This window comes from Canis lupus, chromosome 2 (genome assembly GCF_048164855.1).
Source record: "Canis lupus baileyi chromosome 2, mCanLup2.hap1, whole genome shotgun sequence".
In the NCBI taxonomy this organism is placed as follows: Eukaryota; Metazoa; Chordata; class Mammalia; order Carnivora; family Canidae; genus Canis; species Canis lupus.
Window position 1 is genome coordinate 3331902 of NC_132839.1, and position 458904 is coordinate 3790805.

The 458904-nt window shown below is 42.8% G+C and overlaps 1 protein-coding gene and 4 long non-coding RNA genes across 6 annotated transcripts; 1 reads left to right on the forward strand and 4 right to left on the reverse strand.

The window, feature by feature from the left end:
• Window positions 1-40407: 40407 nt before the first annotated feature.
• On the forward strand, window positions 40408-47950 carry LOC140609769 (uncharacterized). The gene is made up of 3 exons (XR_012011499.1): window positions 40408-40677; window positions 41126-41244; window positions 47826-47950. It is a non-coding gene; the product is annotated as an uncharacterized lncRNA (long non-coding RNA).
• Window positions 47951-71280: 23330 nt separating this feature from the next.
• LOC140609775 (uncharacterized) lies at window positions 71281-76845 on the reverse strand. Its single transcript, XR_012011509.1, has 3 exons — window positions 75254-76845; window positions 74748-74944; window positions 71281-71417 (listed from the first exon to the last, which is right to left on the reverse strand). It is a non-coding gene; the product is annotated as an uncharacterized lncRNA (long non-coding RNA).
• A 1457-nt stretch (window positions 76846-78302) lies between these two features.
• On the reverse strand, window positions 78303-99219 carry LOC140611435 (uncharacterized). Of its 2 annotated transcripts, XR_012012632.1 has the most exons (5): window positions 99158-99219; window positions 96992-97993; window positions 93262-93361; window positions 82477-82564; window positions 78303-79556 (listed from the first exon to the last, which is right to left on the reverse strand). It is a non-coding gene; the product is annotated as an uncharacterized lncRNA (long non-coding RNA). The 2 variants fall into 2 exon arrangements; XR_012012633.1 differs by lacking the exon at window positions 82477-82564.
• A 19624-nt stretch (window positions 99220-118843) lies between these two features.
• Window positions 118844-280894, reverse strand: MAN2A1 (mannosidase alpha class 2A member 1). Its single transcript, XM_072788203.1, has 22 exons — window positions 280602-280894; window positions 255903-256160; window positions 253299-253443; window positions 239083-239254; window positions 221119-221246; window positions 212057-212230; window positions 209134-209320; window positions 204634-204811; window positions 197855-198057; window positions 194969-195151; window positions 190827-190941; window positions 189495-189562; window positions 161629-161794; window positions 160073-160291; window positions 159211-159333; window positions 155735-155849; window positions 142416-142549; window positions 139092-139233; window positions 136473-136606; window positions 128881-129075; window positions 122871-122981; window positions 118844-121718 (listed from the first exon to the last, which is right to left on the reverse strand). Exons 1-22 carry the CDS (start codon window positions 280734-280736, stop codon window positions 121566-121568), a joined length of 3438 nt encoding a protein of 1145 aa, XP_072644304.1. The 5' UTR covers window positions 280737-280894; the 3' UTR covers window positions 118844-121565.
• A 44811-nt stretch (window positions 280895-325705) lies between these two features.
• On the reverse strand, window positions 325706-352467 carry LOC140611564 (uncharacterized). The gene is made up of 5 exons (XR_012012695.1): window positions 352231-352467; window positions 344990-345087; window positions 344685-344876; window positions 342148-342285; window positions 325706-334307 (listed from the first exon to the last, which is right to left on the reverse strand). It is a non-coding gene; the product is annotated as an uncharacterized lncRNA (long non-coding RNA).
• Window positions 352468-458904: the final 106437 nt, after the last annotated feature.

Below are 458904 nucleotides of genomic sequence, written 5' to 3' on the forward strand. Positions count from 1 at the left end.
CAATCCTATTGAACAAACTAACCAAAATGCAGCCATTCCACGTGGTGTCAATCCGCAAAGGCATGTATTTGTTTAGTTGTTTATTAGATTTATGAAATTGTGTGTGTGTGTGTTTTTTTTTTTTTTTTTTTTTTTTGCAATACAGACTCTTCGGGGAGCCAGTACAAAATAATGTTTAAATAGATTGCAAACAACACCGACTGCCATATATTAGCATCAATAACTTCCCATAATAAAATGAAGGCTTTTCTCACTGGGGCTTTGCAATCAGGGCAGGCAGAGAAGATTCCACAAATGAGGACCCTCCATAGGAAGCCTCTGCAGTTCTTTTCCTGAAGCCTGAATTTCTAAACTGTAGCTGGAATGCTTCAAGTCATGCTAATTGAGATAGTGCACATGGGAAGAGGTGCAATTTCTAAGACTGGGGTTGTTTAGGGACTTAGAGGCCAGTGTCTTAGTTAAAGTTGCACAGAAAAGGCTGCCTGACTCACCGGGGCAGGTAGCTCACCCCACTTAGCGGCCATAGGGGACATGCTACATTCCCATAGGATCTCTAGGGCCCAACACTGTCACTCAAATTATAACTAAAAACTCAGAGACGGAGGGGACACTGTTGGCAATGTAAAGTCACCTAAGAGGTTCCATGCCAATCACACTTTCCCAGTCTAAAGTTTAGATACTCGTCTCCAAAAGCATCCACCTGAGAATCTTTGATTAAAAAGAAAGGAACAAGATGGGGCACCTGAGTGGTTAAACATCTGACTCTTGATTTTGGCACAGGTCATGATCTCAGGTTTGTGAGACTGAGCCGCACACTGGGCTCCATGCTGGGTGTGGAGTCTGCTTAAGATTTTTTCCTCTCCTTCTCCCTCTGCCCCTCCCCACCTCAAAGGGGGAAAGGAACAAGAAATCAGGAGAGCCATGGGGGCAGAAAAGAAATGGCAACCACCAAGGGGAGCAAAGGGTGAGGGTGCATGGAGTTAAACCAGCAGTGAACCGTTTGGTAATGTAAACTGACATGGCCCAGCTCCTATAAGCTATAAGATGCTTACTTTGAGGTAGTCAGTTCTGTGGGAGTTAAGTCAAGTTTTGGAAATGAGGACCTGTGTCATTGCTGTCTTCCCAGAAATCATTCCTCTGTTCCCAACTCTCCATTGGGAGCGTCTTCCCTTGCACTCAAAGCCACTGTAGAATGTGCTGAGGACTTAGCTACTCATCTCCAACTCCAGGATCAGACATCTGATCCATTCCTAGCCAGAGCATGTGGGCCCCTTGGCCACAAAATCTGGGTCAAAAATAGGCACACATACCACACACCCGACTAATGAGAGCATGAGTGTGTCACTGGATTTTTCCCATAATTAGGAGGAAAGACCTTTTCATTGGGAAGAGGGAGGATAGGAGAAGCTAAGGAGATAAGAATTAGTAGATCTGGATACAGGGGTCCCCAAAGCTAGATAAAACTTTATTCTGATTAAGCAAGTTGGCATTGTTTTCTGTTGCTTGTGACCCAGGGGAAATGACTAACACAGGAAGGAAGTGAAGACATCCAAAGTAGCTGATGGGAGAAGAGGCGGGCACAGAGCACGGTGCTGGGGGTGGGGGTGGGGGGGCAAGACATTATTCACACTCTACTACTAACTGGGTGATTATGAATGAGTCATAGTCTTTCCATCTGTGAAATTACAGAAAGAACTAAAAAGCAGAAGTCCTAAACTTTCTTAAAAACTCCTTTGTCAAGTCAAATCTTACCCCAAGTCCCATTATCTGAAGTAAGTCACAACAAGAATGCTCACTGAGCATATGCTCTGCGGGAGACTTGGTTCTAAATGTTTCATGTGTATTTCCCTCGTCTTAATCCTCACAGATCCCTATGAGGTTAAGTCTGGTTATAAATTCTATTTTACAGAGGCAGAAATAAAGAACGGAGAGGTCAAGAAACTTTTCCAAGTCTGAGAGCCATAGATCTGAGACAACAGGGTCTGCACTCAGCCGCTCCATTCTCAACCAAAGCACCTGTGAAGTGATGTGGGCAGGTGACAAGCCTGTCTCTAGGGCTTCACAGGAGGCCATGAGGCTCTATAGAGTTTGAGAACTATAAAATTCCATGCCGACTAATATTTACTTCACCTCCAAATGCTTCCATACTTCTGTTTTCAAGCAGATTGTGGCCATGTTATAACAAACTAGTCCTAAGACCAACTGGGACAACATGAGGACAACTGTGTAGAAAGCCCTAAAGAGATAGTCCTAGAAGTTCAGCTCCTAATCCCATTTCTGGGGCAGTAGGAAGTCTCAGAACTATTAGAAAGCCATCAGATGGTCTGACCTCTGTCAGGATTGTACCTCCTTCTCCTCCCTGGTACCATTTCACCATCAGGAACCACATAGGAGGCCACAGTCAAGTTTAGAAGATGCGAAACCCAAACAAGCATTTGGTCACCATTTCCACACACCATGTTCTCTGCGAGGTCCAGGAGCATGGAGCTGGGCCTGGCATGTCTAAAGACACGGGGTGGAACAGTCAAGAGCTGGAATTCTAGGACCAGAGAGGAGACCAGAGGAGGCTGGAGCCGCCCATCAGCAACCGGCTAGCGCTGATGCCTCAGCTACAGTGGAAGTCCTTACCAGTGACTGGAACATCGAGATTCCAAGGAGTGGTAAGAAGGAAAGGGAAGAGGGCAGAAACCTTGAAGCACTGGCCACAGAGCTGGGAGCAATGGGTTTTATTTCAAGACGCAGAGTTGAGTCCCTCTCTTTTTCTTTTTTACTTTTTCACCTTCTCTCCCAGATCTCCACTCTCCTTCCCAACAAATGTCGCATAGACAGTCATTCAATGTGTTCCGCGCACGATCTCATACACGCTCTGCTTTTTATAAAATGTGTACTTTTGTTTTATCAATATATGAGCTTTTAGTTTTAATGAACATGGTGTGAAAATCTTATTTTCTACTTTGGCCACTGAATGCTCTTTTTCTCTTGTAAGAATCAAATGGGTGTTTTACATCAAATTAGTGGCTCCCCACTTGGCTAGAGCTTGCTACCGGTAGACCTATCTCATTTAAACTTCCCATTCCCGTAGTAATGGGCACCCGGGTTCCCTCCACACACAGCCACGCTTGTCCTTGCTTCATATTACAGCGCTTTCTCTCACTTCCTTGACGATACTACGTATCTTTAAAAGTTTTTATCTCTGGTCCATTTATTCTGGTGCTGTATAGTATATTCACCGTTTATCTTTTTTTTCTTGGTTAGGCTATCCACTATTTGATGACTTGGGCTGTGACTTTTTCCTCCTCTGCTGGGATCAACTGTCTTGACTGGAAATATATTCGCAACCTGGTCTGAGCATACCCCTGACTGGTTTCTGCTTATCAAGTGATCCTGCACCTGAGGAAACCATTTCTTGGCCCCAAGCACTGCTCCTCTCTGAAAGCCATAAACCCTTAGCTCTAACAGCCTGGAGACGTGAGGTAAAAAGGGGGTAAAAGAAGAAAATGCCTGAAAATAAGCCAATCAGCCTGCATCCATGTTTTTTGCTCCTAACCTACTCTTCTCCTAGGTTGAGATTATCCCACAATCCCCTTTGCCCTACCAACTGAGCTGATGTTGGAATGTTTTCCTATCCCATCATGGTGAGAGAGAAGTGCCCATTAGGCATTCCAGGCAGTGTGATGGAGAGAAGGGGGCAACACTGTGACTCCCCCTGTGGCACCTCTTCTCTCTGCCTTTGTCACTAACAACACTTAATGTCAGAATCACAATCCTCCTTCCAAGGGTTTCTCAGGCTTTGCTTTCATTCTTTAGAACCCCGGATGTTCCTTTACTTCTAGAAAATCTCCAGGGTTGGGCTGTGGAACCAGATAGCAGGTTACGTTAATCTACCACCTGTTGAGCCCCCAACACAACCCGAGGTCTGGGTTTATCTCCCCATTAGATTCTGAGTCTTTCCAAGATCATCCATCATTGGATCCATCATTTAAGATCCAAACCCCCAGCTCCTAGCTCAATGTCAGGCAAATTACGTTCAACCAAATCTAGTTGACTGAATGTTGTAGGTTGAATTGTGTCCTCTCCCAAAAAAAAGATATGCCATAGCCCTGCCAGTATCTTGGGATGTGACCTTAGTTGGAAACAGGGTCTTGATAGAGGTAATCAAGTTAAATGTGGTCATTAGGGTGGGCCCTAATCCAATATGACTGCTGTGCTGATATAGAGGGGGATTTTGGACACAGAGACAGATAAACATGCATAGAAACAAGACAATATGAAGATTCACAAAGGAAAAATGGTTATCTACAAGCCAAGATAAAAATCTAGAATGATCCTTCCCTCACAGCCCTCAAAAGGACCCAACCCTGGGAGTACCTTTATTTAAGGCTTCCAGCCTCCAGAACTGTGAGATAACAAATTTGTTGTGTAAGTCCCCCAGTTTGAGGTACTTTGTAATGGCAGCCCAGGAAACTAACACATAGAATGAATAAACATATGAAGGTGTTGAACCAAAGAGAATGAAGAAAGTACTACAAGAGCATGAGGAGGAGAAATTCGAGGAAGGTACAATCCCAAGAGCCAAATACTGCAGATGGTTATGGTGGCAGGAGATGGGAAAATGTCCTTTGGACTTAACTCTCCAGAGTCTGGTTGTATTTTGTTTCTGAATATTCTCAGTGACACTCACCTTCGTAGAATGAAGCCAGAAGCCCAATTATAAGGGGATGAGGAGTCCAAAGAGAAGCAAGCAAGTAGAGGGAAACTATGGAAAAAGGACCTACGTGTCTATAGCCTTCAAAGGAGTTTTCTATAGGATGGAGAACTGGGTCGGGCTGTAGAATGCAAAGAAGCTAAAACAAGATTAGGCTGAAAATACAACAACTTATCATTATGTTGCCTCTCCCCCAAATTACCTCTCTGCTTCTGCAGAAACCTCAGCACTCATGAGAGATTCTATTCTCATCACTGCAAGGCAGGCAACCCTGACAGGTCTACAGAAAATTCTGTCAGTCCTCAGACTACTCTTGCAATGGTCTGTATCAATAGACAAGTCAGTAGAGCAGAGGGCAGCCTCCCGGAGGGTGCATGCACTTCGCACTAGTCCCTGTACTCTCTTCACCCTCTACCTGTCTTGCCTCAGAGGGTAAGTCTGTGTTCCGTTTCTTCAGCACTGGTTTTTATTAAATTAATCGCAGCTACAGTGGCAGCTAGCTGGCTGGTAATGGCCATTGGCGTGATGGGCCCTACTATGAACATACACACAAATGTGCAGACACATGGGAATATGAACACGGGGCATCCAAAACCTTCCGGCACCCAAGAATATAATCCTGAATCATTCCTTGGGGAGCTAAGAGGAATTTGGGGCTGGCGATATTTTCAGATGGAGCACTGACTTAGTCAGCCAAGGCTGCTATAACAAAATATTGCACAGTAAGTGGCTTCAACAACAGGAATTTATTTCTCATGGTTCTGGAGGCTAGGAAGTTAAGATCAAGGTGCCAACAGATTCAGTTCTTGGTGAGGGCTTGCAAACAGATGGCTTCTCTCTGTATCCTTACCTGGAGAAGAGAAGAGAGCTCTGGTGTCTTCCTCTTCTTATAAGGGCCCTAATCCCATCATTGGGGCTCCACCCTGATGACCTCATCTAAACCTGATCACCTCTCAAAAGCCCCAACCTAATACCATCACACTGGGGGGTTAGGGGCCCAATGTATGAATTTGGGGCTGGGGCACAAATATTCAGTCCATAAGAGGTCCTCATGTAACTCTTAAATAATACTCCACACCTCTTCTACGTGATCTATAGGTGCTCTGCCTTTCCTGGGAATTCATTGGTTTCCAGGTTCAGCACTCTGATCGGTCTTTGAGATCTCAAAAGCAAGCATGAAAAGAGTCAACAGCCAGCTAGAAGGAATATTTGGAGTCAGAAATCCTTGCATCAAATTTCTAGCCCCATCACTTATTAATGGAGTAACCGTGGAAGAATCACTTAGTATTACTAAGCCTCAATGCTCTCATCTGTAAAATAGCATGACAATAATACCTACATCGAAGGGCTGTTCTTGTTAAATGACGTAAAACATAGAAGGCATTAGTTCTCTCCTGGCTTGGAGTTAAGTCTTCTCTAAATACCAGCATTCACTGCCACCCTCAACATAAGCCTTATTTCTAGAAAATCCAACCACAAGGTAGTCTATTGCACTGAAGTTAAAATTCTGCTAATAAACAAGTCTTTTACTCCCAAATCAAAATAAAGCTTCTCAAAACACAAACACATTCCTAGTAACCTTAGGGGACTTGATGGAAGGTATGAATGATGGATGATAGCATTTTGAGGAGCACATTTTTTTAAATATTTTATTTGAGAGAGAGAGAGAGAGTGAGAGAGAGAGAGAGAGAGAGAGAGAATGGCAGGGTGAAGGAGGGACAGAGGGAGAGGAAAAGCTGAACAGAGAGCCCAATGTGGAACTTGAACTCAGGACCTGGGATTACCATCTGAGCCAAAGGCAGAGGCTTAACTCACTGAACACCCAGGCACCCCATACATTTTGGTCAGGGAGAAATATGGGCAGAGGAGGGCCTATGGAACTCCTGGAATTAAAGTATGGAAAGAAAAGGCATCCTCTGCAAAAGGTAAATTCACCTGCTTGCCAGTAATACCTGGCTTCACGGTGGTTAAGGTAAACTCTGAGGAGAGGGTGTGGTTTTTGAGCCAAGTGCAGTGGGACATAAGTCACTGGCCACAGCTATTGAGAGGATGGAACAGGAAATAGTCTCAGAAAACACCAACATCCCAAATTCCAGTGACCAAGGCAGTCATTCCCCACAGATGGAAAATGCCACACTTAATCGCTCCTACGTTGGGTTCAATTCAGCCTTTTGCAAATCAAGCCCTGGTGGCAAAGTTTGTTCTTGGGAGATTAAAACCACCACCACTATAACCACATAACAAAAATCCAGATTCCATGGTTTTCGCACATATGTCCGGTTACATTTTTCCTGACTTGAAGCAGCACAGGAGGGACTGAAGACTCATGTCTATAGTACAACTGATCACCCTTGTTTCCAGTACAAAAGAGAAGAAATACTACACTGTCTAGGGAATTCAGGGACAAAATTCATTATTAGACTGCAAGTAGTCATCCGGAACCAACCTCTCAAATAAGTTTAAATAGTGAGGCTGAGTGGAAAGCTTGAGTTTTCATTCTCAGTTTTATCACTTATGAACTGTGTTAACTCTGTTTAAGTCCAAGTCATTACACCAATATTTATTATCTGCCTAATAGGCTACTTAGGCTCTCAGTTTCCCCATCTGCAAAAGGGGTGATAATCCCCACTCCTCACGTTAAGAGAATCCAATAATAAATTGCATCAGTGACCAGATAACATTTTGAGATGGCAAATTTAGTTGTCTATGTGTTAGGTAGTGGTCTGCAGAGTGAAGCCAGATGAAGGCCTATCCTACCCTAAAATGTTTCATTCCCCCCTTCACCCCTGCAAAAGCAGGGAATGGCCTCTATGCTTATTGCCTAAGATGAAGTAGATAGCATGGCAGAAATGTTTGGTTTTTTTTTTTTTTTGCTTATAAGTCATTTGCCTTCATGGTTTTTGTTTATATAATTTTAAGCCCCTGAGTGGAGAGTGGGGGAAAAAAAAGATTTTTTTTTTTTGGGTGGGAGAAACATAACATGAAGGGAAAAAAATTTCCCCCAGGCTAGATTCCTTTGGGACTAAAGGAGAACTATAGAGATCCTTGGGTAGGGGGGATGTGTACTCAAACTCAACCACTCAAACTCCACGATGGGCAGAGTAAAACAAAGCAATACACGGTTCATGATGTCCGTATGCAGACGTAACCCTTGGTCCCCTCACGAAAGGTCTGAGTGTCCTAAGAGGGATCGAGATGACTGTGTACACATCCTGGCCATGTGGACCCAACCTCTGGATGTTTAGGAGTTACCTGTGTGGGTAATTCAAGTGACCAGATAGCTTCATTCATCACCTGCCAAAATCCAGGTATTGTAGAAGTCTCCTAGGATCTTGATGTGACCTCAGTTAGCAAACACGGAGAATCACTGAGCTTAAGCCTGGCAGGATGGAAGCTTACAGTAGAAAATAAGTTGACTTGAAGATCATAAGATCTACAAGGACTACAATTAGATACTCTTCACACACATAATAAAGATATAATTGTTATAATAAAGATAAGATGCACTGGCGAGGATGTGGAGCAATTGGGGAACCCTCGTACGTTGCTGATGAGAATGTAAATGGTACAGCTGCTTGGGAAGACAGTTTGGCAATTCCTTGAAAAGTTAAATGTAGTTACCATATGGCCCAGAAATTCTATTTCACCCAAGAGAAATGAAAACATATGTACACGAATGTTCAAAAACTTGTACACAAATTTTCATAGCAGCATTATCCATTTCCACAAAACTTGGAAAGACTCCAAATGTCCATCAAGTGACGAATGAACAAACTGTAATACATCCATACAATGGAATATTACTTGGCCATAAAAAAGAATGGAGTAGTGATTCATGCTGTAATAGCAATGAACGTTACACTAAGAAAGCCAGACAGACGCAAAAGCTCAAATACTGTGTGATCAATTTGTGTGAAATGTCTAAAAAAGGCAAATCCATTAAGGCAGAAGGTGGATTAGTGGATGCCAGGGTCTGAGGAAAAGGGGAAGTAAAGGGTGACCACTAATGGGCACGGGGTTTCTTATTGGGGTGATGAAAATTTTCTGGAATTAGATAGTGGTGTTGATTGCACAACTTAGTGAAAATAATAATTTAAAAAACCACCAAATTATACACTTTTAAAAAGGGTGAATTTTGTGATATGTGAATTAGCTCAATAAAATAGATCTGTGTTTGCACATTTGAGTTATAGACTAAAATTCACAACCACTACATACGGAAGGCACTTTTATATAGACCTGGATCATAGGAGTTCAACAAATGGAACCTATTATTAGAAAGCAACTCAAGGCAGGATCTGATCATTACAAAAGTGTCAAAAATGCAATTTCCCACTAGGCACAAGCTGGTAGTCTTCTTGAGGCAAATTAAAATTCTGTCGGTCTTCACTCCCCAAAGCTGAATTCATATATTTTGCCTGACGTGGGCTCCTGATCCAGGGGAGGACGTTGTTCCCCCTTCTGCCCACAATGGTTCTTGAAGAGTCAGCTGAAGCCCAAATTGAGGAAATTTAATCTAATTCACCCTGACTTCACACATTATCATGACCTCTACCCCTGTTCTACTGATACTCAAAGGCTGTCCTAGAAAGGAAAATATTTCCACTTTGGGTTTTTTGATGCTATCATACGGAAAGGAGAGTAGGAGCAGAACTGTGTGCTTTAAAGAATTTAGAGGTTTTAAAGGGACTGAGAGAACAAAGCTGGATGAATGAAGGCAATAAACTACGAGTCGGGACCGCACGGCTGACACGAGCAGCTCACACAGGGATTAGGGAGCAAAGAAATGTCCTCAGAAATGTCCTTCCAAATTCAAACACAAGCCTCACACTCATCAACAGAGTGGAAAAAAGTTAAAATGAGAAGACTAGAACACAACCCTAACATGAAGAATGGCTCTTTTTCTTAGGTCTACTAAATGTACAGTCACCTTATGATGGAAATAATGTTATTACCCTGGAGGGTGTTCTAGGATGATGCCTGCTGGCTCATATTTTAGTTTAGAGCCAAAGTTCTTAAGAGTAGGACTTATTTCTGAAGGATAAGAAGGACTTTGCGAAGAACAGAACTCGTCAATGTTATTATGGGGCATTGACATAGCAATTTGCTTCCAAATGATTTTAAAAACGACTGCTAATAATATACCTTATTGTATATAGTACTCTCAACAAAGCCACCTTGGGTAATCAAATTAATGTGAGGCAACGGTAAGGGAAAGGGAACAGGAGAACCTGCAGCACTACCAGCAACAAAGGAAATCAATCCAAGGACATAAAATAATCCAATGGGACCACTGGATAGCCCTGGGCAATCAAACAGTCATTGAGTCATTTCAGGTGGTTGCATAGGAATCTAACGGGGGGGGGGGGGGAGGGGGGCGGGAGACAATAGTATGTATTAAGGGAACAAACTGACACAAAGACTGAAAATTCAGAAATGGAGGTTCACCTGTGTTTGAGACTAAGGTTATCAGCAAGGTTATTTTCTTTACCTCTGATCAAATCACAGCACATTCATGCACACTAACCCCGTGTCCAGAATGACCGATGAACACCAAAGTTACTGTTGTCAGAGTGACAAAAAAAATCTTCAATTGAACGAAGAAGTCAGGGTTACTGCTATCAAAGAGCACAACAGTAATATAGAAAATGCTTGCAAAAAGTCAGGAAGAAATCATGGAACAGGAACCACACACAAACATATCGCCCACATTTAAATGCCGCCCATGGGTAAAGGGGGAGGCCATCAGGCTCCAGTGTACATTCCCGATCAGTGAATGCTAGTTGCTGCCAGTGGGGCAGAGGCCAGATTTTATAGGTCTTTGGAATTGAGTGAATGAGGGCCTCACACCCAGTGGGGAAATCAAGAACATAAGGAAGTGTCGTGGAACAACACATCACACTGAGCCCAATCAGCCAGCCTTCTCATCCAATCCCTCCAGTTCTCTCACCACCGCCCAGATCAATAAGGGATGATATCCTTCCCTGGTGTGTCTCCTTGATGCACACGACATCCTCAGTTGAGGTGCTAAGGGAGAGATCCCTGTGAGCGGGTAATATGCATCTGCAACTTACCCTTAACCTGACCTCAACCTCACTTGGTTGTCTTTTGAAGAACATATAGACCCACATTCAGCCCATTCGACCAGAAAGAAATAGGGACCCAGATCTGGCAGTGATGGCAATTTTTAATTCACGAATACCTGGACCAACCAAAAAACACAGGGGCTCAAGGACTTTTTGGGAACAAGTATTATTTTAAAAATGCACTAGGCCACATCAAGGCTTTCTACTGGGAACACATAAGGTGAGGCCATCCCAACCCTGCCCGTGACAGTCTCAGAAAAGTTAGGCGGTAGATTCTTCTATGGCCTTAGAACCAGACAGGTCTGCCCAAGCATCTTGCCCCTGCCAGCTCACAAAGGCAATCCTCAAACACCAGCCAGGGTGCAAGCTGTCACTCAGGACGAACTCCCCCAACTCCACATTCCCTGTCCAGTTCCAGCTGCTTCTGCTGTGATAGAGTCTTCCCAGCTCTAAATTATTGGCTCTGTAACTCCAGTTATGATCCTTCCTTTGTGTCCTCAGATTTGAAATTTATCTTAGCAGGTGGCCTTCCAGACTCCCAGGAGCCCGCACTTCCAATTCCCAGGCAGCACCAGGGTCGTGAATACAATCAGCCTATTTCATCACAGCCTTGTCTGGCCACCTTGTTAGTGTTCCTCTTGCCCGTCGCCAATTTCTTCATGAAGTCAGGGAAGATTCAGGCACTAAAAAAGTAGAAAGGAAAAAAGTTCTGAATAGAAAGTCAATAGCACCAATGATAACAATGATCTGGGTTACTATATATGATGACCAAGAGCCCCCAGGTGACCAAAGGACCAAGAAGTATATATGTACTATGTGTTCGAGAAGCAGAGATTTGGATAAAGCATTGTCTGGAGATGGCAGTTGGGTTGGCGGAGGGGGTTCTGAAGACTGTTAAAGACTCAAGCAGTGTATGGAGGATCTATCCCTAGAAAGGAGAAGGGCTCTCATTCTAAAACACAGAGAAAGGGTGGGGGGAAGAAAAACAGTGCAGAGAAATTGACAAAGAAAAATGAAAGTTGAGAGAATTTACGCTCATTCATCTGATATCTTTAAAGTGAGAGATAAGGCAGTTTTTTAGGAATAAGGAAATCAGTAGTAGGGTCAGTGTCTGAACAGTTGCCAGTCAAAGGAATTGAATTAATAGGTTCCCAAAGAGCTGCAAGTACCCAGTTTACAATTAGCGTGAGTGTGCAGGAGAGATTTTCCTCAGCAACACACAGATCAGACATAAAGAAACCAGACAGCAGAGGCCTGAGGTTTTGGAAGATTCTAATAAAGGTTTCTGTGAATGGCTATAAGACATGAGTGCACACAAAGGGTGCTGAAAGGGACAATGGACCCTGAGAAGGGGCAAGGAGTTCATGGCAAAGCTGGAGTTCATGATGAAGCAAACTGTAGGTTCTCAATGATGAAGGGAAGAGGACGACATCGAAGACCAGGAATTGTCATCGGAGAATGGAGAGACTGGCGAGTGGAGTTACACGGGGAGAGGGTTATGGAGCTCCGGGAATAACGAGGCCTCAGCGGAGAAAGGGAAAACCCTTGAAGCAGAGAAAGGAAGACCAAAAGGCTGATATGGAGCAAGAGGGGAACCTAACCCCATGAGCCCTTCACTTCAACAATTATCAAGATGTTGTCGATTTAATAGGGATCTTTAACCCTTAGCATCTGTATGATGGGAAGCCCTCGGCAGGCTGCTAGAAAAATAGTGAAGAGGACAATATTCAGTAGCCCTTAAGTCAACTAGATAATCAAGAACAAACTGTGGATAGAGTCCTGTGACCTAACACCGATATTCTTCTAAATAATACAGCTAAGGAGTTGGGAGGGTAATAGTGTGGTATGGATCTACTGTCATCCAGGAAGAGCCGGGCTATCACTTCATATTTCCATCTCCTCTTTCTCTTCTTCGAAGTTTCAGGAAAGAAATAGGTAGATGCTATCTGGATGACTAATTCAATTTATTTAATAGTATGTTTGTTTTTTTTGCAAATGGCATGTTAACTACAGTGTGTCATATCAGATAGAAAAGATATGCAAACCAGATTTTATTTTAAGTTCAATATTACTGTGATTTAGGGAGTATGATTGGCAATTCTGAAGCATGAGATACAGTCACTAAGGATTTTAAAAATTATTTCTAAATTCCTCTGTTATTTATTCCATCTGTTCTCTGGGCTGTACATGTATATTTTTAACATGGTTCTAGTTTTGTCAATTCTTTGATAGTTTGCTAAGGGAAATACTGAGTTCAATCAATATCCATTCTATTGCTAACAGCTGGCCTTCTATTAAAAAAAAAAAGTCTGATGGTCATTCACTGGAGAAAGAATTCCGTTCATGTATCCATTAAGATTTAGAGGCAAGAAAACACTGTTAAAGAGTTTGCCTGACCTATGAATTTTATTACAGTTCATCCATTTTCGTATCATATGTGGAATTCATTTTGTATTTCCAAGTATCCTTGGAGAATGTAACAGAATTCCCTCCCAAAGTCAAGGAAAAATAAATTCTTAGTTGACTTTGAATCATACTGGCCAATGGTTCTGTTTCAATCCATGACAAAGAAATGGCCATCAGACTTAACTCTGCATCAACGACCGAAAAACTTAACAAAATAAATGAAGCAAATATACACAGATATTGAACAGTAGGTGGTATCAGTATGTGATCCACAAGAGGAGGAACAAATAAGGAAGCCTGGAGATATCCCTAGAGCTTCCTACAAGGAGGCACTTTGCAAACCAGGGTTCAGGAAGACAGAATGCAAGCAACCATGGTGGTCTCACCTCGCTGGGAAAGCAGAAAGGCCGTGGTCAGGGATGCAGGGAGATTTGTGAGGCAGAACAGAAACGCAGAGGATGAGCTCTACATATGTGCACAGGTGTCCTCTTGGGGGCTTCGGCTGCATCTCTAGATGTGTATGCACCGATGGAGACTGCCAATGGGTAAAGAATCGAGGACAACTGCCAGCAAGGAAGCAGGAAGTTCAACAATTCTCAGATCCCAGCTCTGGGAGATATTTTAATTCTGGCTTAGGGAGACCACCCAGGGACTCAACAGAGATCCCAGATGTGTCACTGCTTAAAAGTAGGACTAAAGTGGCCCTGGAATAAAAGCTCTTCTAGATATACTCTAAAAGCTTTGAAATAATTCTCAGAGGAATCTAAAAGTAGCTTACTGACCTGTCAAACTTTCTAAAGGAAGACCAAAAGAAACTGTATTCATCAACATAAAATTGTCCACAATCCATTCAAAAATTAAGAAATAGGTAAAGAAGTAAGAAAATATGATTTCTCATAGTTTGGGAAGATTGTTTGTAGCCCCTAAAGGATTATTGAAGGGATTCATTTCTGCGTAATAACAAGGTTTGTTAGGATGGCAAAGCCAAGGAAAAGAATCACTAGGTAGCTTGTCTCTAGCCTTTGGCCCACAATTGGCTCCCTTCTAGGTATGAAAAAAAGTCGTCTCTCAGAAGAGAAGCAATGCAGATGGATTCCCATGGGCACATGGGGAGGAGTTATTCAAACTGCAGGACAAATTTTGCTAAAAATACAATAGATCAGAAAAAGTATTACAACATCTCTACAGTATGCATCTGTTTGGATGAAACATATTATCTTGACATATTTAATGTTTCTTAATTTTTTGGAATGGCCAAAGGTATATTCTTTTTCCTACAATGGCAGGTATTTGAAAATGCCCCTGTGTTCTCCCCAAAATAGAGGAGGAAAATAAACAGAGATGAAAACGTAGAGCAATAAAAAAAGAATTAGGATAGGAAAATAAATAAATTATAAGCCACAACCATCTCACAAAAGGAACTTTGTTGTTTGGGAAAGTAATACAACTAGTGCTTTGTTTCCTGAGAGTGTGAAAGTGTCCTGCTGAATCTGCCTGGGTCTGACTTTCCAGCAACCTGGTTACTGTTGGTTACAGGACTATTAAATTACTAAGATTACTGGAGTTACATGGTCTTCCCTAGCAAAATAAATTTTTAGAAATGCTATATAGAAATATATTTAAAAATTGTAACCATACAACTGAGCTACAAACAAAAAGCAAAGAGAAAAAAAATGCAGAGGAAGAGAGAAAGGGGGAAACAGACGGAAGGAGGGAGGGTGGAAATACGAAGAACCATTTAACAGTAAATCTGACAACCCAGATAAAAGGTTATAGAAAAATATACATTGCCAAAACAGATACCTGAATAAGTAAAATAAAGCCTGTGTTGTCCAATAACAAAGAAATTACACGAGAAATTTTAAAAGCTCTACCCATAAATTAAACATCAGCTCCAGAGATTTAAGTTTTTGTCTCCCAAAACATTTAAAAGACATATCTTTACCTTAGGTTAGTGGAAGATGAAAGTGGGAAGAAAATAAAAATCCTTTTGAAAAGAATTTATTTTAAAGCCAGGCTATTTAAAAAGTGCTAAAAAAAAAAAAAGACAATATTAACTATTCAGATTGAAAAAAGAAATTTCATCTTCAAAGGTGGCTATGAAAAGATTGAAGCTATTTTTCCAAAGAAATAATGAAAACCAGAAAACAAAGTAATGATACACTGTCAACTTAAAATTCTATACCTAGAATATTTTAAAACAAAGGTAAAATAAAAACATTTTTATTACAAAGGTTTTTTTTTTTTTTAAGATTTTATTTATTCATTCATGAGGGACACACAGAGAAAGAGAGAGGCAGAGACACAGGCAGAGGGAGAAGCAGGCTCCCTGCAGGGACTTGATCCCAAGACCCCGAGGGTCACGCCCTGAGCCAAAGGCAGAAGCTCAACCACTGAGCTCCCCAGGTGTCCCTTATTACAAAGTTTAAAAAAAAGCATTTCCAATAGACTTTCAATAACAAAAACTAGGGACACCTGGGGGACTCAGTGGGCTGAGCATCTTACTATTGATTTCAGCTCAGGTCATGATCTCAAGGATGTGGATCAAGCCCTGCAGGGAGGGTGAGGGGCTGAGCACAGTCTACATGTCTCTCTCCCTCTGCTCCTCCCCGGATAATGTGTGCTCTTTCTCTAAATAAAATCTTTAAAAATAAGTAAATGACAAAAATAATACAGAAAAGGGTGAATTAAAGTGTTCTAAGGTTATACAGTTTTAAAGTAGTAGTAAAATAATATTAGCTTATATCAAAATGAATATGCATGCTTTAATCTCTAGAAAATGAAAAAGAATAAACCGTAGAGGAGAAAAAAATAATAAAAATATCTTTGATTCATCCAAGAAGGAGAGGTTTAAAAAAGAAAAAGCAAAAAGGAATATAAAGCAGAGAGGTCAAATAAAATGTTAAATACAAATATATATGTAGTCATATTAGCATAAAGGGATTTAATGCTACCATTAAAAGACTAAGATTATAGTCTAAGACTTAAAAATACAGTATTTAAGTTGCTTCAAGAGACAAATTTAAAGTGTAAAGACAGGAAAAGGTTGAAAGCAATAGGATGGCAAAAGATGCACCATGGAAACCTAAGCAGAGTCAGGTGAAGAAAATTTTAAGGCAAAAGCATTAGCAGAGATTAATGGTGTATTTTATAATGATAAATGAGCCAATCCACCAGAAAGATATAATAGTTCTAAATCTGTATTCCTTCAACAACAGAGGTTCCAAATACTTACTGATAGTCTGGCTATCAATAACAGGTTGACATTTGTTTTTTTGTTTTGTTTTGTTTTGTTTTTATGCTGATTATACTTTTTTTTTAATTTATTTTTTATTGGTGTTCAATTTACTAACATACAGAATAACCCCCAGTGCCCGTCACCCATTCACTCCCACCCCCCGCCCTCCTCCCCTTCTACCACCCCTAGTTCGTTTCCCAGAGTTAGCAGTCTTTACGTTCTGTCTCCCTTTCTGATATTTCCCACACATTTCTTCTCCCTTCCCTTATATTCCCTTTCACTATTATTTATATTCCCCAAATGAATGAGAACATATAATGTTTGTCCTTCACCGACTGACTTACTTCACTCAGCATAATACCCTCCAGTTCCATCCACGTGGAAGCAAATGGTGGGTATTTGTCATTTCTAATAGCTGAGTAATATTCCATTGTATACATAAACCACATCTTCTTTATCCATTCATCTTTCGTTGGACACCGAGGCTCCTTCCACAGTTTGGCTATCGTGGCCATTGCTGCTAGAAACATCGGGGTGCAGGTGTCCCGGCGTTTCATTGCATCTGTATCTTTGGGGTAAATCCCCAGCAGTGCAATTGCTGGGTCGTAGGGCAGGTCTATTTTTAACTCTTTGAGGAACCTCCACACAGTTTTCCAGAGTGGCTGCACCAGTTCACATTCCCACCAACAGTGTAAGAGGGTTCCCTTTTCTCCGCATCCTCTCCAACATTTGTGGTTTCCTGCCTTGTTAATGTTCCCCATTCTCACTGGTGTGAGGTGGTATCTCATTGTGGTTTTGATTTGTATTTCCCTGATGGCAAGTGATGCAGAGCATTTTCTCATGTGCGTGTTGGCCATGTCTATGTCTTCCTCTGTGAGATTTCTGTTCATGTCTTTTGCCCATTTCATGATTGGATTGTTTGTTTCTTTGGTGTTGAGTTTAATAAGTTCTTTATAGATCTTGGAAACTAGCCCTTTATCTGATAGGTCATTTGCAAATATCTTCTCCCATTCTGTAGGTTGTCTTTGAGTTTTGTTGACTGTATCCTTTGCTGTGCAAAAGCTTCTTATCTTGATGAAGTCCCAATAGTTCATTTTTGCTTTTGTTTCTTTTGCCTTCGTGGATGTATCTTGCAAGAAGTTACTATGGCCGAGTTCAAAAAGAGTGTTGCCTGTGTTCTCCTCTAGGATTTTGATGGAATCTTGTCTCACATTTAGATCTTTCATCCATTTTGAGTTTATCTTTGTGTATGGTGCAAGAGAGTGGTCTAGTTTCATTCTTCTGCATGTGGATGTCCAATTTTCCCAGCACCATTTATTGAAGAGACTGTCTTTCTTCCAATGGATAGTCTTTCCTCCTTTATTGAATATTAGTTGCCCATAAAGTTCAGGGTCCACTTCTGGGTTCTCTATTCTGTTCCATTGATCTATGTGTCTGTTTTTGTGCCAGTACCACACTGTCTTGATGACCACAGCTTTGTAGTACAACCTGAAATCTGGCATTGTGATGCCCCCAGATATGGTTTTCTTTTTTAAAATTCCCCTGGCTATTTGGGGTCTTTTCTGATTCCACACAAATCTTAAAATAATTTGTTCTAACTCTCTGAAGAAAGTCCATGGTATTTTGATAGGGATTGCATTAAACGTGTATATTGCCCTGGGTAACATTGACATTTTCACAATATTAATTCTGCCAATCCATGAGCATGGAATATTTTTCCATCTCTTTGTGTCTTCCTCAATTTCTTTCAGAAGTGTTCTATAGTTTTGAGGGTATAGATCCTTTACCTCTTTGGTTAGGTTTATTCCTAGGTATCTTATGCTTTTGGGTGCAATTGTAAATGGGATTGACTCCTTAATTTCTCTTTCTTCAGTCTCATTGTTAGTGTATAGAAATGCCACTGATTTCTAGGCATTGATTTTGTATCCTGCCACGCTACCGAATTGCTGTATGAGTTCTAGCAATCTTGGGGTGGAGACTTTTGGGTTTTCTATGTAGAGTATCATGTCATCGGCGAAGAGGGAGAGTTTGACTTCTTCTTTGCCAATTTGAATGCCTTTAATGTCTTTTTGTTGTCTGATTGCTGAGGCTAGGACTTCCAGTACTATGTTGAATAGCAGTGGTGAGAGTGGACATCCCTGTCTTGTTCCTGATCTTAGGGGAAAGGCTCCCAGTGCTTCCCCATTGAGAATGAGATTTGCTGTGGGCTTTTCATAGATGACTTTTAAGATGTCGAGGAATGTTCCCTCTATCCCTACACTCTGAAGAGTTTTGATCAGGAATGGATGCTGTATTTTGTCAAATGCTTTCTCTGCATCTAATGAGAGGATCATATGGTTCTTGGTTTTTCTCTTGCTGATATGATGAATCACATTGATTGTTTTACGGGTGTTGAACCAGCCTTGTGTCCCAGGGATAAATCCTACTTGGTCATGGTGAATAATTTTCTTAATGTACTGTTGGATCCTATTGGCCAGTATCTTGTTGAGAATTTTTGCATCCATGTTCATCAAGGATATTGGTCTGTAATTCTCCTTTTTGGTGGGGTCTTTGTTTGGTTTTGGAATTAAGGTGATGCTGGCCTCATAGAATGAATTTGGAAGTACTCCATCTCTTTCTATCTTTCCAAACAGCTTTAGGAGAATAGGTATGGTTTCTTCTTTAAACGTTTGATAAAATTCCCCTGGGAAGCCATTTGGCCCTGGACTCTTGTGTCTTGGGAGGTTTTTGATGACTGCTTCAATTTCCTCCCTGGTTATTGGCCTGTTCAGGTTTTCTATTTCTTCCTGTTCCAGTTTTGGTAGTTTGTGGCTTTCCAGGAATGTGTCCATTTCTCCTAGATTGCCTAATTTATTGGCGTATAGCTGTTCATAATATGTTTTTAAAATCGTTTATATTTCCTTGGTGTTGGTAGTGATCTCTCCTTTCTCATTCATGATTTTATTAATTTGAGTCTTCTCTCTCTTCTTTTTAATAAGGTTGGCTAATGGTTTATCTATCTTGTTAATTCTTTCAAAGAACCAACTCCTGGTTTTGTTGATCTGTTCCACAGTTCTTCTGGTCTCGATTTCGTTGAGTTCTGCTCGAATCTTTATTAACTCCCTTCTTCTCTTGGGTGTAGGATCTATTTGCTGTTTTTTCTCTAGCTCCTTTATGTGTAAGGTTAGCTTTTGTATTTGAGTTCTTTCCAGTTTTTGAATGGATGCTTGTATTGCGATGTATTTCCCCCTTAGGACTGCTTTTGCTGCATCCCAAAGATTTTGGATGGTTGTATCTTCATTCTCATTAGTTTCCATGAATCTTTTTAATTCTTCCTTAATTTCCTGGTTGACCCTTTCATCTTTTAGCAGGATGGTCCTTAACCTCCACATGTTTGAGGTCCTTCCAAACTTCTTGTTGTAATTTAGTTCTAATTTCAAGGCATTATGGTCTGAGAATATGCAGGGGACGATCCCAATCTTTTGGTATCAGTTCAGACCCGATTTGTGACCCAATATGTGGTCTATTCTGGAGAAAGTTCCATGTGCACTTGAGAAGAATGTGTATTCAGTTGAGTTTGGATGTAAAGTTCTGTAGATATCTGTGAAATCCATCTGGTCCAGTGTATCATTTAAAGCTCTCGTTTCTTTGGAGATGTTGTGCTTAGAAGACCTATCGAGTATAGAAAGAGCTAGATTGAAGTCACCAAGTATAAGTGTATTATTATCTAAGTATTTCTTCACTTTGGTTAATAATGGATTTATATATTTGGCAGCTCCCACATTCGGGGCATATATATTGAGGATTGTTAAGTCCTCTTGTTGAATAGATCCTTTAAGTATGATATAGTGTCCCTCTTCATCTCTCACTACAGTCTTTGGGGTAAATTTTAGTTTATCTGATATAAGGATGGCTACCCCTGCTTTCTTTTGAGGACCATTTGAATGGTAAATGGTTCTCCAACCTTTTATTTTCAGGCTGTAGGTGTCCTTCTGTCTAAAATGAGTCTCTTGTAGACAGCAAATAGATGGGTCCTGCTTTTTATCCAGTCTGAAACCCTGTGCCTTTTGTTGGGGTCATTAAGCCCGTTCACATTCAGAGTTACTATTGAGAGATATGAATTTAGTGTCATCATGATAACTATTCAGTCCTTGTTTTTGTGGAATGTTCCACTGAACTTCTTCTTAAAGGGGAATTTTAAGAGTCCCCCTTAAAATTTCTTGCAGAGCTGGTTTGGAGGTCACATATTCTTTCAGTTGCTGCCTGTCTTGGAAGCTCTTTATCTCTCTTTCCATTTTGAATGAGAGCCTTGCTGGATAAAGTATTCTTGGTTGCATGTTCTTCTCATTTAGGACCCTGAATATATCCTGCCAGCCCTTTCTGGCCTGCCAGGTCTCTGTGGAGAGGTCTGCTGTTACCCTAATACTCCTCCCCATAAAAGTCAGGGATTTCTTGCCTCTTGCTGCTTTAAGGATCTTCTCTTTATCTTTGGAATTTGCAAGCTTCACTATTAAATGTCGAGGTGTTGAACGGTTTTTATTGATTTTAGGGGGGGATCTCTCTATTTCCTGGATCTGAATGCCTGTTTCCCTTCCCAGATTAGGAAAGTTTTCAGCTAGAATTTGTTCAAATACATATTCTGGCCCTCTGGCCCTTTTGGCACCCTCGGGAACACCAATTAAACGTAGTTTTTTCTTCCTCAGGCTGTCTTTTATTTCCCTTATTCTATCTTCATGGTCTTTTAATCGTTTGTCTCTTTTTTCCTCACTTTCCCTCTTTGCTATCAACTTGTCTTCTATGTCACTCACTCGTTCTTCCACCTCGTTAACCCTCGTTGTTAGGACTTCTAGTTTGGATTGCATCTCATTCAATTGATTTTTAATTTCTGCCTGATTAGCTCTAAATTCTGCAGTCATGAAGTCTCTTGAGTCCTTTATGCTTTTTTCTAGAGCCACCAGTAGCTGTATAATAGTGCTTTTGAATAGGCTTTCTGACACTGAATTGTAATCCAGATTTTGTAACTCTGTGGGAGAGAGGACTGTTTCTGATTCTTTCTTTTGAGGTGAGGTTTTCCTTCTAGTCATTTTGCTCAGTGCAGTGTGGCCAAAAGCAAGTTGTACTGGGAAAAGGAGAAAAAGAGGAGAGAAAGAAGGAAAGAAAAGAGAAAGAGAAAAAAAAGGAAGAAAAAAAACGAAAAAAAAAAGAAGAAAAAGAGAAAGAAAAAGAAAGGAGAAAAAAGGGGGGTGGGGGAAGGAAACAAATCAAAAAGCAAAACAAAAAAAAAAAGAAAAGAAAAGAAAAAAAAAAGAACCACGGGAGAGTATCTTCTGATTCCGTGTACTTCAAGTCCCTTGGCTTCCCCTGGTACTTGTCCGTCCAGCTGGTCTTCTGGGGGAGGGGCCTGTTGTGCTGATTCTCAGGTGTTAGCAGTTGGGGGAGCTGCTGTGCCCCTGCCTGGTGCAGGGCTCAGGGTGGGTTGTTTACCCCGTGAGGCCCCAGGAGCAACAGCCCCAGTGGCGGGGCCAGCTCTGGAAACCTGGAGTCAGCCCCCACAGTAGCTCCGGAGGTCTCGGTCTGCAGGGCCTGGAGGCTCCGGGCGGGGCCGCTGATCTGCTCAGCTGGGGCAGGAGCGTCCTTGCTGTCCTGGGCCCTCCCGGCTTCTGCCTGTCCCGGGGGAGGCGGGATCCTGGGCTGTGTCCCGGCGCCCTGTGCTCCGGAGCCTGCGCTGGTGGATTCGCGCTCCTGCCCCGCAGCCCCCTCCGCGGAGCCGCCCCCGAGCCCCCCGAGCTGCTCCGGGTCCCGCCGTGCGCGCTGCAGCCCTTAGGGAGCTCGGCGCACTCTCCCGGGGCGCAGGTGTCTGTTAGTGTCCCCGGGAACCCGAGGGCATCCCTGCCCTCCTGGGTCCTGCTCCACCTCCCCGCGAGCCCCTTTCCGCCCGGGAAGGTCGGTGCAGCTCCTGCTCCTCCGGGACGGGGCTCTCCTGTCCTGGGGACACTCGCCCCGGCCTCAGCCCGGCTCCTCGCGGGGCCCCTCCCCCTTGGAGGCCTTTTGTTCCTTTATTTCTTTTTCCCCATCTTCCTACCTGGATAGAAGCGCGAACTCTTCTCACTGTAGCATTCCAGCTGGTCTCTCTTTAATTCTCAGGCCGAATTCATAGATTTTCAGGATAATCTGAAGGTTTTCTAGGTAATTTGGTGGAGACAGGTGATTTGGAGACCCTACTCTTCTGCCGTCTTGCCCCTCCCCCACAGGTTGACATTTGAAAAAAAAATGTAGCAAAATAAAGAAGAATTAGTTGTACAATCTTAGGCGATAAAATAAGCAGATAAAAAAATCAGTAGGGATACTGATATATGTAGAACATCGCATCCAACAAGTGAACAATACAAGATCTCTGAAACGCAGGTGGAATATTTACAAAGGCAGACCATATGCTGCCCCATAAAACAAATCTCAACAAACTGCAAAGGATTTAAATAATTTCAGCATTTTTTCCCCATCATGGGGTCAAGCTAGAAATAAATCAAATGGCTTGAAAAAAAAATCACATGAACATAACTAGAAAACCCCTCACTGCTTGAAAACGAAGCAGCACACTTGTAAATGCTCATAAATCAAAAAGGAAACTGTAGGTTTGCAAACCGGCCCTGCACCTGGCGGGCAAGGAGATGGAAGAAAGTGGGACGCCGCTTCACGTTGGTTGGCGCCAGTTTTTAGAAGCAAGGGAACTTTGGAGGTTTGTTGAGGGCGTCATAAGACGACTGCATCTCCCCAACCCCCCCCCCAAATCTTAAAAATTTTTATGGGAGTCTTACCTGGGTTCCCTCACACACACCGTCCCCAGAGTCTCAGCAACACTGTGTTCACTCAAGCCTGCATCCTTTAAAATGGTTCTTCCCGTGCAAACGTGGGCAGAGCCAACAGTCTAAGGGCAGGTGCAGAGGATTGGGAGCCTCTAACTGCCCAGGTGCAGGTCCAGGGTCAACCAGCAGGTGCTCCTTATCCATTATCTCCTCCAACAAAACGTGAAGATTATCAGAACAGATTGTAAATTAAATGATGATGAAGACACGATTTACCAAAATTGGAAACTTGAAGGATACAACTAAAAGTCTTCAAAATAAAGAAATTTGTAATCTTCAAAAAGATACTTAAAAAGAAAAGGCTAAAAAAAAGCAACATTCTGATCTTTTGATTAAAGAAGATAAATAAAGCAACTCAACCCCAAAGGAAATAGGAAGAACTTAGTAAAGATACATTCAAAATTCAATGAATTTTAAAATATACATGAATGATTTTCTTTAAAAAGAGACTGATCAGAACTGAGAAAAAGAAGAAGAGATACTAGTTTAATATCTATTAAAACAATTGAATTCATCATTAAAACCTTCCCACAAAAAGAATACCCCATGTCTGGATGGATTCACTGGTGAATTATTTCAAATATTTAAAAAACTCACACTCATACAAATACCTCCAGAAAAGGGAAATAGTAAATGCTTTCAAATTCATTTCCTGAGGGCAGCCTAACCTTGATATCAATATCTGAAAAGATCATTACAAGACCGGAAAATTATAGACCATATATTATCTAATGAGCTTAGATGCGAAATCCCAAACAAAATATTAGAAAATTTCACCCATAAAAAGGTTAATACATCACTACCAAATGGAATTTCAGGTGGGCAAAAGTGATTTAACATTCAGAAATGTTATCAGTGTAATTTACCATATTAAGAGCAAAAAGTAGAGACATTATATAATTATCTGTCAATAGAGGTAAAAAAAAAAAAGCATTCCATGAAAATTCAATACCCATTTATTATCTTTAAAAAAAACTGTGAGTAAATTAGAAAAAAAAAAAAAAAGGACTTCCTGAATCTGACATAAGTTATCTACAACAGCCTAACAACACACATAATGAATAGTTTCTCCCTGAAGTGAAGAATGAACCCGGAGACTCACTATCCCCATTTCTACGCAACCCTGATTGGAGATTCCAAGCAATGCAGTGAGGCGAGAAAATGAAATCAAAGGCTTAATGATTGGAAATGGAAAAATAAAACTGCCATTATTCACAGAAGATATGATTGTGTGTATAGAAAATTCAATTAATTAATCAACTGAAAATCCACCAACAATTAGAATTCTTAAGTGAATTTACATAGATTTGATAAAAAATCTTCCATGAATGGCTTCATTTCTGCGTAGTCCTGACGTGCTAAGCAAGGAGGCAAGTGTGAATAGCAAAGACTTTGGAGGGAGTAAATAATATATGGTTCTAGAGAGATTTGGAGATGTATCTCTCTGGATCCATTTGCTTACACTCGTGGATAATAAACCTAATCTCTTGCAGGGAGAATGGGCAGGTTTCATTAGATTTGAGGAGTTGCCAATGCTCAGTGTTGCTCAGCTGCCACACAGGCCCATGTGGGCTGAATTCCCGTTGGCCCCACTGCCACCCCCTGCATGGACTTGATGGGGAGCTGGGGAGGGACGTGGCTGAGGAAAGTGGTGTAACATGTGCCACGACCAATAAACGGTCTACATCCAGTTTGGCTTCATTTGCTTGCTGATCGGGGTTGTAGAGAAGTGGCAAGCAAATCTTAGGAGCCACTTGGCCATATTTAATAGAAAACTAATAAAAATAAAATTTAACAATACTATTTACAGTGGCACTAAAATATATCAAATGCCTAGGATTATATCTAGCAAAATTGTAAAAGTCTTCTACACTAAAATGAATGATACAATGACAAAATAAGATTCTAAATAAATGGAGAGATTTATCCCATACAGGTTTTGTAAAGTTCGGCATTGCGAATGTCAGTAATGTCAAAATTGATCTGCAGATACGGTTTGCTCCCAAACAAAATCCCCTCAGATCATGCAAATTAACAGGCTTCTAAAATTCTATATTTCACATATATTCTCAAATATACATATAAGCACAAAGACCCTACAAAACCAAGCCAATCTTTAAAAAAAAAAAAAAAAAAGACTATTTATTTGAGAGAGAGAATAAGCAGGGGAGAGGGGCAGATGGACAGGGAGAAGCAGACTCCCCACAGAGCAGGGAGCCCAATGCGGGGCTCAATCCCAGGACCCTCGGATCATGACCTAAGCTGAAGGCGGACGCTTAACTGACTGAACCACCCAGGTGCTCAAACCAAGGCAATCCTGAAGAAGATGAACACTGGGGAACTTCTACTCAAAGATTCAAAAACAATTATGATATACAAATAGGCCAGAGGACTAGAATAGAGTCAGTGCCATGACTCCTGAAGATGACAGTGTAGCACAAGAAGAATGAACGATCTTTCAAAAAACTGTGTCAAGCAAACTAATATATACTAAAATACAAATGTAGAATGCAATCTCCCACTTTACACAAAAAATACTTTCAGGTGGATTGCAGATCCAACGCCAAAATAAGCAAAATGTTTGGAAGAAAACATAGAATATATATTCACGACTTATGAATAAGTGAAGCTTTCAAAAAAAAAAAAAAAGTGAAGCTTTCCTAAAATAGGACACAAAAGGCACTCATCCTAGAGAAAAACAATGATAAAATGTAGCCACACTGAGATTAACCCAAGCATATGGCCCATGGTGGGGTGAAGAGTAGCCCTCCAGAAAGACAGGCCCACATCCTGACCTCTAGAACCAGCGAATATAGTCGTCTTTAGTGAAAAGGTCTTTGCCAGTGTAATTAAGGATCTTGAGATGAGATCATCCTGGATTATCCTGGTGGGCCCCACATCCAGTGACAACTGTGCCTCTATGAGACACACGGGGAGGAGAGTGCCACGTGAAGACAGAAGTAGAGATTAGAGTTACATAGTCCCAAGCCAAGAAACACCTGGAGCCTCCAGAAGCCAGAAAAGGCAAGGAAGGTTTGCCTTTAGAGCCTTTGGAGGGAGTACAGCTCAGTCAACACCTTGATTTTGCACTTCTGGCCTCCAGAACTGTGAGAAAATAAAACTTGTGCTGTTGTAAGACCTCCAGCGTGTAGTCTTTTGTTATATCGGGCACAGGAGACTAATGCAGGACCCTCCTGAGTGTGGGGACCCGTGGGACTGCACAGGCCACGTGCTGATGAAGCCAGCCCTGATGGAGCCATTATGAGGATTCAGTGACAGTTTAGATATCAATGATGATGATAAAATGGAATGGACTAAGACATATCAAATATGTTTAAAGCCCTGAGTTAAAAATGATGCTAAAGATCTCCTTGAGGTCTGCTAGATAACCAACCCATTGTTTTGGAAACTGATACAAGAGGGAAAAAAAGTTAAGACCTCATCTTGCCTTTTGTACACAAACTGCATTTCAGAGTAATCAAATAGTTGGGAAAGGAAAGCTCTTCTCGATGGTTGCATTCTGGCTCATAAATGAAGGAAGAATGAGATAGAATTAGAATATCACCATTTTTCCACCTCTGTTCAATTCAGGATCTGGGCAAAAATCATCAAAGCTGATGCCATGGCATAAGGGAAGTAACAACACATTCTGTTTCTTGATTAAAGTTTATAGTCCTGTCTTTGATGGAGTCATGCAACTGAAGAAAAGAAGTCAAGCCGGAATCTGATCAATCATTCAGCTCTAACAAGCAATTTATAGGAAACACCAGGGCCAGAGAAACATGTTGAAGGATGCCTTGAAAACGCAACCAGAAAACAACAGTCTGTTTTCGTGAGGAACAGTACACAGAACACATTTGCTTGTTTTGTTGTGGTGGTGGTTGTTCTAATAAATACATTTCAAGAGGAACCAAACAAGAGAAGACCTACAGATTCAAAGACACACAGGGACCAAAAAAAAAAAAAATTATCATTTCCATTTTCAGTTTTGATCCAAATAACAAACCATTTTCTTAAAAATCTCTAGATGTTTTTTAGGTGGAACTTAATTGATAAACTGATCTTAAAAATTTACAGAACAAAAAGCAAAGAAGTTGTGTGACAATTTTGAAGACCAACAACATAGCATGGGCAATTTTTCTCCCACATATTAAGAAATTATCAAACTATCACTGAAGATAGTGAGTATTGGTTGGAACGTGAGCCCAAACATTCAAAAAGCAAGGGCACTTATCACACAGAAGGGCTCTGGTACTGATCCCAGAGCCCCTGGGTGTGTCAGATATTAATCCTTTAATTTCTAGATTGTGAGTGGGTTTGAGGAGGCAAGGTGGGGTGGCAGGAAAAACTTATGTTACATCACTACCAAATCCCAAACAAAACAATTAAAGTCTAAATATTTTAAGAACCAACAAAATTAAAGTCTAAATATTTTAAGAAACAACATAAAAAAGCAAAACTTTGAAACTGTTAGGGGAAATACAGAAAAAGACTTTGACCTCAAAGAAAAGGAGTCTTAAATAACAAGAAAAACTTCTAAAGGAAAAGAATGACAATTTCGATCATAGTGAAATTTAAACTTCTGCATAAAATGATACCATGTACAAAAATTGTAAAGGCCCAAAGATAGAAAGAAGATATTTACTATCACATACATATATGCATGTTTAAAGGCAAAAGGTTAGAGAAATGGGGGCGGGGAGGAAGGGAGAGGCAAAAATTATAATAAATAGAAAAGAAAAGCCAAATTGTAAATATATAAAAAGATTCTTAGACTCTCTTGTAATTCAGTAAATTCAAATTAAAACAATAAAATACCATAAACAATAAAATGCCATCTCATCATACAGGCAAAGTGTTTCAGAGTTAAAGGCATGCGTGTCAAGTTATATAAAATTGCCGTTTTTGTAAGATCAGAGGTGATCACATATTGACCATTTCACATGGTTGAACCAATATATACCCTATAACCTAGTATTTCTCTTTCTGTATATAGCCCCTCTCAGTCAGGGTTCTGTAAGAAAACTGTCCTATAGAAAAATAATTTGGGTAACAATTTTGTCTGTTCACCCAAGTACATCGCTGGTTCCATTCTAGATTCGTAGGAGCGTATTCATTCATTACATGTGACAGAGGCCTTAGAGGAGGCTTAATTCTCCCCCAAAATCCTAGCTGCAAAAGGACGAAAAGAAACTCTTTCATATGTGCACAGTAAGATGTATATTGAGGATAGTCAATGAGTTTTAATAGCCAATATTTTTAAAAAATGTATATCCATGAATATATGTTCACGTCATGGGTAAATTGGTAGCATCTCCACGACATAGAATAAACGAGCCAGTGACAGATGTGCCCACATAGGTAAACTTCAGAAGTGTAACATGAAAAAGCAAGCTGCGGGAAAAAGACAGAATATAACTCTTTTACACAGATTTTAGTGGCACGTAGAGAACGATTGTGTGCATCGTCCTTCCATAAACACAGGAGTGACAAAAGTATAAAAAGTAATTAAGAGGAAGAGCAAGCTCCAACATCAGTAGAGGCCTTGCCTCTGGGAAGGGAGGCACAAGACGACTGCAGCAATAACCGTAAAGTGTTGTGATGTTCTGACTCCATCTGTAAATGAGATTTGCACTGGGTTCCTGTGTGTGCACCGAGGTCTGTGTTAGTGTTTTCTGCACTCTCTTTAAAACTTTAGAAGGAGGGGGGAAAAAAAGAATGCCTGGCGTGAGGGCAGGTGAGAGTGGGAGCTGCAGCCCTGTAGCCTCCCCACGTGCCTGCCGCGGTGCAAAGCACCTTCCACGCAGGATCTCGGTCGGTCCTCGCCGAAAACCTGGGACAGCAATGCCACGGCCTCCTCATTGATACGTGAGGACCAAAGGCCTTGCCCACACGGCCGGTTGGGTAGAGTCGGAGCAGCCCCAACTACAGATCATTTCCGCCAAAGCCACAGAAGAAAGACCACTTGAACTTCAGGACGCGATCGTAGATTTCCTGAGTTGCTCCCCTGAGTCACTGATGCGCTCAGTCGTTCACTCCTGCTCACGGCCGAGCTCCGTCCCTTACACGTGTGTGGCCTGCTGAGCCCATCTGTGAATGGGCAACCCTTCCTTTTGGATGGCAGGATGGATACCATGTGTGCAGAACAAGCACGTGCCACCCCTTGCTGACGCTGTATTACTCATTCACATGCTCGTCTGCAGTGAGCTATCTTGCCAGGTGTCAGTCATAGGAGCCGGCCCTGAGGATGCAGAGGTGCAGAATGAAGGAGGGCCTGGGACCGCGCCGCATTTCTCATCTACTGGGTCGGGTGCTCACGTGGATGTGCAAGAGCAATGAAGTGCTGCGGGGTGAGATGCACGTTTAAATAGGTACAGAGGGGGCACCTGGGGGGCTCAGGGCATGAGCCTGGAGACCTGGGATTGAGGCCCACATCAGGCTCCCAGCAGGAGCCCTCTGCCTCTCCCTCTGCCTGTGTCTCTGTGTCTCTCTCTGTGAGTCTCTCATGGATAAATAAAGTCTTTTTAAAAAATAAATAGGGACAGAGGGACACAAAGGTAGGTCATGTCACATGCTGGAGAAACAAAAAGGATATGCAAAAGGTAAGAAGGCTTTCAAAAATTAAAGTTGATGTTTGAGTTGAGTCTAGGAAAGTCATCAGTTTTAGTGCAGCTAAGAACATTCAAGCAGCAAAAAGAGCCTAAGCCAAAGCAGGCCGCTGGGGATGCCGGTGTGGGGAGAAGCGGTCGGAAAGACCTTAGGGACCAGAGCACGGAGGACACACATGCCATGCACTTCACTAGGTTTGGGATTTATCCTAAAGGCAATGGGAAGGTACTAGAGGATTGTAAACACTGGGAAGAGACTTGGGTGTGGTGGGGATGCAGTGGGTACTGTGGCAGCCGAGACTCTATGCTCACACATTTTTGTGATCACAGAATTCACGTTTCCCTCCCCTCGTTAACTGGAACATCCATTACGGTGTGATCGTCAGTCTTGCCCAACATGATGAGCGCCCCAACACAGCGGATGGTAGGGAATCTCAAGAATATTCATGGAATAAATAGAGGAGGCGAGATAGAAACAGGAGGCAGCTGAAATAGTCCGGGGGGCGGGGTAGATCCCTAGGATCTTCCCATCGTGGCACCTGCAGCAGAGTTGGAGGCTGATACAGAGACATCAGGGAGCCAACCGCGTCCAGGAAGAGGGTTACAGAGTACTTGGGGAACAAGGGAGTGGGCTCAGGCCTGGGTGGCTGTGTTGGGTGACTGGGTGAACGGCGGGAGCCATGGACCAAGCCTGGGGTGTGCACATCTGGGTGTGCCAGCTTGCACCGCCACAGACACAGCGAAGCCAAGGCCGGATACAACTGTTTACTCTCTTCTTTTACCCTCTTGCAAAAGATGTAAAAAGTATGAGAAGACATTTGAATGTAGATGATCGTTCCTCTGTGAGTAAAAGGTCCTCGTACGGATATTTTAGAAGACTGATGCTACAATGATGAGCCACATTCAAAGCAAAAGACCTATCATGGTGATGTGGAAGGAGTTGAAGACATTGAAAAAAATAAAACAAAACTAAGAGAAATGTCTGAAAAATCTTGACATTATGGGAGGAAATTGAGGAGGAATGAATTATGTGAGATGAAATTTGTGTAAAAGCAGCATCAGAAGGAAGAAAGAGTGAAGAATCTATTTAATAAGGCCTTAATGTAAAAATGGTGACTAGCCATTGCTTTCAGTTAATGGGTGCCGTCCAACATCTGGTGGGAGCAACTTTCCAGGCCTTTCCAGTTAATAGAGGTCTGAATCCCTATTGGGGCGCCGCTGCTCCAAGGGCTCTGTAGGTGTCCGGCTGGGAGCTGGAGGCCCTGCGTGGCATGTCAAGGGGCTCTGATGCCCCTGGATTGTAAGCGACGTTCAAAACTGAAGGTTCGCTCCGTTAAGAGACTCAGACCCTCTTTCAGCCCCAAGAACCTCCTGATGACCCCCTCAACACCTTCTGGTTTTCTACAAGCGCCTGGCCAGCCTTTCTTTTTTCTTTCAAGAGTTTATACACATCCACCTTCCCCGTAGGGCTGCTCTCATTTTATGAAAGAAAGGTAAGATTCTCCTTCCCACCTCCAGTGTCATCCCCGTCCAGCCCCCAAACGATGAGACATTCAATCCCCCATAAACTACAGAACGAATGTTGATTGGTGCAATCCTGTTCACGGTGGGAAGGAGGCCCTGGGTTACGACCCATAGCTAGTTCAGGTTACATGTGAGGAGCGTCACCCGGCCATGCCTTGTAGCGTGGGTGTGGGACAAACGGGCGTGTTTAGTGGTGGCAGCGAAGTGACTGTCGTTTCCTCACCCTGTGATGTCACAGCACCGTGTCAATGGCATGATTCCTGGACGACTGTCCACCCACGCCCGTTTTTACTTTGAATACAGTCAGGATAAGGCAGATCCCGTTAGTATCATCACTGCTGAAATCTGCTCAAACACAAAACATGACAATATATGGGCCCCAAAGGACCCCACGTGAAACTTCTGCAGTTATTAGATTTCCCTCACATGGAGACTTCGTGAGCACGTGCACGTGAAATCCTAAATAGCTCAACTCTGCATGCTCCCTCCCGGCAACATTAGGAGCCTTTGCTGAAGGGGGAGGATATAAACTACCAAGAGCAGGAATTTTTCTTCTTCCCCAGCACTGGGGAAGGAGGATTTGAAAGATGAGTCATCCAATGGGCAGCAGCTGCGACTCTGTCTTCTGTATTTCCCACTGGTTGGGATCTTTAGTGAAGTCACACTAACAAAGCACTTGGCACTGGACGCATCTGGCCCTACTTCCAGGACCATAGGTGGGGGTACACAGTTCAGGACACAAAAATATCACAAAACAAAGCCCCTGCATAAGTCATCACCACTTGACATGGATCAATTACCCTCTTATACATCCTATACTGCAGGTCGAGGCATTGCTGGTCCTATCAGGCTAGGATCTGCAGAGAAGCAGAGCCAGTGGGATGGGTAGAGATGCACACACATCCACATGTATTGTCTACATACACAGTCGGAGCCCAAAGGCTCTCTGCTTGCACAATCCCTTCTTGCTCTGGGAAAGCCAGCTTTTGTTTTATTAAGATCTTCAACTGATTGGGTGAGGCCCACACTCATCATGGAGGTAAATCTGCTTTACTCAAAGTTTACCGACTTAAATATTAGACTTACCCAAAAAAAAAACAACTCCACAGATACATGCAGAATAATGTCTGACCAAATACGAGCACTGTGGCCCGGCTAAGATGTATAAAATTAACCATCACATGAATTGTGTTGGTTATGTCCTTTGTTTTTATTTGATTCATTCGTTTGTTTTTCCTGGAGGAACTCCGACAATGCTCATATTTTTCAACAGAAAATCATCTCTTTTTTCTTAAAGATTTATTTATTCATGAGAGACACACACAGAGAGAGGCAGAGACACAGGCAGAGGGAGGAGCAGGCTCCATGCTGGGAGCCCGACGCAGGACTCGATCCCTGGATCCCGGGATCACACTCTGAGCCGAAGGCAGGCAGTCAACCGCTGAGCCACCCAGATGCCCCTCAATAGAAAATCCTCTAAATGAGTGAGAGGGAAGATTCCAGAGAAAAATTTAGGGAACTCAACTTTGCATCAAGCCCTCTGCTGGGTGCTTCATAAACCTCCTTCCACTCAAACCCACACCCACCTTGTGAGTATGTATCTTATTCCCCAACTTTTGGGCCCAAAACCTAGGACTCAAGTAGGTTAAGTGACCTTCCCACTGTCACCCACTGGTGAGGAGGACATAGGAATGTCACCTCAAGTCTCTCCGACTGCACCACCCCATCATACCCCCAATATGGTACGCTGTTGACGATATTCTGCAAAGGAGCCCTGACTACATACATGCACCTGGAATATTTTTACACTCTTGAGATCTCTTTCCTGCTCTGAGGACAGCGAATGTGTTTAGGAGACCCAAGCCCCACGATTAAGGTATCACATGGCATAAATGATGACAAAGTTAGTGATACAAGACTGAAAAATCACAAAGTCTCATCTGTGGCTCTCATTTGTGACCAAGATAGTTACTTATTCATTCACTTTATTATCTCCCTGCTTGTTCCAGATGTCACAGGAAAGGGACCTGAGGGCTAAACTGGCTTTGCAGTTTGAAACCCTGCCCCCCCTTCAATCCTGCAGTGTTTTGAATGTTTTTTAGTCACCAACATTTCAAAGATCAAGAGCTTTCACATCAAAAAACAAAAACAAAAAAACCTTTATTTCCTGCTTTCCTTGAAAATTCAGAGTTGGCAACCCTGGGTCTCAACTTCCACATGGCAAAAGGAAGCAGGAGGTACAAGCCCTTCTCAACAGACTTTAGCTCCATTTTATCCCAATGCCCATCTGACTCGTTTTGTTCCTTTATGTTTCCTTCCCGCAAACCCCCTGTGCCCTTTGGAGTATTTACATTCCACTATTTGGGGGGAAAATAATACACGGAGGTGATTCTGAGACTGGGACAGGATAAACGACCTTCTTCACAACTCAGAATGTCAATGTAGCCAACAGGACCAAGAAATTACTTGGAATCCTTTCTTTTCAGGAGATGCTGAGGGCCCGTGAACCTTAGGCTGAACCTCTTGCTTCTGTCCTCTACCCCTGGCTGATATCAGGTGGCCCCCTTCCTTGAAGACCTTGGGGACACTTGTTCTTTTGTTGAACCGTTACAAGTCTTAGGAAACTTCTCATTCAATTGGCGTCCTCTAAAATCTGCCATCCAACCAGTTCTTCTTCCACCCGGTTGGCCGTTGGGGGCCCTCTTCACTTGAAAACTCACCAAATATTTGGGGGCAGCTCTCCTATCTCCTCTAAGCCCGAAGCCCCTGATGTTTTTCACAAAAAGCTGCCCACGTTCCCCACAGGGGAATGTGCCTGGTTTCAAAGTGTGCGATACTGTCGGTGGACTCTACCAGAAGGCGGGGAAGGAGGCCTGAAGATCTCCTCTTTTTTATGGTTATGTCCTAAGAACATGAAAGTTCTGACAATGAAAGATAATCTTCCAAGCTCACAGAACTGGATCCCTGAAGCGTTTACGCACGAGGATGCCTCAGTGGGCAGAAGCCGCGTCTCCACCTTTGAACTACATCAATGTTGTGTGAGTTCCCAGCCTCACGGTGCGCCTCGGCTACTTCAGCCTTGTTGATGAGTATGTGTTCTCATAACCCAAACTCACTTCAAAGGGAATCTAAGATGACAAATGCTAAATTCCCCCTAATTTTTCAAAATGAATCCCAAGAGCATACTTGTTTGTGCTAAATATCTTTCTGTGATCGTTCCTATCAAAAGGGATGTTACCCCACCTTACGATATGTGTCACACAGCCTGAGCATCAGGGACCTCTCTGGGCAGGACAGGCACACTGGAGATTAGAGAGGGCCGAGGAGCTACTTACTGTCCCTCCCTGTGTATAATTTCACATATGACAGATATGAGTCCAGTTTTTAATACGTCGTTACCACGGATGTAGCCTTTGGAAAGCTAAAAATCTAAGAAAAACAGAAATAGCGATCCTTTAAAATAAGCATGTACAAGACTGAAAAATCACAGTCTCCATAGTGTCCTTTAAAATAAACGTGTACAAAAATAAAAAATAAAATAAATAAAATAAACGTGTACAATTGAAATCAGTGTTAGAACAACCTGGGGGGGCTAATTATACAAAAGTTTCAGATTTTGAGGAGAGGAGAAAAGTTTAGAATGAATTACTAAAAGCTTCTTTCTACTTGGAAAGAAAACATCAGAGTCGAGTCTCTCAGGCAAAAGTTGGGCAACCATAACCTTTGTCTTTCAATAGGTTGTCTTCTGGCTACTGCTAAGAATAAAAATCAAAGGCAAATTAAAGATGAAAAAAATAAAATCTATCTGAAGTCAGCAGAAGAATCGAGGCACCAAGTTTCCTGAGTTAAGTATATTGTAGGTCCTGACCCCAAGTGTTGGCTGCTCGGATCTCTACGAAAACAAATCAGGTTATATGATGCTCATTATCTCATAGCAGACGCCTGGCACTCAATTTTAGCTGGAAGGCTCTGACCATGTCTGAGGTTCAGAGAACTCAAGGACATATCTCAGGTCACACAGCCAGTGTCAGGACTTAGCATCACCGTGGTCCGGCTCCAAAGAACTGCAATAATCTGAACTGTTCTTGCAAATGTAGAGAAAGGCTAACAAGGCTCAGTTCTAGGACTTTGGTTCGTGCTGTAATGGAAACCGAGTCTCCTCCACAGACGCTGGCATAATAGGAACCTCAGGTTCCAGGTTCCAGGGTGCGCCCAGTAGGCCGAACAGCAAGGGCAACGTGAGGGGAAAGAGAGGGCACAGCTGCTCGAGGCCAGGGAGCACCACCCACGTGATTACCCCTGGGCCCGGAGCCACAGGACACAGGGCCCTGACCCACACATGGATCTGATGACGTCACCTAAGCACTGAGTGAAGCCCCTCCCAAAATCAGTTCTCAGCTTGGAGTTAGTCAATTATGGGAGCCAATAGGTTTTCTTTCTCACCTAAGGTAGGTCAGGAAGCACACGTAATTTATAGGGTTACTTAGAGCCCCTCATAAACCTGAACAAGGCGAAGGATACAGAGCGTCTAGCTCCCGTCGACCACGTCATAGGCCCCTTTCCATCGACCATAGGCCCCTTCCTCCCTCGAATGCTTCTACTTCATTAAATCCTCGCTTAAATTGGACGCTGTACATTAAACAGTTATTAGTAAGTCCAGTAAATGTGATTAACTCAGTTAATTACCATGTGTCCTCTGCTACTATCGGGGTCTTCATCTACTTCTGCCCTCTTATGCTCAATTTCAGGACGGATGGAAGGAAGGAAGAGAGGGAGGGAAGGAGGGAGGGAAGGAGGGAGGGAAGGAAGCGAGGGAGGAAGGAACAGAGGGAGGGAAGAAGGGAGGGAAAGAAAGGAGGGAGGAGTGGAGGGAGGGAAGGAGGGAGGGAAGGAAGGAAGGGAGGGAGAAAGGAAGGGAGGGAGGGAGGAAGGAAGGGGAGGAGAGGAGAGGAGACAGAGAAAGGGAAGATGAAAGAAAGGGAAGAAAAGAAGAAAAGAAAGGAAGAAAAAGGAAGGAAAGGGGAGGAGGAGAGAGAAGGGGAAGGAGAAAGGGAGGGGAAAGAAGAAAAAATCAGCACAGAAAACCTCCAGTCATATGCACCATCTCTCTCTCTCTCTCTCTCTCTCTCTTACTCTCTCTCTCGCCTGCCTCTGCCTATGTTGGAGACATGGACTCGGACTTCCAGAACAAAGTGGCCATCCCACTGTCTTCACCTCTATTATTTGGCTAAAAATAACAGCAGCAAAATTCAAAGAATTAAAAAAAAAATTAAAGGTGATTTACTGGATCCCAGACCTGAAGGACAGAAGGGAAGCGGTGGAGAGTCCGAGGGACGCAGGCCTGAGACGAGGTAACGTACTCTCACTGCCTCCACCCCATCCACTCCACTTGGCCCTATTTCTCACCTGGCTTCTGTCCTCATTGACCTCATCCCATCTGCTACCTCCCACAGTCTGGGGCACCTGCGGCCCTGAAGTCCTGTCTGTGCGGGCGGTGGTCCTCTCAGTTGCAGCGCAGGACATGGATTGTGTAAGGCCTGGTCCACAGACCCCCCAGTCAGGCCCGAGACGTAAGAGCTGTGGGTACCATTTCTTGCAAAATCACGCTGAGTGGAAAAGAACCAGTCAGCTGGGGAAGTGAGTGCTATTAGTGAAGAGGCCACAACAGTTATTCCTGCACCTGCTGTCCTCTCCAAGCTTGGGGCGAGCCAGAGAACGGGGTGGCCAGCACGAGCTCTCTCTCCTCAGTGAGCCCGTCACGGTCCGAGTCTACAGAGCCCAAGTTGTCTTACGAGCATCCAGCAAAGACAGACACACAGAGAGAGACTCTCTAAAAAACCTCAAGCCCCAAACCCCACAGGACAGGAGACCCCCCAGGAAACGAAAAAGATGCCTTCTCATTGTTCCTGCTCTTGACCGCGTGTTGCTTCTAAACCTCTTCCTGGGGGTTCCAGGAAATATTCAAATATCAAATATTCAAGCACATGCTATCAACCTAATACACAACTATGGCAATGGGTATTTTTTTTCCTGTATATCTTCAAATAATAAAAACCTTGAAAAGAGAAAAGTAAAACACTTATAATCTACCACCCAGCACATTTACTTTAATTCTTAGAGGAGTTCACTCAGATGTAGACATGAATTTTAAACTGCCTGGAGTAGGGACACCTGGGTGGCACAGTGGGTCAAGCACCTGACTCTTCATTTTGGCTCAGGTCACGCTCTCAGGGTCATGGGATCGAGCCCCACGTCAGGCTCTGCTCTCCATAGGGACTCTGCTTGAGATTCTCTCTTTGGCTCCCCCATCTCCACTCCTCTTCCCCCCATCTCTCTCTCTCTCTCTCTCTCTCTCTCTCTCTCAGATAAATAAATCTTCAAAAGAAATAAAATAAATTGCCCTAACTATATTTTTGATACCCCTTTATTTCATTCAAAACCAATCTTAGACAATTTTCCAAAAACACATGGTCTCCGTGGTCATCGCGCATGGTGGCAAAACGATTTCTTTTCTGTTGGCGTGCTGGCGAATACACACTTTAATCTGCACAACTCCTAGCTTCAGGCGAAAAATTGGGCAAAAATACATAGAATGAAAAGGCGGACGTCAGAAATACCAGCAGGGGGATTTGATTTCACCTGAAACTTTTAGGTACCTAATTGCATCCCCATCAAGGTGTGGCGTGCAGGTGTGCATGGGGCCAGAGAGGGTCTCCCAGTCTCGTGCCCCACGGTGTCCACAGAGGGACTGGGATCAGACGAGCTGTGGCATCTGTGCCTGGTCTGAAAGCTGAATGAGTGATGGAAAGTCTGGGCTACGGGGAGGGCTGCCCATCTGTATCCTGGAGGAAAGTTCTGGGTAAAAATGACTCGTTCCTGCAGCCTGGGCCACTGTGTCCACTGGTCGTGGTTATGGGTACTCAGGCTCATAAGGAATGAGGACTCTGAGGCCTGGGGAGGCTGCCCCATCGTCGGCCCTGCCGCTGGCTCCCCTGCCCATCCCCCCCCAAGGACGCAGCGTGCTTGGGCTCCAGCGTGCAGCACGACGGGATGCAGGTATCTCAAGCCCATCAGTCCAGCACCTGCCTCTTGATTCACCCCGTCCAGTTGCTCCTCCCTCCTGTTGGTCCCATGCTACCATCCCGGTACCGGGCAGCTTATGGTTCAAATCCCTCAGGCCCAAATCCTATAAATGTCCCTAATTTCTCTTTTTTTCCCCTTCCTGAATAGCATTTTTTTTTAATTTTTTAAAATTCATTTTTATTGAAGTTGGATTTGCCAACATAGAGTCTAACACCCAGTGCTCATCCCATCAAGTGCCCCCCTCAGTGCCCGTCACCCATGACCCAGCAACTGCACTACTCAATAGCAAATCTACCCAGGTCGACTTTCAAAACATCAGAATTTATGACTTCTCACCGGGGACCTCACCACTACTTCCCCGGCCTATTCCCCTGATGACTCTCTCTGCGTCCACCTCCCACCCAGCACAGCCTGTTCTCAGCACAGACCCCAAAACCCTAGTCAGATCATGTCCCTACCTGGTCCCAAATCTCCCGTGAGTCCCCATCTCCTCCAGAAATGAACCCAAAATCCTTTCAGTGGCCTGTGGGACCCTATGTCATCCGCCCCCACTGTCTCCCCGCTCTTCCGCCCTCAGCCCCCTCCCCAAGCCAGTCCAGCCACACTGATTTCCAGATTTTCCTTGAAAATGGCAGGTGCATTCCTGCCTCAGGTATTTTAGTTTCTTTGGTTGAAACACTTTGTACCCAGATATTTGTATGACTCACTCCCTCACCTCCTTTAGGTCTTGGCTCAAGTGCCACCGTCTCTGGGAAGCCTTCCCTGCTTGCTCAATTGAAAATCATAACTCTCTAGCACATTCCAACTTAATTTTTCTCCATAGCCCCCATGATCATTGGACACACTGTATGACTATCTGTAACCTGTTTTCTTTTTTCTTTACTAGATTTTAAGCTTTACAAGAGCAGACATTTTCTGGTTAGTTTGCTTTCCCCCTACCTCCTGGCCCATGTTCTAATAAATAATATCTTTTGAAAGAACAAATTTTTGGTGGGATAGATAAATGGAAAGATGGGTGGGTACATGATTGATCATTAATTAATGAATATATTAGGTCATTTCGTTTTAAATTATATGTAAAAAAGTAAATCGTGTCAAAATATCCTACCCAGATTTCAGGGCAAGTTAGTATAAGAACCAATCTCGATGCTAGGCTATCGGACCAAAAAGCCAGTGCTCTTTCTCTGATGCTAATTTCAAAACACCCTCTAAAAAAATAAAAAATAAAAAAATAAAAAATAAACCACCCTCTAGATTAAACTTCAAGTTTGGGAAAGGATTAGGATTAAGTGGCTTGGGTGAATAATCACCTCTTTGTGCACAGAAGTTATGACAAGTAAGCAAGTAAAAATAATTAGGCCAAAATATGTATCCTAATCAGTACCAGGACACAAAACAGATGAGAATTCCCACCAACTAACTAGAAGAAAAGGGAGAGACATAGAAAAAAAAAAAAAAGAAGAAGAAGAAGAAGAAGAAAGAAAGAAAACTACACCCTGAGGAATGAGTTTTCTCATTTGGCTTTCTATACCGATGAAAATTAATCGAATTCACCATGCTTTATTTTATTCCACACTGTATGGATGGAGACGGAGCAACTAAGCCTCATGCTCTCCAATTTCTGATCAATAATATTTCATGGCCTTTCAGGATGAAGTAGACTCCGCAGCTGGTTTCTCGGAGACGTGACAGATAAGGAAGAGAAGCGGACAGATGGCTTTAAGGCAGATGCCTGCCTGGGAAGACGTGGTCTGCAGAGAACGCGTCAGATCTTATCATTTCACGACAGCACGATCGTTCGTTATGGGGGCGAAAGGGAGAGGATGTACCGGTCTGAATCTTTTGCTCTGTCGCTCGGAGGACAGAGGCAGGAAGCCTGTAGCCGGGATAGCTGTGGTGTAGACAGGGATGCTACCCCTGCCCACCCGCCCTAGACATTAGTCTACCCTCTTTGCCGCCCCTCCTCTCCCCAGAGCTGCTCTTAGACCCGTGTTAGCCTCGGGCTTGGAACCAGGGAGTTCGTCTGGTTGGGAAGGAAGCCTAGAAACTATGGAAATCACTACTGTTTCAAAACCAGGTGGAGTGTGCAAGGCCCTGTACTGAACAGGCACCTGGGAGGAACCGGACGGACAGGTTCGTGGGGGCGAGCAGGCTTCCAAGCCAAGGATGGAGAGATGGCAAGACAGTGAGTACGCCGACTGACCGTGTCGCGTTTCGCTTTTTTGTTTTTTTAAACATCCTGTGACTTTGTATTGGGAACTAACAGAAGTGGGGAGACCTGACCAAGGGTACGACTAAATTTTCTTATCCCCAAAATTTACTGAAAGAGCCCAAAGTTGAAAGGATACAGAATATGGCCTCTCTCAAAACCATGCTCTGGGACACCAACTTTAGTCCAAATTTCCAAATTTTCATTAAGAAAAAAAAAAAAAAAGCTTTTAGGCTATGGCGTTGGTTTTTCCACATATAAATGCACCTATTCTGTACTCTGTGTTGATCACCGAGGGGCGCTCATCTCCCCAGCCCCACACGCAGACGTGCTTCCTGTTGCACGTGGTTGGGTTCTGTCTTGTGCTCTGTCTGCATTTCCACCTCCCCCGTCACTCAAGACTCTCCTCCCACTACATCCACAGATCCGGAGCTCAGTTCGGCTGCGTCCTCACTCCCATGGAGGAGTCCCATTTCAGGCGACCACTGCTCTTGCAGCTGTGACAAGGGCCCCCATCCCAGGGCTAATCGTTCAGGCATTAGTGTAAGTGTTTATCCTTCTGGAACATTCTCCATCGCTTTGCTCTGGACAAGGCTTCATGGTAGGTCTCCTCCTACCTTTTACCCCTGTGGGTGGCCCTGGCCAGCCCGTGGACATTACCCGAAGGCCCAGCTGGTGGGTCATCCTGCTGGAAGCTGTCAGGGCTTCCCTGGGCTGGCCCTTAACCCCCCACACCCCTACCCCCCATCTCCTTTCCTACCTCCCCTCCAGGTGCCTTGCCTCTCATTCATCATTACGAGAGGAGGTGCGTTGCTTCCAAAAAGGTCACGTCTCATGAGGGAGGACAGAGGAGCCCTCCTGCCCATAGTGTTATCATCTTTGTCACAAAGATCTGAACTCAGATGAGAAACGGGTGCTGCTCGCCAGGGGCAGCGGCTGTGGGGTCAGCCCTGGGCTCTCGGGCGGCCGGGCTCTCTAACCTCAGCCCGGGGGGGTTATCCCACAGGCTCGTGTTGGCCACCGCGAATGGAAGCAGGCCTGGGTCAGGTTTCTCAAAGCAGGAAAGACCCACGCGGGCCCCCCGGGAAGCAGCACGCAGGACTCGGGGTGAGCCCAGCAGTCTGCACTTCCACAAGCTCTGCGGGTGTCCAGGGGGCACATCACGCCGGGGACAGCTCTGTCCTGCGGCCCTTGCCCGACGTGGGCTTGTCATGGGAATGATTTTCAGTGGTGACGTGCCCCCAGCCAGAAGCACACGGGCGGGCATGGCCCCCAGAGCCAGGAAGGGGTGACAGCCCGGGCCCCCAAGAGAAGGGCCGCACGGTCCTTCCAGCAACCGGAGACGTGAGGGAGCCCAGGGCTTAGTCCTCTGCAGTCCCTCCTGGTCGCGTGGGTCGTTCAAGCTAGAGCTACGTATGGGGGCGCCAGGGGGCTCAGGTCATGACCCCGGGGTCCTGGGGTTGGAGCCCCTTGGGCCGCCTGCTGCCGCCTTGCCACTGCCTCCCCTGACTCACCTGTGCTCACCTGTGCTTGCTCGCTCTCTGGCTCTCTCAAATAAACAAAATCTTAGAAAGAAAGAAAGAAAGAAAGAAAGAAAGAAAGAAAGAAAGAAAGAAAGAAAGAAAGAAAGAAAGAAAGAAAGAAAGAAAGAAAGAACTACAGTCACTGCTATAATTTGTGTCTGGTAGTTGACAGAGTCTCGGCACACATTTCAGGCGCCTCTACACGTGAGTGTTCGCTACGCACACTCAGTCCCCAACGCATGCAGCCGATGCGGCCATTTGTGGGTTCAGGGGCACCGGGAAGCAATGTCCAGTTCCAGAAATAGGCTTGCTTGCCCTTGCTTGCCCAGTTTCTTCCTTCTAGAATGCATCAATGCCCTTGGAGGAAGATTGAAGTTGGGTTAAAATGCAGATGCCCCGGAACACCATCTAAATAAACAGGTCACCCACGACTGCAAGCGATTGTCTTGAATTATTCTCACAAGTCCCACATCTGAGAGGAGCAGGAAGGTGAGGCCGTGGGCACGCTCCCCCCTGGCGGCCTCGTCCTCCCAGGAACAGGGCGTGCGCGTCGGAGGAGCTCAACACGGCACAGCCCACCCACGTCCCCACCTCGCGTGCGCGTGCAGCTGTCTGTGCCTCCGGCAAGGCCCTCCTGACCTCCGCCATCTGAGGGTAAAGACCGTGGCATCAAGGGAACACGGCTCCATGGATCCCCATCTGCCCGGTAACGGATGGCAGGTCTCCAAACACCCGCGGCTCCCTGGACGCGGCCCCGGGCGACTGTAGAGCAGCGGATGGGCCCCGGCGGGCACCACAGACGCACCGTGGGGAGAAAGGGCGAGGCCGCTGGCTTCCGCAGCCCCGCTGGAGCGCCAGGAGCCCCGGCCGTCCCACCGCACGCGGGGCCCAAGCCCTGCCTCCAGGTGCTCGAGGAAGGGTGATGAGCAGGATGACACTTAGCATCTGTGCTCCCCTGCGTGCTTCTTACCACCACCCCCTCCACCTGTTTCTCTCTGACTACTTGAGGCCTCCTGGGGCCTGCAGCGTCCCAGGCTACCGTACCCATTGGAACCCAAAATACGCTGTCCCGTCACAAGGAAGGCAAATTTGTGAAAGGAGAACAAGCAAAACGTGGAACATAAGCGAAGCCGGGAGTGCGCATAATCAGACAACCAAAAACACGACTTTCCATAAAAATAACATCGCAAAAGCCCGCCTGTGCAGAGCCACCGGAGACGGCACTCTGTGATCCCGCCAGGACACTGTACCCGCTTAGCAGGTCGTCACCGCCAGGTAGATTTCCAAGATCACAGACCGGGCAGACATTTAACCTGATTTCAGTAAATATGGGCTAGAATGCCTGCTGCTGCCTAACTGCTCCGACGTTAGATGCCGGCGACACGTCCTGGGGGGGGCACGTCTTTCACTCTGGGAAGCAGAGCCCTTGGGTTGCGAGGCAGAGGGAACGCTTTCTGCCAACTGCCGCTTGGCTTTGCGCACGACTGTGTCGCCGTGACCTAAAGCCCGCAGGGCGACGAGCAGCCAGTCGGCCTCCACTGGACTCCTGGGCTGAAATCCTAGCTCTGCCCCCGAACGCCCCACTTCTTCGACTGTAAAACCGGGTAATGGTGGCACCTACCTCAGGGGGCATCGCAAGGATCAAGTGATTGAAAGACTGACACAGGGGCAGCCCCGAAAGCAGTGCCCGGTTCACAGTAGCTGCCAAATGCACATCAGCTGTTAACACTGACCATTCGGCTCTCTTCCTTCTGCGAGTGTATCCGCGATGACAAAGGCGCACGTGGGCCCCCTCAGGAATGAGAAATCTTTGTTTGAAGAGAAACCGCTCATTCAAAGACAAAACGAGGTCTGCTGGAGCACCATCCAGGGGGTTGCGGATCAACCTCATTGCACAATGTGGGTGCAGGGACACCGCCCTTGTGCCCAAATCCCAGACCTGCCACTTGGTCGTTCTGCGGCCTTGGGAAGGTTACTTCACCTCACTGCGCCTCAGTTTCTGAAGCTCTCGAGGGGTGGTGGTCACGACATGCTGCAAGGTCAGTGTAAGCGCTGGAGAAAGGCAGCGAGCACTGTGGAGCGAGCCCCGTGGAAGCTCAACGCCTTTGTTCAACAGCCAAGGGGGGGGCCGCTTCCAGGGGACCTTCCGTGCCGCCAGCGTGTGAGTCAGGTGTGTGCACTAGGGCGGACCATTTCGCCTCTACCGAGGCCCCCCTTGGTGCGCTTTCCCCCTCTAAGTTTAAACCAACAAATGTCATCATTATTGTAAATAATAACAATAGTGGGGACACATCTGGGTGCCTCAGCAGTTGAGCATCTGCCTTCGACCCAGGGCGTGACCCCGGGGTCCCAGGATCGAGTCCCACATGGGGCTCCCTGCAGGGGGCCTGCTTCTCCCCCTGCCTGTGTCTCTGCCCCTCTCTGTCTCTCATGAAAAAACAAATCAAATCCTAAAAAAAAAAAACCAACATCAACAGGAACCTGCAATTTAGTAGCTGCCATGTGCCACGTGCTGCTTTGCTCCGTTGCTTGATCACAGGCGCTGCCGTACTGGCATCTCCACACGCACACATGCACGTACACACAGGTCCACGGGCACAATTTTCCAAGATTTTGGGATGCGCACCTCAAGGCCTACCCTTGGGAACCCAGGCCACCGCGGATCTCAAGGAAACCTCCCCGTCTGTGAGCTGGTGGTAAGAGCCTGGCGCTGCCGTCAGGAGCCACGCGTCTCCGCGGTCTCCGCCGGCTGCTGGGCTGCAAGGTCGCACCGCCTTGTTGACTCGGCTCAGTCTGTTCATTCAAGGTCTTCCCGTCGTTGCCGCTGACGTGAGTTTAAGCAAGAGCAGCTCAGACCCCGGAAGCTGGCGCTGTCCTGGGGTCCCTGGGTGGCCCCCACCTCCCGACCCAGCCCACCCCCTCAGTTCTAACGGGAATCCTAACAGCAGGCCCTGACGCTTTCTCCCTGTTAGTAACTCTCCTGAGTCACTCTTCACCGTGGGACGTCAGGGGCTCATGCATTAAAATCCAGGCCCCGTGGAGTCCACCTACCGGCAAAACTAAAGCCCATTAGCCTCACCTGAAATCCCAGCTCCGAGCAGGTGGAGAGAAGGCCTCGGCTCACTCAGAGCGAGCTAGCTGAGGTCCCCTGGGACAGCTCCCACATCGCCTCACGAAGCCTCCTGCAAAACCAAACACCATGCAGAGGCCACAGAAGTTATTTTTACAAGAATTATCTCCAGAGCTACAAGGTGCAATAATGGGGGAGACACAGGGGCTTGAATATTTTATGAGAAAAACGTCCTCCTCACAGTGACAGAGCTGCTCAAGCTGTAGGCCTGCACCTTCGTGGCCTCCGTTCCTCCTGGACGTTGCAGCTCCTGAGCACACGTGCAATTTCTATGTGCGCATACATATTCACGCATTCGAGGAAAATCCTTAAATAGGGAAAAAGTAGAAGAAATAATACAACAAACCACCCTGCAACGTATTAACTATTGGAAATGTTTTCCGTGCTTCAGGATTTTTTTGTTTTTTAAAACTAAAATAGATCACGTTGCAATCATCTTTGACCCTTGCCCTCTGAATCCACGAACATGAATTGGCATGTGTCGATGTCGGGTATACTCTAACACACATATATATGGCCATCAGAAAATACGTATGTATGTATGTATGTATTTATATGTATGTATATATTTATATATGTATACGTTTTTTAATTTTTTAATTTTTATTTTTTTTATAAATTTATATTTTATTGGTGTTCAATTTGCCAACATATAGCATAACACCCAGTGCTCATCCTGTCAAGTGCCCCCGTCAGTGCCCGTCACCCAGTCACCCCAACCCCGCCCTCCTCCCCTTCCACCACCCCTAGTTCATTTCCCAGTGTTAGGAGTCTCTCATGTTCTGTCTCCCTTTCTGATATTTCCCACTCATTTTCTCTCCTTTCCCCTTTATTCCCTTTCACTATTTTTTATATTCCCTAAATGAATGAGACCATATAATGTTTGTCCTTCTCCGATTGACTTACTTCACTCAGCATCATACCCTCCAGGTCCATCCTCGTCGAAGCAAATGGCGGGTATTTGTCGTTTCTAATGGCTGAGGAATATTCCATTGTATGTACATGTTTTTAAATATGTTTAGTATATATGACCATTAGAAAATATGATATAGTATATATATATTTTTTTAATTTACCCAGATAGTGTCATCCTGTACCTTTGTGCAAGTTGCTATCTCCACTCAACATCGTCAACATTTGGGTGACATGTACATATTGACATATACAGATCTAGTTGATTCTTCTCAATTGCCCAAGGTCACAGGACACACCGGTGCTCATTTTACCACCCAGGTTCACGAGGCGAGGCACGCCAAACCACAATCAGCACACAGCCATGCCCTCGGGGGGAAAAAAAGGCGTCAGCTAGTATTTACCAAACTGTAGTATGTCCACACGTGTTCATCGTGTCCCACAACTGAGCTAGATAAATTCAAGTCACAAAGGGGTTCTGACCATTGCTAAACTCATGAATGAGTCGGGAATGCGAACTTAACACTTGAAATAACTGAAAGATGATGGAAGATGATAGAATAGACAAGGATGATGGAAGATGATAGAATAGACAAGGTTGTCTTAAGGGTGAAATCATTTCAAAGCTGGGAGAGATCACCATGGACAGGTTGCAGTTGGAGAAATCTTTCTGGAAGGGGCCGCAGTGGAGACAGACCGTGAAGGGCAGCGAAGAGCTCGACTTGCCGTAAGAGACTAGGAAAGATCCTAGGGATTAGGGACATCATGAGAGAGGACTTGTGGGTTGGAGTAAGTATGGAGTATACAGGCTAACCCTGAACGGAGGGGAAGACAGCTATCAGGGGAAAGGGGGGTAAACCTGGGGAGAAATCTGCACGTCGGGGGATAGAGCCTGCGTGTGACCAGTATGGAGCCTTTTCAGGATATCCACGTAGGACGGACTCTAATGGCTCTGCCTGCAGCCCCTAGAATGTTCCAGGCCCCCTCATGCCCCTGTACCCTTGGACACACTATTCCCTCAGCCAGGAATCCCATTTCTGGTCCTTTGCCTTCCTTCCCAGGCAACTTACCCATGGAGGGAGACTTCCCTGACAAATGCCCCCTGACGGGATGAGGTTCCCCTTATGCCTTGGGCTTCCTTCTAGTGTAGAACCTGTCGAAATGGGTTTTCGTTGTGTTTAGCTGTCTTTCTCATTCAATTATAGACTCCCCAGACAGAAAGACTTTGACTTCTTTATCTTTTTGCTCCGGGATGTACCACATTGTCAGCTGTGTAGATGTGCTCAATTATTGTTTGAACCAATGCCTTAATTAATGATTAAAGAATCATGTATATTCATGTAATTTCCCATATTTCCAAATATTCGTATGTAAATAGTACCTGCTCAGGCTAAAAAAGAATCATCATTTTGATGCCTCTTGGCTTTTAGAATACTCCCCCTTAGAAAGAAACCTATCATAAGCAGCAGCCACATAAAAAACCATAAACAATACATGAAATTAATGATGTAAATAATGGGAGGTACATCAAAGTCCTATTTGTCCCTTCTCATCTACAGAAAAGAAAAACCACGAACACTTTGATGTAAGTGACTGTGACTCTTCAATCAAGCCATCTCCAAATGGCTATATTGTTTAAAAAGAAAAAAAATTGAAATTTCCCATAAAATCTGCTCAAAAAATATTAATTTGTCCATTTATTAATTTATTCAAAAAAATACGTCTTGAGTGCTGGCCCCAGGAATACTTAGCCAATTGCGCCTACTCCTATGGAGCTTAGGGTCAAGGGGAATGGAGACACAGAGATAAAAATAATGAGTAAATAAACAAATGAAAGCATCGCCGGGTGAAGCGAGCCATGAAGGAACAAGAAACCAAGAAAGCAAATCACTGGAGGGTGGACCAGCTCCGAGAAGTGGGGTCAGTAGGGCCGCCCGGGAAGAGCAACCCTGAGCGGGGCTCTGAGGGCCAAGAGCATTCCAGGCGGAGGCAGCGGCCTCTGCACGAGCCCCACGGACCCTACTGAGGTGTAGGGATATTTTCCTGGGACGCTGAGAAGCCGTCAAGGGCTTTGCTTTGTGGGTTCCCTTGTCCTTGGAGGTTTGCACACAGCGGGGCAACCTGCTTGCTGCGGGGCCCAGGCTGTGCCGAGGCGGCAGTGACGGCTCAGACCTGGCCCCGCTCCCGGCCGGCAGCTCACGCAGCGTCCCAGTCCCGGGCCCAGCTCGGGGCCGTGCGAGGACTGAGTTAGGGAGGCTCTAGGACGGAGCCGACACACACCAAGCGCCTTCTGTAGACTTTAATTCCGGCCTCTGCACATGTCAGGGCCTCGCATCCCCAACGAGGCCCTGCGTCAGCCGCCCCTCCTCGGGCCTCCTCTCCCACGACCCTTCCCTGTCCCACCGGCCTTCGGTCGTTGCCCAAGTGCGCCAAGTGGGCTCCCGTCTCAGAGTTTCCTCTGTTGTTGCCCCACAGCCTGGCGCGCTCTTCCCTCTGGGAGAGGCATGGCCTGTTCCCAGCGCTCATTCCCCGGCTCCCCAAACACCCCCTTAGTCAGGAGGCCCTGCCTCACACCCCATCACCGTGTCTCCTCCACCTGCTTCGGACGCTGATGAGGGCCTGACCCTCTCTTCTGTATGTCCACATCCAGCTGTCTGTGGTCTGTACCCTCTGTGGAGGCAGACTGTCCCCCGACACTGGTGTCCTCGCTACCCAAGGGGGACAAAGAGGAATGACTTAACGAATAAATCGCTAGGTGACCTCATTTAATCCCGCAGCTCCAAAGGCCATCCTCATCGTGCAGGCGAGACACCCAGGGCCGAGCGAGGCCACGCAAGTGGTGGGCGCTGGCTGCACCTGCTAGGGCCCTCACCCTGTCACCCCGTCACCCCGTACCTGCGGGACCCCCTGCACACCCACAGCGGGGAGGGAAGCTAGCCCTGCGCCCAGGCCCCGTGACATTTCTAGCACTTGACGCCGCTGGCAGGGACGGAGAGCAGGCCCTTCCGCCAGCCTGAGCCCACCCCAGGGTGGCATCCACGCCCGAGCGACCCCTCGCAGCCCCGCGGTGCTGCTTCCTTCCTCCGATGCCCGGGCCCCCGCCCGTCACCCCAGAGCCCCCGAGCCACCACTTTCACCCGCTCCCGGCTCCTCCTCTGGATCTCCTCTGCGTGCACACGCGGCGGGGCAGGCCACACTAGAATGGGGCGCCCGGAGGGGGTGCTGTCCCCCCAACCCCACCCCTGCCTTCCCTCCTCGCCAGCAGTCTTCAGGGAAAAGCCTCCCTCAGTCAGGGCCAGGACCCCATGGCGCTTCCCACCCTCCTCGGCTGCATCCTTGCTCAGCCTGCCTTGCAAGCCCCTCAGGCCTGGTTTCCCTTCAGGTACCCAGAATACGGATTTATTTTGAAGAGCACCATAGGCTGTGTCCTCTATGCTGCATCAGCCTGTCACCGCCGGCCGGGAGCCCCCGCATCCCCACTGGCCCACAGCCTGTGTACCCGGGGCCTGCGGGGGGGGGGGGGCAGCCTATGCACCCGGGGCCTGCGGGGGGGGGCAGCCCGTGTACCTGGGGCCTGCAGGGGAGGGCGGGGGGCGGGGGGGACAGCCTGCAAGGCCAGATCACTCTACAGAAAGCAAGGGAAACCCAATCTCCTTTTGAGCGTAAACCTCTACTGTGTCAGCTCCTTGGAAGGAAACGTCGAAGTGGGAAATCCATGCGTCCCCCTCCCTGCATTTGCAGGAGCCAAGCGTCCTGCGGCCAGGGCAGCACCGAGGAAGGAGCGATCTTGGGCCCCACCTCCCCCCACCTGGCCCAGCCTGTGGGTCCCCAGGCTTTGGGGCGCTGGCTCTCAAACCCAGAACTTCCTGTGTGCCTGCTCCACCCCATCCCCACCCCAGGTCGCAGCCCAAGCAGGTCCCCAGCTCTGTGCTTCTCTCGCTGCCTCAGGGCAGGTACGGGGCAAGGACCGAACCAAGAAGCCTGTGGGATTTTTGGAGTCGGGGTCCTTCACCCCGGGCCCCCTGGAGGAGGCCACCTGACAGCAGCTGCAGGGGAGCCGGGGGGAGGCGGCGCATGCAGGACAGGGTCCCCCTGGGCGGGGACCCACGCCGCTGGGCACCCGGAGAGGACCTGGGGCTGGCACCATGCAGTACAGCGGCCTCAGAGAGACGTGGCTCTGTGGGCACCCGAGGGCCCAGCAGCCTGCATCCGTGTGGCGTGGACACAGGAGCTGCCAGGTGCAGCCCCGGGAGAAGCAGGAACCCCAGGCATGGAGACGGCGTGTGCCACCAACTGACCAGGACGGGCCACGCAGGCTCCCAGATCAAGCTGGTCTTCAGAACACCCCAAGTTTCTTCTGCAAATGAGGTGCATTGGAATGAGCTCCCATATGGGTCTCGACACCCTGCTGGCCTTTTACTGTGCCTCCCCCCAGTCGTTAGTGTCTCTTCAGTGTCCCCGAGACATGCACACACCGAGTCCAGGCCCGGACAGCAACTGGCCTTGGGATCCCACAGCCACCCCCAGCCCGGAGGCTCAGTCCTGCTTCTCTGGGGGCCGAGGGACATCTTCAGGCCGCGGCTCCCTTCCATCAGGATACCATGCTCAACCATTCACTTTCTGTCACCTTCACATCACCTGGAACCTTGAGCTGAACATGCCCAGCGCTCCGTTAATGCTGTCTCCAAGAGGAAAAGCTCAGTTTTCCAAATCCTTCCGCCCCTACATGGAATCACTCTCAGGGGGCTCCTCTGTGGAATCCGCCCATCAGATCCCTCTTCCTCATCCCCACCACCGCAGTCCCATCTGAGAGGTGGCAGCCCCTGCTGCTATACCTGAGGGTGCTGCGGTGGGCACTCCGGGAGCAGGGGCGCCGACGCGCAACGATGGGGAGAACCACGTGGCCTGTATTTTATTATCCGAAATCCAGTCTGTAAGGTCCAATATTTATGATTGGAATTTATTCCCTGGAAAGAGTCTGTGTGTCTCCATTTCACCGTTTTCTAACACATACCTGTTGACTTTGCACGTAACATTGTTTTGTCCCAATGCTGACGTTCGTTGAGGCAAACCGGCACAGTCAAGAAATCTGTCACAACACCCAGCCCGTCAACCAGTCATTTGGACTCAGTTCAGCTTGGGAAGCCAACCGAGGTCAACGGCTGCCATCTAATAAAGTCAAAGGTCTCTCTAATTAACGCTGCCGCAATCCCTGATTTGCAAAAATGCACTCCAGGAGGAAAAAAAAAAAAAAAAGGTGGTGCTGGAATCGAGGCAGTTATTGTTTTGTGCGGAACTGCACTGGATCAGATAAGTTGCCACAAATACGTATTCCTTTTCCAGCATCGCCGCAGTCAGGGAAAGGGGTTTCTTTCAATGGATGTAAATTCATTAAATCCTATTTCAGAAACGTGAAGATGGTAGCCTTTGGTGGCTAACGGCGGGAAGCTCGGACACACTGGGTTGTAGGCACCTACACCACACGACACTGCCACGGAACAGGCATGGGAGCGTCGGGCGTTGCAAGCCTCGGAAGCAGCCTCCGCCAGCGAGGCGGGAGGCCGGCAGGGAGAGCAGATGCTGCAGGGCGAGCCGCTTCCCTCCGCTCCCCCGGGCTTGGGTGTAACAAGTGACATTTTCGATATCCATGGGGTGGGGAAAGGTAACCACTGCATTCCCAGAAGGACTCGCCACTTTTACTCATCTGCTGCATACGTATGCTGTCGCAAGACGGTGCCAAAGCAGATTTTCTTGAATTTTACATGATTCCCAGTGGGGATCTATTTGCAATCCACCTTCTATTGGTTCTTCATAGTGACAATAGCTGGTACTCGTCAGTGCATCCTCCCCCCCGCCCCCGTTGGTGCCCCCTCCCTCCCTCACCACCCTACTAGAGCAGATGCTGTATCTTGTATTTTATGTTACTCTAGAGCAACAAATGATGCGTGGGCTTTGCTTGCGACGTGCCGCTGCTGGACCAGCTGTCCTCCGAGGGACCTCTAGCTGGACAGCATCCCACCTGTTCTATCCCAGCCCTTCGCCGCCCCCCCCCCCCGACCCAGGCAGTTCACCCCCACGCCTTGTGGTCAGCATTCGAGAATCCTCTCCTGCGATTCTATTTCTACCTGTGTTACCTGAGGCAGAACCCATTACCTTAAAGTCCCATCATGTAAAACTTGCAGGTAGATGTGGGCTATCTCTTCTTTGAATGAGGTGAAGTGTTTCAGGCGATGATGGGGCCTCCACTGAGTAAGTGCTTTAACCTGGAAAACTTTTTTCTGTAGCTCATCCATTCCATCCCCTTAACAAAAGTGGGTCCTCTGAAATGATAAAACAAAACAAAAAGATTTTGAGCATTAAAAGATGGAGACCCCCCCCAAAAAAATAATAATAATAAAATATAAGGACCCTGGCTATGCTAAGGGTCAGAGATCTTGATATATTATTCAGGGGGAAATTGTGACCTTTCTTCCCCATCCCTCCTCCACAATGCTCTCTCTTCCAAGCTCTCTTTCTTAATTTATAACTCCTGGAGCCAAATACTTTATTGTCCTTTGTCAGAGTGTCCCAGGCTTCTAAGACCATGAGAATAACGACCCTGGTCAGAAACTTGGCAGGGTTTGGAAAGGTACCTATAAATCAAGCTGCACATTTTTGATAAAATACATAAAGATAAATTGATTGGTAGACAAATGATGGCCAGATATGGATTTATTAGCAATGCAGAATTGCAAGAATATATAGCAAAACATTAGCAGCAATTGTCACTGAGGAGTATATTTCCAATGATTTTTATTATTTTATGTATGCTTTTAAAAAAATCATTTTTTTAGAGCATAAGCTCACGGCAAAATTGAGGGGAAGGTACAGAGGTTTCCCAGACATACCCTGCCTCCAATAAGCATCACCTCCCCCGATATCAGCAGCCCCCACCAGAGTAATGCAATGCATTTTTTTCTGATGACTGGACTTTAATACATGATAATCATCCAAAGTCCATAGTTTACCCCAGATCCCCTCTTGGTGTTGTGCATCCCAAGGGTTTGGGAGAGTGTGCAATGACACATTCCTATCGTCATATTACATACAGGGTGTTTTTACTGCCCTAGAAATCCTCCAAGTTAACATTTCATCCCTCTCCCTGCCCCCTCCCATATAACTTTGGGGTTCCCCCCCAATTTGCTCCAATGAGAAACTGCAGTTTATAATGAGAAAATATTTTGTAGTAAAATAAAAACAGAATTGGTCTGAAAACTCAGAAGGAAACCCCAGAGGGTGGATAAGATTCCAACCACCCCTCGGACTTCTTAGGCAATTATTCAAGAGCAATTGTAGAACCTGCTGCCAGTCTCAATTCTAGGTCTGCAGGTGGGCAGCGCCACTTCTGGGTTGGACAAAGCAGTCACAAGTCAGCCCAGATTCAGGCCGGTAGAGGCACACGCTCTGCCTCCCGAGGAGGAAGGACGTGCACACAGGCAGGGAAGGAGCTGAAGGTAGGCAGGCGTTTTTCAAGACAAGCACCGCATGTTCCCCGAGGGGTCTGATAGGGAAGGGTTGTCAGAAGTCTCAGGGTGTTGGCTTCCACCCGATTCTTTCAAGGAACTGTGGGGAGAAAGGCCTGCCTCAGAGTTGTCTTAGCCTAAGAGATTGCAGCTAAGCTTCACGTTCTCACACCCAACGGTGTCAACAGGGTGGGGGACCCCAACCTAAGCAGTAGGCGAAGGACCTCAGTAAACATTTCTCCAAGAAAGATACACATACGGCCAGTACGTGCATTAAAAAAAAAAAATACTGTTCTACATCATCGGTCCTCAAGGAAAATGTAAATTAAAACCACAATGAAAAAAATTTAAAAAATAAAGATAAATTAAAAAATAATAAAATAATAAATAAAAATAATAAAAATAATAATAATAAAACAATAAGATACCACCTTCCACCCACTCGGATGACGAGAACCAGAGAAAGCCACATAATAACAAATGTTGGTGAGGCCGTGGGAAAATCAGAACCGCCATGATAGACACACTGAGGGTAGAAGAAGGTGAAATGCTGTGCCGTCACCTCAAAAAGTGGTCCTGCAAGTCCTTGTACAATTAAATTCCAGTTACCTTATGACCCAGCGACTTATGACTCACGACTTATGGCCTTATGGCTCCTACTCCTCAGTATGTGTACGAGGGAAATGGAAACACTTGTCCGTAGAAAACCACGTACGTACACGTTTATAGCAGCATTAGACGTGGCAGCCAGAAAGTGGAAATGATCCAAACAAAATGTGGTGTGACCGAAAGATGGAAGTTTATATGACCACAAAAAGGAATAAAGCCCTAAAAGGAATAAAGCACGCAACACGGTGGCCGAACCTCCAAAACCTTACGCTCGGGGAAGGCCGCCTGTCACCGGACACCACGTTTGACCCCGTTCATGTGGAATGTCCGGAATTGGCAAGTATAGAGACGCACAAAGTTGATTAGCAATCGCTCAGGGGCGGACGACGGATAGAAGGGTGGTGGCTAAAGAGTGCGTGTGTTACTTTTGAGGTGATGAAAATGTGCGAAAATCGTGGTGATCGCTGCACGCGTTTGTGAACATGTAACAACCACCGAACTGTACATTTAAATGGCTGACGTGTAGGATACGTGACTTACAGCTCAATTATTATCATTTTTTTTTTAGAAAGCTGGTCAAAATCGTGAAAAATGAAAACAAAAACAGGGGGCGCGTAGTATAAATTGTCCAACACCTCCAGGTGTCTGTGGCTGGGGCAACGTGCTTGGCGTCGCCCAAGACTGGTCTTCAGAAGGATGAGCCTGGCTGGCCCTCGAGAACACATTAAAGGTAGAGGGCGCCTCCCAAGGTAGAGAAGGGAGGTGGTTCACGGAAATGGTGAAAAGCGATCTCAGGGTGTGTACACTGGACCCGCTTGAGGAACGCACCCTTCCGTAAGCAATCCCTGCGAGCAAGAAGACGCCAAATTCTGATTGCCCGTGGTGAGGCCCTTTGCCCACCCTGAATCTAGACCAAAGACGGAGGAAGAGCGGGCCTCCGCAGGAAAGGTGAGGGACCAGCCCCAGGAAGGAAGGAGAAGCTGGGCGGCCACAAGCGAAACAGGCCCACTCTGAGAGCTGGTTTGGATTCCGTCTCAGGGATCTCAAAAGTCAAATGGAAACATTGGCCTCAAATTGACTAAGCCTCCCATAGGCGAGTGTGCAAGCAGAGACGTGGGTGCTGAGGGTCTCAGCGGGTGGGGCTGGTGGTCGGTGGGCAGCTTGGAAACAATCCCCGCGCCTCACCCCTAGCGATGGTGCCAGCGATGGTGCCCTTGTGTAACCCCCTTTCCTTGACTCTGCCCAACTCGGGGACTCGCTCCTGGCGAGCAGGGCGCAGAGGTGAGGGGGGCGCCACCCTCAGGAGTAGGTGACTTCCGTCTTGGGTGCCTTCTTTGCCTTTCTTCACGTCTTGCTCACGAGCAGCAGGCGGGCTGCCGGCCCTCCCATGGGGGCCCGCGGAGGGGACTGCTGTCCCCGGCCCCACACCAGCCTCTGCCGACGCCTCCACCCCAGGCTTGGAAGACACCCCGAGCCGCGGGCCCCGGAGCCCACCTGGTCGGGCCCCGGCCTGGGGGACCCGCGCTGCCTGGGGAGCCCCCTGTAGCGCAGCACGCACTGGCGGGCCTCCAAGGCCGGGCTCCCCCTAAGGCCAGTTAGCAGGTGATCTGCTGACCCCCGGGGCCTGGGCTGCGGGCCGGGTGGCCATGTGCCCACGAGTGCCCCCGTGTGCCCGCGTGGCCCTGCCTGCATGCATTTTGGGCAGGCCCAGGGCCTCCACCCCTCTGGAGGCTGACCTGTCCCAGCTCTGCCTAGCAGCGCACGGCCTCCTGCCCCCAGAAGCCGCTTCGTCCTCCAAAGAGGACGCTGCTGCTGTGACAACGGGCCCTGAGGACGGGAGCCACCCCCCAGACCACGCCTGGTGCCCCGTGAGGCAGGAGTTGCCCCACACCACCGCCACCACCGACGCGGTTATGGCCTCATCGGCATCATTTGGGCTCCCCTGTGAGCCGCCTGGCAGGGGTCAGAAGCTTCTAGAGGACCCTTCATGTCACTAATTCTATGCTTGCTCCACACCAGTAGTTGGCTCCTGTCGGTGCGCAACCCCCAGACACCAGCACCGGCTCGCTGCCGCCTTCTGTCGCCGCCCAGGCGGCCTGCACAGCCTCAGCCGAGGCCACCGCTGCACCCCTGGGACCTGGGCCGCCCCCGAGAACAGGAGCTGCCCGGAGACAGGTGCCCCGCGGCCCAGGAGCGAGCTCAGGGGGCACACACTGCACCCTGCTGCCCAGGCATCTGGGTGCAGCCCTGCCCCGGACCCGGACCCCAGACCCTGGACCCTGGCCCGGACCCTGGACCCAGACCCTGGACCCCAGACCCCGGACCCTGGACCCAGACACCAGACTCCAGACCCCAGACCCCAGACCCTGGCCCCACCGCCGGGCACCCACATGGCAGGCAGGGGACTGCAGCACCGTCCCGTCCCCCCAGTGACTGCAGCTCAGGGATCGGTAGGCCGGCGGATCCCCGGAATGACCTGTGGTCTGTGCCCCCGGCGCCCCCTCGACATAGCTCAGCTGTCAAGGAAATAGGTCCTCCCCGCGGTCTGGGGCTGGGGGACAGACACAGGCCCGGGAGGGGACAACAGGACCCCCTGGGGACAGACAGACGCCTGCTTCCAGCCCTGAAGCTTTCTCTGATCAGCTTGTCATCGGTGAGCCTTTTTCTTGCCTTTTTCTTTCTAATGGTAATTCGGCTAAACCCGCTCAATGAGCCCAGGCCGTCACATTCCTGGTCTTTCCTGGGAACCCTGGTCCCAAGGGAACCCAGGACACTTGGTCCTCAGGCGAAACTGGAACTCAAGCCTGGAAAGAGACCAAGACCCAAGACAGTTCCTGCCCCTCTGTCCTTCTGTCCTTTCCCCTCCGCGCCCTTCTCCCCCGCCCCGTCCCACCCCCCCCCCAGCTGGCCGCGGCTGTCATCCCCGCAGGGATGGGCCCCACGGGACCTGGCCCTCCAAGGACAAACATCCCCAGGTCAAAACTGCTGAGGTGACAACCCTTGCTGACTCGCATTTCCAAATTCCTGGGTGCTGGCGGGGGACACGGGGTCAGGGGTGCGGGCCTGGTCCCGGGGGCCCCGCAGGAGGGAGCCGGGGGCTGCGCTGCCCAGGGGGTGGCCGCCAAGCCCAGGGCTCTGCGTCGGCCCACAGCCCGCGTGCCCGCACCTCTTGGGGGAGCCCTGTCCTCCCTGTGAGTCCGGGGTCCCCCGCAGCCAGCGACCTCGGGGCGGGATGGCACGGGCAGGCCTGCCCTCGGGAGGCGCACACGGGGCCCACGGCGACAGGGGAAGCCCTGGCCCGACACACGTCCCCCACCTGCTCCGGGCGGGCGGCCGCCTATCCCCGGGTCGCACGGAGGTGCCGCAGCTCACCTGGCGAGGCCCACAGGGAACCAGGGGATCAGTGATGGCGTGGTCGCTGCACTGAATGGATCCCAAGTTCCAAATGTCTTGCTAAGGTCGCTGGACCCCCGAAGGCCTAGCAAGAGTCGGTGTGCGGCCCTCAGCGGGCGGCCCGGACTCCAGCAGGCGCGGATGGGGCGCCGGGCGGGCGGGCAGGGCTCCGGGCCGCGGCGGGGACCCTTCTGAGGTCGGTCGCACAGGCCGTGAAGACCCTCTCCGGCCCGGGGGAGACAGGCACCCCACGGGGCACAGCAGGCCCTTCGAGGGATTCCTGACTCTAAGTCCTCCCATGTTGGTTTACTTCCCACTTTAGTCCACAAATCGTCTCTCTTTCACCCTCCTCTTCCTGCAAATGGTCGAGGAATTACAGGACCCAAAGTCACCACCCTTTGCACTAAGGTTTCCTTCAGTGTCAGTCACTTTTGAATCCAGTACATTGAGCTGCGGTCTTGCTATTTTTCTAAATTACCGTCTTCAACAAATGCTTCAATAAAACAGTCTTTTTATTATTCTGATGGAATTCAGCAAACAGTGTCTATGGGACTTTTGTTTTTTTGTGAAGTGCTGTGTTGCCAGGATACCCGGGGTGAAGATGTCAAAAGAAGACACATTGAAAGGACAAGCTATAGTGAATATCCCAGAATCGGCCCCTTGCATACTAATCACCCTGATGTACCCTCGGTTGTTTCTGTTTGCTATAGGAAAGATACTGGAGTCCACAGTTTCTAAATCATAAACCATCCAGAGAACAGAAAACATGTATTACTAAGGAGGGCAACACATCCCTAACGCCCTTCTTTTTCCTTTTTTCCCCTTTCTTTTAAAATGTGACACTAAAAAAATAAAAAAATAAAAAATTTTTTAAAAATTAAAGAAAAAAATGTGGCACTAGGACCAGTAAAGACAAATTCTGCTGTTCAGTTAATGCAAGTAGGGAGATGAAAGAGAAACAGATTCCCTCACTGACAACTTCAGGAAGAATTTAAAATACAGTAAAAAGGAAAAAAAGAAAAGATGAGAAGAATTAAAGCCTTCTAACAATAGCAGAAAGACTCTGTGGTCACTTAATTACTGGAGAAGCATAGATTAAGCATTTTGTTCATAAGCATTTATTAAACACCTTCTGGGTACACAGTGTGATACTATAGCCTTAAGCTTGAACTAGATGTGTTTAAAGCCATATAGATGCACAGTCTTGTATCCAGATAAACAGAAAATAGAAGAGGCAATTCCACACGGTCAGAATAAAGAGGCTGTCGGAGAAGGACGAACATTATATGGTCTCATTCATTTGGGGAATATAAAAAATAGTGAAAGGGAATAAAGGGGAAAGGAGAAAAAATGAGTGGGAAGTACCAGAGAGGGAGACACAACATGGAAGACTCCTAACTCTGGGAAATGAACTAGGTGGTGGAAGGGGAGGTGGTGGGGGGTGGGGGTGACTGGGTGACAGGCACTGAGGGGGGCAATTGATGGGATGAGCACTGGGTGTTATGCTGTATGTTGGCAAATTGAACACCAATAAAAAATAAATGTATTTAAAAAAAAAGAATAAAGAGGCTGGAGATTGCACTGCTAGCAACTCCCAAGGCTGTAGCAGACCACAGGCCTGAGAAGCAAAGAACAGGGTATGTGCATGTCTGTGAGGTGGGGGCCATTTAACTTTGCTCTGTTACAACACTAGCATCCTGATCACATGAATACATTGCACTATTAAATGTGCACTGGCCACACGAGGTGATGCATGAGGGATTTTGTTAATGTGGATATGATACATTAAAAAAAAAAAAATACTTGAAGAAAAGTAGTTCAAGAAAAATTCCAGGTGAAACCAATAAGCTTGTTGGCCCTGTTGGAGGAGGCTGACCAGAGGCAAAGTTCTAGAAGCTGCTCCATGAGAATAATTATTGAATGTCCACAATAGCCAAACTGTGGGAGGAGCCTCGGTGTCCATCAACAGATGAATGGATAAAGAAGATGTGGTCTCTGTAGACAATGGAATATTCCTCAGCCATTAGAAACGACAAATACCCACCATTGGCTTCGATGTGGATGGAACTGGAGGGTATGATGCTGAGTGAAGTAAGTCAGTCGGAGAAGGACAATCATCATATGGTCTCACTCATATGGGGAATATAAGAAATAGTGAAAGGGATTAAAGGGAAAAGGAGGGAAATTGAGTGGGGAAAATCAGAGAGGGAGACAGAACATGAGAGACTCCTAACTCTGAGAAACGAACAAGGGGTGGTGGAAGGGGAGGTGGGCGGGGGGTGGGGGTGACTGGGTGACGGGCACTGAGGGGGGCACTTGACGGGATGAGCACTGGGTATTAGACTATATGTTGGCAAACTGAATTTAAATTAAAAAAATTTTAAATCAAAATTAAAAGTTAAAAGAAAGGAATAATCATTGAAGAAACTGAGGATGTTTACGCCAGGAGAAGAGAAGTTTACGGTGTTAGTGAAAATGCTGTTGAAGTTGTAGAAAGTGCCAACGTCAACTTTAAACACGTCCATCTTGACCAAAAAAGGTCTGAGCTCAAAACTAGCACCGTCCTCTCCCTGGCCCACAGGGTAGACGTGTGAATGCTGGATTTTCCAAAGAAAGTCGGCGCACCGCCAAGTGGCAGCGCGAGGCCTGGGCCTGCCGGCACCCTTGCTCTCAGACGCGGCATCGTGATCCGAGGCCCCGGCCTGCCCTTGGTTCTGAGGGACTCTTCTCCCTCGGCCAGAGAAGGAGAAAGACGATCCAGAGGGCCAGTCTCTCTGCAGGGGCGAGGGTTCTGTCTCGCCAGGGACAAGTTCTGAGAGAGCCGAAGAGAGTCGGAAGTTGTCGTCTGGGACCCGTGCGTTCACCTCAAGGAGACGCGAAGCAACCGCAGACCCCCAGGCCCCACGAAGTCCATTCCAAGGCTTCTGCCCGACTTGTACAATGCTCTTCCGCGGAAGCTAACAGAACACAAAAATCACTCCTTTTTAGAACTAAAGCATCTTTTCCACAATTTGTGCCGAAACATGCTGCAAATGCCAGAAGTGTAGCCCACCCGTGACTCCTTAAGCTGTTTCTGAAGGAAGAAATCTCTGCCCTTCCTCCCTTCCTGCTGCCAGCCTGGTGTCTAAAATAATTTGAATACAAAGATGAGCAAGAAAAGGTACCGTCAGGACTCCCAGAAAAACACGAGGCCGTGAGAAACCATAAGAGCAATGGAATCAACTTCCAGTATTCTAGAATTATCAGTACTGAGTACAGAGGAAATCAGAATTTTTATACTGAAGTCTGGATTAACCTATATGCTAGCTTGACTAGCGTGTGCTACGCAGTGCTGTAAGGATTAATTACAACGATTATACTTTGCGCCTACTATACGTCATTAAAATGATTTTGAAAAGAATATTAAATTAGTTGTGAACTGATAACGGTGTTTTAATGTAGCTTCCCAGCTTTTCGATATACGTAAAGAACTTTAAAAAGGTTCATACCTTGGTCCCTATAATTACTCTTTCTTAATTCTTACACTAAAGTAATAATCCCAAACGCCGACAAGGATTTGTACACAAACACGTGTACTTCGTCAATTCGAAACAAACAAAATCCAATATTTGGAGAATAATTATGTGAATTTTGGAAAACCAATCCAGGGTAATTGCAACATGGTAACACTATAACATGGTGTGAGCCAAAAAATTTTTAAGAAAAGGAATGCAAAATGGTAGAAATATGACCGAATAAGATATGCCAAAACAGTGGCGGCCTGTGAATGGTACAAACGGAGACCTATTCCCCATAAAAAACTCGCACTACCTCGATGATGAGGATGACGTGTCGAAGGCTTTCACTTCTCAGGAGGTTATCTTCATTCTGGGTGAGGCAGTAAATGGGTCGTAGATACAGGAAAAAGTAGAATCTGGTTGCGTCCGGCCTGTGCATCGCGCAGACACGACACCTGTCCTGTCCTTGTCGTAATTCATGATTGAGCTGAAGCCGACTGCCTGGGAGGCGCCGTGAGGGTCACCTCTTCTCCTGCTCTGCCCAGCATGGCGATCTGGCTCGTTCTGTGTGATCAGATTAATTTTTTTCCGTTATTGGAGACTCACATCTCCCAGTACCCATAAGCCTTTGCACAGAAATGCCGTGTTTTCAGGGGAAGCGAGCTTGCTGCAAGAGAACATGAGAGAGGGGCCAGGACACAGAAAAGCATCCAAACCTCCAGACATAAAATACATTGAGAAACTTCCAGCACGCCTGGAGGAGCCGTGTGCAATTACCGCGGAGCCGAGTGGAAACGATCTCCACGCTGCGTTTAAAATCAACATTCTTGTGTCTTGCACGAGAATTACTTCTAATTCATCTCCTCTTTTCCCTATCGCCTGGCTTCCTTCTTTCACTCAAGTCTCTGCCCCATTTCCACCACAAGACTCATTTACACCACAACCAGGTATAATCCATCCCTGCCCTCACTCACCCCGGGTGAAAAACTGTCTTTAAACAGACATCGCCCCTCCTTATTGGGTTTCATGCACACGTCTGAGTGTTTTCATAAATATATTGAATTAACCCAGTTAATTCTCACGAAAACTACGAGGTGCTATTATTTCTATTCTCTGGATGATGAGACTAGGACTCAGAGAGATTTACATTGTCCTGTCGGCCACGGAAAATTCAGGGTTTCAAAGAAGCTGCTTAGCTCTAAACCTCATTGTTCAACTCTACCACAATGGGTGCCCATGGGATATTTGTTCTGGGTTCCCTAGAAATAGCAGACATCTGTCATTTACCATCTAAATTGGGACAATTTTAGAGGGAAAGGTTATTCATAATAATGCTGGAGCAATGGGCATAAATTTGGACTGGCCAAGGAAAACTGGGAATAGTTATCCTAAGTAAGGTGGGAAAAGTATGAAATATAGCCAAAGGCCTCCTACAGGCCACCCTACACACACCCATGCACATAAGAACTGTGTCACAACCTGACAAAGAAATAAAATGTTGTCAGCTGAGTGGAATTCACTTCACGGAGTCATTTTTGTGTCCCGGGAAACCATCCCTAAGAGAACACCAGCAGGGACAAGTTAACCAGTGCAGCGACTCAAAATGATCGTACTTGAGAGGAAGCCATGCTGTTGGGTTGTCATCAAAGACAGAAAACTTGAAATGGACTTTTAGTGATTTCCAAACGGGAGAGCAGGCTTCCACCAGTCATGCCGATTCCTGCTTCATAAAGCTATTTCTTGGTTAAGATTTAAGCGCTAATAAGTGTATCCTTCTGCACAAGTGGCATGTACCAACCTGACATTTTTATTTGGTCCCTTCTCTCCATCACCTCTAGCTGAAAGCTCTGTGGGCAAACTGAAAACCACTGCTGGCTTTAGTGACTGGGGCCAAGGCTGGGGCCAACCCATGGCTGAGTTTCAAAGGAAAATTTGCATCTCTTCTCTTCTACCAGGAGATGACCCTCAGAGTGTCAGAAGACCTAGAATTAGCTAGAATATTACATCCAGGGAGGCCAACATCCACAAACATCAGCAACACAGTCCACCAAGAAGTCAATGGACATCTCAAGGAAACCCTGCCATGGCCATTCCTCAAGAGGACACAGGATCCACCGGCCCCCACGGATGAGGGCCTCTGTGCCAAGCAAGCTTTGCCCTCCAGCAGAAGAGTCGAATGAGGTTTCAAGTTGAAACCTGTTCTGGATGGTCCTGCTTAGGAGGCAATAAACTACTTGCTGTTGGGCAGAAAAGGTTGAAGGCATGCCAAGGGACCACTTTAGAGGTGACAAAGAGGAAGATGAGACATTCAAAATGCCTAAGAAAAGGTGAAGGCTCCAGGGAAGAGCATATTTCTTATCAGAGTTAAAAATGACCAAAAGAAACCCACAGAAAACTCTTCAAAATCCAACCAATCAACTGTGTTAAAGCTGGAATCTAGTTTTGTCAAAAAATTCCATCTCCTGGGCCTTAGGAAATCAGCTGGGTCGTATTTGAATCTACATGTATTGCAGCCCCTGGAGAGCAGCTGTGTGTAGTCCCCACCTTCAGAAGAGCCGGTCCGAAAGGGTTCACTGAGCACCAGTGGGTTCGTTCACGTGGCCACTCATCACACGTGTGACCGTTGCACCAGGAGAGGGAACGTCACGTAGCAGCCAAAGGCCTGGGGTCTGGACCAGAGTGTATGATTTCAAGCACTGCTTCCACTTCTTACATGTATGATCTTGCAGGGGCTACTTAAAGGCTCTAAGTTTCCATTTCTCCTCAAAATGGGAGAAGGGGGCAATAATGGGGCTCAACTCACAGGAGTGTTGGAGAATTGAGTCAACATACGCGAAATGGTAAAACAGTGCCTGGTACGTGGTATGTAGTATGTACGTGTTGATTATCATGAATAATAGAAACCCATTGATCACACTTCGCAATGGGAAAGACGGTTCGTGCTTGTTGTTTGAATCCCTCTCATTCTGGAAAGAGCATGGCACAGCCAACAAACATAAGTAAAATGCAGTAGGATGGCGTCACTTCCAAGTGGCAGCAAAAGAAGTGAAAGCAAGGGTGGAGCTGGAATGCAGCTCGTATCTTCATCACTTGGATATTCTTTTCCGTCGTGAATTGACCTTTCAGAGGCGAGACAAGAGCAGGACGGAGCTACGGGGAAGGGGACCCGGCCTGCGTGACATGCCTGCTATCAGATGTCGCAGTCACTCTGAAATAATTTTCATGTTGATGTCTCATTGTTGCTCCTGGTTTCGTTGTCTTTCCTTCGCATCACTGATCCTCCCGGTCCTGCCAGCAATGGGCAGCAGAGAGGAGGAGGCCTACGGGAGAGGAGACGGGGACAGGCGGAGGCGGCAGCTTCCAACGAAGGCGGGCAGAGCAAAGGGAGGAAAGGGATCGGGGGAGGCCGAGGGGCTCAGAACACTCCCCGCCCAGCCCTCGATGGTGCCGTGTCTCGGCCAGCCCACGGGGACCTCCCAGCCCGCCCTCCGCTTCCAATTAGTGATGCCCATTAACATTTTCATGAGGTGATGCATTTGTCTTCTGACCATGGTAATGATGTCAGTGTTCTTCGTAGTCTTGGGAGAATCGATTTGCCAAAAGTGCCTGCTCCGGGAAGCAATTAGGAGAGCACCGTCTTAGGAATTTTCCTGTGGTTTGAACTTCAAAGTTGTAGATCAACTTCGGTGTGGGCCATGTTTATGTGTCACATAAAGAAGTTATTGATATTCTAGAAACAGATGATTACAAATAACAGCTGATGCTTAGATACACGAACCTAGAGGGGACCTTTTAGAGACCAGGGAATCCTGCTTCCTTATCCTGCAGCCGCAATGAAGCGATTCTCCCCGGACCACGGTACCCTATTCTTAATAGAGCAAGAGCAGATTCACAAAAGTAAAAAAAGAAAAAAAAAATGTCAAAAGAGATTAATACACAAGGCATGCTTCTCTTCTTGTTTCAGTTTTATCGGTGTGTGAATAGGTCTCTGAGCTCTGGGCTGTTGTCCCGAGGGCTGGGTGTGTCAGGACGTCCACTACAGCGGCCTTGGCCTGGCGATGGGCCATCCGGGCCCTTTCCAGCTGTCCGGCTGCCCGGCTGCCCTCTGTCAGTGTGGCCACTGTTATTTCATGAGAATCAGCTTGATTTGAGACGAGTTGCCACCTCGTCGGAGGGGCCACATGACCAAGGTGATTATATTGCAAAGCATAATGTGGCTCGAAACGTAGCCAGTGGACTCTACTGGAGGCCAGAGGGGAACTCCAGGCTTACATACATGAGCTTTACGCCGCCTCTTTTGCTCACTTCTCAGGAAACACGGCGGCCAAAAGAGCGGCCTCTGGAAATAGACAGCCTCAGTTATTGGCTGCGTGATCTTAGGCCAACCTCTTGACGTCTGTTTCCTCCTGTGTGAAATGGAGACTCTGACAGTAATAACAATGACACAGGGTTATTGAGGGATGTGAATGAGATAAGCCAAGTAAAAGTGCAGGTGGGCATTAAATGAAGCAAAGAAGTGAGTCAAGGCCAGGAAGTAGACACTCATTTAGCATAGAAGGTGATACAAGGAGATGCCATGCAAGGAGGAGATTCAGCTTTGTAATGCAAGACATCTGATTGTGTTTTTGTAGTTATTCTACTGAGGACAGATATCTGAGGGTCATCCTCCCTCCCTTCCTTTATCCTCAGGATATGGTCTTTTTATAGGTATCCTTTCCTTCCCACCTATACCATTAAAAAAAAAAAAAAACTAAAACAAAAAACAAATAACTGGATGGACCCTTTCCTTCCCACCTACTCCATTAAAAAAAAAAAAAACCCTAAAACAAAAAGCAAATAACTGGATGGACTGAACAAAAAGTGGCTAATCTCCCATGTTTCGAGGCTGGACAGAGGAAATGCAGAAACATAAAGGATTAAAACCTAAAACCTAAACAAAGGGGTTAAAACCACTGACAAACTGTAGGGTTTGCTCAAGGAAGGATGGGAGGAAATCTAAGGCTATGACATGCCCAAGAATCTAGAATGCCACTTGTAGGCACAGGGAATAGCTAAAGGAATACATTTTTGTTTCGTTGGCCAACTAGGGGACGAAGAAGTAGCGCATGTTGGTTTTCCCCATCCTCACCTCCAAATTCTAGCAAGTACTTGCATCTCTCCATTTACAAGTGGGACGGTAGAGAAACAGGTACAGCATTTGGCAATTTTAATAGTAATAACGGACTGGGGCAAAAATTATCACGGGATGATAAAACAGTTGGGTAAATGTTTGATGGGAAGTAGTATATTTATAGTTTCATTATGTTCAGTAGAAAGAAAAAAGTGGCAACTTTCCAGTGGATGCCCCCCAACTACACAATCCCAGTAACATCACCAATAACGAGTCAAACTGGCATCAGGTGCCTCCTGCTGTCACACATTAGGCTGGATGCAATATGACTTATGTAGTATTCCCGCCAAAAAGTCAGGGAAACAAATCACGGGGCGTTTTACAAAATAATGTCCAGGTACTCTTTCAGAATGTCAAGGCCATGAGAGACAACTAAAGTCTGAGGAGCTATTCCAGACTAAAAAGGCCCGATGAGTGCAATGAGTGATCTTAGATTTGATCATGGATCAAGAAAACATGATATAAGAGATGGGACTGAAGGGCGCCTGGGTGGCTCAGTGGGTTAAACATCCAACTGGTGATTTTGGCTCAGGTTGTGATCTCACTGGTCATGAGATCAAGCCCCGTGTATGGCTCCGCACTCGGGGGGGGGGGGCTCCTTGAGGATTCTCTTCCTCTCCCTCTCCCTCTCCGTCTCCCCCCCACTGGAACTTTCTCTCTAAAATAATTTTTTTAAAAAAAGAGATGCAATTGGGATGAGATCTAAATATGAGCTGTATATTAGGAGAGAGTGTATCAATGTTAAGTTTCCTGAATCTTAGGATCATTATATGATGAATACGTAAAAGAATATTCTTGTTTTTAAGAGATACACACAGAAGTATTCAGGGGTCAATATCATGGCATCTCAAGTCCTCTAGCAAGAAGGAAGAGGAGGGGAAAGAGGGGATGGGGAGATGGAGAATTGTGGTGGGAAGTTCTGCAGAAAGAGAGAAATGAAACAATTACTGCAAGACGTCAACACGTGTGAATCTAGGTGAAAGGTATACAAAGTTCATCACATCACACTTGCATTTTTCTGTTAAGTTGGAAAATTTTCCCAAATAAAACATTTGCATAAAACATTACATAAACAGAGAACAAGAGAGCAAGACAACAAGGTGATTGATGGCAAGACGGATTTGTTGAAGGCACCATCCCCTTCCGTGAAAGGCCACTGGGTGGGGTCACATTTCACCTGGGGGTGCTCGGCGAGGCCCCCGAATTGCTGCCGTCTCCAAGGGTGTGACCACCAATCCCTGTGGGAAATATCAGAAAGGGAGACAGAACATGAAGACCCCTAACTCTGGGAAATGAACTAGGGGTGGTGGAAGGGGAGGAGGGCGGGGGGTGGGGGTGACTGGGTGACGGGCACTGAGGGGGGCACTTGACGGGATGAGCACTGGGGGTTATTCTCTATGTTGGCAAATTGAACACCAAAAAAAGTAAATTTATTATTAAAAAATAAATAAAAATAAAAATGGAAAAAAATTATTATTAAAAAAAGAATAAGTATATACATTTAAAAATTCAAAAAAAATAAAAGAAATAAAAGAAAACTAAACACAGGCTGCTGCTGCTTGTGTGGCCTTAATTTTCTTGAATTTATTATTATTATTATTTTTTTTTTTAGTAGAACTCTTATGCTGTCTACCGGTCAGGAAAAATCATTGAAAAAAAAAGGTTTGGGAAGGCAGCAAGTCATTTTCAAAAAAAATCTATGTATGTGGCTTAAATTTTTTCTTTTCCCTTGAAACTTCCCGTGTACTTTCCTCTGCCGAGTGGAGTTACACACTGTGTTTCTTGCATCTCGCGCACTCACGCCACCGTGCATCGCCAATCACCTCCAGACTGAGTTTCTTTAAAGCTAAAAGCATCTTCCTCCTAGATGTTCACTTCGTTTCGGTCATTTACGGGTTTCTTGCCCACTGATTTCACATCGACTTTTAAAGCATTTGACTTTATGGAGTTCCTCCAAAGCACACAACTTATTTTCATAAAGAAGACTCTCTTTCCTTAAAGGTATCATCCGTTCATGTCATATTTAATTAAATTCTCAGCTCAGCCAAGGAGCAGAGGCCCACGGCCACGAGGCCGAGCAGCCAACTGACCCCCTGGATTCGAGGGTCACGAGCCTCAGTCACCATGTGTCAGGGAAGGAGTGGAAGACCACCGGTCAATCCCATGGGGAGTTGGGGGGTCAGCGGAGCGGAAGTCCTTACCAGATCTTCGATATTTACTTGTTTTCAACAAGCAAAAAATGTGCAATTCTCCAGAGTAGAAGCACCTCTTCCGATGATGAATACTGCTTCTCTCCCAGGTTTCCCGCCTCTTCCAGAGACTCTGAAATAAGCTGTGGGGATTCCGTTGTCGGAAAGCAGCCGAGCGCCCACGCTGTGCCAGGGGCTGCTCGGTGTCCGGGGTCCAGGTTTCCCTTCCCGAGCTGCCACCCGAGGGGGGCTCGTCCTGGGGGTGCTGCGTCCCCCTTCTTTACTCCGGTGGAGGCTGCAAAAAAATGTCTCGGCAAGTGAGGAATTAATTCCAGGCTGTCTTTTTTCTCTTCCGAGGGGCTGGAAGGATAAAAACGTGGGAGTTTTCTACCCTGTGTCGAGTCAAATGATGTTATCATCTGCCACGTGTGGGACACGTTGTTTATGGTACAGTCGATTGATCAGGACGCCCGAGAGCCGTGATGGATGGGCCGCGGCTGCAGCAGCGCCGAGGAACAAGGAAAAATGGCCCTAATTAACATAGGGAGGCCCGCTGATGCGATTTTGTGTCTTCCTTTATTTAAACAATTTTCTAAATTTGAGATGATTCCTTTAATTAATCAGAGTGAAGGCTTTTTAGTTTCCAGTATTTCTCTCTGCCTTCAAGTGACTTTAGAAAGACTGCTGCGGCCCGAGTGGGAGGGAACGCTGCCTTGGAGCCCGAGGCGACCACCAGGAGGACGAAAATCTGGGTCAGGGACCAGGCCCCGGCTCCAGCGTGACCTCCCCACGCCCCCAGCGGTGCGGCCTGTCGGCCTGCGGGGACCCCCCCGGCTCCCCTCGGGGACCCCTCCTCGGAGCACACAGGACCTCCAGGCCCCATGTCCCCCGCTCTGAAACGCTCAAACCCGCTGTCCTGTCCTCTGGGCAACTCACCGCACCTGCTCCCCCCGTGGACACTCGCCGCACCCACTCCACACGTGGACACGTAAAGGCACATCCTGTGAACACTCTGGCAACGACACGTTCAAATTCTTACTTTATCAACAAGAAAACCAGGCCGAGGAGACATTGAATAAACAGCACAGACAGTGTCACTGGTACAACTGGAGCAAAACCCAGTCTCCTCTGTCCCCACGGAGGACCCCTCCCACGCCACCACAACCACGCTCTCTGATTTTTACCGCCTTAGTGCGGATCCCAACACACTCTGCATAACTGCCCTGATGCTCCCTCCCTCAGAAGCCCCGGGACTCGGGCCCCTGGAGCACGTCCCCCCCCTCGGGAGCACCAGGCCCTATGACTCGGGCCCCTGCAGCACGTCCCCCCCCAGCACCAGGCCCTGGGACTCGGGCCCCTGGAGCACGTCCCCACCCCCAGCACCAGGCCCTGGGCCCCTGGAGCGCCCCCCCCCCCCCGGAGCACCAGGCTCCTCAAGGGCCAGGTCCCCAGATCCGCTTCCTTCGCCTCCTCTGCAAGCACCTAGTGAGGAGACACTGACTCAGGGCCGGTGGGTTCGATGAGCTAAACCTCACATCAGAGGGTCGGGGGCTTCCTCCCAAGAATCGCAGGTCCCCCAGTAACTGCAGAGGGCACACGTCTTCTGATGGCACTTCCAGGCCCCCCCGTGCGTTTGATTAACTTCTGTATTTTCCAGCCGTTGTGCTGCCCAAGCATCCGTTCTGTTTCCCCAGGTGGGACATAGAGCTGTAGGTAACAGGCAGTTAATAAGCTTAACAGGTAGGGACAGAGGCTCATTAATGGTTGCTCGGTGATTTGTGGCCAGTCCCCCCAGCACCTAAATCTTGAAATAAATATATTCAGAGACTCCGTTATCCCAGAAGAGGACATGGATCATTTTTCTTTCATTAACAATGGAGCCGCTACAGCAACATTTTTATTTATATGCACATTTCCAAGCCTAAAAGCTTGTCCCTTTAAACCTGCTTGCACTAAATTTTGATCAGCCCTTGATGAAAGAAGACTTATGGATCGGAGACAACCTGGTAACCATCTGTGCCCGATGCATATTAAAGGAAATGTAAATTCACAAAAGGCTCCCCGGCATATATCAGTTTATCCACCCGGGGAAGACAGAGGATGATTACATAATCTGGGCCCAAATCCCCAGATTCAGAAGGGCCATGTTAATGAGGAACTTTGCTCGTGTGCAAAGCAGCAAGGTGCCTTCAGAAAAAGAAATTTCTAGACAAAACGGGGATCCAACCTTCCCCTATCTGGTTATCTATCTGATGCGGTAGGTGCTTGGGAGGTTTGCATCCAACCCTAAGACCACACGTGCACACACACACACACACACACACGTGCACACACATGCACACGCACCTCTGAGCCCTAATGAATGAAGGTCCAGGCAGGCACAGTAATCTTTTATGACCATCCCCCCCAGTACCACCGCCCTGGGCCTCCCACCCTATCTCCTGCCTGGAGGGTCCCTGCCCCGGAGGGTCCCTGCCTGGAGGGTCCCTGCCCCAGAGGGTGCCGGCCCGAGATGCTCCACGCACTGTATGACCCGAACCAGGGTGGTCATCACATCCTCTGTCCCGACCCTTTTCCCTGCACTGACTTAATCTAAACGAATCAGGTTTCTCTCTGCAACTTTGGAACTGGCTCCCAGGGGACCGGCTCACCCGCTCACCCGGACGAGGGTCCTGCAGAACCGGGAACCCACTTCCGCCATGTGCTGAAGACACAGCAAAGGTGGGTGTGGCGGGGGACAAATCTAAGGCGGAGACGCAACGGCGGCCAGAAAGCCAGAGCCTGGCAAGACCTGCAGTGAAACAAGGAGAGAAGGAGGTTGTGCCCTTGCTGAGCATCCTCGGGTGGGGGGCCCGAGCCCCGCCAGTGCCCTCCCACCCCCCGCCTGCAGCCACCTCCTGCCCGGGCGGGGGCCTCCGCGCGCTCCGAGGGGCCGGGCCGCGAGCTGCCCGTGGTGGCCTCACCAGGCCTGGCCTATTCCCGAGCCAAATGCTCTTGCCTCGGCCGCTGGCGTCTCCCGGGCGCTCGGGGACCGGCAGCACGTGGAGCTGGGGCCCCAGGCTGAAGGGGACGCCAGGAGCCCGCGGGTGACAGCGGCCGGGTGGCCGCAGCAGGGAGCCCAAGGCACCCAGAGGGATGGTGGCTGGGAAGCTCTCTTGCTCCCCGCCCCCTGCCGGCCTGTTCTGCCGTCCAGAACCATCTTTTACACTCTCCGAGTCTTATTAAAAGCTCCATCCGCACCCGGCCACAGCGTCGTCCTCCCTTAGCCCTAACACGCATTCCGGGCCGTGACCACAAACTGGAACCTCCGAGGGGAGCCACAGAGGGGCCCTTCACTGAATTCCCTGGAGCCACCCAGGGGCCCCCCGGCGTCGCAGGCTCCTCCAGCCCAGACTCTTCAGCAGACCCTTGGGTTCCACGAGGGACGTAGAGAAAGAGAAGTGCAGCAGGGATGGTGCACGTGTCCGGGCACGGCTTCTCACTCCCGTAGCACGCGGCCGCGTCAGGAGGACACAGCACCCTGTCATTCCCGAAGGTCAGAGAGAGGTGACGCTGCTCGGCCGGCGGAGGCCCGGCCCGCCTGGTCCCCGCAGATGTCCCCGCAGATGTCCCCGCAGATGTCCCCGCTAATTCGGTGTAATCCTCCCCTCGGTGAGGGAGGCGGTGATGCGAACAGGGGTGCCTTCCAAGCCGTAATTGCAGCGTCTTTCTTTTGTCCCAACCGTGGAGCGGCTCGGGGTCGCCCGCCTTGGCAGCCAAAGGCCTCATCTGGCCCCTTCGAATGGCAAGAGCCGGTAGCCGGACCAGGAGCCCCCCGCAGCCGCAGGGAGGGACCGCAGGTGGCCAGTAACCCCGGGGAGGAGCAGGCCCCGCCTGTTCGCTTCACCTTGGGTGTCCTTGCAGCACTAGGCCGGCTGAGAGAGCTGGGGAGGGTGGACGTGCAGCTTTGAAATGAAACTCAGGAAAGCTACCCTCACACGTAACAAGGCCTAAACAACAAAGACAGCCCCCCCCACCTCGCGCTCCAGGGCCCCCGGCCGTGGCCCTTCCTTCCATACGGCCCAGCAAGCAAGGGGCAGGGACCCTCGTGGGCCCTGGACGCCCTGATCACTCTCAGCGGCCGATGGGGAAGACAAAGAGGAAATCCATTCAGAGTCAGATTCCAGCAGAGTTCAAATAAGAGGACTTAGGTCTTCTTTTAAAGGAAACGTAGAAGGATCTCGGACCTCAGTCACTGGCTAATTTCTCTGCACCCAATGCATCACGGACAATAATAAATGTTTAGGTTCAAGTGGTTCTAGATTGGGGTATGAAGTGGGGAAATATTACGTCTTGTGTTTCACGCTGAAGAGGAGAAACCAGTTTCCGGGGCAGCATTATTGGGGAAGAGGAACGTAGGCATTAAAAAAGAGAGAGAGAGAGACAGAAAAAAATAGAAATGAACACATCTGAAACTGCCTCTAAGGCTTCAATAATAATAATAATAATAATAATAATAATAATTGCACGTACGTTGGACAGAGCTTTGAGCTCTGGGCGCCCTGGGCCTTGGTCCTCCAGAGCCGCCTGCGCCCGCCTGGGCTGCCCCTCGCGCACCAGCCCGGGCTGCACGGCTGTCGAGAGGATTGCCCGGTGGCAGGCTTCTGTGAGATTAAACTCAGTCATTATCTCAGAAGCCAGTTATCTCATGTTGACAAAATCCCTTGGAGTTCGCTGCCGAAAACCTTAATTTCCACATTCAGACGAGATCTGGACGGGAGCAGCCATCAGTTCAACACTGCGCAGTGCCCGGGCCCCCGCCGCTGCCCCCACTCCCCAGCCCGGGGCCTGCCTCCTCCGGAATTGTCCTCTGAGGCCGTAGGTCAGGCTGGGGAAGAACGGGCGACGCATCCGCCACCACCCGTGGGCCCGACTGCTGCCCTCGCCAAGAGCCGCGAGCGCCTCCGTTACAGGCCCGCCTTCCTGGGTGGCCTCGGCCCCCGAGGACAGGCCCCGCGCCATCGGACGGAGACCCCACAGGCCTGACCCCAGATCGGGCTCCATCACATGAGACGTGTCAAACCCGCAAGGCAACGACCATGGCACGCTTGGTTTCCTCATCTGTACAACACGGGGAACGACCAGGACAGTGACCCAACGACTACAAAACGCTGAGTGCAATGGACGACTGCTGCCACTTCCCAGGATTCAGCATTTTCTACAGTTAATGAGTTATTTATTCAATCAGCAGATATCTGTTGAGCACCTCCCGAGCCACGGGGGAAGACGGCAGGAATAGAGAAATAAAAATATGCACGCTCCGCTCTCGAGGAGCTTGCGGCTTGAGGGTGGGACATAGTCCTCAGCAAGCCTACGGGGCGGTGCACACAGCATGTTGAAGAAGGAGCATCCAAATTTGGCTGGATGCATCAAAGAGGGCCCAGATCTGAGGGGTAAGTGTGCGGTAGGGACGCAAAGGCCAGGAGGCAGCTCCCTTCCACGGAGATAGCTTGTGCTGGGTCTCAGGACAGGGAGCGTACGGCTCACCCAGGTAATCCTAGACTGGTCTTGCCACACCTGGTGAGGAGAGATGAAATAAAGGGGAAGGAGGCTCCTTGAGGGGAGAGATGATTGTAGTGGTTTTGTACATTGACGACAAGGCCCAGCTCTTACTTCTTGGTACCCAGAGTGAAGACCTGCTGTGATGGCTTAATTTCACTTGTCAACTTGACTGAGCCCCAAGATGCCCGGGGACCCGGTTAAATATTATTTCTGGATGCATCTGCGAAGCTGCTTCCAGAATAGATTAGCTTCTTTTTTTTTATAATTATTATTTTTTTAATAATAAATTTATTTTTTATTGGTGTTCAATTTGCCAACATATAGAATAACACCCAGTGCCCCCCTCAGTGCCCACCAACCAGTCACCCCCACCCCCGCCCTCTAGATTAGCTTCTTAACTGGTAGACTGAGTAAAGCATGTTGCCCTCCCCACAGAGGGAGGGCGGCAACCCACCCACTGAAGACCCAAAGAGAACAAAAAGCAGAAGGAAATTGAATTTCTGTCTCTACCTGACTGCTGAGCTGAGACGACAGTCTTCTCAGACTGGGACTTAGACCCTCAGGTGTTCCCAGTGCTCACCTTTGGACTTAGCGTGGAGTTTACACCATTGGCTTTCCTGGGTCTCCAGCTTGCAGACAGCAGATCGTGGGATTTGTTAGCCTCCATAATTATGGGAAACCAATTCTTTTTTAGGAATCATGTGTGTGTCTATATCTGTATCTTCTGTTTGTCTGGAGAACCATATTTGCATGTAGCAGATGCTCAGTAAATGTTACCTGAAAGACATATTAATGAGTGGAGCATTCTAGGATTATTGTCTTATTTTCAAGAATCAGGTCAAACTTTGAAGGAGAAAGGAGTAATAAAGAGGAAATGGAAGTTCCCACATACGTCTGGCCAAAGCCTCTGTATTTTCCACTGGGAAAACCCCAAGACCCTTCTGACCATCTCACGCATGTTAGGTCACAGGACACCCCTGAACACACCTTCTAGCTCTGTGACTAGCACAGAATCAGTTTATACTCGGGTGACATTGGCTCTTGTTGAGCATCAACATTTTCACCCCCAAAGCAGGGAGCACTTACCATAGAGTTTGGGTATGAATCTCTGTCTCTTGTAGAACCACCCAGTGCTTTTCAAAACAAAGAATCTAAACATATGGTTCAGGGATTCAGAAGAGCTGGAGCCAGTCCTCAAGTCTGTAAGCACATCTGATGTGGGAGCAAAAAAAGGGTTGGGCTGGTGGGTGGGGGATGGAGGAGGACATCTGTGAAGAAAGAAGGCGTCTGGCAGGTTCCTCTAGGGAAAGGGAACTAGAATGGACCAGGCACTTGCCTGATCCTCCAATCACTGCATTCCTTTAATCACCGTTTTGCTTTCCCCTCACCCTGCACGTCCTTAGGGGGAGAACCATTATCTAAACGTATGTTCTATACTTTGCTTTGGGTTGACACTCAAATAAATATTGAACAATAATGAAAATCGGGCCCCTAGAAGCAGCAGGTAGTTGGCCAATCAAGAGGAAATAAACATCCGGCAGGGCAGAGGCCTGGCGAGGTTAGTCCGTGGCTGTTCAAGACCGCACGGTGAAGGGGGGGCACCAGAAGGCAGGAGCTTTATGTTCTCCACGCTCATCGTTGTTGGTCGAGGCACTAGAAGGACCTTGAGGATCTAGGTCAAGGGGCAGGTGACATGCCTGCTTGTCATAGCTCAGGGAAGCGTAACCCGTTCATGAACGAGGGGAGAAGAGCAAAAATGCCTTGCTCAGTGGAGTGTCCCAGGACGGGTTTGTCAAGAGCCCCTTCCCAGGGAAAGCGCAATCCAGAGGCTATTGCCGTTGATTCTATTTTGTGTTTTTGCCAAGCTCTCCCATGAAGAGGGTTCCCAACTGGAGTTAACCTCCAAGGAGAAAAGTAGCAGCACTCATAATAGATTCTTTTGTGACTCCATGTGTAATTTCGTCCTTCCTCTGACCTTGGGCCTGAGTTAGGAGAGAGCTCCAGACAGAAGAAATGCATTTTGAAAGCTGGAGAGTCCTTTGTTGCTCACTTGAAAGCGTCAAGTCTGGGTCTCTCGGGCCGCACAGATGTCCCTGCCTGTGCTCCCTTAGAACAACCCGGCGGCTTCTCTCTGTGAAATGACCACTTCTGTCACTCGGTGAGACTCTCTTTTCCTCCAAAAGGTCTCGCTGGCGATGTTAGCATGCATGTGAACTCTTATGCTCATGTGCTGGTCAAGACCACGCTTGTTAATTAGATTCCACGGTGACTTGGATGAGTGGTCAAAACCACTTTGCATTTGTCTCATTAACAGCCTCACACGTCGAGTCAGGCTTCCTGTGAGTCTCAGCTGCCTGGGGAGGCTGACATGGGAAGAAGCAGAAAGAGCCCACCACCCTTGGCCAAAGACATCTGTGCTACCCAGGAACTATGGGGCCTGAAATCTTGCCATTTTCAATTTGTTTTTTGCAGAGTTAGCATAACCTTTCCAAGGATTTTTATATTTTGTATTCAGCAAATATATATAGGAAGCATCTTTCTTGCATCGGCACTGGGGGAGATCAAGCAATACAACAGCCTGTGCCACACTCTACATGAAAGATGGATACATATCAATTACCGTAATCTAGGATAAAAAGTATGACTATCTTAAGAAAGTTTAAGATAAGATGCTATGGGAATCCAGAAGAGGAAGTTATTGATCACTTTGGACTCGGAGGCTCTTTGGGCATTGGAGCTGGGCCGTAAAGTGTAGGTATGATCCGGACCGAACTGGAAGGCATTCTAGAAGCACTGAAATTTGCAAGCTTTTTTCCTATTTTTTTAACAGTAAATATTTAAAAATAAATAAGTGATTTAAAAGTAAATAAGTAATAAATAGATAAATTTTCTCTGTGGCAAGAGCGGTCTGAGCGCAACCACTGTTTCACCAGGTACTACTCCAAGCCCTTCAAATAAAAGGGCACCGAGTCAATGGGAAAATACGAGCTGGACTAGTGAACCTTCTAGATTCACGTTTTTCCTTGTACTCGGCAAAACTTTGATATAAGTGATAGAAATGGATTTGTTTCAGGGTTTATGACCAATGGAGATACATTCAGACTTGATTCCAAAGTAGCAGGGAGCCCAAAACCCTGCCTATGGCTGAGTGTGGGGCTTAGGGAGGGACCATCCTCAGCCTTGGAGGATATGTGGGGAAAGTAGAGGAGCTTTGGCCACCAGTCCAGCCCTCTAGGACTGTCAGCCCAAAGAGAGCAGGTAGATGTCACGGAGAATCTGGGACATGAGGTCAAATCTGGCAGTTTCTTGAGACACTGGGGCTGGCCACATAGCTTTTTTTTCTTTAATCTTTTTAAATTTTCTGGTTATAGTAAAACATATATAACATGATATTTATCATTTTAGTTATTTTTAAGTGTATAATAGCGCTAAGCTTGGGGTCCCTGGGTGGCTTAGTCGGTTAAGCTTCTGCCCTCAGCTCAGGTCATGATCCCGGGGTCCTGGGATGGAGCCCCACAGCGGGCTCCCTGCTCTCCTCCCCTCTGGTTCTCTCTGTTGCTATCTCTGTCTCTCTGTCCCAAATAAATAAATAAAATCTTTTAGAAAAAATAGTGCTAATCTCATTCACACTGTCATACGACTAGTTTTCCAGGACTCTATTCATTTTGCAAAACCAAAACTTTATACACATTAAACAACTCTCCATTGGATAAATATTGTATAATATTTGTCTGCTTTGTGGCTGGTTTATTTCACTTAGGACAATGTCCTCAAGTTTCATCTGTGCTGTAGCATCTGTTAGAATCTCCCTACTTTTCAAGATTGAGTACTATTCCATTGTATGTATATACCACATTCTGTTTATCCCTCCATTTACCGATGGACACTTGGGCTGTTTCTACTTTTTGGCTATTGTGAATGTTGCTGCAATGAATGTGGGTGCACAGATCGTTTTTCCAGATCCTGCTTGCAACTGTTTTGGATATATATCCAGAAGTGGAATTATGAGATCACATAGTAATTCCATTTTTAATTTTTTCAGGGATGACCATACTATTTTCCACAGCAACTGTGCCATTTAACATTGCCACCAGTAGTGCACAAGGGTTCCAGTTTCTCTACATCCTGCCAACACTTATTATTTTCTGATTTTTTTAATAAAGATTTTGTTTAATTTAAATATCTTTAATAAAGATATTTATTGATGAATGACCCATACAGAGAGAGAGAGAGAGGCAGAGACCCAGGCAGAGGGAGAAGCAGGCTCCATGCAGGAAGCCCAATGTGGGACTTGATCCCAGGACCCCGGGGTCACGCCCTGAGCCAAAGGCAGATGCTCAACCACTGAACCACCCAGGCATTCCTTTGATTTTTTTTAAGTAGCCATCCCAGTCAGTACGAGGTGCACAGGGACTTATAAAGCAGTGCCCAGTGGACAACCCTGCTCATTCAGGGAGGGAGCTCTTAGAAGTGAAAGTTGGTGCAATGCCCCTTAGCAAGCCTACAAAATAAGGCAGAAAGGAGGCTCCCCAGGGAAGTGCTGCCTGCATGGGTAAGACACACTGGGTCTGCTCTGAAGCTCCTGAGATATGCATGAGCCACCCACAGTCTGAAGCTTTGTGCAATTCAGTGGAACAGTTTCATCAGGTAACGCCTGCATTTGGCAGGATGTGGAAAGGAAATATATTGCTCAGAGGCAATTGTTAGGAGGTGAAGAAGAAATGCCTAACCCTTTCTCTTAGGCTAGATATCCAAGTAGGGGGGGTGCCACAGTCATTGTCAAAGGAATCCCGATGAATGGGAGGCAATGCGAGAGACTGAAGGTAGAGCTGGTTCTGTCCTGAATCTAAAACATTCTTTAAGTCACGGAACAGAAACTTTTTCAGTAACATTGCACAATACAATTAGGCCATCCTATTATACAACAAATTCTTGGTACTGAAGATTTGCTAGAACACTGATGTGGGTGTTTGGGGGGACCATCTGTTATTGAACGGCTTTGCTGGCCCATTCAGAGAAATCCCCAAGACTCCAAGTAAAAGCTTCAAGTAACTGAAGCATGACTCCTTGCAGTGTAGCTGGGCTCCTTTCTTCCTGGCATCTCTAACCCTGAGATCATATTAAAATTCCCCCCAAAGGTCACATCTTCTGTTAAATAGCTTGCCATGTCTCAGGCAACTTGAACTCTATCTACCCATGGCCACCATGTCCAGATGCTAGGATCCCATCAGTGTAATCTGAAAACCTAAGCATCCAAGCAATTCTTCCCTTCGTTCATAATGATATTTTGGGATACAATCTGCTATTTAAAACAGCTGTTGTTGATTTACTTGGGACACATGCTGATTTTACGTCAAACAGAATGTCATGCAAACTTCTCCAAGGAGTCCTGGGGGAAAAAAAAAAAGAAAAAAAAATAAGAAGAGCACAGGAGATAAGAACAGCATTTATACATGTTTGCCTACATCTAAAATTCTCCTGTATAAAATTTTTCAGACACTCCTGGAAATAATGTGCCTATCTAACTGACTTCAGATTTCCTATTTCATCATCCTGGCTCTTTTGCTGATGTGAGCTAAAGAAAAAGGGAAAAATCTCCCTGTTGACAGTGAAGCACTCACTAGATACACCGAGGAAGCCTTTGATAAATACTGAAATAATAATGAAAAACTAAAAAGGAGATTTTTTTTTATTTTCAAGGAGGCACCTTACCTCTTCAAATTTTCTCTCTTCGGTTTAACCTTCTTTTGTCCCCTAACCTCAACCAATTTCCATTATCTTTATCTTCTAAAGTTAAACCAAATTTACTTAGTTTAATGAAGATTTGTTATGCACATGGGTTTATCAAGGTCAACGCACACATCAGAGTGTGAGCCCTTGGAAGACACAGAACGGATCTTTTAGCCTCTAATCACAAAGCTTGGAAGATGTGGGCTCTTTGTAAATGATCAGTTACATTGGATGAAGCATGTGGTTAGTGCTCCAAAGAGCTCCAAAGCTCCAAAGAGCTATCTGGGGGACCAGACAGCTATCTGTCCCCCACTGGGGGACACCAGTGGAAGTGTGTTTTTCCTCTGCCACCGTGTCCTCTGTTCTGCAGACTGCTTTGTACTCCTCTGGCTCAGTCCCATGATCACCTCTCCTGCCTTGCCATTGGCCTTCACTAGCCTCCCCGCTGTGCAGCAACCAGCCTTCTTTGGTCTGCCCCAAGGCATTATATCAGTCTGTGCACCAGGCCCTCAGTTCTGCGTTCTTAGCTGTGCTGGGACCAAGCATCAACCTGGCTTACTCTTTTGTCAGCTCACTCTCCTCTACTCTCAAGTCTAATTGCTTCAACCCACCTCCCCATACTGACACATGTGTGTTTCAAGATGACCAAAAAAATAAATAAATAAATAAAAATAAAAATAATAAAAAAAGAAAAAAAAAGATAACCAATAAAAAAAAGAACCCAGATTTTTTTTATAGTTTCATCAAAAAGCCAATTCCAAAGCACACACAAGTGGTCATTTCCTCTTGTGATCTATGATACACTGACATATCTAGGAGTCCTCAGGGAGGAAAAACACAGGAGTCATAAAGAATCAGCCACCAAACAAATACTGCTACTCAACCATGAGAATAAAGAACAGCATGTTGAAATTAGCCAGTACAGCAGGCATCTTCTGGCTCCATAAAGAAGGCCTGGTTTCCTTATGCATCAAAAGTCAAACATAACAAAAACAATTTTTAAAGAAATGTAAAAGATGTGGTGAATTAGCAAGGCGCAAAGAAAAATAAAAATCACTACGGAGCACATGTTAGTCTGTTCAGGCTGCTGTAACAAACCCCACGGGCTGGGTAGCTTATAAGCATGGTCTCATTCATTTGGGGAATATAAAAAATAGTGAAAGGGAATAAAGGGGAAAGGAGAAAAAATGAGTGGGAAATATCAGAAAGGGAGACAGAACATAAAAGACTCCTAACTCTGGGAAATGAACTAGGGGTGGTGGAAGAGGAGGTGGGCGGGGGGTGGGGGTGAATGGGTGACGGGCACTGAGGGGGGCACCTGACGGGATGAGCACTGGGTGTTATTCTGTATGTTGGCAAATTGAACACCAATAAAAAATAAATTTAAATTAAAAAATAATAAGCAACAGAGATTTCGCATAGCGCTGGGGGCTGGGAAGTTCAAGATCAACTAGCCGACATGGCCACATTTTGGTGAGGGCCCTCTTCCTGACTCAGAGCTGGCATCTTCTCTGTATGTCCTCGCACAGTAGAAGAGGTGAGGGAGCTCTGTGGGATCTCTTTTATAAGAGCATGGATTCCATTCATGGTGGATTTACCTACATGACCTAATCACCTCCTAAAGGCTCTCCCTACTAATACCATAGTTTTGAAGAGTTAGGATTTCAACATATGAATTTGGTGGGAGGGGCACAGGGAGACGGGGACAAAAGCATTCATACTCTGGCAGAGTACTTACTGTATGCCAGGTTTAGTCTAGGTACTGGAGATCCAGTGGTAAACTTAATCAGGAACTTATATTTATTGGTCAACAGAGAAAAGCAAGGGAAAACAAAAAAGGTATAACTTCGCGGACACCGATAAATGCCCTGCAAATAGAATCAGGTTGAGGGGTTGTGGTAAGACAGTGGGGGGCAAGGACTATCTGAGATAGGTTGGTCAGGGAAAGAGTCTGCATGAAAACTCTTTCGAAGTTCTGGAAGCAACCTTCAGACAGAGGGAAGAGAAATTGCAAGGATCCTATCCAAGTGAGCCTCGTGTGTTCGCGGAACTAAGAAAGCTCACATGACCAAAGAGACCATATAATGGGCAGAGAAGTAGGAGATCAGATTAGAGAGGTAGGTAGAAGGCAAATTATATGGGACTCGTTGGCTCGATAAAGAATTTGAATTTCGTCATTCATTGAATTTCGTCATCCTCTCAGAATGATAGTAATGCATTAGAGACGGAACGAGGGGATGGACGCTTTGATACACCTCTGCTGTCTCGGCCGCCAGGTCACGAGTAATGCATTGGATTTGGGGCCGCCTCAAGCTCAAGCAAGACAATGCATTAGGAAGCTTCGGCACTAAATGAGAGCAGATGGTGAAGCAATAGAATGGTAGTCTTCCAACTGAGGAGTGGTTCGATTTGAGATGAAATCTGAAGAGTGGACAGGATTTGCTTATGCGCACAATCTAGGAAATGGAGGAAGCAGAAGATCAACAGTCTACTGTCATTTTGACCTGAAAAACTGAGTAGATTTATTGTACGTGCTGAGTTTGAGAAGTGATTAGATGTTGCAGATGCCGACAACGTACCTCGATGTGAGTCTGGAGCTCAGAGGAGGGGCTGAGGGTGGAGACAGGAGCACATAATGCTGAGAGTCATGACACTAGATGCAATCACCTGTGGACAGAGAGGAGACAGAGATCTGAGACGTGAGCCCCGGAGCACCCCAGAATAGTGGCCAGAAGGAAGAGATGGAACCGGCAGAGAAGCCCGAGAAGTAGCGGAGGTCCTAGAATGAATATCAGGCCCTCGTGATGGCCAGAAGCCAAGTGAAGAGGGTTTCAAAAACCAGAGTGAAGGTGGATGCCAACGAGGCCAAAAGTTCACGGAAGTTCATGGGCTGTAAGGCGGCCAGTAGATTCGGTAACAGGGAAGTGATTGAAGACTTTGCCATGATGGTTTCAAAGACTGGGGAGGACAAGACCCAAGGGAATGAGTCCAACACAGCACTGACAACTGATGGAGTGGAAGCAGGGTATACAGACAACTGTTGGTGTTGTGTTAGCAAAGAGAGTCGTGCAAGTAGGCAGTGGGTGGAAGGGCGGGAGAAGACATGACTCAAAGTATTGTTTTGGGCTCTATAGTTTGTTTTAGGATTAGAAATATTGTTAAGTGCAAGCCTGTGGGACTCATCCAGTAGAGAGGAGAAAATCGGTGGCAAGTGCTATGCACTGTATGTGTGTGTGTGTGTGTGTCTCCAGAAGATGTACGTTGAAGCCCTATTCCTTAATGTGATGGAACGAGGGGATGGACACTTTGAGAGGTGACTAAGTCACGAGGGTGGAGCTCTCATGAATGGGATCAAGGCCCATTTAAGAAGATACAGGAGAGAAATCCCGTCTCTCTGCCATAGGGGAATACCGCAAGGAGTCCAGCGCAGACCAGGAGGGCCCTCGGCAGAAAGCGGACCTGCCAGCCCTTTGGGCTTCGACATCCCAGCCCCTTGCCCGTGGGCAATACACCTCTGCTGTCTCGGCCCCCAGGTCACGAGATCATTGCTGCAGCCTGAACTAGGACAGTCAGGGATGGAGAATAAGGAATGCCGGAGCCTAGGGGAAGAGGGTAAGCTCTAGTCCCTAAATGGAGAGAGGACTCGGCTTCCATAGGGCAAGTTTTTCTAATCTAAGTGCTTTCCTCTCAGAATAAATATACTAATTGCTTCCATTTTTTTTTCTTCATTTAGCAGAGCTTAACCCTGTGGGCTATGGATGAAACATCGGGATTTTTTGTTGTTGTTGTTTTTCACCTTTTCACACACCAGGAAACTAGACAATATGGTTCAGCAACGTGTCAGAAATCAAGCAGCTAATACAACTGTCAGAGCCAGGACTCCTAGCCTGAGCTCCTGAGGCCCCTTCCCCGCTCTTTCGGCTTTTCCACGCAGCGGCCGTGTCAGCATAGGCAGGGGAAGCACCACCCTGGGGACGCCGATTCAAAGCCACCGGTTTGGTGGCATCTGGAAATTAAGGAAGGCAAACTTGTGACAAATCCATTCAAAAGGAACGTTTTCAACTTTGATCTGCACCCGCCTTTTCCCTGGCTAGGCTGGCCCCGAGCCCGAGCTGACGGGCGGCCTGACTGCCATGCAGGCTGCGTGGGCCCCTTGCCTTCGGCCGGTGCCCCCAGGCATGGCCCCTGTCCAGCGACCGTCCTAGAAGGACAGTCCATCCTGCAAGGAGGGCCACCGGGGAGCGAGTTGGGCGGCCGGGGGGCCTGGAATCCCAGCTGGCGGGGCCCGGCCCGAGCGCAGGCCGCCGTGGACACCGCTGTGGGGCGCGCACGGCCCACGACGCTCCCCGGGCCCAGCCCGCGGCACCTGCTCTGGCACTGGCAGCGCTGTCCCTAACGTACATCAGGACGTGGGGAGCTGTCTTTCTTCAACAGAGTTTTCTCTTTCCTTTTTTTTTTTTTTTTTAAATCTCTGCCACTACCTGACTTGTTCTTTAAAAATAGGCTCATCGCACTGGGTGTTATGCTACATGTTGGCAAATTTAACTCAAATAAATAAATAAATAAATAAATAAATAAATAAATAAAATAAAATAAAATAAAATAAAATAAAATAAAATAAAATAAAATAAAAAAAAATAGGCTCATCTTCTTCCACGGATGAACCAGAGGGGGAGGGGAGATGAGGAGGCCGGGGAGGCCGGGGCCAGGGGATGGCCCCGGCACTTCCCAATGCAAGGAGGGCTCGGGAGCCCGGACATCGGCGCTGGCCACATCTGCAGGGGCCCCTCCGGAGGGGACCCCGGCGGGCGCTTCAGCTGGTCGGGCTTAAATACCCTCCACGATGCCTCCCCGCCCCTTCCCGCCAACAGGCTATCTCACGGTCCAGGGGGCTTACCACCAGGCTGTGTCTTCCAGAAAGACGCCTAAAATTCATCCTTTGTTAACTTCCTAACCTAAGTCATGTCCGTGCGCCCTGGCACGTCCCTGGCAGCAGCTCCCCCGGCAGGTAGGCCAGCAAGCCCCCTGGAGTGATGGCCCGCCGGCCGCTGCCCTCCGTCCCTGCTTCCTGCGGGACAGGCGCGGCCCACGGGCAATCCAGGGCCCCGGCACCCAGACGGGCTCCCTCCTCCCTCGGCTGTGTCTTCAGCTGCCCCCGCTCCACCCTCGGCAGCTGTGTGGACTGTCCCCACCCTGGGCCCTGGCAGGGGGTCCCGGCTCTACACAGAACAGAGGTGCCCCTGCTCCTCCCGGGCCTGGCTCCCGGGGTTCTGACATCCCACTGGCCCTGATGGCGGGGTGGTCACCCCCAGCAGCAGGTGCACGGCCCGGTCCCCGCGCCCACGCTGCACTCGCCCGCCAGGGCTTCCCCTCTGCACATGCTCCTCGCAGCCCCTACGCAGGGCCCCCGACTCTTCACCCCCAAATCCCTCTCAACCTGCCTCCCACCGTGCACATTCCCTGGGCCCCGGAAATAAGTCGCCACGTTCACACCTTCCCCCTCCGATAAAGCCAGGCTGTGGCCTGCATCCCACACGGTACTCCTTCCACCTCATCACACGGCCACACAGCTAACACCGGCCCCAGAGCAGAACTCACACCCTGAGCCTCTCACGCCCCATCTGAGGGTCTTCCTGCTTTTCCACACAACACGTGTGTCAGGGAGTGACACACAGAGGAAATAGGCTTTGCTCTGGATTCCACTGCTTTTCTAGGCAGGTGCCTCCTACCTAAATATTGTATGCACCGTCAAGAATCAACTTTGCCATTTCCCTTTCATAAGAACTGTGGATTGTGGATGTTGTTTTGAATGAAAAACAAAAGAATCTGGGTTGGTTTTTGTTTTTATTTTTGTTTTTTTTTTTGGCAAAATTAAAAATTTTTCCCCTATTGCACTTAGGCCAAATGTGTCTAACTACCTAGAAACACTTAAGTACATTATAGGATAACTGAAAAGCAAATGAATACAACTTATGATCTGAAACCAAGAAAATTACATTATTTATAAAGGATTTATAAAGACAGTTTTTATTTTGCTCTGTTCTTCCCTGACCTAAACACCCACCCAGCCACGATTTAAAAAAAAAAAAAAGCTTCTTTTTATCATCACGAACTGATGTCACTTGAGTTGCTCAGCTGTAGAATCCACAGAGCAAAAAAACAACAGAAAGAACAAGCAGTAACTGGAAAGTGAGCGAGTTGGGAAGATGTGACTAACATACCTGCACACTGCTTACTAAATTGCTTTGCATTTCCACACAAGATGAATTATGGTCTGCTTCAATTTCCACACCGTATTTTTAGTTTTTGCTTCGCTACTCTGCTTTAATTTCTAAAAAAACACAGGGTTGCACAGTTATAGCCAACTGCTTATCCCAGGCAAATTAAATTAAGCCCCTGGCATGCAACTAAAAGTTTGTTGCGCCTAATTGAGCAGCTAATGGGTATGGATGAATTTGAGGTACAGATAAAAATACTGTTTTCAAAGAGCCTTTCTGATTAGCATGCGCTGAAACGGGCAAAGAAAAATATTTATGCAGTCATTTTGATAAGCATGTTCAAATCCATTGGTTAAGCTCCAGGGAAGATTTTAGAGGGCTCCGGCCTGCCTTTACGTGAAGGGATGAGCTCATTGCTGAAAGAAGGCCGAAGCCCTCCACCAAGGACGTCCTGACGTCCTGCTGTGTCAACACCCAGCCATCCTCACCAAGGCCTGTGGGGCCCGTGCTTTCCCCCTTCCCAGCCTGTGTCTTCCCTCAATGACCCAACGGGTCCCTACTCCGAAGAAACTTCACTGTTTCATCTTATAAATGGCCTCATCTAATAAATGGCCCTTTGCCACTGCGCCACTGTGTTAGTGGGATGGAGGAGGGAAGAAACAAATGGTTGGGGAGGTTGCTCTGAAATATCAACGTTCTGGAACTTGTTACATTGGTTCCCTACCCCTTTGCTGCGTTGGCCGTTATTAAAGTGTTGAATGTCGGGCACTTGGCCATTTCTCCCCAAGAATCTCCTTCCTCGACATTGTGTCCTTTTTAACAATGTTAACAGTAAAACAAATCAATGTATTATTTCCCACATCTTACAATCATAAAAGAAATGCAAAAAAAAAAAAAAAAAGAAATGCAGAAGAATCCCACAATGCCTATCCAGTTCACATGCCATTTAAAAGTCAATTAAACGACACTTTAAAGAGCTCTTTTCAATGAATAAATAAAGAGCTATTTTCAATGACAGCTATCATTCAAATTCCATCTATTATTTGCCTCAAATTCCTTCTAATATTCCTGGACATATATGATCTTCTGAGGGTTTTATGTTTGTGTGTTTACTGTAGTTTGGGTTTTCTTTTTGGATCTCTTGCCCATTTATAATGAGAGAATGGAGGGAATGCTATAGGTAGAGATCGGCTTATGCAAGGCCCACAGATCAAGCGCCAGAAGCATCATTTCCTGGAAACTGAAGTCAGGCTGTTGTGGGAATAATCCCCTGGTGGATGCATGCCTCGGTGGTCCTCTGTGCACTTGCTTCAGTTGGTCCCTATGTGAACCTGTCGCATCACATCTACTGGTCATATCACATCATATTTACATTTTCAAGTACTCCCTCAACCTTCAGTGAGTCCCTCCTACAAGTTTTCTGTATCCAAGTGATCTTGTTTTCCATACCTGTGTCCGGAACCTAATCATCAGAGACACAAAAATGACCATCCTGTGACTTGATCCCTCGTTTGCTGAGCTAGGAGCATAGCATCTAGCAGAGACTTTCAAGTTTTAGAACTGTTATGAAATTCAACTAAATTGGACAGCGCAGGTGGCTCAGCGGTTTAGCGCCACCTTCAGCCCCGGGTGTGATCCTGGAGACCCGGGATCGAGTCCCGCATCGGGCTCCCTCCATGGAGCCTGCTTCTCCCTCTGCCTGTGTCTCTGCCTCTCTCTCTCTCTCTCTCTCTCTCTGTCTCTCAGGAATAAATAAATAAATAAATCTTTAAAAAAAAAAAGAAATTCAACTAAATTGTATCCTCTAGCCCTACCCCTAATTCCTATGTTGAAGTCCTAATCCCCCCCCCCCCAATTCCTCAGAATGTAACCGAATTTGAGATAGGGGCCTGACAGAGGTAATCAAGTTAAAATGAGAACATTAGTGTGGGCCCTAATTCCTTATGACTAGTGTCCTTATAATGAGGGGCCGTGTGGAGACAGATGCACATAGAGGGAAGATGATGTGCAGGTACAGGGGGAAGACAGCCACCAACAAGCCAAGGAGAACGGCTTGGCACGGATCCCTCCTTTACAGGCCTCAGAAGGAACCAATCCCACTGACATCTTGATTTCTGACTTCTAGACTCCAGAACTGTGAGACAATAAGTGCCTGTTGTTTACGCCCCCCAGTTCGTGGTACTTGGTTATGGCGGCCCTAGCAAGTTAACACAGGTACTCACTGAGACACCCATTTCCCATGCTCGTTTAATAAATATTGGAGACTGACGTGAAAAGCTTTCCACATCTACCAGTGGAAATTCCTCACTCTGGCTATTGAGCAATCTTTAAACAAGAAATTCTGATTTTTCTACTGCGGCTCATCTGTCTGCCTCAGATTAAGTACATTCTTATTCTTGGCTTGAGTAAGAACGTTTATTTTTGTTTGCCCTCTTATGGTTGTGGAACTCTTCTCTCTATGGGCTAACATCAGTCTGGCAACTCATCTCTATCCATTTTGAGATCAAGATTCCAGTCACATTCTCTTGTGGGTGCAAAGGTCACAGATGCCGATTGCACATCATTTTGCTGTCCACTTACTATATCAAAATGCATACCAAATAAAAGCTTCCCTTTATATAACATATTTATATGAGCCACATGCAGACACACATCCATACGTATACGTATCAGTCTACTATTCCCCTTTCCACAGATTCCAGCTGCATACCCCGAAGTGGTCCACCCTGGAGGTCACAGGTAGAGCTCTCCAATGGAATGGAAGGGGAGAAAGGAAGGAACTTAACATGTACGTACCACCTACTCTAAGTATATAAGGTTAAGACATATTATCTTAACTGGTACTCCCACACCCTGTGAGTTACATATCGGTACTTTTACAGATAAGAAAAAAAATGACCTCGAAGTGGTAATGGTCACTCACATCTGAGTGTTCTGGCCAGAATAGACACCTTCCTGTTTTCCTAAGTCTTCGTTACAATCCCACTCATGCACATACGTGCTGGCTTCCTCCTCAGTTGGAGGGAACTTCCAAAAGATCCAGAAAGAGGCACCACTCAGTCCTCATGACCACGGTGGTTTCCTCCTTGAACGTATCCATGGCAGGGCCATTAATTGAGGCCAGGAACAACACCTGGAGGCAGGAGATGTCTCCTCCCTACCTGTCAGGGCTCGGTTCACACGCCATCCATCTCTCAGGCCCAGGGAGTGTTTAATGAAGTTGATTTGGATCAGTGGAGATTGGTGTTTAGGCTATCCTCCAAGACCTCTAAAACGTCTGGGAAGCATGCCCATTTTTGGCAAGGAGTCCAGGGCTTATTGTAGTTTTATTTTTAAATAAACCTCTCTGGCATTTTTTTTGTTGTTGTTGCTTCTTTTATTGAAAGTCCTCTCAATTACTCAAATCAATTCAATCAGAATTTACAGAGTACCTATTTTGTGCCGGGCATAGCGGGGGCATAAAAAGATCATGGAGGGCAGCCCGGGTGGCTCAGCAGTTTAGCGCTGCCTTCAGCCCTGGGGTGTGATCCTGGAGTCCCAGGATCGAGTCCCGCGTCAGGCTCCCTGCATGGAGCCTGCTTCTCCCTCTGCCTGTGTCTCTGCCTCTCTCTCTGTGTGTGTCTCTCGTGAATAAATAAATAAAATCTTAAAAAATAAATAAATAATAAATAAATAATAAAAAATAAATAAATAAATAAATAAATAAATAAATAAATAAATAAGTAAATAAAAAGATTATGGAGATACAGCTCCAGGAACTCGAGGAACGAGGAAGATACGATACACCCACAAATAATGCTAAGAAACAAATGTGAATGCCAAAAAGGAGTACAGCTAAAGAGGTCCTCAAATTTAAACAAAAGAGACTCACTTCCGATTGGAAAAGGTCAGGAAAGACACTATGGATAGGAAGCGTTTGATATAGACCTTTAGGGATTCAGTTGGTCAGTCATTGAGTCAGTAAACATTCAGGGAACATCTAGGCATGTGCTAAGAACTGGAGACACAAGAGGGACATAATCCTTGCCCTCCAGGCGTCTGCAATCTAGAGATAAATTAGACAATGAACAAGTAAACAATTAATTATGGATCATTATGGACTGGGAATTGAATGAGCAGTAGGCACTGAGGTAGCAATCTAGCTGGGGTGGGCATGGTGGGGGTAGGTGAGGGGATCTATCTAGCTTGGCAAAGCAGTCAGAGAAGGTCTTACTAAGGAATTGGCTTTCAGCACAATCTGAGGAATGAGGAAGAACCAGTCACTTGGAAAGCAGGGGTTGGAATGTTCAAGATACCATGAGCAGTAAGTAAAAGTTCCTAAAAAGAAAAAGAATGTGGGATCATCAAGGAAGACTCAAAAGGTCGCTGTGCCTGGAGGATGAGAGCGATGGACAGGCCAGCTTGAGAAGAGGCTGGAGAAGTAGGTGAGGTTCCGGTCTTGTCAGGTATTTGGCCTTGGGAAGGAGTCTGGATTTTCTCCTAATTGTAACAGGAGTTTTGAAGAGGGTTAAACTGGGCAGGGGCATGAGGTCAATTTACATTTTGAAAAGAGAAGTCAAGTCAGGGTGTCACGTGGAGCATGTGCTGGAGCCGGGAGGTGAGTTAGGAGACAATAACATCAGTCCACCTGTGATGATGTATTTTACGTAAGAGTGAAGCTGGGAGATACAAAGGTAGATAAATTTGAGATGTATTTTGGAAAAAGGAACAACAGTAATTTCCTAGAAGAAGGGAAAGCAGAGCGTTTAGGCAGACAAAACAACATAAGCGAAGATTCAGAGGAGGAAAATGCTGGGTTTACATGGGCTTTGGGGAGATTAGAAGAGTGTAACTTTTCCTTGCAAAAGATTTGTGGGGCATGAAATAGCATATCCTCACTCCTTGGTTCCAGTTTTGTTTCCTACCCTCCCATCTCCACTCTCCATACATGACTCATAATAATAAAAAAAGTCAAGGTTGCTAGAGATGACGGCCCGCCACGCGAACACTGAGGTCAGTGTTCCCCAGGATGTATTAGGTGTAACACTTGGTATGTGAGACACTTGAAGAAAAAGTAGAGGGGCTTTGTGGCCAAATAGTTGAGAAAATGACTTTCACATCCTCTTCCTGGAAATGACAAAGCACATAAACATACTAAAGACGTTGAGATGTCCTCCAACACACAGGCCTCCTTTTAGCTCTGTTAACAGTTAACCTATTTTTTCCTAAACTGAAAGGGCTCTGAGTCCCTCATTCCATAGAAGAAACCCAGGGATCCGATGGAACCACCGACCTGGCCCACTGGGCCAGCTACATAATTTGCAAGGCCTGGTGTAAAATGAAAGTGCTGGGTCCTTATTCAAGTCATTAGGTTGGGTGCCCGGGTGGCTCAGCATCTGGTGCCGCCTTCGGCCCGGGGCCTGGTCCTGGAGACCTGGGATTGGGTCCCACATAGGGCCCCCTGCATGGGGCCTGCTTCTTCCTCTGCCTATGTCTCTGCCTCTGTCTCTCTCTCTCTCTCTCTCTTTCTCTCTGTGTGTCTCTCATGGATAAATAAATAAAATCTCTTTTTAAAAAAAAGTCATTAAGAATTTCAAGACAGGGAGAGCAGAGCACCATCCCCCTCTGGGGCCATCCCAAGCCTGGGGTTGGAGGGACGGCACTGAGCTAGCACAACCATGAAGTCAGCCTTGAGGGCTCAAGCAGACTCCGAAAAGTGATCCTCACGTTAGGATCATGGTGGCACCAGATCTGATCCTTTCCAGCATGCCAGACTGGCTTCTACGAGGTAACCCAGACTTTTTGGGGGTGGGTCTTACTGCTACATTTGTAATTGATGTCACTCCTCAGCCAGGCACAACACCATCTCCGGTCTTGACCCTACTTTGGGGGTGCTGACCACCCAGGGGGACCAGCTCTCACCCTGCTTCCCACTAACTCACTACTCAAGCTAATTCCACTGTTCTTTCTAATTATCACTCGGCTTTATTCCAGCTGGTCATGGCACATAATTACTACCCTAAAAGCAGGACTGGGGACAAAATAGAGCTTTTAAAAATATCATGAACTGTCTGATCAGAGATGAATAAGAAAGCAAGGTTAGGGGCACCTGGGTGGCTCAGTGGTTGAGAATCTGCCTTTGGCTCAGGGCGTGATCCTGGGGTCTGGGATTGAGTCTAGCATCGGGCTCCCCATAGGGAGCCTGCTTCTCCCCCTGCTTCTCCCCCTGCCTCTCTCTCTGCCTCTGTGTCTTTCATGAATAAATAAATAAAATATTTTAAAAGGAAGGAAGGAAGGAAGGAAGAAAGGAAGGAAGGAAGGAAGGAAGGAAGGAAGGAAGGAAGGAAGGAAGGAAGGAAGGAAGGAAGGAAGGAAGATAGATAGGTAGGTTAGCAGAGGGGAGAAAGGAACCATGATTATCTGACTCTTGTCTTGTTTGTGAGAAAGAACCAAGTACTTCTTATCCATATTATATGAAACATTTAAGAGTATTTTGTACATAGTGGGTACACACACACAAAAAGGAAAGTGTGCTTTCTTCCTTAAAGATAGAGAAGCTAGAGAAGTCTATGTGGAAACAGAATGAGTCGATGTGAGGAACGCCAGTGCCTCGTGAGACTATAACATAGGTGATTCCTCGTTCTTCAAGAATAAAATAAGGGAGAACTCCAAAGGAAAGGTTAAGGATGAGCTCTGGACCAGGCCAGCCACATATTTCGGGGATAGGAAGGAGATGATGCAGGTAGATAGAACACAGGGCCTAAAAAAAAAAAAAAAAAAAAAAAAAACACAAGACAAAAACCAAAAACACACCACCAACAACCAGAGGGGTTTAGAGAGGAGATGGAGGGTATAGAGAGTTTCCACTGTGTTGCCTGCTTTATTAACCAGGGTTCTCCAAAGACACAGGACCAGGTGGATATACATATAAATATAAAGATATTTATTACGGGGCACCTGGGTGGCTCAGTCGGTTAAGCGGCTGCCTTTGGCTCAGGTCACGACCTCGGGGTTCTGGCATCAAGCCCTACACCATCCTCCCTGCTCAGCGGAGTCACTTCTCTCTCTCCCTCTGCCCCTCTCCCTCCTCTTACTTTGCGCACTCTCTCTCAAATAAATAAATAAAATCTTTTTAAAAAAAATACTTATTACAAAGCATTGGCTCACATTAATATGGAGGTTGACAAGCCCCAGGATCTTCAGGGTGAGTCCACAAACTGGAGAGCTAGGAGAGCTGGTGGTGTAGTTCCAGTCTGCGCCTGACGGCCTGAGAAAAGCGAGAACAAATGGTCTAAGTTCCGATCCAAAGGCCAGCAGCCTTAAGACCCAAGAAGAGCTGATGTCTTGGTTTGAGTCTCAAGGCAAGAAAAAGCCAATGTCCTAGGTCAAATGTATTGGGATAAGGGGCATTTTTTTTCACTTGGGGTAGGTCAGCCTTTTTTTCATTCAGGTCTGCGACTGATTGGGTGATGCCCACCAACATTTGGGAAAGCAGTTTGCTGTATTCAATCTACTAATTTAAATGCTAATCTCACCCCAAAACACCCTCATAGAAATACCCAAAATAATTTGACCAAATATCTGGGCACCCTAGGACCCCATCAAGTTAACATATAAAATTAATGGTTATATCTGCTCAACACCCACCCCTTCTTATTTTAACTCCATGACTCCAATCCCCTTTTGGTAGCCACCTCTTGTCCACACTTGATCCATGTAGTTGGGTCAAGGCTGACCTCTACCCTAAATTTGTAGGAATGGACAATGAAAGCATTTTAACCCCATTGATAGAGTGAGTGATTCTGAGACAGGCCACTGAGTCTCCCTCAGATCCTGGGACTTTGGCTATAAGCTATTTGGAGAGCAAAAAATAAAATGAAAAGGGGAGCTTTCTTCTGGGGTTCATGAGTTGGTAGGATCTAGAGCAAGAACTGCTGAAGCCCTGTGGAAAGGACCCACCTAAGACCGATGTCAATGCACAAGAACGGAGCTGAGAGGTGAAGAGAGAGAAAAGGAGAGAAACTGAGGCTTGGTGACAGGGTTTGGTTTGAGCCCTGAGACAACTTGCCTAAGACATCTTAGTTGCACGAGTTACATGAGTTAGTGGCTTTGAGTTTCATTTCATGCTTAACTTGATTTAAGGGAAGTCCTTTTCTTCTGTAAGCAATGAGTCCTGACAGATGCTGTGAGCACATTATGGTCAGAGAATAAGCGAAGGGAATGGGCCTCTCTTATCTGAGGAGCAGCGAGCAAGCAGCTGGTAGCTCTGCTTTCCAAACAGTCCTTTGGAACTAAGTTATAGCGTCGCCGAAGGCAGCAGAAGTGAGTTGAACTTAGCTTCTGAGGCTGAAGCTAAATCTATCAGCTACTAATGTCACACTATTAACTGGAAATGATTCCGTCCTTAAAATTCCATCACTTTGACAATAAAAATCATCTGGTGCCATTAAAATGAACATATACAGTGAACTGTCGGGCTGGGGTGGGGGAGAGTGGGTGAAGAGCTTAAAACCCCTTCCTACCGAGCTGAGTGATGGGAACAGAACGTGGGACCCTGGATGGTTCCAGCGACAAGTTAGAAGGACAGGCTGGGGCTCCCTTGACATCACGGATGGTGGAATTGGAAGCCCTGAACACGCCTTCCTTGCACAGACACCGTGATGCACAGCAGCACGTGGCTCAATACCCTTAGTGAGAAGTCCAGAAGCCAGGTGAAAGGTTCCCATGTCCCGGGCAAGTGCAGATCCGGCCACATGAAAGCCGGGGTCTGGCCATCATCCCCGCCCCTCATACAGAGCCATATGTCGAAGAAGGAACAGCTCCTGCTTTCTCCCCAAGGAGCAAAGGAGCTGGAACACAATCCAGTGTCCCCATTTTGCCAAGTGCCACCCAAGGGCCTGGCTTGTACCCTGCCAGTCTTGGAGACCTGCTTTGTCCTGGGGTTGTAGAGAACAAAGTGGTGGTTTGAACTGGGGCGCGGGTGCTCCCCACGGCTCTTCCCTCAGGCTCAGTGCAGAGTGAAGGCCGCGGGCCCCAGCTGCTCCCTGGAGGGAGAGCACTGAGGGCACAGCTCGGGTCCCAGCCTTCTCTCGTGCTACCCGAGGAACCGGCTTTGGTCTCGACCCCGTCAGGGCACTGACAGGGCCCGACGGACACTAGACCCCTGGGGGTGACAGCAAACAAAGACAGCGACTTGATCTCACACACAGCTAGTCGCCACTGCTGCTCCTGCCAATCCAGAACCGACAGGCTAAACCTCTCAGATCCCAGCTTCTCTTTGGGGAGGGAAAGAATTGCACAGGGTGTTCAACAATCCAACTTTTCTGGGTGCTGCCTGAGGAATTGGCTTCAGACTCATCTGCCTCGGAGTCCTGACAGGACCTGGCACACGCTGGATGCCTGCCTGGGGGCTGCTAAGAACAAAGAAAACAGGCTGGCTAAGCACAAAGCTTTGGGAGGGCTCCAGAACCTCTGACTGGACATATTGCTGGGGGTCTTCTCCTTTACAAGGTCAGTCCACGAAGACCAGGAGGAGTGGTTATTTTAGCACCTGCACGGACACCGACATACACAGTCAAGGAAAATGGATAAAAGAAACAGGGAAATAGGCCCTCCCCCGACCCCCACAAAAGGAACAAGATCAATCTCCAGAAACTGATCCCAATCACATGAGATGTACGATTTACCTAGCGGAGAATTCAAAATAACCATGATAACGATGCTTACTGAGGTCAGGAGAACGATGCATGAACAAAGCGAAAATGCCAACAAACAGAAAAGATTTTGGCAAAGTATCAAATTAACAAACAGGCTGCTGAAGATAACTGAACTGAAAAATACACGCGCCCAACAAAGACACTGCAAGGAAAGAGAACTACAGGCCAATATCCCTGATGAACATAGATACAAAATCCTCCATAAAATCCTAGCAAACCAAATTCAACAGCACATTAAAGGGATCATATACCATGACCAAGTGGTATTTATCCCTGGGATGCAAAGATGGTTCAGCATATGAAAATCAATTAATGTGATATGCTTCATTAACAGGATGAGGGGTAAAAATCACATGATCATCTCAAAGGATGAAGAAAAGGTGTTTGATAAAATTGAACTGCCTTTCATGACAAAAATGCTCAATAAACTAGGTATAGGAGGAATGTACCTCAACATATATAAGCCACACATGAAAAGTCCACAGCTAATACCAGACTCAAAGGTGAAAACTGGAAATCTTTTCCACGAATACCAAGAGCAACGCAAAGAGGCCTGCTCTTGCCACTCCTATTTCACACAGTCCTGGGGCGTCCTAGACAGAGAAATCAGGCAGGAACGAGAAATGAAAGCACGCAAATCAGAAAGAAAAAAGTAAAAGTGTCCCTGTTTGCCAACAGCATGGTTTTCTATATAAGAAACCCTAAAGGCATCACAAAAAATCTTAAAACTAATAAATATAGTAAAGTTGTAGCACACAAAAATCAACATATAAAAATCAGTTGTCTCTCTATATGCAGATAACAAACTCCCTGGAAAGGAGATTGGGGGCGGGGGAGGGGAACAAGTTCATTTACAATAGCATCAAAAAGAATAAAATATGACGGTGCTAACTTCAAACAATGCGTGTTGATTACAATGACGTTTCCTTCTTTCACTCTCTCCTCCCCCCTTTCCTTCCTTCCTTCTTTTTTTTCAATAATTTTCGAGCCCTTGGCTGTTCCAAGCACTATGCCCATCACAAGGGTTATGAAAACAAGCCCTGAAGAGGTTTAGGGCTGGGTTTGGGAAGGTCGCGGTGGTGGGAAGGGAGCAAAGCATGCATCACTGTCACAGTGCTGGACGAGAGTGTTGCGAGAGTGACACAGAAACATCTCGAAAGCACACGGAGGGAGGGACTCACCCATGGCCGCCCTTTGTAGGGATGTCATCTTGAATGTTTGCCACCAGTGTGGGTCTCAGGGTTGGGAGAGCAGAACATCTGAAAAGATCATTTCTATCACTTAACCTTGGAATCTTCTAACTGGTCACATTTCCTTCTTTGCTTTTGGCCAACCAAATGCTTAGAGCTGATAATACAGGGCCGATTCTCCTGTAACTCTGGCTCACTAGGACAATTATTTCATATCCTAACCGACCCCTGAGTTTACCTTATTTGTAAATGTTTTCATTCTATCGTGCTATGTTACATTCATCTAAAATATCCAAAAGCCTTTGATAATGAAGATGCATGGATAAATTATGTACATATACATCTTTGTAAGTAATTTTTCAGCTCCTTACAATAAAACAGGGGTCTTTAAAATGAAAATTCCAGAACAGACAAGAATTCTTTTACAGCAGCCCTATGACTCTGACTTTAATAAAGAAAGTGGCACGTACTGCTTCAAGGAAATACAGGTACATCAGTTGGACAAAACGAATGGCCAAGAAACCAATACTTGGTTTGTATTCATAATATTTAGTGTTTGTATATATAACGATTTAGTGCAAGATAAATGTAGTGTAATTAAATGTATCGTAATTTAATGGGGGAAAAAGAGCAAATATGCAATAAACAGTGCTGGAATAACTATAACACTATTTTGAAGAAAAAAATGTTACCTTGATCAAATGAAAGTTCTGATGGCTTAAAGAGTGAAATGTTAAAAATTAGCCTCAAACAAATGAGAAGAAAGCATATTTAATACTTATCAGATATTGATGTTTGGAATGTCTTATAAAGAATTAACCAATGTGAGGAGCCTGGGTAGCTCAGTCAGTTGAGTGTCTGCCTTTGGCTCAGGTCATGATCCTGGGGTCTTGGGATCAAGTCCTGCTTTGGGCTCCTTGTTCAGTCGGGGGGGGTCTGCTTCTCCTTCTGCCTCTGCCTGCTGCTCCCCCTGCTTCTGCGCGCTCTCTCTCTCTGTAACGTGAACAAATAAAAATCTTCCTAAAAAAAGAATTAACCAATATAAGAATCAAAATAGAAAGGGGCAGTAGAAGCGGCCATAAAATGGAAAAAATTTCTATATAAAAAAATACTAAATCTCAATTGGTAAACAATATACTGGCAGATATTATTTGATATGAAACATGCTAGTTCAATACATAACGTCTTTTAATATAAAGGTGTTAAAGGAAAAAAGTAAGACAAGCACTAACGTGATTATAACCATGGGCCGAGGGCTATAACAAACTAGAAAAATAAAAACCACAAAGGGCCATTAAGTACAATCTCTCAATATTCCTGGTCTGTAAATTCGGTTTTTAGGATTTTCCCTAAGGAAACAGTCTGTGGTGAGTCAGAGAGTGTGGGTTTAGATGGAGCTTCCTGCAGAACAGTGAAACACTGGATGTGTCCTCAATGACCAACAATAAAGGAAGTAATCCAATAAATTTCAAAGGTAATGTAATAAAATGGGGGAGAGTTTGTAAAACTACTTCCAAATTGCTTTAAATAAATTAATAATTTTTAAAAACAACCTTAAAACGCTAAGTACGATTCCAAGACCATGTATGTAAATAAATAAAATAACAAGCAGTAGGATCATAAGTAATCTTTTTTAGCATAAGTATTTTTTAAAACTGCCTTCTATTTTTTTTCTTGTCTACAACGAGTATATGGAATTTTATAGATGACACCAAAATTTGTTGAATTTCAAGAAATTTTAAAAAGAAAGAAAATTCATTTCCTTCATACGTTTTCACTGAGCTTCAGAGAGAAAAGTGGAGGAGGAAAACAGTACGTATAATGGGAGGACTCTGTTTAAGCCTCCCATTCCCAAAGGAACCTCAGAAAAGCCGGCCCCTCAAGCTCCCAGGTCTTAATCAGGAACGCAGCCCCGGAACGGGGTCTTGCACAGCCTGAATACAGCTGCTGCTGGAGGTAGGGTGTGGGGCAGCGACCCCCTGTTGTTTGTAGGATCTCAGTTCCCGGGTCTCCTGGCAGCCTTTTCCAGGCAGGCCCACTTCACAGACTGAGGGAGCATTGAAGGACACACCTAAACCTGGTTTGGCATCAGACTTGACACTGAGGGGCTGCTGAGAAATGCTGCCTGGCTCGCGGAGAGGCTACATGGAGTCTTACCAGCCTGAGCGCCCTCCGGGGCCCTCCTCCTTCCTCCCTGTCACCGTCTAGCTGAGTGACCACGGCAAAACACACCTAATCTTCGGAGTCTCCGTTTCCTCAAGTGTGAAATAGAGATTATAATCTCTACCTCATGGTGCCGTGAGCAGGGCTGCACGTACTGTACAACTATATTGGTTGTGAAAATATTGAACTTCTCAGTACGAGCTGGTAAACAAGCACTGCCCTAGGCCCTTGGGGTTCCTGATGGCCCCTCCTCGCCTCATCTGCAATCTTCCCATCAAAGACAGAAAGGCCTCCAGGACCCTGCGCCCACACTATTCCACGATGCCATTCGAATTATCCATCAAGGTGACTGATTGTCAAATAGTTTGAATATCTTCTCGGGTTGTGGTAATTAAATATGAATGAGGTGATTCACATGAGTGAGATCACAGGCTGAGGAGATCTGGAGCTTTTTTTTTCCAAGAAGCATATACTTGTGGTAATCTCCTCAGGTCAACAGGATACTTCGCCTGTTGGGATGAAGCTCCTTTCCCTACCAAGGTGAGGAAGCCTTGGGGGAGAGATGGAGAGTCCAGCCTGGAACGACCCAGCTGCAACCCTGCAGCCTCTATGTGCTGCCTGCCTGGGTTGAGAGGAGTGGGCAAGGTCGGCTGGCACGAAGCCTCACTATGTAATCGCCACGAGGGGCCTCCTTAGCCTTGCTACTGGCTCAGGAAGAGCAATACTGATTTGTTTTGTTTTGTTTTGTTTTGTTTTACAATAAAAATAGTTTTTCTGAAGAGCAGATACACGGCTTTAGATTTTAATAGATCATCTGAGAGTTTTTGACACGGATAAAGTTGAGGAGCTGAACTTCTGGCCTAGCTCGCCTCAGGCCCGGGCTGCCTATGCTTCAGAAAATGGTCTCTAAGGGAAAAAAAAAAACTCTTAATTTATGATTCTGGTCTTTTCTTGAGGGCATTTTGTCCATTCCTGAGAAAAGGCAGGCCTAGGACAGTCTGCTCAGAGACATTTCATGAGTGGTCACAAATTCTGGTAGATACCCCTCATCATGGACAATCAACACCCTTACCCTTTTCTTCATGAAACATTTTTTTTTTTCCCTTTTATGTGAAAATACTGAGAAACCTTCTGGAAGGTTTCTAACATCCAACACAAATGTGTTATCTAAATTTTCCATCTAAAATTTCTGGGAAATTTGCACATTAATGATACTAACATGATTCCAACTTCCACAAGAATTACTTCTTTCCTGCCCTTGATTAATGTACTACAAGAAAACACTATGTGATATGGGACTGGGGCAGTTTTGGAGCATTGTCCTATGGGGGGGAGTGAGAGTTACACTGATCCGAGGGCATTTAAGTGACTTAGAATTCAGATGCCTTTTTTTCACGTTATGTTTCCTGTTGGAAATGTGATGGTCTTAACACCATACGCCCTATTCATTCCCTGTCCTTGTAAAGTCCCGGGGAGGAGAGAAAATTCCAAATTCTGTGCTCATGTCTTTTGGGGGGGAGGGCACTTAATTTGTAGGCCTGTTATACCAATTTGGAAACCTAAAACTCAAAAGGCTCTAGTACCCCTAAAGACAGTCTCATGGACTGTTACCACGTGGTTTGGGTTTGGGTTTCTTTTTTTCCTCTCTAGGATTAGAAAACCTTGTGAACCTTATAACCAGAGTTTGGATGAGGGCAACTTGTGCTTTTCACAGGTGTTCTTGCCTGTGACAAAGGACAAATTAAGTCTCTGAAATACTCATCTGCTAGCTTTTTCTGATGACTTCTATTTCAAGGTCTTCTCTCTCTAATTAGCCTCCCCAAATGGACTGTTTAATGCATAACCAATCTTGAACTTGCTCTTTTCTCTGACTGAAGAGAAAATTGCACTTCATTTTGTTGAGCTATGGTGCTTATGTTGCACATTTATCAACGAGTGATATTTTAGAATTCTGGATGGCAGCTGTTCAGAGTTTCCTCATTGGCAATATTAGATTGGGAATTACTAATGATGAATATATAAACCCTCTTTAATATACAATCTAATCAAAATTGTTCTAAATATTTAGCTTCTTAAATTCAAATTATTTTCCAAAGTATATCAGTCTAATGTGAACAAGAAACACTCTTTTTAGGGTCTAGAGGAAAGTTGAAACATTTATAACATTTGTCACAGGGCCAAATAAATCACTGATAACAATATAATGCAGTGTGTTGATTTTAATATCTTCCTAGCTCTGCATCTACATCATTTTAATCTATTTCTATTAGTTTCTTTTCAACAGTAAATAAAATACTTCAAAAAAAAATCTTAGTCTGAAAAAAAAATGGCTCTGCTTGCTTTGTGTTGTTTTACCAAAGTCGTTTTTCATTTTTATGTATTTATTTTTTCCAATGTCATTTTTTAATGTTCGTTTTTGTTTGTTCTTCTACAGCACGTAAAGAAGTGGAAAAAAATATGTACATACAAGCTGAAATACAACTAGCGAATGGAGTTCACAGCGTGATCCCTTTTAGTGCTCGATGCCACACTTGCGTGGGCAACAAACAGCCATGTCTCTCGGTGCCTACAAGCAGGCAGGGTTCCCTTGAAGCGAGCAAGAATCTGTGCAAGGACTGGAGGGCAAGTGCTTGGGGGACCAAAAGCCCAGGGTATTGGAAAAACTTCGCTGACGTTCCTTTCTAAGAACCAAGACTCTTACCTCTTCATAGCAGTCTTGAATTGAACGGTCGGTGGGAACAGAAGCTAAAACTCCTCCGGTTTGGGGGTGGGGGGGAGGTAGGGAGATATTGACCAAAGAAATATCAAACTGAGGTGAGTTACAGAATCAAGGAACGAATAATGGTCCAAGATGGGTTCTGTGGGGTTGACTTTGCAAGAGGAAGCACATAAGAGGAGGAAGGGGAAAGAAGGACCCAAACATAAAGAGACAGGTGGAGAAGCCCTGCCAGGTTATGTCCTCACACCCCACGCCCAGGTGCACAGAGGTGCCAACTGACCAGGAAGGCAAAATGAGACTTAGTCTTGGTTGAGCCTGAGCTCTAAGACGATAGCTGGGAACTGCTCAGTCCCTGTAGGCCTCTGAAGGCCCACCCATTGCCCATCTCCCCCAGTCCCAGAAAGCTCACCCAAAACAAAATCAACAAACAAACAAAAAACACTGGATGCCTGGGTGGCTCAGTGGTCATGATCCTGGGGTCCTGGGATCGAGTCCCACATCAGATTCCCCACAGGGAGCCTGCTTCTCCCTCTGCCTGTGTCTCTGCCTGTGTCTCTGTATCTCTCCTGAATGAATAAATAAATAAAATCTAAAAAAAAAAAAAGATGCACAGGACTGCCCCTGCAAGAATTGTGATGGACGTGGTTCAAATCCAGTTTGGCCTTTCTCAAAAGAGGGGTCTAAAATGGTTGAAATTGAACACGTGGGGAAAAGCGATTAGAGAAAAGCGCCTCTCTAGGGAGATTTGCCACCGTGCTGGGTCTCGTCCCTCCCTGCGGCCTGTGCCTTCTCCAAGCCAGGAGAGCCATCGGCGTGACTTTTCCCTGTCTTCTCCTGTGTTTCATTTCTTCAGGTCTAGTTTGGGGCTCAAAGTAGCCCAGCAGTTGAAGCCTCAGGCCGACCTCGGACATCAAGCTAGCACGAAACTCGTGCCTGAGGAATGGACAAGTTAACTCTGAGAAGATGAGCTATGAGACCCCCTGGGGGCTCCGGGGGGTGAGAGGGGAAGGCCTAGTGATGAGTAAGAGCACATGCCCACACCGAGGCAAAGGTCAGCGAGAGGTCGTCAGTGATGGATGGCCCCCAAGAAGCCAGGAAATGTCCCAGGACATTTCAACTCTCAAGTCAAGTCAACTCTCAAAGTCAACTCTCAAAGTCAACTCAAGCTCCCACAGGCTGGTGGCAACCCTTCTCTCCTCTTCTTTCTCATGTCCCTGGGAGCTGGGGAGAGGGCGGGGAAGAGCCAGCAGGGTCAGGGCCCTCACAGCCTGCTCTCCTTCCCATCCCGGGCCTGCCAGGCCACGGCTGAGGCCAGGAGGATAGAGCGTCCCACCAACTCTGAAGCCTTGACTCAACAGACATCCAGATGGCAGAGTTGACACCACTCTGGAAATAAAAGGTTTTTTTTTTCTTTTTTTTTTTTTTTCCTGGTGTGTGACTTCATCCAGGGACAGAGAACATGTCCTTGAAGTGCGTTTGCTGCAGTAGTTGTAAGAGGAAAAAATGTGACTTTATGACTGTCTCTTAAGAGGCTCGTTGGCTCCGTGCCGATGCTAACATAAGAGAGTGCATGAACATGCAAGTGGGCAGGTGGCCGCAGGCTGCAGAAGAGCCCGAGACATGAGAAGGCACCCATGGAGGATGGGACGGAGGGAGTGTCCGCTGGCGACGTCGGGGCAGAGTCTGCGCTGCGGCCGGGGCCAGGGAGGAGAGGCTCTAAACGGGCCTCCAGGGACAGCAAGTGGTTCACGGCAACCGTCGCCTCTTCGAAAAGAAACAATGTCTGGACTGAAAGTCTAACCTCTCCTCTCAGGGAAAGTGTAATAGAAACAGTCGGCTGACGTGGGATGAGCATTCCTCAGTGGGGCTGTCAAATAGGAAGAAGTGACATTAGTGGGTGGACAACTGGTCTTGGGTCCGGGTCCCCAGGTACCTCTCCCACAATGCAGGGAGTCCCCTTCCCAGTCAGTACGAGGCGGAGTCGGGAGTGGGTTTGGGTGAGGAGTCTGTTCTTCTAGAACCTCATCACTGGGATGTGCTGATGGTTGAAATTCTTGTGTCACTGGGCTGAGAGCGTAGGTCCTGGCTGAAGAGTTTACCGGCCTGCTCAGATCCACGTGGGCGATGACCACACGAACAACAACTCCAGGAGAGTCTTGGAGAAAGGAGCAGCACGTGACCACGAGCGCACCAGCCCGTAGGAGCCAGGTGGGCGCAGCCCCAGCGGCCCTACCCCCAGCAGCCCCGTCCCCTCCCGCATCTGTGTATAGACCCTGACTCCTTGCGTCAATGAGCCACCAACGAGCATCATCGGGCACGGTCTTGGCTCTGCCACCAACGCTGGAGTGGCCCGGGCCTCAGCTCCCTCGGCTCCTAAATGGGGGGGTGGAGAGCCCTGCGGCCCGACGGCCACAGAGCAAGTGGGCTACTCAAACTGCGGAACCCGAGCCCATCCCTGGAGATGTGTGACTCGGTAGAGAAAGGGGAGAAAGGGGAGGGTCCCACAACTTGCATTTGGACACATTTAAGGGGATTCCAACGCAGAGGATCCAGAGGCACGTAAGGCACAGGACCTCGAGATTCTCTTGTAAGCCAGTCCTCTCTGCTCCGTGTGTGGCCAGCAGCCCCACGACGCACAGCCCCACGGAAACCAGTGGGCTCAAGCAGCAACCACTTTTATTTGAAATCCATATCCGCCGGGGTAGGCTGGCTCGCGGGAGCTCCAGTCAACGTGGCACACCACGGCACGCGTTGGTTAGGTTAACTGGTGTAGGTTAACTAGACGGTTAAACTGAAAAATCTCCCTTAACCGTGAGATGCTAGGATCCCAATTCGATCACATCCTTAGGTCAACCATTAGGAGCGGCTAATTTTTCTGTTATTTAAGGGTAGGCGTCCAGTGGCTCCTCCAGAGGCCCTCCAACAGGCTCTCTGTGGGGTCAACAATACTTGCTGTAGACGGTTCAAAATTACACACACTGAGTACAAATAAAATTTCTTGACCCTCTATGTAGCTGTTATCTAAAATTGCCTGAGCCTTGGAGAGTTCAAGACTTGGTCTGGCTCTAAGTATCGTTCTGCTTTCTTTCCCGCCCAGGGTGACCTCTGGCCATCCAGGGGCCCTGGCGTGTGAGCACGTACCGCAAATGAAATGTCCCCAGGATCACGCGCCATCCCCTGGATCCTTGCTGGGCTCCGACCTGCTGCGACTTGTCTGGCTGCCGCCCGTGTGACAGTGGTGGTGTCCGCTGAACCATGCCTCTCCTCCTCCGTTCCTTTGGGGCACACGGGCCCTGTCGCTGAAGTCATGGCCCCAGCGGTAGGTCACACGTGCAGGCCTTCTTTCTGACGCTTGGGCTCCACCGCCTCCTTCCTTTCCCATCTCTGCCAGGGATCAGGTGAGGAAGAAATGGGGTGATACCTAAAGCTCAGCCCCCTAGACACCTCCCTCAGCCATTTCTAAAATCCTGTCTGGCACCACGTTAGACGTAGTGTCATGCCAACTGTGGGGATGTAATACACGCTAGGAGAAGCCCACTGTTCTGGAACATGTTTCCACCACATAATCCACCAAAGTGCAACCCCAAGGGGGCCCGACTGCTGGGATATTCATGTCTAATGACGTGTATTTCTTCTTTCTCCTCCCAGCCACCTCCTCTCAGAAACATGAAGGGTTTTCCGTGTCCCTCTAAGGTGGAAATGACCCTTGAAGCCCGTGTCAGTCCTCTATACTACGGCTAATAATAAAATTCAATGACCTAGATTCCTTAGGCTTAGGATTTGATTTATAAAAGGAATTTTGGCAAATTTAAACTTTTTTTTCCCCCTCGCAACAAAGCCTGGATTTCAATACTATGGTCTCACTATGAATTTTTAAAAATATGTTTTCCCACTGAAGGCCAAGAAACGACTTCTCTGTTCCAACCTCCTGTGAAATGATGAAGCCCACTGATTTAATAAGTGTAGAGCCATCCAGCAACATGATTTCTGGGAGTGAAAAAAAACATGTCAGCTTAATGTTTGCAAAAAATATTTTTTTCCTGTGCAAACAATAATCTGCATAGATTTGCCTCTCAGAAACTAGCAGCCAAGAAGAAAATAATTGATGCAAGCGCAAGCATTGCACCCAGGGCCATAAGTGGAGGTATACTGCTTAAGACCAAATACTGTGGAGTTTCTCTACTTCGGGTCTCTTGCAGATGCGGGGATCACAGAGACACAGGGAGTTCAGTACTCTGGGTATCTTGGCGGAGAAAACTGGAACAACGCGAGATGGCTTCCTTCCAGAAACTAGCAAGATTGGTAGTATCTACTCTTTGACAACATGGCCCCAGACTAGCCTCCAGCTTTATACCCCACGCCTCACCTGTGTCAACCTTCTTTTTCAACTCAGCCAGCCAACCTGCAGACCTTTGGACGCAGTGACAGGCGTTCCTGGATCTGCGTCTTTGCTCTCACAGTCCCTTCAATGGAATGAATGCTCCTAGGTTAGGGCCTTAAAGAGCACTCAGCGAATCCATCAGGATTAAGCGAGAATCAAAACTCTTGTCTCCTGCTTGTATTTTCATCAAATGAGGTAATCTTGTGTTGTTACAAGGATGGAAGTACCATATTTAGACTCCTTTTACCAAAAGAAAAAAGAAAAAAAAAAAAGAAGTACTATAGCAGGATCTTACTTTGAGGGAAAAGGAGATTATGTCCAATTTCCATTTGCTATAATTTGTCTATTCTTTTCAAAAGGACTTCTGAGTGGGAGCCATAGAGCTGAGTCTGGCTCTGAGAAGAGAGAAAGAGAGGAGAATAAACACTGAGCAGGAAGCAGGGAGACCACGGTTGTTACCATAGTGATGAACATCCAGTCCGGATGGTGCTGTCGCCGGCTTCTGCTAGTGAGTGGGAGAAAACCACCTTCCTTCTGGACTCGTGTAGCTGAGGACAGAAAAATCCGAGGTGACCAATTTTAACTCTCTACTTGAGAGCTTAAATCGTAGCTCCACAGATACGGCCAATGTTTATTAAGCACCTAAGTGGTTGGCAACATTCTAGAAGATCCAATGTATGTAAACCCAAAAAGTTAGGGACTGACATCCTCATTTTAAATATGAAGAAAGCAAGGTTTCAAGAGAGTAAATAACTGGCTATTTAATGAACTCGGCAGTAAAAGGGCCGGCCGAGATTTAAATCCAAAACTTCAAGTTAATTCGATCTAACGTATTTCCATTGTACACCTGTTTTCACCAAGTCACAACTACGCTCATCAAATGACTTGGCAGGAAAATCATATCCCTTTGACTAACGCAAACTTAGGGGAATCCGTGGTGGTTACTCCAAGCTTTGACATTTTATAGTTTTCCCTGTCTCGTGAGTCTTATAGAAAAATAGTTTATATGAAAGCTTTCTTTCCTTCTTTTATAAACTGAATTGATACTCTGACAGCAGCTTAATTAAGAAATGATCCTAAATGACAGTTTTCAATGTATTTTGCATTATTGCGACAGCAACCAACAGTTTACTGACAGTAAACATCGTTTCATAGAGAGGCAAAGGTCACGGAATTATCTCACACATTCTTTTTCTTCCAAAAACAGAAGTACCTTTGAAGTTTTAACAATAATCCCATATTGCCAGTAAACATAATAAAACAATGTTGAAAAGTTAAAGGCATCCCCAGTTCCATCCCTGTTCTCATCCCTGTTCTACAACAGCGACTGTTGGTATTTGGCCTTCCTGAACATCCATGTTGAGTGTAATAGTTAAAAGCTCGGATTCACATTCCCACTTTGCCACTTATTCCCGCTTTTGCACACTTATTCCCATGTGACTATGCAAATTAACCTCAACTCTCAGTATTTTATCTGTCCAACAGCCATAATAATACTGCCTACTACATGGGGCTATACCGCGGAAAACATGACAAATTATGCTAAGTGCTGAGCACAGTACTTGGCACCCTGTAGCAGGTAATAAATGGTCGCATAAAAATGTATATATGTGTTTATATACATCATTTGCATAAATGCATCGTGCTGTACATATTGAGCTATAATTCTCCACTTAACAAAATATCTTAAGACATACTCTCATGTCTGCACGTAAGACGCTCCCCATCAGTTGCTGCATGAGGCTCTACATGTGGCCTTTCCGCAAAGCGTGCCTGTGAGGGGAGAGACAGCAACCTCTCGGTGTCTCCTCTCAGGAGGGCACTAATCCCATCACGGGCCTCGACTTTCATGACCTCATCTAACACTAAGTACCTCCCACAGGCCCCGTCTCCAAATACCGTCACATTGTGAGGTTAGGGCTCCAACATATGAACTTCAGGGTGGAGGGGACAGAAATGTTCAGTCCATAACATACTAGACAGGATAACAGATTGTTAAACAGCAAATGTTGATATGCATTTCAGATTTTCTATGATTTCTATGAAATACGTGAGAGCGCCCAATTCTCTACATCTCATCACTAACAGTTTTTATTGTACTCGTTCTATTCTTTGATAATCTGAGACGTCAAACGTTATATATACCTTTGGTCTGCATACATTTGATTATTCATGAAGAGAAATATCTTTTCACATGTTTATTGATGGGCTATATGTCTTTCCCTGGGAATTTCCAATGCATACCCTTTGTCAATTTTTCTAGACTGATATTTTTCTCTTTGACTTTCACGAGTTCTCTATTATACATTAGAGATGTTAACTCTTGTCCGTCCATACTCACCCACGTCATACTTCCCCATGGCATCCAGACTTGACCTTTATAATACTCAGCACACTCAAAGGTACTCGTTCAGCGTGGATTCCTCACTCACTGGATCACAAGTTCCACGAGGTCACGCATGCCCTTGTCTTATTCAGTGGTCAGTTCCCAGCTCTGGCTACAGCATCCAGCCCCTACTTGAATAAATAGCTCCAAAGGTGTTGAATACACTTGTAACACACATATTGCAAATATTTACCACTGTATATTGTTTTCTTTTTCTTTTAACTTTATTGATGGCATCTTTGGCCATACGATTTTTAACTTTTTTTTTTTAAGATTTTATTTATTTATTCATGAGAGACACACACAGAGAGAGAGAGAGAGAGAGAGAGGCAGAGACACAGGCAGAGGGAGAAGCAGGCTCCATGCAGGGAGCCCGATGTGGGACTCGATCCTAGGTCTCCAGGATCACATCCTGGGCTGAAGGCGGCGTTAAACCGCTGAGCCACCCGGGCTGCCTGATTTTTAACTTTTATAATCAAATTTGTCTGTGTTTTTGCTCTCAAGTTCATACCATGCATAGAAAGACTTTCTTTGCTCTCAAGTAATTTAAGATATTTTCCTACATTTCTTCTATTGTATTTATAGTCCTAATTTTTACAATTAAATCTTTCATCTGCAGAAGATTTTATGTGCATTTGGGGTAGATATGCAATTTTATTTTTCTCCAAACAAACACTACTATTTATTGAGTGATCTACTTCTTTACCACCAATGTGAAAACAATCTTTATCATATTCTACGTAGGGCACTTCATACATATGTTTTGTCATGTGATAGGAAAAATCTATTTTTCTTTTTTTTTAATATTTTATTTATTCATGAGAGACACACAGAGAGAGAGGCAGAGACATAGGCAGAGGGAGAAGCAGGCCCCATGCAGGGAGCCTGACATGGTACTTGATCCCGAGACTCCAGGATCATGCCCTGGGCCGAAGGCAGGTGCTAAGGGATCCCCTCTATTTTTCTTCTTTAAAACTTTTTTTTTTTCCTGGTCTCATGCAAGGACATCTCCAGGTAAATATGGTGCCAATTTGTCAAGTCTCTGTCAAGTGCAGTTATTCCCTAAAGAATGAGCTGATGAGCAGGGTACTGGATCAGGATAAATAATCTTCCGATCTAGCTTCCTTCATTAGCTCTCCTGCGTTAAGATGCTCCGCTTTGAAAGATCCATAACCATACCTGTCGGACCTGCTTCACAGAGTTATTGTGAGACGAGAGGGTGCAAATTGGTCTGAGTATTAGAAGTGCTCTAAAAATTAGAAGTTCCTGAGAAGTGAAAATTATTCATAGTCTCTATTATTGACAAGTATCCAGCGATTTCATCTTGGAAAGACTTTACTCAAATTGATTGGAACTAGATGAGTAACATTCTGTGGTAAATGGTGGCAAATCAGTGAAAACATCTTCTTGTTTTTATTCCAACTTGTCTTCTGAACTGCCAGTGGGTAAGTCATCCCAGAAAATGAATCAAATACCAAAGGCTTCTTGTCTGCTGTTGCGCCTTGCTCATGTTGGCCCAGTGCCATGTCTGTCACAAATCAGCGTAATCCCGTAGCCCTCTGTTTTCTGGCAGGACCCCGGGGAGACTGGAGCATCCCTGTGCGCTTCTCCAGAGGGCGGGACGGCTTGGATAAATGTGTCTTGAGAACTATATCAGTTTCCTGAGGCTACAAACTGGGTGACTTGAAACAACAGAAATTTATTCTTTCACAGTTCTGAGTGCCAGCAGTCTGAAACCTAGGTGTCAGCTAGGCCACACTCCGTCTGGAGGATCCAGAGGAGAACCCCTTCCTTGACTGTGCCAGCTTCCGGTAGCATTTGGCATGTTTGACTTGCAGCCACGTGATTCCAGCCTCCGCCTCTGAGGCCACATTGCCTCCTCTTCGCTGTGTTTTCGACTCTGTCTCTCATTAAGGGCATTTGTCACTAGATTTAGGGCCCACCCGGATAATCCAGGATGATCTCATCTCAAGTCCTTTAATTTAATTATGTCTGCAAAGGCCCCTTTCCCAAATAAGGTAACATTTGCAGGTTCCCGGAATAAGGACACAGACATATCTTTTGCGGAGCCTCCACTCAATGCCCCTCCAATGCCTTGGATCATGAGGGGAGGTAAACACAAAGCAAGCTCAGAACCTGCAGTGCTTTGTTAGCCAAGACCCAGCTGATATTAACCAAATGGAAGTTCATTTTCAAATGAGGCACATGAAGTTCTGACATTTTGCTGTTCCTAAAATATTCATATAGCTTCTCTCAGACTCAAACTTGACTGAGGTTGAATTCAAAGACTTACATTTAATTATCTCCTCCTGGCTCCCACTCCAAATCTTCAAACCCTAAATAGAAAAGAGTCAAGACAGGATCACCAAACTAGCATGTTTCTTATTTCAGGCCACCATGTTACATCACGGAATGAGATAAAGATCCCAACGCCAGTCTTCTCATCAACTCCTTTTGGCAGAAGGCAACAGCTCAGGCACTTCTCACAAGGGCAACCTGTATTTCCCTAAGCAGAACTTACCCTCATTCTTTCAGAGCCAAGCTACAGCAGGGCTGATTTGAGCCACAGAAGGCCACAGATTAAGATTTCTTGAGATCTACAGTGATCTCGTGTTAGTTCTTCAATAGAAGGCTCTCTTGTTCACGGCACTTCCCCTGGTCTGAAGCCATGTGGTACAGGAGTTTTTGGTGCTCATCCATAGGGTAAAACTCAATCAATGGTTTTCATATAGTCCTTCAAGGATTTTTTTCATATTACTCTTCAACTTCAGCCTTCTGCCTCTTCAAAGAAAGCTTCAGGCTTAGGTTGTTTCAGGGGAAGGGAACACTGGTGTTCACGAAAAGAAAACAAAATATATTTTTGCATCACACAGATAATTCTATTTCCAATTCCAAACTTCCAGGTACCCAAAGGTGCCATAACCAATACATGGAGAAATAGGACTTCAAAAGGTGACTTGGCAAGGGCTATGAGCGTTGCCATGGAGAACCAGTAAAAACGCATTTTGTTTCATCTGTTAAAATAGCTTTTTGCAAACCAGAAAGAAGTGTTTAGGACACCTTCTAATTTGGAAACTTGGCAGTGTGGTTTTAATTAGTAGATCAGAAAAAAAAAAGATTTCTTAGGAGGTGGAGTGACTCTTCCGAGGTCCCGTGGCCACTTTTTGACAGAGCTGAGCCCCAAATCCAGATTTCCAGACTCCCAATCCAGTGCTCTTTCCACTACTGATACCATACTTTCCATTCTCTTTTTAAAAAAGATTTTATTTATTTATTTATTTATTTATTTATTTATTTATTTATGAAAGAGTATGTGTGTGCACATGAGCACAGGGGAGGGGGAGAGAGAGAGAGACTGAGAGAGAGTGAGTCTTGAGCAGACTCCACGCTGACTGTGGAGACCACTGCGGGACCCAGGACCCAGAGATCATGACCAAGCCAAAACCAAGAGTCCCTCACTCAACTGACTGAACCACCCAGGAACTCCATCCATTCTCTTTTATAACTAAAATGGTCCCTGGAATGACAACTCCAAGGATTCCACATCAAGTGGACTCAATAGTCAGATGGACAAGAGGTTTATTCTTCTAAAGGACCATTAGTAACTTTTTCATCTTTGGGGGCCATGTGGTCTCCGTTACAATGGCTCAACTCTGCCTTCGTAGCCATATAGCAGCCATGTAAAGTATGTAAACAAATGGTAGCACTATGTTCCAATAAAACTTTATTGACACAAACAGGCAGTAGCTAACTTTGGATTGTAGACTGTAATAAATGTTGGCAATTATTATTTTTAAAAGATTTTATTTATCTGAGAGAAAGAGGACATGAGTGGGGTGCCAGGGGGAAGGTTCAGAGTGAGAGGGAGAAGCAGGCTCCCAATGAGCAGGGAGTTTGACACGGGGCTCGATCCCAGGACCCTGAGACCATGACCTGAGCTGAAGGCAGATGCTTAACCGACCAAACCACACAGGCGCCCCTATTATTATTTTTTAATATAATTTTGCCACTACTTTACTTTTTACCATACCTTCCAAAAAAGGAAGAGAAACAAAGGAATCAGCGTTTAGGATTCCCTCTTTCCCCCTTGCCCCCAGACACGCCAAAATGTGTCCACTGCCATGAGCCTCCCTGCTGCTTCATGAACATTACTGGGTAGCTGATGATCACAACCACACAGATGGTAACATCACACTCTGAGCTCCTGGGGCTCTGTATGCCTGAGATAGACAGTTTGTCTTCTCTTTGGAACCCTGGCAAGGTCTGAACTCCTACAGCCTTCTGGCTCTCTGACACCAGGTGCTCAAATAGGTAGTTTCTTTTAAAATATTGAACAGCTTTCACTTTCATTGTTTATTTCTAGAGATTTTAATGAAGCCAGGTGCATACTTTCAAAGACCAGTCGTTTTTTGCTGGTCCCACCCTGCCCCTTGCGTCTCCTTCTAATTTGAAATTTTGTACTTCACGGAGTTCCATTTCCCCACTACTTGTTAAAACTGTAGGAACTGAGGCTTCAACTTTGTTGAAACATTACTCATCTCACCTCATGCAAATAGGGTGGAATTCAGGATAAGGTAGGCTAATCTTTCACCTACTGTAGCTTTTACTGAATTATAAAACCTCATAATTATTATGTTTCAATGACACAGGCCCAAGAGATTGCATTATGACAAGGTTCTACTAAACTTTAAAATATTAAACCCTTTTAAAGCTGAAAGTATTTAATAATGTGTCTCATTAATTCTTTAACCTCTTATCTAGGTGACAAATATTCCTGAATTTATGGTTGACAAATTAAACCCTAGAGACAGTCCTGAAGTAGACTGTGGACAATGAAAACCCCTGTGAAATTGTTCTGTCCACGCTTAGATTAGACACGGGAAGTCTTCACTGTATCACTGCTACAGAGCTCTAGAGTCGATAGATTCACATATATGAAATAAACGTTTTATAATTGCCTTAATCCAGCACCACATGGCTACAATAAGTGTCACACATTCAGAGACATAGGCGTCCTTTTCTTTGCAATTTTGGCAACTATGTGAAGTTGCATTAAAGCTTCCTGAAAATGATACACACATTTCTTTCACGTATCCTTCAATGTGCCAACAGATCAATATTCATGGGCATACTACCGTATATCCATTTTCTTCAGTAGGGTCCAAAGCTTAGATACAGATAATAATGAGTCTTTAAATCCAGCAAAAACGTTTCCAGGTTAAATTCTAGTGATTTTTCCTTCATGAAACTTCCACCAGATTTGGGATGTCTCATTTTGGTGGCTGTTGGTGTCGTGTCACCTCCTCTCCCACACCTAGTTGGTGGTGATACATCCTTCCAGGCTCAGCTCAGCTCCTGCCACCTCCCTGCCTTCCCTCCTCATCACTCCAGACAGAAGCAAAGGCTCCTTCCCCTGTACGCCAAATATCTATCATCAGTGCTGCCAGCGCTATCGTGGCCTCTTGCTCTCTGATCAGATGGCATCTTGACTCCGTATGGGACTTCTCTCCTTTACTAGACCCCAGGGCAAAACTACTAACATCCTTCTCCCTCAGAGCCTCACACAGGTACCTTGCCCAAATGACAACTTCAGTTAATGTTTACTGAAAGCTCAGTGCAAAATCTAAAGCAGATTACCTTCAGGCTCTATTAAGGGGAGCCCCATAAATTCAATGAGGATTAATTTGTAGATTTTACCTAAGAAAATAGATTTTAACTTCAAAGCAATCTTATTAACTGCACTTTAAAAATCCATTTAAGAAGACAAACGAATGAGTCAAATTGTTTTTCCTGAGAGCTCACTTCCATACAGGCAGCCCAAAATGATTTCAGTCCTGTGTGTGGGAAGGAAACCCATCCCAAGAAAGGCAAGTGCTCTGATATTCTGCCTCAGAGGGGAGTTTCATACCAAAACAAAGGCCTTACTGCAACTTCAGATCATGCTTTGAAAGCCAACCAACGAAGGCTCCATTTGTTTTAGTCAGGAGTTTTATACATCCAGACTCTAGAGACACATCTTGCTTGGTAGCATTGCTATTTAGATTTGGGACCAGAAAATGAGCCCCAAGACTAAGCTTGTGAATAAAAAAATTGGAAAGCTATATGGAGCATATGAGCCAAGAACACCAGGCTCCATCCAAAGCCCTTAAAATATGCCCTTTTAAACAGCACTATTCCAATTTGCCTCCTTCGCCTGTTTGGAGATTCAGAAATTCACTTATAGTCTTTCAATGATCTACATCTACTCGGAAAAAATATTAAAATATTTAAAGCATTAGCTGACATACTTCAAAAAAGTCTACTCCCACCAACTCATGGCTCCCACCTCAGCCCCTTGGTCTTTTTCTCCTCTGCCTCCTAGATTTTGTTTGACATTTGGAAGGTTCATCTCGCTACACAGGAGCCAGCCCCAATCCCACATTTGAAGTTAAATGAAACACTGAGTGTACGAGCCAAAGGAGCTCTGCAATCTTCAGGCATGTTGCTAGTACACATCCTTAATTCACTTGACACTTTTTTAAAGGATTTATTTATTTATTTATTTATTTATTTATTTATTTATTTATTTATTTGAGAGAGAGAGAGAAAGAGAGAGAGCATGAGCTGGGGATGGTGGGAGGCAGAGGGAGCCTGACGTGGGACTTAATCCCAGGACCCAGGATCATGACCTGAACTGAAAGCAGACGCTTAATTGACTGAGCCACCCAGATGCCCCACATTGGTTAATTCTTTAAAAGACATTCCAAACATCAAGATCTGAAAAGTATTAAATATATTTTATTAAACACATTGAGCAAAACAGGCAAGGTGGGGGGAGCAGTAGAGACAAAGTAAGAGGATGTGTTCTGAGGACCCGGTGCACCCATAAATATGCACAAATATGCACCCACTCGGGAAAGCACCAGTTTCAATGTTTTCAGCTCTAACAAAACACTAAACTCAAAATGGCTTAAATAGTAATTCGGCATGATTTCACATGACAATAAGGTTGGGGTTGGTTCGTTTAGCTGCTCAACATCATCAGGGACCTGGGCTCTCCTCATTTTTTTCACTCAGTCATCCAGTTGGCTTTTGTCCTCAGGCTGGTCCCTGCAGGGTGGCAAAAATAGGCTGCAGCAGCTCCAGCACCGACACGTATGCCATTGCCCTCTGCGGGTAAGATGCTCTCTCCTTCTGAAGAGGGAGGAGTCTCCCCCAGGAGCCCCCAGCTGACTTGCCATGGTAGTTCACTGGCCAAAGTTGTGTCTCATGCCCATTCCTAAACCCATCATCCAGCCTGGAGGAGAAAATCATCATGACTCATTTAGATCAAGAGCAATTCACCTCCTGAAGCTCATGAGTATCTGGATATGAATAAAATCAGGGTTTATTGGCCCGGGAGCCAACGGCTGGTCGTTAAGCTGCGACAATATCTTCCGTAGGGAGGTCACATGCTTCAGGGAGATTAGGAATGCAGCTCGAAACCTCTATGCTTTAGTATCTGGTAATGGGGCCTTCCTTAAGGTTTCTGAGCAGGAAAAGAACATGAACAGATTAAGATGGAAGGGATTTGAAAGAACTGTAATTCTGAAAATTATAATTCTTCTTTCACAACATTTACTGGTGGTAAATATATTTTCATTTACCGAATGAATATTTTCTGAACGCCTGCTGTTCTAAGTGGGGGGGATGCAACACAGAACACATGCTGGGGTTCTTGCCTTCAGGAGAGCTTATATTCTGGTGGGGAAGGCAAACAACATCATTTCAAGTCTGGCTCTGTTTAAGGAGAGAAGCAGCAATGTAATAAAAATACCCAGGGAGTGGAGGTGGGACGAGTTTAAATTGGCCACTCAAGGAAGATTCTTGGGAAGATGATGCCTGAACCAAACCACAATAATAAGGCGCCTGCCAGGGGGAGATTGGAGAACAACTTTGAAGCAGAAGGAACAAGTGCAAAGCCCTCAAGAGGCATCATCTTGGCCCGTTAGAGACCCCCTACGAGTCCTAGACGACAGGAAAACGGTAGAAGAGAAGGCGGATTTGGGTCAGGAAAGGGTTTCTTAAACACCCCCGCCCCCTTCCCAAAGTTAGAGACGAAGCAGAAGGCAGGGCCCAAGCCAGGCTGGGCTTCTCGGTCGTGGCAAAAGCCTGTTATTCCAAGCATCATGGGAAACACACAATTTTCAACAGAAATTTTTTTCGATTTTTACCTTTTTGGCTTCCATGTGGGAAAAAAAGGAGCCTTACGGGGGCAGGGTCAGAGGTAGGTGAGCTGTTAGGAGGCAGAGCCAGAGCCCGTGTGGTGAAGGTGGCCGGGCCGGGCGGGGGGCACCAGGGACGGGTTAGGGGCTGTCTCCTAGACACCGTAGGACACGGGAGTCCTGGCCAAGAGCTATTTAGAAGAGCTGGGGAAGAGCAGAGAGGAACCCCGCTACCGAGGAACGTTCTAGGCCTGGGCTTCAGTGCGCACCAGAGTCCTCCGGGGTCTCTGCAGAGCACAGAGCGGGACCCAGCAGGGGTGACGGGAGGCCGGGGACGCTGCATCTCGGCCCGTCTCCAGGTGACGGCGCGGCCGCTGGGCCAGATGCTGGCACCTGCGAGCTGGCCTCGCGTGGGCCTGTCCCGCGGCCGACGGCGCCCCAGGGGGCCAGGGGTTCCTGCTGAAAGCAGCCTCCTGGGGCGCGCAGGCGGCTGCCCTCCTGGGGGCCTCCCCAACGGCCTACAGGGGACACACGTGTGCTCCGGAATCAGACCCGCGTCCTTGCACAACCACCTCACGTCTGGTCTCCTACCGAACGTTCCTGGACTGGAACCGACCGTGCTTCCTCCCGGGCCGTGCACCCGCTTTCCCTCCGCGATGTCCGCACGTCGCCCACCTAGGACTCCACCTCGCCCGCCGTCCTCTTTGGTCCCAGGATCCCGGTTGCTCCGGGGGGCGCAAGCAGGGAACCCAGGTGGCTCCACGTGTCTGAACCTCTGTCCTCACCACAGTCATTAGCACCCGAGCCAGACGACAGGCGGCGACTCTGACCCCGGGTCACCTGCCCGGAGGTCACAGGTGCTCTTGTGCCACCGGGGTCACCAGGTGGCCGTGTTGCCCCCACGGGTGCAGCCCCTGCCTGGCAACGAGGACAACTGAGAGGAAAGCAAAACCAAGAGGTAAGGACAGACCCTGGGGGACGTCACTGTACACCTGGCCCCGGCCTCCTGGGTCCCCGTCTGCCCTTGACCCGGGCTGCCGTGGGCCGAGGGCCTTGCTGCCCCCGCCACCCCTCGGCCGGCCACTCGCGGCCACCTAGACCAGGAGGCAGGCAAGCACAGTCCACAGTCACGTCTTTCTTGACAAGTTCTTTTCCCTCCTTAAGATTTTATTGATTTATCTGGCAGAGAGAAGGCACAACAGGGAGAGTGGGAGGGGGCGACAGGCCCTGCACCGCACGCACAGGGACACCGATGCAGGGCTCCGGCCCACGACCCCGGGATCAGGACCCGAGCCACCCAGGCGCCCCTTTAACAAGTTCTAACAATCAAATGATTTAGGCATGTTAATAATCAAGTATTATGGAGCCGAAGGCAATTTTCATCATCTGCTGATGAAATTTTTTACGGATGATTCTCTAAGTTTCTACAGTTTGGCACAGAGACTACAAGTGCAGCAGCCTCTTTGCTGGGTCACCACAACCGAGCACAAACTCTGCAGGCAGCGAGCCTCACGCCTGCCTAGCCCCTATGAAGCTCTGGCGTAGGGACCTTTCAGCACCCCCACCCCCCGCTGAGGGCCCCCCCAGAATGCTCCCACACAGGGTGGGGTTGCCAGCGGGCCGGCAGCAGCCCCGGATCCCACGCTCCCAACCCACCGTACCTTCTGGATCAGCTCACAGGGATCCTCTTAGCTTCAGGTGTTGCCTTGACTCTCATTTCTGTCCTGTGATAGATGGAATCCGACAAGAACCTGCCCCTGCCCCTCCAGCAGACCCAGAAGGCCCCCCGCCCCCGCGACCGTGGACTCCGCCTTCCAAGGCGACCCCAAACCCACCCCCAAACTTCACCACCGCCCCCATCTGCCCCTTGTTCTCTCAAACCGCACGTTCCAACTAGAACTGGGCCAAAGGAGGAGTGATTCGTAAAGGAACACAAAGGACAGATCCTCCCTAGTCCACCCCCGACTCTTCCAAAGACCGTAAGAGGTAAGCAGCACTCCAGAGGCCTAGGTACGTGGTAAGGTTTATCTTTTATTAGAGATCTTATATTACATATTCCCAAAAAGATATAAAATCTTCCAAGAGAAAAATATCAAAACCTATTTGATTCCGAGATAAGCAACATAATCAAAATGAAAGCAAAGATTTTCCTCCGGACAAAGGAATGTGAAAACACTTGGCACAGGTACAACAAAGACATGGGAAGGTAATTACAATGTTTCACGACACGTTTTACAGCATTTTATTTTAATCGGTATTTGAAGAAAACAAGGATGCCGAGTTCTCAAACACTGCAGGTAAAAGCTCGAATTTTCCCCCCAAAACATAAAAAAAAAAAAAAAAATCACAGAAAGGAATCAAACTACTTGCTCAACTGAACATCTGCGATAACAAATGTAATAAAACCTAAGCAAACAAATATGCCACCGAGACCACAACTGAAGTCTATGGTTTTCAGTGTGTGCCAGAGACACTAAATTATTTAATCAGTTCTTGACCACAACCCAAAGCAAAAGCATCCTCTCTTCATTTCCCTGATGATTTGTTCTAAAAATAAAAAGCAGAAACTTGCTGGTTTAAAGAGAATTTCTGCTCTACCTGTGAACAGCTGGTGGCAACGCACACTGAGTAAGACCCCGACCGACCTGGGACAGATCCACCTCGAACAACCAGGAGTGGCAAAACCACTGTTATTGCATCAAGATTTTTTTTTATTTCGACTGATCAGAATTTCCAGGATGATTAAGCACATCCACTTAACCACAGGACACAGTGAACTCCCAAAGGAAGGTTTTACATTTAAGATGCAATGAAAATACTCATCTTATTCCTGGGATTTGCTTCTGGCAATCCTAAACATCTGTAGATGTCCACAAAAAGGAAGTTTTTTTTTCTTCTTTTAGTTGGTTATGCCCCAAAATGAGGAAGGAAACTTACAGTACATGTTTATTGCATGAAATTACTCCCTTATAATATCTGCATCAACACTAGTATTGTTTCCTTAGTTATTAAAGGCGAAAAAAGTTTATGGACTTATTAACATAATGATAATCTTAGGAGCTGCATCTTGATAACAAAAAAGAAACCACAGATGATCCTCAGACTACGTGGTGGTGAAACAGAAGTTAGGTCTAAACTTCTCTCTGTAAAGACGTTGGAAGGGCAGGAGGTAAAAGGAAGTTTAAAAATCAGTGAATGCTGGATTTGTTAGGTAACACAGTGAGCGTTTTTTTTTTTTTTTTCAAAAGTGTACAGACTCCATGAATCCTTTCTATCCTAAAACTGAATATTCTAAGTGTTTCCAATGTCGCTCTTACTTGAGTGTCACGTTGAGAATGATCCCAAATAAATCTGATCAGAAGTACGGTAATGGCACATGGGCTTGGAACCTCACTCTCAGGTGAGCACGTACAGAAGTCTGGAATTCACTGGGCACACGTGTCCTTTAATAAGGTAAATTGTGACGAGCTACCTATAAGCGGGGTTGAAAACGGGGTCCCCCTTAAAGCATTCCTTCCTAGAGCTCCCTCCCGTCCAACGGAAACAGCGTGTGGGTTTTGCACGTTACAAAACCCCAGCGTCAAGCTGCAGTCTTGTTGGCAGCAGCGTATTTTAACGTATTTTTCTTCCTTGTTTTGTTTTCTGACATCTCAGTACATTCAAATAGTCAAAATGTTTAGAATAACATCACCACAAATTTAATGAAACAGAGCAGAACGTGGCCAGCGTCGGCAGGCAAAACGGACGCACCTCACGGGCCGTAGAAAGTACCCACCTCCTCCCCGCCCCCCACCGCCTCCCCGCTTCCTCAGACAGCAACATGGACACCAAAAAGATCTAACAAGACTTATAAAAAAATAAGGCACATTTATTTTGATATGGTTATATTTTTTTAAAATAGAAAAACCCCTCTCCGAACCTCTGTATTCAAATGAGCCGCGTAAAAAGACACCTCGGGTACCCAGAAGAGGTCACGGTACCTATGGAATTGCTTCTTCGATTTTAGTGACAATGGAAGAAATTGCACCTATCCCACATTGTCAAGTAATGAAAATATGCCTCTTTTTCAACTACTGAATGATTCAAAATCTGCTATTTCTGGAAAGACGTACAAAGGGTGAGAAGGGAGGGGTCGAGCGGTACATTAGAAAAAAGGTGTGGAGATCAACTATGTATAGAGATCGCAAGGGTTGACGGATTGCACTTTTCCACATTTTTCAATACACGAAATTCTTCTACTGTGTAGGAATGACTGCAACCATTTTGGCCATTAGCTATTTACCCACCAGTTTTTTGTTTTTTTTTTTTTTAAATTCCGTTTTGGTAAAAATGGGTATTTTTGTAAAACTAATGAAGGACCGGCAACATGAACACTTGTAACAATCTCTTCACAACCCCCAACACAGATATAGTTTAGTTAGCATTTAACCTGAGATACAATCTGTGGAGAGGTTGCTTTAGACACTTCTTCCTTCGTCGTTGCATCGATTCATACTGAAGGTGGTGGTTCGTGGATGGAACTTAAAAAAAGAAAATTGGCTAGAGCATGGCTTTTTTTTTTTTTTTCCTTTCTTTCTTTCTGTACTGGTAAAAAAAAAAAAAAAAAAGTAATAATCACAGAATTCATGTCCTCACAGTAGCCAGAAGCTAAAATAATGTGCTTCCTTATTGCACGTCAAACCGAGAAGGGCGTAAAAGACAACTGCTTCCCAATCCAAATCTGAAAGCCTGGTTCATCTCAACTGGATTCGGAATGTGCTGATTTCCATGGGACTCAAGTTGATCTCGCTTATATTTCGGGCGTCTGGAGGTGAATGCATCAAGGATAATGAGGAAGGTGTAAGACTTGCGACAGTAAACATGCTGAAAAGCTTCTGTACCGAAATCTAGAAAGTAAATGGTAAAAAAAAAAAAAAAAAAAAAAGTTGCACAGTTAGGTCACTTTGAAGAGAGATTAGTAGCACATCTATGTATTTATTCAGTGGAAAATAGTAGGAGAGTGACAACAGTGTATTTAAAGTCTCCTTCTAAAGATAACGGGGGGTGGGGGTAGGGGAGAGGAGATACACCTAGGAGTGCTTGGACGCACAGACCACCCAGGAGAAGGGTAACCGGTGGACGGCGGCTTGCTCTACACTCTCCTTCCATATTTCTTACAACTTACCATGTGCAGGGGCTTTTTTTCAATAAAAGAGAAAACACCTACAAGCCAGCAAGCTTTAAGAACATCCATATCCTCCTTTACTCGACACTTAACACCTGACAATCGTGGTTCCTCTCCTTTCCAAAGACTGAAAGGACACAGGCCCGCTAGGAGGAGGGCTCGTCGTGCCAGGGAGTCTCATCCTGAGGGCTGCGGGGTTGCTGGGAAGGTCCTACTCTCACCCAGGCAGGTTATCCTGATGTGTCTCCCTGCATCACATCCCAGGGTCCCCCTTGGATTTCGACCCTCTCCTATATTTTCCTTTCCCCCCTTGTCAGATCCTACACCCACCCTAATTTGTAGGGTTGGAACCGAATCCCTGGATTCTGGTGCATAGGGTATCTGTGAGGTTTTGGAGAAGAGCGGGGTCCGCTGAGCTCCCCCAAGGGGCAGACCTGCCCCGGTGCCAGTCGACTGTGTCCTCGGAGCACGACCTGCTCAGAGCCGGGGGCCGAAGCCTGGACGTTTGTTTCCTTCCAAGGAGAGGCTTGGAGGAAGGTCAGCAAGGTCAGCCTGAGGACTGTCGGGCCGGCACCAGGAGGCCCTGTGCAGATGTGGGTCAATCAGGAGATCCGCATTCTCCCGGGGGGCTGGTGAGTGTCCTGCTTCCTGCAGCCTCCCTGGCCCCCTGCCCCGCTGTAGTTCCTACAACACCTGCTTAGGCCCGCGGAGACTTCACCGACAGGATCCTGCACGAGCCCGAGAGGAGGGCTGGGGGCGTGGGAGAAGACGCCCCGCGGGCCGGCAACTAAAGGCCCAGGCACGACGGACGTCGCGTTCAGGCATGCACGTGTTCTGGAGGAGAGGCCGGCTGAGAAAATCCCATTCAGCTCACCTTTCCCTGGGTCGTGGAACAGAGCAGCCCCGTGGCTCTGCTGGGGAAGCGGCAGTCGAACCCCTTTCTGTGGAGGATCAAGGCTGCCTCGTCGGAATGCCTGCCGTCCACCTGCAGAGGAGCAGAGCGCCCACATGCACGCTGACATTCGTGCACGCGGCGACCCCACTGCACGCGCCCCCCCCCCCCCCCGCGCCCACCTCACCTGTGAAGCCGGGGAAGGTCACCCTCCCGCCCAGGTCCCCCGCTCCCGGCGCACCTGCTGCCCCCACCCCCCACCAGGAGGCAGGGGACGTCACATTTTAAGGCTCCTGGTTAAGCTGCCTCGTGCCCTGGTCCCCTGCGCAACCCCTGAGGACCTGGGCGTCCTTCTGGCCACACGTCACATGCTGTTGTCTCAAAGTTTCTTCAAAGAAAGCATTTTCATTTCTGTTTATTTCACGTTTAAGGTATACATCAGCTGAATAAAGTATCCCCGACTTCAGTCCTTATCTGGTCATCGAATGATGTATCATCATCCATCCCCAAACTGCAACATGCTTCTTTATTGAATGCTAATTTTTTGCTAATTGCATTAACATTCTTAATCTTTAATGCACTGGTTCATTATTTTTATATAAAAGACATTTAAATTGAATTAGTTATGCTTATCACTTGCTAGGCCAACCACATTTATTAGCTTGATGTATCATTTAAATTCACATTACGGGCGCTATTCTTCTCGTGCAGGCAGAGAGAAAACTACGGAACACGACAAGTCAGCTACAGGGATCAAGATACACTTTCTTGCAGTAAAATTTCTTGCGTCCACTTCAGTAAGGACGCCGGCGGTGCTCCGAATTTTTAAATTACAGTTCTTTTAATAAATTTTGTTTCCTAAAAGGAGGGGCGGGAGGGGGGGGAAGATGCTTCTGACAATAAGCGAAATAAATTAAAAATCCTTGGGAGAATTAAGCAAGGCACAGCTGCAGAACAGAGGGGAGCGTGCTCAGCGCTGACCCGTGGGGAGAAAGGTCCCCTCTTCTCTTCTGTGGCCACGGACGACAACCAATGTGTCCGGGTTCTGAATCGTCCTCACGAGGGGATTCGGTTTTCAAATGTGTCATTGAGACATCTTTTCTGAAGACAGGGTGGCGGGTGCGGCCTGGGCCGGCCGGGCACCGGGTGCGGGCGCAGAGCTGCGAGCGGGTCAGAACGCGGCTCAGTCCCGGCTCAGACCCCGGGCCGCCCGACGCCCAGGGCCCGACTTCCCCGCTGCTTGCAGCCGCCCCTGGTCCCGCCACGGGGTGCGGGGGGCGGGGGCGCCAGAAGCGACGGTGTCGCGGTGACCGCGGCAGAGGACGCGCCGGTGCCTGCGACCCGCCGCCTTAGCCCAGCGCCTGGCGCCCGGGTGCCCGCTGAGCCCGTAACAGGCGCCCGCGCAACGATGCCCCACGGCTGCCTCGGAGTGACGGCGGGCGAGGCCCTGCACACGCACGCAGGGGGGCGAGGACGTCAGAAGCCCGAGGACACGGGGCATCTTTCCGCCTCTGCCGTGATTTTCACAAGAGTCAGACAGTACGGAAGCAGGGGGGACAGTCGCAAGAAAGGACCCGCGGGGTGGAGGGGAGCGTGAGCCCTTCTCTGAAACCTAAGGCCGCGTCACCCCCTCAGGGACCAGAGCGCCAACCAAGGAGCAGGCGTCTTGTCCAAGTTTTGAAGAATTAAATATTCATGAAAGTATCAGTTTTCTAGCAAAAATACCTGAGGCAAAGCGGCAGTTCCTCGGCTTCAAAGTCTGTCTCGTCATTTTATTTCCAAGAAAACTGTTTTTCAAAGTAGGGAAACTGTGAACTTTACTTGAATATGCAGCAAGCAGACACCCTCCCAGACAAGACGCCGCGCGACGGGGTAACCGGGCCCGGAAAGCTCTGCGTCCCGGGGGCCCATGTCCCTGGACTCTGCCCGGGCCGCTCACGCACGCCGGTGGTGGCCCTGGGCCCCCAGCGTTCAGGCCTTTACACGACCTTTGCCAACGGCTCAGGCCTTTGACGGTCCAGGAAGAAGGGATGCTAAGGAGAAGAGAGGGGGCCGAGCGTGCAGGGGGGGCTGGCGGCCACCCGCGACAGGGGCCTGCGCTGCGCCCTCCGCGCCGTCGGGTGGGGCTGAGGGGTGTCTGGGCCCCGCTGCGTCCAACTGCGAATGCACGACATACGACTCGTTTTTCCCAAAAACAGAAAAATAAGGGCAAGACGTGCTTCCATAAAATCATAACCTCATCTACCCACACGGAACAATTCCTGAAGAACTGGCCCGTGAGGAACAGAGGCCGTAAGAAGCCGAGCGGCACCGCGGGGGCCCCGGACAGCCACCAGATGAGGACACGGCCGTGTGAGCCCGGAGCACGCCGCTTACCGCCGGGTGATGCCACCTTAGCCACTCGATCTCTAGCTCTTACTTTCCCAATTGGCTGAATGGCGATGATGGTAATTTCTGGAATCACGGGTCCTTAAGCATGACTAACTCGTAGGTTCCTCACCCCAGACCCCCAGAGTCACAGCCTCAGGGATGGGGAAATAGTCAAAGTCTCCGTTCCAAAATGTCCCCGGTGGGACCCGGACACACTGACCCCGAGGTCGGGTAGCTGGAGACACGGAAGCACCGTGGAGGCGCGCACCCGGGGCCCTACGCCGCCTCCCTCACCGCGCCTCGAGCCGTAACCCCCTGCTCCCCGGGGCCTGGTTCCGAACGCCCGGACCCTTCACGCAGTGGCCAGGGAGCAGGGGCCCCGTCCACCCCGTCCACCCTGTCCACCACGCTGCCGCTGAGGAAGTGAGGCAGCAACAAAGATGTGCCTCCGTCACGTCAAGGACGGGCCACGTTTCCCACGGACACACGGGGAGGGGGCGGCGAGGGGAGCGCCCACTCACGCGGGCCCAGCAGAGCTCCGGTCTGGCCCGGGAGCCAAGAGCTATGCCGACACCACTTCAGGGGCAAAAACGCTTCGCAGCCTCCGAAGGAACGATGGGTTACCGTAGGGCTGGAGCTGCCGGCACACAGGGGAGGGGTGCGGTCCCAGGTGTCGGGGCCTGGCTCTGGATTTTCTCCAAGTCCCCTTTGTCTTCTTTTGGTGCAACCATGAAGTGGCACTCGACATCTTTAAAGTACCGAGCTTTCTTTGATTCAGTACTTACGTTGGCTGCTTTCCAAGATTATTTTCCTGTTATCAGAGTTACCAGAGGTCAAGGGACAGAAAGCAGTTCTTTCGAGAAGTGATTATGAATGGACAGATGCACCCCGCTGGGTCTCTGGTGAGCCTTGGAACAGCTGTGCTAAGAGTCAAAGACCAACCCAGGAGCTGGCACTGGTCGACGGGATAATGCAAAACAGCAAAACCGGCCCAAGTCGTGAGTTCTGACCCCGCCCCAGCAGGCTGGTTAGGGTTAAGCATCAGCATTTCAGTCTTTATTTTTCTGGGTCAAACTATGTGCTCAGCTGACACCTCAGTTTGCACCTGAGCTGGCAAGTACTCCAGGTACCACCAGGACAACGACCGGTGTTTACAGAGCGCTTCTGTTTTCAAAGGGCTCGAAAGCATTATCCTCTCCGTCCCTCACCACGCACCTGAAGCCGGCCCAGCTGGCCATAAAGGGGAGTGGAGTCAGCACCCGGCCAAAGGTCCACACGTCTAAGGGTGTGAAGAGCCAACGGGAAACCACGCGGGTACAGTGAGTGGAGGCCGGACCGCGGAGGGCCCAGGGCCCGAAGGCCTGCACCGACTGAGCGGGCAGCAGAGTTCTGGGTCTGGCAAGTGATGAGAATCGTAGGACCAGAAGACAAGCATCAGCCGGAAGAATGAAAGCAGCAGGTAACCACAGAAAAGAGGGGGCTGGGAAACAAGGGCCAGCCCTAGACGGCAGACCACGAAACCTGACACTCACTGACTCTAGACAACCGGATCTGGAAAACAAGCACGGGACAGAGTCATCTAGGAATGAGGGGAAGGAACAGTGGCCACCGGGCGCCCCAGGAGCCCCCAGATCCTCAGGTGGCTAACATCCCCTGCAGCCATGCCCAGAGGCAGCCACCTGAGGCTCAGAGTCCTCCGCAACCACCCCCGCCCCCTCCATCCCTGGGTCCCCCTTCAGCTTATGGATTCATCTAACTCAGGGAGGCGACCCGTCTCCAGGAGTGGAAAAGTGAACCCACAATTATGGCAGAGTCCATTTGTTCCATCCCCACTACGTGTAGACACTCTTGTGGGCAACAGGATGCAGGAAGGGATCAAAGAAAAGGCCAGCTGGCGCAGGGCTTCTGTTCTCACCACGTCACCCACGTTTAGGCCTTCACACTTGCTCTTGACTGCCCGACCACTTGACCCCCAGAAATCTGCAGGAGTCTCACTCCCCAACTTCCTTCAGAGTCTTATTCCATTCACACCCTTTCTGCAATGTCCTCCTCCAACCACACTATGCAAACCCCTGTCATCCTCCAGAACCATCCTTCCCTCCTTCCCCCCCCCCGCCGCCCGAACACTTGTCACCATCTAACTCATGTTACGTTTCTCTTAATTTTTTTTTTATTTTTCTCCTCCCACCAGAATCGATGCTTCAGAAGAGCCAGGGGTTGCCGTCTTGGCTGGGTCACGACAGTTTCCCTGGTGCCTCTAGCTGTAACTGTAGGGCAAGAAGTACATCCTGCAGGTCGGTTCACATGATCAAACGAGACTTTTGACATGCGCAGACATACCCAGGCCTCCTGTGTTCAGCCGTACTCACTATTACAAGCCTTATGCATATTCCTACACAGGCCGTAAAAGCCTTAAGTGTCCAAATTTGCAGGCATTTATCCTTAACTTTACTTGGTTTGCTTTAGTTCTTTGCTCTAAAACTAAACATTCTCTCTTCCTATGTTGTCTTCAAACATGAACATTCTCTCCTTTTCATACTCAGGCCATTTATCACTTTTCCTACGGAATCCCGAAGCGCGTACTATTTCCAGCCAAGCATATGTCAGTTCACAATATCAAAACAGCTCTACCGAATTTAAAAACGATGTCAAATGCCGGATTTTTATTCTTTGCAAATGCAATCTCTGACTTTAAAAGCAGGCATACATGCAAACAAAAGCAGGGCAACTGCGTTAAAATTCCTTATCTACTAAAATCTTCCCCTGTTCTTCCTCTAGTGGATCTTTAGACGTCTCTAAACAGTTGGTTTTTCAATGCAAAGGTCGGAGTTGCAGTGATTTTCAGGAGAAAGAGATGAATGTACATGGCTTCTGATGCAGAATTAATTAAAAGCAATGCTTCTTATTTCTCTGACTCCTTAAGAGACACTGGCTACGAAGGAGAAATGATGGAAAATGCCAGCAGAGCTCATCTTAAGGCCTGTTGTCCCACCTACTATTATGTGACCCCAGGCTAGCTTTTGCTTTCTTATCTGTAAAAAGATAATATCCCCCGACCTTCTCACCACAGAGAACTTTTCTGAGAGTAACATAAATTAGGAGTGGGATATGCTCTAAACCACAGAGCCACAGTCAAATGAAAGGCATAACGATCTTGCCTAAAGGTGAAGTCCTCGTGACGGCTCCTGGAAGCACAGTGAAACTCCCAGTACAGCTGACCCTTCAACGGCGCAGGTTAGGGGCGACGACCCCCCACCCAGAGTCAAAAATCCGCAGGACTCTGAGTCTCCCAAAACAGAACCACTAAGAGCCGACTAGTATTGCCTGGCAGCCTTACTGATAACATGGACAGCGGTTTGGCACGGATTTTGTACGTTATACGTGTCATATACTGCATTCTTAAAATAAGGCAGAGAAAAGAAAATGTCATGCAAATAATAAGAAGAGAAAATACATTTTCGGTACTGCACTGCATTTATCAAAAACGATCCGAGTAAGCACACGGGTGCAGGTCCAACTCGTGCTGTGCAAGGGTCGGCTGTTATTTGTTTTCCGCTTCTCATCCCCTTATATCAAATACATTACAAAATGTAACTGTTCATAAACGCATTTTGGGATATACCTTTGACTGTATCGTCCTCAGATTAACGAGATGAATGTCACAAGGCAAAGATGACAGCAGCGGAGAGAATTCCCCTAGCAGCTGGAGGGTGGGCACGGGGACCTTTTCTGCCATCGTAAAGACGGGATGATTCAGGAAAGAAGAAGTCATGTGGCTAACGAGAGAAGGATAACTGACCGACTTCTTCTCTTCTTCCTATCAAGAAAAAAAGCAAACACGCTTAAGTGTTGTATATTTGCAGTTTTCACAATATCGACTGAAATTACTTGACGGGGTTTAGGTAGGAAAGGAATGCAACCGTAAGCACATACTGTAATTTTATTAGGTTTTGTAAATAACAGCCTTAGACGACACACAGATTTACCAACTTCGGCGGTGAGCAATGTAAGAAAATGACAGTGTCCACTTAACTCCTGTTCAGAAGTAGCTTTTCTCCATTGCTTTAGCGCTAAAAACCCTGACAACACTTTTCACGAACATTTTAGGACAAAGTGTAACTTTTCCTGGAAACTCAACCTACCACAAAATTCCTTAAGTAGATGGGTTGGGACATCCGTACTTCTTGCAATCATCAAATGTGATCTCTTCTCCCTCAGGTGTCACCCATCATATTCTCGTGGTTTCATTTATACACTCAACTAGACCATGACACTTCGTAAGGATCCAAAGCTATGCTCTATAGATGTTAACCAATGGCAGATTTTTTTTTGGGGGGGGGAAACTCTCGGAATAAATAAGATTTTTTAAAAACAGAGGTAGCATCCCTGATCATCTGTTAAATTTGTTTTTTTTTTTAAATTTGCCTTCTTTTTTTTTTTAAATTTATTTATTTATGATAGTCACACAGAGAGAGAGAGAGAGAGAGAGGCAGAGACACAGGCAGAGGGAGAAGCAGGCTCCATGCACCAGGAGCCCGACGTGGGATTCGATCCCGGGTCTCCAGGATCGCGCCCTGGGCCAAACGCAGGCGCCAAACCGCTGCGCCACCCAGGGATCCCCGTCTGTTAAATTTGATAAATCACTGCCACTGAACGAAAACTCTCATGTATGTTATGGAGTAGTTAGTACATATTTACCTAGTACACAATTATTCAGTATAATTTAAAAGTAATTTAGTCATTGCTATGGTATATATACTTCCGGATAAGTGGTTCAGGATGTTCAAACATTAAATACGTCTGCCAGGGCTGGGCATATGCGTATGGTGGATGACACACTCAATTAAATCAATGACTAAGCAGAGCCTTAACCAATAACGCCTGAGGTATAAAAGCACACAGAGAAAAACACTGAGAAGAGAAAATAATTTACATAGAAAGGTTTTCTGATCAGCAGTGACAGGCAGGACAAATTTAATTTTGCATCTTTTTTTTAAACTGTCCATTTCACTGATAGCTTTTGATTTTGCATCCTTTTTTTTTTTCTGTAATATGGGGCTCAGATGAAAGGCTTGGCTACTTATCTGTGTGAAAAGATAGGATTTATAGAAGATACAGAGCTTAAAACTCAGAATGTCAGATTAGCACTGAACAGAGGGTGTTAGCAAAGAGTGACAAGCATCTTGCCAGCAGTGAACTGTAGATGTCATTACAATTCAGACTATGGAGAAAGAGAGAGAGAGAAAAAAAAAATTAAAGGCAGCAGAGGGACACTGCAATATTAAGATGCTGACAAAAAATATTAGGTCTAAAAGAGCGGTAAAAACGAAGTACCCGTTCCACACTCCTCTTCTGAAAGAAAGATTAAGTAAAGCGTATAAAATCATATTCTCCAGAACTGCTGAAATTTCACGCATGTTGTTGAATAGTGAGGGAACAGTTTCAACAAGAAACTTTAAATGTACTCCAAGATCAAAGGACTTCATAATGTAGGTCAGGATTGCTGACAAAATCACTTTTTCAGTAATAAAAGATAAAAGATTCCAACAGAAAAGAAGACACCTGCCGTATGAGACTCGGAAGGCATGAAGTCCATTTCTAGGTCAAATAACATTCAGGAAGAGCTCTCTGGCTTTGTTCTCGGCTCTTGGAGGAATCCCCGGACGCCTAGGGGAGCAGGTGGGAGACTTCCTGATGGATTGTGCAGACCCCGCAAACAGGGATGTGCACACCGGCCCAGCCAGGTCCCCTGATGCTCAGCGCTCAACACTGGCCACATGGAGCAATATTGGGTGTGGGGAGGGGACACCTGGGTGGCTCCGTCAGTTGCACCTCTGCCCTCGGCCCAGGTCATGAAGCCAGGGTCCCGGTCCTGGGGTCGAGCCCCGTGTTGGGCTCCCTGCTCAGCGGGGAGTCTGCGTCTCCCTCTCCTTCCATGTACTCCTTTGCGCTCTCTCTCTCCCTCAAAATAAATGAAAAAAAAAATCTCAAAAAAAAAAAAAAAGAATGGCTTGGGGAGCTTTAAACCCAGATCCTCAGGCACTAGCCCAAATCTCCGTAAACAGGCTCTCCAGGGGTGGGCCCCAGGAAGCCCAAGCTTAACAGCCCCCGGAGAGGATCTCAGCTCTCAGGGTGACACAGCTCCGGGGACGTGGGTCGGGAACCGTGACCCCAGACACGCTCCCAACCTCATAGGACAGACAGCTCCTTTTGGAGTCCAATGCACGAGTCTCATCCTTTAACCAGTTTCGGATTCAGAAAATGATTCAGACTCAGAAAGGCGTTCATGAAAGGTCTCAGTGAAGCGAACAGCGTCACGAACCTAAGTCCCTCGGAGAACTCAGCAGTGGGGCCCTTCACTGTCCCCACCGAGCTGAGGAGGCGCCGCGGCTCCGGGCTGGGAAGGCAGCGGGCACCGGCCAGGCAGGGCGCGACTGAACCCCGCGGGAGGCTCCACGATCCGTGCCCTTTCTGGACATTTTTACAGCAACGAGGGTCTCAGCAAAATATTTATCTGGCGAATTACCACTTTTTGATCAATCTCCTGGAAAGGGAGTCTGAGCTGTAACCTTTAGGATACACCCAAGGCTTGTAACACGTGTTTGCTTTAGGAAATTTTATGCGTTTGTTTAAGTGGTAAATGAATTCCCCAGCCTTGTAGTAACAAGTGCACTACTATCAACATCATTGGGTTCTTGTGGGCTGGGAGGCGTCAAGCTGTTCGAGTCTAGCCTGCTCCTTGCAGCCTGTGTGAAACTATAAATAGTTTCTAGCACATTCCGATCCAGGCCACACCAAGTTGAGCTCCCCATTGGGATCCAGCCCTTCTATGTCACACGTCAGAACTACTCGCTGGGCTCCACTTAAGTTATCTGATCCCTAAACATCAAAGGCTTCCATTCATCTACATCAAAACTTGCTAAATAAATGACCTAAGATAATAGATGATATTTTTGAGTCCCTTTTGCTTATTCAGTACAACCTGATACCTGGTGGGAACACGATAAAGGTTTTTTATTTTTTTGAACTTCATCTATTAACCAGCAAATATAAATAAACGAGAGGAAAAAAATGCAGTTGGGGAAAGGATGCAGTAAAAAGCCAGAGACAGAAGAAATAATCAGTGAAAATGTAAAGAATCGTAAGATTTGGAAATAAATCTCATTTAGTGCAGAGGTGGAGCCTGGTGACACATGGGCTAAATCTGCCTGTAGATAGGTTTGGGAGGTCTGTGTGGTATTCAACAGTTGGCCAGCTCTCAAAAAGAGAAAAAAAAATCCAGGAGGTGTCACATTGAAATTGTCAGCAACAATAACAAAAACTCCCCAAAACAGGTGAGTTCCCCCCCCCCCCGCGATACTGGAGATCCAAGTCACCCTGGGCCCCCACGTTCCCTCGAGGGCGGCTGAGTTCTAGCTCCTTGGTGGGATGCGTCCTTGTGCTCATCACAGCCCTGGGGTCACCTAACTGAGGTGTTTGCCCGTAAGACGTGACCGGCCTCCCTCATTCCATCTCTTTTCAGATCCCTGCAAGCATTCGGGCTTTTCATCTCCTGTCTCTCGGCTGGCCCTCCTACCACGTAAAGAGCTGGCATCCCAGGGTAGAGTGACACAGCTGTAATGCCTGAACACTTCCAGCTCTCGGCTCAGCACTCTCCACGCAGGAAGGGACAGGGAGTTAAGTCTCAAAGAAACAAAACCTAAAGGGTCGGTGCCAGAGGGACGATTGTCATTTTGCACGGATGAGCATCACCGTCACACGGCCCCAGCCATCCGCAGGGCACCCGCACATCTCACGGAGACTGTCGTCATGCCAGGGCCCGTTCTCCCCGCGTCTCCGCAGAACACTCGAGAACAGGCCTCCATTCCCCTTAGTCACCCCGGTTACCCCCAGGGGGCTGCAGGCTTAGGACTTTCTACCCAGATGCCTTCCTTGACAGAACCGGCTCCTCGCCGCGGCGCCTCCCCATCGACATTTTAAACACTAGAGTCTGAGTTGAAAATAAAGACGCTGTCTAGAAAGTTCACGTTATACGGGATGGAGCGTTTGTTAATCGAACGTCTTTTAAATCAATTTCGCTAGAAATTAAAACGTATTTTTCTCTTCTCTGGTTCATTTTTTATTTAAAAGACACTATTGATTTAAGTCCAGGAATCTATAGTTGAGCAAAAGAAAAATTTAACCAACAAAGGATTACAAACACATTGGATCAAATTTCAATCAATTACTATCCAAGGAGTTTTTTGAATGGGAATAAACAAATTATTTCCCTTCTAAGTGAAAGCTTTATAGATCTGACATGGAAATTCTTACTGCCATAGTTAACAGAAGCTTTGCAAATTAGTGTCTATATAGAGAAGAAAAAAAAATCATAAAAGCCAGAAACATTTTCAGGAGGAGAAAGAGTGTAGCTGCCAGCACTCAGACAATGATTTTCCTATGCAGTTTGAGTCCTAAAATTAAGCTATCTTGTCAGTAATTGATTTAAACCATGCGTCCCAAGAACTGGTATAAATCCTGACATCTAAAAATGGATATTAAAATCTTTTTTCCTAAAAGATTCTAGATCCTGGAAGAAGTCTTTGCTTTAATGAGCTGTTGCCGGTTCGTTCAATCAACTGGTGTTTTATTTATGGAACACCTACCCCAGGCCAGGGGCCCTGAGGGGCACCAGGAGCTGCAGGACCCAAGTCCCCGGATGTAGCAGCAGGGCGAGAACATGCACAGTGGGACGGGCAGGGCACAGCACAGCACGGGCAGGGCACAGGAGGGCACGGGGCAGGGCACATGACAGGGCACAGCACGGCATGGGGCAGGGCACGGGGCAGGGCACAGGAGGGCACAGGGCAGGGTACAGCAGGGGTAACACGGTGGCCCGAGGCACTACAGCCGCTCACTCATTTGTGCATCGCGTATTCATTCGTGCAACAGATACGGTGCTTCCTCCACCGGGGACAAGTCTAGAAGCAGCGGAACAGGGCCCGGCGCTCAGCAGAGCCGTGGTCAAAAGAGGAGCGAGATGAGGATCAGGGGAGCACCTGGATGTGTGGTTCTGAGGAGGCAGAGGGCGGCGGGTCTGGGCGCTCGGGTACAAGCCACAGCCGGTGAGCTGTGGCCACAGCCACGACCCAGGGCCCCGCGCGGGGGCCAGGGCAGCAGGTGCCGGGGGCGCAGGCCGTGGGGGAGGGGGTCGGGCAGCAGGTAGGGGGATGCAGCAGGGCGCAGCAGGTGCCGGGGGCGCAGGCCACGGGGGAGGGGGCCGGGCAGCAGGTGCTGGGGCAGCAGGGGGCAGCAGGTGCCCGGGGCGCAGGCCGTGGGGGAGGGGGCCGGGCAGCAGGTGCCGGGGCAGCAGGGGGCAGCAGGTGCCCGGGGCACAGGCCGTGGGGGAGGGGGCCGGGCAGCAGGTGCAGGGGCAGCAGGGGTCAGCAGGTGCCCGGGGCGCAGGCCGCGGGGGAGGGGGCTGGGCAGAAGGGGGGGAGGGCAGCGCGAGGGGCCACACGGAGCCGCGGGCCCAGGATGGGCTCCCCGCCGCGTGAGGACCACGGCCTTCACAGGGAGGCCGGTGACCAGACAGACCTTGGGGCGTGAAGAACGGGGCACGGAGGTCAGACTGAGTTTTGGGAAAAAAAAAACAGACCAAGCAGACCAACCCTGACTGAGAACCAACGTGGCAGGAAAAGAAGAGCGGAACGACTGGGGAAGCATCTGGGGTTGCTTGGGGCGGTGGCCGAGGTCCATGAGAGGCCACATGGGAACTGCTCGGGCAGGACAGTGTCCTCGCAGGGGCCATACCGCCGCTCAAGAGGAGAAGGACGGAGAAGGACGGAGAAGGATGGAGAAGCATCTCTGGGAGCAGAGGAGGGACGCCCCCGGGGGTGCTGCCGGGAGGGGGAGGGCGTCGGGAGGCTCCTGATGGGCAGGGCGGGGCGGGGGGGGGTCCGAGGAGCAGGACACAGGGAGGGATGGCTCTGCGGCCAAGAGGGGACCAGATCTGGGGAGACGCATGTGGGGCTTTTATCGCCAGAGCAGGAAGGACCACAGGGGGGTGGAGAAAAGGAGGGGTCGGGGGGGGGGGCTCAGCGGTGGGGCACCCGCCGTCGGCCCGGGGTGTGACCCTGGGGTCCCGGGATTGAGTCCCGCATCGGGTTCCCTGCAGGGAGCCTGCTTCTCCCCCTGCCTGTGTCTCTCCCTCTCTATGTCTCTCATGAATAAATAAAATAAGAAAGAAGAAAGGAAGGAAGGAAGGAAGGAAGGAAGGAAGGAAGGAAGGAAGGAAGGAAGGAAGGAAGGAAGGAAGGAGGGAGAGAAAAAGAAAGAAAGAAAGAAAGAAAGAAAGAAAGAAAGAAAGAAAGAAAGAAAGAAAGAAAGAAAGAAAGAAAGAAAGAAAGAAAGAAAGAAAGAAAGAAAGAAAGAAAGAGAAAGAAAGAAAGAAAGAAAGAAAGAAAGAAAAGAAAAGAAAAGAAAGAAAAGGAAAGAAAAGGAAAGAAAAGGAAAGAAAAGAGAAAGAAAAGAAAAGAAAAGAAAAGAAAAGAAAAGAAAAGAAAAGAAAAGAAAAGAAAAGAAGAGAAGAGAAGAAAAGAGAATAAGAAATAAAGGGCCGAGCGGAGGGCCATGGGAGGTGGGGAAGGAGTCAGGTAGGGAGGACAGGTGTGACGACTCTTGTGCTGCCCTAAGAAGGTATTGTCATGTTGGTCTACATCCAACTGAGCTTTAGGCGGACTGCTTAATGGGATGCTGGGGTTTTGTTTTGAGAAATGAAAACTGAACAAGACACATGAGTAAATCCGCTTTCAGTTGAGTCTAAGACCAGAATAAGTACACTAAGGTCTCAAAAAACATTTTTTACTAATCAAAATTTCCTAATAAGCACGCGCTAACATTCTATCCTTAAATTCAATGCTTATTTTCTTTCAAAATAATTGCAGAAACTTTCACCCCAACTGGTTCCTTAACGTTATTTTACATCTACATAAGAAACACAAAATAAATAAATAAATAAATAAGATGACCTAAATGCAAACCCTACGTAAGTGAAACTGAAGTTTTCTTACATATCTTTCCATCTTGTCAGTTTAGGCTAAATCTCTTATAAAGGTATCTCAATACTGGAAACTAAATCATTAAAAAAAATAATAATGTGGAAAGTCATAATTTCAAATTTTGAGTGGCAAAGAATAATCAACATCAGAATGTGCGAATTATTTTTTTTCCTACCATATTCACAACACTTCTTTTTTCCAGGAGTATTCGAAATAAATTAGCTGTAACCTTGTTATCATGGACACCTTGCTCAAGGCCGCGATTATCATCTTGCATGAGTCTTCGATCCATGATAACTTCAATCTGACCTAACAAACAAACAAACAGACAAACTGGCCAGGGTTATTTAATACAAACATCCAGGGAGGATCACATAAGTTTAGGCACGATCCTGATTTAAGCCAAGGACACAGATCCGTACAACCCACAGTATCAACAAGGGCTTTTCTCAAAACAACTAGTGTAAACGCAAAAACCAGGATTGTGTTTCTGTTCTTCTTCATTGTTGTCTGCTAAAAATCTGGTTAAGAGACTTAAAAAATGAGACAGATCAAAAATTTGAGATTTAAAAATTAACCTGAAATGTAAATCACGTCCTCCAAAATTTTTAGTGGCGGCATTTGGAATTTAAAGAGGTTTATGAGGCTCATTAAGGGAACGTACATCACACACTGAATAACAAGGCAAATACGGATGCACAGAGTCTAACAAGGATTTGAAAGACAATTTAGGTTACTCGATACATGGTGATCCTCTGAAGAAACCCCAGGATTTGGAGACACCTGCCACATACCCCCTTCCCTCCCTGGTATTATTATAAGTGGCATCACTATCCTCTTTCCTGGAGCTCAGAAAGAGGTCATATTTGGTTCCTGCATTTGCTGTGCAATAATTCCACACCTCTTCTAGTTTAAGTTGTGAGCTGTTAGGCTTTGAGACTGCAAACTAAAAAAAAAAAAAAACTAAAAAACTCTAACCAAAACAAACTAAAAAAAAACAACACCCAGGGCCACAGTCATATATTTATACTAAAAAACCCAAAAAACCCTAGTCGTAAATACTTAAAAATATATGTGTATTCATCCATCCGCCCATTCACATTTGTCATGGTATTAAAGTGATCGTTTGGCATAAAAAAGCAATACACAAAATATTTTAATGACTATTATTCCGACACAGTCAACCCAAGTCTGTTTAGTTGTTTCTTCTCTCGTTAGGGATCCATAAAACCCCCAGCGATGGTTAGAATTTTGGTTGTCACGACCTCCATATTTCTTTTAGGACACAACCGTCTAGAATTTGCTCCTTGGGCACTGAGACTAATTGCCCCGTGGCCACCTAGGGCTTGATCTTAGATCTTAGATCTGGCTTCACACCCAGATCAGCGCAATTTCTCTCTTCTTCCTGCCTCCAAATGTTAGTCCACACAATACGTGAGCCTGAGTAAATCTCCTGGAGTATACTCAAATTGTTTTCATGTTTGCAGGTATTCAAACGTCTTTGGGTGCCTATTGCAGGGCACCTGCGCCAGGTAGGACTCTTGAGCCACCCATCTTTAAACCCTGCCTTGAATTCTCAGAATTGGGTTCTTACATAGGGAGCTAGACATTAGGACTGGAGCAATCACCAACTGGACGGTTATGTCTCTTCCCTTGATAAAGGTGAACTGAGAAACACAGCTCCTCTGCCCCCAAACCACATCTAGGCATTTTAGGGGAAGCTGTCCCAATCTGTAAATGTTGACTTAATTTTTTAAAAATCAAAACATAAAAAAATTCCAGACTTCTGGGCTCCTCAGAAACTGGCCCCTCCGCATGGCAAGGACGGCCTGGCACTGAGCGGCGGCTGCCCCATCAGCACGCGGCAGCCCCGCGGCTCCCCGCCTGCACCCTGGTGGGAGGCCGTTATTATTCTTATAATGGCATTAATGTCTTTATGGCCTCATCTCCTGATTCTGTGTGATGAAAGCCACAAATAAAAATGAGAAATAGTATGCTTTGTGTGGGCGGATGTTCAGAACGTATGCATAAGCCTAATATAAAAAGTGGGTTTGTGACAAAGGGTACACACGCCAGGCACCTGCGCTCCTTTTCCTGCCTGGCTCCTTAAGACATTTATTTGACTTAGCAACTCTTAATATGTAAGCGAGAGGAGCAACTGCAAAGAAATGATCATGAAAAATACATATTATAAAGGACATCACCTACCAATAGAAGGCTTTATAAACACTAATCTGTGTCTATGATTTATTTTCTCCTTCTAGTTCTCTCTTTTGGAATCCTTAAAGTTTTGTCTCTTTATACCCTCCCCCCCCATCTGTGTCATTTCAACTCCCTTTCTTCTTTCGGGTGGTAGTGCCCTGGGACGATGTGATTCAGAGAAGGACCTGGGGTTGAACCCTTCCCTCCCCCCTTTGCGAACTTGGGCAACCCTGGGAATTTCTAACTTTTCTCCCCAGCACCCTCTCCTCTTTGCCTTCCAGAGCGTTTCCACAGCCATTCAATTATGACAATGACAGAGGCTTGTGCAAACCACGAGCTGCCAGGAGAGATACATTATCTTTAAGAAGCAATGGTTTCATGGAGTTTGAGGTCCCTCATTCTTCATAGAAGACAGAGGAAATACATTATTTTATATTATTCTCACAAAACCAAAATTAACTAAATAGTCTGGTCCTCAAAAGAAGGCAGGTGGTGTCTGAAGATGATAATTAATACATATGACCAAGAGAAAAATTATACACTTGGAACTGAAACTTGTTAAGAGCAAAAAAAGAATCCAAACAATACGCACCATTTTTCAAACTTGAAACCCCTAAAGACTGAGCAGAGAGTAACGTCAAGCGATGTTTGGCATCCTGGATATAGGCCATTGTGGTCATCGGATACACATTTGCTTGAAGAGGTAATTTGCTCATTGTCATTCTAGGCTGAATCTACAAGACCAAACAGTTGACTTTAAAAAAAAAAAAAAAAAAAAAGAAGAAGAAATCAAATGATATTTACAGATGTACTTTAAAAAAATTAGTACTGCCTATAGATGACTTTTCTTCCAAAGAGAAAAAGGTATTGCTTCCTTTCTTGTTCATAGGAAGAGCTATTTTAAAAATTAAAATAGTCTTCAAAACAATATGAAAAAAAAATCACAAGGATCTCAGAAAACTTTTAAGTGAGAAAGTTAGGACTTATCCAGGTTTTTAAAATAGGCATTCCTATTTAAATTCAGAATAAAAATCCTTAACAAAAGTCTTCTAGCTTTCCAATATTTGCATAAAACAAATTATAAAGGTATTAAGTATTCATTTCTCATCTAAATCTAACACACTGCTTTTGTAATGAATGCTAAGCATAATAGCTCTCTATCCCCTTTCAAAAAATATCTCATGATTCTTGAATCAGTTTTAATAAATACTACAGATCCCCTCATCAAATCCTCTAACGTATTACATTAAAATAATAAAATTCGTATTTATATTCAAAAATTATTCAGTGCTTACTCTTCTTGTTTAGTTTCAATGAAGACAGTTCCATATTTCAATTTTTCCTGGTCTAGCATGTGAATGCGTGAAATACGGTTATTTTTTGACTGAAAGTGCACTAGGCTGGTTGGGGTCAAGGAGACTCACTCAAACCTCAGGAGGAGACATCAAACAGAGCCTGTGTTATCAGGTATCTTACACACACCACAGAAAAATGCATCTCTGCTGTTCAGCTCATGAAAAGTCTGACAAAGCTCTCAAGAAAGAAAGAAGTACAAAGTTAACGTAATGGGGAACACGTAGTGAGTGCCCATCAGCACCAGGCATAGTACTGGGTGTTTCACCAATACCATCTTTAGTCTTTATGACAACCTTGTAGGGCGTCCTTCAACTTACTGGCTGTACTGAATAGTGTCCCCCAGAATTCATGGCCAGCCACAAGCCGTGAATGTGACTTTATTTTGCAACAGGATCCCTACAGACATAATCCAGTTATACCCAATTAGAGTGGTCTCGAATCCGGTGAGCGGCATCCTCCTAAGAGGGAAATCTGCACGCAGGGGACACACAGAGAGACCCAAGGACAATACCGCAGGCATGCTGTGGCGGCAGAGGCACACAGGTCTGCAAGCTGATGGTGCCCGGAACGGCCGGGAACCACCAGAAGCTAGGACAGGCAAGCAAGCACATCTCCCTGGAGCCCTTGGAGGGAGTGTGGCTCTCAAGACACCTTGGTTTGGGATTTCTGGTGTCCAGAACTGCGACAGAGTAAATTCCTGTTGTTTTAAGCCACCTCGTTGGTGGTAATTTGTATCACAGGCCTAGGGAATTAAGAAACTGAAGGAACAACTGTAAAATGCTAAAACTAAGAAATAGAAAAAAATGAAAAGACACTACGAAAGAATTCTCCTGGGACGCCTGGGGTGGCTCAGCGATGGAGCGTCTGCCTTGGGCTCAGGCCGTGACCCCAGAGCCCTGGGATCGGGCTCCCTGCAGGGAGCCTGCTTCTCCCTCTGCCTGTCTCTCTGCTTCTCTCTGTGTGTCTCTCATGAACAGATAAATAAAATCTTTAAAAAAAGGACTCTCCATTTCATCTTTCCAATCCTGATCTTTCCATTCAAATTAACTTGTATACTCAGTGAAAAGGACATTCACTGTCATGATGATGGGGCTGCCACCCTCACCGCCTACCTGCGGGTGTAGATTTCTAGTTATGCCCAAGGACCACTCTTCCCAAGGTTTAAAAAATGGCCTCTTTAAAAAGCAGAAATATTCAGATCACAAATTTAGAATTAATATTTTCCCATTTAGTCACATTTTTATCCACTTTTACTAAGTTTTTCTCCCCCCATTCATGTATACACCCACACATACAAATAATTGCTTCTGTAATATTTTAAGAAAAGAGTTTCTTTTGTACACGAGGAAAATGAATCACCATAAAATCGGGGCTTCATTTGAAAACCAAACAGCTGTGAAAGAATTAACATGTAAATTCAAAGTGTATAATGCAATATTTTATGCTTTGGAAAAAGGTTTAAATTTAACCTTTGCAGGAAATTGTAGAAGAGAAAATTTTCACAATCCCTTCCACTCAACCCAGTTGAAAATCAGACAAAGTAAAAGCATTTGTTGGGAAATTATTTCTATTCATAGCCAGAAATCTCTAAAATGCTAATGTCTCAAAAACACGCTAATGTTTTTAATAGTATTATTTCAAAGATATGTTGTCAAACACATACTCTGAGTACAGAAATTTAGGTAACAATCAAAAGAGGCCTATTAAATTAGAGAGTTGACAATCTGGAAAAATTTTGAGTCCATTTTCTCATTACTACTTCAAACTATTTTGTGAACATTTTGATTAAATGCACACCCACCCACATTTCTAAACAGATATATGCCTGCATTTCTGTGTCTATGTCTATGTCCACGTGTGTGTGCATAAAGGTAAACACCCATACATGGTCTAATAGAAACGTAATTAGGGATTGATGGAGTATATGTTTTTCCCTCTCTCAAGAAAATGGTCTGTGTATATTTAATTTATTACATATATACTTTTAAATGTATAATGCAGTAATGGGTTCTTTTAAATTTCAGGGAAACTTTTCCCTTCTTCTAATCAATAAATTCATATATATTTTGGTATCAAGACACTTATAACATGCAAACAGTCACCAAATCTGCCTTTGAAAAAATACATCCTGGGGCACCTGGGGGCTTGGTCAGTGAAGCAGCTGCCTTAGGTTCAGGTCATGGCCCCGGGGTCCTGGGATAGAGTCCCGCATCGGGCTCCCTGCTCAGCGGGCGCCTGCTTCTCCCCTTCCCTCTGCTGCTACCCCTGCTTAAGCGCTCTCCCACTCTCTCTCAAATAAATAAATAAAATCTTAAAAAGGAAAAAAATACATCCTTAAAATCTGATGTTCTACAACCCATCTCTCAAATACTTGTTCTAACTTTGGAAATCTGGTTGCATATAGAAGCAATAAGTACCTGTTAAGATTCAGCTTTACTTTAGAGTTAATTTGTAAACTTAATTTCAGAGCCTTTGAAAGATACGCTTAACTGGCCCATTATCACACATAAAAGTCACGCACGATTATAGCCAGTACTTAGACATTTTAAAGGAAAGTCACCTGGTATCCATTCAGGTCAGTATAAAATCTGTTTTGGCTGTTTACGCTGGAGGAAATTCTCATTGCGATCTCACGGTTATGTTCTTTTCGGATGTCCACGATATTTGAAACTTCCACAGACTGCCCGTCTATTCCTAAATTTAAAAGAATATATACACATTAATAAAAAATTTATTTGTTCCACCTTTCTTAAATATACTGTAGAGAACTTCCAAAGTTACACACATTTTCCTGTTTTCTATTCCTATCTTCACCATTTTTCATGCTAACTATGCCACTGTTCACCTTTCTTTTCTTTCTTTCTTTCTTTCTTTTTTTTTTTTTTTTAAACTGTCAGATGGTAGAAAACACATGTAACTCAACAGAAGGATGAAGAGGCTGGGAAGAGATAAACGCAGATACAATAGAACATGCAAAATGATCCTCCAGCGAGTCCTGGAGGGGAAAGCGGACACGCTCGCCTGTCTCCAGTACTGCCATTCCCCAATAGGGCCACTCGAACCTCCTTTCCCCAGACACACCGGGAATCTGAAGCAGTGACATTTACACTCTGTTGGTTCAAGAGACAACCTATTATTGCCCATGATGTATAATCTAGGAAAAGGGACACGAGATCCAATGAGATGATTTATGGCCGAAACTGATATTACCATATTAGTATTTGTGGAGTATAATCTGGAGCGCTCCCCAGAAGTTAAATCGATTTTAATTGAGTTTGGTATCTCTTAGGACCCCTTGTTATGGAGTGATTCATTTCGCCCTTTGCTACATAAAGCAGAGGACAGCTTGGAGAAGTCCCAGGTGTATCAAGCACTTATTTTTTTTGGATAAGCTTACACTGTTCACTAATTCCTATCTGTCATGCTACCCTAACTGTATCTTCTGGTCCTCAGTGAAGGCTCGGGTCTATCTCAGAGATGGAGATGGGAGTTAGGAAGAAATCTCACACTTGTAATACAGACTGAGTAGAAGAGATAAAGGATCTTCTACGAAAGAGCAATCAGGAAAGCAAGCTGTCGAACGGAGAAAGGGTGGCCCTATCCTATTTCATACGGCGGAAGGTTCTGAAGGTTCTGAGAGCCTTGGACCCATACCTGCGGTTGTTAGACGTGACCGACCAGTCCTCACACGTGACCTGAACAGTGTGGGACAACCAGCACGCTCTTTAGACAAAGAGGGTCACATGGAGGGAAGTGGGGAGCAGGAGAACAGAGTAAGGACTTTTTTTCTGGGAGCCAAGAAGCATCCCCAGGGCTTAGAGAAGGTGAAAGCAAACAGTCAAAGGGAGGAAGTTTGAGTCAGTGGGATTTATGGGCAGTAGCGTAAATGCAGCTAGCCAAGGCCCCCGAGGTTTATGGGAGGCGCGTGCCGGGGACCGTGAAGCATAAGTAGGAATACTGATGGGCTGAGGCCTCCATCAATGGGATTTTCAGAATCCACAGTTCTGTTCTGCGAGAGGCTACTCTTCTAAGTCAACGAGCCCAGTCCCAGAGGACTTCAACAGCTTACTATGTTCACACGGCTGGGATGAGCAGTAGGACCTCCAGGAGTGGGGGAAGAAGGTGGCCTTTTCCCTCCTGCTTTACGGCCACAGACTGAACCCCTAACGCCTGTCCAGTTGAATATACACATACATACCTTCCCTTCTGACAGTTACCAGAAGAACCTGCCAAGAGAGCTGACCCAAACAGCTTCCCTGGTATTGGGAAGTTAAAAGGGGGGGAAAAAATCACATATACTGATGCTAGGACAACAGTTACCTTCTTCGAACCAGGGAATGTATTACTTTAGACGCAAACTTCCCCTGTAGTAGGTTTACATCAACTGGAGTGTTTTCCAAAACAATGAAACGTACGCGGAATTTTAACAGATAAACTTTGACAAAACCAACGATGCCAGACACACAAAATGCAGCACCAGGGATGAAGTTCCCGCATAGCGTTAGGGGGAACGCCGCATCTACGGAGGCATCCGTAGGGTTTCGAGCACTGTAGGTTTTCTCCTCTCTCTACATTGGGTTTTCTCTCAGGGGTCAACAGAATACACGAAATGAAGTAAAGTCTTACAAAGGAGAGTGTCCTTAATTTCAAGTCATGTGTCTCTGGAAAACGTTTCCCACAAAAACACGCTTCGGGAAAAAAATTAATTTCCTATTACCTCTGGCAACAAGAAGTCATTTCTGTTGAGAAAAATCATCTTTCTGGAGCACAGTGTTATGCTCAGATCCTGTTGCGGCAGCAAATGCTTAAACGTCCTTTATAAGGAGCCTCAATGTCTGTTCACAACCCAGCAAGACTTCGTTTAAATCCTGTGCCAGGACAGGCTTTTAAAATAAGGTCACACTTGACACATCACTATGAACAAACCAGACCTTGCAACAGTGATTGAAACAAGGAGGTATCCCTGAGTTATCAAAGGGGATTTAGGACTTTTTATTTTTTAACATTACTTTTGAAAGAAGAATCTGTGTGAGGGAGATAAAGGACTGCTACCTTTTCCTACTCCAGGCCAAGAGTCCCCCACGGCGGGCCGTCCCGCAGGAGAACTCGCTGGAAGGCCCGGGAAGGGAGCCCCAGCATCGGGGACCCGCAGAATTGTCGCCGTTTGGGCGGCAAGAGGCGCCTTTGCCAGAGGGCTCCCCCTGGGCATGGCTGGCCAGGAGTTCCCAGGGCTTCTCTTCGGTCCGGGGAAGGGGGGGAGCCATGTGAGGGGAGGGGTGGGGACGGGCCGGGACAGAGGGCAGCATGCCATGGGCGCGGGATCCGCAGTTGACACCAGGCCACGGGGCCTCTGGGCCTCTCGGCCTCCCTGCCTCCGGGCACGGCCGCCAGCTCAGCTGCCTCCAGGGCATTTCCTAAGGGGGAAGAGGGTGCTGGCCCGGGCCCCCATATGCTGCAGGCGCTACTCAACTGAGTAGTAAAATGATAACGACACTAAAAAAATAATACAAAGTAATTACGGGACAGGCTTGCGAGAATACAAAATGTCCTTAAAACCACCCCAAATCTTTTTTCAGTGTCGCAGTAGTCCCTTTAGACGCCAATACAGTAAGAGACTAAGGGAGCACACGGGGCTCTCACGCATCCAGCGAAGGCGAACAGGCCTCGGGAGCACAGGCACGTCCAGTGGGCGCGGGCGCCACGGTGATGCCGGGGAGGGCGGGCGAGGTGCCCAACGGGCAGGGAGCGAGGCTGCCCGCACGGCCGCGTTACGGGAAGCTCCGCGGCGGGCGAGCCAGGCCCGATGCAAATGGCAAGAGCTGCATTTGCACGGCGTGATGAGCCTCGTGCTAAAGCCAAGCACGGTAATATTCCTCCCCTGTACAGGTGTGCGTGCAAGTGTGCGTGAGACAGTGCGAGGGAGCATGTGGGTGCACAGGCATCCGGGCTGCCTCTCCGGGGCACAGGACAGGAGTCACCCACAGGTCCTGCATAGACTATACGGTGTGGGATTTTTGCCAAAGGAGTACACATTGGTATCATTTGTGCACATGACAATTATTTTAAGCATTTTAACAAGAAGGGGCATTTTCCAGGAAGGAAGGAACAAAGATGACGACTGGCACGGGGTCAGGGCAGGGAGGCGGCACCTTTGGATTTTGTTGCCTGGCACCATCTTAATGAAACCGAGAAGCGTACTCCGCCTTGCGTGGCTAGAAAACCTGGAAGGCATCGGGGACACACGGTCCGTGCGTGAAAAAAGAGGCAGACGGAAGTGTCTGGGGAGGGTGGGACTGGGGAACGCCCGGGGCCATGACTCCGCGCAGCACTGCCGGCTTGCGGGGAGTCCAGGCCTCCTCTCCTCTCAGTGTCTCTGCACCATCAGATCGTCGCAAAACCTACGTGGGCAGGGTCTCGGAGTTGGCCCCATCTTCTCCACCAACCCAACCACCTTATCCTGGCAGTTTTGAAATGCAAAGCGTACCCCTCCAAGGAGTGTACCAAGGAATCAGACACTACTCGCCATAGTCCGGTGGCTATTGGCGCGAGAGGCAGCAGCTAGGGAGAAAGAGCAAGAGAGAGCCTGACTCACACGTGGCAAGAATTCAGCATTTTATTGGTGGCGCTCAACATGGCATTAGGACAGGTCCTAACAGTAAGAGGCAACAACAGCAACTGGCCCACACCCACCTAGGAAAATGAAAAGCGAAGGTGAGCACCCAAGGGGGTGTTCAACTGAATTTGACACAGACACAAAATCACGTAAAAAATAAACCCTCAAAAAAACCCATTTAAGATTCAAAGCCAGGTCTTCGGTGAGTGTCCTGAAAATACAGGTTCTGTATTTGCAAAGATGCAAGGTTATCCATCTCATTGTCGCCCTCGTTCCTTTGTCTCGAATCTGCATCTGGGCAGAAGGGGTAACTGAGCCACGAGTTCAGAGCACAAGTTGGGCAACGGTAACAACCATTGTTAACAATAAATAGTGAACAACAGCAAAAAAAAACCTGTCCTGAAAAACCAGGGCTTGTAATTCTAAGTAGTATCCCTTCAATTTAGGGAGTATTTTGTTCTGTATTTAAATTATCAGAGGGACTCCTGGGTGGCTCAGCAGTTGAGCAGCTGCCTTCAGCTTAGGTCATGACCCCAGGGTCCTGGAATCGAGTCCTGAGTCGGGCTCCCTGCATGGAGCCCGCTTCCCCCTCTGCCTGTGTCTGCCCCTCTATGTCTCTCATGAATAAATAAAATAATTAAAAAAAAAAGAAATATAAAAATAGCTTCCCTTTATGTATTTACTTTCACGACAACGTCTCCAATGAATGGGAGCTGACATTTGGGGCTATGAACTAGTACACACCACTTCACTCAACACGTAAACTGTAATGACAATTCTTGCAACAGTGATAAATTTAGTAAGTCAATATGGAGAGGATATTTCTAAAAAGCAAATATTATCATTTTCAAAAACTGTACTCACATCTGAAAGTGCCAAGAATAAAAACGGTAATAACTCCCACGACTGGATGACCTTTTTCTCCATATTGACTCATTCAACTTACCTGTCCCTTGTACGACCTAATTTATCCCCCGAGGTGCTTGCTGATTTCCGGGTCTGTAAATGTTCACATTGATTATTTCTCCACAAGTGAAAACCTTAACATCTGCTTCCATGAATACAAATTTGAGTAAATTTCATTCCAAGTCTTGAATTTAAGAAAACGATGATGTGCTGTTATTGTTTTATTTCTAAAGCACTAGATAAATAACTACTACGACTTACTGATCAACTTATTATGAGCTGGGCACTCGTCTACGTCCTTTAGGCTTTTCATTTCAGTAATTCTCAAAATGACACGGAAGTAAAGGCACGATAGGAAAGGTGTATCATTTTGATTCCATGGAATGCAAATTTTGGTTAAAGATGACACCAGGTAACTACAATATACTTGAAGACTTAATAATAGAAAAAAAAAATAAAACTAGAAGCTTTTTCTTTTTTTTTCCTAATAAACACTGATTTTAAGAAACGACATGTTTTTGGTTTTTGGAAGCTCTGTCTTGGAGGGAACACAACATCTACATCAGTAACATTTAAATCTCAAACAGGTAAGATCTAACTAGGGCACTCCCACAGGAAGTGGATCAAGAGCTCACGACACCGAAGCTTCCCGGTCTCCTTCCCCACAGTCCCAGCGAGGGAAGGAGGCCGGAGAACCACGGTGCTCTGTCCGCGCAGCCCCCACACCGACGGCCCCTCCGAACCCGCCTACCTCCTGCTCTCCCAAACCCGCTCCTGTCCAAGGTGCCTGCAGACCGACTGTGGACTCTCAGTTCTCAAGTTGATCCCGCCACGAGGTAAGCAGTTCTTCCTTTTTTGATTCTATGGACTCATTTCTCAAGTTGATCTTACCACAGAGACAAGCAGTTGTTCTTTTTTAAAAACAAAAACAAAAACAAAAAACAGGGCAGCCCGATGGCTCAGTGGTTTAGCACCTCCTTCGGCCCAGGGCGTGATCCTGGAGACCCGGGATTGAGACCCATGTATGGCTCCCTGCATGGAGCCTGCTTCTCCCTCTGCCTGTGTCTCTGCCCCCTCTCTCTGTCTCTCATGAATAAATAAAATCTTTAAAAAACAAACAAAAAACAAAAAACCCACACTTTTATCATTCCTCCTCCCATCTTACCAAAAAGGAAGCAGTACCCTATCACTCCGTCATCCTAACTCCAGGGGACGCTGAGCAAAGATACTCTGCAATACTGGAGTCTGGCTGGACTTTAATGGCTGGGCAACAAATAATTTTTTTCCAAAACACCTGACTTTCTATTGTTTGCTTTCAACAAAATTGAAGGTGTATCTAATCAAGTTGTTAGGCAAGTAGGCCATTAAACATAAGAGATTGAAATTCACGTTTGACAACAGATTACTTTGTGATTTATGACATAGGACTCGCAAAGCGTTCCAGGGACTGAATGACATCCTTAGAACTCCTCCCATACCCACCTACTTATTTAGGGTAACATCGTTCTTTGCCTTACATTTATAAAACAGAAATTAAGAAGAATCGATGCTGAAACCCATTTCGTTCTAGAATTAAGTGACATTCACTAATGGGTACATGAACATAGAGAGATATAAAGGGTACATATGGTTCTTCCATTGAGAGCAAGGTTTCCCTTAAAGTTCATGAAATAAATGATCAGAATGGTTCCATGGTATACTACAATAACTTTTATAACTCAATTCGGAACAAATTTAATCCTTACTTTTAGAATGACAGAATTTTTAAACTTAATATACACATACGTATAATATATATTTCTTTCATAAAGGGTAATGAAAGTTTGATCAATAGCAAGACTCTCAAACATAAAAATATTACATTAAGATAAAATAGAAATAGGAGTTCAAGGGAAAAAATAAGTATGTGAAATTTGACTGTTAAAGATCTTATTCAGGCCTTTTTAAAAATGCATGATTTGGAAATCCAATTGCTACTCACTAGATATGCTTATTTTAAAATGTCAATATTTATTAATTCCAGAAAAAATATCCTTTGCAAGTTTTTTTTTAAAGGGAAAAGCATGTCAGAGCCTCAGAAATGGCTAGTGCAAGTCTTTTTTTTTTTTTTTTTAAGATTTTATTTATTTATTCATGGAAGACACAGAGAGAGAGAGAGAGAGAGAGAGAGAGAGAGGGGCAGAGACACAGGCAGAGGCAGAAGCAGGCTCCATGCAGGGAGCCCAACGTAGGACTCGATCCCAGTTCTCCAGGATCACACCCTGGGCTGAAGGCAGCACTAAACCGCTGAGCCACCCGGGCTGCCCATCAAATTTTTAAATGTATAAAGAAAAACTAGATATCAACTCAAGTATATGTAATAGAGAGTTTTTCAAATTCTTGTAGAACAAAGGAGTCTAATTGAAAGAACCCTTCATGCTTTGTAATGTTCTTTTCCATTCTGCCTACATAAGTAACATTTCTTGAAGATGTAGCATCTCAACTTCCTTTATCAAATCTTCCCTAATAATACCCCCAACCCTCAATGGCCACTTTCTTTTCTTTTCTTTTCTTTTCTTTTCTTTCTTTCTTTCTTTCTTTCTTTCTTTCTTTCTTTCTTTCTTTCTTTCTTTCTTTCTTTCCTTTTCTTTTCTTTCTTTCTTTCTTTTTCTCTTTTTTTTTTTTTAACATTTAAGTCTAACTCATCTGGCCTGCACATCCTCTTTTTTTTTTCTTAAGTAGATGCCACACCCACTGTGGAGCCCAATGTGGGGCTTGACCTCTGGATCCTAAGATTAAAAGTCTGACACCTATCCACCTAAGCCACCCAGGTGCCCGAAGCCCACACATCCTCTTAAGGAGACACGAGACTTCATACGTGCCAGGCTTTACATATATTAACTCAGTTAATCCTCCAACACTCCTATGAGGTAGACTGATATTGTCACCTTTCTAAGGATGGCGAAACCAAGGATAGAGCGGAAATAACCTCCACAAGGTCAAGCAGCTGGTGAGCAGCGGAGCTGGGATGGCAGCTGGAAGTGACATGCAGGTGCGTTGACTCTGGAGCCCAAGCTCTTCACCATCACACTTCCCCTGTATTTCCCATCCCTGTGCCCTTCATCTGAGTTTAGTATAACACTTATTTGTGGGGGATGATGCTTCCCTGCTAAGAAGCTATGCCTTCAACACAGCAGCTGCTGTCAAACAGCCCCCAAGATAACCTGAGTTCTGAATTTGTGTACCCAGAATGTGCTTATAGTCCCTTAAAATAACCTTCTCTTTCATGCCTGTAGGGAATAATCAGATTCGACACATAGCTACTTATTTCAATTTTTAAAAGTTCCAATTAACAGGAAAAAAAAAATCCTTAGCAGTCAACTGCGTATTATGGTATTCCAAAAATGTTTTAATTATCTAAGTCTGCCTAGCCATAACTTACTTAATGCTTTTTACTCTTAAACTAAATATGGAACACAGTCCTGGGGGGAAAAAAAGTGAGAGATTGATTGCAAACCATTTTAATATCCTCATGAATCTTTTTATGGAAATAAAAACAACTTCAGTGAAGCTCTGAAACCTTGTTTACAAGTAGGAGGACTCCAGGGATGGAAGGCCCAGATTCAAGCATCCTTAGAATAATTCAGGAGCAAGGAGTTAAGCATGACAGAGTCTTTATGTGATACTAGGTTTTGTGAAGACTCCTTAATGGTTACACCTAATTGACCATTTTGTCTTTCTACAGTTTAAGGAACTGAGTCTGTAAGAAATTAAAGGGCAAACTCAAGGTCACTCTGGTTGGCTTCAAGGTGCAACTAAGGATTCAGATCTCTAATTCCCAATGTGATTCTGTGTTTAACTAGATGAAGTTCATTTTTGACTCTCTCAAAGTCAAGGGTCACGTTATGAATCCAATTATGTTATATATTCAAAACAGAGAAAAACTAAGCAATCTCTTTTTGAATGCTAACCATACCCAACGCAAGGAAATTATTCAGTCATGTTAGCCAAAGGAAAGTCTTTTCTTCCATACTTTTTGATGGCAGTTCATTACATTTTACCTCCAGGCTACTTGCTTTCTCTTAGCAAGATCTATTACAGACAGTACTTTCATAATACGTGGCGGAAAATAGGCAAAAGTATTGCATTTAGATATTTCTCCTAAGGGCTGAAACATGGTTTATACACATACTCATTCACTCACAAACACCTGCCTAGGAGAACGTAGTCCTGGGGGGGACAAAAGCTTGAAGGTATGTACGGTAACAGATCTGGAACCTGAATCTTGTGCTAGATAAAATGTACATGACACATTGGTAACCCATAGCAACCTAATTCTTCAAAGTAGCTGTTGATGTCAGAAAACTAGGGCAGCAAAGCCTAATAATTACAGCTCTGAAGACAAATGAAGCCACAGCTAGCAAATGTCACTTTCTGATCATTATGTCACTGCAAGGTGTGTACTCGTTGTGATGGTACAGTATCAAATACAACACAGGGGGGTGGCAGGGGCTTCTGCTTGTATTACGTTCCATCTTCCAACTCAAGATCAACAAAAAAAAAGGTAGCCTGTTTGGTAACACTTAAAGCTTCAATTTAATGAAAGATGATTACAGTAGAAGAAAAATTAATCGTCACGTCTCCCACCTTTTCCTCCAGAAAAATATTATTTTCTACAAACTAAATATATCCTTTGGGGGAAGAAAAAAAAAAAACAGTTCCAAAAGGGCATTTCATTAAATTATGGGTGCTACAAATTGGATTTCTTATTTAACCTGATATAAGTCAAAGCATTACGTTTCATTAGAAATCTCTCAAATGCCTCTGATCTTGTAGATCTTTTAAAATTAGTGAGCACCAAGATTTCCTCTTTAATATTTAATATTAAATATTTAATATTTAATATTAAATATTATTTAATATTTCTAGAAACCTTTTGAATGTAATGTCTGAACAATAATGAAAAGAAACACAGTGTGTTTTTTAATAGCTTAAATGATGTCAAGAGAGGACTCTAAACCGCACCTCCTACCATCTTCAGAAGCTGGAGAGAACGCAAATGGAGACACGAAAACTTAAATATAAAACACCAAGGGAGAAAACTAAAGTTGGTTAAACCCACGCCTCCCAACTCAGTTTGTTGCAAAATCAATGATGACCACACAGTTCTTACAATTTGGGAAGTGCTGGTTGATTTCTGTTCTTGATTTTGTTTTCTCTCAAAGCCTAATTTGGGCCTAAGGTTACTTCGGGTAGAAAATGGTCAAAGAGTAACTAAAACAGAGATTGAGGAATTTAAGAATATTTTATCGGGCTTGCATCACTTTAGTTTTTTAAAAGAATACTTCAAACACACTGAATTTGAAAGATTTAGCATAGAGATTCAATAAAGACAGATACCCATAATATCAACTCTGTTTCTTTACCCTTGTTGCTGAGAGGTAATAAAATCTTTTGCATAAGTAATGGTTTAGTCACCTCATACAATTATAGTATCTCATCATAAAATATTAATAGTTTCTCTTCCCCAAGCCCCATTTTTTTCTGGCTCATAAGTGAGGTACTTACAACAAACAGGCTCTATTCAAACAACTGCATCTGGTCAGCTTAAAGGGGGGCAAAATTAGCATATATCCAAAGATAGTTTCGTAAGTTAAATTCAAAGTAGATATTTGTGTTATTTTAAGAAATACTGAACACAAGCCGATCGACAACAGCATGGAAGTTGGCTGCCGTTTTCTTTACACCTACGACGCAAAGCCACATCCTGTCCATGTTATTTTGATCGATCACCAGATGCCTGGTTTACATGAGGCCAAAGTTTAAAACACCCCAGGCTTTTAAGTATTTCATAGTATAGCTGCTTTGGTGCAGCGTAACCAGACCCTTTCCCGGCACTCTGAGCTCCTCACGACCCAAACACCCTGAAGACTTCCCATCTCTTCCTTAGGTTTCGATCAGTGATGTTATTAAAACCCCAACAAGCCAGGAGCCAGACAACGTGAGCTTCACGCAACGGGGTGTGAAAGAAAAGGACAGAAGCAGGTCACAGAGGCCACTGAGAAAAGGCTCTCCCTCCACAACTGGGCTTATTTTTTCCCACGAGGGAGAACTGTTGAGAGGGGCTCGGATACAAACCCAGGAGGATGTATGGTTTCCGATGAACTGGTACCTCCCTCCCCCACTGACCAATTCCACGATGGAAAAATAAATAAATGCTCTGGGCCTGAGAGCGAAAAGCAAGATTGCTATGTCGCTTCGAATCGTTACGTACGCTGGCTTCACGTTCAATCCAGGCAAGAACAGCAAAACTCACCTGGAGAAGCACTCTAAGTTAACTTCACATTACACCTAACCTATTTCTCTGTCGCTTCCCACCGACTTCTGAAGCCTTCCGCTTTCAAGCTACAAAAATCTAACACAAAGGTTTCAGCCTGTTGATTCCATCCACTGTGACATCCAGAGGCGATCTGAGGTCTGCATCCTTATTTTTCTATTATTACTTCCGTGATGCTAACACTCTAAGTGCCTAGTTGAGAACAACTTCTATTTCTTAACTGACTAATGTGAGGGCTGGCACTGTCGCCTTGGAGGGTGGGGAGCCCGTTAAATCTTGGAGCAGAACCAGGGGCGCTAAGGGACCACTACTCAGCCACTGGGCATTTGGACGGCTCAGCAGGGGAGAAAAGAAAGGCATTAAGGTCTGATGAATGCATGTTTGCTGGGATGAGCACACAGGCAAGTCAGAGCCTATTAATTTCCAAATCCACCACCGGGATATGACAGCAAACTGAGCTTACAGTCACAGCAGAAGAAGAGGGGCCTCTAATTTGCAGAAACCATCCTCTGTGATGAGCTCCGGATCCCCTGGACAACCTGCGAAAACTCTGGAGCTGCTGCGATGGTGACAGACTCATTTAAACAAAAGCAAAAGCAATTAAGCAAACAGGTTTGACTGAGAAGTCGGAATTCTCTGGTGGGCTGCTTCCGCGTTAACTCTGCGACACGGCCCATCCCCTAAGTACACCTGCCGATGAACAGCGGTGAGCCATGCGTGAGGACACAGGGCTGGGCCAAAGTGGGCACCGTGTTGTACCCAAGGAAGAACTATTCCGTTACGATTTTTTTAAGAAAATCTTGAAGCAGAAAAGCACATCTCCTGCGTGATGACGGTACTTTTTACCCATAAAATGAAACCTCTGGTGATAGCTCAAAGTATAATTTTAGAGCTCTCAGGGACGTTGAACAATGGCTTATGTAAGAGGAGAAAGGGATGGTCAAAAATATTGTTTCTGACTCACTAGAGATTTTAGAAAACTCAATAAAAGATCACTTCAGAACCACAGACTTTCTTGTAGGCAGCCAAGTGAACACTACCTGAACATCGTACCCTCCGCTTCCCCACAAAACCTAAAAAAAAGCAAACAGTGCCTGCCCATACAGTTTATCATTAGTTTTAAAATGCTTTATTATCTACTGGTGTAAAGATTCAGGGAAACAGTATTTCCTTTTCTAACTTTTTCAGCCTAGCTTACAGCAAAGAGAAATCTAAAGTGGCATTTTTATGAGGTCCTTTTCTAAGAGAGTTGATACCAAGGTAAGTGGTCTGGTTACAAGGACTAAATCTGTGGGTGGAAAAAATACTCCATTCTAAAAACAGTGAATGTTTTCAACATCAACTGACATAAATGTGCAACTCTGAGAGTGTCTGGGTACCACGGCTCCGCCCAAACCCTAAGGAAGGACAAGAGCCACTGTCCATGGTTAAGTCCCTAAAAAGATTAAAAGCCTCTCTACTGCCACTTGCCTGGTAAAGATGCTGCTCAGCACTGTTGAAGAGCAATAAACAATCACCTGATTTTACACTTGACCAGGTAAAGAGTCGTAAACAAAAAGAACTTGTGATATAAACATTTCTCTTAAAAGAAAGTTAAATTCCAGTAATACCTGCTATTGTAATACATTCCGTATTTAAGGAAGGCCCTAGCGGGTGGGGAGTGAGTGCATTTCTGACACGGTGATCTACTAACTAACCCAAAGCAGTATTTGATTTTGTAAAATTAAAAGAAAAGAAAAAAAGGCAAAACGCTGTTTTTAAATATTAGAAATAAAGATTCCAATTAGTGAGCTCATGACCAACACAAATATTATGACAGGTAAGAGAAGATACAGAAAAGGACATGTATATGTAGAGTTAAATGTTTTACCATTTCTGATCATCAAAAGGTAAGTAGTATTAGATTTTTAAACCACACGGTAAATATGATGGCAAGCAAACCATGCTCAAAAACCAATTGCTAATTTATTAGGAATGACACGCAAAAAAACTCAAGAACCGGTACACAGGTGTTTTATACAACTGTGCTTCTCTGTTTTCTTACCCTGTATGTTGTACAGCCGGACTCTATGGGTAACGTGTTCAAAAAAGCAAGTCACGTCCGAATAGAACCTTCCGTGTTGCACTCTGACAAAGGGCAGTGTTGTGTAAACATAAGGCTGAGGAGGAAATGACATTTTTAGGAAAAAATTTCAGCTTTTAACTTTTCCAAGAAATGTTTATTATAATGTCCACAGTGGCAAATATATAACACCTGATATTTGTAATTTCAAGTGAAAACCAAACCTTACAAGGTATCAGAATATGCACACGCTATAAAAATCGAATATAAGGTTTTTCATTAGACAAAAGTGTTGAAAATAGAAAATAAAAATGTTTACAACTTGACTGTCCTAAATGATCTACAAACATTCCCCCCAGCTATAAAAATTTCTAGTCAAAACCCTTCTATGTTGTCCTTACGTTATTTATTAGAAATACCATTCATTCTGCAGCAGTGACACTTTCCCAGGCAAACATTTATTATAACCATGGCCCCCTAATGCTCAGGGGTCAGGGCAGGTGGCAAGGATGACCACGGGGAGTCATCTAAGCAAACAGAAAGCAGGATTCAGAGACACTGTTTAACCACAGTTAGGTGTACTACTCTATAAAACACACTGCCCTTTTACTAGAAAGAACTAGCTGAATATAAAGCAAATTTACAAACTTGAAAAAACTATGGCAACCACTGGTTTAGGTTTCGTCATTTAGAATCTAGTATCAAGAAAAACGAACAAAACATAACTTCTGTGACACAGGAACGAACTGAAAGCATTTATTTATTTATTTTTTAAATATTTTTTTTTCTTTTAAAGATTGTATTTATTTATTCATGAGAGACACAGAGAGAGAGAGAGAGAGAGAGAGAGAGAGGCAGAGAGAGAAGCAGGCTCCATGCAGGGAGCCCGACGTGGGACTCGATCCCGGGTCTCCAGGATCACACCCCAGGGCTGATGGTGGCGCTAAACCGCTGAGCCACCTGGGCTGCCCCCGAAAGCATTTATGAAGAATTCTATTTTCTTTCTTTTATTTTTTTTTTCAAGGAATTATAGTTTCTTAAGCTTTGCAGGCTGCAGAAGCTCAATAATGGCACAACAAGCTAGGCCTGCATCGTGGACTACTTAGGTAGCACTGGATTTTCAGAACCGTGCAATTTTCTTCCTACCGTACATATTCTCTGGTTCTAGAAAAAATATTCTGAAATTAATACAATGCGTTAGAGTTTCCCAAGTTTTTGAACCTAATTTTACCATATAGCTAAAAAGTAAGGGAAGAAGATGAAAGCTGGCACAGGGATTTCTGGGCTCCTGCCCATTTCTGATGCACCCAGCTGCCTTCCTGATAGTCTTTTATTTTCTCCTTATAAACATATGATAATTTTCTTGGTCTTTTTATTTAATATTAGAGCTATTTAAAGATAGAATAATTTTAAATAAATTAGTCACAACTGTCCATGCATAATATTCTGTAAGTACAGCTACTTTTCTTCTTTAGTTTAAGCACAATCAAAACCAAACTTCTGGGGCGCCTGGGGAGCTCAGTGGGGTAAGCACCTGCCTCTGGCTCAGGTCATGATCCCGGGGTCCTGGGATGGAGCTGCACGTAGGGCTCCCTACTGAGCACAGAGCCTGCTTCTCTCTCTTCCTCTGCCACTCCCCCTTTGTGCTCTCTTCTTTGGCGCTCTCAAATAAATAAATAAAAATCTTTTTAAAAAAAACAAAAAACCAAATTCCTATCTAAGTGAGACCAGACTGATACAGCTTATACTTAGGAGCCACTGCCCATCCTGGAATGGCTACTATGAGCTGTCGTTTACCTTTAATTCCTCACTGATTAAAAAAAAAAAAAAAAAAATCAAAACAAACAACAAAAAACTAGACTCCTTAAGGTGAATAATGCTATTCTTCAAAATCTATCATTTGATTTTGGTCAGCGGGCTTTTCTAAATTGTAAAACAAAAGTAACTTTTGTGGGAGACAGGTCTCTAGGCAACAAAATATAGAGAATATTTAAACTTATTTTCAAGTGGAGAAAACCTATGTAAGTAGAAAAGTGAAGGAAGAGGCTCTAATGAATAAAAATACAGGACTACACAAAAATTTTAAAAAATACTACTACACATAAAATAATTAAATTGAATGACACACTTATGGAACATTTTCCAACATATAGGAAAAAGGATTAATTTTTTTACCATACATAAAGAATGCTTACAGATCCATAAGTCATACCAGTAGAAAAATGGTCAAAGAACTTACATAGGAAACTCACAAAAGATAGAGGAGAGAAAAATAAATGTATAAAGTTTAGCGTCCCTAATAATCACAAAATCTTAACAGTAAAATATTTTTTCACCCATTATTATAGGTACAGCTTGTGATATGGCTGATTCTCAGTACTTGGAGTGGTGTATTAGAGAGCTATTCTCAAAAACGCTGGTGGGCGTGAATATTTATGCAGTCATCTTAGAGGAGAAAGAGAAATCAAGTCTTAAAGGCCTCATCCACTGACACAAAATGACTCTTCTAGAAAGTTATTCTCAGGAAATAATCAACACCGCATAAAAAGAATGCTACGAAGAAAGCTTATCACAATGTTACAGTAGTGAAGCACTGGGGAAAAAAATCCACAGATGCCAACAATAAGAAATTCTTTTTTTCCGCATATATATACATTTTTGTGTGTGTGAGAACATTTAAGTTCTACTCTCCCAGCAAATTATATAATACAGAGTTATCAACTATAGTCACCATGTTAGACATTGGACCCTCAGATCTCAATCATCTTATAGCTATAAGTTTTTCATCACAACAGTATGTATTAAAATTGTTTTCAAAGAACATACTATCAGATTGTGAGCACTGTCACAATGAAAAATAATATGTTTAAGTTTACTCAGACAAGACTTGAAAATGGGGGAGAAAGGGATATGCATAATAAAGACAATAAAAAATACATCAAAATGTTGGCAGGGGTTTGCATGGCCTTTGCAATAGTTGGCAAATTTTACTGTTTTCTGCATTTTCAAAAATGTGCCAAAATTTGCATATATTACACCTTTACAGGCAAGGAGAGAGAAAACATTTTTTTTTTTTTTGTTTTTTTTTCAAGTGCTAAAAGTTAAGGAGAAAAATGGCCCAGTGGGCAATTTATTTTTCCCATATGGCTAGATAATTTGTCTCTATATATGCCATGCCACATATGTATATAACACCACAATAGCATCTGCATCCTAAATCAAATCTAGCTTCTTTTCATGGAGAGCAATTGTTCATTGTAGCATCTTAATGAATTCCAACCATAAAAAATAATTTGTTTACGTAACACTCAAGTACAAATTGCCAAATGCCAATAAGGAAAACAGTGGAACCAACTCATCTATTCCTAATAGATGACAAAATGATAAGATGCACTGATTTTTTAATTCATTAGTCTTTCAATAAATGCTTATTGAAAGCTCAGCTCATTGGCACTTACCTTGGCTTCCCCATCAGGTAAGAAGAGGTAGGCACCACTTTTGTCCTTTTTACTAGTGGTTCCATACCATGAAAACTGCACTTTTACTTCATGATGTTTACCATCTTCTTTATTTACCATTTCCTAAGAATCAAAAAATGTTTAAAAGCAACTCATTATTAAGATATTAATTATGTTGCATCTGGTTCCATGTCCATGGCGGTTACAAACAAAAACAAAAACAAAAACAAAAATCCAGGATAGACTGAAAAATGCTAATATTCAGCCTCTAACATTCACAATTCCAGGATGAACACCCAAAATCTTAAAAGTATACTTTTGTACTTTATACTTAGAATTTAAAACTTTAACAGAAACGAAAAGAACATACTTCATTAGGGAAGAAAGAGACACAAATTAAGAGGTGTAGACCAGTGCTTCCCAAACTTTGTGTGCTAAAGAAGCAGGTTTATTTTTTATTTCCAGTAGGTACGGACCAATATGTGAAGTATAATAAAAATGAATTACTAGAAAAGTTCAAGTTAAAGTTATATACAAATATACACTCAAATTTTTTACTATTAGATTCAAGAGGCATACATTTACTGTGTCATGGTGCTTTCAGAGTTTCCACAAACATTTCTCATTTCCACTATATTTATCTAGTGGACCAGTAATAAGAGTTCCAGGAGCAGCACCACCCACAGACAGATCTGTTAGGAGCAAATTGTCCTAGTGGACCACAGATACCAGATACATAGAGCTTCCATCCTTTCTCCCAGAATATCTGCATCAACTTTTCCCCCTCTGCATACATAATCTGCATATATTATAATAAAAGTGATAAGCCTGCCAAGAATTTGAAAAACTATTCTGAACTTACCTCCATAAGCCCAGACTGACCAAACCGAAGTTTAACAAAAGAGTTCTCAAGAGTTATATCTTCTTCAGGACTTTTCACATTCTTCATGTTGAAAATTCCTTTATCTTTCACATTACCATTATACAGGACATAGTCAGCTAAATGTGGGTCTGAATTTGCGGATTCTAAAACTGTATACACTTTCAGTCCCAGTGGGGGTATCTGTACTAGGAAAGAGATCTTTAAAAGACAGAGGAGAGAATTTTTTAAAAAGAAATGTAATCTACTGAAAGGAAAGCATTTACATGCCTAGTAAAAACAAAAAACTACCATATTTAAAAATGAATATCATACTCATCATAAAGATGTTTTGAGAATTTATGGGCAGAGTATCCACATTTCTGTTTATCCAGGGACTCTATTACCTTCAAGCTGGTAGGACTATGGAAGGCACGAATGTTTTCATTTAATATATGAAATTATATAAGTAGCCTTGATCATCCTACAGTGCTTCTCACGGGTGCTCAGAGGAGAAAATGCTCCATGAAGGTAGGAGCTCGGGTTAAACAATGATTTTTCCTAATTATCAGGAATCTTTTTATAATACTATGATATTCAAGTACATAAAAAAGAAAAATGGTAAATGTAATACTATAAGTATTCATCATGGTAACAGCAGCCATCAAATGCCCGGGGTCCAGCAGACAATGCACACAGCACAGAGGATGCACACACTGTAAGTCATGATCCTGGCCTTTTAGGAGCTACTCTCCCATTTTCTAGAGATGGTGTTTCTTGTAACATCTGACCAAAACTTCTATTATACTTTTCTATCATACCTTTCTACCTAAGGGATTATGAATTTATGAATTTAGCCAGCAATGGCTTTTAACAAGCCAAGTGATTCTCATTTAGAGTTCCTAGCTTGTAGTTGTTGTCTTCAGAAGTACAGTTTAAATTGCACTCGAGACTCCAAAAATCCAACTTTTCTAGTGATGTGGGAGTTCAGTTTAATATTACTTTAAGAACTTTCTCCAAAAACATCTATTACTTCAGCCCACATTTTCCATTTCCAAGTATCTCAGGAAAAGAGCACTTTCCTATATTTTAGAAAGTCTTTCTTTCATGGTGTGTTACATCACCTTTGCAATGAAAACCTACAAGTACCTGAAGTTATTTAGAAAAGTTATTATTTATCTCACTTTCAATGTGCATAATTGTTATTCCATTGAGTTAAACAAAAAAATTCAAAATTTTCTAAGTAATGATGACTTCATCACTTCGGGAAAAAGTTCCAGTACTTACAAAGATAAACAATATACGTGCTAATGACACGTACTGATAACAACATATGATATATACACACTAACAAATATCTTCGTATTCTAGGAAACACGGGATCTCTTTTCCTTTAGTGCCAGTAAACTGGTCGGTTACACCCTCTGCTATTCACAACCTTAAGCACTTCACATACACGATTTGACAGCTCAAGGGGGCATGTATACATTTATAAACTACATCCTGGCTCTTTTTTTTTTTTTTTTTAATGGCCTCTAAGTTTGATGGTAAAAACATACCTCATAAGCTGTCTGTGAAATAGTATTTGCTGTATTCCAGACTGCACTCATCTGAATTTCCACTGGCTTTCCGGAAGCAGAAGACACTTGTGCGGTTGGGGAACTCACATAGATGGAGACCACGGAGATTCGTTCTTGTTCTGAAGGATTACAGACCACAAGATACCTGCAAAAACAGCTGCTTCACTACTCGGGTCTTAAAAATATTTTTACTTCTTTCACACCATGTGTAAGGACTCAGCTCATAGATGGTCAGAGTGTCTTATGAGCGGATTTATAAGGAACATTCTGGTAACATTTCTGGAGAACACGCGATTTCATCACATGTAACACAGAGTACAAAAGGTAATGAAATAATGATTCACCTTCCAAGAATAAAGTGTTATACACATGGAAGACATTAATATAACTATAATAAAGTTATTTTCATGACCCAGAAAATGACCTATATACACAGTTTTATTAGCCTTTCTAAAACAATCAGCTTGATACAACTAATTTCTTGATCCTTGACTAAGCTAGCTGATTAAAAAACACATACACTGCCCATTTATATTTTACCACAATTAATATCAATTACAATCCTGACATTTATTTTAGACCACTAAAAGAGAGCAAAAATGTATGGCTATCCATGCAGAATCACATATATATGTGGTCCTTATTATCTAAGGATTTGGTTCTGGAAAAAACATAGTTTGAGGTGAATCCACTTTAAAAGGGAGTTAAAGTTTTACAACAAACAGTGCTAAAAAGGATTTGATTGGGCCTAGCTAGAAAAAGGACAATACAAACTATTAAAAATAAGTTTAGGCAATACTTACAACTACATATAATTCTTAGAATGAACAAAAATGAATGAACTGGAGTTTCTGGCACTTTTTTCAACAATATTTTATACTAGCACATTATGACCTCCTTCATGCATTTAATTTTTTATAGGACAGTTTTAACCATAACTACAATTTGTAAAAGATACTCAAGCACTTCATCATTTCTACTGAAGTCCTCTCTCAACTTCTTTGATATTCAAAGAATTCTTAGTTGGAGATGCTCAGTGTTTCATGGCTTTGCCTGTGAGAAGTGTCCTAGACCATCTTATCACAGGCTTCAGGAAATACACAGGCTTTGAAAGGCGATTGTACGTTATGATCAATTTGAATCATATTATCTTCAAATAAATCAAAGGGGATTTTAAAGAGGATGTCTGAATAATATAACTCACTGATTTCATTGGTGAGTATTTTCTTGATTGAAATATTTTGGGTTTCTTACACAGTTTTGCAACTTCAGGAGCAAAGAACTGAACAGTCAGACAGCAACCCCATCTCCCCCAGGCCCCTCACAACTACATCAGAGATGGCAGACACAAGCTAGCACCGTGTACTTAGTCCATCAGGAAGCCTAGTAGTCCTCTTTTATCCTATGTGTGTCCTGTGTATCTCAACTGCATTGCAAATCGTGTAAGAAATACAATTAACAGATGCTGTGGTCAAAACTAAAGGACAACAGGAAAACACAAAAGAAAAAAAGAGGATGTAGCGTAAAATCTATAAAATGTTTGATTTAGAAATGGTGCATCAGGAGAAGCTCTTATGACAGAAATAGTATTCTGAGATGCCTCAAGTGACAACACAGCAATAAAGACGTGTCTAACTCCCAGAGCTCATAATATGCATCTGGACCACACAACCCAACTTACATCACTGATGTTCACCAAGTTTCTATCGGTACATGAGAGAAGAGGGGCTGCAGTCACGCAGTGAAAAACATTTACAAAGGATGGTGAAGCCTTGATGTACTAGTAAAACCCTAGTTTATCCACAGAAGCAATTCTAAAGAACAGAGAGGGCAACTCCCCCCGCACCCCGCCCCCCCAGAGGTATGCTTAACAGACTTACCTGTGGGACCTGCCAACCTACTAGCACCCTCCTACTACCCTCTACCTGGGCTTACGTGTCACCTGACCTGTCCCATCACAACCCCCCCCTGGAGAATCACAACTGCCAGGATTCACTGTTACAGGAAGACAATACTATATTCCTAAGGTGCACAGAGGAAGAGAAACAGTTGAGCATCACTTCTCAGCACCCAACATGTTCAAATCAGCATCCCAGAAATTAGTGATTTATTGTTGAGCCCCATATTCCCAGGGGATTAAAGGTAAGAGGCAAGAGGTGAAGAACTCTCAGACATGGTCTGAAGACTCAGGCCAGGATCCTAACTCTGCAAAAGCCCTGAGGCACACTCAGGTACTGAGCCTAGAATTCCTACTGGCAAGTTCCTCAGATGCTCCACCACACGGGGCTGGGCATAAGGGCTCTGATAATAAAATGTAACATGTGCCCAAGCAATAAATTAGGTAGTAAGCATCCAGAACGCTGATTCCTTCCCATGGCCCATAGAGGGAAAAAAATTCATGTTTAAAGCAAATAATAACTTTAACCATACATTTGGTTTTATACAATACTAAATCAGATTTTATAATAAGCTGTGAATCAGGTTCTGTTTTGTTTCGTTTTAGTAGCTAATTAGTATGTGACCATAATGATGTTTCTACTGTACTGAATGATTATATAATTATCATGCCAGGAATCTATTCAAAAACTAAATGTGTAGAGTTTATAATGAGCATAATGCTGTGCTAAGAAAATCATTTTTTAACCTAATTAGAGATTCACACCATGTTCTTCAAGTGCATCACAGCATAAATTTACCTGACGTACACACAACTCTTATCTATACGTTTTTAAGTAGAGTACAGAGAAAGTATAATCATATATGAATTATCTTCCTTTGGAAATAAGTATACAATCAAAAATTAACTAAATGTTCATTTGCATTATCATGTTTGGTAGTCAACATTTATACTGCCAACATCCCAAATATGAGTCCATTTCATTCAGTTGTGAATGAAACCAACAGCTTTCACATCCTAAGTATCAAACTCAACTATTGCAAATCAATAATATCTGATCCACACTAATAAAAGAGTAATATTTATATCCTAAAAATGGGGGTCGTTTCTATTTCATCTTGTAAGTAACTATATAGGAAGCCCAGAACTTTCTTCCCCTTGGTTTTCCCCACATTTCATTAGCTTCCTACCTATTCTCTATCACTAGGTCACACCCAGCCTCCTCGTCCTCATTATGATACCAGGCCCCCTTAACTTGGGGTTGCAGCAGTGATCTCAATTCTCTGTGTACAAGGAACCACCCTCACCTCACAAAGACAAAGCATTGATATGCTACCTGCCAATCAAATTAGACAACAGCTTATGATCTACTCTGGGAGAAAAATGAAAGGACATCTATGCTCACGTCAAATTTGGGAATCATTTTAGAAAAGAACTAGAATTCCACTGTAAATATGGTTCGGTCCTTGAAGACTATCAAGGATGAATATATTTAGAATTTCTTCACCCTCTCTGTAGGAATGATTCGCGCCATGTTAAAAAAAGACAACCATGGCAATCTCTCTTTAAGGCAAATCTAATCAGTGCCAACTATGAACAAGAGACTAGGACCACATGGGCTTCCTTCTAGGACTGGATGAAGGGCAGAGTGGAAGGTGTGTGCTTCGTGGTCAGAGGGACCGTGGCATTACCACTTAGTGTGCTTCCTCTCTGCAGGGCCCAGCCCTCAGGATGTATAGGCAACTAATAAGGCACAGCCCTTCATCCTTCCCAGGGAACAGCTAGGAAACTGAGGTTCACTGAGGTTAGGTATGCAGGCAAGACTCGCCCAGCAAACAGGGCCACAACAAGGCTTTAAACTTAACTGTACCCACTATGTATCCCTCTTCTTAACCATTTTAACTCACAGGTCAAGCTTATAAGCATCTTTCTAACAATGGGGGTTTCCTGTGGAGATTTCCTTAGTTCCAAATTCATATGTGAAGAACTTTCCTCCCTGATGCCAAAGATCCCCACGGAGCCTCTTTCTTCAAGCAGCTCAGAATGAACAGAGCCATTTGCACTTCAATATACTATGTGTGTAAAAGAGAATTTATAAACTGGAACACTGCAACAGAAAAAAATCTTGTGACATATACTAAGGAGGCCATCTTATGACCCCAAGATATGAGGTAAACAAAACAATATTCAAGGAAAATGTTTAAAAAGCATTACATATAGTCATGATTGAGACTGAATGAGAAGTCTCTGCAAGTTCCCTTTAAGTGCAGTTTAAAACCAATTAAGCAAACATTAGGTTATATGAAAACTCATTGTAACTTCCTGTGCCCAGTGTAGTACCTGACCCAGAAGAACATCCAACAAATAGCTGATAAATGAGTAATGCACAAAAGTCCCGCTGGGTGAATATATCATTTATAAATAATGCCTACTTAGTGTGGGGCTTTATAGTTTTATCAGATCATTTTCATTTCATTTACTTTAATTCCACACACACACACACACAAAAAAAAATGCTTTTAAGGTCGACGAGCTATACAGGGAAAAATGACAGATCCAAGATCACAGAGAAAGTTAAAAATAAAGCAGACTAGAGCTCAGTGTGTCTGATTCTTAATGATAACATCGTAAAAAATTCATTTCAAATAAGAATATATTCATTTTCTCTAAGTAGCCTTCATTAGTGGAGCATAATCTAAAGAAAAGCAGTAAACTTACAGAATTTTCTAAAAGTGGAAAGAGGGATTTATAGGCTTATAAAAATTTCAATTTATAGACTTGAAGTCTTTTTGATATAGTCCACTTAGTTTTCCTGGTTTAAAACATAATGCTGGGATCCCTGAGTGGCGCAGTGGTTTAGCGCCTGCCTTTGGCCCAGGGCACGATCCTGGAGACCCGGGATCGAATCCCACGTCGGGCTCCCTGTGCATGGAGCCTGCTTCTCCATCTGCCTATGTCTCTGCCTCTCTCTCTCTCTGTGTGACTATCATAAATAAATAAAAATTAAAAAAAAATAATGCTTACCATATTCGTTGCTAGGGGGAAAAAATGAAGTTATTAAAAACAAAAAAGAGCCATTTTGAAACATGGCAGGTCTTCAAAAATCACACAGTTCAGGGATTCCTGGGTTCTGGAATCAAACACATTCAAGCTGAAAACTGCAGCACTGCACTGAGGACTTGAGAGGCTCTGGACAAAGTAATTCATTTCTCCATGCCTTAATATCCTCATCTATCCAATCAGGGGACAAGACCCCTATTGGGGTTAAATGATAAAATGTTTGGAAAATCACATAGCTCAGATCTGACAGAAAGGAGAATCTCAATAGCAATTACGTCTCCCCTCTTCCTTACATAATCCTCCTGGCGTCCTGACCCAGGACTCTGGTACAGAATCACACTGCATGGTGGAGTCAGTGTTTCAATTAACCCAGGTCACTGCGCTGCCTTACGCATGCTTTTCTTTGTAAGGAATATAAAAACCTAGATGACAGAAATTAACCCAACCACGGATGTGATAACAAAGATGCCTTGAAACAAGAGCTCAAATAACGTGGAGGGGAGAACCAAATGCACAGGTGCACACAATACATACATGTACAAAGCAACCACATGGTGCACAATAATTTAAAAAGAAAAAAAAAAGGACAAAGAGAAGGCTACCTCCTGGTATTTGTAGTTATAAACTTATGAATGTGTCCCTGTCCTGCAAGTACCTATTATCTAGGAGAAGCGAGAGGCAGAAACTGTTAAGTTCAATAAAGAGGGTAGGTAATGGGCCAAAGGCATGCACAGAGCATCCTTCGGGACACACAAAAAGTTGGCAGGATGATTAAGAATCAGCAGAGTATTCAAAATAGGAGATTAATTTCACACAAAATGATTGTATATACAGAAAACAACAAAACTTTATGGAGAGACATAAAAATGAATAAATGGAGAGACCTACTTTTCTAGGAGAGAAAAGTAAAAGACTACCAAAAAACCCCAACTCTCCCAAAATTAATTCATGTATCTTATGCAATGCTAGTCGAAATCCCATTGAAATCCTTCTGTTGGGAGAAAGAGCAAAACAATTCTATAATATATTTAGAATAATAGATGGGCAAGACAAATGGTTAAACAGACATGTTAAAACAATATGCCAGAAAACCCCCAAACAACACAACATTGAGTCTAGATTAAAAGACGTGGAAACATTAAAAATGATGCAAGAGGAGTAGAAAAAAATAAATCTACCATCTGGGGCACCCAGGCTCTCTGTAACTCTAACAGTGAAAAATAGCAAAGCGAAAGGCTAGCAGAGTTGATAACAAAAGCTGAAGCATTTTCTATCTTAAAAATAAGACTGAAGAATAAAAAAATAAAAGAAAATCAAATTTGGAAAATTTGTGAAGTGCTCTTACAAATAAATCAACAGAAACATAAACACCCAAGCAGAGAAAGTGAACATTTTTCAACTACCAAACTGAAGCTGAAAAATAAACGCTGCTTCAGCTTCTAGGAGACCCGACCCGGGAGAGACGGAGGGGCGAGAGGCCGGAGCGCCCACTCCCGGCCACGACACGCGGACGGGGGCAGGCGTCGTCGGCTCGAGGGCCGGAGAACTGCTGGGGGGCGGAGGCCGCCAGGAAGGGAGCACCTGCCGGGGCTCAGCACGGGGACGGCGGGGTTCCGGGCAGAGCCCGGGGGGGGGTCACAGGGGAGCAGAGGGGCCGAAAAGGGGGCCGAAAGAGGATTTTCGGCCTCTCTGCTGGACTCGGAGGCTGCACGTACACCCGGGGCTCTCCCCGCGGTACACACGTCAATCCTGGGCCCTTGCACAGAAAGGGGGGCCTCAAACCCTAAAAAGAAAGCCTATGAAAAGTAGAGCAGAGACCCTTCATGATGTTTGGTTTTGTTTTAAAGATTTATTTTAGGGACGCCTCGGTGGCTCTGTGGTTGAGGGTCTGCCTTTGGCCCAGGGTGTGACCCCGGAGTTCCGGGATCAAGTCTCGCATCGGGACCCCTGCAGGGAGCCTGCTTCTCCTTCTGCCTGTGTCTCTGCCTCTCTCTCTGTCTCTCATGAATAAATAAATAAAATCTTTAAAAAAAAAAAAAAAAAGGATTTTAGAGAGACAGAGGGAGTGGGGTAAGAGGAGGGGCAGAGGGAGAGGGAGAGAGGATCTCAAGCAGACTCTCTGCTGAGCGCAAAGTTCGTCCCTGAGATCATGACCTGAGCTGCAACCAAGAGTCAGACTGAGCCACCCAGGCGCCCCCTCAGGGCACTGCGGAACCTACTATGGAGTAGGGCCCACAGAAGATACAAGACTATTAGTTGAAAACTTGGAGAGCTCGATGAACAAGACATAAATTAGTCTCAGTTTAGCACAGTGCTTGATGGGAAGAACACTGAATGCTTTCCAGAAGAAAATATTTTCTGGAGCCTACATAAATTTCATACACAATGTCTACCACTTAAGTTTTTTTTTTTTTTAAGATTTTATTTATTTATTCAGGAGACCCGGAGAGAGAGAGAGAGGCAGAGACACAGGCAGAGGGAGAAGCAGGCTCCATGCAGGGAGCCTGACGTGGGACTCCATCCCGAGTCTCTAGGATCATGACTTGAGCCAAAGGGAGACGCTCAACCACTGAGCCACCCGGGTGCCCCAGGGTCTACCACTTACTATGAAATTTCAAGGCATCCTGAAAGACAGAGCCACATTACTAAATAGCAAGGAGAAAAAGACAAAAGAATCACAATGACTCAGGTTCCAGATATTGGACTTTAACTGATAAAACCTGTTCCTCAAAAAGTATGTGCTTTTAAAGTAATCAGAAAAATACAACAAAAAAAAGAAGCAATTCTTTAAAAGTGGGGCAGGGGAGGGATAACCAAGTAAAGGAAAGCAGGAAAATACACTGTAGGTAGTGAGAATAAAACCAAAGATACGAGAGAGGGTGTTATTTTCAGGACATACAAGCCATCCAATACCACTAAAATCTACACAGTGAAGTGAACCTCTAAAATGCCAATATATGAGCTAGAAAGGGAGCTAAATCTCAAGTCACAGTGAAAATGGGTGTCTTTAAATCATTATAAGTAGCACAAACCCTATTATAGAAGTTTTAGGGAGTAACTAAAGAGTTTTACATGGTCAGATTCATTTTGAAGAGATACTTTTGGTTGCTAGGTAGAGGGAGAACCTAAGGAGCCAGGATTAAAAGCAGGATGACCAAGCAAGTTTGGTCTGTAACAGCCCAGGTAGGAAGGGAAAAACCTAAACCTAAGTTACAGGAGTGGCAGAAATAGGAAAAGAGGAACAAATCTGAGAAATGGGCAGGATATCTTATCAGTAGGAATTTTTTTTTTTTTTTTTTTTTGGATTCCTGGGGAAGACTGAGTAAAACCAGAAGAAAAAAAATCTTCTATAACTCCTGGTTTCTAGTTAGGGTCAGACAGACACGGTAGTCCCAGTAACCAAGGCTGAAGACCTAAGGATGGTAGTGGGGGGAGGTTTCAAGACAAAGGTGATAAATCCAAGGTTTAGACTTCTTGAATTTGAGGTGCCTGAGGAACGTCGACATAGACTCATCTTGATGCTTTCAAATTAATTATCCCAAACTCAGAATCTACTTATCTACTGGAAATAACAAAAATTAGATTTCGGGGTATGGTAGGCAGAATAATTCACTCGCCTCCGCCACCCCCCCTCCCCCCAAGAGGCTTACATCCCAATCCCCAGAACCTGTAAGTAACTTATTCGGCAAAAGACTTTGCAGATGCAATTAAATTAAAGATCCTGGGATGGTGAGATTTCCTGAATTATCCAACTCAGTCCAATATAAACACAAGGGTCCTTTGTAAGAGAGATATAGGAAGGTTCAATTGAGAAGGTGGCCACGTGATAAGAGATGACAGAGGCTGGAGTATGTGGGGGAGGGGCCACCGGTCAAGGAATGCATAAGAAGGCAAAGAAACAGATTCCCCACTCAGAGCCTCCAGAAGGAACCAGCCCTGCCAACACCTCCTTAGGCCGCGGAACGGGCTTCGTACTTCTGATCTCCAGGACTGTAGAACAATAAGTGTGCTTTTCTTTTCTTTTTCTTTTTTTTTCTTTTTTTTTTTTTTTTTTTGATTCCTAGCTCTGTGGTCAATTTGTTATAGCAGCAAGAGGAAACTAACACATAGGTGATACTATTCCTCTTGAAAATGAAGGCTGAAAAAAAAGAAAAAAAGAAAAAGAAAAAATGAAGGCTGGGATCTGGTTTCACATCACAAAGACTGACACTTTATACCACCGAACGCATAAAGGCAAATCTTGAGGGCTGGAAAGGAGGGTAGGGTAGGGGTGGGCAATGAGAAGAACTTGGGGTCCTTGGAACTGGGCCAAAGCAAGGACTGAAATGAATTGTGTCCAGCTGTCTGACCCTCTCTCCCAGGGAGGATGCCTTTCCACATCCTGTCCACTGACCACCAGGCCTGATGTGACCCAACCCCACTGTCCCGGTGCAGGTCTCACAGCAAACAGTACAGAGAAAACAGGGAAAACCTCAAGTACTCTGTGGGGAAAAATTAAAAAAATGACTCCCGGCCTTTTGAAATTCTATGTATTTTCTAACCTTTGAATACCTCACACAGACCCCACTTACTGGAGTCATGCATACATGCACAAGATTTGTCATGTAAGTTCCAAGGCCTTGCACTTTATTTTTTTTTAAAGGATTTTATTTATTTATTCATGAGAGACATGAAGAGAGAGAAAGAGAGAGAGAGAGGCAGAGTCACAGGCTGAGGGAGAAGCAGGCTCCATGCAGGGAGCCCGACGTGACACTCAATCCCGGGTCTCCAGGATCACGCCCTGGGCTGAAGGCGGCGCTAAACCGCTGCGCCACCAGGGCTGCCCAAGGCCTCACACTTTAAAAACCTTTCTGTTTCTATAAGAGGCGCCTTCTTAAATGGGCAAATATTTAACTGTTTCCCCGTAAACATTTTTCCAGAAACTGTATAATCACAGTCTTGCTTCTCTTCAATTACCAGATAATAGAACTTATGCTTGTAAGGGGAAAAATAAGACATGATGTCTTCTGAAAGCTTTCAGTTGATTAAGTAACAAATATGGTCTCATCTCGGGGGCAAAAGAATTTGAACACTAAGGAACAGAACAGTTTCTTTTTTCCACAATAAAAATTACGATTATACTTGAATATAGTAGGCTATAAATATTACCTGTTCTTCCCAACATGGGATGCTTTCACCATTTTTTTCCTATACGTAGGAGAAATAACTTTCTCAAAATTCATGGGCAAAACTATTTCCATCTACTATGTCATGAACAGTCATTCGTCCAAGGACAAGATTCAAAAGCAAAGTGCACAAGTGCACTGCACAGCTGACCAGATCCAAATGTACAGCCGCGTGCCCTTCATGAAACATTAGGACAGCAGGACCTAAAGCTGCGGTTGTCAACTACGTATTTAATTTCTGAGAATATACTCTATCTCAAATCCACGGATTCCACAAAATATTTCGAATAAAGGCTCTTAGCTTAGATGAAAAGTATGTGATTGTTAAGTAAATATTCTAGAAAGCTCTATGCTGGAAAATACTACTTTGAGTAGAGAATTATGCTCGTTTATGGTGCTAACTGACAAAGCAGTAAGTCCCAAGTAGCACTGTGCCTTAAAGACATGATTCTACTATTTTTAACTCGGGAGAGAGTTGAACTTGGCAGGTGGCAGGGAGTTTTCAGATATAATGGGAATGGCAATGGCGATGATGCCAATCGCGCCAACAGCTGCCTTCCCCTGCCCCTAGCACGCTGACCAGCTCTCGGCCTGTACCCACCTGAGTTACAGCCTTCAGTTTCCAACGAACCCATGACGTCCTAGAATCACGCCTGCTGCACAGATGCACACAGCGGTTCAGGAGCCTGCTCACCCACTCAGAGCCGGATCTGGATTCGAGCAGCCGGGACCCACGGCACCTTGCAGGTGGGACGGCAGCGGGGAGGACGCTGCAGGTGGCCGGGCTGCAAGTGCACCGCCCTCTGCGGACCTGGAGCCCCGATGTCCCCAGGGCTCTCGGACTGCTGCTCTGCCAGTGCTGTGTCCGCCTGGGGACGAGCCTTCTCTCGGAAACCCTCCAACCACCTCCGCCGCCAGGACTGCGGTTCGAAGGAGTTTTGTGGAGACTGAAATGAGGCCACCTTCCTGAGCTGCTATGACGACAACACAAGCTGCTCCTTCAGGAAGCTCTGGCTTTCTGTACGCGGTGGCAGGAAGGGAACTGCTGTAACAAGTCTCCGTTCTGCAATAGTGGTGGCATTTCGGAAAAGAGTCACCTATGTCTCAGTCATTGGACAAACTGGCTTAATTTCCACAGTTGGGTTTTTCCACCCAGAAGCTTCCTTTCCTGGTGTTTATCTAGATGAAGCCTTTATATACAATTTTACGTTGTAACAGACAAGAAAAACACCGTTGGCTAGACGCAACTCTAGGGATCACCTGTTCAGATCCCTCTCTCCCAGCACATGAAACAACAGAATTAGGTTTCTAAAAAAATGACACTACTTAGTGACAGAGGTGGGACTAAAATGAGCCTCTGACTCTTGGCCCAGAGCTCCTTTCACAATACTGTGCTCTTTTTTAAGCCCCTGACCATGAAATCGGCCCAAAACTCAATGGTATGGAATTGATCACTGCAAATACTATTTATAGCTGTAACTCAACGCCGTAAAGCGTTAACTTTCAAAAGTGCAACTACATATTTCAGGAATGAGGAAAGCACTTCTAAAAGCCAAAATATAACCAAAGTAGAACCACCATGCAATTTTACAGCTTTTATAAATAAAACAGGTCTAAAAAAATTTTACATCTATTTCCAGGGCATAACAGAAAATAGGAATGAGAAGGATAAATACTCCTTTCTAATTATTCTAAAGCCTTTGATACTAAAGCAAATAATAGGAACCAGATACAAAAACCGTCCATAATTTGGCTGACCCTGAGAGTCTTGTCACCAATTAAGCTGCTTTCACTAGGAGAGAGTTCTGCCGAAAACAAAAATACCATCTGTTTTACCTAAAACATTAAGATGTTCTATTTTCTTGTCATTTCAGAAATCACATCTGTAGCCATCTTCTGAAAAGACAGCAGAAGGCATTATATTTATGGGTGACTGCATAAGGAACGATGTTCAATCAAAATGTAATTTTCATCTACCGGGAGAATATTTCATTTCTCCAATAACTGTAACGCTGTAACTTTGGAGGAACACGTAGTACATAAATAGGCTGATCTTCGAGAATAAAAAGACCTTAAAAGTTAATGCACTAAAATAAAGTTGTTTTGTTACTAAAGACAGACACGGCAAATACGTTTGTATTCACTTTGTCTATCTCTGATGACAAAAGAAATCTATCCTGTGTGAGGTTTTTAAGGTGAAAAGAAAAAAAAAAAAAAACAACTTTTTACCGGTGCTACATCTCTTCATGTAAGTGAGCCATCATATAAAGAGGTAAAAAAATGAAGACAACAGAAACACAAACCACTTTCTATTTTCAAAAACACTTTCAGATACAATATTGGTCCTGGGAAAGACATTCTATTCTACAATCCAATGAACCGACCGAAGAAGATACAAAACACTAGAGAAAACATCACTCACGGTGACGGCAAACACAATGTCACAAGGGATAAGGAACACGTCTCGAAGAACAACACGCAAGCCATCCAACTACCTGTAATACTTCGAGGATATATTAAATACCTACAAAACAACCTAAAACCCGGGTGTGTTTTGCTTTGAAAAGTAGCCTCATTTCACATACAATATTCTTGCCCAAAATAAAATAATGCTGCCCTCCAAATAAGGATGAAATACGTCCAAAGGCTCTATTTAAAAATTTTCTTTTATTACAAAGTTGTGAAGTGAAGTCCAAGATGGGCTTGAAGCCCTTCCTGACTTTTTCAGGATCAGGATACCTTCACTAAAATCCTTTTCCCTGTTCCTCTTGTAGTGCACACGCTTTATTAATCTGCAGTTAGAAGGGGAAAAAATCTGGTTCAGAAGCATAGAAGACTTTGAAATACGCCGTATCACTTTAGTCTAGGCTGTGAACTGCTGTGAGTTAATTAGCTCTCTCTAAGCAATTCTGGAAGATGTGATGGATGCGGGGAGGAAAGAAGAGAGACAACAGAGGGCTGAGTTTGCCAGGAACCAGAAAAACAACAACTAAGGACTCGCGGATAATCATCACTTCCCCCCATCCCAAATCACTTTTAAAAACCCTTCGTGTTCCGGGCATGTAACTTACTTTTAGTGCATTAGGCGACTCCCCTAAGGGTGGGGTGGGGGTGGGGGGGAGCCTCTGGTGCTACGGCAGGCACAGCACAGAATCATCCGAGGTGTGCATTACCTGGCAGACAGACCGAAACTAATGCCAGCTTTGGACACTGCCTCAACTCCTTTCCAAAGTTTGGCGTAGGTTCTAGAAACTTAAGCATTTCTGAATATCGTGATGGGAAACTGGTATAAACTGGTGGTATAACCACCACTGGTTACAGGTGGTGGTCTCCAGGCTAACCCTGCCTTCACACGGTAAGGTAGCAAAATATCTCAGCATAATCCAATGTACAGAGGGCACGTACTTTCCCCCTCCAACTTCTGCACTTTCCCGATTATGATTCTTGATGAGAACTGCAAGATGTTGGAAGCAACACACAAAATCGCTTTAATTTCATTAGACAAATCGCACCAACTAAAACACCTTGTATAAACTTAATTCACTGTATAATAATCTGACAATAAACTAGAACCACACAGCTAGTTAAGAAAGTTTGATTTAAGATGTAAACGATAAAAAGGCAATTAAAACAGACTAACCAGGCAATTTAGCAGGTGTTCACTGAACACATAACCACTTTGCCACTGCTTTTCCAAAATAAAACTTAAAACTATCATTTTAAATGCAGTCTGTTCAGTCACTTCCACAGATAAAATCTAAAGCTAATAAAATCTAAAATAATTTTGTACCTAGGAACAAAAAATCACAGCAGACTAATTATATGGGCCTGGAAAGGAAGATTCTTTTCAAGTTCACATAAAATTGATGAAAAGAATGATTTAAGATACCATGCCCTGCAAGCACTAAGGAGACAAACTCCATCCACACTGTAAATCATCTAGAAATCAGCATGTGAGAATGATGGCAGCCTACTGATAAACACTTGCTTCAATATATCTAAATGACAGTAAAAATGCATATATAATTAATCTATGGTTATATTATTCACCGCTCCCTATCATAAACTTTAAACTGCTTAATGCAAGAATTATAAAAAGTGTTATTTCAGGAGGTGCAAGAAAATGAGGAAGCAAGCCTAACGTATCCTCGAGAAGCTAGAACACTAGCAGACCAGCAGAGTCGGGGGACGCACTCTTACCAAGGAAAGTTAGCACCTAAATACCTCTGTGCTTCGGGAATGTGGGACAGAGGGTGAAGAGTCGGCACTACTTGACTAGCAAAAATATCTTGAAAGACAGACATTTTTCAATTTTTGGAAGGGATGGGAAGCAGGACCAAGAGCAAGAGCTGAGGCACTTCAGCATGATGCTAGTAAGAATCCAATGCCAGTCGGGAGAGTTATGGTGCTTTCTCCTGCACCACTGTGTCTTTATTAGGGAATTTGCTGGTTCCTTCAAACTAATTATCTCCTAATTCTTCCAAAACCACTACAAGACAGGTCTGCGATCTCTATCCGAAAAACTCTGAAAATAAAGTTTTTTCAATACCCATTTGGCGGCAAAACCCAAACTGAACTGACATGAAGCCACATACAATTAGTTATTCCACTTGGTCTTAATATTCAGAAATTTAAAATTATTTGATGAGCCCTGTCCCAGATTGAAGTATTTATGTAGTCTGCATATGTGCATATTATGTCCCAAAAAACTAAAAATTCTCAATTCACAAAGGTTTCAGGCAAAGGACTGAAGATTTAAAGATAGGCTATACAGCAGCACAAGTTATAGATTACTTATAGAAGATATCTTATCTGTGTAGTTTCCGAGCAAGAAAAAAAAATTAAAAAAAAAAAAAAAAAAACTAGAAATGAAAGGGGAAGGAAAAGATGACCACATCCCAGCATAGAGCTACACAAGGCAGGAACACAATTAATCTGTCACTGAATGGCTGACTATGTAAACCAAGGAGTAAGTATCTTGTAACTTGATCCTAAATAGGTCACTAGGAAACAGTAAACAATATTGTACTTTCCAAATCCCAATAGGACATATATGTTTTTACTTGATCTCTCTCCCAATTCTTAATTTTGCAATGTCTAATTATGTTTTGGTTTTGGAGTAGTGGAAAATCTGTTTCTTTAATAACTGTGTTAAGATACGATTTTTCTACCGAACTGGATAGGACAATCTTGAGAACAAGCTTTTATGAAGCTTCTAGCATCCAGAACTGATTTATTCAGTGCAAACCTGTTTCTACAGTGTACAGAGTACAACCCCAACCCCAATCTGAGCAGAAAAGGGCAGGGAAGAGCAGTCGATGATCAGAAAATAGGGTAGATGGCCTGAGAGGTCTAGTTAATGAACCTAATGAGTAGATAATGCTAGTTGTCTACCCAATGGCCATTCTCATATTCTTTCCTGACAGAAACTCAATTTTACTAAGGATGACAATAATCCTAACTTTAAAAAAAAAAAAAAAAAAAAAAGCCCTTGATTCTCCATGCTTTGAGGTGGCCACGTAACACAATGAGATATCATTAGAATTGAGTAAGTGGAGCTTCCCAGGAAATTATATATCCTCAATTTAATAAAAGTGAGCAGACTCAAGTGGTGTAACTTTCACCCTTCGCTCCTCCATGCCCTTCCCGGCTGGAACACAATGCTATAGGTGGAGAGCCAGGCACAATCTTGAGACCATGAGAACCACCACAAGCTAACGTAGAGCTGAAAAAGGTAAAAGGGGCCTGGTCCTTTTAACGACCTCATGGAACACATCACAAGTCCTGGACTACCTACTTTGAAACACGTACCTAAGAAAAATAAACTGCTCTCGTGTGAAGCCAATGTAGGACGCTTTTTGTTATATACAGTTGAATGCAATCTGAAGTGAGACACTATACCCACAAGAAATTATACTGAAGCACCCAAATCTCCCATTGATCTTAAAAGAAGGTAAGCCTGAGTGCAAGATGATTCTCCCTCCTAAAACCAAAATTTTCCCATAAAAATCAATCACCAGAAACATACTTTTCCTTGGAGGATTCCTTAGTTTTAAATCTGTCCTTAACCACCTATCAAATATACCACATGTAACTAACTTTTCATAATTGTCACCTTCTCCACCACAATATTTAATTATCCATCAGCAAACACCTTTGGTATACCAGGTACTTCTTCCTTATTTCATTCAACCATTCACAACTTTTCTTCCTTATTTCATTCAACCATTCACAACTTCTCTAATTCAGAGGAGTCTTCTTTATTTTCTCCATGGGACTTGAAATGCAGACTTCATAAAAACCTAAGCCAAAGCCTCTGAATTTACCAATTTACCAATCTTAACCAATCTTATGCTCTCCTTAACTTTATATGGAATTTTATGAACAGAGTGCATGTGACCAATTCCTCGATGGTTACTGTCACACACGTAAGGCCTTTAAAAGCATTTGTTCAGATGATAAAGCTCAAAGACCTATTTTGCCCACAGTTCTCTTCATCTCTCCACAGGACTATGTCTGCAGGAACAAGATTTCATCCAGGGCAGTGCCTAATTCAAATGCTCCTGGCACTTATTTCCAGACAGATTGCTAGGTGTCACGTAAGAATGATGACCAAGACCCAACTTATGCCTTCACGAGGTTTAAAGCAAGTTTCTTCAGAGGAGGATTATCTGTGTGCTAAATGTGATACGAGGGGTTACACATAGTCTCAGGGGGCCTCCAAGAGTGACACCTAGCCTGGCTCAAGGGTACTGGAAAAAGTTTCCGGAGAATGTAGCATTTAAAGCTGAATTCTAAAAGATTAATCAGGAATCAATCAGGCAAATTGTGTGTGTGTGTGTGTGCGTGTGTGTGTGTGTGTGTGTGTGTGTGTGTGTGTGAGAGAGAGAGAGAGAGAGAGAGAGAGAGAGAAAGATTGAGGATCTGGTGGGTGGGGGTTTTTGTTTTATTTTGCTTTATTACCAGGCAGCAAAGGTCTAGAAGAGAACACGGTATGTTAAAAACTGATAGTTGGAAGCTTGAAGCACACAGCATAGGCTGGGGTGATGTGAAAGATGATGCTAGAGAAATCAAAATGTAGACACACAGCTCAAAGAGTCTGTGAGTTTATCCTCAGGGTAATGGAGGAAAGAAGAGTTTTGAGTAATTATAACATCACTGCTAGGACCTGTTAATTGCCTACTAAGTACTAGACTCTATAAATGACTTTACTTCCTCCAACAAATGTATGAGGAAGGGATACCTGTCACAGGAGTGTCACCATCACCCAAGGGACAGACAGAAGCAGGGTACTGGTGCTGAAGCTAAGGAGAAGTGGACAAGACTGGGATAGACAAGACAGTAGAATGAAAAGACCTGGTACTTGATTGGATACAGGATGAAGGTGAAAGGGAAGAGACGAAGAGAACGAGGGCAATCCTGCAATTTATTGTCCAAATGAACATATGTCCCCTTTGACAATGAAAAGGAACACTGATGAAACACCGGGATACGTGATCGCTCTACAATCAAGGTCCAGGTAACCGGATGCCGCTGCTGCTATTTTATTAAGGCACTTGGGACCACAGGATATATACGAGCGGAGAGTACGGGTTCAGTTTTACACGCGGAGATGGAGGTCCAAGAGGAACATCCCAATGGAGCCAGCCATCTGGCCTGTGGGCAGAACTTGGGGAACTTTTCTCAGAAGAGAGATGTATGTGGTGAGTCAACAGTACACGGACAATAAACGAAGGCAATGGAGCAGAAAATATCACTCTCACTGGGAGCTTTTATCTTTTAAACTTTCCTGAGGCAAAACAATTACTTATTTAAGATCTCTTATATGCTCTTGACTCTCTACCTCCTTCAGATGTTAACATAATCTGAAGCTACAGTGCACACCCAGCTTCAGTTCTGGTGACCAAAGCTACAGTGATGATTTGCGTTTCACGAGGTCTCATTATTTCCAATGCCTTCTTGCTTTTGATTCAAATAGGAGTCAGCTGAGTTGACTTTATCAAGTTTTAACAAGAAGAGTACCTGTGCTACATTTTCTAGGTATTTTCATACTTGAAAATGTCTTTTTGTTGCCTTCACATATGAAAGATAAAGTGATTTAAAAACTCCATAGTCTTCTCGTTATTACAGAGAAGAAACCTACGTCAGTCTGGCTTTTGTACCATGTTATCCAGTGTCTGTCCTTCGGCTGGGTACTTCTACAATATGTCCCTTTCCTTTTAATCGAACCAAGTTACCAAGACATACTAGGAGTAACTCTCTTTTCATTTATATTACCCAGAACTTAACCCTTTTATCTATAAAGCCAGACCTCCTCGGTTCAAAAACCTTTTCATCAATTCTATCTTTGATCACATTGCCTCTGTTCCATTTTTTTTTCCTGAAGAAAATCTCTGTCTTTTGTTAAAACCTTGTCCTCCATACCTACCATCATCTCTCCCATTGTTTCCACTCCTCTTCCTTTTCTCTGCATTCTTACAAAGCATCTCATGGTTTGTTCTTTTTTTTCTTTTTTCATGTCACTGGACACTCACAGTATCAGCCTCACTCTTCAGCATCACTCATGAAGATGTTCTCTCGTCACACCCCCACCAATAACCTTCCCTTTTGTCACTCCCCGTATCATCACACCATTTTTTCACCTCAGCTCTTTGCTTTCCGTTTCAGATTTCTCAGAGATCATGACTCAAACTTTTTTAGAACCCCAAAGTTCTGAAATGTTTTTCTGGTCTCTGTAACAAATCCTTCTGAAACGTAAACTGTTCTTCTGAGTCTTCATGTAACTACCACTTTCTGTTTTCCTATAGAGTCTATGCAAAGGCTTGCCAAGATAATTTTCCCTTTACTTACCCTCAAAGAAGCAGACATCTGCCCAAACCCTGCATATGCTATGGGTACTCTTGGTTTTTATTTTGGGACTAATGTCCCTTTCCTACCCAGAGTTAGTTTATTTGACAAGTATTTGGTAAGCACCTATAATGTACCAGGTATTTGCCAGGGAATTCGACAGCAAGGTAGTTCTCTGCCTTGGAGCTCATATTGTAGCAAGGGAGATGGACAGCAAGAAATAAATTAAATGACCCACTTGTTAATAATGCCGAAAGGAGGGAAAGAAAATGCACTGATGGAGAAGAGTGAATAAGTTATATAATATAAAAATATATAATAAGGAAATCAAGTCCACATGCACAGAGACAGCCTGAGGGCAAAAGATCCAAAAGGCCACCATCCAAGGTGGCTGTGCCTGTAGTATTCATTGTTTTATGCCAACTCTGGTGAACAAATGGAGGGATTCTCTCTTCAGCAGAGACTATCTATCCTTCTGGTCCGTGCCACTGTCAACAGCAATTTCCTTGAATGGATACTTCCCTAGTTCAGTGCTCTACCTTAGTTCCCCACTTGCTTCTGCCTATTTTATTTCTGTCAGATTCAGTCTCCAAATTGGTTGTAAAATACAGACACAATGGAAGCTCTCTTATCAATGTAATTAAGGCTGGCAATAGACCTATTAACTAAAGGAGATAAAGTTGACTTGCAAGCAAAAGTTTAAGTAGGACAATTTTAAGTTATACATATGACTTAATAATTCATATATTCATGTATGTTTTATATATATTTATAGAGAGAGAGTTTTCTAATCTTCTAAGAGCAAAGCTTCTGCTTTAACTATGAGACCACTAATTGGAGTCTTGTGGCATATTTTCTGCATAACCATGCATGTGATTAATCATGTATAGTTTCCAGCTTAGGTTTTTCTAAAGTAGACCAAGAACTTCAATACTTGGGAAAATATTAAGCAAGATGAGTACAGACTGCTTCTACATCTTTATGATTTCTTCCCAGCTGTTTTTATAGGCATCTCACCAGTGACTCACATTTGTTGAAAATTTCCAAAACACTAGACTTCATTTAAAAAAATATATTTTTGTATAATTCATCAGTTTAACAGAAATTAATCAAATTGTACAAGAAAAATAACAAGAACAACTGATCTGGGAATAACTAATTGATTCATGATAATCATATAATTTAACTGAAATACCAGAGGGAGAGAACTGTGCCCATTTCCCTAGCTGGCAGCCTGTCTGGGACAAGGTCAGGGTATCACAGGCACAGAAAAGGAAAAGAGAGAATCAGGTGATCTAGTTGGCCAATTAGGTGGAGACTGGTTCACAGAAATCCTACGCAGAGAGATTGAAAAGAATAGCTACTTTATCTCTTTAACAGCCTCCTGTCCCTGAATTAAAAATATCAGTCCTCCGTTCTACTTGGTAGATAGAGTATACGAATTTCAAAACTTTGGGGGGGGGAGGTGGGGAATATTATAAAAATGAAAAGGAATCCATCTCTATACCTGCTCCTAGAAACCTGCCATGTAGCTGTTATTTCTAACTGTTTACCATTGGTCAGTGAGTAATTGTATTTTCCAGTCTGGTCGATCAACTTTATGGTTTGTGGGTATCTTAAATTGTGGCAATAGGTCGACTGTCAAATCAAGGTTTGGTGTTCCTCTGATTGTTCATCATCTTTGTTTCCATGAGTTTTAATAGGAAATTGAGAGAGTCAGTCTCAGGGTCCCTAGTCAGCCATCACATAAAATGAAAGTGTCAACTTTTTTATTTTTTCATATAAATAGGTGTTATTCATCTAAGTCAATGTAAGGCTGAAATAGTATTTCAGGAATTAATACTCATCGTTTCTGATACCATAACATAAATAGAAATGTTAAGGGCAGGGAGACTTGGGTAGAGCCTTTTCTCCTATTCTCTCCCCCAGAGACGTTTATATTTCCCTGAAACACATTAGGAAAGATACAAGCAGGCGAATGGCTGATTTGGTACAGCAAACACCAAGTAAGGTTATGCAATGTTGCTATCCAGACATGAATGCTCTGAAACTAGTTCTAACATAAAATTAACTAATATATCGTGCTGAAGATATCTCCAACCCCTTAAGAAGTTTTTGGTTGCGTAAAGTCATGTGCTATATTCTACTCAAGTCTTTTGGGGCAAACATCCTTTCTAAAAATATCCCACATCACACATAGGCCGATGTGTTGTTTCTGGATTATTGGAGAATGGGTCAATCTGTACCTTGAAAAAGTCAAAATTAATAAAATGTAACTCAGATGCAACACAGATGAAAATACACCTTTCACAAGCAATAAATACTTAAACAGAAAAGCATCTAGGAGGATGGTTTAGGAACCCTTCCTTCAAATCCAGGAATGAGCATTAATTCTCAAATAGACTATGCTATTAATACCCAGATAGACCTGTATTAGACTAGAACTCAGTTTTTTTTTATTTTAAGAGTCTCCTGTATTGTCAGTTAGCAACTCCCCCATTAAAAGAAAAGTTCTAAAGTAGCTTTAAAAGGAAAGGACATTTCAGCTGCTCTCATAATAATGGAACCTGCAGAGGGTCTGGAGTGTCAAATCCTAGTCAAATCATGTGTTCTATTATTACCTTAAATTCCCTTGGGATAGTGTTAAAATGCAGCCCTTCGTTTTCAAGGACGGAAACCCTCCATCTTTGTGACTTTGTACATTTATTTTTCTGCTAACTAATGTGAAGACATTTCTGTACCAGTTTTCTAGTACATGACAAGATTTGAGCTCACACTGTTACAATGCAGGAGCAACAAGCACACTTCTCACACTAGTTATCACTGCTGACACTGTTCCATCCCCAAGAAGAACCATCAGGTACAAAGTAAGCTCCGTCCTGACGTTCATCGCGGCTCTCTCACCAGACTCCTGGTGCTCAGATTAGAACAACTTTTGTTCCAGCAGTGGAATCTTAGTTCAGTTCTTGAGCTACAATTGGTTCTTTCAGGTCTATTTTAAAGTTTAAAAAAAATAAATAAATAAATAAAACAAGTTTAAACAACTGGTAGGGATATTAGATACTTTTTTTTTTAATTTATTTTATTTTATTTTATTTTTTATTTATTTATGATAGTCACAGAGAGAGAGGCAGAGACATAGGCAGAGGGAGAAGCAGGCTCCATGCACTGGGAGCCCGACATGGGATTCGATCCCGGGTCTCCAGGATCGCGCCCTGGGCCAAAGGCAGGCGCCAAACCGCTGCGCCACCCAGGGATCCCGATACTTTCTTATATATATTGTGACTTGGTATAAAAATACACTGATGACATGGTAACCAAGGAAAAAATGATTTAAAGTCTTAAAGTCCATTACACTAACATAATTATTGTGAGAAGAATTGTTTGTGATAACATTAAAAATACAAAATGTACAACCAGGCAAATACTCTAGGTCAACAACAAGAAGTCTTATGTATAAAAACGGAACCAATTAGCAATGTCCACGATAGCCAAAACATGGAAAGAGCCAAACAGTCCATCAACTGATGAAGAGATAAAGAAGAGGTGGTATGTATACGTACAATGGAATATTACTCAGCCATCAAAAAAAATCTTGCCATTTGCAACAGTGTGGAACCAGAGTGTATTCTGTGTTAAGTAAAATTAAGTCAGAAAAAGACAAATACCATGTGATTTCACCCATATGTGGAATTTAAGAAACAAAACTGATGAACACAGGGGAAGGGAAGGAAAAATAAGATAAAAACAGAGAAGGAAGCCAACCATATGAGATGCTGAATTATCAGGAACAGACCGAGGGTTGCTGGTGGGGAGGATGGGGTCACTGAGTGATGGACGTTAAGGAGGACACTCAATATAATGAGCACTGGGTGTTATATGTAACTGATAAATCACTAAATATTACCTCTGAAACTAATAATGCACTATGCTAACTAACTTGAATTTAAATAAAATCTGAAAAAGAAAGAAGGGAAAAAAAACAAACCCTGATCTGATTAGATCACGCACTTAGATATCTGGGAGTATCTTTTGACCCACTCATTCTAAAGAATCTCAACAAAGGTAATTCTGTAAGAATGCCATGATGCTGAGACACAACCTATAATTTTTCAGGTCTCATGGTATGAAACTCTAAAATCTCAAATGAGCAGTCATCCAAATGTTGACCAAATTCAAAGCGCTGAACTGTTATTTATCTTTGCTTGTAGTAGTATCTAGTGTATTTAGAAGCCCTCTGGCATCCAAACTCCAATTACTAGATGTAAGAACTATCTGGGGAGAATATATCAGGACACCACATTTTCACATAGAATGTCTATGCCTATCTGCTCTCTGAAGTTCAATATTCTCTTCAGTCAATAATTAATTGTATTTCAACAAGTCTTTACTCAATTCTTACGACGTTGACTATAATTCCACAGGCACAGTGGGAAAAATAAATAAAAGAAATAGTTCCTACTATCGAGGAGTTTACAATCTAGAAGAATTAACTTCAAGTGATTACACTGACAGAAATAAGACACCATCAATTTCCAGCTATGTGAGTGAGTCATTTTGGACCTGATTTAGATGAAAATTTGGGGCTAAAATGGGATGGCATCTTGGAAGGAGGTGGGATACTGTGCACATGGTAGGTGTGTGAGTTATAGTGGCCAGCAGGTAAAGTGTGGTAGATAGTCTCCAAAGAGGATGGCCATCGCTCCCTTTGCTTCTTTAGATGCTCCTCAAATCAAGCAATGAATAATTCCCTCCCCTTGAACCTTGGCCAGTGGCTTGTTTGACTAAGAATATAGTGGAAGGACCTCCTAGGACTCCCGAGGGTAGGTCCTAGAAGCCTTGCAGCTGCCACCCAGGTGACTCACTCGCATTCTGCTGTGGGTAGATCCTGGGGCAACTACACGCAATAAATTAGGGGCAGAGAGAAACTGAAGACAAAAGAGCAGTAAATCATTGCAGTAGTTGAAGTAAAACATTAAAAAAAAAAAAAAGTGTAAAACCACAAAGTAATAGGAAAATAGCAGACGATGAACGTCAGACATGAGTAGAGGGGAAAATCCAAAAGACTTTCCGGTCCATGAAACTTAGCAAGAAAAAGTAGAAGTCAAAGTGGGTTCTGAGGCTTCAGAACATAGACAACCAGAAAGAGAATGATGCTATTAATAAAGACCGGGATTCAAAAGGAAAGCACGCATGGAGAAAACAAGAGGAAATTAAATTAGAGGTGCTGGGCAGCCATCCAGGGAGAATCATTCGACAAGTAAACGGCAATGGAAGTACTGAGTCTCTTTTCTGGAATTGGGTACTGTTTATATCTCGTCGATACTCTGATGCCACCTAAGCTCTGAAAACAATGACTTCTTTTGTGTCTCCACAGGGTTAATGATTTCATTGCAAATTAACCTGCTCTTTTTTCTGGCCAAAAGATATGTAAGATCCCTTACCAATAAATGCCGTGGTAAAAATTAAAAGCACTTAATGGTAAATTTGCAACTGGTTTGAATACATTGCTCTCACACTAAAAAAAAATTTTCTACTTGAAAGACTACATTTTCAGATTTACAGAAGTTATCTCAATGCAATGTGTACCCAGTGGCATTTCAAAGTATCCACGTTAAAAAAAAAAAAAAAAAAGTCCCTTTACATATCATCAAAACACATGACTTCCTGGCCTGTGCGACAGCAACATTTGCTTCCACCCTGCCCGAAGTAACCAAACACAGTGAAAGAAAACTGAAATCCCTGCTTATTTCAGAAGTTTACCTTCCATCCTCTACGTCCTCCGTGTCCCTAATCCTGTAAATCTTTGTATTAAAATTTTTTACAACTGGGTTTCCTTAGGCGATTATGTGTGTAGAGAGAAAAAGAAATACCTCTGTACTTTTAGGGATTATTGAAGGCTAGAGAATTTATGACTCATTCAGCGTGCTCTAACTTTTAACTCTTAATTGAACCTGCTCTCCATATAAAGACTATGAAGGCATATACTACAGAGCTCACATAACCTTGTGAACTCCATCAGGCTCCTGGACAGGCCCTACATCCCCACGAGCAGATTACGGACTCCTTTTAAAATACTCCCAAACTCAGTTATGTTAGGTTAGAGCTATAGCTAATGTTGCCAACAGCATGATCAAATCATTTATGTGTATTATTGAAATTGTATGAGTTTAGATCAGTGTTTCTCAACCTCTTCCCATCAGAACTCCTTAAAGACTCTTTTTAGACATTTATTTGCTAATCCTCTCCCCATACAATTTTAATACCACACTTCAATTATGTCTGTTATTGTACTATTTTTAGGCTTTATATTATTAAAAAAATACTTCTCTTCAAACTCCCCAAGAACCAATTTTTACCCTCCTAAGCAGGAGGTCTCCCTCATTAAGAATGCATGTTATATTTAGATTAATAATCTGTTGCTCAAACAAGAATTATGTTTATCATCAAAATAATGCTAAGCCTTTGATCTTATATAGGATTCACGAAGAACAGGAGAAAGACTCATGACCATACTTCTGGAACTTTCAACTTAAAGACTGAGAAGTGCAGATAATAATCTTACTTTCAGTACCTGCTAAATAAAACTGTGGAATTCTTCCATTTTATTTATTTATTTTATTTATTTATTTATTTATTTATTTATTTATTTATTTATTTAATTTATTTGGAATTCTTCCATTTTAAAGGCCACCGTCATTCCTCCAATTTTCACTGCCTTTACTGAGAGATCAGCAACTCAGATTATCTGTGGCTAACAAGTAAGACATTTTAAAACCAGAAGTATAAGTAGTTCTATTCATGAGGTCCTCAAGTACAGAATAGATAGATAAGAAAGATACAAATAAGAATTTGACAATTGTAAGTATCTTCAATTCACCTAACTATAGAAACAGTAGTAGCACTGACATTTGGTAGAAAAGAACTGTGAAGAAGTAATTTTAAGATGAAGAATCCTAGTTAAATACAAACCATTTAAAAGGAAATATGAAAAGGTGATCATTGTACTAATAGTTTCAAATATTCTATTTATGTTTATAATTAAAACTCAAGGGATCCCTGGGTGGCGCAGTGGTTTGGCGCCTGCCTTTGGCCCGGGCCGCGATCCTGGAGACCCGGGATCGAATCCCACATCGGGCTCCCAGCATGGAGCCTGCTTCTCCCTCTGCCTGTGTCTCTGCCTCTCTGTCTCTCTCTGTGTGACTATCATGAATAAATAAATAAAAAAAATAAATAAAAAAAAACAAACAAACAAACAAACAAAAAAAACTCAATATTAAAGCTCAAAAATGTATTTCTTCTTAGTCAATACACCTGTACCTCCTTTCTCACTCCAGCATAAGCAGGGCTGAATTATCACTTACTGCTGACTAAAGCAAGGACAGTAGAAACCACAGGGTTTCTGACCCATTAGGGCTCCATCCCACCCACTCTACCAAGCACCCAAAGGAAGACTTAATGGGGTGCAGATGGGGCATGAATCGCTTATAGTAAGCATAAGGCATTCTTCCAGTCAGTAGAAACAAAGGTTTTTCCACCAAAATAGAAGAAGAGGGATTATGTCTAAAGCTAAAGAGATTTACAGACACCACAATTTAGTAGGGGCACAATATTTAAGAAACAGCCATATCACATCAACTACGTCAAAATATTATTTAAGAAAAAGAAAATGTCTTGTAATGGGATCATTACTGTCTCATGACCTGGCAACCTGGGAAAGCTTTTAAGCCTGCAACAAGATTTTATTTTATTTTATTTTATTTTATTTTATTTTATTTTATTTTATTTTATTTTATTTTATTTTTTATTTTATTTTATTTTATTTTATTTTATTTTTATTTATTTATTTTTTTCTGCAACAAGATTTTAAAGTTAAGACTGAAACTGTCTTTCTAGTTAATCTCTTCTTTTTCTGGCCAAAAAAAAAAAAAAAGTAGGATTTCATCATTACTTAAGTGATACTTTTAGTGTTACTAAAAAAATACCTATCTTCTTGTTCAGAAGTATGAGCTGTATACATTTCAAGTCTCTACTTGAAGAGATTTAGCCAACTGAAGCTTTATGCATAATCAAAATGTCAACTTTATTAGCAATTGTAAATTTTCTCTAATACTTTGATTCCATTTACTTTTAAATAATTTTAATAAAGACTAGTTAAAATCATGAATTATCCCTTACAACTATTCTTTTATCCTACAATTTGTACATACTAAATTTCTCAATGTAGATAGCAATAAGTTATATTAGATAAGAATACACTGTGTATCTGGGTATAGTGGGTACTGGCCTAGTGATACTAAGTCATTAAAAACAGAAGACTTGGTTAAATAATTATCAATAAAAATATAAAACATTTCTTTATAAATAAGAGGCAGCCACCAAATTAATTGCCCCATTTTCAGGTCAACTGAACGCCTTTCCCATTTACCTTAACATAAATCCACAATGTTAAAATGAGACAATCTGACCAGCACAATGACAAATTATCCAATAAACAATTTACAGTAGGAACCCTTCATAATTAAGTTTCTTCCTTCATTTTAAAAAAATGGGATCAGGAATCAATGAAAATAAGTAAACAAAAAGTTAAAAAAGAATATAATCATAAATTATATTTACCATCCCATACCAAGTATCTGTAAAAAAAGAAATACTGTTAGAATAGTTCAACTCAGCAATCAATGTGGTAGCTATTAACACTGAACATGACAGTCATGGGAAAACAATCCATTTCTTCAGAAAATTTTTTGAAATTAATAAATTTATTAAATAAAATACTGCCTCAAAATGTATCCTAGCAAGAGAAAAGAATCATGAAAAAGCAAAAGCATCAAGTAAGGACAGTAGCAAAATTTTATGAGAAATTATGTATTTACCTTGGTTCTGCACTCAGCGTTAGGACGGTTTTTTGTGGTAGAGAACTCTGTGAGCTTTGTTTAAAATCCTATAAAAACAAACAAAAATTTTTATTTTTACTTTTAAAAGCTAAGTTTCAAAACTAACTATGTAATAGTACTTACAAAATCCTAAGAAGGACACAATGTGGGAAAAAAAAATCCTTTTTCTAGCTATATAAAGTCCACCAAAATCCAAAATAAGTAATTCTTGTGTGTGCACATATATATGCGTGTGTATTCAGACTTCACTAGAGCATATGTTACAGGGACTAGAGTCCAATTAGGAGCCAAGTAGATCAGAGTTCTAAAGATAATTTTGCAGAAAGTTTCATTATTTTACCTTTGTATCATAGGTTTCATATCCTTAAGCAGTGTATGTCCACTTACTGGATTTTTTACTTTAATATGAATATGTGATATTTGTAATTTCATTGCAAATATCAGGTTATGAAAATATTGAGGTTATTATCTGATTCCAGATGTGTAAGCTCCAATCACATGCAAAATTTCAAAGCCTATCATTTACAATAGACTCCAATGACAAAATGTTAAAACAATTTTAAAACAACTGAGTTGCTAAGTGGAAGTCTAAAGAGGTTTGCTAATTGTTCTTCCTTGTTGTTGAAGAGCATTATTTTCCTTTCAGAGTATGTTCTGTTTTATTGGCTCCTCTGATCCCAACACCGACATAAGCCAAGGCAGATATCATCCCATCTTACAGATAAATGAACGAGGGCACACAGATGTTAAGCAACTTTTTCAAGGCCCGTGCAAGCAGGTACAGAGGTTGAGGCTAATAGCTAGTCTCCTAATTCCTCAACCTCTCCTCTACTGTTACACACATCTGAGCCTGGCCCACACCACTCCATGGACTCATCCTGAAACCAGAAGGCAATTTAGGATCAAATTTGAAGTTCAGCAAGAACAGAGGAAGGTCTCACAGAAGTTCAAATACCAGGGAGCTTCTAATTAAAGCCAAGCAAATAACTAATTATAATGTTCGGTTACCTTCCAATATCATCTTAATGATGTTCTGAAAGCCCTAAGTTTCACGTAACAAAGTAAGTTCGTTAATTTTCATGCTTAGATCTAGTCAGAACAAAATATACACTACAAATCAACTACAGACACACTTATAGGAAAGAAGAACATATAGGTATTTCATATATAAAATGATACAAATTCTTTCAAATAATGTACAAGGAAATCACTGTTTTTCAATCTCTTTTCACTAAGCTTCTCACCCCGTTTTCCAATCCAAGAACAAAAGAATCACACATTTTTAAGATAATATAAAAGGTAGCAACTAACCATGTCTAGGAGGTTATCAAAAGAGTAAGAGTTGTACAAGTTTTTGTCCTTCAAAATAAGTAGTAGCGCTGAATATCCAATTATCTTCTTCAAATTCACCAATGAATTAAAGAGTCTGTGAACCAAAAATTTTACTGGTCTGAGAAGTAATTCAAACATCTGTATACAATATTTTCAGTTTTTTTAATAATGACCAAACTACCATTACTTTCATCCTGTATTCACAAAGTGAAACCTATAACGAATGGACTCTTCTTTGCCCAGAAATAGGTTACCAAGAAAAAAGAAGGTTAATCAAAAGACATCACTAATAAGGATTCATTTAAAATAGAAAATTTTCTGTACGCATCTGAGACGTGTAAATTTATTCAAACTACCGGAACTTTCTATGAATATCACACCAAATATTAAGAATATCCAACATGATCACTCTAATAGCTTTAAGGCATTCTAAGCAAAAAAGTGATTTGAGCCTTTATGTTAGAAAATTCTTCAAAAAATGTTGAAACAGCAGAAGGAAACATGAGATTAAACTGTCACTCACAAGAAAATTCAATCAGTATACATATTTCAAAACTCAAATTCCTAAAGAATTCAAATAAATACTTTGTTGACTTTAGTTTCATGTTCTTGTTCAAAAAAAAAAAAAGAGTTTTCAGAGGTCTGGAAATGAAATTGTCTTTGTCCTTCTTACTTTTCTTGGTCATTAAAACTGTTAACTGTATTCAAACTGTATGCCTGAGGAACCAAAGAGATGCGCATGAATCAATCGATTCAAAATCAATTCTGGAATAGAATCTTGGTACATTACCAGCTATTACTGAACCACTATAAATGGGAAAAGAATTTGTTTCAAGTTTTTTTTTTCAAATTCCATCTTGTTTCTTTATAGAATAGGCATCCATAGGTAAACTCATTGGAGAAATCCGTAGAGAAACTTGGCTAACCATGCTTTCAATCAGCCATTGAATCTACTATGGTTATAGGGTGATTATGTTATTTTCCCCAATACAGGAAGCAATTTTGGATCTATATGTTAAGAACATTTTTGTTGGCATGCAACAACAAAAGAATGTGTAAGAGAATTAGAAATAACTTCTTTTTGCAGAGCACTGAGACTGCCTTCAAAGATGTGGGTGATCATAATCAATAAGGTAATTAACTATGCTAGCATGTTATACATTCACAGTATTAAAGTCTTAGGGACGTGGGTTCAGGCCATCATCCAGCTAAGTTTCTCAGTCTATTCAAGTGTTTTCACCAGACCAAAAAACAGTATGAATGAATACAATTCAGTTATACAAACAAGCCCCTTGATCTAAGTTTATTTTTATTATCTACATGGCTATCTTTATTAGGCTGTCAAAACCTGAAGAACAAAAGTCATGCTCTCCGTCAGCTGAAACCTTTTATGTATTACAGTGCACTGAAGTCCCGATTTAACGGAGGTAATGCCACACATCAATGTTCGTATCCTAAAGGCACACACACACAGTCTTCTAAGGAGATAAGCACAAGGTACTGGCACGGTATCCCCCAAATGCTTTCTCAGGATGCATAAAGCTGTTTTGTATAGAGCAGAGCAAGACTAAACACAGTAAATAAGTTTGGGAAGCATTGGGTAAAGCAAGATTTTAGACTGTCTCTAAAATCATTTTAAAATGTCTCAACATTTACCCTTGTGAGATTTCTCAGAGCCTCTAACTTCCTAACACACCCTTATCCTATAATCATTGAACAGTTCAGGGATCATCACTTGGAAATCAGTTTTCCATTCTGTTATCATTACTGCTCTTGAAAGCAGATATTATCACGTTTGTCCATGAATAGTTATATCTACACATTTGGAACCTCACACTCAACCTTTGTTCATTTTTTTCTCCGACCTACCTTTATTACGACTAGAAACTGGCAAACTCTAAATCTTTCTGTAACTGATCTCATTACCATTTCTTCTCCTGTACATATTACCCACTTTTAGGCTGAACATCCATCACAAACACTGTCCAAGTCTAATTCATTTTTTCATGCCATGGTTAGAATTAACCTTCAAATAGCCATGATGTATTCTTGCTCTCCAGGTGATAATTATATAAACATTCAATCTATTGTTGAAAGCAGTACACTAAGGAAGAATCACCCTTAGATGACAGAAGAAAAAGCTAGAAGGGTTGGGATCCCTGTTGGCATTGTGGAGCTGCTATACCTGAACTGAGGACCTGCAGAATTCTTCAACATGGCACAAATTTAAGTAGGATAGGATTTATTCATTTTCAAATTGCTATTACTAGCAGCCAAATGCAATCCTTAACTCTTACACTTGTTCATACGGGCACCTCTGCCAACATCTGAATAAACAGTCAACAGTCCAAGAACAAGAGAACACCCAATGCTAGCTGCCTCTCTGTTTATAACTCTTTAACTTGTGTTTTGAAACTTCCTACTTAAAATGTCTATGCTAATGACTTGATAATTGTGTAGACTTTTCAATGAAGTGTAAAGTTCTCGAAAAGCAAATTTACAAATGTCAAGTACAATTTACGAATTATTGTCTTTTTTCTTTAAGATGCAATTTTGTACGGTGATGTTTTTATAAGCTAAAAGCATAAGCAAATATATGGAGGAACTAATGACAGGCCTTCTGGAAAGGTTATGAAACATAAAATGTTCGGTTGCAAAAACTCAATGACCTGTACCCAAGTCTCTTTCAATATGGCAGCCAGAGAGCAAGTAGACAGTGTTAGGAGAATGACTTCTTCATTTCCTCTTAGGAACTCTTCTGGATCTAAGTTTCACTTTTAAACTCTCAATAAACCAAGAAGACAGGAGCAGATGAAAAGGAAAAAAATGGAGGATCTGATCTTACTTTTGAAAATGCATTCTGTGGGAGAAAAACCAACTATCATTATCAGCCAATGAGTGTTTGCCATTTTAAGCCCAGCTCATCCTCAACAGATGCCAAATACATTTGCCACTGAGAAGATATTCAAGATACCACCATGAATATATTTTCAAGGACTCAAGTCAACTAATGAAACCTCAAGAATTCTTTTTCCAAATATCTAGGAAGGCAGTCAAAATACTGTAACTAAAATTTTAATTAACACCTATTATGATTATTGATGTCCGTTGTGGATCAATCTGTAATGTTGACTTTATGTACTGTATGTACACATTTCACCTGGAAGAGGGAGCATTTATTTAAAAAGAGATTTGCTTTTTAAAACTATAAGAAAATCAGAGCATATTTTAACAGTTTTAAAATATTATCAAATATGCCATTATCGAAAAAAGTTTGGAAGAAATAATAATCTAAACTATCAGAAAACAATAATCAAAACCCCTTCCCCAACAAAGGAATCTCCTCTACACTGATTTCAATGAATGGTAACCCAAACTCGGGCATGATGATGGAAATCTCACTATCACAAAAGGTAAGCCTTTTGATTATGGGGAAGCACTACTTACAAAGTCTCCTGTTGTTCTGAGCTAAAGCCTGTACTCGCTATTTCCAACCCTGCAACGGGAAATTAACTGAGCTTCCACTCCCTCATTCATCTCACAGAGCTTCCAAGAGTTGGATGATTTTGATATCAATACTCAGGCCAACCAATTCTCATACCAATTCCTATATATCAAGGCTTCTAGGGTATTCTACTTTTTGGCTCTCCTCTAGGCTGATTCTTTTTTTGTCAATGTCCCTCTAAAAACAAAAAAATAAGAATAAAGGAGGTATCCAAGAACAACTGGATATGAAATAGGATGAAATTACACTGCTATACAATTAAGTGTAGTTCTTTATCTTCTTTGACTATAGCTATGATTTATCTGATACCAATCCTTGGTCAAGAAGGTAATCCTAATTACAATACTATACTCAAAATTAACAGAATCAGCTTTATAATAATGTTTTACTACTCCATTTGCAGAAAATCACTGCAATAAAAAGTTAGGAGAGCTAGGACACTGTCAATAGATTTCCTGAAACCTGCTTTGAATACTGATTTTTTCTGTAACAAAACTTACAAGGGATGTCATTATTAATATGGTCTGATGTACATTAACAACTTCAAATATATAAGCCTGTGATCCAAAATTTAAGAAATTCTTGTTTTATAATCACTTTTTAATAATTATATTACCTGGTACCATAATCTACAACCACCCAATCTTTTGCAGTTCCTGTGATAGCATCATGATGTTGAAACAGTCCCAAATTTCTTCTGGCTTCCGTCAGTGCCATGTAATGGGATGATGAAAGAAATTTACTTATCTTGTACTTCTGAGCTTGTTTCAGGGCGAAATAGTAAAGAATTTCAGCAGCCCTAATTGCATAAAACATTCATTAATTTTTATTTCAAAACAAACATTTACTATTTAAAATACGTGGTACTAATTTTTAAAAATCTACAATTTTAGCACAATTTATAAAAAGATATTGATAATAAGCATTCCTATGAAACCGTCAAGGTATCCATCTAGTATATCTAAATTATCAATCATCAGCGAACATCATGTCTAAATTGATATAATGGGCCCTTGTTCTAGATGCTCCTGGAAAGAAGCCAGAACCCACTGGCAGCAAGAGAGGTTTACTTATGTATGACATAGTGAAAAAAATATCTTCACACAGCAGTTAAGAAGTGGATAATGGTTTCTGTCCTCTTTTTTCTCCAACATCACCATAGACACATACCATGAACCTCATCACCAGAAAGCCATTCACTGTCACATATGTACATGAAAGGAGAGCAGGTACAGAAATGGTCCCATAAGTGGAAGACAAACAGTGAAGGAGGGGGAGAGAGTGATGGCCTGACAGTTCACTGACAACAGCTAGTCTCTGTGCTGAACAAGAACATTCAAAAACTAGAGAGAATGTAACAATATAAATTGAAAGGTGATAAAACATATGCCATGATTTCTCATTTAAAGAACAAAACACTTTAGCTTAATAATAGTTTTTGAATAAGAATATGGATGGGGACTTATCATTTTCATGCCTTATTTTTTTCATCAGAGGGTATGGTTCAACACGGGTTTCAAAGGAAGTTCTTTAAAGAGAGATATGGCTTGATGAAGTAAAAAATATAAGAAGGTTCTTTATGCCAAACATTTTAAGGAGGATGGAAAGAAAATCAAGGCAGCTTAAAAATGTATCACAATATTAGGGAAGAGGAGAAATTTGAAACAAACAAAAAATTCCTTTAAATTTTGAAATAAAGAATATTAAATAATCTGTCTTAAATCCTAACTTTTCTAAAATTCATGGCATGGGAAACATTTAATCTGAATTAAGAAAATTGCATACATATGTTCATATATATCTAATGCACATTCCTGGCTTTTTAAAGAGTACATACATATATAGATATCCCAAAATGTAAAAATGGAAACTAAAAAATATTTTCTTCTTTATACTCTTTGATCCAAATATTTTACAAATGAGCATTAAGATGAAATAGCTATCATCAGACAACAAACTTGTTTTCAAATAAATTAATTATATTTGAAATTCATAATTATTATATGGTTTTTGTACTTTAAAGCAGAATTTTTAAAATATATTACCCGTACTAAGTACTTCACCTTAAATGTGTGCAATAAATTAAGACTGAATCAACATTCATCACTCTTTGTCTTGAAAAATAGTTGACTTTTAAAAAATCCATTAGTCCAAACAAGTCTCTACATTACTTAGTACTTTCTCTGTTTTTATCATGGGTAATTTAGAATAACATAATAGATAATAAATAACCTATAGGGTAAGAATGCATCTCTCTAATGTAGGATTATTATTATAAATACAATAATATGTATCCATCTGGCACATTTGTGAATATCCCAAAAAATAGTCAAATATCAGGCTTTTGAAATAATGGTAATGGCATAGCAGCAGTAAAAATAATATAAACACGCTACTATACCAAAGTACCACCCTCAGAGAAATTCGTGATTTTTATAAAAAGGATTCCCAAAATGGACTGTTTCTACCAGTAGAATGAAGAAGGTAGGTATGACATGACTTGTTATTTTTAATCCTGAGATTTATCATGAAAATGAATCACCATGAATTTGTGATCTGAACTAAGTTGAAAGTGTACTTATCATGAAAATGAATTAACCTGCCAGGTGACACACACATAGAGAGAGCCTCAGGAGTCCCTGGCGAGGTTCATCTTTACCAAAAAACAAGACTCAATTACTTAGCACTGAACTCTCCACTATGACAGCTATTAAGTAAATAGCGGGAATTGATTTAGTTAAATCAATTAAAATTAAAAGAAACTAAGAGTTCAGTTCACATTTCACGTGCTCAACAGCTCCATGTGGCCAGTACATACCGAACAGTGCAGAAAACAGAAACTGAGTATTTCTACCGCTGCAGGAAGTTGTTGGACAGAGACTGCAAGCTCTACTGGACAACGCCAGCTTAGAACCTTTCTGTTTTCTACCGACTTCTCTGCCTTCTCCCTGTCTGTACTTTTTCAGCCAACCACTCTACCTCCATCAGTTTTTGTTTCAGATTTTGTTCTTCTAAGCAGAAAATTAAACCTATAGAAATAGGTTTCAGGTAAATAAGAACTAAGGTGGAGCCTTTCAAGTTCTCCCACATATAGTCTTAGATTATGTACTTTGAGGCCCACATTTTGGCCACTGAGAGGTCCTTTTGGTCTGTGCTCATTTCTAACAATTTAGTCTGTCCAGTTCCTGACCTGCAGACACATACGACAATGTCACTGGATATTATCACGGTGTGCAAACAATACTGATAGTTAATTAGAAACATATAAAACACAAAATACAAGAGAAAGTCGAATCACATAAACTGCTTTTCCTTTCAGAACAAAAACCAGGTTTCTGATTATGCTTTGGAGACTTACCTCTGATTGCATTAAAATTTCACAATTACGTTAAACACATCCTAATACTGCATAAAGGCTGTATGTTATGCAAAACTCTACAAAAAGACAATGATGACATAAAAGAGGTAAATAATTAATGTAGCTATCTAAACGCAAATGTACCTTATATGGGATTCCAATATCCTATCCATTCGTTTGTAAAAGGGTCTGGATGTAAAGTAGCCACTCCAGTAATGATCATCTCGGTCAGCGTAAGTAAAAAAATCTCCACTTAGAACAGGGAACATTGATTGGCTATTCTTTCCACTGGTTACATCTTCTTTATCCAGTGCATCAAAATAATCCGATAAAGTCCCAAACTGTATCTAATTTAAAAAAAAGTTATACTTAAATTATTCATCATTACGTTAAAATTACTTCTAGCACTGAAAGAAGAAGTCAATAATAAATATTTAAGATGCACTTCCAGGTTAAGATGAAAATCTAGCTCAGATTTCACAAAACTCAAAAGCAGGGGAAAAATACACAGTATAACTCTTTTACTTGCATCAGGTCCCAAATTAAACTAAAATAAAACTTATACACCCAAGGGTTAGAAGAACTACTGAGATATACAAATTTGTGGATCTGAAAACTCCTTACAAATCTCCAGAATTTTGAACTGTGCAAGAGTCAGGGAAGAGAATAATTCAGAGAGGAGTAAAAGATGGGAGGAAGCAGCAAAAATAAAACATTTTATTTACATACCAGTTTTGTTAGCCATTAAGTACTTTCATATGTCATATGCACATACACTCCCCTTTTAAGGTGTCCCCTTCCCCCTGCTTTGAGCTCTCATAAGGAGACTTTAAGAACAGCAGGTCATTATAAAATTGGACTTTCTCTACCAGCAGGTAACATTGAATAGAAGGGAAACAAAGAGTGACAAGAATTGTAAGGTTGACTGCTCAAACGAAAAGGCCTTTTGACTAATGATTTAAATTACCAGAACATAAATCCATTTTTATGAGCCCAAGCTATTCTATAAATCAAAAGAAAAAAAAAAAAGGAAGTATTATACCAGACCATGTAAACAGATATTAAAGGCAGTGTTTTAGAAATAAACAGAGAGGGGATCCCTGGGTGGCGCAGCGGTTTGGCGCCTGCCTTTGGCCCAGGGCGCGATCCTGGAGACCCAGGATCGAATCCCACATCAGGCTCCCGGTGCATGGAGCCTGCTTCTCCCTCTGCCTGTGTCTCTGCCTCTCTCTCTCTGTGACTATCATAAATAAATAAAAAAAATTAAAAAAAATATTAAAAGAAAAAAAACAGAGAATGTAACAGGGGATGTATTCCTTTGAATGACAGTAAGATGCTAATTTTGTTGTTTTCTACACCCCCCCCCCCGACACACACACACAGATACTAAAAGGTATTTCGATTCAACACAGCGGAAAAATAATTAATAATCAAGAGTAGCTAAAAACATTGAGTAGCACTCTAGCAGGGTGGTTAAGAACAGCACACAACCTGGACCCAGATAGCATGAATTTCAATTCCATCTCTAGCATTTATTTAATATGTGGTTTTAAGTATATTATATATTGTCTGTGTCTGTGTTACAACTACTAGGGTTCTAAGGAAAATGCAGAGAAACACAAATAGTAAACAATGGTGTTAAGTTTTAGCTATCATTTTCTATTGCAAAAGCAAAATTTCAGCTGGAAACAATGATATTCCTGAGACAAATATAAGTTATCATAATATACCTGTGGCACAATAAATTCTTATTAGGGTAGAAAAGATGGTTATTTCTAAATCCTTATGTTTATATCACAGAAAAACAATATTCAACAATATTACCTAGTCTTATCTTGGGCAAGTTAATCTATCTCTGCCTCAGTTTCTTCATCTATAATGTGGATAATTATAGAAGCTACCAGGAAATGTTCAGAAAATTAAGTTCAGAAAATTAAGTTCAGAAAATTTAAGTAAAATTAAATAAAGTAAAGCACTTTAAAAAGTTAATAGCAGGGCTTCCTGGATGGCTTGGGTCAGTTAAGTCAGATGCTTAATTTTGGCTCAGGTCAAAATATTGGTGTTACAAGATTGAGCGCCACACTGAGCCCTGTGCTGGGCATGGAGCCTACTTCAGATTCCCTCTCCCGCTCCCTGTCCCCTCATCAAGTGTGTTCAATCTCTGTCTCTCTTAAAAAAAAAAAAAAAAAAAAAAGTTAATAGCAAATAGTAAGTACTCAAAAAATGAGTATTATTTATTACTAACACATTCTTTTTTTTTAAAGATTTTATTAGTTTGAGAGACAGAGAGACAGCATGAGCATGCAGAGGGGCAGACGGAGAGGGAGTAGCAGGCTCCCTGCTCACCAGAAGCAGGGAGCATGACCTGGGGCTCGCTCCCAGGACCCTGAGATGATGCATGACCTGAGTGGAAGGCAGCCAATTAACCGACTGCACCCCCCAGGCGCCCCACTCACTTAACACATTCTAAAAAGCAGAATGTAAGTGTGTGTGTATAACCATACAAGAGATGAGGGTCATAAATACAAAGAAATACAGCATTAATTTCAGACCCAATAGGTACAGGTAAGTTCAGGGAAGAATACTGATAAAAGTACCAAAATATCCAACAATCTAAATTTCTGATCCTCACGTTTTCATCTCTATAACAAAGGACTTCTATTAGATAACAAAATCCCTTTCAGATTTTAGGGAATTATGGCATGCTACAGAGTTAATATTAACAACAAAATATACTCTTTTAAAATATCTTGATTAAATTTTGGTGTTAGCCAACATAAATCTATTTCCCTCTCAGCAATTTCCCAGGGCAAAGTTTATGTAAGTGGTCTGGTAGGCCCCTTCTCATAAATTTAATTCAATCTCAAATGACTGGTATGTAATTCCGTATCTATGCTAGAGTAGTTCCCAAAGAAATTAAGAGTAAATTTTCCTACAGAGTCTCTTGGTAGCTCAAATAAAGTACATATTCGGGAGACCTAAACAAATAACCAAAAAAAAAGGTAAATTTTTTTTTACACTAACCTTAAACATAATCAAACTTCTCTATCAGAACATAGGAGGAAAAATTACATAAATTGTTAAATCACTGATGATCAATGGCAAGCTATCTCAGCTAGTAGTAAAATGTCAGTTTTTTAGCCATCTAAATTCAATTGTTTACTTTTGTTTTTCCTTTCATTAAAGAAAAAAATGATACATTGAGGCTTCCAGCTTGGGCAAAATAACTTCAAACATCCTATAGAGAACAGATGTTAACTAGATAAACCAGAGAAAAAAAGCTTTTGTTTAAAGGTATCTAAGGGCACTCAAAGCACCCAACAGTTGAGTCACAAAAATTCTGCAAAGAAAGAAAATACATTAGAGGTCACTGGGAACAAGGTTAGAAATGCAAAAGTCAACTGTATTTTTATACATGGAATATACCATGTTCATGGATGGCCTAATATTTAAAGAAGTTAATTGTACTCAAATTGATCCATAGGTTCAATGCAATCCCAAACAAAATTCCAACTTTTTTTTTTGTTTGGTAGAAATTTAAAAGTTGATCCCAACCCTTTTTAGAACTATAAAGAAAAATAACCAACTCAAATCTTGAGAAGGAAAACAAAATTAGAAGACTTATGCTATCAGACATTAAGATCTATTATAAAACTAGAGTAACTGGGGCAGCCCGGGTGGCTCAGCCGTTTAGCTCCACCTTCAGCCCAGGGCATGATCCCAGAGCCCTGGGATCGAGTCCCACGTCGGGCTCCCTGCAGGGAGCCTGCTTCTCCCTCTGCCTGTGTCTCTGCCTCTCTCTCTCTCTGTGTGTCTCTTGTGAATAAATACATAAAATCTTAAAATAAATAAAAATAAAACTAGAGTAATTAAGACAGTATGAGATTAGTCAAATAGACAATTGAAGAGTCTATACAAGATCCATAATATATATCCAAATATAGTTTCATAATTACTGACAAGATGCTGCTGCAGTAAAGTGGACAAACTGGTCTTTTCAATAAATGATGGTAGATATCCATATGGACAAAAATGTACCTTGATCCCTGTCTTCATACAATCCACAAAAAAATCAATTCTAAATAGGTTACAGACCTAAATATTGAAGGTAAAACAATAAAGCTTCTGGAGGACAGCTTCATAAGAAGTGTATTTTCATGACTGTGAACAAAAATTTCTTAAGCAGAACATGACAAACACTAACCATAAAGGAAAATACTATTATACTAAATTAAAATGAAAAATTTCTGTTTACCAGAAGACAGAACTAAGAAATTAAAAAACAGGCTTACATAGAGTGGAAGACAATATTTGCATAATTTTTCATCTGAAGAAAGACTCAAGCCAAAATATATAAAAGAACTGTAAATGGTACAAAAAGACAAAACAATTTAAGGAAAAGTCATCAAAAGATTTAAATAGGCACTTCACAAAAGAGGATAAATGGCAATAAAGTTCTGAAAAGAGGTTCAACTCATTAAATACTAGGAAAATATAAAATAAAACCATCACATCTATCATAAAAAATAAGAATGGAAAAAATCCTAACGATACAAAACTTGAATAACAAAGTACAGCAATATGAAATTGTTGCATAATGCAACTAGTGCATCTGTTTGGGATGCTGTTTGGTGGTACCTACTGAGGTTGAACATGTGCATACCCAATGACCACAAATTTCCATCCCATTTTATACATACAAACTCACATACATGTATATAAAAAATGCACAAAATATTCAGAATGGTTTTATCTGTAATACACAAAACCTGGAAACAACCCAAATGTCTATCAATAATACAATGGACAGACTGTAGCATGTCTATCAAATGAATACTGAGATAATATACAGTATTCAAAACGAATATACTGTGGGGCACCTGGGTGGCTCAGCTGGTTAAGCATCTGACTTGATTTTAGCTCAGGTCATGCTCTCGGGGTCTTGAGATGGAGCTTCATATTAGGCTCCACACTCAGCGCAGAGTCTGCTTGAGAGTCTCTCTTTCCTCTCCCTCCGCTCCTTCCCCCACCCTGCTCACACACACTCTCAAATAAGTAAATAAAATCTCAAAAAAAAAAAAAAATGCTGCCACATGCAATAATACAGATGAATCTCGCAATATAATGTGGAGCAAGAGAACACAAAATAGCACCTATTTAGACTCCCTTCTTACATTAAAAGAAACAACACTAATCATTAATTATAGAAGGGAAAATAAGGTTATTTTTGTAAGATTTGGCAATGATTTGAAGGACATCTAAGAGACTCTTTTTGGATGCCATAAATGTTCTGTCCTAAACTGGATGGTTGTTACATGGAGGTTTTTAAACTTAGAAAATCCTCTGTACACTTAGGATTTGTGCACATTTCCTACGTATATGATATTTCAATTTTTAAAATAACTCAGTGGGCAAAGGAGGAAATAAGTAAAATACTAAAATCAGGACTTTAATTCTTTAGAATCTGGTGGTAAATCCTTTTGTGGACCTCAAAAACATTCACTAGGAAGATATGTTCAGGGATAAAATACACAAATACATATGCCATCTCCTAAGCAAATGTTCATGTATGAGCTTCATCTTTGAAGAGATATTAGAGGTGATTTAAACATAGACCTGATGCACAGAGTAGGAATTCAGTTGCGAATATCTTGAATACATTTGGAATTTTATTTAAGTTTATGTATTTAATATTATTTACATTTACTTAACAAACTTGAATTCTCACTACACTATCATCAGCTTTCTAATTTCCTAAACAGCAACATCTCTTCCTTTCTATATTATTCCTAGAGATACTCTACCGTCTCACAGGTTGGTATGTGAATACAATAAACACATTGGATAATTTCTTCACACAGGAGTCTTGTTTGAATCCTGACTCATGAAACATCTGCTAAAAATGCCTGTACGTGATCAGAAAAATCTGAATCTATCTGGATATATGATAATATTGAATTATTGTTCATTTTTTGGATGTAATAAAGGCATTATGATTGTATTTTTAAACAGTCTTTATCACTTAGATACATACCAAAATGGTTCTAGATGAAACTACACGACTACTATTTCTTCTAAAATAATCCCTGGGAGAGGGTGAGAGAGGACAGTGAGGCACAGCTGAACTGAGAGTGACCTTCAGTTGATCAATGTGGTGGCTGAGCTATGGATACGGGGAGGCAGGGGTCTGGGAGGAGTATTTGAATTGTTCTCAAAAATTTAGGGTACCTTCATAATTTTCCAAAAGGGGGAAAAAAGGGAAAAACGACAGGCAAATGGTTGATTTTGGGAAGTCTTCTCAACTAAGAAAAATGCTAGTGTGTTCTCTGGACACAAGACATTCATTTGGAAAATGCATGACATGTTCATCTCCATCTGCCAGTCATACCCATTAAATCAGAAGGATGCAACCATCAGAAAGAAACAAACTTTCGATGCTGGCAGAAAAACAGGACATGACTGAAAAATGAAGATCACAGCTTAGTACGTGCATGTTTACAACTATGTAGAAGTAATGCCTCTTAGATGCTATAGGAATGGGAGGAAAGGGACAACTTCAGAAATGCAACTATAGTACTAGATAATTTTCCTCTTTAAGAACTACACTTACATAAGGACTAAACATTCTAGGAAATACTGGGATGTGGGACAAAGAAACTAAAGCTATTGTGTTTTAGCCTCATTTAATAATGAAGCTCAAATTCAACTACAGTATCATAATTAAATATTCTCAAATTAACTCTGGGAAACAAACAAGGGATAGTGGAAAGGGAGGTGGGCAGGGGGTTGGGGTGACTGGGTGAGGGGCACCGAGGGGGCACTGGACGGGATGAGCACTGGGTGTTATGCTATATGTTGGCAAATTGAACTCCAATAAAAAAATTATTTTTCTGCATCTAAAAAAAAAAATATTCTCAAATTACCTTAACATTATACTCAGGATGAGAATTCATATAATCAAAAAGCAGCTGATAATTCTTAAACTGATGATCCCATTCTGTGCGTTCACAGTAGCGAAAATCATCTCCTAGTGGGGCCAGGACAACTGTAGTACGGAAGAGCTTTGACTTCTTCCGGTATTGATCTAGAAGCATTTCAGCCCTACAAAAGAAAAAGGGAAAAATAAGAATAGTATTAAGAAAAGGACAATGGGGCAACTCATTAAAAAGTGAATTATGTTAAAAGAAATTATATATTTTACCTGTATTCTAGGTATGATTTATAAGGCAGATTTTTTTTTAAACTCTTACACTAATTTTCATAATCCACTTAAAATATACATAAATTCTGGGGCACCTGGGTGACACAGTTGGTTGAGCATCTTGAAAAGAGTTGGTTGAAACTCTTGGTTTCAGCTCGGTTGTAGTCTGAAGGTCATGAGATCAAACCCTGCATTGGGCCCCCCATTCAGCACAGAGTTGGCGTGGGACTCTCCCTCCCTCTCTCCCTCTGCCTTCCCTTCGGTGTGTGTTCTCTTGTGTGCACTTCTCTCACTCTCTCAACTGAATAAATAAATCTTTTAAAAAATATAAATTCTTACCAGAGAGAAAAACCCATAGTTTTCCAATGGATCACCCTTAAAGAAATAAAGTCACATACTAATATTGACATATAATTACTGGGAACAAAGGCCTCCTGAAGCCCTGTCACATACCTTGGATCCAGCTTGCCCATGTTTTAAAATAATTTAGACCAAGAAGACAATAAGGATTTCTTCATCTACATAAACTTTGAGGTTGGCTTTGACTTAAGATTCCTTTCTCTGATTTGATCTAAACTTGCCTGACTAAACATAAAAAAAATAGTTTGGATGAACCAATTATAGAATATGATTTCCTCTTCAAAAGGAAGAAAAACAGCTCACTTAACACCTGCCATCAATAAACAGGTGTCTGTCACAGTGTCCTTCTCAGTACTGATCAACAGATAAAGCCGTGGAGTTGTATTAGCTTTTGGGGTTTCCACCTCCCTTAGATCTACCCAATGACTCCAAAGGTCACCTAAATACTAGGTGTGCAGATGTGCTTTCATATTTCATATTCTAGTATTCTGTAGAAAACCTTTGGGGTTGAACTGCTGATGTCGAAGTGGGGCACCGTTTGAGGAAGTCTAGGAATGGCTTACAAAAAGGAAATTAAGCAGATGAACTCAGAGTAGTTCTCAATGTTTGTAATGCCACGCTTAAGAAACTAGTGATAAAAGACTAATATGCTTTTTACCCAGTATTCCAATTTTCATTTCAAGGGTTATCCAGAAGTTCGTTCCAATTTACAAAAAATTTATGCAAGAAACACAAAGAATATCAATAATGGAAAGAAGTATTTTATAGAATTTAAAAAATTTAAATTTATACTCTCATATGATCTTTTTATACTGATAGCTTCTGAAATTGCCTTGCAAATATTGAATTATTAGCCAAATTTAATAACTTGGTGAGTAAAATATAACCATAATATCCTTACATAACATTGTTTTCTGAAATTAGCATTCAGTAGAGAACTTAATTTTTACTAATCATTTACTAATGTTTCACACTTACCAAAAATAACTTTAGATTATTACTTATAATTCAAAACCACGTGTCTAATGAGATTAATCAGAAAAATAAATAAGAGAAAAATAAATGAGCAAAAAGCCAAACATATAAATCACAGATAAAAGATATGCTGTGACTGAGCATCCAATCAGATCCCCTGAGGCAACCAGCATAGAAAAGGATAATTACTACTAGATCTCCCATGTCTCGTGTGTATATGCATAAGACACATAAGAGGAAAAAAAAAAAATCACAAAACAAATGTGACCTTTCCATTCAGCATCTGTCCTAACTCCCAAGCTCCTGCGTAGACGGTTCAACACTGGGAAAGCCAAGGGACCAATCTACACTACCTAGTAAAGAGTAGATATTCATTAAATATATGATACACTAAAAACAAATGAACTGACCAATATCACATCTGAAAATGTGCAGCTGCACATGAGAAGCTGCTCTTCTCTTTACCAGGTTAGAAATGTCAACTTAACTAGAACCAAGAAAAAAAAAAAATTCCCTAGAACATCCTGTATCACCTGACATGTAAATCACCATCATACGTAAAATATATGGTATGAGAACAAAAACTCAACTTGATAAAGAATGGTATTTCCTTTTCTTTTCTTTTTTTTTTTTTTTTTTTTTTTGCTAAGTACAGGAACCTGCTGAACTACACAGTATCAATTTTATCACCTGTAAATTATAGTTAAATTTCATTTTCTCTAGGGTATTAAAAATCATGTGCCACGAGGCTGGAATGCCCGTGTTTGATCTCCACTCATCACAAAGTAAAAAGGAAGGTGATATCTGGATGTGAAGTAACGAGTAGAGTTAAGATTTCAAGACTTATAAGAAGTTTTTAAAAAATCTACATAAGTATTAAATAGACTCTTTCATCTCAATGCCCTCAGGTGCCTGGAAACCACTTGCAGAATCACTGGAACTGACAGCACAAGGTAGGTTCCTGGGGGGCAATCTTTGAAGTGTCAGGTGGGACATAGCAAAAGGATTACACAAAATAGCTTTTCTCCCAATAATGCACTTTAAACAGGTGATGTCAGCTACATCCAAGAAAGGAAAAGAGGAGCCTCAGTAGGTCTTTGGTGCCACTGAGGCATTTGGTTACCCTCAAAGAAATTCCCTATCCCCAAACCCCTGAGCTGCATCACAGCCTATGCCACATGACTCTACACTGTTTGCTAATAATATACTGGATTATTCTCCTCTGTCTAACCAACTTAACCCCAGGAAGCATGCTATTCACTGTTCCTCACTGATTTTTCATGGCTGTAGGAACCAAAAAAAATGAAATCACGTTGATCCCCAATCCTGGACAGTTTTTCAAAAAAAAAAAAAAACTTTAAAAGTCAGATTTTGCTAGAAGGGATCTATGGCCTCAAGAAGGCTGCCATGTTTAAAATACCTTTCTGTGTGCCACAGTGAGAGGCTCACAATGGATTATTTTATGGCCACAAGCACTGACTCAAGGTAGAAAGACCCAATCTCACCTTCTCCTTCCACACAGTTTTTAAAAAGCAATTTTTAAAAAATAAATAGACCTGATAGTGCACAGTGCAAAGATCTTACTTTATTTAAAAGGCTTTATCATTGTAGTTTGCAACCACCTGGGGTGACCATGCTGGCACCCTATTCTCATTCTGTTGGGCTGAAGATTTTTCCAAAGTTCCCTGGGTGATTTGGGCAGCCACAGTTGATAACTACTCATCTGCCTCACTCTTGCCTATTTTAACACTCCTGTGGAAGGTAGGATGTCCAGCTTCTTCTTAGCAAGCCACACCAGCATAGAGTTCCCAGAAACCATCAAACTTACAAATGGCAAAAAGACTGCACATAATTATTGGTATACAAGTAATGCACACAATTTGATGAGTTTAAAAAAAAATGCCTACACTTGTGTCACCATTATGTTATTGAAAAATTTTTAAGGATAACATGTACAAGAACCTAGACAGAGTAGGTTTTCGGAAACCAGAAATTCTAGGGTCTCAATAATAGAGTTAATGAACGTGGTTTGCAGAGTTTATGGCCGTCATCCTACTTTAATTGTTTATAGTTGCCCCTCTCACTCTCAAAACTCTCCTCATGTGGATAATAAATAACACGATCTAAAAAAATAAAATTAAAAGCCTGTATAATTTTTCTGCCAGAGGTGAGTGGTTTATATCACAACAAAATGTTTTATTTAAAGGCATTACACACCAATAATTTTTAAGTGAAGAAATTAAACTTTAAAAGCGCGCAAATTAGAAGTATAGGTAACTTGGTATATAATAAGACGCTTCTGTCGTGAATGTCATTTTCTTACTAAGAAAATGATTCATTCCTTTTTTAGGTAAATAAATATCCTTAAGTATAAACATTCCTAATTAAAATGGTCTGTAAGTCAAAAATATCAGAAAGATCGAAAGTGTGTATTCATCAGAGCTGGGCAGCATCCACAGTTACTGAAATTGTTATTAGAAGAACAGATAATTATACTCTTTATGTGTTCCATTTCAATAAATGTGTTTTTGCAGTTGGGTTGCTTTTCTTACCAACGTATACAATAGAGACCAGAAGTTTTATTATCAACGAAAGTATATGAGATCAATCAAACACAGCAGAAGGCTTTTATAATAAGGGCAAAGGAGAAGGTAATAACACAGTGTTATAGGTTCTCCATTGTATATTGATCAACTGTTGTTCATTTTCCATTAAGTTATAACACAAAAAGGCACAGCTGAAGCTCTGGCATTTTTAAGTCACTTTAGATCTTGTTGAATGAACACCTTGAACATGGGTAATGTTGGCCACCGAACCCTTTAGCAGAGAGCAGCTGAGCTGCTGCTTTGTTCAAGATGCTGTCTTAACGAAATGCAGATTTTCATACCTCTTTTGGACATTTCCAAGATGTATTGTTTCTGGGGGGACTCCCCAGGGACAACCAAATCTGCCTCCAGGAAGCCGTTTAAAATCAAACTGGCAGCATATTTTAGGATCAGGTCCGCACGTATGAGGGATGTCATAGCTGTAGAAGGGCATCATGTGGCAAAAAATATCTGTGCCAGATCCCAGATCTAAAATAAAGAGCCAACAGACAAACCTGGATTTATAAATTTTGTTTTCCCAAAATTGTTCAGAATGCCAGTACTTTCTATATATACATAATGCAAGCTCGACCCTAAATCCACAACCTAATCTAACTACTACTAAGGCATCAACTCCAGCGGCATTCGACGGCCACCAGCCTGAAGGAAGAGGCTCACATCTCAGTCTCTGTCCAGGTCTTCTATGGGAACTTAGCAGAGACCCATCAGGAACCAGCATCTGCTGGCCTGGACAGATACAAACCGAACAGAAGCAAAAGTTATCACTGGCTGACCCAAAATTAATGCCACGTCCATCCCTGGCTGCTAGCTCCTGCCACACGTGGGTCCCCATCAGTAACGGGACACACTGAGAAAGACCACTACGCTAGCCGCAGAGGAGGGGTGAGAAGAAGAGAGGAAGAGAAGGTAAAGGAAGAAGTTAGAAAGGCTTGTGAGAATCCTGGGCAAAGTGCAAGCATTTCTTGCTGTGAGGAGAAGAAAGAGCAACCAGAAGAGTTCGCAGAGTCTCCCCGATGTTCACCGATATAGAACCACTGGGACTTTTCACCAAGAGAGCAGCACAGAACAAGCGAAAGTACTTTTCAAAGCCAAAAATAGCAAGAATGAAAACAAAGCAAACGAAAAATATACAGAAAGCGAGCACTGGTTCCCAACGCAGAACTGTTTTTAATCAATCCTCAATGCCAGCAGGTGTCATCATGGCCCTTGAGAGATCAGCAGCCTGTCACCCAGGGATGGGGGCCTTAACCAAGGGTGAAAAGGGGTTATCTTTGTAGGCTCCTGGCCTGTAAATACTGTAAATCCCCCTTTATTTACATATGGATCCCTACTTTTCAGCAATGGGTTACGTGCTGCTTTTATAACAAAGACAGACACAACAACTGCAACGAAAACAAAAAGGCGACACACACATTTAAAAAAAAAAAAATGAAGATAACTGCTTCATTAAGAACCAGAACACACAAAGCAGCTCAAATGAGTTCCAAAACATAATTTTGAAGCAACATGTTCAAATCTATCTGGTAAGTGCTAAAATATTCCAGTTCTATCTCATACTCCATTTAGTTAAAGTAATTACCGGCTTTTCTAAATTTTAAAGCTATTATAATTTGTGTATTTCTGTGCTGGAAACTGTTTCCCTGAATCACACTGGAATGTGACATCATGGATGCTGGTCACTAACGCTTGCCATCCGCACAGAGGCCCTCCCGGTGGCGACTTTTCTTCCCTTTGCTGGTAGATCAAAGACACACTCAACATCTCCACTCCTACACCTCACACCATACTCTACAGCAACTCGTTTACACATTTCAGTTGGTCTCGTCTTTTATCAAATTAAGACTGTAATTCCCTTACAGGTAAGGAAATTTTCTTTATTTCTTCCAACTGTGGCATTAATTATATGAAAGTACTTAGTAATTTCTTGCTGATTGATATTTACAGGCAATTTTCATGTAGGAAACAATGTTAAATAGGGCCTCTTCAAATTAACAATTTTTTTTTAAATTAATATGTTCCTTTGCATTTGATCAAACCATACAGGATATAACCCCCTGCAAGTTCTTGTTTTTCCTACAGGTTTTATTTTCCAGAATAAGAAAATTATATAGTTAATTTCTTTCCTTATTAATAAAAAAAAAAAAAGCAGTACATATAAGGAAGTTACTGTCTGGATTTACAAATGAGTTTTTGAAAACACTTAAGGGGGGACCTAATTTTCACAGGAAAGCAAGAATGATGCAGTGCAGTAATTTCTGAACATTGTTTTAGCAACAAAACCCTTTTTGCAGATGAAATCTTACTGAGAACTCAGTACCAGGATGGCAGCAAATGCCAGGGAGTTAAAATCCTGGGCTTCTGAACTACACAAAGCTGGATTCAGATCTCGCCTCTGTACCTACTACCTGTATGACTTTTGGCAAATGACTTCCCAGCTCTATGCATCCATTTCTTCACCATTTTTTAAAAGGGATAAAAAGAGAATCAAATTTAAAGGATAAAGGTTTAGTGTGAAAGTAGATATAAAGCATATAATACAATGCATGGCCCATAATAAGAACTCAATAAAGAAAAAGAAATAATAAGGTATTCTGAATTAAATGAGTTAGGAAAGGCAAAAACCTCTCAAGAAGGTAATTCCTCCCCACCCCCCAGCAAAGAGCTATAGAAGTATGACCTTGGAACACCTGTGCGCCCACAGAATACAGCGTGAAAACAAGCAATGCGGGTAACAGGAGGGCTTTTTCCTCCTGTTCCAGGAGGACAGGATAAAGGTTTTAAAAGGCAATTCTTACTAGATGCAGAGACAGGAAAGACAGGAGGAGGAAACACTGGCTGAATGTGAAATAAATGACTGGATGTAAGTTCTAACACATGTTCAACTTTGTGACAAAACAGGTTCTTTTCAAAACAGAAGCAAATAAAAGCATTATTTACAAAAGACTAATTCCTTACATTTATTTACTTCCTTTGGGCATAAAAAAGAATCCACAATGTTCTCTAGATAAATATCCTCATCACTGCCTGAAAGAATCTTAACACAAATACACTGGGGAAAAAAAATTTTAAGAATGTGTATCTCCAAGCAAGCTAATTTTCAAGACACTCTGAATACAACCTGTAACAGCAGGAGTTCATAACCCTCATGAAACAAATAACATCTAGGTCAAGTGAGATCTTCCACTTTCATCAAAACCTACATACCCCAATTCTGTCTCCAAAAAAATTCCAGCGTTTTATGCAATGCAAAATGTTTCTTAACTGCATAATGAACTCTCTGAATAAGCATGTGAGAAAATCCAGCACGTTTGAGAAGGTAAGCCATTGTTGGTGAATGTCCAAAAGGATCAATAGCCCAACCGGACCGAGGTTTCACTCCTGTTGATAAAGAAAATAAGCGTTATTTTTTAAATTGATAATAAAATGAGGGATCCCTGGGTGGCGCAGCGGTTTGGCGCCTGCCTTTGACCCAGGGCCCGATCCTGGAGACCTGGGATCGAATCCCACATCGGGCTCCCGGTGCATGGAGCCTGCTTCTCCCTCTGCCTGTGTCTCTGCCCCCCCCCCCCTCTCTCTCTCTCTCTGTGACTATGATAAATAAAAAAATAAAAAAATAAAAAAATAAAAAAAATAAAATAAGATAATAAAATGAAAAGGAGTCACAACACATTCAGAGCCATCAGAGTTCTGTGGTTTTCTGGGTTTAAGGACAAAAGATCTGCCCCAAGTTACCCTTTAGCATATGATCCCAGCGGGTCTCCCAAACAGGGAGATGTCACCCCTTGCCATGTCTTCCCAGGCAGGGCAACTGCACCGGAGGTTAGTCAACTGGAGCTGAAAGAAGCACTCTGGCATCTTAGAAGGACTGGAGAGCTACTGCCATTTAGTGGTGCTAGAGAAACAGAGGACCGAGCCCCTGCCCTCTGAGACCTCCAGTCTGATTTTTCCTTGAGCTGGATAACCCAGCCACTTGCTATGTAACAAAGAAAAGTGAGCGAACGTATTTCAACCTGTACCCCCTCAGTCCCAACATCTGTCTTTCCTATCGCACAGCTCCAAATCTGCCACTAGCAGAACTAGCCAAAATAGCTGTACTAGGATCCATTAAATCTTAATGAAATATAATTATAATACAACACTGGTACTTTCTCTCTACCTAGAGAAGATCGATTGGAATTTTTCACAACTGACTCTCGGCAATCCTAAGAGCCACTGACAGCTCAATTTCACAAAGGGTACAATGTAAAAAATAAACATAATAAAGATTGGAATTAATGAAAGAAGACTATTCATCTGGCATTATACAAATCTCATCTTTTATTTATTCAGGACCCTCAAAAGAAAACTTGTCCATACAACCTATATGTATCTACCTAAGTACTAGGACTGTGTGCTTTTTTTTTTTTTTTTCAGTCAAATGCCTGTTTAGCACTTTCCATACACTTAGACGATGACAGGTTCTAGGATGACAAAGATGAATTCATCTTGATCTGACTGCACAGAATGTCATGCCAACAGGTGTAATACAGAGTGACAGAAAAGGGAGGGAAGGAAAGAACTCTGTAGAACAATCCTGAAGATGAGCAAAGAGCTGAAAAGCCAGCAAAGGAGACGAAGGACAGAAAGTCAGAACTCTCAGAGAGAGGACCAAGGGTATGTGTCAAAACTCAAAGAACTGACTACCTATTTTTGCACGTCACCTATGTAATTCACTTCTAAGAACTGAAAAGAGGTCTTGAACTCTCTATTTAGTATTTTGGGGGCTTTTTTGTGGTGCTATGGTTTAACAATTCTGGAACTCCTTTCCATGTATTCCACGATTGAGCAAATTTAAGACAAGGGAGCCAGGTTTCACACCGTTAGGAAAAGGAACTACCGAGTATGTAAATGTGGGAGAGCAGAATGTACTTTGTGACAATGAACTGCAATAGGAGGCATGAGCACTAACTTATGGTTTGGTAACACCCACACACCCACACTCACTTTCTAGCTCTGCCCCAGGAGGGCCTAGATGCAGAGATAGCTCAGTACCAATGAGCACACCTTAGCTCCTAGATGGTGACTTCTAAACGCTACGCTCTATTTAAAAATAACCTTAAAGAAATGGCCACCCAGGGAAGTGGCTGGAAAAATGCAAGATAAGCCCGGAACATATACTTTAGGGCATAAAGTAAAGAAATGATCAAAAAATCATGGGAACATATTAAAGTAACTCAGGAGACTGCCTGTGGGGGCTCCCACTACCCAAATTTGTGACAACTGGGGCATCAAAATAAACGACAGTCTTGGATGATAATCCATTGAATAAAATAAGAAGCCAAGAGATCCATGAGCCCCAAATAAGAAAATAAAAAAGAAATAAATAGGAAATAAAGGAAGTAAAAAGGAAAGGCATTCATTTCAGTAGAGCGCCAACTAAAAATTACAGAGTGAATGAGAGTTAGGAAATCATCAATGGATCTCAAAACATGCAAGTTTGATGAGAAATAGGATATTTACCTAATCTCAATGTGTCTCCCACAAATAAGATATTAATTAAAGAAGAAAATCTAATAGTCTAAATCTATAGCAAAGAAACTTAAAAGACACAAATTAAGCAATTGATGGAGGCTGGGAGCCCCAGTATCAGAACTGGGAGATCTCACTGGCCTCCTGGTAGGAGGTGCTGAGAACAGCAGAACATCGCTGCAGTGACATCTGAGCAAAATAAGTAGGATGGATTAGGTTAGGGTGGGTTAGGGTAGGTTAGATAGGGAGGAAGGGAGGCAGGGAGGGAGGGAGGAAAAATAACCTGAAGCTAATCTTGAGGAAACAGACACACTCAATAGAAAGACTTTCTACCACAAACGGTCTGCACTCCTCAAAAATATCAAGGTCAAGATATTTTTTTAAAAGGCTAAGGAGCTAACTGTTCCAGATTAAAGGAGACTGAAGAGATGTTATAAATAAATGCAACATAGGACCATGGTTGAATCCTGGACTTCAAAGAAAAATTTTTAAAAAGTACCTTTTATTAAAAAAAAAATTCTATTGGCACAATTTGAATACAACCTATGAGTTAGATGCTGCTAACATTCTGGATTTGATAACTGTCTTCTGCTTATATAAGAAAATGTCCTTATTCCTTAGAAAATACACAGAGAAGTCCTGGAAGATAAGAAGATGCCTCCAACTTAAATGGTTCAGAAAAACATGCATATGAATCTAAGCACGGGACGTATGAGCGAGCCTTCCCAGCTGTCACACAACTTTTATTTAAGTTTGAAACCATATCAAAATTAAGTTATAGAATAACAAAAGGTCGCACTGTCCTAAAAAACAAGGGCAGAATTAGTTTACAAGTGAGAGTTGAAATCATCGAATTCTACAGTGACATCAGATTTTAGCATCGTTAGTGACATCGTCCACAGCAAACTCACTTGATCCACAGGAGCGACAACCCAGCTTCAGTGGACTGAAGAGTCCCTGGGAGGTGATGATCCAGAAAAGAATATAAACCCTATTTTTAAAAACTTTGATATAAAAAGAGGTAAGAGCTAGGCAGAGACCTAGAAAGGATGCCAGTATCCTGCTAAGGATTTCCTTGGTATGGCAAGTATTGTTTTAAAAGGGGGTGAGGGGCGAACTTAGGTAAAATTGCAGCATTAAAAAAACCAAAGTTTTACAAAGAGGGCATGTTCATCAATAAAACTGGGAAAGATTGTGAAAAAGTTTTTGTGTCATCAAGCAAGATGAAGATTACTAAAGTATGTAAAAGTAAAAATTGTCAGGAAAAATGACAAGAAATGGTCATTAAAAGGAATAAATAGACCTCTCAATTTCTGTCAAACCTAAGAGACTTAAAAATTAGAACATAAGTAATATGAATAATTAATAAAACTGGACTATTCCAAATTTTTTTTTAAAAGATTTTATTTATTTATTCATGAGAGACACACAGAGAGAGGCAGAGACACAGGCAGAGGGAGAAGCAGGCTCCATGCAGGGAGCCCGACGTGGGACTCGATCCCAGGTCTCCAGGATCAGGCCCTGGGCCCAAGGCAGACGCCCAACCACAGAGCCACCCAGGTGTCCCAATATTTTTCATATTAAAGCATATGAGAAATAAGGAACAGTTAGAAAACTGGATCTTTTGGGCAAAAGACAATTTTATTAACTCAAATTTTAAAAAGTTTAATGATCGTATTAGTGTAAGAGTTCACAAAAGCAGAAATTAACAACAAAAACACTAAACAATTTAAAAAGCATTCCATGACCAAACACTAAAAAAAAATCAAGTATCCAAAGTAACGTGTTGTTCTAAACTGCTTAGAAAACAAAACATGAATTTATAAGATGTAGCCAAAGCTACAAAAAGAAACTGCATATTCTCAAATGTGTTATCTAAATAAGAGCTAAAACCGTAAAATTCCTAGGGGAAAAAAAAGGAAACCACAGAGTAAATCCTTATGACCTCAGGTGAGACCATGGTTTCTTAGCTGTGACATCAAAAACACAAGTGACAAAAGAAAATAAATTAAACTGTACTTCATCAAAATCAAAATTTCTGTGCATCAGAGAACACCTTTACAAAACTGAAAAAAAAAAAAAAAAAACACCACAAAACGGGAAAAAATATTTGCAAATTATCATCTGACAAGAAAACTTGTGTCAAGAATACATAAGGAACTCTTACAAGTCAACAAAAAAAAAGGACAGAAACCCAATTGTAAAAATAGGCAAATTTGAACATTTCTCGAAAAGAGATACACGAACAGCCACTAGGCACAGAAAGGATGCGTGAGGGCACGAGTGTCTGGGGAACCGCAGTCACAGCTGTAATGGGGGGGCCACTGGGCACACCCCGCGTGGCCAAAATTAAAACGATGTCAAATGTTGCTGCGCTCGTGGAGGAATCCGAACCCCCCGACGTTGCCGGGGAGAACCGTAGAATCGTACAGCCGTTTCGGAAAGCAATCAGGCCGCTCCTGCAAAGGCCAAACACAGAGCTACCGTGTGACCCCCCAGCAATTCCGTTCCTGGGTATATACACCCCAAAGAAACGAAAACATAGGTCCTCGCTAAGACTGGCACAGGTGTGGGGTGGGAGGATGGGGTCCCTGGAGGTGGGCATGAAGGAGGGCACGTGATGTGATGACATGCACCAGGTGCTGTGTGCAGCTGATGAATCACTAAATTCTACGTCTGCGATACTACACTCTATGTTAATTAAATTGAAATTAAAAAAAAAAAAAAGTTTTGCTGGGTTAAAAAAACAAAACTTATACAAGTATGTATAGCAGCGTTCTTCACAGCAGCCAAAATGGGGAACACTCTAAATGTCCATCAAATGAAGAAAGGAGAAATAAATGGGGTCTTTCCAAACAAGATAATATTATTCAGCTATAAAAAGGGATAAAGCACAGATACATGTTCATTCATGTTCAACATGAACACGAACGTCATGCCAAGTAAAAAGAGGCCAGTTACAAAGGCCATACGGTATGATCCTGGGTATGTGAAATGCCCAGAATAGTTAAATCCATACACATACAGAAAAGCATATTTGAGGGCACCTGGGTGGCTCAGTCGGTTAAGCATCTGACTCTTGCTCTTGGCTCGGGTCATGATCTGAGCATCCTGAGATCGAGCCTCATGTCAGGCTCCGTGCTCAATACGGAGTCTGCTTGGACTCTCTCTCTCTCTCCCTCTGCCCCGGTGCCCCTACAGCCTCTCTGTCTCTAAAATGAATAAATACATCTTAAGAGGAGAGGAGAGAGGAGAGAGAGGAGAGAGAGGAGAGAGAGGAGAGAGAGGAGAGAGAGGAGAGGGAGGAGAGGGAGGAGAGGGAGGAGAGGGAGGAGAGGGAGGAGAGGGAGGAGAGGGAGGAGAGGGAGGAGAGGGAGGAGAGGGAGGAGAGGGAGGAGAGGGAGGAGAGGGAGGAGAGGGAGGAGAGGGAGGAGAGGGAGGAGAGGGAGGAGAGGGAGGAGAGGGAGGAGAGGAGAGGAGAGGAGAGGAGAGGAGAGGAGAGGAGAGGAGAGGAGAGGAGAGGAGAGGAGAGGAGAGAGGAGAGGAGAGAGGAGAGAGGAGAGAGGAGAGAGGAGAGAGGAGAGAGGAGAGAGGAGAGAGGAGAGAGGAGAGAGGAGAGAGGAGAGAGGAGAGAAGGCAGCTCAGTGGTGGTGTGGGCCTGGGGGCACAGAAGGTAGAGCCAGAAAGGAGCGTGACTCTTCATGGGTAAAAGATTTCTTTTGAGGATGTTGAAAATGTTCTAAAAATAGACGGTGGTAATGGCTGTACAACCCTGTGAATATACTAAAAAGTATGGGACTGTTCACTCTAAGTGGGTAAATTCTATGACATGGGAGATGATACGGTTATAAGAAGGATACAAGAGTCAGTCCATATATACGAAGTTCTGGGATGGGCAAAAATAATCTACAGCAATGGAAATCAGAGAGCAGTTGGCTGCGGGAGAGTAAAGAGGATGAGGGAACTTTCTGGGGTACAGAAAATGTGACTTAATTGGGTATATTTATGTGCCAAAGCCTGAACTCTATAGCTAAGATTTACACATTGCGCTGCATATGACGTATAGGTCAGTAAAAGCTGAACATAAAGAGAAAAATCCCCCGAAACTGAGGTTTATAAAGGAAGAATTCTTGGTTTAGAAGACAGTGAAGTACTTATGTGGCACCACGAAGGAGGTCCCCAAGCTTGCCACCCCCATTTAGTGGTCTGGTAAGAAAACGTACAGGACTCGGCATAAAGTCCTACTCACAGCGAGGATTTATTACAGTGAAAGGCTGCGCTGCAAAATCCACAAAGGGAAAAGGCACGGAGGGTACGGCGTCCACGGAAAAGCCAGTGCAGGCTTCTAGGGGTGCGTTCCCTGCGGAGTCATGCAGGATGGGTTCAAGCCTCCAGGCTGTGGCCGCCGAAATAACCGTGACAACAGCGAAATGTGGTCCACCGAGGAAGCTCCTGAGAGTCAGTGTTCAGGGTACTTTTTTTTTGGGGGGGGGGCTGGTCATGGAGCCTTGTGGACATTAAGATCCCAGGCTTCCAGAAGGAAAAGAACTTAATTCAGGATCACAGTAGCATCTGTAGTGACCAGCATACGTTTTTACAGAGTTTAAAAACAGTGAACCAATTCCATGGTTTCTGTATGGTTAAGTACGCATGTTTTTTATTGAAGTTATTTCTCAGCATTTCTGATTTTTTTGCTATTTAATTTTTTTTCTTTCTGTGTTAGTGAGAAAAAAATCCCTGCCACCCCCATTCATTCTTTCGTTATCTTCTGGAATAATGCAAACTTAAAAGTTGTAAAATTAATACAGAGAACTCCCATAAGCTCCTCAACCAGGTTTATCAATTATTACCCTATTTGCTTTGTTTTTTTCTTCTTTCGCCACGCTGCTGCTGTGATTGCCGTTATTATTAGAATAAGTTGCAGATATCACGCCCGTACAAAAAAGAGATAACGTGGCAGGTCTGAAAGCCCTATCTTTAGAAAGGTCTTGCTTGGAAGGTTTGCCCTTGGCTGGCATCTGGGGACTTGGATTTCTCAAACGCTACAAAACCGTACTGAGATGTGAAATAGCTGGAAAGAACTGCACGCCATGTTGCAGGAGGCAAATATTAGACACCACAAAGATTTAAATGAGTGTCATGTTCTCATGAGTCGCAGCGAACATCTGATTTCACCGGGGCAGCCTTCTCGTACCCACGTCTTGCGGCAACAAGAGCCTTCCTCCCCTGGAGGACCTATGCACGTGGCGCCAGTGAAGCTGACCGTGCCTTCCACAGACTCCTCTCTCCTTGACCAGGTCCAATAAGCTGACTAGGCCGTGGCGACAGCAAACTCTAGACCTCTGGCCACAGAAACTGGCTCAGAGTTACACAATTAAGGCCCCGTAAGCCAATTAGGCAACGTATTAAGGAAAACTTGTCCTGATTAGATGGAGAAGATGAGAATCCTAGCTGCCTATGACCATCTTACTCCCCATGTGAAGAGAACCTAGAGCAGACTAAAGCTATGCAAAAAAGGAGCAGAACCAAGTAGCACCTGGGTGGCTCAGTCGACGGAGTGTCCGATTCTTGATTTCAGCTCAGGTTATGACCTCAGGGTTGTGAGATCAAGCCCCAAGTTGGGCTCCGTGCTGGGTGTGGAGCCTGCTTAAGATTTTGTCTCCCTCTCTCCCCTGCTTCTCCCCCACCCTCTGTCTCTTAATTAAAACTAAATAAATAAGCAAGCAAAGCCAAAAGAGACAGTGTCCACACAACACAATTTGAGTCCCCTGGATCCAACCCTACCTGAAGCTACTTCACACACCTCTGGATCCAACCCAACCTGAAACTACTTCACACACCTGGATCCAACCTTACCTGAAGCTACTTCACACACCTCTGGATCCAACCTTACCTGAAGCTACTTCACACACCTCTGGATCCAACCCAACCTGAAGCTACTTCACACACCTGGATCCAACCCTACCTGAAACTACTTCACACACCTGGATCCAACCTTACCTGAAGCTACTTCACACACCTGGATCCAACGCTACCTGAAGCTACTTCACACACCTCTGGATCCAACCCAACCTGAAGCTACTTCACACACCTGGATCCAACCCTACCTGAAACTACTTCACACACCTGGATCAAACCTTACCTGAAGCTACTTCACACACCTCTGGATCCAACCCAACCTGAAGCTACTTCACACACCTGGATCCAACCCTACCTGAAGCTACTTCACACACCTGGATCCAACCCTACCTGAAGCTACTTCACACACCTGGATCCAACCCTACCTGAAGCTACTTCACACACCTGGATCCAAACCCTACCTGAAGCTACTTCACACACCTCTGGACCCAACCCTACCTGAAGCTACCGCACCTCTGGAATCCTCCATGACAAAATTAGTATCTTCCTTTCATTATTCTTTCTGTTTCTTAGGCAAGTAAATCAGGTTTTTGCCTCTTCTAGCCAATAGTTTTAACTAACAAAAAATTAAAATCCCAGTGTTCGAAAAAAATTATTCTAGAATTAGTAAGAATAGTACGCAAAATAATAGATCACAGAGTAGATGACCCTAAAAGTGACCATATTATGTTTATGTAACCTAGCTTATGACTGAAGAGACATCAAAAGTTAATGTAGGATAAAAAGAAAATACAGGGAAAATTGGTTATTTAAAAAAATAATAGAGCCTCATCTCACACATTGCCCAAAATTAACTGCCCAAAGTAGTCCAAATGAAGGAGAAAGACATCAATACATACCTAGATTTTTTTCCAGCCACTGATGTCCTTCAATTAGTTGGTCAATTATGGCAAAATAATGTGCAGCAGCTTCATCTGGCATGACCCAGCCACCTGTCACGATTTCGAACTGACCATTTTGTAGCAAACTAGAGAGAAAATAATATATGAGTTTATGATAACATATGCAAGAAAAGTTCAAATAAAAGATCTAAAATAGCATAGACACTAGGGACAGCCTGTAAGCACATAGAATTCATACTAGTTACCAAAAAAAAAAAAAACTTTTTTTTTTTTTAAACCAGGGAATAAATTTCAACTTTGGGGCCCTGGTGATAAGACATCCTTAGTGAAGTGTCTGTGGTGACCCCTCCTTTCCAGGCAAAGCCACTGCAGGTCACTCTGGAAGTTCCTTTTCATAAGGTTATAATCTCCCGGACAACTTCCAAGATCCTGATGTCAGGAGACACATCTGAAATATTTCTGAACCTTCCAGAGCACCTAGCAAAGTGCTTTACTTGCAGTATACACTGAATGCATGCTTATTGGAAGACTGTCATTTTAAGCCTGATATTTGCTCCCATACACCTGCACTGAATAATCAATATGTATTTTGGTCCTTCTGACTATGGAAAGTTAATCATGCAAACCGCACAAAAGTAATAATAAAGGTAAAAGCAAGTAAATAACACATGCCTCTGGGAATATAGATCATAAGCGCTTTGGCTCCAGATTCAGTTAAAATGTGTCTCTATAGTTTATTTTGCGTTGAGTGAAGAGCTCTAACATCGCCATCATCTGTCCACGGGGTACTCCTTTGCCATAATACCATACACGGTAAGCATATCCCCAGCCCTACGACAAAGGAATTGTTACAAGATCTCTTCCTCCAGGAAAAAACAAACTCATAGACTGATAAATATTTGAAGAAGTACCTGGGGAAGTACAGAAGTCAAGAATTTAAGCAAACACCTTAAATGCCATGGACCTGGCAGTAAGATGGTCTGAAAAGTAGTGTAGAATTTCAGAAAGAAAAGCAGCTTTAATAAGGACGCGCAGCACATGACACCACCCCTAACCTCCAAGTGCCAAGCCAAATTTAGTAGACACGGCCCAGAGGCATAAGAGATAAACATTTCCTTACAAGAGATCCTATAACAGAGTCCACAGCATTGACACATCTGATTTACTCAAACATACGCGTAATCGTATAATCCGTGACAGACTGGAGAGCGGACACAATTTTCAAGAATGAATGGATGAATGCCTTCCTTGTATAAAATCTTTAAATGTTAATTTAATCTGTCTTGCCATGGGAATCACCCACTAACGTAATTTCACACGGAGACTATGCTGGCTCACTGTAGTGTCTAAAAAACCCCAAAGGTCCAGTCCAACGTTAGATTCTCATTGGCCCAAATTAAGAACTTACGATATAGAAGTCAGAAATTTCTAAAAAAAAAATAAAAATAAAAAAGTCATTTCTTTAACACAACTGAATCCAAGGCTATTTCGTCCTGTTCTTACTGTCAAACTGCTTCTAGTCATTTTTCTTTCTAGTCTTCCTGGTGTTTGCCAGATTTAGCCACCTTCCGGAGGCCTTGGCCCAGGCCCAGCTCTCATGTCTTACAGCCAGTACTTGGAAGCCTGAGACGTCAGGAGAGAATTGGGATCTAATCTCTCTCTGGCCATCAAATATAGAAACGTGGCTCCTTATCTCCGCATTCCAGTCAACAGATCTTTTGGAAAATCTCAGAAATAAATTGATCGAAAAAAAGTCTTTGCTGCTTCTGAACAGAAAGCGGAAATCACAGATTAAGAAATCTAAAAATGAAAATGAAAAAAAAAAATCACTCAAGGGTGCTTGGGGGGCTCAGTGGTGGAGCGGCTGCCTTCAGCTCCAGTTGTGATCCCGGGGACCTGGGATCGAGTCCTGCATCGGGCTGCCTGCTCAGTGGGGAGACAAACCGCTGACAAACCCCCTCCTGCCCCCTCTGCTTGTGCGCACTCTCTCTTTCTCTCAGTCAAATGAATACGTAAATAAATCTGTTTAAAAAAAATGACTCCAATGATGTAATTTTTCATCTATGAGTTTTGTTTTACCTACATGGTCCCTGTCCCACAGGCATGAACGGGCCCCAAGAAACCGCTAAGTGAGCAACAAATCGCACCTGCGGGCCACAGCAACCGGTCGCCCGGGGCCCTGCACCTGCCCCGCCCTTCCCTGCTTGTCTGGATCCCGGGCTGAGGGCTGAGGTTGCGAGTGCAACGGTTACCTTAACGACGGTCTTGTCACTTAATTTTGGGAAGGCATAAAAGTCCTCCTGTGCATTCCGTTCTCCAGAACCTTCTTACTTACTCTCTTCTCCCTATTTTCCCCGAACTGACAGGGGCCTGCTGTCCTCCTGGGTCCCCTCCAGTCCAAGTTTCCTGGGGACAGTCCCCGGGTGCCCAGCCCAGCTCAGCAGCACTTGCCAGCACCAGAGTCCCCCGGTCCCCCGAGTGTCCCCCTGTCCCCAGTACCGAGAGAACGGGGACCAGGCCGCGCGGTGTGCTCACCGTTCCAGGCCCAGCGCCGGGCACGTAAGGGGCACCCTGGCTGTCGGAGACTCCCATCAACGAGCAGCCCGACTCGGTACTGCCTGGGGGCCGGGGTGCCAGGGGGCATCGGGGGGGGGGGGGGCGGGGCGCCAACCCGGGCAGCCGAGGCGCGAGCGGTGCCACCCGAGGACGAAGCTGGGGCCGTGGAAGAGGCGGGCGGGCGGCCACTCCCGGCCCCGGGGCCCTGGGCGCACCCGCGTGGGGACCTGGGCACGGCCACACTGCTGTACCTCGGCACCTCTGCACCTCGCCCACGGAGGCTCCCAGCCGAGCGGGCGGGAAAAGAGAAGTTCAGGAGAAGAGGCGGATCCACGAACCAAGCTGCGGGGAGCTGGAGCTGGAGCTGGAGCTGGCGCAAGGGGCCGAGGCGAGGAGGGGAGGACAGAGCTGCCACGGGAGGCGCAAGGACCACGCAGAAGGGAGACAGAAAAGGGAGCAGAGGCAACCGGGCATGCTAAGATAAAAAGAACAAGTCTGTGAAAATAGCCTCAAACATTCTAGGAAGCAGTAATGAGGTGCTACAACCTGCGCTCCCACTTGGTACAAGGTATTTTTATAGTTAAAAAGGTACCACGTCATTGTGACCTGCTCAGAAACAGATGCATCAGTGGGTCAGGACATAAAGCTGAGAAATAAACTTTTAAAATATTTATACTATTAAAATAGCGAATTGCGTTAGTGGGAAAGAATGGGATATGGTTTTCTTCATAGAAGCTTGAAGCAGAGAGATTTATCTACTTACTTACTTACGTATGTTCTTATTTATTTATTTTAAGATTTTATTTCTTTATTCATGAGACACAGAGAGAGAGAGGCAGAGACTCAGGCAGAGGGAGAAGCAGGCTTCCTGCAGGGAGCGGATGCGGGACTTGATCCCAGGACCCCGGGGTGACGCCCTGAGCTGAAGGCAGATGCTCAACCACTGAGCCACCCAGACGTCCCAAAGCAGAGGGATTTAAAACAAACTCGTAAGAAAGTCAAGTTATCAGGACGCCTGTGTCCTGACTTGAACCAAATGGGGGGGGGTGGGGGGTGGGAAATACATGATGCAAAATACGAAGTATGTAACAATGACTATGGACAGATGGTCAGCTTGGGGACTGTTCCTCGTCCACTGAATTGTCTTTCCTAATCTATGCATAGGAATGGTAAGAACCAGATGATAAACTGGAAGATTTTTAGAGGCAGAAAGGTTTTGTTTGACATAAAATATTTACTGTTTTAGGGAAAAACACTCACCACAAAACCAAACCAAACCCTCACACACAGAAACTGCAGGAAAGAGACGTGCACAAAATTCCCTCGTAGATGCCTGCATCCTACAATAAATACAGCAAGTACTTAAGAAGTATCTCACGAAGGACAGAAAAACACAAAGGTCCAAAGAAACAGGAGGAAAACATTAACCTGATGACTGAGAACCACAGCAAGGACAGTCATCATTTAGTAACAAGTACGAAAAAGTAGGACTGGCATTCTCCAGAAACAGCACCTCAGCAAAGACTTAGAAAAATATTTATAAGCAATAACAGAAGAGCGGTGATAGTCTTCAAAAAGAGAACCATATTTAAAATCGCCACTGTTAGCAATACAAGGAAAATAAAATCAAAACAGACTGCAACTGCACATTTGAGACTTTTATATATATATTATATATATATATGCACATATATATATATATATATATTTTTTTTTTTATCAAGCAGCCAGAAATACCTACAGCTAAAGTTACTTAGAACAAATACAGGTACTTCCCATTTCCATGCACTTAGTATTCAGCAAGCAACAACAACCAAGCTATTTCTCTGGACTAGAGAAATACAAAATTTAAAAAGACATGCCCACTCCATAGGACGTACTGCTTGGTGTCTGCCAGGAGACTGGCTTCCTGCAAATTTTCTATGCCTCTGCTGTCCTCCTATTTCCTAAGAAACACGAGATCTGGAAGCAAAAGTGAAAAGACACGGAAAGGGGGGGAAAGAAAGAGAAGAAAATATACATACAGGAAACAGGAAACCAGGCACTTCAACTTTCAAAATTAACAACACTCCTGTTTCACTTTTTAAAAACGGTTGACTCGTCCCTCCTGGCAGCAGCAGCATTACACACTGCTGCTTCTACTATCTCATTGCTGAGGAACTTGGTATAAAAAGTTTAACAAAATCACTGATCGAAATTAGGCTGTGCATTATCTGTCACAGCTCCCTTTGCCTCACATGTAGAATTTACACTTAAGGATGTACTTTCCAAGCACACGAAGCTGCAAATCATTTTCTCTGAGTGTCACTTTTTCCCCCATGGAGGCTCATCACGAAGAAAGACAGATTCAAAGAGCTTTTTTTCCCTACTGGGGAAATTGTCACAGATAACTTAGTAGTAAAAAAAAAAAAAAAAAGCATCATTTAGCAGGCTGCAAAGAATCACAAATTAATTTCACATGAGAAAACGAGATGACTTTGTAATCATACATCGGGGGACATATGAAATAATACAAGAGGAGGCACAGGGATTCATTCTTAAGTAAAAATTTAGTTAAGTGGAAAATTCAAAAAGATGGGAGGGTCCCGGTGAATCAATCGATAGCCTAGAAATGTTTGCTTAGCATGTGCCCGACTCCTTATACCCTTCGTGGGAAGTGCCTAATACAGGAGAACAAAAATAAAATCTGTTTCAAGACTCCTCATATAGTACTAACTGGGGAAATTCATTGCATTCTTCTGAATATTGCTGATGTTGGTCTCTAAGGATTTAGTACAGAAGGGGGCACCTGGGTGGCTCAGCTGGCGGAGCCCTGCCTCTTGGTTCTAGCTCAGGTCAGGGTTTTAGGGTCTCAGGGTCCTAAGATCGAGCCCCACACTAGGCTCCACTCTCAGCGCCCAAGTCCACTAGACCTTCTCTCCCTCCCTCTCTGCCTGCCCCCCCTCGGCTCACTCTCTTTCCCTCCCTCCCTCTCTAAAATAAATAAATAAAATGTTTAAAAAAAAAAAAAAAAAAGATGTAGACCACGAGGGGCAGATGGCAAATACGTTCTCTCTCATCATCCCTTCCTCACTTGACTCCACTCCTTTTAGTCCTGTGTCTACACTCCCTCTGCCTGGAATATTTTCCCTCCCAACACCTGCCTCACTGGCTCTTATGGATCCATCCGGAGCCTTTTGTAGCTACGTCTCACCCAAAGCCCATCTTAAGTGTTAGCTTTCATAAAATCCAACACTTTTCTTTCACAGCATGTATCACGAAATTTAATTACACACTGTGCGCTTACTGTCTTTCTCCCTCAATAGACGGAAAGCTCTGTGAGGGCAGGAGTCACGTCTAGTTTGCTCACCATTTAACACTCAGGGTTCCTACTAGGAAAGGGGACCAATCACTCAAAAGACAAGTGAAAAAAAGAATATGCAGCATATATTTCAGAAATGACTGACTCCCAAAAATGAGAAGAAATTTAGCCTCACGGAGAAATGCAAATTAAAACTTCAACAAGATATCACTTTTACTCATGATGCTGGAAAGATCAAAAAGCGGTGTAACATATTGTGATGTCAAAGATGTATGGAAATAGGTATTGTTACATACTGCTGGCAGTAACCATCGAATTTTAAAATGCATATGTAGTTTTAAACATGTTCATTCAAATGAAGTCAGAAAATAAAGTATAAAAATAAACAAAAGTATAATATACACTGAATATAAAGATACATTCTGTGCATTCACAAAAGTCCAGAAATAAAACTACACAGTCACCCATTGGCAAGTGTCAAATAAACTAAGGCCCAGTGATAAAATAGGTTTTTATGCCATCTTTAAAAAGAAGGGCTCTTTTTTCCTGAAAGGTTTTCCAAGACCTATTAAGATTAAAACGGTACAATATCCATTAGAATGGAAATTGTATTAAAAAAAAAAACAATAAATAAGATTTGATGAGGATGAGGAGCTATTGGAAACCTTATACATCGTGGGTGGTGAGGTAAAGTGGTACAGCTGCCGTGGGAAACAACATGGAAGCCCTGCAGAAATTTAAACATAGTATTACTATGTGATCCAGAAATTCCACTTCTGGATATATACACAGAAGAATTAAAAAGCAGGGACTTGAACAGACATCTGTACCCCTATGTTCACAGCAGTGTCATTCTCAATAACCAAAAGGTAGAAACTACCCAAATGCTCAACGATGAATGAATGGATAAACTATCATCTATTTACACAATGAGATATCATCATTCAGCCTTAAAAAGGAAGGGAAGTCTGACACATGCTTCCGCGTGGATGAAGCCTCAAGACTCTACGCTAAGTGAAATCAAAGCCAAACACTGAATGATTCCACCTCTATGAGGTACCTACACATAAAGGCGGATGCCAGGGGCAGGGGAGAAGGTGAACGGCAAGTTATCGTGCAACAGGTACAGTCGCAGTTTGAGATCCTGAAAAAGTTCTAGAGACAGGTGATAGTTATGACTGCGCAGCAATGTGAATGTACTTCAGTGCTACCAAACCCTACATATAAAATCATTAAAATGGTAACTTTTAGGTCATGAATATTTTACAATAAAAAAAATAGTCGCTAAAAAAATCAGCACAATGTACATGTCATGCTATCGGTTGCACAACACACAGGTATACATGTTTGCACATACATTCTCCTATAAGAGTTTTCTTACAGCAGCTGTGCCCTGTGGGAAGAACTAGATGACAAGGAGACAGGAGTGGTTCACCTCTTACCCTTCATTGTCTACCCTTTATATACTTGGACTTATATTAAAACATTAATTAAATGAAAATTTTTTCTGAGCTATAAATACTGTATTCTGATTTCTCCTAAGCACTGTAAACTGACACAGCTATAGCATAAAATAATCCTGAAATGTTATTTAAGAATATTTCCCATACTAGATGGCTCAAGTAATCATTCTGTCAAGTTTGTTTAAGATTTTATTTATTTCACAGAGATCATGAGCCAAGGGGAGCGGCAGAGGGAGAAGCAGACTCCCCACTGAGCAGGGACCCCCCCCCCCATGCAGGGCTCTATCCCAGGACCTCCTGAGCCACCCAGGAGCCCTCATTTCTGTAAAGTTTTAATAAGAGGCTATTTTTTTAATGCAAGCTGGTGCAGCCACTCTGGAAAACAGTATGGAGTTTCCCCTCAGCAAGTGAAAAATAGAGGACTACCCTACAGCACAGGAATTGCACTACTAGGTATTTAGCCAGAGGATATAAAAATACTGATTCAAAGGGATACCTGTACCCTAATGTTTACAGCAGCATTATCAATAATAACAAAATTGTGGAAAGACCCTAAATGTCCACCGACTGATGGATGGATAAAGATGGGGTATATACAGACAAGGGAATTATTACTCAGCCATCAAAAAGAATGAAATCTTGCCATTTGCAAGGATGTGGATGGAGCTAGAGTGTATTATGCTAAGCAAAATAAGTCAGAGAAAGACAAATACCAGATGATTTCACTCATGTAGAATTTAAGAAATAGAACATGATCACAGGAGGAAAAAAAAAAAGGAACAAGAAACAGACTAACTCTAGAGAACAAACCGATGGTTACCAGAGGGGAGGTGGATGGGGAGATAGGAGAAATAGGTAAAGGGATTAAGGAGGGCACTTGTTGCTATAAGCACCAAGTGTTGCATGTAAGTGTGGGACCTCTATATTGTGCACCTGAAACTAATATCACAGTGTATGTTAACTGGAATTTAAACAAAAACTTTTAAAAAAATCAAAAAAGGGAATATTTAAATATTTCACTGTTTAAGTAAATGTCACTTCATTTTCTCATTTTCCAAAACAAAATTAATAAGATGCTCACGTATAATGAAGCAGAAAATATGTGAGCCTAAAGAATAAAATTTAAAAATCTACTCAATATCTTGCTATAAATGCACAAGGGGTTATGGTAGGCACCGTTTCTAACCAACGTACTTTAGTTAATACTATACCACAAACACCTTTCCATGTTAATAAGGACCTATCATTGTGTTTATGGCTGTACTGTACTTTTTAAAGGACTTTTTTTTTTTTTTAAGATTTTATTTACTCATTCATGAGACAGAGAGAGAGAGAGAGGCAGAGACACAGGCAGAGGGAGAAGCAGGCTCCATGCAGGGAGCCCGACGTGGGAATCAATCCCGGGACTCCAGGATCAGGCCCCGGGCTGAAGGTGGCGCTTAACCACTGAGCCACCTGGGGGTCCCTGGTTTGATCAGTTTTGACAAGTGTTTATATCCCTGCAATCACCACCAAAGCCAAGATTCGGACTATTTCCATTAACTCTGAGAGTTGTTTCATGCCCCTTTCCAATCATTTCCTACCTCAACTGCTCCAAAAAAAGAAAGACCATCATTACTTCATGATTTCTACCATAATACAGAAGTTTAGCTACTGGTAAGCTTCATAAAATAAAATCAAACTATATTTACTTTGCTGTGTTAGACATTTTTTGCTTAACAGATTCAATAGATTCAGCCACATAACCACGTTTCCAGTGTTCATTCTTTTTCACTGCTGAGTAGTATTCCGCTGCATGAATACGCCAGGTTTTTTTCATCTATTATATCGTTGATGGACATTTCAACTGTTTCCAGTTTGCAAATACTATGAAAGATTCTGCTCTGAAAATGTCTAGACAAGTCTTTCTGAGAGCACGTTCTCATTTTTCCCAGGGTCATGCCTAGCAGGAGGCTTCTAGGTCTCATTTCATACGCTTCCCTTTGGAAAACTCCGGTGACTTTTCAGAAAGCAACTGTCCCACTTTACCTCCCCACCAGCAATAGGAGACTTCCCGCGGCTGCACATTCCTTCCAACTCCTGGTGGTGTCAGTATTTTTTATTTTCGCCATTCTACAAGGCCTGGGAGGGCATCCTGCAGTGGGTATGATCCGCATCTCCTTGACGGAGCCCGTTAGGGGGCCCAAGCACACCCTGCTCCCTGCCGCTGCAGCCTCACCAACCTCCTCCCGGTCTGAACGTGCCAAGCTCTTGCTAACCCCTGGCCCATGATCACAACTCTCCTCTCATAAACTGGAATCCGCGCCCCATAACTGGCTAATTCCAATCCCCCTTCAGGTTTCAGCCTGAATCCACCTGCATCAGGATGCCTTCCAAGCCCCCTTCCTTGCTTCTGTTAATAGGGAATGCTTTATTGTGATACTATGGTTACCTCCACATCTTCCCTGCTTGGCCTTGAAGACTGGGGTCAGGGGTGGTTTACTCACCTCCTGTATCCCAGGCTGCAAGCACAGTGAACTCCTGTAGAATGAATGATAAATAACGGAAGGCTTTGGAAATAAGGTAACAGTTCAGCGGAGTCTTGAAAAATAAGGCTGAGATTACCCAGCGCACAAAAGGGAAAAAAAAAAAAAAAAACTCTAAGCTCAACTCACTGGCAAATTCCTGAACATGAAACAGCATGTGTTGGAGGCCACCCACGTGGCTCGGCAGTGGGGGTAGGGGTGGGGGGGCACTGGGGACAGGGACAAGCAGGCAGGGCTCAGGGCGATAGCGTGGCAAGCCCAGTGACACAGGAGCCTGTCTTTGGGCCCCTATGGGAGGCAGCCGTGAGGGGGAGGCCAAAGGGGAGGAGGAGAAGGCCCGTGACCCCAGCAGGGAAATGGTCGGGAGGAAGGGAGCAGAGGAGGAGGAAGGGAGCAGAGGAGGAGGAGGGGAGCAGGGGAGGAAGAGGAGGGGAGCAGGGGAGGAGCAGAAAGGGAGCAGGGGAGGAGCAGAAAGGGAACAGGGGAGGAGCAGGAAGGGAACAGGGGAGGAGGGGGGAGCAGGGGAGGAGCAGGAGGGGAGCAGGGGAGGAGCGGGTAGGGAGCAGGGGAGGAGTGGATAGGGAGCAAGGGAGGAGGAGGAATGGAGCAGGGGAGGAGTGTAGAGGAGAATCAGGCTCAGCCAGAGGCTCAGCGAGGTGGGGAGAGGAGCCGGAGCCGGAGCCGGAGCCGGAGCCGGAGCCGGAGCCGGAGCCGGAGCCGGAGCGCTGGGTCCCAGGAGGCGCAAGGGAGAGAACTCCCGGCAGGCGGGGGGCGTGCGGGGCCGTGGATGCTGCTGGAAGCCCTGAAGGGAGCTGGGGAACATCCAGAGGAGACAGTCCCGTGGGTCGGGCGTGGAAGGAACACGAAGCTGCGTCCCTGCAAGTGAACTGGGCGTGCAGCACGTGGGCGCGGGACACATACGCCCCCAAATACACACACGCTCCTGCTTCAACTATTAGAACTCAAATTACTTTTGACACCGGGGAATTTGCTTTGATTCCTTTGATGCAAAGCTCTTATCTTTAGGCTCTAAAGTCCATCCCAATCTGCAGTTTTCCCTGAACATCACAGACACACTGGAGCTCCTCCTTCCTCTGCACAATTTTGCAGCAGCCTCCGGTCCAATACCCTAACATCCGACCTATATGAAACGTATAATGAATTAACCTGCGTGAGAACTTTAAAGCCATATTTTTAGAGTGAAACCTGAAGTGTGCATCAATAGGTTTTGGATTCGTAGTCTTTAAGAAGGTCACCTCCAATGTTCCTCCGATTTCAATAAGCAAACAGGGAGCTAATAGGGTAGAAGGTTCACTGAAATATAAACCTAGGAAAGAAGATGTAAGAGAATGACAGAAATATTAAAGATTCTGCATTGTGGGGGCGCCTGGGTGACCCAGCTGGTCCTATGTCTGCTCCGGAGCTCGGGCCATGACCCAGTCCCGGGTCAGGCTCCCCGCTTTGCAGGGAGTCGGCTTCGACCTCTTCCTCTGCCCGTGCTTCCTCTCTCAAATAAATAAGTAAATCCTTAAAAAAAAAAATTGCATTCTTGGCAAAGCAATGAAACTCAGCAATGTGATGAAGATAAAGTATCTCCGTTAACTGTAACTTCTAGAACCATCCACGGAGGACCCCATTCCTCCTGGCACACACGGGAAGTCTCATTTCACACCCCCAGGTCCCCACGGAGAAGCCAGTCAACACTCTGGGGAACACACAAGTTGTTGTAGGTCCCAACACCTCGCTGGGCTTCTTCACGGAGCACCGGTCTCTACAGATCTGCAGAAAGTGCCTCAGTGTCTCAGAGCCCCGAGAGAAAGAATCAATGTGCAATACGCTGGGTATTAATCCAAGGAAATGCTACGGCTAATGGTTCAGCTGCCTGATTCTGAATAAGGATCCACGTTTTGATGTATTATAAACATCATGCAGTATTTAACTGCGTTTAGCAGAAAACTGTTCAAACATGAAGCCGAACAAGTAAAAAGAATGTTAACATCCCAGTCATTTTCAAAAATAAAACAAGCATAGATGGAAAATGTGCTGACGATTTAATGGGAAGCAGTTTTCTTTTAAATCCACTGGATGTGTGTTACAAGTAGGCGCCACGACTATAACTGATTAAATTACTTTCGGTCACAAAAGAGAATAAAAAAGCTAGATGCTGTTTGCATGGATCTCCCTTTAGTTAACTAGATTCTCATTTTTTAAAAGCTGATAGAGCTGAATACTGCTGCCACAGGGGGTAGGAATCAAACAAGTCACTGCTAGAATAGATTATGGGGATCATTTGAGTTATGTTTCTGTTAAGTTCCCACAATCAATTGGTATTCTTCAGGGACAATAAAAGCTAACATGGAACTCTGCTGGAATTAACAGGTTCTGTTCTGCAATAGCTAGCTTGCAAATTTAGGTACAGACATATAATCCATAGATTCATCTTCAAAAAGGAAAAAGGAAAAAAAAAGCCATCGCATAAGCATTATGCCAGCAGCCAAAAAAAAAAAAAATTCTATCAGTAACACCATTTAGTACAAGCTCAGAATTTTTAAATAATGAGAGCACATCTATAGATCTATTAACCTTTCCGCAAAACATACATTTAGGCAAGGAATACTAAGAATGTCATGTTTAAGTAAGTAGAGGAAAAAAAAATGTTATTACCCTAGTTCCACAGATACATGTAGTAAGTGGGGAAAAAAAAAAAAAAGGAATGATTATGCCAAGAAGGGAGAAAATTCTGACAAAGCTTGACCAGAAACAGAACTCATTTGCCCTAATGTTGCTATAAAACACTATTTTCTCTGGGGCATCTGGGTGGCTCAGGTGGTTAAGCCTCTAACTTTGGCTCAAGTCATGATCTGGGGGTCCTGGGATCAAGTCCTAGGTTGGGGTCCTTGCTCAGCGGGATCTGCTTGTCCCTCTCCCTTGACCTCTCCGACCACTCATGCTCTCTCTCTCTCAAATAAATTTAAAAAAAAAAAAAATTTTTTTTTAAAGCAGAAAGAGAAACCGTATTCTCTTCAAACAAAATGATATCATCAAGATGAGGCCTGGATTCCAGAATATGTCCCAATGCCAAAACAGTGTCTGTCAAAAGAAATTTAAGGCCATGAATTGAGCGTTAGATTCTAATTTGCATTCCCACTCCCAACACCTTACCATTCTCTATCCTTGATATTAAGTGGAATCCGATGAAATTGGCATTTCTGTACATCAAAAACGGTCAAAAATTGGCAATCGATTTCACACAGCACGATCCACGTAAAATGGCCAACAGAATAGGAGAGAGAGAAACACGCACCAACCTAGAGCAAGAAGGGGATTGTCCTTGTGCCGTAAAACCGACGGCATCTCCCACGGCATCTCCCACGGATACTGTGCAGATGAAACTCAAAGGACTCCCATAGGGACCTGCCACTGCCCTGCAAGAAGGGCAACGGGGAGCCCCAAGTCACAAGGAAGAGGACTCTGCGATCCGGGCAACAGGCTCTAACTGGGAGTGTCAGGGCGGAGGCAAAGCCGAATCCTGGATGGACCCTGATCATGGTCTCTGTGTTCCACCGGAGGGAGAGCCCCATCCTGCAGAGAAGCTTCTGGGCCCAGGGCCTTGCTGCTGCAGGGGCAGCTCCCTCCCGCGTAGCGGGGAGGAATCACAGCGGCAAGGCCAGGCTCCTCTGCAGGCGGCTGGCCTCCCCTCCACTTGGTGGTGCAGACCTTCAGGCAGGCCAGAGCTCTCACCTGGCGGCCAGGTCACCAGAGAGCCTCGCCCAGCAGACAGCAAATGCTTCACTAGCCTCCCCGTCTTCCCAGAGCCCCAGGTCCTCCCTCCCCTGGGCCGTTCCCTCTCCTCCCTGGGACCGTCCTCCGGCCGGGGGCCCCGTGCTCCGGTGCTCGCGCCATCCCTGCCCTGCGAACCCAGCTCTCGAGCGGCAGCCTCACTGTTGGCGAACAGCCCCCGCTGACTCTGGAGGGGCAGTGCCCTGGGAGACTCCCCGCGCAGCACCCAGGCCTACGTCCAGAGGAGAGGTCACGCCACAGGGATCACAGGGCCCGAGTCACGGAAAAGGAAGAGAACCGTGAACGCACCGGGCTCTGCGGGGGGACCCGCCGCCTGCCCTCCCCATCCACCCGCACTTCACTCTCTAAAGACTCAGGACACTGGAAAGGATGTATTGATTAGCGGAGCTCAGCTCACAGCTGGCCTATCTGACCTGAGGCAGGAGGACAGGGGTACGACGTGTGGGAGGCCACTTCCCAAGAGGAAATCAGGTGGCATGGAGGCTGGCCAGTCAGGATTAAGGCCCACAACGAGGAAACCAAGCATCCAGTCAGAACAGGAAGGAATTAAGACTAGTTACACTCTGTTTTGGGACAAATCCCAGGTGTACATATGCTATTGTTCATGGGTGAATAAAAAGAAGTACCTGGACTTGAGGGGTACATCATAAAGAATGCGGAATTGAGGGGTTAAAAAAACCCCAAACAACAAGTCAAAACCAAGCATTCAAAGCCAGAAAAGAACATGTTTCATTTCCCAGAGAACTAAATCTGAGTGCAGGGTAGGATGGAAGGGAAGAACCCTTAAGAAAAAATCTACCAAACATAGTGAATTTAACAAAGAAACCAAAAGTGCATGTGCAAAAGAGAGACTCAATAACCAGAAAATTAAAAAAAAAAAAAAAAAACAGAAAATTTAATCCCCAAACAAAGGAAATAAAAACAGCAAGTCATAAGAGCTGAAAACATTAAGCTAAAGATCCGTTTGAGTTGACAGGTGGAAAATTTAACAGTAAGTTATACACATACCTAGATACCTTGTCAAAATTTAGAATTTTATGGATAAAATTTGAAAATTCCTAAAAACATCTGAGAGGGGAGGTGGTGGGGGAGGGGGAAGGCTATGCTCACTGAAGCAATACATTAAAAAACTTTAAGAAAGCATAAATTTTAGAGTTACATTTTACTATTAAAAGACGAAGACTCCCAGGATCCCTTTGAAACTAAAATCTACAGAGTGTCCAAGAGAAATACTCAAAGTGACAAATGAAAGTTAAAATAGCAAGAGCGTTTAATATTTATTAAGGATTTAAAAGTATGCCAGGCACTGAGCTAAGCATTTATTTGCATTTATTCAACCCTCATAAAAACCCAGTCAAACAGGTTCCAATATTATCCCCTCCTGACAAATGAAGAAAACGAGGCACAGAGAGGCTAGGTAAATTTGTTCACAAGGTAGATGGGAGTTGCCAGTAGAGGAAATCGGGTACCCTGGTTCCAGCGGCCAGCCCTGTGAACTACTGCTCTAAATTGACTCTTTTTAAAATAAAACAGGTGAGCAGCCCGGGTGACGCCACCTTCAGCCCGGGGCCTGATCCTGGAGTCCCGGGATCGAGTCCCGCATCGGGCTCCCTGCATGGAGCCTGCTTCTCCCTCTGCCTCTCTCTCTCTCTCTGTGCCTCTCATGAAAAAGAAAAAGAAAAGAAAAAGAAAAAGAAAGAAAAAGAAAAAGAAAAAGAAAAAGAAAAAGAAAAAGAAAAAGAAAAAAAGAAAAAGAAAAAGAAAAAGGAAAGAAAAGAAAAAAAAGAAAGAAAAGAGAGAAAGGAAAGGAAAGGGAAGGGAAGGGAAGGGAAGGGAAGGGGAGGGGAGGGGGAGGAGGAGGAGAAGAAAAGAAGGAAAGGAAAGGAAAGGAAAGGAAAGGAAAGGAAAGGAAAGGAAAGGAAAGGAAAGGAAAGGAAAGGAAAGGAAAGGAGAAAAGAAAAGAAAAAAGAAAAAAGAAAAAAGAAAAGAAAAGAAAAGAAAAGAGAAAAGAGAAGAAAAGAGAAAAGAGAAAAGAGAAGAAAAGAGAAGAGAAGAGAAGAGAAGAAAAGAAAAGAAAAGAAAAGAAAAGAAAAGAAAAGAAAAGAAAAGAAAAGAAAAGAAAAGAAAAGAAAAGAAAAGAAAAGAAAAAAGAAATACTCAGCCCAGGAGTGCCCAAACCTCGTAGCCCTTGACCCATTGTGGATGCTCAGGAGCCAGGGAGCCACAGAACGACCGAACGAATGAGCTAATCGCAGCAAAGATCAGGCATTAACTCCGAAGGACTGATTTTTAAAAATAATAAAATCCCTAAAAATAAAAGGAAGGTAACGGGGAGAAAGTGGCAAAAAAAAAAAAAAAAAAAAAAAAAAAAGGTATAGTCAACTTCCGCTATAAATGCTTGTTTCAAAAACAGGAATTTGTTCCAAAGGGATTGATTATATTAGGGAGCAAATTTTGTACTGCTTAAGTGAAATTTTGCCCTTGAGAAAGAATAAGTGAAGAAGGCAGAAAGCTGTGCCTCTCCGAACCCAGCCACCCAGGGACACACACACACACGCCCTCCAAGGTTTACTACCCACCTCAGTTCACTGCCTCTGTTCACCATCCTCCATGTGAGCTCAACAACTTCCTATCAGATTTGGATAACCCACTTTCTACCACTCCTGACACCCACGTCTACATGCAAACTTCAGGTCTTTTATTGTAGCATCTATGTATTTCTTAACCATCTAACATATGTAAAACTCTACCTGCATCTTTATTAGGTTCCCATCTCATGTGTGTGTCACTAGCAAAGTTTTTTTTTTTTTTTTTGGCAAAGTTTTTGAATGCTGTGCCCTGTCAAGAAAAACAAAGGTCTGATGGATAATGATGGAAAGCCAATTCTAAATTATCTTTAAATGTTTGTGACAACTTCCATCAAAATCCTTTTCTTTTTTTTTTTTTTTTTTCCTTTTTTTGATGCGGTAGGAAGAATTTAACAGATTAATTCTAAAACTCTTTGGGAAAATTAAGTGGTCACTCATTAAAAGATTTTTTTCAGTAAAGAAAGACAAGGGGAGATTTAAACTGTCAGCTAATGAAACGTATCTTAAAGCCACAGCGATTATAGACAAGCAGAAATGTCCATGAAAGAGGTCAGAAAACCCAGAAATCAATGCATATTTAAATACAATAAAGACGGCACTTCAAGTCAGTAGGGAAAAAAAAAGGGGGGGGGCAATTTAAATCTTAGGGAAGCCACAGAGCACAGCATGTGGGGCTGGAGAGGCTGCGGCGGATGGCACACCAGCGAGGCACATCCCAGCTGGGTGACCCTGGACAACCAGTGTCTTTATCTATAAAATGAGGACAGTCATTGTACCTACTTCACAGGACTGTTGCGAGGATTATCAGTTATCATTTGTGAAGTGCTCAGAACAGGCACTAAAACAGTGAGTGCTATATATGTGATATTAAAAAAATAAAAGAAAGCAATTCATGCTAAGATAATCCTTACGCTGCCAGGAGCAGAGGGGAGGGAGACACAGGGAACAGAACCTCCCATCATACCACATTATAAAGATAAGTTTCAGGATTTTAAAAACTGAATGATAAAAAAATAAACTGGGGGGAAAAAAGGACTTTTCATCTGATCTCTAGATTGGGAAAGACCTTTGAAAATATGACAGTAAAGCATCAAGAAAACAGATTAATGTATCTGATTACCTAAAAGAATGTTGAAGTCTGTATACCAAACACTAAGAATTAAGAAAATAACTTGAGAGAAAATAAGGGTCGACATATGTATATATGAACTTACAGGCTGGTAAGAAAAAGTACACCATCGAGCAATTCACAAAAAACTTTGCCTGTATATATGAGAAAATATGCAACATTAACAGTAATCAAAAATTCTAATTAAATATTTCAACCACCAAATTGGTCAAAGTTTTGGAAAAAAAATTACGTGGGTGGCCAACTAGGCAGAGACATTGGTACAATCCTATATGGAAGATAGAAGAACACTCTGAAACAATCTTTCCAGGGGTCACTTTGATTATATGCTTCAAAAAAACGTTTAAAATATTAAGCCCCTTTGACCTAGTAATTCAATTTCTGGGACAAAGTTGAAACATAAGGATTTCAATAGAAAAGGTTCAAGTCACTTTTTCAGAGATGAACCAGAATCAAGGAAAAAAAGGATGTGAAGAAATGTTTTCAGTTTCAGATACAAGACTAAGAATTTTTACCCTCTAGAAATTCAATACTTGTTTCAATGTATAATTATTAATATTACCAAATTGAAAAAAAAAAAAACAGTTTTACAACAAACCTTTTAACAGCATCCTTCTTCGGCTTATCTATAGAATCCCACCACTTTGAAAGGTAAGAAATCTCAGACCAGATAAATTTTCTCCGTGAGTCTTCTTTCAGCTTGATGACCATGTTATTAAAAATATACTGAGTCATCTCTCTAAAGTAGTCATCAAAAGTCTTCAACCAACCTAAATCAAGACATAAATACACAACAAAGGTCTGATTCATACATCTGATTTCAACTTAGTCACATTCCATTGCGTCACCTTTGGATACCCTTAGAGGTTTACATTCATATGAAGACATATTTTAAAATTTCAGAAATGTTTCAAGTCGTGATACTCCATTTCAATGGACATGAAATTGAGAAAGTCCCCAATTCTGAAATGACAAAAAAAAATACTCTGAAAACTGCACAAATTCAGAGAGAAATAAGAAAAAAAAAGAGAAAAATGACCTGAGGACAAAATATATTTATTTATGCTTAATAATGATAGTATCTCTTTCAGTTGTTTATCATTTATCTGTTATTTAAGGAATTTGCTTTGATTCTAAAAATCTGAGCAGTGTTAACAAGTTGGCAGTACTATTTGCATAATGTGGAATCAAAACTGTATCCTTTCATACCACATCTGAAATTCCCTACCCATTTTAGTAAGTTAAATTAAGAAAGAGAAAATCACAAGTATAAACTATATCTAAAAGCCAACAGCAAAGCAATAAGGTAATTAACAGCACTATTATGAATACAGAGAAGTAGAATTCAGCCAAGAACAGGCATTAGTTTCCAACGGCTGTAAATTATTCCATTTTTTGGAAGCACAAACTGACGCTAATCAAACAACACAAGTGTATACATGTGTGTCAAGTCTTTTTTCAAAAGAAAATTGTAGATATTGAGGACTTAGTTCTCTGACTTTTCCTACTTCTTTCGAATATCTTTATTTAAAGATATTTGCAGTATGAGTATAAAGGGACATTTTTAACAAGACCCATAGGTCCAAGCATAGCCCTATCCGTCAGAACATTAAAGCAACATGATAAGTGGCCGAGGTAGGAACATACCCAGTTATCTATCTACCGGCCAAGTGGACCCTCCAGAGAACAACCTCTTATCTAGGAAATCCTATAGAAATAGGAGATTCTATATATCCAGGCTAAACTAATGCTCTATTTTTTCCAAACCCCAAACCTTCAGGAAGGCTGAAACATTAAAGGATCAACTGATTAGTTCTTTTGTCTATAACTAAATTAATATTGCAAGTACACCATACTGGCTGGAAAAAAAAATTGTCTAGGACAGAGAAGACGATACAACTATTCTAACAACATAAATATGAGCTTCTGAAAAAGGGCACTGCCGCTCTGGCTGTATTTCACCCTTTTACTTTAACTAAAATCCATTCATTCTACAGATATTGAGTAAGCATGTACAAAGTGACTGGTACGAAGCTAGAAGCCAAACACGAATGCAGTGTAAAATATTATTTACAGGACTTTCTTGATCTGGGGCATTTTTAAGGTACTTTTCAGAATGCTATGTGGATAATTCAACTTTTCCATGTTTAAATAAAAAGCCTGTACCTACAGAAAATTCAAAGATACCTCACAAAATAGTTTGGAAAGAATCCCATCTCGCCTGGCAAAGGTACAAACCTGGTCTCCTGCCCCAGAGCACGAAGCTAAGATCCACATCAGGATTCCCAGGGACAAGCAAAGAAATCTAACCTATCCCTAAATGGGAATGTTCTAACCCACTGCTGACCATGACAGCATCCAAGACAAAAAAACAAACAAACAAAAAAGATATATATATATATATATATATATATATATATATATATATATATATATAAAGCACTCAGATCTATATATATAAAAATATATATATCTAGCTCAAGCACTCAGATCTGAGCACAGGCTAGAACATAGCACTTGATAAATATTAGTTGCTATTATTATCATTATCATCTTCATCAGTCTTTAATTACCCCTTCCCCATCTCTACAAAGCAGGTAAAAGAGAAAATAAAAGATATTTCTAACATGTAAATTTTGAAAAGTACACATTTATTAAAAACATTTAAATAAACTGTTCTACATCTCAAAAGCGTTGGTAACCCAAAATTTTGGTTTGCAAAGAATTCATTCTATGCCCCTGTTACGGGCCCAACCGTGTTCCCTCAAAATTCCCCTGTTGAAATCCTAAACCTCGGTACTTCAGAATGTGACTCTATCTGGAGTCAGGGTCTTTCAAGAGGTGATCAAGGTCTACCAAGGTCATGAGGATGGGCCCTCACCCAGCATGTCCTTACAAGGAGCAGCAATTAGGACACAGACACACACAGAGGGAAACCACGTGAAGACAGAGGGGGAAAATGGCTCTGTGCACGCCAAGAGGAGAGGCCTTCAGGAGAAACCACCACAGCTGACACCTTGATTTTGGACTTCCAGTATCCAGAAACGTACGGAAATAAATTTCTGCTGCTTAAGCCATCTTGTCTGTAGCACTTGGGTATAGCAGCCCTAGCAAACTAATAGAGCCCTAGAAAAAAAATGGCATTGTTTCTATCTGAAAAATAAAGATTGCAATGGGGGGAGAATTTATTTTACCAAGTACCATCATAATATCTAATTGAATATATATCTTCCTCCATATTGCAAGACTAAGCTAAAAATCAAATAGATATAAGTAGCACCCACTTCTGTACCACGTTATTGTCATATACGTGCAGCAAGGACCACATTCTTGAAATGGCTCCGTGACAATTACTTGTCTTCAAGACATCACATGTAACATTTACCTAAATTTTAACAAAGGTCAACACTAAGTCCCTCATTAGTTGGCTGTTAACTCAGTAAGAGAAAAGAACTATGAACCATGGAATGACTCCAAAATTAATTTAATAATAGACTCTAGTAGTCTAGCATAGAAAGCAAATTTTGAAGAAATCCTCTTATGAAGATGACTAAGGAAAAAGGTTCTTTTTTTCTTCTTTTTTTTCAAGTACAACTACTTGTTTTCATCAGTTGTAATTTGTTATTGGCTAAGACTCTTTCAAAGAATAGTTTATCACAGGAGTTTTCATAAAGAAGTCGCAGTGACTGATGAATCCACTTTGCCTTCAACAATCATGCAGAAAATATGTCCAAGATATTTACGTGAGCCAAAATACGTGCTCAGAGATGTCAACCTAAAAGCCTTCCATAAAACTCATCTATAATAGATACTAATATCATTACTATATAGCACAATTAATGAAGAATGAACTAAAAGATAGCCTCTTGCAGTTTTCAATATTGAGTAATATAACAGTAAATTAGCTTTTATTGCTCTTATACAATAGAGTAATCAAGTAGTCCCTTTTACACCGAAATGGCTCTTTCTTTTCCTCAATTACTGTCAAACTACAATTGTATATTAACATGAGACCAATCGGAAAGATAGTATTTTATGAAGAGTTGTATGGGATGAATTTTTGCGACATAAAATTATATCCCTACCTCTGGATTTAATCATCTTAGGACATTGAGTTGCAAACTGATTTACTTACACGGTGAATTCACAGCCTTTTTCTATCCCTTGAATACACTTGGAAATTGAACCAGGGCTAGCATAGTGCACAGAATACCTTCCCACTTACTCTTATTTCCCCCCTCACAACACTCTAACCCGTAAGACAGCATTTTAAATCTGCGTTTCACCGTTTTTAAATAAGTGGGGGAAATACCTCAAACCAAGAATTCGTAATCAGAAGTTCTAGAGGGCGGGCGTAACTCCAAATCTGCTATCGCTTTCGTTGCAAAAAAAAAATGTTAAGTTCTAAAATATAAAGCACGGTGAAGTCGAAAACTCTCCTGCTTATTTTTAATGTATGTGAACCTCATAACTGTTCACTGACAAAACACCATTTTTTTAAAAATTTGACTCTTGGTCTAGTTTCAACATCTAAAGACTTTGTGGAGGTCTGATCCTCTCAAGGAGCACCTAGTTTTACTTGGTTCAAGGGCACACAGAGCCCCAGTTAAGGACCTGGGCAAGGGGGTCCCATCCTGAGCCCTGCACACTCAAGCAATCTTCCCAGTCTTCCTCTGACCAATTACTTCCATACAAGAAATGCACAAAGCAAAGACCCTGCCCACCCAGAGCCTGCCCTGCCCTGCCCTTCTGAGTCCCAGGGTCCAAAACTCTTGTGTTCCAACAGCGCCAAGCCAGGGTCTAGAGCCGGCCAGGGGCCCTTTATGGGTCTCTCAATGGAGCAGTCGGCCCACAGGGGGGTTGCAGTTTGCAGGGGTGTGAGAAGAATGTTGGGGTGTCTGTATGCAAAGCCCCTCCTGGTTTAGGACAGAGCCGTTTCTGGGGAAGGGGGCTGGGCTGCCCCAGGCTGGCTCTTCCCACACACACACACCAGCACATTCCAGTGGGGAACTGGAGCCTGGTCAGTCTCAGCCCACACATGGCCTTCCTGATAGCTGTGCTTATTTCTCAAGGCACGAGGGAAAGACCTATTTTATTTAGCAATGTATCAGTTCGATTTTTAACTTTTAAATGTTTAAATCAAGGGTCTGAGAGTCTCCAGGTATTTCTGCCCCAATTCCTACAACCTGAACTTCAAAGCAGTCAATTCTCATGAATCCAGCACCTGGTATGAAGCCTATACCATCAAGAATTCAGTTAAGTATGTGATAGAAGAGTGAAATGTATGGCCCAAAAGGCCGGGGGGGGGGGGGGGGAGATATATGAAGAATAGATACACACTTATTCAACTAGAAACGAAACCAAAAAGAAAAGACACTGCACACTTAATCAGTTCTAATGCATTCACTGTTCTGATGCTAACCTAATAATCTTTGACCAGTTTCTTTGAAGGTTCTATTTTCTATTTAAAATGGCTCTGTCGGGGATCCCTGGGTGGCTCAGCGGTTTGGCATCTTCCTTGGGCCCGGGGCGTGATCCTGGGGATCCGGGATCGAGTCCCGCATCGGGCTCCCTGCATGGAGCCTGCTTCTCCTTCTGCCTGTGTCTCTGCCTCTCTCTCTGTGTGTTTCTCATGAATAAATAAATAAAATCTCCAAAAAAATAAAAACTAAAAATAAATTAAATGGCTCTGTCAGCCCTAACATGACTTAAACACATATCCCAAACAAGGCATGCCCCTCAAACCACTGCTACACTGTTGTGATTTTAAGTGCTACAATAATGATTTTTGAGGGACTACATTTATTCTACTCAGTTAACTAGGTACCATTAAGAAAACATAACAAATTTTGAATCAAAAATAACTACAGCCAGATAATAAACATTTAAAAACTACAACTTAAGGGGATCCCTGGGTGGCTCAGTGGTTTAGCACCTGCCTTTGGCCCAGGGGGCGATCCTGGAGACCTGGGATTGAGTCCCGCGTCGGGCTCCCTGCATGGAGCCTGCTTCTCCCTCCTCCTGTGTCTCTGCCCCACCCCACTCTCTCTCTGTGTCTATCATGAATAGATAAATAAAATCTTTAAAAAAAATAAAATAAATAAAAATAAAAACTACAACTTAAGCTTTAGGTTACTTCGGTTTTGACATAATATCCTCAAATTTAAAAATAAATACAGGGGATCCCTGGGTGGCTCAGCGGTTTAGTGCCTGCCTTTGGCCCAGGGCATGATCCTGGAGACCCGGGATCGAGTCCCGTGTTGGGCTCCCGGCATGGAGCCTGCTTCTCCCTCCTCCTGTGTCTCTGCCCCTCTCTCTCTCTCTCTATCATAAATAAATAAATAAATCTTTAAAAAAAATAAATAAAAATAAATACAAACAGGATTCATAAAATAAGAAAGCTTCTTTATTTTAGTAATTAAGTTATTGTCTGCCAACAAATGGCCAACAGGTTTCTTCCATCAGTTGTCAAATCCTTCCATAGTTGACTACAATACCCAGTCTTACACTTAAAGTATCACGTACCATCTTAATTGGTATTATCGTAACTCAAATTAACTTTAATTTCAACATTTCTATTTTAAGTTAAGCATGTTCCCCCTTCCATAAACTGTGAAAGAGTCTTAATCAACGTCCTGTTCCAGTGTATTTCTTCAAACACAAACCAAGCCTCTAATAAGGCAAAGCAATAAAGCTAATAAATTTAAAGGATTCTATGGTGAAAAATATGAACGATACGCTGTGGGAATAAAGATTCCCACCAGGAGAACAGGAGAGAGATTCTCAGAATAGTCATCATCTGGATGGAAGAAAAAGGTGGTAGTTCCCAAATAGAAGGAAGAATATATGGAAAAGACACTAAGCCATGAAGGTCTGTGTCCATTTCAGGGAGAGTGAAAGGCAGCCGGTGAGGCTTGCGAGGCAGGTACATGGGAGGAGTACGGAGAGAAATAAGAATAGAAGTGGGGGTCAGATCACTGAAAATCTTCTGAACCATTCTTGATTCTTACTGAAAATTTAGGAGGAAGGAAGTTAAGGTCTCCTGATCTGTGCTTTCAAATATGGGGGCGCTGCGAGTGTAAAGGAGAGATGAAGATGATAAAGTAGAAAACAAACAGGAAAGGAGGCCCCTGAAAAAAAAAAAGTTTCTGAGGCCCAAGGAGGCAAAATGAAGAGAATATGCTAACTGATGAAAGCTTCCAAGAGAGAGGGCAGAGAGAAAGTCAAAGATGGGGTTGGGGTTTCCCAAAGATCTGCGAGACTTTGGAAACCTATAAAACCTGCTGAATCCTATAAATGCTTCTGAACTCAGGTTTCCGGAATAACCTCACCTTTTTTCCAGGTGATTCAGTATCATCTAATAGTGTTCAAAGCATATCAGCTTCACTTCCACTAAGTTGTTTGAGATACAGCACTTTTTGAACCCATGTAAGATGCTGTCACTGGAAATTCTATCCCACACCACGGGAGCCATCAGCACGACTGTCAGGACAGCTGGGGTTTTGTTCATCCTGCAGCTGTATACGGATAATGTCCAATTGTGACCCCTTACTATGCTGCTTTTCTAAATGCCCTTTAAAAGACCTGTGTACCTCGATATCTGACACCTGCGATTGTGAGATCAACCGCCACAATAATTTCTAAATCTGGGCTACAGTTACTTCCCTGCCTTGTTAAGAATACTACCCAGGAGCGTCAGTTCACACGGAGTAGGACCCTTCAGGCCCAAACAGAGTCTAGTGATTTGAAATGAAAATGGAAAGGGTCCATCGTATGAGAGACACGGTCAGAAGTAAAAGGAAAAAGTGACTTCCTTTCAAGGAGTGACTCTTAGGATAGGAGGCTGTTTAGCCTTACCATCCGGCAAATGCTGGGCAAATTATCAAAGTTTCTCAAAGAAACCATTTAAAAGCTGGGAAATACTGCTTCTACATGACTTGCTAATTGTAAAATATGTAGCAATGAGGAGAACCACTCACTAGCTCGTGTACTAACGTAGTATTTAAGGACGGGGACATCCGTTTCAATGAGCACAGGCCAGGAGGAAAGAAAGGATGGGAAATGGTGCGGTGAGGGGTCTACTTTTGCAAGATAGTTAATTAAATGTTTTACATGATTAATAATATTAAAGTAGATGATGCCTGACCCGGAAACACTTAAAAAGACCTTCTTCCAATAGAAGCTCTGCCTGTGGTTTTCGAAGAATCACTTTCAAGAGACAGTATTAATTAAGGGTCACAAGCCCTGATTCCAGAGCTGGACAGCTTGGATTCAAGCCCAGCCCTGCCGCAAACATAGGACTTGGGCTCTCTTCTGCCTCGGTTTTCTCATCTGTGAAATGAGGGTAATAACAGGACTTTTTGTCGTACAGTTGCTGAGAGCAGTAATGGAGTTGATACAGGTATAGAATAGTGCCTGAAACCTAGTAAATTCCCATAAGCACTAATAAGTATTTGCATAACTGGCACACTGGTGAGCCCTGAAGCACTCAGATTTGAAACGCAGAAGTAATCAAAATAGGAGAACAGAGACAGGTCTGAAGATCCCCTACGTCTCCAGCGGTCACTTGATATATGGGCTCCTAAGGAATGCAGCCCAGTCAGAGCTGCAATAATCAGACTTTTCCTTCTGAAAAGGAACCTCAAAATACCAATTCTAGAGATCTCTGAAAAAGATAATTCTAAAGAGCCGTGTAAACATTTAACTCTTAATGCCATCCTTTTCGTAATTAAGTTTGCCAGAAAAAATACAGGGTGCCAAGTTAAATTTGAATTTCAGATAAGTAATGAATAAATGCTTAACCGTAAGCATGTCCCATTAAGTTATTCAGAACACATATATACTAAAAAAAAAAAAAAAAAAAAAAAAAAAAAAAATTTCATTTACTGGAAATGTAAGCTTTCCTTTTTTTTTTTTTAAGTTAAATCTGGCAACCCAAGGGGTGCCTGGTGGCTCAATGGGTTCAGCATCTGACTCTTGGGTTTTGGCTCAGGTCATGATCTCAGGGTCATGAGATCAAGCTGCATATGCGGAAACCATGCTCAGCGGGGAGTCTGCTTGGGGGTTCTCTCTCTCTCTCCCCCTGCTCTCTCTAAAATAATAAAATCTTTTTAAAAATGTGGCAATTTTATTAATAACTCACAGTTCAGATAAATGCGCCGAAGTAGTTAATGCCCATAAAGAAGAAAATCCTCTGAACTAAATTAAATATCTCAAAGCAGCACGGTAAATAGAAAGAACAGAGACCTTAGAATGAACGAGGCAAATCTGAGCTTTAATTCGCCACCTTGTGCCAATTTATCACTGATAGATCTTGAAGAAATGAGTATCCCTACCTTAGCCTCCCTGTCCTCACCTGGTAAGAGGGGTCTGATTTGCCAGTTTTGTGGGGTGCAGAATGGATTACACGAAGCCACACACACTCGACACTCCCCCGATACAAGATGGGCAACGACTACTAGTCCCCGACTCCCTTCTTCCTCATTTTCTCTCGGCTCCAGAAACTCAAATTTCCCATCATGGTGGCCAAAACCAAAGAACTCACTGTATCCCTGGATCACTAAACAGAACAAAGTCCTCCCGGAACTGTGCCCGCAAACAAACCTCCCCTCTGCATCCCATCTCCTGCCACTCAGCAGGCTCCTCTGGCAGCTGGAGTCCAAGCCTCCCCGGCTTGCACCCCCCTGACCATTACCCGACCCGGCCGACCAAAACCCTCCTCTGACTGTGCTGAACAACGACCAGCAGAAGAAACCTTTCAAATAACATGTCACTGTCATTTCTTCACGTTTTGGGTTTTTTTTTTTTTTTCTTCCACTCTTTAAGAATAAGGGCACACATGGGTGCCTGGGTGGCTCAGACAGTTCAGTGTGACTCTTGATTTGGGCTCAGGTCATGATCTCAGGGTCGTTCGGGCTCTGCACTCAGCAGGGAGTCTGCTTGGATTCTCTCTCTCTCTCCCTTGTTCACACTTCTCTCTCGCTCTCAAATCTTTTAAAAAAAGATTAAGGATTCAGAAAAAAAAATAAAAATAAATTAAAAAAAGAAGAAAGGCATATAAACTCATTACAAATTAAAATATAATGCTAAATACAAAATTCTTCCCCTAAAAAAAAAAAAAAAAGAAATATCCTACTCATGTGAATAAATACTCTGGAAAAGAACTACAAAAAAAAAAAAAAAAAAGAACTGCAAATGCACAAAATACAATGATTTTCCACTGTGGCTCTTGTGCCTAGGTCTCTCTCTTATTTGTCTTATTTGGAGTCATACCACATGGGGGATTATTTTCTAATGTTCATTTTACAAATTGCTGAACTAACAATATGCTGTCCAACTTTCCATTTAGTATACCTTATCTGCTCTCTACACACTGTGGTTTCTTTGAAGGAAAATTAACTAAATATTTCAGCAGTTTAAGTACGTGGGAAGCAAAGAATTAAGATTGTAGATACAAAGGTGCTGTAATTGTGTTTTAATCAGCTTATTAAATATAACATGAACATGTATCAATCAACTAACATTTAATTTCATGGTCTATGATTCAAACTTTTCAAAAGCGTAACAGTACAAAGTTATCAGCATTTACTTAACAATTCCTTTCCAATTTTGTTTTAACTCGTGTAAACCACATAAAATATTGTATGACAACTGTTACGCGTCCTCATGTACTGGAAGACATAATTAGGAATTAAAACACAAACATAAATTGAAATTTATCTGTCTTGTGAGATATCAGAACCCGATCAAAAAAGAAAAACACCCACATATATAAAAACTCAGCAACATAACTCTTAAAGTTAGGGGACCCACTATAGGAACCTATTTTTTTCAAATACCCCTATCCCCAGCAGACAAAACTCCACCGATGAGACAAATCATGGAGCTGAAATTTGTTTTAAATTGTTGCTGCAGAAAATGCAAACAAATCTCTATAAACCTCATTTAGAAAGTAAATCGCCTAACCGCACATCATTTAGGAGTATTATACAAAGATTTCCCATTACGGAGTCACATTTTGACTTGGAATGTTTGCACGCACTTCTCTCTTTTTCTCCACTGAGAGTGTGGTTCTTCATGATCCGAACGATTCAGCTTTTCACAGGATAATTTAGTTTACCTAAACTCCACTTTTGTTGAGGAGCGGTGAAAAGTATTAAGAAAAGTCAGAGGATTTGGTCCTCTAGCATTTTGCTGGATTATCAAAAATGGCTTTGGTTTTAAAAGGTCTGCGTCTGACCATTATTTTTTTCCTCAAGTGGAGGAGGGCCGGAGGGTAAGGGTCATTAACATCCTTTACTAAGACAAAAAGGTTGGAGGGTGGTTGCTAAGACACCAACAGACAGATCCATCTATTGCAATCAGGACCAGGTATTAGGGCTGTCTCCCCGCAGAACAAGGCTAACAGCAGCGGGAACCCCTAAGGCAAACACACAAAATCTAAAAGGCACAGGCAGGCAATCCCTGCCCCTGAAGAGCTTAATATCATCTGTTGCTTGCATTTAAAATTACAAGGCACCTTTTAAGGGTTTTTTTCAAGGAATGAGTGGCTCAGTGGTTGAGCATCTGCCTTCTGCTCCACTCATGATCCCAGGGTCCTGGGATCGAGTCCCACATCCCGCATCGGGCTCCCTGCTCAGCAGGGAGTCTGCTTCTCCCTCTCCTCTCGGTGCTCTCTCTTGCTATCTCTGTCACTATCTCTCTCTCTGTCTCCAATAAATAAAATCTTTTAAAGAAATATTTATTCAGGGAGGATCCCTGGGTGGCTCAGAGATTTAGCGTCTGCCTTTGGCCCAGGGCGCAATCCTGGAGTCCCGGGATCGAGTCCCGCGTCGGGCTCCCAACATGGAGCTTGCTTTTCCCTCTGCCTGTGTCTCTGCCTCTCTCTGTCTATCATGAATAAATAAATAAAAATCTTTAAAAAAAAAATGTTTTTTTCAGAGAACAGGAGTAAGATGAAGGAAGAGATGGGGAGGGAAACTAGAGAAAAGCCTATGTCAGGGTCGAATGTTTCATCTGAGTCTGCAGAGTCACATTGCCTGGTTCAGTAGCTTATCTACTGAATAGCTAGATTGAATGCAGTACCATGTGCTGCTCACTATTCTGGGCATTAGCAACCTGTTGGTTCTGAGACAAAGTCTGAGCCCTCACTGAGCTTACCCTCGAGCAAGGAGACGAAGCAAAAGTGCCGTAGACCTTTACATCTCTGCCTACGTGTAAGCGTGGGCCGGTGCGCAGAGTTCAGGAAGCTGCAGGGGGGCACGGGGACAGGTGGAGAAGACCTCACCTGTATTTAGCGATTATTAGATGCCAAGTGTCAGGCTGGGCAACGAGCACAGGCTGGGACAGGAGGCACTTGTTCTCTATCCGTCGACTCTACTCCGGTGGGAGGGGCAGGTAAACTAACAGAATTACTGTGGTGCCACTCACTGCTCCCGTAAACGTGACGCGCTGGCGACACCCAAGAGTGGCACTAAACTTCCAAGATGTTTACAAAACACCTGCCACACTGGCCGGTGAACTACACACTTTATTATTACAGGTAAGTGCGCGTGTTAGAGAATTACAAGAAATGAGACGGGTGGAAGTTGAGGATGGCAGAAAGGGGAAAAGATAGTGAAGTCTTTAAAAATTCTAAAAGGGAGGAGAAATGGGGTCACACGAGGACTTGCAAGGCACACTGCAAGGTGCATTTACAAACCTATACGGAATCTGATGTCTTTGAATCACATCTCACCCCCAAATACAGGACGAGAAGTGAACTTGTTCAGTTGCAGATGGTCGGCAAAGAGCAGGGAGGACAGTTTATACACCACAGGGCTCTGCCGCTATTTCCTATATAAGGGAGTATTTCAGAGTCCATGAGATTTACAGAAAGTCACCTGCAGTCCCACAGGCAAGCTCGGATCCCATGTGTGAAGCGTGAGCACCTCACCTCCCCGTCAGTCTACAGGTAAACCGACGTGCTTTCCAGGACACAGACCCTAAATGCAAACGTGCTTCTTAATCCAGCTACAAGTACAGAAATGGCAAAAGGAATTGTAATTAGATATGGTTTTCATCACCTTTTGTATTTACTTGATAACTAACTCCTGCTTTAAGATGCTACTCCACCCATACGATCTACATTTTACGGACACACAGATGTGCCCAAAAGACTAGGGGGCCAGGATACAGCAGAGCCAGGACGCCTGCCTCATTCCGCCTGCTCCCAGAGCCCTGCAGCCCTTCCATGATGCCCAGCCATCAGAGTCCTTTTGTTTTCATTTTTAAGATTTTATTTAATTTGAGAGGGAGACAGAGTCAGAGAGAGAGAGAGAGCACACGAGCCAGGGGGCAGAGGCAGAGGGAGAAACAGGCTCCCCGCTGAGCAGGGACTCCAACGCCACCGTGGGGCTGGATCCGAGGACCCTAAAATCATGACCTGAGTGGAAGGCAGACGCTTAACCGACTGAGCCACCCAGGCACCCCCGGAGTTTAGATTTGAAGGGACAGGCTAAGATTAAGGAGGAAGATGATGCAAAACATTTAAGAGGTAAAGTTAATAAGACAGGTGTTTGTAGGAAAAGATGAAGACGCAGAAACCAAGTCAGAAGCTGGTGTGACAACTGCTCATCATAAATTTCCAGAATAACACTGATTTCATATATTTCATATCTCTGTGTGTACTAACTATTGAAATACTATGGAAATTCAAACATTTTAGCATCCAAGCTGTGTCCAAGTACCTCTCACACCCAAAAGCAGCACACACGTGTGCACACTCATATACACACACACGACTTCACCAAATCACAAGTCCAAACATAAAGTAACAAGACCTACTGTCTTAGAAACAGAAAGAAAGGAACACATGCCAATAAACCAGCAAGAAAGAATATAAGTCAGAGATTCATGAATATAGGGAGTAAAGAAAAAAAAACCTTCAAAGTACTAGATGAATAGTGAGCTCTCGGATAGTAATGACGAAATGGAGAAATTGAGAAAAACAAAGAGAAGTGTAAATATGTCCTCAAAAGAAGTCTTTGGAAGTACATGGTCCTAAAACTCCTGTGGCAGGATTCAAGAAGTATTTACTCTGTCCCAATGAACTCACACTAACAAATCTATAAATATTTCCCATTGGAATTTTAGCAATTTTCCCTTACCTTGGGGAAAAAATTCCCGAGCCCCAATAAATAACAAAAGTTGTCATATGAGATAATAACAATAATGATAATGATAGCAGTTACTCTGGGGCCATGCATCACACCTTTATGTGTCACGCTATGAAGGAGACACTATCCTGACTCTTCCTACCTGGAAAAACACTTACTTCCACCTTCAGTAACTTGCCTGAAGTCATCTCACACTGACAGGGTTGGGACTCCAAACTCCGAGCAGCCTGACCAAGACTCTTTAACCTCTTTACAGCGCTTCTCTGTTTTAAAGATTCAAATGTTCCCACGAGAATTTTGCATTTTTTAGTCAAGAGTTTATGAACACAAAATAATTCTCCCACATAGTATTTTTTACCAGAAGTAACTACAGTGAACAGTCAGCACCTTAAGTCAGGGTCACTCTTCAGCCCCAAACTAAGACCTTCTTGTGTTTATTACTATTTTAAACGGCACAAGTACCGCCCATGAGTGCCACCTAAATTGATAAAATTAAAACTCAAGATACAATGACATATAAAAGGAACATATTACTGTGACAAGTCAGCGAAGGAGGTCTCAAAAATCTGAGAAATCTGCTCTACCGGATTCTCATTAAAATACTCAGTGCCTACAGGGGCTTAATAACCTGTAGTTTTTTTTGAAGTGCAAATTTTACCTGGGTCATTATGGGAATGAGGCACCACAAAGACTTGAAGGGGCTTAGCGTCCCATTCATTAAATAAATAGCTAATGTCAAATCCTTGTTTCCAAACTCCACCATCTGGATTGTCGAAAGGAATTAGACTGTAAACATCCAACATCTAGAAATATAAAGGACAAAATAAAGGAGAAAAAAGAGTAAGTTTAACCGTGTTATTACCATTTTTAATTTGAGCTTAATGTTGGGAAATATTTGCTCGAAGCTACTCATTCTCCTATTGTGTATGTATCTTAATAGATAAAATTATATCTGTAGACATTAATTGAATAGTTTAAGACAGAAAACATTTAATTACCGTTCAAATTCTTAAAATGCTACTGTGTTACTTAACCGTCGTGATCAATAATCCCCTCCCCCATCTGCTTCTAATGAAAAATAATTTCATTCAATTCCTTCTTGCCTTGCTTTACACTTCTGATATAACCTAGTAGAAATTGGTAGGAACGAAATAACAAAGAAAAATTTTTTGATGAAATGTGATTATGACCAAGTATTTTTTCATACAACAGTGATAATTTTTTTTAACATCAGTAGTCTTTATTTTACAATTAATCACACGTATTTTAAAAACTCTTTCTGAAGGGAAATGCATCTACAGCTATTCCTTCCTTTAGCATATACATTATGTTTACCTTTTTCATTCTAAAAATAAAACTACAACGGAGTCAATGAGGCATACTCACATAAAATGGAAATTTTTAAATGTTCACATGTTGTCTAAATTTCCAGTATGACTATACTGGAATAGTATAATAGGTAATAATCTATTTGGACGCAAAGGAAAAAATATTGCCAAAAACAACAACAACAACAAAAAAAAAAAAGCACCAAACCTAAAAACTTGTAGTTTTCATATTCTGTGATACTGAATGTGACAAAGAACATTGGGTAAAATTTAAATTACGTAAAAATTATATCCGAATATATAAGCGGGTTACAAAAAAATTTAAAGATATCAAGCAAATTATGTAAAAAGTGAATACAAAGTCTTTTAAGGCAACAACATTATCTCTCACTTCGAATTTATGACTTTAATAAATAAAATGAAACGCTCCCAAGGACGAGTCAATAAATTTTTGGGAGGCAGCCAAAAGGGAGGATGTGTCAGCAGTCTGTTGCTCCTTCTGGATCCTTCTCCGGCCCGGTAGCTCTCCTGTACTCCCTGCCTCGCTCTGCCTGCCTCCCGTGGTTGTTCAGCAACACGGTTGCTTCTCTGCAGCCCAGAGAACACCCTCCTCCAAAAACGTTTTCCCGTCCTCCTTTAAAAGGTACTTCTTTAAAACCTACACAGAGCCAAGACTCAGAAACGGATGCGCGTTCAGAGCACGGAAGCCTGAGCGCGTGAGCCGGGCCCGGCCTCTAAGGTCTCCAGCTGCCGCCGGCCTCTAAGCGAGCCTCGGCCCCGAGCGTGGCCGTGCCCACAAGTTAGCGGAAACGTCTACGCTGAAGCAAGGCCAGAGCCAACTCGGTTTTGCCCAAGGGTGAAGCATTTGCCCTTTACGTTCTTGTCACCATGTTGTAGCCTCGGGTCTAAGGAGCCCTCTGCTACTCTGCACAACACAGCAAATCTGACACACCCTAAATTTAGGAAAAGCACGAGCCCTTTCTTCCCCTAGCTTACAATCCACTAAAAAAGCGCTATCCAGGGCAGTCCCGGTGGCGCAGCGGTTTAGCGCCGCCTGCAGCTCAGGGCGTGATCTGGAGACCCTGGATCGAGTCCCAAGTCCGGCTCTCTGCATGGAGCCTGCTTCTCCCTCTGCCTGTGTCTCTGCCTCTTTCTCTCTCTCTCTCTGCATCTCTATGAATAAATAAATAGTCTTTAAAAAAAAAAAAAGTGCTATCCAAGGAAAGGAGACTGCAAGCCAAATCTGTCATTTTAAATTTTCTAGGAAAATGAAATAAGTGAAATTAAGTTTAATGACATCTTTTATTTAACCCTGCATATTCCTAATATCATCTCCATATACAAATATACACAGTATACATACATATACACATATATATACTTCAATACAGAAACAAAGTATTCACATTTGTTTTCATAGCAAGCCTTTAACACTTAGAGCACACCTCAGTTCAAACTAGCCACCTTTCAGTGCTCAGTAGCCACATGTGGACAGTGACTTTCATGCTGAACAGCATAATTCTAGAATATTTCCCTTCCCTTTCAGCAAAAGGAATCTAGCCCTACACTGTGTGAAACCTAAAGTGTCTAAAGAGACAGAGTAAGAACAGGGCTTTTCTTATACTCTTCAGAAGATAGCCAAATTTAAACCTCTAAAGGTCTTCACCAACCAGACAAAATAAGACCTAAAAAGCATACAAAAAGGCCATAGTCACAAAGCATAAAATGATTTTAAAAAGGGGGGAGGTGAGGAACATAGAATTACAGAATTTTATCACTACACGACAAAGAACTTTAATGATCACGTGACTCATCAAGTCACTTTACAAAGACAGAATCTGGAACCCGGATTGTTGAAGCAACTAAAGTTAAAACGGGTAACAGATCAAAACAGAATGAAAGGCCCAACGATCACGAACGAATGCATACGTTACCTGCACATCTGAATTCCTACTTCCACTTTGTAAAGCGAACGAACAGTCTTCAGGGTCCACTGCAAGGGACAATTGTTTTGATGGCAGAAGTGGTGAGCCAGCACCTTGGCTGAAATTGCCTTGTGAACTCTTTGGACCATCCTCCACAGACTCACTCAAATTGATGACCGAGTCTCTAATATTTGAGATGATCTCATTATTCTCAGCTAGCAAACGCTCCAAATGGTCTATTTTTTCTTGCAACATGGAGAGCTGGCCCTACAATAAAAAAGAAAAAGGCAGCTATATGAAACTCTGATATAGCTCTGCTGAGGCACACACATTTTTTTTTTTTTTTAAATTATGTGCCTGCCCAAGAGGGCAGCCACTCACCCTTCACTTTCCACTTTTCTAAGTGGGATCACAAAAAGCATAAACAGCTGGCAGTGTTGAAATATCAATTTACAGCAGAAAATCTCCATGGCTGCAATCTTTGTTTAATCATATTTTAAAATGTGCAACGGACAGACCCAAAATATTTGGGGATATATTTCCTGGTGCCCCAAACCCCGTCCTACAAGATCTTTGAGCTCTCTATTATAAGTAAGTACATGTTTCAGGTATGAAATTTTAAATTTAAGTATAACTGATTCTAGTTACTCAAAAGAGTCAAAAAAACATGAATCTGAAAAAAAATATATATATATATCATTCCATCATAATCAATGACCCTAGTGGGCAATCCTAAATCAGAAATACCATTTACAGGAAAATTATTAGTCAACTATCAATTAGCCATGTGTATGGACTGCTCCTACTGTGCTGTGCCTTTATGGTTTTTTAAACTGATCCTTACATTAAGAGCTTGTCGGCTTTATAACATAAACCTTGCTGTAGAGGAGGATATTTTAGCTTATGAGAGCGAGGACAACCTTTGTCCTGTTCACTCTTACATCTAGGGCCTCAAGTATGTAAGTACACAGTAGATACTTAAACATTTGTCACGCCCTTATGTTTCTGGAACGCAGTAATAATTCTTTAGTGAACACCCACCGTACCAGGCATAACGGATGACATGCTGGGAAGATACATATGCCCAAAATACGGATCCGTGGTGCAGAACACAGAAAGTGACGCCGGAACTCGCAACCGTCCACCCAGCGCGTCCACACCAGGGTTTACTACAGCAACTAGATGCATAGGACCCAGAACAAGAGTCCTAACACCAGCAAACAACAGGAAAGGAGGAGGGACAAGGAAAACTGTGAACAAAGAGGAAGGGAAAGGAGAAAACACCTGAATGTCCAAAAGTAAAGAACTGGTCAAACGGTACATCTAGATCATGGAAATGTTTTCAGTCGCTGGAAATTGAGAAATACGAATTCTTTAAAAATCAAAATAGACGGGAAGGTACTTTCAGGAGACACAGTGGAAAAAAAGAGTTTAAAAAGCATGCATAAAAAAAAAAAAAAAAAAAAGCATGCATAGGGCGGCCCCGGTGCCTCAGTGGTTTGGCACCACCTTCAGCCCAGGGTGTGATCCTGGAGACCCGGGATCGAGTCCCACGTCGGACTCCCTGCATGGAGCCTGCTTCTCCCTCTGCCTGTGTCTCTGCCTCTCTCTCTCTCTCATGAATAAATAAATTAAATCTTAAAAAAAAAAAAAAAGCATGCATAAAAAAAACAGTAATTTGATACCATCCTTTTCGACAAAACAAACGTATGGAGGACCATAATCAAGATGCTAAAACTGGCCATGGGTATGTATGTTCCTCTTTAATCTGTCAAGGACAGCTGTTGACTTTATAACGGGGAAGCCAGGAGGAAAAAGGATTCCACCTTCAGGTTAGGAGGCGGAGCAACAGGGGACAGCGAGTCGGAGGCTGGTGTCTACGGAGGGGGCCACTGTGGCAAACCGTGTGAAAATGACCAAAGTCTGAAGGGACCGGAGAAGATATTTTGGAATGAGAAAAGAAATATCCAAAATTGGAAGTCAGCCGCACATTATCTTTGTGGGGAGGAGGGGGCTGGAAGCACAGAGGACACCAGGGACGGATAACCAGAGACGAGGACACGAGGAAGGCCTCCACGGACCGAAAGACGCAGTCCCGGGCCTCCCGAGAGGCATGCGGGGCAGAAAGAAGAGCCCTGCCTGGCGAAACCCTAGTCCTTTAAGCCAACTGTCACCTCTGGGTCGAACTCTGAACCCGTTTATCAGCATGTTATAACACAGGAGCAGCAAGTGCAAGTTTGGATTTTTTTTTTTTTTATGATTTTACTTATTCATCAGAGACACAGGCAGAGGGAGAAGCAGGCTCCCTGCAGGAAGCCCGATGTGGGACTCGATCCCGGGACCCGGGGTGACAACCTGGGCCCAAGGCCGATGCTCAACCGCTGAGCCCCCGGGGCGCCCCGGGAAGTGCAAGGTTTTGGCGCAAAGCCCAGGCTGTAGGACAAGCCCCGGGGCCCCTGGCGAGTAGCAAGGGGAGACTGCACAGCTCAGGACAGGGAGGGCGTGGCGATGCTCCTCAAGTGGTTCTCAGCGGAGGCCAGGCCAGGCCAGTCCCAGGGTAACCCACGGCTCACCCAAGCAGCACGGACTAGGGCGCCAGGGATGCCGCTCTCTGACTGATGTGGGGGTACTTTCCTAAGCAGTCAGGCGCCCAAGGGCTGTCTGGAATAAGGGAGAAACTTTTCTTATCATGGCCCCGAGACCACAGCTCTCTGCAATCACTTGTGATGAGCTCGGCTGAGTATCTCCCATACGGAGGGAACAAGACGACGTCAGTGATGCTTGCAATCCCTCCCGCAGCGGGTGACAGCAGCAGATCAGGTTCCTCTGATTCCAAGCAGAACTGGAACATGCGGCCTTGTCCGTCTCGGGGAAAGCTACCCGCTCCCTAAAATAAGACACCGTCTAAACACCACCCCCCCAGAGCTGTTCGGGAGGCTGCAGGTTTCATCCGACGCTCACAGCACATGAACGGATACACGGCTGCCTGCATTCCCCGACCCTCCTGTACCTTCAGGAACAGGTGATTTCGGAGCCGTGCAGACAAAGCTGCGGACAGCTCTAGTCCCATAACCCATGGATGGGAGTTATTATTCAAAACAGCCCAGGAGATTGAGGTTTCGTGAAAAATAATCCTGCGGGCACTAAAGACAACTTTCAATCTCACCGTGGCTTTACAGATACAATTAATGACCAGTACCCGGAATTCTGTACGGAATTAATCAATCCAAGGAGAAACCTGCGGCCTGCGGATATGTCAGCAGAACGGGCTAATGAAAATCACGCTTTCAAGTTATACTATGTAGTGGAATAAAATCTCCCCCCAAACAGCTGAAATTCCTGAAATACGCACACCCCACAAGCAAACTGCACACGGGCCTGCGTGGCACGACCTTCTGAGGATGCGTTTGTAGGCTGCCCTGAAGTGACAGAAATCGCAGATAGTGTCTCAATTACACCAACCAAAGAACACTCAGGGTAATACAGAGAAAGACAATCTTCAGGAGGAAAGATGATCACTTGGGAGAAAGCCATTACTATCCTTTGATTTGCTAATCAGCTCGAAGGGGAGGCCCCGGTGGCCCAGTCAGGACTGGAGAAGGAGGCCTGCAATCCGATTTACGATTTATGTTGCTTTTGATGAAGGAAAAAAGCTGAGAAGACATCACTGACCCAAATGACTTTTGAGAGAAAAGATGTGGATCCTAGCACGAGGCAAAACCAGGACGGGCACCCACGCAGTCCTGTGAACGGAATCAATCCACGCACACCCGCCGCTGACTCAGAAAGCTCCTTGCTTCGGCCACTCAGCTCACTGATCTGCACAGCGGCCCCTTCCTTCCTGCTACGGGAAGGGGGTGGGCTCCTCCTTCCCTTAACAGCCACACTTGCCCAGTGAGCTCCAAGCCCAAGGCTCTCAACATTGCTCAAAGGCCTCAAAGGCCATTGGTTAGGCCTCTCAATAGGCCTTCACCAAACTCCCTCTAAAACTAACTCATTCTCAACTGGGTAACGCCCAGCATTAGGGCCAACTACAGGAAATGTGCCATTTCCATAAATCAAAAATGGTAAAATTCACCAGTTTCCCACGGTTTAACTCACCACTATATCCTCCCCAAAACACCCGATCCCTTGGCCCCCGCAATCCCCCTGCGATCCCTCTCTGGGCCGAGGCCTCCAGAGACACGCAGAGATTAGGAACAGTGTGCTCTCATCGCTCCCCTTTCTCGGGAACCCCCGCTGCCCCATCGGCCCTTCTGATCAGCATCTGCCCACCAATGCACCGAAACTGCCCCTGCTAAGTCCCCAAAGGCTTCCTTCCGCGTGGTCCGGCGCGATAGAGCAAAGGCTGTCCTTGCCTTGCTCAGCACCTCAAGGCGAAGCACAGGAGAGCACTTGCTCCTCCAGGTGACGTTTTCTTACCCGCCCCAGCCAGCATGCGCTCCTGGTTTTCAGCCTCCTCTCCCAGGTACCTGAAGGATGGAGGGCCTCGAGGTTAACTCCGGAGCCCCTCTGTCTTCCCTACACTATCTCATATTATCTCCTCCCCCGTGGCTTAAACCCCATTTTTCTGTACTGATGTCTCATCCACATTTCCATCTCCAGCCAAGGCCTCTTCTCTGAAACACAGACCCATATAATCCCAATGACCATGCCACTCGACATGGGTTTCGCACTTAGGTCCAAAAGCCCCCTTGCCCCCCAAAAGCCCTCTACGATCCTCACATCTTACACAGCTTTAATCTCCACCTGGTTGGTCACCCCTGAACTGATGGCCTGATTCTTCCTCCTTCCTCACCCTGCTCACTCACACAGCCACATATCCGCAAGCTCTTTCCTTACTACCCTTAAAACACGTGCTGAGTCATTCTGCACCTGTCCGTCTGGACTGCAACCACGCCGCCCGGGCCTCCAGCAGCTGCCCTGCCTCCTCCGCAGCAGCTGGCATCCCACCCGTGGCCGCACAGCTGCCTCGCTGCACTTACCCAACGATCCGTGAAGACCTGCACCTACCTATCCCTCCCCCAACAGACCTTCACCCCGTCTCATCCCAGGGGGTGGCCAGATCCTCCTCAACCCATCTCAAGACCTTTTCACACACTCTCCCTTTACACAGTGCCCCAAATCTCACCTGGAATGTCCCCTCCACAAGCCTTCCCCAGCCATCTACTGAAAATAGGCCTTCTCATGTTATTCTCTATGTCCGCTTATTTTTTTTGCCCTTATTACATTTTTCACCTATTTTAAGTATGGTTTCCCCATCTTCATCACTAAATGAACCTCGGTCTTGACAACCAGCAGCACAACTGCATGATTCATCACTGTACCCCTCCTGACGCCCAGCACAATGCCTGGTGCACAGAAGAACTGCAAATATTTACTGGGTGCCAGGGAAGGGGAGGGATCATATGTAATTTTTTTTCTAAGACAAGGAAGTATAAAATGCCATCTTTTGGCACACAGCCTACACCAAAAATAATATGAATTAAAATAAACACTCTAACAATTTTTTAAGAAAGAAAATTCAAAAAATCTTCACTGTGACCCAGAAAGTTGGTAAGAATGAGAAGGAAAGACATAAATAATAGGGTGATCTTCACTGCCTGAGAGGGAAAGAATATGGAAATTGAGCTGTGTTTGACCACCGAGGGACAAAATCGTGAGCCTGGCAGTAGGGTAGGATGTGGCTCCTCTTCCAGGGCAGGCAAAGATTATGGACTCTGTACAGTCCAACCTAAAGCTTCAACATGCAGTACGACGATCAGTAATCATGGGTCGCTCAGCTCTAACTTCAACTGATGTGGGGGATGGAGAGAGTCTGGTAAGAGAACCCAAGGTTGATACTGAAATTCTTCCCCCCATAGTAGTGATAAAAGATCTTCAGTCAGGGACCCCTGGGTGGCTCAGCGGTTTAGAGCCTGCCTTTGGCCCAGGGCATGATCCTGGAGTCCCAGGATCGAGTCCCACATCAGGCTCCCTGCATGGAGTCTGCTTCTCCCTCCTCCTGTGTCTCTCTCTGCCTATCTCTCTCTATCATAAATAAATAAATAAAATCTTTAAAAAAAAAAAATCTTCAACCCAATCAGGTTTTTAGTTAAGAGAACTAAAGAGGAAATATTATTACATATTTATAATACAACCACCAATGGCAGCATTCGAAAGAAACAAAATTTCACTGCACTAGGTATGTGTACGTACGTCTAAAACTCTAGCTCCACACCACCTGTCACTCACGCATTCTCTTCCTCCTTCTTGTCAGATTTTGTTAGACTCAGAACATCACTCTATCACGTCAAGAGCTTTCTGGACCTAGATTCAGTCATAAAATGTGCCCACCATGTAATTAATGTGATTGAGTAAAAGGCTCTAATAATAAGCATCAGAAGTATCTGAAAGGCTGCTCAAAATCACAAATCCCAGGGGTGCCCGGGTGGCTCAGTAGGTCCCATGTCAGAGTCTTGGTTTCGGCTCCAGTCACGACCTCATGGGTCCTAAGATCAAGCTCCCACAGAGCTCTTCGCTCAGCGGGGGGTCGGCTGGAAGATTCTCTCCCTCTGGGGTGCCTGGGGGGCTCAGCAGTGGAACGGCTGCCTGCGGCCCAGGGCATGACCCCAGGGTCCTGAGATTGAGTCCTGCATCAGGATCCCCTTGGGGAGCCTGCTTCTCCCTCTGCCTGTGTCTCTGCCTCTCTCTCTCATGAATAAATAAAATCTTTAAAAAAAAAAAAAAGACTCCCTCTCCCTTTCCCCACACACACTCACCTGTGCTCTCTCAAAAAAAGAAATCTTAAAAAAAATTACAAATCTTGGGAAGGGCCCAAGAAACTACAATGTTTATGCTCCACAAGTGATTCTGGTGATGAGCCAGGTTTGGGACCTACGTCTCCAACTTCGTGCACGTCAGGGGATTATCTAAGATACATAGCCAATAAGCCACTTGGCAAATCACCCCAAAACCACCCTAGAGGGCGGCATAAATCACAAACCTGTGCTCTTTGATAATCTGTTTCCCTGGGTATGAAGTCTCCTAATGACCTTGTACCAGATTCCTCCATTTCATGCTCTAGGATACGATACTTCACCTCACTTTTATTTTCAATGACTGCAAAAGCGATTACTTTATTTCTAACGACTCCTTTTACCAGATAAGATAAAGACAGGATAGTTGAAGCGTTAGGCACAAGACCTCCGGGTCAGACTAGGTGGGTGGTTCTAATCCTCGCTTTGCCGTTTACCAGCGCTGCGACCTTCAGGAAGTAAGTCTTCGGGACTTCAGTTTGCTCCCCCGGCCAAAGGCAGCGCTCACACCTATCTGGGCGCGGTTGTAAAAGAACTTAGCACTGGGCCTGCCGCGAGCAGGCACTGAAGACCTTACTGCTGCTGCAGCTGCTACAATAAAAGCAGGGCTCTCTAAAATCACTTTGAATGGTACAACTTTCCAGGGCACAGCAACTGCGAGTGAGAACAGCCTCGAAAGCCAAGCCAAGGGGAATGTCATAGAAATGGCAGCACAGGAGACCCCAGCCTCCAGCCTCCCACAAAGATCGACAATGAAACAGCTATCCATGAACACAAACAGCTGTGGGATAGCTCTGGAGTCTACTTCAGAAACACAGCGGAACAAATAAATAAATAAATAAATAAATAACCACACAGAAAAAAAAAAAAGAAATAACAAAACAAACAAACAGAACAACTGCTTCATTTTGCTTTCATCATCTCATGCCCCGGGGCAAGCACTGCTCGATGCCAGGAGGGAATGCCCCAGCTAGAAAGAGTTCCCCTTGCTAGGAAAGAACAGGGCAAACCAGGTTCCCCAGCTGTCGGGAAACCTGCATGAAGAGACACACGGAGGGGCGCCTGGGCAGCTCAGCCAGTTAAGCATCTGCCTTTGGCTCGGGTCATCACATCCCAGGGTCATGGGATCGAGCCCCACATTAGGGTCCCTGCTCCACAGGGAGCTGCTTCTCCCTCTGCCTCGGCCTGCTGCTCCCCCTGCTTGTGCGCTTGCGCTCTTGCACTCACGCAAGTGCATTTATTTACTCTGTCAAGTAAATAAATAAATAAAATCTTTAAAAAAAGGCAGGGGGGGGGGGGAGATAGACCCATAGAGACATCTAGGAACAAGGAAGAAAAGCAGGGGCCACCAATAGTAGCCACAGAGCATGAACAAGAATGGTTCAATGGCCTGCAGCTTCCACCACCGAAGGAACCCCTGGGCAGCACAGCTGCCATGCAAACCCTGCAGATTTCACCAGTTTTCACCCTCCCATGTATTGGCATTTGCTGATGCCCCCCACCTGTGCCCCTCCTACTCTCTGCTCACAAAACCCCTCTGGGACCTAGGAACCACGCCAGCAGCCAGCCCAGGCCTCTGTGGCTGCACAAGTGTAAGACTCCAGCCCAGCTGCCATGGAGCTAGCCCTCCACCGAGGCACCCGCATGCTGCCAACCTGACACTTGTCACTAGCCTCTACTGTCTGTACACATTCAGGAAGAATCTCTGCCACATTGAGAGAACAAGCCTACAGCCAGGGCCTCCACAGTTGCCTGTAAATATGGATGAAGCCTGTCTTTGGTCACTAGAAATGTGCACCATCACGCTCACCTGGCATCAGATACTCCAGCTGTGCACCTACATATCCCAAGCCTGACTTCCATCACCAGCCTCCAGTGCTATGGGCCCACGTGAGACAAGCAGTCATGGTAGTTCACATTAACAACCAGGGCCCAGCAACTGCCAGCGCCCTTGCTGCCTGCCTTGGGTCCCGTGACTACACGCAGGTGTGCAAATAGCCCCTGCCACTCCACAGGCTCTACAGCCAGAGTATGTGCACACAACCAGCTTTGGCCACCTGTTGCCTGCCCCAGCCCCTGGGCCTGGAGGTGCCAATGAGAACTCCAAACAGCTCTTGCAGGGCTTGCTGACACCCTGGAGCATTTGCCAGAGACCACACAGTTGTCAATGCTGTGGACCCCAGCAACCTGGGCCAAAGAGACATTATGCGGCCCTCAAAAGGGACGCTGCCACATGCTCCTGCACTGGGGTCACAGGCGCCAGACCTGGAAACATGCTGGGACCACCACCATGCTCCAACTCTGCTTTTCCCACACAGGTAAAAGGCTTCCCTTAACAAAGTTGGCCCCTAAAGTCTGGAAGAGGTGACTACTTCTTCAAAAGCATAAGTTACAGGGATCACAAAGAATCAGGAAAACATGACTCTACCGAAAGAATATAGTAAACCCCCAGTGACTAGCCCGCCTACAACGGAAACCTAGCTATTGCCCAACAAATAATTCAAAATAACATTCTAAAGATGTTCGGCGTTAAAAGAGAATACAGATAAATAATTTAATGAAAACAATATAAGAATAAAATGAGAAGCTTGACAGAGATGGAAAACATAAATAAGAACCAAACACATTTTGGAGTTGAAAAAAACAATGACTGAAGTCAACACAGAGTTTTAACATAATACTTAACCAGGCAGAAAAAAGAATAAGTGAGCTCCAAGACAGAGCAACTGAAATTATCCAATCAGAGGAGGGAAAAAAATTTAAAAAGAGTGAAGAAAGCATACATCATCTGTGAGATACCAACAAAAGGTCCAATCTGCAAATTATTAAAATTCAAGGAGAAAAAAAAAAAAGAATAAAAAAATTTCAAGGAGAAAAGGAAGCAGAAAGCTCATTTAAAAAAAATAATGGCTGAGAACTTAGCCAATCTGAAGAGATATGGACATTCAAGTTCATGGAGCTAAGAGGTCACCACACCAAACCAACTTAAAGAGATCCCCTCCCAGACACATTATAGTGAAAGTGTCAGAAGTCAAAGAGAATCTTAAAATTGTAAGAGGGATAAAAGCTTGTTATGTACAAGGGAACCCCCGTTAGACTATCTGCAGATTTCTCAACAGAAACTTGAGAGGGCAGGAGTGGGTGGGATAATATATTCAAAGTGCTGAGAGAAGAGAAATGTCCATCAAAAATATACCTGACAAAGCTGTCCTTAAAGAAAATGAAGAGATACAGATTTCCTCAAACAAAAGCTAAGGGAATTCATCACCACAGCACCTCCCTCACTAGGAGTGCAGAAAATGGTTCTTCAAGCTAAAATAAAACACACTAGGAATGCCCGGGTGGCTCAGCGGTTGAGCGTCTGCCTTTGGCTCAGGGCGTGATCCCAGGATCCGGGATGGAGTCCCACACTGGGCTCCTTGCATAGAGCCTGCTTCTCCTTCTGCCCTAGGTCTCTGCCTCTCTCTCTCTGTCTCTCATGAATAAATAAATAAAATATTTTTTAAAAATTTTAAAAATGAAACAAAACACACTAGTAACAGGATGGCGGATGGCAGTGTTAGTGAACACTATGGTAGTAACCATTCTGTAATATGTAACTGTATCGAATCAATACAAGTACACTTTAAACTTAATATCATGTTCTGTGTCAATTATATCTCAATAAAGCTGGAAAATGAGAAGAAAAAAAAATGAAGCCGAGCCAAATAAGAATTATGGCTCCACTACCCCAATGAAACCTTGAGCAAGTTACATAACTTTCTTGTGCCTCAGTTTCCTCCTCTATAAAATGGGGATAATGAATAATACCTCACCCACATTGTCACATAGGGTGGCTATGAATGTTATACATTAGCTAGCACATCCAAATCAGTTTAAATAGTGCCTGGTAGAGTCGGCAGAATTACGGCCACCCCAACGATGTCCAGGATCTAATCCCTAAAACCTGTGACTCTAGTTACTTATGTGGCCATAGCTGATGCGATTAACTTAAGGATTCTGACATTGGGAGACTGTCCTAGAATATTAGGACAGGCCCAATGTAATCACATGGGTCCTTATAAGAGAAAAGAGGGAGATGGGAGTCAGACGAGATACAAAGAAGGAAGAGGAGGTCAGAGGGAGGCCATGCTAGAGGTGGCCTTGAACCAAGGGATGCAGGCAGCCTCTAGAAGCTGGAAAAGAGGAGATAACGGATTCTCCCCTGAAAGCCCCCAGAAGAGAGGCCGCCATGCCAACATCTTGATTTTAGCCCAAGAAGACCCATTTCAAACTCTTGCGCCCCAGAACTAGAAGACAGACATTTTTCTTGTGTTAAGCCATTAGGTTTGTTGTGCTTCGTTATAGCAACAACAGGAAACTAACACGCCCAGCAAAGAGCCGACGCCGTATAAATAAAGCTTACGCTGGCTGTTCCCATCACAGGAAGTGTGTCCAGATCCTCATCAGAAGAGGTGGCGAGCTGCAAGCCTCCGCAGCTGAGAGCCCCTGCAATGGAGCAATCAAAGGGGAGACCGTGTGACTTTACGACCTGTTTCCCAGCAGCATGTTTTGGTCTCACAAGGCCGTACGCTTATCTTTGAACAAAGGAGGGAGGAAAAGACTTTATAGTTAAAAATATTTTTCCGGGAAAAAAAAACATCAACATCTTTATCTTGGACAGTTTTAGGATCAATGAATAAAAAGGGTTTCAAGGCTACTCTGGAGCTACGGAGGGCAATCAGAGTAAACGCTGAGGTGCCTGGACTAAGGCGGTGGGGGTGGAAGAAAGCAAAAGGATGTGACAAGACAGATGAACCGGGAAGGGGAGGCCCAGGCAAAGAAGAAAAATAGCCTTTTGGTTGTGGTTTGCTTTTTTTCTTGAGGCAATTGGGAAGAACAAAGGTGGCATTTTAGGGAAACAGGGAGTGAGTCCTGGGAAAGGAGCAAGGTGAGGGGCAAAGGTTCTGTTCTGGAACTATCAGCTCAGTGGTGGTGTCGGGTAGACGCGGAGGCCTAAAAGTCAGGAGAATATATGTTTGAGTGGGCAGTGCAAAGATCAGTGCCAAACAGTGACTACGAATGGGAGGATTACCTAGGGAGAGCGCATGCATCCACCTTTAATTGTACAAGGCCCACCAGGCAATCCTCACACCTCCCCGGTTCAGAACTGCTGCATTAAAGCTAAATATAAAAACAGTGATTTGGTGAAAGAGAGCCCGTATTTCCAGCAGGGATGTCACCGTCCCCGGGCAGCCAGCCGCTGTCACTCCACGGAAAAACCCCACTATTTATACATAGATCTCAGGCACTTAACAGGAAGGCATTTATTGGTTTCGTAAAATGAGGAGAAACCCCTCAAGTGACCACCTCACCCCTAAGATGTGTAGGTCTGAGGCCTGAGAGAGTGTTCTGAGGCTGTGGCCATCGTCATGTATGTAACTCTACCGACTGGTAACAAGCCACAAACCACAGTGACAAATGACCTTTTAATGCTACTTTCCAGACCTGAAGCTTATCATGCCTGAATCTCTTCCAAGGTATTATTGTCTTTGTGCTTCCACTTGTCCATTCAAAGAAATAAATGTACTCACCATATGAGCACAAAAAGCACTTAATTACAAAGCACCTTGCCAAAACACAGGAGAAATGGGCCTTGCCTGGGCCAATCGTTATTCATCAACCTCACGCCCGCTAGCTGGGATTTTAGCAGGGGCCACTCAGCTTCACGTACACAACAAGCAGGCCAAGTGAGCGTGAGGGGCCCAGCTGGGACTGGGAGCTCACCGTGCCCCGCCCCTGCAGGAGACCCTCAGGCCTGGGCCCCCCACCCTGGGGTAAGCACTCTGCAGCCCCGGGGTAAGCACTCTACAGCCCTGGGGTAAGCACTCTGCAGCCCCGGGGTAAGCACTCTGCAGCGACCGACTCCCTGTGCCTCGACTCCCTGCGCCTCCCGTCCTGACTCGGAGCAGCAACAGGCTGCACCAGTTTCCCGCATCTTGGCGAAGCCCATCCTCTCACCACCTCCCAAAACGTGGCCAGGACTTGAGCGGCTGTGCTCCGTCCAGGCTCCCCAGGCTCCCGGACGCAGCGCCGCCCCTACCTGCGAGGTCCCAGATGTAAGCTGCGGTTGGAACCGCAGGGCCCCCACTCCCAGCAGCCCGATGCAGCCGCAGAGACCACCTCCCGCTGGGGCAGCAGTTGAGGCATCAAGCTACTGTATGAAGGGAGATGCTGCAAAACCCGAATCTTTTTAAAAATGATTGTTGCAACAAGGGCTGTAAGCACAACGTGTTTAAATTACAAAATACTTTCATACAATCCAGCTTTGTAACTTTCAAATACATTTAATAATTGCACTTAAGTGGAGCTAAGCAAATTAGGCGTTGACTAATAAAATTCTTTCATTCAGCACTTCCCGAACTGTTCCGTGGAACGTTCCTTCCTATTATTTTTGCAAATTATTTTTTTGAAAACCACACTACTTCTATGACATATTTTCAACGTACTTCTATTCCTAAATATAGCACTCTGAAATAATGTCAACGGTGTATCCCATCCAAGAACACGCATCAATGTTCATGGGATGGGCTTTCGAAAGGCCAGGATTCCCAGGGAACCAGGCTCATGCTGTCACACGTCATCTGGTCAATGACTGCCCGTCTAGGTCACTAACCTGTCTTACCTTTTTTGGAGATAAATAATCAGATAATCAGCCTGCCTCCAATCTTATTTACGCTAATCATTTCCTGAATAAGCCCATTCTCTTACTTACAGACAGGAGAAAGGTAAGTACCTAGGCAAGCTCCATCTGAATTATAAATTCTGAATTTCCTAACTTTTTTTTTTTTTTCAAGCAGCAAAGATTCTAAAGTTTTTACAAATCCTTTCCTACAGACATTATGATAAAGTCCATCTGGACTGTTCAATCCGCAAGCGCAAGGAGGGGCATGGTAAACGTCACAGAAGCAACATTTACACCTAACCGTAAGGCACAATAGGATATGTAAAAATAGAATGAAAAATTTCTAAGCATCATACAACCAGCTATAAAGATGAGTTGAGGATACAAATTTCTCGGGTTCTTAAGTCTTTTTTTTTTTTCTTAAGATTTTATTTATTTATTCATGAGACACACAGAAAGAGAGAGAGAGGCAGAGACACAGGCAGAGGGAGAAGCAGGCTCCATGCCAGGAGCCCGACGTGGGACTCGATCCTGGGTCTCCAGGATCAGGCCCTGGGCTGAAGGCAGACACCTAACCCAGTGGGCCACCCAGGGGGCCCCTAAAGTGTTTTCTTCTTATTGGTTAGATATTTTCCCTAAAAGTTGTAAGAAATACCCTGCATCTCAAGTGTTGCTGTCATCCGGCCTCATGAACTTTCAAAGAAAGTTGGCCTTGGGCCCTAGACAGTTTGGGAGGAGGGCGTGGTCAGCCACTAATCAAAAAGGAAGGGCTCTTCTTTACTATCAACGAGAGGCAGTTTGGGGGCGCGCAGAAATCCATCTGATCTTCAAAACAACCTTGAGCTATGAAGACCCTATTTCTGAAGACCCTATTTCAAGTGCTGCCTTTTGATCTTTAATAAATCCATCTCTCTCTTATACACACACACAGTAATCTATTTTCTCTTCTTATAACCTAGAAAAAAAAAATCATTTAGCTCCATAATTTGGGCCAAAAATGAGAAGGATCTTTTCTCGTTTCCTGTTGAAATGTTTCTTTGAAACCCTGCCCCGGGAGCCTCCTCCTTTCTTAGGTGTGCTGATCCAGGAGCTGGATTCTGGCCTTCTGAACACGAGCTGCCTCATTTTAGGAGCCTCTGCTACACAATAATCCGGCCACGGGCAGCACAGCTTTGGGCTCCCAGAGCGGGCCTCTCCCGACGCAGAGCCCCGCGGGGGCTCGTGCCCTCCGACCAGGCTGAGGCCTGCAGGCCGCCCCGTCCCCCCTGCCCGCCTGCCCGGTGCCCGGTGCCCACAGGCCGCTCTAGCAACACCCACCTCCTCACCGCGAACCTGGCGTCGGCTTCCCCAACCAGGCGACCTGCCCAACCATCCCATTATTAGCTAATCCTCCAAATGCCCCAAAGGGAAAAGGGGGAAAGACGGTTTCATGTAAGCCACACCCATCATTACCCTTTATAAAAATCTGGGAGAAAGCCCTTTTTACAACATGCCTGTGCATGTTTCTCTTCCCCCTGATTCTAGCCATTTCGATGCTAGTACAGGGATTTAGTGCCTTATGTCTGTATTACCTCAGATTCTCAGCTGCCTTCCTGCTTCTGAGTCTTCCTACACACTGCGACCAGAATAATCTAGATTGAATACTCTTAGCTCCCTTCCAGGTCTAAAATTTTCTATGAAATTAGTTCTCCAACACGGCTTTTCTCAGGCAGCTCCCTAACATACTCCCTTTGAACAGTTCCCTACCATCTGACTCCCGTAACTCCTGAGCCCGGCTCCCAGGGCGATTCACAATCTGATCCCCAACTACCTACCAGGTCACCCCAACTGCTCTTCACAAGCACCAAAGATCCCAAATCAAACCCATTTCCTCACCTCTTCTCATGGTGCCAGGCTCCTTCCTGACCCAAAGCCTAAGCTCTGTACTCCACACTGGGAATGTTCTTTCTCTCTCCAAAGTCCTACCCGATCAGCAAAGCCGAGCGCCAGTCCCAGGTCCTTTGGTCAACAGGAGCCAGGCTGTTACCAGAACTTAGTGCAGAACTTCCTGGAAGGCCTCCTCCCTTATACCAAGAATAAGAATCAAGGTCATGGACACTTTATTTTATGCTTAGCTCCTACATCCCCAGAACCTACAACACTGCCCGATTCACGATGGCGACTCCATGAATCTGTTTATTGGCAAGAACTAGCACTTTCTGAACACCTACTATGTGCCAGGCACTATTCTTTTTAACATTAACTCTTCTAATGAGTAAATAACACTCAGCTGTCTCTAACCGCCTCACAAATGGCAGTTGCATCACATCACCTAAGATGCTCTTGCAAAGCAGGAGACCTCACCTAGTACATGTATTATCATCTTCACAGCACCTAACACAAAGGAATTGTCAAATACAGGCCAAGTTGGGCAGCCAGGGGGGCTCAGTGGTTTAGCGCCACCTTTAGCCCAGGGTGTGATCCTGGAGACCTCGGATGGAGTCCCGTGTCGGGCGCCCTGCATGGAGCCTGCTTCTCCTTCTGCCTGTGTCTCTGCCTCTCTCCCTGTGTCTCTCATCACTAAATAAATAAAATCTTTATATATATATACACACACACACACACACATAAGGTCAAGTAGAGTACAGGAGAAAGCACTGGATTACAGGCCAGGATGCACACCCCAAGTGTGCTACGACTGGTTAGGGAAGCCAGGGCTACGTGTCTCACTGTCTTCAGCTGAAAAGACTACATTACCCGATCTGGGAGGATCCGCCCGACACTAAATTCTACATCTGACTTTTTCATGTTATGACTTTTCTAGGGGTGCTGGGGACTGTTAAGAGAATGACTACCTCCATAGACTCTCAAAACGCAAATCCAGCACTTTTTCATGGAGAAAATAACTCGGAGAATAATTGCTATCCTCTAGCTTCCATCTTCCAACGTTCCACAAGTAAAAATGTTACCCCAAAGGCCAGAATCCACAAATCTCACATTCTCCCACACTGGCGGTATGAAGGCACAGGGGTGAATTACTGCAATCTATCTGCAGCCCCCAAACAGAGCCCCACCCTAAAGGAAGAGGCCTTTCCATCACAAAACCCTATCAGTCCTGGAAGGAAACATGCATGGATAGGAATGTAAACGTCCTGATGGAGGACAAGGAGGTTCACTGGTGCGACTGGGTCATATCCAGGGCCTGCTCCCCCCTTAAAGTATTTCATTCCTCTCGACGCCCACAGGTGACCGACTACTTGCCAAGGAAGCCAGTGAGAAATCCACACACATGTGAAAAATGCAAAATGCATGCATTTAAAAGTGGGGAAAAAAATACTTAACAATTGCAACAGCAGTCAGTGAGGCTCATTACACTGTTCAGATTCGTGTACTGCCACTCGACGATGATCGTAAAATCTCTGAGGACACAAATGGGGTGGTAGCCTGCGCCAAAAGGACTGAAGAAAGCCACATATGATCTTCGAGAAGCATGAAGAAGGATCAGAATTAGCAGGAATTAAGGACTCTCTGAAGAGCAGCAGTCCAGTGCCCCTGCAGACATCCTGGTAGTTCTCTGCCTCCAAGCTGAGTAGACTTCAGGATCCCAGAGAGGACGGCCAAGTTCCATCCCAGATCTACGGTTTATGAAGAAGATGCCTAGGGACGCCCGGGTGGCTCAGCGGTTGAGCACCTGCCCTTGGCCCAGGGAGTGATCCTGCGGTCCCGGAATCGAGTCCCGCATCGGGCTCCCCGTGGGGAGTCTGCTTCTCCCTCTGCTTGTGTCTCTGCCTCTCTCTCTGTCTCTGATGTATAAATAAATTTAAAAAAGAAGAAGATGCCTAGACCCGGGCTCTCCTTCCACAATCTAAGCAACCCAAGCTTCTGATGAGGCTCAGCAGTCAGCCCACTTGTGAATTACAGCCAATCCTAAAGACAATAAAGTCATGGTTTTTGATCTTGAGACTATGGATCGACTTTGCACCGTTCCTGTCCCAGAACCCTCCATCCCAGAGCAAGTCCTGTTGTGAGAAACTTGCAGGTGGTAGAAGGGAAACAAATCAAACATGTCAAGTATGTCCATGCCCCAGCACAGAAGTTCCCCAAGGATACCTGGAAATCTAGGAAACATGTATAGAACACCAGTATTAAACCACACTCTCAAAACACAAAGTTTCGCTAATGCTTATCTAATAAGCAGGTGACAAGAATTTTGTTTTCAGTACACACCTCTGCTTCAACGGATCTAACCACACGATTTGCCTCTAATGTCAATAATAGAGAAACACAGTTTAAATCTGGGATTGGCAAACTTTTTCAGTAAAGGGCCAAATCGTAAATATTTTAGGTTTTGCAGGCCAGAGAGTTTCTGTGGCAACTACTCTTCTAGTACAGAAGCAGCCAAAGATGATGTGAATTGAAACAAGTGTGGCTACATCATGAAATATTTGACCATTTGCAAACCTCAGAGCCATTCTTAGCTCGTGGCCCTACAGAAACAGGTGGTGGGCCAGATGTGTTAGGCAGAGTTCAAGACCTCGGGGACAAAAGGAAAGGAAGGAGACCATTTGCCAAGAACTCCATTCTTGCCCTACCCCACTTCCATTGTCCTTTCTTTAATAAAAGGCTATTTACAACACAATGAATTGAACAAGAGGGAAATCTCCGTCCGCTTTATTTTCCGGTTTCTGTTCCTGCTTTTTCTCAAGAAGGAATGCAAAATGTAGTGACGAGAAATCATCAGAATGAACAGAAATAAAACCTATACGCTGAAGAAAGTAAATACCTTACCTAAGAGCACTTCAGACATCTCAAATTATGTTTGCGTAGGACTTTTCTGCTGCCTAATTACTGATCAGCGTATCCTTTCTTCCTATGCTAAAAGATCAAGGGAATAAACCTGGACCACTTTCAACCTCTAATTCAACTGGCAAAAAGTAAAAGATGATCTCTTTCCTATCACCTGGCTGTAGTGTTTTTCTCAGAATAAGTATATTCAACTTTTAAAAAGGAAATTTCATTATAATAGTCCTCCACTTTTTAACTTGTGCATGAATATAATACTTACCCTTGTATTTTCTGTAACATACTGCAATTCAGAATCCTAAAAATGTAAGTGCATTTTTAGGCATCCAGAGGAAGGATATATTTCAATCATCAAAAAAAAAAAAAAAAGCTAGTTACCCTTTTGAATATTAGAACTAAGCCTTCCAATCGGTCCTCCCTAAAATGCAAAATGGGAACAAAAGTGCCAGGGGATATAAAGAATAGGCCTTTGGCTAGACTGCAGCCAAGTGATCTTCAACAGGGTTCATTTTCTCCCCCAGAGGAGACTTAGCAATGTCTGTAGACATTTGTGGTTGCTACAACCTGGGAGAAGAAGCAAGGTGTTTCTGGTTTACACCGAGCAGACACCAGGATGCTGCTAACCATTCTACAATGCTCGGGACACCCCCCACACCAAAGAATTACCCAGCCCCAAATATCACTAGCTATAGGTTGTGAAGCAGCCAAAGGTACAGTATGAAAGTTTTAAGCTCAAGTGCCGCAGAGTTGATCTTTTATTTAGAAAACAGTATGTTAGATTTACAAATTCGACACAAAACATTCCCTAGATACCAACCATGAGCTTGTCTGCATAAAAGCACAAATAACATCACGTTAAATACACTACACCTCACAACAGTAAGTTACAACCTCGAGACTCTGATCTTTCGAATCGAATGACTTACTGCCTATCAAAAGGCAAATTTAGCAATGCTCAAGGGCTAGGTCTGACCTCCCTTCTGTACAATCAACCCTCAAATTTGAACCCGGACATGGTTTTAACCTTAAAATTAGTAGCTTGGCTTGAAATTTACAACTGAAACAGAAACCCATGGTAGTCAAAGCGGTCTCCCTGCTCTCCTCACCAACCTGCTAATCACAGCCACAAAAGAGAAGAAAAATCCACTTTTTGGGACTTTTTCCTCCTATCTTCACTGCCACGTGTACTGTAAAAGCTGACGTTCCTGGGAGCTTGGCTGCTAAGACACAAGGGGCCAAAAGCACAAGTAAGGCCTTTACAATCCAACAACCAGAGATCCTATCCCCAAGCTGTTGAATGTTCTCATGTTCCCTAACGTTCTCTCTGGAAGAGATGGAACAAGGTCAAACTGAGACCACTGGGTTCAAAGCATGAAAACTCAAGCAGGGGATGAGCAACTGCTAATGAACTACTACTACTAGGAAAAAATCTCAAAACTTATTCCAGTCTTAAGCATCCGCCTTTGGATCAGGATGTGCTCCTGGGGACCTAGGTTGGGGTCAGCTCCCCGCAGGGAGCCTGCTTCTCCCTCTGCCTGTGTCTCTGCCTCTCTCTCTGGGTCTCTCATGAATAAATAAGTCTAAAACACACACACACACAATAAATAAATAAAATAAAGAACAAACCTATTCCAGTCAAAAAAAAAAAAAAAAAGCCAAAGTTTTAACAGCTATCACGAAAAACAAAAGCTAACTCAAAGTAACAATAAAAAAGTGGTAATTTTAGTCAATTTGCCCACGGCCTAGATATCCCTTAATGCTAATTAATGAGTCAGAGAGAAAAGGCCCTTCAGATAAATAGGACTGCAACATCTCCCAAACAGAAGTATTTGTTTAAGCCCTGAGAGCCATGCTGATCTGGGAACAACAAATTCAATCCAATTAAAAAAATAATAAACTTAAGCCTTCAGACTAGATGCATTCTTGCTGCAGTTGGTGGCTAAGAAGTGAGCTTGGGTCTTAGTGAAATATGCTGGTCAGAGACTCAGGGATAAAGAGGGGGGTAGTGGAAACCAGCCTTTCCAGAAGCTTCCACGGTCCTGCATTCCTCCTCAGTGTCTGCTTGTCACCACTGTCGAAGTTTCATCACTTCCCAAGAGTCACAGATCTCAAACATCATACCGTCCAAAATGAAACAAACTCCCTGATACACACCTACACCAACCCCAGCAACAAGTGCTGTGGTTTAGAGGATGGAGAAGCAAGAGATCTTATTTTTCTATGTATTTTAAGATTCTCAGATTGCCGAAAGCAAGAAAAAACAACAGGAAGATTAAAGGCAACTTTTATTAAACATCGACTATGGATTCTTTAAAAAGTAGTAGAAATGGGGGCACCCGCTGACAGCTGCCTTCAGCTCAGGTCATGATCCCAGGGCCCGGCTCCCTACTCAGTGGGGAGTCTGCTTCTCCCTCTTCTTCTGCCCCTCCCCCACCTGTATGTTTTCTCTTTTTCTCTAAAATAAATAAATAAAATCTTTTAAAAAAAAGTAATAGAGATGTGAAGTATTTAAGAATATTTTTATATGTGTTTATTCACAATAAAAGTTAAAATCCAAAAGGCCTGGGTGGCACAGTGCACTAAGCATTGGTCTCTTGATTTTGACGCAGATCAGGATCTCGGGGTTTTAAGATCAAACCCAGTGTCAGGCTCTGCACCGGATATGGAGCCTGCTTAAGACTCTCTAATTCTCTCTGCCCCTCCCTGCCTCTGGGAAAAAAAAAAATCCAAATGTCTCCACATTCCAAAGTCTTTTAATCAAATATCTTCAAGACGTTCTCACTATCTTGCTTGATAATTGTTATCCTGGCTAAGATGAAGCCTGAACTAGACTTTCACATTTTCTATCAAAGTTCCAATCTCTGAAGCCACTTCCAAGAGTTAATAATAATCCCTATAGTCATAGTCTACGCTAAATATTTACAAATTGATCACTTGTTATATAAAACCCAATATACTGTCATTCTCCAGATCCAATCATAAGACATCAGACATCTGTTACAACATACGTAAGCAACTTGTGAAATCTGCTTGTAAGAAGTGATGAAGAATTTCAGGACCTTAATGTCTTTCTTTTCTTTTCATCTACTTGAATTCTTACATCACCTCAAAGCATCTTCAGGGAATTAGGCCCTGGTCAGCCTCTCAATTGCAGTGTAATTTTTATTAATTTTTCTAGCTGAGATTATTAACCCTCAAGTATACACAGAAGCTAACACAGACAAGCCCACCTGTTGCCTCCAAGCCTCACCGGAATTCCTCCCTGGAACAAAGGGTAAAGCCTTCCAAAGACTATGTCAGAGGTAGGCTGTTCCTCCGGGGTGGGAGAAACCAGAGAACCCAGAGTTGGGCCTACTGCCACCCCAGAGTCTGGCCAAGCGGTGAAAAACACAGAGTTGGAGGAGGAAAGGAAAAGAATGAAACGCAGAATAACAGCAAATAGATTGCTCTCAAACTAGGATGGTTTTAAAACATAACTTGCTTTAAAAAAAAAAAAAAAAAAAAAAAAACATATCTTGCTTACTAAATAGACCATATACATCACTGAAGGTTCCACATTGACTTAATGAAACTAAAATCCTAAATCCTAAACTGAAATTCTGCAGAAATCAATCCCTTTCTAGATAAGTCATTCTACTAAGATACCAAAAATAATATATAGTGATGGACTGGCTTGCTTCAAATTCACCAAAGAAATGTAATACATTATCGCAAGCTAGTTTTGTAATGTGTGGTGTTCTCATCAAATTAAGGTTTACACGGGATTTAGAAGTAGTGAGAAAATAAAAATCAACTCAAAAGGCTGGATGCTGTGCTGCATAATGGTTTTCATTACAATGTTTAGCTCTAAAGAGAGCAACAAGACGTTCTGGGAGGGGTATAAATCTCAAATGTTAAACGTTTCAGAAAAAGGAGCACATTTGTTAGAGCTTCATAATTTAACTTCCTTAAAAAAAAATTTTTTTTAAAGTCATATGCTGAGGAACCACAGAGCAACATGCTCTATCTTCTATATCAGATCTTTTCTGCAGGCCAACTGGGACCTAAAAAGTAGGCAAGGAATTATTAGCATAGCATAATGGCTGAAAGCCTAGACTCCAAAGGCCACCTGTTCAACCCTCAGCTCTTAGTAGTGGGACTTTGGGCAAGTTAAAAAAAAAAAATTATATATATATATATACACACACACACACACACACACACATATATATATATCTGTGCCTCGGTTTCCCCAACTACCAGATGGTGGGAATAGAGTTTGTCCTGTACGACACATAGGTTGCTGTCCTGCATAGGAGTTAGGCTTACAGAGGGTTTACTCTGTCCCATCTGTTTGGGGATTCAGTGTCTCTCCAAAACTCTTATCAGCAAAAAAAAGTGCTTTCTTCCTGAACCGAAAACGCAGCCCTGAAAAACCTGACAGTGGTCACCTTAATTAAGCATAAAAAAGCTCCACCTTCCAAATCCTCTCCCCTCGCCCACAAACCAGAATACAGACCAGAGCCTGCTCTTCCAGCAGCCACTGTCACTTTCCATCAACTGCATTCTGCTCTATGCAGAACTTAAGCCCCTCGAGGAGGACCAAGGCTGGATATTAAAATATTGGAATTAACTTTGCCTACGATTTCCCAGTAACTGAGTCACTCACGTCTTTAGTAACAGTAAAATGTCAAGGTTGCCAGAGAACCCCAGCCCCAGATGTTTGCATAAATCATTTCCAAGTGATCATCACACCAGAGCCAAAGGACGTTATTTAAAATAAGCTAACGGCTTAAATAAATCAGCTTTTTTTTCTTGTAATGAAGAAAATTCGGAAAATGTGATGGGGGGGGAGGGCAGAGGATCAGAGCAAGTTGAGCCACCAAATTATACAACCTATTAATTAGCAGGGCTTAGCATTCCTTTGGGTATGGCTTCCGAGGGCGGTTACCCCATTTTTAACTTCCATTCCCTCTCAGTAACAAGCACTGGGCAAACTCCATAAAGTGAAGCCTTAGAAACATCCCACGGTGCTTACCTCACTGTAGCTTCTGTATCATACTAATAGAGGAGAAAAAGCTTTTAACAATGTTGAGACATGTTTACAACAACATCTGTAATACTTTCCACCTGCGAGGTACTTTGAGGGCTCCGGAGGGACCACGGGCATCCACCATGAGGTCATTTTTCACTTTCAGAACTCTGACACAGTTTAGGAGTTTAGTTTGCGTTAAACTGCGGCCTTGTGCCCTCGCACATCACGACAGCGAATGGCAAGGAGGCTCTCTGGTCGCTTACACTGCCACCAAAAAAAAAAAAAAAGACAGACCCAGACAACTTGTGCAGTATGTCTGGATCAAGTGGTGAGATGGAGCCGGTTTGGAGTCCTGCAGGTCCATTCACCCCAGAGGGTGATCACAGGGCACCCAGTTTTACGAGGATTTCTGGAGAGCACAGGTCATGATGGGTCAAGGCCCTGACAGCGCATCCTTGCAGACAGAACCGGTGCCTGCTTGCTTATTTTGAGCAACTTCGTGTACAGGAGAGACCTCGGGCGGGTGGTTCCGCGAGCAGGGAGCGCGCGCCCCAGGGCGCAGGCCGAGCGCCCCGCAGCTTCGGGCCGGGGTATGGCAGCGCCCCGGCAGCGGGCCCCCGGCGGCCGCACAGCAGCCCCGGGCAGCGGCCCCAGCCCCCGACCCCGGCCCGGCCCCGGCCCCGGCCCCGGCCCCAGCCCGGGCTCTGCCGCGGGGAATAAACTTTTGCTTCCTCCTCCAGACCGTGGAGAGAGGCGCCGCGGAGCCGACGGGGGTGTGCGGGACCCCGTTTCCGCGGCCGCCCCCGGGGTGGGGGGGTCCGGCAGGTGCGCGCCGCCACCCCACGGGCCCCGGGGCGAGCGCGGGCACCGGGGCCACCGCCCCTGGGTAGGAGGAGGTGGAGGGGGGCGGAGCAGGAGGAGGGGGGGGCTGGAGGAGGAGGGGGGCGGAGAGGGGAGGAGGAGGAGGGAGGAGGGAGAGGATGAGGAGGACGAAGGGCTGCAGCGGGGGGGAGGAGGAGGACGAGGAGGGAGAGGAGAAGGAGGAGGAAGGAAGGGGGCTGGAGGAGGGGGGCAGGGAGGGAGAGGGGGGAGGAGCAGCAGGACGGGGGAGGACGGGGAGAGAGGAGGAGGGGGTGGGGGAGGAGGACGAGGAGGAGAAGACCATGGAGGGAGGAGGACGGAGAGGGGGAGGAGACCAAGGAGGGAGGAGGACGGGGAGGAGGGGGGGAGGGAGGGGGAGAAGGGCGGAGGACGCGGAGGAGGGGGCTCCCCCGGGGGGCGGCCGCCGTCGTCCGGGCGCAGCGGAGCGGGGAGGCGGCGGCTCGGGCCCCCCTCCGCGCCCCAGGTCGAGCTCTCCGGGCCGGGGCGCGGGGCGGCGGGGGCTCGGGGGCGCGGGGGCGCGGCGGGGCGGCCGGGGCAGCCCACGCCCGGCGGCGGGGCCCGGGGCTCACCTGGGGGAAGGAGCCCTCGCGGCGCGGGCCCTTGGGGTAGTCCAGGTGACCCCGGTCCAGCATCAGGTAGAGCGAGAAGATCACCACGCAGAAGATCGCGCTGCCGAACACGGTGAACTGGCGGCTCAACTTCATGGTTTCCTCGATGGACGCGGGGCCCGGGCACCGTCCTGCGCCCCGGGCGGCTGCGGCTGCGGGTGCGGGTGCCGGTACCGGTGCGGGTGCGGGTGCGGCTCCCCGCGCGCTCGGCCGGGCGGCCCTGGCTGGGCGGGACCCGCCTGCAGCCCCGGGGGCCCCGCAAACTTGGCCCGGGGAGCGGGGAGGCCGCCGCCCGCACTTCCTGGCGCCGCCGCCCGCGCCGGGGCGGCAGGAAAAGTTTTCGGGGGGAGGGCGGGCGGGTCCCCGGCGCGCGGCGGGGCCCGGGCAGCGGCGGCGGGAGCGGCGGGAGCGGCGGGAGCAGCGGGGGCGGCGGGAGCGGGAGCGGCCGGGACGCGCAACTTAGCGCCGGGACGGCCCGCCCAGGCCCGGCCGGGGTGCGCCGGGGTGCGCCGGGCTGTGCCGGGGCGCGGGGACCTGCGGCTCCGGCGGGACTGCGCCCCGCGCCCGCCCCCCGGCGCCCCTGCTCTCCCGCCGGGACCGGCTGCGCGGGGAGGGCGCAGGGGGCGGCGGCGGCGAGCGGCGGAGCAGCGCCCCCGGAGCCGAGCCGAGCCCGCGCCCGCTTCCCGCCCCGCACGCGCGGAGATGGCGGCGGCCGCCGCGGAAGGAAGCGCCGCGTCCCCGGCTCCCGCCCTCCGCCCTCCGCCCGCCGCGCAGGAGGAAGCAGCCGCGGCGAGGCGGCTGCCGGGTCAATGGGCGCCCGCAGCCCCGCAGCCGAGCAGGCGGCTGGCCCCGCCCCCTCCGACGCGTCGGCCGGGGGCGGGGCCTGAGGCGGCCAATCACGGCGCGCCGCTCCTAGGCCCCGCCCCCAGCGCCCCGGCGGGGAGCAGACCTCGGACGGCTTTTGTGCGGCGGCGGCGGCGGCCCCGGGGAGGGAGGGGCATGGGGGATGGGGACGGGGGTGGGGGATGGGGGCGGGCCTTCTCCCGCTTCCTTCCCTCCGCCCCGGGCCTGGCGCGCCTGCTGCGGCCTCAGCGGCACCCCCGGAGCGCGCGCTCGCGTGCAGTCGGACCCGCCCGCGCTGCCCCCGCGGACCTCCCCACGGCCGCGGCCCCCCCGCCCCGGGCTGCCCGCCCTTCTTGACTGCGCCGAGCAAATGCAGCTGGGCCCGCTCGAGTAAGTCTCCCCTCGCCCGCCGCGCCGCAGCTGTGCCGGGAGAGGGCGCCGGAGAGCCGCTCCGGGAAGCCCGGCTGCGCCTGCTGCTTGCTTGCTGCTCGGCGGCCGGCCTGCGTGCAGGCAGGTGCGGGCAGGTGTGGGCAGGTGCACCGCGGCGAGCCCGGGCCCAGGTTTCCCTCCTCACCGCTAACGCTGCTGCTCCTGCGGAGGGAGCTCCCCCACCCCACCCCCGGGCTTCCCAGAGGCCAGGTTCATAGAGGTTCCCCAGGGCGGTGCTGCTGGGCTGCCCTTCGCTGAGCCCCAGGGAGCCGACTCCCCAAGAGGGTCTGGGAGGGGTTGGGCGGCTCCTCTTGGGGGAGCTCCACACACACCCCCACCAGCCCTGGGGTTCCTTACGAGGGCAGCTCCTTAGAACCCCTGTTTGTATGTTCTCTAGGGCCGTCTTCCCCCATTCATCCTGTTAGGGTCTATAATCATGTGGCTTAAGCCTTTTTATTTCTCTTAAGCTTTACCTGTAAGTCTAAGAGGTAGCCTTGGAAAGATGGGGTTAGGAGTTTGCTTGCATTGGGCCTTTGGCTTGAGCTCAGTGCTGACCTCCTTGCCAAAGGGCGTCGTGGCACACAGGCCATTCCCAATTAATCAATTGCCTGTGGCTGATTGTGATCAAGGACCAAATGAAGCACGTGCCTTGCGGGGGCCGAGTGGCAGCCACATTTGACTGTCAACGGCTGTAAGGCGACTCTAAGGACTGTGGCTTGAGATGAGATGGATTCTTTCGAGTTCCTTTGAGTACCTACAAAGAGAAACAAGCACAGACCAATGTGGTGGCATGAGAACCGGAGAGCTTCTGTGACAATTCTAGAAGAGGCTCCTATGTACTGCAGATAAAACAACAACAACAACAGAGGTCTTTCTGAAGACCAAACACGAAATTTTGATTTTTTTTTTTTTCAGTCACTGAATTACAACTTGAATTCACAGATGTGCCAGGTTTCTCGTGAAAAAGTTCAGGCACTGATGATTCAATAATAAGACTTCAAAAGTCAGGATGTGTTGCACCCAGATGAAACTGGTGATCATGAACCATTAAGTCATCCTGGGCCTCTCCACCATGGAAGCACACTGCCCTCCAGTGTCTGAGGAGGTGGGCTTCCTCTGCTTGAAAACTTGTTACAATCCCCACCCCACCCCCAGGAGGGGGCAGTGCCTTGAGAGGGAATTCACATTCTCTTCAAAACCCAGCACAATCACCCTCTGTTACCACCATACTCTTTTTTTTTGTTAAGATTTTATTTATTTATTCATGAGAGACACAGGCAGAGGGAGAAGCAGGCTCCATGCAGGGAGCCCAATGTGGAACTCAATCCCAGGACCCCAGGATCACGCCCTGGGCTGAAGGCAGACGCCCAGCCTCTGAGCCACCCGGGCTGCCGGCCACCATACTTTTAACAAGGATCAGACCTCCGCGTGCTTCTGGGGGATAGGAGCAGACTGTGATGAAGGAAGAACTATTTACACACCAAAACTGATACACAGGCAGAAGAAATAACTTACATACTTTGTTAATAGGAAGACAGAAACCTGGAGAACACAAGCGGCAGTGGCTTCTAAGGGTGTTAGGCCACAGGAGGATGGAGTAGAACTACACTGAGCCAAATTTTTTGTTACGGTGTTAATTGTATGTTTTAGCTTGTGCAGCTAGTGGTGGTTCTAATAGCTCACCTGGTTGATTGATGGAAACTTGGACCCGGTTTGTGATGTTGAGGTACCCAAGCTTCCCAGACATGTGGAACAAGGAATCCAAAGATTTGGGGAAATGTTATACTGGATGTGCCATATACTACCTGCTTACCTATCCTCAGCTGCATTCCGTCAAAGGCTCAGAGACATTCCCTTCATTGGAAAAACTGAGAAATAAATTAGTGAGAGGAAGACCTGCATCTTTAAATCTCTGTGGATGTTCCCCTGTGTAGGCCATGTATGTCTATAGAGGATGCCCCCACTGGGATGGGCTTCTGGATGTCACTGGAGATGACGGGACCTGAGAATAGCAGAGGACAGGCAGTACTTAGGCACCAAATGTGACGTGGGAATATTTGCCTTAAAGGGCAGCAAGTGTGTACAGGCAATCTGACGGCCTAGCCCACAGAGGTCCCTAGGAACAAGTATATAGCCAACCTAATAAAGTACTGCTTGATATTTATAATAGCAAAAGCTCTAAGTCAGGCAGGTAAAACCTAACTTGAGTCAGCAGAGTGGACAATCACAGCCTTTCACTCGGTTTTCAGTTCACAGACCCCGAGCTCCTTGATTGAAGGAGAGTCTCCTTCAGGAAGGACCTTGCACCATTGCTATGATACACATTGTAAATGTTTGTCCAAGCCTCACCCAAAGAGCTGTGCCACCAGTTACTAGAGTGACAGTACGCGGGAGAAAAGGAAATATGCAGATCTCTTGAAGTTTACTAGACCCTGGATCTGAACTGATGGGAATCCCTAAGAATACAAAACACCACTTTTATGCTACGACCAAAGTTGCATTTTTATGCTACGACCAAAGTTGACCATTATCTTGGTCAGTAGTTAGATGAGGCCTTAGCTCGTGTCCAAGTCAAAGTCTGTCCTGTTATTTCATTTGATCCACACACCAACTTACTGGTTATTTACTCAGTTCTAAAACTGACAATATCAACACATTAGCTTTTTAACCCATGAAGTGAGGACCATTACGGCAGAAGGAGCTAAGTGGGATGCTCCTGGCACTTTTACTGTCTTCCAAGATCATAAACCAGAAATAATACCACAAGAAAAGACCTGAAAGAAGTAGGGATGGTGATAGTATCACATTCTCATCTAACTCACCAGTTTGGCCAGTGCAAAAGTCATACGGATCTTTAAAAAGTGGATTCCTATGAACTTAACCAGGAGGTAATTCCAATTGTGGCTGTCTGGCTGTCCCAGGTGCAGTATTTTTACTGGAATAAATCAACATAGCACCTGGTGCTTAGTATATAGCTACCAAGTTAGCCAATGCAATCTTCTCCATACTTATCTGTAAAAACCAGCCAAAGCAGTTGGCCATTAGCTACCAAAGCCAATGATACTCCTTCACAGCGTCACCACGTCAGCCACATCAGTTCTCCTTGATATAGTCTACAGAAATGGCGATCGTCTTGACGTTCCACAAAACATCACACTGGTTCGTTTTGGTTGTTCGTAATGACACCATTATGCTAATTGGACCTGATGAACTGGAAGCAGCAGGTATTTCAGATGCCTTGGTAAGATATCTTTGAACTAGAGGGCAGGAGAACGTAATCACGAGTATGAGATAATAACTCTAAAGTGGTCTTGGCAGGTCCCAAACCTTTAGGGTGGGATAAGTTCTAGGATGGTACAAGCTATAAAGCAAAACAAAAACACTGAGGGATGGATCCAAGCAAATGGTGTAGATTAGAAATGATGAGGTTTGGGAAAAAGGATAACGTGATTGCTACAGAGACTGGTCATATGGCTTTGGAAGGAAATGAACAGCCCAGCTGGTGGGAGAGGACTACCCTAAACCCTGGGAAGTCAGAGGCTGGGGAAGGAATCATTAGACCTCTCCTGGCTCTCACATGATGCCTTTGTGATCTTGAATACCCATTCTTTACCTAAATCCTAGACTCTTAGATGTTAGGACTTAGATCCTTAGTGTTTAGACCTTAAACTAAGGACTGTTGGCCTTTCAGGTAGATGACCTCCACTTGAGATGACAGAATGAGATGAATTTTCTGGACATTAATGCGGGTCCTCCTCCCCCCACCCCCACCCAGCCTGGCTTTATTGTCAGTCCCTTGTGGTCTCTCCCTATCATCTAAGGAAAAAAAAAAAATCTGTTGTACGCTTTTTCCAAACCCAGAGCCACGGCTGAATTTAACTGCTGCATCTGTCATTCCCTCCTGACCCTACTGACAAAAACTTAACAGCTTTTCCTTTGGACACTGAAGAATTAAACCTTGACCCCAATGTCAGCAAAATGCCATTGCTTAAGTCACTGTAAACGTATTAGCAGAATCTAGTTCAACTGGAATAGTCTATACCACAAGGGCTGGGCTGGTTGGCTCTCCTAGCCAGATCGTTGTCTCCAGAAGCAGCACCGCAGCCTGTTCGCAGGAAATTATTTAGCTCCAATCAGGGAGTCTGTCCACCACAAGGGACACAAATTGACCCACCTTTGTTGTAACAAATGACACTTACACTCCTAATATAATTTATGCCCCCTGTAGGGTACTCGTGTGGACGTCAGACCTCTACTTGCCTGACAAACATAAACCAGTATAAAATCTCTAATGCAAGTGATTATAGGCAATCATGTTGCCCTGGACTTCCTACTGGCTGGTCAAGGGAGAGTCAAACGCCAACACCTATTACTGCACTTAGATTAATGAATCAGGAAAGGTAGAAAGAAAGCAGAGTGGCTTTCTCAGGTCAATCTCAACAACACCTGAGATGTACTTAACTGGCTTGGCTCTGGATGGGGAGCCCTTTTGCAATTAATCCTTTGAATTAGCCTAACCATTTGGCTTAGGAGTCCTAGTCCTGGTCACTTTGATCTGCTGTGGCGTAAGATGAATGGAAAGCATTTGGTCCAAGCCCCTACAATCAATGAGTACAATTAATTCGGTAATCTCATGGGTGGCCTGAACTCCTGAAAATAATTCTTACTTCAATACATGAAAGTTCAGGGGTAGAGTTATTGGGAAACAGCTCTACCAGCACATGACCGTCCACGTCTTCGCATGAGCCAGACAGGCATATCGGATCAATCCGGGTGGAATGCTCTGCAATTCCTCTGTGACCAAGAGGAGATAAGCTTCTTGTGGTCAGCAGAGTTCTATGAAGCCATTTCTCATCGAGCTCCCTAGTTTCAGTAGAGCATAGATAGCCCTTTCCGTCTTACTCTGCTCCACTTCAACTGTAGCTTCACACTTCTGGGTAAGCCAAGAAACTGCCAGGCTATGGGTTTAGATGGCTTCACAGAAACAGATCAACTCATCACTCCTGTCTTTGTCATCAGTTCCTTCCAGTTGAGTATCATCCTGTGGGACCAGAGACATGGGGAGGTGACACCATGTTGATATTATTTTTGCTGTATAAGTACCAAATCGCCTGAATCCAGTTGAGCCTATTGCCATCTTACTGGCTGTACCTCTGGAGGTCTGGCAGGCCAACCTAGTAGCCTCAGTAGTGATCCCTGTGGCCCTGCTAGCTACAGTACTGCTGCTTCGGAGCTGTTCACCCACTCATTGGAAGGGTCATATTTTCCTAACCTGAAGCATGAGGAAAGCCATTCTAATGTAGGGGAAAATACTCATGCAGAAAAACAGGGTGAGCAGAAGCAAGACTTTGACATATTGGGGCGACCAAAGCCTATAGGGTTGGAGCAAGTGGAGAGAGAGGTTGAAGACACAGGAAAAAGAAGAGTTAAGTGAAGGATCAAGGTGGTGAAGAAGGTACAGTGATGGGGACCAATAGCTCTGGAGGAGAGAAGCACTCTGGACAGGAGGAAGAGCCCCGCGCCCCCCGCCGTCGCCCCAAGGCCAACAAAGTCAGCTCCTCCCTGTCCTTTCCTATCACAGAGCTCCGATGTCTCCTGGCCTCTTACCAGGTCTCTTGACTAATCTTGTCCTACTGTCACTGCTTACCCAGTGCTCTAGGTTTGTGAAAATGTCCATCACACGTTCTTGCCTAAAATCTGCCAGTAGTTTCCTAGCACTTTCAGATCTAATTCTAATCACATCAGTATGAACCCTAAGTTTTTCTGAGTTCTGACCTCTGTCTTTCTATCCAGCCTATCCTCCCACCCGCCCTCTTTCACACACAGTCGCTATGCTAGTCATGCTGAACAACCTGCTTTCTCCCTGTTGAACCAAGAGGACAGGGCTGCTAGGTGTGGTTGTACAGACCATACATAGAACAGCTCTGAGAGGTGCTGTATGTACCGCTGATGTTGTCAGTGCGTATAGTTATTAGAACTGTCTTCTGGAAGATGGGATTACAGTATCTAATTCTACTGAAATTAGTATAATAGGACAATTTCATGGTATATGGAAATAAAGTACCTGGAGAAAGGGCTCAGTTTTACAAAAAACTTGAACAAAGGTGCACCTCAGATCCTTGGCACAATTCTTTATGTCTAGAATGCCATTAGCAGCCCTGTCCACCAGCATACTCCTATTCATTCTGCACAAAGAAGCTCAAACACTGTCTCTACAAATATTACCAAGTATTTGTTATAACTATTTACTTCATGGTCTGGAAGTATTTGTGTTCTTATCCCTGCTCTGAAATGTCTAGTGTAGTGGGGTGGGTTGTTTTTTGTTTTTTTTTTAAGATTTTATTTATTTATTTTAGAGAGAGTGTGTGCGACAAAGGGGAGGGGTAGAGGGAAAGGGAGAAAGAGAATCCCAAGCAGACTCCCGGCTGAGCGTGGAGCCCAGCATTGGGACCCTATCTTAGAACCCCGAGACCATGACCTGAACTGAAATCAAGAGTCCAACTGAGTCACCCAGGTGCCCCTAGTGTCGTGTTTTTAATATTTATCTTTATGCATTTTATCTGGCATGAGCACATGGAGGTGTTCTGGATCAGAGGCAGATTTCTTATTACCCCAGAGTAAACAAGAACTGCATGCTCCCCTCTCCCAGCTTGCTCCAGGTATTACCCTAGGGCGATACTATGAAAACCAAGGAAACTTTTTCTACATGAGTGACTGATACCCTATTGACAAGGGACAAGAAGAAGTGATTTTTCATGTGTTTATAAAGGTAAAGGATGCAACTCTTCCTCCTCATCTCAGGAAAGGGTCTCCTCCTGACTCCAGATGTTTCTAAGCTCCAGGGCCTCATTCCTAGTTGGAATTTAAATAACTAGAAAGATAACACTCCAGTCTCCCCAGAAGCTTCAGAACTAGCCTAGGTGCCTATCCCAGGATATAATATTTTGCTTTGGGGAAGATAAGAGAAGTTTCATTCGCCCTCTGGATCAGAGCAATTAGCTCTATCATTAGGAAAACAAACAGCTACAGATCTAATCCTTATGATATGAGGAAATGTGTCTAGGAGAAGGAAAAACTAACATTCTCTATAGTGCACATGTTTCTGTGACATAGGAGGCTAAATAGAGCTTTTTACACGAACACTTAAGCAGAGAAGTTTTATTTTACCACCTGGAAGCTGCACAAGGGCAAGGCCCATATCATAAAAACTCAATCTGGTTCCTTCTCCAGGACACATTAGGAATATTATATGATGTCCCCAAAGCTCCACTTTCCAACCTGCCACACTAGGACAATCATAACTATTTTTCAGCATTTGCTGCAGGATTACAAGAGGTAACAAATGACATGTTAGGAGAGCCTTCCCCAGACACCTTCCATTTTCTCTAGGAAAGAGGAAGAATGGTCCGTCCCATGGAGAAGTGAGTAGAGAACATTTGAAATAGCCATCAGAGGAAGTGGATAATGGAGTCCACGTGGACAATATGGGTAGCATTACTATGTCATGGAGCAAGTCTACATTTTTCTGTCCCTGGTATTGATCCATGGCTTGAGAGCCCAAGGAACGTTGACTATGAGGATGATCCAGCAAGGGGCTTTTGTATCAAGATGCAAGAGCAGTGGCCCTGTGAGGAGTGCTCATGGTAGGAACATATACTGCTTTCCCTACCCAAATAAATACATGCTTGCAGCTGAGGCTTGTAAAATGGGCAATCAATGTAATCTTGAACAGGAATAGAGCTTGGGGTGAGGTTTCTTGAAAGTATAAGGCCTCGCTCCATTCTTATGATGAGAGAGGGTTGATGTCTCTATAAGAGCTTCAGGTTATATTTGGTAAAACTGGAAAATTGGTCTTTTCCCCTGCTAGCTGCTACTTTTAAGTCTGACCAAACTCTTCGGTTGCCTGAATACATCATATCTGAGATTGAAGTTTGGAAGGGAGTAAGAACTTCAGAAAATTTTATAATGACAGTTGCATAAAACTATAAAGGATGGAGAGTTCAATCATTTTATCTCCAACCTGTTGAGGAAATCAGTCTTCCAAGGGCCCTGAGCATCTCTACACTTATTTCTGGATTTTCCAAGAATGCAAGACTCTGACTACTCCTTAACTTAGGTCCATTTGCAGGGTTGTGTTGGCAGTGAGCAACCAAGTAATATCTTCTCCCAAACAAAGAGCAGGCTTACCAGACACTATAAAAGCAGTAGATTCTCCGAGTTCAGTATACCTTGGTCTGTGACAGATATCCTCTATGTGTAGAGGATCCCATCTGGGATTTGGGAGATATGGGGAACTAACACCAACATCATGCTTATGCTGCTTTGACATGGTTTTTTGTCTCTAAACCAGACATCCTGTGTTTGTTGCTGGCATCCGTGAAATGGTGAGAGGACCCAGACCCTTCACAGATCCTGAAACTACTGGTCTACCTACGAGAATCATGATGCTGTTGGCCTAATCTTCACCTCCCTATGCTTGTCCTTCTGTGAAAAGAAGATAAGAGAGGGGATGAGTCAAGTAACATAATAAACGTCTGAGAAGGTAAGAAGAAAAACTGCCTTTTCTTCATAGGGTTTCTCACTATTTCAGATGATTTATTGACTTGCTTTATGTCTGTCTCTTCCAGTAGAATGCAAGCTCCTAGAAGTCAGGGACCTTTTGATTTATCACTGTATCTTAATGAATAAAGTAGTGTCTAGCAATGTCAAGGCTTAATAAATATTTGTCAAATGAATTAATGATTATTTGGGCCTTGAGCCACTAGTTGGGGTGAATTGGTAGTACTCATAATGGGTTGCTGTGGCTCGTAATAGACGTCTGTTTGCTCGTGAATGGCATTTAGAGCTATTCCTCTTGTCTTTGTGAATCAGCACTGAATCTTTGTGTTCCTATGAGGGTGTGGGTTTTGTTTAGGTCCTTTAAAGAGAATTCCCCCCCAAAATAATTTTGCTAATCATCTTAATTACTAAAGGAAGTCCAATATGGGGATAGAAAGAAATGAACTCTGTATCGTGAATGACCATACATACTGGGTGCTTTACTTGTGCTGTCTCATTTAATTCTTAAAACTCTGTGAGGTTAATATATTAATTCTATTTCATAAATAAAGGACATAGATACAGGCAAGTTAAACAACTTGCTTGAGGATACATAGATACTAAAGGGTACAGCTTATTTTTTCTGGCTTCAAAATTTCTTTTTGATACAACGTTCTACAGAATTGTGATACTTTATACCTTATGAATAGATTTTCTAAAGTAACATTTAGGATGTGTATTTGTCAGTGTTCAGTGTAAACAAATAGAATTTGGGGTGCGTATATATATATATATATATATTTTTTTTTTTTTTTTTTTTTTTACAAAGGAAGGCATTTAATAGAGGGTGCTCACAGAAATGAATGGTCAGGATTGGAGAAGTGAGTTATAGACAAAGCTTCCAAGAATCAGTGATTCCAGTACAATACAGAGTTGACCTGTCAGTGGAGCTGTGACTGCTGAGGACTTTAGGAATACGAGTTTTAATAACATAACCCTACAATAGCAAGCAGAGCCAATAAGCTACTGCTGTCCAACTGTCACAACTGCTTATTGTCTTTCAGGGGGCTGAGTAATGGGCCTTGGTGCACTGCTTCAGAAGCTGTGTTGTAGTGACTTTAATTATTAGAGAAAAAACAGACAAGTGGTCAAGGAGACATCCCAACTTCTCTTATGTTTTCTTAATCTTGCACGGATATATCTGATTGACAGACCTTCTTCATAGCTCTAGGTGCAAAGAGGTCTAGAAACCATCGTAAGCTTCCAGTCTCTGCCTGTGAAAGACACCATAAGAGGAGGGTGGAATGGACATTAAGTGAGCCAACCTGCAGTACTTACCACGGGCAATACTGGGAGAAATACAGACACAGATACAGAAATACATTTAAGAAATACACAAAGAGAATGGATGAAGATGTTTAAAACTGACTCTGTCCAGGAAAACCTACTCATATGTAATTATTTATTTTAACTCCAAACTCCTAACATTGAAATCTTTATGGCTATTGGGGCACCTGGGTAGTTCAGTCCATTAAGCATCTACCTTCAGCTCAGGTCATGATCCCAGGGTCCTGGGATCGAGTCCCTGCATCTGGCTCCCTGCTCAGTGGGGAGTCTGCTTCTCCTCCTTCCCCTTACTCATGCTCTCTTACTCACTCTCTCGCTCACTCTCTCAAATAAATAAAATCTTTAAAAATAAATAAATGAATCTTTATGGCAATGAGTTATCTTGGTGAAAATATCCATGCACATGATAACTAAGGCCAGTAATATATCTCAATGTGCACATATCAGAGAAGGGAAAATTATTTGTGGTACAGGATCATCACTTTCATTTTTTTTTGTAGTCCTTTGTTTGCTAACACTACTATTGGCATGATTTGGGGGAAGAGGAGGCTCATTTCCAGCAGGCCCCAGGTCTTTCTTTGGATTCTCTTTGGCTCTGGTTTCTCGTATGCCAACACAGTACTCAAATCAGAAAGGCTTAACAACTTAGTACTCCAAAGCTTCGAAGACACTTAGCACATCCAAGCATTTTACATGGAAGCCGCAGGGAAGCAAAAAGATTTGCCTGGGATCTCAGGGAGACTGGATTAGAAGCCAAGTTCTCTGGCTTCCTGTCCAAACCTTTCTTCATCACAATAAAATCAAGCCTTGGACTGTATGCCTCCTCAACACAGAATGAAAACGTATGTGTGAATGTATATGTGTGTACGTGAGAGAAAGGGAGAGATGGCCAGATTCCATTTACATCAAGTTCAGTAACAGGCATAACAGCTGTATTTTTTGGGAAATATACTTGCATGTTAACCATGAAGCAAAGTGAGGAAATATTAACCATCAAAGTCTGGTTAGCAGTGGCCGGCGGAGGGTGGGGGAGTTGTTACTAGTAAAAGGCACACGGGAACTTGTGGAGTGATGGCAATGTCTCAGGAGACTCAGTTTTATAGGACTGAAATTTTGTTTTTGGGGTTGTTGTTTTTTTTTTTTTTTTTTTGGCATGCAGTGTAATGTATTTGACTTTCTTGTCTTCAGTAACACTTTGTGTTAGTCCTTCCTGTATATTAGAGCCAGGCTGCGTGCTTTTCATGGATGACTTCCTTTCACTCTCACCAGAACACTCTCAAGGAGGCACTGTTATTATCCCCATTTCATAGATGAGCAAACTGAGATGCAGCCTTCACTAACCTGTCCAGGTCCACACAGTTAGGTAGCAGAGCTGGTATTTGATTCATCTGGCTGCAGTGTCAGCTGCTTAACCATTCTGTTGCACGACCCACCAGAAACTGAGTGACTGAGTAAATTATGGACGTTTCTTTCCATTATTATTTTTGCAATCACAAAAGTTACCGTTATGATAACTAGGTTAATAAGAGAAAAAGGCAGGATACAAAACTTTATACACACACACATAGCAATGACATCTCTGTTAAAAATATGTACACATAGCTGTAAAAGGCCAGAATATAAAACACTGGTAAGATGATGAAAATGTTGGTGCTTTGTCCCCCATCTTCTCTGTTTTCCAAATTTATTTTAAAGTGGCCATATTAAATTTACAATGGGAAAACGTTCTGTAAAATAAACTTCCCATACACCTGAAACATAAAATTTCATTTCCGCACTCTTCTTTGCTACAGCTTTGTATAATCTTGAGAAGCCTCTTCTGCTCAACGAGTGACTTCATTACTAAATTGATGGCACCCGATCACTCTAGCTATGCAAATCGCAAACCCACAGCCAGCTGAGGAAAAGGCAGATAAAAGATTACATTAAAAATTAAAGCAACGTGTGGAGATGTGGAGATAATGTGCTTACAATTATTTCTACATATTTAATATTTATGCAATTACAAAGCCAGTCATGACAAATCTTAAATCTTGAGTTCTATTCCTTTTGCCCTCTGGTATTTTTGACCTTGAACTGAGACTGCCAAATCACATATAAAAAATGGCTGTGGGAGAAGCATTTCCTTTGGCCTATAAATGATAAATGCTTTTTTCTTAGAAAGTGATCTCATTTCTTCCAAGCCTTTGTTTATTTTCAATGCCTTGTACTTTTTTTTTTTTTTTATTCTGTTATATCCTGATCACCCTTGAAAGCGCTGGGCTTTCAGTCTTCCACAGTTTGGTGGTGGTGTTTTCTGGTGGTGCTGCTGTGATGTGTTTTTTGTCAGAGGAAATTTACAGGCACATTAGCCTACTTGACAGGCACAATGAGCCACAAGGCTCTCCTAAGGAGCAACTTCCACGTGCCGTGGTGAGGTTTTCTGCATCTCTCCATCCCACCCTCCCTCTTACGCTTTCCCCCTCCATGATTCAGACACAAACCCCAACCACTTTCGTTTATAAGAATTACCTTGTATCCTGGATTTAACTCTCTGGTTCCTGATCATGGCGTTACATCAGTTCTGTATTAATTAATTCATGTTCCTGCAACAATCTGGCTAGAGTAGTTTGTGGATACAACCAATGTCCTCTCTTACAGCCATCTAGATATCAAATAAGGGACGGATGATGGGAACCTTTTTTTTTTTTTCTATGATGAGTAGTTGACATAAACTGGAGAAAACAGCATCCAAGGACTATACAAATGAAAAGCAATATAATTAAATTTTATGGAGGGTGTTTAGAGAGAAAATTCTAAAACAATTTTCTCAGTTTGTCATAGAAAAATAGTCGAAAAGAATCAATAAAACTTATTAAAAATTCAAAAATCATAAAATGAGACATGACTGAAAGGGTAAACTGTTTTCTTGGCAGATTCCAAATATATTAGAGTATTTCCCTGCAGCCACTGGGGAACTGCCGGCCTGTGCATTTTCAGCTTCGTGTATACTGTGTTGCCCCTAGGGGAGTAAATTTGCTAAGACATAGCAGTTCTGGTATATTCAGCCCCTGACTTGATGTTAAGCTATCTCTTCAATTTAACATCTTCCAGGCCTTTTAAATAATTTTTGCAGGGTGATTTTATTTTGCGATTATTCCTTTTGTCCTTGTTATGTTGGGACCATAAGCATGTAACTATGTAACCTACAGAGATTACTTAGAACAGTTGGAGGGATGCCTGGCTGGCTCAGTCTGAGGACTGCGTGGCTCTTGATCTTGGGGCCATGAGTTCGAGCTCCACGTGGGTTGTAGAGATTACTTAAGTAAATATACTTAAAAAAAAAAAAAACAGAATTTACTTAGAACAGTCTGAAGTCACATGTGAATTTCTTGCTTGATTCTCTGCTAAGAAGCGGAGAGGTATTCACCAAACCAATCCATAATATTGGTCTGAGCTGCTCTGTTTGTTGAGTGAATAAATAAATGAATGAAACTTGCATTATCTGGAAGGTAAGAATAGGTAGTTTCCTGGTGTACTCACTCTTTAGAGAATTAATAAGGAACGTTCTTACTTGGACCCTGTCTCGGTTCAGGCTGCTGTAACAAAGTACCACGGACCAGGTGTCTCATAAACTGCAGAAATTTATGGCTCACAGACCTGCAGCCTGGAAATCTGAGATCAGGGTGCCCTCAAGGTTGGGTGAGGACCCCCTTCCAGATGCAGACTTCTTTTTTTTTTTTTTTTTAGAGAGAGAGATTTTATTTATTTATTTATTCATAAGAGACACAGAGAGAGAGAGAAGGCAGAGACACAGGCAGAGGGAGAAGCAGGCTCCATGCAGGGAGCCTGACATGGGACTCGAGTCTCCAGGATCATACCCTGGGCTGGAGGCGGTGCTAAACCACTGAGCCACCCCGGCTGCCCCAGATGCAGACTTCTTACTGTGTCTTTGTCTTCACATGGTGGAAGGAGCAGAGGCTCCCTTTTATAAGAGCGGTGGTTCCATTCAGGAGGGCTTTACCCTCATGACCTAAGCACTTCCTAAAGGCCCCACTGCTATTACCATCACTTTTGGGGCCTAGGATTTCAACGTACGAATGATGGGGAGACAGGACCATTCAGGCCATAGTAGGCTCCCTTTCCCTTTTTCTCTTCCTCGGAGCCATACTCTCCGAATTGTTTCAGAATAGCCAACTGCAGCTGTGTTCTCACCTATGCCCTTTATCCCTCCCCATCCTTAAAAGGACAACTGCAACTTCTTGGGTTCTGGTAGCCTGGTGCTCCTTCACCTGGCTGGTTTCTCAGACTCTCCAGGAGGGAGAGCAGGCCAGAGATTCCTGTCTTTAGAGTGGCTCCTCCTTGGTCTGGTTTTCTGCTACGGTGGGGATTCTTCTTTCTGCTCTTTGCTCCTTTGTAATGGCTGCAAGGATGAGGAGAGGAACCTAGTTTTCCAGGCTGTCAGGATGACTAGAATCAATGCAGCTAGTCCAGAGCTAGGACAAGGGGGACCATTAATCTACCCACCATCTGGAAAACACAGAAAATGTCAAGAACAGGAATATTTACCCTCACACAAAGAAAACCAAAGCACAGCCACTGGACTTTTATATATTGCCCATCTAAGGGTCTTCAGAAATAGAATTCATTAATCTAGAGTGACATAAGACTTTTTCCCGAAACAGAAGGCCAATTTAGACAACACTTCAAGGTGTTTTTAAATTCATTTTTTGTTTTATTTTTTAGTTCACAGGGTCATTAAATAATGGATACATTTTAATAAACCATAGAAATCTCTGTCCATATCTAATTCCGTGGGAGATTTTTCTCTCATTTTGACACTGAATTATTTTAACAAAATAATCCTCAAAAACCTCTGATGTGCCAAGGAGGCCCAGCTGTAGATGGTGGGTATAGAGCATAATGCATACGTTAAACCTTCATAGTACAGACTGCATCTCGATGCTGAGAATTCTTCAGACCCTCTAATGAACCCATCCCACTTTTGGTCCCCTCTCATACTTTAGCTGTACTCAAGTGAGCTCTCCAAACTGTAGGTTTCATTCGCCTCCCGGGCATCCTAGGATTAAACCAAAGGCACTGGGTTCTAGCTCCTTTATCCTACACCCAGCCCACTGGATGAGTTTTTATTGGTATGAGTGTTATTCAAGGGTAGAGTTTTATTATCTCCCCAAAGTTCTGAGGACTTTTTTCTTTTGGTAACAGGAACTCTCCTGAAAGTCAGTGCCCAGTAGATGAACTGCCAAAAAATGAGCCTAAAACATGCAAACATTTGCTAGTCTGGATGTCTGCACTCATAGCTATCTGGGGAACTGCCACAAGATGGATAGAGAGGCAAAATTACTCACTTGGAAGCCTGGCTGTCAAGACAAAATCCAAACCCAGGAGCTTTTCTTCTAAGAACCCCTATGACATTTTATTCTTTAAATAAATCTTTTCTTCCTCTCCTTAGGTGAGAGATTGACATTTCAAGATCAATCATACCTCTGCTTTGCAAGGTTGGTAGACTTAGAACAGGATAAATGGAAATTAAGCAAAATTTCCATTTTTTTGAATAAAAATGCTCAAAATAGACATATTCTAATTCGGTCTGAAAGAGGGATGCTCTTTCTCCCATGGTCATTCTCATTACTGTGGTTATCTCAAGACCTTTTGATGTCAAAATTTCACCCTGTTTTCTCTAAAAGAGCCATTCTGAGCACACACCTGCTGTTTGAATAGTGGCAGAAAGCAAAGGAATCTCACGCTATGTTTTTCTGCATCGGAGCCAAGAATGTTTTAATGCTTCTGATGCAGACACAAGTTACCACCTTGCCCAGCCTCTCTCCATCCTGAGATGAGTTTCAGCTGTTACTATAGGCTACCCTTGAATTATTTCCTCCTGTTTCTATTATTCAATAGCCCCTCTTAAAAAAAAAAAAAAAAAAAAAAAAAAAGCATAAGCTCTAGGCCCAATGTGAGGCTTGAACTCATGACCCTGAGATCAAGAATAGCATGCCCCACCGACTGAGCCAGCCAATTAGCTGCTCTCCTTGTTCATAATGGTCTTGTTAGTATTTGACTAGCCTCTCCCCAAACCAGATCTGTTCAGCACTTTTAACTAATTTTAAATGATTTTTTAAAAATACAGGACTCTCAGTCCACTCAGTCAATACACATTTATGGTGAACCTGTTCTGTCACCAGGCATTAGAGGAGGTGCCGGGTACCGTAGAATTCCAGGGAGCATGGGATAGTCAAAGGAGCCCTAGATAAGTGTTGCAAAGTACCCTGCTGGGACCAGCTTCCCCCTGACTCTGTGTGGGCTGGGCAAGGCCTCCATCACCTGGGGTTCCAGTTTTCTTACATGCAAAATTAGGGGCAGAGCGAGCTACTCCTCCTTCAGATTCCCACGTTCTGTTATTGCTGCTAGTTTGGTTAACGCACAACAGTGGAAACTCAGGGGCCTTGCAAAAGCAAATGCTTTCGTAAGCCTTCCCAAAGGGACCCCATTCTAATCCAAGGAGCAGTTCGGCGTAAGACGAATCCTTTCAGAGACTCAAGAAGACATTTAAAGGAGAGTTTGGTCAAATACTTGAGCAAACTCAGCATTTCCCCCAAAATGCTTGCCTGTTTCCCAGTTGTTTGATAGTATAAGGGATTAATCTGTAAGCTTGGAGGGTCAGTTAGAATTCCAAACACCATGATCTAAGCTCCCAGGATAATAATAAAGCAATAAAAACAGATGATTCTGGACTTCCAATAGTGACAGTTAACGGGGGCTGTTAAAACTCCCCAATTCTGTGGCATTTCAATGTTTCAACAGTTTTCATAGCCTCTGAGACTATTGCTATTTATTTGTGAGTATTGACGATAAAATGAATGTCTTCTGTTTGCACCATATTGTATTGTTCCTAACTTGCAAGCCACTAGATACTCTTCTAATATCACATGAGAACTGTTTTTTTTCTTTCTGTCTTTTTACGCTACCGAATGTATTTTATACGATTTTTAAAATGCATCTCAACTTGCAAAAGAGTATGCAACAGTTCGGTATTGGGACCAGGCAAATTATTTGAAATTCAACATGATTCCCCAACTTCTGACGTTAAAAAAAAAAGCAAGGAAAAAAGCAAAAGAAGCCTCATATTGCTCTTTAGATCTCCTCGTTCTACACTTGTGATTAGTTCATTTCAATTTCTTGTATCAAAACAAATAGTAACTTACCATACACCTTTGATCAGAGGGAGGACATTTCCTTGTTTCCATTTCTTAAAAAAAAAAAAAACCCACATATATATCACATACAATTTTTTTTAAAAAAATGAAGAACAGGTAGTAAGGTATGAGTTATATTGAATAGCTCTATTTCCCTGACTTGCTGATAACATTTCATGGCTTTCTCTTCTTTCTTTCCTCCCTCTCACTATAAATATCAGAGCTGATGACTGACTTTTACTGCTGCCTTTCATGCAGACTCCTCGGGCTTGCAAATCAGCTGCTGGTTCTGGAAACCTCCCCCCTGCCTCTCACCCTTGCTCACATGGTTTCCTAATAATGGGGCGAAGGGTCACTAAGAACACACAAACATTGTACAGCACACTGATTGGAGTAGTAAAACTTGAAGATTGGATTTCGGACCCATTGCTTCAGCTCATTTCAGTCCCGTTGGTGCGTGGTACAAGGTAGCTACCCACTCGACATTTTGCCTTATTGGGAGGGTGGCAGAGGGCAACCCGGGCAGGTGACACAAATGGAGCAGAATAGGACTGTTTGCCACAAAGCCTTTTGGGAGGCGGCGATTCTACTCCTGCTTTCAAACTTTGTTGCTCTTTAAAAAGAACACTTCAAGGGCAGCCCCAGTGGCGCAGCGGTTTAGCACCGCCTGCAGCCCGGGGTGTGATCCTGGAGACCCGGGATCAAGTCCCACATCGGGCTCCCTGTATGGAGCCTGCTTCTCCCTCTGCCTGTGTCTCTGCCTGTCTCTCTCTCTCTCTCTCTCTCTCTGTCTCTCATGAATAAATAAATAAAATCTTAAAAAAAAAAAAAAGAACACTTCAAGATACTTTACCTTTCCGAGATGACTCACCTCCCCTAATAACGGGCCAGGTAACAACCTGCCTCACATATTCCCTGACCTTCTCTGAGCGCTTTACACTCACATCCCATTCCGCGTGATCAAAACTTAGGAAGCAAAGGTAGTGGGTGTATGGGGGGGGGCGGGGATGTACACACATGTACGCATACCTCTGTCTACCTAAATGCCATGCTGATTCAGCATTTTTGACAACATACTGTGTGCCAGGCACTGTACTAAATATTACACACACACACAGTCACTTAACCCAATTTGAAGGAGAAACTATCATCAGCTCCATATTGTAGATAAGAAAGCTGATGAGCAGAGACGTCAGGTGTGCCGTGAGCCCAGTCACACAGCCACAAGATGCCAGAGCAGGTGCGCTGACCCAGGCACTGCACTGCTCTGCCCAAAACTCAGATGCTGACGTCACCTAACCCGTTGTGCAACGTATGTGTCATCCGGGAACCGTTTTTGCAAACAATAAGTAAAATTGGGTGCTATTGCCAATCTTCTGGATTTTGCAGTAATTTTGTCTTCCCCAAAAATGAAAGCTCCTCAAGGTACAGGTCCTAGAAACCAGCCTTTAAAGTTCAGGCTCGTGCTCTGTGCTGGCTGATGTGATAGCACATGTGGCTACTTAAATGAAATTGATGTGAGCCCCCCCCCCGCCTCCCCGGAGGGAGGCACTCCACGTGCCAGAGTGGCTGGTGGCTGCCGTGCCAGCCGGCGTGGGCCCTGCACAGCTCCGCCGCCACGGCAGCTGAGCACACACAGAAGAGCAAATGATCCTCGAGCCCCTGCCGGGGAAGGGACAGATCTGTGTGTCCGAGGAAGGACAGTTATCGAGTGCCTGTCCTTGGCTGGGCACTGTGCTGGGGACAAGAGCACGGTGATCGATAGGAATCAATGAGGCAGGTGTGATCTCTGCCCTCCCCGGAACCTGCAGGTCTCCCAGGGCCCGTCACCCGAGGGAACACCACTGGGGTCAGGGACCTAGGAGGCCTAGGAGGCCTAGAAGGTACCGCCTGGGCCCCGGGATGTCGGGGGAGCCAGGCGAGGCTCTCTGGAGAGAAAGGAATGTGAACCAAGGTCCCAATTGTGAGAAGACTCCTGGGCCTCATACAAGGGGAACAGTGTTCCCGGCCGAAGGAACGGCCTGCGTGCAGACGCAGAAGCAGGGGCCAGCATGCTGTCCATTAGAGGGCTTACGGAAAGTCAGTAAAATTACTTTCTCCAGCCTGTTTCTCAGAATCAGAGCTTGGATAAAGTCTTTTTGTTTCTCTTCTCATTTTGACCGACTTATTTTGCACCAGGGTGGTGGAGGCAACAGAGAAGCAAAAAGCGGAGGCTAGTGCAGAGTCGCTAGCAGCTGCCCCGTCGCACTCAAGTGCTCCAGCACAGAGGACGCGCACCTGTAGGGCCTCAGAGTCAGGACAAGGATGCAGCAGCCGCTGTATGTGGAGGGAACTTGCCAGATGCTGGGCTGGGCACCGTACGGGCCTTATTTAACCTGGTCCTCACCGTAAGCCTAGCTATTTCCCTACATTTATGTTTAGACAGTTTGAAATTGGTTGAGCAACCCATGACCCCTTCTGCTGAAACCCCAGATGACCCAGTCTCCCCAGTTGCTGCTGCTTCCCCTGGCCCAGGCTGGAACCACCTAAGATGACCAGGTGGAGGGATGGGCCAACTCACACGAAGACCTGGAAGAAAAGCTGCAGAGCAGAACGAAGAAAACTTGCGCTGCAGAAAAATGGGTTTGTATGGAACTAAAACTAAAGCGTGACCCAAAAAAGGAAGAAGTGGCTAAAGGAAATGTTCTCTTTCTTTCTAGAACTTACCTGTTAATAGTTAACCATTTACCACTACTGATTAGCCCCAATGGAACAATTTTTGTTCTTTAGCCTTAGAATTTTCCCGGAAAGTGCTAACCTAGGATCACTTGTATTTGTCATCTTCTCCAGCGACGATCAGACTGATTCAAAACATTTATGATTTACGGTGAGATAGTTCAAGCCAACTTTCTTCACAAACTTCCCTCTAAGATTGCCTCAATCTGTTGAAAACCGTTTTATGACTCAACCCAGCTAAAATTTCAGCAGCACAGATCCTTCGGATAAAACGCTTCATTCACATCAAGCAGTAATTAAATGTGCAGGGCATGAAATAAGCAGCAAGTTTGGCTTCAGAGCCATCTAGCAATCTGTAAACGATCCAAGATAGACCATATGCCTTTAAATCTAGATGACTGCATATGTCTCCGAGAGAAAGCTAACTGCCATTTCTGCACAAAAGTCATCAAAAGATGCAAAAAGGGGGGAAAATGGAAAAAGATCTATGCAGCCTGATAAATGTGTATTAATACATACGTGCACTGAGACTTGGTAAATGGCTCGTAACGCTCCCTTTTGGCTCCTGATTCAGTTCTACAAGAGAAAACACGCAAACTGACAACTCAGACCAGCATCCCTCCTCAGTAGCTCATGGCGATGGTCTGGGGTGGCTGTTTAGGCAGCTCTCTTCTGCCTGGCAAAGGTCGCCCCTCCTCTTCTCCCCGTTCCTTACGGAAAGCTCTCTCCTGTTGTGCATGGGGCCAGCCAGGGCCTGGCACGCTCCTTCCTGAACAGGCTTGCGTGCCCCCGACGGATGACTGGTTCAATCAGGAACATGTGGCACGACCAGGCCAAACTGAGAGTCCTCCAGATTGCTCTACAGACGAGGAAGGAGAAGTGTCCCATCCATGGCATGGAGAGCGGGGCCACCTGCTCCCACGTGAGGGCAGCCGGTGACCCCAGCAGGCAGGGAGAGGCAGAGCCGGGTGACGGGGGCCGTGCTGACCGCGTTGAGTGGGCCCGTGGGCCTCCTCACGACTGTGTCCTTCACGGGCATCGCAGGATGTAAGTGGCAACAGGCGACACAGTGCTCGATAAATGTGACGTCCCATCTCTTCTTCTCCCTCTTTGACTTTGGCACGTGCCAGGTGAAGGCTCCAGCTGTCTTCGGCGGCCAGCGCTTCGGCTTCTGGCTTTGGCGGGAGGTCAGCGACGGAGGACGGAAGACGGCGAACCTCCCGGGGGCACCTCGGCCAATGCAGGCTCCCTCTGCACCTGCCGGGCGTCTCTTTGGAGGCGGCCGCTCCGCTCGGCGCACCCCCAGCCCAGACAGCCACCCCGGCCGCCACCTGGCTGGCACGACAAAGGATGCTGCGTTGCCAGAAGCAGGAGGGAGCTGGGCTGGCCAGGCCCCACCGTGGGCCCTGCCGTGGGCCCCGCTACCAGAAGCAGGCTCTGTTAGCTCACAGAGCATTCAGTGCACGCCGCCCCCCCGCCCCCCGCCCGTGGCCAACCATATGAAGGTGCCAATCTGGGCTTGTCTGGCTGTTTGCCAGCGGCACCACCCTATAGAAAGCAGGCGATCTAGACTGTTAACTTACCGACTTGACCCAGTGTTTAACCTCATGAAAACCAGACAGCGTGGTGGTAGTTAGCGCTAAATACTAACAGCAATTTAAAATTCAGTTACGGTGGGGCAAGTGAAGCCACCTCTACTGGGTGGTGTTTGGAAAACATGCGTCCTCTCACCCTTGCAAGGTTGTAATGATAAGCCATTTGCTTGCACAGTAAATGCCGGTGGTTGATGATCAAATCGGGTTGTGTATGTGCTACCGTCTGTGCAGTATGAAAATCTTAAAGGGGATGTCTGAGATCTTAGGTTTTGTGATTTTTCAGACTCAATAAGCAGTATCATAAATATTGTAGAAAAAAATAAATAAATATCGTAGAGTTCAGAACTGGAATGAGTCTTAGAGACGAAAGACACTAAGGCTCAAGGGGTTTAACAAGCTGTTAAACGCCAAGGCAGGGATCTTAAGCCACGTCTTCCCGGTTTTCAGTTGGATACCTCTCTGTCACGCCCGGATCTGTGAGATGACAGCAAACAGTACCAGAGTTGGGCTGGATCCTCTAAGACCTCCAAGTCCATCCTGCTCATTTACAGGAAAGGTAAGGAAATAGGGCCCAAAGACATGAGGTTTTTGCCAAAGGTCAGAAAGGAATTAGGCTCAAACTTATTGACTCCTCAACCAGTGCTCATCCTTGTTGCCTCAGATAAATAGGCTTTATTCAACTTAGTTGTAAACACAAGTCATCCCCCCTCCCCCCCCATTTAATATCCATCACAGGGCAAACAAGCTAATGAACACCTGGTTATCACCAGGGGAATCTGGCAGCAGGTAAGGTCTGGCAGTAAAACTTTTTAGAGAGACGGGGTCTCCTAGTCAAGAAAGTGCATGGTCATGTATAAACCACCCAACTGAAAGACGATAATGTGCCAGGTATGTTGTGGTATTTTATTTTTCTTACAATTACTGAGATCTAGAGGCTGCAGCTATTTCTGATACTGAAACTCCACTGACTTCAACCAAAAGGCCTTTAAATGGCCTGAAGCCTCAAGTCTCTTTTCAGTTCTTGGTTCCTAATTTATTCTGATACGGTAGACAGGGTTAAACTAGAGTGTTTGTGTTGCTCATACAGTTTAAAGTTCACTGCTTTCTAAGTTCCTCCAGGATGTGTGTGTTCCAGGTAGAGTCTACATAGCTGTAAATAAGTCTCGGTCTCTTTCTTCCTCTCCAGCTCTTTCTGGAAATTAGCGGAGTTAAGTCATTCTATCTAAGGAAGAGGGGGAAGGTGCAAAGCAAGCCTGTCCGCCTACAGAAGAACATTAACATTGTTAATCAGCATTACAGGCTTGGCTTTACTTCCCAGGGAAATGGTTGGTAGAGATATAAAAGGTTTTAATCCTTTCTAAGCAATGTTGTCCTTGGTGATAGCCAGGGAAGGAGGGATTTCTCCTTTTCATTTATACCTTTTAAGCAACCTTGTAAAGTTTTGAGTTACTTACAATAAGAACCAAATTAATGTCAAATTAGGTTAATGAGGAATTACCAACTGCTTGCTATATGCCCAATGTTTTGCTAAGCCCTCCTACTGAAGGGACAAAAAAAATAATAAATACTGTCCTTGCCCTTGAAAAGTTCACTGCCTTCACAGAGCAACAATATTTAATCACAACAACGATAAAATATTGCTGTTCCTTGGGTATGGTGAATTCTGGTAGGGCTGACCCTCATCCAGTGCAGTGTGACTCTGGGAAGCAGTCAGAAGGCCAGGGAGGAAAAGAGGGTAGCTGTGGGCCCTAGAAGTAGCCCAGTTATGAACTCACGGAGGGAGTCACCCTCATTTATTTTGCTTGCTTGCTTTGGCTTCCTGCGACGAAACTCTTAAGGCTACAGTGTAAGGGGTCCCTTGCCCCACACTTTACCCCTTGGTCCATATGTGTTCTTCTCTGTGGCTCAGAAAGTGCTATTTTCAAAGCTGCGGGGAGATGGTGTGAAAGAGCCCCTTTGTTCTTGCCGGTACCATCCTGGGCCTTGAACCCAGGGACTGTTACGGGTCTAAACAGACACTTTCCTCTGATCCTGAGTGATGAGCCTGAAGTGAAACCTGCAACCTTGACTCTTTCATTACTGAGAATGAGAATGTGGTTTTTGTAGTTGTTGTTTTCCTTATTTATCCTTTTTTTTTCCCCCCAGCCCAAACCTTTGTCTCTCATGCAGATAATTCCCTTGATGGGTCTACCCTATTTGTATCTCATGTGTATTGTTTTTTTTAAAAAAATATATTTATTTATTCATGATAGACATAGAGAGAGAGAGAGGCAGAGACACAGGCAGAGGGAGAAGCAGGCTCCATGCTGGGAACCCCATGTGGGACTCGATCCCAGGACTCCAGGATCACGCCCTGGGCCAAAGGCAGGTGCCAAACCGCTGAGCCACCCAGGGATCCCCCTTTCACGTGTATTCTGATTTATCTGAATTTGGGTAAACAAAGCGAGGGTAGCAGCCACAACCCCTGAACAAAGAAGAGTCAGTCAAGCCCATTAATCCCTTTTGGAGCAAAGTATAGGTACCTACCAGCTCCTCTTTCTAAACTGCTTGTATCAGGCTCCATTATGGTTGCTAGAAAGGACTTTGGAGATAGACCCAAGATCCTTGGGGCCCCCAAATAAGTTCTTTGATTTCTCAGAGTTTCTGTTTCCTTATCTGTAAACTAGAATAACAACCCTCCCTCCTAATGATGTTGAAAGGATTAAGTGAGGTGCTACAAGCAACATGCTAAATACTACAGTTGGCCTATGAGTGAATACGCAACATTGGCTTTCATTTTCATCATTATCCTTAACATCAATCTGAATGCTCTTTTCAGTTCAGTTTTAGTGCACCAAAAAATGTTGGGAGTGAGTCAGAGAAAGGCCACAGTGTGCTCTGTCATTAGTAAAAGAAGAGGGAATGCTGAATTCAGGAACAGACCTGTAATGGATGAACTTAAACCGAAGTTTTTATGGTTCTATCACCAGTATAATAATACCAAACAATAAAAGAAGCAGCAAAGTACCTACTACTCCTCTACTCTAACACATCAATTATTATTTTTCTGTATTTTTCGATTTCCTCCATCACCAGACATAACTTTGCCATTACACTTAAAGCAGTTTGGATGTATTCAAAAAGCACATAAATGGCCTGATGAGCAATTACTGATTGCCTACTAAGTATCAGGCCTTATCCTAAAGTACTAGGAACAAAGAACACCTTGAAAATTTGCAGTAAATCTAAATAAAACACAGTTTTTTGTTTTGGTAGCATATCTTTTTTCTCCCCACAGCACAAGGATTTTTACATGTTGCTGTGGAGGGATAGAGGAATAGTCAGGAAACAAAAGAAAAGGCATATTTCAGAGCTGATAATAAAATAGAGAAGAGACTAGAGAATGCCTGACCAATCTATGTGCAATGGCTGGGCTCATTCAAAGAGGCCCAGGGATATCCTGCATTAGGAATCATTTATATCATAGAAAAGATAAAGATGAGAAATTTAAAAAAGAGAATAAAAGAAATTCAGGTAATACATTCATTGTGGAATATCCGTAATAGTGATGACTTCAAAATAAATAGACAACCAAAATGTGAAAAAGGGACTGGTTATAAAATTGAAGCTATTCATGAAATGAGAGACAAGGAAAAAGAAAACTCAGAAACTTAAGGATAAAATTATTTAAATTCACTGTTAGCTTAATGTTTATAGGTACCACAAAATGGGTTTATCAACCAAAAGAGAAAAATATACTTATTAATAGAAAAATAAGAAATCAGTTGCAATTAAAAAGAAATTGTTAAAGAGCACCTGGGTGGCTCACTCGAGTCTGGATTTTGGCTCAGGTCATGATCTCATGGGTCCTGAGATCAAGCCCCAAGTTGGGCTCCATGCTCAGTGGGGAGTCTGCTTGAAGATTCTCTCCCTCTACTCCTCCCCACCCAAATAAATAAATAAATATTTTTTAAAAATTTGTTAAAGATTCAAAAGCAATAACAACAACAACAACAAAGACAAAAATACATGAGATAAGTAGAAAGCACTTGGCCCATATCATAGGAGAATTTTTGAATTCTCTTTTTCACTCTGAATTATCTTGCTGTTATTATTGCATTTCTTATGGGAATCACACGAACAAGTAGGTCAAGTACACAGGCTCTGTCGAAATCTTACTGATCCATCCCCTTTCTGATAAGCATTCATCAAAAAGAAAACTCTGTAATTTACCATTAAAATAATCAACTTCCTTAAATCTTAACAAACTCTCACCCAGAAATGAAAATGTAAGTGAATTTTAGTGACTAAAGTAATGCTTCTAGGGCAGCCCAGGTAGCTCAGCGGTTTAGTGCCACCTTCAGCCCAGGGCCTGACCCTGGAGTCCCGGGATCGAGTCTCACATCAGGCTCCCGGCATGGAGCCTGCTTCTTCCTCTGCCAATGTCTCTGCCTCTCTCTCTCTCTCTCTCTCTCTCTCTCTCTGTCTCAGTGTCTCTCATGAATAAATAAATAAAATCTTTAAAAAATAAATAAATAAACAAATATACACTAAAAAATACATTATAAATAAATAAATAAATAAATAAATAAATAAATAAATAAATAAATAATAAATAAATAAATAAAGTAATGCTTCTAGGAGGGTTATTGCTTAGTTAACTTGTTTCCAGAATACTGCTAGAGAAGTACAATAGAGAATTATTGTGACAGCAGCTGGCGTGGGTTGGATATTGGTGAATTTCAAGTCTTTCCTCTGAACAGTTGATGTCCATGACTCAATAATAGGATGGAAAATTGAATTGATGTCAATCACTTATTACAAGTAACCTAACAACAACCAAAAAAAAAAAAAACCCAAAATATTTTAAATGTTCAATAAGTAAAAATTATATACATACAATGCAATAGAATACTAATCAGCTATGAAAATAACATACATGCTGATGTATGTTTGAAGCTGATGTGTATGTAAATGTTTTATTAAAATCAAATGAACAATAAGGATATATAATATACAGAGATATTCAAGATATGGAAAGGTACTTAAGATAGCTGTGAAATAAAAAATTCTAGTTATATAATGGCATCATCTACACATCCTTTTGGGGGCACTTGGGTGCCTCAGTCAGTTAAGTGCCCAGCTCTTGATTTTGGCTCAGGTCACGAGCTCAAGGTTATGAGATTGAGCCCCACATCGAGCTCTGTGCCCTGCTCAGAGTCTGCTTAAGATTCTCTCTCTCTGTCTCCCTCTGCCCGTCCTCCAACTTGCAAACTATAAACAAACAAATAAATAAAATACTTTTATAAAAGTTACATATTCCTTTTAAAGGGAAATTATAGGGACATCTGGGTCACTTAGTGGTTGAGTGTCTGCCTTTGGCTCAGGTTGTGATCCCTGGGTCCTGGGATCGAGTGCCCCATCGGGCTCCCTGCATGGAGCCTGCTTCTCCCTCTGCCTGTGTCTCTGCCTCTCTCTCTCTGTGTCTCTCATGAATAAATAAATAAAATCTTTTTAAAAAAGGAAATTATATACACATAAAAATTATTTCTGGAAGGGTACACAAGAAATTGTAAATAGTGACTACCTCTAGAGTGAGACTATGGTGAGAGTTATATTTGTGCTTTTCAGTTTATACACCATCATAGTCTTTGAATTTTTAGCCATGAGCATGAATTACTATAATAGTAAACTATTTTGAAATGGAGAAAAAATATTTAATGAAAAATGTAAGAACAGTTAATGGCAAATGTCAGATATATCAAAGAAACTATTGGAAGCTTAATAAAGGGGAACCATTATTGGTCCAAAAATAGTGAGATAAATAATTTGCAATGAAAAGAAATTTACCTCATGATTCTAAAATAGAACAACCAGAAAATAAATGCTAAACAATATATTAAACACATTAGTTGCCATGTGTTAACAGCACTAAATTATAAGGAAAACTGTGAAACTAATGATTCTTTTTCAGTCAATTGCTTTAATTACCAAGAATCAGATACATAAATGGAACTTTTCTTAAAGAACTTTATGAGTTCCCCCATGAATATGCATCTAAAAGACAGAAGGCCTCTTCCCTTCTTCCTAACCACACTCACGCGCACACACAGCTATGCCATGCACTGTCAACATATGCTCACTACTGAAGGGAAATTTAATTTCATGACCCACCTAAAATATCGACATCTAAATGTAGACATTCTTTTCGTTGGAATAGCTGCTGCAACCATACCCTTACATGGTAAAGAAAAATTCAAAAGGATATATACATTTTTGGAGTGTGTCACATAGTAATTTAACAAGTGGCACTTGGAAAGGATAGGCCTTGGGGTAAGAGGAGTTGCTTCCTTACACTACCCATGCTGGCCCACTTGTGCCTGTGGTCATCAAATGTGTCTGCCCCTTTCAACATTCATGTTAATATAATAAGGGATTCTTAGAACAGAAAACTTTTTAGTGATAATGCAAAGGGCAAAATAAAAATGCCTGAATCCACACTGGGAAATTAGTGTATGCAATCATAAACAGGTAATTAGACATACCAATACCGTATGGTCCAACCTTCTTGCCTATCTTCTATTGATCCTCTTTCATACCCTTTAACTGTTATTAGTAACTTATTATTAATGATGATTCTTGTTCCCATTTATTGAGAACCTAGCACATATTAACTGTACCAACCGCATTGAATGTACTTACCAAATCTTATAATTCTATGCACAAGGAAGTAAGGACTCAAAGAGGGCACATGGTTAGTAATTGATAAATAATAATTATAATTAATAATACCATAGCTAAGATGAGAATGCTTATGTACCAGTTAGGGTTCTGGTTGCAAATGATAGATTCTGATTCTGCTTAACATAAGCAGAATAGTAACTTACTGGAAGGATATCAGAGACCTCATAATGTCTATGAATATCCTTCTAGAAATTTTATATTTTTTTTCCTTTATTGTTTTTTGTTATTTTTTTTCCCTTTAATAAATGTACTATTATGGGCAGCCCCAGTGGCGCAGCGGTTTGGCGCTGCCTGCAGTCCAAGGTGTGATCCTGGAGACCGGGGATCGAGTCCCACGTCGGGCTCCCTGCATGGAGCCTGCTTCTCCCTCTGCCTGTGTCTCTGCCTCTCTCTCACTCTCTCTGTGTTAAATAAATAAATCTGTAAAAAAAAATGTACTATTATGCTGAAAAGTGGGCTCAAAACTTACTAGAGAAACAAAGGGCAGGCTGAGCAGTCAGAAGTTTAGCCCAAGTCATGCCACTTGTTTAAAATGGAAAATAAAATGGACACAGCAAATGGTCATCAAGGAGAATGGCTGAATAAATTATGATGGAATTAATGGGATATAATGCAGCCATTAATAAAGATGAATTGAGTTCTTGCTGATAGCTTGGACAGATTTCCATAAGGAGTTGCTGAGTAAGAAAAGCAAGATGCAGAAAAGTATCTATAATATGATTCCAACTCCATAAAACATCACAGAGCCTACATATTTATATAGACATTATATTCATTATACACATATATGAATATGTATGTGTCCACATATGAATTTGTGATATAGGGAAAAACATGGAAGGCCATATTCTAGGTTGTCACAGAAGTGTTTGGCTGGGGTGGGGCAAAGGTCAGGATGAGGGATGATAGAATCAAGGGCAACAAAAAATAACTGAAAAGCACTCTGTGTGTATGATTACATTTCTACATTTTTGCATGGTTGTGTTTATATGTGTAAGTGCAGTAAGTAATGATTTTTTAAATGCCAGAGGAAGGGTCTGGGTAGGAGTCTATCACTGCTGTGGCTGTCGTCAACACAAGCTCTCTGCATCTGTGCCTTTTCTGCATCTTTTGCTCCGGGAGAGCATCTGAAGATGGAGAGCGACTCCTGGTCTGAGCAAGTACATTAGTTAGCTCAACTGCATAACAAGGTACCACGGGCTGGGCAGCTTAAACAACAGATATTTGCTTCTTACAGTTCTGAAGACTAGAAGTCCGCGATCAGGGTTCAGCTGATTGAGGTTCTGATGAGACTTTTCTTCCACCATCTCACTGTAGCCTCATATGACCTCTTCTTGTGGGCCAGGGTAGACCTCCTTCTCCCTCCCTCCACCAGTTCCATAACATTAGAGCCCTACCCTATGACATCATTTAACCTTAATTATTCCCTAAAGACCCTGTCTTCAAATATAGTTACGTTGGGGATTAGGACTTCAACACATCAACTTTGGGGGAGATACAATTCAGCCCATAGTAGCGAAGCAGCTTCTCTTTATTTTTTCTTCCATCATGGGAATCTAGGTTCTGACTTCTACTGGACTGATACACACCATAGCAGATTCTCCAAACACCTAAAGGTGGTTTGGCTGGTTAGCCAATGACACTTGACAAATATGCAGATATCTGACTCTAAAACCCATGCACACGTTTCACTATGCCAGATAGTTTTCTCTGCAAAGATAATTTAGTCTCTGTGTGCCAATCATATGTATGTTTGGACTTTAAGTATAAGGTCTTTAAACAAGTATATTTCTATTGCATGAGCTACCACTTTTCCTAATTTGCTGTTGTACCAATCCAAATTTAATCTGCAATATAACTACTTTTAGATTTTTGTGGGTGGGAAGGAATTGAGGGATATGTTTTATATTTCTATATTGTTTCTCTTTGCTGTGTGGTGATAGTAAGAAGGATTGTACGGACCATCTTGACTTTGGGAGAGAAAATATTCATACCTGAAAAAGATTCTCCTGATGATCAAGAGTTACTGGCTACAATGCTTCTTCTTTTGTCACACCCTCAAATACTCCCTGGCTATCGTCATGACAATTTTGCTACTTAATTATTTCATATCAACCTTAATGGATTAAGCCATTGCTCCAACCTATGGGAAGTTTCTTGAAGACTATGCAAATATCCTGTTCCCCATCAAAATTAGTCCTATATTTAGCATCCATTGATGACTGTTACCCAAAGCCCCTCAAAATTCGTATGTTACAGCCCTAACCCCCAGTTATTATTGTTTTTACAAGACCACTTGGTAGACCGAACATCCAAATGACTTTCTACTCTCTAGTCCAAACACAGTTTCTATGAGGCTAAAATCCATGCAGTCATTGTAAATGCATAAAAATTCTTGGAAATCTATTGAACATATGTAACAGATGTTACATAAGGGATACTAAAATTCAAAACTGTGTTTCATAAAAACACCTCTGAGAAGAGTAAGCCAGAAAAGTGCAAAAGAATATAAATACTATACTACCATTTGTGTAAGAAAGAAGAAAGCACTCACATACATACCTACCTATCTTTATAAAATGAAACATAGAAAGATGTAATGGGCTGAATTGTGTCCCCTCAAAATTCATATGTTACAGCCCTAACCCCCAATACCTAAGAATAGGTAGGATCTTTAAGGAGTAAGTAAGTCAAAATGAGACCAGTAGGGTGGGCTCTAATCCAGTCTCACTGATGTCCTGGTAAGAAGAGGAGACAGCACAGAGCTGGAGGGTGAGTGAGCAGAGTGACCAGGGGACACCGCAGCAAGAGGGAGGCCAAGCAGAGAGGCCTCAGAGGAGCGCCCCTAGCATGCATATTTTGGTGTCTAACATTCTTTTATCAAAAGGAGCCAGGATTCTTGGAGAAATACCAGAAGACTGGAGGAGAAGAGGTACAAGATTAACCTACAACATTTTGTTGTGCCAGAAATAAATGAAGTGATTTTTAAAAATGATGGAGGTTAAATCGAAGGATCTAACACTGGCCAAATTGGGACAACATTAATGCCAAAATAACTGAGTCCAGTAGTTAATTATAAATTAACTATAAGATAGGAATCCATGTGTTCATACTGATAATAAGAAGATAAATAAATAAGGGAGAGGAAGGGCTCTTGCTTACAGTATAATGCTGCGTGTCAAATGGCAAACACGGAAGGAAGGCTGGAGTTGGAGAAATACCAATTTACAACGATCGGTCCAGGCAACAGTCATCAATGGATGCTAACCATAGGACTAATTTTGATGGGGAACAGGATATTTGAATAGTCTTCGAGAAACTTCCCATAGGTTGCTTGTTAGTTATAAGGGGAAAAATAATAACCGTATAGTACACAAATAAAACACCTCCACCGTGTAATCAAAATTAACACCACCAATGAAGAGCAGATAGACACACCATATATTTCCAGATGTGGTAACTTGAAAAAGATACAGCACTGTTTCTAAGATATTCTGGCCAGTAATGAATATATAACCTGAATTACATCATGAGGAAATATCAGACAAGGCCAAATGAGAAACATTGTATATTTTGGTATACTTCAGAAAAATCAATGACATGAAAGTCACACAAAGCCTGTGGAAATTTGCCAATGAAAGGCCGATAACTAAATGCAATATTTGATCCTAGACTGGGTCTTACATTGGAGGGAAAGAAATGTTCTTAAGATGCTATGGTGTTAGTAGATAAATGGACATATGAATAGTGGACGAGGTAAAAGTATCATTTCACTGTTGTATTTACTGCAGTTGATTGTAGTTATTTATGTTTTAAGAAATCTTTAATATTAGGAAATATAGACTGAAGCATTTAGGGGTAAATGGCATGATGTATACATGTTACTTTAAATTGTTCATGGAAAATATTGTATATATACACATGCTGTATATAGATAGATGATAAAACAAATGATAAAGCAAATAGAGTAAAAAACAAACAATAGATGAAACTGGGTAAAATGAATATTGGCATTCTCTATATAATATTTTTCTTACATCTTTATATAAGTTTGAAATTATTTCCCAATTAAAGGGGGGGTTGTTTGTTTTCTAGGACTTGTTTATGTGTTTTGTATGTCTGGGAAAGATGCTCTGGGAAAAGGGTTTTTCCATCTCAAAAGATTGCCATTTAGGAATGGGTGTTCTTTTAGTGAACTATTTTTCTGTCCTTTAGAGGACACTGATCTGTAGAGAAAATGACAGTAATTAGGAAAGCAGCTAAAAAAGCTGGCTATGAGTACTATTTTGATCCAGGAAAACATACCTTTTCTTATATTGAGGAACTGTTGTTAGCTCAAGAATGAACAAAAACTCTAACAGGAAGGATATAAGATTGTGAGTTATAGCAAATGTATTTATAGCTTTAACATTTTATGTTAAAATAAATGACAATACGTAAGAGAGAGCAAACTACTTTGATTCCCATAGAACAGGTATGATATCTTTAGAAGGAAATAAAAAAGCAAAAGTTACAATGTTTCTTTAGAAATAACCTTTGTCTTTTAGTTCTCCCATCTTTGAGTTATCTAGGGAGTTAATTCAGTTCTCTACTCGGTTTTGATTGTGCGTGGTCTACCTTTGTTCAGGTCTCCCTTGCGCTCCTCACTGTGGGTTAGCAGTCATGCAGTGAGTCTCTGAAAGTCTGGAAAACCAACCACCCCAGCTGCTCGTATATCTGGATTTATTTCACTTCAGTTATAGAGCCATTGGACTGCAATTATTTTAAGCCACTGATTTTTTAAATTGAATTTTTTAAATTAGTCCCAAATGAAGGACTAATCTCTAAAGTAGTTGTTTGAATTTTTTACCGATAGTCATATTCAGGCATATAAAATTGATAAGAATGTTCCATGCTCCATATAGACTGTTGTATCTGAAGGCATTTTATAAAGCATGTATGCCCTCACATAAGCCTTAGAATTTACTTTACTTTTGAAACTTTTTTTTTACTATAGAAGTGTTCAAACATAGAGAAAAGTAGAGAACGTTACATAATAATCCCCCACGTACCTATCACATAACTTCAACAATTATCAACATGCAGGCACTCTGGTTTCACCTGTAACCCCACTTTTTCATATCCCATCTCACTGGATCATTTTTGTGGCAAATCTCAGATATCATTTCACTTATGAATAGTTCAGCATGTATCTCTTTAAAAAAATCATTACACTGAATAATTTAATAATAATTTAAAGGCAATTCTAAAGTAAAATTTGATTTTCAAATAATTGTGGGTTTTTTTTTTGCTTCACTTTGTGGTATTTTTTCATGATCTTTCTCTTTGAGCTGTATCCCTCTCTATGCAATTTTGAGATGTACAAAGCAAGAGGTATTGCTTAAAGTCCAGGAAAACTCTTCCAAATTATAAATAGGTACAGTTATGCTTATAACCTAAACCTGCAAAAAAATAAAAATAAAGCTGCATACCCTTACATTAAAAAAAAAGAAAGAAAACCTCCTTATTGTAAAATAAAGCACAGATACAGAAAGCTAGATCAATGTATAGCTTAATGAATTAACCACCTGCCAGGTCCCTTGAGAAGACTGTCCACGTGAAGTGTCTCAACCTCAGCCATTCCATCGACCCAAAGCAGTCACTACCCTGACTTTTATAATTACCCCTGCCTGCTTTGCGTTACAGTTTCATCACCCAAGAGTGCACACCTATACGCTATAGTTTAGCCTCACCCATTTTTTTAAACTTGGTATATGTTTGTGAAGCTCCCAAGCCCTTTAAGACCCGCTGCATGCCCATTCCACTGCATTTTTCCACCTCCCCTACCCATAAAAATTAGGTTTTATTGCATTAAGCATTCTTTCCTTCCATGTACCATTACTGTAACTAAAATATATTCAACTAAACCCACACAAATTAAAAGCAAACACTCTCTTCCTGATGTAAGCAGACAAAATACTTTTAATCTAAATTGAGGTGGGAGGCACAAAACACATTTTTATAATCTCAGCCAACACTAGAAAGCCCAACAGTAAGTATTTCATTGTGTTTTGAAAAACTTCTGATGGCAAAGTTTCCTCTTAGTTGTCATGACAATGTTCATTCTTTATGATGTGGGAGCAATTAGAGTACCTAGGAGATTAAAGGGAAAAAAAAAACACATAGAAACTTCTAGACAAAGGTGTTGATTCGGGATAATTAAGGTGAAACAAAGACTAATACAGTTTGGTCAGTTCTGGTTACAACATTTTTTGAAAACCCTTCTACCTCCATTTGTATCGATTAAGGAAACAATATGGCCTCAAAATGACAACTATGTTATTGAAGAAAAATATATGAGAGCAGTATTCATTAAAATACTCATTAAATGAATACCCATATTCATTAAAATATCAATTTCTGTTTTATATTCTGTCTTTTGACTAAGTCTGTTTCCTTGCACATAACAAGGTAAAAGTTCAGAAGCATCGCTTATGCTTCAGAAAAGGTATCCATCTCAGAAACGGTGTCAGCCAAAGCTTTCTTTCCATAAGACAGTAAAGTAAGTAATTGTAGGATATTTTTCCTTATCTATATCTCATGGTCAGGCTTATGTTAGAAAGTAACGGGAAAAATATCTCTAGCATTTAACAGTCTTATTTGGTAATAAAGATAACAGTAACATTACTGTTTATAACTTGATTTTTTTTTTTTTAATTTGAGAGAAAGAGCACGAGTAGGGAAAGGGGCAGAGGGAGAGAGGGAGAGAGACAAGCAGACGCCCTGGTCAGCAGAGCGAGGACCAGGAGGCTGACCCGGGGTTTGATCCCAGGACCCTGAGATCGTGACCTGAGCCAAAGTCAGACACTTAACCGACTGAAACACCCAGGCATCCCTGTAACTTGATTCTTGTTAAATGTTTTGTGTCTTGGTGAGAGCAATAGAACCTAGAACTTTATCCTTTATATTTCCCTTCAGTTTTCCTTTTCACTCTAAATTTAACCTATTAGAAAAATAATCATGTGTCATTGATTACCTACTAGTTATAATACCAATCATTGATATGAGCAGTGATTTTCCCTCTTTAAAGTAGTTTTATGACACTTGAAAGAATAAACTAGGTAAAACACATCCTGAAGATGCTAATAAAATGCAGCATTGTTTACTTTTGGTCAGACTAATTAAATAGAGCATGAGCTGGGGAAAGAGCAATGATACTATTGTCATACATTTGTATTAAGGAATTTTTACATGAACCTGTATTTTTCACATCAATATTAGAGGTGGCAAGAAAGATCCAACTGCATAAATATCTGTCCGTGTGAAATTGTGAGGCATTTGTTAAGCTGTGCTCTAAATTTAATCCTCACTAAATCCTATCATTTATTTTTTCTTAAAAACCTAATGATGAGAAATCATTGTTTACCTGTGGGATCTTGATATAACCTTAAGCTCTTGAAAAACCTAGCGAAGATGTGACCTCTCTCTTAAGTTTTATATTTCAAATGCCTTTAAGAGAAAAACAATGACTTTAAGATCTGGTCACCATTTCTCAGCTGTCAAAAATGTCTTTTCGGTAGTAGAGAAATATCACATAGCACTGCTTTGTTTCAAGGTCATCTGTCAAGCATCTCAATTTACCTGCAAGTCTTGATGGATCCTAAACATCAATAAGTGGCTCATTCGTACCTTGCAATACAAAACGGAATCTGTTCTTGTGTCATCCAGTAAGACTATGAATGCTTTTTTTTTTTTTTTTTTTTTTTTTTTAGCACTGTTAGCAGTAAACACTCAAAAGCATCACATCTAGTTCTCCTTTCTTTGTCTCTTGAGAGAGAACAAAACTATTTCTCCCAAGGAATAGAAACCTTCTGGCATCATCTCTTTGTCAAAGAGTTCTTCATCTCATAGTGAAGCAACAGCCTTTCTATATACAGAATCATTTGTAAAAATGTGTTTCATCCGTATTATGAAAGAAACACTATGCCTGCCTGGACTTTCCATAAAGTATCCCTTTTGTGTGCCTCCTTCCTATTTTTATAGAATTTAAAGCATTTCTTCACATTGATATACTAAATAGACATCTGGACTACACAGTAGTAGGCAGTTTATTAAAGGCACGTTTTAAATAGGCAACTGTAAGAGCCTGTTTTATTCTTCACATCACAAGTGTAAAGACATCAAATGTCAGTGAATTTATTTTTTGTGTGATCCTGGGTACCTCTGTCCTGTTTTATAGAACATAAGCTTAATGATTCTTTGTGAAGTGAAAACCCTCATGTCCATACCCAGGAAGCCTAAATAGGCTAGGATAGGACTGGATATGTTATTTAATGCATTTTCCATAATTATCACTAATGCTGATCATCATAACATTTGTCAGGGCGCTCTACTTTAAGTTGGCTGGCTCTTTCCTCCACATCTTTTCTCCATGCCATTAACTTTTATCAAACAGACGGTCAGAGAATACATTCATTTATTTATTCAGCCATCAGAAATATTTATGCAGGACTTCCTGTGTGCACGGCACTCTCCTTAGTGTTAAAGAATATTCAAATAAGTTTAAGAAAAGGGCTCTTGCTTTCAAGGACCCTGTGCTATTATAGAATCAGTAAGACATACTCTCAAAAACCCACAGTAGAGCCCAATGCTATTTGAGTGGTAAAGGGAAGGGAAATATGTATTGATCATCTAAGTGCATTCACATGTGATGTCATAATTCTTACAGCAATCTTCCACCAGAAGTATTATCATCATTGCCTTTTTTTTAAATGAAGAATAACAAAACTTACTGAAGGTCATGGGATTTTAAAGTGGATCTATCTTAGTTCAAAGCCCATATTCATTCTAGTAGGAGCATAGTCTTTTAGGAAAGTAAGAGGTCACTTTGAGGTTTGGTTGAATGGATTAGATGGTATTCCAGGGGTAATGCACAGGGAAGGAAATGGAATGGAAAGAGAAAAATTAGGAGCACCTGGGTTGCTCAGTGGTGGAGCATCTGCCTTGGGCCCAGGTCATGACCCCAGGGTCCTGGGATCAAGTCCCACATCGGGCTCCCCACGGGGAGCCTGCTTCTCCCTCTGCCTGTATCTCTGCCTCTGTGTGTGTGTGTGTCTCATGAATAAATAAATAAAATCTTTAAAAAGGGAAGAATTATCTTGGGAAGAGTGAGGAATAGTGCTGATAAATGGTAGAAAATAAGGCTGGAATTAGAAGCTGTGGATCTGGGGAGTGAGGCCATTTAGAGTGGGACGTGTGAAGGCCACATTTTATCCTGCAACCAACAGGACCACAGGAAAATTCTAATCAAGGACATGGGATGATCAATGTCATTTTTTTAAAAAACAGTCTGCCGCGAGGGTGCAGAGGGAAGAGATATAAGTTATTCTGTCATTTTTAGTGCAAGCCACACTCTGGTTTCTGGACGGGGCCAGGAAGCTGCCAATCATGTTTTTTTATGGTCTATGGTGGGCATGTTGATTCCTTCCTGTGTGAAATTCAGTTTTTTCTTAGTTCTTTTTTTTTTTTTAAGATTTTATTTATTTATTTGAGAGAGAGAGAGAGAGGGTAGAGGGAGGGGCAGCAGGGGAGGAGGAGAAAGAGAATCCCAAGCAGAGTCCTCGCTGAGCACAGAGCTGACGTGGGGCTCAATCCCACCACCCTGGAATCATGATCTGAGGCCAAATCCAGATCGGATGCTCAAGCGACTGAGCCACCCCGGCGCCCCAGTTTTTTCTTAGTTGTAAGCGTTTCATGGAGCAGTGCTTCTGTGGCTGACAAGAAAGGGGAGCAGGGCAAAGAAAAGGAGAGATGCAAACTAATTCTACTGAGATTAGAAATAGGAATTTTGGTCCCTGATTAAAGGAACAGAGTGAGCTCAACTTTTCAGTGCATTTTCATATCTCACAATAAGGCCAACATCCATTCTGTGGGAATGAATGAGAAAAGATAATCTGGGGTCATTGCTACCAGGTAACAATACTGTCCATACCCTTCACAAACTCACACTGAAGATTCTGGAAGATCTGCGTGAAAAAAAGGTGAAGGAGTCCCAAGCAGCTTAGAGGAGGAGAGGAAGGCATTATTGAAGCTTCTGTAGAGCACTACTAGAGTTTGAGGATAGGGGCTTAGTACTGAGAGATGCAGATATGTCCCCAACCCTTTACCCAAGTTGTCCATATTCAGGCCCCATCATCAGGAGGTCCTGAATTAACCATTCTAGGACTTTTCTCCCCATGTTTTATTTTTATTTTATTTTTTTAAGATTTTATTTATTTATTCATGAGACACACACACAGAGAGAGAGAGAGAGAGAGAGAGAGAGAGAGAGAGAGAGAGGCAGAGACAGAAGCAGGCTCCATGCAGGGAGCCTGACTGGGACTTGATCCCGGGTCTCCAGGATCAGGCCCTGGGCTGAAGGAGGCACTAAACCACTGAGCCACCCAGGCTGCCCTCTCCCCATGTTTTAAAACTTAGGTTTAAAAAAGAAAAGAAAAGAAAAGAAAAGAAAACTTAGGTTTAACTTACACAGAATAACACACGCACAAAGGTTTTGGGGCTGCTGTTTCACGAGCGGATCCAGTGCTAAAAGGGAGATGCCATAAACTTGAGAGAGATGCAGTCCTTGACCTTCAAGCCATAGATGGAACATCTCTAGAGCTAGAAGGAATTCAGAGACTTCACAGAAATGAGAATGATTATTAAAATCATCCCTCAAATACATTTTGGGCTATATTTACTCAGAGAGTACAGTTTGTCGAGGGTCGTAATGGAGGAACTTTTCATATTTTCTTTCTTGGCTGTATCTATATACGGAAACATCAAATTAATGGTGCATAACAGTGAACTCTGGGAAGACCATGCAGCATGAGGCCAGATTTTTTTCCCTCTGTGATTCACAGGCCCCCACCCGCAATGATATGACCTGAAGGCCTGTTGTGGGGCAGTAGGGCTATGTGAGTGGAGAGCACAGGGGGCTGCCCGTGGTGATGGGGTCTGGGCCCCAGGGCTTCAACCAGGGCCCCCTAGTTGGTCCTGCGATGTCCAGAGGGCGTGGGACAGGGGCAGCACAGGGATTTGTGCCAGCACCAGCCCATCTGAAGGAGAAAGGTTTGCCTTGTGTCGCGCTTCTAGCATGAAAAACACTAGAGAATATGCCAAACAGCCAAAGCCAGAGGCACACGAAGGAAGGGAAAGCAGAAGCAGGAATTTCAAGCATTGTTTGACTTCCTTATCACAGTTAGAACTGCTTCTGCAACACGGATAGGAGTGGGGACGGGGCATTTTGTCTGCGCAAAAAGTGATTTGAGTAAACCTGTAAGCAGGTAGAACTCTATTGTTTGAGGTTCGTGCCTTCTGGGAGAACCGATGATGCCCTCAAACCTACTTCCTGGAACCGGATTTCAGAAGCACAGGCTTTAAATTCTTATTGGTCGTGGACAGAAAAAGCAAACGAACTCTTAACAGGGCGGAGAAACCACACACGATTGCCACGTCAAGGAGCGTTAGGCCTGGAAGAACATTTTGTCATACTTGTAACCTTCTCATTTCAGAGGTGTGTTAAGAATGAGTGAATTAAAAAAAAATGAGTGAATAAATGCGTGTACGCTTAGTTGGCTGACAAGAAGCCTTCAGGATCTGCAGATGGGGGCGTAGCCATGAAAGAGCACCGTGGAGTGGCGTGTCCCCGTATAGCTGTGCGCACTGAGGACAGTAACTGTGGACACTTTCCCACGTGCCAGTGAGCAAAGTGCCGTCCGTGGATTATCTCGTTTAATTCTCGCAACATTTTCATGGTGCTGCTCCTCTTATTATTGTATGTGTCACGGGTGGAGGCGCTGAGCAGTTAAATAGCTTGTGCGATGTCACCCCTCCTAGCGGGGTGGGGGGCAGCGGCAGCGACACACAGGAACCCAGGCAGCTCAGAATTAACGTGTCACGTCCCCACAACAGTGTCCAAAATACAGCCCAGGGCCTGCCGCCGGCCCTCTTCGGAGCCAGGACAGGGGAGGCAGGACTGGAACCCATCCGTGGCTTCACTGCCCCTCGCCCCCCGGCCTTGGTCAGGCCTCACGAGAAGCAGCCAACAGGCAGGTCATTGTTTTCTTCCCTGACCCCTCTCTTCCCTGCGAGCAGCAGACTCAGAACGGCCAGAAGGACGGTGCCGGGGTGGGGGGTTGACGCGGCCCCCCTTTGCTGCTCACCTGGTGAAGCTGAGGACATTCCGAGCCCCATAGGCCGCAGGCCCTGGCCAGGCAGCTGTCCTCCGGCTTTCTGCTCGTGAGCGTCTCTGCCACAGCTTGTCACTGCGCTTAAATCTCACCGTTCAGCTTTTTTGCACCACAGGAAGGTAGCTGGAGAGGTCAGAGTGATGACCGAAGGGCCTACTAGCACCTACTCCTTGCAAGCCACCGTTGTAAGTACTTCACGTTTGCAGCTCCCTTCGTCCTCATTACGGCCCCGTGAGGTAGATGCAGGGGTGACCAGTTCATCACCGGCTGCTTGGGACTTTCTTGGTTACACAATGAAAATCCTGTGTCGCAGGGACCCCCTTGCTCTCAGGAGAGCTGGGATGCTCCATCACGCGGGGGTAGGTACTACAGTAAGTTAAAAAACAATGGAGGCCCAGAGGAGTTGAGTGACTTGCTCAAGATCACAGACTTAGCAAGTAGCAGAGGCAGGATTTTGAAGCCAGGTGATCTGGCCCCACAGTTTTCCCTCTTTACGCATAAGATAGAGATTGTTCTCCCTTGAGAAGGGGGCAAGCTTAATGATGCACTAATGACAATGATGATCATATTGCCCCAAAGACGTTTGAGCCAGGAAATTGGAGAAGGAAGGACACATTATTGGGACACCATGATAGGTTCCTTTTTTACGTGATTTAATTTAACCCTGACAATAACCGTTCCAGATGTCATTTTCCCCATTTTATGGATGAGGAAACAGAGGCTCAGGAAAGTTGAAAAGTCTCGCTTGAGGTCAAACAGGACGTGCAGAGATGGATTTCAAGTCTAATTCTCGCTATCTCTGAAGTCAGCTTTTACTTCACTCACTGCATCTGGCTCCCTTTAACAAAAATTTACATTTGTCGTTTACAGTTTACATGCATCACCTTTTTTGAGCCTCACGAACTCACTGAAATAGGTAGAGCAGTAAGGACATTCTCACACACACACGAAAACACCAAAGATCCGAGAGGCTCCGTGGTCTCCTGAGGTTACACGTATCACGTGGCTGAGTGGAGGCTGGAAGGCAGGTTTCCTGACAAGTTAATGTCATGGAGTGAATGTTTATGTTCCCCCCCAAAATTCGCAGGTTAAGATGGAATCCCCAATGTGATAGCATTAGGAGATGGGGCCTTTGGGCAGTGATTAGGCCATGAGGGTGGAGCCTTTATACATAGGGTTAGTGCCCTCATACAAGAGACCCTGGGGGGTTTCTCTTGCCCCTTCTGCCCTATGGGGACACGAGAGATGGCGGCCTGTGAGCCAGAAAGCACATCTCATAAGACATCGAGTCTGCGGGTGCCGTGACCTTGTGCTTCCCCAGCCTTCCAAAGTGTGAGACACAAATGTCTGTTGTTTATAGGCCCTTCCATTTGTGGTATTTTGTTATAGCCGCCTGAACAGAGTAGGACAGTTAATGTCTTTTATTCTTTCTTCCTAACTTCTTTGGGAATCTATTCTGTAGGATATCCAGGAACTTACGTGACAGAAAGAAATGGGTGGGGTAATTGGGTGTGAGGTAGGGGGTAGAGCAAATGGTGAGCTCCAGTTGCAAGAATAGAAGTGATAGGCTAGGGGGCCCTGACCAGAAGAACTTCTAAATAGGTAATCAAAGAGGGGCCAGGAGGGAATAGACTAGACTTTTTTCGACACTTCAGCAAAGACCAGAACATGTATTTTGCTGTATAAAAAAAAAAAACAACAAAACTCTTCTGTCTCCAGCTCATTCATTCATTCATTCATTCATTCATTCAGTAAATACTTAGTGAAGCCCAAACACATGCCAGGCAAAGGGGATGTAAGAGTGAACAACATAAATATAGAACAGTTAGACAGTTTACAGTGTGATGAGGAAATATTACCAGTGCTTATTATCCGTGCCAGTCCTGGTTCTTCCCGCACCAGCCGGGGGTGGGGACAGCTAATTTGTCTTCCATTTGCCAAATCGTGGCTTGAATAATTCCACCTGTGGCTGATTGTAAACTGCCAAGGTGATGCCAGTTGGTTCTCAAGATTCTCGGAAATCTAACCGTCAGCTCTCCAGGCTCAGCGGATCACTGATACTAGCCCCCACCTCACCCACCCTCCCCTCACACCGTCAACAGTGGAAATCATTATTCCTTACAAATTCCAAAGGGTTTTAAAACTAGGAGGGTGTTTCCAGCACTAGGAGGGTAACAGCAAAGTTGGCAGACTACAGGGTAGCCTGGGTGCTTGCCCAGAGTGACATAAGTGAAGGCAGGGGGATCCAGTAATACTGCAAAGCAGATCTGGGGAGCACCAGGGGAAAAAAAGCTGGAGCACACTTGGAGCCTACTAATGATCTACGGGTGGACCGCCACTCAGGAGATGGACACCTCATTTCTCTACAGCTCATTTCTCTGCAGGTTAGCTTTACTCTTTTAGGGCCAGTTTCTCATGTAAGATCCTTACCCGAGAGAAGTAACATGAAGATCCATGAATGTGGGTCAGTAGATCACACTGGTCTGCATTTTGCTGAGACTATGTCCTTAAAACTGTTAAAAAGTGGTTTGGACAGGGACGCCTGTGGGGTTCCACGTTTGAGCATCTGCCTTCGGCTCAGGAAGTGATCCTGGGGTCCTGAGATTGAGTCCCGCATCAGGTGCCCTGCATGGAACCTGCTTCTCCCTCTGCCTGTATCTCTGCCTCTCTCTGTCCCTCATGAATAAATAAATTAAATCCTTAAAAAAAAATAGTTTGGACAGAGGGCAGGAGCTGAGTTCAGGGTGCCAAAAACTTGCTGGAAGGAAATATAGGTGCAAATCTAGAAAGCAGAGTGGGGAAAATACTAAGAAATTCAAAGCCTCCTGAATCCCGCTTCATAATTCTGCTTGGTCCTGGTGAAATATGCACATTTTGAGCCATCCACAGATATAAAGCGGTAATGATAAGAAAAGCAGGTCAAAAAGTAAAGGTAACTTGGAAGGATTTCTCATCTCCTATCTTTGCTAATAACCCCGAAAAAGACATTTGACAGCAAATAAGAGTTTACAGCTGTTTTGTCTCCCATGGAGATTAAAGGCTAGTCTTGGCAATACTCTACAGTACTTAGCAGCATGTGTGAAATTACTCACGGAGATGCTTCTCATTTCGTGCATTTTATTTATTTTTTATTTTTTTAACCACAGTATGAGGCTGAATTCTTTCTGGATTCAGTAAAGTGAATCACCAGATTGCTTTTTAGTGATAGTACAAGACTCTCTGCCCACCTGAGGAAGAAAAAACATGACAAGTCATGTTTGCTACTGCATCAAAGTTCCTGAAGACCTGCTCAATTGAAAATTATTTATGTAATGCTTGAAGGTACTTGGGCGATCAGAAAATATTGCAAATTCCTTTTTTTAATTTATTTTTTTATTGGAGTTCAATTTGCCAATGTATAGCATAACACCCAGTGCTCATCCCATCAAGTAAAATATTGCAATTTCCTAACAAGAACTTGGTCACATGAGTTAGTGGTAACAATATATATTTAATTACTTCTTGAACACAAAATGTATAAATAAGACTCAGTACTCTAAAACGTCTACTGGATAAATAATGACCAAAAAAGGGCAACAACCTGAATGTGACTGGAGTTAGCCTGGTCCCTTCAAGGATGATCCATATTTACAATAGAAACTACTATTCAGACAGATGAAAAGATGGTGGTGAAGAAGAGAAAGTGCAGTTTCCCTGTGACATTAATGATACTAATATTTCAGTGCAATCGTTTGTCACCATCTATTTGCCAATAACATATACTTAATGTTCAACTGGCTAAATAGTACAACTAACATATACACACAGGCTCTTCTGAAACAATACATTGTAGGATATTTTGGGCAAACTATGATGTTTCTAAAATTATATCTCATAATAAATTCACTTGTCAAAACTACATGTGAATATACTTTAATTCATAACCCTATTTTTTTAATCTTGCTGATAGGATCTACTTCCTTTCCTTTTGCCCCTGTCATTGGGAATTACAGTGTGACATTATAACAAATGAACATCAAGATTTAGTAGGTGCTCCTTTTAGAAGCTGGATTTTTCTCTTCTTTATAGATTTATTGCCGCACCATCTTATCCCAAATGATCTTGAGCTTTAATACTCAAGAAATTTGAGTTCCCAATTAAAATTAGGGGAGAAAAAAAAAAAAACCTCTGCACTAAAGAATCAGAGACCCACAAAATGCAATTCAAACAAGTTAACTCATGTCTGACTTAACATTCTCCAATTCATGTGCCTTCTTTAAATTACAAAATCATTATAAAGCCAATATTAAAGAAAATGTTGAAAAACTTTTAAAAAATCAACTGTCACCTGGATAGCAGTATAATTATTTTAAGTTGCACATCTGCTACTGCATTCTTTAGCATGAGGTATGCACATCATATGTAATTGCAATTGAAGCATGCACTCAAATTTGTATTACTTTCTTCTCATGAATGTCTTTTAGTGATTATTCACTGTTTTTTTTTTCATTGTTGAATATCCAGTGAGTACCCACAACAGTACTTGGCACATAGTAAGTCTCATAAATAGTAAGTCTCATAAATAAATACTTTAATAAAGGATGGCAGCAATGTCAGAGTGAGATATTCTTTAAGAGGATAGGGCAGCCCAGGTGGCTCAGTGGTTTGGCGCAGCCTTCAGCCCAGGGCCTGACCCCAGAGACCTAGGATCGAGTCCCACGTCGGGCTCCCTACATGGAGCCTGCTTCTCTCTCTGCCTGTGTCTCTGCCTCTCTCTCTCTCTCTCTCTCTCTCTCATGAATAAATAAATAAAATCTAAAAAAAAGAGGATATACTATGTTTCTTACTAAACTGGTCCAGGTACAGTTGAGCAGCAATTGTTGCTGGTGAGCAAAGTGTGAGTTAATGAGTCACTCCATCCTTTTCACTTTCTTCTGAGATGTTTCAAGTTTCTCCTCTGGCTGGATGCCCCAGCCTCCAGTGCGATATGAGCTTCAGGTCTGCCAGTATGGCCTTGGGCTTGTTATTGAACACTGTGCACACCATTGATCTCCAGAGCTCCAAGGGCACAAGGAGGATACATTCTTCCCTTGCAGATAGTGTTTGTTATCCACTCATAGTGAAATTAAACAGTCCATGCTCTTAGAAGGTGAACGGGCCAGTTGGTGGAAGAGACAGTTCACGGTGAGGACCCGTGAGACTGAGAGAAACCCACCCCATTTCAAGATGGTAACGTGTGGAAGAGGAAGATGGGCTTCACCTGAATGGGCCACATTTTCCCAGTGCCAATGGAACTATCTCCAAGGTGGTCTTCTGTGGAGGCTGCCTAGATTCCATCCCACTGCAATTCAAAATGTACAAGAATTGTGGGCACAAAAACAGTCCTTTACACTTTCTCCTCTTGCCTGGTCCACAATTAGAGGTGTGCATAATAAGAAAGTTGGTAAACTGTTCTGATAACTTTGTATTGGACAGAATAGTTTGAAAGCATCTCAAATACCATCTTAATGAACTTATCAAATTAATATAGTCTTTTTTGGTCACTTAGTTTCCACTCAATGAGCCCGAACTGTGCATTTAGACAGATCTGGCTTAAATCCTGGCTCTGCCACATGATATGTTGATTGTATGACTTATGTCACATGAATGAATTTCTTACCATCTGAATGTCCCATCTTGGAAAATGGGGAGGATAAATTCCAACATTGTACGGGGGTGGGAGTATTGAATAGGATCATCAAGGTGATCGTTTGAAATCGTATTAATTGCACGTGGTAGGCAGTCAGTCAAAGGTTTTGCTTCCCTTGCAGAGAGCAGCTAAGGGCTTGGGACCACCTGACCCTTTGAGCATAGCCCTTTACTTTATCAAGGATGCTGGTCTTCTAGTTTTAAAATAGAAGTCTACAGTCATTTCAGAAATTATAAAGGTTTGCTAGAAGTCCCTAATGCCCACTGTCACTTTGTAATTATATGAGATCAATTTGGGGACTTGACTGTCCTTTCCATTCCATAAGCTGCCAATCTAACAACACTTGGCTCGACCAGAAGACAGATCCTAGGCCTCACATGGTAACTTACAGAGAGCAACCCGACAGTAGATCCCACAGAGCTCAGATTTCCACTGATAGAATTCAACCCTAGACATAAATTACACGGTGCTTACAAGGCAAATGAAACACAATCTATCAAGATGGAATCACCAAGCTTGTACCTTGCAGCCAAAATGGATGTGATTGAAACAAGTTTCTTTGCAGATTCTTATTTCGGATTCTGACATTTTCCGACAGTTTGTTTAAAAGTTTTCTGAAGTAACTGAAAAGTAATTGTATTTTCTGGCAACATAGTAGAATCCCTAGGAAAGCACTTAAAATGCAGCAGCTGCTGGCATAGGAAGAGGAGATACTAGATTATAGATACCCTGCCAGAGATTTAAAGCTATTTTTTTTTGTACTCTGAAGAATAGCAACGTAATTATCTTACTTTCCCCCAAATAACACCTTTTTTGCCTGATAATGTATCAGTCTACCAGAAACTCTTGACTAGCCTCGTCTTCTCAGGATAAACAATATGCAGTCTTAAGAAAACGAGGGAGCATAGTTGATTATCAAACCGTTTGATCTCCCTCCTGTCTGAGAGGTGAAAAATTATATCTCCCTGTATCAAGTATCCTGCCAGGTATAAGCAGGTCCTCAGCTCTCTTCTCCAGCATCCCTGTAAAGTCTCTGTGGGGAGCAGGTGCTCGGCTTGGCGGCCTCGGCCTGGCAGCTGATGCGGGATTCGTGATCATTTCTGCAGCTCCTCTATGGGGCACTCGTTATCCACACTGCCTTCAAGCCGTGGTCCAGATGGTCTTCACACCGCCATGTGGGTCAGGGCAGAGCTGCACACGGGACAGCGGCGGGCAGGTGTGTGATGTGGGGCCTGTTGTGTGTCGGGGCATCTAAGGGAGGCGCGGAGGGAGAAATGGGCCTCCTTCGGTTTCCTCTCCTCTCACTGGCATCTCTTCACTAGGGATTATGGAGCAGTCACACCTGCAGAAACTGCCTCAACGTCTGTGTGTGCTGCAGGTGAAACAAGACAAGATGGACAAGGAGGTCTCCTGCCTTAGGGCAAGGCTGACTTTTAGGTCATGCTCTCCCATCACCAGAACACAGGCAGGTAAAAGAGTCTATAGGACTCTTGCAGAAATCATCATTTATTGAATTTCCTGCATTGAAATAATTTCTGTTTTATAGATATGTGACTGTGTTCTCATTCCCTGACACATAAGTGTCTTTTTTTTTTCTTTTTCTGAATTAGTCTCAGTTTACTCTGATATTACTCCATTTACTCAATTTTATTATAAAAGTGATTGTGGCCTTCATCAAGTGACACATCTTAGGATCCATTCTTTCGGCCTGACCAGAAACTATTTTCTCCTCCGTGCTGCAAAAGTATTTATCAATAAGTACTTTAGCATTTATTAGGAATAATAAGAATATTTAGCATTTATTAAGAATAATGAAGAATCACTTTAGCATTTATTAATTCATTTAACAAATGTTTTCATCAGGCATTGTGTTAGGGCCTAGGTGTAATAAAGAAAAATGAGAATATTGTCCCTCTTCTCAAGACGCTTATAGCCTGAGGCTACATTTATTTCCCAAAGTATGCTGCAGAGAAAACATGTTCCTATAGTTGTTTCACTATGCCCTCCCATTACACTCCCCCATGCCCTCATCAAACATGTTTTTGAAATGCTGTATACAGGGTACATCCCCACATTAAGAGCTCTGGAGGTTTAGTGATAAAGGATCCTATTTAGTTTTATCTTAGATAGGTTTAGACATATTTGTGTAGCACCTGTTGGTGGCCCAAGAAACTAGCATTTCTCAAACAACAAATGAAAAATGTTTTCCTGAGCATCTCTCCCTTTCTAGTGGGGGAAGAATTTGGGAAAAACAGTAAGATCTTAGACTCCCCAAATAGGTTATTGAATCCAGAGCATTTTAAGGACAGAATGTGTATTATGTGCTTGGAACCGTCGTATGCAAGTTCAAATTATGCGTTATCATCACTTACATAATTGCATTTTAAAATTCTGAACTCCTACAGGCAAGGTTTAAAGAATTGTAACAGATCACCTTCCCTTGAAACTTTCTCATTGTGCTTTGCTGGTTTCCTGATTTTGCCGTTCTCCAAGCGCCGTAAAGAATCTGGGCCTTTGTTGTTGATTAACAAGATCTCAGGAAGATCATATGGTTGGTTGCCTCGCATGGGTTGGAAGCAGGAGTCCCCATCCTTTTGGGGAGCCAAGGCTTACCGTTTTCTAATGCTCTGACCTCATTGAGGAATTCCTGATAGCATCTGGCTCTGTCACTCTCCTGCTTGAAATACTCTTGAGCAGCTGCCCCTCGCGGCGGGGTGGCTGCAGGAGACTGGCTGGGCATCCCTGTTGTAAATGACAGCTGCAGGGTGATTTTGGTCAGGGCTGCCAAGAGGCAGAAGTTGAGTGAAACATTATAGAATTTTCATTATTCACAGTGGCAGTGTGTTCACGGCCAAACAAAGAGGGTACCAGTTGCATACAGGAAAAAAAAAATGGATCTTTTTTTTGTTTTGTTTTTTCCAAAACCTCACTGATGTTCTCTCATTCCCAGAAAGTGGAACAAGGGAAGTAAAAGTGAAGGTACGTTGACTATTTCAGCCCTGGCCACTTCCATCTAGTGTACATCCCCTTGGCCGGAGGGGCTTAGCAGCACTACGATCACCATCTAGCAGTCATGGAGCGCTTTCCCAGTACCAGATACCAACGCCCATAACCATTATCTGACTTCCTCCTCCCAACACACTTTTACAAGTGAAAAACCTGAGATGTTGAGAGCCATGTAACTTGCCCAAGTCGTACAGCTCATAGCTTGGGAGATGGAGACTCCAACGGAGACCACGTCCAGCAGGGCCTTACTGGGAAGTCCATGCCATCGACTCACCACTGGGTGAGCTTCTCAAGTCTACAAACAGCAACTGTTGTTTAAAGAGATTGCTTTTCCCAGCAGTAGTACAACATGGTATTTCTTTTTTTTTTTTTAATAAATTTTATTTATTTATTCATGAGAGACACAGAGGGGTGGAGGGGGGGCAGAGACACAGGCAGAGGGAGAAGCAGGCCCCATGCAGGGAGCCCGACGTGGGACTCGATCCCGGGTCTCCAGGCTCAGGCCCTGAGCTGAAGGCGGCGCTAACCCACTGAGCCACCCGGGCTGCCCACAACATGGTATTTCTAAGCCAAGGTGAACAATAGGAAATGAATTTAGCAACTGAATTCCATTTTTGACTTCTAGATTTCAGCATAAAAATCACAGCATCGGTTTCTTTTCTGGCTTTCCCCTTCAGCAGATAAAGCTAGAGACACTAAATGATTTTTGTGGGCATGAAAATGACTGCCCAGCGTAGCACAATTTAATAGCTTCTTTTGGATTAAGATGGCTTAATTATTGTTTGTTCCTGTTCTTTAAGCACCGTCCTGTCCCCTGGCTGCCCTGGTTGAAATGAGGATCAGTGAGTCCCTAGTTACCCGCTAAGGGGCCGGGGCCGGGGAGTGGGATGTGCGTGTGACTTGGGTCCGGAATTTGTGGAATACAGTCATCAGGGGAGGCAAAGCCTGGAATCTCTCCACGATTCCCGTGGAAATGGAAAACTCTGCGAGGGAATTGCAGCCAGGCTTCCATCCAGTGCTAAGAGGTGCATTCCTTGGGAGCGTTTTTCTCTCTGAGCACATCTTAGGATTTCCTTAATGGCTGCCGAGAGAGTTTCCTTTTCCTTTCTTTCAGAGATTAAAAAGGGATTTTATCCTTAAAGAGCTCGGTTCCAGTGTGAGAAGTATCCCTTCCACGCGCTCTCAGGGAAGGAGACACGGGAGGCCCTTCTATTCCTCTCCCAGCCGCTGTCCATGGGTCAATGGAGGCATCAGGTCTTCAGAAGACCTTTGGCCTACGAGATTAGCAATAACTTCTCTGAGACTGGAGGGAAGGGGCGTGGTCCAGATGTCATTGTATTTTTCTCATCCCACAGTTCTCACAATTCATCCCGATTTCCTCATTGCCAAGTTTTGACACAGAAGGTTCTTTTTTGATAAGACTGAATGCTCAGAACTGTTGCTCACCATTCTTCCTGCAGCCCATGCTAAGGTTCAGGTCAGTATTTGAGATAAACTTTTATTAGAGTGTTTCCATTAAGGTGCTCCAAGGCCGTTACGTCAAGGAATAGAAACATTTATCTTGTCCTGATTTAATTGCAGAAAGGAAGGTTGGTTTTATATGCTATTAAGCTGTTTGCAGGGAAGATAGAGCTTCATGTCTGTGGTCCCAGTGTTTCATTTTGTTGAGACCTTCAGTTTCTCTGAACACTGCTGAAATTATAATGCAGTTTCACTTTATGAGGCCCTTGAAATGGTGGCTCCAGTCCCCGCCTGGTTTACCAAATTGACCATGACAAGGATGCTGTGGAGTGCTAGGAGCTAGTTCGGCCAGATTCGTGGCAGCAGCTCATGGGATTTGCATGCTCTGCCTTAGGAGACGGCTTCATAAAGGTTCGCGCTGCTGCGAAGAGGATGTCTCCCCCCACCCTTGACCATGTTGCTTTTCTCCTTGACAATAACTTCTCAGAGCCCACCTACACCTCCTTACCCTGTCATCCTTATATCCTTGACCAAGGTGCCCTGATGAACCAGTCTCCTCTAATTCCTCCTCTTAGGCTTTTCCTCCCTCTCTGAGCCCAGGTCAGCTTAGTGTTGGACATTTGGCAAAGAATAGACCCTGGTGAAGAGAAGTCAGTGTCTTCTCCTCTCGCAATCACCTAGTTTGGTGTACCTTGAGCCCCATCTTGCTCCTTGGCTGAGCTGATGGAGACCCATCCGTCAGTCTCCAGGCCACTGGTTTGCTGAAACAAAAGCACCACTTCTTCTTCTTTTTTTTTTTTTTCAAAAGGAATTTTTCACTTGAAACTAAGCAAAGAGCAAACAAGTACCAAAGTACAGAATGTGTCAAGTCGAAGACCTCTACGTCCTGGCCTTTTCCACTTCAGAATCAGTGTTTCCTAATGGACTGTCCATAGAGGTCTATTTCCTTCAGACAATGAGGAAAGATAATTGCCACACAACAAAATAATAGGTTCCCGTCATCTCCCAAGTTTCTCTTAGTGCCTTCCTAGGATGCACCCAAGAGTAGCTCTTTCCAAGTCTATCATTAATCATAAAATGACAAAATTATACATACTACAAATATATCAGATGTTATTTCAATCTAGGATTTAAAAAGGGGGCCCTTCTTTTTCATCCACCCAATCATGAGCCTTCCCATCTTATTTCATTTAACTGGGATACTCTGTCACTTTGAAGTTAACTCCATTCCATCCTTTGCATCAACTAAAATCCCAACTCTTTTGTGAGATTTCCTTCGGGGTCAAGCCGGGCTCTACCTCTGCTGTATTATATTCCAACTGATTGGAAGAGCCTCCAAAGGTCAGTTCTTACTTTGTTCTTCTAAATAATCAGGGGACTCCATCATATATATACAATACATATGTGTGTTCATTTATTGTTCAATGTCCTACAGAGGTTATCCACTCCTTAAGGACAAGAGCTGTGTGTTTAGCAGTCTAGAGCTATGACAGATACGTCTGGTCAGTAGGAAAACACTATTTAGTGATAATTATGTGGAATTCAGGAATTGGGAGATATCTTGTCCATCACTTCAGAATAACCAGTTACTTCCTTTTAGGCACAATACATTGATTCTAGGAAGTTAAGACATTTAGAGATAATACCACTTTGAAATGGAAACATCAAAAGGGTTGCTAATGAGTCAGTGGAGAATCAGTGGCAGTGTGTTCACGGCCAAACAAAGAGGGTACCAGTTGCATACAGGAAAAAAAAAATGGATCTTTCTGTACCTTTTTACAGAAAATATTACTTTCTTTTTTAAATTATATTTGAAAGTACAGACATAAGATTTCCGAGGACAGAATTCCTATTGCAATCGTCTTGATATATTCTTCATCCTCACGTAAGCACGATGTCTTAGTGAACTTCTACTGAATTCATGCAGATGGGATGGGCTGTGGAGCAATAATGGAAGGGATGCCAGGGTAAGTGGCTTTAAGTGATAGGCTATCTGTGTAGTTGGTTTGGGCTCCCTTTCTATAGGTCAAGGCCCCTTTATTACTCTCTTGCTCTCTTCACCCCCTCCCTGACCTCTATCAGAAGGGTCAATTCCTATAGAAAAATTTCATGAACGTTATTTTCAACTTTTCACCTATTATTTACATATGGTGTAGAACTAACCCTTACCTTGTACTTTTGTGCCTTTTTCTGTCCCTCTCCTTTTGTACTTCGTTTCCCCATCTCTCTCTCCAACTACATCTCTTCCTTTCTGAAAGCCTTCCTCCCATGCTGTTTCACTTTCTTCCTTCAGAGATGAACATCAAACAGATGAGGAGGAGATAAAACAGATAAATACATATATGGGGTGGGACAGAGTGTACACAGAGTTACTGAGACTGTCTTTATTCTGTGTATACTTCCATGCTTGTTTCATAGAATATTGACTTAGGTGATTTTTAAAGACCAGTTCATTTTCGTAGCAGGCTTTCTAGTTAAGTGATTAAATGCAGTATAAAATGACAGAACAGTTATGAAGTGTTCAGTGTATTCCTGGTAATTGCAGCAATTGTAAACTTAAGACTTCTTTCCTTTCACAAACATTTGTTAAGTACAGACTATATGCCTGGCAAGGTGTAGGACGCTGAGTGCACAAAGCTGTTAAGATATGATCCTTGTGAGTGGGAGGGTGAAATAACAAATTCCCACCTCAGAAAGCTCAGGGCAATATTAGCTCTTCAGTCAGATTGTCTTGGAAATGTTCTTGTTTTGTAGAAAAATACCTCATGAACCTTCCTTTCCAGCACTCCAGGGTGAATAAGAGAGGGAGAGATGCTAACTCAGTGGAGAGTGGACCCAATGTCATTTCAAACTTAGGAGTGTTTTTCGTTGTTGTTGTTGTTGTTGTTGTTGTTGTTGTTGTTTTTGTTTTTAGGAGTGTTAATATAATAGCTATTTGCTATTAGTTTTAGTAATCATACAGAGAATGGAAATAATGATGTCACTGGACAGTCTCAACTCTGCTTCTACAATTTGACCTATTCCGTTAGTTCACTTGTCCTCCAGCCTCACAGAGCATCAGAATCACCTGGGCAGCTTCTAAATAGACCCACCTCCAGATAGATTGAATCGTCTGGGACATAAGGAGATGTTCAATCTCCCCAGAAGATTTTAATGTACAAGTTGGGTTGAGAAATGCTAATGAAATTGGTTGGTTATTAATTAGCTAGATCACCTCTCCTCCACAAGAATTAAATTAATCATAAATAGCAAGAACGATAATTAAAGGCATTTAAATAGAAGAGTTTGGAGGTGGGGTTAGAATTCAAACGTTAGTTCCCTAGAAGGAGGGAACAAATTAGTGCTTTAGGAAACAGATTTTTTTTTTCCTGGCGCAAATTCTGAGAGAAATTCTTGTGCTTGATGACAAATTAAAGGCAGCTTTTAAAAAACTATGTTATTGAAGCTTTACTGAGGTATAAGTAACATGCAAAATCCTCTATGTTTTAATGTATTCCACTTGATGTGTTTAGAGGTGAGTATATGCCCATGAAACTATCACTGCAATGGAGGCAGGTCTTTACGGGATTATAGGGCTGTGATTTTAATGAGTAATCCTGAGGTCTCAAGTGACACACAGACCAAACTTAGACTAGCGTTGGCCCTACACCTTATCACACCTCACACTTTGAGGACATGACCTTTGAACAGCTCTTCGTGGGAACTGGTATTAAGCACACCAAATTTCTACTTCCTTAGAAGGGCCTGAATGAAATGGTCTTGTCACTGCTAATTAACTGGCTTTGAAAACCATGTAGATGAGTAGTGGGTAAGGATATTTTATGATGAAAATAAAGCCTATTCTTTATATAGAAGGGCAAGAGTATCTGAAATCCAAGTCAGCATATTTCTTAGGAAGTACTTCTGAATTTCCTAGATCACTTGAATTGGTGCCCAAGCCCTCATTTACCACGCCGGAATATAACCTAAAATAAGTTTGGGCCCCAAAAGTATTTAGGCCCACACTAAGAGTGTGAAAGAAAACTGTGTGACATACATATCATGTCTCTCTATACAAAGAGCTCCTTCAAACAAATAGTAAATTCAAAACAATAGAAATGGGATAACTGTCTTATGTAAAGACAGTTCACAAAAAAAAAGACATGTAAGTAGCTCTTTAGAAAAGAGGAAAATGCTCAACTTCACTTATAATAGAAAAAATGCAAGTTAAAACTAATCTGATATATCATTTTAAAAGTCTATCATATGGTAAATACCCAAAAATTACACAGACTGTGGGGAAACATGGACTCTTGTACATTTACTGATGAGAATATAAGTTGACATAGCTCTACGGATGACAGTTTGTCAATATCAAACAAAATTACAATGCACATAACATTTGATCCAGCAATTCACCTTCCAGAAATTTAACCTGCAGGAATGAACAAGGTTACTGCTGGAGAATTATTTGTAAGAAAAACTTGGATAAACCTAAATGTCTATATAATAGTACGTAAAACAGAACACTGAAACCATTAAAAAAACATGGGGGATTAATTTACCAATTAGGAATAATCATCATCTACTGTTGAGGAAATATATATTTATATATATATATATTTATATATACATATGTATATATATTTATATTTATATATATATCAAATGTTGCCCTTTAAAAAAAAGATTTTATTTATTTATTCTAGAGAAAGAGCGAGTGAATGGGCAAAAGAGAAAGAGAGAGAGGACGAGCCAGGGGAAGGACAGAGGGAGAGGGAGAAGCAGGCTCTCAATGAGCAGGGAGCCCAACGCGGGCTTGATCCCTGCACTCCAGGATCATGACCTGAGCTGAAGGCAGACACTTAATGGACTGTGCCACCCAGGTGCCCCCACCTTTGGTTCTTTTTGAATTATCAACCACATGAATTTACGTAACATTCAAAAGTAAAGTTACAGGCTATTGTTGCCAGTTGGCAAAAACAGTCACAAGAACTTGATGGGATGAGCACTGGGTGTTATGCTATATGTTGGCAAATTGAACTCCAATAAAATAAATAAAATTAAAAATAAATAAATAAATAAATAAATAAATAAATAAATAAATAAATAAAATAAAATAAAATGCCAACGTAAAAAAAAAAGAACAAGCAATAATATTCCTGCATGAAATCCCGTTCTAAGACAGAATGGCCCCTTGGTGTGCCTACCTCCATGGGTACAAGTTCAAAACCAAGTCATTTTCCATATTTACCTACTCTGTGGAATTACTCATTATTGAGCTCTCCTACGTTGGAGAATGTGAACAAAAGCAATGATGAGAATTTGGCTGCTCTAGTTAATGGGAAACTCACTCCTTGCTGCCAGCCACAAATGAACAAATGGTCTTCCTGAAAAATTCTCCCACATGCTCCAACTTTGAGTTCCTTTTCCATAACTCCTAATTCTTCTGGTCTTAGTCCACCCATCCATTCCTCCAGAGAGTATCCCTTAACCTCTTCCCTAAGTGTCTGGGCTGGGTTTCCTTCCCATGTGCTCCCAAGTACCCTATTAACCTTGATCTTTATCCTTCTCTATTGCCAGTCACCTGTTAACTTGTCTTTCTCCTCAAGACCCTAAGTTCCCTGTAGGGGCAGGGACTGGGTCTTAACTCGCTCCCTGCTGTTTCATTAACATCTGCCACAGAAACCTGCCCAGTAATTTGCACTCATAGAAATTTGTTGAGTAAATGAATAAAGAGCAGTTGTTTTTTTTTTTTTAAATCAAAGATCACTCCTAAATCATGACAAGGAAATGATGCTCTTAGCATAAGCTCCTATTCAGTTTTGGAGACCAGGGACAATAGGTGGGGAGACATTAGATTTCTTAAAAATAAAATGAACCCTGTAAAGTCATCTAAATGTAAATTTAGCAAAAGATAACTCTAAACACATCTTTTTTTTATGTTTTAAAAAGTGTTATCACTTGTCTTGGCTCAGTCACTTATAGATCTCTGTTTCTGGAGGAAGAATGTTGACAACTAGCTTCTTTATACATTCTTCTCCCTTCCCCGGATAACCTAGCAGGTAACCAGGTGCCCTGCCCCTGAGCTGAGAGTTGGAGTATCATCTTCGCCATTTTTGCATCCATTCTGTTCAAACAAATGGACCATTAATTTGAAGCATGGTATTTTTGGAAGTTAAATAAATCTGTAGGAGAGCACTTAAAATTAACGTTCAGAATTATTGTCAGAGGACCTATTTTCCTCCAACTAAAGTTTATGCATCAACAGACCAATTGCAAGTCCTGACAGGGCAGGGAGCCAGTTTCTCATCCTTTCAAAGTTTCGTGCTGACAATAATACTTGAGTTTTATGCATATATCCACATGCACACTGCCCAATTTGGCTGCTGTTCCCTAAAAAGCTGGTGAGTATGACTGACCAGTGACTCCAGGCATGGTCAGAAAAGAAGAGAGACCTGGGTAGATAGACACTAAAGTATCCGGAGCAAAAAATAACATTTGTAAACCCCTTCTGACATCTGCTTTTATAATTAAACAGAATATATTAGGGAGGGGAAGGACATTTTATGGATGAATCCTTTGCTATATTGAGAACATCTTGCCTTTCTAAGAATAGGAGTTTGTTCTAAAGCCTGATGTTTGTGTGTGTCGGTTCCAGCATAGGATTTACTTAACCCTCACTGTCTTTGAAATTTTGTTCCCTTTATTTTTTTTAATAGATTTTTTTAAATTTTTATTTATTTATTCGTGAAAGACACAGAGAGAGGAAGAGACACAGGCAGAGGGAGAAGCAGGCTCCATGCAGGGAGCTAGACGTGGGACTCGATCCCAGGACCCTGGGATCATGCCCTGAGCTGAAGGCAGACCCTCAACCACTGAGCCACCCAGGTGCCCCAAATTTTTGTTCCCTTTAAAAGGGAACTTTTCAAACTAACTTAACTGTTCTTTCTTTTTCTTAAAATAGATTTTTACTTATTTATTAGAGAAAGAGCACAAACAGAGGGGTATGAAAGGGGCAGAGGGAGAGGGAAAAGCAAGCAGACTCCAACAAGGCCTGGATCCCAGGACCCTGGGATCATGACCTGAGTCAAAGGCTGACCTTTAACTGACTGAGCCACCCAGATGTCCCTTAACTGTTTTTTCTTGATTGAATCTTTTCTTTGCAATGGAAATGCAGTGGAAAATATTTGGGATATCACTCTTAGTACCAAATAACAAAGCTACCTTTTTCCCCCCTCTCCTCCCACCTATAGTTTTATTTTTTGTATATTTTTTATTGGAGTTCTATTTCCCAACACATATTATAGCCAGTTTTTAATATTGACTTTAGCTACGGCCAGAGTATAAATGCAGAACAAATGAAGAAAATGCCAGGCTCTCTCTTCTGCTCTAACTCATCCCTCAGGAGAATTTGGCTCATGCCCTCTAGACCTGGACAGGCAGGATTTTGCCTTCTTCTTTCCCCACTACACCCTGCAGGAATATATATGTTCCCTAGGAGTTGAATAAGTGTTTTAAAATGAGCAGTGTGATGGTTGCAGCTTGGAGTAGAGCCCATTATGAGTTGAAAAGAATTCCCAGCTGTGTTTTCACTAGTCCAGAACCCAGCTGCAGCAGTGCAGGGGACTCTATTTCTTAAGCCCTGTATGTATATGTACATATTCACATCAATGCATATGAGTGCATGACTTTGAAGCAGTTGGGAAGCCCTGAACCTTAGAGATGAATTCATTTTCTTTGTGAGATAGACCTGAGTATCTACAGGGACAGGGTAAATATATTATACTTCTCTGTTTATTAAATTGTAAAGATTCTCAGCATGATTTCAAACATTAGGGGCATCAAAAAAAATCAAAAGCACGTCAAAGTAGGTAAGGGCATGGAAACAAGAATATAGTAATTCGAGGTAGGTCAAGGGATATCAGCATACGTTGAAAAAAAGAGCAATGAGGTTTAAAGTAGATTCAAGATTAGTGTTATAAAAGGACTCCTTCTCTCTGGCCTTGGATAACATAGAGTAAGTCTGACTTTCCTCCTTACTGGGGGAACTGATTCTCATAAATATAGGCTGAATTTCCCTTTAAGATTATGTAAGCAAGGGAGAGGTAATCATACTGAAATTTGGAAGTGAGGTGCAGAGAGAAAGCAATACTCTTCTAAACAAAAAAAAAGAAAACCGTGACTCTGGGCTTCCGTCACTTTTCACGGGATCAACAGCCAATGAAGCTCAAGAGCCTAATCCAAAGACAAAGTCAGAGTTAAGGAAATGTGTCTCCAACTTTCTTTAACAGTGCTTATCTCATAATCAGTAAGGTCCATCATTGGACACTTTAGTTACAAAGTATAATGGGTCAAAATAAAATATCCAATCCAATAATCCCATCATGAAACCTGATGCCATTTGTACCAAGACTGTATTCCTCATCCTCTCACATGGACTATAACCCATGTTGGGTTTCTGAATGCCTGATCGCATGACCTCAGACCCCTGTATCAAGTTTTGAATGCCAGTTTTCCCCAAACCCTGAGCTTAGTTTTAGCTCCCTCTGTTTACTGACTCACCCTAGTGTCATCATTATCTATCAGTTTAGGAGCTTTTGAAACGCTGTCCTCCATGGGATCATTCACATCCTCCTTGAAAATCCCAGTACGTGAAAGGAGCTGCAACACTAAAAGAGCAAACAGCAAACTCCTCAACAAATCACAAGGAAAAAGCATAGCAAAGGCTAAAATGACCAACTATCTAAATGTCCTCAAAAAACCTGGGCAGGATGGAGGAGGAAGAAAGCAGTTTTGGAAAGGCGTTGCTATGCCTAGAAAGACAGGGACAGTGTTTCAGACTTAATTGCCAGCAATTTTCTCTGCATTCATTACACTCATTCACCAGCCTAGTATTATTTTGATGTCATTATTCTGCGGATGGCCTTGGTTTTATTTTTTAGAATACAAGAAAGGGACAAAAAGAATTTCATCAGGAGCCTGTCAGGCAAGTGTTCTCTTCTCGGAGGAGGAGAGTGGTGAAATCTATGTCAGCGAACTATTCACTCGCACACGGTTTCCCTAGAGCTAGAAAACCAGTGTCCAGGGTGTGACTGGCAGTCCTCTTGTTCTCAGTATCGACAATAGGGTCAAATTTGGGGTCTGACTCCTGAGTCTGTGTTGGGCCACAACTCCTTGGCAGCAGCGTTTTTATGATGAAAGGAGAACATGCAGCTGACTAGGATTTAGAGCTCTGCTCAAGGTCAAAGCGGGCACCTCCACATGGCAGGCTTCCGGGGCAAAGTCCAGGGCGCCAGAGAATCAAAGCTATTTGTTAAGGCAGCCAAGAGTGTCCATTAGGGCTCTTTGTAGAGAATTTAGGGCATTAAAATGAAATAGAAGATATGGCCCCTCAAATGGAGGGAAAAAAAATAACACAGGCAAGAAAATGGGACAGTTACAAATGAAAATAGATAGAAACACTTGAAGAATAGCAGCGGAAATATGCAAAGCCTGTCACTGCACTAATTGGACGTGTACGGAGATATATGCTCATGTGCTAAGATAGCTTGGGATTAACTGGGGGGCGGTCTGTGTGACCTTCACAGTATGAAAAATAAGATTTTTGGCAACATACTTCAGCTTCAAGGTACTTGATGACTCACCCTCCCTCCTGGATCTTGTGTATCCCCTCTACTCTGTCTCATGCTGAGGATGACTAGACCTGATGCCAAAAACCACAACAGGGGAGGAGAGGAAGCAGCCGCTTGGGCTGGGGGTGAAGAAGGGGTTAAAGAATGTAAAGGGGGGGCCTACCAGGAATTGGCCAACAACTGGTGGAGTCGGCGAACGGCTGGCTCTCCAGAAGGCTGGACGTGTGTCGTGCCTACAGCCGAGGCAGGGGGGACAGCCTGACACGGTCTCCTCCTGGCCTGCATGTCGGGTTGCTTGAGCCTAAGGTGGAGAACTGAGAGTAGTTTGAGGGATTCTTTGTAAGGTCGGCCTGCTAAGGGGAGGGATGCACCTCCCCTGTTGGAGCCTGTCCCATAGCCCGACTCTGGTCACAAACTCTGAGCTTCCAAAGGAGACCATGGGGGAGACCGAGGCAGGCGACAAAGGGCCCACCACCGCTGTCCGGCAAGGAAGGCCACCTGGCTACCCCGCTGCTCCCCTACGCGGCAAGCCGGAGGGCCAGGTGGCAGATGGGGACCATAAGGTGCAGGGAGACAATATAAGAGAAAAGGCAGTTAATTCAATAAGGACAAAAGCATAAGCGAGCTAACTATGGGGGCATCAGAGTATTTAAAGTTGATAGTGTCTTAAGAATTAGAGAACCCTGGCTTGTGGTTGCTGTGAATTTTTCATGCACTCAGTCTAATTTGGTGCCTTCATCCCAGCACAGAGGAGCTGGCCCAGCCGGAGTCCAGGGGCCGCGACCTAAGGAACTCACCATCACCGTTGAGCGAGTGTGCACAGCGGATCAGGAGACAACCTGGCCGTTTCTCACTTGCACTGGAACCGCCTCCGAAGTGTGAGGCTGCGTGTGGTGCACACCCCACGGGTGTAAGCCTCAGCCCGGCCGAGGGAAGGCTGACCCCACCTCGGGGCTCCCTCTTCCAAGGGCCTCTCTGGGAGGTGGCTTGTCCTAGACGCTGGTAAGACAAGGGCATGAAGCACCCCAGACACCCTCCCCGACGAGTTTTTGCCGCCATAAACCTCACTTGATAAATAATCTTTGTGCTGAAAGAGGAAAGAATTTTGATGAAGGTAAAAATATCCATCGACCAGTTGCTAGAAGTATTCTCCAGTTTACCTCCAACTAAATGCCCCAAAGTGACTTCAAGGGCAGGGTTGTTCCTCTTCTTTTGCCTTTTTATGCAAAATCGGTTCTTCTGAACAACATAGATAAAATTAGCACCAAACATAATCTGAGCTGAGAGAGTTAATTACACATCCTAGAAAAGATGCACCCATCAATACTTCTTTTTTTTTCTTCCATCAATACTTCTTTTTATAAATTATCACTTTTAAAATTATCTGTATGTTTTGTTTCATGACCTTTGTAGTTCTGAAACCAACTTTAAGGATCATTTCCTCACTGGGGATATTGCAGGGTCAAAGACTCACACTGGCAATGAACGAGGGCTTGCAACTTGTGCTTTTTGTAAAAATGAAATATTACAAGTGACAGCAAGAATAATGAATCGCAAAACGGTAGCAGCAGAAATCCTGGAACTCTTTCATGGGAGGGTTAGAATTGCCACCACCTTCCCTCCTAATCACTAGCCACCTTCAACCCAGCATATGGTGAAGAGCTGTGCTCTCAAAGGAGGGCCCTCCATCATCAGGTGAAGAATCGTGTGTGCTGAGCGTGTGTCATAAAGTAGCTCAGAATCTATATACTTTTCTTCATAATTAAAATTTCTTGCTTACAGTTTATGAACAGACTCACAAGAGGTTGACTCTACAGAGAACAAGAGGGTGCTAACTATTAAAAACAGGACAATCACAGTTCACCACAGGAGCATTTGCCAGCATAAAATTTTGGCCCAAGGTACTGATACTGAGCTGTGGATTACAACCTTTAGTAAGACTGCAGCCACCTACCATTAGTTGAAAGAAAATCATTTCCTAATTAGGATTGTCACCTACCCAGAGCCTGGGGTTAAAAGTTAGGAAGGAGAAAAAGAAAGGAAAAAAGTTCTACACACTAATTTCGTCATCTTTTCTATTTTTAATGCTCAGCTGACAAGGTAGCTCTAAGAAAATGAGATCTGAGCCTAAAAATTTAACTATGGTGTTAATTCCTTTTCTAAAAATTAGATTATTGATTCTCTAAATACTTGGTTGCTAGCTAGCATTTGTCCTTGAGATTGGGTCTTACGGTATGATACTTGAGGCAGTATCAAAATCACGAAGAATTGAATTTCACTCCAAGTTTTTTTTTTTTTTTTTTTTCAAGTACCTGAATAAGGAGCACTTGTTCTTTGGGGTCTTATCTGTTCTTTCTCCCTTGGGGAGAGGTAAAGGTTATGGTACAAGAACACAGGCCTTGGCTTCACAGGCTGGATGATTCACACCCACCCCTGCCTAGTTCTAGGCCTTGGGAAAAATCACTTGATCCCTATAAGCCTCAGTTTCCACATCCACAGGGGATAAACTTGTCATACATTATCTATCTTAAAGGTCATAACGAAGGTTAAATGATATAACACACTCAAATCTGACTGCCGGAGTCAAAAAGTTGTCTATTCCCTTGCAGAATAGGGAGCCAGTAAGGAATTTTTTCACTCCGAATAATAGCAAATACAGCCCTAAATGGCTTCCATGAGAAAGGAAATCCATCAGCTCACATCTTTGGAAGTCTATGGATAAGGTTGGCTTCAGACAGGGCTTAGTCTAGAGACTCAAATCAGGTCTTGAGGCTCAGTTCTCTGAGTCGCGGGCTTCACTGTTTCCTGTGCTGGCCTCACCCTCTGGCTGGCTTCCCTTGAGGCAGCAAGATGGTTGCAGCCCAAAGCCTCATATTTATTTACTGTCGTAGCCTATGGAATAAAAAAACAATGGCAACAGTGAAAACAACAGCAGCTACTATCTACTGATCCATGTATTAGGTGCCTTTTTTCTTCCTTTTTTTCCCCTTACCGTATATACCTACCATGTACAACTTGAGGATTTGATGTATGTATGTTGTGAAATATTCACTGTGATCAAAGTAATTAATCTCCATCTCAGCAGCCTTGGAGCTATAGACACCTAGGTGGGAGTAGATCTGTATTAGGGAGCATATATGGATATGCATGTACTTCTACGATCTCTTTTTTTTTTTTTTTTTTTTTTTATGATAGTCACACACAGAGAGAGAGAGAGAGAGAGAGAGAGGCAGAGACACAGGCTCCATGCACCGGGAGCCCGACGTGGGATTCGATCCCGGGTCTCCAGGATCGAGCCCTGGGCCAAAGGCAGGCGCCAAACCGCTGCGCCACCAAGTGATCCCTACTTCTACGATCTCATTGTCCATTTTACATGTGAACAAACTGAAATACAGAGAGGTTAAGTAATAGACGGCTTTTCACCTAGACGGCCACATGACCAAGACTGATCCAGCCTAGGGCTAAATTTTGTGCTTGGGACTTCTCTGCTGAGCAGCTCCTTTCCAGAACCCCCCAACAAAAAGCTGGTAACAGCTCATTGTTTCTGAGTTATATACCTTTTTACAGGCTCCTGGGAACAGGGTATGCTGATTGGCTTGAAGCTATTAGGACCCACTCTGAGGCTCAGAGTTTCATCAGTCCATTGACAGAACCCAGCTGACAAGGAGGACTTGCCAAAAGGGACTGTTAAAAGAAGAGGGGATGGGGCGCATGGGTGGCTCAGGTCGTGTCCCGGGGGTTCTGGGATTGAGTCCCACGTCGGGCTCCCTGCAGGGAGCCTGCTTCTCCCTCTGCCTATATTTCTGTCTCTGTGTCTCTCATGAATAAATAATCTAAAAGAAAAGGGGATGGCTACCAGGCATGTTCCCTAAAGGGGTACGGATACACACTGTCGGAGCCTACCAACAAGCTTACAATTTATTTTTTTTTAAGATTTTATTTATTTATTCATAGAGACACACACACAGAGAGAGAGAGAGAGAGAGAGGCAGAGACACAGGCAGAGGGAGAACCAGGCCCCATGCAGGGAGCCTGATGTGGGATTCGATGCCGGGACTCCAGGATCACACCCTGGGCCAAAGGCAGGCGCTAAACCGCTGAGCCACCCAGGGATCCCCACAAGCTTACAATTTAGAAGAAAAGGTAAACACATCTGCAGCACCACAATATAGGGCACCTAAGACTCTAACAGATTGCTCACTGTCTACTGGCATCCAGGTGCCTGCACGTGGATGAGCTCTGATTGGTAATGCCCTATTCTTTGTCTTCTCCTGCCCTGAATTGCTCCTTGCCTATTTCCACCCATCCACCCGTCCAATCATCCATCTATTCATTCAACAGATTATGAGAGCACCTACCCTGTGCCATGCACTGGTGGCACTGGGAGTTCTGCAGTGAACCAGAAGGGCACAGTGGCTGCTCACATGGAGCTGCTCGCAGAACAGAGGAGCTACTGTCGCAGTTAATGTGTACCGAGCACTTGCAGTAGGGAGCTGTGGTTAGTAAAGTGCAAGGTGAGATACAAAATCACATCAGAGGAATATAACCCGGGCTTGGGGTCAGGGGAAGTTTCTGGGAATAAATGACACCTAATTTGCAACTTTAAGAAAATGAGGAGTCAGCTAAACAAAAGTAGATGGAGATAGGACCTCAGGAACTGTGTCCTGTGACTACTCTGGCCATTTCCTATTTGTGAGCCTGATAACAATGGCCTGCCCTGAAGCCTGCATCCTCAAACCTCCATTAACTTTCTTCTAAAGAGAATTAAAATATGAGGGTAATTTAATTGATTTACATATGCTGTAGGTTGGGTAAGATTGTGTATCATTGAATCATACTCCTGGAGCCGTACGGTTCCACAAAGGTCTCAGGGACTCAAGGGGGTGGAAATGAGGGGTGGAGATGGAGGACCTTTCTTGCAGGGAGCAAAGAAGCTGAGCAGGATGTTTCCTGGGTCTCCTTTCCCTGATTCAACCAGACTGCTTCTGTTTTTATGCTTTATGTAGTGGAAAGTATGGGTATGTATTATCAGGGGGCTTAAAAATAAAGTCTTAAGAGCTCTGAGATAGCGTATGGATTTATTAGAGTTCCTCAATTTTATTGTTTTGCAACATTTTTCTATTCCAGTGATCAAGTCCTTGACTAGGAGAATAACTGTCATCATGACACAGTCTCCATGAAAAAACTCAGATTCATCTTACGTGTTTCAAATTACATGCCTTTTCCAGGAGTGCAGCCCCCTGTAGCTCTATCTAGATGTGGCAAGTAAGATGTGAGCAGTTCCAACTTGTGCAATAAGATTTCAATGAGGAAAAACTGGACTTTTGCTGGGGGTGATCAGTGATGTTTTCATGGAAGGGGTGGGTCCTAACTGGAGTTTGTTGGATTTCAATAATCATAGGAAAAAGGAAGGCTTTCCACATGAAAGGGAAAAATGGAGAAAAACATGGAGGCTGGAACACAAAGGCATGTTTGGAGAACAGTAGGAGGGATGATTTGGCTGGAACATGACTATCATGTGGAGTTGTTATATGAGATTAGACGAAAAAGCTAGCTTGGCTCAACATGGGAAGGGCCAGGAATGACAAAAAATTCACCTTCCCCTCCTGAGGGCCTTTGTATTTGCTGTTTTCTCTACTTCGAATGCTTTCTCCCCAGATCTCCAGGTGCCAAGGTCCTGCTCATAATGTAGGTCTTCAATCAATGTCATTTCTTCCAGTCTACCTTGACCAGCTTGTGAAAGTAATTCCTTTTCCATCCAGCGACTCACTCTCAACCATTACTGCATTTCATTTCCTTCATAGGACCAGAGTATCTTACTTACTTGCTTGTTTATTGCCTACCTTCTCAAAAGCTGCAAAAATAAGAATCTTTTCTATTTTGCACACCATCGAATCCCACCTTGGCACATATTAGGTGCTCAGTCAATATTTTCTCAGTGAATGATTGCATGAGTTGTTCTTTACACAATGAATAATGAAGAGCCATAAGATTTTCGGGGTAAAGGAAATGAAACCCAGCAGCATTTGAAGAAAAAGTAGTTTGACAGCAGATTTTAGGATGGAAGGAGGCAGTATGAGATTAAGGGCAAGAAGGTCAATTAGGAGGCCATTTTAATAGTCCAGAAAACAGCTAAGCTCCCAAAGTGTGGCAGGGGCTAATGAGCATGAATGTATGGGCTGGATGGGAGAATTGTGGACATCAAAGGCATTTGAGGATTGGTTATATATAGAGGGTGAGGGACAGCTGGGAATTAAGGGAATGGTGATACCGTACTTGGAAAGAGAGACTTTAGGAAAAGGAGCTAGCTTGGACCGAGTTCATTCTGAAGCATGCTGAGCTTTAAGCAATGCATCATTGGAAATGAAGTAGAAAATCTAGTAGGCAATGTGTGCCCCTGCCTACAAAGAGGCACTAGGGGATGAAATAAAGGTCTGGGAGTTAGCAGCTCAAAAGTGGTAGTTGACCCCTTGAGAGTGAGTCAGGTCTCTGAAGGAAGGTGCGGGAAGAAATGAACAGAGGGCTGAGAATAGTGTGGAGAGCAGCTGTCTTTTAAGAATGAGAGAGAGGAAGGAGGCCCGCAGGGACGGAAAGAGCAAATTGGGAAGAGGGCATTTCAGAGTAGAAGAGGGCATGGGGCACCAGAAGGTGGAGGATGAGGATGGTGCAGGTTGAGGACAGGAATGTCCCCCTTCTGTCCCTGCAACAGGAAAAGCAGTGTTCATTCACTCTACAGTTTGTTACCACCAGGACCCTCTACCACGTTGCCATGCTTGCGGGCATCCCGCACCCACCCGTAAGTAAATTCTGCAGAGCTCCTCGGCAGGCATGCCTTCCATCATTTAAAAACTCAGTTGCTCTTTACTGCTTTCCCGTATGTGAATTTTTTCCTTAATACCCCATACCTTACGGTTAAAATCTAGTCTGAATCTTTTAATTGCTAGACGTCAACGGTAGAGCCATGCAAATCACCATAACCATAGTAATCGTCCATAATAGTCAATCATTTACACCTAATCTCATTAACATTGCTATTGCTTGTCATCACAACGTGCCTATTATATAGGATATCAGAAGGGGGAAGAAAAAGAATAACTTCTTTCCTTTTTCAAAGTCATGGACTGTCTTTCCAGTCTCTCGAATGTGTGTCTATAACCTTGTTTTTTTTACTGAGGTCTCTCTGAGTTTAAGTGAAGGTAGAACCCCTGGTGCAGGAAGAAAACTCAATAGCACAGAAATTATGCAGAGGCATAACTGAGGAAATTTAGAGCTTCCACCATCCCTTCAGTGTTCTCCTACCTAGAGTCAGGTTAAGTGATAACAACTGCTGCCCACCAGGACTTTAAAAATCAGACTAATCCAATATCTCCTCAGTCAGCCACATCTATTGAGCACGTGTTAAGTGTGTGCACAGGACGTGCGAAGAATATGCAGGGGGCGGCACCCACCCTGGGCCGCTCCTAGGCCTGGGCAAAGGCGGGCCTGGTGCGGTGAGGATTGTGAGACAGATCTGCAGCCTGCACCCTTGAGCCCCAGCACCGCTTTGTAACCCAGCTGTGGGCAGATAGACCGTCAGTCAGGACTGCAGGAGCCAAGCAAAGGCCAGAGGACATTGAATGTCCATGTCAAGGTCCTGGATTCTTTGGGTTCAAGGTATTATGCGTCACCAGAGACAACACACATTTGAGTATGAGACCCCATGGACCAGAGTTAGGCAGCCACTGACCTAAATGAGCCTTTCTGAAGCATGAGCATCAGTAGGGACAACGGGGAAACTGAGACCTAGTGCCCAAGAGAAAATTGCTTCTGTCCCCATATTGGATACTCTTGGTATTTGCCCAATAGACATTCCGGGGGAGGATGTTGGTTGGTTTTTAAAAGTTAAGAAGAACATAGGTGTCATTTGGAGCATTCGTCCTTTTGAAGTCTTTCAGGAGTCACTTGGGCGTTTCCTAGCCTCTGAGATTTAGGTAAACTTTCCTCAAATGTCCACCCGCACAACTAGGGACTGATTACTGAGAACTCATACCACAAGTACTATACGTTTCCAGACTTATTTTTGTTTGTTTGTTTTATGGCTCACCTGCTTCCATGTCCTCACGAAACCACGGCTCTAACCTGAGTGCAGTACCTCATCCCTCATCAACTTTCACAAGAAATCCAATCGCACAGAGTATATCATAATTTTTGTAGTTTTACTGAATATTGGTGGAGGGCAAGGAGCAATCACCAGCCATTCATTTCTTGAGCACCTACCATGTTTTAGTAGCTATCGTAAGTGCTTTAGAGGCGGTGGTGATAGAAAGACGAAACTCCTACCTCCCTAGAATTTCTAGTCCAGTGAGAGAGATAGATGACAAAGTCCGTGAAGGGTGAACCACCTCGCAGCTTCCTGTTCCCTAGCCATCCCACCCTGCCCTTTCGCTAGAACTGCTGTGTCATACATACTCTATAGCATTCTGAAGACGTGTGACCTCATGGCCCCACTAGGTTGCTTTGTCTTTCACAGTCCCTCAGCCTTGGAATTTGGGCAGACAAAAATCTCTCCCATCTTGTTACACAGGATTATCTAAAGCCATGGAGCTAGACTGACAAGAATTAATAGGTGCCCAGGCCACCCAGCTGCCAACAGGAGTTTAGGTTAGTGGATGGGACAATGGGATGAACGTTAGACATTTGGGATCAGGCTGCTCTGGGGTCATATTTCCACCTCTTGACAATTGTACAACGTTGGACATGTTCCTTAATCTTTCTAGGCCTTGATTCTTCTCACCTGCAAAATGGGACCATTAATAACTTTTCCTTAATGTGAGGGCAAAGACTAAATATGATACCAAGTAACAGTTTCCAGCACGGGATAAGTACTCAAATATGACTAGCTTCCTTTGGGTTCTAGGGAGATTCTGGGGTAGACCACGAAAAGGAATCAATCATAACTCAGGACCAGATGCAAGAACAGTCATGTGGAGCAAGAGAGAAGGAAGGCACTTGTTCCACTTTAAGGGGCAACATGTGTACTCTGTGTTGCCCCGCTGTGACTCTAATGAGTAGTAGGATGACCCCCTCCAATGTTGTGAACGAGGGGGGAGACATAACTAAACACCCCCTTCCCCTGGACCTCAGGGCTAAGCTTGTAGCTCTTGTTCCTGCTCCAACAGATTTGCCTTAAGATGGAACTGAAGTAGAAGTAAACATGCGAAGGGAAGTCGTAAGTAAGCCCATGAGTGAGGGACTGTCACAGACAGAAAGAAGGGGGGCAGGATGAGAAGACAGTAAACATTGTGAGGGGAGTGGAGGCTAGCTGTCCCGCCTAGCAAGCATCAAAGCCCCACATGTGCCCCACGAGCAGAGGAGGCCCACGGTGGCTATGGCTGGCAGGATTCTGACATTTAGGGTAAGAGTGAGCAACTGGTTCTGAGGGCACGGCCTTCCCCCTGGGGTTGGGAAGCTGGGATTCTCAGACTCTCCAGCTTGCAGGCGCTCGAAAGGTCGTCTAGTCTGGGAGTTCCTAAACATGGCAGCCCCTGGCGTAGCACTGTTGAATAGGAAGCCCCAGGTTCGAGCCAGGCCAAACGCTTAAATACATCCCAGGTGATTCTTGTGGCTCAGGGTGGGGACCCAAGCTCCCAGCACATGCTTATGCCCGCTTCACGGACCCCATTTTGGGTAGCATGGTCCTACATGGACTCCCCAAGCACATGTTTTATCTTGTCTACTGTGTCCCCTTCAAGGGAGTCATCTGACCTCTCTTTGACTATCTCCTAGGAAGGAAATCTCATTACCCCTGATGGGGCCCGTTCAGGCCTGTTCCCTCCTAGTCAAGCTCCCGCATGTGCATGCATGTTTCTAAGTCCTGCTCTGTCTTTTGGCAGCTCTGCCAGAAAATGCTTACTTGTGTGTTTCTATCATTTATCTTCTTAAAGGTTATGATGGGGACACCCAGGGGGCTCAGTGGTTGAGCGTCTGCCTTCAGCTCAGGGCCAAGTCCCGCGTCGGGCTCCCCGCATGGAGCCTGCTTCTCCCTCTGCCTGTGTCTCTACCTCTCCCTCTCTGTCTCTCATGAATAAATAAATAAAATCTTAAAGAAAGCAAAAACCCTGAAGGTTATTACATTAACTATAGGTTTTGGTTAGAAAATATGGAAAATATACAGAGGGGAAAAAATCCTTAATAACCATAACCCCGCCAACTAGACATACTTGCTCTTGAAATACTGGAGCATTATTCCCTTCTGGTTCTTTCTTACCATGTTTCACAATCTGGCTCCCATGTCTTTTTCCCAGAGCAGCTCAGAGAAGAGGCTCGGTTCTATCCATCTGTCCGGCAGCTCTGGGCGGTGGACAGCAATCCCCCCGCCCCCCCCAACCCCAGCTGGGCCTCCAGCGCCTTTTGCTCCCCCAACAGGAGCAGAGCTTGGGTGGAGACGAGAGAGAAGACGGCCCAGGCCCCGCCGAGCAGCGGGGCTGTTGTTCGAAACCCCCGAGTGGCTCTACAACGAGCCATTCTCTTTCTGTCGCCTGGTACTGCGTGTCACCAGCAGGCAAACACTGGGAGTCATCTGTGGCCACGCAACAGCCCGTCCTTTATGTGGGAAGTGGGCTGGCTCCCAGCAGGCCCAGGCCCAGCCTCCGCCCGCTGTCCTGTGCCGTGACCTGCAGAGCGTGGGCTCGTGTGTGGGAGCCCAGGCTTTACACCCGGGCCTCGTCGTTGGCCACCCACCAAAAAGCTGGACAAGTCCCTTAGCCGCTCTGTGCCTCCGTTTTCCCATCTTTTTTTTTTTTTTTTTTTTTTAAGATTTTATTTATTTATTCATGAGAGACACAGAGAGAGGCCGAGACCCAGGCAGAGGGAGAAACAGGCTCCATGCAGGGACCTCATGCGGGACTCGATCCCAAGACCCCGGGGTCATGACCCGAGCTGAAGGCAGAGGCTCAACCACCGAGCCACCCAGGCACCCCAGTTTTTTCATCTTGGAATGAAGACGATAACACCGCCTACCCCCAGGGACGTGGTGTGCATGGCACCTGTCGACCCACAGAAGGAGTTTAATTCTATATTTTATTTTTAGTAAACTCTCCAGCCAGCCTGGGGCTGGAGCTCAGGGCCAGGAGACCAGGAGCCTGACCAGCCAGGCCTCGGCCGGAGGCTCTTAGCCGGGGGGACCCGAGGCGGAGCCAGCAGGTGGCGGCTGGCACGCATGCCCAGGGCCACAGAGTCGGTTAACGGGTAAGACTTACTGGGATGGGGACACCAGCTCGGCACCCACTTCCGTATTTTAACCTTGAGGAAGCTCCGGCCAGGAGGGGGTCCTCGGGTGCCCAGCGGCGGGGAGGAGGTGTCTGCTCAGGGAGCCGCGGCCTGGCCGCCGTCTGGGCCTGAGTCTGCGGGAGCTGCTCTGAGCTCCGGCGCGGCTGCTGGGACAGGTGCCCGGGCCGCTGCCACCCCCTCTGGCTGGTTCTGCCTACCGGGCCGGAAGGCGGGCGGGACACGGGGGGCCCTGAGAAGCCGGGGGGCTGGGGGGCAGGCCAGGTTCCCCGCGGCGCAGGACACCAAGGCCCCCTGTCCCTGTCCCTGTCCCCGCCTGCTGCAGGGACCTGTGCTCAGCGTCACATGCTCGGAGTCCTGAGAGCCGTGCCCAGTCCCCAGGGAGTCCCCAGCTCGCTCTGAGCAATGACTGCATTCCTGCAATTATAGCTGGTTTTCTAGAGAGCCGCTAAATGGCACCCTGATGACTAGAAAAAGGTAATTGTCAACCCCACACACCTAACTTCCTATTAGAGAATTACTTAGACACTGGAGACAATCTGGCTCGTGGATAAATAAGTTCATTTCTGCGTTTCCTAATCCAGACCACCCCCGTAGCTCACCCCATACACTAATGCTTGAGCTTCTAACGCTTTCTCTTTTTACTCCTTTGTCCATCCCTTTGTTGTTTTTTTTAACAGCTTGTTTGAGGTATAACTGATGGACAGCCGACTGCTTATATTTGAAGCATACAATTTTATAAGTTTAACATACGCAGACATCTGTGAGGCTGTCCTCACACTCAAGGGAAGGAACTTGTCATGTCCATCACCTACCACATTTTCCTTAGGGCCCTTTGTAGTCCCTCCCTCATCCCTCATATGGTCTTAGGGAGAATCTTGGGGGAATCACTGATTTAGAACTTCATATAAATAGAATCGTGCAGTATATACATAAACAAACCTTTTTCTTGCACCAGCTGTAGGATCTCCAGTAGGGTATTGAGTAGGAGGGGTGAGAGCAGATATCCTTGTCTTGTTTTTGATCTTGCTGGGGAAGCATTCAGTCTTTCACCCTTAGCTGTGATATTTTTTTCATAGATGTCCTTTAAAGGAAGCTTGCTTCTACTCCTTGTTTGTCAAGAATTTTTATCAGGAATAGATGTTGGATTTGGTCAAATACTTTTCCTGCCATCTATTGAGGTGACTCAAAATAAGTTAATTAAAAAGACACATTGACTTTGGGATGCTAAACTAAGCTCGCATTCCTGGGTAAACTGTACTCGATCGTGATGTATTATTCTTCTTATCTGTTGTTGGATTTGATTTGCTACAATTATGTTTAGAATTTTTGCATGTATATTCATGAGGGATGTGGGTTTGCAGTTTTCTTTTCTTGCAATGTCTTTGGTTTTAGTATCAAAATCATGTGCTGGCCTCATTGAATGAATTGGCAAGAATTACCTCCTCTTCGGTTTTCTGGGAGAGTTTTTATAGAATTGGCATTATTTCTTCTTTACATATTTAGTAGAAATTACCAGTTAAGCCATTTGGAACTGAAGTTACAAGGGGGCAGGGCGGGGAAGGTTTTTAATTACCAAATCTATTTCTTCTTTTCTTTAATAGATATAGGTCGATACAGGTTATGTGTTTTTCCTTGGCTAAAGGAATACCTTTGTCGTTCAAGGAATGTGTCTGTCTTATCTAAGTGTCTTAATTTATTGGAATAAAATGATTTATAATCCATTATTCTTTTAATATTTACAGAATCTATGATGATGCCTTCTCTTTCATTTCCGATATTCATACTTGGTGCTCATCGATTACATTCTTTTAATCCTGACTAAATGGCATTAGAGATTTATCAATTTTATTGCTCTTTTCTAAGAAATGGCTTATGATTTCAGTTATTTTTTTCTATCATTTTTGGTTTTCTATTTTATTGATTTCTGGTCCGATCTTTATTATTTCCTTTCTTCTGTTTACTTTGAGATTTAATCGGTCTTCTTTTTCTGTTTTTTTTTTTTTAGGGTAAAACTAGAGAGCATTAATTCCAGATCTTTTCTCTTTTTTTAATTTCTATTTTTTAAATTTTTTAAAATTGAGGTACAATTGACATATAACATTATATTGGTTTCAGGTATACAATATAATGGTTCGATATTGGTATATATTGCAAAGTAATCACACAACAATCTATCACCTTACATTTCCTCTTTTATAGTATAGATGATTAGTGGTATAAATATCCCTGTAAATGGCATTGCGCAAACTAAATTTCTTTTTCTTTTTCATTTGGTTCAAAAATCTTCCTAATTTCCCTTTTGATTTCTTCAATTACTAAGAAAGTGATATCAAACTGTTATCGCAGCGCTGGTACCTCAGTCGGTTAAGCACCCAACTCTTGGTCTCAGCTCAGATCTTGATCTCAGGGTCATGAGTTCAAGCCCTGCTTTGCGCTCCTTGCCTGGCAGGGAGCTTAAAATAAAAATAAAATAAACTTAAAAATAAAAAATAACTTTAGAAAATATCTGCTATCACTGTGGATTTTTCTGTTTCAACTTGAAGTTTTATAAGGTTCTGCTTTCTATATTTGATGCTGTTATTAGGTTCATTGATGTTTAGGATGGTCAAGTGGTCTCAAACTAACCCCTTTATTATTACAAAATGATCTTTTTATCCCAGCTAGTATTTTGATGTTCTGAAATCTACTTTACTTGATAGTAATATAGTAGTAGTATAGTAGGTAGCCGTTACTCCAGCTTTTCTCTATTTAGACTTACCTTGGTATGTCTTTTTCCATCCTTTTAAATTTAATCCATGTGTGTTGTTATATTTAAAGTAAGCTTTTCATAGGCAACATTTATTTGGCTCTAACAATCTACCTTTTAATCGGATGTTTAGATCATTTGTACTTAATGTGATTACCGACATGGTTAGATTTACATATATCACCTGGCTATTTCTTTTCTATTTTTCCCACCTCGTCTTTGTTCTCTTTTCCTCTTTTGCTGCCTTATTGTGGATTATTTAAATTTTTTATGATTCCAGTTTATCTCCTTAGCTGTATTATTAGCTGTCACTCTTTTGTTATTTTAGTGTTTGCCTTAAGGTTTATAGTATCCACTTTACCTTATCACAATCTACTTTCCATTGACATTATACTATTTCACATGGGGTGTGAGAACCTCTCAGCGGCACACTTTTATTTCTTCCTTTGGGGTCTCTGTGCAATAAGTGTCCCACATTTTACTTCTCACATATTGTAAGCTACACACTTTGTAATTGTTTTTCCTTAAGCAATTACTCTTTTAAAGGGTTTTAAATAATACAGAAATACATTTTAAGTATTTGCTCATGTAATGACCATTTCTAGTGTTATTCCTTTGGTTCATCTTTATTTCTATCCACCTGGATGCTCTCTTTAAAATTTCTTGTAAAGATACGTCTGTTGATAAATTCTTTTAGCCTTTGTATATCTGAAAATAATATTATTTTGCCTTTGTTCCTGAAAATTTGTTGTCCCTAACCATAGAACTCTAGGGTGAGAGTTTTTTTTTTTTTTCTGTCAGTATTTTAAATATGTTACTCCACTGTCTTCTCACTTGGTTAGTTTCCAGTGAGAACTCAGTCACCTTTATCTTTGTTCTACTGTATGCAACTTAACTCCTTTCTCTGGCTTTCTCTAGTTGTTTCCTTCATGTTTCTTGTGTCTGAATTTCATGGATCTACAGATTTACAGTTCTTATCAAATTTAAAACGTTTTCAGCCCTTACTTCCTCAAAAACTTTTGTCCTACATGTTCAGCTTCAGGACTCCAATTATACAGTATATGGCTGCTTGAAGTTTTTCACAGTTCAATGATACTCTCTCTCTTTTTTTTTTTTTTAATGATCTTTTCATGGGACGCCTGGGTGGCTCAGTGGTTAGTGTCTGCCTTCAGCTCAGGGCATGATCCCAGGGTCCTGGGATCGAGTCCCACATCGGGCTCCCCACAGGGAGCCTGCTTATCCCTCTTGCCTGTGTCTCTGCCTCTCTCTCTGTGTGTCTCTCATGAATAAATAAGTAAAACATCATTTTAAAAAATTACCTTTTCTCATTTTCATTTTGGAGAGTTTTTGTTTCTATGTCTTGAAGCTCACTAGGCTTTTCTGTTTCAATGTTTAATCTGCCAATAATCCCATCTAGGATATTTTGTATCTTATATTATACATTGCAATTATAAACTCTAGAATTTTGATTTGGGTCTTTTTTTTAATATCTTAACTTTTTGAACATATGTAATACTGTTGTGCCTGTTTTAATGTCCTTATCTGCTAATTCTAATATCTGTGTCTGTTCTGTGTCAATTTAGGTGGATTAATTTTTGTCCTTATTATGGTTCATATTTCCCTGTGTCTTTGCATCCCTTGTAGTTTTTTATATATGCCAGATCTTGTGAATTTTACCTTTTTGGGTGCTGGATATTTTTGTATGCCTACAAATACACTTGAGCTTTAGTCAGAAATGTAATTATTTGGAAATACTTTGATCCTTTCATATCTTACTTTTAATATTTCTTAGACAGAACTAGAATAATGTTCAGTCTAGGGATATTTGTTTTCCACTACTGAGGCAAAATTTTCTGTGTACTGTATTTAATTCCCCACAAAAACCATGAGGTTTTCCAATCTGGTAAGAACAGACACTATTCCCAGCCCACTGTGAGCACCAGTCAGTTGCCACTAATATTTTTTAATGTTTCTTTCTCTTACCTCAAGTAGTTTTGCACATGCATGCTCTGCTCACACCTCAACTGAGGCAGACCCTCTATATATATCACTAGAGTTTTTGCCCCATGCACCTCTTCCCTCTCTGATACTCAGCCCTGTGATCACCAGTTACCTTGGGGTCTCTGGATACCCAGCTCCATGTCTGCCACTCTAGGGAGTCACAAGATCTAACTGGGTTTCCTCTCCCTGCACAACAGCCTGAAAAAACCTTCAAGGCATTAAGCTGAGGCAATTCTAGGGTTCACCTATTTGCTTCCCATTTCTCAATGTTGCCTTATATCCAGTGTTTTGCCAACCATCATTTCATATATTTTGTCATTTTTTGTTTCATATGGAAGAGTAAATCTGGTTTCTGTTACTCTGTATTGGGTAAAAGTGGAAAACCCCACCATTTCTCCTTAAATGTACTCTAATTATTTCCATTTAGATGGCACATAATATAGCCTCCCACCATTAGGTGTAATCTTTTGAATGCCTGGGATGTGGTCTTTTGCATTTCTTTTTTGTAAGGATCTTTGGGAGTTACTTTAGAAATTAACAATATGATTTACAATGTGTTGTATTCCCCTAAGGTCTTTGTTTCCTTTCTTCACCACTTAGCTGATGCCCCTCTTCCAGTGGGTTCCTCCTTTAACATTTGTTACATGCATGTCAACCAGGCTAATTGTTCACAGCACCAGATCTTTTAAGTTGTTATTGATTTTCCTCATCACTTCAATGAGAAATGTATGTATGAAACAATTTATTTGATTAAGTGTGTAATCGTTGATGTCCTTGTCAAATGTACAAGGACATCAGGTAGATTAGGAGACAAATTTCTGAATCACATAAAACATGACAATAAATACATTAAATATAACTAAAACTAATATTTATTGAGAACCTGTTATTGGCCAAGTACTGAATGGCTCTCCCCACCACTCACACACATTATCATAATCTTATAAGGTGATTAATAACGTGGATGTTTTACAAGTTAGATATCTCCCACTCCATTTTTTGCAGACAAGCACATTGAATTTCAAAGAAGTTAAATAATTGCTAAAAGCCATTAGGCCAAAAAGTAATGTAAATAGTATTTAAATTCAGGTTGTCTGACCCCAAAGTCCAAATTCTCTCTTCCACCATACTGGTCCAAGAAGAAATCAACCTGTTGCTGATTGTTAGACTTTTCTACATTTGCTCACTAGTGTGCTCAGCTATAGAAAGACACATTAAAATCACAAAAGCAACTGAAATATCAAAATCCTTCAAGTAGACTTTTTATTAATCCCTTTATATATCCTTCTTTCAACCCAAGATCCTTTAAGCAGCAAATAAATCAACGACTACAAGTAATAAAGGCAGTGAATGAGATGAAGTTCGTTTCTACTTAGATAAAGGTTTATTTGGATTATTTAAGGTTACAGTCAGCTCCAAAATAAATGCCATATGAATTAAATACCTAAGAATAAAAATCAAATCAGTCATAAAGTATTAAAATGAAATATTACATAAATTTTGAAAACCTGGATTTGGGAATTACCTTCCTAAATGAGAAGCAAAATCCAGAAACCATAAAGGAAAATAATTGGCAGATATGATGACATAATCTTTTTTGTTCCATCTGTACTAAAATTTTTCAAAAACTCCAAAAACCCTTCTCAAGCAGCAGAACTGGGAGGAAATGTTTGTGACACTTGTAACAAAGAGTTAATATTCTTAATTGGGGGCAGCCAGGGTGGCTCAGTGGTTTAGCGCCGCCTTCAGCCCAGGGCGTGATCCTGGAGTCCCGGGATCAAGTCCCACCTTGGGCTCCCTGCATGGAGCCTGCTTCTCCCTCTGCCTGTGTCTCTGCCTCTCTCCATGTGTCTCTCATGAATAAATAAATAAAAAATCTTTTAAAAAATATATTCTTAATTGGGCCATCCTCAGCTTTACTCCCTAATTGTTCTTAGAATGCATTTCAAACTGAGGTGCTTGTGCTGCAGAGAACTTTGTCTTCCAGGCCACCTTCTTCTGGCTAAGTTCTTGGATCTATCCTCACCAACTTGAGGATACCTAGAGTTCCTAGTATCCTGAAGAGAGTTAAGCAACTTTGGATTGATATTCTGGCTCTGCCATTTACAAACTACATGACCTCAGACAAGTCATATGACCGCTCCAAATCTCAGTTCAGTGGTCCAAAGGGGATAGCAACAGTATTTAAAGGGGATAGCTCATAGTATTTTTATGAGAATCACTTAGTTTATCAATGGTTTATAGTGAGTGGTAGCCATTGTTCACTGTTACAGCCTCAGTGCAAAAACAAATGGCCCATACAGACACTCAATTAGAATGTGTTGAATAGATACATTATACAAATTAATAAGAAAAAGATATTCCATAGGAAAATAAGCAAATGATATGGTAGGAAATACACAGAAAAATGCAAATGTTTGCGCACACACGGGGAAAGAGGCTCTATCTTAATAGTAAAGATGCAAATTAAAACAACAATAAGTTATCATTTTTTTAACCTTCCACTTTAAATGGCTGATCACAGCCAATGCAGACAACATTGTGGAGAGATCTTCCTATACTTGGTTGATGGAGTAGATATTAATAAAATAGCCCTAGGAAAATATTGGCAATAGTCTTTAAAATGAAATGTACATAATCAGCAATCCCACTCCTCAGATCTAATCTACAGAAATAATACATGTGTTTGAAAAGATACACATTTAAGGCAGTTGCACATTGTTTGAAATGGAAAAAAACATTACAAATAACCTAAATGTCCATAGATTGAGAACTACCTAAAAATAGTGATGCATCCATGTTACTGACTAGATCTAAAAGAAGTTCATGATCTATATATTTTAGGGATATATGTTTAAAGAGAAAATAAGGATCAGCATACTAATATTTGTTGAACACTTATGTGTTAAGCAGTGCAGTTAGCAACCTACTTGAATTATCTTATTTAGTTTTCAGCACATAGACAGCCTTTGTGGACTTCAGTTTCTTCAGATGTAAAATGAGATAGAACCAGATAAGCTCTAGGATCCTTCCCATCCTAGCTCTAAAATGCTACTTCCACTAAAATACTATTTTGAGAGCCGTCTAGCTTTGAACAAGGCCAAGCATGAGGATGACTCTAGGAGATGAACAGTCAAATTGGTGTCCATTCAGTGGTTTCTGCCATGGAGACTCTGGTACATGAGTCGCCTCCCGGAAGACCTTCACAAACTTAATCTCAAATGCTAAATGAAATGAGGCCGCTGATAATTGGTAAAGAATGACTTTCTTATATTACTTACGAACTGGCTTCTCCTGAAGCCCACCTTACAAAACACGGTGAGCTCAGGTGTCCTGGCTATGGACACCAACCACGTGCTCTCCTGAGTGCCTAACCGTAGGAGCAACTCTCTTCACTGTCTCTCTACTTGCACAGAGACTTGCTTCTCAGTACTCCTGGGACTGGCATTCGTCACTGGCACCTGGGCAATGGAGAATGAGAGAAGTATGAGAAGCAATGGCATGCCCCTGGCAGATCTTTATTTTTGGTCAACTCACCATCTATACCAGGGAGTGAAAAAATTGAATCCTCTCACATCTGTCCTGTGGAGAAGGAGCAATTGTGATCTCTGAACATGTATGAAATAATGTGAGAATGTAGGAAAGTGAGTTGTAAATGCAAGATTTTGATCAAATATTCACGTTTCTAGAAAAATTTTGTTAATATATTTTGTGGAAATTCATCGAAAAGGTTGCTTTTACAACTGCCCTAATTTTACCTTTTTCTTTCTTTCTTTCTTTCTTTCTTTCTTTCTTTCTTTCTTTCTTTCTTTCTTTCTTTCTTTCTTTCTTTCTCTTTCTTTCTTTCTTTCTTTCTTTCTTTTTCATTCTTTCTTTCTTTCTTTCCTTCTTTCTTTCTTTCTTTCACAACAGAGTTATATTCTGTCCCTGGATAAGCGTCTGATAAAAACGATGTATTTTTCAGCAGGTACAAATTCAAAGTACAAAATAAGCTCTGTTTTTTGCCTACTCATGAGACTCTTTATCAAGTAAAAATACTTACTTGAGTAATCATGTCCCAAACATTGCCTCTTTAGTTATGTTATCTATTGGGATTTATTTGGATATGGTTAGTAGCACTGGTGTGAAAATAGCCATTAGGGGATCCCTGGGTGGCTCAGTGGTTTAGCACCTCCCTTTGGCCCAGGACGTGATCCTGGAGTCCCAGGATTGAGTCCCACATCGGGCTCCTGGCATGGAGCCTGCTTCTCCCTCTGCCTGTGTCTCTGCCTCCCTCCTCTTTCTATCATGAATAAATAAATAAAATCTTAAAAAAAAAAAAAAAGAAAGAAAGAAAATGGCCATTAGAGAGACTGGAAAAATTGGAATCACCTATTCCAAGAAAGGATTAAAGCCCACTTCCAGCATATGTCAGGCAACTGGAGCATTAATTTGGAAATTGATAATTGCTTGCTTCCAATATTAGCAGAGAGAAGCGTACCCTCTTATATCGACTACAGTAAACCCCTCCAAAAATGGTGTTAATAATTAAAAGCTAAAAAGAAGGAGAGGGAGGAGGCTAGATCACAGGTCTGTTTTACTCTACTGGAAATTTTTAACTTTTATATACAGATCATTTCTACCAACCCTGACTCTCACAGCAACTATTAATATGCAGATACTATATTGATAACCAAGTGTCTACATTATGCCTAAGGCTGGTTGCTGGCTTTTGAGTTGAAGGCTGAATAAAAGCCAATAAAATCACTAATAAACTAACACTGTACCCGATAGGTTTCTTTCCAAGGGTAATAGGGTGTAACAGAAATCTGTAATGGACTGGCCATGCCTAAGGCCCACCTATTCCTCATGTAAAATATTAGCTTTGAGAACTACAGGGTGTAGATCAAATATTTGTCTAATTTATTACATCTGTGTATTCAACAAACTGACAGGTAAGAGATGTAAACACGGAGCCCTAAAATGAGACAGAGGCTGGTGGCCTCCTCTACCTCTAACAGTGGCTACAGGACATGACCTTTGGCCGCAACAAAGAGTTTGTTGCTACTTTGGAATCATAGCCAATGGTCTGTTTAATAACTCACCATCACCCAACACTAGTCTCACCGAAGAGGGTAAAATACCTTGTACACCATTTGTGTGCCCCTTGGCTCCACAGGCCAAAGGCAGGGCTCTCTTGTGTTTTCTGGATTGTCCATTCCTCAAGCTTAGGAACAAATCCCAAGAACAGAAAGGAGTGGATGTTGGAACACCAATAAAAAATAAATTTATTATTAAAAAAAAAAAAAAGGAGTGGATGTAGGGCCAGAGGAAAAGCTGGATGACACACGTGAACTATTTCAAGTAAAATTTGTCTTGAGAGGTGATGTGTCCTCTTATTCTTATTCCCGTGAGTGAATTCCTTCCCGTGGGGCTTCTGTCCTTTGCCTATTCCTAATGATGTTATTCCCATGAGGCTCCCCTGTTACTTCTGAGAAATCCAGGTATACCTGGTCTGGGCTCTTACACTGGGATCTCAGACTGGGATCTCAGACAGATCTAAGAACCATTTCCCATATTTGAATTATGAAAAGGAGAATAATTGAAGGAGATGCCAGCAACTACTCATTTGTTTCTGAAAGAGCTAAATTTCTTTTTTTTTTTAAAGGTTAATTTATTTATTTGAGGGGGAGTGGGCAGAGGGAGAAGAGAATCTCAAGCAGACTCCCTGCTGAGCAAGGAGCCTGGCACAGGGCTCCTCACGTGGCTCCATCTCACAAGCCTGAGATCACAATCTGAGCCGAAACCAAGAGTCAGACACTGCACCACCTAGGCTCCCTGAAAAGGCTCAATTTCTAATTGAAAAATTAGTGCCTCTCTTAGCCAACTTGCCTAAATAGTTCTTCTGCTGAAGAACTATTACACATGCTCTTTTTTCTTTATTTAGAAGGATCATTACTCTTTTATTTTCTCCCTTCCATTTCAAACATAGACTCTTCCAGAGGTGCTGAGAAGGTTGATCTGTTACATTCCCCTGTGCTATCGACTGTGGGTCCATTTTAGAATGGAAAAGAAAGATACAGCCATGCTTCTGTCAGAAAGGAGAGAAAAAAAAAAAAAAACCCAACAACCTCCAAAGACTATTTCTGAACTTAAGCTTTTATTTATGTATGTTGCATCATCCAAATGATTTCAATTTGAGATAGTATTTAATGCAGAAAATTTAAAACTATCATATTTGACATTTTAAATTATGCTGATTGGCTAACATGCTTTAAAACATCAAATAAGACAGGCATCAGTGTTTGACAAATTTTTGAGCAAAATATATTGTAAGAAACAAGTGAAAGGGAAAGTGTCAACAAATCTTTTTATAAAATTTAAAAGACAAATGTACAGAATTGCAGTAGGTATATTAACTCCATGTAGAATTTAAAGTGACTTTTTGTGGTTTATAATCCTTTTAAGATTCAATCTGGAAAATTGCTTTGGAACAATGAAAACATGAAATCAAATCATAAAGCAGACTAATGGATAAAGACTGTAACATAAATGGACATATTTTATCCTGCCTGTTCAAAATGAGAATACATTTCTAAGCACAAAGAAGAGCCTGCATTAATTTGCCTTACAATAATCATTATTTCCTCTGCGAAATTTTAAGTTATTTTTAAACTCTAATCTGATTGTATTTTTTTTATTTTCACTATTGCTTACTGGTTCAAGGCTTGTATACACACATACTCGCACATACACACCATAAAAATAATCAAAATCATATAGATATTGATTGGCATAAAGCCATGGGTGTTACAAAGCAGCTGTTTGCAAGGACTCGATCATATATAGGACATTTAGGGCATAGATTTTACAATGAAATTACCATCTTTGAGCTTGAATCTACCAATAATAAATGTCTGCCAGACACAGACTAGATAAAGCAAGATCAGAAACCACATCTTCTCATTGAGCTTTATTCATTCACCATTTCTGTGCAACTTTTCAGAGCACATTGAAATTCTCTGCTGTAGTCACCATGTGATTGGGTTTTAATGTATGGCAGCGTATCCCAAGGGCAGAGCAAATTATGCTACCTGAACCCTTTATCTGTAAGCAGCAATACAACAGGGTGATGTAAAATAGAAGACAGATTTATTTAGACATAAACAATGTAAAAAATATCATTTGATACAAGAAACATAAAATCCAATATCCCAATAAATCTAGCTGGCAAGCCTTACCTTATTGCTAAATGATTGCACAAAAGAACAAACTTTCTTTAATGTTTCCAGGTTGACAAATGCAATATGTCCTGTCTATAGCCCCCTAACTTTGTCAGGAGCTATAAAGTCCTCTCTTGGGTGCCAAAATTTCCAAGGAGGTTCACAGGATTTCAGAGTCTATCCTGTTGCAGCTTACTGAGGCTTCGGCTTTATATTTGTCCATGATATTTTTATGAAAACAGCCCGCCACTACTGGAGTAGTATTATAGAGTTGCTTATATTTTACCTTAAAATTATTAATCAGTTATAAAAATTATCTGGGGATCCCTGGGTGGCGCAGCGGTTTAGCACCTGCCTTTGGCCCAGGGCGCGATCCTGGAGACCCGGGATCGAATCCCACGTTGGGCTCCCGGTGCATGGAGTCTGCTTCTCCCTCTGCCTGTGTCTCTGCCTCTCTCTCTCTGTGTGTGACTATCATAAATAAATAAAAATTTGAAAAAAATTATCTGGTCCACTGCATCGTAAACATTAATGTGTATGTATGCTTATTACCTAAGGATCTCGTTAAAAAGCAGACTCAGAATCAATTGCTTTGGATGAGGCCCAGGATTCTTTGTTTGGAACAAGTTGCCAGGTGTAGCCAACGCTGTCAGTCTATGGGCCACACTTTGTGTTGCAAACATCTATATGACCCCATTTACTGAAGAGAAACGTCTTTCCCTAAGTGGATTTAGAAACTTAAATTTCTACAGATACTTAGGACTGTTGTGTTGGAACATTTACTCAACTCTTACAATGTGTCAGGATAGGAGAGGACAGTAGGGATGCGCGATAAGGCCACCAACCTGCCCTCACAGTGCTTAGAAGGATGGGGAGTCAGGGCAGAGGAGAGGAGGCCTTCTGCAGAGCTCGTGGCTGGAGCCAGAATCCGTGCTACCTGAAGTCCAGTCCGTGGCCCTGCAGAGCCTTTGAGGCTCTTGCATTCTTTACAGCTCTCTCACATCCTCTTTACCTTCTCCCGTCATTGCAGGCCTCCCATTTCTTTCAGACTCTGTGGAAAACCCCTCCATTATGGAGGCCTAGTCAACAATGACTCATCATTCCCTGATAAGGAATGGAAATATTATCCTGTAGGCAATGCGGCATCGTTGGAGGGTTTTAGCAGGAAAATGGCACTAGAAGAACTAGAGTTTTGTCTGTATTAACTATTATATCAGCAGCACCGAGAATACTATCTGGGAGTAAGAATTCAGTAAGCATTTATTGAGTGAAGAAGTGAAGGAGTGAATGAATGAATGTTCACTTGCATTTTGGATACACTACTTTAAGTGAGAGGAATAGACTAGGGGAGAACGACTCTTCTTTTTTTTTTTTTAAGATTTTATTTATTCATGAAAGAGAGAGAGACAGACAAACAGACACACAGGCAGAGGGAGAAGCAGGCTCCACACAGGGAGCCCGACGTGGGACTCGATCCCGGGTCTCCAGGATCACGCCCTGGGCTGAAGGCAGCACTAAACTGCTGGGACATCCGGGCTGCCCAAGAACGACTCCTCTTTGTGAATGAGTGAGAATGGGTTGCCTGGCTCTTCCGTGCCCCAATACCAAGCCCTGCGGCTGACACTGTTGTCTAATCTCGGGAAATCCTTCCAAAAATCAGAGAGCAGTAGCTATAAACCACTTATGTCTGGATTTGAACCCAAGGCTCTCTGACCCCAGAACTTATGGTTTTTTTTTTTTTACCCACTACTACTACAAATGCATATGACATATATGACACTTCTACAGTGCTGGGCAAAACAAGCATGTGTTAGGTGTGAATGTAAAATGGCAACAGGAAGTGTGGCAAAATGATTAAGCTGAACTCAACCTTGGGGATCAAACAGACCTGGTTTCAAATTCTGCTTCTGTCACTTAAGAGAGAATTGGACAAATTAATATACCTGTCAGAGTCAGATTCCTCTTCTGGAAATGGCAATAACACCCACTTCACAGGACTGTGTGGGAGAAAAAGCACTATAATGTACAAAAAGAATTTAGCAGAGTACTTAGCACATACCCACTGTTCAATAGAACGTGGAAATCATATTATTTATTGTTATTGTTGTTAATAAATGTGCTTAAATTGCTTGAAAAGATATATAGACTAAAGAAAAGAGGAACATTATTTTCAGTGAGGATGTTGTGAATAAGCTAGAGATTTCTCAGAATAAAATGCAGGACAGTTTATTCCTGATGGCTTAATTATAGCCCTGCCTAAAATTGCTCTGTAGTCCCACAGTCTTTGTTTTCTCAGCTAAATAAAGAGGGCAATCATAATACTGACCTACTTCATAAATGTCATAAGGAATGCCAAACTCGTGTCTAAAATAGTTTGGAAAATGCAATGTAACATATACATTCTACCTAATAATTATCTTTTCCTCTGAGGTCCAATTCAAAACTACTCTGGTAAAGCACCCGCTGAACAGTCAGTCTTTCTCTATCAGGCACTTGTCAATCCGGTACAGTGGAAATGCCCCCAAATGGTGTAAGAATACATTTTGGGGAGTTTCCATGGCAACCTATAGACCACTTTAGTATGCCTTAAGTCTGCAAGACTCAGTTCTGTTGCAGTCAAGATAATCAATCACAATATCAGACCAACTTGAAGAATAGTTCAAAACAATTTCCATTTTTATTGAGAACATCATACTTCATATAATAAATTTATTATATCTTTCCCCATAGTGTGCCTTTTACCTTATGTGCAAACACAAATAACCTGCTCCATCTCATAACTATCTCACCATTTATACCTAACCATATCTCATATGTAAATATTTGTCTCTTAAACATCTCTTATCTGTGAAATATTTTCTTAAAGATACCTGCCAGACCAACATTTTAGAATACTGTCAAATTTCTCTGTGTTTGGTGCAAGACCAAATGAAAATCCGGCTTAGGATTCTATTTGCAAGAAACACTGGATGATCATTTGATGAGAACTGCATAATATTTTCTTTGAACTTGATTTTTAGTTAACCTGATCGATCATTTCCACTCAAAGTTCTAGTTATACTGAAAGAAATCTAGGACAATAAAATATTTAACATAGTAACAATACATTCTCCTAGCTTAGTAGAAGGTACAATTAAGTTGTTCTGATTAATCACATGACAAATAGGAAGACTATAAACCACAATGAGTGCCAGCAGTCTACGTGCTCAAGTAAAAAGAAATAATTACATTCAAACCACTGTTTAACTTCCAGGAAAATCTTTCCATCATTCAATAAATTATGCCTTTAGAACACATCTCAGTTGCACATCTCAGTCCACACTGGACAAATACTAAAGCCTTTGTGGGCTGCTTCAAGTACTGGCCTGTGGTTTGTGTATCAACTTTAGACTCCTTCCCCCGTCCCCCTGGAAAATCCATTGGGAATAGTTGCAAGAGCTTTCTCGCTCTTCTTACCCATCTTAGAAAAAACAAACAAACAAAAACAAACAAACAAACAAAAACCTACCAGATTTGAGAACTCTGAGAGTTTTTGTGATATTTATATAACAAGTTGAAAAAATAGTTCCCAGAATTTTTTTAAAAATGTGTTTTATAAGGCAGATGAGGCAAGAAAGTAGACAATATTTTGGTATCACTCAGGACCCTTTGGTTGCAGCTCTAATGATTTACGTAGAAGAGAAATAAGTGGCATAAATGAGAAAATTGAAGGAAAGCCTTTAGAAGGAAAATAAGCAGTTTCTTGGGGGTGCAACTGTGAGGATGAATCAAATCCAGCTAATTCAAATGCTGGGATAGAACAGCTGATTGGTCAGCTTAGGTCCTAAGGCCCTTCTACCAGAACTCCAGGGCACTTTGATTGACAGTTTGCCCAAGGTGGCATGTGATGGGTATGGGGAGGAAAAAATCTAGGCACTACTAACAAAAGAAAAGGGTATTGAGAATAAGCCAAAACAGGTCCGAAGGATTGTACAACTAACCTGGGGGCTCCATGCAGGACAGAGAGCATCACATGGCGGTAACACAAGCCTTGAAAAAGCAGCAAATGACACCTAGAGGAAAGGCTGAGAAAGCAGAAGCAGCCCCCGAGGTCCAGATAGGTGGCACCAAAATGCTGTGTGGTGTACAGAGTGATCCTTTCCTGCAGTCCCACAAATCTTCAGAGAAACTCCAAAAATCATGATGGGGGTCTGCATTTCTTGTGGAAGGAGAGGACGCAGTTCTGTGAGAGTTTGGTGCAGAGAGCAGAACGTAAACATCCAAGGAAGATTCAGCAGGGAAACCCAAAGGATCCCTGGAGAAATACAGCCGGAACTGTACCGAGACTGTAAGTCTGATAGGTGATGAGACGGGTTACAAATGCCTTGCAATGATCATAAGGAATTGCCTTTATTTGGGGAGAGGTTTGTGCTTATCTTTGTCATTATTTCCAAGTGGGTGCAGATCCAGAACCAACCTCCAGGGACTTAGAGCCTGGAAACAGTGTTCACCCAGGAACAGTAAGTTTTAAGTTAACATCAAGGACACGCTTGAGAGAAACGGGGCAATATTTGACTTTAGAGACAAGGAAAGGAACAGATTCTCTTGAGTTCTGTTGGGTCGTAATGTGTAAGTTTTGAATGGATGCGATCTGTAGAAAACTATCTTTGTGAGCACAAGCTGAGGGGAACCCCTCTACCTGCCCCCTGTCCAACTATCACCATCATGCTCCATTCACCCTCAATTATAAGAATGTGGAAATTGCCCTGATTGATTCTACCCTCAACAAAATTCTGTTTATTTCATGTGTTCATACGAAATGTATGAATTCTCTTCCATTTAGTACAAGGGACACTTGACACAATATCTGTCATGGGGATTATCTGCTCATCCAACACACGTGGAATACATTGCAGAAATGGGTTCCTGAGTGAACCTATTGGCTCTCCATTTCTGAAAACTATATGTAGACAACCTTCCACTCTGATAGGTTTCAGATGCTAAGATCCAACCTTTTGGACTGAAGATACCTTCACTATTTTCTTTATTTTATTACACCTAATCATCCCACTAAGTGTATGCTAAAGTACATCGCTTTAAAGTTAGTTAAACTAAGCTTGGGTATTTTAAAAAGGCCCTTTGTGATTCCCTCAATTAAGTGTAGGATGTCCCCAAAATACAGGAAAATTCCTGATTTAGGGGCATTCACTTGGATGAACCAAAAAATTACACCAGGCTCTTTTTAGGTCTTTCATTCTATGAAATCTGAGTACTACCATGTAGCTTCTATTTGATTAGAGGTGCATTAGTCTCGGCATTTAGAAAACAATGGTTGAATGTTTATATATGGAATGAAGAGAAGAGCATTCAGATTGGTCAATAGAACAAGGACAAGCTCTTTTAAAATTTATCTCAAGCACTATTTTTAGTGGCCTAATGCTCTAGTTCTGTTCCGTCATGAATCACACGCCAGGTTTTCAGAGCGAAGAACCATTGAACGGTGCCTGATTATAACAAATTCTTCTCTTTGCTTAAAAAAAGTATCTTTCAAAAGCATGTTAACCGTATCTTCATATGAAACCTGCAGTTATATACAAAAGTTGTTTCATATTTTCAAGAACACTGAAACTTTCTAGATGCTAAACTTGCTGGGTCTGTCCTAATACTAAGACATAAACTATCTCTGTATTGGAACTGTGGTCTGTCCAGGAAGACCATACTATTCCCTAAAGAGTTTTTGAAAGCCCAAGTGACATGTTCATCAAGGCAGCAAGCCTTGGAAAAGGAAGTGTTCCACCTCGTTATTGCAAATCTGTACCACTTAGAGTTACCTCCACTGAGGCTGGACTGATTCTTAGTCTAACTAAGAAGTGGTCCAGGGTTGGACCAATGTATGTGCTGTCACAAATGGCCTAATAATTTGGCATGCCCTCAGGTCTATATTTCTTAAATGTTATTTTAATATTTATTTGAGTGTGAAGGAGTAGGAAAGGAGGGGCTGGAGGCAGCCTTAGTCCTAACTCTATTTCTTTAGGCAATTCTATTCCAGCTCAGACTTGTATCACCCGGTAAGCAAAGGGACACCCACCCAGGTTTTTAATCCGTTTCTCACCATCTGCTGTTACTCATGCGTACTTCTGATATAGCCTTGATGTTAAAAATATAGAGCCCAATATGACACAAAGAGAAAACAGTGTTATTCTTTTCCTCACTGTCCCTTAAGTCCTTCCTGTGGGCTAGTTCTTTCCTTGCCAATAGATGAAATCCTGGTTTTTACGTTCATTTGTAGATAAAGTCTTAAAAGTCCTCCAGGAACTTCTAGGCAAAGCAAGTATCAATAATTAAAATGTCCTTCCGAAGGGCAGCCCGGGTGGCTCAGCGGTTTGGTGCCTGCCTTCGGCCCAGGGTGTGACCCTGGAGACCCGGGATCGGGTCCCATGTCAGGCTCCCAGGATGGAGCCTGCTTCTCCCTCTGCCTGTGTCTCTGACTCTCTCTCTGTCTCTCTCAAGAACAAATAAATAAAAATCTTTAAAACTAATAATAAATAAATAAAATAAAATAAAATAAAATAATGTCCTTCCGATACGGTAGTCCCACTGCTGGGGTTGCATCCATCCTGCAGTCTGTGTGTTTAAGGCACAGCCCAAAGCAGCCACTTTCTAATGTAACCTTCTTTTATCTACATATCAAGGCTGACTTGGGCAATAGCTTTACTCAGCACCCTCATAGCCTTGTTCTCGTGTAGGCCCCATAGCCAAGGCTTGACCAGCCTGATTCAAGACTTGGCTCCATGCCCTGTTATTCCTCCCAGAACAAGGGGAGATAAGCAGCCTGTGAAGAGTTGCCCAATGCAGTTTCTCATCTGCCTTCCTGTCTTGTGAGAGGCTGCCACAAGACCATTGCTCATCCACCTTCCTTATTTCTGCTGAGTGCAGGGCTTTCCACCCTTCCTCCTTCTGGTACAGATGTAGCTTCTGTGAAAGTTTATAAAACTTCTTGGCTGTTATTTAGAGTTGGCTTCTCGGAAGCAGACTGGCTACTTCTCTTACCATTCCTTTGATTTGGTGTCATCTCCACCTGTGTCCCGTGGAAGAGAGACATGGGGAGCTGACATCGTGGTGCCCTTGCTTTTGCCATGTAGTAAGAGTCTACCTGAATCCACTCGGGCTCACTCTCACATTGCCAGTTGGCTCTCTGAGAATGTGGCAAGCCTACCGGGCAGTTTCCATAGTGACCCTAGGGAGTCCTACCCACCTCCTGCTGCTTGAAAGCAGCAAACCAGCCACAGTCTCTCTGCTTTATACTCTTCCATTCTCTGTTCACTACAAACCTCAGGGATGTAAATCAAAATTTTTAAGTAGTTTTCCTAAAGCTCTTCTTCCTTGAGGTAGATATAAGCATACCCCACCACTCCGACATTGCCACCGACAGGATAGCCGCCAATACTCCAACAGCTTCCTCCAAAAAACCCTTCCTTGACTAATATCTTCAGTCCGAACCGGTTTATATTTTCAGAATTGGCCTGAGCATGCAAAATTGGCCAACCTTCTTTGCATGCTGGCTTAGCACTTCATTTTGGAATGTGAGCACAACTCGACACCTATCACCTATTATGTTATTCTCAGCTTTTGAAGTGTAGGCTTTAAATGAAGATGGAAAGAGTTCTGAGCAAACTCTTTGGCTGGTTTAACATCAACCCTGTATAATGCAAATTATTTCTTCTAGTAAATTCTAAACGGAATTCTGGTTAAAAGCCACATTATGTTTACCCATTTTGTTACATTATTAGTGATGCTCCATCAGACTTTACAGTTTGCAACTCTAGGTAATGTCCTAATTGGCCACCATTTTACCCAGCTCTGGTGCCAACCATGAAAAGGTTAAATTTCCAGAAGCCATGTTTTGTTCTAGGCCACCAATCAGGCAGCTTTAAATTAGAGACTATATAATGCCCAATGTTCACTTCTCATTTGACTGTGAAGGCAAGAGTTAACTTCTGAGCACATTAATCTCAATCACAAAGTTGTTGAATTTATAACCCTCTTGCTTGCCTTCATTAAATAACTGCAAAGCCCAGAAATTGCACTGAGCTTTTTAAAAGCCCTGAGTGTTTTCATATACCTTATTTGTCTCTAGCTAAATGCAGCTGCAACCACGTCTCTGTAGTATGGTTGGCCCTGGGAAAAAATTGTGAAATAACTGCTTTGATTATCAGCACCTCTCGTACCCCGTTTTATGCCATCTCCCCCTGGGGAGCACCTAATGCTTGCATAGTTTCATGAGGACATACCCTCTGAGGGCTGGGCCCTGGCTCACAACCACGCTCGCTCTCTTTCCTAGTAAAACTCACCAATTATGTCCCTTATTTATCCTGACAAATATCTTCCCTGAGCTTATGATGAAGATTTTTGGCTTTCCTTGCCCTTGCTTAGTTTCCCCTTTTCTCTTACCCGACTGGGAACTTTTTGCTTCTCCATGTTGATTCTTCTAGATTTTTATAATACAGGAAAAGACAAAGAGGAGTGGGACAGGAGATAAAAAATTAATAAATCTATCCTAAGATAGTAATACCTCATAATAACAATGTGCTATTCACTCCTGGTGTATTTGGAGAAATCAGACACTGATGGTAGAAATTTCAGATATTGCAGCAAAGTGGAAGATGTGCATCCTGAATCCAGGAGCCTTCATATTAAACCAAGGGAAGTATATTTGTACCAAACTTATTCTTCCGCTTAAAAATCTGGTTTTGCTGAAAAGCTCTTTCAGAAGACCTTTCTGTAAACCTTTTAACTTATTTGGCAAAGCATGTACTTGTGTATAGTACTACTCTTAAAATTAAAATAGGTGCTGAGCACCTGTGAGTTAGCAGGTACTGTACGAGGTATTTAGCACACATTTGCTATGCAGACTGAGAGTTGTTTCTCGGTGTATTCTCTCCTTCAGTAGTAATGGATTTTCAGACAAGCACATGGTTTTTCCCCTTGAGACTATTTCTCAGGTAGATAGATAGCCATGCAACTAAGTGCTTTTCAAAAGAATGGGGGCAGAAGGACGTGTGCGACTTCTGCATCGCTTCTTTTTTCTTTGAAGATTTTATTTATTTATTTGGGAGAGAACAGAGAGAACAGAGAGGGAACACTGAGGGAGAAGCAAACCCCCCTTCCCCCCACTGAGCTGGGAACCTAAATGTGGGGCTCGATCCCAGGAACCCTGGGCTCATGACTAGAGCCGAAGGCAGACACTTAACCGACTGAGTCACTCAGGTGCCCCAACTTCTACATCGCTTGAATAAAAATTTCTTATCCTCAATTGCCTCTCTCTTGCCCTTTTTATACTCAATGGAATGCAGATATGTCCATAAACTAGCTTGGCCATGAATATTCAACAAGAACCCTGCTAATGGAAACGTGACACAATGAAAATTACCTGGGGTCCTGACTGGTTATTCTGGATCAAGTAGACTTTTAACAGAGATAGAAAAAAACTATCTTGTTTGAACTGCTGTAATTTTTGGTCTCCTTCTTACAGAATTTTAGCCTATATTAATAGTAATATATAAATCTGCTTCCAAGTCACAGAGGTCTGTTATTATCCTTATTTTAAAATAAGGAAATATCTGTATTATTAACTTTATTTTATAATAAGGAAATTAAAACTAAGAGATTAAATAAAACTATATTTAAACCTAAGTATAGAAGTACAAGATAATACAGTAAAGTAGTGGCTGAAGTAGGACTTAAGTTTCCATTTGGCTTTAAAGTCAGATACTGTCCCACTCTGCTTTATTCTTTATAATTCCTAAATTAACTTGTATATATGTCATGACCCAATGTATTTTTTAAAAAAGAAATAAATAGCAAGTTTTGAAGTATCCTATGTTTTTTATATAATAAGTCTGCAAAACACACATTAATATATGAAAGAACTTATACAAAATGTACTTCAATATTTTCTGTAACATATATAACATATGGTTAAAAAAAATCCATTTAGCTCAGTCTTAGAGTAATGTTGCTATGAGACAATGAATCTCAAACTTCTTAAAGGCCCCTTTATACTAAAAATTTACTGAGGGATCACAGCAATCTTTCGCTTTTATGAGTTATATCTACTCTTATTTTGTTCAAAAATAAAACAAAGACATTTTTAAGGGGTGGGAGCTAGGCAATATGTGTGATGGGGAAGGAAAGAGGTAGCCTTCCAGTTATGGAATGAATAAGTCACAGGAATAAAAGACACAACATAAGGAATATAGTCAGTGATAGCGAAACCACATTGCATGGTGACAGATGCAGCTACACTCGCAGTGAGCATAACATAATGGAAAGAGCAGCTGTATCGCTGTGGTTTACACCTGAAAATAATGTAATATTGTGTGTCACCTACACTCAGATTTATTTAATTATTAAAAAATAATTTTTTGTCATTATGAATCTCCTCTTAACTTATAAAATACCCCTGAGAAAGATAACCTATCACCTCACAGCTCAGTATTGATTATCAAGTAATAAGGAGAGGAGAAGAGAGCACCCCTATACCATTTAAGACAAATGTCAACCACTCATGGTTGTCCTTGCTTTCTTTTTTGAGACAAGTGTCTATCATAATAATATAAATAACTGTCAAAAATTATTATGAGTTTATTTAAAATAACAGTGATAAACTCACTGCATGTTACTATAAGTACACATTTTAACTAAAAATAGTTATATTAAAATACAGTTAAAATTAGCAGGTGTAATGACATTGTTTTACATTTCGTGAATTTCTTTAATGTTTGGTTTAATAAGACATCTGGATTCTGCATTCACTGTTGAACTGTGTTGCTTTGGTGAAAATATACAGAGAAAATCCAGCCTTACACAGACACATGGTTGAAAAAGAAAGAAATATTTAAATAGCCTTTTCAGATGATTATGGATATTTTTCTTTGGTACCACACCAAAACTCAACAAGTGGTAGGTACTTAAGGCGAGTTGCAAGGTGGCATCAGAAACTCTTGTCAATAGGCTGTTAGTGCTCTAAAATGTTAAAATCCTCAAAAATAAAATAAAATAAAATAAAATAAAATAAAATAAAATAAAATGTTAAAATCCATTGGTCTGTCTTGCATTTCAAGGGAATCTTTACCCTGTGCATGACTTTATAACATCATCTCTTGTTCATGTGGAAAATATTGGTTCAGTGAGTCACACAGATCTTTCAAATGTTGACACGTCCCATTATCAAATGCAAAAGCATCACATACATAAAAACACCAACAATCTCATTGGGTAGCTGTCAAGCTCATAGTGGAAGTACAAGTTTTCCAAAATGTTAATTTTTATTTGAAACCTTGGATTTCATCATTGGCAACATACAGTATAAATTATTTTCCTTGAAGAGACAGGCTCATCTTATTCGTTTTAAAGATCAGATCATTATTCAGATTGAAGTCTGAATAAAGATAGTTTGTCTGTTAGTCATTCTTTCAAGTAAAAGTAGTGCTCTGTGAAAAACACTGGCTAGATTGCTCAGAACTCAATGATAGAAGCGCCTTACCTCAAGATAGCATCATACTTTTATATGCAGCAGAAGCACTTTACGTATGTACTTTTTTAATTATTATTTTTTATGTGTACCTTTTCTATTGTCCCAGAGAATATTAAAAGGACATATACTCAAGAATTAAGACTTAATAATAATTTTCACTACTTCATCAAGGACATTATTAAGTGAAAACGGCATTTTAATTTTATTTTTGTGATGCAAGGGCACGGTTGTGAAGAACAGCAGACCTAGACCAGCACAACTAGCTTGGTCCCACTGCTTTGATTCTTGCTAAGTTGTCAGAAGGTTTACCCAGTATTGCTTTTGCACATCAGTCGAAATCTCATCAAGGTGAAAAAGTCAAGCAATGTCTTTCTATTATTACAAAAATAAACTTACCTCATAGAACACCCTGGAAGATTCTCAGGGGCCCTCAGGGATCTGTGGAATCTCTGCTGTAAACAAACATACAAACAAAATGCAGCAACCAAAGGAATTTCCAAATGACTAGAAGTCCCTATTTGTGTTTCTTAAGCACCATGAAATACTCATATAATTCACAGCAATGCTTCTCAGAGTCATTTTCCCCTCCCATCCAAAGCTCTCATACTGTAGCTACTCTTAGGCTTTTCTCTCCAACCTTCTTAAACGCTCCCTCCTTAATCACTGTCTAAGGTCTTTTACCTACTTCATCTCATCTTTCTTTTCCCCCCACTACTTAGTCTCGTCTTAAAGGCTCAAAATAACTGGTTCCAAAATGTGAGGGAAAAATAGAAACGTCGTGGGAAAACCATAATATTCTGGTTATTGGAAAGACAGTAGGAAAAGAAAAGAAAAACCCTGAATGTTTCTATGTTACTTGTTGTCACATTTTAAATATCTTTGAGGAGAAGATGATGGTTAAATCCTGTACCATACTGATGATTGTATTCAGTGTGATTCCACATTCCCAAACTCTTCCCTATAAAGTAGGGTCTGGAAGCCTGGAAAATGCATTGCTTCGGGTCCCTCGCTACGTCGTTTAAATTTTACCAGTAAAAGTACATCTTGCACAAAATTTGGAAGGCAGAAGAGACGGCAGCCATTATTCTTCCCCAGCAGTGCCTGGCTTGACAGCAGACGTGAAGCTTGCATGATGCTTCTGGGTGAGCTCTTGCGAATTACCTACGTCGGCACTGTAAGCAGATATAATCACCAATTACTGACTCCGATTCCTAGGTTTCCAAATTTTCTCAAAGCCAGCAGTATGTTTCCATGAACCTTAGTTGCCCTAGTCTTCCCAATGGCTTTGTAGGTCTGTAATTCCCTGTGTATGCAATCATCCTTTCCTCTGTAAACTAGAGAGGTAAGTGCTTTCCTGGCAAAATCTTGACTGATAACAGTGTTTGGTTCCAGAAGTGGTTCCAGGATACAGAAACTCAAAGACAGGAATCTGGAATCAGTTATCTGACTTCCTTAGATTGGAAAGCAGTAAAGACTTCATTGACAAGCAAAAACAGGATACTAGTAGTCCATAGAAAGCAGTAACAAAATAATTATCTATAGTTTTCTGGAATGAAGTGCTTACTATAGAAAAGCTTTTGAGAGACTACTAATTATTATAATAGGATTTTAATAGAAAAAAAAGGATTGTAAGGACTATGATATGGGCTGGTTGCTTCTAAATAAAAGGTTAAAATTTCAAATTTTTAGCTCAAGGCATAGTCAGATAACCAGAGAGCTTCTAAGATTACCCTAAAAATATCTCTTATAGCCATATGGCTAATGTATATGTGTGGGGTTTTTTTTCCTGTAGGTTGCATAATTATAACCCAAATGAAATTCACAATCTTTCCAGGTCTCTTAAGTAAAAGTGAGGGCATTGATTAGGAAAGAGCAAAAATTGGAATGAGGACATTTGGGTGGGTTCCAGTGACTCTGAGGATTATGAACTTCTAAATCCTACTGAGCTGCCTCTCTTCTCTGTTTGAGGATATTAGCTTTCCCTAACTTAAAGATCCTAATACAATTACTTTTCACAAGGATGTGAATTATCTTTATGGTCCATCCCCACCCTTTATTTGCCCCCAGACTTGTAACTAGAGTCAGAGCTCAACAGACCATGGGAGGATATCAGAAACCTGGAAAACATTCGTGGAAATGGAATCTAATGGTTTTAGACAAGAGAAGAAGAAACATAATTTGAGTAGTAAACAAATTTGTAATTATGGGTACAGTTATCCTAGATTCTAGATTCAATATTTAGTTTGAGTGGCTGAAAACAGCCCTATAAAGAGTTTGATTGATTAGTTAACTAAAACCAGCACCCAACAGTGGCTTTCATTAAGTGAAATTGATATAGTAAGAAGAAATTCAAAGGATTAGAAAGGATTGAAATTATTGGCATGGAGCAATCATGTGTGAGGACACTCCCATTGTGACGGCATTGAGGAATATATTAGTGAGGGGAGCACCAGCATCCTTGAAAATGTGTCCCTTTGCAGATTAGGGATGGCAGTATAATATAACACTATTTAGAAGGGCTACCAGGAGTTGCAGAGGCCAACTCACAGCACTTAGCCACCAGACAGACAAGATTATTGTTCTGGACAAGAGACCAGAGTCCTATTCTGAGTGGTTTTATCTAGAGAGATCATTGGCAGTAACTTTTTTTTTTTTTAAGATTTTATGTGTTTATTCATGAGAGATACACACAGAGAGAGAAAGAGAGAGAGGCATAGACACAGGCAGAGGGAGAAGCAGGCTCTCTGCAAGGAGCCGGATGTGGAACTTGATCCCGGACCCCGGAATCATGACCTGAGCCAAAGGCAGACACTCAACCACTGAACCACCCAGGCACCCTTGGCAGTAACTTTTCGATCATAGTGTCTCTGGTACCGAAATGGATTGTCAACCTAATAAAGTTTTGGTTCATTTGTAAAATTGAAAAAATTAAATCTATAGGACAGATATCTGAACTAAATAGCCACAGTAGAGTCATGGATTTACCAGTTCTCAGGCCTAAACTAGTTAACAGGGTCCCTTTCAAGAAGGGGAGACTGAGACCTTTTGAAGGAGGACCCAATGAGACTACAAGAAAATACTATAAAATATCCTTCTAATTTTTCCTAGAAGGAAATGTATCCATTCATCAGGATGATTATATACTCTGGGGAAAGGAAAACAGCCATACAGTTCCAGATTTTTGGACACTGGCTCTGAAATTAACCCCCAAATTTTAGCATTCACCAGTTAGAGTAGGGACTTAGGAATGTCAAATAATAAATGGAGTTTTGGCTTGAATCCATCTCTCACAGGGCCCAGGAGGTCTGTAAACCTAGCCCTGTGGGTTTGTTTTTCCCAGTTTCCAAAAGCATATTTGGCAACTGATCAGACTTCACTTCCTGACCATTGAAGTGAGGGCCTATTATGATAGGAAGGGCGAAAAGGAAGCTCCTGGGACTGTCCTCTTTCTACCAAACCATAAACTAGTAATAATTCTACAATCCTGGGAGACTTCCAGAGAATAATATCATCACCAAAAGCTTGAAAGATTCAGAGGTGGCAGTTCCTATCATATTCATGTAAACCTCCCCTATTTATTATGTGCAGAAGAAAGATGAATTTTGGAGAAAAACAGTAGATTATCACAAACTCAAATGTGTAATTTTTTTTTTCTGGAGCAAATTAATTCTTCCTCTGGCATCAGGTTTGCCACTATTGATCTGGCAAATGCTTTCTTTTCTATCAATTCATAAAGAACATTTGTTGCAAGTAGAAACCCTATATTAAGCCTCCAACAAATCCAGATAAGAGAATAGCAATGCAACACCTGGGGTTGTTGTAAAGTGAAACCATGTTGTCTTCCACAGATAATCCTCCTTTTGAGAAATACTCTTGGAATAAAGCTGGACCCAGTACAAACTGGATGACTAAACATGGTTGTCCATCAACTTACCATATAACCTGACTGCCCACTTTAAACTGGAAGTTGTGAAATTCATTGAGTCACAGACTTGGGCATAAGTAGCAGCACTCCATAATCAAGTGGAAGTGGTATAAACAAAATCATGTTCAAGCAAGCCTTGAAAACATGAGCTATGTAACTAGTTGGCTCTGATTTTCCATGGCACCTAGTTCTTTTGCTTTGTCATCTCTTCCTTGGCCCATACAGTCCTTGGGTGAATTCTTGATCATCAGTTGGCCAATAAGAACACAATTTGGGCTTGATTTTGAGATGATTCTGCATTGTATGATGATACCACCCAAAAATGGAGTGGCATTTCAGCATTATTTTGGAGCGGCCTGAAAAGTATAATAAAAATGATGTATGATGGTTATACGATTGCACTACCAGAAGGATGAGAAAGAGATACTCACATTAGTCCCCCTGAAGCCCCATAAAGCATATTTTATGTATCAGAGCTTACAACTTCAGCATTATCACCCATTCGCCCTTCCCTACTCCATGGCTGCTTATTTTGACTACCATTTACTTCATTGATATTCACTAAATGCTGTCCCACCTTCAGGACTTTGTTCAAGATGATGTTTCTCTTTGAGTGATCTCTTCCCACCCTACCCACAATGCCACCATCTAATTGAAGCCTTTCTGGATTTCTCACTAATTATCATTTTCCCTATTTCCCATAATCCCATGTAATTTCTTCTACCTTTTTCCTCTCTTGTACTTTATATCAATTTCCCCTACACCAAGGGCCCCAAATCCAAATGGGTAAGGAGGTTAAGCAGGTGACTTAAATGAGTGACAGAGGCCTACTAGTTGCACATTAAATACCTTGGATTATTTTTACTTCCTTAAAGGAATATGTTCTCTTCCATTTTTCTTAAAACATGGTCCTTTGGGCCTTTCATTTTCCACTTTTGATATGGACATAGGTTTAAAAATATTTCTCTAGTGTTTTTTGAAACTCATTGGTAAGTGGACACTAAAACTCAGCCTCTGTGTCAGGAAGAAGGAGGGACTGGTGGGGACTGTGGTAGCTGGAAAACTCTTATCCTGCCAAAATGAAGGGGCTGTTGGGTGAGTGTGCCAGGAATGTGGGACTAATGGTGGCAGATCTTACAATTTTTCTATAGAAACTGGAAAGCCAGATTTTTCTGTGAAATCTCAATTTCAAGTTTAGTCTCAAATTTGCTAAAGTACTGTGTCAATCAAAACCAGAAGGAATCTACAGGCAGGAATGGACCTGCAGGCACCAGTTTGGAATCTATGTCCCATAGTTCCATGAGTCCTTGAGGACACAGAATGAGTCTTATTCACTTGTGTTTACATAGATCCCAGGACAATGACTGACCCATAAAGCTTCTCATTAAATTTTTATTACCTTTAGTCATATTTTTAAAATCTGATAATATTATATATAGCCTAATTCTATAGGTAGATGTCCTTAAAGAGATCCTTTTCTTACTCCTTTTATATGCACCCTAGAGCCTTGCACATAGTAGATGCTCAAGCATGCTTTGAGTTGCTAAAGGGAAATGCATCAAGTGTCCATTAACAACTTGGTTTAATTTTGCTTATTGATGAGAATCAAGATACCTAGTAAGATATGAGGGTAGAGAACATAAGAGATCATCTTGATAAGGATAATTTGGTCAAGAGATATAATCAATGCTGCCCTCAGCAGGTGTAATGGAGCATCTCAGTGCAGCAGTGAGGAAAGGGGAGAACCCTGAGACTTCAGGGGATTTGGTGACACAATAAATCCAACTGACTCAACATCTGTGGCCCAAGTGACAATGAGGCACAAAGCTCTGCTTCTATAATAATCAAGCAGCTCTGTGGCTGTTACTCCTGGATGTGACTTCTCAGGAAAGCTGCTCATTTATGGTGGTCACTTTGAACATTGCCTTAAATGTCCACTCTGAACACAACCATAATGTATGAAAAAAGTTTTCAACAAAAGGGAAAAATGGGCCTTTTGAATTTTGCATGATGAAAAAAAATTGCCCAGACTTATGTTTTCAAAGAATAATAACTTAAAAATAGTTTTAAAAAAATATTGGCAAGCAGTGCATTTATAAGGGAAACCAAATAAATAATAACTGCATATCTATTCATGTATACTACTGCTATGTAATGTAACTTCAAAAAAATGAAGACAAGAATTATTTTCTTTAAAGAAAAAATGACTAATTTGCTGCGTGAATGTTGAGTTGCATCCAATTAATTTAGAAAAAGATCAGTCGTAAATATTTCCTGTTAAATTATCATGGCATACAACAAATGATGATATATTTGGCTTGTCTAAAATATAATGAAAACATTTTTGGCAGATGTTTACCATATGTTAAATAATGCATTTTAAATTTACAATAATGATAATTTTTTATTATGCACATATAAACTCACATGAATTTGAACAGCATTTAGAATATGGAAAATTAAGCAAGCAAAATTTTACTTCCAAAATGCCTTTAGATAGGACTTTTTTTTTTAGATCTAATTTATTTGAGATAACCAGCCCCCTACACTTTCCAACACACTGTCCTAATTTTATAGTGGATAAAGAAGAAAATATTCAATTGTATACAGAACCAGGTAATAGTTCTTAATATATGAACTTAGGAAAAAATATTTATCATCTATAATCATTTTATAAAATATGTAAATCAAACCATCATTCTGTATGCCTTAAACTTACACAGTAATATATGTCAATTACTTTTCAACACAACTGGAAAAAAATTTTTTTTTAAATAAACATCCTACAGTAGCGATGCTATCTTACTAATCGGATCACATATTTTATAAAATTTATTCATTCAATAATAATTATTGAGTACCAGCTATGTGTTGGGATACTGTAGACATTGGGAATATGTCAGTGAACAAACAAAAGAAGTCAGCCCACTTGGAGCTTAAATTATAAATCATTGTAATACTAATATCCCCATTTTGCACTTTTTGCATATTATGTATTCTGAAATAATAATAATATTTTACAATACAAAATATAGTGTTTAACTTTTCAAAGTACTTTCAAATACATTCTCAGTTAATTTTTACACTTCCTTGGCCTTGAAGTAAGCTTGACAATTGTTACTATTTCAGTGTTATTGATGAGGAAACTAGAGATGATAGATTTCCATAGCCAATCTCTCAGGACCAGTCTTGTTTCTCTCCATACCAAGTTGAGGGAGCTCGAGAATGAGGCAGGGTCAGAGGTTGAATAAAAAATAAAGGAAGTTGTGTTGAGCACTGGGTGTCCTACAGAAGTGTGAACACTATATTGTACACCTGAAACTAATGTTACATGTTACATCAACTAACTGGAATTTAAATAAAAACTTAAAAAATCGTTGCCATGAAGAAAGCAAGCCAATTGGTGAAACATTAATAATATGAGGAGCAGATGAGATTGATAACTGTGGCAATCACTGGGTAGTCATAAATACTCATATTTGCCTTTTCTCCCTCCTGGCATGGGTAAGATTGCACTTCTCCAGCCCCTTACACTCAGGTATGACTCCCTGAATTCCTTTGGCCAATATAAGATAAACAGAAGCCTTTCAAAGCCAGTGCACTTATCACCATCCCCTTGCCATCCCCTTGCCTCTGTTCCAATGACTGTGGAAGCACAAACTCAGATGGACCCTCCATCTCCTTGAGTCCCTAAATAAGTAAGGTGAGCAGAACCCCTGCCATCCCATTCTGGACTCCCAGCACAGGCAAGAAAGACACTGAGTCAGGTTCATGTTTGAGATTTGTTGTTGATGTTTTGCTTTGCTTCATCTGTTTCATTTTGCTTCTTACCCCAGCATGACCTGGTCTATCCTGATTGAGTGAAAGCATGGGTTTATGTGGATAGCGGTTTGTCTGGTTGTATCATTTTTTTTTCTACAGCTGTGTTGAACAGCTCAAGAATAGACACAGAGAGAGTAAATTCATCTAGGATGGAGATTTTGTCAGGTGGTTGCAACAGAAGTACTTAGGATTTTTTCAAGAGAGCGATTGAAACTGTGGACCATGAAATCTAAATTTTGATCGGGAGAGAGGTCAAGCAGGAAAAGGCCTGTGAATAAAGAGAAAGTAGAAGGGTCAAGGGACTGGCTGTTTTGATAAAGTGGATGACCAATTATAGAGAAAGTAAATAAATAGTGAATCTTAAAAAATAAGGAGTTGTGATTGAAGCATAGGTTGGTTTAATTAGAAATTTCTGAAATGGCAAATTTTCAAGTCATGACATGCTTCCAGATGTGAAAATGGAACTGAGAGACTCAACTGGAGAGAAGTAGCTGTTCATGCAAACACGAGTCCTGGACCTGAGAGGCCACATGCTGGCCAGGGCAGCCACATACACATTTGAATTCTGCAGAATGGTAACAGGAATTGGGGTGGAGGGGTAGAGACCATGAGCTAGTTGCCGAAGTCACCCACTAATGAGTGATGGGAAGCCACAGACAAGGATTGTGTCTAGTTGTCAGGAAATTCATGGAGACAAGAGGAGATTAGAGGCAGAAGCAATGGGCTGCAGATTCTCCTTCCCAATCCTGAGCTACACAGGCGTGGGAGAGAAAAAACACCCTCCACTCAAGAGGTTGCAGAACAAGTGGTATTATAAAGTGATAGGGTGATTATAAGCCAAATGTCTGTGGAGGTAAAAAGATTGAGGAAAGGTTGCCTGAAGAAGTTGAGGATGGGGGAGGATGGGGGAGGATGGGGCAGTGCACGGGGAAATTCAAGGCCAGGGAAAGGAGCTGTAAAGGGCTCAAGGGAAGAATGGGAGATTGGACCAGGGAGAAGAACAATGCATTATTAGAACAAGGATTAAGTGGTTAAGCCTGACTAGAAAGGTGTCCCTGGGTAGTGACCAAGGAAAAGAGGCATTTGAGGCTGGAAGAAATTAAGCGTCTATGATAGTGTGATTTATAATAAGAAATTTGTGTATGTATTTTGTTTTCATCCTCATTTCTGGCTGAGTTCCTAAAACCCTTGGAATTTCCCTAAGTGATAAGCATGGTAAGGAAGTCTTTTGTTATGTTAATGAGGCGACTTTTTAAAAGCTCCTAAGGATGGGCGCTGGTTGCCAGGAGAACCAACCACCTGATTAGAGGATTGGAACTTCCAATTCTGTCTCAACCTTGAAAGGGGAGAAGGTCTGGAAGGGAGAGGGGCTGGAGGTTGAATCAGTTGCCAATGGACAGTGATTTAATGGCCTATGTCATGCCTATGTAATGGCCTCCATAAAGACCCAAAAGAATGGAGTCTGGAGAGCTTCCTGGTTGTTGAACACGTAGAGGTGCTAGGAGCTATGTGTACCTTGCCCTATGCATCTCTCCCATCTGGATGTTTATCTATATCTTTTATCATATCCTTTAATAAACTAGCAAAAGTGTGTCCCTCAGTTCTGTAAGCTGCAGGCGGCTAATTGATTGAACCTGAGGAGGGGTTCTGAGGAGCTTCTCATTTGTCATCTGAAGATCAGGAGTACAAATAACCTTGGCCTTAGGACTGGTGTCTGAAGGTAGGGCGCGACAAGTCTTGTAGGACTGAACCTCTAATCTGTGGAACCTGATGCTGTCCCTGGGTCGATAATGCCAGGATTGAGGTGAATTCTCAAGACAACCTGAAAATTGCTTGGTGTCATATGGGAAGCCTCCCCACTCACGCACATTCATGTTGGCACTGTGTCCAACCCCAATATAAGCGGCTCTTGGGGGTGGGGAGAGGCGAAGCCAGCTAGGCCCGTAGTTCTCGATGTCTCCTGTGCTCATTCGTGAGCTGGCAGACAGGACTAATAGCTGTGGCTTGGAAACACTCATTCATTGTTCGTGGCCGTGAACCTCAGACAGGCTTGGAGCCTGTACCTACAGAGAGATGCTCTCAGGAAACTGATTATTTGCTGTATCCAACCTCATGGAAAATGCTTAGAAAAGTATACGGAGATTGTTTTGCACTGGTTTCTAGGCGCCAGAACAATCTGGGAGGAGATAATTGGTCCAAACCTTTCTCATTTATTAGGTGAGAAAACCAAAGCCCTACGAACTCCCCAGCACTGTGTCTGTAGTCTGTCACAGATCTGAGTCTATAACTCAGGTCCCTTGACCCTTGTACTTCTTTAAATCTCCTAAGAAGAGAAAGACCGCTGTCACTTAGCAGATGCTTGCTGAGAACCTCTCAGTCGCCAGGCCGCGTACGTCACCTTTCATCCTCCCAACAACTCCGTGTGATGTGGGTGCTAACTTATACCCATTCTGTGTATATGGAAACTACAGATTAGAGAAGTTAAGCCACCACGGTCACAAAGCCACTATATAGCAGATCTGGGATTTGAACTTGGGTCACTCCAGAGGCCTCATTCTTAGCCAGCATGACATGCTTTATCACTCCTTGTCACGTGTGTCATTTCTTACCTATCCCCCCTTTGCTTCTGTAATGGAATCAGACAGAAAAATAGTGTTTTCCCCCCTCCTGAGTATAAATATAGGGTCTCATATGCCAGCACCTGCCCTGTCCAGATATCTATGGTGGATGTGCAAAGACCTGTGTAAAGACTGGCTCTTTCTAATCATCCTCCACTATCAGTTTCTGGAACTACCCACATCTAGAATGAAAAGAGAGGAGAAGGATAAAAATACAAGTGTAAGACACTGGATTTAAAAAAAAAATTTTTTTAATTTCTAAAATTACCAATATTATCTGAGAATGGCACTGCCTCTTCTTTCTTTAGAAGAAGATAACAGAGTGGCTTTAAAGATGCTTGCATTTTGGAATTCTTGGGTAGTCATCCCTAGTTTCTCCATCTCTCTCCATTCCTCAGGCATATACTCTTGATGAGTATTAATCATTTGCTCAGAGGCTATTGCTCTTGGGGAGCAAGGCTGTCACTGAATGAAAGTGACATCCTGATCACCTCACACATTTGACTACAGACTGTAGAGTATTTGAAAAGTCCTTTTTGAGTTCTTTCACATGAACAACATGAAATCACTTCCCCCCCCCTTTTTAATGACAAAAATCATTGTTTAAAAAAAAAACAGAGGCAAGGATCCTTTGACACATCATTTTGATCACTGTGGAGCTGGCAACCCTGCTTTATATTGCCTTCCTTGTCTCAAATTAGTGTTCACAGGAGACATTCTCCATATACTTGTAAATAAAATAAAAATCTCAAAACTCGTGTTAAAAAAAAAAAGAGAGAGAGAACTGTATGAAAGTCAGCTTCGGGGTAAAGCTTGAAGATGGTGGCATAACCAGGCACACATACAACATGCCTGCTGCCTCCTAGGGGCTCTGCAGAGGTGGAGAACCTTTGACAGCAGAAGAGAAAGCCTCTGCTTGCAGACTTGGCCTGTTCCTTGACACAGGGAGGCATTTATTCCGCAAACATTTTGTGAATTCCTCCTGCATGCCAGGCGGTGCCCTTCAGGAAAATCATAATCATCCGGGAGACCAACTGAGTGAACAGAAACTTGGAATAATACCACGTGGTAATTTGTACATGGGAGCACCTACAGAGCTCCAGGGGAACCCAGAGGAAGGGCTTGAGCATCCCAAGAAGACTTCTTCCAAGAGATGTCATGGAACCACAGTGACACTCAAGCACCCATTTTCCTTCAGAATACTGGTACTATCTGGGGATTTATTCGTTGTTATTCTTTGGAAAAGACAGGGTCGCATCTCAAACACGAATAGATGTTCGCACGCAACCCTGGACACCTATAAAGCACCCTAGAGACAAATTGGGAAGGCAGCTTTCTAAATCCATTCCCCCAGCTTCGTCACAATGCACGCAGCTCCCCCCTCTTGTTCCCCTGCCACTCCGCAGCAGTGCACAATTGCCTCTGAATTATTTCAGTGATGCGCTAGTTTGTTCCTTTGAGTACTCCCTACTTTAGGTGCCAATTCACCTTTTTCTCCCATAAAGAAGAGTCAGGAAAAAAAGAATAAGAGAAATGCTGAACAATTGAAAATCTAGCACGTTGAAAAGGTCATGGTACCTCCGCACACTATTTTAATTTCTAAATGTTTTAGGCATTTTAAGTCCTTCTTGACACTCCATTCCACTGACAAATACTAAACAGGGGGTGGGAGAGGGCACAGATGATTTCATCTGCTTGTAAAACATGATGGTAGGAGTAGGGAACAGGGCCCAGTTAATCCATGTTTTCTGTAGCGTTTCATTTAGAGGCTCATTGGGGACAGGTCTTCCCGTGACAAAGGTAACAGTCTGGACCTCGTGGTGTTTACCACATTGAGGTGATAGAAACTGGGCCTCCCTCCAAGCTAACATTTTAACCTTCTTATTATTTATTCTACTCTTCCTCACCCATGATGTATTTAATGACTGACTGACATTCTGGAAACCTTCAACTAGAACATTTGCCCAGAGTTTTCACTTTATAAAATGCTTGTGGCATTTAAGATACTGTCGTCTTATCTAAACTCCGTCTCTGCCTGGCCCTCCTCTTCCCCTACTGGAAAAACCAAATACTTTTCCAGCCTCTCTTGCAGACAGACATAGCCCTGTCACCCAGTTCTGGAGATTATAAGTGAAGGTCCACTGAGAGAGTTCTCAGAAGGGAATAGACAAGGTTGGTGCATAAGTCTTCCTGCCTGTGGAATGTTATCTAGAGATCCAGCTGCCATGTTGTGACCAAGAAGCAATTAGTGGCCTCCCTAAGGAAGCTAGAATGGAAAGATAAAAGGCTCCTGAGACACTGATGCCATGAAGCTGCTACACCTGCCTACCTACCTGCCGATCTACACCTGCCTACCTACCTACCTACACCTACCTACACCTGCCGATGTCTTATGTTGAATGAACTCTTCTTAAGTGTTGCAATTTCAATCTTTCTGTTACTTCTAACTGAAAGTACAGTATTCCTAAATGATGAAGTGCTTTTATAAATAATAGCTCATTTGAGCTTCGTGGCAAACCTGACATAGATTTTCATTACTCCCATTTTACTGATGGACAAAGGGAAATTAATGGAGTGTCAGTTAAGGGCACACACGTAGACAAAGGTGGGCCTGGACTTGAGTTTTGGAAATCCCAAACTCTCTCTGTGCTTTTTCCACTCTTCTCATGGCCTTATCTGGAATAAGATTTTGAAGTAACCTGGGAAAGGAAGAAGAAAATCCATTACAGAGTGATTTGACCCATCTACTGGGTGACGTCAGGTTCTTCTCTCCCACTTCAGTTACCAAAGCATTAGTCAGTGCGTCCTGCTTCTGCTTTCTGTATTCGAGCGTCATGTTTACATAATATTTTTCCTGCAAAGTTAAAGAACTTGGGGTTAAATTAGAGCTGGCAATATGACATATGTCTCTGAGTGCAGGAAACACCAAATGAACCTTTCTCATAACCAGAAAGATGGACGATGTTATGAATATACCTTTTGGAACTGAAGGTAGGTTGGTTTTTGTTTTGGTTTTTTTTTTTTTTTCTTTTTAACTTACGGGTGAGTAGTCTCAAAATGAGGAATCAGTCTTTCTGTAGTGCACACTGTTGGTGGCCCATCATGATCCTTTTCCCTTTTCTTTGCTGATGAGTCATGGAGTTTGAGTGTCCACCCTTCCTCCAACTGACTAAAGAGAGAGATCCTGTCCCCGGTTACAGGGCTTCTGTCAGCCAATCATAGCAGCTCTTTTCCCCTTGCTAGCGATTGGTGTAGAGTAGACCCGTGACCTAGTAATAAAACATAAGAAAAAGATCTTCTAGAAAAGATGATTTCCTCTTTCTCTGGACATCATCAGATTGGCTATAATTCCTATCTTATGACAAGACAAAGCCAATTCATTATGGATGACAGGGTGATGGAAGAGAAAGAACCTGGATCTTTTTTTTTTTTTTTTTTTTTAGAACCTGGATCTTTAATGATAGTGTTGAACCCCTTCATCTGGACTTTTTGTTGTGTCAGAGCATTTTTTAATTTTTTTTAAGAAAAATTGAATCAGCTGAAGATATAGTGACTGATTGTATAGCTTCCTGATCTCAGTGGAGAGTTGGCCCCAGGTAGAAGCACAGCAGGATAGTTGCTCTCTGGGACCACCCAGTCCCAGATGATGTGGGAATACTTCTTCCAGGCAAGTCCTGAGACTTTCTTTGCATGCTGGTCCTTCCAGGTGGTCTGACGTTCATTACTGCTCTATACAATAATCATGGTGTGACCCCAGGCTGGAGACATTCAGCAAAGAGTATCGAAAAACCAAATCTAATTAATGTGAGCTGGGATTTCTCAAAATAGAATCGTTAATGCTGTTAACTGAACTGAGTATGTTACAGAAAATGCTTCATGTTGTGAACCAACATCTAAACATTTATCTTTTTCGGAATGAATAATAGTTCTTTGGAATTTTGCTCTCTGGGAAATAGTATGCTGTAGAATTTAGGAGTCTGGTTTCTGAGTCTAAGCTGTCAGAATTCAAATCCTGTGTCTGTCATTAACCGGATGTGTGACATTGAGTAAGTTACAGGACTGTTCTGTGCCTCAATTTTCTCATCTGCAAAATGAGAATAGGAATAGCAGTGTCGTCCTAGGGTTTCTGTGATGGGCTATCATTTTATGTCGTACAGTAGGCTCTAAGCAATTGTTAGCTACTTTCATTACGTCCTGTCTCAATTACAAGCATCTCCTCTTTCTTCCTTATCCTTTTGTGTGAATTTGGAGGCTTTTCCATGATCATCTGGAAATTTTTGTCTGTAGCATGATTGCTTGTATTTATCTACTTCATGACTGGAGAAAATATCTTGAAAACAAATTGTGTTATTTTCTTTTTTATAATTAACAGTCACTACTAATAACATTAATATATCAAACATGCTTTCAGTCATAGAATCCTTACCACTCGTAACCTGGTGAATAAATCCTGGGTTATCTTAATTTTTAAGGTTAGGTGATACTGACTTCAGTAAATGACTCCAAGAAATTCTCTCTCTTTAGCTCATATTTCTCAGTGACTAACTATTCATGTGGTAGCTACCGTTTACTGTACACTGTAATTTAAAAATTCCCCCTCAAAGTGCAGCCAAGACTCTCACAAATGCTTTCTCAATGGGATGTCTTTTTTCAACAGTCTAACATTCTGTTCTCCTCTGCATATAATTTGATTTTACTCTTTTTGGAGAATTATCTCTAAATATCCTGCAAGAAAAGATTCTGGAAGGAACATTATGATACCTGGGTTTTCTTTTTTAGTGTTGGAACTGCAAAATTCTACACAAAATTTGTTATAGCCACCTTATCTACAGAAAGCAGTACTCATGGTTGCAGATAAGGCCATTGGATATATTGGTGTTTAAGTTATAATTATGATGTGAAGAAGTCTAACTTTCTAGCTTAGATTTTTTTCTTTTATACAACCTCACTTTGTTTAATAATTCTCAACCATTAATAACCTTGTAATTACTGAAATCCTTTTCCTGCATAAAAATCTTTTATTTATTCTTTCAAAATTTTACTTCTATTCTAGCAGGGACACAATAATGACAAGAGCATAAATTATTTTTTATAATTCCTATAATTAATAAAAATGTAAATAGTGGCAAATTCATAACCACCTCTTAATTATGAAAGTACAGAAGGATGACGTAGACAAATACTACTTAAATAAAATGCAAATATTTTATAATCACTAGCTTCTACAAGAAACATCTTTTTCTAAATGTTAAAAGAAAAAATAAAAGCTGTGCTCTGTTATATTTAAATGTCATAGAGAAAAATCTGGGGATGATTGAAGAATGATTCCAAAAGAAATTCAAATTAGGAAGATATTGTCTGGTTAAAAAGGGTAGAAATTCCACTCATAATAAATGGCAAGACTGAGAAGGTGGAATAACATTAAAATCATACAAAGACACATAAACAGTTCATGACAGGGGAAACAGAGTCATGAATGTTGTTAATAATTTCATTTATTGAAGAGAGGCGGAAAAATGGCCACATGTTTCCCTATGAAAGATAAATCTCTCAGAAAGCCCGAGAGATTCAGTAGGTTAAACAAATAACATGAGATTATTATTTTTGAGAGACTTAGAATATTAATTAAAGCCATCATCCTGGCAGCAAGAAACCTGGCTATAGGCTCAGCTTTAGCCACAGAATCCTGGAAGGAGGGCAGCTCTAAAGCATTTGATGCTGGAGGAAGAAAGAGAGTAAGATGATAACAATGATGATGATGATGTGGATGATTATAAAGAAGAAGGAGGAGAAGAATAGTTATTTTATAGGACACCTGTCATGTAGCAGGCACTGTGCTCACCTGTCATTTCATTTACTCCTCTGGATGACCCTTGGAGACTATTGTTACTAATGCTTCACCATCGAGAAAACCAAGGAGCAAAGAGGCAATGAGATTTGTACAAGGTTGGCTATTGGCTTGTGATCTGTGGTTTGGTCATTCCTCTAACCTCTCTCACTTGGGACGCCCCTTCACTGTCAAAGCTCCTCCATCCCTCCTTTCCATTCACTTACAGACCTCTATCCTGTGTATACTCTTCCCTGCCCAACAAGAGTCAGAGTGCATTTAGAGCATACACCAGGCCTCTCCAGATATAGAAACTTATTTCTGTCTGCACAATAAGTAGATAGATCTTGACTCCTCTTGAAGCAATATTCATGCAAAGTAATTGCATCTACCAAAAAGAACTGATATTATTCAGAGGCCGATCACCCAGTCTGTGGAGCAAGAGTTGACGATAAAACCTTGTCAACAATATTACTTTGAATTCACATAGAACCTTTCATCTAAAAGGGCTTTGTAGTTAAGAGATGAGTGATTGCCCAGATTCATATCAAATTCTGTGTTAGAATTGAGAAATTACAATCATGGATTTCCATATTATATTTTATGTGCAGTGTATTCACAAAAATTTGAATTTCCAGCCTATATCTTTTTAACTATAAGATAAAGTTTAAAGCACTACAGTCATTCTTATAGTTGACAGTTTGGCAACATAGTTTAGCACATTTTAAGTTTCTACAAATTCATAAAAAATAATAACAACTAATGATTACATAGCACTTTCAATTTATAGTTCTCCTTCCCAGGCAGATGAGAATATTATTCCATTTTTTCAGGTGAGAAAACTAAGGTAGAGGAGTTCAGTGATGTATCAGGGTTCACCCAGCTAGTAAGAGTTAAGCTTGGTCCTTCCAGTAGTTGCACAACTCAAGATTTTTCTCCCACCCTGTGCTGTCCTCGGTTCTAAGTATATGGTATATACCTGAGATTATGAGTTACCTCCTCAAGTCAGAGATATTGCCTGGAAATAGGTGTTCAATCTGTTTGTTTAATGACTAAAACAAATGAATAGAAAAATATTTTTACTAAAGTTGTTTTCATTTAGCTCATTTCCATATTTCATATCAAAAGCACCTTCCTGTCATAAATGGAGGCATACCTGCATAGACAGAAACAGAAAATGAGGTCCTGAGAGGTTAATTAAGCGCCGAGAGCCATATAAGTGATTTACTAGCAGAACAAGTAACACTGAGCTCCAGTTCTATCTCGTCTGAGTCAATCTTTGCCTTCTCAGTGTAAAATGTCAGTCTCGGGATCCCTGGGTGGCGCAGCGGTTTAGCGCCTGCCTTTGGCCCAGGGCGCGATCCTGGAGACCTGGGATCAAATCCCACATCGGGCTCCCGGTGCATGGAGCCTGCTTCTCCCTCTGCCTTTGTCTCTGGCGCTCTCTCTCTCTCTGTCTCTCAGTCTTTCATGAATAAATAAATAAATAAATAAATAAATAAATAAATAAAATATTAAAAAAAAAAAGAAAAAAAGAAATCTGTTAAAAAAAAAAAAAAAATGTCAGTCTCCTTCCAGCCTGCTCTGGTTTTCAGTGCATGCGCTTCCCTGGTCATAAATGTTTTCTTTCTAGTATGCCTAGCCAAACACAGTGAACAGAAGAGCGTGACACCAACTATATAAGAAAGATAGTCATTTGTTGTTGAATGTTTCCCATTTGGATCTCAACTTCTCAATCTAACTGTGTGTCATTGATAAGGATTGTTAATGACCAAGTTTCAGGCAAACAGCTCCATTTTAAATATTGCCCACATTCAAAACAAAATTGACTTGGGGCAAAAGAACCAGATACAGAGTCTTAAAATAAAGCTAAACAATTTTATGTGTTGCATATAGATAGTGACAACATATCTTTAAGCATAAGACATTATTTGGCTTTGTCTAAAAAATAGGGGGGAAAGGATAATAAGTATTCCTAGTTGAAAAAAATCCAGCTCTGAGACATAAAGATTCACATGTTAATAACAATACAGGAAAAAAGAATGCCGTTTCATAAACAGGTAATAAAATCTTAATGATCCAAGTTAATTTCTAAAAAAGACAAGTTGGAAATTTGTCCTAGAATTTTATTGAAAATAACAAATAATGTTGAAGTATGATTTAGTATTCTTTTTCCCTTTTATTAGTGAATTTACGCATAGAATAAAAATGACATGTCTCACGCCTATGGCTTGTTGATTACATTTGTGCCCTTTGATTTTTATTTAACGGAAACTTCTGTTACAAATGTTATCCTGTAATAAATGGAACTTTACTTTTTTATCAAAGGAAGGCAATTTCATTTTCTACCTCGGAGAGAATCCAATGCAAAACAGAGCCAGCATAATTACATACATACTTTTATAACTTCAATATCATAATATTTTGATTTTGCTTTACATCACACACTTTCCCAGCTGGTGGGCAGCTTCTGTTTTAGCTTTGTGGATTATATTAGTAATGGGGGAAAGAGATACCATACACATTGTGAAACTAATGAGACCAACAGTCTGGTGTCATTTGAGGATATGATGATAGATCTGTTTGACAGTCTTTGACGTGCTTTGTGCTGCCTTCTACGCCAGGTGCGATGGCACTTACATCTACAGCATGCAGGCACTGAGGCAGCCGACTATAGTGCAAGGTGGGTAGTCAGGAAAGGGGACAGACATAGAAAGGACTGATGAGAAGGGTAGATATCTAGACAGGAGTGAAACCAGATGGTGTGAACAAGGGTCCACACTGTCAGGACAAATCCAGGAAGCAGATGACCCCAGAGCAATAAAGCAGTGTGAGAATACCTGGAAAGCCAGGTTCCTTTTTTTCAGGGTCAAAAGAGGTTTAAGGGGCAATTTCCTGCTTCAGTTTTAGGAGTCCACTGTCTCACGGGAGTTAATTTTTTAATAGGGCACTTCTAAAACTTATTGTGCATATAGAATCCCCTGGGGATATATTTAAATGCAGATTCTGATTCAAGAAGCCTAAGATTAGGCCTACAAACTTCCATTTCTAACAAGCTTGTAGATGATGCTGCTGATCCATGGGCCATACATTGTACAGCAAAATGTTAGGCCAGCCCAGAAATAGGCAAAGCAGGCAAACGGGAGCTGGCTAGAGTGAGAAGCATAGGTATGGGGAGCAAGTGTAGTTTCTAATGAAGACAACCTCTAAATTTAATGTGTCTCAGATGCAAAAGCAAACTTTGTTTATGACTGCCTCTTGTGGTTTGAATTGTCCCCCAAAAGAGTATCATTGAAATCCTAACCCCAGTACCTCAAATTTAATATTTGGAAATAGGATCTCTACAAGACGTAATCAAAATTAGGTCGTTAGGATGAGACGTAATCCAATATGACTAGTGTTCTTATGAAAAGGGAAAGTCTGAACACAAAGACACACACAGAAGGAGGAAGATGTGAAAGACACACAGGAAAAGATGGTCATGTGACAGAAGCCATGCATCTATTGGCCAGAAAACACCAAGGATTGCTTGCAAACAGCAGGAGCTAAAAGAGGCAAGGCTAGATTCTTCCCTGGAGCCATCAGGGAGCATAGCCCTGCTAATACCTTGATTTCAGATTTCTTGCCTCCAGAACTGAGACAATACATTTCTGTTGCCTTCAGCTACCCAGTTTTTGGTACTTTGTTATGGCAGCTGTAGGAAACTAATATACTGCTGAATAAGAATAGTGACATGCCACATTTTCAAATAGTTAGTCAGCAAAGAAGAAAACTAGATTTCGTTTATTGCCCAAGGTATATAATTACTTAACAGAAAGAAGGCCTTGAATCCAGGTCCCCTAGTAGTCAATCAGTGCCTTTCCATTTCAGTAGGCTACTTGCCAAGAGCACACAAAGATAGACTAATCAATAAAGCAACATTTCCCAACCTGTGTCCTCCAGAACTTTTTTCAAGGTTTTATTAATAGGTACTTCAAGGGGTTCATGGTCAACTAAGTTTTAAAACACTTCAAATCCACATACACATTAACTTAATCAAAGATCTAGGTAAAACCTATGACAAAAACCGTAAGAAAACTTCCAAAACCTGTTAAATGTGCTGAACCAGCAGTTTCCTAATTTTTACAGCATATTTTTTCCCACCATCCTCCAGAATGCCACTTCAGGAAATGCTGGATGAAAGGAGAAAATTCATTGCAACTGAGAAAATTCATACCAACGAAGCAGCTGCTTTAAAATTTCATTGCATTTTGTATTGAAGTTCCTTAAAAAGTTGAGAATAGAGCTACCCTATGACCCAGCAATTGCACTACTGGGTATTTACCCCAAAGATACAAATGTAGTGATCCGAAGGGGCACCTGCACCCCAATGTTTATAGCAGCAATGTCCACAGTAGCCAAACTACGGAAAGAGCCCTGATGTCCACTGACAGATCAATGGATAAAGAATATATGGTGTATATATACAATGGAATATTACTCAGCCATCAAAAAATAGATATGTTGGGGAATCCCTGGTGGCTCAGCAGTTTAGTGCCTGCCTGGCCCAAGTGTGATCCTGGAGTCCTGGGATCGAGTCCCACATCAGGCTCCCTGCATGGAGCCTGCTTCTGCCTCTGTCTGTGTCTGTGCCTCTCTCTCACTCTCTCTCTCTCTGTCTCTCATGAATAAATAAATAAAATCTTTAAAAAAAAATAGATATGTTGCCATTTGCAACAACATGGATGGAACTAGAGGATATTCTACTAAGTGAAATAAGTCAATCAGAGAAAGACAATTATCGTGTGATCTCACTCACATGTGGAATTTAAGAAACAAAACAGAAGACCACAGGGGAAGAGAAGAAGGTAAATCAAGATGAAATCAGAGAGGGAGACAAACCATAAGAGACTCTTAACCAAAGGAAACAAATTGAGGGTCCCTGGAGGGGCTTGGGGAGGGGATGGGGTAAGTGGGTGATGAACATGTGCCCTAAAGGAGGGCACATGATGTGATGAGCACTGGTGTTACATGAGACTGATGCATCACTGACCTCTACCTCTGAAACCCATAATACATTATACGTTAATTAATTGAATTTAAATAGAAAAAATTGGGATCCCTGGGTGGCGCAGCGGTTTGGCGCCTGCCTTTGGCCCAGGGCGCGATCCCGGAGACCCGGGATCGAATCCCACATCGGGTTCCCGGTGCATGGAGCCTGCTTCTCCCTCTGCCTGTGTCTCTGCTTCTCTCTCTGTCTCTGTGTGTGACTATCATAAATAAATAAAAATTAAAAAAAAATTTAAATAGAAAAAATTTTAGAAATGTAATTGCATTTTACTGTAAGTTATCCAGGAGACTACTTGAGTTCTTGTCGTTTCCTTAAGACAGAAAAGATGATGCCCTCTTGGATAAATTTAAACAGTGAATTTAAAGCTCTATCCTAGAAGTGAAGTAAGAGATCTGGTCAGTGACATGGGGCAAAATGGAATTGAGCAAAAGTGATGGGGTTTGAGAAGAAACGAGAACAGAGAAATCAAATATTTAAGGCCTATCTATATGGCTCCCATCTTTCTTCAGAAAAATCCCCGTGAGCATACAGAAAGACTTTTAACATTTACTGTACTTTTGAACCACCGGTGAAGAAAAACCACTGCACACGTATGCAACGGGTAACATGTTTTTAGTGTTTCATTCCACACCTGGGTCACCTCCGGGGTGACCATGAGCATTTGGGCAGCCTCAGTGACAGCTCACCATTCCCATTTGGGGTATTACTGATCTGTGTACTGATTAGCACAATTCTGGCAGTAAAATTTCTAACTGTTGTTAGCCTGTTAACAGCAGTTGCTAACAGATGCAGGTAAAGTGTCCTGAGCGGAGATGCTGTTCTCCAAGCCACGAAGCAGCTACAAGAGCTAGCCCTGGGACCCTTTCTCACTAGCATAAAGATCAGAACCCCATTGCACCCTGGAAAACGGTCTTATATCACCACCTGACATTAGGATGACAAAAGAATTCCATAAGAAAAATAACATTGCTTTATCCAGCGTATATTTACTTTATGTGGAGACACGGGCCGCGTGCCCCCAATCCCTTATCCCCAGGAGCTGAGAATTGAACTGAACACGAAGCATCAGTTCCCCATTATGGGACATGCGTGAATTCTTCAAAAAGCGTTGATTCTAGGTCTATTAATAAGAATTGCCATGCTAGGAAATAGAAGCAGTTGATACACGGGCTTGAATTTTAAATGCCAGCTTTGCATACGAGGAAACTACATTTTGAAACGTCTTGAAAGGAAAGAATTTTAAAGAGATAAAACCATATCACGCATTCAAAGGAGAAACTCTAAAATTAAGTCAGTACATTCCAGACATTATTTTAGTGGTTGGAGGCAGCAGGAACAAAATAGGCACAGCTCCACCTCCAGGGAGTTTGCAATCTAGTGGGGAAGACAGACTGCAGGAGCTGTTGCACAAACAATGATTCGGCTACAATTATAAGAATCTTAAGGAGCAAAATTGCCAAGTATTGTAGGAACTTGTGTAGAGGAGCTCACTCAAGACCGGGGACGCCCTTCCTGAAGATCGCACCTCTCAGCTGAGACGTGAAGACTGAGTAGACTTGAAAGAGGAAGAGCCTGGGGAATGAGAGTTGCAGTAGTAGAGACCTGAGATGCCCTCAGGCAGGAAAAGCTGGAGGTGTTGGAGAAGCAGAAGTGAGTGGCCCCAGCATCCTAGGGAGGGAAGGAGTGAGGGGAGGGGCGCAGGTGAGTGAGATTATGCAGGTCCTTCTGGGTTGGGCTACACTCCTTCAATTCGTTCCGTGAGCGAGCGTGAGCACGAAAGGAAGCATTTGCAGCTCTTTAAACAGTGGAGAAATACCAGATTTTTAAAAGCCTGCCTTGGCTGCTTTGTATGCAGGGAGAATAATTGGCTATTGTACTTGCTCAAGTGGGAGATAGTAGTTTAGTCTTGAATGATGTCAGTAATGACACAGAGAAGTGGTCAGGTTAGAAATATATCTATATATATAAATATATAGATATATATAATAGATATATATAAAATATATATCTATATCTATATATAATATATAATATATCTATATCTAATCTATTATATCTAATAATATATCTATATATAAATATATAGATATAGATATAGATAAAAATATATATATAAAATCTACAGGAAATATAATTAGATACAAAACAAGTTATTTGTGCTAATAAAAGCAATTGAGTGAAAATGGGGTAATCCAAAAATATGCATGTGTTTACTCAGTTATAATGATGACATTTCATGTTTTTTTGGGGGGGTACATAGCAGTTTACTATACATTTCCTCAAAGATGAAAAGTACTGAGAACCTACCACGAGCCAGACGCTGTTATAAGCACTGAAGGTCCAGAGGCACATGATGTAGGCGAAGTTATGGCCTCATAAAGCTCGCCCTCTGATAATAGAGGCAATCGGTGGAGAAATGAGCAAGTGAAGGTACTGTATCCGGTGGTCCTAAGGATCATACCTTAAAGGAAGGCAGGATAAGGGGTTGGGAGAGCGAGAACAGGGCCTTTCTGGCAATTTTTGCACATCAGGGAAGGCCTCTCTAAGGAGGTGACAGTTGGCCGGAGATCTGACGACAGTGAAGAAACGCAGCCTGTGAAAAGCTGGAGAGAGAATGGTGGGGTACGATGTTGAAGAATGTAGGTGAGGTTGTGCAAGGAATTTATTTTCTAGCATCTTCACTACCAAGTGGCTGTAGACTGGCTGGGTTATTCTACCGAAGATCTCTGACCACTCGGGGTGGCATTCCCTCTAACCAACTCTGTCTTCATCCAGGGTCGGGGATGGAGCAGCCGTGGTGTCTGTGCTATCCCTTACCAGTCCCTTCCACCCTACATATATCTTCGTAATTAGCCCTTTGTAAGTTAACCCTCATCAAATTACGCTAATATGTGTGTTCTGTTTCTTGTTAGAACTCTGACTGATACAGCGGTCACTAAATGTTCACAAAGGGAATGAGATGAAATGATGGACCAGATATGCATTTGGCTTTTCATTAAAAAAATATTTTTTTGCCTTTTAAAAAGTATTTTATGTATTATGTATGTATTTGAGGGAGAGAAGAGAGAGTGAGACAATGCACAAGCAGGGGGATCAGCAAAGGGAGAGAGAAAAGCAGGCTTCCTGCTAAGCAGGTAGCCCAAGGCAGGGCTCGATCTCAGGACCTGGGGTCATGACCTGAGCCAAAGGCAGATGCTTAACCAGCTGAGCCACCCAGGCGTCCCTGGATTTTAATTTTTTATGGATAATACACAAAGTGCATTTATAGGCATTGATTCAAAGTTGAATATACTAGGAAGATAGAAACACCAACCTGTTTTTCTTCGAGTGCTTTAATTTTTCCATTAACTTCAGAAAAAAAAGAAACCATGTTTAGGATAACTCTAAGATTTCACAATAAAAACTCTTTCGATTTTTCTTTGGTTCCTGATCTGGAACATTGAGTACCATGTCTTTTTCATTTCTACTTTAAAACTTCAGGCTTATAAAAAAAAATAATAAATAAAATAAATAAATAAAACTTCAGGCTTTTCTTCAAGTCTTATTCCATGTAAGCATTGCTTCTGCCGTGAAGAAGCAATTCACTGATGAAAAATTGCTCAACTTAACTGATAAAGAAATGCATACATCAAAATAATAAAATTGGCCAAAATGTTTTAAAATTTGGATTTTTATTATTATTTGGTGATGGTTCAAGGAAACAGGAAATCTCGTACTATGCTGGGGCTAGAATACTTTGACAAAACATTTCTAGAAGATGATGTGACAATCAAAAGCCTTCAGTTAAACTGAACCAACAGTTTTACTACTAGGAACCTAATCTTCGGATATAATCAGAGATGCATCCACCGATATTCACTACAAGCTTATTTCTGATACTCCCCGACCAACCCTCCCCCTCCCCCTTTTTTTTTAGGCATAAATGCCTGATAATACTTGGAACAAGTTAAATATATTATGGTACATGCATAGGATGGCTCCTGTGCATGTATATTAAAGGAGAAAAAATAGTCAAAATGATAGTCTCAACCCTGGCTCTGCATTGAGATCTGCTGTGAAGCTTTTTCAACATTCCCATGCCAGGGACTCTCCACGGAGAGTCACATGAGTAGCTGGGAGTAAGATCCAGGTTTCCGCATTAAAAAAAAAAAAAATCCACACAGGTGATTCTATGGAGAATTGAAAACCATTAAATACAGAACAATATATAACTTGGGAACATGGGAGGGGCAGGAAGCTTATTACGATACAGTAAAGCCTACTGAAATATGGACTCAGAAAATATAGGACTAGGGTGGGCTTTTAATCTCTGGGTAGTACGATCATGAATGACTGTTTTAAAAATATATATCTCCATGTACTTTCTAAGTTTTCTAGGATAAAAATGTATTTTTTTTTAATTTGTAGAAAACAACAACAACAAAAAATTTCTTCTCAATTTTGTCTTTTATGCTTGCTCAAGACCTATTTACACTGGCTTTATTCCTATCTTTATATTCAGTTCTTTTTACTTACTTTTAACTACTTGTTAAAAATTCCCACTGATTTTAGGGGTACTTAGAGCCTAATTCCAAAATCTGACAATCCATTTGTTTTGTCCTGAAAACAAAGCAAGCACTTTCATCTGCATGGGTCGCTGTAAAGTTTTATCTGCTGGGGCCCTTTCGGTAGTAGCACAAAAGTGATTGAACAAGAAATACTTCAGTTTTGTTTTTTTTTAAAGAGCATAGTGTTCCCAAGGAAATAGCTGCCACTTCCTTAAATACAATTTAAGAGACACAATAAAGAACAAAGGAAATGTAATCACTGATATGTTAACAAGTATTTTTGTATAATGTGCTATTAACTTACAAACCTGCCAAATCCTAGGAAAGAAATAATAACTGCCATAAGGTGGTCTGTTTGCATTAATTTTATTTAGATGATGTTATTTATCATTTTGGATTTTAAAAATGGAAAGTAACCTCACTGTTTTGCTATCTCTTTAGTTGATAGGTGCTTCTATCTAGATCTCGCATTAGTCTCCTTCAAACTGTTACTGAATACACACATACATGACGTGAAAATCATAAATGTTCAACTTGATTAACTTCTATAGTATGAACACACCCTTGTAGTCACTCCCAGAATCGAGAAACAGAACCTTCTCTGCACAGAGAAACAGCCCTTGTGCTCTGACCATACCCACCATTCAGAATTGGGATCCCACAGATTGGGTAGTCTTGTTTTTTAATTTTATATAAATGGAATTAGATAATAGCTACTCTGGGGATCCCTGGGTGGCTCAGTGGTTTAGCACCTGCCTTCGGCCCAGGGCGTGATCCTGGAGACCCGGGATCGAGTCCCGCGTCGGGCTCCTGCAGGGAGCCTGCTTCTCCCTCTGCCTGTGTCTCTGCCTCTCTCTCTCTTTCTCTCTCTCTCTGTGTGTGTGTGTCTCTCACGAATAAATAAATAAAATCTTTAAAAAAATAAAAATAAATAAATATTTAGATAATAGCTACTCTTTTGTGTGTTTTTCCCCTTAATATTATGCTGTAGGATTAATCTATATTGTTACACAAAACATCATAGTGTTCTTTTTTATCATAGAGTCGTATATTTTTATGTAAATATACTATAATACAATTATCTAATCTACTCTTGATGGACATTGGTGTTATCTCAGGTTTGGACTATTATGAATAATACTACTATTAATGTTTTTGCCTGTGTTTTTAGCATGAATATTTATGCATTCCTGTTAGGCATATACCTAGGAATTGAATTTGAGTCAGAATATGCAATTGTTCAGCTTTGGTATATGCTGCAAGACCGTTTTCTGTATTTACACAACCTCTTTTGTGAATTACCGGTTCTCGATTTTGTCCATTTTTTAAAATTGTTTTGTTTGTAGTTTGAAATGTAGGACTTCTTTATATATCCTCTTACAAATCCTTCTTTGTTTTTATTGTGAATATATTCTCCCATTCTCTGAGTTCATTTTATTCCCTTAATGATTTCCTTTGATGAACATAATTTTATGTTAACATAGCCAAGTTTCCCAATCTTTTCTTTTATTGATGGCATTATTGTTGTCCTGTTTAAGATTTTGCCTCCCTAGGGATCCCTGGATGGCGCAGCGGTTTAGCGCCTGCCTTTGGCCAAGGGCATGATCCTGGAGACCTGGGATGGAGTCCCATGTCGGGCTCCGGTGCATGGAGTCTGCTTCTCCCTCTGCCTATGTCTCTGCCTCTCTCTCTCTCTCTCTGTGTGACTATCATAAATAAATAAAAAAATTAAAAAAAAAAAAAGATTTTGCCTCCCTAAAAAAAAAAAAAGATTTTGCCTCCCTGAAAGTCACAAGTCTTTTTTTTTCTATATTATCACCCTAACACTTCTTTTTTTTTTTTTTTCTAACACTTCTTTTTTACCTTTCTCATTTAGACCTATAACCCATCTTGAGTTTAGTACTCATAAGGTGTGAGGTGAGCGTAAAGACTCATTTTCTCAGAGCTATCCATTAACTCACCACTATTTATTGAAAAGATTATTTTCCCCCCATTGCCATACACTGATAACTTTGTAATAAATTAGATGGCCATATATTCATTGTCTATCCATGTGCCAGTATCACACTGTCCTAATTACTATCCCGACATTTGCTCACTTAAGTCCTCCAATTTTAGCCTCCTTCAAGATTGTCATGGCTATCATAGGTCCTTTATATTTCCACCTAAATTTTAGAAGATGCTTGCTAATTTTCATCCCCCAAAAAAACTACCAAAAAAAAAATTTTAGTTGGGATTACATTGAATCTGAAGACAAGATGGAGAATATCTACATCTTTACAATATTATAGTTTCTAATGCTTGAACATGATAAATCCCTCTATTTATTTACATCATATGTATTTTTTCTAAATAATATTTTACTGTGTATGTGTGTTTGTGTACAGAAGTACATCGGTCATTAGATTTATTTTTAGGTATTTGAATCTTATGCTACTTTAAATATTATTTAAAATTTTATTTTCTAATTTCTTGCTGCTTAGATTTAGAAATATAAATGATTTTTGTGTACTGCTCTAGTGTTAATTAACTGCTATATGCACTTATTGATTCTAATAGTGGATCTATAAATCCTTTTGGATTTTCATTCTACATATAATCATATTGACCGTGAATAATGATAGTTTCCTTCCCAAACCTGACATCCTTTACTTATTTTTCTTGACTTCTTGCCCACGGTAGGACCTCTAAGATAATACTTAATATAAATATTGGTAGTAGATACCTTGTCTCATTCCCAACCTCAGGGAAATGATTTTTCTCTTTCATTATTTAGTATGATGCTACTTATAAGCTTTTTTGATAGATGACTTTGTCTGTTGAAGGAAGTTCCCTTCTATTCCTATTTTTCTGAGTTTTTGTTATGAATAGGTCACTGAATCTCATCAAATGCTCTTAATTCATCAATTAAAGTATTATGTTATTTTCCTCCTTTGTTCTATTCATGTAATGAGTTATACCGGTGGGTTTTTTTTTAATTTTTTATTTATTTATGATAGTCACACAGAAAGAGACAGAGAGAGAGAGAGAGAGAGACATAGGCAGAGGGAGAAGCAGGCTCCATGCAGCGGGAGCCCGACGTGGGATTCGATCCCGGGTCTCCAGGATCAGGCCCTGGGCCAAAGGCAGGCGCCAAACTGCCGCGCCACCCAGGGATCCCACCGGTGGGTTTTTGAATAACTAAACCAAACTTACATCCTTAATCATACTGTGTGGCTTCTCTTCTATATCACTGAATTTGGTACGTTAGCATTTTGTTTAGGATTATTTTGTATCTAGGTTCATGAAAGAGATTGACATAATTTTTCTTTTTTGTAATATTCATATAGGATTTTCTCTCAGGATTATGATGGCCTCAAAAACTAAGCTATTGTTTTCTGTTCTCTGAAAGTGTTTATGTAAGACTAAAATTACTTTGTCCTTTAATGTTTAGAAAATTCCTTAGTGGAGCTATTCTGGAATTTTCTTGGAGATGGTTTTTAAATAGAAATTTAATTAATCAAATATAAGAATATTCATAAATTCTATTTCTTTTTATATTATTTTTGGAAAAGTTGTGTTTTCCTGTCAATTTTCCCACTTTATTTGATTTACAATTTACTGGCAAGAAGTTGTTGATATTATCCTTTAATGTATTTGTAACAAATGAATAATCTGTAGTGATTTCACCATTCCTACAAGTGGTATTCAAAATTCTATCTCCCTCTCTCTGCATCTTTCTCTCTTTCTCTCATCATTCTTGCCAGGGATTTATCTTTCTTATTAACCTTTTTTAAAGGATCAATTTTAACATTTATTTATTCTCCTTGCATTTGTTGCTATTCCTTTTTTTTTTTTTTTTGAACTTTTATATGTTATTTGTTTCTTCTACTTTTTAGGATTCTATTCAGCGTTTTCTTTTTCTTTACTTTTTGAGATACTGAAATCATTGATGTTCAGTCTTACCTTCATTGCAATATATGCACAAAGAGCTATGAACTTGCCTTTAAACATGAGTTTTATCTGCATTCTACAAGATTTGGTATGTTCTATTTTCTGTTTCAATCCAAAATATTTTTTAATTTTAATTGTCATCATCAACCCGTGTAAAGTATATGTAAATATACTTTAAATTTCTGGGCATTTGGTGATTTTCTATTTTTTAGATAGATTTTTTTTAGTTAAATATCACTGTAGTCAGAGAATATGCTCAATATTATGTCCTTTGAAATTTGTAGAGGCATACTTTATGGTCCAGGGTAGCGCATTTTATAAATAATTCAAAATCAATAGAACATAATTTATATTCTACAGTTTTGGGGTAGAGTTTCCTAGATATATCAGTAAGTTCCATTTTGTGAATCATGGTGTTAAATACCCATCTCTGGGGCACCTTGGTGGCCCAGCCAGTTTAGCATCTACTTTCAACTCAGGTCATGATCCCAGGTTCCTGGGAGAGAGCCCTACATGGGGTTCCCTGCTCAGTGGGAAATCTTCTTCTCCCTTCCCCTGTTCTTGTGCTCTTGCTCACTCTCCCTCTCAAATAAATAAATAAAATCTTTTAAAAAAATAAAAAGTAAATTGTCCATACTCCTACTAACTTTTGTTTTTTAAAAAAATTTTTTTTAATTTTTATTTATTTATGATAGTCACAGAGAGAGAGAGAGAGAGGCAGAGACACAGGCAGAGGGAGAAGCAGGCTCCATGCACCGGGAGCCCGACGTGGGATTCGATCCCAGGTCTCCAGGATCGCGCCCTGGGCCAAAGGCAGGCGCTAAACCACTGCGCCACCCAGGGATCCCTCCTACTAACTTTTGTATGCTTCTTCAGTCTGTTACTAAGAGACGCATGATAAAAGCTCCTTTTGTGGTTGTGGGATTTTTTTTCTTCTATTGCCTATGTTAATTTTTGTTTTATAAATTTCAAAGCTTAAGTTATATAAATCATATAAATTATATATAATTATATAAATTATATAATTATGTAAATATATAATATATTATATATTTAATATATAATATTAATTGTATAATTATATAATACATATTATTATATAATTATATAAATTTTTGTTTCATAAATTTCAAAGCTTAAGTGCTTATCAATTAATACTTTTATATGTGATATATTGAAATCTTCAACTATAATTTTTGAATTGTCTATTTCTTTCTTTCAGAATATATCCTTCATATGTTATGGGTCTCCATTTTTAGCTGTATAGTTTTTAAATCTTCCTGATATACTGATACTGTATTATTATAAAATGTCTCCTTTATCTTTGGTAATAGTTCTTATTTTAAACTCTAGGGATCCCTGGGTGGCGCAGCGGTTTGGCGCCTGCCTTTGGCCCAGGGCGCGATCCCGGAGACCCGGGATCGAATCCCACGTCGGGCTCCCGGTGCATGGAGCCTGCTTCTCCCTCTGCCTGTGTCTCTGCCTCTCTCTCTCTCTCTCTCTCTCTCTCTCTCTCTGTGACTATCATAAATAAATAAAAAAAAAATAAATAAATAAACTCTATTTTGTCTGACATTAATATTGTTACTTCAGCCTTCAATGTGGGGCTTGAACTCGACCCTGAGATCAAGACCTAAGCTGAGATCAAGAGTTGGACACTTACCCAACTGAGCCACCCAGGTGCTTCTACTTCAGCTTCTTATGGTTACTTTTGTGTGATTCTCTTTCATCTACTATTTGATAAAGTCATTCCATTGTCTTTTGATTTCCTGTATTTCTATTGTAGAATCAGGTTGACATCTTTGATCCCCCTTTCATGGTGTCTTTTTCTCTGCTGTGTTTTAAATTTTCTTTGTCACTGGTTTTCAACAGGTGCCTAGGTGTGCTTTGCTGTGCATTCATCCTGGTTTTTCGGTTTTGTTTTGTTTTCTTCTGTTTTTTTGTAGCACCTGCTAAATCTGTTGCTTAATATTTTCATCATTTTTTTAAAAATTCCTGGTCATTAGCTTTTCAGTTATTCATTTTTCTTCATTCTCTGTCTGCCAAATTGTTTGCCAGAGTGATTACACCATTCACTGTTTGCACTAGCAAAGCTATGAATGATTCAATTTCTCTGTATCTTTACCAACATTTATGTTTCACTATATTTTTGGTGTTGTCATTCCAATAGGTATGTAATGATATCCCCATGATTGGAATTTGTATTTCCCTAATAGCTAATCATGCTGACCAATTTTTAGGTGCTTATTTTCCACTCTGTATCCTCTTTGTTGAAATACCCCTTCATCTCACTTATGATTGCTATGTCTTCTTGTTGAATTGAACTTTTTATCATTATGCAGTTTCCCTGTCTCTATTAATGTTCTTTACTCTGAAGTCTTTTTTTACCTGATATTAACATAGCTATTCCTTTTTTCTTTTGATTAATGTTGCATGATATATCTTTCATCCTTTTACTTTTAACCCGCCTATATTACTTACTACCTTCAAAGTGAGTTTCTTGTAGTAACATAGGAGTCATATTTTATAATCTACTTCGATAATCTCTATCTTTTAATGGGTTTATCTATGCTATTTATATTTAATGTAATCATTGATATATTAGAGGTTAAGCTTACCTTTTTATTTTTTGTTTTCTTTATGTTCTTTCTTTTTGTTTCTTTTTCCTGTCTCAAGTGGGTTACTTGAGCATTTTTTAAAGCTTCATTTTGATTGATTTTTCTAAAATATTTTTTAGCATATCTCTATAGTTTTTTAAGTGGTTGCTCTGAGTGTTACATTATATATGCACAACTTATCACAATCTTCTGGTATTGTACCTTGGGGCCCCAGGTTTCTAGGTAGTCTGCTTGCTTTTCTTCACCTTTTAGAGTCTTCTTATGTTTGTTTTATGTGTAAAGCCCAGAGTTTTTCATTGTACTTAGTGAAAAATATGTTTACTCCATACTCCCAGGAGTGAAAGTCCAGTTCTAAGAGTTCTGACAAACATGTACAATCATGTAACCACCATCATACCTACATTTAGTTCAGTTCCACCATCCCCCCGTATTGCCCCTGTCCCTTTGTCAACCCCTTTCTTCATCACAACTGGTCTAATTTCTGCCCCTATAGTTCTGCCTTTTCCAGAATGTCATAGAATCACATGGCATGAAGCCTTTTGAGACTGGCTTCTTTACCTTAACATAGTGTATTTGAGAGTTAGCCATGTTGTGCATATGAATAGATTGTTCTTTTTTAATGCTGGTTAGCATTCCATTGTACTATAGTTTATTTACCCATTCCCCAGTTGAAGGATATTTGGTTGTTTTTAGTTTTTGGTGATTACAAATAAAGCCACTATAAACATTCACATACAGGTTTTTGTGTGAACACAAATTTTCATTTGATTTGAGAAAATAAATAGGAGTAGGATTGCTAGATCTTATTCTAAGTATGTATAATTTCAAAAGACATTGCAAACCTCTTATTTCCTCAAGTGGCTGTACCACTTTTTATCTCTACCAGCAATATATGAGTATTAATAGTTTCATACATGTTTGGAAGAATTTGGTTTTGGGTTTTTTTTTTTCCCATTGTAACTAGAGCATATGGTATCTCATTGTGATTTTAACTTATTTCCCTAATGACTAATGATGTTGAGTATTTTCATGTGCTTAGTTATCATCTATATATGTTGTCATTTATGAGGTCTACTTGAAAATCTTATGCCCTTTTTTTAATTGGATAGTTTGTTTTCTTATTGCTGAGTTTTGAAATTTCTTTACATATTCTGGATACAAGTTTTTTAATCAGAAATTTGATTTACAAATATTTTCCCTTATTGTACAGCTTCTCTTCATTCTGTTAACTGTATCTTTCAAAGAGCAGGAGGTCTCAGTTTTGAGCAAGTCTAATAAATCGATTTTTTCTTTGATGGGTTGTGCTTTTGATATCACAGCTAAGCAGTATTTGCATAACTTAAGTTCAAAAGACTTAGTTATATTTTTCCTAGTAATTTTAAAATTAAATTCCAGGCATTGTTTTTGAAAAATTATAGAGATAATTTGAGGCTCTGGATGATGTCACCTTCCTTCTAGAGAGAATATACTTCAGCTTCTGTCAGGCAATTAGGTTAGAGGACAATCACTTTAATCTGATTAGGGACTTAGATGACTCAAATCTTGGTTTCAGTTTTTATGAGAGCGATATATTTCTTGTTTGCCCCCAAAGCTTAAGGCTTGATGGGGGGCATTAAAAGCCTAGAGTTTTTTATCAGCTCTCCTTTTTGGTGGGCTTTAAGCCTAAATTTTTGTCTCATCAGCCTTGTGAGCCTACTAAAAGCTCTACTTAGCTTCTCTTCATTCCAGACATTGCTTATAAGTCAGCAAATGGCTCAGGAGAAATGTTTAGCCAAATGTCAGGCTCTTTCTGTGCTTTTCTTCTCTTCTGCATCATAGCCCCTCAAGCACAGAAAGTTTTTGGAAGCTCTAGGATGCTTTTAAACATTTTCTTTATTCAGCTTTCATACTTTTATTCAATGGGAGGGTTGCTATGATATAAGCTAGTCTGACATAGCCAGAAGCAGAACTCTTCCCTATAAACTTTTTTGACATTGACTTTTCTAGAAACATTAACTCAGAATCTCAAAGATGAACTTTCTTTTGGAGCAATTAGCCTATATTGGGAGCCAAGACATTATAAACCTATAGGATGTAGGAAATGACTTCATTTCCCTGCAGAAGCTGAGGTGAAGAAGAGTGATTGTCTCTCCAATATTTCTGGGAGAATGTGTTTCACCAACTTAGAACGAAAGAGGCTGATACTTAACCACCTGCACCAGCTTAATGTAACAACTTCCTTTGCCTAAATAGCGTCAAAAATTTAATTACTTTCTCCTTCAGTCATTTTATGTGTTTATCCCCCCACATCTGTATGCCCTCAAAGGGCTACCACTAGCAAACAAAGCTGTCAAGTAATATCTAGCATTCCATCCAGGGCTTAATAGTGTGGTTCCCTAGGATGATCCAGGATGAAGGAATTTGTCTTCAAAGTGTCAGACAAGAGAGATAAAGTTTCCACAGTCAACACTAAATCTTTGATAGCAGCTCAAAAATAATTGAAATAAGAAACACCAGATATGAATGCACATGTATCAGCTTTCAAAATCAAAAGTAAAATCCTTCTAAGAATCCTGAATGAAGACATTATGGGATTTGTCAGGACTGTGCACTGACAATTGGGAGCAATTCCAGTGAGATTATAAGCAAAGTGAGTGAAGGTAAGTTTTATACAAGATACAGAAAAGGAAAAAGAAGAAGGTAGAAAAGGAGAGCTCTTAAAGGTAAAAGATATGTGTAGGTCATAAGAAGAAATGAAGGATTTAGCTAAATAACGAGCAGCTTGACTAAGAGGAATGGCTGCTACAAAGATTCATAAAGTATGAGCTTTAAAAGATGAGTACCAGGTACAATCAGTCAGTGTCCATTTGCTCCATATACAGAGTACATATACATATACAGTGTCCAGAGCCTGTGGGATTAATTGACCAAAGAAGAGTGTTAGAATTCCAGCTAATTCATTGAGTGTCCTTGGGAAGGTCACTTATTTTCTCTAGGATTCTGCAAAAGTTGTAATGAAATCATCATTTGAGATCTTAAAGGTCTGTATGGTTGTAACACAACTTTAGATATTGATATAAGGAAGTATTGAACCTATGATATATTTTCCTTGACATTTTGCATTCAATAAAATTTACTGTGATGGGATTCAGGCTGCTTTTTTTTTTTTCTCATACAAACATGAATTATACAACATATCCTTTTCTGTCGCTCATCAGTCCCTTAGTATATACAAATCAGTCCTTTAATATATACAAATCAATCTGTAAATATAAATACATACAATTTGCAGAGAACCTGGATTCATAAGCTTAATTGCTGTTGGAAGTCACTACTTCAGACTCATACTGAGCTAAGTTTTGTGGATAATTTCACCTCCTGTGTAGTCATTTTTGGATGAGTGGCATATTTACTTCACTCAAGAAGAAAAGAGACTTTGTCACCAAATATTTATGGTGACAAACTAAAATTTCACATCAGCAGTTTTGAAAGACACAATGTTAACTCCATCCTTTGCCTGGTGTCACCTTAACTCTTTTGTCATTGTTATATTTCTAACTGGAAACAAAAATCTGAAACACTGAAGTTATAACAACTTGAAAGCAATTTATGAAACTGATCCTGAAACTTCTGTGTTCCTTTCAGAGATATGGTGGTTTATCTTATTTTTAAAGTCCTGCCCCTTACTTAAAAGACAGCTAACATTAGGTACTTGCCTACAATTATCTTGTACTCTCAAAAACACTGTTTAGCGACAGAAGAGGCGGGGGTTTTTGAAGGCAACATAGGACAACCCTAATGTCACACCAACGAGGAATCAGAATTCACCCCACATGTAAGCCACTTATCCAAGAGGACACAATCTTGTTACCAGCCGAGTCCTGCTCCTTTGGTTCCCTGTTAACTGTTGTTTGAGTCTGACAAGTTGATCAAGTATTTAAGGGGAAACCCTTTTACCAGGTCTATGGACAAAGTTACAAAACAAAGAAAACATGGCTCTTGTTCTCAAAATTAAAAGCTTCAGGACAACCAAGTTCATGTGAGTCTTGGACCACATAGCACCCACCTGGGAACTGGGGAAACATCCCCACTCCTGAATGTCCCCCAGATTGTCTGTTGGGAGTGATTTTCCCGGACCAGGGGAAGTTACTCAGAACCCCCTGTGTAGTAAAAGTACTAGAAATCTGGAGTTAACGAGTGCCTGGCTTCAGGGGGAAACAGAGAAAACAGTCATGGGTCTGAACATTGCCCCAGGAATATTTTTATTTTAAAGAGTTTTAAAACTCTTTTAGGGGTATCTGAGTGGCACAGTTGGTTAAGCATCAGACTCTTGGTTTCAACTCAGGTAGTGACATCGGGGTCATGAGATTGAGCCTGTGATAGGCTCCACACTGAGCACAGAGTCTGCTTAAGACTCTCTCCCTCTCCCTCCACCCCTCCCCCCACTAAAATAAATTTTAAAATCTTTTAAAAGGATTTTTTATAATTTTTTATATATAAAGAGCTAGCACTATTTCTTTAACCAGGTAGGTGTCTTGATGATCTATTCAAAGATCACGTGGTCTAACCTGATGAAGCCCTCCTCCTTCACGTGCTGATGGAAGCGCTGGCAGCTCATATTGAGGCTGTATTCACAGATGAGTGCAGTTTTGAGCAAACATAGCAAAAGAATGGGATCCTGCAGAATTTTTATGAATTGCTTCAGCAGAGCTTTTTGGGGTTCGGTTGAGGCAAAAGGGGAGAGCTAGTGTATGTATGTGCTTTTCACATTTTGGGGACACAGTTTCAGTGCCTTCCATTTATTAAATGTGTTGTTTTTAAGACCCTTACACGGTCTTTACTATGTCCCAGACATTGTTCTTCGCAGCTTGTCAATCTGAACTCAGTGACTCTCAGAATGATCCCATGAGGTGGATACTATCCTTGTATTACAGACGAGGAAACCAAAGTGGGAAGTGAAATAACTCACTCAAAGTCATCAGCAAATAAGTGGCAAAACTAGGATTTGAACCCAGGCAGTCTGGCTCTAGAATTGGCTCAGCCACACACCGTGTCACACTCACGCCTTGCTGTGAGGGACAGGATGAAGACCCAACGAAAATAAAGGCAACCTTTTCTCATACCTTTTCTGGCAGGTTCTTGAGGTGTATCAGGGCTTGGTCTAAGCTAGACCTTTTCATTCTGATACGTGTCCTCCCGTCATTTAAACCATCACTGATCATGCTCAGAAAGTGATGCGTGAGAACCACTTTAGTTCATGGACACTCCACTGGTAGTGGAAATTGCCCTCTTCCCTGATGGGCAGTGGGGAAGGGACCTGGGTCTCTCCGTGGAGGGCCTGAGGAAGCCTGCCTGGAAAATGTGGTAAATTAGTATTCAGGAGCTAAGCTGGCAAATTGTTCTGGCACACATGTGTGAAGATTGGCTGATTAAAATAAGGGTCTGGAGGAGAAGGAAATGCTAACTCAATGCAGGTAGCATGATTATGTGCTGAGCATTTTACCTACATTAGTTCACTTAATTCTCATAACAATTTAATCAGATGAAGCTAAAAACTATTATCTATATTGAAGTGGAGGTTTTAAAGTTTTGCTCCAGATCACAGCTTCTGTAAACAACAAAGATGGGTTGGACCTCTTGTTTGAGGCTCAAACCATGGTCTTTCAATCCCACCGTCCCGACAGCTGCACCAGGACCGCTACAGAAGCCGAGCTAAAGGCACACATGCTGTGGACGATAGTACGACGACACAGAACCCAGCACAGCCGGGGCCCAAAAGGAAGTAAGAAGCAAGATGATGTGGCTCGTAAGCTGTGGCCAAGTGCACAGGCATTAAGAAGCCTATGATTAGGCCTGTGGCCGATGTTGGAGGCCACTGCTAGGATCCCTGCCAGAGGGACCGGCCTGCCTGGGCTCCTTGGAGACCCAAGACTATTTTTTAAAAAGGCAGTTGAGCTCATTTTGGGCAGGCCGCTGGTGGCCATCAGGGGAGCGGGTGCCCCATGGAGGGAAGCCTGGTAAATAGCGCTGGACTCAGAGCCCCAGGGCACAATGGGAGGTGCTACTCACACACGCAGCCGCTTTTACCACCTGGACTGTGTGTAAATGGAAGGGGTAAAGAAGGAACTTAGAGATCTGATAATTCAGGTTTTTAGACTGACACTGTTTGTCTTGTCTATGTTATTCTATACACCAAGTAATTGTTATATAACCTTGAGGGTGGAGATGAGGTTTTATTCTTGGGCTCATGCCCTTATTTCGGGGCTTTTCATATGATAAGAGTTTCATAAGTGTGAAAGGAAGGAATAAATATTCCAATTATATATTGCATATGTTTGATTTTAATTATACACTCAAGGGCACCTGGGTGGCTCAGTCGGGTAGGCATCTGCCTTTGGCTCAGGTCATGATCCCAGGGTCCTGGGATCGAGCCCCACACTGGACTTCCCAGGCAGCGGGAAGCCTGCTATTCCCTCTACCTCTGCCTGCCACTTCTTCGCAGCTTGTTCTCTTTCTCTGTCAAATAAATAAATAAAATCTTTTTAAAAATTATACATTCAATAGCAAATCAAACTGGGACCACATAAGATCAGTATTCTGGTTCCTGTCTTTTCTTCTATGTTTTATAGGGACTAGAAGCACTGAGTTTGTATTTAATATTTGTTCAGTGGGGTAATGGGGTGCCCAAGTTAGTCGTATTTATGCAGATGAGAGCATTTTGCAGTTCTTTGCCTTGCTTGTGGCATTGTGCATACACACAACTTTGCAGTAAATGGAGCCCTTCTCTGAATTTCACAAAACCAAACTGAATTTAAGATACTCTGAGACTTACAAAAGGATTTATTTTTGCTATATTTTTAATAAGCCAGAGATCTTCTTTTTAAAGAAAAGTTCTCTGGATGCCTGGGGGGCGCAGCGGTTGAGCATCTGCCTTTGTTCGGCTTGGTGCGTGATCCTGGAGTCCCAGGATGGAGTCCCACATCGGCTCCCTGCGAGGAGCCTGCTTCTCCCTCTGCCTGGGTCTCTGCCTCTCTCTCTGCGTCTCCCATGAATGAATGACTGAATGAATGAATGAATGAATGAATAAATAAATCTTGAAAAAAAAAGTTCTTAAAAAAAAATTATCCCAAAGTTAATTTACAGCAAGCTACTAAGTTGTATCACTTCCTGCCCTGAATAAAACTGAATTTTGGCTTTTCCTAAGAGTTATGGAAATTGAGTAACAAATATCTACCATTAAAACTCAATGCTGAAAAAAAAACTAACATCCCTCCAAATGCTCAGCTTTTGCCTCTGTCTTCCCAGTTCCAGTCATCAGCAGTCTAGTTCTCAAATTCACATGCTAGCAGTTGAACACAGTAAAGACAGGAGAGAAGGGTTTGCTCCTAGAGAGTATAGCTACTATTTCCTCAGTAAATAAACTGAATCTGTTTTCATTGATATCTTAATTATTTAAGATCTTCCTTCTAGCAAGTTATTGAAAAACTAAATGTTATGTTTGTAAGATTTTCTAAACCTAATGAAAATTCATGATATAGTGATTAATGAGACCTCAGTCCTGCTTTACAAATATGTGGTCAGCATTGCCAAAAGTCATTCTAAATTTACCAATAAATTGGGATCCCTGGGTGGCGCAGTGGTTTAGCGCCTGCCTTTGGCCCAGGGCACAATCCTGGAGACCCGGGATTGAATCCCATGTCGGGCTCCTGGTGCATGGAGCCTGCTTCTCCCTCTGCCTGTGTCTCTGCCTCTCTCTCTCTCTCTCTCTCTGTGACTATCGTAAATAAAAAAAAAAAAAAGATAAATTTACCAATAAATTAAAAACAGAGAAAAATGTAACAAATAAAGGCAGTATGTTTTTCTCAATGTGACTATTGAGAAAAGAACTATTAGAAAAGCACTCACAGAATGTCCCCCCAAAAGATTTCATGGTTTGTTACTAAACCCCATGCAAGCAATTTCAATTACCTTTTTTTTAGAAAAAATGAACTTCTGTGAAAAGAAAGAAATAAAAAGCCTATGCCTTCATGCAGAACTAATCCATGATATAAAAAAAGCCAGACAGACTAAAATTAAAAGAAAGCATTATTATAAACATATAAATGTGGCTTTCACTTGGGACAATTTAGTAATTGGGATTAGCAATATTAGAGACCCAGAAGTTAACATGGCCTGATTTTTTGCCCACTGAAAAGGAGTTATGGAGGGTAATACCTGTGAGTGACTAGCCTGGAGGCAATTAAATAATTGTTGTCTCTGAAGTTGAAGTTTCTTTTATTTTTAAACCACTAATTTATATATTCAACAAATATGTATTTCAGTATCAACCACTTGTTGGGGCCTGGAGAGTCAGTGGTGAACAGGAAGTCCTGGCCCTGACCTCAGGGAGTTCACAGTTTAGGAATCCACTAACTCATATCGACTTTGGCAGCCCCACACCAGGAGCACTGCCTGTAAGGAACTGACTCTGACATCAGCCCTGCACAGACTCAACCAGAGGAATGATACCCACTTCACAAACCAAAGAAGCTCAAGAACATTCCCAGAGTCACACAACTGTTCATTCTTATGAGACATGTCTCTGTCCCCTGGCTTCTGCCTGGGTTGGAATCTGGTAAAATTACCCCTCTTTGATTCATCACACCGGGAGGAACGCTTGAAATGAGTGGGAAGTTTTGAGTTGAGACTTGAAAATGAAGGCACCACTGTCAGAAACATGGTAGCTGAGGGGAGGACCTAAAGTGGGATGAGATGGAGATATAGATCTACGAGCTGTGAAGTGGTCCTAAAACTTGAGGACATAAAGGCAAATAAAGGGACCCAGTGCTCCCTGACAAGAATAAAATTAGCATTTATTAAATTCCTGGCCCTGTTGTTAGCATTTTGCATATACTAATTCCATAAAAACAAAATAAAACAAACAAACCAAGCCTATGTGATAGCTTTAATCTCCACTTGACCAATGAGTAAACTAAGGCACAGAGAAATTAGGTAACTTGCTCAAGATCACCCAGCTAAGAAATGGCCATCGTGGGATTTGGAACTAGGCAATTTGACCCCAGAGTCCATAACCTTGTCCATTATGCTATACTAACTCTCTAAAGAAAGAGAGATTTAAAAATAAAATAAAAAATAAACAAAAGAAAGAGATCTAGAAGATATTTGTCTACCACTCAATGTTCTTTTTGCTTTTTCGGTAATATGGTGTACACGGTGACAGCGGCCTATTTCACAGCACTGCTATGGGCTTTTATAGAAGATTATGTTTTCTTCTTTCTTCTCGGAAAAGTTCTCAGCCCTTCTCTTGGGGGAATAAAAGGTTGTTCCTATATTCCATTTGCTTTCTACTAGCTCTGCCTCAACTGCATATTTCTTGGTATTCTTTTCCAAGCATTAGCCTTTTTGACCTTCAAAATCAATAGTGTTTTATCCTGAGGGGAGCTCAGAAGTCAAAGCAGTAGGCAAGTATGTGACTGTCATTGTCTATAAAAAATGCCATAACACTGGTGGTACTCTGACCACACAAAATGGAATTTGCCTGTATGGAAAGCAAAGGACTTTGCTCTAAAATAAGAGGTCTAGAATTCTTTTGGCTATTAAGAATTGGAGGTTATAAAATTACATTACCGCTAAGGCTATGGGTGGATGAGTTCCAGGTAACCTGAGCCAAGAATCATTGTGCTTGAGTTTGCTGGTTAGCCAGGCATGAGTCTATCTTGGAACAAGACGCCTCAGTTTCAGTAGGCCAAAGTCAACTTCCAAAAAGAAAATCAGGGTATTATTTTAAAAATCAAATAAAATAGGAGTAGAAGTAAAGCAGATACAAACCAACAGTAGGCCAATATGGGAGCCCAGTCTCTTTACCTCAGCTTAAAAAACTGGGGTAAACTTCCTTAGCAGAGTAGCATTGTGAAGAATTCTAAATTTAGCCCATGATTTTCTCTGAGTAAACTAGACAATGCAGAGGAGGAGAGAGAAATACATTTTTGAGTTCTCTTGTGCCAAGCACAGTGCTAGATGGGGATTTGTTCACCTTCCAGAACTACTTCTAGCTTTACCACAGTTTTCTTTGAAAGGTATGTTTTGTCATTCAGCCTGAATTACTCATATTGATACTTAGAGTTCCCTAATTGTGTTCAGGAAAAATCCACAGCCATATGGGTTTTAAGAAAATGAATATTTTATCAACAATGAATGTGAAAATGGTAAAGTAATTGTAGTTTGAATTTCATATTGCCCCTGTTATCAATTCACCAGAGATTGTATGTGGTTGGAAAGTAAGTTAATGTCATGGGATTTGGTGACTCAGAAGTGCCATTTTTTTAAATGTCCTTAAAAGACTCCATGTAAACATTTATATCTACATATTTTAACTGTTCCAGTTATTGTGAGTCTGACTCGATTAATCTCAAAATCCAAATGTCGACACTGGAAGGAGGCTTGGAGATTTACAGATGAGAGACCCTAAAAGCTAGGAATAAAATTCACAGGTCAATTCATACCTGGGGAAAAGTTCAATGTAAACAAACAAGTTTGACCATTTAACCAGGATTAGGTCTACCATACTAGTAAAATGTGGGATCATCTTTTTTTAAATATAGTTTTGAGGTCCCTTTCTTTTAAGGAAAGTGGGTTTCTCATCAAACTCTAGGGTTTTTTGACTCAATTTTACACTGAATTAAAGGAGAGTTAAAGTGTCCTCACTGCCCCCCCCCTGCTGGGCCACATACCCAATAATATAGTCTTTATGAATAGAGATCAATGAATAGAACATATGCCCATGGTCAATGTGTGTTTTCATGGGCTCTGGACTGTGTGGGCTGGGGAACCCCAAGACAGACTGCCTTCTCTAAAGAATACTGGGGCTTGGTACATGTCCTTCATATTTGAATCCATTAGCCTACCCACTCAGGCTAACCCTACATAGAGGAAGTATTTTTCAAAGCTTTCAATATAACTTAAACACAGTGACAACTGCTTGTGGCATCTGGGCTGTCAGGGCTGTCAATGCCCCAAGTCACTCGAGCCATGGACAGCTCGAATTATGTGACAGAACAATCATACAACTCTGCCTTTTCACCTCTTTTAAATTTTATTTGCTACCATTATTCTTTATCCTGCCATTGGTCTTAAAAGAAGAGGAGAAACAGGGACTCTTAAAGAGAAAATAGTCTTCAAAGCTTCATTCCTACATTCTTGCTGTTTTGACTGATGACATAGCTGCTAATAAGATTAGTGCCTTCCCTTCTGTTCATTTTCTAGCAGAATTAGTTGCTGCTTTTATACTCTCTGCTGCTAATTTTGCTGGCAAATCTCTGGAGGATTCTAGCCTAATTTTCTGCTACCAGAAGCAGAACTGCCATTCTAGTAGGTCACCTAACATTATTCAATTCCTTTAGGGGTTCTTGAAGAATAAAACCTATAGGAGTAATTTAGACACAAATATCAAATACAAATTAGGGACCAATTTTTTAGACAGTCAAATTGATTGCTTCAAACTAGATAATTTCTATTTCCCATTATGCTTACATCATAGAATTGTTGTAAGAAGTAAATTATATATATGAGTGTGTATTTGGCATATATGTTATATATCTGTGTGTTTAGTATATTATATATTTTCTATTAATATATTGAAATATATTACATTATATTGTATGTTCAGATATAATATAGCATTAAGCCTGATATATGGAAATGTAGTAAATTTTGAAGTTTTTAAAGCAAACAGGAACAATTTAAGTTCATAAATATGCATGTAGGTCACCCTTTGTTTATTTGGGACTTGGAAATATGTAGGTTAAGGAATTATATAAGCAACTTGTATTTTCTTCTGTCGATTCCCTTTTCTTCATTTGGTAAACTTTGGAAACACTTTCAAAAGGGAGATGATAAAAGGTAGAGGTGATGCACTTCAGATTCCTCCAGACTAGCACTATTAATGCAATGAGAGATGGCACAGCTTCTCACCCCTCATTAGGAGGAATGAAAACTGGAGATAGGCTGAGTCATGAGAAAGAAAGGGGTTGGTAATGGGGGCTCAGAATGAAGTACCAAGAACCATTCCAGTGAAAAGGAGAAATTTAAACTATATCAGAGAATAGAAATCAAAAATGGAGGTAAGTGGTCCAGATTGAGAAGTAGGAGTACTCATGGGATTTCTGTGTTAAATTTAGACAAATGTCTTTATCTTTCTGGAGGCAAGAGCCAATGGCGAATACTGTGGAATTTCCCCCAGTGTGTTAAAGGCAACAATCCATCTCAGGGCAGCACACTCAACTTAACCTTTAAATCAGAGACATCTGGGATATTAGCAAAACAGTAGGTGTTCTGGAGGGGTTTTTTTTTTGTTTAGTTTTTTTGTTTTTTCCTGAAGGGAAACACACACACACACACACACACATACACACACACACACTACTCTCTGGTAAGGTTGAAAGCACAGCTCATTTATATTGAACGATGTGAGAATTGTGGCAGCAGGGTCATTAACAGGATAAAAGCTCAATAAGGTGATAGCCCAACTCACAAATCAGCTCCGCCAGACGCCACAAAATGATTTGTAATTGACATAATAGGCTAGAATTGAAAGCACTGTACATTAATGAGCCTATGGACTTAATCGTTTAGGAAGGATTGTAATTGAGGAAAGCAGCAACTAATGTTGGCTAGTTACAAAGTTGTATTTAAATTTGTAATTATTTAGAATTGATTGAAGATTATGTAGAAAGATACTGGAAATTTAAGTGGACACATCACCAAAATAATATTAGTAATAGCGTAAACTCCGGTACTCAAAAGAAAGTAAAGAAGGGAAGGACACAGCACAACCCAGTGAGGCCTTGGTTGGGTGCTAATGTTGTTTATATAGCAAACTCTATCCTGCACTTTTTGAGCAGAATGTTTTTCTGATACTATTTGACCTAAAACATGCTTTCATTATGGTGTCATGACTCATAATGTATCAAAACCAACCAAATATTTGCTAATAATAGTGCCAACTTCAGAATTGATTTGCCTTTTCCTTTAATAAATTAGAGGAGATTCAAGATTATCCTTAGCCTAATGCTATTACTCTCACTAACATAACATTATACAGATCTCCCTTGATTTAAAATAGGATTGCCTCCCAATAAACCCATCCTAAGTAGAAAAAATTGTAAGTCAGAAATGCACTTAATACACCTAACTACCAAACATGATAACAGCCTAGCTTACCTGAAACAAGCTCAGAACACTCACATAAGCCTATAGTTTGGCAAAATCATCGAACACAAAGCCTTCATTCTAATATGTTGAATGTGTCATGTAATTTGTTGAATACTGTACTGAAAGTGAAAAACAGAATGGCTGTATGAGTGCAGAGCAATTGTAAGCATATGGGATATTTATCCTTGTGATCACGTGGCTGACTGGGAGTGGCAGCAAGCTGCCACTACCCAGCATAAGAGAGGATCTTACCAAATATCCCTAGCTCAGGAAAAGATCAAAATTCAAAAATCAAAGTACAGTTTCTACTGAATATGTATGACTTTCCATGTAAAGTCAAAAATCATAAGTTGAACCATTGCAAATCTGGAACTGTCTGTATACCCCCCGAGTAAGAAGAGAGAGAAGCTGCCTAAGGACTGAGAAGGTTTAAGTGAGGTGAAGATAAAGAACAGAAGTGGCATAGGTGGAAGAAAGACCAGAAAAGAGCACTAACCCAATTTGTTTGGTCATGAAACATAACCTCATTTTTTCATGCAATGATTACTGCATCTCCTAAGATTTTTTGGTGTGCTTTTATCATTTTTTGACCAATCGGTACCTGAGCCCTTTTTATTTGGGGAGACCCCCATTTATAAGCCAGGGTTTGACTCCCCTCAGGGAAAATGAAAACACCTGAGAGAAATTTTTCTAGTTGCCCCTGGAGCCAGCACACAGACACAAGACATAAGCATGGCTAAGCTGATAAGCCTATTCCAGACACTGATTCAGAAGCTGGTGACACATAGAATCAGGAACTACAAGGACTTGTTTTAATTAGATTTTTAGAGAGGGAGACAAACCATGAGAGACTCCTAACTCTGGGAAACAAACAAAAGGTAGTGGAAAGGGAGGTAGATGAGGGGATGGGGTGACTGGGTGACAGGCACTGAGAAAGGCACTTGATGGGATGAGCACTGGGTGATATACTGTATGTTGGCAAATTGAGTTTAAATTAAAAAATGTAAATGTATCACTATATATATATATATATATATATATATATATATATATATAGGAAAAGATGTTAAAAACAGTAAGACAAAAGAAATCCCTAACTTAGTCATAAGGCTAGCTGCAGATCTCTCAACAGAAACTTGGCAAGCCAGAAGGGAGTAGCATGATATATTCAACACGCTGAATGGGAAAAATATGCAGCCAAGAATATTTTATCCAGCAAGGCTATCATTCAAAATAGAAGGAAAGATAAAGATTTTCCAGTAAAACAAAAACTGAAGGATTTCATGACCATTAAATCAGCCCTGCAGGATATGTTAAAAAGGACACTTTGAATGGAAAGGAAAGACCAAAAGTGACAAAGACAAAAAAAGGAACAGAGAAAAACTCCAGAAACAAGGACAAAACAACTAATAAAATGGCACCAAATATATATCTATCAATAATTACTCTGAATATAAATGGACTAAACATTCCAATCAAAAGGCAGCATGTCAGAGTGGATAAAAAAAAAAACAAGATCTATCTATATGCTGCCCACAAGAGATGAGGTAAACAATGGCTTTGAATAACATACTGGACCAGATGGACTTAACAGATATATCCAGAACATTCCATCCTTTTTTTTTCCTAAAGATTTTATTTATTTATTCATGAGAGAGAGAGAGAGAGAGAGAGAGGCTGAGACACAGGCAGAGGGAGAAGCAGGCTCCATGCAAGGAGTCCAATGTGGGACTCGATCCCGGGTCTCCAGGATCACGCCCTGGGCCAAAGGAAGTGCTAAACCACTGAGCCACCTGGGCTGCCCCAGAACATTCCATCCTAATGCAGCAGAGTATACATTCTTTTCAGGCGCACATGAGACATTCTCCAGATTAGATCACATACTAGGTCACAAGTCAAGCTTCAACAAGTACAAAAAGAATGAAATCATATTATGCATATTTTCTGACCACACCGCTATGAATCTTGAAGTCAACCACAAGAAAAAATTTGAAAAGACCACAAATACTTGGAGATTAAACAACATGCTACTGAAAAATGAATGGGTAAACCAGATAATCAAAGAAGAAATTTAAAAATATATGGAAACAAATGAAGATAAAAACACAGTAGTCCAAAACCTCTGGGATGCAGCAAAAGCAGTTCTAAGAGGGAAGTGCATAGTGATACAGGCCTACCTCAAGAAGCAAGAAAAATCTCAAATAAACAACTTAACCTTATGCTTAATGGAGCTAGAAAAAGAACAATAAAATGAAGTCTAAAGCCAGCAGAAGGGAAATAATAAAGCGTTAGAAATAAATGATATATAAACTAAGAAACAACAACAACAACAACAAAAACACAATAGAACATATAAATGAAACCAGGAGCCGGTTCTTTGAAAAATTTAATAAAATTGATAACCCCTATCCAGACTTAAAAAAAGAAAAGAGAAAGGGCCCAAATAAATAAAATCACAAATTAAAGAGAAGTAAGAACAAACAGCACAGAAATACAAACAACTGGAAGAGAATATTATGAAAAACTATATGCCAACAAATTGGACAACCTAGAAGAAATAGATAAATTCCTAGAAACATATAAATTACCAAAACTGAAACTGGAAGAAATGGAAAACTTGAACAGACCAATACCAGCAAAGAAATTGAATCACTAATCAAGAATCTCCCAACAAACAAAAATCTGGGGCCAAATGACATCACAGGAAATTCCACCAGACATGTAAAAAAGAGTCAATACTTATTCTTCTAAAACTATTCAAAAAAATAGAAATGGGAGGAAAATTTCCAAATTCATCTTATGAGGCCAGCATTTCCCTGAAACCAAAACCAGATAAAGATTCCACTGAAAAAAAGAACTACAGAGCCATACTCCTGATGAACATGGATGCAAAAACTCTCAATAAAATACTAGCAAACTGGATCCAAACGTAAATTAAAAGAATCATTCACCACAATCAAGTAGGATTTATTCCTGGGCTGCAAGAGTGGTTCAGTTTTCACAAATCAATCAACATGATACATCAAATTAATAAAAGAAAAGATAAGAACCATATGATCCTTTCAGTTGATGCAGAAAAAGCATTTGACAAAGTACAACATCTATTCATGATTTTTAAAAAACCCTCAACAAAGTAGGTTTAGAGGGAAACCTCAACATAATAAAATCCATATACAAAAAATCCATAGCTAGTATCCTCCTCAGTGGGGAAAAACAAAGAGATTTCCCCTAAGGTAGAACAAGATAGGGATGTCCACTCACACCATTGTTATTCAACGTAGTACTAGAAGTCCTAGTCACAGCGATCAGACAATAAAAAGAAATAAAAGGCATTCAAATCACAAAGAAGTCAAACTCACTATTTGCAGATGACATTCTACTCTATATAGAAAACCCGGGATCCCTGGGTGGCTCAGCAGTTTAGCGCCTGCCTTTGGCCCAGGGCTCCCTGCATGAAGCCTGCTTCTCCCTCTGCCTGTGTCTCTGCCTCTATCTCTCTGTGTCTCTCATGAATAAATGAATAACATCTTTAAAAAAAAAAAAAAAAAGAAAGAAAACCCAAAAGAGTCTACCAAAAAAATAGATTGAACTGATAATGAATTCAGTGAAGTCGCAGGATGCAAAATTAATGTACAGAAGTCTGTTGCATTTGTATACACCAAAAATGAAGCATCAGAAAGGGAACTCAAGGAATCAGTCAATCCCACTTACAGTTGCGCCAAAGGGGGAGCCTGGCTGGCTCAGTCAGAAGAGCATGTGACTCTTGATCTTGGGCCCGTGAGTTCAAGCCCCATGTTGGATTAAAAAATTAAATAAATAAAAACTTAAACAAAACAAAAAACAATTGCACCAAAACCCTTACAATACCTAGGAATAAACCTAGCCAGAGAGGTCAAAGATCCATACTCTGAAAACTAAAATACTCATGAAAGAAATTGAGATGACACAAAGAAATGGAAAAACATTCCATGCTTATGGATTGGAAGAATAAATATTGTTAAAATGTCTATATTGCCCAAAGCAATCTACATACTTAATGCAATCCCTATCAAAATTCCAACAACATTTTTCACAGAGTTAGAACAAACAATCCTAAAATTTGTAAGTGAACCACAAAGAAACCCCAATAGCCAAAGCAACCTTGAAAAAAGAAAAGCAAAGCTGGAGGCATCACAATTCCAGACTTCAAGTTCTATTACAGAGCTGTAGTGATCAAGACAGGATGGTACTGGCACAGAAACAGACACATAGATCAATGGAACAGAATAGAAAACTCAGAAATGGATCCACAGTTATATGGTCAACTAATCTTTGACAAAGCAGGAAAGAATAACCAATGGGGAAAAGGCAGTCTCTTCAACAAGTGGTGTTGGGAAAACTGGACAGAAACATTCAAAAGAATGAGACTGGACCATTCTCTTACACCATACACAAAAATAAATTCAAAATGGATGAAAAACCTAAATGTGAGACAGGAAACCATTAAAATCCTGGAGGAGAACACAGGCAGCAGCCTCTTTGACATTGGCCGTAGCAGCTCCTTATTAGACATGTCTCCTGAGGGAAAGGAAACAAAAGCAAAAATAAGCTATTGGAGCTTCATCAAGATTAAAAGCTTCTGCACAGCAAAAGAAACAGTCAACAGAGCTAAAAGACAACCTACAGAATGGGAGAAGATATTTGCAAATGACCTATCAGATAAAGGGCTAGTATCCAAAACAAAGAACTTAGAAAATTCAACACACCAAAAACAAATAATCCAATTAAAAATGAGCCGAAGACATGAATAAACATTTCTTCAAAGAAGACATCCAGATGGCTAAAAGACAAATGAAAATATGCTCAACATCGCTCATCAGGAATACAAATCAAAACCATAATGAGATACCACCTCTCACCAGTCAGAATGACTAAAATTAACAACAGGGGAAACAACAGGTGTTGGTGAGGATGTGGAGAGAGGGGAGCCCTTGTGCACTGCTGGTGGGGATGCAAACTGGTGCAGCCATGCTGGGAAACAGTATGGGGGGTCCTCACAAAGTTCAAAATAGAGCTGCCCTAGGACCCAGCACTTGCACAACTAGGTATTTACCGAAAGGATACAAAAATACTAATTCAAAGGGATTGATGTTTATAAGAACATATACATACCCTGATGTTTATAGCAGCTATATCAACAATAGCCAAATTATGCAAAGAGTGCAAATGTCCATCAACTGATAGATTTACATAAAAATTTTTAAAAGGGGATGCAAAGACTCCATCCTAGCAAGGCCACATCCAGAGGCTAGTGTCATCATCCTGGCTCTAAGATCAGAGAAGTTGGATGTACCACCTGTTGCAGGAATGTGGCTCTCAGTCATCCTGGGGCTTAGTTTGGAGCATTTTTTTCCAGATTATATAGCCCCCAAACTTGCTTCTCACGCTTTTCTGGAGATTGTATGACCTGTCCAGTATCCTTCAATTAAATAATTTTCTGCTTTAATCAGCCAGAGTTCGTTTCTGTTGCTTTTGATCACAAATCTTGACTGACAGAAATGATCTTGGGAAACACAGTTCTGTTATTAAAATATATATATATATATATATTAGAAAATGACTTCTTACTGACTATGGAAGGAAGATTAAATTTTTTAATGGTCACACTAACATCTATTTATTGTTACTAATAATCGGCACTGTGACTTGGGTTTTATTATGTACAGTTATTATTACTCCAACTTTACAAATGGGAGAACCAAGGCTCGGGTTTGAAGTCTGTAAGCAAGAGTTAGAATTCTAGTTCAGCTCTAATTCATTTGCTTATACCAAGGAAACAAAGCTAAGTAACATTAGCAGCTTAAATTAAAATGTACAGATTTAAATAGAGTTACATCAGGGTAATCGGGACATAGGGCCCGTGGTGGTCACATGTCCTTGTAGCAAATGAGGCCCAATGGAAGCCATGGCAGGTGATAAGAGAAGGCTCCCGAGCTGGCTTAGCAGTTGCTCAAGAAGTGTGCTTGGCCCATAGGAAGGTGAAATGTAGGATAGAGGGATTCCTAGTCTTCCAGTTAGCTCATCACAAACTGAAGCTAACTCAAGGCAATCAGTGCTCAGAGAGACTGGGGAATCCCATTAACCCCTCTACAAAGTCGCCCTGCAAAGAGTTTGCTTGTTGGCTTGTGCACTGCACTGAAAAGTGCCTGCTGGGTGTCAAAGGGGAGTGGTTATAAACTCATAATTGACAGATTAGAAATAAAAGTACTCATTTGGTACTTAACATTGATTTTGTTTTTAACCATTGGTCTAAATGGGATATTAAGTTATTTTAAGGTCAAAAAAAATCTAGCCAGAGAACTACATGCTGTCTTATTTTATTTTTTAAATTAATTAATTTTTTTTACATTGTGCTTAATTTAAACTCAGTTTGCCAACATATAGTATAACGCTCAATGCTCATCCCATCACGTGCCCCCCTCAGTGACCCTCACCCAGTCACCCCATCCCCCCCGCCCACCTGCCTTTCTGCAACCCTTTGTTCAGTGCCCAGAGTTAGGGGTCTCTCACAGTTTGTCTCCCTCTCGAATCTTTCCCACTCGGTTCCCCTCCTTTCCCTTATAATCCCTTTCCCCGTTTCTTATATTCCATGTATGAGGGAAACCCTATGACAGTTTACAAATGAAGAAATCTAGTTGGTGTGTAAAAGCTCAGCAGTAGGGAATGAGCATGGCATTTCTGCTGGCCTCCCGTGTCCAGCCCCGAGGGAAAGCTGCCTGTAGGCCTCGAGTTGTGCCGAACCCCCGGCCGCCGCGGGTCCCATACACAGCTGTGCATGAAGGTCTCCTTGGGGAGCTGTCAGCCCCCCATTCTTTCTATCCCTTTTCCACACTGCCCCACCCCAGAGGCACCTGGCTTCTTTAACATTAGCATGATTCTTCCACAATTTTGTTTTTTGTTTTTTTGCCAGAAATTAGCAGATACATATATAGTTTCTTATATTCCCTATTTTCTTATATGAAAGACAGTTCTCTCTTTCTATACACACACACACATACACACACACACACACATAAATTTGATCCTGTTGAGAGAGTATTAATTCCTATTTTTGAGTGTTTTTATTGTGAATGGGTTTTCGCTTTCGACTTAGGTTTTTTCAGTATCAATGAAGATAACCATGTGATCTTTTAATTTCTTTATAACACATACTAATAGATTTCTTTTTTTTTTTTAAGATTTTATTTATTTATTCATGAGAGACAGAGGCAGAGAGGCAGAGGGAGAAGCAGGCTCCATGCAGGGAGCCCGATGTGGGACTCAATCCCTGGACTCCAGGGTCATGACCTGGGCCGAAGGCAGATGCTCAACCACTGAGCCACCCAGGTGTCTCTAATAGATTTCTTAATATAGAAAAAAACCCTTGCATTCCTCGAATAAATCCTGCAGGCTCATGGCATATTAGTATTAGTATTATATTCTGCTCACTAATATCTATTTAGTATTTTGCATCATCACCAAGAGGATATTGGTTTGTAGTTCTCTTTTTCTATGCTGTCCTTTGCCTTCCTTATGTGCTCATTACTTTCTCTCCAACCATTTTTTCTTTCTTTTTACTTTATTCTCTTATTTCTTTCCCTGCCTTCTATGCCTATTAAATTTTTACATGAGCCTCTTTTCCCTTGGCCACTGTATAATGTATAGTTTTTAGGTTTGGGATATTTTTATCTTTTCAATCCATTTCCTTCTGAATTCAATCAACTCTCTTTCTTCCAGTTCTCATCCTGTAATGTTCTTTGTGTTTGAATTTCTAATTTAAGGGATTTTCTTGTATCTTCGAATGCTTGAATGAGTTTATATGATTCTGTTTGGAGTGTTGACTAAAAAATTTCTTCTGCTTCTCATGGGAGGTGGGTTGTTACTCAGTGGGTATATGTAGAAATTTCTGGCCTGATTTTTTGCAATGGCTCTGAATAAATTTGTTATTAGGACCCTATATTTTTCACCATTTGCTTCTTTTTCCCTTCACAACCCAATTACAGAGTGCTTTTTGTCTTTTTTTCTCCCCTTCAACAATATGTTTTGAATGATGCCCTTTAAGTAACTTGGTGCTCTTAATCACACGTATTTTGAGGTCCTTTCTCTGAGGCCATATTATGCTCTTCATGGACACTGTTATCCTGTTTTCAGATGGAGGGAGAACTTAGTCTCTTTGATGGCAGCTTCTGATGAACCTTAAGCCCTCTTGCTGATTTTCCTTTTTTGGCTTTCCTAGAGCATTTCTCAGTCTGCTTTGGCTCACTACAGAGCCTCGTGACCATGTAGGGGTCGAACCAGAGTGAGAGATCATTCACTGGGATGTGGTGACTCTTCTCTTTCTAGTCACAGTCATTTTAAAGTTTTGGCATTCTCCGTCTTCAAGTTATGCTGAGAATATGGTTTTGTGTAGATTTACATATCCTATCTTATTGTTTGGAATCATTTGAGGAAAAAATCTCAAGAGGGAAGTAGTTAGGCAGCTGTCCGTATTTTCAGCTACCCACAAGTCCACAATTATCGCAGCTTTGAAGTTCTTATCTGCTAACTTCAATTATGTGGATCATCTGTCTATTTGCTTCTGTTGGTTTTTTTTTCCTCCTGATTATTGGTCATATGACCTTACTTCTTCACAGTGTAGTAGGTAGGATACTGTGTATAAAAGATCCATAGAGGCTCCAGATATCATTATATTCCACAAGAAAAATTTTCTCTTTCTATTCCCTCTGTGGATGAACTGTGTCCTCCAAAATCCATATATTGAAGCTCTAATGCCCAATGTGATTGTATGTAGAGATGGGGTCTCTAAGGAAATAGTTAAGATTCAATGAGGTCCTAAGAGTGGGGCCCTAATCTGAAAGGTTTAGTGCCCTTATAATAAAGTAGAGCTTATCCCCTGTGTCCCATGTTGTTATGTACTGAGGAAAGGCCATATAAGGGCACAGAAAGAAGGAGACCACCAGAAAGCCCGGAAGAAAACTCTCACCAGAAATCGAATTGGCCAGAACCTTGATCTTGCACTCCCAGCTTCTATGTCTGTGGGAAATAAATTTCTGCTTCTCTAAAGGACCCAGGCAGTCCACAGTACTTTGTCATGGCAGCCCAAGCGGACTAATGTGGGGCCCCCTACTTGGCAGAGAATGGGACCCAATCACATATAACCAGGAAGTAGACTGGGCTAACCTGTCGGGGAGACTCCGTCTACTTGGGGTTGCATCGCGGTCCTGGCACCTGGCTATCCCAGGCTTTTCACTACAGGCAGTAGCCACTGGAAAGCTGCAGGAGATACATTTCTGCCCTTCAGAAGTTTTCAGTTTATTTGTTGTCTGCCTGTCACATGCAGCTTCGATATTTGACAAATCTCTTCGCCAGGAGACTGGCGGTGTGTTTGAGATAAACCTCTCCCCGGATGAGAATTGGTTTCCTTAGCTCTGGGAGACTGTGGGAGATTCCAATACTGGGAGGAGAACCAGGCATTCGTTTGAGGCCCCTCAACTTTCTAGCACTCCCCACGCTTACCAGAAGCTTTCCTGGTTGTGATCCTTCCAGTAGACCCCCTCTCCCTGGGTCGGGCCCAAGCACCCATGCGTTCTCCAAACTGACCAATACCATGGAGGAAACGAGGTGGCTATCATCAGATCATGGCAGATCATTCTCTCCAGAGGTTTGATTCACTTAGCCTTTGTTGCTTTCACAGCTCTCCCATACGTCTGAAAAGGACTTTGGTAATATTTTCCATTTGTTCCGGTAAGATTATTGACCTATTGCTATTAGTACTGTACAACTCAGAAGTAGGAATCCTTCTCTGGACAATTTCTAAGATTCACAACAACCCTTGCCTTCCAAAAGGGTTTCACAGAACTGAAACATGTTTGTGGGAATGAGCAAATAAATAACTAATGCTGATTTTGCCTGCTTCGTGATCTTAACTGGGTCAAGCAGGCCACTCTGCTGGGCAAGGCAAAGTAGACAGTAACTGTTCTGATGAAACAACAAAAGGGCTAAGGCCACGATTCATGAATAGGTGTCAAAGGCCATATTTTTGAAGCATGAACCAATCAGACCCTGACAGTTTAGATTCTTGGACTTCCAGTTTTTATTTTCACCATTTTTTGCTTCTCAAGTTCTCCTCTATTACTCCAAAGTGGGAAGCGTGGGTGAGCTATTTACTAGCTTGTCATCTGTCTTCCTAATTGGAATCCATGAGGGCAGAGACTTTATCAACTGTGTGCTATTTTATCCTCAGGATCCAGCATGGTGACCAATCTGTAGTAGATGCTCAGATAATTTGGATGAATGAGCAGTAAGTGAGTGAATATAACTAAGTTCTTCCACAGTCTGGTTTGCTAGCAGGTCAATCTGATTAAATGCATAAATTAGAAATAAAACAAGACTTCGTGGAGATAATTGGCTATAACACTGATACACATATTGTATACTGACTCTGAGAAACTCGAGAACTACTTTAGCAATAACTTTCATCTAAAAGAAACAGAAGTTCAAGGATATATTCTTTTATATGGCCCAAAATAATAATCATTTATGAGATTAGATCATCCTAAGATCTCTCAAATAGAATAAAACCCTGTCCATCAAAGTAAGAAGAACTTTGCAGAAAATAAACCACAAGCAAAACGTCAAAATGTAGATAACCTTAAGTATTCTCAACTTCCAGTGCTAACTCTGGTTATTGGCCACTTGGAACCTGGCGTGGGAACTTCATCAATAGTTGTATTTACAGATACCAACACCAGTAAGATCATGTAAATTGAACCAAGGGCAGAACTTATTTTGAGGAAACTAGAGGTAACAGTTTTTTGTTACCCTGGAGAAGATTTTTCCGCAAGATTTTTGTAAAAGCAGCATAATTTTCTTAAAAATTGCAAGGCTATATGAAATGATTGATTCTTACTAAAAATCTGGGGAGAAAACAAATCAATTTTAGATGTCTGTAAGTGAAATAATAATAATGAAAAATATTATAATGTGTGAACATGTACATTTTATTTATATGTTGTTGAAAATGTTCAACAGCAGGATAATTGGCCATAGGGGATGATTCATGTTAAATAATCCAAACGTCCATTGCCTTACAATTTAATTTTCTGAGTCAGTCACAAATGATGCAATCATAAGAGGAGCCACAGAGTATGAAGCAAAGCATATGGGCTTTGGAATAAAACGGTTTCGAATTAAAATCTTTGCCTTAGTGTTAACTAGTGATGTAACTAACTTCTCTGAACATCATTGTCTTCATTTGTAAAATGAGAATTATTGAGAGAGCTGAGCGGAGTCATCTGTAATATAGGAGGATAACTAGGCCTAACCAGTAGAAATAGCAGAAGCTTATCTAATAAAGGAGAGGAACTGCAGAGATTAACCAGAGCACAGGGAGAGACAAAGACAAACTAAGGAAAGAAAGAGGCAGAACTATGATATCATCACTCTTTTGACCCACAGTGGGGATCTCAGGAGCAAAATGGGACTCTGGCGAGATAGAAATAAAGGTCTTGGTCAGAAGTACATACTTACACAGTACCTCAGGTCTCCCTGACAATAGGATCTGTGCTTTAACATGATAACATTACAAGGAAAATGATTCCTTCTAACTATGGTTATTTTGTCCTAAGAATTATCTGAGAGAGTTTGGAAGGGGATTAGGTTCTACATGGAGATCTACGGCCAGATGGAAAATATTATTATGCAGGAAAGGTTACCATGGTCTTGAGCCCAGGGAGAGCAACTGGTACTAAAGACCTGAGGCTTCTTAGGGTTGAGTTTGATGAGAAGCAGAGCTAAGTAATAGGTCAGGTAGTTGCACATCTACATTCATCACCTTGTTAATCATACCGCTGCTTGGAGGGAAACCCCAGAAATCTAGGATCCTGGGCTGGGAAGTGGCGAGTGCCCACTTGTAGAGGTTTGGAACTGGCAGGTCTCCTACAGGGCCCTCCCTGTCCTTACAACTGCCTGGGAGGGCGGGGCCTGCCTGGGGGGAGCAAGAGAGCAGGGTGGCCCCTTGGGATAACTATGCCAACCTCACAGGATGTTCGGGGAATTAATTGAAAAAAACTTAAGAAGTACCTTGCACATTAACGCCCAACAGGTGTTGGTTTTCTTACCACTTCTTTTAACACTTACCATAGGTCACACATTGACTTTAAAATATATATGTATGAAAGTGTTTGGGGGCAGCCCCGGTGGCGCAGCGGTTTAGTGCCGCCTGCAGCCCAGGGGATGATCCTGGAGACCCTGGATCGAGTCCCACATCAGGCTCTCTGCATGGAGCCTGCTTCTCCCTCTGCCTGTGTCTCTGCCTCTCTCTCTCTCTCTCTCTCTCTCTCTCTCTCTGTCTCTATGAATAAATAAATAAAATTTTTAATAAAAAAAAAAAAAGAAAGTGTTTGTATGGCTTTATTTTAAGCCTTAGCCTACTCATCAGGGCAATATTAGATATAGGTGTTTATATGTAACCAAAACCAGATAAATCAATATACAGTTGACCCTTGAGCAACATGGGTTTGAACTGTGCAGGTCCACTTATATGTGGATTTTTTTTGATACATGCAGGACAACATTATAAATGTATTTTCTCTTCCTTATGATTTTCCTAATGCAATTATCCCATATTTTCTTTTCTCCAGCTTGCTTTATTATAAGAAAACAGTGTGTAATACATATAACATATGAAGTATGTGTTAATCAACTGTCTGTTATTGGGAAGCTTCCGCTCAACAGTAGATTATTAAGTAGTTAATTTTCTGGGGCTCAGAAGTTACTAGGGCTTTCTTTCAACGGCATGGGGGATGGGTGCCTCAACCCTCACACTGCTCAAGGGTCGAACGTTTTTTTGACTTGCAAACTAGTTTCTGGTTTAAACTGCTTATCCAAAATTCAACCCATCACTTTGGAAGCTAGGAATTCTCAAATTAAATATCACTGACTTTTAAAGTAAGGAAAACAAAAAGCCCTCTAATAATTGGCTTGTTCAGCCCTCTCTGCCTCTAGACAGTGAGAACATGTCTTGCTAAGCCATATCAAGTCTGCAGCTCCTGAAAATTTCTCTTGTTCCTGCTGTTGGAGGAAAGAATGAATGAATGAGTAAAGAGCAAAAGAAAAGTCAATTAGAAAGTGTTTCCACCCTGAGGGTTTCAGACCTTTACTTTCAGGAGCCGTGCTTCTCTTTCCAGCTCTAAATATTAAGTAAACCATGCAAAACTACCTACTCATGGAATCTCCCTGAAACTGAAGTGTTTTTTCCAGGGAAAGGAGCAGGGTGAAAAAGACTTAAAGTGTTGTAATGAAGTCAGTACACCATGTTTATTGGATCATTTTAAACGGCTGTGATCTTTAAAATAAAAGATTGTACTTTATTACAGCCACCGAAAATGCCATTAACTTTGCAAGCATTTAACTGTTTCTGGCCTCAGGATTTCGTAATAGAATTTGGTTTTCATTAAGGAATAAAATTTTAAATCAGTCTAGGCTATGGTTTCCTCAAAACATGTTTCAGTTGTTCAATAAACACCAAGAGAGGGGACAAGACTGAATCTTGTGGACGGCACAGCTAAGGATTTACAGGGTAAATGGTCACTGTCCCTAATAACCTATAACTTTTTGGACAAAGAGATACAAAATCACTGAGAAAAAAAAAAAGTTGATTGCTATTTTTCTGAATCAGAACTCTTAGCAGCAAGTGACAAACACACATCAAGGTGCTGGAAAAAGAAACAGAGCAAGAGGGAGAGAACAACGAAAGGAATTTATGGACATAATTATCTAAGGAGTATGTGGCTCTCACTTCAGGCACGGCCAAATCCAGGCTTTGACAGGATATTAGGATTCAGTTTTCCTCCATTTATTTACTCAGCTTTTCTCTTTATTGGCTCAACTCTTAGGTGTTTCAGTGCTGTAGACCTACAAGCTCTACAGAGACTTACATACTCCCAGCATCAAATATGAAAGGAAAGGGGTGAGGAGGGAAGATGGGAGGGGAGGAGGAAGCTAGAAAGGACTTATAAAAAGGAGGGTTTTGTTGTTGTTGTTTTCCTGTGATCCCAACAAAAGTCCCCAAACTGAGCCTCAGTGGTCCAGCCAGGGTAATGTGACCAATGACATCCAGAATGTGGAAGCCTCTCTTTGTCCAGTTCCAAATCAGGACCTATATCACTTCAGGGGTCCAAAAGTACTGAGTGAAGTCCTACCCCGTCCTGATGTTATTGGTTTACAATCACAGTTACTATGTGTGCTTCTTCTCGCCCAGGCCTGGCCTCTCTACCATGTTTCAGTTCTGCCTTTGGGTAAATCATTCCCAAGTAGTCAGCTTGTATTGTTATGCCAGCAATACACACCTAGCTTTATCTCTTTCTCAAGCTTATCACAACTTGGCTTCCCATATATTAAATTTGGCTCTGCAGGGAACACCATGATAATTTGGGTTGTTGCAAGAAAGGAAAATATGTGGTGGAGATAACATCATTGGGAAGATGTGTGTTAGCTTGCTTTGAGGGATGAGTCTGACTCCTCCATGTATGGGACTTAATTGGATTTTAAAGTTGCTACTGCTGAAGCGTAGCTATAGAAAACTTTGGGGTATAGTCTGAGTTTGTCTTTCTGTTATTAACAGATAAAGGGAATATCGTATCAGTCTATTTAGTGAATTCGTTTGTGAACGTATTTCATGATTCGTGACACAGATGGCAAGGATCAGTAAGGTGGCAATATCAGCAATGCTACCTCCAGAAGCTTCTGAAGGAAGGACATGTGCACCATGTAGCACGGTAACGAGAAAGATACAGATTTAGAATAATAAAATTGGGTTTGTATTTTGGTCCTACGGTTGTTACTGTTTGTAGGGTCCTGGACGATCGTCATGTAACCCTGCATTTCTTTACCTACCAAGTAGGAATCACATAGGTCTTAGCCTCTTTTATAAGGTACGCAATCCCATTCATGAGGCTTCACCTTTGTAAACTAACTACTTCCCTTCTAATTCTATCATCTTTGGTGGTTAGGATTTCAACACATGAATGAGTTAAGGATAGCCAAAGAGAAGTAGAAAATATTGTTCAGCACTAGTTCAGGGAAGTTCTGAGACTGACAACATGTTAACAATATTTCAGAGTATAGAATCGCTGTGTTTGACTCTGAACTCTTTTTTTTGTTTTGTTTTGTTTTGTTTTTTGTAGGTTTCTCTTAGCAGAAAAAAAGCTAAAGATCAAGATCTGGAAAGAATAGCAAATCTCTTCACCAAGAAACAGTCAAGAAAATTACTGCTCTCCTAGCTCAAAGAGAAACATTAATTAAAGGTAGGACACAGGCAAGAAGTAAAATGGAGAACTTGTAAATTATATTATAATTAACACTTAGTAATTCTAAATTTTAGAGCATGACTCTCTTGTTGCAGAGGCCCTAAAATTAAAGTATTGCTGAAGGGAGACTTTGAAATCCCTAGAGATGACTTTTTACCTTTTTATAAAGGTTCTTCTCACCTCATTCAGATTCTCTGCACAAGTTCATATGACAGAGCATATGTGATCTGTAGTTTGGGAAAATGGGAATGGATTTAGTTAAACCTGCGACTACCTGCTTATTTACAATGACCTCAATTGGGGGGCGGGGGTCTCCACTATGGAATCATATTCCGTATGTGTAATCATTCGATCTCCAGAGTTATGCATCTTCGCTTAATCATTTCTGGTGAGAAAAATACCTCTCTGATTACTGTATTTAAATCATGGCAAACATAGATTCCGGTATATATACAAAATAGTGGATGTGTGTTTGAATCAGGAAGTAAACCCTAGAGGGGAGCGATGCAGAAGGACTTTGAGACAGGTACTATATTATACTCTTCTCGATTCTTCTGATTAACATAGTTGTGTCCTATTACTCACAGCTATAACGACATTGAATGCATACTAGAAACATCGTCACATGTCCCTCCAGCCAGAAGTACAAGCATGAGACAGATTACCACCAAGAACTTCTGTAGTTTGTGTCAGGGAAAAGAAATACATGGAACTGGGAAGAAAGCTCTGTGATCACATTTGGATTTTCTCAAAATACCTTGTAGGTGGGAGGTATTTCTCAGCTCTGTGCCAAAGGTTTAGAACCTGGAGGTAGGTGGTGGGGAAATAGAGGTGGAATCTTGGTTCCCATCCCCACTCCTCCACTAGAAATACTCTGTTTCACCTTCCTCGCCCAGAGCACAAGGAGGAATCCAAAATCCCCACAACAATTTGTAGACTGGTCGCGAAGGCAGTAGTGTACGGTGGGGGCAAGAGTGTTGAAGGGAAGGGTCTTCATTGCTCCCTCCCGTCATGCACAGGCATGATCTCAAACCCTGTGGTTTGGCTGGAGGAAACAACCGGCAATGAAGCCATTACAGAAATAAACTTAGTAATCCAGTGGAAATTGGCTAAAAACAGGAGCTGAGAACTTACAAGTATACAAAAAGCAAATGCCTTTTAAACACATGAAAATAAACTGGATCTCCCTAATAAGGAAAATAAGACAAAATAGAACTGTAGCGAGATCCCATTTTCATGTGACAGACTGAGTAAAGAGGCGGACATTTTATGGCTCAGGGGAGAGATGAGGGTGAAGGCGCTATTGTTGGTGGAAATGGAAATTGATAAAAAATTTTAGAAGTCTGTTTGGACAAATCTACCAAAACATAAAATGAATATATGGCAAAATTGATAATGCACACACATCTCCAAGACTTCCTTACAGATATAATCACCCTAACCTGCAGAACTGTATGTAAAATGATGTTTATTACAGCGTAAAGACTATTTGTAAGAACCAAAGAATGCAGACAGTCTAAACATCTGACACCAGTGAAATGCTGAGATGAATTTTTGCCTGTCCAATAGGATATCATGCAGTCACTAAGAAGAGGGACGTTCTGATAGGGACTGATTTCCAAGGTATTTCGCTAAACGCAATAAGGTGGGTATGGGAAAGGCCGGATACTTTGCCACTCCTCCTCATCCACTGTCCTCCAGCCTTCCCCCAGCTAGGAGAGAAGGCCTTTCTGGCTTTCTGATAAGCCAGGCCTATTTAAGCCCCAGGGCCTTTGTACTTGCTATCTCTTCTCTGTGAATGTCTTGTGATTTTCTGCTCATTTTCTAGGTTTTAGTGCAAATTCCTCCTCTTTAGAGAGGCCTTTTCCCTGATAGTAGCCCTATCTTACTGAAGGAATCAGTCTGTTTTGCTAGGAACAGTGTGATACTACTAATATGTCTGTGAGTCGGAGTCTGAAATAGCTACAGTGCCCCAACTCTATCACTTGTGTTGAGTCACCCAGGGGTTGATTTTCCTCATAGGATGTAGCAGTACTTAAAAACATCTCATTTTAAAAATTGTTTTATAGGCTTATTACCAACCCTTCCCTCCGGCACACACTTCAGCTTATTAGGATTTAAGGTCCAAAAGGACAGGAATTTTGTCATGTTCATCTCTATGCCTCCAATATTTGGAGCTGCGCCAAATATAGAGAAAAGGTTCTTTTTTGTTTTTTGTTGTTGGTGGTTTCTTTTAAAGAGTTTATTTATTTGAGAGAAAGGAACAGCTAGCGGGAAGAGGGGCAGAGAGAGAAGGAGAAGCAGACTCTGTGCTGAGCAGGGAGCCTGACATGGGGCTCCATCCCAGGACCCTGGGATCATGACCTGAGCCAGAGGCAGATGCTTAAACTACTGAGCCACCCAGGTGCCCCCAGAGACTAGGTTCTTAATAAATATTGAATAAATGGGCGAATAAAGGAGATTATCCTATATGCAAAAATTATTTCTAGAAAGTACCCAAGAAAATGTTAGGCTGATTCTTCCAGGGGAGGATGAGAAAGGTAACTCATGTTCTGGTTTCAGCATGAGAGAAAAACAAGGCAGGACACCGTGCCTGACCCAGGTCTGCTGATAGGCAAGGAGGTATTACTCTGCCCCTGCAGGACCGTCAGTGTAATTAATAATGCCTCCTTAATAGCCTTCACTTAATAGTCATGCAAGAGCTGCTCTGAAAGCAAAATTGTCACTTCACATTGAAAATCAGGGAATATTCAGAAGCCATTTCCCAGCTCCAGCCTACCTTCTCAACTAGTGGGTTGGGATTAATCAAACCATATCTCCAAGACTTCCTTGCCAACTGGCTTCCTATTAGGTTCTACCAGTGGGATCACCAGAGGAACATTGGAAGCAGCAAGGAGAGGAGGACGGGCTTATCTCCTTTTTCCTACTTCCTATCAACAATGCTCAGTAATAGGCTTCAATAATAGTTGGCCACGACTTCTTCCAGCACTCAGCGTTCCTTTCTCACCAAGCTGCCTAGTAGCAGCCAAGCTGAGGCCCCTGGCAGTCCTCGTAGGGCAGCACGTGACATATCCTTACCAACTGTGCTACTCCTCCTGCACCTGGGGGAGCCCACTGGGCTATGCGCCTCCTCCAGGAGTCAAGCACCAAAACTGCATGGAGTTTTCTCCCAGAGGCCCACCCACTAGATCTGTAGGGTCCCTCCTCCTAGCTCAGAGGTTCTGGTTTAGGGCTTCGTCCCTAAGTTCTCCAAGCTTGAGAGTAGTAGCTGCTTCCTACAGTCATTAGTTTCTAGGCACTTCAGCATATTCCTTTTGCTCCTTCAGCCTTCTAGCTTCTACATAACCAGTTCTCTAAACAGCTAACCCCCAAACACTACATGTTTGCACTGCATAAATACACTTAGCGGATTTTTTCCCATAAATACAGTACATCACTGTAAATGTATTATTCCTTCCTTATCGTTTTCTTAATAATATCTTCTGTTATCTAGTTTACTTGGCTATGAGAATATAGCATTTAATACATATACAAAGTATATGTTACGTGTTAATTGATTGTGTTATCATAAGGCTTCCAGTCAATAGTAGGCTATTTGTAGTTAAGTTTATGGGGAGTCAAAAGTTAAAAGTAGACTTTCAACTACACAGGGATGGTCACCTCCAATCCCTGCATTGTTCTAGTCAACTATAATTCTAATTATTATGATTTTTGTTTCCTTCCTGGAATATCACCAGTACAGTACTTATTCGGGGCCTTCTCTTGGTTTACACTTTTCCCCTGGGTAATCTTCATTTATCTTGATGCATTTATACCCCTCAAAATGCATATTCAACTTCCATCCACTGTTTTCATCTTAGAATGTAGTAGACACCTCAGAATTTTATGTTGTTAAAAAGTGAATTCCTGGTGCATCTATCCCTTCCTCTTCCAGAACTCCCCATCTCAGTAAATGGCATCTTCATATATGCATTTGTCCAATGCAAAATCCTAGAAGCCATCTTTGCTTCCCATCCTTCCCTGACTTCACGTCCAGTATATCAGAGTGTCATCTTGACCCACTCCAAAACCACATCCCTGTCTATCCCTTTCCATTTCCAGGTCATTACCCTAGTCTGGGTTATCACTATCTGCCACTTTGCCTCTTATAGTTGCCTTCTAGGTCATTTCTATCTTTTAACTCTTGCCTTCCTAGAGTTTTGGGGGGTTTTGGGGTGGTTTTCTTGGCTTTTTTTTAATGATTTATTTACTAATTTGAGAGAGAGAAAGAGAGCAAGTGGGGGGAGGGGAAAAGGGAGAGGGCGAGAGAAGCAGACTCCTTGCTGAGTGAAGAGCCCTACAACACGAGACTTGATCCCAGGCCCCTGAGATCATGAAATGAGCCAAAACCAAGAGTGGAATGCTCAACTGACTGAGCCACCCAGGCACCCCTAGAATTGTTTTTCTACATCATAGTCATAATAATATTTTTAAATGTAAGTCTCAATGAAAATTAAATCCAGACTCTACCATGGCCTCATACGATCTGACTCCTGCTAGCACTTCCAACCTCATCCCTATCACTAGCTGCTGGCACTAACTGCTGTAACCACAGAGGCCCTTTTTCTGTCTCATACCACATGAAGCTCTTTATAGACTGAGGTCCTTGGAACTCACTGCCTCTTCTACCAGGAAGTTTCTTCTATTGGTTGTTCACGTGGTCTTGGTTCTTATATTTTCAGGGAGGCTTTTCCTCACCACCAAATCTAAAGTAGCCTTCCTCCCCTAATTTTTTCTATTATAAAGTCCAATTTATCTCCTTCATACTCTTATCTATAGATTATTTGTCCTTCTCTATGTTTGTTGTCCAGCTACATGGAGGAAGGGCCTTGTTACTTACTATTGTATCTCCCGCATTTTTAGCACCTATTCCCTAAAAGGTCCTCAGTGAATATTTGCTGACTAAATTAATGAATGAATGATTTTGGCATCCTCTAATTTAAAGCATCCTAACATCCAAGTCCTGAAAGTATATAAAGTTTTTCACTACATTGGAATGAAAATCTATAGGATTAGATTTGTCTTCTATCTACTCTCTTTTCCTATCATACTACCTAGGAAATTTCATGAGGAAAAGAAGCATTAGGACCAAGACTTGATAACTGGACTGGCATTTTCTTTGAATAAATTGTATATGATTACAAGTCAAGGAGGAAGATACAATAGAATCTACCAGATTTTAACAACATTGAGAATCATGCCCTTTAAAAATATGTAGAGCAAGATGAAACAAATGTTTTCGATAGATGTTCAGGTGCTCTTCCCTAAAAATAACATACGTAACCACAAATCAATGTTTAAAGCCAGATGGTTAATGAAGGCCAGCCAGGAAACAGTTCATAGTAATGAATATGGTTATAAGCTCCCATTATAAACCAAACTGCAGGATGACATACTGTACCTATTTCAAATAACAGTAACTTGATTATTTCATATTTTTCAAAGTTCCAAACTTAATTTACATGGAAAAATGTTAGAAAGCCTGATTGATGAAATTAATTTTATCCCCAGTTGGTCAAATGGAAGGTGGCTTGTATTTTTTTAGCAAGACCTATTCAAATGTGAGATGCCATCAGAAAGAAAACAATACTCAAACCCAAATAAAACATAAGATCTTTCAAAACATGAAAGAAGCCTCATCACTGTGGTTGAAAGAAATGTTTTTCCCTCAACTCTTTGATGTCTTTATAAATAGGACCCTAAGAAAAGAATATTCTGTTGCACAAAGTGCTTTAGAGACACTGCCACTCTAGATAAATGCTAGGGATGAATTTTACTTTAGCAGTGAAACCAAATATTCCATTTTACCTTAAAGTTCACCTTGATCTCAGAGAGGTGGCCTTGAAAAGGCATTCTGAGTTACCTAAGTAATATGAGTAGAAGCAATTGCAATGCTGACCATTGGATATAATTCACATGGAGTGATTCTGCTCTTGGGAGACATGTTACACTGGGCCACCTTCTCTTAAAAGGATAGGATGCTCAGGGTTGAGTACTGAGAAAGCAAGGGCTTCAATACCCATCACCACTTCCATCTAATTTGAAGTTGGCTGTTCACACTTTATATGTTTGGAATACAAACCATCATGATTGATGTGTAGGTTTGATGCTTCATATTTTATTAACTATTATTAGTTATTCTTATCAAACTGTTATGTGCTTTTAGAAATTCTGAAGCATGTTTTTTCCCCAAAATGTGACAAGACTATAGACAGACATGCTTAGACAAATTCGGTTCTTTTCTTTTTTTTTTTTTTTAACATTTTATGTATTTATTCATGAGAGACATAGAGAGAGGCAGAGATCCAGGCAAAGAGAGAAGCAGGCTCCCTGTGGGAAGCCCGATGTGGGACTCGATCCCAGGACCTCAGGATCATGACCTGAGCCATGACAAATTCTGTTCTTATATAAGATTTCTGAACAGACCTCAGTTATATTTACTGAGGACTGGAGGTTTATTTTCTGAATTGTGTAAGACAGAGGGTCTCTGATCTGGGAACAAAAAGAAAAAGTTGAGGGTATGAGTATTATATCGAAAATTGGAGAATTCAGTAAATTTAGCCATCTTCCCCCACTCAACTCCCCATACACTGGTAGCCAGCCCTTCATCATCCAGAGAAGAGATTAAAGGTCTTGAAAACAGTATCAACTCAAGAAGAAATTCTAAAGATGCTGACATCAGAAACTTGTCAAGTAAATAGTCCAACCTGATGACCCTACAATGGAATTCACAATTTATAAGAATGCATTAATGCACTCAGTTCTAGGAGCTATGAAAAGACAATATAGTCCATGTGAGAAGACAATAATATGTGCATTTATAATTAAATCTAAAGTATTATAAAATATGAGAAGACAATGATAATGTAAGAGAAGACAACCAGGGGTTATCAAACATAGGAAGCTAGCATATAATTTGAAAAATAGAAACCAGAACAAACAGATTTAAAGCAATGTGGAGATAAGAGAGACTGTGCAGGAAAAAGAAAACCTAAGAAGAAAAACAAAACAGCAGTAATATCTATAGAAATGAGAGATCATGCAACCAAAAGCAAGAACAGGATGCTATAATAAAGATTCAGTTCATTCAGATTACAAAGAAGAGCTTTTAGAAACGAAAAATATTATAGTTAGAAATGAAAACTCAGGAGAAGAGTTTTTAGGAAGACTCTTGAGAGAATATTTAGACAATTGTGGAAGAGAGGTTGAGCAGTGATTACACACATAAAAAATGAAGCAAATGAAAACAATTGTAACTCCAGGGAAAACAAAATGTTGTGCAGGAAAAGAATAGTGCTCGTAGTTTACACGATGTCTCAGCTAGAAACGGAATTTATGTAATCATAACGATGTATTAATATATAATATTAATTTAACCAAAATTACAATGTAACTCTACTAGAGGAGAAGGAAATGAGCGGACTATGCATATGTGGAGAGTAAAAGGAGGAAGGAGAGGGGGAGAGATATGTTGTCTCATCTCCCGTAATGAGAAGTCAGTTAACAATCCAGAAACTGAAAAATCGAGAATAGCGACAAAGAGTGTTACTACCCTCAGGAAGCTGAATGACATCATAATCAGATGAAAGGGAAGAAAGGGATTAATTCTGGGGAGGACGAGAGGGGTGGAGTTATGCTGTGTTTCCTAGCAAAGTAGCTTACAACTAGTGGAGTCTTCGGATATGATGTATGATGGATCTTACTACAAATAAAAACTGAAGGGAAAGGAGAGTGAAGGAGTGGAGGCAGTGATAGGCCTCGGGAACAACGAAGCCAGGGGAAAGACGCCTGGGTGGATGATGGCCTAACGGTAGATCCCTAAGCGTCTCCAGATCTGGTAACAAGTGGGACGAGCTAAGTCAACGCCCGCATGGTGAGGCCTAGTGTCAGAGTCACGGAGCGGACGTAAGGATCCTTGGCCCCTTGTTTGTTCGTTTCTGGCTTTGTCCACACATAGATGGGTGACCTTGGACAAGTCGGCTAATCTGGGTGCCCCCGACAGCTCAGCTGTTTCTCATTCACTTTGCATTCTTCACAGTGTGTGGCAGAGAGCTTTGTAGAGAGTCAGCACCCAGAGGCTTCTCTATAGATTATTTGGATTGCTGTTTTCCTTAGGAAAATGTTCCCCATATTTAAACAAATATGTTAAAATACATTTTTATAGAATAATGTGTCTGGAAACTGACAAGACACAGAGGTAATCCTGAGTAATCAGCACAGAAAGCTTTTATGTGATAACCCAAATATGGCCAAAATATTTTTGAAATTTCTCTGTTGTAATCATCTTCAAAACCCAGATCACTTAAAAAAAAATAGTGACTGTTTTTGAAATTCAGAATAATACGTGCTTTTTATTGAAAACTTTGAAAAATACAAAACACATACAGAATCAATGTTAATTTTACCAGTGAGAAATAATCACAGAAGAGTTTGGGGATATACTCCAGTTATTTTTCTTATTACCTACATATGCATGTATATACTTTTTACAAATTTGGAAAACATACTGTACATTTTGTGACTTGATTTTTTTCAGTTAATATGTTATAAATATCTCCCCTGATCATTAAATATAATTGTCACTATAATCTTCATGGCTTCATACTTGTTCAACAGATGCACAATAATTTATTGCCAGGTGTAGCTTAATGTTTTCCATGATTTGTTTTTATAAATGACATTGTAATGAATAGCCTATACATGAATTTCTTTTCATGTTTATTTATTTCAATGGGAGAAGGATTTTAACTTCCAGTAGTTATTTTAATTTCTAGAGATAGAATTTCTGGAAAGGGCTGAATGTATATTGTTCAAAACTCTTGCTACTACCAACTTTTCTCCAACTGTCTCATTCATCAGCACTCCACATTCCATACTTTTGAATATACTCAAAATTGGCAAAACTTGATTTTTGGAAACATTGAAATCCCTTACTAGATAATCTACTTCTACTCATAGATTATAAATTCTGAGGTTGGAGATCACCCCCTAAATGTCCATCTTATGTATTCCCCCCAAAACATCAAGAAAAGGTCATTTTGTGTTGGGACCTGATAAATAAGGTCAGTGATCAAACCACGTGATGCTGTTTGGGTCAAAATAATATGACTGTAAAGTAATAACACAGTGTGTTCATCACCAACACACTTCAAAACACTCCTAAGCATAGGGAGCAACTATTGTAGAAGACAAACAGAAGATAATATGGGGTTTCCTCTGATGGCTTCTTCAAATTGGTGGGGTTTTTTTCCAGATTATTCAGAGGTGATACCAGTTAAAAGAAATCCCCCCCAAAAGAGAACACTCAGATGATGACAGAAGTGCTTGCTGGTTAGTGTTGTTTTACATAATGAGACAAAATTGAAGTAAATATGTAAAAACAGATGAATAAAGTAAACCTCCATGAAAAGCCTGAGAAAAATAAGCATTGCTTTCTGTTGCTGTTTTTAATTGTCCTTTTACTGAAAAAGAGCAAAATTGGATTCTAAAAGTGGCTCTCAAGAAAAGCTTCCTTCAGCTGCTAAGAGAATGCTATTCAGAAATTGTTCTCAAAATTGAGATGGGCCCCGTGGTGTTTGCTCCGAGGCAGCACAAACAGCAGCCGGACTTAACACCCTTCCAGGTCAAGAAAGAGGAGCCTACGAGTCCGATGACCTGTAGCAGGTCCCAGTAAGAGGCCCCTTATCTCCCTCAGACACTGGAAATAGGACTCTACTCCCCATAAACCTGTTTGGCCTCTGGGAAGCCCTTGAGGTTCACCCTGCCTGGCCTCCCCAGCCCAGGTCGGCCTTGGTGACTCCCCTGGGGCTCCTCTTCAGCGCCGGGTCACACAGATTTTCTTCTGTCATCCGTGCCTTCTCTTCATGTCATGGCTGCCTTCCAGGTCGAGCCAGCCTAGAGGGCCTAGAGGGGAGCTCACGTCTTGGCGGGAAGGAGCGAGCAGCTGTTTCCCTTGCTCCCTGCATAGGCCGGGCAAGGGCAGGCTGCACAGCTACCCTCTGTCTCCAAGACACGAACTGGAAGAGGGGGGCTCCAAGGACGCCTCTGGTCCTGTGTTTAAAGCTCTGTGGATAGTGTCGAGACCTCCGAGTTAGTACATTTTGGTCCTGTAGTCAAACTGGGGAGAGGACAGCGTTTATCTTCACTTTAAAAAACAAAAAAATAGAGATCCTTCATCACCTGCTCCAGTTCTGGTGCTAGACTAGGTGTTTTCACGTTTCTCAGCTCGTCGAAATGTGACCCTTCCAGGGAGGCGAGCTCACTGCTTGCATTTGAACCACATGAGGGAACTGAACTAAAAGAGAGGAAGTATTATATTCAAAGTTAACCAGTTAGTAAATGGGAAAGCCAAAATATAACCTTGGGTCCTATTAATTCTACCCCCCCCCCCGTTAACATACCCTCCCCATTTTCTACTTGCTTCTTGTTGCCCCCTCTTTTCTTCCTATTCAGGATGACTTTCAGCCAGCTACCACGTTAGAAGGGAATTAATAGCAGAATTCACAGCATATTGCCTTTTTAAGTTTTGGTTGTATTTAGGAGGCAACCACAGAATGAAATCTCAGTGGTGAAATTTTAGATATCAGTGACAGATTGAGATGGAAGATGTTTCACAATTATAGTCTCAGAAGCGGATGCCGAAGAGATGGGTGGGACACCAAATTGTCTCAATTATAAAAAATCCTGAAGTCAGGGGCCAGGCGTCTTTGTCCCTCTCGGTTGTAGTGACATGGACAGAACATCCTTAAAAAATGTCTTCTGATGAGAAATGATGAAAAACTGTGTTGGAGTTTCAAGGAAAAAAAAAAAACATCTGAAGGAGGAGATGGTAGCAGATTAAGGATTCCTTTGTAAAACACCAGTCTCTCAAAAATATTTTTTTCACTATTTTTTTCACTTTTTTTCACAAATATTTTATTCACTATTAACATGAAAACCCACCTATCTCTTTCTACCCCTAATTCATTATTAACATGAACATTCAAAATAATTGAGTAGTGGAAATGAAACATTTTTCCAGTTTCTAGGCAAAGAAAATGTGTTATGCAATCCTCTTTAAGTGTACCTACTTTGTAATGCTGAAAGAAACTGTGAATTGGAAGTGAAAGAAAAATTTTGTTTCTTTTGTTTCTTCTTTAAAAATTGTTAGCTCAGACCTTATATTGAATACACAACTATAAAGTCTATAGAGCAGATATTCAGCATCCAGGGGGGAAAAAAAGTGCATGAGATCTGAGCCAGCAGAGAGCACTGGTTCTCATTCTCAACAACCAAAACAGTCTTTGAACATCTAGTAAATATAAAAATCTGAGCCAGCCCGTGAGAAAATAGAGAGGCGGTCTTCAAATCTATTTGGGGAGACAGACTGTGTACACACACACCTACACATTAAAAGAGAACAAAACAAAGTGGATGCCATTTTGCTGAATGTCTTCCATAAATGACCTCGCTCTCTCCTGTGTCTCCAGGCTGTTATGTAATTATTCTTGCTTGTGAAGAATCATCTGTTGTATTCTTTCACCTTTTAACTTTATTTCCTAGCATGGAAAATAAAACCAGGTTTTTATCATAATGGTTGAAAAAAATAACTCACTTTTTCTTTCTAAAAGAATGTTTTTTTTTTTATTTTAAGATAATTATAGGCTTCTAGAAGAGTTGAGAAGCAATGCACGGAGTTCACATGTACACCTCATTTGGCGCCCTTTAACGTTAACACCTTGCGTAACCAAAGAGATAAGAGGTGCTTATCTCTGAACTAAGAAATTACCACTGAAAAGATGCAATTAACTACAGGCTTTATTCAGATTACAACAGTTTTTCTACTAATGTCCTTTTTTTTTTTTTTTTTTTTCATCCCAGGATCTCACTCAGGATCCCACACTGCATTCTGTCTGTCAGATCTTTAGTCTGTTCCAATCCTCAGCGTTTCCAACATGTCTTTTGTTGGGTTGTCTTTTATTACCTCGGGGTTTTGGAAGAATACTGATAAGTTATTTTGTAGAATGTTCCTCAAATTAGGTTCGTTCAGTGTTTTCTCATGCTTTGACTGAGATTATGCATCATTAGAAAGAATACCACAAATGGGCATGCCCGTCATCGCTGTGCCACCCCATGCCGTGGTAGGCCATAATGGTGACGTTGATCTTGATTACGGCTGTGTCTGCCAAATTCCCCCATCCACACAGCTACTATTTTTCCCTTTGGAATTAAGTATTCCTTTACTTATGGTATGAGATACTTTGAAATTATTCACATGGCCTATTTCTCCTTAAATTTCACCCACTGAACAGCTCATTTTTTAAGAAAACGTAAATGTAACCCACAGATAGAAGAACTCTGCCAGTGACAAGCAGAGCCATAAGTTAATTGGTGGCTGTTACGGTACTCCCAAAGTAGGGAATCTTCAAACTGCCAAAGACATGTCATGTAAAACCAGAAGCACATGCAGAGGACATAAGGAGGGAAACAATTTGCCATCAGTACTAAAAAACAAAACAAACAAAATCAACCTTCCTTTTTTTTTTTTTTTTGTATTTTTTTTTATTGGAGTTCAATTTGCCAACATATAGCATATCACCCAGTGCTCATCCCACCAAGTGCCCCCCTCAGTGCCCGTCACCCAGTCACCCCCACCCCCCGCCCACCTCACCTTACACCACCCCTTGTTCGTTTCTCAGAGTTAGGGGTCTCTCATGTTGTGTCACCTTCTCTGATATTTTCATTCATTTTCTCTCCTTTCCCCTTTATTCCCTTTCACTATTTTTTATATTCCCCAAATGAGTGAGACCATGTAATGTTTGTCCTTCTCCGACTGACTCATTTCACTCAGCATCATACCCTCCAGTTCCATCCACGTCGAAGCAAATGGCGGGTATTTGTCGTTTCTAATGGCTGAGGAATATCCCACTGTATCCGTAGACCACATCTTCTCTATCCATCATCTGTCGATGGACACCGAGGCTCCTCCACAGTTTGGCTATCGTGGACATTGCTGCCATAAACATCGGGGTGCAGGTGTCCCGGCGTTTCATTGCATCTGTATCTTTGGGGTAAATCCCCAACAGTGCAATTGCTGGGTCGTAGGGCAGGTCTATTTTTAACTCTTTGAAGAACCTCCACACAGTTTTCCAGAGTGGCTGCACCAGTTCACATTCCCACCAACAGTGTAAGAGGGTTCCCCTTTCTCCACATCCTCTCCAACATTTGTGGTTTCCTGCCTTGTTAATTTTCCCCATTCTCACTGGGGTGAGGTGGGATCTCATTGTGGTTTGGATTTGTATTTCCCTGATGGCAAGTGATTCGAACCTTCCTTTTTTTTTCAATAATAAGAGTAGAGCTAAAATAAAGAGATACAGAAGGAATAGAGAAGGAATTCCAGACAGATTACATAGTTATCAGAGCTACATTATCATTTGTATTTCTTCCCTTTTTTTTGGAGGGGGGGGGGAGGACAAGGGACAGAGGGAAGGAGAGAGAGAGAATACTATGCAGGCTCCACACCCAGCACGGAGCCAATTTGGGGCTTGATCTCATAAGCCTGAGATCATGACCTGAGCCGAAATCAAGAGCTGAACGCTTAACCAACTGAACCACCCAGGTACAACCACCCTCACTTGTATTTCTTAACTCATTTTTGCACCAGTAAGTTATATGGTTCACAGATGGTTTAAAAATAATGTTTTCGGGGTTCCTCAGATCATGTACATAAAGAACCATGGGCTTTGGGACTTTTGAGTCGTTAAACTTTGTCAGTCTATTGAATGGCACTTGTACGATTGGTTCATTAATTTTCTCCCAATATTCGATCAGAACACTGCAAGACCTAACTGGAAAATATTCCCTCAGAATTATTTCTGTACCAACTGCCCTAGCCATAAGAGGCAAAAAATTCATGAACCCTATCTTTGCAGAATTTACTTGACCCTCCCGGAGTCCCGACTGAATTAACTACAGCGTATATGAAAGAAAGTTACTATTAGTTGATCACATAAAAAAGGAATTTGAAATTAACGCATATAAAATATCAAAATACCTTTATTATTAATGAACCAGTTATGTACTGCTTTTTTTTCCTGAGCTAGTAATAACCTCAATATCCAATGTGTATTTAGTATTTTCTATGTGCCAGCCACCAAGTTTTCTACACATAGTGTCTCATTTAATTGCCACAGCTATATGAGGTGTCGAGAATCGTGAAGGGTTTGAGATGTCACCCTACCTGCAAGCTAATAAGGTGACCTGCACCAGCGTTGTGGACACTGGCAGAAGACGTAAGACTCTTGAGTCAGAGACAAAGGACTTCATGACCCACAGAAGTAGCAGAAACCAGAATATCAGCATTCTCTTGGGCCAGTCCTCTAAGCCCCAGTTCCCGCAGGATGACAGAAAGAAGGTCAGGTGACACATATGTACATCATAGGAAAGGAGCCCTGAATTTAGGGAAACTGAATATTTTAAAATAAACAGTAATCATGCCACTCTTTGCTTGAGAGGGAGACACTGTCACTGTCGCCTGAGGCAGTTTACTCTCCAGACATCCTTCTTAAACAGTAGGCCAGAGGAGAGGTGGCCAGTGCCTCTGCAGCCAGGACGCACAGAAATGCAGGACGCTCGTGGAGTTACCTCCCAACATGATGTAAGTACTATGATCATTCGTCTTATGAATGAATAACTTCAGGCTTAGAGGGAACGTAGGGAGCCATTTAACAAAGGCATAACGTACGCTCTTTTCCATGAGAGTGTGTTAGTAGTTAGATGCTCCCCATAAAGCGTTGCGAATGGTACAGGACTGGAGCTCGGCACAGAGATGCAACCAAGGTATACTTTTCATTAGGCATTTTTTAAAAAATAAAGTATGCTGTCCTCTCTGTGATGCCACTTTTAAAATGTAATAATTGGGACACCTGGGTGGCTCCATCAATTCAGCATCTGGCTTCAGCTTGGGTCAGGATCCCAGGGTCCTGGGGTCAAGGCTGCGTCGGGCTCCCTTTCCAGTGGGGAGTCTGCTTCTCCCTCTCTCTCTCTTTCTCTTGCTCTCTTTCTCTCTCTCTTAAATAAATAAATGAAATATTTTTTAAAAATCAAGAATAAAATGCAAGTATTAACTTTCACATATAACTTCACATCTACTCTGCTCAAGAGGGAGATACGCTGTTAGCGATCAAAGCACGAGCTCTCAAGTCAGACAATGCCAAGTAGGAATTTCAGCTGAATACTTACTAGCCTCTCTAAGGCTGTTTCCTCATTCGTGAAATGAGAATCCCTTGCAGGGTCACTGTAGGAGTTAAATGAGATCATGGGTGTGAAGCTCCCTGCATGAGTATGCTGGGACATAGTAAATGTTCAACAATGGGGAGCAATAATGATGACTTGTAGGCTGATTGCTAGAAAAGTCCCTTCAATTTCTGTTGATCTCAGAATTTGGAAAATCCAATAATAAAATCAGAAAGAGATTTTGAAGCCCTGTTTCTCTCTGTAAAAGCTTCTTTTTTTTCTTTTTCTTTTTTTTTTTTTTTTTTTTTTGGCATTGGGGTGTGTCATAGTGAATTTAGCTTTTTTTGTTCAAAGATTAATTTTAAATGTAGGGTGAAAACTCTTCAAACTGTCAAAGCATTAGCTTTTAGCCTTGGAGTGGATGTTGTTCTTTTAAGGAACAGGAAAATTTGTCATTTTCCCTAACACAAGATGACTAAAATACAAGTGTGTGGTGGGAACCAGACATGGAAGGAGCCCCGTAATCTACACTTGCCATGTGTGTCCTAGTGATCAAGTCAAAGGGCCCTTTGACTTTACCTGGGGAAGTGTGCTGTGTTAGAGACAGCTCTGTTGATCTTTTATTCATTCACATGGGGAGGTGTTGGAAGATGAAATTGCATTTTACTTTCACTTAAAAGTTACGCCACAGCCATTAGATAAAAGCAAGAATAATTGCCTGCTCAGTGGGCAGGCTGCTACAGAGCAAGAAACATGCTCATCAAGCAGTTGTGTTTTTCAGCTTTGGCAGATGGAACATCACATTCTTTGGTGAGTCCCTCCACCCTGTAAAACTTAATGATTTGCCCTCCCCGCAGATTGCTGAACAAATTATTGTCCACAATAGCTTGATGTCAATTTGCTTTCGAAAGCCTCTCAACTTTAACTAATAGTTGCAATCCAAATTAACAATAACCAAGGAAGTATGGAAATTATGGGTGCATTCTGGTAATTCACTCCAAACTAAGCTTGTTATCTGCATGAAATACAACCATGGCTCCATGAATAATTCTCAAAAATGTTGAATTCAAAATGAGCACTGGGTAGGATAAACAGTAGTTGAATAATACTTAAATTCCACCATCTGGTATTCTAGTATTGTAATGTGAACTAAATTTCTTTTATTAGGTGTTTATTTGAGATTCTTTATGGATTCTTTCCTTCTGCAGAGGGAGCGCCATAAATTGGGGAGGAATAAGAGTTACGATCCAGGACGGTTTTCTTTTATTGTAATTCTCTTAAAGAGAAACACGAGATTCAGAATCTCAGCTATCTTCCCAAAGGGCAACTGAGGAAGTCCTGAAAGAATTTGTCTTAATTCAGAGCACTTATTTATAAGATGCCCCAAGTTTGGCGGGTGTGGAGGGAGGGAAGGAGTTACTCAGGTGGTAGGATAAAAAAAGAGTATATGGTCCAGGTTAATGAGAAGAAACAAACAAAATGATTAACAGTAGGACCCAGGGCAGGACCAAAACGTAATAACAAATACACAGTAATGGTCTCTGAAAGAAATTAAAAGAATAAAATGGAGAATTTTTGAAAATGAAATGTGTGTCATGAAAGGAAGATTTAATGGGGTCACCATGCTGGGGGAAAAAAATCAATGTTATTTCCCCCCCGAAACTTTTATACTAGGCTGTTGCGGTGACTTAATGTGTAATTTGCATGAGAATTATTTTTCTTCTTCCTGATGGGAGAAAGGCAATAGAAAGTTACCTGGAGGAAGCGGGGGCAGCAACAGTGGCCTTTACACGGCTCCCTGCTGTTTACCCAGGTACCTTCACACGCATCACCCGCCTCAGGAGATGTGGGGCTCTAAGCTATCACCCCATCCCACCTGTCACCCACAAGTGAGGCTATGGAGTAATAGCCTGGAGGTCAGTTTTATTTTTCAAAACTCTCAACTTTAATGGCTATGGTTCAGGGTAGCAGCAGGCAGGGTGGTGAGGATATGCTGGGCACGTGCCAAGCTAAGCCACGATCTGCTTGAAACGCACCTTCCCTCTCATTCCACATTTAGTTTTACTGAGTGAGGCTCTTCCACCCGAAGAACCCTGGCCCTGCACCAGCTGGCCCGCACATGCACCCCGGAGCAGCCCCCTACCCTCTCAAAGCCCCAGTTTCCTGAACTAACATTGATAGAGCACTTGCAGTTTTACAAGGCCCTCTGCACCGATCACCTCGTGGCATGTTCACAGCCACCGCGGAAGGTACACCCTTCTGGTTCTCTTAAAAGAGAAAATTTAAATTCGGCGCGGGTGGATGGCTTGCCCGAGATCATGCCTACCGTGCCAGTAGATGGCAGTCTCCACTCAAGACCTCAGGAAATCTGGGTTTGGGTTAGAGGAGGTCTGAGACCTCCTGCAGCTCTAGGTTGCCTGACTTCAAAGACTAACTGGGACAATCCACAGCTATTTGTACATTGATAGTATTTTACTAATAAATTGCATAATAATATAGAGAATAAGAAATAAAATTAAAGTCTCGTTATTGGGGTACTTCCTGACACCTTCTTTCTACAAGTGGGGTGGAGAGAACAAAAGATAACCAAAACCTCTGTCCACCCTTAAAGCGCGTACGCTGTAGTTTAGGCGTGAGCCATGCACATCACTGCCAGCAAATCACCACAGACAAAGTGCTCGGGCAGCAGGGCAGGGAGGGGCCTAAGCCTTAACCACGGGACAGCTTCCACACCTAGAGCCTGCAGCACGGGAACCGAGGAATGATAACCCAGAAAGATCTTGCGTGCTGTCTACCTTCTTGGCGAATCTCTTCTCTGCCAAAAAAGACATTAGAATGCCTTTTTTTTCTTATAAATAATAATATTATTGTTATCTTTCTTGTGATTGGCTATCAGCAGAGCCCTCCTAGCAAAATAGTTAGGCCGTATTTATTCAGTACCTTGAAATATGATTGATGTGTGTACTCAAATCCAGAGAATCATAAATCTAAGAAAGCATGCAAATTTCAGGCACCAGCTTCACTTTGGTCCTCAAAGTAATGTTGTCTTTTTGTTGTTGTGGTGGTGGTGGTGTCCTTAACAAGAGCTGCCAAAAAGTCACTCAAGTGGGACAAGTTCAATTTTTCTTCCTCTGTGTCTCATTTCTCAAAAGACCAACGTGAAACATTGGAATGAATGAAAGACCCAAGGACACAATGGGAAAAAAGGAGCAGACACAGAGCACGAAGGCAATTATCCCTGCATGACTGAGGTCTGACGGACTTTTCTACTCTTCCCGTAATTATTCCATGTTAGTAAGTAGCATCGTAGGACATTATCCCAAAGCCAGAATGACTGGCCCACTTACACTTAACTTACAACGATGCACATAGTACAAAAATCATGGATTTTCTCCATGAAACTAGTAAGATCGATGTCAGAACAGGCCTCGGAGGATATTGAGAACAGAGAACTCAACAGTGGATCACTCTGGCAGCAGATTAAATAAGTCATACATAAGCATCAATTGCAAACACTCGTTCCATTTAGATTTCAGCGCTGCATCCGACGTCAGGGTGACTGTGTAAGATGAAGCAGGAGCAAAGCAAAGAAGGAAATTGTTATAATGCAGCTTGCAATATGACTTCATTTCAAATAACATCTTTCATAGAAACTGATATCCAAAGTGCTCTCCTGAATAAAATAGTACAAGGAAGTGGACAGCATGTGGTATAAATTACAGAAAACAGTGGTGCGAAGATATTATACGTGGAGCAAATTGAAGCATTCTATCATGAAGCCCACAGCAGTGGGATAGAGCGTGAAGAGGTACAGCATAGTGTGTAATTTTAGACAAAGTGTAAGAAATTTGGACATTGATAAGAAAGCCATTTTTCCTCCCACTTACGGTCTTGTGTGTGTGTGTGTGTGTGTGTGTGTGTGTGTGTTTAAACGACGTACTTACCATTTTCTTCTTGTAGAATGCTTTAAGCTGTAGATTTGATAAGGTGAATTCGGATGCTTTGCTTGAGTATTGCAATCAATCAGAGTGAGGGGTTCCATGTGAGGCCTCTGACACCTTCCAAACTATGCTGCATTTGCAGAAGTCGCACGTCTACAGGTGGCAAATCCCCTCACAGGCACTGACGGCACGGCAGACCGATCACATCCAAACGTTACCTCCACCACCTAAGACGCCTATGGCCCCGGACGACGTACAGCCTTTCTTGCCTCCGCTTCCTTGTGCCTAACGCAAGTATTACCATGATGTGCGACAAGACTGTCATAAAGATCAACAACGGAATCCATATGAGATGTGTAGCAGGGCGTCAGCACAGTCTAAAATGTTAGCCACCCTACACATTGGGTGTAGACGGGAGGCCAAGTCCCAGTAGGAACTCAAAAACCACCAGTGAGAACCTATGGATAGGTCAAAGCCCAATGGTGTTGAGATACAGCCGTCAGGATTCACTTCAGAGCGCTCCCCACATAGGTGGCCACCCACACACTTGCACCCAGGGTTGTTGCCGCCAGGTGTAGGCGTTCAGGGTCATACGACCCAAGAGTCGTAATGGAGACACCCAAAACCACAGAGTGCCGACCCTCCTTGAGGCCTGGTTGAAGATCCAGAGTAGGTCTTTGGCTAGAGATTCATAAGGGAGGTCGGAGCACCTGAGGTTCATCCATTCAACAAGCGATTGCTGAGGCCCCAGAGCCAGGTTTCTCAGCAGCACGCTCCTCCCCCGCTCCTGCTGACTCCCTAAGTTGGCTCTGCCCAGTGGCCTTGCCTGCTCCTCCCTGTCAGGTGGTAACGTGAACGTCCTCCCTGAGGAGCCTGTGCTGCTCTGGTATTAGTCGCATGTTGTTATATGGCACATGAGCCCCAAATTTAGCACCTTCAAGACAACAGACACCCATCATCCCATCATGGCTGAAGGCCAAGAACGTAGGAGCAGCTCAGCCTTGTGGTTTGCGCCCAGGTCCTGCCCGCCGTGTCTCCGGACCCAGGTGGCTAGCCAGCACTGCAGGACCGTTCCCAGGCTCTCTCGAGGCCCTTGGACATTTCCCTTCCTCCTCTTACGGGTCTTTTCAAAGGACCGTTCATGATACGTGAACAGTTTTGCCCAATGCAGGCAATCCAAGAAAGCTGGAGACCAAGGTGACAGCCGCGTGGTCGTCTACTGTCCAATCTGGAATATGACATATTGTCACTTCTCACCCAACGTGCCCAGGCCCCTCCTCAGGGCCCGAGCCCAAGCGTCTGCCGAGTCGGGGCACCTGAGCACCCTGAGGCTCTTAGCCCGAATAGCTGGCTGGGGAGCTGGGGCTCCCGGGACAAGGGGCCGTGGCCTGCAGCGGACGCCTGGCCTGTGGCGGCCTCACCTGGGGACACTCCAGGGGCCTGTGACGGTGGTCGTCCTTGCCTCGAGCGGCCTGCTCTCTGGGCCTCACCCCCCACGTCCTCTGTCCGTCCAAGGCGCTGTCCCCAGGCCAGGGCCCGGGCCCGGGCCCAGCGGCCGCCCCTCCGGGCCCCCCTCCCGAGCGGCCCTGGCAGCTCCTGTGACCGGGGTCAGGGCCTGAGAGGCCGCGGCGGCCGCTCGCCGGACAGACCCGGGAGGCGCCGCTGGCGAGGCCGGCCTGTGGGGTGTGAGGCAAGGGACCCCGGGTGGAGAGACCACCGTCGCTGGGCCAGACGCCCAGGGTGCCAGGGCCTGCTCGCCCTGGGAGCAGCCACGCGCCCTCCTCCCCGCCCTCCGCACGCTGTGGGCCCGGGGCGCCCGGCCTTGGCCTCGGCCTCCTCGGCTGAGGCGGCTCAGCAGGCGCCCGGAGGCGGCCCTGGGGTGCCCCGAACCCCCTGCTCCTGGCTGTGACTCCTCCTTGTCTCCTTTTTTATCATGAAAACAACGTAGCCGCTTTCAGGGACTGCTGAAAAAATACTGCGAAAGACAAACTCCAGTAACCCCAGGGCCCACGTGCGCCCTAAGCGGCTGTGAGATGGGAAGCCAGGCAGCCCGCGCGCCTGTGAATGGGGTCCAGCTTCCCGACCCCTTAAAACCGTAGCGCACACATACCCGCACCCTCAGTCTTGGGGTGGATTTTTGG

Excerpts from the sequence above, each read along its gene's own strand:
- MAN2A1 (XM_072788203.1), bottom strand. The coding sequence starts at position 280,736 with ATGAAGTTGAGCCGCCAGTTCACCGTGTTCGGCAGCGCGATCTTCTGC. Across the intron at positions 253,444-255,902 it reads GTAGGAATTCAGATGTGCAG|ATGTTGGATGTTTACAGTCT; the intron begins GTAACGTATGCA and ends TTATATTTCTAG. Across the intron at positions 129,076-136,472 it reads AAAGAAGTGTTGTGAATATG|GAAGAAGAGAAGAAGTCGGT; the intron begins GTAGGAAAAAAA and ends TTTTCTTGATAG.